This window comes from Pleurotus ostreatus (assembly GCF_014466165.1).
Source record: "Pleurotus ostreatus strain PC9 chromosome Unknown scaffold_4, whole genome shotgun sequence".
In the NCBI taxonomy this organism is placed as follows: domain Eukaryota; kingdom Fungi; phylum Basidiomycota; class Agaricomycetes; order Agaricales; family Pleurotaceae; genus Pleurotus; species Pleurotus ostreatus.
In genome coordinates this window covers 1,080,530-1,545,116 of record NW_023503159.1, presented here as the reverse complement: position 1 = coordinate 1,545,116, position 464,587 = coordinate 1,080,530, and the positions used below count along the sequence as shown (strand labels likewise).

Here is a 464,587-nt window from a genome sequence, read left to right as displayed (position 1 = left end):
TTGGTATAGCCCATAGGTAGCGCAGTTAGTCGTAACATTCCTAGTGGTGTCCAAAATGCCATCATATCCCTGGATGCAGGGTCTACTATGTGGGCGTCAAATCCCCAAAATAGATCAAATGTAGTACAGCATTGGCGTCCTGCAAAGGGTTCTACAAAATCGTCTACTATGGGTAGCAGTCCAGCATCACGTATAGAGACTTTATTCAGAGGCTGTAGATCATGTGTAAGGGCAACCTCAAGATGGCCAACAGTGCAGGCCTAGCAGAGGGAGAATCCAAAGATAATGAATAAGACTAACTACAATACATGAGAGGGCTGCTCACCTAGCAGAGGGAGAATCCAAAGAGAACAGGATAAGGATTCTCCATGCTAGGAAGCGAAGTATATACTGTAGTAGCATGAGAGGAATGCAGGATAACTGTACAGTACACCAGCCACAAGTCCGAGCGAATATCACAAGGTACAAGGAAACATGTGATAATGAAGTGGAGGGTAAATGCACAGGAGTCGTGCCAGCGACTTGGGGAAGTAAGGGCGAAGAGTAATGAAGTGGGGGAAAAGGATAGAGGTAACCCGGACGAGCCCTGAAGAGTATAGACGAGTCCGAGCGAGTCCGAAGTGTCCGAAACAAGTCCGAGCGAGTCCGAAGTGTCCGAAGTGCGGGAAGACTCCGGAGTCACCGGATGCGGCTCGGATGCGAAAGGAGTGGGTGGAAAGGAAGTGGAAAGGAAAGGGAGCGAAAAGGAACAAAGGGGAATGAAGGGAATGTAGGTAAGAGTCCATGGGATGAAGGAAAGGAGAGAAAATAGGAGTGTCCCCTTACATCATGTACAATTCGTTTCTTCTTTAACACACAGAACCACCGGTTTCAATAGGATGATTGACAGAGTTCATAAACACCTGTGTCTATTTTGCTCCGAAGCATCTCTATGACTTTATCTTTGATTCCTGGCGGTATAGGAATGTTCTTGTATTCACATGGTGTGTGTGGAATTGTTGCCATAATGTAATCGGAAAAGTACTCCTTCTTTAGTGTTCCCCGATCTTGTTCTTCAAAGGCTAGAGCATCTTCATTGAGTCGGAGAATGTGTTTGAATAGTTTTTCTTCGTCTGGCCATAAGAAATTGTCCTTATTGACTTCCATCATAGATATTCTTTCCTCCGTAAGTCGTTCTGTAGGTATAAAGTCTGGCAGTTGGGTGAGTAACTCTGGAAGAGAGTCTAAGGGATTGGTAGGGAAGGTACCGTTGACTTTGGCATCTTCAGGGTATACTCCTGATACCAGATGTATCTTTTGGCCGACTCGTTTATATGCAGTATATGCCTTGAAATTCCAGTCATGAAACTCGCCGGGAGCCTCTACTGGCATTAATAAGGTATCTTCTTCCCAATTTATGTTGGAGGGCTGGGTATATAATTTTTGAATTTCAGAGTCTAGTTGGTGTAGGAGGTAAACTCCAGATAAATTGTCCTGCATCCTTAAGTTTTAAAATGCAAGGGTAGATTGTCCTGCAATCTTTTCCTAGGTAGTGAAAGCTTATAGTTTTTTTTTTTGGTCTCTGTTTTACGTCCTTCAGAGAATCTCCATGCAGACGGCACTGCACTATGATACTCTATGTCTACCAGTATGTATGTATGATAAATACCAAGGGCCCCTATGCCCGCCTTGACCCCCTAGCTCTTCAAGCACGACAGACAGATGGTCCAAGACCTCGTCCCCCTGCCGCCCAGCGAGTGAAACCGCTGTTAATCCAACGCTAGTGCATTATGGGGCGCTTCTGGTGTGGGTGTGTCGGCTGATTGGCTCATGGCCTCCCATGTGAGGTGCTCGTCCCGAGGGAGAGCGAAGTCGAAGCTGTCAAGGTAAGAAGAAGAAAATTGTCTTGAGGAGTCTTGAAGTGTCGTAGTGCCACCAGAGCGGGGTCCTCCCTGCCAGTATCCGGCTCGCACTCGAGCAAACCGTGGTAGGTGACCCACAATCACTGTCGCTCTGCCCCTACCCGCCCTTTCCTCTCTTTTCCTGCCTTCCTTTTGGCTCTCTTTTCCTCCAACCTTGACCGCTTTTCTTTCAATACGGCTGCCCTCTTTGGCGCCACCAGATCTCCCTCTAGGTTTCCAAATGGGGTGTTGTTAAACTATAGGCTATTATAGTTTGATCAGAAGCTTGTAGAAGCGTCCTAATGCACTCTAATTGCCTTGGTAACAATCACTAATGATGTTGATGCAATCAATCAATAATATGTAATGATTTGCGCTCTATTGACTCTTTGTGTCTATTACTCTAGACATGTATGGAAAATGACCATCCCAGGTTCCCACGGGTACTGTTCTGCGCGAGGCGTAAATATAGGTGTCCACTAAATCGCGTCCGAATTTGATTAGCTCCGGAGCAGCTTGGGGACATGCCAGACATCATTCTAATGATGGCTCCATGTTTCATTTTTGCTGCTTTTGCTTCCCTGCTGAGACCGAGGCGTTCCGGTGCCTGTTCCGGCCGTCACAATAGAGGTCAACAGACCTACTAATGGGGCGCTGAACGTGGGAACGTTGCATTGACCATGGGAGTCGTGCGCTTGTAATGTATGTACAGATTGCTAAACAGTGCTTGCACACTTTTAGCAATACTGTCAACACCAGTCATCCCATGATGACCTGGGCTGTCCCAATGGGTGTTGGCAGTGTCTATGGGTGGTCCCCAATGCGTGGGAACCGGGCGCTTGGTATAGCGCAACTTTGTTATACATTTGTACAACAAGTGTGCACATCACTTCAACAATATTATCGTCTCCCCCTCCTCCGCTTGCTATATAGTTCATATCTTTGACTAACTATTGCATACCCCATATTTCCATTTCTTTCCTCATAACCTCTTCTCTATTTACGCATTTTTTCAATTACGTTCGTTTGGTCGTTTCTTTATTTTGTCTTTTATTTGTCCTACCTTTTAGGTATAAATGTGATACTCTGTTATGGCACCATGATGGAATGACTGAGGACAGTCAAATTCTAAGTTTCCCACAATTAATGTCATACCAGAACATAGGTTCGGTATAGACATTAGGAATTAGGATGTACCTCTGAACCCCTAGGAGCGAAGCCCCTAGGATATTATCCATTGTTGGGTTATTGTTCTATCTTTCCATTGACGTTCGTTCGTCATGGAAATTCGTCATAGAGACCTGTAACAATGGATTCTATTGTTCCACGTCTCCATATAATTTGCCGTGGAAATCACTAATAATGGTGTCCATTGTCCCTCTATTATTCCATTGTATACATATATTTATTCTATTGTTCCAACAAGGCATTGTTCATCTTGTCCATTGTCCTACCTCTATTATACTACTGTATACTATTATTTGTCCTATTATCCCTGTAGGTCTTTGTTTCTTAAAGACCATTGTTCCCCGTATTTATTTGTATTTACCTCACTATTCCTACCATTGTTCTTAGGTACAAATAGTTTAGGTATAAAAGGGAGCTAGTCTCTCTGCCAATATATATACAAGTTATCACCCACATTCTAGTTCTTGAGTTCAGCTGTATCTGAAACAAGTAGGATACTAGCATTTCCGTTTGTAGAGACCTGAAAAGTAAGTACAGTCTATTTCTTTTGCTAAGTCTGCACCAAAACGAGTAGGTGACAGTAACGCACTAACAGCTAAGTCTGCACTGAAAACGAGTAGGTGTTAGTAACACTATTTTGACAGTTTGACTATCCCGAAACGAGTAGGATTCTGGCATACTAACTTCTGTTTATTAGCTATCTAGTTCATTCCATAGGTTTATTATATAGACCTATAACCCTGTATATACTTGCTACCTACCGTACAAGTGGATACACCACCACACCCCTTTTTACTTAGGAGTAGTATTGTTGATTGACATACTATTTCTATTAACCGACCTCACCCTATCCATACCCTTCTGAGAGTATTTCCTCTATTCCAATAATCCCGAAATCAACGAACGACCAGGTGCAACTCGATGCAGTAGTCCACGACCATTTGGGCACTAATTCATTAACCTGACTTAGTGTGACACCGCGTTGCTGAGTCCGCAGACTGTCCGGATGAGGATGACTTTGAGGAATGGTACAGGGCAGCGCAGCGGGTTGCTGACAACCGTGCCACTAACCAATCCTTCCACTTTGGCATGCACTCCGGAAACTCCGGACACTCCGGACCCCTCGTCCGACCAGCAGCCAACTCTGGAGTCGCTCAGACTCCTGCGGGTGTACTTCCCGCACCTTGGACTCAGCTCCCGCCTCTGCAACCCCGTTTCCAACCTCCACCTCCTCCGAAGGCTCTCTCACTCGGCGTCCCAATGGATGTCAACCACACCTGCTCCCGACCCGCCACTTTGCAGCTCTGCTACCAATGCGGCAAGCCCTGTCACATGTCCCACGAGTGCCCACTCCAGTACAATGTCCGGTTCATGACCACCGAGGAGTGGATGTCCGCCATTGAAGATCTCTTGACCACGGCCGATGTTGTAGAAAGTGTGGGGACTTCGGAAGGAATAGATGATGAGGGAACGGCCCGGGTTGAGGAATCGGACACAGCGGATTTTGTCCAGACCAATGAGTGATCAGTGCGACCTCGTTGGTGAATAACTGATTTGCTTGTCTTAGCGTAGATGAAATAGACGATTCCAATCACTCTGATGATTTGTCCGACATTAAGCAAACGACTTTGGTTACAATCCGCACACTCCGAAGGTTTTGCCCACAGTGGGAACGGCGGCTACCCAGTAGCTATAAGATCTCTGTGCTGCCCAGCAAGCTTTCGCTAGATATACCCGTTGAAGTGCAGAGCACAGATACACAACACAGATGCACCCTGCAGGCCCTGGTGGACTGCGGAGCCACCGGAGTCTTCATGCATCCGCACTTTGCTGATGCCCATGGTTTCACCCAACGCAAGCTGTCCGCTCTGATTCCGGTCTTCAACGTTGACGGTTCACCAAACAAAAACGGATCCATCTCCGAAGTCGTGGACCTTGTACTCCGGTTCAAGAATCACGTGGAATGGATGCTTTTCACGGTCACTAACATCGGACGGCAGGACATCATCCTTGGATACACCTGGCTTTGGAAGCACAACCCTGAGATTGACTGGCAGACAAAGGAGGTGACCATGAGCCATTGTCCGTCCGGATGCGACACCTGTCGGAAGGAGTTCCGCCATGACAAGCTGACCCGACGCAAGGAGTCCATGCGACTCCGGGAGTGTCGTACGGGTCCGATGCCAAGAGTTGAGGAGCTGCACTCGGACAATCTCCCAGAGCTTCAGGACTGCAAGGATGATGAGGCTACAACTCTGGACGACTCCGGACTTGAGAAGGGTGACTGTATCTTTGTAGCCATTCCTCCTCCGACTCCGGAGTACCTTTGAAGTCTTTGGGAAGAACATGTCTGGGCTTTGAAGACAGTCTCACGGCAGCTCGCATTGGCTTTCCAGCACAACAAACCCCAAGATCCTCGGAACAGCACTGTTAGGGCGATGCTAATACACAACAAGGCGTACGCGAACCCAACAAGAATAAGAGTGAGAAGTAGTAGATTTAGAGAGGTAAGAGGTGAGGGGCGAGAACGAAGACACTGACTTAGGCACTAGTATTAGTGGTATTCCCAAGAGAACGAGTTAACGTCTCTGGGTGTTTATTAGGGCACTTATATACTACTATACATGCTACGTCCTCATGTCTATCTACACGCTGTGTCCTACCGTCTTTCCATGGAACGGTTAGCTCAGCTGCATGAGGTATGACGCTTGTTGACTGCGCCCATGCAGTAGCGGTGAGGCGCTGACTGAGACTATTAGTAAGACGGCCCGGATGATGTAAGTAGTATATTGTAAGTAACTATGCTTAAGTAATGCATTGCGTGCCCGATAAGATAAGGAGAGATGGTTGAAAAAGAAAAGAAACGTTGAGCCATAACAAGCACAGTCTCGGACTTCCTTCAGGAATTTGAGGACGTCTTCGCAAAGGAGTCCTTTGATGAACTGCCCATGCCGTGTCCGTGGGACCATGCCATTGAGCTGCTGGACGGAGCGGAGTCGACCTCTACCAAGTGCTATCCACTGTCCCCGTCGGAGCAGAAACAGCTGGACGAGTTTCTGGAAGAAAATCTCAGGACTGGTCGGATCCGCCCCAGCAAGTTGCCCATGGCTGCCCCAGTGTTCTTTGTCAAGAAGTGTTGAAGTGATGTGCACACTTGTTGTACAAATGTATAACAAAGTTGCGCTATACCAAGCACCCGGTTCCCACGCATTGGGGACCACCCATAGACACTGCCAACATCCATTGGGACAGCCCAGGTCATCATGGGATGACTGGTGTTGACAGCATTGCTAAAAGTGTGCAAGCACTGTTTAGCAATCTGTACATACATTACAAGCGCACGACTCCCACGGTCAATGCATCGTTCCCACGTTCAGCGCCCCATTAGTAGGTCTATTGACCTCTATTGTGACCGCCGGAACAGGCACCGGAATGCCTCGGTCTCAGCAGGGAAGCAAAAGCAGCAAAAATGAAACATGGAGCCATCATTAGAATGATGTCTGGCATGTCCCCAAGCTGCTCCGGAGCTAATCAAATTCGGACGCGATTTAGTGGACACCTATTTTCACGCCTCGCGCAGAACAGTACCCGTGGGAACCTGGGATGGTCATTTTCCATACATGTCTAGAGTAATAGACACAAAGAGTCAATAGAGCGCAAATCATTACATATTATTGATTGATTGCATCAACACATCATTAGTGATTGTTACCAAGGCAATTAGAGTGTATTAGGATGCTTCTACAAGCTTCTAATCAGACTATAATAGCCTAAAGTTTAACAGTAACAAGTTCAAATGGTATCATTTGGAGTGGAAGTGGAAGTACAGGAGAGGAGAGAGAAGTGAGTAAAGTATGACATGACATGCATATATAAGAATATGAATGTCATGTGATTGTTACCTAGGGATCAGGAGACAGGAGTGAACCGCAGGGTTTATATTATTTCAGTTTCACTTGAAGATGTGGTATATAACAGAAATTTTTTTTTCACAATCCTGTTAAAGACAGTGATGCTGCTATATTCTAACATCAATATAATCATGAATTATATTGTATCATCCACTACATCTTGCCCTACAATTGTTTTGAATCAAGAATCACAAACATAAAAATAAACATACCATTTAGTTCTAAAATCGTGTGTAAGGAAAGCAGTCTAAATGATATGATTGGTTACACACCTAGTATTGACTCCTTCCCTTCTTACACTACGCTTGGCATCATCCAAAGCTTTGGCCAATCCCCATAGCACCCTGGCCTTGTGGGGATGCAAAACAGAATAATTCAGTAAAGAGGGCAAAAGCCCTAAATATCGGAGAGCAGCAATCCGCAAATGCTATTTCAAAACATCAATAAATAAATAATGGAAAAGAAATCAAAATTTAATCACTGTAGATGATCCAAGCAAATCTAGGCCAATGTTGAGCATGTTATCAATCAAGGTAGAGGCATGTTGAGCTAGAATTTTCGGTGTAGCTTGTTTACTAGACATTGCAGACAGTGTGTTTATGCTGTTTGCTCTAATGTCAACATCTGGCAACTCAAGACTGCAGATGAGAAGTGGCATAAGCTAGAGTATGTTGTTGGTGAGTACAGCAAACAAGAGCTAAAAATTATACTTCACACCTCAGAGGCTTGGTGGATATAGATAGCACAAGGCACAGAGTGAAGCAGGGAACTCAGAGCAGCAAGGTATGAAAGTTGTGCAGGATCTGTAACAGAAGAAGTCAATGATATTCATCTATGAAAAGGATGAACTTACGTGATGTATTAACATTACTTAATATCAATGGCAGCATGGTATTGACATACTTTTGTACATGCAGCATCTAGAGTTGTGCATATATACCTGTTAAAATGCTACCTTTGACTAGTACAGATGGACTCACCTTGACAACAGCATGGTTGGACTTTGTTAATACCATATCGGTTCGAAGGCTATCTCCAATTGCCAAAGCTGCCTCCCGATTAATGGGTGTTTCCTCAAACAGGTCCATCAATTGTGCAGAAAGCTGTGATGCTTGTGGATGATCCCGGCGTAGCAACGCCTTCCCAACCTTATATGATAGTAAGTGAAGGTGTAGATAGAGATGTTTACAAAGATGTTTTACCCATATCCAGGCACGGATTGAAGCACGCCGCCGTTCATAATCAATGTCTTTGTTAAGAACATTGGTCCTCCAAAATTCGTTCAGTTGCCTCAGTATAGCAGAGGGTGAATCTATGGTATGTTCATCATAAATATAGGTGGATTGGAGCAGCAGCTTTCCCTTACCATCAATATGTTTGTTCAAAATAGATGAGCCCACTCCCCAAGCGGATTGTGCCTGATGTTCATTTGTGGCATCATAAACACCCCAATTGAGCAGTAACTTTATGAATGGATGAATCTCGTCAACCGGCAACTGAACCTGGCCATGGTAGAAGTGTGAGTGCCAGTGCCATGAGCTAGGGAATAGGTCAATACCTCAGGGTACAGAGGATAGAAGCAGGCTGCTGCGAGCGGCACTAGGTTCTTTTCTGCATCGGAAGCAGAATCCTACACCATGGTCTCAGCAACTTGATTCCATAGAGGTATAAAGACATTACCCACACTGAAAGGTGCGAATCGAGCATCTTTAGGTATTCGAGGAAATCCAAAGGCTATCGCGTGGGGATCTCCTTTGAAGAAGGCAGAGTAAACAGAATCTATCTGAGCTTTTTGGCGCCTGCATTGAAGTAAGCTCTCGACGGACGGTTAATGTGTCACACGACCCACTGAGGATTAGCTGCTCGTGAGAGCATGGAAATAATCTCTGCAGCTAGCGACACTACCCTGCGTTCTGCTGCCAAGAACTGGTGATCAGTACTGATGGCAGAATAAATAAACCAATTATAGAGGCGAGGCAGCAAAAGTTCTTCGTATTTCGGAATGTCTACGTGATTGCCGGCGACCTTGGCTTCGAAGGATGTGGATAATGCCTTTAGCAACGCAAATCCGTAAGCCGATATGGCTTCGCGGTCCACTAGATCATTTCCTGATACAGGGAACAACACAATCTCGAATTTAGTTGTCAAGCGAATGTAAAGGGTTTCGAAGTGCTCGCGAGTGGTGCATAGAGTAGGAAGAGCAGCAAGCACTCTTTTGATTAGTCTGTGCTCGACGGCAGCATCCCGTTCTAGAGGGCGATCGGGGAGGGCGGAGAATAGGAGGGGTAGGGCGGTCTCGCCCAAGTGCCGAGTTTCATTCACCATTGACAGGAACGTCACTATTCGATCACTAAAAGCGCAGGTGATGAATAGGCAGCGCGTACAGTAACAGGAAAAACACACTTGAACTCGTCGTTGGTTTCGCTGGGCTGCAGGAATGCCTCAGTTAACGTTCGAATGAAGTAGCCAATCTCTTCGGTAGTGAGCAGTCCTCGAATTGCTAACATAACTTGCAGGAGAGCAAGAGTTTGTTGGCGACAGGTAGATAACTCGAACCCAGCACTCAAGACACCCATAAGCTCGTCCTTGAAAGGTAGGAGAATCGTGACATCATGGCATGCATCAGTTACCCGGCATAGCAGTAATATGACGGGTGGTCGATTGGCAGTTTCGGTAGGATCATTAAAGAGTTTGAAGAGCAAAGGGAGAGCTTTGGCGACGATGACCTCGGACGATGAACCTACAACTCTGTTAGCGTCAACTTCGGAGGGCACTAATAGGCCTTACTATTAGCTGCCATCATGGTGCACAAAAGTTTCATTGATGCTTTAGCCTGGCTTTTCTCGGGTTCCTGCAGCTTTTGAACGCATTCCTCGTATATTATATCCCTCAGGGGCGCAGCTTGACCGGCATCGGTCGAAGAAATCACGCGAATAAAGGACTTAATGGTATCGAGAGCAGTCGCTTCAGTAGAAGGATCGGTTGGTTGGAGCACCTTCCATACAGGTGAGTAGGCCTCGCACTAAGATCGCACCCACAGACCTCTATTTTCAATGAATTCCAGATCGATTTAGCGTGTTCGAAGATGAACTCCGCGCCATAGACGGGCAGGCAATCGGTCATACTTTCCAGCGTATCTCGCTGTAGACATTGTGAACGAGGAAATTTGTCGAGTAAATTAACACGCTACCTTTGTGACCGGGGAGCCTGCCGTCAACTTCTCGAGAAACAAAGGTATGGCCAGAGGACCAAAAGAAGGGTGAGCGCTCAGGCAGTCTCTGCAATAGCCGTTATTCAGTACCAGAAAATGAAAATTATCCTGATTGTACAGTACCTCAACCTTGATTTTAAATCTTCAGCCGTTATTCCGTATGGATCGCCAGGTGGAGGTCTGAACGAAATTGGAAAATAGCAGAAAGTGATGTTGAAGAAATTCTACGGTTTCGATGTTCAGTTCCATTGACGTGGAAGGCCATAAATTACATACTTCCACATGATGAGAGACATCGAACTCGATGAGCAACACTCGCGCAATTGCAAATGCGACGAGTAGATTCCTCGGGTCTTTTTCACCTTCTGCGAGGGATACATAGCCCGAGATGAACTCAGTCCCCAGACCCTGGAGGGCTGGATTCCGATTAGATGTGCAAAACGACGACAGATGTAGAGATACACCTTTTCTGTGTTTAGTGAGCAACGTGTCCACGATGGAAAATACATGATACCGGACTGCTTGTACCAGGGCCTTCATCTTGACGTACGTGAAGATGCTGCGGCATGAATCAAATGACGACAAGGGTAATCGAAGAAGAAAGGAAACATACGCCCTGATAACGGCTACGGCGTCCTCCGAGGATAGGTTTGGCTGCTTGGACAAGGCAACTAAGCCGTCCAGGGCGGGAACAATGGTCTCTGTGTCATCAAGCTTCCCGCAATAGAATAGGGTTAAAGCATGCACTGATGACCGGGAAATTTTGAGCCTCAACCACGATGAGGAGAACGGATTATGACTCACCTGTCTGGCGATTTGTTGTGAGATTGCCTTGATGTAGCACGGACGACAGAAGTCCAACACCTGATTGACAAGATAGATTGAATGTAAGGTCCATGTCTGCGAGGGGAATAGGCGAACCCTTTGTGCGTAATTCATCTTCCTCGGAGGTGAGATAACCCCCAAGAGATTTAACAAGATCAAGGAGGGCGAACTGTGCACTCGAGACGGCTGCGAAGACGAATTAGGAACCTCCGAGTCGATAACGCTGATGATGAGTTACGGACCTGTTACAATGTCGCCGACGATCTGATCCTTCTTAGAAGTCGCGGCCATCCATGTCTGTACCAGTCGTAGAGATTTGGCTTGGGAATTCTGGTCGTCCATGTACTATAGCAGCTAACTAAAATTTGTCCCCTGAAGTTGTCAGTGGCTCGTTGGACTTGGATTCAGAAATTAGCGCCCATTTCTGTTCCGCAACTCGACCGTCGCGCGACAAGCGCGAATGAGGATTCATGCTACCTCTCCCCTACGCGCATTCTCCTGCTACAATTCCTTGCGCCGGTACCAGCTGAAAGTCGAATTTTCCACGACCGCCACGCGTACAAAGCGTCGGGATAAATGGAACTACAACACGTCTCCCTTGCTCACGACCGAGGACGGGGACTCCGCCCAGTACGACGTTGTCACTGCGAACGACTTGGAGTCGGCAGAACGCCCTCCTCGCGGTGTCAAGATGCTTGTCCGAGATTTCATTGAGGATTCCTTGTATAATCCTCAATACGGGTACTTTCCCAAGCAAGCAACTATTTTCGATACTGCTGACACGCCGATCGACTTTCAAGCAATGAAAGATGCAGTTCAGTTTCAAGAGGAAGTTGCGATCAAGTACACTGCTTACGGGTCTGACAAGCACGCTGGTCCAGGAAAGCAATTGTGGCATACACCAACAGAACTCTTCAAGGTATGTACCACTTAAAGATCACCGTCTCCGGAGTGTCCCTATTCACTCGTATTTTCAAGCCGTGGTACGGAAGAGCGATAGCGCAATGCTTGGTTTCTGAGTATCTCCTCAAATACTTCCCGTACGAGGATTTCAACATTTATGAAATCGGCGCTGGCAACGGAACACTGGCTCTAGATATTCTCAATTATCTCAAAGAAGAATACCCGGACGTCTACGAGCGTACGCGTTACAATATCATTGAGATCAGCGCCAACCTAGTGAACCTTCAGAAAAGGAAGCTTCGGCCACTACATCCATGCGTTAGGGTCTTCCACAAAAGCATCTTCCACTGGACGACACGAGAGCCGGCACCGTGCTTCTTCCTCGCCATGGAAGTCATAGTAAGTCTCTTATATGTGTCGGGATGCCTTCATCTTAAACAAAAACAAATTTAGGACAACTTCGCCCACGATGCCGTCAGATACGATCTCCGTACTTTCGAGCCACGGCAAGCGTCCATTGTCGTGGACAAACACGGTGATTTTGATATGATGTATACCCCCGTGACGGACCATCTTATTTCCTCCTTCCTGGACCTACGTCGGCAACTAGGGCAGCAGCCCTCCGTTTCCAGACTACTGCAACGGTTCCCCTCCCTGCGCAGCGTCTACGCAAACCTACCCTTTGCCGCCAATCTCTCTCCCCCAGAATTCATCCCCACTCGCCTTCTCAGTCTCTTAAGAACGCTGCGGGCGCATTTTCCGCGGCATCGCCTCCTGCTCACCGATTTTTCGTCTCTCCCGAACCAAATCCCAGGGCACAATGCCCCGGTTGTTCAAACACGGCTCCGGAACCTCACAGTGCCATGTACAACGTTACTTGTCCAACCAGGCTACTTCGACATCTTCTTCCCCACCGACTTCGACATGTTGCGTAACATGTACGAGTGCATACTTTCCCAACCATTGCCATCGCAAACAGATAACCTATTCCCCGACCACCATACACCCTTGACGGCGTCGGCGTCGTCGTCAGCATTAGGAGCCAGCTTCTTTTCATCGCATCATCCGAGCGATAGACGAGCACCTATGGACGGTGTTGCCTCTGCCAGTGGCCTGCCTGTAGGCGAAAGAAAGTCCAGCGTATTCACTCATTCAGAGTTCCTCGAAACATATGGTGAACTCGATCGAACACGCCTTCAGAACGGAGAGAATCCAATGGTTGACTTTTACAAAAACGTGAAGTTCTTGTTCTGAGGCTTCACTAGCCATTTAGTGATTGGTCTATGTACGTAGAATGTATAAATAATAATGGAAGAAGTCGCCTAATTCCTTCACTTCTAGCGTAGTCTGCGGTTTTGTCAAGTAGCGTTTGCGAAAGTGAGGCTGTCCGAAGGTTAGATATACAAATCTCCCTGTGCCCTTCTTCAATACCCTGAACGCGACGGTTGGTCAACGTAGATCATGGGTAGTAGCTTATTATACTGCTACCTGACAACCTCCATTACTTCGCGCTCGCAGTCTTCTATCACCTGGGCAGGTGGATCCTGCGCACCGTTATCTCAGCGAGAAAAAACGTCAAGATTCAATCCTCAGTCTGACTTACCCATACGTCTCCCTTGGATGTCATCATAGCGTCCATGGTCCCTGATAACCTCCCCTTAGCGGTGTGCACATCCAACTATCAGGGTCCGCACCTTTATCAATGGCAACGTCAAAGGCATCGTCCGCAAATTTCAGATCTCTGATATCCATTTCAAGCCCTAAAAGGTAATTCTAGACGTCTACTCCACGGGTACATGGTCAAACGAACATGTGAGCTCGGGGCGCCGTTCTGCGTGCCGTCGCTGCATCTTGTCGATGACGACCTGCGAATACTGGCAACCAATTTGAGTGCGATTTTGGAGAGATCGCCCAGACACCACAAACATCGATGTTGACAATATTCTTGTACCCATCGTCGTACATCTACAATCAACTCAGCCGACACCAGTGATATAGCGAGTGTAGTTCGGACTTGTTCAGTAAGTTTAGAGTTTCCACATCCAAGCATGAGTATCCGGGCAGCTCTGTCGGGAATTATGTCGTGGATGGTTGAGGAAATTTCGCCGTAGGATTTGAACCAATCAAAAGATGAATCTTCGTCTTCCCTAGTAGAAGGATTATTCTGTATCCATACAGAGGGCGCGGATGAATGATTACTGGCTATATCTCTGATCCCTAAGAAGACATCAAGAATGTGGCGAATTGAGATGGAAGAAGTGTTTTACTCACCAATACTCTTTCGACCGGTACTCCTCATTTTTTGCAGGAAGGGAAGCCATCTCTGCTCAAGGATACTGTAGTCAACAATGCTGACTAGAGGGTGATCAAGCTCTGTTTACGGCTAAGGACTTTGCCAAATAAGTATCGTGTGTGATCAATTCACACTGAACCACTACCCGGCCGCCTCCTTTCTTGTTCTCATACTACCACTTCAACTGCATACGTGTCTAGTTCAAATATGGTGCGCTCAGAGCTCTTCACCCACCACGCAATCACTCTGACGCGCTGCTGTAGTCAGCGTACCCCGCCTATGTAATGGGTGGTTTGTGTATCATTGGCGGGATCACAGGATTCGCTCGTACGCGTTCTATCCCGTCCTTGGTTGCTGGTGTCGGGTGTGTTCCCTTCGTATCGACACTTTGCACAAAATGCTAACGGATTCGCAGGGTGGGACTGCTCTACCTATGGAGCGCTGACTCCATCCGTAAGGGAGCTCCTAACGGCATTGAAGGCGCCCTTGGTAAACCCCCCTACAGACTCTTCCCCATATACATTGCTAACCAAGAATACAGGTGCCTCTGCCCTTCTCCTCGTTTCTTCCCTTCCCCGCGTTGCTAAAGGCCCAGTCCCGGCTATCCTGGCGACGACTTCTACTGCCGCTGGGTTATACTATGGTAATAAGTACTTAGCACTGAGATGATCGCCCATTCACCGTTGGCTACATATATGTAAGAAGCAATATACAACTGGTTTGTTTTGTGTCCATCGAATTTCAGCCCCTGTACCCCAGATTCTACACGTGCGTCACATCGTAACGGTATTTCACGGCTTGCACCCAACGTCGTGCCGCGAAGACGCAACACCGAACTTCTCCTTAGTAAGTCGGCACTAGCTGAGGCTTTTCATCAATTTATGTCACGCTGTACGACTAAAGATACCCGGTAACCCCATGCTGGTGCATCAGCAGCGAAGTGGGAAAGTTTACGCCTCCTTCAAATGCGAGCAAACTCTGTCGCAGAGAACGTTCTAGGTACCCTTGGTAGGGGTAATGGATCTTACCGACCCTGGTTGTTTCTGATCCTTATTGTCACAGGGGCTGTGTGTTGGACTGCTCAACTCCTTCCGCAAGTTTGGAAAAGCTGGCGGGAAAAATCGACGAAGGGGCTGTCGCCTTGGCTAGTGTAAGAAGGATCACAACATAACAGCCTCGTGCGACGCTTCACCATAATTTAGATTGCTTTGGGCGGTATCAGCAATCTTCCTCGGCGCATATGTCGTCGTTCAGAATCTCAACATACCGTTGATACTTCAACCACAGCTTTTTGGATTCCTCTGTCTAGTTTCCTGGTCCCAAGTTCGTCACCGTCGATTGCCGATGAAATATCTTCCCAATTAATCGATATATCAGTGTTTGCATTATGGCCGGAACCTCTCAACGAGGAAGGTTGCTCCTGTTTTCATTGCCGCAATAGGGATCGCGGGGGGGCTTCAAGCAGGTTTGGTATTTGCAGTCATGGTCAGTTAGCGTTCCGACTGACTGACTGCGACATGCACTAACCATATGTCCACCTCAGCCATCATACGATAAGGGAGAGAGCAGACCCGTCGCTGCCTTGGGCATACTCAGTTCCGTGCTCCTTTCCCTCGCACTTTTCCCTCAATACTATGAAATATACAAGCACAAAGAAGTCGTCGGAATATCCATCCCGTTCATATTTATAGACATGATGGGCGGAGTCTTCTCCGACCTGTCTCTACTATTCAAGGAGAAGTTCGATGTTATCGCTGGTGTTGCCTATTCGCTCGTTATAGTGCGTGTCTTGAACTTCCGAACACTAGCATCTGTCTGACTGGAGTAAAGGCGTTGGACGCCGTGGTACTCCTCCTGGCGCTAATACTGAATCCACGAGCTCGACGTGCTCGCCGGCTAGCAGCCATATCAAACCCCCAAATGGACAATGTTGCGACTCCGGGCGTACCATCGAGGCGTCCCAGCTCAATTCAAGGGGGATAGTCGCGAGAGGAGGATTTCAGAATGGGTATGTCTAGACAGGTCTAAGGGTCCCACACACATTAGAACCGCATAAGCTACCTACACGCAATTACATACTCAAGTAGACGAGACGATTAAATGAACGACTGGTGTTCTCGCGGTATCGAGTGTGTTTGATCAAGGACGATTTCGGCTGAGGCCTGTGGGTATCGAGATATTATGTTCATCATCTTGAGAACTGACGCTTGCCGTACTTTCGTCGGTTCCAAATTTTGAGTGACTACGTGAGCTCATCAATTCTTCGTCGTCAAACAGGACTTCCTCTTCGTCGCCATCGGAAGGCTTTGCTGCGACGTTTGGGCGGCCTAACGACGAAGAGCCTTTGATCTTGTGAGTCCGACTTGGTGCGCCTACGAAGTCCGCGAAGCTTGAAATAGAGTTGCCGGTGTTCGGCGTTCGCAATGGAGCGCGATAGAAGGCCTCGACGTCGTCTTCATCGCCCTCCGGTAGCAGCGAAGAGTCATATCCTGAAGCGAGTGGTGTAGAGACAGACCGTGTTTGAGAGAGTGATCGGTAAGAGCCTTTGCGAAGGTGAGACGCATAAGAGTAAAGTAGAAGAGCAAAATAGATCTAAAATTCGACAGTCAGCTTCGGCGTTGAAGGTGTCGGACGTAATACAGACCTTGACCAGCCACGAGATGATGATGACGGTAGCGGCGGTGCTTTTCTCGTGAGTCCATATGGTCATCGCGGCGGTGGCTCGCTCGGCATCAGTCATGTTGTTTATCGGGCCCCCTTCCATCATTTTCTTCTGTGCCTCCGAGTTGGCTATGCGTCGCCCATCATGAGGTGTGTATATCCACCAGGCAACGGCAAAAAAGACCGTCCAAATTGTGGAGAAGATGTGGTCAATGAAGAAGAAATGGGCGAAATAGAGTGTGTTCTTGGCATCCTCCTGGGCTCAGATGCTTCAGTAAAGTAAATCAAAGACGATGGACAGTGGCGCTGACCTGCTTGATCGCATTCAGTCCCCAGACCAACCCTCCGAGGGCGATCGCAGAATAGATGTACAGGCTCAGCTGCGCGAATGAGCCTCCTGCCCCGGTGACCACCGCAATGAGGCCATACACGCCCGTTACTTTATTGAATAACTGAAGCAAGAGTCATTTTCCGGATGCATGATGCGAGCACTGGAACCAACCGCAAAGAGAAGAGCGATAGTGACACCGGTCTTGATATCCAGCACTCCCAGAAAGGACGACAAAGGCCACAGTCGCCATTCCGGTCGTAGTGTCAGCTTCATGGGATGATGGAAGAGATTTAAAAACCGCAGTCACGCCAGTGTTCTCGAAGCTTTGACCTATTACGTAAGGCACCGACCCTTCTTTCAATACTTTCACTCGCTCCGTCTGTAATAAACGCTAAAGTTATGTCTTACTTCTCCAATCAGTCCAACTCTCGTTTCCTCGCAAATTCTAGTGGCAACAACTCCAGCGCGGCCTCAACCACCTCCAACGCAACAAGCTCTTCCCTTCCCTCCAACAACGACTCTGCAGCCACCAAGCCCCGGCAGCCGTCCTCCAAGCTTTTTTCTACCTCTATATATTCACCCCAGCCACTGAAAGGACACTTTATCACTCCGAGCGGCGTTCATCCTCTCAAAAATACGTATGTTCGTACACCTTCGCAAACACGTTCGAATACCTTGACGGACCTTGTTCTAGCTGGATCTTCTGGTTCCGCCAGCAACGCACCCCGGGAAATAAAATCGTCAGCTACGAAGAAGGCATAAAGAAAATATCTGCCTTTGCTTCAGTGTGTATAGTTGTGTCTTGCCGTCCGAGGTACGGACATTCAACCATATCCGTTTCTAGGTAGAATCATTCTGGACTTTGTGGACGCACTTGGTGCCACCCTCGGCCCTTCTTCCTACCACGGATTATCTTCTCTTTCATACCGGTATACGCCGACCAATATGGGAGGATCCTCTTAACATCAATGGAGGAAAGTGGATTATTCGCCTGAAGAAAGGCGTAGCCGATCGGCTTTGGGAGAATCTGGTATTGGCTGTCGTTGGCGACCAATTCGATGAATGCCGGCAGCCTGAAGATGGTAACCCCGTGACAGATGGGGAAAGCTCTGGAGAACCAAACGAGAACGATTCTGTTTGGCCAGAGATCTGCGGATGCACTATAAGCGTTCGACAAAGCGAAGACATCGTCACTCTCTGGAATCGTGTAGACGCCGACAAGAAAGTCAGAGAAAGGATTAGGTAGGCCTATCTGTAGCTCTCACTTTGACGCGTGCATTCATGTCGACTTCCCATAGGGACACGATACGGAAAGTGCTAGACCTACCTGCTTCAACGATTATGGAATATAAATCCAATAATGGTACGTCCTTTGCAGACCTCGATACGTTCTACTCACTCCCGGCAAACAGACTCCATGCACGACCGATCTAGTTTCCGGAATTCTGCTATCGATCGAACGCCCCTCCCTTAGTAGTTCAGATGAGTCGGTGCTTGACGAACAATTGCTGCACTTGCACGGTCGATATCGGTCTTTATAATACTGCGATTCCAAAATTTTGTGGATGCAATTAAGGACAGGCGACGCACTGCGAACGCTTTTGAGATTTGACCCGGACATGCGAAATTGTATATAGAGCAAGCAGGTAATGCGGGTTTCAGCTGCCGGTCTTCCTAAATTCGAGCTGTTCCCCCAGTAGGACTCGAAAGTGACAGCGTTTGGTGAATAAGCTGGGAGCCCCTGTCTTTGTAAGCGCCGAGTGACTAATTGGTTTAGTCATCCCTTGCTCCTGACCATATAAAGTCAGGGTTCACTTTTTGACCCACACAAATCCCCCCGGAAGTCTGTGAGTACGCCTTCCCGTTCGTCTGAAGTCTCCCAATTCGCCTGGAGCCACATCTGGTTCGTTTGATTGCTAGACGATGCTTTTCTTGCAAGGTTTGAAGAGATTTGGGATGGATGGCTTGATGGGCTTTAGGATGACGTTCAAACGGGCCACAGAGAGAGCAGTGTACTGACCAGTTGCTCATATCAGATAATGGGTCGCCGTCCCGCTCGCTGCTACCGCTACTGCAAAAACAAGCCGTATCCCAAGTCGCGGTACAACCGTGGTGTTCCAGACCCAAAGGTGCGCCCAAACCGCTACGATTTAGCCTCGCGGAAAAGACCAACCTCTACTAGATCCGCATCTTTGACTTGGGCCGTAAACGTGCCTCCGTCGATGAGTTCCCCTTCTGCTGCCATCTCGTCTCCGATGAATACGAACAACTCTCCTCCGAGGCCCTCGAAGCCGCTCGTATCTGCGCTAACAAATACGTCACCAAGACGTCTGGCAAGGACTCTTTCCACATGCGTGTCCGTGTCCACCCCTTCCACGTTCTGCGAATCAACAAGATGTTGAGTTGTGCTGGAGCTGATCGGTGCGCCTTCTTAAACCCTCTCACAAAATTTAGCCCTTAAGCCATTGGCGACTAGACTCCAAACTGGTATGCGTGGTGCTTGGGGAAAGCCCTATGGCACCGCCGCTCGTGTCAACATCGGCCAAATTATCCTTTCCATCCGCACCAAGGAGAACAACGCCGCTGTCATCATTGAAGCTCTCCGTCGCGCCCGCTACAAGTTCCCCGGCCGCCAGAAGATCATCATTTCTAAGAAGTGGGGCTTTACCCAAGTCGCGAAGCAGGAGTATGAGAAGCTGAAGGAGAACAAGCAGGTGTTGCAGTACGTATCCATCAATCAATAGTAACCGGCGCCGGTTGCTGATGAATACTTGCAGGGACGGCGCATACGTCAAGTTCATCAAGCCGAAGGGGCCCCTCGAGGAGAACCTTCGCAACCAGCTCCGCGCTTGATCGACGTCTCGCTATATGAGCAACGCTTGTACCCTATACTTTGATTTGTCATAATGTCAGCATATTATGAGTCCGCGCTGACCATGTGAGTAAGTTCGTCGTTTTCGTTCTCGAAATCCCTCCGTCCTTCATTCCGGTGCTGGTCTCCCCCCTGCGTGCGATCAGCTTGTTTCCACCTTTTACTCGACGTGATGTATGTTCCGCATACGCATTCCTTCTCGCCCCTTATTCACTACGTTGTTCTTTCCCTATGGATAATGGTTAGGGGAAATGGGGCGTATATTGATTTTTCGAATGTACTCGATGATCTACTTTGTCTATATGGGTTGGTCGCCTTTGCTCAGATGATGGGCGAAGGAATGAATACAATGAATACACTTTTGCTCGCTCCTTTCGTATGATGGAAAGGGCCTTGGTTTCTGTTAGTAATGACCATCCATGGGAGACGTGATTATCATGTGGTGCGGAAGTTATTGATAATCAACTTACAACTGCGGCCAGCGGGATAGCCATATGTCTGTGCATGCAACCATATAAATACTGCAGTTTGTTACGGATTGCTGCTCATTCCCATCGACATCGCCTACTTTCTTCTTACCTTCCAATACTTCAACGCAATCCAATGTCTAGCAACGTACAAAAACCAGAATCCGAGTGGAGAGCAATCCTTTCTCCTGAGCAGGTGCATTGCGTAGGGTCGTGACAATTTCAGTTCCTGGCTGATGCCGAAATACAGTTTCGAGTTCTACGTCAAAAGGGCACCGAGAGACCAGACACTGGCGAATACAACAAGCATACGGCTCAAGGAATTTATACCTGTGCTGGGTGTGGTACGCCCCTGTATCAGAGCACGACCAAATTTGATGTGAGTACCAGCATGGTGATAGTGTTAGGATATAATCTGACTGCATATTCTAGAGCGGATGCGGTTGGCCGGCCTTCTTCGATGGTGTGTCTACGACCCTGCTGCATCGCATGGAGCAATGACGGACTCATTGAATGCATTTACAGCCATTCCTGGTGCTGTATCTCGACATGAGGATAGGTCTCTCGGAACCATCCGCACTGAAATTACCTGCACTGCGTGTGGCGGACATCTTGGACACGTCTTCAAAGGCGAAGGTTTCCCCACTCCAAGTACGCGTTAACCTTTCTACTCGCTGCTCGGGTAACTGACGATTAGTGCAGCGGATGAAAGACACTGCGTTAATTCTGTGTCGCTTAAGTTTGCCGATGAGTGATGCACGTATCGCCAACGCTGAATCGTGCCAACTCTTACTTGATGACGATGTTGGGCTACTATTTGTGAATTAATATACTATCACCGTTATCGAAGCCAAATCTAACGCATACGAATGATCATGATATAGTGAAGCTCTTACGTATGTAGATTCGTACTGGGTCCGAACTACAGGAGATATACAAGAATAATGCGAAGGGTAATAGGGAAGCATTAAAGGCTTTCCATGTTTTGGACAAGTTCGTCCAGCTCGGCCTTGGATTGGCGATACTTGGCATCCGCAGCCTACAGAAAGGATTGATCAACGATTGAGAGAAGTCCGCAACGATACCACGCACCTCGTATTTCTTCTCCCACTCATCACGTTCTCGTTCCAACCCTGTAATCTGGCGTTCGAAGTGTTCGGCCTTGACATCAACTTGTCGTAGCCTATCATAAACATGGTCATACTTCAGAGATCTATCGATTGCGAATCAGTCAAGCAGGCACTAACCTCTCTGTGGTCTCCTTCAAGTTCTTTTCGGCAGTATCCAGCTCCTCCTCCAGTAGTTGGACCTTACGAATGAGGCTTTCGCCCGTGTTCTTCATAGATTCACCCTCTTGCTGCGCAACTTTGGATTCCGCAACCTTAGCCTCCAACGTGTCCACATCTGCCTGCGCTATATTCAATTGATGGAGAAGGGATTTGTTTTCCTGCTCGCGCTCGAGTAGAAGCTGTTGAAGTTTCTTGTTTTCCGCCTCTGCCTTCTCGGCGCGTTCAACAGCAGCATCAACCTCGCCGCGAAGGGTGTGTAATTTCTGTTGGCCATCACATCAGTACAAGAGGCCCAGCGAATTGGAATCAATGTGATACATACTATTTTGATTTGTTCCATGATTCAAGCAGAAGGTTCAGATGAAGGCAAAGTGTGTCTTGGAAGGAACAGAGAACAGCCCCCATGAAGACTATTTAAGGCGAATCCATAATCACCCGTGGGAATATCATATATCCCCGCGCCGGTGCCGGTTTCAGTTTCAGAACGAATCTCCTGATACTCCTTCGAAGTAGTGAGCCCTAGCCACTGGTTGTCGCAGAAATGGCTGTCGCTCAAGAGGGTATGTCTCTGACTCATATGTTTCTCACTTCAATTCTCTCATCGAACTACACGATCGCAGAACTACCTATCCTTGAGGCACTCATAAAGTTCGTCATTCGCTAGGCTTAATCCATGGACTGTCACCAATGGACATATACAGCATTCGTAACCGCCTTACTGCCCTGAAGATGGACAGAGGCGAGTATATCAAACCATCGGATGTGAACTCGCTTTACCAAGCCGTGGTCAAGCAAGGTTCGTGTGATGTGTCCTTGAGGCCATATAAGACGCTCAGCTCCTCCATATACAGTGACAAAGCTGAACGATGTCCGAGACGACAACACTACATACAGCAATCGAGTAGACACTACTCTTGCAGACGTCTTCAGCCTTCTGTCGCTCTTCTTTCTTACCATTGGCAAAACTCGAGATGCGCCGGCAACTTACTCACAAATTGCGTCAATGAGAGTAAGGAATCCCACTTGTTAGTGCAATGCTCTTTTTGACACAACCTCTCCCAGCAAATACTCAACCACATGAATGAGTCGGGGGTTTACAACGAGGTAGACCTAGCGCCTTTCCAACGGAGGTTAAAGGATCTTCGTCAAATAGTACAGAGCGATGCGGAAGGAAGCAAGCACAACGAAGCTCTGACAAAGCTGCTAGAGCGTCAGCTCAACGAGTGTGGTCAGTTTAATATGTTTCTTCGCTATGCGCATGTCATTCATGCTGAATTCATCGCAGATAGCATTGTTAGGTCTCTCCAGGAATCACTATCAGTGCTTTCTCCAGAGCTGGCACCAATCCACCTAAAGTTGGTTCACATTCGTCGGCAACTAGCTGCTCTAGCCGCCAAAGAGGGGTCGCATAAGGCTGAGTTGAAGCCACTCCAGGAAGAACTCCGGAAAATTGATTCGTTGAGTGCCCGATCCGTTCCTTTGGCTTGCTGTCATGTTCACCGACAGAGTGTCTTTCTTTGTTTGAAACCGTTACCCAAAATTGCTCGACCCACCTTTACCCCCCGCACAATCCATTCTCGACGTCATCACTCTTCATTATACATCTCGAACAACATAGGAAACGCGTGGACGGGAAATTCCTCGGACCAGGAGGCGTTCTTCCTAGCTCTCAAGCCATATGCTCGTCTCTTCTGGAAGAATGCTTCGACGTTGCTCAGGAAATCAAAGCCCAAGAAGAATCGAAGAATGTCCCTTCATCGCTCAAGCCAATACATGATCGGCTTTCTGATATACGAACAGAACTCGAGAGCCTTGTCCTTACACACCGATGGACTCTGAGAGAGACTGACCTATGGAACTATTCGCTCAGTCTCCAAGAGATCGACAAAATGAGAGTCGAAGGCAAGTTTGTCGATTCAGAGGGTAATCGACCGTCGGGCCAATACGTAGGCCCACCAAATCTTCTTCGCAGCTGCATACATGCTTAGGATATTTTCAGGTTCTACTGTATATCTTAAGGCGCTGTTACGGCCTCATATACAGATTGCTATCATCGAGTGAGCCCGTGTCAGAGGAGCTTATGCCAATCGTAAGTACAACATCTCATCTTAATGATTGTATCTTATGCTATGAACAGGCCAACAAGTTGTCAACGGTCAAGAAATGTCTCAACGAGGTTCTCAAATATGGTGGACCATTCAACCCCCGCGATTTGTATCCGGTCAGTTTACCTTTCCCGTTTGTAAACACTCCTGACTGAACTCATAGCCATCGATTTCAGTATCAACTAGCCCTACATCAAATTGACTCGCTTCGACAAGATGGTAAATTCGTTGGCTCCGATGGATCAATCCCTGAAGGGCAGGGGATCGTCATGGCGCATCTGAATGAATGCCACGAACTACTTGAGATGGTGATGCTATTTCCCCCCTTGTCTCAGTGCCTGATACTGACTGGGATTTAGCTTAAAGAGTCTATGGACGAGGCTGAGGACGAATATTACGATGAAGATGACGACGACTATGCCGACACCGTGTCGTCTGAGAACTAAATCAAGCATATTTCAAATGACCAACTTACCATGGGTATACAGATGTGCTTTGTATGACGTGTTGTAGTGTAAACAATACTATTTAATCCATGTTACCACAGCTTTCGGCGTCTGTGTTCGTCCGTGTCTCGAGGGTGGAAGAGTTCCGAGGACAAGTACAAGGGTATTCGCTGCAGTCAAGTTGGGTATCAACTGAAACAAATTTGCCAGTTGATATCATTTCTGTTAGCCTGTAATGAGTTGGACATTTCCAAGGAGGTTGCGAAGCAAGTTTGAACGTAGTTGTACTGAGTTCGATGCTCCTGCTTCCATTCTCCTTCAAGCTGCATTTGGGCCAATACCGCAGCCATCGGTCATGGCCAAAAACCAGGAGACAATGTGCAAAGCAAACAAGGCTGCATCGGTTGAGGCCCTTCGATAACTCCATACGATCTTCATGGTTAAAGTCGCCTTGGCAAATTGCTGTTCATTGACCACCATGGCCATCGGGAGCTCAACAGCATTCGGGGCCCTTTCAACCGCCTTGGCCACACAATGTGGGCGGTGGGGACAATCATCCGTTCAGTCAAGCTAACTTAGCCTCTAACCGATCATGCAGGCCACTGCCTTCTTCATGACACAGCATAGTACTATTCTATATAAGCTGTCAACCAACCCGGGTTTGCCAGCTAGATCACTCTGACAACACATTCCTCGATACATACTACAGTCATGGCGATAATTTCCCCACCCCAAACCTCTGTGCAGGCTGCTTCTATCATTGAACAGGACTGTCAGTGGCTCGTCTGTGTAACAGATCTACCAGAAGAAGCGGGATCAAAATCTGTAAGTCTCGATTCAACATACCCACATAGACTGCACACCCTTATATGTCTGTATACAGAACGCTAGGAAGGCGACCACTTCCTCTGGAGACACAGTTCGTGTCAAGCGAGTGGCATTCTCGTCGAAGTCCCAACGGAGACGACAAGTCAAGGTGTGCAGATCAATCTCTTACGTATTGCTCTCTTACAATGCGCTAACCACTCCTGCAGGAATTTGCCCAACGCCTGAATGAATGGCACGCAATAACAAGCCGAGAACTGCTCCTTCCTATATTAGCATTCGGGGTTGACGAATCTCCTGCCGCAATTTCCCTCGTTTCCCCCTGGATAGGACGAGGGCAAACTATCACAGAATATATAAAGGAAAACCCAACACTCGATAGGCTTTCCTCAGTGCGTCTTCCCTGAATCATCATCTGGCATCCTTGGGTATTCACACTTCACAAACAGGCATGCGAACTTGCCGAAGCCGTCAGGTATCTGCACGACACCAAGAAAGGTTGGAACACGCCCGCCTTCGTGCATGGTGACATAAGAGGGGTGAGTGCACCCTACCAGTAGCTGTAATCTCTATCTAATGAAAACACTCTTTGCTATTCAGGACAATGTCTTCGTCCGACCAGGAGGTTCTTGCTATCTCGGAGAGTTTGCCTTGACATGTGCCGAACCGGTTCAGGAGGACCCAAGCATGCCAGCTACCTTCCGCCACTCCCGCTGGATGGCTCCCGAGCGTTTGAACCCTAAGGCCTTCTCCTCGTATCCTACTGATGATGGTTCCTACGCCGATGGCAAACTCAGGACATGTAACGATATCTATTCTCTAGCTAGCACCATATTTGAGGTTCGTGAATTCGTATACCATGCTCTCACAAAGCAGTAACTGATCTCGACCTCAGATACTCACTGGAGACGTTCCGTATTACCAGTATCACCACGACGCGTTCGTCACGGCCGACGCCCTACGTGGAGTTCTTCCCGAGCCTCAGGATCTGGACAAAGCCCGCTTGTCTGGCCTCACTGACGACATCCAAACACTACTCAATTGCATGTGGAGATATTCACCATCTGAACGCTTCCACGCAGAGACCGTCTGCAGAGTACTCAAGACCCCTTCTTCAGTGAACAAAAGACGACCGCAGAGGCTCGCTCCCGTGTTTGCTGCTACAGCAGCTGCAGCCGCTCGTAGACTATATCTCTAAATTATACCATTACCATAGCCTGGACTTTTTATACTATCTATCATCGGGAACCTTACGTCAGTACTTCAACATACATAGTTTCATGATCATCTCATTCTCCATGCAAGTAAATTATCAAAATTTCATCCGGTTGCAGGAATATAAGTAATAATGTATTCCCATTTTTGCTGAAGAGTTAGTCTACTAAGGAGGGAACTCTATATCCTATGATGTAAACGAAGAGACGTGGTCCTCAACGACCTTCTTGATCTTCGCCTCCATCTCGGGTGTAACGTTACCGCCAGCAATCTCCTCCAATAAAGGACCCTGGGTGGCAGTCAAGTGTCCACGGAATTCAGCTTCCCACTTGGTGATTTGCTCAACGGGGATGGAATCGAGGAGACCGTTGACACCGGCGTAGATGATGGGGACCTGGATCTCAGTGGCCAATGGTTGATATTGACCTTGCTCTGTAAATCGACAATGAGTACGTGATTACGTGTAGACACAGGAACGTGACGTACTGAGGAGTTCCGTTAGACGAGCACCACGGGAGAGGAGGAAACGAGTTGAAGCATCGAGATCAGAGCCGAACTGAGCGAAAGCGGCGACTTCACGGTATTGGGCGAGGTAAAGCTTGAGCGAACCAGCAAACTTCTTCATGATCTTGCTGCGAGGGCGTCAAATACATGCATACGAGAATAAGGAATAGTTCTTACGTCTGAGCGGCTGAGCCGACACGGGAGACGGAGAGACCAACGTTGATAGCGGGACGGATACCACGGAAGAAGAGTTCAGCCTCCAAGAAGATTTGACCATCGGTAATCGAAATGACCTAGACAACATAGTCAGCATTATTTCATGGAGGAATATGGAAAGACGACGCACGTTAGTGGGAATGTAAGCAGATACATCACCGCCCTGAGTCTCGATGATGGGTAGCGCAGTCAATGATCCTCCACCGAACTTGTCGCTCATCTTGGCAGCACGCTCCAAGAGACGGGAGTGCAAGTAGAAGACATCACCAGGGTAGGCCTCACGACCGGGGGGACGACGGAGAAGGAGGGACATTTGACGGTAAGCTACGGCCTGCTTCGACAAATCATCGTAGATGATGAGAGCTAGAAGGACTTAAGAACCTACGCACACATTAAAAGGAGAAAACATAACTAACCGTGCTTGCCATTGTCACGGAACCATTCGCCCATAGCACAACCAGAGAAGGGAGCGAGGTATTGGAGAGGAGCGGCCTCTGAGGCAGTGGCAGCGACAATGATGGTGTACTTCATGGCATCGTTCTCTTCAAGGGTCTTGACGAGTTGAGCGACAGTAGAACGCTTCTGGCCAATGGCAACGTAGACACAGTAGAGCTTCTTGGTCTCGTCCTGTCCGTCGTTCCATCGCTTTTGGTTGAGGATAGTGTCAATAGCGACGGCGGTCTTTCCGGTTTGACGGTCACCGATGATAAGCTCACGCTGGCCGCGACCAATGGGCACCATGGCGTCGATGGGCTTCAGACCGGTCATCATAGGCTGGTTGACGGAGCGACGCGGGAGAATACCGGGGGCCTTGACGGAGGCACGGCGACGCTCAGCAGCCTCAATGGGACCCTTGCCGTCAATGGGGTTTCCGAGTGCGTCAACGACACGTCCCAAAAGGTTGGGACCGACAGGTACGTCGACAATTTGGCCGGTACGCTTGACAGTGTCGCCCTCCTTGATGAGACGATCGTTACCGAAAATGGAGACACCGACGTTGTCGGTTTCCAAGTTCAGACACATGCCGCGGACACCAGATGAAAATTCCACCATCTCGTCGGCTGAAATGGGGGCCCTCAAAGTCAGCACGTAAGACCCCGGGCGCAAACACGTCCGTCATACCTTGGACGTTCTTCAAACCCCAGACACGGCCAATACCGTCACCAACGCCTAAAGCACATTAAGCACGCCATCTAACAAGAAGAAAAGCATATATATACGTACTCAGAACACGGCCAGTTTCCTCGACGTTTCCGCCAACGGCTGTACCCGAAATGCGGGATTCAAGGATGGAGGAGACCTCGGATGCAGCTACAAGACAAAGACGCGTCGCGCAAGGCACTGTGAGCGACATTCAAATTACTACGCTGTTCCGGGACCTACCAGGCTTTGCGGTAGCATAGTTGCGTGCAGCGACCTAGAACTCGTTCGTGAGCAACGATGCCGCTGAAACATACTGCACAAAACCTACCTGTGATGGTGAGGCAGCTAGCCGTGTGCGCACGGCGTTTCTGAGAGCGATTCTGTGCATCCTTGTCAAAAGGGAAGGCGGGAAGATAGAAGAGAGCGGTGAAGGGCTTTTTGAACTTTTGACGATGTGACTTTTCGGCGTTAGGAAAGACTCGGAGCCCAGTACAAACTTTCAAGCGCCGACTGAACTTGGTTCTCACAACCTCGCGCGCGCGCTTCATGTTCTCGCCATGACTTCAAATTTATTCAGGCTAGGTGAGCAGTTCAGCGTAAAAGAGCACGCTGCATGTTGTACTGACTCCGTTTAGCCAGCTCGGTGTGCAATGTTGCGAGCAGGGCTATGCACATGCAGGCAGCCCAGCCGGGGAGTGTGACCTCGGCGCTGCAGCTCGTCAAATCACAGCCCTCACAGTACGTCGTCGCGTCGCTGGCTGGGCGAAAATACCTGCTTGCTCCCCGTGACGTCCTCACGGTGCCCCGGATGCGGGATGTAAAGGTCGGCGACGTCCTCACACTCAATGAAGTCCACGAGCTCGGCTCGCGAGAGTACACTATTCGTGGCAACCCAGTCATACCGCCATCTCGCGTTAAGGTCGAAGCCACCGTCATCGAGCACACCAAGGGGAAGATGGAGTACATCTTCAAGAAGAAAAGAAGAAAGGGCTACCAAAAAACCATTACACACAAGCAACCGTATACGCGCATACGAATTGGGTCCATTGACATCCCGGCCGTCGAAGCATCTTCATAGCCTTTTTTGTTGCCCATCGTTCGTTCGTGAATACCATTGCTGTCTTTCTGTTTTATCGCTGCGTGAAAACGACATCTCATAGGTACATTCAAAGAATTATGCTCAACCATAGAATGAGACTATTTTCTCTGAACCGACGATACAGGCCCTCCAGGCTAGGATGAGCTCACATGCGGCATGATTTGGGTCACGTAATGGCACAGGACACCGGACAACTCAAGCGACTCAGCCCTCTCCTGTCGTCGGATTGGACTTCTGATCCATATACATGGTCACTGCAGTCGTCGAAACATCTTCATATGCCTGCACAGGCCTCATTATCCCTGCCGCTCGTGCCTGTGAATATCTTTGGTGTTTCTCTCTTCTCTCTTTCCTCTGCGTGAAAACCCCATCTCACAGACTTGTTCAGCCATAGGATTTTACGAGTAAAACCTAAAAGTGAAACAATAGGCCACATATTCTCCATTTTCAATTACGCGAGGAACAGCAAGAACATGACCCGTTAACGTTTCATTTGCGCCTTCGTGTCCTTCATGGCCTTCCTTGCTCCCGTCACTCGTCAACGACATCGCTCTCTGGTTATCATTCTACTACTCGAAAACCATATCTCATCCATCCAAACCTCTCAGCAACGACCCCCATGCCCATGTGCACCAACGGAATGACGTTATAAAGCTTGTAGTAACATACGCGCTATCAATCTGATGCCACGACGAACAAACCAGACTCATGAGTCCAGCCATACCCCGTTATCATGTACCAACATTGAATATTGACCCACGACAGCGCAGAACGTTTCCCCCTCCCCCCTCTTCTTTGTCTACGCGACCCGACACACATACACACTCTCTTTTAGCCGCTGCGAACGGCTTCCGATCCAGCATCCAAGTCCATGAGCGTTCCAGCCGCTGAGACACCTTCACAGAGTTCATCGCAGTTATTACACATCGTTCGTTCTGCGTATCGTCGTCTTTTCTGCACCTTGGTTTCCCTACTGCACCCCAGTCGAAACCACGCCCTATACTGTACCTTCAAATCAAATCAAATAACCTTGTCCAAACCTGGTACTGATACATACTGAGATAACGCGTGAAACGATGCCGAATAGCAGAGACCTTCGCAAATCTCCTCTTCCTGCTCCAAAAACTCTGCCTCATGTCCATGGTGCGACGCCCACGAGCGTCGTATCCGTTGGGCGTCATATCTGCATACCTGATTTGTATTTCTTGCCTCCACTGCAATCAGTACACGGGGACTACCTACCTCATCCTGTAGTCTCACATCCCACATACCTAATACTTATCCACTCAACCAATCTCATCCACTCATCAGACAACACACACAACAAAGCAACGAGCAACGAGCAACGGTCTCAATCTCAAATTTAAGACTAGGCACTAAGCATATACATCTCGAAACGCCAACAACATCACGGCAATTTTAACGGGTATCGGTATCTCTGCACCACGAACATAGAACAGTAGAACATCAGAACATCGACGGACACCTCAACCACCCCAAAGCACCTCAAGCAGCTCGAGCACCTCGAATACCTCAGACCTCAGATCTCCCCCTCCTCAGGCGACTCGGCCCTCTCCACCACCGCGGCCGGCTTCTCGTCGACCTCCATCGCATTCGCATTCGCATTAGCGCTCGCATTAGCCTCATCCGGTTTATCGTCGTATCGGACTCTCTGCAACACAAACACACAGCATACCCATCAGTAAACTGTCGAATCCATGCCCTGAGTATCAAGAACACGAGAAAACGCACCTTCTCCGCCCTCTCGTCCCCCATATGGTCGTCCCCGTCCCTCTTCTCTTTATGTTCGTCCCTATGGTACGACACGCTCCGCTCCCGCTCCCTCTCCCGCCCCTCCCTCCCGTCTCTCCCCTCGCGCCCCTTCCCCATACTCACAGGGCTCGCGTCCCACTCCCTCTCCCTCGTCCTCGACGACTTCCTCTTCCTCCCGTCCCTCCCGTCCCTCTCATCCTTCTCATCCCGATCACGATAATGCGCCCCATGCTTCGAGCGGTACCCCTCCCTCTCCTTCCGATCCGCATCCTTCTCCCTCTCGCCGTCGCGCTCGCGCTCGCGGGGATACTCCCTCTCCCGCCCATAGTCCCGCGACGCCCGGTGCCCCTCAAACTCGTCGTACCGATGATGCCGCCCCCCGCGCTCCCGCTCTTTTCCTCCCTCCCGCCCCCCGTCTCTTCCCCCCTCCCTCTCCCTCTCTCTTCCCCCGTCCCTATCTCTCTCCCGTTCTCTGTCGCCGCCTTTGTCCCACTCCCTATCCCTCTCTCGTTCCCTCCCTCCATCACGCTCGCGTTCGCGGTCGCCCTCTCGTTCGGCGCGATCACCACGATCACCGCGCTCGCGGTGCGGCTCCTTCCGCTTCCGACTGGTCGTCGATGCCCCATCGTCCGAGGCTTCCCGGAGGCGTTCCTACAAAAAACGAAAACGGAAACAAAAACACGTAAGTATTGATAATTCATTGCACGGGTACACATTGATAATGACAACGCATAACGAGAAAGTCGATCGATTTTCGATAGAAGACAAGGAAGGAGGGTTGGCACTGGATGGGACGGCAGGGAGCGGCTCCCTTGCGTATGGCACGCACGCATCGAACACACTGAACGCTTGCCACAGAAAAGAAATCCCCCCAACAATCAAAGAAAAGAACACCTCACCTTCTGCCGCTTCACGAACTTCGCAAACGCCGCGCGGCGGCTCTCCTCGTCCTCGATCGCCTTGTACTCGGGCAGGTTCTCGATCAGCGGGACGACCTAAAACAAAATATTGTCAGCATACACGTCCGTTTCGTCATAGGAAATCGAAGGGCGAAGGGGTACACCCATGCGCACGAAGGAAAACACCACGACAACGCATCCTCGCAGGAGTTTGGAAAATATTCACAATGTTCGTGCAGCGGGGAAAGAAAGGGCGGAGAACAAGAAACAAAACAAAACGCAACGCATAACGATAAGAATGATAAAACTCCTTATAACAAGGACAAAGCTTCAAATCAACGCATTGAACGCACCTCCTCGTAGCTCATGCCCACATCGACGCCGCCGGGGAGCTTCTTCAGCGCGTAGCGCAGGTCGTCCTGCAGGTGGCGCTGCCTCCTTTCCGCGCGCCGCTTCTCGTCCGCCTGGCGCTTCAGGGCCTGCTCGTGCAGCTGCATCCACCCACATACAAATATACCCAATGCGTATCCACGTCAATGATGCCCACATAAAATAAAACAAAACACATGGTCAGTAACAGCGTATGATGAAGGGAGAGAGAGAGAGATGCAGGAAGGAGAAACACTCACAGTCTCCCAAATCAGGCGCAGATCGTCCTCGCCCATCTCTTTCAGCTCTTTCAACGCCTTCACCAAACCTTTCTCCTCGCCCACACCCTCTTCATTGTTATCCTCGTTCATGCCCTCAGCGCGAGGTGCGGGATCAACCTGGGATTGAGTAGCAGCCTGAGCCTCCGCCCACGCCTGCGCCTCGGCGACGACGCGCCTGAACTCCTCCTCCGTCGTGTCGGGCGTCACGAACGGCTTTGCCTCCTTTGCCTCCTCCCCCTCCTTTTTCTCCCCCTCCTTCCCCTCCTCCGCATCCATAGTATCCCCTTCAGCACCCCTTTTCAGGTACGCCCCCACGACCCCCTCCACGACCCCCATCCTTTCATCCAGCGCCACATCCAGGCGGTCCACCGCGTCCCAGAACAGCTCGAGCGGGTTCGACCCAGGCGTCCCCAGCAGCGCCGCGTACCGCGGATCGTCGCGGAAGCGTGGGTACACCGCCTTCCACTTTGTGCGCGCGCGGATGTGCCCCGCGGCGGTGAGCTCGGCGAGGAGGGCCTGCAACCGCACCAAACGAGCAAGTGAGTAAAAACCACCACGGATGAAAAAGCAGAAGCAGGAACACGCACCCGGAACCCCTCCCGCGCCTTCCGCTCCCTGCGCGCCTTCTCGACCTGCCTCCGCCTCTCCGTCTCCTCGTACTCGCGCTCCCTGACGCGGCTGTAGTCCTCGAACGCCAGCAGGACGTCGAGCGTCGGCAACGCCTGCAGCTCCGCGTCGTCCGCCCACTCGCGGGAGGCGGCGAGGAGCGCGTGTGCGTGGCGCCAGCGCGTGACGACGTCGACGCCGAGCTGCTTGAAGAGCGTGACGACCTTGGCGATGCCCCGGGAGCGCGCGGCGCGGGCTTCTTGCTGTGCACACCAGATAAAACAACCCGTCAACCATCACATCCCATGACACTACAAGAGGAAACAGTGACGCACCACCTCGCGCTGCTTGAGCTCTGCGACGTACTCCTCGAAGACGAGGCGGCGCTCGGCCTCGACGCGGGCCTGCTGCCAGATGGGGTGCTGGGCGAAGAGGCGGTCGGCGGTGGCGAAGGTGGTGTAGTGGAAGACGTTCGGGTTGCCCTTGAGCATGTTGCGGAGGGCGGGGCGCAGCTTGGCGAGGCGGGCCTCGCGCTCCTCGTGCTCCTTTGCTTTGAGGCCTTCGGTGTACTACACGTATATATCAGTATAATTGTGATAGGAGAGGGAGCGAGGGAATAAGTAAATGAAAGAGTACCTTCTGCCAGCACGCCTTCCTTTCTGCGAGGGTATTAAGGGCCTTGTAGAGCGGATCAGTAATAATGGCGCGCATCGTCTGGTCCCAGGTCCAGCCGGCGTCGACGCCGCCCTTGCGCAGCAGGTGGGTGAAAGCCTTTTCCCCTTCCTCGACGGTGGCGAAGCCGTTGTGGGGGATGACGGGGTCGTCGGGGAGGTTTGGGCGCGCGGGGAGGATGCTGGCGGAGGCGAAGGGGAGGCCGCCTGTGTGTGGGCCGACTGCGGTCTCGGTGCCGTTGGGCTGGTCGGGGGCGGGGTCTTCTGGGGCGGTGATGCGGGCGGGGCTGGAAGCGCAGACACAAGTGATGAGTGAGAGAGAGTGGTGAGATATGAGAAGAGAGGGAACGCACGCGTTGGTGGCAGCAGCGGGGCTAGGCTTGCCCTCTTTCTCTACCTTTTCGAGGAGGAGCAGCAGCTCGTCTGGCATGTCCCATTTGGACTCTTTGCTCTCGGTCTAGCAGCGGATTCGTTTGTTAAAACATCGATCGGGGGTGTATGGTACGCACGTTGTAGTAGTATTTGCGGCCGCCAGAGAAGTATTCCTTCCATTTTGTTTCGTTGAGTGCGCGCTGGAAGAGGACAAGGGGGTGAGAGGGAGTGTTTGGAGGGACGGAGGGGAGGGAGTACCTCGAAGGGGGTCTTGAGGTCGTCTGGCTTTTCCCAGACACTCTCGCGTGTCGTTGTGTTGAACCAGTAGGTCCTCCCTTCCGGGTTCCTGTGCTCAGTCTCCACAACAATCAGCGACGGCGACACCCCAACGCAGGCCAAGCTCACCCAGACGGTCATCGAAGAGACTCGATGGACGATGACACAAACAAAGCGCCGTTTATTTGATCGCTCAGGGGCTTTCTCTCTCTCTCTCTCTCTTTTGACGATGGCCCCCACGCGTTTCGAGCCGTCGTCGATCCGCAACAAGATCAAACGCGAGGAGATCGCTCGCAAGTCCAAGCGCTCCAAAAACCAGGAAAAGCTCAAACGCCGCCTCGCACAGGCAAAGGAAGAGGCAAACGATCCTGCCGCCAAAAAGGTGCGCACAACCACCCCTCCCCACTCCAACTAACTCATCGCACGCATCGCACAGAAACGCCTCGCCGAAAATGTGCCCCGCACCCTCGACAACACCCGCGAATTCGACCCCTCCATCCTGACCGCAGATCCCTCCCTTCCCTCCACATCCACCACATCCGCCCACGACGAGGCCGCTGCAGACATCGCCGCAGACCCCTTCGCCGACTACTTCTCCTCCCCCGCAGACCCCGCCACGCCCCCCAAGGTCCTCATCACCACCTCCCCCACCGCCTCCAAGCGCACCTACGCCTTCGCAGACGAGCTCGTCGGCGTCTTCCCTGGCGCACACTTTGTCCGCCGCAAGAAAGGCAAGGGCTTCGAGCTCGGTCGCATCGCAGGCTGGGCTGCAGACCGCGGCTACAAGCACCTCTGCGTCATCAACGAGGATATGAAGAAACCCAGTGCGTGCTCCGTAATCTACATCGTATATTCGCGCGTGTCTGACATTCTGATAGACGCGATAACACTCGTACACCTCCCGCACGGGCCCACCGCCTACTTCAAGCTCACATCCATCCAGCTCACCCGCGAAATATTCGCAAGTCTCCCCTCCCCCCTCTCACTCACCCGTACTCACTCGTTTTACTCGTCTAGGGCCATGGTCGCGCCACACCACACCACCCCGAGCTCATCCTCTCCGGCCTCGCCACGCGCCTCGGCCACGCCGTCGGCCGCCTCTTCCAGACCCTCTTCCCCCCGCTCCCCGAGTTCCGCGGCCGCCAGGTCGCCACCCTTCACAACCAGCGCGACTTCCTCTTCTTCCGGCGCCATCGGTGCGTCTCCCCCCTTCTCTCTCCCCTTCTCCTTCCCATTCCCTTCTTTATTCTCCTTTATTCTTTATTCTCCTTCTCCCTTACTAATACACATACACGTCTTAGCTACGCATTCCGCACGACAGAAAAAGTCGCCCTGCAGGAGATCGGCCCGCGCTTCACGCTCAAGCTGCGCTCCCTCCGGCGCGATATCCCCGCCGTGACGCGGTTCGGGGACGCGCCGCGCGAGATGGGGTTTGATGTTGGTGTCGATGAGGGAGGGGAGGGGGAGGGAGATGCACTTGGAACGACCTTGGATGAGGAGGCAGTAGATCAGGAGGAAGTAGGGGATGAAGCCGCACAAGGCATACAAAATGACGAGCCCATGAACGAGATGGATGACATCGACACGGAGGACAAATCCAGTAATGAAAACGGAGGCGCGGACAAGAAGCAGAAGCAGAAGGTCCCCCCGAAACAGGACGAGTTCCTCTGGCAGTGGAAGGTGCGTCTCCCTCTCCCCTTTTCCTTCCCCCCTTCTTCCTGCCCCTTCTTTTCCCATCTCCCCCATTTTCCATCCTTTCCTCATTATCCATCTTCCTGCGTTTCCCCCCATGTCCCTTTCCCTTCTCCTTCTCCCTCCCCATCTACTCCCCATCTCATATTCATCCACCCACCTTCACCACCCATCCACCCACCCATCACCATACATCCATTCACCCATCCATCCTATTTTCTAATTCTACCTTCGATTCAATTCCAATAATGGCGATGGCGACACTAACGCAACGATGTCTGTTGTAGCCCGAGCTCGAGACGACGCGGCGCACCTTCTTCCTCTAACCCCTCATCCTGCAATCCTGCGTTCCCGCGATCCTGCGGCCATCCTACCACCCCTCTCCCCCCTTCCCATATGTAAAAAAAGTATACGCAGCGTATATCCAATCGTATGTCCCGCCGTGTATACAGACAGGTGCACAGGTGTACCCGCGTACCCGTACTCGTGCGCATAGATTGCAGGATCATTCGTTCATTCGTTCCGTCATAAATGTGTGTGATACATGTGTTCTCGTACGTTGGATTTAGTGTTCGAAATCTGTGTACATGACACTGACCCACAGGTCTGAGCTGAGTCTAGGTTGAGTCTGACTCAACTCTGACTGAACTCTGAGAGTCTGAGTAGAGTCTAATAGAGTCTGTATGAGTCTGACTGGACTCTGACTGGACTCTGGGACTCTGACTACACTCCGAGCGGAGTCTATCTGAGTTGAGTGAGAGTCCACTCAGACTACGGTTGGACTCCACTCATCCAGAGTCAGTTTAGACTCTATCTAGATTGAACCCAAAACTCTATCAAGAATTCAGATAAATTACACTTGTCCTGAATGACTCTGTGTGTTAATTCACAATCAAATAGTTCAATAAGTCATGTATGAAGTGGTGATTTGAAGTTCTGGTAAATTATTAAACAATTTAAATGCTACTCAGAGTAGTACACTAAATAGACGCAGATTGGATTAGTGGGAGTAAGTTATATAAACTCAATCTTATAATCTGATAATATTATGCACCTATTCCAAAGAACACTGAGACTCAGATAGACTCAGATAAGAGTCATTACAAATGCAATTGAACTTGTGATTTGAACAATAGGAATCTACTAATGTACACATGCTTCAGAAGAGAGTCACAGTTGTGTAATGACCTCTAACTTACTCTATAGAAAAAAAAAATAACAATATCTGTGATTGATTTGATATTAGAAGGCTCCATTGCCGAGTAATATGAGAATCAAAATCAGTATAAATTCAACTCAGACTCTTAGCCCAACTTGCCAAGATTGCCACATTTTATATGGCTGAACTCTGACCTGGCTCTCACTAGACTATGGTTAGACTCCAGCTCCACTCCAGCTCCACTCTGAGTAACTCTGGTAGCTTAAACCTATCAGAGTGAACCTGGATTTGGATGGAGTCCAACTTGAGTGCAGTCTGAGTCTGGATCAACTCTGAAACTCCAGGTAGAGTCTATATAGAGTCCATTCCACTCCAGATGGTTTTGGCCTGTGAAACATGTCAACTCTGACCTGACTCTGACCTGACTCTGACTTGACTCTCATCTGAGTCCAGAACTCTGACTGGACTCCAACTGGAGTCCATCCTTAACCTGTGGGTCAGTGTCATGTTCTCCGAAATCTAAGAACGCGAGCGGCAAAGGTTGTAATGGATACCAAGTCGGAACCTAAGCGACTCCCCCAACCTAACCTTACCTCCTGCACCCTTACCCTTACGCCCACCTATACACTCAGCACACGTCTTATTTCGCCCCATTGGTCGAACTAATCAAACTTTTGAACTTGAGCTATAGAACGGACTGTTACGGACAGCAGCATCATCGACGTTTTCTATATCCTGAACGGGCTGCCGCACCACCCGACAACGGGCTCACTACTTAAGACTACTACTACTTATAGGTGCACGCACTACGTACAGGTCGTGGTCAGATCAGGACTCACTACCCTTGAGTATCACCATCACCATTGTATTACCACTATCTCACCAGCTGCAGTGTGCGCGAACGCGCGTGCGAGTTCTAGTCGTGATCGTTTCCTATTCCTTGACATCCTGCAGCATTCGCACTCGTACGCATCGTACCCGGGGGCCTGGGGAGTCACCAGATACACATCACCGCGTCGTACCAGTGTACCACCGCGAAATACGCGAAATACGCGAAGAATCTGCTTCTCCTCCTTTCCTCCTTTCCTCCTCTCCTCTTCTCCCCTTCTCCACCGTCCACCATCCACCATCCGTTCAATATCCAATATCCAATATTCAGGCCTTAGGCCCCAGGACTCAACGATTCGACGGCTCAGCGGGGCGGCGCCTAAGCGCATGCCGTCAACACTGCACAAACGCATCGAACCGTCTCACCGCCGCCAACACGACGACGACGACGACACAACGCAACACAACGACGCGATAATAACGACGATACCTGGTCCGAGTCTGAGTCCTTGCTCCTTACGCTAGCCTTCCTCCTTCCTCCTCCCCGCTCCCCACGCCCCACTTCATACTCCTTCATACTTCCTACTTCCTACCGCCCACTTCCTACTCTCCATGCCCTACTTCCTTTCCCTCCTCCACATCCACATCCGCATTCGCTGTTCGTGCAGCGTCCAGAGTTCAGCGTCCAGAGCCCAGACTGCCGGCGGCGCATGCGCATGCGCACGTCCACGCCCGTGCTTGCGCGTAGCCCTTCATACTCCACACCGCTCCCAAACTAACAAATAACAAATAACCAAAATCATTATTAAAACCGGACAGCACACCACTTTTGGTCAGCCGCTAGCGCGTCGGTGGGTCGGATGCATCCCCGTATCGCAGTGCGCCGCATTCATTCACTCCTGCTATATTATATATGATACCACAATTACGCTGCGCGATTTTAGTTGCTGCAAATCCATCCATCTCAGATGATCCCAGGTCTTCGAGCTCCTGCCGGTCTGGCGGGCGGCGCACTCAGCACTCATCAAACTCACCCACGCGGTTGATCCTGCGTTCACCAACTGCCAGTGTATCTTTACTCCCTTTCCCCCTTTCCCCCTCCCCCTTTCTCAACAACTGCACTTCAACACTGGAGACCCGGCACACAAAATTCTGCGATGATACTATAGCAGTGAGCGCAGCCCTATCCTATCTACCCAGACCCAGAAATGGGGAAGCGATGCAAATTCTTCCATGGTCTGTATAGATATGCAGGACGGAAGAACAAAGAACAAAGAACGAGTTATGTGCGTGCAAGAGCCAAGCCATCTACATCTAAACGAACGATTGCATACGACATGCACTATCATCGCGATGCATCTGTGCGTCGTAGAGCGAACTCCAACATAGGAACTCGTAGACCACCAGTGAGCATACGTTCGGCCAGTGTATTCTATGTATTCACGATCTATCATCTAGCATCCCTTTTTATTAAATCGTTGTGCAACATAACGAGTCTGTGTGCACCGTGGTACCACAGGACCACACCCGTGCAACGCCCGCGACTACCAACCTGTATCAACATACATGCATATACGCATACGGGAACCACAAGCAATCTCCGTCTGTCTCCTTATCATTGCGCATGTTGAACTGTTGTACTGTCGTACGTCCGTGATGCGTGGTGGGATGGAAGTATTTAGCACCCTCAGAGCTGCGACGGCCGCGGGATCTTACGATTAGATTTAGACGGTCCAAAGGCCTATAGTAAGGTTGGAAGTTACATGCCTATACAACAAAGGCCACCTCAATGGCAAAGGCGCATCGAAACGTCAACGCTTGAGTTGTGCGAATTCCAATGTTGTACGATTCTAAAAGTTAATCGGTAAATGAAGAGGATGGAGGGAACGGTCACCTGTCCCCAGTGATGTAGGTAAACGTGTACGGAAGAAAAAGAACGGGAGACCAAAGATAAGATAAGAAGAGTAAAGGAATAAAGGAATAAGGGAATCGAAGGAATGGTAAGTAGATATTTGACTGTCAAGTTCTGGATCGTGTCTGTCTAACGGGTCCCAAGGTGCAACCCCGTGAGCATCAGGACTCAGTATTCGGCATGCGTAGTACGGTATGGGGATCAAATATCACTCGCATTGCGCAATCTCCGTTGGTCCCGTGGCTTCCTCATTATCATAGCGAATTGTGTGTATTCACTGTTCAGTCATGGGCATGCACGAGACACGGCGAATTGAACTCAGCATTAGTGATAAATCGCAGTCTTGTCAAATTCAAAGTCTTGCACGTCCATGTTGGAGAGCGTACCGAGCTGAACCTAAGGACCATTCGATTTACTATACTGTGCGCCGATTCAAGAAACGAGATGACTCGGGTCGTACCAAGTGCAAATTCTGGCGTTCTGACGTTCTGGCATTCCAATGGATGAGAATTGCACGAGGAGGTATATACTTGGATCTGACGCCGAGTAAACAGAAGAACAGGAAAAGAGAATTCAAGATAAGAAAGGCAAGCTGAGGCGTAAACGTCCTGTACGCAAGATCTGACCGAAGTCATCTAAATCATGGCTCTGTCTGGTGTCCAATAAATGGGTCTCAAGGTCTAAGCTCGTGAGCATCAATTATGGGGGATCTCAAGCAATCTCCGTACTGAAGCTTGAGGGTCCCATGGCTTCGTCGTTATCATCGCTTTCATGTTCAGCTATGTGCACGAGACACGGGGAAGTGAATTGAACTCAGCGTTAGTAGTGGAAGTGGAAATCGTAGTCTCGTGCGTGCGTGATGGAAGACGTACCGAGCTTGGACGCTTAGCAGGATCTTGGCCGACGTACATCTACCCATCCCCCCACCTTGAAGCTGAAGGGTTCAAGGATAGAAGCTAGAGACCATTACAAGGGCAAAGGTTCATCGGCGCTGGGACAAGTCTAACTGTGTACTAAGTGCGAATTCTAAGGTTCTAACGCTCCAGAAGATGATTAAATGATGAGGTAGAAGGTGCAATCTGCTGCAATCTGCGATGGCGGAAGGTATAGATATAGACGTATATGAAAGAGAAGAACAGGAAAAGGTAAGGAGATGAGATAAGAAGAGTAAAGGGTAGAGGTGACCGTCCTGTATTCAGTCAAGTAAGATCCGTCTTCTAAATCGTGTCTCGTGTCTGTCTATCGTGTCTGCCTAGCGGGTCCCGAGGTCCAACCCCATGAGTACCCGTGAGTATCGCCAGTATTACTTGAGTCTTGAGTGGCCTGGGCATGGACTATGGAGGATCATGCGCAATCTCCGCCCTTATCATCATCGTCGCGTTTAGCTGCACGAGACACGTTCAAGTCAGCGTTAGTGGAAGTGTGAGAGGACGTGCACGATGGAAGCACTCACCAAGCCGGAACGGTCAAAGGGATCCTGACCGATGTCTGTACACATTCACATTCGAAGTTAAGACCATTCCAATCAATTGCACAGTTGTTATCACATACCGCTAGTCCCTGAAACAGAAGACCGACAATTAGCGTCCATCCATACAGACATTCAAGTCAAATCGGAGATGTGGCAACTGGTAAGCACGGGAAAAGCTCCCCATAGCACGAAAGGTAATGATACCCGTTCCCCAGAGCCATGGTCGTACTCCAAGCGAAACGAATCTAGAGTACGCACCGACATGCTAGTCTCCTTGTATTTGACGCTCATATCCGTGGCCGTAAGCCTCATGGCCTCGATCGCCTCATCTAGGGTGACGCTGTACACGCCATCACTCGCCATGGAAAGCTGGGCGGCGGTGACCGCTTTCACAGCTATATGAGTGCAATGAGACCAAGACGATCGTATGCGAGTGCGAGTGATCATAACGAGTTGATGAGTAAGAATTGATGGGTTAATTGGGCGGGCCGTGAATATGCAGGGAATGTGCACAAGGTCCATGAATGGATGATTGAATAGACAGGGATGTGAGTATCGCAGGGCCATGCTGATAGCACGTTCACTTACCTCCAAGACTATTACGTTCCTGTCAGGGTGCACACAAAGGCCCACACACCAGAATACCAAATATTCGGACACGCCGCAAATGATACGAATCAAAACGCGACCGCAAAATCGCGCAAAATCGAGTGGAAGTAACCGAGTGAAAGGAACGATGAAACATATTAGCAAATAGGCGTGTACTTGGGGACTACCAGGAACCTACGATGCATGGAACCTGGACAAGCCCGTCGATGGGGTCACACGTTAGCCCGAGATTGTGTTCTATGCGTAGATGAGTTAGGGTCAGCACTAATTATAATCCTCCTTTGCCTGGAAGAGGAAGGTGGAAGTGAACGCGAGGCGACTGCGGAATCCACTCCTCGCCAGAAGTCTATGTCGATATTACTCACCGATGCCTATCTCCGCAGCCTAGAAAAGTTTAAGCAGCATGTTAGCAGGGTCTCTATGGCGGAGCGGAACATGCAGGCGATATTTGCAGGGTGTGGAGAAGGACACGGAGATCTCACCTGAAGTACAGTCTCCGGCGAAGCTGCAGAACGCGTAAATATAAACACAAATCAGGGTGTGTGCAATTTAGCGTTTGATCATAATCGCGAAGTCTCGAAAGGGCCACCAACCTCCCATGCACGCTGCAAACCCGGCACTCGCCATCGAACACGCGACTGCACAAACAAACAAACGCGTCCATAAGTCAGCAAGGGGAGCACGAATATCGTAAGCGGGGCAAGTGGTGAGTAGATACCTCCAACCTCCGCCTGACATCCGCCTTCTGCAGCCGATATAGTGCTTCCCCGCTTAAACAGCATACCAACGGCCTAGGGAACGTTATTGAATGCCATAGTTCGAACCGAAACTACCGAACGTACTGCTGCGGTCAATAAGAATGTTGTGATGCTCTTCTCTGGGTCATCACTGACAAACTGGGTTCAAGCTTTTAAGTCACACCAGCACGGAGCATAGACTATAGTGCTAACGCCACTCACCTCGAGGATGTACTTAAGAACGGCCGGAATGACACCCGCGGCACCGTTCGTAGGCGATGTGACGATACGTCCGCCGCTGGCATTGACTTCGTTGACGGCAATAGCATAACACGATAGGAAATCCATGGCTGGAATAACTGTTTTCCTCTACATCCACCCGTCTTAGGTATACGTACCACAATGTCCTGCTGATCACTTACTGGTGGCATTGGCAAAACAGCATGATCAAAGGAGCCGACAACCCTAGCAGCTGGAGATCGCTTCCGGCGCATATCAGCAAGCTTTTGCGACCCTGGGTTCTTCTGAGGAGATGACGCTGAGAAGGGCTTCGAGCTCAGACCCTCGCGGGACCCCCATCCCCCAGGTAACACACCATCTTCATACAGATCAGTATCTCCCTCTGTATGCGGCGGCGATATCACTTCAGAGGATGAAGCCGTTGCACCGGCTATTGCGGGCAGAGTTGGTTGGGAGATGCCTGGGTAGAAGCTGCGATAAAATAGGTAAATGCAAGGTACGATCCAAGGCTAAGTCCGCACCCTCTCATGAGCCGCCTATACAACATCGGAGCACGACGTCGCAGGCCAAGACGGCCAGGCAGCGTTCGTTCCGAAGAAGAGACACCAGTATGGATACATTCATCCATGACTTGCCATATGCGCATCAGCTATTTGCGATCGCAACTTGAGAAAGCTATCAAACGATACAAGAAGGTATATCACCTTATCGTGAATATCATCATCAGTATATCCGAAATACTTCTCGTTGTCATAGACAATCTGTGCTATGGTCATCTGGAACGTGAATGTCGGTCAATTATCGGAATTGAAATTCGTATGTATGTAACTGGATGTAACTGGGGAGGACGACGTACGTTATGCTTCTGCGTTAATGCCAATAGGCTGTTCCCCGAGACAAAAGGATAGGGCGGATGTTCAGCCTCGGGGTCGAATGGTTCATCCATAGGGTCTGGTGTCCGCCCAGGCATTACTGAGGTATTATTTGCTTCATCGTCATTGGTTGAGAGTGCTTCTGTTTCCAGGGCAGGGCTGTGAATCGAGGTTGGGTGGGTGGCCGGATCCGTAAGAGAATGAGTTTGGTGCAATCGCGCGCCGTGTACAGCACGTTTGTCCACGCCCTTGTAAAACAGATTTTCGCCAACTTTCGTCTTCTCGTTGACAACGAAACCTCCTCCGACACTGAAGGACAGGGTAAAAATAATTGCATCATTAGCTAGGTCCAGTCGAGAAGAACGCAGCATGCGCTACCTGAAGTATTCATTTGTGGCAATTAGATCACCTTCGTTATCGAATGCCATAAACCTCATTCCATTGGGATGTGTCTTCAGAACTTGATCGAAACGCCATAGCATGTCCCTATCCGAGTCATAATGGATTAGGTGGGAGCCGCCCAATAAGAGCTGTTTATGCTCCAGAATACTCGAATATCGAGATGGAATAGTACCAGTATCAATCGTTTCGGGGTCAGAGCCTTGCCAACAAATCTCAGTTACAAACACGGTTACACGCAGTTGCCGTTCGTTCCATACCTTCGAGTCCGAGAAGAATGGCTTGAGGCGTATGATGTCTAGACATATTGAGATCAACAATACGCGATTGGAAGACGAAATAGTAAACACACCCTTTGCCTGGATAGGAAAAGGCAGTGAGCATTTACGAAGTTTCGAACATTCCGATAGTTTGATGGTGAAACAATGGGAAAGAAAAGGATGATGGATGAATGGAAGTAAGGCACTAATGAAACGGAATCTCCGTACCCGTCGCTGCCAGTGAACCATACCTAGGCGAGATGATGAGCCAGACGTTCGTTATTCAATGGAACTGAGACGCATACAACGTGATCTTGACTGTCTTGACTTTCTCCAACACGCCCATGGCCTTGAGATCGTTGATAAAGATTTTTCCCGCTCTCATAGGACCAACGGTATGGGACGAAGAGGGCCCAACTGTCGTTATGTTCAAAGAAAAGCCTAGTACCATCCGCTTATATTGAACAACGAGGATCAACTCACCACCAATGCTAAACAAATCAAAGGCTGATATCACAGCATGTTCTGCAGTCACTGACAGATACCGTATGTTCGATGGGGATGCTTGTCTTCTTGAACTGAGCAGTCGAGGCCCTGAGGGACGTGCATGCGTGGAGAATCGTCCAGTTTGTGTCGCCCGTTGAGGTTCGCGTTGGCTCCACCTCACCGACGGCACAATTGAACACGGCTCGGTCAACGCCAGACGCAGTGTACGTGACGATAAGGAAGATAACGACATTTCTTGAACCTTACTGGCCTAAGGGTCCGGAACAAGCTGAGAAATGGCCTGTTCGTGAGTGGTTGGTTCAGATATAAGGAGCACGGAAGTGGAACGCCGCCTGCCCGCAATGGAATGTACAGCAAGAACGCCGGACGTGATTGTAGCAGGTGGGCGCAGGTCTCAAGGGTATGTCGGTTGTCCACGAAAATTATGTTACAGTTGCGATACAAACAAAATAAGGGGTAGATGAGCTTGAATCTATTACATGGCCATTATAAGCTGTGTCTTCCGCGTCGCCTCTGCCACTGAAATCTCAAACAGCCGTAGATGTTCAGCGACCAACTTCCTGCCATCTATTCGGCGAGGTATCACGGGCGACTGAGGCACGTCGCCATCGCCCTCGGGTATCCCTGCTTCCCATCGTTCTACCTTGAGGCGACTGAGTTCTGCGTTATCCAACTCTATGCGCCATGTGCCGATCTTATTCTTCAGCGCACGAATCTTGCGCCCCGCCTCAGTAGTAGCCGCACCTGTGACTTGTGTCTGCTCTGATATTGTACCAAGCGACGAGACGAGTGAGGATGTGCAGGAACGGAAGGAGGTTAAATGTGGTATAGTTTTTGCCGGTGTCAAAGGGCCGCTAATCGGTGGTGGTTTGCTGAACGGGTCGGGATGATCGTTATCGGCCACTGGTGTATGAGGATCTATATCCCAGCCACTAGCACTGCGATGTGACGTTTCTATGGGAGTTCTTTCATGCCTGCTCGCCTGCTCGGGTTCATCGTCTTCGTCAGACTCTGCGTCTGGAAGCTCCTCCAAATCACCCAACACATCCATCCCGCCCAGACCCGTGGATATCTTCCTGAACTCTCGCTCGACCTCTAGCAATTCTCGGACTTGCTCCTCTCGGTCTCGAACTGTATCGTTGATGCGTCTAATGATGTCCGAAGCGATATTCTCGAGCGCAGGGTGTGAAGCGGAGTGTGTGTCAGAATCAAGACTCCGGAGATGCGCCAGAAATTGGTCTGTTGATTCCAGACTGCGGGCAAGACTTGCCATAGGTGCCTCATCGGTAGCCTCGCGATGGTAGGGCGACGGACTTGGAGGAGACGCGTCGAAGAATTCGAGATTTCCATTAGGAGAAGTAGCTTCTTGGAATTCATTCGCCAAGGAGCCACCGGAAGAACCCAAAGCCACATCTAACTCTTGCGCTTCCTCGTCGATACCCTCGGCCCCTTCATCATACTCTATACCAAATTCTTCAGCTAGCATCCGCGAGCCTGAGCTAGGTTCAGGCATAAGGGCCACCGCGAGCTCATGAGCTAGGGAATGTTGTCCATTGCCACCGTCTGTTTCTGGGCCGTTTGAGGATACGCGTAGGGAGGCACTGGATTTGCGGCTACCGACGTTAGCGCCATGCCTTGGAGATTTGGTTGGGGCTGAAAGAAAGTGGGATTCTATGTCCTCATAATTGTCAAAGGAGGACATAAGTGATGAAGAATGGTCGTTTCGGCGGTGGTGGTTACGGTGTTCGCGATCTCACGCGAGCTGCAGCAACGTCAATGAGTGTCGGTTTAGGCGATCAATCATGTGATTATCTCATAGGGGCGTCAGGGGAATATGATATGTTTCGCTCTTAGCCTGTCCAGCCAGCTACAGGTATTTGTGCGCCAGAGAACTCGTATCGTTTTCTACACACACGAATTATACTGCAGGCCGACGAGTTGAGTGGCCAGTAATGTACCTTGATGTTTTGATTTGATGGTCGTCCTTGATCAATCGCAGCGGTTGGGCAGTTCTCCACCAATGACAATTATTCATCATTCATTGCGACAAGAAACTTCCTTGATTGGTTAGTTTTGATCCATGCTCGACATGTCGTATGTAGGAGCACTGGCGTGCATTTCAATTTGGTTTGGCGATAAATTGCCAGTACTCAGTCACGTGGCGTGTGAAGGCTAATTTCCCAACCCAAACCTCTTACTACTCACTACTTGTGCCACTTTTTCGATTTCAGCCATCGTCTACGACGACGCCCGGGCGAACGAGCATGCAATAATTACGGCCATGTCTACTTCATCAGCTTCATCATTACAAGCCTCATCGTCAAATTCACCTATCACTTCAGCTGCTCTTCTACAACAACATGCATCTGCCCCAAATCCCCTTGCTGCTGCCTTGGAACAGGCAGTAACAGACCGCAATGCACTTGCTGGGCAAAACTCCTCGCTCTGGAAGCTTGTTGAAAAACAGCGGGCGGGATACAGTCAAATTCTGCGCGAACTCGAGCGTGTGAGAGGAGAGCGCGATACATGGCGAGCTCGTGCTGGAGGCAAGAGAGACGACCAACATCAAGGTCACTCTAGCAACAATCCAGACAATAACGAGCCGAAACATTCGACGCCGAGAAAATCCCCGGATGAACAAGGTGAGTCGGTTATGCCGTTACAAGTACGGCAGTTTGATCTGACTGTAATGCAGCACCTCGCTCGACGTCGTCTGCTTCGTTGCACTCCCAATCGCATTCTTCGCTACTACACTCGGAACGACAGCGGGCTGGTTCAGCAAGTTCCCAGCACTCTCTTCCTTATACAAATCCCTCATCCAGTTTATCCAACTCTCGTTCCGTCCATTCTTCGACCTCTGCAGAGCCCAACGGCACCAACAATAATGCAGGTCCTACATCTGCTAATTTATCATTCCCTTCCCTCGGATCATCTCCCATTCACACTCGTACTGCCTCATCTCATCCGCACCCCCCTCAGAACGTCCATCATCAGCACACTCATTCATCGCAGCGTTCACATTCTCCACCAATTAATTCCCTCCCACAAAGCCAGCGTTCTGTACCGGCTCCCTCACCCCTGGGTATCTCGCAACCACTGCGGTCGGAATCGTTGCCAGCTTCCTTACAGGCAGGTCCGCCCATTCGCCCGCCCAATAACACGGTTCCTCCTCCTCGAAAAATGAGCTTGAGTGAATTCAACGGCTCACCCAACCTCAATGGTAACGCATCCCAGCCAGTAGTCAACAACCCCACTCCGCTACCTCACACCCTGGCCCAACCCCAGTTACTTTCTCCCGATCCTGGGCTTGCCTCTCCAAACCCGCCCTTCATGCATTCTCGCGCAGACAGGGATTCCCAAGGAAGCCACGATTCACGAATTACTCTCCCTGAAGAGGCTCGTGCTTACATTGTCAATATGACTGATAGCCCTTTGGCAAGCCCTCATGTTGCTCAGTTCGTCACAAAGCCCAGTGCGTTGAGTGGGAGCAGTCCCAACTCCTTCGATGATGTCAACGAGGCAACGACGATCGTACTTGACGATAGAGTGCCACCGATTGGTTCGGGCCACGGGTTAATGAAGATTGCCAACCCAGATCCTGAAGGGAATGGTCCAGACTCTGCTGCGAGTCGTCGGAATGGCCACACCGATAATCGTGACGGATTGGGATATATGGGCCCTCCTCCCGTCGTCACAGTAGTGCCTGCGTCAGCGGGTCCGATGTCTCCTCCTCGACAAACACCACTTGGACCATCGAGGCCACACGACATCAATGGCACGCGCCTGACTCCTCGCAAGCCGCCGAGCACCGAGGCAACACGAGACGAACTTGGAAGCATGTTCCTTGACATGGATGAGAGCTCAGGACTTGAGGATGGTTCTGGTATTGAGGATGAACCTCTTGATGGCACCGAAGACGGGTTTGACTCGCCTATTCAACGTAATGACCACGTGGCGGGGAGTGATGATGGATATTCGACCGCGAAGGCCCTCGAGTCCTCAAACGATGCCTACAATAAAGAGAGATCCAGAAAAGTCAAACCTCGGGCAGCGGTTGAAGACTTCCCCCTACCTCCATCATCCGATACCTCGCTCGCTCACCCTTCCTCATCGCTTCAGCTTTCCGCCGACCCCGGTTCCTCTACATCCGTGTTCTCCAACGGTATACCTTCGGGCGATAGTTCTGCTTACTCGATCAATCCAAATGCAGCCAACCTTCATTCGGCATCAGCATCAACTTCCACGCTCCTCTCTGCATCTTCATCCAGTCCACCGTCCGCCCTGGCGTCCTCGTCCAATCTCGCCTCTATCCCCTCAGATTCCTCCTTCGTGTTGCCGAAAGGTACTACGACCTTGACTCTGTCTTCCTTGGACAAAGGAAACAAGTTCCGCGCCCTGCCGCTATTAATCAGCGATCTACCGTACACAGCGATTTCGGTATCTTCGTCCTTCGTGCGTCCAAATGAACGTGGGAAGGAGGTTTTGAGCTTTACTGTGCTTGTAAGTATCGACAGGGAGGGTGGCAGGAAGAGCAATGCAGGAGAGCACATGAATGAGAAAAGCAAGCCCAAGGATAGTTGGACGATCGAGAAGATGTATAGTGATGTGCTGGCATTGGACCAACGAGTCAGATCTACCGTAGGGAAAGGTGCGGCCAGGAAGATGGCCAACTTGCCTGAAGGGCGGCTTTGGAAAGACCACGCACCCGCGAAGGTCGATCAGCGCAAGGTGCGTTACACGCCTATGCATACAATTTCCAATGCTCACCCAGTAAACTAGGCTGTGCTTGAGAATTACCTACAGACGCTCGTAAATCTCCCGGTCAAGAACAACGATGAAGTAATCGCTTTCCTTACCTCCGACATTGTGCGTGATGCGAAGAAGCCTGTCCTCCAAGCTGGACACAAGGAAGGCTATCTCACAAAACGGGGCAAGAACTTCGGAGGATGGAAGACGAGGTTCTTTGTTTTGCAAGGTCCCGTGCTGGAGTATTATGACTGCGTATGCTTTCTTAAACATGTCCCTCGAACCGGCTCTAACGTTTCCCTTTATAGCGTGGCGGAACCCACCTAGGATCCATTCAAGTAGCGGGCGCGCAGATCGGTCGTCAGCAGCGCTCGGAAAACCGTGGTAGCACCGCTGACGAAGAAAAAGAATACCGTCATGCGTTCCTCATTGTCGAAGCTCGAAAGAATGCAGCAGGCAATCATCCCCGTCATGTTCTTTGCGCGGAAAGTGACGAAGATCGTGATTCATGGGTAGAAATGTTGGTGCGATACTTCAGCGGCGTATATACGGAGGAGCCTGTTACATACAGTGCGCGAGGTCCCAGTCCAATCTCAACCAACACTCAGGATTTGGACCGAACTCCTAACGGCTACGGCCAGCCACCAGCACGGTCAAGCCACTCCATTGATATACCTCCTCCATACACTCCAACTCCCAGAGAACATGCTCAGCGACGTGGCATGTCTCGAGACGACATCACGATATCGAAAGGCCCGGCTATCCCAATATCTCAGCTAGCGCCCGACGCCAGTAACGCCAAACTCTTCCAATCCACGCCTATGCTCGGAGAAACTACGACCAGTCCTGTTAAGACCCACCCATCGCCAGTGGAGCGTCACGGAGAACGTGAGAAGGCCGGCGGACTACCTTCGAGCCTGCCTGACCCGAGTCCTCTCAGTTCTAGCACTGCGGGCCACGACATCGGGTCGTCTTCGTCTCCACTGCGGTCGAACTCGGAGATGGGGCACTATCCGGATTTGCAAGACTCTGGGAAGCATCGTCAACCCTCGCCCGAGAAGCACCGGGATCGGGCTCGTGAGGTAGACTCTCGCAAATCGTACATGCCATCTTCTAGCACAAGCCTTGTTCCACCGGTTACGGAGCGTGTGCCTTCTCCAGACAAGATGGATAGAGCAAAGATCTCGGGCCCCATAAACGGTACTCCAATACCTGCCGGCTACAAATTTGGTGGTAAAGATGCTGAGGCTACGCCAATCACACCAAGCGATCGGCGAGAGAAAGCAAAATCGCGCTCTTTCTGGAATTTTGGTAGACCAAACGGTAAGTCCTTAGGGCATCTTCATTCTTGTTCAAACTGATAGGGGCCATTCAGATAAACTCCAGCCGCTGCCGACATTCATCCCTCGCGCCGTCTTTGGTGTTCCCTTGGAAGAGTCTCTCGACGTGGCTCAAATAGCCAGCCTTCCGGCCATTGTGTTCCGTGCCATCCAATACTTGGAGGCTAAGCGGGCCGACCAAGAAGAAGGTATCTATCGATTGAGTGGAAGCTCCGCAGTCATCAAGAGCCTAAAGGATAGGTTCAATGCCGGTGAGTTTGTCCTGATAGTCGTTTGTTCTGACGGTATACCAACCCTTTTATTTCCGCAAACAGAAGGTGACATAGACCTGCTGGCATCCGACGAGTACTGGGACCCACATGCCATAGCCGGTCTTCTCAAGAGCTTCTTGCGCGAACTGCCCGCCAGTATACTCACCCGCGATCTGCATCTGAAATTCCTAGCCGTCATTGGTGAGTGAACATGTGCAAGTCGGCCGACACGGACGCTCATCAACATCCTCCAACAGACTTTGTCGATGCTCAAGAACGCATAAAGGAACTTTCGCAATTGATTGCGGCTCTACCAATTGCCAATTATAGCCTGCTTCGTGCTCTGACGGCTCATCTGATACTGATCGTTCAAAACTCAGGTGTAAATAAGATGACCATGCGGAACGTGGGTATCGTCTTCAGTCCTACCCTCGGGATTCCGGCAGGCGTCTTTAGCTTGATGTTGGGGGAGTTTAACCGTGTGTTCAATGTCGACCCCGATTACACCGATGATGGGTCCGATGAAAAGGCTGCAGCTGCTGGAGCGGAGGGAGACCAGTTAACCGTAGGGGACCGTCCAAACGGCACAGATATGGCTCGGCGTAATAGTCAACGATATTCGGACGCTGCCGCCGACAAATTGCTCGGCCTTGCTGGCAGAAAATTAACAGGTAAGCTCTTCTGTCATACCACGCTATGTTCGAACTTCTCACTGATGTCATCGCTTATTACCCTATTCCTCAGTTGCGTCCGACGATGGTCAATCAGACGGAGATGACTTTTCTGTGCAGGATGAAAGTGGCCCAGAAACAGCCGAGGGCGACGTCACGGTAGAATCGTCGTCCTCCAATCTCAGCACGGGTGATTCAGCGCGTTCGCAGCATTTCATTGATCCACCCGAGACACCCATCGCCTCGAAAACTTCCAAGGCTTCTAGCGTCGCAGCGACACGCGGTCTCAACGTTTCTATCACACCGTCAGACAGAGGCCATCGCTACTCCCGAATGATGGGCCTCCCCTCTTCTCCGCGGCCACCCATCTCGCCTCGAACTGATGCCTCATCTTCGGACAAGGCGTCGCCTCAGTGACCTACATACGATCCCCTCGTTGCCGTGCTTTTTGATATCGATATCTTATTTTTTCTTCCATGATGTACATCGTCATTCGCAAGACGTCTCCATGTGTAGTGATACTTATACCATTCGTTCACACGACCTTTGCCTTCGTCATCTGTAGTTATCTCAGCCGTCGAATATACCCATCCCGCGCACCTGTACATTTATTCTTGCTGTCGACTCTGTCATGGACACTGAATGACTTTGGAATGACCGATACTGCATTATGCAATGTAACCCACTTTTGGTCCCAAAATTCACGTGCCACGTTGATCGACCGTCGGTGCGCGCGTAGACGTGTTACAGTTTCTTCTCAGACTCCACTCATCATCACTTAGAAATGGGATTCAGGCAAGCTGCTGTGCTGTCCACGGTATCCTTCTTTCTAGGTTTGTGCATTGCATACTTCGGGCGTAGTGTGACTGACGGCCCGTGGGATTGGAAGGTGTTCTGTTCATATGTTTCACCGTGGACCACAGATTGTTGTACACTGAACTAACGCAAGAGGCAATTCAAGACGGTTTCATCTTCTACACGACTTTCTTCAATGCCCCTCCCGCAATCAAGGTGTGTTATGCCGTTAGCGGTGTTTTGGGGTTGCCTGACATCTCTTTTCCCCGCGCAGGCACTCCTGCACGCCATGGTCGGCGTTGGCGTCGTTGGCTTGATCTCCAAGCTCCATAAATGGGACGATAGTGCTATGTTCTTTGATGGTACCAGCTTGGGTGAGTATCACTCTCTACAAACTTCCACGAATGGATGCATAACATAATTGTTATCTCCGTTCCGCTGGCAAATCGGTTCTCGACTCTGATGAACTCACACTCACATACGTTGCTGCTGCAGCTGCATATGTGTTTGGAATTGCAGTGTACATCACCGTGACGATACCAACTCTCCGGACAATTGTCACACCGGTCGTCGGCGTTGACACGGATGAAGATAGGGCTGAAGCTCTGCGGGTATTGTCCGCAGGCAACACCATCATCATTCTCTGCCTTGGCGCGATCCTAGCACTCCAGGTCGGTATTTTCTTTAGCGAAGCCCGAGGCTGCACACACGCACACGTTCAGCATGAGCGCTGACACCTGGATCATTTTGTTTTATCTCAGGCTGGCCAGGTATACGCTAGGCGAGCAGAGGCGCGGGAACTCGCCAAAATTCGTGAAACAGAGAAACAGAAAGAACAGCAGGCTGCTGTCGGGACTGACAAAAAGGATCAATAGATTGACGTTGATCTCGATTCCGACTCGGATGGATATTTTGCTCTACAGCACCGTGCGCCATTCTTCTAATACTCCGTGCTTCATCATATAATATTATTTCATTTCATTGATGAGCTGCTTGCGCCCACCACATGATGGACTTCCTTGTCATGCGCGTGTTAAGGTTATAAGATGTTGTAAGCAGCACAATCTGGTATACCCAGCCAACTTGTTCCATCTGGAAATTTATCAGCTTGACAGGGGGCACTGGATGGAAGGACTTCTTTGCGTGTGTACATTCGCTGACCTGAATTCTTTTTCATCAGCCAGCCGGCGGAAGCAAAGACATGCTGTCATGTTGTCGTTACCTCCACCCTCCCTTGCTGTCTTACGACACATTCACTCGATTCTCGCTTCGCAAATAGAATCATTTTCTCCCGGCATGATCTTCTTCCCACTTGCTCCTGCCTTTCCCACTCAGGTTCGTGCTAAACACCCATCGCGAGCACTCCCCGGGGTTGATGATACCTTGTGACATGTCCACTGCCGCGGCGAATGCAGATCTGCCATTGTTCAATCACGGAATTTCATGATAGGTTGCTGTTACTGCCCTTCGCTGCATATGCCATCGATCTTTGTTTTCCCTGACGGAAACAAATACTCAGATCCGTGCACGCATCTGCAGGCGTCCGTGTAGTCTCGTCCCTTCGCATCTGTCCCTCGGTTCTTGCCAACCAAAGTCCGCCGTCCGCCCAACAATCATGTATCAGATCCCGCCTCGATATCATAATCAAGCTTCGGGACCTCAACGCTGCATTCATTTACAACCCCCATCGCCAATAACAACAATCCTCTTCACGTCTTCAGGTTCCTGATCCCCCAAATCCACAACGCACTATCACGCTCTCAGAGTCGAGATCATGTCTGTCTCTTTTACTTCCCTTAGACTTGTTCCGGCATTCAGATATCTACCATCAGTCCATCAACCCCGTGGCCTCCCATGGTACATGTTTTCATCTCGGTGTGTTATTTGGAGCGCAGCCCCAATTGCCCTTAGAAACCCTAGAGGCACTTGAGGCCCAGAGACTCCCCAAGAAACACGCTGGAACTCATCCGCGCCACACATTCATTCCCTTCCCTTCCACAGGACGTTTCTAAATTTGCTCGCCATCGTACAAATCGTAAATGGCATACGAATATGGTATACAACTACTATCAGCATCAGCATATCAGTGTTCCACTCGCATTGTTCCGTGCGATGGATTTTCACGGCTCCATCCGTATCATCATCCTTCGCTTCTTCTAATTCTAATTCTAACCCCACGCCTCCCCACGCTCGCATCCAAATGTTCAAAACCTACTTTCCCATTCCGAGCATGGATGCGCAAACGCAGTACGAGGATGCCCATAACTGGAACGATTCTGATTCCCAACAGAAACAAAACAGTAGAACAGGAACGCTGCCGTTCCTCTGATGTCCCTCTGATGATAATGCTCTATGATGACTATCACCCTCGGGTCTCCCATTCCAATTTCTGTTCCATTGCCTTCACCGAAACTAGCTACCATGCTGTCACTGACCCACTAGTGCTAACAGAAATGTAGGAGAAATAAGAAGGTATTCTACCTGGCAAGAACGGGAAAGCGTCCAATTATAGGTCTCCCACCCAACAACGGGTGACTTGTTCCTGTTATACTGTTATTATCACTGCACGCTTCTCCCCCTCTTTTCCCTGCGATCGTGGGTGCGCTCCCATCCCCCCTAATAATGTGACTGACGCCAAACATACTCCTCAGGCTATAACCCAGAATACGGACCTTCCCTCCCCTCCGATGCTTTCTGATCAGTAGCAACAGTAACGTTATCACCTCACAGATTTCCTCCCTTCCCACCCCCTGTTACGACTCGCGAACTCGAGAAGTGCTTTCTGAATCAGTTACCCGTCCCCGTTGCGTCGGTTTCCCTTTCATCGTCTATTCAACCGACGTTGGGTTCAAAGGGTTGGATTAGGCACCACCAAAGAATCAAGACTCAGAACGCAGAAGGCAATTGAATACATTCATTCACGAATTCCGAGTCCCATATGCCATGTAGACTCACACGACGGCCAACAACGCCTATCCTATGCCTTTCGAGATGTCTAGCTAAAGTATCTAAGACTATACGCTACATCCGCTACCGTCAGTCGTGCAATATGGATTCATTTATCCACTATAGCCACATCAATATTTCTCATGGATGGGAATTTATCGTGTCCTCACGTTGCAACGGTGCGACCTATCACTCCCGCGAACATGCACCCCGAGTATTTCATGATTTCATTGCTCGGGTATACCGCCTCCTGAGCCTCGACTGATTCATAGTCTGCGACGTTCCCAGCTATCCGACTGCCCGACTGTCCGACCTTAGCTCCCGGTCATTAATACCAGAATCAATTTATCATCATTTAGCTTCGTACTGAGTGACCACAAAGGGCACACCCAGAACGCGTCCATAAACCCGTACTCGGTGGAAGCCACGCTTACCGTACCACCATGTATTTCTTACCTCACTCTCACCCTCGGACTACATCAACTCGTTCTTCATCCACAACGTCCATCATGTTCACATACGTAGTATTGTATAGCATAGCACACCCATTTCTTCCAGAACACCCATAAATAAAACCGCCCAATCCCATCCCCAATTGCGAACGCCAAATGGTCCAAACCCCGCATAAGAACTCCTTCTGAACTTATACGCCACATCACCGCTAGCGAAGGCCAGCGCCGGCACCAACCTTCGAATAGAAGAAGAGACATTAGTCCGTAGTGATGTAGGAGACGTGCCCGCCTCCTGTTCCCCTATTGCCCAATAGGGATATAATTGAAGAACAACTTCGCATTTTTGATTTCTTGATTTCTTTGATCCCTACATCTGTATCCAGGACCGAAACAATGAATAGCGAAGCTCGGGACCTACTGAAATCTGCCAGGGAAGTGATGGGGCGTTGGTAGAACCTGCCACTGTCAATGCCAGTTCCCAAGAGTCAAGATCGCCCTCGAGGATAAATCATGATGTTGCCCAACACGTCTACCAGTGATTGATCATCATACATCAGTTTTGAGTTTGCTTCACACTCTACTCGCACCGCAAAGTCAACCTTCATTAATCATTATGTTAATCATTCCTGCAAACGTGAAGGTGAACACTGAGCGTAATGAACGCCGAACAGGTTACGGCGTGTCCTCGAAGTCCCTCTCGAGAGTCTAGCCAAGGTGTCCCACTTCCTTCCGAGAAATCCAGGAGTAGGTGCGCTCTCAGGCCGCAGTGCGACGGGTACGATGAGAACGGGTTACACTATGAGTTCCGCATAAGAGGTTACGTACCGATAGAACATAGAGAACCTCGTAGAACCGATGCCGGACTCTGGTTAGCTACCCCCCATATACCCTATGTGGTGATTGCTGTAAATATTTTTGACTTGGAAGTTGACAGATGTTCGTGAGCTGGCATGGAGATTCAAAGAAAGTGACCGGGCCATTTACTCAGGAAAGCCCTCGTTACGACCGCCGCGTGCTGTACATGATAATCGATAACCGGCATTTTGTTTGATACTGTCAGACAGCCGTTCGGTGTATATGTTCAATTAGTGCCACACGTTGTAATCTTTCATAGGGATCATATTTTGACTCCGTCCACCTGTCTGCTTCGACGGTGTAGTGGCAGTGGCATGAAAAACGATCGAAACGACACTGGATGTATCTGGATTTCGTTTGCGTATATTGTGCCTGATGAAAATTTCAACGCCTCAAATCTTCAACAAATCTTCGTTAATCATAATCAGAAGTCAGAATACAGCAGCTCTATCAAGAATCAGAACACGCACAGAAAGGCCTTGCGGCTCGGATTGATTCTTCCGTCCTAAAGTTCTTATCGCTTTTTATTTTCCTCGAAGGCCGAAGCAAGTGGTACGATCGGGGTGCAGGAAGGGTCCGATCCCGAAGACAGCGCCGTTGACACAAGTCCGATAAATCCATGCACAGCCCCATCCCATGTCACGCCGCCTGAACTTGCTGACTAATACGACACAACACTACCCCGGTGACTGTCACCACTTTTGACGCTTTGATTTGTCGCGTCGCGTCGTCGTACCTACGCGTCCATGTATCCCGCCACCAGATCCACGGACTCCTGAAGCTCGAAGCCCGACTCCGAGAAACTCAACATTACGCGGGTTCCCATGCTCAGGACCTCCTCTTCCATATGCATCCCACGTCTGCCGCACGTCCAATAACGCGTTCTGCTACATGTCCCAACTAACTAGAACTTCTAAGACCCTACGCCGAAATAACTTTGGAACGCTCCAAATGGACCATATACCTTTTTGCAGTCGCAGATGCCAAACGGGTTCGACAGGGCGTCCATTGTCCTTTCCCCAGGCTTGCTTCTAGTTCAATATACCCGTACCTTCGACACGGGTGAACAGACCCAATATGCCCGACACCCGACGCCTGGAGCATTCTGGGCCGCTGAACTAGCGTCGGTCATCGGTTGTCGGCTGTCGGTAGTCTCTGGTCCTAGTGGTTGCACGACTTGCAGTCCACACGACTTCCTCGCGATGCAAGCCCACCATCAACTAATGTCTCCGTATTCACGCGGTCTATACTGCCTATTCTCGTCCTCGAGCTGGTCCCCGTCGTTCTCTCACCCCGTCTTCCGTAATGCAAGAACCAAGACCCGGGAACCACAACAACAATCTCGTTATCGACGTCGCGTTAGAATTCGATCCTATTGATGTACCACCTGTAGGCCACTTCTTCAACGTTCCATGGACTTCTATCTCTGTTCCTCTGTTCGTCTGGTGCGCCTTCTCTCTCCTCTCCTCGAAAAAGAATCGAATCTTTGTGGTCCCATGTGCGTGCGTGCATACACCCACATGCGCCCACACATCTACATCTGACTACGAATGATACCGTCCTCCTTGTATCGACATATCTGAATCATTGTCTCTCAGTAAGTTAGCAAGTTTGGTACCTGGTGAGTTGATCAAATGCCACACATTCATAAATCCGCGGATATCTATCATGTACTTACAATAATGTTCGGTAGGCAAGGGTGGGACCAGAACAATGTCTCTGAATATCTGATAGAAATGTCGGCGGTCACACGTTTGTACGTACTTGCCGTCGGCTCAATCACCACCAGCACCGTTGATAGTAGCTACCTTGGAAAGTTCTGGCGGAGGTGTCTCACTCGTACGCGGCACCGGCTGTAGTTGCGCTTTTCTTATTCTCATTCCCATTAATATTCGCAGGGACGTAACGTAACGCTTAAGGGACCTCCCACCCCCGAAGCTGCAGTCTCAAGCGAATTGACGAATTGAATACCCGAACACAACCCGAGCCTTCAATCTGTCTATTATGGGGAGCGACGAACGTCTAATCGAGTCCAGATAGCGTAAACATCTTATCAAGGTACTTCGATTATCGTTGTCGGCTTTCGAGATCTCACACCCACCAGGGTATACATATTCCAGCGTAGTCGCCTGTGTAGAAGTAACAAGCGACTGCGATATTATGTGTGGGCTCATCCCCTCATCCCGCCGGTCGGCGAACCCGGCTTTCAGAATATGGAAATGCCATGAGTCCAACAATCCACGGTAGATTCGATTTCCAAGTATTACATCCCGCGCAACTATCGCCTTTTTGATAAGCGAATGAAATGCAAGTGAGGTGACTCGAATCTCATCCCGCCGGTCGGCGGAGGCGACTCAGAATAGCTCACCACACCGATACATACAGGTTACCGCCGATCAATATTTCGATCACCGTGGCGCTCCCACATATTTTCGTCATATCTTGTCATACCTGGCGTAGGTGCACGTATATGGGTACGTAGGCGTTAGTGCCTGTCTCGACTTCAGTGCCTCTCCATACGTGGATGTAACTGACGATCGTACTGACTCGAGACTGCGAACGACGTTGTATCTAGCGGTCCAGAATCACTTCCCGGCACATATGTTCCATCCAATCACCACCGCTCATCCATCAAGTCAAGGAAATCTTGTTTGCAGTAGCATCCAACCCTGCGCATCCAGTCTCCATTTCCGCACATATCCAGATCCCAGATACATACCCAACGCTGAAATTCAGAGGTCGAGGTTGCATAATGCCATTATACCTCCACAGCCTCAGCAGGTCTCGACCTCGCTACTCAATTGGACCTCACTCACATCATCACCCAAGCGTAAGCGAACATTCGCAAGGTACGCCTACGGATGCATTGTACCCCCTCATCCCTGAATCCAAGTACAACACCAAGATCTATCGCATTTTCCAATCTTCCACAACAATACACGCCGACGATGCGCAGCAAGCAGCTCGTCCAATCAGATTCACCAAATCCCGCCAACACCTGCATGCGTCGCCTAAGCTATGTGCAGTCGGTCTAGAGTCCAGACATTGAGAGACCCAGACCTCGTTCCTCCCTATTCTTCCCTGTACCAAGCTGTCCTTCCCTGCACCCCCTGCGTCCCACCCTATGTCTCTATCGGACTTTCTCAGCGTTCCCGCCTTCCCTGGCGCCCTTGCTCTCCTGCTTTGTCTGGTCCGCTTCATGTCCGTGTCCCGTGGATAATGTATTAATGGTCTTCATCGAATCACTGATTTATCGATGCATCCCTGGCCTCCCCATAGCGCCCCATTCACTCAATCGCCATTCATTATTTAGATCACTATTCAGGTAGAACACCGACCGCCGACACAAATAGTACTGATTGATACACTGAGCAATGCAAATATCTATAATTGTCCGTAATGAATCTCATAGAGATCCATATTGTATGGAGGCGCTCACCGCCCACCAACGTTATGTGACTGCGTTCGCGTTTCCAATCATCGGCGGTCTAACCTCGCCTGCGCTGACCATGGCCAATGATCTTCGTACATGCCGGCGCTTATCATCTCAACTGACATGACTAGTTTGAAATGAGGAGCGCTGACGGTCGCTCTCTAATTTACCTCTCATCAACCAGATCTTACAGCTTCGCCTTCATTGTCGTTCACAGCTTACAGCTTTCTATCCCATTTCAGCAAGACCCTCCATGAAAAATTCATCGTACCCACACACGACCAACATCTCCTTGTGAGGTCATGCGCCGAAAAATTCATCCGCACATAACTTATAATATACGTGTAGTACTCGCACCTTCGATCTGACTCAAACTCAAACATGAAGCGAATAGCGAGCATTTAGCCCCGACAAGAATAAACAAGGCAACCATATCATTGACAAGATAGGATGCTTTTGATGGATGAATTGAATTTGCTGTGCATTGATCAGATGTCGACGTGTCGACGAAGCTTTGGCATCGGTACCGACCAACGAAATGCTCTTCTGCCCATATACGGCTATGCGCGTACCTTGAGGCACCTCCTCCTCGAGTCTCGACGCGTCAAGGTATACACATCCATCAATGTATGACACACGGACATCAGGAGGCGTCAGGAGGCACCGAAGACAAGAGTCTCCTCCATATGTCAACGCGGGTCAAGTTACATCCCTCTACCCCTTCCCCTTGTTCTTCTTCGTCTTGGATCCCTCCGAATTTGTCGTGGTACCCCTTTATAGCATTGTTCTTCTCATCCAAGGACGTCCAAGGATCCAACTTCTTCCAAACTTCTCTTGACTGACAGGAATATCTCGATCTCGGCGTTTTCAATGGCATCATGCATTAATGTCAAGGGCACCACCACCACCTGCACCACTGATTCTGCTTCCAAATCCACATACACCCTCATACGTCGGTGGCCGCATGCGGTGCAGTTGGATTGACAGTAGGTACCGAGCACTAAGTAAGTAGTACCCTCGAACCTTGAGCTTACCTGGCGCTTACACATACCTTCAATTAGAGCAACGGCGTCTACATAGCACCTCGAAACGGGTCCTTACAGTTGCGGCCTCCGCTCACCGTCAACCATCTCATCTATCATCTACTATCTGCCGCCTGTACGTCTATGAATGTACACATACACAGTACTATCGCGATCCCCGCTGTTCCGCTGTTCCATTCCACTCCCCGTGCTCCGTTCTCGCAACTCGTACCCTCTTTCTCTGATCATCGAGCCTTTGTTCTTTGATTTCAATCTTTATTCTCGAATCTTTCCGCGTTTTGATTCCTTCCGCGTCTCATGTCCGCGTCATGTACTGATTCACCGTGACGTTGACATTGTGCAGACTCCACCCCCACCCGCCTCAGCTTCACGTCAACACCCGACACCCAGCAGTTCCTGAATAACCGCAAGACTTCTCGATTCTCGATGATTTGTCAACGCAGCACGCGTGTACACGGCGTATGGTCCACCTCTGTTGGAAAGGAGCAAGGACTACTACATTCAACAAGAGTCTTCCCACATGGCTTTAATTAGCGCGATCGTACCAGAGGGCCATCGCATCGCAGATACATCGAGACCAGAGCAGAAGCGGAAGAGGAGGGAGAAAATCTTCGCCTTCCTTCCGGGTCTACCACCGCCGGGGTACCACATCACACACACCTCACACACGTCGCAAACACATCACGCGCGCGTCGCCGAGGCTGGCGCACAATGGACTTGACTGCATCACCCGCCTCCCGGGTCTGACAGGTAGCTAGTCCAAGTCTCTCGGCGTTCGGCACTCGGTCCCTCAGACCTCAATCCCAGTTCCCCGCCTAGACCTCATCCAGTCGCCCACCGACTTTAATTTGCTCACCGTCGATGTGATAAAAAAGAGAGAAGCCCGGTCCCCGACTCGGGAGGGGGATCAGATCGTCAGAAAACACCCCAATTAACTCATCTCCCGACCTCGAGGCCTTGCGATATACTAGCTACAAGCCCAGGCCCACTACACACGACGACGACGCCGACATAATGGCGGGTGCCTCCCCGTTACTTAATCCAAGATCCTCGGTCCGAACCTCGGAAGCGAAGGGTGCTGCTCTCCCGCCCAGAATGTTCTCCCTGTTCTTTGTTCTTCCGTTGACTCGTTGTTCTCCTGCCTGTCTGGCCTTCTGCCTGCCTGCCATTGTTCATTAACTCGTTGGCTCATACTTCAGAGCTTCTGAAGCTTTGGGTCGCGCTAATCTTGGGCCCAGGCCCCGAGTCGGGCGGGCACCGTACGCTTCTAGCTTGAGTTCGGCGTCTGATACACGATGCGCCGTGACGATGTCAAGGAAGAGCTGGTAAATCACTTTTAATTAGTCATGGGACAACGAGCGCGCGACGGCTCAGCGAAGGTTCCGCTCTGGCGCTCGTTGCTCCAGTGCACCCCCGTGCCACTTCCTTCCTTCCAAGTGTCAATAAAATCATTGTTTTCATCATCGTCACGTCGCGTCGCGGTCGACATCATCTTCCTTGAACCCCAACTTTTTGATTCCCCAACGAAGGCGAACGTTCACCGCGACCGCGCCGCGCGTCAAACTCACAAGGTTTCGAATCTTCCACCCGATGGATGTGCATAACTATAATCCTAAGCGTAACTGTAATTATAATCATAATTTGCTGTTCACGTCACCTGCACCCTGCTCGTCTATGTCCGCGTCTGACTCTTCACATGCCCTGCAGTATGCGCATCTTAGCACCTCGTTACTTGCATCAACCATCAGCATCATAGACCAACAGTGTCTATCGGAATCAGGAGGGTCCCGGGGATCGTCCCTCCGAGTCCCTACCCGCAGAACACATACCCGATTTCGACTCAGCACGATAGCCCGAGCCCGATTGCCTGAGCTTTCGTACATAGTTTGTGTATTTATGTACATGATTATGGTTATGATATATCATACACTGGCACGCGATACATCGCGCAGAGGTTATACATCCGACTACACACTTCTATACTTTCACCCATTCACTTGTATCACTTTTTACGATGGCGCACGTCGGCGTAGGACTCATGTCACGACTCGTATCAGATTCCCTGCAGATTCCATTGCATCTTGAATCCGCAACTTGCGTCCTACTCCACCACCCTTCATCCACTGACACATTGATCATACACATTATTGATGAGAGCTCCATCCCGCCCATACATTGATATTACATCCTGCCAATGCAGTCACCACCCCCAAACCTTCAAGTTCACCACGTCGAGATTCGATCAATCTCGCCATAGAGTCGGCCTTCCTATTCAATGCTATTTCATGTATGAAGACAATGGATCATGATTCATGGATTCAATCACTATGAAGTAGCATCACATCACTCGTGTATCACCAGATCGTTATTAATCCTGCTCACATTACCAATAGAAAAAGAAACTATAGAATCGTCAGCGGCTTCGAGAAGACTTGGAAACGGCGGAAGACGTTTTCTCCTTGGTTGTCGTCTGTCGAACAGGCTACCTCACCGCCTAGCGCCCAATTCACCGAAGGTGGGGGAAAGGGGCGTCGCCCGATGGCCGAGCTCCACTATACACACCATACTGGGTCGGTGTCACTTGAAGTTGAAGTTCAACTGCAGTTGGGAGGATCCGATCACTTGGCCACAGCGACGCCACATGACAGCGAGTCGTCTTTCCTTCTTTGACTTCGACCACCATCACACATCAAAACAACGCGTCGCCATCACGCGCCTTCCCCGCCGCCGCGTCCATTCATTTGTCGGGTCGCGCACTCGTGTAGAAACAGGACTTATGTTAGGAAACTACGCGTAATTCGGGCTCGGCATGTCGTACGTCTCCCATCACACTACTCACTTTGCCTCCCAGACTCGTCCCGACGTCCCGTCTTCCTGGTCCCCTAATCCCCACAGGGCATTCGAAATTCGATGGAACGTCGCCAGCTTGCTGCGAGATTCAATGACAAGAGTCTAGACGCGTTTTGTCGCGAACTTAACGACACCCGAGGAGTGAGTGGAGCCTAACCTTGGAGAATTTGATGTCTCGACCAACGGCTCCAACCCCGCTGAAAGCTTACCGGCCACCATGTACGCCAGGACAAAGAGTTTCAAAAGTCTAGACGCGTTTCGTCAGTGACAAACTTGGGGATTAACGACATCCAACCTGACGATATCCGACGAAGGACGGACTCTGAGCCTAACTTTGGACGGTTTGGAGATTTGGAGATTCGAATAATAGTAAACCGACGAAACCTTGCTATGTATGCGCCATATCACACTCAAGCTGACCGCTGACGAGTCCTCGGCGTCATCTTCTATGGAGCCTCGACCATCCTAGCCACAATCTAAACGCGCAACGTACGTGTTTATAAGTTTATAACATTATGGCAATAACCATTCGATATCTCGTCGCGCAGCGATCCGACCTTCCGAATGTCACTTTTATTAGTCGTCAAATTCAAAAAAAAAAAGTACACGCACGTACACCGCTCCCAAGTGGTAACGCGGCGATACGCCAATAAAACTTCCCCTTGCCAGGCTCCAGCCGGCCAGCGCTAGCCTATCCCTATCGATAAACCTCTAAACGTTTATTTGAAATAAAAATAAAGGCATCACTAATCATGCGTCGAGGTATGGGAGTCTCGCCTCGCGAGTCGCAAGGAGTAAACGTGAAGGATGAAGAGCGCGTGCGTACCCGCCGGCCCACAGATCCCCATGTACGTACTCCCGTTCACCTTCACGCCATCTCCATTCCATACCACTTCACCCTGTTCCAGTGGGTCCTCCAACACATTGCATAGCAACGAACGAGCGTTTGTGTTTTCTTTCTCCCGCTTTTCTATTGTTTTCTTTTTTTACTTGTAGGGAGGGCGCTGCGTGCTGAATGCATGTACGCTTACGTTCTACAGATCGAACTCTTGCTGGCCCTGCTCATTCGCCGTAGCTCAAGGAATGGCCGTCACTCAACCGTCCAAGCTCGAGTCCTAAGTCTTTAATAGCCCAACAGCGATAGCCCAACAGTCCAACAGGTCGAGACTAACCCTATTTTCGACCTAGGGGATCCACCGTCCTCTCCGAGCGCCTTCGTCTTTCGTCCTTGAGAATGACCACGTCACTAAGTATGTCACCATCCCGTCTCGTACACTGACTTCATACGCACACACTCCAGACCGCACATACCTCCATGCTGCCTTGTTATAATCATTCTACTGCGCTCAGGCTATCGGGATCCGTATCCGGCATGTCGTAAGTCGTAACCTCGAGTTTTAGTTCCGAGTTCTGATCCATTTATTATCATTTATCAATTGTTCGTTGTATTCGGAGAGTAGTGCACCCGGAAAACATCATTGAACCGGGAGAACGATAATGACCACGAGGCGGATACGATGGATTGCATTCACGGTCCACGATGTTACGGATATGTTATGTTACTAGATACGTGACTGATTTGAAATTATAGGTTCTTCGACACAATCTGTCAAACGCTCCTTCGAATAACGACACCACAAAATGTATAACGATATTTGTAACGAAATAAATAACGACACAGCGACAATAGGTACAACGACATAACGAAATACCGTCATGATCGCCACGGCACAACGAATCTTCGTCTTCCATGAATCGAATCCAGTGCACGAGTTGCTCTCCTTGACAACCAAGGTCCAGTCTCAAATCCAAATACCTACGCCAATCACGATGGATTACGGGTTGGACGGTTATTAAAGATAACGACACTCTCCTTCCATGAATGTAAGCACATACAGTTCGGTGAGCCTGGCAGCCATGCGGTTATCGTTAGAATGACCCCAATAATTTTCGAGATGGGAGGTTCGACATCAGGGATCTCCGCCATCTCTCCTTTCTCTTCACATCCCTCGTTGCTGTGCATAACTTCCCGTCCTCCCGTCCTCCCGTCCATTCGGGCGTCAGGTCTGAATTATCCAGGCTCTAGACCGTCAATTTTACTGCACTTACCACACCACCACACCATCAACAGCACACCGCACAGCAATGACCCTAAGCATCAAGTCATAAACAGCCATGAGCATCAAATCGAATCACATTCGATTTACTTACGCGAATCAAAGCGACGCGGGAGTCGGGAGGCAAGTGTAAAATTTCTTGACTCTAGACTCTGTAGACCTCCAATTGTACCGTCTTTGACATTACTTACCACACTGCTGCCAACATACCACAAAGACGATAATGAGCATCAAATCGATATCTAATCACATTTACTTGCAAATGTCAGGGGAGTCGGGAGGTGGGTTCACATTTCCAGACTCTAGACTATTCTACTTACCACACCATCGCACCACTACACCAGCAGGCAGACAGCAATGAGCATCAAATCGAATCACAATTACTTACATGAATCCGTTATCCGAATCAGAATTCGATACCCTCAAATTAACGAAGAGACTGGCTACCATCTGCGCAATATACCCGTACTCTACGTGGCATTTCTGCGCATGTATCCATCTTCTCCTTGTTCTGATTCGTCTCTACGCTCACACGAACATTATTTCGACGATCTGGACCACGACCTAATCAAGATGCAGGCATGAAGCATCACACGAGCATCACCAAGTTCCAAGCCTCCCTCTCCGCGAACGGCAAACGGTAGCACCCCCACCTACGTACCTACGTCCGAATGGCAAAGTCCCAAGCGGCAGCATCCCAAATAGCAAATAACAGCGGTAAATCCACGCGGCGATCTACGCTTCCCTGCTCTCGACCCCCAGCTCCCAGATTTCCTTCCACCCGGAATAATCTCAACACCCAAATAAGTAATCCCCAACACCCAGAACACCACCCAACGCCTCACACACGTCACCTATCCTCACGCACATCACCCAGATCGCCCAGAAAATAGAAAGCGTACGTCGAGAGCATCGAGGCTCCTTATTCCAAGCGGTAACGCGGCGTTAGGCGTCTAAACCCCACGACCATTCCACCACGACCATTATTCTGCCTCACCAGTGCCACGCATATGCGTCCATGCATCCCCCATCTGTCCGTCCGCCAACAACGCGGTGATCGTCGGCCATACATCCCGACGGCCCACAGCCCATGAGGCCGCGAAGCCGCTAGGTCGTGTGAGCCTCAGCCGAGTCCCGCTGTGCGCCCCTCTACCCCCTACCCCCTAACGGCCTTGCTCTCGCGCGAGAGTTTACTCGGTTATCCAGGTTCCGTGCCCACGCACTCGAGTTCGCTCGGTGAATTAAGCGACCTAGACCTCCCAGTTGCTCTTCCTTCAACTCTCCTCCTCACGCCTTCCCCATCGGAGCCCCCGAGCAACCGGGTATCTCACTGTCAGGTCTATACGCTTCTATACGCCTGTTCCAGCGATGGACTCTCGGCAGATTAACGACCTAGACCGCCAGCTTCAAGTCCTTCACCTCACGCTTGCCCCATTTACGCCCCCGAGCTTCATTCCCCATCAGGCCTCCCGAGCGACTGGGTCCGGCTTCTCACACGCCTGTCTCCCTCCGGTGTCTTTGAGGTCCCCCCTTCCCACACGATTCTTCCCATCGCCTCTTTCTTATTCCCAGAGCGTCTACGGGAACCCAAAGAGGTTGTGTATTGATAGATGGTGTATTGATAGGTGGGCGCGGCGATCTACGCGGAGTCAAGCCTTCAATTTTCGACCTTCCCTCCCAGCCTCCCCGAGCGCCGATACTACAATAGGAGACAGCGATACAGCGATGCTAGACCCCCTCCCCCTCCCCAGACATCGTAACATAGCGCAGGCTAGACCCGGCCCCGAGACCTTCTGCCCACCTAGCATCCAGCACGAACTTCGCGCTGCACGTTCCATCCAAGAACCCAAGAATCTGGAATCTAGGTATTTGGAAATTTGGCATGTCTCCGACATACTCGCAAATCGCAAATCGCAAGTCACGGAAAACGATTCCGAAGCTTAGCGCTGACTACGTAGTGCGCACCGCCATTTGCTCACCGCATACTGCATACCTGGCTCCATTTGCTTCCGTCAGCGATCGCCGTAGAGCAGTGCCGCCGCGCGCCTCGCTCCACACAAGGAAGCGAGTACCCCGATCGTGTTTCTCCTAGCTTCCTCTCCTAATATCCCCTATCCCCTCCTCCTATTCCGCCCAGTCAGGAGCTCGATCATGATCACGATCTCTATCTCGAGCCCATTGTTCTCCCCCGTACGCGCAGATGGATACCGATCACACGAACACCACGCGTAGGTACAATCCCAAAACAAAACCCATTGTTCTCCAAATTTTCCGTGGACGTTGATCAACGAGCTCCTTCTTACTCTTACTCTCTCCAACACGATCGCAGGAACACGATCGTCTGCGTCGCGTATGTACCGCAAAACCCATTGTTCTCCACCCTCGTCGTTCTTCTAGTGTAATGCCGTGCAATTATTTCTTACAGTGCTTTCCACCACGATCATAAGAACGCGATCGTCTTGACTCAAAACCCATTGTCTCCATCCTTCTCCACTCATATCTTTTTCAGGCCTTAATCTCCCGTTGTCGTCGATCTACTTCCCTGTAAGTTCGCCGCTGCATTGTCCCCACCTTTCCCTTTTATCACTTGATTTTTGATTTTATGGTTATCAAAGCAACGGAAGCAATTCTCGAGCTACGTTCTGCTGTTTTTTGTCAGCTGCAGTACTTCCCACTTCCCCGCTCCATTGTTCTCCACCCTCCACCCTCCCCACCCCCACTTGCCCTCCCTTCCCTTCCCCTTCCCCTTTCCCTTTTTCATGCATTTTTTATATACATTTTCTGATTCAATCGTCGATTTGGCTACTTTTAAGTACCTCCCTCCTGTCACGTCAACGGAAGCAAATTTCGAGACTCCGAGACTCCGAGACTCCGAGACTCCGACTGCATTGTTCTCCTCTCCTCGTCCTGCCTCCCCCTTCACTCCCATCGCCTTATTCCTACCTCCTTATCCCTTCGAGTTACTTCCATCTGCAAGTACGATCTAGTTCCGTCTACATCTACGTCTGCGGCTACGTCTACGTCTACGTATGTTGAGTAGCCGGCCTTCCTCGCCCCCATTGCCATTGCCCTCCCCTCCTTCCCTCCTTCCCTCCTGAGTTAGTTGCTCAGTTACTTCGAGGTAGTTACTTCGAGGTAGTTACTTCGAGTGTACCGATCGCTTTCCTAATGTACTAATGTACCAATTTACCAATTCACTAATTTACCAATTTACTTCCTCCTCCCTCCTCCCTCCTTCTTCCCTTCTGTCGAGCTTGCCCCGTGCGACCGTATTGCGAGAGGCGCTCCGGTCGCTAGTCTCACCCGCACTAATCACCCATTCACTAGCGATTCTCACCTTGATGCACTCACCTAATATATCACCGTCCACCGCCCTCCCGCCGTAGTAGCGCACCGATTCTGTGCACGAATAGGAGTATAAGGATGTAAGGATAATCGCGACGCCGGCGCACCCGACACTCATACACCCTACACGCCTCCATGCCTAGTACACCTACACGCTCCCCTACGCCTACGCTCCCCTAGGCAACCCCTCCTCCTTCCTTTCCTTTCCTCCTCATAGCTACCCCCCCAATCACCCCCCACGCCAACGACTCCCAATCACCCCCACCCTACTAATCCCAATCCATCCTCCGCACCCTGATTCGTGCTAGCGCATATCGCTCAGCGCCCAGCGCGCAGTAGCCATGACCTGTGAGATTTTGAAACACGAACGTATCGACGTATCAACGTATCGACCACGAACGATGACGATGACGCTGACGGTGACGGTGATATCCATTGCTTCGCAATTGCTTAATATTTGATGATTAGTATCTAGTGATAATGATTAGTATCTAGTGATAATGATTACTTCTAGTGATTAGTGATGATGATCACTCACACCGACGATTCGACGACTCGACGATTTGAAGTTGGTATAGTTTGGTAGAGTTTGCGGTACCGCACTGCTGACTACGCGCCACGCGCTAGAATATTCGAACATTCGACAGAAGAATAATCCAATCCAATGCAATTCAATACACAATCCACAATCCACAATCCACGCTCTTGCTCCTGTATAACGCAAAGCTGTATAACACACAACACACAACGCATAACGCATAACGCATAACGCATAACGCATAACGCATAACACATAACGCACAAAGCCCAATGCACAATGCCTGACGCGAAGTCCGAACACGACGACTAGTCAGTACTTTAACATTCAATGGTCACTAATATCACCAACCCGAATTCTGAATCGCGAACCATCAACCATCATGCATCAACCATCTCAACGATCTCAACATCGGACGTCCGACGATTAGTACTTAGCACTCACAACCTGTACTCACAACCTGCACTCACAACCTACTCACAACCTACGCACGACTCGGAGCCACCGCACGTCCCTACAGCCCTCGCGGCGGACTCATGCGTGCCGCGCTGCGACCCTATGCTTGCTGAGCGTTCTGATTCTGATTCTGGTTCTGGTTCTGATAGTGGCGCGCAATAGCAACTAGTAACTCGTAAGTGGCGCGCGCGCGTACGCGTACGCGCAGCCGACCCTCCGCCGCCGCCTCCCCCATCCCTCCATCCCTCCTTCCATCTATCCTTCTATCCATCCTTCCTTCCATACTTATCTCACAAAACGCCGGGGGCCCCTGCTTACTACGACGACGTCGGGGGCAATAGGACAGCCAGGGTGACGAAGGGTGACCGGTGACGGATGAGACGAGGCGGATTTACAGCCTCGCGCGATCAGGCGCTGATCGTCGTCGTTCGTCACTCTTGATTTACAATTTACGATTTACGATTTACATCCATACAACCATAACCACACAACATCACAGAATAGTCATATGCAGTGCAAATGCAGGATACGTTGCATATTGTGTGGTACATATCACCTCTCACCTCACCTGCTGTTATACATATTACAGGATATATGTTGTATATAACGCTTCTGACGAATGGAACAGAGACCCGATGGTTGCGAACATCGGGATGGGAGGAGGTCGGGTAAGTCGGGCAGCGAAGAACCCGTCGTAGTCGTAGTCGTAGTCGGGGAGGGGGAGGAGGTCGGGGAGGGCTCGGAAGGTCCAACAGGAGGCCGAAGGGCAAAACAAGAGGGGAGCGGACTGAGTAGCGAAGCAGGGGTCGGCGAGCGCCCGAGGCAGAGCAGTCGGAAGGAGGGGAGAGGGAGAGGCAGGAACAGGAGGGGGGGAAGCGGCTCCCACTCCACCTTTTGGGCTCCACCCGCTCCACCGCTAGAATACGCGCAGTGATACTCACCAAGAAGGCAAGTCAGAGGTCATGCACACAAGACTGGGCAGTGAGCACGATGACGACGACGACGAAATTCATTTAATATTGCACAATTATGATTATGCAGTTACGTAGCCAGTACGCACTAGTACGCAGCGCCCTTGATGTCGGGGAGCGCCTGCCATTCCGGGCAGCCAGAAAAGGCAAGAGGGGACGGTGGTGGAAAGAAGGGAGTGGTGCATGTACGAGCCTAGGGAGAAACAGAAAGACAGAAAGAGCGCGAGAGAGAGCAGCGGGGATTGGATGTTTCCAGGCTGCAGCCAGACAGATCTCGATCGTCGGCCTGTCTCTGGCTCTGATGGGAGACAAAGCGGCTCTTCGTGCGTGGCCCTGTTTGCTCGTGCAAGGTGCTGTTTGCCGCGAGCGAAGGGAAGGAGGGAGGGAGGGAAAGGAAGGAGCGCAACTGGAGATCTGCCTGAGATCCGGAGGGAGACAGATCAGATCCCCCCGATGCAGATGGGCGTCTGGGTAGCCCCGAACGGACGGGCGATCTGGATCTGGATGGGTTGTTGTGAGTGGGTGGTTGATATATAAAGACGAGGAGGCGAGGCGGACTGGGCATCTCCTCCTCCTCGTCTCGCTCTCCACCGACGCACACGACTCGCCCAAAACACAACAGAAGGAAGCAGGAACAAAGATGGATACAGACTGGTGTCTCACTTGCGGGCGTCGTCAAGTACGTCCGTCTCCCCTTCACCCGCAATGACACTGACATATCGCTTAGCAGCAGGAGTCCTCCGCGTACTGCTCGCTCCAGTGCATGATGTACGACGATCCCTCGCCCTCCTCCCTCCGCGGCGTCTCCTCCATCCAAGCCTGGGCAAAGGCCATCCCGCCAGGCCCGCCGCCGCCACCACCCTCACTCCCCACCGTCCCCCACACCACCGCCTCCTCCTCCACCCACGGGACCTCGCGGACAGCGTCCACACGCTCGTCCTCCTCCTCCTCGCTCCACTCATCGCACTCGCACTCGCAATCCTCCTCGTCCGGGAGCTCCTCGCCGCCCCGCACACCCGCGTCCCTCCTCCCCACATCCACATCCGCCTCGTCGTCCGCGTACAAGCCCAAACCGCCCCACCTCATCCTGCACTCCCAGATCCCGCTCCCGCCCACCCTCTGCATGTCCACCCCGCAGCCGCCCCCGCGCATCACATCCACACCCACAAAGTCCACGCCCATCAAGCCGTCCCCCGTCTCCCACCCCGCCGCGCACCCCACATCCAACCCCACCACCACCAACGCCAAATCGGCGTCCTCGTTCCGCCTGAACGGCACCTCCACCTCCTCCGCCTCCGCCTCCATCGCCACCCCCTCCGCGCACTCCGCCCTCGGCTCCCTCGCAAACCACGTCCGCACCTGGGTCTGCCCCTCCGCCCCCGCGTCCCCCAGCGCCCCCCACTGCGCCCCAGAGTACAAGTACACAGACGCGCACCACCCCGAGGACGCCAAATCGCACCCCAACTCGAACGAGACGCAGCACACCCTGCGCCTCCCCAAGTCCCCGAACTCGCCGTCCTACCCCGCCGCCAAAACCTCCCCCTCGCATCCGCATCCCTCGCATTCGCACCCCTCGCACCCCGCCTACCCCTCGCAACCCCCGCATTCGCAGTACCCCACCCGCACGACCCGCCCGCGCGGCAACTCCTTCTCCCCCTTCCCCACATCGCTGCGCGCGTGCGCATGGGACGATGACGAGCTCTCGTCCTCGCTCTCGTCCGTCTCGCCGTCCCCGTACGAGGGCCACCACCAGCCGGCGTACCCCTCGCCCCCGCGCGGCATCCCCTTCGCGCGCGCCCAGCACGAGCAGTTCGCGCCCCAGCCGCAGCTGAGGGGCCGCAAGGCGTCGCGCGCTCTCGCCTAACTTCCTAAACGCTCTTCTCTCTACTCCCTGCTCCTGTCGCTCGAATGCTGCGCTTCGTTACTCTCTGCTCACCACCACTACTCTCTCCTTCCCCCAGTTTCCGTTCTATTTCTCATCCATAGACGTCCGCTTTCTATCTATGCACACATCCCTCATCCTTCCCTTTCCTCATTTCTCATTTCTCATTCCTCACTGTTCCTTTCCCCATCCACGTTATCAATCCACATGCTTATACCACCCCATCCACGCCCATCACATATCACATATACATACATACACACATACACTCTCCTTGCCACCGCCAGTCCGCTCTATATATCCCATAGATTGTACCACCACCGCTGCTACTACACGCTACACGCTACGCGCCACGATTACGCTGTTACTGCTACCGACGCACTGCTATCGCCTGCCATCTGATATCGATGCTTGCTTGCTTGCTACGCCGTCCGACTCTACTAAGACTCTCTGAGACTCTGAGTTTGCACTGATAAGAAGCTCAGCTCCCTAACACAACACGCCACACAAAACACAAAACATGTCCAACACCCGGACCCAGTGAGAAAACCCCCCTCCTTCCTATTTTCCTTCCTCCCTCCTTCCTATTTTCCCTCCTTCCTATTTTCCACTTTTCCTTCCTATTTCAAGTTTTCCACAGTTACTTTTTCCTTCCACCTGCATTCGTCGCAGAACTTCCAATAGAACGCCCTGAGGCCTGAGGCCTGAGGCCTGATGACTGATCTGACGGCCGCATCCGGAAGGTGCGTGCCGCGCGCTCGCGATCCCCATCGCACGCACCCACCAATAGCCACCAATAACCATACGTGCACTTACGCTCACACGAGAGACACGAGAGACACTCCGACCGGGCGTTTGCGCGCGAAGACTGGGAGACTGGGAGACTGGGAGACTGGGAACTGGAGTCGCATTTGCATTTGCATCAGAAGACAGAAGGGAGGCAGAAGGCAGAAGACGGGAGACAGGAGAAGATGTTCAAGTTGCTTGACTGAGTCTTTGTTGCTCGAATAGCGCTTAAGCCCTGCGTGACTGGTTGGTTGTCTCGTCACCACCACCAACGACCGACGACCGTTCCCATTCCCGAGACCATGCCAACGTTGCGTCTGTGACGGCGACGGCGACGGCGGATGGCGTGCTGCTCCCCATTGCCATTGCCATTAACCGCCATCGTTGGCGCTATCTGCCTCCCGCGCCGCCTTCTTCCTCCCCTCCCCGTCCTCGAGTTCGAATTCCATCCCCCTCCCCCTCGACGTATGCCTGGTAAACCCGCGCCCCAGATCCGTATGTCAATGTCAATGTCAGTATATCAGCGGCGGCGTCGCTTCCCTCGAACACTCGAACACTCGAACATCCGCCGTCAGCGCAGCCGCCGGCAGCGATAGTTCACTGGTGACGTCCTCTTCCATTCCGTCGATCCCGTCGAACGCGCCACGGCTGGCTGGATCTATCAGCGGCGCACTTCTTCCTCGACGGCCTACGTCGTACTGCCATCGTCGTGGTGTCATGTCGCCCCCGAGTCATGCATCATGCGTCATGCGTCATGTTACAGTCTTTCGTTTGCCATTTGCCGTCTATGTCCTCGAGACCGCTGGCTTTGGCAGCGGCCCACCGCCACCCTCTTCGTTTTCTCGGACCTCTTTTTCGTTGATCCCCATGTCATTTCCCGTCTACCGTGCCAACCATCTCGTATTTGCGCGGCAAATCCAGCAAGGCCTCACGCACACGGGTCGCCATTGGGTGGGTCTACCAGCATCAGTGGCGCACTTCTCGTTCCATGGTCTTGATTCTTCTCGTTCTGCCTCCCCTCCTCCTCCTCCTTCCCGCTCTATGTTCTCAGTGCTCTGCGTTCTGCAGTGTCTATCAGCGGCGTGTGGCGTCGCCTCACGTCGTCCTCGAGTGGCGTAACTTTCTTCATTATGCATTATGCACCGCGCGTCATGGTCTATCGTGGGCATTCAATCATTCAGTATGTTTTGCATCCGGGGTTCGGGCTCCGAGGTGCCTATCAGTGGCGGCGCAGCGTTGCGTCCTCTATGTTCTCCCCTCTATGTTATGTTCTCCAACGTCTATCAGCGGCGCCGCCACTCGTCGTCATCGCATGTCGTAACTCCTCCCATCTCTCTCTTTTGTATCATGTATCATCAATCATCGTTGTTTCCTTTTATCGTCTTGTATCCCAATTCCTCCGACCCGGGTCGCCCTCGGTGGCGTACGGTCGTGGCGCCTCCCTTCTCTGCCATTATTCGTCTTTCCGCCCATCCCCCCTCATTATTCTATTCGCGTGCACACCTACTGGCGTCGTGGCGCATTGCGCCGCCTTCTCAGCCTGTGCCCTCACCCGACGGCACCTCTCAGTCTTCTAGTCTTCCAGTCTTCCTTTCCTTTTCCCCAATCATCAATTATCAATTATCAATTACGTGCACAATACCCAACGCCCAACGCGTACCCCATACCCTCATAACTCATAACTCATAAGCAAATACTGAAATACTGATGGAAATTCGAAACCACTACACTAGGTGTGAAGCACGCCAAGTACATTGGCTGGACCTACGAGGGAGGACCGCGCTGCGGCGTCGGCGTGGCGTGGCCTCCCGGGGACTTCTGCGTTCGCGTGGTGATCTGATGCCGTACGGCCGCGTCGTTCTATTATTCAAAGCTACAAAGCTACACGGCATGTTTCCGCTATCCCACTGCTCTAGCACCCTTGTACTTACTTGCCCCGCCGAACGAAGTCGGATCCCTTCTGCTTATCCAACGTCTTCTTGTGCAATCGCATTCAATACACTAAACTGCTGGACTGCTGGACTGATGCACTGGCAGGACCTGCATATATATCACCCTGCAGCACCCATTACCCATTACCCGTCAGCCTTCGTGATCCAGCGCATCGTCCTGCAGTACCCATCACCCACCGTCCGCTCCTTCTGCCAGAAGGACTCTGGATCCCGACTCCCGGATTCTGGACTGGGCCCCCGAGTATTGTGCTGCATCTATTAGCATCAGCATCAGCATCGGCGGCGCCGTGGCGTCAGCACTTCTCCCTCACTTGCCCGCTTCTGCCCCTTCTCCCCCACTCACTGCCCCTTCTCCCACTCACTGCCCCACCTTCCCACCTCCCACCTTCCCACCTTCCCAGCTACTTCCTCTTCTTTACCCTACCCTACCACCGGTACCGTCCCCCCTTCCGCGTACGCCGGGCGATGCGGTCGCTTCCGTCCCGTCGACGCCAGGACTCAGGACCTGGACGCAGTGTAATGACATACCCCCCATTATATTATTATATATTTATGTTATTATATTACCCGACTTCTGGATCCTGCATTCTGGGTTATCCTGAATTTATCAGCGGCGTCGTGGCGTAGTCTACTTCTCCAGTTCTCCAGTTCTCCAGTTCTCCCCGCTCCACCCTCTTCTCGACCACCCTTTTCCATCGTACTTCCCCATCACCGGCACCGCCCATGTCCCATGTTCGCTCGCCCCTGGGTCTAGGCGCCCAGTGCCTCGCTGTCGCATGTCGTATGTTTGACTTCTAACTTCTGGCTCACTTCTAAATGAATTTACGCTCCTTCTCATGTATTCATACTCTCACTCTATTACTCTCACTTTCACTCGGTCGCGTCGCGGAGCCACTATACATCATGCATCATGCATCATGCTCCACGCCATGCGCATGCGCATAACATCGGGAAACAACATACGCTGAGAAAGCGAATCGATGTGAAATCATGATTAACGACGAGGCTTAGGATTATAGCGTTAACGTTAGCTCTTAGCTCGGACATAGGCGCACAGGATGGAGACATCATTCAATTTTAATATGTGGACCAGGGGTACGTATGCCCCTCGGTCCCCGGCTCAACCTCACTTCAACTTCAACATAACGCCAGCTTCTCTCACATAACATCATACGGATCTTACGGGGCCCATAGTCTTATCATCTACGCCTCTCCTGTTATCTTACGGCGAGCACCCCACCGCTATAGCACTTCGAAGCCGGACCCGTGCTCATAAGCCGTAAGACCCCAAAGAACCCGACATTATGATCTATTATGATACGCTTCGCCAGGTCCCACAGCAGGAACCCCGCAGCCCCACGCCCTAAGTAACGTGTCGCACCCGTTACGCCAATGCAGCGCACCTGCGCACACGCGAAGCGAAGCCGCGAACTTGTGAGCGCCCGCGTGACGATGCTTGCGATGGTGCCTTCGCACACCTTGGACCTTGGGACCGTCGGACCCTCGCCGGCAGGCCCTGGCGTTACAGCATCACCCAGGTATGTGGCAGCGGAGCAAGGAACAGCAGCGTCCCCTGTAGGCGAGCAGCATCAAATCATCAAATCACCAAATCACCAAACCGTCGTACGGCACAGCACCTCACCCAACCCCACCTACCGCACGCAGACCAGCACCACAGCACCTCGCATCACAGCAGCGCTTGTAGCTTGTAGCTTGTAGCATCAATCACCACACACGACACAGGAACCAGGATATAGATATCCACGGAACTGGGGCGTTTGCGGAAGCGAACAGAACAGCAGAACACATACGTATACGTGTGCATAATTAAATCGCCGTGATTCGTGACCGTCGTGTACGGTATGGGCATGGGCATGTTATATTTATACGTACATCCTTATGATTAGGATTACGCTGACATAGGCCTGATTTTAGAGCGAATTGAGGCACGGTACGGGAAGGTGGGCACGGGCGCGGCGAAGGTTCGAAGGTTCGAGGGTTCGTAGGCTCTAACCTTCTAAAGTTGGTGATTTGGTCGTGATTTGGTGTAGGTGCTGATTCAATTGGTGATTTGATTCTATTGGATTGGATTGGTGCCAATTGGCGCGGCTGATGGAGATGGAGATTTGGGGTTGTGATTTGTGATTTCGAGGACATACTCGGCGCATACCCTAGAATAGCAGAGTCTGTATCTATGGGTATGTGAGGTGGAGAGGTGGATTGGAAGGACGTGCGACAAGACGCGGTGATGGGGAAGGACGACGCCGCTGATTGATAACCTGGTATCGCTCGGTATCTTGGTCCCTTTACATAGCGGGCCATCGGATAATCAAGAACTCAGAATGCACGGTGCACGATGCGAGTGAAGAACGCAGAGTGTGGAATGCAGAAGGGTCACCAGCACACCCCGAGAAGGTAGAACGGAGATATCTACGCCACAGATAGATTCAGCCAGCCAATCCAGGGGGAGGGTGCTGCATCGCGGGATGCGCGTGTCGATGGTGTGATCACAGAGCGCTCAACAAGAATGTACTATGGGATATCTGCTACGCCGCCCCTGTCCGCCCCTGTAAGACTTGCCACAATCAAAGTAACTAAGCTTTCTACCCTCGTACTCCACTCCTAGTTCCCTCCGCCGTGTTGTCGCATGAGGGATCCTCAGCTACGTTGACACTCTGGACATTGTGGCGTATGTGTACTAATCGAGTCTGGAAGCTGAAGGAAGCTTGTCCGAACAATCGACGCCGCCAGAGCGCAGGATGCAGAGCACCAAATGCAGAAGGAGCGGTAGGTAAGGCCCAGCTACCTCTCGGTGAAGATAAAGGGCCGCCTTGCCTTAACAATGCCTCAGGCCCAGAGAGGCAACATTGGGACGATTCAACGCTACATACTTTGGAATGAAATGATAGAACTGCAGTGCCGGCCACATATGACGCAGCTTGGGTGAACCTTGACGCTTTCTCGGACCAACGGCAACGGGCCTCTGTGTAGGATCAGACCACTGGAGGAAGCAAGGAAGAGTGGAGTATAAAGCTCACCTAATGTTAACGTTAACGAGAAGAGGGAAGTCATCATGTCAGGTATGTTTATTCGTCTTCTTCGGTACCCGGCTCAGCTTGTGTCTTGATTTTATGGCATCTTCGCCTGAGGCATGCTCATGGTGGTCCTCACGGTATGCCCCCGTGCTACAGCAATATGCTCTTTGAGTACGCTTCGCCCCCACATACACACGCACGCCTCGGGATCTTATACGTTCGCGTTTACAGCATCATACTCCAGCCATCATACAGCAGAGCATCGGCATCATACAGCACATCCACCATAACCACGCCATTCCCTCGCAACTGCCACATGCATGTACGTTCGTAGCTTGTAGTCTGATGCATCAAATCGCGAGATAACAGTCCCGGGATCACGTACGCCCCCGGTAACGAACAACGATAACGATAACGTCGGTGTTTTAGCGTGCTTTAGTGTGTGTATGATCGTGCGGTCCGAGTAAGAGGAGAGTTCACTGAGAGTGCGTCATCCGACTCCCCAATTCCATTCTAATTAGTTCCGAATAGATGCGTATGTTTTTGCGACTGTCATCCCGCCGGTATCTTACTTTCCCCACTATTCTAAGGTCCAATCTGCAGAAGAGTAATTTGCCTCTACTTACGTGTGCAGCCCTGCGTGTCCAAGTCACCTTCGCTATTCGGTTCACCAGGGAATTTAGCTTGTAAGATGGAGTCACCGCGAAGCTTGCTGGTTGTGCACAGAGGAATATGTCGGGAGTCCGATTACAGGGGCGTCCCCTGGAGAGAACAGGGGCCCCATCCTTCTTCAAGTCACCGCCACTTCACCCCTGCCCCCGTCCATCCGACACTGACAAGAAAAAATCGTGTGGTCGATCGTTTTTCTTATTTCCCGAGGACACTCTTTGACTCGGTCAGACCCGAGGACGAGGAGAATGGATATTGCGCCGACCCTGAAGATTACCCGCACCCGTCCCTGCTCTCATGAAAAACGCTGTGCAGCGATCGGTTTCCTTTATTTATTTGATTGAATCGAGGTCGAGTCTGGTCGAGTCACTTGCACTCAAAAATAAATGACTCGTCATATCTTCATATTGAGCTTATGGTCCGAAACCTTCCTTCTAGAATATGGAGCCATATTCATTCATTCAATGGATGCAAGGCGCCTCGACGTAAAATGAAAGTCGTCACATCTCATGAATCCATCTACCACCACGTAAGTACATCCGAATAGCCATCTCCCATCTCTCACCCATCTCTCCTCTCCCGAACATATGTATATCCGATGAACCCGAACCCGAAGAAAACTTGCAATTTTCGTCCGAAGAGAAGAAGAAATTGAAACATTGACACGCGAAGCGTGTTGCATGTTGGGGCGGCGTGGGACTGGCTCTCTCTCTCACCCATCCACATCACCATGAGATGCCATGAGAGACCATGTCGCTTACGCGTACCTATTTCGAAAACTTACTGTAGGTTATTTTTCATTTGATGGATTTTTCATTTCTCTTTCAATTCGGGTTCTCAAGATCAGTGCGAGTTACTATGTCTCGAAAGGTCCAAATCCAGCTACTCAAGAAGCTTGATATGATTTCTGGGTCCTGGGGATGCGCTAGGAAAGATCTATCGCCGCCTACCACCTGCGTACCAATACTATACGCCATACAGCATCTATCATTTATACATCGAGAATTATTTAACCGAACGGTCAATCCCAAAACCCAAATGGAACTCAAACGGAGTCGCCTCACGCCCGAGTCCCGAGTCCCGACTACTGGCCTGTCCGGTTCTGGTTTCTCTTTATTCCCCTTCCTTTCGGTACTGGATACTCGACGATTTCCCGGCTCTTGTGCACCATAATGTTCCACAACTGTCAGAGTTGTCATTCATGTCATTCTGACGCAACTGTATCCATCACCAACCAATTGCAACAACGCTCTAATTCGAAGCTTCCTTCCTTACGACTTCAGGACCCATCACACAGCACGGACCACGGACCAGTCACCAGTCGTCGGCACACCCATCACTGGCCACTCGTTGCTCACCATCACTTACTTATGCAGCGGCATCCATTATGATCATGCCGTTATGCCATTATGCGTCAACGTTCAACTCAAAGTCCCACCAAACAGCGAGCGGTGCCGGTGTACATCAATTCATTAACAGTTCATCAACGGTTGGCTGATTCTTACTGATCCTTTCCTTTGACGTTATAGGAAGGCCGAACAAACACGAAAACTAATACGGAAAGCAAAGCCATCTTTCGTACCCGAGGCCGACTCGACGAGGGTAACTATCACCATCAACTTTCCCGATGGGTCCTCCTTCTATCTTTCTTCTCTTCGAGAAGTGATTGGCGTAAGTGATATGTTCTGATACCAGGAGGTCAGAAGGACTAGGTATGGATATGTCAAGCTGCATACGGTCTCGGTGGGGATGTCAGTATGGAAACCGTCAAGCTTCAAGGAGAAGTTATCCAATTCCATTCTCCGACTGGACATCTTCGACCGCTCTTGTACCTCAAGCAGATGCCATTGTGGATACTAGGGGATACATGTACGTCCTCGAGCGCCAACGCATACGCGATACTAAATACGAATGCTTGTTCCGATGATTTCTGTACGCGTTTCCTCAATCCGCGATTAATTACGTTTATGTTTGTTTCCGCAGTATGTGGGCCTTGCGCCACGACCGCCCAAATACGAGAGTATACATGTACGATCGTGATATTATCGTCAATCGTAGTGGCCTCCGCCAAAGTCTGTCTGATATCAATGGACATGGAAATAGTAAATCATTCATCCAACGGTTAACGGTCACACAACAAACAGTTCTTTACGACAAACGCGTAGACAAAGCATCAGCAATGCACGCCCACTCTATCACATACGCACACAAAAAATTTGACTCAACCCCATTCAACGCATCATCACTGCCACCACATACCATACCAAAAGATCCACCGACATCACATCAAAACAAAATGAATCTCCCCTGCTTCCGCACATCTACTATGTATGTATATATATAGCTTACATTAACAACGGCGCACCCGAGTGTGCTCACAATCACCTCCCTTTCCCCGCCTCTTCAATGAGCCCTGATTTAGACTTGAGGCGTAAGTATACCCTGCGTGTACCCCATTTCGTTTCTCCGGCTCCTGACAGCTCCTGACAAGGCCACCCTGAGACCACCCACCCCCTGTCTCTGGTTCCTTGCCCTGCCCAACTCTCCCGCCGCAATGATGATCTGACATAGTTCGACGATGTCTTACAAGGTCGTCCTATCAGGTCGACTGGGCTACTCGACGGAACCTCTCTCTCTTTAGACATCATCTCCGACTCAGCGTGCCTTTATACATACGAGCGTAGACATTCTGTACGAATTGCAACGGTTCCGAAGGCGACTCCGATTCCGATTCCGAAATTATCGACATGCCTCGACCTCCCTGAGACGCGGGAGGACTACTTCAACTCACAGTTATGATAAACTCATGTACCTTCTTTGCCGTTCAAAGTCTGTAGACTTCCAGATCTGTAACTTTTAAGTGATTCAGTATTGCTCGCCATGATGTATCCCCGTCGAATTCACAAAACCACCCACATATCCTAGCCCCTGTCCACTCCTCTTGTTCATTTCTCCTCCCCTTATAGGCTCTTCCCCGATACCCTGTCCCCGGCTTATTTCCCCAGTCGCCCCAATATGTCCCCACCGTCCACGAAGACAGCCGACAGGCGCGTCGAAATGCCTGGTAGAATCCAGAGCAATCGGTGGGGCCCTGTGGCTGACCTTCTATCTAACAGATCTGGTTATACGTCGCTTAAGTCTGCTTCCGACTTCAAGTTAAGGTCTAACAGGTCTAGAAATGGGAAGCTGGAGGTCTACATCTAGTAACCAATGAACAGGAGGCTAGAGCTGTGCCCTTTCTAATGATGCACAATGTCGGATCCATGGCGCACGTCAAATGATGAACTAAACCTTCGAGTGACCCCGAACGGTCAAAGACGATAATTCCTCCCGAGTATCGTATTCAATATGAATGCAAAAACTTTGTTCGTTTTCAATTGCATTTACCGCTGTCATGCATACACACATCCCTGTATTCGGAATGGTCGTTGTTCTTGTCTGGGTCTTGATTCTTGTAACTACGCATAATAGAATAGACGGACTCGACCAAGTATGGACTTGCGGTATTCTTGCAATTGATTTGTATTTGGGCCTATATATACGACACGCAACGTCCACGAGGTATTGGTGCCGAGACACATCAAGAACACAAGGTAATGAGCGATGTCGACGAGATGGTGATCGTTGTGCTAGTGACAACCTCGCCATCATGAGTCGAAAAGGTTGGGCTCGCCGTTCACCGCTGCGGGTTCATCCATCAGAAAACAGATACATCACCTGTAACCCCTCTTCAGCCCCTCGATCCCTGAGCAAACGCATGTGCTCCACGTCTCCATCCCTCGACTACCTACCCGAGACGAGACGTATCTTCATCGATATCGCTTAGCTACCGTCCGCAGTTTCAGGGTTGTCCAAAAGGATAGGGCTACTGGCGACGTACCCATGCATCGTCATCTACTTAATCGTTGTCGTGCGCCCCAAATCCGGGCCTCCCACATTGCTTACGGCGTGCGCGAAATACAATTACTCGCTTCCCTATCTCTCTATGTTTTTGTCCGTCGATAAATCAATAAAGCGACCCTAGTTTCGACATCGTATCAATTACTCACTCCAACGTCGAACTCCACTCCACGAGCGGTACTGTTACGCTGTACACGGGATTGATTCAACTCCCATCAACATCAAGGTCTACCGACCCCGAAAGCCCTTACCTTGCAACGTGGATAACCCGGGCAGCATGTTGCGCAATTCGACTGATAAATCATGTGGACAACGCACAAGTAAGGGGTAATATTGTTTGATTCCGTATGAGCTGTCACCTCCATGTAAGATAGCAAGATAGTTCCGCTGTAGTGTCCTGATTGACCGTCCTTGGGACCCGACCAGCACCCTTCAATGACCAATGGCTCTGCCAAACCTGAAGACATGGTGTAATCATTCTCACCTCCACTGAACACAACAATGGCAACGAGTCGCAACCTCGATCAACATAACATTGTACTAGGCTGTACCCTCAAACGTTAACGGCATAACATGACGCGTAGGTGTCACGTAACATACCTTGCTTCTCTGCCTCTTCTGCCCCGAATATCGTCGATATGTCCCCTCGATCAAGAATCGAATACAACGACATCAATGTTGAGCGGGTCCACTACGTTTCGGGTTTAAACATGCCCTATGCGGCTTGGATATGACCTTCAGGTTAGAAGATCACTTATTATCGTAACCTGATTTAGGGTGACTATCGATCACTGTAGACTAGAGCATTGAGCCTATGTTAATCCGCCATGCGTATAATGTTCAGCCTGAAAAAAACTTACTTCTCTCCAGCCTTGGGTCTTGCGAGTACAACGAGGCGAATGAATTGCTTCTAGGAGTGAGTTAATCGGAAGCGTTCTTCGCCCTTATGGCCGTCTGCCCCTTCATACTTGCTTCAAGCGTGTATGATCTTGAGCTCCATCGCTTAAGGCTCCGCCGAATACTTGAGACCATTAGGCATCAGGGCACCGAGCCACGATGTGAACGGATGTAATCATTCTTCTTGTCCTCTCTCACACTGCGTGCAGTTATCCCATCACAATGTTTGAGAAGACGCAGTTAGTAAGGATAGAGAACGATAAAGTGACTTTACCTTCGATGCTGGACAGTGGATTCCCCTGCCCACTAATCGCAAAGCTGCAGTGTTCACAGCCTATCCTCGAATGAAAATATTTAACGCTTTTGGGAGGTGGCGATCCCACAGCGCCCACTCTCCACCGCTAGATTCTGTTAGCCCGATTCGATTTCGATTGAAGCCTACAGTTTGGTTACTCGTACACAGGGAAAACCATTTTCCCGCAGTATCGTACCGTGCACCGGTGCTTCCCTCGAACCTTCAATAAGTAAGTGCAAAGCAAGTGGCGAGAAGAACGAGAAGAGCGATGTCATCATCAGCTATAGAGATAAGAACTCTATGTAGAAAACTTACACGGTAGATGGTAGAAAACACTTCATTGCATCATCTTCTTGAAAGGTCGAACTGTGCTGCGACCAATCGCAAGGTGACCGGATTATGAAGTTACTCTCTTGGTAGAGAGAATCTTCTGGAAGGACTCATCACAGCCAAATATGCGAAGACGGTTGCGATCAGGGTTCTTTTCCCATTGGAAATGGAGTGGATAGTGAGGTGACCTAAGTTGTAGACAGTAGTAGGGATATTGCTCGCATCCTGCTTTCCATCGGTTCCAGTAGATCGACGACACCTTGAATACAGAAGCCTTTATTTGATGTTTATTGACCTTTGCACTACTGTCCCGCTGCCTCACAATCGAAGATGATAAATTCCAGTAGGCGTGTAAGTGGTGCTGTAATACGCACCGGTACCTGGTTAGCTTTGTCGAATACTTCCCAAAGGGAACACTTACATCGAGCTCCCTGGCAGTAATATTTCGGTACCGCTATGTTGTCGCATTACTTCCTTAGGGAACGTCCGCCAACTAGAATCGCTGAATGCCGGGCGGTCACCCACTTCTACGCATTGGTACGCATTGGTTACGCAGGTTGCCGGATGCGTGAAGTTGAGCGATCGCGTATGTATAAGTCCTGATCGAAACCCGCTTGATCAGATGCTTGAGCTCGTCCCTAGTCAGCGCTTCAGCCCTCGTCGTACACCGACGAATTGACCGGCTCCTATGCCCACACAATACTAAACCATTCCGGGCCTCCGCCTGAAGCGTGGGGACCTAGAAAGATCAGAGCACTCTATCCATCAAGCGACCCTCCAAATCGAGGTGTTCAGCGAGTCACTAGTCCGGCAATGTGATCATAGACAAAATCAGGTCTCTGCATCCGAGATTCTTTCCCTGATAGATCGATGCCAAAAACATACCTTTGTACCATTTCCGGTAAACAAGGTTGGGTCTAAACCTCATTCTCTCGCCCAATTGTGCTCGCCTCCCGCAACTTCCCGAACAACAGCGGTTTCAAAAATAAGTGTTGGACGCTGAACACGGGTGCTGTGGGTCAAGACCTCAAACGGAGGGCATTGCACTCGACTCGGGGAGCGTCACCAACTCAGTGTGGTGTTTCACCCGTTACGGTTTCCCGAACGGAGGGGGAAAGAGCGGCTGGTCTTGAGTTGTGCGGAGTATTGACAAGGCACACGTCCCCCTGGTCGCTTCGATGGTGATCGTGGTTGCGGCGGTGCAAGGGCGGACATGAACGCGTGGTACTCTGTGGTTCTTGACACTCCGGCCACTCAAATTGAGCAGTTGAGAGCCGAACATCTTTTTCATTTGTTGGCGTTAATATTGACATTGAGAGCCTTTCGGCGGAAACAGTCTCGTCCGTATACTAGGACCCGATTTACCAATGTGTCCCTGCTTTGACATTCATAAGTCTAGCAGCGCGTAAATGGCCGGGATATGATGGGGAATAATGCTTGAATTGTTTGGAAACCGAGCATCTAAGTTAGATTGTCGGTTGGCGTGAGGTGCCTGTTCACCCAAGTTGGCAACACTAAGGGCCCGGTCTGCTCGTCGAGATGTTAGTCCCTACCTGCCAAATTTGGCTCCCACGGTTGGACCAAACCTGGCCCAAACCTACTCCAAACCGACAGTTTGGTCTGCTGTACCAGGGGGTTTGCGGGTGGGTTAGGACCTTCCTGTCACATTATTATGTCAGCGTTAATATACCTGGTGGCACCTTGTATCAACTGCATTATCTATTCCCTCCAATAAACAGTACTACAGCTTGTGGTGTTTATTTATTAATGAATGTTAGTGGTGAGATAGCAGGACGAAGAAGTGAAAAAAGGACAATCCGTGGCTCGAACCCGCAACCTTTCCGTGCTAAAAAGTAGTACTCAAGCGCGCAAACCGCTAAACCAACGTACCACATGTTAAACTCTTTTGGACTAGTATATCACCTACTGAGCCGGGATACTTCAGGTCGCCGACAAGAAATACAAGAAATACCGAAAGCAGAAGTTTGCATGTATTTACTTTGTATCTATTGCCGCTTTCCCACCATGATGTCTGTGACTTATTTGTGACGATTCCCAAGCGCCCTGAGCAGACTCCAGCGCTAGGTTTTGTCAAGTTCAATCTCCGCCAACCCCAGGCCCGAGGGACTGACATCTCGACGAGCAGACCGGGCCCTAATGTGGAACTCCCCGTATTGGTAGGAAAGCGTCGAATGGAGCGCGCTCGGGAGTGGAGGGAACCAACCTTGACATGGGAAATGATCGTGGCGTATGGTACCGACACAGAAGCCCATTGGCATGCTGTCGGTGCGGAAACAAAGGCGAAGGTAGAGGGCGCCGCCACAGGATACAACGCTCGCCGTTTCAACATCGGATCTGAACATATGTCGGGGCATTGTGGAGGTGGTGACGCGAGGTAGCTTAGTTGCCGAAAGGCAATGCCCTACCGTGGTATCATACAAATGTCGCAATTGATACGAGGAGGTATGTAGCCATACTGGGTGGCATCTGTACCCTGGGGTATCTTGATTCCTGACGCCGCCATCAATCTATATCCTTGCGACGAGTTCAAGACTCACCTTGGCCCCAGTGTTCACACTCTAAAACATAAAATTTCTCCCAGACGCTACACACAACAGTCATATGATGTCCCGTCCAGAGAGGACACGGTTAAGCTCCATCTGAATGGAAAGCTCCGAAAATTAAGGACCTTACATTGCCGGGATTCTTCGAGTTGTTCGACTATCCCATCGACTGCAACCATCCCGAGTGACTACGACGGGACCTAATGAATGACAGCAGGGAAAATATAGAGACTGTGTATCGAGAAAGCGCCGTACATAGCAATGGTTTCTCAGTCTCTGTCCAGCCACTGGATGGACTGCCTCCATATAACAAAGTGCGGTCTTCATTGCCGTGTTTCGTAGTTCTACATACAGGTTACGGGCATACCCACAAAGCAGGGAAAGCTTGGAATCGCTGGCCGATGTACTGATTTTACACTGAAAGCAATCATTGTGGGGGTGGTTGAAAGCTAGGCGGACGTGAGCAAGGGAAGAGCGAGGCGGCGGATACGAGGGCTCACCCTGGAGGAGGCCCCCCAAATCCTGCTGGGGGCGGAGGGAATGGCATGCCTGGAGGAAAACCTGGAGGCCTGAAGCCTGGAGGTGGCCCAGGCATACCAGGAGGAGCAAAAGGCATCGGTGGGCGAGCTAAGGCTGGAGCACCCACTGCAGAAAGGTTAGTCTACCATCTTTGAAGATAAATTGATAACGGTCATCAAACATACTTGGAGGCATCATTCCCATACCGCGTCCGGCGGGCATACCCCTACCTGGACCCATAGGAAGCTAATTGCAGATTAATAAACCGAGAATAAGGTATGAAATAGCGCATACGGCATTTTTCTTGTCTTCGTCGACGACAGGTGGTGGGCCTTCGACAGTCAGGCTGACTACAGCTTCTCCTCGCAGGATCACTAAGCCCAATGCACGTTTCATCTCTTGTTCAGGAGCAGTTTCCTCCCCGGGCTTTTTCTTCGGCCTCACTCGTCTAAACTCCTCGCAATCGGCCAAAACTAGATTCATATGTCTATCGAATGCGAGCATCTGCCCTGTTAGTGCACGTCCATCGTTGATCGTAACTCTCAGTCTCCAATTTATGAGACTGAGCATTTTTCCACCCTTGGATTTTGGAGGAGGCTAATGTTCCACATGTCAGATCTGTCGTTGGACCATCCGTGAAACTGAAGCGTACCATGTTGGGCGACGAGTCTTGCGATGGAGGACGCGATGCCTGTTGGATGATTTCTGTTACACAAACAGATACAAATATAAACGTGACTTAACGAACTGGTCAGGGGGATCAGTTCCATTCGCAATATTGTGCTCTCAACTTGTGCTGAATGCCCGGGTGACAAATTTCGCGGAATCTTACGGGCACTCAGCGTATACAGCTACACGGAAAAGCCGGAAGCTTCATTTCTTGGTCACCATGGCTCTGACGCCTAGCATGAACACTGATTTTACTCGCCTTTTGGGTACGTCCATTGCCCTGGTCTGTGCACACGACCGTTTGATGAGATGGGTCCTTAGGTCTAAGGACACCCATTGTTTCTGCGCCTATGGCAGGTGCCAGTGGCGGCAACCTAGCTGCGCAAGTATCCCTAGGTGGCGGCTTTGGTTTCATCGCAGCAGGTTGGCTTTCCAGGATTCCGCTACTGTTAATCTGACGTTCCAAAGGCTATGATACGCCTCACAAATTTGGCCATGAATTAGCACTGGCTCGGGCAGCATTGCAAATACCCGCCGCAACTCGGTTACCCCTTGGTGTCGGTTTCCTATGCTGGCAGCTCGAAAAGCCAGATTCACCTGCATCTAAATTGCTGTCAATTGCCCTGGAGAATGGCGTGCAGGCTGTATGTTTTTCATTTGGTACTCAGCTCGGGCGATGGGTGCAATATGTCCGCGACTACGATCAAAGAGTCGGCTCTACCCAGCGGACACTGGTATTCGCACAAGTCTCTTCCGAACAAGATATCTTGGCTGCTGTGAATGATTGGAAAGTCGATGTCTTGGTGGTGCAAGGTTCATCGCAATCATGCTACTACGTGTCACCTCCCACTAAGGTATGCGTGATCTAGGTAACGAATCTGGGGGCCATGGCTTTTCGAATGCTGCTCCTACGGCGTCGCTTGTCCTCAAGGCCCTTCCCTTGGCACGCGCCGCAGGCATACCACTACTAGCCGCGGGAGGCCTGGCTACTGGCGCACACGTTGCATCTATGCTGGCTCTTGGAGCTTCTGGCGCTGTTCTCGGGACACGCTTTCTACTAACTCCAGAGAGCTTGTACACGGACAAGCAACGGCAGGCGCTCCTCGACGCCTCAGACTCTTCAACTGTACGTACTATGGCTTTCGACGTCGCTAGAGGCACTCTTGGTTGGCCGGAAGGTGTGGATGGTAGAGCACTTCGTAACTCAACAGTTGTCGATCATGAGAACGGCCGCAATGAGAGAGAACTGAAGGAATTGTTCGCGAAAGCCCAAGTGGAAGGTGATCGCGAGCGCATGCTTGTTTGGGCAGGCACTGGGGTAGGGGCTATGAACTCCATCAAACCCGCTAAAGTGCGCTACACTGCGTCCGCATATGTAAACTTTCTAATTGTCAGTCTAGGAGGTCGTGGAAGAATTGCACAACGAATGTGTGGAGCATCTGCAGATGGGGCCTCGGTTATGAAGGAGCGTTGTAACGGTACGCTCGCATGTAAGGCTTTGTATTGCTATTCTTTTCTTGGTGCGCGCCACACAAATTTAATCTCAACTCCATGCCGTATCTCCTCCTCAGTTTCAGCGATCTATATTGAATTTCCTGCACCGTCGGCACTCCTGCTGGTTGAGGCTCCCCGTGAATCTCCCATATCTGCCCCTTGGACTCCATACAATGAACCGCGGCGACTCTTCGCTAAACCGTGGTTTCAGACATATATTCTTGCACCAAACTTCGGGAAACCCGCGGGGAAGACATCGCCAGGAATACCGACGACCGCATCGCCACTGGTCGACACTTATGCTCATAAAGTAATAACTATCCACCGGTTGTTGATCTTCTTACTCCCCCCACAACTACATGTACGACCGCCACCTGGGCCATATGTTGCGGTCTCGCATTTAGAAGACCTTCGAATGCAGACGTCACAGGGAAAACGGGAACAATACGGGTGATAGAAGGGCCACAAAGGCCTGCTATCTCCCCCGTCATCCCACAGGATGTCTGATATCCCAGATAACGGGGCCTGAACATACATATCGGACAATCTTCTCTCAGTTCTCCGATTCAGCGCAATGCAGCCTTATCCTCACCAATCATCAATGCGTCATGGCCTGGGCAGGTCGTACTGATTTCGAGGCTGCGTTCAACGATGCTCAAGTCCATTTATAGCATGTTAAAAGATGAAAGATGCAGATCATTCTGATTCTAGCGACGTTCCACGACATTCTACCCGTACTGATACAAAATTCGAAATGCACGAACATAGACATCATTATCGTACAGCGACCATTTTACTCACGCAATGTCCTAATGTACAATCTCCACGGTCAGATCACCCTGGTTGATGGAGTCGCCTATAACGAGTTCGTGGGTTGGGGAAACGACTGCGGATAACAAGAAGCCTACCTTCGTGAACCACAACCCGTTTGATATGGCCAGACACAGGAGCAGTAACAGCAGATTCCATCTGTATACGGAGTATCAGTCAGTCAATCAGGAGCACAGGCGAAATCGATCTCTGGACTTGCCTTCATGGCGCTCAGCACTACGGATGACAGGTCAGATAGCACGATAATCGGAGGGGCTAGTGGACTTACCACATAGAGGATCGCCCTTCTTGATCTCCTGCCCTTCCTTAACTCTCACCTCGACGACAACACCAGACATAGGGGCGCCCACTGAGCCGGGATCATTGGTGGCCTTCTCGCGCGAAACAGTCTCGACCGCTGAGTTTTTGTCCTCCACGGAAACCGCACGGACCTGCACGAGGGTATCATCAAGATTAGCATCCAAAAGAACCGTAAATTTAACCCACCTCTCCGTTGACTTCGAACCAAACATCACGTTGCGCACGCCCTTCAACGACAGGACCCACAGCCATGAGACGGATGATCAATGTCTTTCCAGATTCAATCGAAATGTGCATCTCCTCGCCAACATCGGGGCGACCCAAGAAATAGCGAGTGGGAACGACGCTGGAGATTGATAGGTCAAGGAGACTGCCGCGAATATTGGCAATCGAACACACCTGAGATCTCCGTACTTCTCAATGAAGGCCTGGTACTCTTCGAAGACCTATAACAGCGCTTCAGGATCGGTACTCGATCTTTGGGTATGATCAAGTCTACCTTGGGGTACATCACATACGAGGACACATCTGTGTCAGTAATGTGCTTGCCGAATTTGCTCCGTAGTTCTGCCTTGATCTTCTTGAAGTCAAGGGGGGCCATGGTTGCCCCCGGACGGCCGTCTATTCTAGGTTTGTTTCGGATGATGCGCGAGCGCAGAGGCTCTGGGAAGCCTCCCACAGGTTGGCCAAGGTACCCTTGGAAGAACTCAACAACAGAGGAGGGGAAGTCCAGGCTTTCAGCACGCTCGAGAACTTGTTCAGCCGTCAGTGAATTCGAAGTCATCCATTGGGCAAAGTCGCCAACAACTTTAGACGACGGCGTGACCTAGAAGAGATGGTATTAATATCGATGGGCAAGTTGGTGAGTAGCAGCAATAATAACCTTGACAATGTTGCCGCACTGAAATGTGACATCAGATATCGCACGTTGCTCGAGTAAACAGGGGTGCTCACAAGCTGATTGGCCTCGACGTATTTCTTCTTGACGACTGGAAGCGGGTCATTGAGAATTAACATCAACCGGGGAAAGTCTTTACCTACCTTCCCATTGAGTGCCGAGACCGAGTTGGGCGGCTTGGAACTGCTTTGGATGAGACAAATATCAAATACATAGATTGAAGAAGGCCGCACCATGAGGTTAGTGTATTGACCTCCCGGCATTTCGTGTTCGAAGACACTAGAGTCTGATGCTCGGACATTGGCTTCGAAGCAACTGTATAGCATCCGGACTTGGCTCCAGTAGCTGTTCAGTGCCTGGATATCTTCGTAGCGGATGCCTGTTCCCAACGATGTCTGTTCCAAGGCCATGCAGACGGCTCCCATGGATGGTTGAGAAGTCAGGCCGGACATGCCTGTGAACATCAAGAGATAGTCAGCATTGTCACGACGTGCACGGCAAATACCACGGACTATCAATAGCAACATCGACAACATCAGCCCCCGCAAGAGCGCAAGCAATCATGCTCGCAGTAGCAATGCCCGCCGTGTCGTGAGAGTGGACATGGATAGGAAGTTCAGGGTATTTCTCTCGGATGGCGCCGATGAGTCTACACGACATACAGAATGTAAGCTTCTTTTCGGTGACAAGGGAATGATGGTGCCCTCACAGTTTCGCTGCCTCGGGCTTGAGAAGGCCAGCCATGTCCTTCACACCGAGGACGTGGATGCCTTCCTGAACACATTGTTCGACGAAGTCAAGGTAGTACTTGAGGGTATATTTAGTTTCCTTGGGGCTGGCCACATCACCGGAGTAGCAAACAACGGCCTCGACAACACCTCCTGCCTTCTTTGCGGCATCGATGCCAAGTCTCATCTTCATGACTTATTAGTCTATCTGCAGCGGGACTCACTCGGGAAAACTTACATTTTCTAGATTAAGGAAGAGACAATCAGATCGCCGTCGACACGGTAACTGCGGCTAATGATTACTTACCGAAGTAGTTGAGGGAATCGAAGACACGGAAGATATCGAGTCCATTCTCTACGGCCTTCTTGGAGAACTCATAGATGGCGTTATCGCTACTCGCAGCATGGGGAATGGCAATCGAAGATAGGAACAAGATACACGTACGGGTAACTGGTATAGCCAACACCATTGGCACCGCGGACGAGAGCTTGGAACGGAATGTTTGGAACAAGTTTGCGGAGGGTGCGCTGAGCCGCGATTATCAGAACGGAGAGCCAATAAATATGCATCGACGGAATCACGTACGAGACGTTCCCATGGGTCCTCATACAAGAAGCGCATAGCCACATCGAAGGTTGCGCCTCCCCAGCATTCTATGCTGTAGGCATTGGCGAGAGCGTAACTAGTTTCTTTCGCGATGTTGACCATGTCCAAAGTACGCATACGTGTAGCGAGCAGAGACTGATGAGCATCACGCCAGGTCGTGTCCATGATGAGGGTACCAGGGTATTCGCGAACAGCCTTCGCGAAGGCCTCTGGTCCATGCTCGACAATGATGTTACGCCAACCGACTTCACAAGGTAACAAGGTGTCGATGGGTGTGGCGGGGTCTTCTCGGCTCGAAAGCTTGGGGATGACAATGTCTTGCTTGAGACCTGGTTCTCCCTACGCATAGATATATTAACTTTTTCTTATATTGACAGGAGGAAAGTTACGCACAACTTGGCCTTTGATGGAGCTGCCATTCACGGCCAGATCGCCCAGGTACGCAAGCAGTTTCTGGGCGCGATTTTGACTTTGAACGAGTTTGAAAAGATCGGGAGTATCGTCAATGAACTGATAGTTGTTGAAGTGTTAGTATGAGCGCATCGTCGACACATGTAATTAGATACTAACTGTCGTCCAAGTTTTGCCACCAATGAAGATATCGTGAGTCAACAAGCGGAACAAGAATGGGATGTTGGTCTACACCGAGTACAGAAATGGAGTTAGTATTCGTTGAGTGAAGTGCGACAACACGGCTTACCTTGACACCACGAATACGGAATTCAACGAGCGCGCGAAGCATCTTTCTCCTGGCGACTTCATATGTAGTTCCACTTACGGTACACTTGACAAGCAAGCTGTCGTAATGGGGCTTTTATTGGAGTTAATTAGCGTCAATCAGGACATAGATAGAAGATGTCAAACACACAGTAATCTGAGCGCCCGCGAAGCCAGAGCTTGCATCAAGACGCACACCGTTACCGCCAGCGCTACGGTAGACCTCGATTTTGCCGGTATCAGGCTGGAAGCCTTGCGAGGCGTCTTCGGTGGTGATACGACACTGGATGGCGAAGCCGCGCTTCGTGATCGCATCCTGTGTGAGCCCAAGTTGAGGGAGAGTCGCACCAGCGGCAATCTGGATCTGAGCGGCTACGATATCAATGCCAGTGATTTCCTCTGCAGGGTCAAATATCAGCCCCCTGAAGGTGCATATAGGAGCAGAATGGCAGCCCACCAGTGATTGTATGTTCAACTTGAATACGGGGGTTGATTTCGATGAAGTAGTGTCTGCCCATCTGGTCGACCAAGAACTCAGCAGTGCCGGCGTTCCTGTAGCCAACGCTCTTTGCGAGCTTGATTGCGTCGGCCAAAATGGCCTGACGAACCTCCTCAGGCAAGTGTGTGGCAGGAGCAACTTCGACAACTTTCTGGTGACGTCTCTGTACAGAGCAATCACGCTCAAAAAGGTGGATGGTGTTACCCTGAGCATCGGCAAGGAGTTGAACTTCAATGTGACGGGGGCGCTCGAGGAAGCGTTCAATGAAGACAGTTCCATCACCGAAAGCAGACTTGGCTTCCGAGACGGCGCGTTCGAAGGAATCCTTGAAGTCAGACTGGGCGCGAACGACACGCATTCCACGACCTCCACCACCCATGGCGGCTTTGATGATGACTATTCCAGTGATTAGTAGATTGTATGAGTGAAACGAATGCTGATGTTACCTGGGAAACCGTATTCCTTGATGAATGATTCACCATCTGTGTAGCTATCCACTGGGCCTGGTGTACCAGGGACAACTGGAACGCCGACCTTCATGGCTAAAGTGAAACGATCAGCGCGCGCATAACGAACTTGATTGGCGTAACAACGGACCAAGTGTCCTTGCTTTGGTCTTGTCTCCAAGCCCATCAATGACCTCAGGTGACGGTCCTACGAATGCAATACCAGCTTGCTCGACTTTACGAGCGAATTCTGCGTTCTCTGAAAGGAAACCGTAGCTACGCGGCATTCAGATCCACTTCTACGAGATAAGCGACATTTAGACATACCCTGGATGGATCATGTCTACACCATGTTCCAAGGCAATTCTAATGATGTCCTCTTGAGCGAGGTATGCTCCTACCGGAGTCATGCCCTTCCCAACTTGATACGCTTCATCCGACTAAGATCCTATGTTTAGATATGATCGTGATTGATATGATGTTGGCGCACCTTCTGACGATGGGCTGATAACCGATCCTCGAATGAGTATATAGCGACGGTGTGCATGGCCAATTCATGGGCGGTTCTGAAGACACGGATGGCGATTTCCTACATCGAATCACATCTCTTCGATTACAGTCGACTGATCTGTTACTGAAAGCACTCACACCACGGTTAGCGACGAGGATCTTTGTCAATGGTCCACTATGGCCAGCGGCCTTTCTCCTCATCGTCTGGATTGAGTGCACCGGGGTACCCGGCACACTGGGCGTCCCGGCGAAGATGGACGCCAGCCTCGGTGGATGCAGCGATTGCTCTGAAGACATGATGGTGGAGAAGGAAGGATCAGAAGGGCTTTCACTGAAAGGCTCCTGATGTGTTTAAAGGAAGGAGAAGGAGGAAACCGGGATCAATCACAAGGTCGATGGAGTGACTGAGTTAGATATAAGGGAGAGAAGAGGTTGAGTGGATTGCCGTCCCTTGATAACAGAAGCAACTGGGGCTGTATCCGCCCCCGACACTTCACCATGGCAGACGGAATTAGCGCGGCGACTACCGCTCCATCTCCACTATACTGTCGATTTCACAGGTTCTAACTCCTCACATCCAGCGACGTTCCCGTCTACAAGCACCCGGACAAGCACCCGACGACGTTCATTATCTTAGCGAGCCTTGGCAAGAAGTCATTAATCTTATCGCGTCGGTCAGGAACGCATGATATCATCCGGGGCAAGAGAAAGTCCATACAAAACGAAGTCCATGCTGTGCTCTATGCTACAATCATCGTTTGGTCAATGGTATGAGGGGTTCGACACGACTCTCTGCTTTCTTCTGATTATTCTTAGCTATGGCGTAAAGCAGGCCGGCAAAGAAGCCAACGCCAATGGCTGACACTGATCCAAATGTTGCCGGATCGCCAAAGAACAGCATCCCTGATGCAGCGACAGGTAGTTTATTCAAGGCACCCACCATGCTAGGCCACTTATCAGCGCAATTGTCCTCTAGGTTGAGGCATGACCCACCTATATGTTGTGCTGCTGGTGACTCGTACACACCACGCCGTCGTGTACGAAATACCAACAGCAGCGGCTCCCGAAAACGCGATCGCGAAGAGCAAGAAGTTCCGAGTTTCCTGGGGGCTGTATCAAGGTTCCTCGATTAAAAGGCCCGACGTTATCAATGACAACGGCTCACAAATTTCTGGCGAGGCTTGCAACGCTCCAATCTTCCACAAGAAAAGAGAAAACAATGAGCACGGGGATGGACAGAAGATTATTGTAGAACATGGAGTCCCAATCCGAAAAGCCCGTAAGCTTGATCCTTTTACGCATTGCCAGGACCTGACAGGTGTGTGTAAAATTGAGACGTTAAGGAGGATATAACATATCTTACATAGGCCGCACTTGTAGCGCAATTGATGAGCATCCACAGATATCCGATATTTAATCGCGAGACAACGCCAGGCAGCGCCTTGAGTGATTCCAAGCTCAGGCCTATGCTTGTAATGGGTACGGAATCGCCCAGAGTTGCGGAAACATCAGACCATGCTGCAATGATCGAGGAGAGGACCTGCAAAGTCATGTTGAAAGTGCCAAGCAACATAACAGGAAGGTTACTTACCATAAAGATAAACGAGACGAATGTTAACCCTGTGATCCTGCCTCCAAACCATATGACTTCTCCATATGCCTGAGTACACTTGAGCCATGGCTCACGCGATGGAGGGTCGGAAACTTACAATCAGAATTATAGTCAAATTCTTGAAAATGGTATACACCGGTATGCTAAGAAATTGCTATGCGGCGGGTAAGCATGCGAAGCCGATGACGGCTGAGGCGAAGTATATCCGACTTACTAGACTCTTCGACCCAGTATATATCACGCTCACGAGGAGGAAGCTGATAGGGAACCACGTCTTGGCGTCCTTCTTATCAAAGTCTCGGAATGATATAATTCCCATCTTTTTCACCGCAGTTACACAACCGATGCATACGGTCGATTGTATACATAGTAGCAGGAAGTTCATCGTAAAGTGCGCTCCAGAGACGACAAACTGGAATCCATTGAGAGTGGCCTAAGCTTGAGAGTTGACAGCTACTCACCTTGTTCACAACTGTCATAAGGATCGAGGCAAGGCAGTAACATACGATTGGCGGAACTGTTTCTCTCATTGGCACGCATGCTATAGATGAAGGTCGTTGACAGTACCTGGGGAGACGTGCGCATCTGGGTTGACGGCGCCAGTCGCAATGGCCTTTTTCAACTCTGCAGCATCCTGTTCTTCGTTCGAAGCTCGTCCGTTAGGCGAGGACATTTATACGCGGGCAGAATGGGTATATCGAAACGCGACTGCGCGTCGTGAAGGAGCAATAAGCCTGAAATTCGAGAATTTGTGGGCTTGGCTGTCGGTTGGCAGGTTGACTTCGAGACGTGGCGCGTAAGAATTGATGATGTCGTGAACGCGGGGCTGACTAAGCAGAGACACCAGTGCGCGCATCATCGCCGTTGCAGCGTTCCACGCCGCAGCACTTACAATTCTTACCTTCAACCATGTTTCCGGAGTGGTTGTCGACCGTGGCGTCTGTGGGGATGGCTGTGGGCCCGCCACTGGTACGTCGACTCCTCCATTGAGCAGAGACGCGCTCAACGCCACGGCGATATAGGTCTACGCAGACCAGGCGTTCTCTATCGTGAAACGAAAGTACGTGTGCCCTTCATTGCACATGTTCTTGCTCTTACTGTCTCACAGAGACTCTACGGGCTTCTCAAAGGATACCTGTGCGATCCTGTTCGTATCCTCCGTATACCGAATGACCTCCGATTCAAATGATCATTCCGCAGCTTGTTGGCCAACCTAACTCGATGCTTCTTCTGGTTGGGGTGAGTCCCTCTGCTTACTTATGTTGAGCTACAGCGTACGAACTGCTTTCAGAGAGAGATTCGAGCGGGCCTTACTCATACAGTCGATATTGATGATTTTCGCCCAAGTACGCTCAACCATACCGTCTCCGAGACTGACAAGTCTAACGCCGGCACCCAAAGATCGCCCTCTTATTCATCTGTCTAAAATATCGACCGCGGATATCATCAGAGTCACTTGGTGGATCTAGTCGCCCGTTGTCATTTTGGCAATGGGCGACTTTCACTCAATACATCGAATTCCTTGCCGGCTTCATGTGCGTAGTTCCCAAGGCCTTTCAAACTTTACCTCATCACAAGTTACAGCCTTGTGCAAGGAATAGCTTTCCTTATATTCGGGCGCTCCAAGTTGTATGTGTCAATCCTCGGATTCGTTGCCTTGGGGTTAGAAAGTACTTTACCTATCCCTCAGCTAATCAGGTCAGTCTTGCTCGAACACGTCGGTTGACTGCATACTAACTTTTCATCAGTAATTACAAACAACGGTCATTGTACGGCTTCCGTATGTCTACTCTCCTAGGCTGGGTAGGCGGGGATTCATTCAAGTAAGCAACGTATTTCCCAGATGATGGATCCCCTTAACCTCGGAACATTAGGACATGGTATTTCTTCAACGAAGGCTCCCCTCTGCAGTTTAAAGTCTGCGCGATATTCCAGCTGTCCATTGATTTCGGTACGTCTACATGTGGCCATACGATTCGGGTTTCGCTAACGCCGGCTCGCAGTCATTGTGGCTCAGCGGTTTATTTACGGGAATGCCCCTCCTGAGACTGTCCTCCCAGATGATGATTTGGAACAAGCCCTCGCTCTCGAAGATGATTAGATGTCCAGATGCCTTGCGCAAAGACCATAGAAAAACTTTGCGTATCTCGTCGCTACTATACGGCGTAAGGAAGTTGATTACAATAAGTATAGACACGCAAATTCTGCAGTACATGCCAGATTCGACGCGAGTGAGCATTTACTTGGTCCAGGCTTGAGGTAATTACACGCGAACGCGGTCATGTGATCCCCTATCTGCCCTCTCCCGCCCCTAAACTCCCTAAACGTTCTTCAGCGCGGCCAACCGCTAGTTGCGACCCACCATACTGTTCCTGCTGGCCAGACAGCCGCAAAATATCCGCCAAGGCGTTTTCTTCCAATGGCGCCTCCAGAAGTCAACGCAGACCACTACACAACGCTCCCGCGAGCCCGCCGAACTTCGCTTCCATCTTCCAATCTCCGAAACAGTATACGCGTAAACCACCGACTTCGGGCAGCTTCGACGAGCTATTCTCCTATGAGACCGTCATTTAACCATGCTTCAGTTACCCATACCTCCAGGCCTGATATTCGGAGCCAGAATGCTCAGAACGCCCGCGTTAAGCCACGCCCATACACCAAGCCAGATCCCGACACGATATTGCCAGAGATCAAGAAGCTTCTAGGCGATTTTCCTGCGTCGGCTCCGCCACAACAACAAATACGCGACTTCCTGGATGTTGACGAAATATTTGCTTTACACGACCGAGACATCATGGATCGCAGAGAGCGAGAAGACCACAGGGGTGCAAGGAACGATCAGGGGCTCAGTACGCGAACCAATATTCTGCTTACCTGTGTGCTCATGAGATTTCAGCGGTATTCGGCGTCCATCTTCGCCAAGTCTCTATGTATGCTTCTGGATTTCTGCCACTGGCCAGCGAACCACGGTCATGTGCTTATGAGATACCTCTCGTCGCGTCGATGATCATCCAGGAACTCCAGGAAAGGGGAGTAAATTCCGCCTTGCCGTTTCTCCATCCCAAGCCTGCTTCACGAGCGCGCATACTCCACCTCTGCCAGCTCTTTGACTCCTCTCCGTATTATCCGCCTTCGTCTCCCCCGTTCAGCGAATCGACGACAGATTTATGTGCCTTGTTAAAAATGTACATACTTGCGTTACCTGAGCCGATGTTCAGCGAAGCGGTCTCTGAAGGACTCTGGCGGTGGTGCATCCGGCCTTCCCTCGAAGAAAACGATCTCAGGGCTCTCGAATCTAGAAAGGACTTTCGACCAACCACTGAGGGCACACGCATCCGGATTGCGGCGCTACTATTTCGACTTCTGCCAAGCGCTAACGTCGGTCTTCTGGTCCATCTCTTGGATTTCTTCTCTCACTTTGGTTCACCCGAAGATTCGAAGATAGAAGAAGGAGCCCCGGGTTCGCAGACAGAATACACGGAAGCTGGCCGACTGTTTGGAGAGGCGATATTTGGATCAAGTTTAGGCGGACAGAAGTCGACGTCTCGGCAAGGTGCAAAGATACCAGGAAATGCAAGAGCTGTCAGCATAATGCTATGGGTCCTCCGGTGTTGGTCTTCGATACGGCCGTTCATTAGTGGCATCAGCACCCCCAGCGGCAATCTCATTCGTGTTGACCATATACATGAGCGCAAGCATCCAGGAAGTGAGCTCATCCTCCTGGCGGCCCCGATCCCCAAGTATCCACCGAATTATCCCGGAATGGCCTCCGGATGTAGGAACGAGAAGGCGAATATACGTCGCAGTAATGAATTTATCGTGGCACCGCAAGGTGGAAGAGTTTCTCCCCCGACGGGAGCCAATGCTTCATCGTCTACCCCACATGGTAAGCGTCATGGCGACTTCATCAAGGCGAAACGAACTGATGGGTTTGTCGCAGGAGTGGCACTCAATAGGGAAGAAAACATCAGTAGTTGTTCGACCCAAGCTCGTAAGCTGTTCCCCGTATATCTTAAATTTCGTTGCGACTGATCTGGGTGTCTGTAGTTGACGAGAGGTTGGTGGATGTCAACTTGCTCACGATTCCGCCTATGGACATGGAATTAAACCTTAGTGACCTTTCCGAGCCTGAACATTCTCATGCACCCCCGACATCGTCAATATCACATTCATCCCCTACAAATGCTACAGGTGCAGGAGAGGAACAGGGCAATCTGAAGCGTATCGAGGAGCTCGACAAAGAACTCAGAGACGCGCTGTCAAACGCAGCAGCGGCTAAAGAAACCCAAGAAAAGGTTGAAGCCGAGGTCCGGGATCTGCGCGAACAGTTAGCTCGCTCTGAACAGCGCGAAGCGGAGATTACAGCTCAACGTGATGCACTACAAGAACGCTTGAACGATGCTAATGCGAAGACGACGAGCACAGAAAACGAAAATACGGACTTGACGGCAAGTCTTGTTACTCTGAGGAAAGAGTTAAAAGCGTTGGAGGTAGATCGTGACGCCAAAGCACATATTGTGGATGAAATGAAAAGAGTATTGGCTGTAATCTAATGCCTCGGCTTGTAGTCATCCACCACATATGAATGCCAATGGGACCCCAATAATCTGTTGTTAAGGACTTAGAACTATCGATAACATCACGAAAGCTTGGGAATAAAGAATTCGGGGTCACTACGCTGGATTAGCGGAGAAGTTACTGGGAACCGGAATTGGCAGAAGAGAAGTCGTGAGTATCAGCCAGTGTTTACTAGGCACTATGACTGGCTTTGCGCCGTTGGTCTCGAAACGTTCTCTTCCTACAAAGAGGAGACCCTCCCACTCGCCCTGGCTTTCGACCCTGCCTCGCTCCTGGTCTTTCGATCATCCCTCAAACGACGCACCACAGAAACTGAACATCAACGACCGCTGGACGCGCTACGGACACACCCCTAGACCCCCAAGTATCCACCGCAAAGTGTCGGAGCAGGCAACACCTCCTGTAGAATTCTTCTGCCGAGATCTTGGTTCGGGGCAGTTCTGATTTAGTTGAGGCGTTGATTCGAGGTCAAGCGCCCTATGTCGGTGATGCCTTGGAGGGAAGGAGGAATGTCCGGTTTCGTAGTAGAATATGTCCCAGGTCCTTGCGTCCTCAGGATCTCGACCGTGTAAGTCGAGGTTTGGTGGCTGAGCCTGTCATTTCGTCTTTCTTGCACACGGTAGAATCGCGAAGACTATATCGCCCGACGATCTGACAGCCAACGAAACAACCACTGGGTCTCAGTTCGACACGTCGGGCGTGCGGTCCCGCCTATCCATACTGTCCCTGCCGTGTCCCTGGATCCATTGTGGATGTACGATATTCAGATTGGGATCCAGATTCGCGAGACGTTGGCGGTTCGAGAGTTCGTTTGGAGTGGGGGATTGGTCTCGGTTGACAATGGGACGTTGTTGGGACACAAGCTTGTGGAGATTACGGTATGTCTACTACCGATTACCCTCTTCTCGAATTCGGCCTCACTGACTGTCGCCTCGAATCTCCCAGTAATAGGACTTTACTGTCGACGATGAAGACTACTGCCCCGCCCTCCGGGCGGCTGTCCGGTTCGGCGCCTCCTAGCCCAGGGGGTCTGTTGCTCTACGTCTCTGCCAGTACGTAGCACGCCAACCAAAATATACGAGCTGGATAAGAGGATATTTGGTTAGCGTGGTGAACGTGGTGGGAAAGCGCCGTTATTACCTCTCGTACTTGAGTGTCCGAGCATGTTTATCTAGCTCTGAATCCACGCCTGTTTTCCCAATTATGAGTAGGTCGGCGCGGGTATCTCAAAGGGCGACGGCATCGGGTGCCCCGTCTTCGCTGATGAATGTTGAGAGGGAATGCGTTCTTGCTTGAAACTAGCCAATACAATTCAAGGAACTAATTTTACAATCAGCAGGCTACACCTATTGCATTATGAACGCTGCAAGGCGCTATGGTAGGTAATGTTACTCGGACTACGATCCATTGGTTGTCGACGTCCAATCCAGCATTGAAGGGTTGGCCAAGGGATATTCCATGAGTACTGATGTAATCATTATCGGACTACGAAGAAGCGGTCAGAAGCAATATGGATCGGAATCGTATCGACTCACAGCAATGAATAGGAAGTAGTCGTTGGGGAAGGCAGGGTCATCGACAGGAGCAAGCGTAAATGACTCCCATTTCGCGTCAATCAGCGTTTCGTCATTCGGTTCACCTAGATGCGCGGTAAGTAGGTCTCACTTATGTCAAGCGGTAGGCAAAACATACCAGTATGCAAGCCGAATCTAGCAAGCTGGTCTTTATCGATGAAATCCACGAACTCTGTCAGTGCTGCAGGAGTAACGCTCTTGTCGAGCTTCCCGCCTGGTGCAACCGGGTTAACTGGATCGTCGAACTTAGACCCGCGTATGTTGGTGGCCTGGGAGATGTCTACCAAATCCGCGTGTCTGAAAGGGGAGTCAACCCGAGCGTAAGTGCACAATGACTTTGAATCCCTACTTATACGAAGCATCGATGTCGTCATCTCCTCGACCATTGCCGTCCCGAGCAAGGGCCAAGAACAGATTAGGGCCAACGAAGATGATCTCGCTGCACCCTCTAGTTTTATCGTTCTTGCTTTGTGGAAGGGGAACTACCCACTCTCCGATCAGCGATGGACGAGCGGTAGGTGATAATACATCAAAAGCAAACAGCCGCGTGAATCGAGATGTAGTTTTGTCGGCGCCGCCATCTTGGATTGTCGCAGTCTGAAGCATTGCATATAGGGTCGAAGACGTGGTGTCCAGTGTTAAACCCTCAAAGCCTAAGACAAGGTTTAATTGGTGTCTTATCGTCATGAACGATATATGTTAACGCGCCTTGATTGCTCGTTCTTCCTGTTGCCGGGTCGGTGTCTGCAGTGAAGTTTAGTGTACCAGCGGCGTCATGGGGAAGAATGGCTTCAGGAGGTTGAATCGTTTGTAGGAGTTTGCCTTCGCTGGAGAATCGATAAATATATGGCCCATATTCATCGCTGACCCAGAATCTAGAAAGATATGTTGAGTGTGGTCCGCCAGGGAGAAGAGAATTGGTAGTTACGATCCATCAGCATTAGCTACTATCCCTTCAGCATCTACCGTTAGATGAGGCTCAGCATTGCTCGCAATTGGCATTTCGGGGTCAGCAGTGGCAACGCTCGGGAAACCACTCTGTGGCAGCCGGACGGCCAAAGGGTCGAGTCCGCTGGTCGGCGCATCTCCCCTTTCTGTCTCTAATATAGTCCTTCGGTACGTGAGTTGCAGCGTTTTCTGTGCGTCTTTGAAGCTAAGCTTCTTCTTGTCGGTATAGGGCGTCAATACGAAATCAATTTCGTGTCGCCGACCTTGAACGTCGACGGTTCCGTCTCTGCGATGGAAAGAATAAGCAAGGATAAATTAGGTGTGGGGAAAGGGAGGATGTACACGTTAAATCCGCGATCAGGGTGCATCACCAGGGTACCAGTATAGGTCCCCGACGAGGTCTTCGCCCAGGTTCCCAATTTGAGTGTCATGGCACTACCTATTCCACCGAGAGTGTCTCCTGTTGACTCCCTAAAGTCCGAAGGGATGAGGCCGAAGCCTACGATTCCCTGAAAGCAATGGTGTAAATGTCTACATCGTGGTCGACAAGAGTCTCTAGCGCATACCTTGTTGACGAACGTCTGTCCGCGCACTTTGACAGAAACATCGGACTTTGCGGCTATTAGCGATGGGGTCGGTGATGCATCGGCATGATGCAGAACGGATACGACCTGCAGCAACACAGCGAAAGCGCTCGTTAATTTCACCATCATCAACGATCGTCCAAGAAATTGGTGCACCCACTGTTATTAAATACGCTGGGGGTCTTCGCACGTTCGACTGTCATGAACGTGAGGGAAGAAACGACCACCCGTTCACACCAAGCCTTTCCACATGTGCATTCTTCTCGAAGCCAGAACTTGACGCGCGCGTCGGCGGCGAGCTCCCGGCTATACTCCTTTTCCCATGACACCCGCAATGTCGAAGATCGCCTGTCCAACTATGGATCAAATTCTCATGTGGACGTTACACAACCCGTTCTAAGCTTTAAAAATGCAGTAGTAGGGGAGCAGGCTCGCGTTAACAGTTCGCGTGTTTCTGCTATCTCAACATGGTCGCCTGAACAATGTCGCGACTATGTTGAACATTAGTTGAGGCGCCGCTGCCACATATCCTTGAGTTGGCGTACCGAATAGAGAGATCCCTTGTCGCTTTGAACTGCAATGACTTTTCGACCTTCCTCCACTAGTTGACTGCTGTGCCACCCTGGGTCGTGCGTCCACTGTTTTACCTGCAACCGGCGGGCTTTACATACGCGCGGTGCGCAGTGACCAGCTAAGCGCCCGTACATATCCGTGTATGTAAATAGTCGTAAACATCCATCCAGTCCTTTCCCAACTTTCCATCTCTACACGACCCAAATCCCTCACCATGGCGGCCGTGGACGCTTCGAAACCCATTGCTTTCTGCGAGCATCTTCAACTCTCTAGTCTTGGAATACAGCCCGCATCCATTTCGTTCCAGGTCCGTCTCAATAGCGCGTCGTGCGCGTCGATAAGTGCTGACGTATTTCCAGACTTTGACCCTCGAGTCCGACCACTTTATTTGTGTTCGAGAAAAGATAAATGAGCAGAACCAGGTCGTTATCATTGACCTCGCTGACGCCAACAATGTGCTACGAAGACCTATATCAGCCGAAAGTGCAATAATGTCCCCCCATCAAAAAATTCTTGCTCTTAAAGGTGAGCAAACATCAATGTAGACTCGAGAGGCAAGTAGTGATACGTCTTCTTCGTCAAAGCTGCACGCACGCTCCAAATATTCAATATCGAGGCCAAGCAGAAAGTCAAGTCCCATGTCAGTAACGAAGATGTCGTGTTCTGGAAATGGGTTTCCGACACCACCATTGGCATTGTCACCGAGTCGGCTGTATACCATTGGTCTATTTCAGACCAAACTTCCCCACCCCAGAAGATCTTCGACCGTCATCCAACTCTTGCGGGCGCCCAAATTATCAACTACCGTGTTACTCCCGATGAGAAGTGGCTTGTTTTGATCGGTATCTCTGGCAACTCGACGAATCCTTCCGCATTCAAAGTGAAAGGTTCCATGCAGCTATACAGTCGGGACCGGGGTGTCAGTCAGGCAATTGAGGGCCATGCTGCGGCTTTCGCTGAGGTGAAGTTGGACGGCCATCAGAAGCCTACGAAGCTGTTCACCTTTTCTGTTCGTACCGCTACAGGTGCTAAGGTATGTGCTTTTCTGTTCGCCTGAAACGTCATCAGATTTCTCAATATTCCTCTTCGCAGTTGCATGTCGTGGAAATTGATCATCAAGCACCGGACCCACCTTTCGTCAAGAAGGCGGTCGACGTTTACTTCCCGCCTGAAGCCACAAACGACTTCCCCGTGGCTATGCAAGTGTCGAAGAAGCACGGGATTGTATACCTCGTCACCAAGTACGGTTTCATCCATCTCTACGACCTTGAGTCGGGCGCCTGCGTCTACATGAATCGTATCTCTGGCGAAACGATATTCGTCACTGCCGAGCATGAGGCCACTAATGGTATTATCGGTGTCAACAAGAAGGGTCAAGTGCTGAGCGTGAATGTCGACGAGCAGACGATTATCCCTTATATTTTGACGACTTTGAACAACACGGAGCTGGCCTTCAAGCTTGCCAGTCGAGCGAATTTGCCTGGTGCTGATGAATTGTACATACAACAATATCAACAACTCTTCGCAAGTGGACAATTCGGCGAAGCAGCTAAAGTTGCTGCTAACTCACCACGGGTACGTTATTATTTACTCAAGCATCTTCTTTTCCTCATCTTGCTCTAGGGCATTTTGCGTACGAATGCCGTCATTGAGTCGTTCAAGCAGGCTCCAGCGCCGCCCGGTGGCCTTTCTCCCATTTTGCAGTACTTTGGTATCCTCTTGGAGAAGGGAGAGCTCAATCACTTGGAGTCATTAGAACTTGCTCGCCCTGTTCTGCAGCAGGGCCGCAAGCAACTGCTAGAGAAATGGCTGAAAGAGAACAAGGTTTGTTTCTCTCTTCATCCATCTCTATCACAATTCTGACCTTCTTGTAGCTTACATGTAGTGAAGAACTTGGTGATATCGTCCGTTTGCACGACATGACCCTCGCCCTCAGTGTCTACCTGCGAGCAAACGTGCCCAACAAAGTCATTGCATGCTTTGCGGAAACCGGGCAAACCGAGAAGATCGTTCTCTACTCGAAGAAAGTTGGATATCAACCGGACTACGTTGCTCTCCTTCAGCACGTCATGCGTTCAAACCCAGAGAAGGGTGCTGAGTTTGCCTCGCAACTTGTAAACGATGAGAACGGACCTCTTGTTGACATTGAGCGGGTGCGTCCCCCGAATTCCATGTTGCATAGATTGTAGCTAACGGCTGGATTGATTCGCAGGTGGTCGACATCTTCATGTCTCAGAATATGATACAACCTGCTACCTCCTTCCTCTTGGATGCCCTCAAGGATAACAAGCCAGAGCAGGGCCCATTACAAACCCGCCTCCTCGAGATGAACCTCATGCACGCTCCCCAAGTCGCAGACGCTATCTTGGGCAACGAGATGTTCACGCACTACGACAGGCCAAGAATCGCCAATCTTTGCGAGAAGGCCGGCTTGCTTCAACGGGTACGTTCTCAATAGTATCATTGACCACGCCTGTCTCATAACGATTATCTAGGCACTCGAACACTATGAGGACCTTGCTGACATCAAGAGGGCAATTGTGCACACTACTGCTCTTCAACAAGACGTGCGTGCCTTAGTTTGTTTAGTCCACAGTACCTGACCCATTCTCCGTAGTGGCTCGTCACCTATTTCAGCCGCTTGACCACCGAGCAATCCATGGCATGCTTGAACGAGATGCTACGCGTCAATATCCGCCAAAACCTCCAAATCGTCGTTCAAATCGCTACCAAGTACTCTGATATCCTTGGGCCTGTCAAGCTCATCGAAATGTTCGAGAGTTTTAAGAGTTCGGAAGGTTGGCATATATAGCTGTCTCAAAGCCTGCATCAACTAAGAGTATTATCCTCCAGGTCTCTACTACTATTTGGGCTCCGTCGTCAATCTCAGTGAAGACCCGGAGGTTCACTTCAAGTACATCCAGGCTGCGACGCGTACGGGGCAGATTCGGGAAGTCGAGCGCATCTGTCGCGAGAGCAATTTCTACAACCCAGAGAAGGTCAAGAACTTCCTCAAGGAAGCCAAATTATCCGACCAGCTCCCCCTTATCATCGTCTGCGACCGCTTTGATTTCGTCCACGACCTCGTTCTGTACCTCTATCAAAATGGGCTCACTAAGTTCATTGAAGTTTACGTGCAACGCGTCAACTCTGTTCGAACTCCCCAGGTTATTGGTGGTTTGCTGGATGTCGACTGTGACGAAACGACCATCAAAGGCCTTTTGGCTTCTGTTACTGGCAACTTCCCCATTGACGAGCTCGTCCATGAAGTCGAGCAGAGAAATCGTCTCAAGTTGATTCTGCCATGGTTGGATGCTCGCGTGCAAGCCGGGTCGCAGGACCCCGCCATCTACAATGCCATTGCTAAGATCTCTATCGACAGCAACAGCAATCCTGAGCAATTCTTGAAGGAGAACAACGTTCGTACCCCCTAATCCTCTTGCCCATCCCCATGGCTGACTCATATTCTTCATTAGCTTTACGAGCCACTCGTTGTCGGCAAATTCTGCGAGGCTCGCGATCCATACCTGGCTTACATTGCCTACGCTAAGGGTTTCTGTGATGACGAACTCATTGCCATCACCAATGATAACTCGATGTTCAAGCAACAAGCACGGTACCTCGTTAAACGTCGCCAACCTGAATTGTGGGCCCAAGTCCTTGTACCCGATAACATGCACCGCCGCGCCCTCATTGACCAGGTATAGTTCATTTCCTCTGATTACTACACCATACTCATCAAGACTTAGGTCGTCGCTACAGCCATACCCGAGTGCACTGACCCCGACGATGTGTCTACTACTGTCAAGGCGTTCTTGCAAGCAGATCTACCCATTGAGTTGATCGAACTTTTGGAGAAGATCATCCTCGAGCCATCACCATTCAGCGACAACCGCAATCTGCAGAACCTCATGCTCCTTACTGCTATCCGTGCGGACAAAGGAAAGGTTGTCGGATACATCAACAAACTCCAGAACTACGACCCCGCCGACATTGCCAAGATTGCCACGGAGCATGGTTTGTATGAGGAAGCGTTCACCATCTACAAGAAGCACGAACAACATGCGTTGGCGATCAATGTTCTCGTTGAACATATCGTTTCCATCGACCGTGGTTTGGACTACGCGAAGAAGGTCAACAAACCGGAAGTTTGGAGCCGACTCGCCAAGGCTCAGTTGGACGGGTTACGTATCAAGGACTCTATCGGTATGGATAACTTTCGCCAATGATGGTCAATTAACCCACTCACTTTCCTCAGATTCTTACATCAAGGCGGAAGATGCGTCCAACTTTGCTGAGGTCATTGAGATCTCCAACCACGCCGGCAAACATGACGACCTCGTTCGATACCTACAAATGGCCCGCAAGACTCTTCGTGAACCCAAGATCGACACTGAACTTGCTTACGCGTACGCGAAGACCGACCGGCTGCACGATATGGAAGACTTCCTCGGTATGACCAACGTCGCCGATATTCTCGAAGTCGGAGAGAAGTGCTTCGAAGACGAGCTGTACCAAGCCGCGAAACTCTTGTTCACCAGCATCTCTAACTGGGCACGTCTCGCCACCACCCTCATCTACCTCGGTGAAAACCAGGCCGCTGTTGAGAGTGCTCGCAAGGCTGGCAATACCCAGTACGTAACAGATTAAGATGGTTTTGCCCGATCGCTCACTGATTACTCTACAGGGTATGGAAGCAGGTGCATGCTGCTTGTATCGAGAAGTCCGAGTTCCGCCTGGTACGTACCCGCCCCCTGCACGGTCGATAGAGAAACTAATGCCAGATTATAGGCTCAAATCTGTGGTCTGCACATCATTGTGCATGCGGTAAGCTGCCCCTTACCCCTGTTAGGGCATGTATACTAACATACCATTGCAGGAGGAACTTGCCGCACTCGTGCAGATGTACGAATACCGGGGTCATTTCGAGGAGATCATTTCGTTATTGGAAGCTGGTTTGAGTCTTGAAAGAGCTCACGTATGTCTTCTCTACTCTTGCTCTGCAATCCGCTCATAACTTCCTACAGATGGGCATCTTCACCGAACTTTCGATCCTTCTTAGTAAATACAAGCCAGCGAAACGTAGGTCGAAGCTGTTTCTCCATCTTCAAGACGCTAACCTATTGGTACTTGTTAGTGATGGAACATCTTAAACTCTTCGTTTCGAGGATCAACATACCGAAGGTAACACAATGGCTTATCACAATCTAACGAAATCTCACCTCGCTCCGTAGGTCATCAAAGCTACGGAAAAAGCCCACCTTTGGCCCGAGTTGGTTTTCCTGTACATCAAATACGACGAGTTTGTGAGTTTGTTACTTGGTTGGCCTTTAGATATCCCTTAAGGCTACTTGCAGGATAACGCAGCACTGGCAATGATTGAACGATCGGCTGACGCCTGGGAACACAATCAATTCAAGGAGGTCATCGTTCGTGCAGCTAACGTCGAAATGTAAGTCTCTTCTTCATTGGCCTCACGCCGCTCAACAGTTTTTTTTGCACAGCTACTACAAGGCACTTTCGTTCTACCTGCAAGAACAGCCGACGCTGCTCACCGATCTTCTTACCGTCCTCATCCCTCGCATTGATCACGCCCGTGTCGTTCGCATGTTCGACCAAATAGAACACACTCCTCTCATCCGCCCATACCTCATCGCCGTCCAACACGTAAGCATGTTGTACCAGTCATGTTATATGTGTTGACTAACGATCTTTGTAGCTCAATATCGAAGCCGTCAACGTCGCCTATAACAAACTTCTCATCGAGGAGGAAGACTATAAGACGTTGCGCGACTCAATCGATAGCTTCGACAACTTCAACAACATCCAACTTGCTCAACAGTTGGAGAAACACGAACTCCTCGAATTCCGTAGACTTGCCGCCCACCTATACAAGGTTCGTTCATACTCTAGTCGTTCCTTGAATTCCTCACTAATTCTGCTATAGAAAAATGGTCGCTGGGAAGAGTCCATTGCCATGTCGAAACAAGACAAGTTGTACAAGGATGCTATGATTACGGCTGCCGCTTCGGCTTCAACAGAGGTCGCAGAGGAGTTGCTATCGTACTTCGTGGACATTGGGAACAAGGAGTGTTTCGCCGCCATGCTCTATCTTTGCTTCGACCTTCTCCGATCAGACATCATCGAAGAACTTTCATGGCGACACGGTCTTAACGATTTCTATATGCCCTACAAAATACAAGTACAGCGATCGCTGGTCGATAAGGTAACGCATATGCTCCCTGTCGTACCCCATCCCATCTCAACTCTATCTAGCTGGCGCAATTGGAGAAGGACTTCCACGAGAGACTAAAGAAGGAGACCAAGAAGGAGCAGGAGGAGGCAGAGGCCCCCATCATTAACCCTGGTGGATTTGGAAACCAACTTCTCCTCACAAACGGGTATGTCCAACTTTACTGGATAGATTGACTAGTTACTGATTCGCCACTTAGGTTTGGGGGTCAAGCCCCTCCAATGCCAATGCCAATGCCTAACGGTGTCGGTATGATGGTAAGTGATGTGTTTACGAGCGAAGCTTTGTACTCACCTAATCCCTTTTAGCCGACTATGACTGGCTTCGGCGGTGTATTCTAGTGGATTTTCGTATACTTCTTTACTTTGGACCTCCGTATAATGCTTTCTTGAACTTCGTAATGAATATGTTTCCTTTGTCACGTGGTATTGATTGTGAGACGCGCTGTTTACTCTTATTGATAATCACGTTAGACGATTGCGGCAACATCATGGCCTGACACTTCTTGACTCTACTGAGACCACACTCCTTGTTTCATCTTTCATCTTTCATGTACATTTCTTGACTCTTTTGACTCTGTCTCTTAACCTCGACATGTCCGAGCCCGTCGTTGTTGAAGGCGTTCCATTCAGCTTGCAAGTTATTCATCTCAAGCAAGCAATAGACGAACTAATCAATCATAGCAATCTAGTTTTGTCTCCCTTGTTCGCGAAATCTCAGAAATAACTCCCAAATCTGCTGCTAGACGGCCCAAGGATCCCCTTATCCACCCTGCCCGTGGAACATTCCGCCGTTGGCTAGCTGCACTTCGACGACAGTTCAACCCACTCCCCCCGAATACAGTCAGCATACTCTTGAGACTTCTCTTTCCCGAGGAGGATAAGAAACGGAAGTATGAGCTACAAGAAACCAAATTTATCCCTCTCCTGGCGAACTGCTTTGGTTTCTCGAGCACATCCCTCGAGAAATGGAATGCAGAGGGTAACTCTGGGTGCCTTGGCTGTGAGCTCCGACGCATCCTGGAAGAAACGCATGCCGTAGGTTCCCCTCCCTCATCTCCCTGCCGCGCGAGTCGCGATTCAAGCTTGAACTTATCAATATACTGAATGCATCATAGGATCCATCCGAGTCGATAAGTTCTCTCAGCATTGCACAAGTCGACGAGCTTCTAGATGAACTCGCTGCGTCTTCGTCGTTCACCGATAACTCTATTCGCCGCAAGTACCTCAAGGCCTCTTGGCGCCCTCGATCGGCCGTAATTCGATGTTTATTTCGACCATTGACTCCGTTAGATGCAGCGTGTGCCGTCCAGATCATTCTCAAGGACATGAGACCTCTGCTATACCCACAAACTGAGAAACATTATACTGCGGCTTTGAAGAATCTGAACTCTAGATCATATACGACGCTCACCAAAGAGGATGTCATGTTTGAACTCGATCCCCCTGGCTCGCTATACCGAATGTCCAAAGTTGTCGCACGTCTGGATGAAGCCGTCGAAGCACACGAGCAATCTCTCAAGCCTGGACAACCTAGAATAGGGATCGCTATCCAGGTGACGAGATCCTCGACCTCTTTTCCACACAACCCGCACATCTAAACCCTTCATAAGATACCAAAATCCTCCAAAGCTCAGTCTTGTGGACACGGTTTGAAGTTCCTTCAAGGTGCCAAGAAAGTATACGCTGAGACGAAGTACGACGGAGAAAGGGCCCAGATCCATGTCGAAGTTCCTAGCGATGGGACGAAGGCTCGCATTACGATTTTTAGCAAGAGTACACGAGACTCTTCTCTAGACCGTGTGGGTGTATTTCCGATTATTCGGCAGGCTCTTGGTCTGGAAGAAGGTCAGACCCCACGGATATCACAAAACGTCATCCTGGATGCGGAGATGGTAGCATATCAGAACGATCATATCGACGGTAGCTAAATCGACCTAGACGGAGACCTGGTGGCTGATGAATGACTACATACACAGAATTCTGGCGCATTCGGGGACTCGTTGAAACTACCGCGTATGGCGTTCGTGGTTCACGTCGGATATCAGGGGCAGGGAAACCCTCCAACATTGCGTCAGCCCACAATTTCATTTGCCTTCTTGTCATTATCTGAACCACTTATAGGAACTCGCAATGCTCATTGGCAAGCTCAGTAAACGAGGGTTGCCATCTTGCCCTAGTCTTCTTCGATATCCTTTATCTTGATTCACAGTCTACCTTGCACCGACCTTATGATGAACGTCGCGACCTACTAGAACGCACGGTACAACCTATCCCTCACCACGCTCTCTTCTCCAAGCGCACGCTGCTTGAATCCCGACGCGAATCATTGACAGCTCATCTTTGTGAAGTCTTCGCAGACGCAATATCAAACCACGAAGAAGGGCTCGTGCTCAAGGCAAGCAATTCACGCTACAACGATACGTTATTGCCTTGGGTGAAGGTGAAAAGGGATTATATCCCAGGGCTCGGAGATTGTCTGGATATGGTCATTCTGGGTGCTGACTGGGAGAAGGATCGCGGGAGGGGCCTTTATGGTAGTTTCTCACTTTTAGCGTGGCGCAATACTTCCCGTTAACTCTTGAGCTAGCCCCAACAGGTACACTCACTACATTCTACGTAGGTATCCTCGAGAACTCATTTGAGATTGAGTCGTCCGTGAGTCCAGTCCTCTTCTGCCCCCGCTTTCGCCGTGCGCTGAGCTCCGTTCGTAGCCCGGTACCAAACCTGCCTTTCACATTTACTACACTTCGTCCTACGGTCTTGACCGTGAAACGCTGGAAGAAACCAATTTCTTGATCAAGAGTTCAGATCCCGTTGAGTATGACAAGAAACACCCAGTAGGTCCCTTTCCAGCATGCTGAATCCATATGGCGGGCTGAAACCATTTTCAAGCCGCAAGGGCTGCCTTATGCATATACTCTATATCCAGGCATCAAACCTCCAGGCATCCTGTTTAGTACCCCTCTTCTGGGCGAACTGTACGGTGATCGCTTCACAAAGGCTGCACAGAGCAAGGTCAGCATCAGAATACCCACGTTCAACTCCATCATTGACTATCTCTGTAGTACTACGAACTTCGCTTCCCTCGCCTGATCAAGATATATCGCCCAAAGGAACGTTCGTGGCAAGGCGGCGTGACGCCTGAAGTACTGCTTTCCACAGCACGCGAAATCCTTGGTGTCGATGATAAGGGCAAAGATGTACGTGATGTCTGTAAAGGTTTATTTGGACAGCCGCCGTCTCCGGGTGTACGAAGCGGGAAGAAGAGGATGAAACAGCAGGTGCACTGGGTCTCGAGGTTACGACACGTCGATAAACTTCCGCCGCTGGAACTGAAAAGATTAGTGAGGGACCACGACCGCGAAGCTGACCGAGGAATAGAAAACCTCGCTTCGGAAGACGTGGACGACGACGAGGCGGATTCACCTCTGGGAGAAGTGACCAACCGATTAGTGCCCCCGTTCATGTTGCCGCAACTCAGCTCTTCCTCTCGCTTGTCACCAAGAACTCCAGACAAGTCGACAGTCTCCCGTGAACTGGACGGATCACCGCCTTTTAAACGCAGGAAGGTTTCTGTAATGAGCAGCCCCGTTTTCTCTTCGCCTCCGCTCGTGCCTACAACTCCCTGCCAAACTCGCGCCGGAATACCCACTCCCATAACATCACCCGTCTTCTCCAGTCCCATCTCCTCTCACACCGCCATTAAACCCACGTTAGAAGACTTCCTTCGACATTCACTTATTTGGGTCGCTCGCAACAAGCCCACAACAACGGCCTACCCAAATATCCCATCTGACAACGAACTTCATTCCCTAGAGTCCGTGTTCATCGGCTGTGGCTGGTCAAAGGATATTCAGGGGACGTCCACTAGTTCTTGGGTAAGGCAAGGCGTGATATTCGTCGAGGACTCGACTTGGCACCGATACGTTATGGACGCCATTTACCAGAGGAAGCAATCGATGACGATGTCTCCAACCCGTGGCAAGGACAAGGTTGATGGTAGTACATCCAGAAGGAAACCGATCTGGGTGTTCGATTGTAAGGTATTAGGCATGGAGACTTGGGATGCAGAAGATGCTCTATGTCGCTCAGATTGAGAGACAGAATTGTTATCAGTATCATTATCAGTATTTATTATTTATGTATGCTTCTGTGAATATGGATCGTCTGTGGTATTAGTGAGAGAGAGAACCCTGAGGAGACCTTTTGGGGAGAGGACTACAATGATTGAGGCGCGAGAGAATCGATGAGGGTGACCATGTCTATGCCATCTCAGTAACAATCTGTGATACGGGGAGAGAAACAGAGTCTTACTTTCACAAGCCTCCTTCATGCTTGCCATTCCGTCTATATGTTGGTCTTCTATCTTATCTCCCTCTTCTATATGTCGTTCTATGCTTTTCCCCACGATCGACTATTCACATATGTTACGCAATAAGTAAGATTACGCGGATACAAATACCGTTGACGCACCAGTATGTTTGCTTGCTCTTTCTGTATTTCGGTCCACTTCTTTCGTATTTGATCCTCGAGCGTGATATAATCTCCCATAAACTTGGTGTATACATCATCTCTGGGAATCGTCAGGATCAGACCACGTAGCAAGCGAGATGGCCGTGACAAATTCGAACGCGTATTAGCCGCCAACTTACATGCTTTTCGTGGCTGTAGTGACACCCTTGACGACTTCTGTTATCTGTCAAGACGGAGTCAGTGGCATATATGCGCGCCAATAGTATGATATTCCTCACCTCGTTCGATATTCTGCCTTTCGCTGTTTGCAAGAACTTCTTCTCTGCGTCTCTCTTCTTCTTGACTCGACTGGCTTCACAATGATGATTGAATGTCAACGCCTGACCAACCAAGCAACGCGAGAGCACCATATATGCGCATTTCGTGGACTCACTTTTGAGCTGCTCAATGAGAGTAAGCATATTCCTGTTCATTTCCAACGTCAATAACCGCCAACACCGCTGTAGTAAAGCCAGACACTGACTCGAGATTCGGCGCGTCACTACTATTTGACTCCTGCGATGCAGAAGGAAACTCTTCCTCTTCCACCTCTTGACTATAGTCAGATTCATTATCATCCGCCTTCGTCTGTCTGTTTCTTGCCATGACTGTTGCGGTGCGCAATGGCGAGGAAGGTAGGGGAGAGACGAGGAAGTAAGTTAAGCGCGCAATGTCGCGTCCCTGATTCAATCACACGCGTCGTGTCACAAAGCGTGATCGTGACACTCACAGTGACATCACTCTAACCCGTACCATCACCGGGATCTACTAATGTCGTTATCGTCGAGGCTAGCCTCCTCCTGCCTGGTTCGTCGGGGTGCACCCGGCTTCTCTACCAGCGCCCTCCGCGCCGCCTCCAACCGCGCCGTCGTATATACCAAAAACGGCGATCCCACCTCCGTACTCACGGCTCTCACCCACCCAAAACTCCCCTCCCCGCCCCCCTCCACCCTCAACATCAAATTCCTCCTCGCGCCAATCAACCCCGCCGATATCAACGTCGTCGAAGGCGTCTACCCCGCGAAGCCCCAGCTCACATCTTCCCTGACCCAGTCTGGTCTGGGGAGCGCCGACACACCGGTGTACGTCGGTGGGAACGAGGGTTTGGCTGAAGTGACTGAGGTAGGCAGCGGGGTAGAGGGGGTGAAGAAGGGGGACTGGGTCATCATGACTCGTCCGCAAGCGGGCACTTGGTCCTCGAACAAGAATGTTTCGCCGCGCGAGCTTCTCAAGGTCCCTCGGGAGTTGGATGGGTTCAAACTGGATGAAGTTAGCGGTGCAACTATAACTGTGCGGTATTTACTCTGTGAACTGTCGTTATGCTGTTGCTCATAAATGTATAGGTCAACCCAGCGACGGCGTATAACATGATTCACGACTTTACGACCCTCCAGGAGGGTGACTGGCTGGTCCAGAACGGTGCCAACAGTGCTGTTCGTCCTTACTCCCTGTCAGCGAAGATCGTGGGGTTCTCACACGTATTCGCCACAGGTAGGACAAGCAGTCATTCAAATAGCCGCTGCCAAAGGTATCAAGACACTCAACTTCGTCCGCAATAGGTACGTTCGTGTGATCTTTGTCCTAGTTGCCTCTGCTCACACAGATGACGCAGGGATAATTTCTCCGAGCTGAAAGCCCAATTAACAAGCCTTGGTGCTACGACCGTCCTGACATATGACGAACTTGCCGATAAGTCGCTTCGTGGAAAAATCAAGGAATGGACGGATGGGAAAGTCTGTCTTGCTTTCTAGTAGTGATCCCCCCGTTCTATATCTGACATGGCCACTGTTTAATTTGAACAGGGGATTCGCCTTGGCCTAAACTGCGTTGGTATGCACTCTTCCTCAGGTAACCGTTCGTCAATTGCTAACAGGGCGACATACCAGGCGGCAAAGATACCACATTAATGACCCAACTCCTTGGGCAAGACGGCCACTTGGTAACATACGGCGCAATGTCCAAACAGCCTCTCTCGCTCCCCACCCCAATGTTCATCTTCAAGAACCTTCAAGCGCACGGCTTCTGGCAGAGTCGATGGTACCAGCAACGCGGTCCCGCGGAACAGGGGGAATTGATGAAGAAACTAGTTCAGTTTATGAGTAAAGGGCAGGTATGTGCTCGTTATTCACTCCTTGATTTTTGTACGGCCAATCTCATAATTCTTTCGTTCCTTAGCTTAGTCCCCCTGAACACGAGATTGTTACTATTGGTGGCCATGAATCAGACGAGACGGCCACCCAAAAAGTCAGAGAAATTATGTCTAAGCTTGCCGCAGGGCGTTTTGGGAAGAAAGTCTTGTTGCGCATGGAAGAAGTATCCTCTGACTAGATAGAATGTCAGTATTATTCTTACAACCAGTGCAGAATTACAGACAGTACAGGCTTGAGTGTGTGGATAAGATGAGAATCGTCGGGGCACGTGCTGGGGCGCATCTGTTATGACGATCCTGCCTGTGTGACGTCAGTGGCCCACTCCTACAGGCCACCGAGAGTATAAATACCACGCCTTCTCAATCCATGCCCCTCCTCCCAACAATGTCGCCCAAATCACCCAAAAGACGCACGTCTAATGGCTCCACAATGTCCATGTCGTCGACGGCGAACAACCTCCCGCCCGCCCGCCAATCCAGACCACTGAAATCGGTCTCACCGCCCCTCGCGTCGGGGTCACTCCACCGATTCATCTACATCCTCGTCTTCACCACATCCCTCATCGCGGCGTACTATTCATGGCGTGTTATGCAATATAAGACGGAGGTTGGCGGGTGGTGGAATCTCGCGTTGGGCAGACGACCACCTCAATTCGAGGGTGGATATGGCAATGTGAAAAGAGGAAGGGGAAAGAATAGTGCGCCGCAAGAGCAGACTGTGGAGGATAGGATAAACGCGTTAGCAGAAGCGTTGGGCATGCCGTCGAAGGAGCTCGCGTCAGCAATCGCCGTCGCGGTCAAGGAATACGTTCCCCCAGCCAGCCTCTCGTCTGTGGCTGCCAAAGAGACCGGCCCTGCCGTCGAAGCAATGCTGAACGCAGAGCCATCGAAAACTGGCAGCACACCATCGGAAGAAACAGCTGCTGGTGTAGTCGGGGGCATGTTCAGCGGGGTGGAAAGTTTTGTTGGCATGGACGAGCCCTAAGCACCCTTGCTTTAGGCCCTTCATGGAATGCGGCCGACTATCGTAGATCCCATCGCACGAGACATGTCTGTATCGCACCCTATCTCTTGACTAAAATTTGCGAGGTCGCTAGTGCAATTTGTACCTATGACCTGTTATCACGATGAAAGGAGCGCCAATTCATTGAGAGTGATAATACACCAAGCATTCTGAGTCTCAGAAAACCGGTTTGAATGTAGATCATGCCTGAAGTCGAGGTTGCCGATAAAGTACAGTACCTGAGATAGGGGTAGGGTATTTGGCAACATATCCCGCGACCAAACAACCGCCCGAAGTGTCGTGACCGGACACGACATTCACTTCAAAGTTTACGACCTTATAATGCCGACGAAACCCCTCGTTTCGCTCCCTCTTCTTCTCTTATTCTTCTGCGCCACCGTGAATGCTCTTCACTTCTACTTGGATGCGAATGAACGGCGGTGTTTCATCGAGGAATTGCCGACAGATACTGTAGTGGAAGGTGAGTATTTATTCTCCACTATGTCCGTGAAGTATGCCGCTAATTGAATAAAATTAGGCCACTACCGCGCGCTGGAATGGAGCGAGGGCCCGCAGGTATACGTAGAGAACCCAGAGCTTGGGATAATCGTCCAAGTCGACGTATGTTATTGCCTTCTCAGCCTCACTAAAGGCTTACTCTGACACCATACTTATGTCCCCTTGCACAGGAGACCGACAGCTCGCACACCGTCGTACGCACACGAGGCCCACACGACGGGCGCTTTACATTCACCTCCCACATCGCTGGCGACCACTCCATCTGCCTTTCCACCAACTACACCTCGTGGTTCTCCCACACCCACATCCGCATGTACCTCGACATCGTCGTCGGCTCCACCAAGGCAAACGTCGAGCAGGACCGCTCCCACGTCTCCGAAATGGCCGCAAAAGTGCGCGACCTCAACCAAAAGCTCGAAGATATCAGGCGGGAGCAGCAGTACCAGCGAGAACGAGAGGCAGATTACAGGGATCTGAGCGAGTCGACCAACTCGAGGGCGGTGTGGTATAGTGTAGCGCAGATTTTGGTGATTATTGTGACGTGCGCGTGGCAACTGAGGTATTTGAGAGTAAGTCTTTCATCTCCGCCGTCAGTGTGGTTCTGACATAGTACTCGTACACTAGCGGTTCTTTGAAGACAGGAAGATGCGATGAATATTCGTCCACTCGTGGCCTGTGATTGACTATCGTATCTTTGTACCTACTTTACCAAACTCCATCTAGTCAAACCTCTTTCTCCCGCGTTACTTGAGAACGGCTTGAAATTCACCGTCAAATTTGTAAGAAACAGAAAGTAATATTTACATCGAGTTACGGGAATAACGATACATCATGAGAAATCCAAAAAATTGCATGCATACCCAAAACAAGTTCGACAAATTCGACAGGTGCGTCACAGCAGGCTTCGCAGTGTTCGTGTCCTACGCAATTCATTTCCATTGGGACAGCAGATTCTGCCACGAACTATTCAGCTCTTCGTGCGGCGTGAATAGCTCGCTTGAGCTCTGTGCTACGTGTTCAGTTTGCTGCCAGTAGGGATTGATGCGAGTGTTGTTGCTGATGGGATCTCCGCTCATACTTGCGTAGTACGCAGGGTTCGGTTGGAAATGCATCATCTCTTCCTGTTGCGCTGTATAGGTGTAGGCACCCTGCTGCTGTGGCTGCGGGTGGACGCCTTGGGGAGAGAGTGAATACGAAGTGTTAGGGCTGAAAGTGCCAAAGTTCTGGAGCGGAGCGTTATAAGGAGGCCATGACGAGTGCGTTACAAGTGGCGGCTGCTGGAAAATCGGAGAAAGTTCTGACACGGTGGGTTGGGGAGGGGGTGACGCCGGCTGGGAAGTCGGGCTTGAAGTGTGGGACGGCGATGATGGCGATGACGGGGTCCTACGGGAGATCAGCCGCGTCTTACCGCTGAGGCCAGCGAAAACATCGTTCTCCTGCTTGACCAAGGGCGAGTTCGGATGCGCCGCATTGTACGCGCGGGCCGTTAACTTTCGCAGGATCGGCTGAAAGCAAACAGAGTGAGAAATACGTACTCCAATCATTATCAAACAAGGACCCACCAAGACCTTTTGTGCCCGAGGATTGTGTTCTACCTGAGAAAAGAGATTTGAAGCCGTTTCGAGATGTGAGAGGGCAGACGGTGCCAAGGCCATTCGGGTCTTTGCAGCGATTGATCCTAGGACAATCTTGTAGCTTATGTCAGTATAAGAACTATGATAGACGTGTTTGCATTTACTTACGGTGCATGAGAACACATGCGTGAAGAGAAACCACATTCGTTCGGTGAGGATTGGGTGTTGTTGGTAGAGGCTCTGGATCAGCCCCACGAACGAGCAAGCACTGGTATACGCCGCCAAAACCGACGCTGCGTATTTGCTGCCCATCGGGTCTTCGGGACACTCTTCTAGGGCCCGAGCGAAGAATCCGCGGTGCATGTAGAATATTGCTACGTACATAGGAGTCAGCAACCATGCACGGTAGGCGGACGCTATGACGGGTAACTTACTCATCTCCTTGATCGCAAACGCGATGTAGCGTTGCATGGTTAGCTCAACTGTAGGCCTTTCCAATGCATCGCCCCCAGTGACTCCCATGAAGCCGGGCACTTGAAGAGACGGCGGGATGTAAAAATCCCTGACGGACTTGTCGAGTTCTTGGATTCTCTTATAGCTTATTGGACGAGCCCCGAACGCTTGATCCTGCACATAGCTTTGGCACTCAGATGCAAATCTGTGTTTCCAGGCGGCGACTAAATCGAGATTCGCCTCGTTAGCATCCACCCACGGGAAGTAATCATGGACATACAAGTCATTTCGACGTCGCCTTTCTCATTCCTGGTCTTCTCGAACGGCATCTTAGTGTCGATGTGACATAGAGCAAACGATGGGGGCCTTCCAAATGTCAGGCTCTACAGAAAAGGAACACCATCGGGATATTCGAGAAAATCTGAGATATGCGGAAAGATGGCACTTTACCTGCCATGAATCGTAGACATAAATTTCCCATAGGAGACATCTGCGCTTTTGGCCCTCGACGTCGTCGAGATTCCATTGGCCACCGTCGCGATCTAAAGGGAGCTAAGCCCTCGCAAACGGCCACGCTCACTGTACGGTACTCACGGAGTCCAAGCTAACCGAGTATATGAAGGTTAGTCCACGCCCCTTGAAGAGATACATCCAGGTCTGACGTACACTATGTGCCAGTTTGACTACCAATCCCATGATGGCCCATCTCGGCCCTTCGATGTGCGAGAGAAACATGTAATGGCACATGATCAGCTACACGGAAGGACGGTTAGAATACCACAGCAGTTACGAAGCTGAGTTACGTACGAGGGCCTGGATTGCAGCGATAGATTGTTGTTCGAACACCGAGTCCAACGAGAGGGCTGCACGTCCGAGTTGATAGAGTTGGGAATGCTCATTCACGTCAATCGGTTTATCTAGATCCAGAAGTGATCCGAGAGCAAGGACCATACACAGGACAGCTAGGTCATGGGAAGTCATCGGTTCCTCCGAGGATGTAGCTGCACCATACATAGGCCGATACATATGTTCATAGAAGTCACTTTCAGTGATTGGTTCATACCTATAAAATGTCAGTCCGTGGTAAACACCTTGAGGAGGAAGGCCGAAGGGAGCTGCGCACACTTACATCCAAGCTGCGTGTCTGAAATAATTCTTGCAAAATCTTTGAGCAACTTCTTGTGGAGGAAGGAGATCGTAAATGGCTCCACGAAGACTGTCCGTGGTCTTGCTGATCGGGGGTGCAAACGGAAAGGCAAAACTCAACCACGGCAGTTCGGCTGGCTTTGAGAACTCGAATACGGTCCGCTGTTCTTCTGTGTCTTCTCCATCGCTCCCAGCTTCATTCTGAATTCCAAAAGGCTTTAATGCGAACTCACACACTCACAAAGCCAAGTTTTCTGACCTGTAGCAAAAGCTGTGTTGTGGGCGTAATTAGAACGGTAAGGGCGTCTACGATTATGTGTGGCACGTACCCAAGCGTTGGCTGCAGTACCAAAAAATGTAGTGCGGCCCTTTGGGGATATGGATCTAATATCCTTAGCTGAAGTAGATGAGAATTCGAAGGGCACAACTCACAAGTGGCCCATCGCATCTACAGCGTCTGCCTGATCGACTTTCGTTGTTCGCTCAATTGGCGAGGCATCAACCTCTCGCTCTAGCGGTCGTTTTATCTGTAGAAGTTCATCACTCAGTAGCTGGTGCCGCTCAGAGCTATATCTTGAGTGGGCCTCTTGAAGCGCGTCCTCCAGCTCTCGTACGCGTTGGGCCAGTTGACCAATTTTGTCATGTAAAGCCTCAGTGTTCGCCAGGACGAATCTAATCAACGTTCTCAGCCACGATATTTCGAGGTACAAAGAGGCAAAACTAGCGTACCGGTTGCCCTTTCCTGTAGTTAGAGAGCCTAGAAAGACATGATAAGATTGATTTATGTGAAAGCCACCTGCGAATGCTCACCATCGGGACAGATTGCAGAACATCCTTTCTTGACACAGTTACTGGTGTAAAAGATCAGCTTGAGCACAAGATTGCTGAGAAGACCCTGCACCTACCTACAAGGAAAGACTCGACTGCATCTGTAGCCGAGAGCCGGTCTTAGCAAATACTACGACGACCACGGAGTACTGACTCACTTCAACTTCAACCTGATGAGGAAAATCCATGATTAAAGCGGCATCTAATAATGATTATTGTAATCAAACCTTCGACATTCGGCACATGAAAGTGCTCCGCGATTTCGTCTGCCAGTCCTCATGACCAGCGTACTTGGTTCCTCTCGAGGTGAACTTGACGAAGCCATCGTAGCAGTAATCAAACAGCTTGGGAGAGTTTTCCAGGATTAGCAGCAGGTTTCGGTTCCTCTTGTAGAATTCCCTCGGATTCTAACCCGGCATGTGCACCCTGGCCAGATTGGTCGACGATCCCAGTACAGTTATCCGTCAGATCTCCCTAACGCGGCCGGTGTTTCAGCGCCGGTAACTAAGATCAATGTTGTGCTCTATTTGCGTCGTCCTCCGATTTATTTTTCTTCGGCTCTGCTGCTTGATTCATCACCACCACAACCAACCAGTGAGTCCAAATTTCCCTGATCGTACTATGATGAGTTTATTAGATGACGAGTCTGAAGCTGGAGGGGCAGAGTTTCTCTGTCCTAACGGAACGTGACGAGTCTTTCAACAATTATACCATTCATGCATAACTGATCTTTGCCAACTTGCATCTTTTTCGCAAAGAACTTGAAACTGATCAACGTTCTCCTACCCCCTTAGGCTCCCACACATCCGTTTCTCTACTATGCCAATTGAGGAGGATTGGTCCGATTCAGATGAGGACGATAGATCAGAGGTGGAAACCCCAGTGCTGCTTGGCGTCCCTGATGGTCCCATAGACAACGCAGCGGACACCGCCGACGCCGCAGTCTCTCGTATCGGCGGACATCCTGTACGGATTATCATTCCATGTCGTATGTACGCCTGTAACTTAATTCGCTCTCAACAAGGCATTTCTCCCTGCAAGGGAACCCGCGTTTGAATCGTCCCATTGTAAAGTTTGCGATCAGCCCATGGAATTATTAGTCCAGATGTGGTGCCCGTTCGAGAATTCTCCGATGGACCGAGCGCTGTATGTGTGGGGATGCGCCCGCGCAAAGTGCCAATCAAAGGATGGTAGGTAGGTTCTTTTCCGATCATGAGGAGACAAGGGTGAACGCTCGAATTTAGCGTGCGCGCGTGGCGAGGGCTACGATACAATGAAAAGTACGCCACCAAGTTGAAAGAGAAGCTTGCCAGGAAGGAGGCGAAGGAGAAACAGAAAGCCAAGGAAGTTGCTGCAAAGCAACGGAGTGCGCTGAAGGGAAACCCGTTCTCGTTAGGTGGTGGCGGGGCTCCTGGACCATTCGGATTGGGCGATCAACTGTTTGGTGGGGCCCCCACGCCATCGGTCCCTTCTACCCCGGAAAAAGGCGATGAGAGTGATGAGAGCGATGAGGAGAGTGATGCATCAGAGTCTTCCGACGAATCACTTCTGACGGCACTAGCATCGACAACTCTCGAGGATTCACCATGGTCTTCCGCGCCTGCATACCCACCCCTCTATCTGTCTACGCTATCAGAGTACATTCCACCCCCGCCGAAGGCAAAGTTACCTTCGGGCGTTCAGGTAGACGACGAACCACCAGAAGGAAAGAAGGGGAAAGGCGACTCATTCTCTTCGGAGGCGTACGAAAACTCTCTGGACACCGATCATGTTTTCGACAGATTCAACAAACGGGTGGGATACGAGGGGAGCCAATGTATTCGGTTTGTTCATTGTCTTGTTCAAATTGCATCCCAAGGTCTAATATTCTTTAGGTACGAGTTAAATGGCAGTCCGTTGCCTTTCGCCTCCGATGCGATATTCGATCAATTATTTCCTGTTCCTCCTGCGCCACCGTTACCCGTGACCAAGGCAGCGTTCACTGTTGTCCCACCCGTCAAACGTACATACAAACCCTCTGGAATATCTCCGTGTCCACACTGTAATTCTCCGCGTATCTTCGAAGTCCAGCTCATGCCCAATCTCATCAACGTCCTAAAATCGCAATGGGAGGGCAGCGACGATGCAGCGAAGTCTAAAATGACTGATGAAGAGCGAAGGAAGGCGGTGGAAGCGGCTTTAAAAGATAAGAGTGGGGATGCTAAAAGAGGGATGGAGTGGGGAACCTGTATGGTGTTTTCTTGTGAGAAAGATTGCCGGGTTGAAGCCGGTGGAACTCATGAGGCGAAGGATGTTTGGAGAGAAGAGGCTGTATTGATACAATGGGATATGTGAGTACCCTAACAATGTAGTGTTGCGATATAGGTAGATGCATAATGAGTCGTCCGTTGTTGTAGCCTGTAGTACTTGTAATCTGTCCGTCGCCGAATCTCGCTTGACGTTTACTGGGCCGTCGAGGTTCATGGGTGATTGAGATTCTTCCAACGACGTACTGGCGGCATGGAAGCAAACATATCGTTCACGACCGACTATTGAACCCATCCAATAGCCAACCTCTGACCAGGTATGTCGTCAAATCGCATGCTCAGCCCTTCTTCTGCTAACTGCACAAGAATCTCTTTATCCACAGCATGTTCTTGGTCAACGCTTATGGTGAAATCCACGCTTAACTGCCATAAACCATGCCGAAAGATGTTATCGGGATGAAACCGAGAACGAACCATTTCACCCAGTAGCCCATCCGACGACCAAAGGCAACCATCCATAAACTGAATGCTCTCGAGATGTGGGCACAGCCCTAACCCCACCCCAACATGTTCGTCGGTTGCACCGGGGAGTGTGGGGGCTTCGGCGATAGTGAGCCTCTGAAGGAGTTTGTCGCAGACATTCCGTACAATTCTGCCAGAGATAGAGAGCCTGGTGAGAGTCTGCTGCGATTGCTCCAAGCAAGCGATTATATCGTCCTCGGAGATGTTAACCTTCTCTAGTATGAGTGTTGCGAGTGAGGTTCTTGAGCGGGCAATGAAGGAGAGGTATTGTGTCCGAGGCCAGGCGGGAATAGTGGTGCTCCCTATCGGGATGGTTATGGTAAGCTTGGTGAGGCTAGGAAGAGTGAGAGCGTCGAAAAGCTGCGGCACGGTGGGAGAGTCGGTATAGATGCGTATGTCGAGAGATATCAGAAATGGGAGTCGAACCACAGGAAGGGTTGAGCTATCGATAAAGCCATCCTTGAAAACTGCAACAGCCAAACAGGCTGTTAACGAAGTGCTTTGACTGAGGATGTCCACCAGCAACGGGAATAATATTGGGCAGTGCAACCACAGCGTCGTTAATTGGTGCCAAGGTACCTGGACACCTAGACGTGCATGCAAGGGGTGGGACCATACCCACCGCGTGAGCCGAGTGCAGGATGACAACATCCTCGAGAGGGCGTTCAGCTGTGATTGCTGGAGAGTTATACGGGCTTTTATTTCTGCATCCTCAAGCAACGACGGGGATGCGTTCCCTAGTGCATCCCAAGTCTTTTGGTCGAGATCAGCGAGGGTGAAGTCGATCTTCCGCCAGCGGCTTGCATGCTCAAGGAGAACGGGAAGAGCGATATTCTGCGAGCTCCTCAACCCATTGGATTGGCCCTGATCGGCCAATAGATTACGTTGGCAATCCATAGTGATGTCAAGGGGACGTATCCCAGAGCGAGCCAGTAAGAGCTTTATGAGATTTAGGTTGGGGACGAGACGTCCATCTGGAAGAGCTCTGATATGCAACCGATCCCATAGTTCAGGAGTAGCGTAGGAGACGTCTCGCCACAAGCGGCAGACCCCTGCGACCCGCAGGGCTTGTGTAGGGAGATGCTGTATGGAAAAGGCATGAAAGATCTTGGAAAGCAATTCTAGTGGCAGAGTGTTTATTATGTTCGGAGCTGGGTTTTCGTCGGCGGCGGATAATAAATTGTTGGAAGGTGGCTCGCCGTAAGACAGGTACGCTGCCAGTTCTGCGTCGGATTCCGAGATCATGGGCATTTCAAGCCTCATACAACGTGCCGTAGAAAATATAAACTACGAGTACAAGTAAGTATATACATGACGGATGCCATTGAAGAAGTAAAAGCTCACCTCAGTGTTGTGGGGGTCTCAATTTATTTACAATAGCTCAGGCGTCCGAGAAATGAAGATGACTTCAGATATATAGAGATATGAGCTCGCGTGTAAATGGCGGACGTTGTATTGGCGGCGATTAGAAAAGACGTGATAATGCTAATGAAGGATGGTCCAAGACAGTGCAGGTTAGCTAGCACATAGACCATGTGCCAACTTGCCTTTTTAGCAATTCTACTTTTGACTCGTCGTGGGTTTGTTGCTAGTACCCCAACGCATGCCACCTTTCCAATGGGATAGCCAACACGCCTACTCTACATTGAAACGAGCGATATTATTATCGGACGGGTATCCATATTGTAAGGATCGTAATAATTGACAGCAGTATACAGTGAAATAGATGAAGCGAAAAGACATCCCAGTGGTACACGGTCCCCAGCATAGACAATACAAATCAACGGATTGCAACTCTGCGAGAGGCTACATTATTATGCAGCCGCTACTGGACCCTTTTGACCTTGTACTCAACGACACGCGGGCAGCTTCGTAGAAGACTTCTGCTACACCCCGATTGTGCTTCGAGCTGCATTCTATAGCGATAGACATCAATGAGTTCACGTCGCTTCGGATGAGGGACATGGCATTCGACATCTACGTACCTAGATATCTTGAGGCTCGTATTCGTCTGGCAACGGCAAGCCCTTCCTCATACTCCACTGGATGTGTGCCATATCGGATCAGTCTCTCCTTCACCGCTCGGTCTTCACGAAGATCGCATTTGAGCGCTAGGGGGGTATTTTTAGTGTGCATATTGAGTAGTAGAAGGATGTGCAACATGCCTACGAGGACCAACTGCTCCCAGTTTCAGCATATCGAAAGTGGAACTTGCTAGAGAACGCACCTTTACGCCGGGACAATACTCCAGGATCTCGTCTAGCCACTGGATTATAGTGCAAGGCACGGCGGCGAGAGAAGACCGTAAGTCAAGCGGGCCATGATCAAGGCCGACACAAGGGAAACTAACCTTTGATTCGACATTCTCCAGGGATGTTGGATTGTCAACCTAGAAATGAGAATTAGAATGAGATCCGATACGCAGAGTGCATCAACAAAATAACAAAGGGTGAAATTGTCATTTGCCATCCATTCATGAATCAAAGTTGAGTGAAAGGACGTACCGAGAAACATATCATTATAACATGAGTTTCTGCATAACTCAGCGACCGTAGACGATCGAATTCTTCTTGGCCTGAGCAACTCCAAGCACTATCAGTCATTTAATGCGGCAGAAGAATACACGGGCCTCCGGGGTGATCGCAAGGAATGTGCCGTACCCGCTGTATCCCATAGACTTAGCTCGACGAGTTGGTCGTCGACTTGTATGTCGTGTACGTAGTTCTCAAACACCGTTGGTTCACTGGAGGATTGATAAACAGATGGAGTGGCAACGAAGGCACCAAAGTGGAGATTGCGAATTAGGGTATATGCCGGGGTCGCGTAGATAGGGACGCACTATACGGAAGTAAAAAAGCCTCTTGTGAAGACATTCAAGAGCGATGTCTTTCCTGTAATGTTTATTAGCACTTTATGCCGTGGTCCACATGTCTATATCACGCACCACAAGCACCGTCACCACATACCACGACCTTCTTCTGAACCTTCAACAATCGAATAGGGCAAGTCAGAATCGGTTATCAAACCACATTCTCGAGCATTGTAGAACAGAGACCAGAAGGGAATCGTTTCGCGAATATTTGGACAATGAACGTTTGTACGTTCGGGAATTGCGAGGCCTTGGTAATGTCGGTATGAAGGGACCTACCGGTCGTCTCCCAAATGAGTTCCCTCTTGATGTTCCACAGATTCCCATAGCTTGATGTCCGCGCGAATGAAAGGAGGTTGCGGCGGAATAGGCGTAGCGTGAGTGCAGCGTTGAAACCACTGAACTTAAAGTGGCAAAGGAAACACCAAGAAATGGGCACGTGATCCTCGATCAAGAAAGTGACTTTAGGGGCTTTCATTGAGAGTATCAGGTTCCTTCGAGGCGAAGGCCGACATACACTATCTGATCATGCTGTGATATACTTTAGAAAGTAAGCTCTGAAATGGCATGATCATGTATCAGATCTGCGGCTTGTGAGCGTAGCGATATTGCCACCAGCAAAGTGATTGTGAAAGACATCGAGAAGTACTCAAATCCTCTAGTTCCAACAACACATCCCGTGCAACTTTTGTAATAAACGAGATAACGAAGCAAATGCAAACATATAAACAGGCGACCGCAAAGGTTGCCCAAAGCGAGGCATGTCAAAGTCTAAGATATTCCAGCAGTTAGTTTCACCTGGTGAGTCCATATGTATGTATGATGTATATATGTAGTATGAGATGTCCATGGATGACAGTAATCATGGCATATGCGACAGCAAATCTATAAATGATAGCACGGTACCTTCAGCTCACCAAGCTTCTCTTCCCCCCTCACGACGCCGAACCGCTAAAGAAGCCAGGACCCTCCCTCAACACAGGTCCAGGCGCTCTCAAAGTCTGACCGGCCGCAGCGCCAGCAGCCCCTCCGGGCGTAAAGGTCCCTGCATTACCCATATCCTCCCTCCCACCGAGGTTCAAACTGCTCGGTGCAGCGCTCCCCCCATAGGTCGCTCCCCCATACGGACTTGCCCCAAACGAGGTGGACCTAAATCCAGAACCTCTAGGGTACATCGACTGATACTGGGGAGGCGGAGGCGGAAGAATCACAGGCTGCACAGGCATCGAGTAGCGCAGGTCGAGTTCCTCAAGCACCGTCCTGAGGTTCCGCATGAACGCGGTGCGGCGAGCCCAGCGTCCGCCCCAATCTTGCCAATTCGGACGGTCTACAAATGATGCATCATGACCCACGCTCAGCTAACCTGCTTCCGGTCCCATAAATATGCTCTACTCACGTTCTATAGCCACGATCAAATGGATTGCGTTTTGGTACTCCATTTTATCAATGTTCAGTGCGCAGCCGGACCAGTCCCTGTTGTTCGCCTGGACATACGCACTAATTTTGTTCCTCAGCTCCTCCAGTTTCTCCAGGGGTGTATCATATGATACCATCAGCTTTGTTGTCTCCCACATGGAATTGGAGCGACGCAGATTGTGGATCAGCTTCGCGGAGGCAAGGAGGGCATTTGGGGCAATGATCTCTTGACCATCAACACGCCTGAACGTGGTCGAAAATAGACCGAATTCACGGACGAAAAGAGGCTGAAAAATTGTAGCGATGAGTATATTTTTGTATTCAACGGTCAGATGGTTGGAAGATGGCAACAGGACGTACCTGATCATCAATCATAACAAGATCTCCAACATCAAAGACGTGGGTCGAGAAGATGAAGATAAGCTAAGGCACCGTAACGGTTAAATTCATCTGGCGACATGAAGACACTAAACATACCGATTCGAATAATGTCTGCGCCGAGTGACCGAAGATGAACGAGAATCCTAACACGATTGTCGCGAGCGGGACCAATGATGCCAACGTGTTCTTCCTATTGAAGATGAGAAGCGCGGCGAACAGGACGATGAGTAGCGCAATACAAAGGAGAACGGCGTCGAGTTTAGCTACAATAGAGCCGACGTCCTGGAGAAATGCGACATCGAACATTTCGTTAAGATAAGGCCCGATACTTTGGAGATTGAAAGCCTACCTTCAAACTAGCGGTCAAAGCTTTCCTCTCCCGATAAATTCTTTGAACAGCCTCCCTCATCTCCTTCTTCGTAATATCCCCATTCCCATCCTTATCAAACAGCACAAACGCAGCTTTCGCCTCTTCCTCGCTCCTGAAATATGGGATGAAATCGTCCACGACGAGATGGCTCCGTGGGGGATCGCTCTGACTCAAAGCACTGAACAGCTTCCTAGCCAACCGTCTCGCAGAGTGCAACCCGCCAATCTCGCCTTCCCGATTGAACCGTGAATTCTTTAACGCAACTTGACCAATAGCACCGCCGACTTGATCGACGATGATCGACGCCATGGCTTTCTTGCGGCGTTGCTTACGCGCGGATTTGGACATATCTTTTGGATTGGCATGCTTTTCAAAGATGGGGGAGCTCTCCAGGCTAGAAGGTCCGCTCTTTGGTTGCATGGCGAGCCCGTCCATGTTACCCAAGCTAGATGCGTTGTGCTTATGTCCCTTTTCTCCCTTACCAATCCCAAAGGAATAATGCTTCCTGGAGGTCGGAGTCGTGAATTGCGCATTCGAAAGCCGGTCGAGGGCCTTGAGTCCTGCCCTGTTCTCGCTCAATCTATCTGCAAGAGCCTTTTCGTGGAAATTGATTGCAACGAAATGCAAAAAGACCTTTTCGACAAGAATGATTATGCCTGCCGCGAAAAGTGCTTGCATCACACGGTTGACGGTCGACCAGTACGTGCCGGGTGGTTTGTAGACCTCCTGCAAGACGGAAAGCGCAATCCAGGCCCAGCTGATGTCAAGGGCGAGTTTGATCCATCCCGAGACGGCGGAAGTTAGCTAGAAGGAGTTAACGAGTTCAATGCCTAATATATACCAGAAACCACTCAATGAAAACGTACTTCAAGTTGCATCTTAATGCGCTCCAGCTGGCCGCCGAACATCCATGTGACCGCAACAATCAGTCTTGGGAGGCCGTCCACGACAAGATACGTGACACATCCAGCAGCCCATGCGATAGAGAACCACAGCGACCACAAGCGAACATGGTCATACACCACATTTTGCCTAAACTCCAAATGCACCACGATAAAGGGCGTTATGAGGATACCGGCGCCAAGTATGCTGAGTAGAATGACTCTTATCGGTCTCGCGAGCATCATGAATGCGACCCATAAAGCTCGGAAGCGTTTGGCCTTCTTCCGTTCTGCCGGATCCGGGCGAGAGAACTCGTCGTCGTTGTCCCAGTCGAACTCATCGTCCGAGTTTGTTGCCGTCGTGTCCGTATCAGAGTCGAGTGATTTTGTCTGGACATTGCGCGAGGCCTTCGACGGCGACGCTGGCTCCGAATGGGGGGCGTAGTCGCGCTCCTTCGTGAGGGGAATGTTCAGCGCTGGCAGTGATCCAGTCGCTGCCATCGTCGACGGTGATGAAGGTAGGAAGGAGAGAAGGAGATCAGAGCAAAAACAAACTCAAGAATGATTTTCGTCCGAATTTCAAGTTGTTCGTTGCTACTTTACTGACAAAATGACGTCACGAGTGGTGGATAAATCTAGAATCACAAGAAACCCCTATTCGTCTTGTTCCTCTCATTCGCATAGTATCACCACGTATAACACAACGTGCAGGATGGGATAATGTAGCGTGTAATAGGCAATTGCTACGTGAGAACTATCTTTGATAATGAATGCATAATGATATTTACATTAGACAATAAGTAGATAATGTAAGTAAGCATTATTCTCACAGTCAATATGCAAACATAACATGAAACAAACTTAATCCTTAGCCTGAGAATATCCTATTAACATAATGACATAGTCATTCCGTAGTAATTAGATATTGTGCGGGTATTGTGTTGGTAAGTATACAGAAAATATAAGTCATTGTTTATTCAATATTGATCGTCTATTAGAGTGTCCATTACACGGTCAATATCTTTTGTAGCATTTCGGAAATCATTGACTAATGTATGTGCTATTGATTCCATAGTTATTGCATATTCCCCTTGTTAATTTGTATTCAATATGTTATCTCAATGGTCAGATATCCATTGCAGATTGTATGAGATAGACTTCATGTATTCCATGCTACATTATGACTGATATCTGGGATTAATATGTATAAAATATGTGATTGTAATATATGGGAAATAGGTGATCATGGTATATGGGGAATACATGATCACAATATATGGAGAATATGTGATTGTAGTATATGGAGAATATGTGATTGTAGTATATGGGGAATACATGATCACAATATATGGAGAATACGTGATTGTAGTATACGGGGAATACGTGAATGCAGTATATGGAGAATACATGAATGTAGTATATGGGAAATACGTGAATGCAGTATACGATGAATATGTGATTGCAGTATATGGAGAATATGTGATCACAATATACAGGGAATACATGATCACAATATACGGGGAATACATGATCACAATATACAGGGAATACATGATCACAATATACGGAGAATAAGTGATTCAAGCTCAAGTGTTCTGTATTCAGGAAGCCCCTTAGGGGCTACCAGGGGCATGCTCACAATGCACATGCATGCAGATATGGACTCAGACTACAGATACATGTGGCTACTAGTATATAGATAGTCTTGTACTGTGCACAGTGACCTTAGCTCAAATATTACTTTCTTCCTCACACAAACAAATGTTCAGTGGTGTGAATTGGTGGCAAGTTGCATTACGGCCATCCTGAGGTATGGATGTATTTGGTTGCAGTGGTTGCATCAAGCACTCAGAGTACTATCAGTGTGACAAAGGTTAAGATTTTGTTCCTCGTGTAGCCAGTGTTCTAGGAGCCACCATTCTCGTTGATTGTGGTTGTGTTCATCTTTACGCTCACAAAATCTGCCTCCACAGATCATACAGGTCCCGGGAGGTTCGCAAAGTTATCCCCCTCAATCCTACTATTCACCACCAGGACCGCAAATACCCCCCACTCAGGTCCTTCTACCTCAAGGTTCGCAGTTTCCTGGGCAGTATCCACCTGGACAGTATGCGCCTGGGCAGTTCCCTCTTGAGGGGCAGCAGCCTACGGTGGTTGTGATCCTGGGGTTATGGTTGTGTTTGTCCTCGCGCTCTTGCTCTCATTCCCCTCGACATGATCAAGCTCCATTTGTTGTACAAGCCCAGCCTCCTACCACCATGCAACCTACCCCAACACCCCTCATAGTAACACAGAGCCCAAGTCACTGTAGCTGTTCATGCAGCCGTTCATGTTCGCCTCGTTCTCGTCCTGCGACATATCTACCAGAACCCAGCCAGTATGCACCAAGTCGACCACATACCGCTATGGAGTGACCACAGGACAGTGAGCGCCCAAATGCTGATCACCCTCACTGTGACAGCTCTGCCCGTAGATCTTGTTCCGTCACGGAAGTCCTTCTCGGCACTGTACATTACGTTATGTATGCACCGTACGTTACGTATGCACCGTACGTTACGTATGCACTGTACGTTACGTATGCACCGTACGTTACGTATGCACCGTACGTTACGTATGCACCGTACATTACGTATGCACCGTACGTTACGTATGCACCATACATTACGTATGCACCGTACATTACGTATGCACCGTACGTTACGTATGCACCGTACGTTACGTATGCACCGTACGTTACGTATGCACTGTACGTTACGTATGCACCGTACGTTACGTATGCACCGTACGTTACACATATGATGCATATGTTCGCTATGGTTTCATATGTACTCCTTTTGGTCATAGACGGAGGAGAGCGGAGGTGGCTGGAATCAGGGTTCACAGTGGGCGATCTGGGTGAATGATACGGCGCGAGGTTAGGAATGTTTTCTGGACCCGTGACTGGAAGGACTTATTCTGATGGAAGCAGCGAGCTGACGGTCAACGACAAAGCATATGAGGACTCTTGTTTGGATGAGCATGACAGAGACGATTCTGTGATCAGAGAGGGTGACTTAGAAGAGATGTTGGATTTTGCCAATTCTACAAGCTCTATGGGCCCTGCAGGCTCTGCGGAATCATAAGAGTCATCAGTCTTGCCCGCCCAGAGTGATGGAGAAATAGTGACAGGGGTTGCGTGCACTGAGCGGGCAATGTCCAGCGGGCTTGATGGTGTTAAGCTGCTTGAAGTTGGAGTCAATGATGATTCAATAATGCTTGATACAGACAAAAATGGCAGCAGCAGGGTTAAGGCTGATTCTTTACCGATTGGCAACGGGCCAGGCAATGAACTTTCTGTCAGCTCCATAGCACAGAAAGATATTGACAAAAAAGTAGCGAAAAGTAGGCTAAAATGTGTAGGCTCAGAGGCATTGCTTCTGTTACTTTTAGGCTTTCACAATGTAGTAAAAGTAAAAAAGGGAGCAAGTGAGATGTAAATTCCCTGATGAGGGGTCATCTTGTCCAAGTAGAGTCAACCATACCAAAAATAAGGAGACCCCTCTCATAGTCCTTGGTACAACCTTAATGTTTCCATACTCAGGTCAGGGAAAGTGCACTGCATATTTCCCCCACTCTAGGATCACATATTCCCTGTATATTGTGATCATGTATTCCCCGTATATTGTGATCATGTATTCCCTGTATATTGTGATCACATATTCTCCATATACTGCAATCACATATTCATCGTATACTGCATTCACGTATTTCCCATATACTACATTCATGTATTCTCCATATACTGCATTCACGTATTCCCCGTATACTACAATCACGTATTCTCCATATATTGTGATCATGTATTCCCCATATACTACAATCACGTATTCTCCATATATTGTGATCATGTATTCCCCATATACTACAATCACATATTCTCCATATACTACAATCACATATTCTCCATATATTGTGATCATGTATTCCCCATATACCATGATCACCTATTTCCCATATATTACAATCACATATTTTATATATATTAATCCCAGATATCAGTCATAATGTAGCATGGAATACATGAAGTCTATCTCATACAATCTGCGATGGATATCTGACCATTGAGATAACATATTGAATACAAATTAACAAGGGGAATATGCAATAACTATGGAATCAATAGCACATACATTAGTCAATGATTTCCGAAATGCTACAAAAGATATTGACCGTGTAATGGACACTCTAATAGACGATCAATATTGAATAAACAATGACTTATATTTTCTGTATACTTACCAACACAATACCCGCACAATATCTAATTACTACGGAATGACTATGTCATTATGTTAATAGGATATTCTCAGGCTAAGGATTAAGTTTGTTTCATGTTATGTTTGCATATTGACTGTGAGAATAATGCTTACTTACATTATCTACTTATTGTCTAATGTAAATATCATTATGCATTCATTATCAAAGATAGTTCTCACGTAGCAATTGCCTATTACACGCTACATTATCCCATCCTGCACGTTGTGTAATACATGGATCCTATAGTGGTATCTGTCTCAGGAAACGACTATGGCTCTAACTGTGTCACAGTGTCTGCGCCAACCCTCCAATCCCTGTCTGATTCCACCAGCTTTCGAAACGTCGACAAGCGCGTATGGGCACAAAGTGACTGGAATAATTAGGCTGACCGTATGTGCATTAGTGTTGAAAGTAGCACAGACGACATCGTATACTTTCTTAATGACTTATACTTGTCACCAATGCTGTACACCCAACGCTGCGCTAATGGTTGAGATGGACATTCAGCAGACTCAAGGCGAAATTCTCCTTTTGTAGGGCCTGGCTTCTCAGCCCTTCAAAGAAACCTGCAGCCAAGGCAAGTCCAATACCATACACCCATCGAACAGTAGACTGTCATACCAAAACTTCCCAGAGAGGGGAGCCTCTTCATTTGCGAAGGTAATGCGGCTCCTTCATTGAGTCAGGTAAACAAGATATCCTGAGACGTGTGTTTACTACTTAACATCCTGCCATTCTCTTATCAGCTTCCTCACACATCTAGACTTCGAATCGCGGTAGGGTCGTCAAGGGTAGTTGGATACATTGCTGCCCGGAGGAAAGCTAGTGATACTTCAATTTCCTTCAGACAATAGTATTTTGTACTCCGGACAATGTACGACATATCCTACGAAGTACTCTGGTAAAACGTTGATTCGTATGCTTCCTAACGAACGCCCTCCTCACCCACAGTACAAGGAAGTAAATAAGCTCGACGTCCTTCTATACTCACAAGACCAAATAACCCTTAATAGCGATTCTCACGGTTACGGTGTCCATGTACCTTGAACGTGTTGAGTGCAGTATTAGGCCCTTTCGAATTGCGTTATCAGATATTTCCTGGGCCAGTAGCGTCGGTGCTGTAAAGAGCTGATCATGCAATATACGAGCTAAACTGAAAGAAGAGTCTGCAGAATGTGTGCAGTCTGCTTGCGATGACGCCTACATAAGCTGATGCGCTAACTTCCAAATATGAGCCAAGGTTTGTAGCCGCGTTACGCTCTTCCTTTCTATCATTTTTCTCTTCTCACCACGACAGGGACACCCTCGTCCCCAGTCCTAATGTCCCTCTCTTTGTCTGCTTCTGCGACAGAAGTCAACGGCAATGGTAACGGTATCGACTCAGGCTCATCGGACTCGAAGTTCCCCCATACCAAAGCCCAGCTCTCACTGATCGCGCGGCAGAGCAAATCCCCAGACAGCTACGACAGCGACGCTGAAGGGGATGACCAGAACCGCGTCTCGTTGAATCTAGCCTCGAAAGTCGTGTTCTACCTCGACAATGAGTTGGAGGATGATCTGAAGAAGTTGCTCAAGGACAGCTTCGGGCTCGATGATGAAACGGTGCGGTTTTTTATCTTCCTCAGCGGGGCTTGCGTTGAACGTCGGCCAATGTACAGCTAGAGCAGAGTGTGCTGGACCTTATGCACAAGCATCGCGACGATGTCGCAGGTGTCCCATTCCTGTTCCTGACACCGACTCGTCGCCCTATTTCCCGGCCATCGTCTAGAGCTTCTTCGCATTCTACACGGCTCTACCCCGCAAGGCCTGATACCCCGACTTCGGCTCCGACTTCACCTCTCGCTATGGTCTTCCGTAGACCCCACACTCCCGTCACGTCGCCTCTGGCAGGTGGCACTAATGGGCAGCCGTCATCTTATATGTCAGCTCGCAGCTTGGAAGGGTATTCACCGCACTCTTCCCCAGTGCTAGCTCACGCGCAAGCTACCCAAGCACATGCTCAGTATACAGCAAGTTTACCCGCTTCGCCGCTATCATCCCCTCGATTGCTCAACGCAAAGGCCTCTGAATTCAAGCCCATTCAGCGGCCGCTGTCCGCGGCGTCATTCATCCCGGGATTCTCGCATTCTGTTCAGCGCTCGGATACACCATCACCTGATCTATGGGCACACAATTCCCCTCGCGCCACGTCGAATCTGGCTATTGCTGCTCCATTGATACCGGAGCAATCTAACAGCAGCTCATCACTCCGCTCATCCCTCCAGCCGGAAGATGACGACGACGACGTCGATTTCGACCCATTTTCGAACAAAGATATTACCCCGTTCCCCATCACTGTCTCTGATTTTGATACGCCGTGGTCAACCACCAATTCGAACGCCTCCATGTCGCCGGAAGACTACCGCTACTTCGATAATTTGGGATACCAGCATCCCTACTACACAGATATGGACACTCAGTCCCCGCCTGAAAGCAATGATCCTGACTCTGAGAACTTCATGCTCACTGACGGCATGACTCCATTCGATGTTCTTAGCTCTGTATTTGGTTCGACATTGGCCCCGTCTGAATTAGAAGATGCCCTGGCTAACAATGGCTACGACTTCGAGCGGTCGATGGCATGGCTCATTGATCGCTCCCTGCCCACGACGACCCAAGGCCATCAAGTTCGAGTGCAACAGATGGGTGGCCGAGTGACTGTAGTGTCCCGAGATGGGCAGAACGGGCAAGGTAATATACCCATTCGAGGTGGTAGGGCTGGGTACAACAACACTAGTCCTCCAGGACGCCCTGGTGCCCGATACGTCAACGGAAGGCCTGTCCAAGGTGGAAACCGCGTTTGCAGATACTTCGTAGCAGGAGAATGTCTCCGAGCCGATTGTCGTTTCAGGTGAGCTGCTTCACCCCCTCATCAGCATCCTTGATTGACACCGCACTAGCCACGACCTAGAAAGGGCTTTGTGTCGATTCTGGCTCCGTGGTACCTGTGCTAAAAACGAGTCGTGCGAGTTCCTGCACCATCTTCCCAAGGATGTGGATATCAATAGTCTCAATGCAGCCGTCGCCCGAGCACATATAGGTCCAGGGCAGGGTCCTTTAGCCCCTGCCCACGCTGCGCCTGTAGACGAATTCCCCGTTTTGAATTACGAAGGCGGCGATGGCAGAGCTCGCAGAGGTGGCGGCGGGGGCTACTACGACCCAAGTCGGACGCGCTTCTCGGCCGCAGTAAAGAAACCCGCAGCCGAATCACCAGCCGCCGTAGCAGCTCGCCGCGAAGTCATGGGTAGCAACGCCGATGCCCTCCACAATATAACAGCGATCATCGCACCTAGGCCGTCACCAAGGCTGAAGTTGCACCCACCCACCTTGCTGCCGACCCTGCCCACCGGCGAGGCTTTGAACGGGCTGTACATGTCGTACCGTTCTCGGGCGCTGCAGCTGGGTGCGGCTCGAAATGCCTGCTTGTCCCGCGCTGCCGCTGCTTGGCGACGTGGCGATGGCGCATCCGCAAAGCGGTTCAGCCGCGAGGGGCACGAATTGAACGCCAAAATGAGCACTGAGATGGCGGATGCGGCGGGTAAACTCGTTCGAGAGCGTGCGAAGACAGCAGAGCAAGCTGTGCGGGCGAGGGATGTGGCCTGGTCTGACGATCCTGGCGACCGAGCGAGCCGTGGTCGCCCGTGCGGAGGTGGTCTCGGGATTTGCCTGGGGATTGCCCGACGTGACACCGGGGATGGCAAGCTGACATCCGAGGAAAGAACAGAATGTGTGCTGGACTTGCATGGGCTGCATTCCAATGAGGCGACTGAGGTGCTGGAGCAGTTCTTGTTGTTGGTGAGTCGTGCTTCGAAACGCCCGACAGGCGGCGACACTTTGATCCTAACGTGACGTTACGTAGCTTGAACGCGAGCATTTTTACGGATTAGGTGAGTGTTTCATGTCTTGGCTACGGCGGTATGATTGACGGGGAAATATCAGCGTACATCGTCGTTGGCGAGGAAAAACATACGGGTACTCAGGATGCTGCCCGCGGGGCCTCCAGGCTGCGCCTAGCAACTGGCGTTCGCGAATGGCTTCACCGCTGGGGTTACCCTTGGAGTGAACGAGACGGGATTATAGCGGTTGATGCGCTAACACATGCGTCGGAATAGTAACTGAAAGAATAAAAGTTTATGCAAAGGTATATAAACTTCCATGAAGTTAGAGAACTAAGATTATGTATTCGTGTATGTATCAAATGGTAATTGTACAGTTTCTCCCTGTCGTTTGACCTTTGAAGTCGTCTTGACATCAAGGAAACGGAAACATACCCGTTGTAACATCGGAGGAATCAAAGTTTAGCGTGTTCCACGTGCTCCGCTGGCAGTGTGCATTTCGCCAATTTGTATGGCCATTTAGCCACGACTCCTTTTGTTCAACGACCATGACCACTCACGACGAAGACGACGCCCATCGCGCATTTCTCCCAACCGCCCGCCATTCGATTGATCTCAGCATTGATTTGGAACATCAGCTTACATATCTTGAATCGCAGCCTAACACGCCGGCGGATACCCTTTTTGCTCCCAATGCGAACCCGCAGCCAGGAGATGAACGCAAACGCGAATCCCTGGATCCCCACGTTCTCGCATCGATAATAATGCAGCTCCGGCAATCCCTGGGGAATATGACCAAAGAACGAGACGACCTTCTTGCGATCGTCAGCACAGCAAACGCGAATGAAGCGAGGCTGACCGATGCATTGCAATTGACGACAGACAAATGCACAACCATGGAAGAAGAGCTTACAGAGGCTCGCCGAAAGATTAAAGATGACGAAGACGCTATCGCCATGTTGAGATCTAAAGTGGAAGAGAGCAGGTACGTTTCCGCTACCTCGGAGCGCTCAATTACTAAATGTTACTCAAGGCGGGGCCTCATGCGCCTGCAGACCGAGTCAAGGAGGCAATCTACAGTCCTTGCAGCACCAGATATGGGGCGGGCAACTTCAACGCCACTGGCGTCCAAACGCGCATCATTCACCCCCCTTTCCCTATCATCCCCCTCCAGCTTCACGCCGCTCAAGAACGCCCACCGACGGATATCATCGGTATCCGACTCCGGAAGCCTCCTTGGTGGCGACCTGCGCAACAGCCCCCACTCACAGCAATTCCCCTTCAACGAGCCCGACCAGGGCTCGCGCAGGCAGTCGATGCACTTTGGTCGATCGCCGCCTCGCATGGAACTCATGCTCTCCTCCCCTGATGCGTCGATCATAGCCGAGGTCGAGTCTCTCCGCGCCGAGATCAAGACGCTGAAGAATGAGCTGGAGGAGGCACGTCTCGAATTGGGAGAGGCGTTCGAGGCTCGGGATGCGAGCGATACCTGCGTGAAGGCGCTTCGAGAGTTTATCGCAGAGAACAACGTAGGCACGCCAGAGCAGCCTGCAGACCTCAAACCGCCGCCAGTGCCAGCGTCTGTCGCCTGGCAAGACCCCACGTCGAAGGCAATGCCCGCGAATCAAGGGTGGGGATTCAAGCTCTGGAACACCAAGGCGACTGCTGCGGCTGCGCCCGCCCCCGCTGCTGCGCCTGCCCCTGCGCCCCCTGCGTCGGTCACGTCGCCCGCGCCATCGACAGCCGAGACCGCGTCGATCAGCCGCAAACTGGGCGGGTTCTTCTCGTCGCGCGCCAGCATTTCGTCGACAACCTCGTCGAATTTCCCCACCACCGCCAGTACGGCACTCCCGCGATTAGATACGGCGAGAACGCGCGACTCATCGGCGTCAGATGTGTCGTCGATGGCAGACTCGCTCGCTGAACCGATAAGCCCGCTTTCAAGGAGCGGGGACGCGAATGCGAATGTGCTGGTGCGTGATCTGACGAGCATAAGTCTGGGAGACGCGCAGGAAGATAGCACGCCTGCAAAGACCTTGCCAGGCGTACCTGGTATCGCAGCGTAGCGTTGCTGTTCGTTTTTTGTTCGTTCACTTTCGATATGTATATGTATTATTTTTATCCCCGAGCATGATCAACATAGCATCCTTTCGCATGTCAATGCCATACCTTATATGTGGCGGCGGTGAATCACCACCGGCGAAGCCGATCTTCAATTTGTACATCCGCTTCAACTGTTTTTCTTTCATGAAACCTAGACCTCTCTCTTGCTCTCAATGTCACTTGCATACATGCGTCCACGCTGCACGCTGCCGATATAATGAAACCTTCTACAAACCACCATTAGCTTTCATTAACTCCTCCGTGCACGGTCTTTAGTTCTTTTTGTCCTTTTAATTCCCGGTATGTGGAAAGTTCATTCAGGGTTTGAGCCGTCCCAACCGTGGATGAGAACACTTCGTTTATGGTGCGTCCTCTTACGTTCAACGTTCATCCTCGGCGAGAAGATGCATCTCACCGGGTACCGGTATTCTAGACAATAATTTGCGAACCCACTTATTTGCCGTGACCCATGTGCTACGGGTTGACGTCGAGGGTTTGAATGCTTGAATGCATGTCAGAACTTTGTCAGAATGTGAAGACGGGTTCAATTGTTACTCATGCCGCATGCGCATCTTGTGCTCGCTCGCTTCGCTCGCATAGAAGCCTGGTTGGGATTGGTCCATTGGTTTTATGGTTCATGCAACATATGGGCCGAACCTTCTGCAGAAAGTTTGCGTACGGTGCGAAGCCCCGTTCTTCCTCCTTTCTCTCTCCTCCGCGATTTTACAGCTTTTGAATTGCGACGTAGACGTCGGGATGTGCAGCGGCCTTCCTTCAACACGAGGCGGAATCGCTACTTGATTGCCATTGCTAAATGTTCCGTGTGCAGCCTACGCATACCCTTACCAACCCTGCGCGTGTTCTCATCCCACCGGGGCACGAATAACTGCGAATGTGTACTAGGAAGTATCAGTGGCACTACGTCTACCTTGTCAAGAGCTCTCACACAAACTCCTACTTCTGCTTCTCCTTCGATGGAAGCTTTGCCCGTTGGGGAAGTGCCGCGAACGGTGCAGGCGCTGCCGTTATGGGTTATGGGCCTATCCTCTAGACTCCTGTCTCTTAATTCCCAACCACCGACATCGTCCATATGCTAACGTTCAAGGTACGTTTGGTATTTTTCTGCCCTATGTTTGGCTTATGTTTTCATATCCGAGTCCTCTTCTATCCACTTAATGTACTCATTTGCACATTCGTTCACAGTTCTAGTCACTAGGCACCGTTTCGGCGTTCACGGTTCGCTGTTTCCGTAAGGCTTACGGCTGCGCTTCGGACCGATGTCACTTGCAACGATTCAGGAGACGCGGGGTGGGGGTAACTTGTAAGCTTGATCAGCGTCACGCTCTTTCCAGCATAGGTCCGTTTCCCGTTTTAACAACCTAACTTCCTTAGTACCTTTGAGTACGTTTGCAACTCACCGGTACTAGTTACCGGTTGACCACTGGGGAAGACTGGACCACGACCGCTTTCGCCATTGGGTAATGGTATGGGTAATGGATTAGGTACTGGGTCTTTGGTAAATGATGGAGGAAGGTGAGTGGTGATGGTGCCCTGACTCCTGGCACTCTTGATCCTCGTTTTCGGCCTTGTTCCTGTTCGTATTTCTATTTTTGGAGTCATCGTCACACTCGATAATATTGATGATACCTGTAGTACATTCCCAGCGGTGCAGCGAGGATCCGCACGGCGTTTACATGGCTGTTAAACAGCGTGAGTCGCTCGATAACTTGGAGGCGTTATGCCGATGTCTGATAGCAACGTTGTTATATCAGGACCTGCTATCGACGAGAAGCCTTGACGACCTAGATGTCGCTGTTTGACTCTAAATTCGAGTATGAATGGCTGAACCAACGTCGAGATCAACCCTCAAGACCTGAAGTTCTGGCTGTCTTCGGTCAAGTTAGCCCACCATGTTCTAGGATCAAACAATATTTAAGGACGGGCGGTCATCATCCGTGCTATTTGCTGTATTCTTTAACGCTGAACCCAGCCGCTGGTTCTACGCTGATCTGGAATTGCAGTGTCCTGTCCATCCGCGCAAACACTTGAGCTTCATGTAAGTTGTTTCGCATTTGTATCATCGTTTAACAGCATGCTAAGTACCTATGGCGCACTATGCGAGGCGTTAGGTGTTAAATTGCCGGCGGGTCTGCGGACTGCCTGTGTTTTGAGCCGTATTTTGTTGCTGGTCCCTAAATTGATACCTAATGGATTGACCTTGGAGGATACATAGGGTATGATGGAACGCAATAATACAGAAGGGAAGTGGGGTTCCCACCGACACTGTGGACGAAGCACGAATACTTAATCGATGGTGCTAGCACAAACTCCTAAGCCGCTAATAATCGGCTGCAACTTTTCCCGTCTTGCGGGCATATCAATACACGTGAAATTACTGCCATGGGCGACGCGACAGGTTGCAGACGACACTGACTCGAGAGAAGAGGCCCACTATGCATTACTGCTACGGAAGCAGAACATTTGGAAGGGAATCGACGACAAACAGCGTTTATTCGCCAACAAAGGGACGACAGGGTAGATTATGTACGGTAGGTGACTCTCCCTACAATAACAAAATCCTAAAAAGGACTCGGTGAGGAATTGGCCTTCGTTAGCTCCTTCCTTCAAGCAGCGTCTGATACTCCGACACTACGCAGCATCACGGATATATTTACATGCACAGTGAAGTAGTAGATGATGCATGATGGCTCAGACCTATTATTGACAGCAAGTCACACGTCACACAAGGACCCCAGCTCCTCGAGGCCAACGCCATGGCGGTAAACCGGTGAACCATTGTCCTCCAAGGAGATTGAGGCTACGCCCTCTACGCGACTGTGGTATGTATTGTCCGAGGATTGTTATTGGCTTGTGTTTTTTTATCAGGATCAGGATCAGTCATCGGTCAACTTAAGTCGCCGCTCCTCTCCGCGCAGGGATTTCTAGCTTGCATGCTTGTCTTTAGCTCGGGGGAATTATCCAAAATTTGGACTCAGGCAGAGTAACATGACGTGATGCAGAAGCAAGATAAATCGATCGTTGGGTTACTCTGGACATATTGGAAGGGATAGAAGCCCTGCACAATTTGTCAGACTTCTTACTTGCCGGAGTAATCATAATCGACTCAGCCGCCAGAGGATAGATAATGGGGGGGAGCCAACAACTTTACAGCTTAGTATTTCGAGGTTCTCCAGCTTGTGTGGATGTAGTGGCCCTGACTGGAATATAATTTGAATTTCTATGCTCGATCGATGATATAACGCCGGCGGCTTGTACTTCCTAATAAGGCATCCGATCGGTAACTGAAGGCCACCGATGAATAGGGCGTTATAGTTGTTGAAACTAGATGTTGCTGCGCCCAATGCAACGTCGTTGATGGCCTGTGCAGTAGAATGATTAGCACGAAGCAAGAAAAGAGTATACGCTGAGCAGCAGTATATGTATAACTTTTACAGAATGATGCCTAATCGGCACAGCTTAGTAGTGTACATCATTGATTGGATGCTCGAGACGTCTCTGTCGCCGTTTTGGTGACTACCGAGAACTCAACATCAAGGGGCGCCTTGCTAGCGGTTAGCCTAAGAAGTACATTGTTGTCTCTGGCATGTTTCAAATTTCAGCGTTATTGATGACCTTACAGGAAGGAAGCATAGATGTAGTTGATGGGCACCTCGACTTGTTGATGAGAAAATGACAAGCTGTGGGAGCGGTAGCAAGCAAAGAAGGGTGAGCTAGTCAACAGGCAACAGCTCGCGTCTAAGCCTGTCGAAGGGCAGGAGGCTCGAAACCTGGTCCTTTCGGAAGTAAATGATGCACCGCCACGCAACGTGCACTCGCTCCCTAATCGGGATAAACGGCCATCTCCGAACTGGACCAAGGGCTTGGGTCGCGCCCTGCGATCTTGATTTCGCCCTGAAAGCCCATCGTTCGTTAATCCACTCCTTGCTTTCTGACCACCATCATCTCATCCACATCGACTTGTAAAGGGGGCAAGCCTTGTAAACTACATGTCCTCCCTCCCTATTCCCTCACTCCCAAAATATGGGCTAGCCGGCCCTCCACCAGATGGTCAGAAGAAACGGAGAAAGGGCGCTACAAGACTCTCGTGTGCAGAATGTAGACGGTGGGCTTGTTGATAATTGTTCGTGATTTGAGATGAAAATAAACGGTGCATCAGTCTCAAGTTGCGGTGCGATCGAGCCATTCCTTGTGGCTCATGCGTGAAGCGGGGATGCGGGGCAATATGTCCAGACGTATGTCGCCCATTCTGTTTACGATTCCATTCAGGCAAGAACTTCACCCACAGGGATCCCTGACGACTGGGCAAGGGAATAGGTAATATATGGACTCTGCTTCCTTCAGAGTGCTCGCTCATTTTGTATATGACACTCTAGATTCGTTTTGGCGTCTACCCAAGAACTACATGAGAAGATTACAGAATTAGCGAATCGGGTTCGCCAGCTAGAGGATGGGCTTCGAGAGTCACACTTAAAAATCTCTCACGAGCCACACCCATTGCTGAGCGAAGAACTATTGAAAATAAAAGCACCTCTGCAACGAGAGGCACCCTCTCACAGGAGTCAGCATCATGAACCCACGAAGGAGGAAGAAAGCAATCCCGACGTTGTAGACGCTTTTGGATCGCTTTCCATCAGTCCTGTTGGTCGTACGAAATACTACGGACAAATTGCTAGCTCATGGGTGAGTCTGACCTTCGACCATCGTGTTTCACATCCTAACTAACTATCATTTATCTACATCTAGTACTTTATGAAGGCATGTTTCTCTGAGGCATGTGTACTACGCTATGTTCTCACAACTATCATCACAGAACGAAGATGACGAGCCTGAGGCGGAGAGTCACTTAACCGCCCTCCAAAGCCATCTACCTTATGAAATGCTTGAAAAGGCCGCAGCGTTTCCAATTCACCCATCACCGACAGCTCAGATCCCCATGCCGCACTTGACCTGGTATCTTCCTAGCGCAGAGCGAACTATGGAACTCAAGACTGTATACTTCAGCCATGCCGCAATGATGTACGATCTAGCTGTCAAGATGCCGCCGTTTGACAAATACTCAACCCTTGGTTTCACAGGTATAACCCAATTTCAGCCGAATCTTTCGACACAGAAATATACAGCCAGTTCTTCCTTTCAACAGATGCGTCGCCAACGGAGGAGCCTCTTCTATCTCACCGCCTAGCTCTCATGTTCATAGTCCTCGCCTTGGGCTCCCTGATGGACACGGTGAATCAGCCACCTTACAACTTTGATGCTGAGAAGTATAATCAGCTTGCTCGCGCGGCTCTCTTCAGACATCCTCTATTCGACGAGCCAACTATCACTGCCGTACAGGCGCTGGTTAGTGACTTCTCCCTGTATCCCGCTACTTGGTATTGATGCAACGTTCTTTGTTCGTAGTTCTTAATGTCTTATTACCTTTTCCTCGCTGATCGGCATGGTACAAGCTCGGGCGCACGATGGGCGATTATGGGAATAACTGTTAAACTGTCCCAGAGTGTAAGCACGCCCCGATATCAACTCCGATCCATGTTCTAAACTTCTTCTCGGCTACTAGATTGGTCTTCGTGAGTAATGCAGGGCTTGCCATTCACACTCATAATGACCCCTTCGACTGTAGACCGCGACAGTGGCCGATGGGGCGTCGATCCACAAGAGACTCAACGTCGCCGCGAATTGTTCTGGGAGTTGTACACATACGACTCTTGGCAGTGCATGACCTTCGGTCGCCCACCGTCGTTCAACCTAGCGCATGTTGATTGCAAGATGCCGTACTCCAGTGAACCTTCTGATGAGCAGAGCTGTAGGTGTTCCGCCGATTTCGCTGGTTAAGCTCGAGCGCTGACATCCGAGCAGTCCATGCTTGGAAACATAGGTTTTCCTCCGAATGCATGGCGATGTTACACGAGCAGGCCTTCGGTGCCAAAACCCCGACATATGCAACAATCCTGCAACTCGATCGTAAATTCCGCGCCTTCCCAGTTCCCCCAGTGCTGCAGGTTGCAGGGTTTGGGAGCTCGGAGTCTCGCCCCGGTGGATTCCCACAAACCGTCATGTTAATGCTTCAACGTCATATTGTCTTAGCCATCCGCGAGTCTAGTGAGTCGTATCATCTCCATTTTTCGGATCCAATTCAACTGTATAATTAGATTTATTGTATCTCCACCGAAGCTTTTTTGCACGCGCAGTCAGTGACCATCCCAAAGACCCACTTGGAAGCCCATACGGCACTTCGGTCATCGCGGCATATCGTAGCGCTGGATCACTTGTTGCTTTAATGCGGAACCTCCACACGCAACTAAAAGAGCCTAGCGAGAGAATGTGGTTCCTATGGACCCATATGTTCTCCTGTGCCGTGAGTCTATCTACTGATTTAGCTCATCTCATTCACTCGGAGATTCTCACTCCTATGTATCTGCCCGTATTATGCACCCTCCGTACCGTTCATCGCTAACGGTTGCTTCTAATTAGATTGTTCTCGGCTCAATAGTCACTCGGTGCCCTTCTATGAGCTTAGCTCCGTCTGCCTTGGTGCAACTTGACTCGGCTTGCGAGCTCTTCTCAAAGGCGGCACCTGGTTTCCGTGCTGAGAAAGTTCTGGTGCGTCATTACCATCATCATTAGTGCACAATCATCTGAGTCACGCCCCATATACCAGCGCATTATTTTGAACCTGCAAGCCAAGGCTCACGCAAGCTTGGATGACTATCGCAAAGGCAAGGGATCACCCGTCAGCCGCCACCCGACAGAACCTCTTTCCCCTGTTGAACCTGACGACGAACTCGACACTCTCGGCGGAAAGACGCGCCTGGTAGCCAAGAAGGAGCCCATGTCTCCTCCCGTACAGCCACAAGTACTAGAACGATCCCCCACATCACACAACCCCGTCGTCCCCCTTCCCCTGTCTCCATCGGCGGGAAGTGCACTGGGGCCTCAAGTCCTAGAGTACCTTCGTACGTTTGGGGACAATCCAACACGGATCCCATCCCAAGACATCATGATGGTATCCGATCCTTCCTCATCCGGCCCGTACGATGACATCTCCACATACGGCATGTCGACATTACAGGGACACTACCACAGCGAGCCGGCATCTTATCAGCAGTCCTCCCGACATACATCCCACGCAATACACGCGAATCATCCGCCCTCGCCGGTACAACTTCAACATCAGCAACATCAGCAACACCTATATCAACCTATTATCACTGACAGCAACGGGCTGCAAAACAGCGGTAGCAGTGTCAACGGGATGATGAACACCAACACCTTCCCACAGTACTTCCCTGTTTACGACTACGGCTCGGGTATCGCGGATCAGTCCCACTCTGTGAATGGCTTCTCCCCAGTCGATAAATCTGCGGGGATGATGAACGGAATGATGAATGGCCATGAAGTTAATCAGCGCCGCGCTTCTGGGTCCCCGGAACACAACCGGATGGAATCCACTTGGGATGATTTCGTGGGCAACTTCATTCGCTGAACGAGTAATAGAGAGAGAGAGCAAACAAGAAGTGTTCATTTATTTGTATCTCAGTATAGACGGTACGCCGATTTTATCCTACCTCTCGTCTGTAACCATATGTAGCTGTCTTATGTCGGTTGTTAATCTTGGTCGCTGTTATATTCCCGCTGTATAGTACCAATTCCTTTTGATAATACTCTGTATGGGCCATGCATTTTCTGTTTGTTGATCAGAATCGAGTGCTACAAATGCAGTTACACACAATAAGGCCCGCAATGTAACCTATTTTGTCTGCGAGTCAGTCCAAGAAGCGCCTTTGATCCATATCTCTCATCTGCTGATTCGAAGTCCTTGAATGCTAAAGCTCCCTCGAATCGGGAAGCGAACTACTTGAATGATGGTCAAGCGTCTATGGGCCGAGGCGCTCACGATCGCAGCGTACGCTTTAACCGGGACTGGGAACAACGAGCTGATCGATACTCGGTGTTATCTCTCCCGAGCTTCATGAGCGCAAGGATCCATGAAGCCCGCAGCGTTTGCGAACGCGTTGAAAATGGAAGAAAGCCTCGGCAATCTTTCAAAGCCGTCTCTTCACTAAAAAGATTCGTTGCTCCACAATGTTAGGGCTTCCAGCCGTACCGTATACGGGAGCTACGGTAAGTATACGTTGATCATATGGTGATTTAATATTCCACGCCGTGCGTTTACGGCTTGACCCCAATTGGTTCGACGGGACGCGACGTTGTATGTATAGTAATTCTGATGGGCTACTCAGGGAGCTAAGCGGTCGCATTACGAGAACGACAGATGTGCTGCTTGTATAGCATCAAGATTTGAATGGTATCGGGTTAAGACTGGCACGGCGAAGGGATAATGTGTCACGGGCTGCTGAAAATATACATTCAACAGCTACAGCGGAGCCTAAGTCAGAATATCAGCACGATGATACAGCAATGAGGAATAAACACTCACCCGGAATACCCAAGAGAGCAAGGCGGCACAAGTTGGGAAACTGGAGTCGGCGGCTATACCACCACTTGAGCGGATCACAGGAGTCCATGTCTTCTTGAGGCAGCCGCCGGAATTTGTCCAGCTCATAATGTGGCTTGAAATAACAACTTCTCTTCAGCATACAGGTGGACTGTTGGATTCTGACAATCGAGGCGGTACAGGGGTTACACGGGCTCACGTGACTATGTAGATAGTTTGCGCGCGTGCTTGTATTCTTTCCTTTATGCGTTTGCTGGAGTCCCAGCCAAACGCAATATATCTGCTTGCCCACAAGGAATTCGCGCGACCTCACCGGCTTATTCTAACATGGACATCGATGCTGAACGTGCTACAAAAAAACGAAAGCTTGGTACTGCAGGAACACCGAAACTATCACAGGGTGCCCCGGCCGAATCGTCGTTCGCTAATGTGCTTCAGCGATTGAAGGAGGAATCGGGGGATGCCCATGGTGCGTGTTTGCACGAGGTCTTTGTTGAGTTTGAGTACTGAGTAGAGTAGCTGCCGAGGGTGGTGCAGATTGCTGGCCCCGGCCACCAGCGCCGACGATTAACCCTCAGAAGGATTCTATAAGTGCGTGCTATGCTTGATGCTTCATTGGCGTGATCTCAAGCCAGCTATTATCAGTCTTTCAACAAATCGACGTGGAAGATGCATATGATGGTCCTACTCCTACCTTTCGGATGTATGGAACAACAGAGGTGACAGATACTGTATAACTAGGAACGACTCTTGAAGCTCATGATCGCGTCAGCATGGGCATAGCGTCTTAGCGGTGGTCACTGGCTTTCTTCCATACTTCTACGTCCCAGTGCCTCGAGGCTTTGCCGAGGATGATTTGGAGAGCTTCAAGTCATATCTCAATAGCATAATGGACGACCCAAGGACGGTGCAGCGTATAGAAATCATCAAGCGCAAGAGTTTATGGGGATATTTGGGAGACGATGTAGTGCCTTTCTTGAAATTGACGCTTATACAACCAAGGCTACTTCCGAAACTTAGAGATAAGTCTCAGGACTTACGTTCGTTGTCATATCCAGCTAACTCTGCAGCTCTCTAACACGGGTGTTTGAGCGAGGAGAATGTAACTATCAAGACCTATTCCCTGGCCCTATCGCGACATTCGAGAGTAATATTCAATTCCCCCTTCGCTTTATGATCGACGCAAAGGTGTGATAAACGAATCGGCTACTGACCGCCGTTTAACTGTTCTTGGTCTAGGTACTGGGCATGAATTGGATCGAAGTTCTGGCAGGGAAGTACAAGCTTAAGAGCGATGCCGAAAAGAAATCTCATTGTCAGATTGAATTCGAAGTGAAGTGAGTTGGCCGTTGACCTACTTTCGAGAGCTACCTAACTTAAATGTTGAATAGATACGATCAATTTATTTCGCATCCGGCTGAGGGCGAGTGGTCTAAAATTGCCCCACTTCGTATCTTGAGTTTCGATATCGAGTGTGCGGGTCGTAAAGGCATCTTCCCTGAAGCCCGTGAGGATCCCGTAATCCAGATCGCCAACATGGTTACCCGCCAAGGTAGATCAATCCACAGTTACAGTTATCGTTCGCAGCCGAGTTCTGACGCTCTAATAGGGGAGCAGAAGCCGTTCATTCGCAATGTCTTTACCCTAAATTCGTGCTCGAATATTGTGGGCTCTCAAGTTATCTCTTTTGACGATGAGCGCAAGTTGCTGGAAAGCTGGCGGGACTTCGTCCAGGAAGCTGACCCCGACGTTATAATCGGCTATAACATTGCGAATTTCGATATCCCTTATCTTATGGATCGGGCCAAGGCGCTGGATGTTAAGAGTTTTCCATTCCTTGGACGGCTAAAACGTAAGTATAATCCCCCTCCCTCTTGAGATAACTCACGCAAGTATGTCTATATCCATCAGGTATCGCTGCACAGGTCAAGGAGACCCACTTTTCGTCGAAGGCTTATGGTCAACGTGACTCTAAAGACACCCAACTGGATGGACGGCTTCAGATGGATATCCTCCAATATATGCAAAGAGAATACAAGCTTCGTAGCTACAGTTTGAATTCGGTGTGCGCCCAATTTCTTGGGGAGCAGAAAGAGGATGTGCACTACTCTGTGATTACCGAGCTACAAAACGGAACGTCGGAGTCGCGAAGACGCCTGGCTGTATATTGCTTGAAGGTATATCTACCTAGAGGCTGCTTGCTTGGCCACATCTGATTTTTGATACCAGGACGCTTACCTCCCACAACGACTGCTGGACAAGTTGATGTGTTTCGTCAACTCCATCGAAATGGCCCGCGTCACCGGCGTGCCCTTCAACTACCTGCTATCCCGTGGCCAGTCTATCAAGGTACTTTCTCAACTGTACCGAAAGGCCAACGAAGAGGGCTATGTCATTCCTTGCTACAAAGGCGAAGGTCTGTCAATGTACCATCGTTGTCCTTCAATCAAATGACAACACGTTCCTATAGGCTCTGAGGAACAATACGAGGGTGCTACCGTCATTGAGCCCAAGAAAGGGTACTATGATACTCCGATCGCGACGTTGGATTTCAGTTCCCTGTATCCATCCATCATGATGGCTCATAACCTTTGTTATACCACTGTTCTCGAGAAGGCAACGGTGGAGCGCCTGAACCTTGTCAAAGATGTCGACTATATACAAACGCCTAACAACGGTACGTCGTTCTAGCCGCTTGGCGTAGTGCTAACGTAACTGAATTTACATTCTGTTTGCTCAGATCTATTCGTGACGAAGACTCGTCGCAAGGGTCTCTTACCTACCGTCTTGGAAGACCTCATCTCCGCTCGTAAGCGTGCAAAGGCTGACTTGAAGAACGAGAAAGACCCTTTTAAACGGGCTGTGCTCGATGGCCGCCAACTTGCGCTTAAGGTAAGCCAGTCGCCTGGTGTATCGATGAAGTCCGACGTTGATAACGGCCTCGTAGATCAGCGCGAACTCCGTGTATGGATTTACAGGTGCAACGATTGGCAAGCTGCCTTGCTTAGCCATTTCGTCCAGTGTTACAGCATATGGACGTCAAATGATCGAAAAGACGAAACAGGTGGGTCCTCCGATTAGCTGGTGGGACACGGTCTGACAATCATCTAGGAAGTGGAAGCTGAGTACTGTATCAGTAACGGACACTCCCATAATGCGGAAGTCATTTACGGTGACACTGACTCTGTTATGGTCAAATTCGGGCCAGGAGACCTTAAGGAAGTCATGGCTTTGGGTACGGAAGGCCGTTACCAAGCCTTGTCCTCAGCTCATCTTTTGTAACAGGTAGTGAAGCCGCTGACCTCGTTACGGCGAAGTTTGTAAAGCCGATCAAGCTCGAATTCGAGAAAGTGTATTATCCCTATCTCCTGATCAGCAAAAAGCGCTACGCTGGCTTATACTGGACAAAACCGGAAAAATATGACAAGATGGACGCCAAGGGTATAGAGGTTTGTATTTGTTTTCTAGAATCCTCTGGTTTATAGGTAACCATATCTTCAGACCGTTCGTCGAGATAATTGCCGCCTCGTGTCCACTGTCATCGAAACATGTCTGCACAAGATGCTGATCGACAGGGACGTAAAGGGCGCAGAAGAGTAAGCGGCAGCATCTAGCAAAGCGCAGTTACTGACACCAACCTTACAGCTACACAAAGCGAACGATTGCAGACCTTTTGCAGAACAAAGTGGATATGTCTCAGCTGGTGATCACGAAAGCTCTGGCTAAAGCAGGTAAGAGGTTCGTCCTAAGAATGCACTTATCCTGGGCCAACATTGTGGTTAGATTATGCAGCGAAACAAGCCCACGTTGAATTGGCGGAGCGGATGAGGCAACGAGATGCTGGTGAGCGCAGGCCTCTTCTCGCGGTTTCAACGAGAGTTGACTTTCCATCCCCTTCAGGCTCTGCACCAGCTATTGGAGACCGTGTGGCGTATGTCATCATCAAAGGCATCAAAGGTGGCCCCCTCACCTTAGTTCTCGATGATCGTACTAACAACCTACTAGGCGCAGCGGCATACGAAAAATCTGAAGACCCGCTATACGTCTTGGAGAATAACATTCCCATCGATACTAAATACTATCTTGAAAATCAACTTTCCAAGCCTCTGATGCGTATATTCGAGCCGATCCTGGGAGACAAGGCTTCGTCGCTTCGTAAGCTTGCCTCGTCGATACTGAAGGTTGTCGATCTAAAATTCCTATTAGTGTCTGGGGATCACACTCGTACTATCCAAATCGCCACCCCTACCGTAGGGGGGCTGATGAAGTATGCCGTGAAGACAGTCACTTGTTTGGGGTGTAAAACTCCTCTACGACCTAACAACAGTGTCAAGAGTAAGTGCATGCTCCCCATGTTTTGTTTGATATACTTAGTCGCTTCCGCTCAGACGGTGCTGTGTGCAATAACTGTCGCCCTCGCGTTGGTGAATTATATCAGAAACAAGTTACTACATCGTCGCAGCTAGAAGTCCGTTTTGCTCGCCTATGGACACAGTGCCAGCGGTGTCAGGGTTCACTTCACCAGGTACGTCGCCACTATTTCATGAAATCATGCTTCCTCATCAACCATGGCATAGGATGTGCTCTGTACCAGCAAAGACTGTCCCATTTTCTATATGAGAAAGAAGGCACAGAAGGACGTGGAAGATGCTCATGCAGTCGTAGAGAGATTCGATGAAGAGCTATGGTAATTACGGGTCATCCTACTACATCTCTATCATACCCTTTATAATATTGGCACTGCACTTTATATCCGTATTTACTCGATAGTATTGGATACACTGTCGAACAAGGTTTAGAGAAACGATACTGCGTGCTTTTGGTTGTCAATCGCACCAGGGCGTCTTCATTATTGCTAATCAGTAGGATCCTATTGCTGGTATGAATATGATTTTCCCGTTCACTAACAGTACGATGAAATAGCCTGGTATACTATGCGGCATAAACACCTTCCGGAGACTTTGTACCTCTAAGAGTAGATATAGTATACAAGGTGATTGGTTGAAATTAGTTAAAGGCAGGCTCTCCCACTTGGATAGTTAACTCCTCCAACCCGCGTATACGCTTCTTAAGAAGCGTGTCTACACGCTCTACTACCCGGTCTAAGTTCATATACGTCGTTCGCTGACTCGAGTGAGGACCAGCAGGATCATACGTTGCTGCAGAGGGACTGAGCTGTATATGGATAGATCCAATCAGACTCGACGCATCTTTCGGCCAGAATCGCGCCGAAGTGTACGACGCAAGGCCTTCGACGGACGCGAGCTGTTCACAAGCTACAATGAGTATGCATCTCTCGAATAGTTGATTAGACTGACCTCCGACAACGCGTGCTGTATGTCTGTATCTCGATCTGCAACGTCAAGACACAAGACCCGGCCGGTGTCCAAAACCAACGGTATAACACTAGCAGCAATCATAATCGCGATAAACAGAGATGCGATAGGATCGAAGCCTGTCCATCCATAGAACTGGATCAGAAGTGTGGAAATAATGACTCCTACTGATCCGAGGGTATCCTACAAGATAGATATTCGTCAATGAGGTGCGATATGAGATAATTATTAGGACCTACGGCCATAACATGCAGAAATACACCTCGCATATTGTGACTGTGCCCCTCGTGCGAGTGGTCCGGGGCATGATTATGATTATTTAGATTCGGGGTATCGTTTTGGTGGTGCTTTTGGTAGTGGTCGTCCGCACCAAAGTGGTATTGAGGAGTGACGGGTGATTGATCAACCCGCCCTATGGGGGATATTGGGGAAAGCAAGCTTTCTGGAGCCGAGAGGTCGACGAGGCCTTGGAGAGGGGGCGGCCGACGCTTCTCGGAGTCGTGCCGGCGGTGGGTTTTAGATGCGTGATCGGATTGACGGGACGAATGTGTATGTGAGCGTGGCTCAGAATGCGGCTCCGAATGAGAGTGGGAGTGAGAGTGGGAGGACGTATCTGAAGGGCGCAGAAGTGCAGGCGTCGGGGAGTGGGAGTGGGAATGATCGTCATGAGTTGCGGAATGACTGTGGCCGTGACCATGGTCGTGATCATGATCATGCGCGTGGCTTGCGAGGGGGGGACAGTTGTGGTCGTGGTCATCATGCCCGTGGCTGTGGTCATGTTTGTGTTCATCATGTCCATGGTCATGACCATGAGAATGCGAGTGTGAGTGACCACCCTTTCGAAGACAATTAGTTAGTTCCTGCTCCTGATGCGCGGGAAACGACGGAGAAAACATACATGATGGTGACCACCCATGGCGAACATACCGAAAAGGTTCACAGCCAACCCAAGGGAACTGACTAAGAGTAGTTGACTAGTATTCATCTCCGGGGGATCCAAACTGACAAATTGTTGTTTACAACTCGATGCGTAGGAACTGGGTAGTACTCACAGTCGCTGAATAGCTTCGAAAACGATGAAGATGGATATGAGAATGAGGAATATGCCGTTCGCGAACCCAGACAGCGTCTCGATCCTTCCGTAGCTACGGTTGGGGGGATCACGATCAGTACATATTTGCGTCGACGAAGAAGCGTGCTCACCCATAAGTAAAGCGGACATTGGGTTCCCAGGTCGCCATGACTGACGCAAGTAGACCGACACCTATGGCCATACAATCGAAGGCCATATGTATAGCTAACGATATACGTTAGCGCTATATTTTGCCAATGGATGATCGACTATACCATCTGATATCAAACCCAGGCTATTTGTCCAAACGCCGTATAACATCTGCACCAACATGTAGCACATGTTTAACATGAGGAAATAGAATATCTTTCGCGATTCAGGGTTAGAAAGAATGGTCTTGAGGTAGGAACGAATCAAACGAGAAGTCGGAGTACGGGACGTTGGCATCAGAGCATCCTGACCAAGGGGATAAACGGCTGGGGGAAAGAACGGGAGTCAATGGAATAACGGGTAGAGGCAAATGCAGATTTTTACCATAGTACAATACCGAGGCTGTGAGTATGTCGCTCCAAGAAGGCAATCGAGAGAACGCGAGAATGCCAAAGAGAGTGGTCGATAGAGCAACGACGGGGTACGAAAAGCTGACGTAGTGGGCGGCGGAGGCTGCAAGACCGACAGCACGCGTAGTCGTTGGCGTGACAAAAAGCAGACTTATGGTCAGTAGCGGCAAAATGGCCAACGATGACAGGGGAATGACTGGCGTCGTAGGGAATCCGAGCTAGATACACCATGGAAGGGCTTGAGACACTGATAAGACAGAAGACACTAACAACTCACAAGGACAGTCCTAAATCCGTATAGAGGTAGCGCTATGAATGCAGCGCCCAATGTACTTGCATTAAGCGTCACTGTAGTCCCAAGCGACGGAGAAAGGACACTATGGGTGTGCTCAAGCGCAGTCGATACGATGGCATAAACAATGAGAGCGCCATATGGAGGCAAGAAGTGCCAGATATTCGCGAAGGAGAATTGTATGTCGCTTAAGAACGCAATGGCTAAGGTAACAATCGCGGCGAATGATTGCTTGGGCTATAAAGATGCTCAGGACTCAGTTCAAAATTATGAGAACCGCATCCTACCGTACTACCACCGAGGAGAGCCTGTGTCCAATACGGAGCGAAATGCGTTAAAATGACCACACTACATGCGCGTCAGATCAACATAATTGGGACGAATGTAGCCATACCGGATGGCAGACATCCTATACAGGGCCGTAAAGAATGATATTTGCTGAACAAAAAGCAAAAGAGAAGCCATGGCGAGCACCGAGAACTAGCCAATGTTCAGTAGAGAAACACATTCATGGAACTGGACACATACCTCTATATGTTTCCTTGCACGCATCTGGCCTGTGATCCCTTCCCAGACAAGGATTCCGAGGCCCCCGCACGCAAGTAACCTCATAACGACCCAGAACATGCCAACATCCTGCGAAAGCAGCCATTCCTTTCCCAGATATACAACGCCAGCAAGAAGCAAGTTAGAGCCCAAAACCTGGGGAAGCAAAGCCCGAGGAATGCTAGAAGAGCGTCAGTTTGCACTCTCTTCACGTTCACTGATAACTTACGAGGAAGAAAAGACTCTCGTTGGGTTCAAAGGGATCTTGCTACGTGTTCTGGCATCGGGGGCAGGCATAATCAACTAATGGGCGCTTCACAATCATTGCAGTCACGTTTCAACGTTTCGAATGTGGGAAATTCAAATATTACGATAATACTGATTTCAAACCCCTCGCGCGCGTCGCCTGATGTTTGAAGTACAATACTTCGGCAAACTTCAGTAAATCACTGTTACAACACAGTGTGGTCATTCACAGCCATTTTCGATCCTAATCGATCTGCCCGACTCATCAACAACCCGCCACAACATTCCAAAATGCGGAGGATTCAACTGCATCTTTCCATAAGCCTAGAGAAGAGCGCTGAATGGTGTTGACTTACCTTCTATTCGAGCTTCCTGCGCGGAGAAGAGCGCGCCCTGGCCCAGGGTTTAAATTTGGACTTAACCTCGCCAATCACGCACCTAGTCTAATATCCCAGACGCACGAGGCCCTCAGAATTTATGAGGCCCATACTGTTAACGCTGTCTTCTTGCTCAGTTAGACCAGAGAAGAAGAAGAACAATGTTATTGGACGTAGACTCGCTCCAGGTTGGCACTTTAAACCTGATGGCACTGCACAACACAACGTTTAGATGCCACATACCACTGCCTCGAGAGAACCCCAAGTCAGATGCCTGGATCGATGTTCATTGGGATGTGCAATCATCGGAATTTTCGACGCCTGAAGGCCCCCATGACCGTTCCGCGCAGAGGCACCCTTCTGAAAAGAAAACGAAGTTGGAAGTAGGGTAACGAACTCGACTTCTGGCGATATATGCTGTATTTGAAGCAGTATAAAGACGAGGTACTCTGGTGCAGATGATCAGTAGTCCCAGTTAACACACAAAGGACACATACCTACTACACCCCGCACACAATGCAGCTCACTCTCAAACTTGCTTCTCTCGTTACGCTTGCAGTCATGGCCATTGCCAGCCCCACCTCTGTATGATTCTGCTAGTCTTTCGACCTACCTTGAAACTAACACGCCTTCTCAACAGAGCAGGGACGTTGGGGCAAACATCGTCAGCGATGCAGAGTTGGACAACTGGCTCCGCACTACAGATGCGGACCTTACCTTCGTTGGCGGCGCCAAAAGCCCACTCGCCCAGCGCAACACTCTCATCACGAGGGTAGTTTACTGCACCCAACGAAGTGGGGCCCTCTGTGGTGGCCGCTGCTCGGTTTACGAGGGAAACAGTATATGTCTCAACGCTCCCGGCACCAATTGCCTGATGGCTACTACCAACGTCGCATTCTGCAACGCAAGTGGATGTGGAGGCACCTGTAGACTATTCAGCCACTGCGAGACGGTGCTCGATGCAAATTTCTGCTTCACCCCTGGTACTGTGTCCATCAACGTTCCATTCACCTGATTCAGGCGCGCGAGAGGGGGTGGGCCTTGAGTACTAGTTTTGTACAAGTTCAGCAGTGTCATGTAATCAGACGTTAGGCCGCCACTTACTCATTTGGTCCAGAAAATATATGGGCAATACTCGAGTAGTACACGGAGGAATCTTGAGGCATGGGTACGGACGAATGTGATGGTCCAGCCCGGCCACCGGATCGAGAGTGGGACTTTCCCGACCGCCCTCAGGTGGAATTCACCATCAAAATTACTATATCTTGACCCCACAAGCCAGGATCGACAACTGGCTCCGCACGGCGGGTGCGAACCTCACCTTCGTTGGTAGCGACGAAAAGTTGCTCATTGACCGCAACTCCCAGCTGGCGACGCAGATGTACTGCACCCGTCGTAGCGGCACCACCCACAGTGGCGAATGCACGATTTACCGAGGAATCAGTACCTGCATCAAAGCGCCTCACACGGACTATCTTTGGTCCGACTTCAACGTCGGGTACTGCGACAGTAGCAGCTGCGTAGGGAGTTGCACTCGTTCAACCCTTGCGGGACCATCCTGGGCACCGAGTCCATCAATGTGCCGCTCAACTTGTGATTTGGGGGAAAGCAGAGGTAGTAGAGCGTACTATCAAATCCACAACGTGGCGCTCAATCTGTTGATGGAGATGAAAGTTGGCCAAGATCGCAGTATTACTTCTGCAATTTGTACAAACTCAGCAGTATGCAGTGAGGATTATTGTGATACCTCACGTTCACTGTATTGCAAAGCTAAGGGCACATCTAGCCTGTTGCAGGCTGCCGCATCATGACATGATACAGAACATGCCAGCGTCAGTGGGATATACGTCTTCGGATAATCGGACAAGAGGTACACTAGAGGACTAAACTTTGGGGAGGAAGTCCCAAGGAATGTTTTAGCGCGTCATAAAACTTATGGACTCGGTGGTACTTACGAAGGGTAAAGAGATTCAGCCTCCAATGTTTTGACATCACGGCAACATCACGGACGGGAATAATCGAACTAATCGGCGCTTCTCTGGCTTCCAATTATTTTAAGCGCCTCATTACTTACTTCCCAGGTTAAATACTTACTCAACAAACACATATGTCGAATGCAATTCAATCTCAGAACCGTTTCCGTTGTTACGCTCAAAGACATGGTCATTGCTATCCCCGCCTCCGCGGCATGGTTCTACTGAATTTGCTGAGAGTATCGGCGCGGCTAATCAGAATTTCTGAAGAGTAGAGATGTAGGGGCATCCGTTGTCAGCGATGTAGAGTTCTACAAGTGGCTCCGCACTACGGATGCGGACCTCACCTTCATTGGCGCCGCCGAAAGGTCTCTCCCCGGGCGTAATACCCTCGATACAAGGGAGAGCGTCGGCAGCGGCGCCTGCACGATTTACGATAGAAATCACGCCTGTCTCAACGCTCTCGACACCGTCTGCCTTATGGATACAACCAGCGTCGCGTTCTGCGACAGAGATGGGTGTGGAGGAAGTTGCAACTCGTTCGATTCCTGCGAGACGAGGCTCGATGGGGAGGTTATGCTTCACGCCTGGCAGCAGGTCGATCAATGTGCCATTCACCCATTCACTTGATTTAAGAGAGGAGTGGTGCTGATCGAGGCCGATATTAGTCCTGCGCTCTTGTACAAGTTTAGTCTCGTGAAACTGGATGTTACGGCTGTAACTTACTATTTCGATCTGGGAGAAACATGAATACAAGGTGGTTTTAATGTTGGAGTGTAAGGCATGGCTACGGGCAAATGCGATGGCTAAGTCTGTCCAAAATATGTGAGGTGTTGTCACTGAGAGACTAGGTCCTGGACAGTGTCCTCATCAACGAAAGCACCACGCCGCCCCTGGCCACGGGGTCAAGACTAAGAATCTTGCGACTTAACCTGCGTTAGAAACCAACTTCATGACGAAACTTCTCAGTCCATCAGAACTACTATATCCTGACTTCAAGGCCAAGGAAGGCCAGGGCCCATGCAATAGGTGCGCCTCCACAATCGATCAGACTGGAAGTGAGAAAGGGCGGTCACGTAAATTACGCAGCTTGGAGCGTAACGTCGGTGTTGGCCGCATGATATAGCCAACGTTCGAGTTGATGCCAAAGCTTATGAAGGGTCCAGATCTAAGCCCATGGGTCAAACATAGTTAAATCAATGTTCATCAGAACGAGAAGACGTTTGGCGTTACAAGGTATGCTTACCCCCTAATTGTGTCCCGCGAGGGGCGCATCCCACAAAGAAGATGAATGGCAATACGAGAGCAGGCTTTCTGTAACGAAAAGTGAGTCTTTGCCATTGTCACATCGCTGCAGCTAGCAGTACAAAAGACAAGTTAACTAGCGGCGCATATGTTCAGCACTCAACTCAACACTCTTGAAACGAAACATACCACCAACGTGGTGTTCTGCGATCGTGGTGCTTGGGGAGGAGCTTGCCATAGGTCCAACACTTACGCGACGATTCTCTAAGGGGATTCTGCGCCGTCCCAGGCACAGTGCCGCTCTAAATTGGATGGCATGATGATAGGCTTGAAAAGGAAAAGTTTAGTTTGTAGTAGAGGAGACGGGATGAAGGCGAACTAAGTGTTAGATGAAGCGAATATAGGCTTTGCAGCGGAGTAGAGCTTGAATGTGTCTGTTGTCCTGCTAGGGATAACATATTGTATACAATTCTAACTTCTACCTCCACATTAATAGATATAAGGGATTATAGATACATAGGTTTACTTGTCTGATTCGTTGGGGATATAGAGTCGAGTGTCTATCAGGATCATCGAAGCAAAGTTCGAGAACGATGATGGGTGGCGGTCTCAGACGCGGAACCTCAAATAGGCCATCAGCAGCGCCGAGCATCCAGTGACTATGAGTCCGTAGTTAGCTGTCTGAAGTCTCGTACACCATTTACACTCACCGAATCCCACCAAGTATTGTAACGTCGTAGCCTTAGAAGCCTGTATCGTCGTCCTCAAATTCGCAATCTCCTGCTCTATCCTCGTATCCACTTCCTTGATCTTCAACTCTTGCCCACTACTCTCATCCCTCATCCTCCCTTTCTCCAAGTTCAAGTCCAGCCGCACGCCACCCTGTGTCTGCGTGATTTGCTCTCTCAGCCGTTGTTTGAGCTTGCCAATGTCAGCAAGGAGACGGTCATTCTCGGCCTTGAGGGTGGACAGGTCATTCTTGAGCGTGAGCTGAAGTTCCGATTTGATCTGGGCAAAGTCGACTTGTTGCGTGTAGTGGTGCTATTGCCGAGTTCACCCAAGGTAGTTCATATAAGGCGCATACAAGGCTCACCTTGTCTTGGTCGGCCTTTGTAACCATATTACTAGTCATATTACGAATACTCTCGTCGATGACCTCAGCCATAGCACTCATAATACCTTCTGCTTGAGCCCTATTCAAACCCTCCCTCTCCAGACGCTGGACGAAATGGTGGGTGTCAAAGTGGAAATCTTGTTGCATCGAGGACACCGAGAAGAGTCGACTGCCTGGCTGTTGGCAGTGTGCCCAGGAGAATCTGGCTGCATGCCTCGGGGTGTAGGCTAGAGTTGAGAACATCATTCGACGCGCCAGGAACATTTATAATGAGTGAATACGGGATGGTGGGGGTTAAGGATGAAGGAGTGTGTGGAACTCCGAGCCGGTGCATTGATTCTGGCATTGTGATCGGGCGCGAGGCACGTGGCAAGCTGAAATTTCTTTAGGCGCTCGTTTCTACTCGATACGATAATTACCATCGCTGTTCGATTTTAGCAAGAAGGACACCTTAAAACCCTATCCACCCCCGCGATATCGTGAGGAATGCAGGCAGACGACGTGATATGGTCTGTTATCAACCACCAGTTTTGCTCATATAAAGTCAAGTGCGTACCTATGCTCTCGATCTTAATACCACACCTTGCTCATCCATTTCTCCTTTGATTGGTTTAGAACAACCACCCAAAATTTCTGCAGAAACGAGTACAATGTCACCGGACTCTGTAATCGTCAGTCATGTCCGTTAGCAAACTCGCGATACGCTACTGTGAGAGAGAAAGAGGGTAAGGGGACCTAGTTTCACGGTTTTCCGTTGCTTCGTTGTTGAAGATCTGGACCGCAGGTGTTCTATACCTTTACATGAAGACGATCGAACGCGCGCACTCCCCTGCACACATGTGGGAGCGAATAAAACTCTCCAATAATTACTCCAAGGCACTGGAACAGGTAGATTGATTCCCTCTGAACATCGACGATGAATGAGCACACCGCTGATTGTCTACATGCAACTTGCAGATAGATGCAGAGCTCATCCACTGGCCGAATTTCACCATTCATAAATGCAAGCAACGAGTGACCAAAATAACACAATATCTCATCAAAATGCGTCGAATGAAACTTCGGCAACAGTGAGTCTCCCCTCCTCCCCTGCCTACTATATAATGGCTAACGACAGAGTTTCTATTGACTAGACCAAAACTCATCGGTGTCAAGAAAAAGCTTGACCGTCGCGAAGCTACCCGCGAGCGCAAAGCACTCTCCGCTGCCCACCTCGAAAGGTCGATAGAAAAGGAACTCATCGAGCGTCTCAAATCCAAGGCATACGGCGATGCCCCTCTGAACGTCAACGAGTCTGTCTGGCAAGCGGTCCTGGATATGGAGAAGAAGGGTAAAAACAGAGTCGTTACTGAAGGCGAAGAAGAGTTGTTGGACGGAGAGGAACTGGAGCTGGAGGATGACGAGACGGATGAAGAGGACGAGGAAGAGCTTGAGGCTGAGATGGAGGAAGAATGGGGGGATCGGGAGTTCGTTAGTGATATAAGCGAAGATGAGGATGAGGACGGGCTGAGCGATTTGGAGGATGTTGTGGTATGTTCCCAGCAGCCATTAGCATTCACTTTGTCACCTTGTCTCGATAGGACGGCGCTTCCGAGGACGATGATTCAGGCGAGGATGCTGAAAATGACGATGACCCAAAAGCGACCCTTGGGAAACGGAAGCAAGCACCTTCAACGAAGAAAGCCCCACCCTCAAAACGACCATCGAAAGGAAGAAGGCGTAAGTTCATTTCGCCTTGAGACTGGTATTCAATATCTGATTATATCTCGTCTTTCAGAGGGCCCCCGTGTGGAGGTCGAGTACGAACACGAAATGGAGAGTGTACCACTTACAAGATCAGTGTTGGCGAACTGGTAACCCACGGTACACCGCCCTCATCTATGTATTTTCTCGTGCTTCATCCAATTACATTACGAGCGAAAAGCGAAAGTACAGTTGAGTATTAAATATGGAAACAAAGAAAGGTAAGAAATCCAAGATAAGATCAACATTTGACCACCAAAATGAGTTGTACTAATCACTCCTTCTTTTGGTGTCGCTTTCGTTTGAGTTCTTCCATCTCTTCTCTTGTCATCCGCGTACCGAGGAGCGTGTCCCAGTGGATAAAGAAAGGCTGCGCAAAATTGGACTTGATTCCGATAGTCTACACACCATACACGCGTGTCAGCGACAGACCTGGAATAGAAGATGAGACAACCATGTACCTGGTGGTGAATATCGTGATAGTTGGCATTATTCTTCGTAATGAATTGCAATGGATCCCAGGGGAGAGTGTACCCGCAATGGTCGTCCACTGTCTTGAACGTCGACACGGTAAAGAGGAGCATAGCCTGTCGTGTGGTCATACCAGTGACATACTCTGCTAGTGCCGCGCCTAGAGTATCTAGGAGGAACCCCTCTACAGGATGATTGTAGAGGGCGCCGAAGGCATAGGGGACGTTGAGCCGGTGGTGCCACGAATGGAATTGCTTGTACATGAAGGTGTTCATGTGCATACCGCGATGGAGGAAGTATTGCCATGTATCAATGAAGAAGCTGTCCACAATGAACATTATCAGCACATCTACCAACGAGATGAAGTGGGAAACGTACATCGCGGCAAGGAACTGAGCACTCGGGATTGCCCACCAGTACACGAAATATACCAACTCTCTGCCGTTCGCCCTAAGAACCGCCTCTCCGACCTTCTCCCCTAGCACACGGTGCGCAAAGCCCGCAACCGTGGCCGCAATCTCACCCATCTTCTGCAGATGCTGATCCCACGTGCCGGACGTCGTCGGCTCGCTCAGCCACAAGATACCCAATAGCGTCTGGATAACCTGCTGAAAAAACACGGCTTTCACTACATCCAGCCGCGTCGCCCTGTTCTTCTTCTGCACTTCCGCGCTCTCATGTATCCGGTATTTCTCTAGCCATTGCCAAGTTCTAGTGTCCAGATAGTGGAAGAAGAGAGAGAGGAACCAGTAAGAGAGGACTGGTGCAGCAAGCGTGAGGGCTTCGTCCGAGTATTTGTCAATGAGCCGGGACTTGTGGGTGAAGTAGAACGGCACATCCGCTGGGATGAACGAGAACGAGCTATCCGGCCATTGAGACTGCGACGCCGTTGCGTTGGGCGTCGACAAGAACATGTCCATGGGCGACGGAGTGATGGGGTGGAGGTAAGAGGAAAGTCTCCTGACCTCAATATACTTTATTCATGAGATATTTTTCCGCCTCGACCCCTGAATCTCATCTGGACACGGTATGACACGGTCCTCGGCAAGTGCTGACAGAAACGCACATCATAAGTGATATAGTACTATGTATATTGACACCAGTCCGTAAAGTAGGTACACGGATATTCAAATAAAATAACAAAAGTTATACACTTGGGATAATTTCTACGCCAATCGATGATATGCAACATTTGATAGCAGGTGCGAGGTCCAGTATGATGATTAGATATTATGCTTCATTAAGGTTATTGAGCAGAGTCGTGAGACATCGTTTAGTCACCATATCTCCCTGACAATTCAAGTCAGCATTGCCGTACATTACAATAACTAGAAGGCCCACCTTAAGGAGGGAGCTGAAAGTTTGGTCACGGAGAGGTTCAGGGAGACACGCCCGTAAGGCCTCACGAGCCCTCATATTGTCACTGAGGCGCAAGTAGCACCTCACAACGTGCTTCAATAACCGAACTGCCTGCGTCTCGACGAGTTGGTTGACCATATTGCCGAGCACGGTGCCAACGGCGTAGAAGCGTTCATAGGTGTGACAAATGTAGTTCAAGCCCGTCTCGTCGAGGAGGATCTTCTGCACGATGAATATGGCCACGGTTTTAGAGAGCTCGGAGCCGGTTTCCATGATGCGCAGGCAGAGGGGGATGATCTCCGTCGACAATAAGAAGTGGATCACGGTATTGTTGTCATTTTGCTAGATCAAAGTCAGAACCTATGGAAATACTAGGCGGGGGCAGCTGACCTTTACAAGAGCCCCGATAACGCCGAGAGACGTTAAGCGAAGGTATTCAAACGGTCGGGTTTTGGAGGTGGTGTTCAGGAAGGGGTATAAAAAGAGGGGTATGTGCGCTGGCGTGCGAGTCAGTCTTGTCGAGCGTCTTGCAAGCGTTCATCGACTTACCGTTGAGGAATAATTGCCTCGTTTCCGAGTGCGAGGCCACGCACTGCAGCAACGCAAGGGCATTACAAACACGATTGGAAACGTGGGCCGTCAAATTGGGCGGTGACAGCATCGGATACACGGAGACTATCTCCTGCAGCAGAGCTGGCATGATTCCTGAAAGTTATCAGTTAGAGGCTACTCGACATATCATCACTTATGGAAACTCACCAAACGAATGCCATAGCACCAATGCAAGGTCATCATACTGTTCCCTCTTCTTGCTGAGCTCCAGCAAGGCGCTCTCCCTCTCGCTGGGATTCAGCAGATCAATCACCAGGGCGTAGATTTTGCCATCCTCGTGCACGGTACTGCTTGCTCGCATGGTGGTGGTATTGATAAATTGGCCCATGGGCTGGTGTGGAACTGGGTGAGCCAGCTGGGCGGGCGGAGTCTCAGAGTAGGAGATGCCTCTTGCGTACGGGTTGAACGCAGGGGCATGCTGCTGGAGAAAAGACATAGGTTTTGGGGAAACGAGCCCCGACATACCGAGGTCGTGATGAACCGAACGAAGTTGAAAGTGTGTGGGGAGGTCTCTCGTGGCCTACCGCTCAAAACGGAAATGAGTTCCTTAGTATCACGTGAACTGAACTTCATGTGGTAATCTACTTAGGGGGTGAGCTGAGGGGGTTGAGCGTTGAATTTTTAGAAGTCTCGTGCTCGAGGAAACGTTATATTATTAATTCAACAATACATAGTATGAGGATTCTATTGTGTCGCAAAATCGAGCGTGCTGCGATGTACACAGTATGGATAACTGGCCATCAGATAATCCTGGCTTGATCTACTTTCCCCGTGCTTTATGTTGTATACCTGCACTACCCGCCCCCCAACGCTTTCAGTCGCGCCTCTGCAGCTCTTGCCCGCCGTTCTCGTTCAACCTTGGCTCTCATCTCCGGGGTAAGGCCGGCTACGCCCTCCGCCGCCCCTGAACTTCCTCCCAACCTTCTCGGTCCACCAACAGACCGCACATCCTCCACCTTAGCAGCAGGCTGCACCACCACCTCCGGGGAAACAGACCGACTCTGTCCCTTCTCTCTTGCCTCGCGCTCCTTCACGCGCTCCTTCAGCCCCTTCCGTCTTTGCTTCTTCCTCTCATCCCTTTCCTCCTCCATCTGCTTGCTCAGCACACTAGGTACATGCCCCGCACCAAGCCAGTCCCATTTCTCTGGATGATCACCAGCACATCGCCTAAACACATCCCGAACGGCCCGCGTTCGCGCGAGGTCGTACGCTGTCCGTCGTGATCCCTTCGAGACCACCGCTGGTGCATCTGAAGCGTCCGAATGATCGTCGTCCTCATCATCCAAATCGCCGACCTCAATTGTAGGGTCCGCGCCGGCCTCGTCCAGCAGCCATTTGACCGTATCAGCCTGTCCCGCACGCGCCGCGACCTGAAGCAGAGTCTTATGTCTTTCTCCCGCCCACTCAGGGATGGCGGTATTGACGCCCCCCAAGCTCGAAGCTTCGCGCTCCCAGAAAGCCCTCAATGGTTCCAGCCTACCCTTGCTTACCATCTCCAGTAGTCGACCCCACTTATCGCGCAGCTGCTCCTCTTCCTTAGTGAGGACGGGGGGCTTCGGTTTATCAGGAAGAGGCTCCTTGACGACTGGTACTAGCTTGGGCTTGGGTAAGCTGTTCAGGTAAGCCTCGTCTTGTGCCCGCAGCGCATCCTCGGTCAGATGGGAGACCTTAACTCGCGTGAGCTCCAGCAAACATCGTGAGAGCTCTGATTGTGTCTGCGGTATTGTGAATAACGAGTGCAAGGGGTAGCGCTGCTAGAACATACCGGTCGACGTGTTGGGAACGGGAACGTTCTCAGGCGGTCATCGCCTTTTGCGATGACTGAGCCGTCATAATCCATGAATATCTTGCGGTTTGAAGTGCTTGCTCGTATCCATATACGCTCACATGCGCTCAGTTCCTCAGCCCAGTCTTGCAAGAGGTTCCGTATGTCCTATAACAGACTGAGCACTTCATCGGTGGATATACAATCAGAACCCTACATCTCGTAATGCTTGCTCTCCATAGCGACGTAGAAGGGCACCAGCACTTTTCGCGGGGCCTTTGGCGTTATCATTTGCTGACTGTGACCCTCCCTGTTTCCGGCGAGCTAAGGCGATGTTAACAAGATTAGTATGACGGCTGGTGAAACGTACTGGTATATCGGTGGAATGTTTTGTGCCGCAAGACTTCCGTGTCTGGCTTCGGCTTTTTGTGTTTCTTCCGCTTATTGTCGGCCTCATCTTCGTCGTCTGCCGCACGACTGACCCGGACGATAGCCCCAGCGAAATGTCCGCCAGCGACCATGAACAAAGCCCACGTCCGGCCATCCTCGTATGGTATTTGCATCTCCTTCAGTTCTAACAGATATGCAGTGGGGTCACTTTGTTGGGAAAACATGGCCCTGTATACACCGATCTGCGTGTCGGGGGGCGAATGGAACCATGTTATCGCGGTTTGTGGTGCTGCCTTCCTCTCGGTGGGAGATAGGGATCTCCCGTTGCGCTTCGCCTTGTTCGCAAGTGCATTTACGGCGTCAGAATCCGATCCCGATGAGTCGGCGGAGGACTCAGACCCTGATATCGAATCCTCAAGGCCTGCCAGCGATCCCGTGGGTTAAAACCATGATCCTTGGGATATTAGTGTACTTACTGTCGACAAGTTTGGCAAAGTCTGTCTCAGCGACAGGCTGAGCACCGTTGATCCTGAGCTTCACATTGTAGCGGTGCCAGTCCGATCGGAAGTGCTCTCTTTGCACGTCGACGTCGGTGAACGTGACTCCGAGGCATATATTGCATGCTCGGGAGCTTGTAGCGATCTGAGGTTCATGAGCAACGGTGGGCTTGGATTCTTGAGATAACTGAGATATCGGTTCCCCGAAGAGCGTTCTTGGAGTAAGGGTTTCGAGAAGAGATGTCGGTATCGAAAAAACGTGGTACTGCGACATTTGCGGCTGGCTTAGAGACTAGCTCTCCTCATCAATCTTTGCAGTCGATATAAAGGACAGTCGGCACCCGATGTGACTCTATTCGACTTCTGTATCGCCTCTGTGGTGGTGACTCAGGCGGGGAGATTATTTTGGGTTGACCTTTATCTTATCTGATAATGATTACCTTTCGCGGATGCGATACTGCCAAACATGATCGTTGCGATGCACTTGCCCCGCTCATTACCGCCACGTCCTGTACACGTCTGACCTCCGCAGCGTCCACGTCGCCAACGCAGTATATAAGACATACCCATAATACAATTGAACAACACAAATCATGGTTTCAGACGCGTTTGCAGACCGCAAGTTCAAGAAGCTAGTTCTATTCGATGTCGATGGAACGCTTTCTCTGGCGCGTCAGGTACGTTGTGGTATCCGCAGCATGCTAGAATTTTGACGATGGATGGCACAGAGTGCATCGCCAGAGATGATCGCACTCCTCCGAGACCTGCGAAAGCTCAGCGCTATCGGTTTCGTTGGAGGGTCAGATATGGTTAAGATCCTAGAACAACTAGGCTCAAATGGTAGGCACTTAGCGTATATCCTACATGCGCCTCCTCTGATAACATACCCATAGCTACTGAAGAATTCGACTATGCGTTCGCTGAGAATGGGCTTACTGCATACAAGTTTGGGAAACCACTAGAGTCCCAGTCGTTCATCAAGTTTGTGGGCGAAGAACGATACAAGAAGCTGGTTTCGTTCATTCTCCATTATATCGCCGACATGGATATTCCGATCAAGCGGTATGTGAGGATCTATTACTTGACACGAAAACGCCCTGATCCCAACCGTTCTAGAGGGACGTTTGTCGAATTCCGCAACGGGATGATTAATGTTAGCCCAATTGGCAGAAACGCGACGTACGGTCATTGAGACGTTCGATGTATAGCATGCTTACAGTGCCTACTAGCATCGCAGAACGACTCGACTTCCAAGCGTATGACAAGGTAAGAGCATATCAGTTAACATATATGCACCCAAACCAAATCCATACTAGGAACACGGCCTCCGAGAGAAATTTGTGAAGATCCTGCAAGAGAAATTCGCAGACTACGGTCTTACCTATTCCATTGGTGGTCAAATATCATTCGACGTTTTCCCCCATGGATGGGACAAAACCTACGCACTAAACCACGTTCAGGACGAAGGGTTTGAAGAGATACATTTCTTCGGCGACAAGACCTACAAGGTAGCCGTCCTCGCTTTTCTCGTTCTTCCTTAAACTGAGTATACGCGCAGGGTGGAAACGACTACGAAATCTTCTCTGATCCTCGTACAATAGGGCATACGGTCTCTAGTCCAGCAGACACCCAGCGAATACTCAAAGAAATGTTCTTCCAAAGCTAACTGAGTTGTTGACATCTCGTAGATTTGTATTTGTACAGGATCAGATCAAACAGAAACTCTTTAACCTAAAGCTGCCCTGCGTCCTTTGATATGGACCGCGTCTTCTTCAACCACACCGACTCCAAAGGACTCTCTTAGTACTCGAATTCTATCACTGTCCGTCTCGATAGTTGCGAAAACCTCAGTTCGGGTGCCGATAACCATCTTAGCCTCCTTCCCCGACAATATCAATCTTCCAAGATGCCCAGGCCAATTGATGTGGGCGTGACTACTGGTCTCCACTTGCGCTTCCACCTCTTCAGCTTCCGCGCTACCCAGGGTGAAGTATTTGACGGCCCAAACCATGTCCCAGAACAAACCCAGATAAGGTCTAGTGCAGATATCAAATGATGCCGCTTCGTAGTCGCAATCGAAAAACTCTCGGTCCGTAAAGGTGTAGAGCACCCTCCAAGGTTCCGCGCCTCCTGTATGAGACACATGGAGTTGGTACTCCAATTGAGGATGGTCCCTTCGTGAACCGTCCCGCAATTCTACCAGATTCGTATGTGAACGAGTACCTCCTTCGAGTAGCCCTTGTCAATCTTACCTAGACTACTCATGGGCAATACCTTTCGCACCAAGCGATGTCGTTCGCTTGGGGTAGCACCCAGGACGACATTATCTTCTCCATCGGACAGAAGCATAGGCCTTGCAAGTCCAGAGCCACCGAAACCCACGTCTACAAGCCATGTCTGGTTGGCGTCTCCAGGCTGAACAAACACCACCATATGGGTCAGTCCTTGGAAGTCGACGGGATCCGATGGTTCTCTGGCCATATTGACGCGAGCCGCACCTCCATATGCTCTTGACATCCAACCATTAGTCTTGAGTAGTATCTTCCCTTTTGTTATCAACGCACCTGTAACCTAGACCACGCAGCATCCCTAATAACAGACCATTAAGCCCAAAGCAATATGATCCCTTTCCATCGATAACAAGTCGTTTATATAATCCTCCAGGGCTAACGTCGACGAAGTGATCCTCTTCACTGTATCCGGCATATAGGTTAGTCTACAATGCCGTTAAGCTCTCGAGGGTGAAAAGCTCACTAGTGCATCGCGACATTTTCGAAGGGGAATGTCTGGAGATGGCGTCGAGACAACTGCCCAAGGTTGTCCAAACTAGTTTGGAACGCGCCACTCGCGATGTCCTCTGCTGTATGATTATGATCATACCCGATGCGCGACAACCATTGGATGACCTGTTCAGCTGTGTAAGGTCCGGGTAATTTCTTGATCCACGCGCCATTGGGAAGTAATCCTGCCGCCATGTATGCGAAGTTGCGACGAAAACGTCGTCGATATCCAGTGAGTCACTACGACCTGCATGATCTATGATCATCAGATGTTGTGTTCGTGTTCGTGTTCCCACCGTCGATGCATTGAAGGTACTCAGGGGATATAGGAGACTCAGGATAAAAAAAGGGGTGACACTAAATGAATTCCTTGCAGTTTGATAACGAGGTCCTTCCAGGTGACTCGTAGCGATATATGCTCCGTACGCAAGCGATATCAGCAAGCACAAGTATCTTCTCAGTCCCACAAGGGCCTGACCGCACCTTCTTCCGAAATGCAAAATACTGTTTGCTTCGTGCTGTAAATACAAGCGAGGGAATAGAAGGATTGCGAGCTACCCCGCGCAACACACGTACTTCATGCTCTTCCAAAATAGAGAGTGGGGCAATAGTCTGTTTAGGTTTCCGCGTGTGGGGCAGCTCGCCGGCGGATACCCAGCAGTTGTACGTACATCCGGTACTTTCATCCGAGATGAGTGTCAGCCGTCATGGTACCATGCTTGGTACCAAGGGACCACCATCATCCAGGACCAATGACGCCGCTGACACTCTGTCAACGGAATACCAGAAATATACGTCAGGGAGGGTAGTTAGCTTCAGAGGATACCAATCAACTGTCGATCTACCATAATTCCGGGTGGCCTCCATTGTCTAGCTAGCACAGTTAGTTTACACGTTTAGAGCTTGTAAAATGATTATTGAATATTGATATATCATTCCGGATCTTGAGGGCGCGTGTAGAGGCAGCAGCCCTTCCTCACATAATATCTGGTCAGGAGTTAAACAAGAAGCACGGTTAAAAGGTACGATGATAAGCTCGAGTAGACGTTCGGTGGGAAATGTGTAGTGGGTAGTGGTCCTTTCGGAGCGGCGAACTGGAGTCGCAGTCCATGAATTGAACCTCAAGACTACCGATGCCGTGAGCTGTGGGGCGTGAGTTGATTCGTATTCAGCGGCTCTTTTGGCAGTCCTCCGAATGCCGCTCTGGGCAATCTCGATCGAGAAGATGAAGTAAGTGTGCTACTGTACGGCACCTTCTAAGTGCGGGGAAGACGCTGTTGCGATAATGTTCATTTGAGCAACTTAATGTAAGAGTAATCGGCCGGACCTCGTTAACCAGTGTTGAGTATCGTAAGGAGAGATTATGATAGACGGCGAATGAAACCAAAATCACGTCCCTGTGATGATAATCTGTCGTCCGAGGTGTACAAGCGCGGGAGGGGTCTTGTGACGATTAAATAGAAGCGAGGTAGGGCATCCATTCAACAACAACGTAAGAGCATAGATTCGGCCGCGGTGCGAGAAACGGACACATGACTCGAGGAACAACGGCGAGAACGGTCGCGTCCAAGCGTGTACACGTACGTATGCAAGATACAATAGTCATATACAAAAGGGTGTCGAACGGCACACGGCCTATCCCAGAAATAAAGTACAAGCATGATGATCCGGAATGCGTCCAATATTTTGTGTTTTGAGTGATAAGATGTTAGGCATAGGCGAGTAGGGGGGAAATCTATCATCGCATGGTGACATTGTCAGCAAAAAGGCGCTATATATCCATATGGCGAAACGGGCGTACCATGGGTGTCGTGAGTGGAATGATAGCAATAATACAACACGATATTCGCGTTTGTGGTGGCTTATGAGGACTTCTTTTTTAGGATTTGGGACAGGTCTGGTGACGACGTGTCCTGTCGAAAAGGCACGAAGATGGGCTGTGCTGCCTGGCCGTTAGGAGACCTGGGCGTGCCCTGCTGCTGCGAGGGATTTCTCGACGGCTGCGATGGCTGATATGCTGTCGCAGGATATGATGATGTGTGCTGCGAGGGCCGAGGTGGCTCAGGCATTATGCCGGAGGTATTGGTGAAGGGATGTGTGGCGAAGGGGTCAAAGTTGTTAAGCAGCGATGAAGTAGTCATCTTGTCGAAAACGTCGAAGTCTAGTGGGTATGTTGTGGAAGAAGTGGGTATGAGCCGAGTTGTCTCAGAGTAAGGAGATAGGGAGTGCTATGCTGACCTTTATACCACAGAACACGCGCGCGAGGCGCTGGATAGGCATGCGAAGTTACATTGGCTGGAATATCCGTGGCGGATATGTGACCCGGAAGGGTAGGCACGTATCGCCCCGAGTAAGGACCAATGTTTACAAACTATCAAGCACGCAGTGGTAGCTGGTACCAAGCTGGTACGATAGACAATTTTTGGACTGATGGGGCTAGGATGTGGTGATCCCGGTACCACATGACCAGATGGTTAGTCAAAAAGAAGACGGCGGACGCATTTGCTCGGACATGGTTAATTACCTGAGCGACCCGTCAAGGTTCCAGTAATCCAGTAATCGCTGACACGGAAGAATAGAGACGCGCACCGCGGGGAAACATAGGATATTTGTATGCGGACAGTACACACGAGGGTGAACAGATAGACACGCTTTACGGAAACCGACTGATATTGCTGAACAGCATCTCCGTGTCCTGGCCAAGTACGGAAAGAGAAGAAGCAGGTATATGTTCAGCGCAGCTATCACGAGACCAACGTGGACGGAGTACGGTTCCACGCCCTGCACGGTCGGTCCGGATATGGTGAAGACGGCACGCGTTCGTGTATATGAAAAACCTGTATGTGGACGTGTCCCCCAACGTTTTGTGGTCGACGGAAGTGTGGGGGCATAGGCTTTGACATATTTCGCCGAGGTTAAGCTTCGATCAGGGGGTTACACACCTTTGAGGCCGAGCGGTACTTTTGCTCGACGTGTGACGCTGTGCCCGACAATGAGAAAATCGAATCCACTGATGAAATGATATCCGATTATACTCCAGGTCATGGTAACCACAGCGGTATGGACTAATGTGAAGGTGAAGACAATAGACGCACCATTTTGAAGGATGCTGATCACTACATGGCATATACCACGGGTACACGATGAACCATAGGCCCGCCGGACGTCCGATGATGAAAGTATGATATGAAGATGCTCGGTCGAAACCACTCATGATAGACTGCCGCAAACTTCTGGAAGCTAATCTAATGAAACATGGATCAGAATCACCCCACGTAATAGCGGACAAGGCGCGCTAGAGCTTACATGATATACACAGCCTGACCCAGAAGCTGCGCTACGATTTCAAATATCGCCCAAATCTGAGTCTCTGCAAGAAGACTTGGCTGTCAAGTTCGACTGTCAAGTTGACTCCATAGCGCATATCAACCATCGGGCTCCGGGTCGCAGAATGAGGGCTCAGCGCTGAGGTTAGTTCTCATTGATCATCAAGTGCAGCCTAGTAGTGAGCTCCAGCACGTCGAGCCTCATTGCTTAAGACCGTATGAGCGCGAGATGAAGGTTAAGATTGATCAAGATCGGGCCGTGCGCGTGACAGGCATGAAACGTGTTGAAGCTAGAGTATCGACTCGCCTTGTGTCGACCGCTACAATATTTAATCGATGGGTGCTGTTGGGTGACTGCATCAGCTCTAGACACAAAGTATAACAATACCCTCCTCACACGGCTACCATGGATATGAAAACGTACCGGTTTAAAGACTACGAGGGCGGTAACAAGGCGGCGTGTAACAGAAACAGTGCTTTGTCCTGTGCGAGCGATATCTCGAATGCTCGTTTCCCTCCAAGAGGGCCGTCAAACCGCGCCCAGTTCTAAAGTCGACCAATTCTTCCCTGCACGTTGCAAAGTCCGACGGTGAAAATACGCCCGAAGTGGGCCAAGAGTCAAGACTGAATTAAGATGCAAAGATAATCCGTGTGCTTTGAGTTTATTCAATGGAGCGCAGAGCTGGTGCTCGACATGAGGACATGGAGGCAGGAAGGAAGCGGAAATTCTGGAAAATCAGGAGATTAGATTCCGGAGAAGCGGCTTGATTTGGCAGAGATGACCCTGAAAAAAGTTTGGCCAGGAAAAATGGTGGCAGACGACTCGCGACTCTCACCAGCACCATCACCACCACTCTTTCAACAGAGTCCCATTTTTGTGGCAGTTCGCCACAAATACCTTCTTATAGAGCAATCCTGGATTTCAGATCTTCCCCATGTTCATTGACCTGCTCAAATGTCCCAGAATCGTGTTCTCGGTGCGTGAACGATCTTGCATGTTATTTTACCGACCCGGATTCCTGTCACGCGCCAACAACAAGGTATCAGGGCTACGCTGCTGGGCCCATAGCCTCTCTCAAAACCATCGATCTTATCTTTTCCATTTATACATGTTCTGCTACCCATGAACTGAGCATCGCAAGCTAAATGTCTCCCCGTTTTGTAGTTCAAAACAGACAGCAGACTTCAGCCACTATGCAGACTTCTCACCCCCATACCGTAGACGTCGCAGAAAGGTTCCTCCTGGCAGACGACGGCGACGACAACGAAATTTGCCCTGTCTGCGATGGCGAGTGCACCTGCCGCCCCCAGAGCAGTACCCCCTACCGCAATGTTCCCCCTTCTACACCTTCGTTCACGACAATCACGCCCAAGCATCCCCCTCTGAAGATCAAACTTACTGTCCCTAGTTGCATGCTAGGCAAGCGACAAATTTCTTCCTCCAAGTCAGTGACGGCCTACAGTGCCCCCGAAAACGCTGGCGAAAGCTCTTCTTCGTCTTCTCATCCCGAACAACTCGCTACCGCTCCCATTCCCGTTCCCAAACGACGGGGTCGGCCGTCGAAGGCCGTTGTCGCAGCTCGTCTCGCCGCGAAGGCTGCTGCAGAGGCACACGAGGCAACTCGCCTGCCAGTTCCATCATTATCGCAATTCTCATCACAATCTCAGCAATCAGTCAAGCGAAAGGACTCCCTGAACCGACGGAAAACAAACCCGAAATCGGCAGCCTCGAGGCTACCCTCAAAACTCAAGGGCAAGTCCACGGTCGTGAAGAAGGCAAATAAGCGAAGACGCGTGGCGGTGAGCGACTCTTCTGCTTACAGCAGCGACGAATACTCTCATTGCGAAGACGACTCCAATTCTCTTCGACTCCCAACCCTTGTACCTGCATCAGCACTATCCAGTTCATCCTCGAGCGATACCGAATCTAGCTCTCTTTCCGACTTCGATTCTGATTCATCCATAGAAGCTGAGGAAGAAACTTACATTATTTCTGAAGAAAGTAGGGCACGCGACAAGGCTCGTGTGCGCCGTGAACTTTTGGGGGATGATCAAAGAAGACGTAATGATTGGGTCATTCGCCCAAGAAAAATGAGCGTGGGTGCGAGTGACGCAGAGATGGAGGTTGATAGCGATGCCACCGAGGACGAGGAGGAGGAGGAAGAGCAAGAAGAAGAGGAAGAAGAGCCAGATGAACAAGCCCCTGGCGCCCCATTCAATGGGGTCGCCACGGGGTGGTCAGAGGGCGAAGAGTCTAGTTTCGATGCTGATCTGTTCTTTGCCAATCTCAGCAGCGACGCTGAAAGCACCGATTATTCTGCTGCCGGCGATGAAGGACCCGACGACGTCGATATCGAGGACCCGCCGTCCGACGTCGATGCCATTTCGCTTGTGCAAGCCGCTGCTGCGGGTCTTATTCCCCAACTTCGGCAAGAGCTAGACAACCTTCCCTTTGAGGTCACTCAAGGGTGGGACGGTCAGATTGTCTTTACAAATGGGCTTCAAGACGGTCATGGGATTCTGGATATCGATTTCGAAGTCAATGCGGCCCAACTCGTTGACACTAGTGCCTCGCCTAGTGCTGATGTGGACATGTCAGATAACGCTCAAGATGAAAACACCAACGGTGGGACCGACGACGGAGCGACCACCGACGAGGACTTGGTTGGCGCAGACGATCTACCCAACGAACGCGCTATGCAGCTGTTCGTCATGCCAATGAGCGTATCAGCTGTCGACCCGATGTCAACCATGAGCCCAGTTGGAAGCCCACGCCCTGTCAATCGGCGGCGATTCAGATCATCGAGCCACTGTGAATCCCCAAAGCCTGCTGACATTCTTGCCGGTAGAGTTTTCTGGGAGGATTCAGATGGTGATTGCGACGATAATCTTTTGAAAAGTCGCAGCGAAACTTCTTCGCGTGGAGCTTTCCCTCGCACGGGAACATTTCAGCATACTACGTCGGATCGCCGAGCAGTTATCGATGGTTCTAGTAACGATGTGCCGTCACCTCATCCTCGTGCTGGACGTATCGGCCGCGGCAGAGACATGACCCAGTCTCTTCACTCGTTCCATATGGTAAGCTTTATCATTCACTGCGCATACTCAATCTAAATTTCAATCCTACCCCAGTTTGATAGTCCATGGACGGCACGTTCCTTCGCTCGTACCTCTTCTGTCCCCGCTTCTGGTTCTCCCCGATCACATATGCGTAGCTTTTCATCGGATGTCCCCATGTCCTCGTCACCGGATCCGTTCCATGGGGAACCCGTGAACCTAGACGACGTTCTCGATTCATCTTACCTGGATTCGGATGGATCGGATTGCCATGGATCGACAACGTCCGTTAACGACAGTGATTCGAAGAAACATATCAGAAACCTCAAGCGGTGGGATGTAATATCCGTCGGAGCCTTTCGCCAGTCCCACTCCTCCATGAATAGCCTCGACGCCAGCTGGACCTCTGACACACCGGTCCCCACCTCGGTCCCCACCTCCCTCAGCAACGCTATGAAAATGAATCCCATCAACGAGATGCTCTGGAACAATAAGGACTCCAAGGTCGATGGGCCTTCTACCAGCACTCTCTCCACCCCTGAATCTACTTCATCCAAGCGGCGAAAGCGCGGCGATCGTACCCCCACCAACTACGTCCCCACAACCACTCCACCGCAGCAAAACCGCATTCCAACAAAAACCAGAAAAGAGCTCAGGCACGAGCATAAGCTGAAGCGCAAAAGCTTCGCTTCCACTCATCACAAACATCATCCTCAGTTCCACGCCCATGGTCATCATCCGAACATGAAATCTCGTAGCTCGAGTTCAGTGCAGCGCACGAACTTCTTTTCTTCTTCGACTTCAAGTCCAATGTAAAATCAAAGATGCATATGTATTCCGGAGATGCATCCCCCGACCACCCATCCAATCTCCCCATCGGCAACCACCCTCCCTCGGTCGGATTCAAATCTCTGTTGTGTTTCCACGTCGTAATATAAATGGTTGCTGGCTCCACATCAAGAAATGTTGTATAACAAACGGTCTTTGTCTTCTTGTGCTATCTCTATGATCTCTCTCCGTAGATTCATCATCATCGACTTACCTACAAGTCCATATACTGACCCATCAACCATCCGTCTCCTCCCTTCTTCCCTTCCCCTTCTTGTGATGCTCATGACAATGTTTCTAATGAATGACTTCGCTTTCCCCCCTGTATCCGTGGCATATAATTTCCTCCCCATCGTGCTACGGCGCGCATTTCCCTGTTTAATGATGCATACATACCATTGTTGGCTACATAGGCTTCCGTTGAATCCACAGAATTGTCGAGCAAGTGTGCTCAGGTCAGAAACTAATGCTCATATGCCCGTTCTAAGTTCGTCCAGTGCTTGAGACCTTGGTTTCGCCTCCAAGTCAGTACAAAAATGGCAGAACACCGCCCCTTCGTCACACTTCCTTGAAAAGCTCGCGCCGAAGCGTTTTTGGCCTTCGGGGATCGGCGCGCCACTACCCCAAGTCGATCAATGAACTTCTTACTTCTAGCGTCGTTCCTACTGAGGACTATGTAAGGCTTTCATATGCCATCACGCGAGATAGATATTCTATTTGGCCGAAGTCTTTGCTCGCAGGACCACAATGCACAAGAGATCGCAGAGTCCAAGAAATCTTCCAAAGTAACAGTGACGGCAACTCACGATGAAAAGATGTCTGCCCGACCTCATTTCGGAGCTAAGTACTTGGATACCAGAGTAGGCGGTAGCACCAGAACCACACTGTGTGCGAGAGAGTGATGAGCCGGTCCAGCAGGCGCGCAAATCAGAATGGGTTCCACGTATATATATTTTTTCAACTTGTATCTAGTTCGGCATCCAGCGGTTGAGTCAACCCAGAAAATGCTGCGCGATGTACCGTTATAAGCAAGCTTAACGTGCTTGAGCTTGGTCTGGACTCTGGTAAAACGCACGAGGAAAGGCTTCAGCAAGTTCACGCTTACCCCTATACCCCTGTGGCGAGCTCCTGTCTCCAGATTTCTACGGACCCGGTACCAAAGGCACACAGTGCACGTGACTACTAGCACTTTGCACCATCGACGCGACACTTCGCCAGACTTCGCGTCCGCGACACCGGACGTTCATGATCTTCGAGTCTGTGAAGTATTATTTGGCGTCCTGCCTTGCCGCTTCACGTCAACTGGAGCTGGCTACGGTTCTGGATCGCAATGGCGGGTCTCAGGTGGAATCTATTGAGGACAACTCGCTCACACATGTCATCACCAACTCTCCGCATTTCGATGGCGCACACAAAGTCAGGCAGGGGGCTGCTATTGTGGCGGTGAGCTGTGAATAACCGCAGCTTGCAGCCTATACTAAAGCCCAATAGGATAAATGGGTGGATCGCTGCATGCAGCAGGGAAAGCTCCAACCCACGTCGATATATTCCCCTGACCCGGCCATGCTCTTCTCTGGCGTCGTCGCAACCTCGACGGGAATCTCTGCCACCGACGTCGAGGTTCTCGCAGCTGGAATCACCGCGCTCGGGGGGCAATGGCGGACAGCGCTCACCCGAGACATCACACACATCTTTGCGGTACCGGGGGTAGGGGTCGCCTCAGACGACGACGCGTGCGTGCCGGAGCCGAATACCAGCAAATACCACATGGCGAAGCACGCGCAGGTGCAGGAGCTCTCGATGAAAATCCTGCTGCCACACTGGTTTGATGACGCAGTGCGCTTGGGGACGGGGTCGTTGCCCACAGAAGAGTACGAGTGGCCAGAGCCCAAGATATTGAAGCCCTCGCACACGAAAGGTCGGTCACCGTCGGGCGACTCGTGTAATTTGCTGACGTCCCCCCAGATACGGGACTGCAGATCACGAAGGACACAAAGAAGATGGAGCGAACGCCGGCATCGAAACGCGCGCTGATCCGCTCGCAGCTCTGGACGCCAGATGCCTCTACACCCATGCCTAAACCTTGTAAGTGGCTTGTTCGACGGTAAACAGATGCGACTGACCGTGACTAGCGAAGAATATATGGGGGTCGCGCAGAGTCCTTCTCTCTTACACTATCGGGCTTTCCCCAGAGCGTCAGCTGACACTAGAATCCAGCATTGAGCGAGCAGGAGGGGTGGTGGTGAGGAAACCAGAGTCGCAGATGGATCTAGACGAAGACGAGGAAGAGACGATCCTAGTTGACGAGGCAGACGTCTTGATAACTAGATATCGAGCAGGCAAGGCGTATTTCAAGGTATTTCCCATGTCTATCGCCTCGATTTACTACTGATAGCGTACAGGCCCTGACTTCGCATAAAATCATTGGGTCTCTGTCGTGGCTATTCCACGTTCACTCGTCTGCAATCCTCTCACCCCCTACTGATCAACTATTGCACTATCCTCTGCCGCGGCGGGGTATCGACGGGTTCTCTTCCCATGTTCGTTTCCCCGTCTCACAGATGTCCTATTATTGATCTAACTTTCGCGTCATTAGGAAATCTCGATCACGAATTACACGGGCGAGGCAAGGGAGTATATCAAGAAGCTGATAGAGACTATGGGGGCCACGTTCACGCCGAGCATGACCAGCCGGAACACAGTGCTCATCGCCGCATTGTATATTCATCTCCTTTCCCTCCACCCCCTTCCTCCGCTCACTTATCCGCTTTCACAGCATCTCAGGCACCAAGACCGCGAAAGCGCAATCGTGGTCGATCCCCATCGTTAACCACACGTGGCTGGAGGACTGTTTCGTGCGCTGGCGGCACCTCACGGTGGGGCTGGAGAAGTACATCGTCTTCCCCCCGAACGTGGACTTCGCGAAGATGCTGTGCGAAAGGTCGTTAGGGAAATTGCGCGAGATCGAGGGCGGGGTGCTCACGATTGCGGCGGCGGAGGGCGAGCAGGCGGTGTCGCTGGTGCATCATCTAGGCGTGGCCGGGGTAGGGCGAGGGATGGAGGTGGATATATGGGCTGGGGTTGATGAGAAGATTGATGGGGGCGCGAGGACGTTGGTCGAAGGACGCGCGGCGGATGATACGAGCCCCAAGATAGCGCGCAACAAGGAAGGGACGACGAGTCTGGTGCCGAATACGAGTCCGATGAGCAAGAAGGGCGATGGAACTGCGGCGAGACGGAGTCCTCGGAAGGCAGGCCACGCTCCCGCCGGTCCGCCGCCGGCAACCGCAACCAGCGCGCGCGACGTCATGGAGATTTCGAACGAACTCGCCCCCGAGGGAGCGACGTCTGAACCCGAACCCGAACCTCAGGCTGAACCTGAGCCTGAGTCACCTAGCCGTCGACTTTCCCGAAAGCGCAAGCGCCGATCTGACGGGCGCGACAGCCCTGAGCGGCCCCCTTCGCAGATTGAATCAGCTTCTCCACCGCGACTGAGGCAGAAGCTCGTGTCATCGCCGAAGGAGCCTGCCGTCGCCAACGGTAACGATTCTGCTGAAGACGAAGACAGCGATTCCCTTCCTGAGGTGACGACCGCGCTCGGTATCAACAAGGCGCCGAAAGACGCAGACAATGGCGACGTCGTGATGGCCGACGAAGAGCGAGAGGACTCGCCCATCCCCATGCCCCGCAAGAAATTGACACGTCGGAGTGGAGAAGGCATCGACCTCAGTCGACTCGGCATGCCCATCTCCCCCCAGAAATCCCCGAATAAGGCATCCCCGGTGGCTGCACAGGCGAGTCCTCGCGTGACGATGGCGAGCAAGATGCGGGGTTCCCCTGCAAAGGCAGCAGCGGCAGTACCCAAACTGGGGCATGAGGAAGGCGATTCGCGGGACGACGAAGTGCAAGCAACCACGAAAACGAAGCTGATGGCGAAGTTGGCGAAACCGCCGGCTTCGTCAGCAACGCGTATACGGAAAGGCAAGGCCAAGAAACGAATAGCCGAGGAGGAGGAGGAGGAGGAGGAGGGGGAAGAAGAGGAAGTGCAAGTTGTAGCGGCGCGCAGTTCTAAGGGTCGTACTTACACGGTAAAGGCCACCACCAGCCGTCGCGCACCCAAACCAGCAAGGGATGAAGGCGACAGCACTACTGAGCCCCCCGAAGCTCCGTCAAAACCCTCGCGAACAGCGAAAGCGAAAGCGAAGAAGCCGGCCTCTCCAATAGAAATCGACCCTCCAGAAAGCGACGCCGTCGAAGGAGAGACGGTGACAATACTTGAGTCACCGCAGGTGAAAACGACGAAGAAGGGCAAGCAAGCGCAGACTACTAATTGTAAGCCAGCGACAATGTTCGTTTTGACTCCATGGCTCACGCTTCGTGAAGTGCCTGTTCCGGACGCTGGGGGGTCGCGACGACTTGGTGAAGGCAAGCCGCCCGCCCCTGATGAGACCAACTTCGACGTCGACGATAGAGACGATGGTGGCAAGCCTACGAAAGTCCTCAAGCGGCCGACTCCGAAACAGAGGGACGCGGTTGTGGAGGACGACCTGGAGCGACCTGACGATACCTCGGTGATATCTGGACGCTCGAGGAGGACAGCAGCAGCCAAGGCATCCCAGGTTCTACACGATACAATCATGCCGGACGTCAACATGTATCAGAAGCATATGTCCCGGTCGCGCAAGAGTGGCTCATTGCCTAACAACTTCCTACAGGAAGATACAAGGTCAAGAGCAAGTACACCGTCGGAGCGTCCGCCAAAGGCCAAACGAAAAGTCGATCTTGATGCGGAACCACCCACTAACAGCAACAAGCCCAAGCGTGGGGCTAGCAACACCAGGTAAGTGTGCTGATACTTAATAATTAGGCAATTCCCCAGACACGTATCCTAGCCCCTCGAAACTCTCCGCAAAACGGTCAAGGAATATACGCCTAATGACTACACAAGTGACGCTATCTGATAGTGTCGTCAAGGTTTGTATTAAACAAGTAAAGTCTGTTGTATCTATTGACGACCTTGCAGCGCCTGGTCAAGCTGGGAGTGAAGATGGTTGAGAAAGCCAGTGAATGCACGCACCTGCTAGCTCCTCATCTTGTGCGAACCGAGAAATTCCTTTGTGCGATTGCAGTCAACGCCTTCATTTTGAAATCGGAATGGGCGACCGCCTCAGCGGCAGCAAACGAACTCCTTCGTATGTTTACATTCAGTTCTTTGTTTTCTTCTTACATGTCTCCTCCTTGCAGCGGAAGAAACCTACTTCCTTGAAGATGACGCTAACGAAAGGAAGTACAATGTCAAACTTGCCGACGTCCTTCTTCGTGCAAAATCCAACCAAGGACAACTCTTCGCGAAGAAGACATTTCACGTTACGCCAAAAGTCAGCATTGACCTCAAGCTTCTGAAGAACGTCATTGCGGCCAATGGCGGGCAGGTAATCCAAACTATTCACGTTCTATGTCTCCTTTGTCTCATCAATGGTCCATAGATGACAACGCAGGCGCCAACATCAAGGACATTTAACAGCGAGAATAAGTATTTGATTTCCTGTCCAGAGGATGCTTCTATATGGCGGCCGTTTGCTCAACATCGACCTGTATATACAACGGAGTTGGTGCTCTCTGGCGCACTGAAACAGGAGGTTGACTGGGATACTGATGCTTCCAAGGTTCCGGGTTCTTTCTGAATAGACGACAATCGTATTGCTATGTATCTTGGATTCTTCTCAATACTCGTTTGTATCATCTAGATTATATTTTACTTGTATGTCCCTATAAACAACGTTAACCATTCCATGCTGCGGATTCCAGTCTTCTGTTCATTGGAAGTCACTGATCCATGGATCGGATCCTTGTACGTATATATACCCCCTTAACGTCAATCTTTGTTCACGACAGGTAGATGTGAACGTCGCTGATCAAGGTTGGCGGTTGACTATGCGATGCGGCTTATCCCTGACTAGCGCCAAAAAGATAGAGAATTATAAGAAAGATCGTTCATCCGCTACGAACCGCACCTGAATCACTAAATGTTACAGTACTTTAATATACATACATAAAGAAAAGAAAGTCGTACAGTGACTTTATGCTACAACTTCCCTATATTGACCTTCACCGCCCATTCCTTCGTACCACTCTATTCCTGACGTCGTTGCCGAGATATAGCCAGCTCGGATTGTCCAGTCGCCGAATTTCTCGTTCTCGTGTCGTTCTAGGGCATACCGCTTGATCATGGGCTTGAGGATGGCAAGGATTTCGGGTTCGGTCACGGATTCTATAAAAGGGTGTCAGGGATTGGACAGGGGGGAGGGGGTCGCAAAACATGCCTCGGTAAATCTTATTCAACCTCTGGCCGTAATAACCACCACCAAGCAGCATCGAGTAAGTACCAGGTGCTTTACCGATGAAAGCAATTTCTGCAACATAAGGGCGCGCGCAACCATTGGGACAACCGGTCATACGCATGATGATAGAGTCATTGCGTAGGCCGTTCTCTTCACATATCTTCTCCAACTTGTCAACAAGTATGGGCAGGTACTAAATTAAGGAACGCAGTAAGTCGACGGTGCGCGTATAAGGCCCTATGATGCTCACCCGCTCTGACTCTGCCATAGCCAAACCACAAGTAGGGAATGCAACGCAGGCAGATGACGAAAGGCGCAGCCCTGTCTGTGATAGATTGTCCATCTTGTACTTGGCGAGGATCTCTTTGATAGCAGGAACATCTTCAGTAGGGATGTCCGAGATCAGAAGGTGTTGGTTGGTCGTCAGGCGGAAGGAGCCTCTGAGGACCTTGGCGACTTCACGAAGGCCTGTCTTGAAATCACGGCCAGGCTCATCTTGTATGCGTCCGTTTTCAATGAACATGGTAAAGTGGTGCCTGCCGTCTTCACCCCTGGACCAGCCAAAGTCGTCGACATTGCGGTCAAAGGTGTATGGTCGCGGAGGGGCTAGGGGGTACCCTAGCCGTTTCTCCACTTCTGCCTTGAACACGTCTAGGCCCATGCGGTCAATGGTGTACTTCAACCGGGCATTCTACAAGGATCGTATGAGTGCCTAAACCACTAAGATCTTGTGTGCAAATTACCTTGCGACTAAATGATAACACCAATCAGTTACATGTAAATCTGGATCAAACGGCACACGTACTCCGCACGGTTGCCATTATCGCGCTGGGTGAGCATCACGGCCTCGGCGACTTTCTTGCCCTGCTCGTAAGTGCAGAAACCAATGATATCTCCAAGGCGAGGGTAGGTCTTCTTGTTACCATGAGTGACACCCATGCCACCTCCAACTGTAACGTTAAAGCCTGCCAGTTCGCCACTCCCGTCGACAATGGCAATGAAGCCCAAATCGTTCGCAAATACATCGACATCATTGGTGGGAGGTACGGCGACGGCAACTTTGAACTGGTCCACTTCAATTAGTAATCTTGAATAAGATAGTTTGGGGAACAACGCGTACCTTCCTCGGAAGATAGAACTCCCCATAGAGAGGTTCGACGTCCTTAAGGGCCTCTCCTGCGACCAGCTTCTTGTCCAGCCATATTTCATGGTATGCCGTAGTACGCGGAACGAGATGAGCACTTATTCCCTTTGAGAACTCATATACCTGGGTATGGAGCTTCGAAAAACTCGGGATCGATGAGCAGACAACATTACTGTTGAGAAGAATGCATAAGCATGTTATAGCGGTGCTGGGTAGCTACTTACCGATTGACATCACCACACGCAGCTAAAGTATCAAGGAGGACGCGATTGATATCCTGGATGGCAGGTTTCAGATGTCTTTTGATGACGCCGTGGAACTGGAAAGTCTGTCGCGTCGTGATCTTGAACGTTCCCGATCCATGCTCATCCGCAATCTGATCCATTTGGAGCCATTGATTAGGTAGACAAACCCCACCGGGCATCCGCACGCGAATCATGAACGAGTAAGCAGGCTCAACACCTTGTGCCTGGCGCTCGTCGCGAATGTCACGATCGTCCTGTTGGTAAATACCGTGGAACTTGGTAAGTTGCGTGTCGCTAGCCGCCAATGCACCGGTAGTGGCGTCCTGGAGACCTTCAGCGATTGTACCACGTAGGTAACCCGAAGCTGCTTTGATATGCTCGTTCGTAATCGGGTCGGGCTCGATTTCAGTTACTTCAATGGAGTCAACGCCTAGAGCTTTCCAAATGCGAGGCTCCCACTCCTTGTATCCCGTCTCTGGGCCGTCTGCATCCTGATCATCACCTAGTCCAAGGTCAGCAAGGCGCTGCGCCCCAAGCTTCTCTAGGCGAGCGTCCAAATCCTTTCCCGGTTTGTTGTAGTAATGTGAATCTTCCGGGCGCGGCCAGTAGTGGCTATCTCCCATGCCAAACACTGAGTAGCGAAGCTTTGTCAAGATTTGCTCCCCTCGAGCTACAGCAGCGTTGAGTGCCTTGAAGAATGTACGAGCATTCTGTGTAGGTTCTCCTTGACCAGCCGTCGAAACGACAAAGACGACGTGCTCTTCCTTGGATAGTCCATCAAGGGATACTGAATCCACTGTATTAATGGTAGTAGACAGGCCTCGTGCAGTAGCGCGTCTTGCCAGTCGCTTTGCCTTCTTCTCCGCCGTGCCACCGTCGGATGCGTACAGAATGAGTAGAGGAGGGGCGTCAAGAGCAGTGAGCATGTCGTCAAACAGTTTCTGTGCGTGTTTCCTCCTCGCCTCCTTCACGTTCTCTCCCAAACTACTAACCAACTCCGACGCAATTTGTGGCTTGGATCGAACAAGCTGCGAGAGGTGATTTTGCCTGTCAAGGAATTGCTGTAGTTCATTCTTAATGGCGGCAGAATCGAGAGAGAAGGGTTCCTTCCCCTCCGCCTCCTTGCTAGGATTCCATCGGTACAGAGGCCAGTAACCGGCATCGACCGCGAGCTTTGTCTCCTTGAGGATATCAAGCGCTGGTGTGGATTCACTTTGATATGGGAGGTACGCTAGGACAACGCTAGGACCATTGAAGCGGTCAGCCTCCGTTATGGCTTGCAGAACATGGGAATACGAGGAATAGACGGCAACGCTAGCAACATAGACGTCGCCGTGGTTCATAGCGTACAACCCAACGTCATGCTTACGGCGATTGGGGTCGACGGTGTTGCGAGCAGAGTATGGGAGGGTGTCGAGAATGAGGATATTGATATTAAGCCCAGACGCGATAACATGGTGCAAGCCAGACGCGCCGATGTCGTAGGACCAGGCATCTGAACCGATGATCCATTTTGACGTAGCGGGAAGTAGGGACTGAAGAGCGAGGATACGGTCAACAGCCGGGTGTTTGCCTTTCGAAGACGATAGCTTTTCAACAAGCTGAGCCCCCAAAGTTCGGCTCTTCGCTTGGTCGTCTTTAGCGAGAACCCATTTACTTAGGAGAGCATGCAGATCGGTATCGAAGGCGTTGTCTTGCAAAAGCTCCTGGATGGACTCCACAAGTTCTTCGCGCTGCTGCACCTGAGCACGAATGCGACCAAGGGCGAATTCAGGGGTAGTGGCGAGGTCACCATGCGATTCTACGAGAGAAGGCGAGTTCGAAATTTCTAGTCGGTCTGCAAAGACATGGGTGAGGACTTTGGTGTAGGACAGCTCGTGTGTCGGGACGCGCGGGATCGTTGCTGAAGGGGAAGCAGGAGGGCTACCCAACACAAGTGAGGAATCGGTAGGGATTTGCTGAACTAACTTCAGTATATCGATGCGCGAAACATCGGAAGTATCCCCAAGGATCCCGGAGTAAACAGTAGGACGATGTTCACGCTGTAACTGCTGCAAACTACTGGCGACCTCCAGATAAAGTGGCGGCCATTTCATTGACCAATGCCATACATGTTCCAGAACAATGACTGTTTTGGCGGTCGAGGGGATGGAGGCTAGGATACGGCTGGGAAGTAATGGACTTATAAGTGAGACTTGAACAAACGTGACCCCTTCCACGTCCAATGGGGAGTCGACTTTTCCAACCGTGAAAATGACCGTATGGGCATCGGGTGAGCTGTGGGTCGTGAATGGCAGAGCTATTCTGTGGGTGAGTTGGTGAGTGGCGAGGGACGCAGACTCGTAGGATTTGAAATTTTCGAGCAGGGCTAGATCGTCAGTGATGGCGTGCTCTGGGGATGTTTCGCCGCTGCTAGTTTCCGGTGTGTAGATGGTGGCGGCTCGTTCGATGATTCCACCATTAGCCGGTACAGTTGCAAGCCCGTTAGACACATGGCTAGGAGCCCCGCGCTTGCCGTCCATGAGAAATGGCAACACTTCGTCCGTTGGGATCTCAATTACGGGTTCGTCGGACCGTCGGGCGTAGAAGACGTGGATAACAGCTTTATGCTCTGCTCGTGCTAAGCGAGCTGCAAGCAGAGCGTTGTCATGCGCTTGCTGCCCAGTAGTTGATACCAGGAAGAACGGGGCCGCGGAGCGAAGTAGCAGGACATCTGAGAGGTCATCGGTGACTGCAATGTTAAGGACAGTCGGTCGTGCGGAAATTTCGGGGAGATGTAACACGAGGCGGGAGACTAGTTGCGAGCTTGATGGAGCTGTGAGTGAGATAATGCTAGCGCCTGAATTGCGGACGAGAGCAGCACCGACATCTGCTCCTATAGGTAGTTGCACGATGGTCGGCTCGTGGTGCGACGATTTTGCCACTGTCGCATATGTCTCTGCAAATAGAGAATGTGATGAAGAACGGGCCTCTACAATGACATCCGAAGTCAAGTAAGTGATTCGTGCGACTGCAGCTGCTGCCATGGTCGACTTGAGCTATCACGGAGATCAGGACCGTCTCTAATAGTATATGTGATATGGCTCACCAAATTGCAGAACTGCTAGGGGACACTGTCGAGAGAAATAAAGCTAAAGCTTGCATCTTTATTGGCCTGGCAGAATTCATGACAGAAGGTCGTGACTGTGCGCATGAATTGCTGATAATTCGCCGAAAGCACCTCATAGTTTGTACTTGTTACCCTAGATCTAATCTTATCTCCGCTGCTACCCAATCAGTGGTCGTCCATTACTCCCCGATAATTGTATTGCTTGCTTCTTGTAACAAGAATATACCCAATATGGTAAAGCCACGTTTAGCGCTGGTTAGTCACACTCCCTCATAGCCACATTCTTTAGTATAATCACTATCGTTAGTCTAACCTTAGTCCCTCCTTTCTATAGTCTATATACTCTGACAGTATCTATGGTAGTCTACTATAAAGTACGAGCCCTATGTACGTTGTAGGGCAGAGTTGCATAAACAAGGACGACTTACCCCTGTCTTTGACTTGTGTGACTTCGTGTGACGCGACACTTCCCTATCCGGTTGTCTCCCGCCACATATTTTTGACAGAACCATCTCGTCCATCTCATCTCTCATTCACATCGACTCTCTCATCTTATCTCTTTCTGTCTCGTAATCTCTCTCTTCGGGCACCCCTCGGTCTGATCAACCAAGGCTATCCGACTATATCCCGTTAAGTAACTCAGTTTCTCTATTTTACTAACCTAGTATTGTTTAGGTTAATCCTATTGGAGTAATGTCTCATCCCGCGTCCTCGTCTGAGCCTCAGACGCCGTTGGCTATGCCAGCCGCCTATATCCCGGATGAGTCCCCCTTACCTCCACTAACACCCAGCGCTGATGACTCGAGCTTGAACCAGAACAGCGGGACGGGAGCTTCGTACTCCAGCGTCGCCGCTACGAATACTCGTGTCGGGTTCACCACCCCGCGAGAAACCTCTCCCCTTCGAGGGGATACTTCATTCGGCTCCCCTAAAGCCTCGAATGCCAGCTCGAATGCCGGGGTAGTCATCCATGACAACCCCGAAGAATCCAGGTCCTCTCCCGCCGAGGAACACCCTTGGATTACGGTCGGCCGTGGCGGACGCCCTCTCCGCACACCGACTCCAGAAATCTCCCCCGCTCAAGAAGCCGATATCAGGCGCGCGGAGGAATTATTGACCCAGGATCAGCGAGACGCGATCCTGAGGCGTCGCGCATCCGTACACGTTACGGACGACGATTCCATGGACACCGAATCCACGCCTAGAGATAAAGGCAAGGGCGTCGACCCGCGAGAGCGCGGCGAGCCCGTCTTACAGCTCGGTGGGCCCAATCCAGTCGTCAATACGTTTGACGCACCTACCGAAGAAGAAGTCGCTGAGCAACGTGCAGCATTGGAATTTTGGCAATCCAAGCCAAATCTCTCCTCTTCACCCAAAGCTGATAAAGCTAGTACCACCCCTAATGTTGTACTTAGTACTCATCCGAATGATATGACCCTGACCGAATTATTGAAGAATCTTAAGCTCATTCAAGACCGCTTCGACCGACTTGAATCTCAAGTTCAGAACAAGCCTCAAAGGCCCAATGAGTTTAAGCACACTACCTTCACGCCTGAAGTTTTATCTGAAGATGAACGCAAATATATTGAGCGCAAGGCCCGTGGCGACTTTACTCGTGGTAGCGCTATGGTAAATCCGATTCTACCAAGCTGGAGTCGTCGTGAACGTCGCCATGTGTCCCGACCGAATGAAGTAGTACCGCCGTCGTCAAACGTCGGTCGTATCTTCAATCGTGTAGCCCGCAATCGTAACCACGATTCCGACGGTGACCCTTCCTCTGATGGATCCGGTCCTGAGGATGGAGGGGGAAGTTTGCAATCTTCTCGTCGTAAAAAGAGGAAGGCGCCTTCAAAATTGAAGGCCGTCGCACCTACAGTGTTTACCGGTGAACCTAAGATTGATTTATTCAATCGATGGATGCGTGAGGGCTTGCATTATCTTGATGACGCGCGGGTCGAACAGCGAAAGGAAATTCGAGCACTTGCGCGCTATACCGAAGGCAAGGCACAGGCGTATTACCAGAATGTAATCGCTGACGACGAGTCGAACTGGACGCTTGACGAGTATTTCAAGGCCATTTATGATGCCTGTTTCCCGTCTAATTTCCGGGAGAAACAGCGCCGTAAGCTGGAACGTTTCTATCAAAGCGAACTATCAGTTAAAGAGTATGCTGCGCAAATGTACGACATGATAAACACCATCGGAGGGCTTGAGGCACGCCAGTGTGTCGTCCATTTGTTCCGTGGGCTGAATCCTGAGCTGGCAATCGCCTGCCGGCGCATGGGGTTGAACCCCGAGGACGCATCTTGGGATGAAGTTGTTGCGGAGGCTGAGAACGAAGAGATCGTTCTCTCGAGTATTCGCAAAGATGGTTCTCGGGGCGATAAACGTTCAAAGGACGCGGTGACCCAGTCGAGGTCGTCGGTAGCCCATAGCTCAAATAGTTCGTACAAACCTGGGAATAGTAACTTTCGTCAACGTTCGCGCAACTTCAAGAACAGTGATAGTAAACGCTCACCAGATCACAACAACCATCATTCGGACCAGTCATCTGGTAACATGTTACGGAACACTGCTTCTGGTAATCCTTCGAGTAGTAAAACCAATGGAACATCCGGAGGGCGTAGGGACATTTCGCCGCAGGAGCGTCAGAAGCTCCAGTCAGAGGGGAAATGTTTCCTGTGCAGACAGACTGGTCACATAGCACGAAATTGTCCAAAGGCTAACACCTTACCTGGCAAGGGAGGGAAGCCTCCTGGCGTCCGCGTGAATCATATTGATTTTGCAGAACACATAGTTGATGAGTATATCCCCGACGACGAAAACACAGCTCACATCGGATTAGCCGTGCTAGGATCACACGAATATGCGTCGCACGCTGAGTTCATAGAATCTTCGGACTTGGACGTCCCTGGCTTAGTTCTTGACGATAGCGATTCTTCGGATGAGATCTTGGAAGATATCACCGAGATCGGCACGCGGTGGAAGAAATTCCTGAGCGGGTGCTACACGCACGATTGGCTGGGTGACGCCTACGCAAACACGTATACCTGGGTGCTCGAAACAAGCCGCGACCTAGGTCTACCTGGGGATAATGGGTATCAGTATCCTTGGTCGGAACTTCGATTCTCGGTAGAAAGAAGGACACCCACGACCTATGAGGTAAACGACCGTATGCACAACATATGTGTAGAGGTATCCGCCGAGTTGTTACAGGATAACTCTTTCCAGTTTGGTCGGTGGTATGCACAGGTCCTCATGGATCGTGTAGCGCCGTTTTGGACCGGTATGCTGTGCGACGAATTCTATAATGCTAGGGTTCAGCCTACTGAATTCAACGCACGGATGCATCTCAAGCATAAACTCACTTGGGACGAAACGTTGATGGACAGCTCATTTACAGTCAGTGCCTGTGGCCGGAATAATGACTGTTGGTATATCTCGGAAGATGAGCTGGAAACCCACGCCGTGATAAGTGGACTGCTCCTGCGAAATGAGCATCTTCATCTGGCTTCATGGTACGCTAAGCACTCGGTGCCATGGGCTGTTAACCCAGATGACGGCCCATTTTTGCGTGAACCTGAATACGATACTGCCGACCTGTACCGTAATACGGAAGACCTTGCATCGGAACGTTGGGCGGATATGTTAGTAGACGACAGGTTCTATTCATTAGAGCCCTACCTCAAGGATCTCTCTTGCTTCCATGTATTCGACCTGGATGATGGCGACAGCAAGCTGCTGCACGAACTCTTCCTCTTTGGCGTCCAGATTGATCGTGACAAGCTACCTGCACTGCAACGAAACGCGTCAGTCGTCAAGGACAAGGAGCGCGCTGTACCATCGCCTGTAGTGGTCACTGTACAGATCAACGGAAAACCTGCGAAAGCATTGCTGGACTCCGGTTCCTTGGGCGACTTCATGTCGTCTACGTTGGCCGACCAGTTGGGAAGTAAGACGAAGGTCGCGCTTGCCAAGCCGATTCCACTGCAGCTCGCTGTGCAGGGGTCGCGAACGAAGATTAACTGGTCCTGTAAAGCGAACATTAGCTACCAGACAGTCGACGAGGAACGAGCTTTCGATGTCATCAACATCTCAAGCTATGACTTAATTCTGGGTACACCATTCATGTACCAGCATCGGGTATTGCTCGGCCTGAATCCTGCGCGCGTGGTGGTGGGCTCCAAAGAGAGTCTTCCAATGGATGGTCCTGGTGTATCACGATTGGCATCCATGTCAGTTGACTTCGATACTGCGGAAATAGTGCGCGCACGGCAAGAACTGCTTGAGTACGCCAAACCGCTGTGTAAAACAATGGATCAGACTGATCTACCTCCATTACGAGCTATTAACCACACCATACCTTTGATTGATGAGAAAAAGGTATATAAATGGCGACCGTCTCGTTGTCCGGAGCCGTTACTGGAGCAGTGGGTTGAGAAGCGGAATGCGTACTTAAAATCAGGACGTTGGCAAATCACGACGGCCGGGAATGCGGTTCCTATGTTGCATATTTATAAGCCGGGTACCAAATTGTTGCGGATCGTCGTTGACCTACGTGAACGTAATGCGAATACGGTAAAGATGTCTACGCCTATGCCGAATATTGAGGCGATACTGCGCCGAATTGCCGCCCATTTATTCCGTTCCAGCATGGATGGAAAGGATGCGTACGAACAGATTCGAATAGTCGCGGAACATGTTGCTCGCTCCGCAATGACGACACCTGACGGCACAATGGTCAGCTTGGTAATGCAGCAGGGTGATTGCAATGCGCCCGCGACGTACCAGGCACTAATGAATCATATATTCGCACCCTACATTGGCGTATTCATGGACGTTTATCTGGACGACATAATTATCTATTCAGACACACTCGAAAAGCACATTCAGCATGTAAAAACCGCTATTGACGTGCTTACGCGGGAGAAGCTGTACTTGTCCGAAAAGAAGCTTCACTTCCTTGAGAAGGAGTTGAAGGTCCTTGGCCATATTGTCGACGAATCGGGCATTCGTATGGACCCTCACAAGGTTGACGCCGTCGTAAACTGGAAGACGCCTACCAACCGAGACCTGCTTCGAGGGTTCCTAGGGGCAGTGGGCTATCTGGCAGACGACGTTGCGGGCGTACGAATTCCTATGGGTGTGTTAGCGAGATTAACCGGCGACAATACCCCATTTCGATGGACTGATACTCACCAGCGTTCGTTCGACGAGGTAAAGCTCCTCGTTGACCGTTTTCGTTCGCATAGTCGCCGTCCGTTATCCTACGCCCGGGACAGTGATCCTATCTGGTTGATAACGGATGGATCAGCTACGGGAGTGGCCGGCGTCGTGAGCCAGGGGAAGGAATGGCGGACGGCGCGTGTAGCGGCGTTCTTTTCAGCAAAGCTGAACCCAGCACAGCAGAATTATCCCGTGCATGAGATCGAGATGTTGGCTGGGCTCGAATCAATGCTACGCCATAGGGACATTTTGCAGGGTGTTCATTTTCGCTGGCTCACTGATCACAAGGGGTTGGTTCACTTGCTCAATCAGCCCAATCTCTCAGGGCGTCAGGCGCGTTGGTTGGAAAAGATGTCTGAATTTGATTTCACGCCGGTATATATTCCTGGAACTGAGAACGTTTTGTCAGACGCTCTCTCTCGTATATATGCAAACGACGCACCTGGCACTGAGCGTGCGGCCTCCGAATTCGTCAAATTTGACGAAGATTCTACGTGCAGTTTTCGCCGCAGAACTCCAGTCATCGTAGGCGACGAGGCGAGGCTAGAAAGTATGCCTCTGGAGGGCATTTCGTTGACCTTAAACGCTGTACGACGTGGCGGAGCCACGGAGTCGCGTGATTTTGCGAAACGAATGGTGGCCAGGAAGTTCGTTCTGCGAGGCCCTCGTGAACGAACGGAGGGCGGGAATAAAGAGGAAGTAAACCAAATAAACAACGGACCTACAACAATTAACAGTTTACTGGAAAAGGAAGGTGTCCCCGGTGCGGAATCAAATTTGGTTCCGGTAATTGGCGCCGACGAGGCACTGACCACCGTTAACTCCGAGTTAAGTCCACGCAATGTTCAACTCCCACCACCGTCTACTCAAGACAAAGAACCCTCGCCCACCGTCTCTATTGTGAACGTAGTGTCGCATCAACAGAAACGCGACCTTAACGTTGATTTCATGAACGAAATACGCAACAACTACATGAACGACACATTCATGGCATCAATTGTGAACACTCCGCGCCAATACAAGAATTTCACGTTAGAAAACGGTCTGCTCTACCTAGTTGAAGGCGGGAGACGGTTACTATGCATTCCGGATGCCATAATTGGTGGAAGGACGGCCAAAGAGATAGTCATAGACGAAGGTCACTCTTTATTAGCCCATCTGGGGCCGGAAAAGACACTAACCTACCTTCGTGAGTTTGTATGGTGGAGACACCTTTCCAGGGATGTCTATAGATTCTGCGAATCGTGTCGCACTTGCGCCCGCAGTAAACCATCAAACCACCGGCCCTATGGCCTTCTCCGTCCTCTGCCTATTCCGTCTCGCCCTTGGGATGCCATCGGCATCGACTTCGTAGGACCATTACCCAAGTCGGCAGATCGGAACGCATTTTACGATTCAATTACAGTCATTATTGACCTCTTGACTGCGATGGTACATTTAGTACCCAGCCGTACGACCTACGGCTCTGTTGACGTCGCCGAATTGATATTCGCAGAAGTATACAAGCACCACGGTCTTCCTCGACGAATCGTAAGTGACCGTGACCCATTATTCACGGCACGTTTCTGGCAGAAACTCCACGAACTCATTGGGACAAAACTAAATATGTCTAGCGCGTATCATCCGCAATCCGACGGTTCAACGGAACGCGCCAATAGAACTATCACGCAAATGATTCGCCAGTGTGTCAACGAGAATCAAAAGGATTGGGTGCGACGTTTACCGGCAATTGAATTTGCAATTAACTCTGCACGAACAGATTCGACAGGCTTCGCGCCATTCTTTCTGAATACAGGACGCATGCCTCGACCATTCCTGTGGGACACGCCCTCGTCGAGCGAATCCAAAGGTGTACGAGAGTTTGCCGAACATCTTCGCGAAGCCGTGATTACGGCTCATGATGCGGTACTGGCATCTCGCACGAAGCAAATCCGAGACGCCAATCGACATCGCCAACCATCCCCGTTTCAGATTGGTGACTTAGTCTACGTGTCCACGAAGAATATTTCGTTCCCTCAGGGGCTGGCACGTAAGCTAATTCCCAAATATATGGGACCCTACCGTATCAATCGCGCATTTGGTAATGATACTTTTCAGATTGAACTACCTAATCATCTCGTTGCGAGGGGTGTTCATCCCTCCTTTCATGCGTCTCTACTACGTGTACATATCCCCAATGATGACCGCTTGTTCCCTGGCCGTTCCCTTGAACACATCATTGCGTCTGCAACACCAGCTAGCACAGAATGGAACATTAGAGAAATATTGAGTCATTCTGGTGTAAGGCAGCATGCATTGTTTGAAATTCTTTGGCCTACTGGTGACAGGACCTGGCTACCATACCATAAGGTCAGTCATCTTGAAGCATTACGAAGATATTTCGAAACGTTGGGAATTTGCAACATTGAGGAACTCCCTAGGGGTTCAGGGACCCCCCCTAACGACCCCCAAATCGTACTTGGTTGCATAAAACCTGCCAGTGTTACGGATGATGGCTATTTAAGTGATGGGGAGATAGGATTAGACAGCAACCCTACTCACCCAAATAATCTATATTCTTCTAATCATCCTCACATCACTTCTATGTCTGCAGCAGAACTGGGAAGATTACACCCTATTCATACTGCTCTCACCCGAAACCCCGAAGGGTCATACTCCCTGAGAGACCTAGACTCCCGAGTTTGCTCCGCCGCCTATACCCGCGACGAGCTCATCAGCTTCGTGTCCGCCAATCGTCGCATTATCAGTGGCACCCTTACCAATCCTCTGTCCCTTCCTCCCCGCTACATCGGGTTCGCAACCCTGTATAACAAACAAGGCCAAATTACCACCAAGTTTAATTTGCCTCATGGGCATGCCTTCACGACTCGCATCGCAGGGCCAGGACTCCGATTTTTGGGACTCGTTGCTGCGCGACCCAGTATACCTCGTAAAGATCCCAGGAACCATTACCGATCCCAGACCTCGCATGGTCGGCGTGCTACGGTCCCGCCTAATTATGTGGGCCAGTCTAGACCAACGGTGGGCCAAAGTTCTAATGGACCTCGACACCCGGAGGCCGGAGAATTCATTTTAACGGCGGAACGACACGATGTGGTGACTAATCTACTCCTTGATATGGTAATGGGTAACAAGACTCCCACTACCAACTTTCCACCTGTGCGCGAGTCTCCCGCTGTCCGTCGTAGCGGCGCTTCCTTACGCCGTAGCTCAACACCATACGCACGTCCCAAGAAGGTTCGCCCTACCATTGTTCCTACCAATCCGGGCTCCAGCCCCAGTTCACGCGAGCAAAAGATCTCGGGTATCCCGGTGCCTGATGTCATTCCCAACGCGGACAAGCCACGCGAGACCATTCCCATCAATACTTGTCCCTCGCCGTCAGAGTCGGATATCGAGCTTGTCAATACCCCATCCTCGGCCTCGTCTGACCTTGCGACCATCAGTGAAGATGTGGACATGAACGATAGCCCAGACAAACCCAGTGCTTCCCCTACCTCCAAAGTTCCCACTGTGGAACTCGCAGACCTTTCCATCTCCAAGGACCCTGCTGCGGCCGACGGCGCCGCGTGAATCTGTTTCACAGATCCAGGAGGGCGTATGTAACAAGAATATACCCAATATGGTAAAGCCACGTTTAGCGCTGGTTAGTCACACTCCCTCATAGCCACATTCTTTAGTATAATCACTATCGTTAGTCTAACCTTAGTCCCTCCTTTCTATAGTCTATATACTCTGACAGTATCTATGGTAGTCTACTATAAAGTACGAGCCCTATGTACGTTGTAGGGCAGAGTTGCATAAACAAGGACGACTTACCCCTGTCTTTGACTTGTGTGACTTCGTGTGACGCGACACTTCCCTATCCGGTTGTCTCCCGCCACACTTCTACGACCGACGGAACAGGCAGGGCCTCGGACTGAACTGTGTCGTCTGCGGTCTTCGACATTCATGTCCGCCGAATGGCAGCTGCTGTCTGGCTATTGTTGTTTGGCATATGGCCCGACGCGTAGCGGTCGACTCACTCCCTGCCATAAAAACTGCGTCTAGGCCTCTGGGGTGTATGAACTTCAAGGGGACAACAATTCAATAACTCTCTCGAGGCAATATAAACTCATTTTCCGTTCTATCGACGGACCTAGGAACCCTGGCTTTTCTTGCGAGTTTATTCCTCTTAACAACCCGTTGCAGCGAGTTCTGACTTGCTGTCCAAAAGACATGATTCCTACGAACCCGAGCATGATGGCAGATCTCGGAACATGTCGTGACCCAATGCGACGGCACCCTCGGCCCTTGAGTGGGCTGCCTGGCATTACAAACAAACTTCATGTTTTAGGCACCTGGAACGTTCAACGTTCAAGTTCCGCGCTGTGTTTACTTGCCCTCGAACTTCGAAGGGAGGCTGGAGGCGAGGTTACACGTCGGATAGTGATATGTAACAATGCAGAACCAAATAGGTCTGATACCCTCTTGTCCAGGCACCATATATAGGAATGGATCTGTGTACCGTCCGCGTACTTCTCGGAAATCCTGCGACCCGAAACACAGAATGTGAGTTCAGGTCATTTTGCATTGCTAGTCTACTCTATTCTAAGCTATCTGCTCGTCGGTCCCAACCACCTCTATACTCAAATGTTGCGACTCCTTAGAAGGGTACGAGGATGGACTTCGTGCCAGGGGTCGCGCAGAAACCGCCGTCAAGTCTCTTTCCGCAGCTGTTGATGTAGTTGCAGCTTCCGTTGCATCCGCCCTTGTCGCAGAAGGCAACGTTCCTCGTCGCAGAGATGCAGGCGGTTTTGGGTGCCTTGAGGCAAGTGTTGCCACCGTTGTAGACACTGCAGGCGCCGCCGCAGACGGGACCCTTGCGGCTGCTGCAGTAAACCACTCTGGTCTTGCCAGCGCGAGCGGCAAGAGGGTTGTTTCCTTCCTCGCCGATGAAGGTGAGCTTCGCATCCGTCGTGCTGAGCCAGTGGTCCAACTCGGCGTCACTGACGATGTACGAGGCTTCGGTGTTCTATAGATCACTAGGTTAGCGTGAGGACACCCTGTAGCAGGAAAGAAGCATACCTCAGGAGCGGCGGGGCCAGCAATGGCCAGAGCGGCAAGCGCAACAACAGAAGCAATGACGAAGGAGAATTGCATTGTGATGTGATGAGTGCGCTGCAGGTATGTGACCGTGGAGTGTTTAGCTGGGTGTGCTGACCATATCCACCAGGCGATGCCTCGTATTTATACTGCTGGACGTAGCTTGGCCACTGTGTAGTTCGACTCGAATCGTCATCTCGGCAAAGCCAGACTCCTTCAAACCAAAGCCTCCCTATGCTCCGTGCGCCCGCATATCGGAGAGCAGAGAACGACCTCGTTTCAAGTAGGCGACTAGCACATGGACCCGACGCATCAGGCACGCTCGCAACCTCGGTCATGCTCACCCGCCTGGTGTCGGTACCGCGTTCAGACGAAGTGTTGATCTGCAGGAGATCCCTGCATACTCTATTATTATGAAGCCTTTTACTGCTAGATGGCCATATTTTGCATTCTATATCGTTCGCAACAATATCGCACGCAGCGAACTCAAGATTCCTGACGGCTCCTCTCAGGTTCTCTACATTAGTATATCCCGACAAACCACATGGACTTGGCTATAGAAGGGTCAAGGGTGCGACGGGTTTGACGGCCAGGGGCTGTGGTAAAAGGTATATAGCGGCTGATTTTCGGTGGAAAGAGTAGAGCCATTGGAGAACGACAGGTGGACTTGAGATGGATGTCCCTCAGTAGTGGGCGAGGCAAACATGTGGCCACGAGAACTCGAAGAACTGGGCTTCATTGACCTCAAACGGGTTTCAAGAAATACGTGCGTCGTCGGTCGATACTTTTTCATGTGCCCCTTCCCACTGAAATTGCTTTATATGGTAATTCACCAACTCTTCCCAAAATGGATGCACCAGCAAATTGATTATGGCAAGGTTACTAGCGTCAACACCACCTATATGAAAGGCACAAGGATGGACTTCGTGCCAGGCGTCGCACAGAAGTTGTTATCCAGCCTCGTCCCACACGAGTCTATGAAGTTGCAACTTCCCCCACAGCCGCCTTTGTCGCAGAACGCGACATTCGCCGTTGCCATGATGCAGTTGGTACCAGATGCCTCAATGCAGGTGTTGGTCCCCTCGAACACATCGCAGTTGCCACCGCAGACCGGCCCCTGGCGGTTAGTGCAATGGACGACTCTCACTTGGCCATCGCGTCGCAGGGGGTTCTTGCCTGACTGGCCTGTGAAGGTCAGGTTGGCATTCGTCGTTTGGAGCCAGTGGTCAAGCTCTGCTTCGCTGATAACCGAGGATGTAACACCGGGACTCTGTATAGTAGCCCGGTGAGTATATGGCTTTTGAATACTTGGTTTCTGAGTACCCTAGAGTTCACATCGGTGTCCTGTGAGATATGAATGAGTCTCCTAGATGTGCGCGAATGCTAGGAGGTACACACCTTGGGCATTGCGACTGGGCCAGCAGTCACCATCGCGGCCAGCGCGAGTACGGAGGTGAATGAGAGAGAGAATTGCATTGCTGTGAAGAGGGGAGCTTTGGGGTATGGGTCTAAAGAGGGTGTGTGTTGCTGAGAATTGGCAGCTCATTGCTCGTCTTTTATACCAAGCTCGGCCTTAATTTCAGCACCAAATTGGCCTTGCGATTAGTTATGTTCCTTGAATCCATCATGCGTTAGACAACATCTTAATGCGGTGAATAACTGATGACTTGAGTTTCATCTCGCCCGTCTTGATATTGATTTGTTGTTGTTCGCTACACTCCTCATCATGATTAACACTGCGGTCTTCGGACGCTGTTCTCATGATTTTATCATCCACCCTCGACACTGGGGCTGCTGTTGGTATTAACATACATACATGCCTCCAAGATATGAGCCACGAATAAACTGAATTTCACGCAGCTAAGACGACCACTGTCTTGCGAAGTACACTGCCCCTGTCATCTCCTATCAAGCTCATATCACTTCACATTTAATCCTGTTCAACGCTCACTTCTGTTGCCCCAAAAGATGTGAGAGGTTCGTGACTGGCGAAACAGACAGACGGCGTACAAACACGGCGAGACTCAGCGCTGATGTGGCGTGGTCCGTTCCCTGAACGCCTTTGTATGGAAGACATTGTGGTGAGGACTAAGTTACGTCTGATGACCAATAGTCCTTGCCAAACATTGAGGTAACAGTGCACCGAGGACATTGGGTGACGAGAAGCTAGCGCCCAACCGATCCATCCCAAATCAGGTGAAAAGATGATGCCCAGGGAGGGTAAAATTCCCAATATCCCAAATTGCTTGCGACTAGATGCTTCCAGCGTCAGTTTCCTTTTTACTTGCATAGGTTTGATGGTTACGCCAAGCTCTGTGACCTTCACCATTGTTCAACAATGATTAGTAGAACGTTATTTCATGTAAAACTACTTGGAGGTAAGTAGCCAATGATGCGTGTGCCAGTGTGGACACTGTCGGTTGACAGGATTGAGAAGGAGAATATAGATGAGTGCGACTGAGTTCTGTACAGAAGTACATAGCCTATACGGCCCTTTCTCATGCTACAAAATCTAATTTAAAATCATCATGTTTGGGTAGACTGGCCCAGAAAACAGTTGTGTATTTCGCAAGACAGTGGTCGTCTTAGCTGCTTGAAACTCACTTGGAGGCATATATGTATGTTGATACCAACAGCAGCCCCAGTGTCGAGGGTGAACGATGAAATCATGAGAACAGCGTCCGAAGACCGCAGTGTTAATCATGATGAGGAGTGTAGCGAACAACAACAAATCAATATCAAGACGGGCGAGATGAAACTCAGGTCATCAGTTTTTCACCGCATTAAAGTGTTGTCTAACGCATGATGGATTCAAGGAACATAACTAATCGCAAGGCCAATTTGGTGCTGAAATTAAGGCCGAGCTTGGTATAAAAGACGAGCAATGAGCTGCCAATTCTCAGCAACACACACCCTCTTTAGACCCATACCCCAAAGCTCCCCTCTTCACAGCAATGCAATTCTCTCTCTCATTCACCTCCGTACTCGCGCTGGCCGCGATGGTGACTGCTGGCCCAGTCGCAATGCCCAAGGTGTGTACCTCCTAGCATTCGCGCAGATTTAGGAGACTCATTCATATGTCACAGGACACCGATGTGAACTCTAGGGTACTCAGAAACCAAGTATTCGAAAGCCATATACTCACCTGGCTACTATACAGAGTCCCGGTGTTACATCCTCGGTTATCAGCGAAGCAGAGCTTGACCACTGGCTCCAAACGACGAATGCCAACCTGACCTTCACAGGCCAGTCAGGCAAGAACCCCCTGCGACGCGATGGCCAAGTGAGAGTCGTCCATTGCACTAACCGCCAGGGGCCGGTCTGTGGTGGCAACTGCGACGTGTTCGAGGGGACCAACACCTGCATTGAGGCATCTGGTACCAACTGCATCATGGCAACGGCGAATGTCGCGTTCTGCGACAAAGGCGGCTGCGGGGGGAGTTGCAACTTCATAGACTCGTGTGGGACGAGGCTGGATAACAACTTCTGTGCGACGCCCGGCACGAAGTCCATCCTCGTGCCTTTCATATAGATGGTGTTGACGCTAGTGACCTTGTCATAATTAATTTGTTGGTGCATCCATTTTGGGAAGAGTCAGTGACATATTATCATGACTCGATTTCTTCAGACCTCCTTTGACTTTAACGTCCGTCAGGAATAGGAATATGGGAAAGAATATCGAACCTTGAAGTCAATAATATAAGGACGCGTGTACGTATCTGGCTAGTGGGGGTTGTATTATTGTACAATCTGAGGACACAGGTGCAAGAGGTGAATTAGGCTAACGACTGATCGATGATCTATTGCGATCTAATTTCCGCAAATGCCTCCTTCAGGGCCTCGATGACGGTCGAGACATCCTGTCGTTGAGCATCGACCGCAGTAACGCCCATATGCCTACGGAACATCATTAGCAGACGAACAAACGTTTAAGCACAACCACGGTACGCACCCCAAACGGAAATACTTGTCTAGAGGGATCATGGCAGGTGTACGTCAGTAACTCTGCGTATGGCATGATGGAAGAGTAGATGGGCAGATGTCTACGTACCCTTGATGTTTGCGTGGAGCCCGCCAGCGGCCACCACACCTTTCTTCGCAAGTCGCGGCAATAGATCGGAGGCACCGACACCATCAGGGTAATACAGCTATAAAAATGCAAAGGAACGCGGTCAGACACCAATCTCGTTGTGAACATGGGAAGCGAAGCAAGCCTTGCGGCAACAAAAATAGCAACGGGAAGGAAAGGCACACGGAGGTGAGGAAGCACGGAAGGGAGAAGGAAGGGATCAAAGAAGGGTGGGGAAAGACGCGTAACGAAGCGCGTGGTGGTGTGGTCATGGGTGCGGTGGGGATATGGACGTACCGCTGTCATGCCGTTCGCAGCGTACGCGGGATCCAACGGAACTTGCTTCAAGCCTAGTTCCGCGGCAGCGTCTTTGACCTGGTTGCTTACTTGTCTATGGATCTTGAAGCGATCAGGAAGAGATGGAGATGATTTGGTGATACTTGTTAGCGAGGCGTGGTACGCGTAGATGAGGTTCACGGGTGGAGTAGCGAAGTAGGCTGCTGCGCCGGACTCGTAAGCCTTCATTATTGGTAGCCATCTGGTTGCTTAGGTTAGTAAAGGGCCGATGGCAATAAGCAAGGGAAGAAAATGGTTTTACTCACTTCTTCCAGCTAGCGTAATACGAGCTGACGGGCGTCTTGCGCGTTTCGAAAGCCTGAAGGGCAATCACTGTTGTGAGGACTCGACATCGCGCAGAACGTCAAGGTGACGACTGACTTTAATTGCCTTCTGGCTAGCGGCCAAGATACTGAGGCCAGGGGGTGTTCCAAGACCCTTTTGACTGGCCGTGAGCACTACATCGATGCCCCACGCGTCCATCTGTATTTCTTCGCTAGCAACGGAGCAGACGGCATCCATAACCACCTGTCACGGTTGAAAATACCAGCGACATGGTATAAAATACAATCTTACCAGTGTATCTGGAGAGACCTTACGCACTACCTCTGCGATAGATTTGGCATCAGAGAGTACGGCTACATCGAAGGTGAGTTATACAACAGGGTCGCAGTCCAGCTTAGGGGACCGTACCAGTCGAGGTGTCCACGTGGGTGAAGGTCAAGATCTTGTATTTCTTGCTCTGAAGCGCCTTCTCGACCTCTGACAGGCTGACAGCAGAACCAATCTCTGCTTTGAGTTGGTCGACGTTGGCCCCATATGTTGTCAGACTGTGAATCAGAGTAATGTAGGCGAGGGTGAGAGGTGAAGGAGATGTTCATACCACTCTTCGAAGCTATCTCCGAAATATCCTGTATGGAGAACCAACGCGTTTTCTCCCGCCTCAACGAGATTGGCAGCAACCTGTCAGGCGGTCAACGACCCAATATCTTTTCTTGCTTAATGGGGAACATGTCATACCTGGTCCCAACCCAATGTCCCAGACCCCGCGATCAAGAACGGCTGGGCGTCCTTGCTGAAGAGCACCTCTCTGTCTCGAGTATTAGGACCGCTGCGAAGATTTTGAGGACTCTGAATTCACCTAGTCATCCGTATACAGTCGCCGAACACTGGGATGAATTCAGCGGAGACATGGGACATGGACGGGTGCGCGTTCGCCCATAGGACCTTCGTCGTTCGTCAGTACATCCATCCCAATATATGAACCATAGACCGTACATCGTCCGTCACTTCAATGGGTCCCGGAATCCTACGGCAGCACAATAAGATCTGAAGGCGTTATGGGCGTCCGCGACACTTACACGAGCAATCTAGTGGCCCATCAGCATCACATTCCCGTCTCCAAAAACGCAAAAGGAACTCACTTATGTGGCGCCTTGTAGCCAAGTTGGTCAGCCCTGATCCCGCGATAGGCAAAATTCGGAGAGACGCACTTGTTTGAACTCCTGACGGGACGACATTGTGCGTGATAGCCTGAACTTGTTTGCGGGGAAGTGTAAACTGGAACGGAGAAGAGAAGAAGAGAAGTGAGGGCGATAGATAATGGATTGTGCAATCATATCCGATCCCAGCAGGCGTCCATGTGAATCTAATCAGAGATTTTCGAGAGCCTGTAGTCAGCTGTAGTCCCTCTCTATGTCCTCCGTGCCGACATGGGTTAACCCTGCGAGACCCCTGAGTCTTTTCGGGATTCCGTGCATCCAGCACAACACCAACGGGATCGGCACTCCGGGTATGTTGAAGCCCATAAGGTCATCGGATATGCAAATTTCTCAAGTACACATGTTCTATATACCAGTCTATGATCTATCGGAAGAACTAGCCAGCGACCGCGGTGCACCAGTCTCAACAGCGCTGAATGAACCCGTAATGCCTTTGGCGGCTCTCGCTTCCTCGACAGAGGCCTTCAGCGAACGCGCTATGGCGTCGATGTCCCCACGCTGGGGGTCTACAGCAGATGCACCCATATGTCTGGAAATTGGATGTTAGCATCGAACCGAACGAGTGGAGCGGTCAACGCACCCAATACGGAAGTATTTATCTGCCAGGTAATATATGGTTAGCGGCTGCGTCTTATCAAGCTGCTCAATTCTAACCTTTGATGTTCTTGTGCAGGCCGCCTGCGACGACGACCCCTTTCTCGGCCAGGCGGGGCAGAATGTCCGACGCGCCCATACCCTCCGGATAATAAACGGCAGTCATCCCGTTCGCAGCATGGGCGGAGTCACTAGGAACTTGCTTCAAGCCCAACTGACTCGCAATAGCCTTGACTCGTGCGCTGACCTGGCGGTGGATCCTTATCCGTTCCTCAAACGCCGGGGACGATCTGGTGATTTGACGCAACGACGCGTGGTACGCGTAGATGAGGTTAACGGGGGGTGTAGCAAAGTAAGCAGGCGTCCCGGTCTCGTACGCCCTCATGACAGGTAGCCACTTCTTCCAGCTCGCGTAATACGACGTGGGAGGTGTTTTCCGGGTCTCGAACACCTTAAATGAAGCTTGAAGTCAATCTACTTCAGTAGCACACAAAAGCGATTGACGTACCTTCATGGCCTTGGGACTTGCAACAAGAATACTCAGACCAGGTGGTGCACCAAGACCTTTCTGGCTGGCTGTCATTATCACATCTATGTCCCAGTCGTCCATCCTTATTTCTTCGCTAGCAACGGAGCACACTCCATCCAAAATGACCTGTTACATCGTCAATCACTCGGGTCCCCAGGGTTCCAAGACGCGACATACCAAAGTCTCTGGCGATATACTTCGCACTGTCGCAGCAATGCCTCGCGCATCAGACAACACACCTTCGAATGACCACCACTCAGCACCCTTACAGCGATTTCCGTCAAAAGGACTTACCAGTAGACGTGTCTACATGGGTAAATGTGACTGCTTTATACGTCTTTCGCCTCAACGCGGCGGCTAGCGCTGCCAAATCAACAGAGGCTCCAATGTCGGCTCTCAGCTCATCGACGTGGGCGCCATACGTCTCAAGACTGGAGGGCGAGAACCTCAGCTTGTAAACTCATATCAAGGACGTGGAAGGCTCACCACTCCCTGAAGCTATCGCCGAAGTACCCGCTGTGCAAGACGAGGACACTTTCACCGGGCTCGACCAAGTTCGCGGAGACCTATTATACGTACGAAACAGTCAGCGCATGTTGACGCCTCCAAGCATCCCCGACAACCAACCTGATCCCAACCGAGTGTTCCAGACCCAGCAATCAGGAAGACCTGTCCATACTTAGTGTACAGAATCTCTCTGCGAGCGTTGTCGGTACTTTTCCTGATGCTGATTGATGAGGGGGGAGGTGGGCACGCACCGAGTCATACAGATGCTCGATCCGAAGACCTGAATAAACTCTGGGGATGTGTGTCCGACGGGGGGACGTGCATTGGCTTCGAGAACCTATACCATCGTACGGATGTTAGATTGAAACTCGCTCATTGGGCCCTGGTTGAACAATCTAGCAGATCCTACCTCATTTGTGACTTCAATCGGGCCAGGAATACTATCGAATCGATTAATTCAGCACCGTCGTCTGTTGTCATGCACGTCTTAATGAAAGGGCTTACGCAAGGATCCTGGGGGTGCGTTAGTATACCATAAAGGGATGTTTGGAGTAAGCGAACTCACTTGTGTGGCGCCTGAAAAGTATCACACCAGTCGTCAGCTCGGCGACTAAAATAATGGGTCACGACCTACTAACCTGTTTGAAATCTGAAGGAGCCATAATGAACTGCTTTTACTGAACAGGGGACTGAGAGAATAGAAGGAAAAGGGAAACGAAAAGGATTGCTGTGCTGTGCTGTCATATTGAGTGCCACATATTTATCGACACGCTGGAAAATGATCAACCCCACGGGGAAATCCAACATTTCTAATAATTAGCCTAACCTGAGTGCTGGTTCTGAACGCCATTCCACGAATAAAGCGAACGTTTCCCTCATGCACACATTTTCAACACTCCGGAAAGAAAGCACGAAATCAATAGCCGCGAGAGCCGTGGCCAGTTTCGCTTAGCAACGAACGAATTGCATTCTTGCAAAGCGTTTGGATTTCAAACCTCAGTCAGGTTTCCCCGCTTGCGGCGGTAAGGTGCTAAATATAGACGCAAAGTTCCTTCCTTGCGAGCAATCCTGGCAAAAGGCTTGCGATTGTCCAGGGTATCGTATAATGATGAGCCCTGTACTATGGGCGCATGGTCCATAATAGCATCGGGAATTTTTTGCACCGTTGGGTGTGGCCCCAGCTTCCATGATACTAAACATACTCGAGGGAAAGTCTATTCGTGATGTTGGGGTGCATAGCCCCCAATTAACCAAGCAAACGGAACCTGCAACGGCCCAACTCGCCGGTATATAATTAGCATTATAGAATAAGCACCTAGACCTCGAACTACTCCAACCCGCGTCCGCTGCCATCTGCTCTCGCCGAACGTCATGCCCTCATCATCGAGTAGCGGGCTTGGAGGCATCGGTTTCGAGCACGCCATTCGTCTGTCCCCCTCCGCCAACCATGCCAACCACCGTCTTCTGCAGCTCGTTCCATTCCCCATCCCTTGGGATAGCCATGTCGCCGATGTCATAGACATACAAGCGACCATCGCTTCCTCCGAGAGCCACTCGGCGTCCCTCCTTTCCGTCCCATTTCATCTTGTTTATGGCTCTTCCGGAGCCCACCGGAGTAGACACGACAGGTACCTAACGTATAAAAGATGATCGTTACCACCCATCCCATACCACGCAATTGCAAAATAGCCGTAAAAAGGAAGACTCTAGGCGCACCTCCGTATCCACATTCAAATTCCAAAGATCAAACTTGCCAGAACCATCAACCATGCCGAAGAGCGCTGGATGTTCCGGATGCCATTTGACATCGTAAACGTAGTCATCAGCTTCGTCGAATGAATATATCGGCGATATGCTATGCGGGGTGTTTGATGACTTCGCAAGCGACTTCGCCCTCCACAGCTTCACCGTCCAGTCCACGGAACACGTCAGGAACAAGTCGGAGAAGTCAATTGGGCCTGTGAGAGGGTGGAAGTGCAGCCCCATGACTGGGCCTGAGTGCCCCTTGTAGACGTCGTATTGATTTAAGCCTGCTTTCGACCCCGCCCGGTCGTAGCGGTGCGCTTGATATACGTTGCCTTCTTCCGTTCCAACCCAGAACGTCGTCGTTTCGTTGTCGGGGAAATCCATTGTAGTAATCGCAACTTCCCCTGTCTTGCTGTGTCCTGCATGTACTAGCTCCAACGTCTCCTAGAGGTCTCTCGTCAGCAAAGCGCTTATTTACCATCAATGTTCACTAACTTGGGGTTGCGCAAGCATATCGACTAGCCAACTACAAACCATGCCATCTGTGCTGCTGCTGATCAAATTATGGGCGTTCTGCGTTCCAACCATTTGCATGGCGTATACAGGATGCGTATGACCAGCGGCAGACAGTGGGGTCTTGAGCACAGGCAGGTGCTTTGATCGGGTATCCCAAAGCAATATTTGGCCTGAGTACGTGCCTCCGAAGACGAGATTCGCGTGGAATGGCGAGAATGTAACAGACAGAACATCAGACTATGCCTGCCGTTAGATTGGCAAATAGCTCATCCAAAGAATCTGAGCAACTGACTTGTGAGTGGAAGACAAACTCAGGTCGTTCTAACATGTGCAAGTTCCATACGGCGACGATACCGTCCGGTTCGTTGAGAGCGGCAGGGTTCTTGTTATAAGACGCTACGCTGAGTTCAGGATACTAAGGACATGTTAGAGCTGTAATGCAACAGACATGAAAGCCCACCTTAGGTGACCAATCCACGTCGGTTATGGAACGATTCTTGACGTATCGCTCGTCCCAGAACTCACAAACGCGTTTGACCCGACGGCCCTCTGAGTCGTCACTAAGAAGGAAGGTGAGGTGATAATATTCAAACCAAGCGAACACACCCACCCGCCGGACTCCGTGTCGACAGTATAATCGCGGATGTAGTCGTAGTTATCGTTCAAGGCTCGCTGTAGGATCTTGGAGGAGTGTTCCACAAATTCGAGGAATTCAGGTAGCACTAGTATAGTGGCTCGCTCCTCCTCAGTCAACTCTAGTTATACAATTAGCACTGGACGAGAGAGTAGCATGGAGATACGTACCTTTGATCTCCTCCTCTATTTCCTTCTCAAGCTGGATGGATTCCGCCTCGATGTCGTTCTCCAGAGCAAGTCGCTCAGCTTCAGCATCGCGCTCGCGCTGTATCCGCTCCTGATCTTCCTCCGCTTCCTCAGTCAAAGTGCCCATCTCTACCCCCGCGGTTTGCACCTCTTTGTTATACACGACGCGTTCCTACGCACTTCAAGAACTCGATTTTTTGTCGTTAGCAGAAATCACTTACCCGCTGGGGTAGCTCGAATAGTTCTCGACTGACATCAATGAGGTCAGGCTGTATCCTGGGTGTCATGACTCTGTCGATAACATGGTCTGTGCCTGCATTTGCCGTAGGTGGCAACGATAGCCCGAGACCAATAAAGTCGCTCTGCCTACTTGCCCTCCCCGAACCAGAATTGGAGAGCGCAGATGGTCCTAGATTCGCTGTTTGCCCTAACGACGGTGTACCAGGAACAGACAGAGGAGTAAGGTCGCCACTGTCTGCGCCTTTGCTCGGAACCAACTGCGAGATCAAGTCATTGATATCCTTCGTAGATGGTGGCGGCCCAGAGGAGCTCTATGTCGATGTCCGTTAAAGGGACTCCGTAAACGAGGCAGCTACTAAGTTGCTTACAGCTTCTGAAGGAGGCCGTTGTTTATCGCGTAGTCTGTCACGTCTCTGTCGCCGTAGTTCCTCTAGCTTCTGCTTCTTTGCTTCGATTTCTAACCGACGCTGTGATATTTTGCTTGACGGTGGGCTGGGTGGAACGTCCATGTGGTAGAGCGCGTCGAAGTTTCAAGCCAATAAGCGCCCATCCTATCATCTTTCTCCATTGCACTTTACAGAGTCATCCTATGTCCCTCATCGGACAGAAAAATAAGAGGGGCGGCTTCAAAGGGGGCGCACGACGAAATGAAAACAACAGAATATACGTCAATCCCCTTCCCCTTGTGTTCACGGATCCCCCTCGAAGTCGGACGAAATCGATATTAAGCCTATTAGGCATATCTCTTGCCTCGCTCGAGAACCCCCACTGCGAGGGCATCCTCGATGTAGCGACAAATTCAGTGTGGCTTACGAACACGGCGCACTCTATGGTACTGTGGCGGAGAGGCTTCTTTGGAAAGGGTAATTTATCTCGCAGCGAACCTAGTTGGCTCGCTAGACAAATAAATATCCGTCGCACTGGGGGGAATCGTACGTTTGCCTGTTACTCAATAGCTCGCATTATAACTAACAAATAACTCAGAAATGACCTCGGAGGAGTTGACTGCTAAACGGCGCGCCGAACGACAGCAGTTCAAGCAAGATCGGGCCAAAGCGATTCAAGCTGCCTTCGCCGAGGCTGAGGTCGCTTTTGAGACCGAAGGGCGTGTCGTCAAAGTCGCACTCTCGGGTCCCTCAATCCCCTCTGCTGCAACATGGAAACCAAGCGAATCAGCAAAGCCACCCAGCATCCCCGATCAATCTACTACATCACAGGATGCGGATCATCCTGTAGATGAGGAAGAACCCCCGCTCGAAGACATGGAACATCTCCAACTAACCTTCGCGGAGGCTTGGTTCCTACTCTGGACGATGGACTGTCTGACTATTCTGGATGCTCAAACGGTAGCTTACGAGTCTCTGTTCTCCAAATTCAGATGCATAATAATAATATCATCGCTTTGGCCCCGTAGCTCGAACCAATGAGTATCCAGCAAATCTGGTCCACTTTCCAGTCTATCCACCTCAACCCTATGCTACTTCTCGATCCCAAGTCTCAACCATCCCCGAAATTGCAACTACACTTTGACAACCCGTTCCTAATTCATTACGTGGCGTACCACCACTATCGCTCACTGGGTTGGGTCGTCAAAGGTGGAATTAAGTTCTGCGTAGACTACCTGTTGTACAAACGCGGACCCGTGTTCTCTCATGCAGAGTGCGCCCATTCATTCATACTCCCCCTCACCGTCGGCCTTTCTGATGTGCATTCACTAGATTCGCCATCGTCCTTTGCCCAGTATACGAAGACGAAGACGATAAAACGACGTCCCCCTTCGAGCTCCAAAATACTTCGCCATTCTCATGGTCATGGCTGAGTACCATTAACCGGGTCAATGCAACGCTACAAAAGGTGAGTATCTCACCTTTTATCACACCATTCCCGTCCTCACCAAAGCACAGACGCTGATTTTGACGTACATTACAATCCCTGCCAAGTCCCGAATATCACCAGACGTCTTGTCGTCTCCAGCGTGCCTCTCCTACTATTCCGTCCGAGAGGTCGTGATACGACGGTTCATACCTGCCAGAATGAGAGACTAACGGGCTCTAACGGGGGGAGTTCCAAAAGAGTACAATAGTGTATCATTAATGATGGTATAATACAGTGTGCTGGCCTATAATTTTACCCAACTAAGTCGCATAGATACTCCGTCCACCCGTGCGTTGTAAGTCGTACTAACCATCTGTTATAGGCCTGAGCAAAATGAGTAGCCCGGGATGATGTCGACCATCGTGCCGACAAGGACTGGTGAATGGAAACGAAGTGGGAGGGAGAAGATCGACAGACTAGACGATACGTCTTCAAAGCGATAGCGAAAGCACAATGCTTGCGGGCAATCTATATTGCCCCTTTGATCCCGACTTTCCTGTACTTGCTTTCGAACGCTTGGCATAGCTGAGGATGCGAGGGTCTGCAATCGAGGACTTTCTGGTCATCTGGGCTATTAGGGTTGCTAAAGAAGGCAGCGGAGTGTTCGGCAAGAAAATTGCGAGCTCCATCGATCGTCTCAAACGCCAATTCATCCGTGATGAACTGCAAAGACAAAGTACGGTACCTGCCGATGGACGACCATTCAGTGTCGTCACAAGCAACGAGGAGTTGAGACGCACGATTTTGTCATCATCATCAAGGCCTTCACTCTCTCGCGATCAATGAAATGGTCCATAATATATGCGCCCATGTTCTCCGCATTCAGATACAGTTGAAAGAGAGAATGATAGTTGCCCATGGAAAGCGCTCGCTGGACTTGCAAGGCATGTCGTACAGCCTTGTCTGCTTTCTGTTTGGGCGTTAGCTGACCTACATATAGATTCAATTCTACAGCCAAGTGTCAGTCATACGATAGGCCGAAGTTGTCCGATGGAAATTTACCTGTCATGTTGAGTCCGTGGAGGAGCATCAAGATACGGTATGCTGTGAACTCTTCCACTTTGCCGGGTATGCCAAGTTCATAGAGGGTTTTCAAAGTTGCTTGGCATGCATTGTATTCTACCATGTCGTTCTGTGTGTGACAGATCTTCAGGACAAGTATTCCACAGAATTTCAACACGTACGCTTTCCAAGGCCATGCGTGCATGAATCTCATACACTTCGACTGTGAACTGGTTTTTAATCCGTTGGACCTGTGCGAGTTTCAGTTGGGGTTGCGACATGAAGAACAGTACGAACTGTGAGATCCTGGCGCAGACTCTTGAATTGGTTACATATCCAGGCATACGACACTTTTTCGCGCCATTTCTTCTTGAGCTCTAGCAGCGTCTGTTGCAATACTGGATAAGGACGAATGGATTCAGGTTTAGGTTCCTAAAGAAACTATGTGAGCGGACATGAACGCTAGGCCTGTCTCAGAGCTTACACTTGTCAGGCGTAGGTAATTCTTGAAAAGCTCCGTCGATGTGCCGACAATCGTGAATTTGTCCCAATTCGGAACATTCTGACGTTGGAACAGCAGTGAATTCGCCATCTACTCAGCATAAGGATTGAACTCACAGGATCGACTTCGGGATCGTCCACATTCATGTAGAGTGAGGCAGATCGAGAAGCTCCATTATTGGATAAATGAGAATGGTGAGAATTTGTTTGAAGAGATGTCTGACCGCCGTTTGCTAACGACTTCTGTCTTTCAATTGTATGCTCTCGAGAGAACCGCATGGCCCTCCGGTTGAGTGCTTCCGTATCGTGATATTCTGGTGCTGAGGCGGCCTTCTGGGCATGCTTCTTCGCTTTCTTAGATAGCGGCGATGCTCCTTCACCACTATTAGCGGGGTTAGCCAGGGTATTAAGATAATATATGAGGTGGCCCGCCTCTTCCGCTTGAGATTGATAATATTGGGTGGAGGAGCCGGCTGAAGACTAGGATCCGGTCAGGCTATCATGCATCATGGATAAACATTGGTGAGGGGAAACACCTTTTTAGTTGTATAGCCGCCCAGTCCGTCGTCCACAATGTCCGCGAGGCAAAATGTTCTGCAATTACCTGTCTTAGTTCGGTTTGTGCTTCGTTCCTATTTGTATCGGTCATTTGCCCTAGACATTTCGCAACCCATTCCCTGGATAAAAGCAATCTAAGAAGTTCTCCTGCAGCGGGGAAGAAGCGTACTTGAGCTGAGGCGGCCAAGATTCTGAAGACATAGTGGGAGTTGGGAGTTGGGAGTTGAGGTGGAGGTGCGGTGATGGAAGCTGCGAGGCCAGCGTTGCTCCAATTCGACCAGCGAGCGCTTAAGTGACTAGGGGCAAAGGGTAATGCTAGGGGTCGTTGCTTGAAGTATGCTTGACGTGGTGCATGAACTTACAGAAGGACGGGTGCCGCCTCTTGAGAAACAGCATACTAATACAGCTAATCTGATGATGGTGCGTGGCTATATGTGATATATAATTCTGTACTTTAAGTTCTGCGGCTAGGTTCATACTTCGCGGAGTAGTTTGCGAAGAGGCTTGGTGTTGGTATAAAAAAAGGTTTACAACGATGGTGTATATGGGGAGATTTATGGAGCCATAGAGTCAATGTAGGCGATGATACCGTAGTGCATGAACTATATCAGTACGGAGCTTTGCCCATTGGGTGCTCTGGGCCACTGTTACCTGAGAATACCGGATAATCGGGAAATTACAATTCGTGCGATAGCACTTAGAAAAATTCCCTGTGTAGTGAGAGCGATAGATGGAACGATTTCGATGCTGAGCAGGTCTTCTCAATGCGGACTGAGGTGTCGAGAGCGCTGTCAGACTAAGCGCCCCGCCCCAATCCTCATTTAGCGAAGGGGCGCATTTCCCACAATCACGTTTTCTTCCTAAATTTCCTGGACTTAAGTGAGACCCGGACACCTTGACTTTCCGTTATGACCAGTAAGTGAATGTGCTTCGTGGAATGATAGTATTTAATTTTCAACAGGACTTTCGTTGGCCCAGCAACTCGCCCAGCTAGATGATACAGCTCCTGTGGGTACGAGACTGCATACTTGACCACCCCGCATATATCTTCACAAAGCAACAGATTTTGATCCTGAAGACATCCAACATGGCTTAGATCCTGAGGATGCAGAAGAACAAGCCGACGGATCTGCTGCGCGGGAACACTACATTGAAGTAGGGTGAGTAACGTTGTTATTGCCGTCGAAATTGCCTTACATGCATATCGTTAGGGCAAGTTCTCTGCGCAAGTTGCACGACAGCATATCGGACCCTAAATACGACGGAATACGAACGTCGCGTAAACAACTTCTACAGGGCAGCGAAGATGAAGCGATGAGCGATGAGGAGTCAGAGGGTGACGAGGATGCTGCCGGCCCTGGAGACAGCGGGGGAGAAGACGATGATATGCGGTCTGAAAGCGAAGCAACATCAGTTGACGATGAAGAAAAGGAAGATTTGACAACGAAGCCGCACGCCGGATATGATCAGGAGAATATTAACATTCCAACCACGCTACAAAAAACAAGGGAAGATGATAGGCGGAAGGGGAAGGCCATCACTCGTCAGATTGTATGTCAGGACGTACGTTCAATGCATAATCCTCGCCCTTAACGATCAACAGGCTGTATGGGACTCCTTGCTCGATGCTCGCATACGTCTACAAAAGGTTGCCACCTCCTCCAACAAGCTACCAACAGTGAGCACGAAGGCTGCTGTACCTTCATTGTCTTGACATAATGATTTAGCCCGCTGATATGGTCGAAGTCATTCACGAAGATGATCAAGTCAGGACTTCGCTTCTTGGGATGCTCAATGAAGCCGCTTTGCTCTCTGAGGAACTGTTTCAGTTTCAATCGGTACATTCTGCCTCCCATGCGACTCTTATTATTTCTGAATTTTTGACCGTTAGGCCTTGATATCAAGTAATACTGACGTACAGATACCGCCACGCAAACGACGAAAAGTGGAAGCGTTAGGAACAACAGCAGACTTTGACGCTTGGCTTAAAGAGGCTACCACCGATGCAGTTGCTTCTGAATCTGCGTACGTGCCTTTGTCCAACCATATCTTTCAGCTCAGTTGCTGATAAACGCCCTAAGCGTTCACCCTTATGAGATACAAACACTAGCTAAATGGTCGTCAAAGATACAGGCAGTTGCGCCATCCGCACTCCTTCCATCGAACCGCAATGCCTTCTCTAAGAACCGGCAAAATCTGAAATCCGTAGTCCAACTGATCGACGAAACCCTGACTACTGATAGGAATAAACTCCTTGCCCGCACACAAGTTCGAAGAAGTAAAGGCGCGCGCCTCGGGACCGCCAACACCGAGCGCCAGGTACCAGAGCAGGGTGAAGAAGACGGGGAAACAATTGATAGAGAGTTGTTTGATGATAACGACTTCTATCAGCAGCTTCTTCGCGATATTATTGATGCGCGAGGTGACAATGCGGCGGGCGCAGATGACTGGATATCTATTCAGAAACAAAAGAAATCTAAAAAGAAGGTGGACACAAAAGCCAGCAAAGGCCGCAAACTAAGGTCTGTCGCCAGCGCTTATGTCTTTGTTTCATTCCTGTTGTTGACTTTGACATTGTCTTTTTTGTGCCGATGTTGTCTCCCTTTCCCTTCAATGACGCCTATCGACATGTGCGTTGCAATCTGGCGCCAAAACGAAACAGGTTTGACGTTCACGAAAAACTACAAAACTTCATGGTCCCTGTGCCTGTGGCAGGTTCTTGGCACGAAGAACAAATCGACGAGCTGTTTGCGTCGCTACTCGGTAAAGGGTTCGAGCAGGATGTTCACGCCTCCGGCGACGACGCCATGGGTGATGGTCTGGATTCTGCCATTGCCGACACGGGGGCTGGGAAAGAGCTTCAGGAACAAGCTGACGCTTCCCTGCGAGGGGGATCATTTCGAGTATTTGGATGAGATAGACGTTGCACGATGGCGATGTGAGAAGCGTCCCCTAACGTATATGTTTATGTCATGTTTTGTGCTTGATTGATTGCTGTGTGAAGGGTTCGTTGGGCGACGAACATATGGAACGGGTGAAAGAAGTCGAAGAACCTAGACTGACGTGACCTATCTTTGGGAGTTCCACGTACATTTCAGAAGCTTAATTGGATATGCAGGAACGGCAAAGGGGTAAATACATACTAGGAAGTAAAGCCAGGACATCCGTCCACTTACGGAAGTAGGGAAGAGCCGACTGTCCATACCAACAAGAGAACCAACGGTAAAACGATTGTGTATAAGTCTATGGTATCTAACTCAGTTGAATTGAGTTGGTACTATGCAGGAGAAGACAGCACGTATATAGGAAACCACTATGGAACTAGAACCTTTGTGGGGTATGGTTTAGGATAATATACTCCTCCCTCAGACCGTAGGAAGAGGGGAAGGAAAGATGAGGGGTTTGTGTAGGTGTGCAACAAAGTATATACAGGGAATCAGAGTCCAGGTCATAAAGGATTTTACGTCGTCGTAAAAGAAGTCATGAGGAACTTTGATTGTTGCCGTTAGCGGGGAATGGAATAGGCAGCAGGAGGATAAGAAGTACGGGAGTGTATACACGCCAAAAGCCCGAGAAATCAATAAAAGATGCGTAAAAGACATAGTAACGACATGAAGAACAAGTCCGATTGTCCAAGAGACAGAAACCATTTGAAACAAATTAATACGAGAAGATCATGAGCCACGGATTGAGTACAATCTACAGGTGTCATGCATCAGTCACTCGTCGGTATCGACGACGGGAAAATCAACGTACCGGGTACAAAACATGACATGCAACACTCAGGCTATTCGCATCAATCAGTCTCCTATTTGGGCGCTTAACAAGGAATCGAACTTACGCCAAGGGGAGAATCACAGCCCACGCCTCGCCAGTAACTTGCCACTCCGCCGGCACCAAATTCGTCGACAAGATCACCATCCCCGCGATGATGCACGTACACAGCGTCAGCACAAACCAGAACCGCTTCAGGATCTTCGGCACCTCCTCGAAGAAGTTCGACCGCTCCACCTCCTTCTTCGTCGCCCCCCACGTGATGTTGATTGAGAACAGGTGCGACAAGATCGCAATCGACAGATGCACAGACAGCCCCCCGAAGAAGATGAAGAAGAACGGCAACCACTTGATGTTCTCGAACAGCGATTCCAGCTGTCATGCCGTCTGTCAGCTCATTACATGGATACGACGACGACTCGACTCACAATGCTTCGGTTTCCAAGACGGTATTCCATGATCGTGAACGAGATGTTGCCTGCACCCAGGAACAGAACAAAGCACGCAAGCCACAGCTCGAACCCGCGCATGTAGAAGTTGTCGATGTGGAACTGCATCCCCAGCAGGATGTAGTTCAGCACGCCCATGCTCAGCGCAGACGCGATGCCGTCTAAAGAACAATCAGCACAGGAAGAGAGTGCGAACGGTGGATGACCAACAGTAGCTGAACATGTACGCTAGCATCGAGATCTTGTAGTGGATCGGAGCGCTCGACCACAAGAACCGCCGGATCTGCGGTGCAAACGGTCCTTTCCACGGCCACGTATAGATGGGGTTGAGCAGCAGTTCGTTACACCCGTACGAATATTTCGTCCATCTACGGATGGGGGTATATCAGCAATAGTTCGTTCCAACGGCACACGACCCACCTGTTCAACTCGTCATCTGCACTGAGACTGACGCCCTCTTTGAATCCCTTGTTGCTGTATGTCGCCCACCGCACGATGTATCCACGCAGCTGTACCCGCATGGCCATGTCAAAGTCTTCAGATACGTGCTCTTCACTCCAGTACTTCCTCTGGCCGTCCTTGTCGACGAACGCGGCCTCCTTCATTGCCGACCAGCGCAGGAATGCGTTGTGACCGACGAACGGAGCGATCTCGCCGTTGGCACACGCCATGGTGATCGACTTGTTGACGCGGCGAGTAAAGTAGGCGATGGCGTTCTCGAAGTAGTGGTTGGCGACTTGCATCGCGTCGGATTCATGCTGAATAATGGCGACTTCCTGGGAGATTGCGAGCTCACGAGCAGCGTCGCGAAGGCAGTCTTCGGGAACCTGGGTGTCGGAGTCGACTAGAAGGATGATTTCGCCCAGACGGAGAGAACGTCCACCGGCAGCCCATGCCTGACCGTTAGTCTCAGCACAGGCACGCTGTAGAGCCTTCTCTTCAAGATCTGGATCATAGGTGAAAGCAAATTGGTCGTCGAAGGGATTGGTCGTGCCAGTAGCGGGTGTAGCGGTGCCGCCGGCAGTAGGAAGAGGGGGTGGTGAGCTGGCGCGTGCTTCTTCCAAAAGCATTTCCTTAATGATCTCCTCCATGCGCTCAGCGATCTTCAAGCAGAAGTTCATGTTGCTAGCTTTCTTAAATCGACCTGCGCGCTTAAATCCGTCCTTCTCGTTTGAGTGTCCAGGACGTGAGACCCAACCGATACGATGCTTGGCATAGAAAGCTTGCCGAAGGATGCGATCTTCGTCAGAGAGAAGCTGCATACCATCGTCGCAGATGAAGATTGACGAAGTTCCGCCTTGCCTTGCGTATGTTACCATGGCTTTCTGAAGGGAGTAGACGGAGGGGGCAATCGTCTCGTTGAGCGACTCCTTGTAGACGGGCATCTGAATGGTAACATGGGGTAGAGCGTGACTGTCTGGGTTGTTTGGATCGATACGAGGAGGAGGGGGTGGGATGGCTGAGTAGTATCGCGAGTTCTCGTGGCATTGCGCGACAGGTCCGATGACTTGGGATATTGACCCAATGAGGGTGATACAAAAGAACAGCGACACGAAGAAGAACAGCGGCGCAGTAACGAGGAGTGCGAATCGTGTCGCATCCTTGTCAAGTGTATATTCAGCCAACAGTGTACCTTGGGGTCGAATGTGGGTCAGCGGCCGTTGAAAAGCACTAGTAGATGGGAATTTACTCACGAACACCGGTTCCGACGAAGAAAAAGGCTAAACCGACGGCAAGGCCATCGTATATTGGGCCGTATACACGGAGAGGACGAAGATCGCGCTTCGGGTCAATCTGCTCGTCGGCCATACCCTTCTCGGCAAGGTTTCCGTCGCTCTTCTCATTGAGGTCAAGCGGGGGAATGCCGCCTATGGAAGAGGAGGCTGCGAGGGATGGGGTATGAGAATGCCCGGCTACAACGGGCGTGCCGGGAGCCCCAGGTGTCGGGGGCAAGCCAACAGGTCCAATCCTTGGAGAAGATGACATAGACGGGGCCAGACTAGAGGGGCGCGTAGACGAGTGTCGACCCCACACCAGAGCGAGTAGACGTTGCTCAAACTCCTTGGCCGAGTCAATAATATCATCTGTTCGGTCTGACCAGACGACGAGGGCACGTTCGTCTCTCTACAGGGCAAGATTGAGAACGATTCCCCCGGAATAGAGTGTGAGGGTAACGCACCACGAACGCTGCACCTTGTCCCTTCTCGACATGCGGGAGCTCCGCAACGGTGTCGATGACCTGGATCCGAAATTCGGCGTCGATGAAGAGAGAATTTTGGTTCGGTCGGCTACCGTTGGAAATCAGCCGACTAGAATCCTGCTACGGGACAATGAGGCTTACAGAGTGAGCACCGCCGCTTGCACGGTGGCACTTCGCAGCTTGATCGCTACTTCCGGGTTGAGGCCAATAACAGCGGTCTCGAAAGCGGCGAGAGACGGGTCATTGTAGGGGAAAGTGCGAAAGGTGCTCGCGGCCTGGTCTATCCTAAGGGATACGCCAGTCGAGTGCGAGCCATTAAAGAAGGAGTAAGTCTGCGTCTGTGTGTATATGTGCTGAAGGATCGCGTCGTATGCATCTAGAGGAACGTCCGCCATGAGAAAATGAGAGAAGAGAAATGAGGGGACAGGAAGTGACTGTTAGCACGATTCCCAAGGTGTTAAAGCGAGAGACGGGATGATGGCGGCAGTGTGGGTGTCACACACACGAGGAGAAGGATTTCTTATCATCACGTCGAAAGTTCATCGGCGATTTCCACGGATTTGGTTCGAATTCGTTTGAACTCACCGTCGACTCACCTGCAAACCACTTGATCGATTTAATCTAGGCACTTGAGATCGGTGATCAGATCGAGATCGGGAAGTCGATCGTCTCTCACGCCCGGTTGCCATTAAGGTCCTTTCCGTGCGTTGCAGCGAGTAATCCTTCTTTTCGAATTCACCCCCCCTCCGACCTCAGAGATGGCAACTACGGGGGAGTCCTTTACTCGCAATTCTTCGATGACCGGGATATCGTCACTCAGCGCACCCTCCTCGTCTGCTCGTCCCCAATCGATGGGAGTTTACCGACGGCGCATACAGCAGTCAAATCTGCTGAATACCTCGTCTCTCGTCGCGGAATCAGAAGAGGCTCGCGCAAAGCACCGCAAGGACCCTTGGCAGCGTGCTAGTTACTGGATCACCATATTTTGTGCTTCCCTAGGCATCGTCGGCAGTGTACTTCTCTGCTACTTTGATCTGAAGGCGTTGCCAGATGTTGGAAATCTGTAGGTCACCTCCCCCAGCGTCTCGTCAGCCAAAGGATTGAATCATTACCAGTTGCTTGATCCTGGATGACAATTTCGACGCCCTTGACACCTCAGTCTGGCAACGCGAAGTCCAGGTAGGAGGCTTCGGAAACAACGAGTTTGATTGGACCACCGCCGATAGCGAGAATGCATTCACGGACAACGGCGTGCTGTACATAGTACCGACGCTCACGGAAGACAAGCTCGGCCGCGATGCTGTCTTTGATGGGTGAGTCAATAATCTACCATCAGACTTCTGCCGCGCCTCGCCCATCTGTTTCGGATGTCATATCTTTTTTGCATCCATCCGGCTCAGTTCGAGAGGTGGAGCAACAGAGGCTTCGTGGTGACGAGATTCGTGCATCATTACAGCATGTCTATTCGTCTAGACATTCTATTCTATTATTGTCTTGTACTCACACCCCTTGTTATCCCCTATCGTCTAGATACAATCTCACACTCCCCGACTGTACTGCTGCCAACTTCACGTCGTGCACCATTACTTCCAACGCCTCTACAGGCGCTGTTCTACCCCCAGTCCGCTCGGCACGACTCACAACCAAGCTATCCCGCAATATTCAATTCGGTCGCGTTGAAATTCGGGCGCGTATGCCAAGAGGAGACTGGTTATGGCCCGCTCTATGGATGATGCCGGTTAACGAAACCTACGGACCGTGGCCAGCGAGCGGTGAAATTGATATCATTGAGGCCCGAGGCAATTCTCCAGAAGATTACTCATTCCAGTACGCACCTGGTTCTTACTCATCATCTATTGGCTTCCATGCTTACAGAACAACAGACCCCGCAACTACGTCTCCTCTGCCCTCAACTGGGGACCCCTCGTTACTCTGAATCGCTTCTTTAAGACTCGTGGCTATGCTTTCGAGCGTCACGCCTCGTACGACAAGGACTTTCACACTTTCGTCTTGGAATGGACGCAGGACTTCATGTGGGTTTACGTCGACTCGCGAATCACTCGCACCCTAGATTTGCGATTCAACTACCCCTTCTTTGAGAGGGGTGAGTTCCCCAAGACTATCATCAACGGCACCGAGGAAATCGTTTTGAAGAACCCATGGGAAGGACGAGGCAACGCAGCTCCGTTCGATCATCCATTCTATTTGATTATGAATGTTGCTGTCGGAGGGTGAGTGTTTTCATTATGCTTTATGACTCTTCTTGCCTTCTCGTCTCCGTGATGTCGTTATGCAGTGTGGTTTCAATTTTGGACCGCGTGCAGATCTTGCTCGCGTACCTGCCTCGTTCCTTCGCGTATCTTCTTCTCCAGCTGTTCCGCCGTTCCATCAATATCCTGCGCTTGCCTTCTCGTCTCGAGACCAGCCATATCGCCATATACGTCTGCTATTCGCTTCATTCGGCTTCTCGACAGGGAAGTGGCTTCATGACGCAGTGCTGGAGCCGATATTCGGATTTTCCTGCATCATCTGTGCTTGTTCGTTATCGCCCCGCTTCCATTTTTCACTCGTCTTTCCGTCCCCTACTCTTTCCCTGCTTCGAAAGCCTTTGTTTCAGTGCCCATTCAGCGTTATCTCCTTCACCCTTCGTACGTGCGACAATGTCCGGATGCCACGTTCACACGTTCTTCCGACTTTCTCTTGGCCTCCCTATGACGGACTCTCGGTCCGATCCTTTCCGAGCACCTTCTTGGATGTGCCAACTTCCTATGCATTTATCTCTTACCGGTCATCGAGCAATTGCTTGATGCTGTGCTGGTCTGCACAGAAGGAGGCGTAAAGAGTTGACATAATTCTTCCATGGACGTATGCAGGGGTTTGCAGGGTCCTTTGTCGTCCTCGAGTCCTCGACCCTTGCGTGGGCCCTGCATCTTTTGTGCTTCCGCTGAAGGGCTTACCTCCATTTTGGAGATATGTGCACCCGGCGCTTGCACACTTAACCGTTCCAATCGCTGTGCTCTTATCGTTTGCGGCCATATCTCTTTGAGCGCCGGCCTGCCACTGCTTATCATTTTTGCTTCCGTGCTTGTTTTATATTTTGTGGCGTTGACTCTTCACAAGTCGAGGCTGTTGCACGCCTTCACCCGGTCTGTGTTGATCATCTTTGTAATGGTGGCCTTTACCACCGTATTTGCGTTACCTCCGCCGGAGGTACGGCTGATGATATCCTCATTGTCTCCGTTGTACCTTCCTTGACAGTCTTTCTATTCTGATTCTTGTGGTTGCAATGGCTCACCTGATTTGCTATGCTGACTTCATTTCCTTTGATAGAACTAATGGATGGTTCCCCGACGGAGTTGGTAACAAACCATGGTTGGATCAGTCAACTAGTGAGTGCATCTCTACTATACTGGGTTTAGCTTGCATCCTCTCCTCCATCGCTGGCGTCATACAACGATTTTGTGGTAAAACTTTATGTGATTGGCAGCTATTCATGGCTTCGGGACGTACTGACCCTCGATCAATTTATTCTCACTATTCTTATGTTCTCTCTCCAACTTGCTTCTGCACCCCACTTCCACGCGCTTTTCGCCCCTCGCACTCTCATACTGACCGATCTTTGCGCGGTCGTGTTTGTGTGCTGTCGTGTCGTCCCTCCATTCAGTCATGATGATCATCTACTCTCGGCTTGATTCCCTTTACCATGCCGTTTCCCTTTTAAGACCGCAAGTCTCTCACTCCGGTCCCATTACGCCTTGGCGGTCCATTTGCCTGGTCTGCTGACTCGCGCCTTCTCTCCGTTGTGCTGTCTCCGTTTCCCATGCTTTTATTTTTGTTAGTGTGCTCACTATCCTTTCCGCGCTTTTAGATGCCATGAAGGATTTCGCCAATGCGAAGGATAAATGGTTCCCAACCTGGCCAACAGATGTCAGGGAACGTGCATTAGCTGTGTAAGTCTTCGATTCGGCATCGTCTTCTGACTCTGTTCTATCTTGTTCTCGGTCTTTCCTCACCTTCGCTTTCGGCGCTGTTGTTCCCACCGTCTTCGTCCGGTCCGTGCTTTTGTGCGAGTGCCCTTCTTTCGCGACGTTACTTCAGCTTGACAGCTCACCTCCTTATCTGCGATATGAATTGTTCATGTTTCTCCTTGGTCCTCTGCAATGGGGTCTTGTTCTTCTTTCGCCTGTTGATTTGCATCATGTTGTGAAGAACTTCCGTTTCATCCCCGGGCTCATTTTCTCCTGTTCCCTCTAACTCAGGCTTTCGCCTCCATTCGATCTGTTCATCCTCTCCGGTCTTGTGGCGTTGATTGTGACGTACTCACGCTTTGATTTACAGGGATTACGTGAAAATGTGGCAGAAGTGCGACGCACCAGCATAGATGGCCGGCCGACTTGCCGGGCGCACGAGCTCACTAACACCCCCACCCTCGTGCCAACCCCAAAGCTATCAGCCGAACCACCTTTTCTTCAGCCACTTGTTTCTGATCCCCCCTGTCCGCGTTCGATACCCGTAGAGCATTTCTATCCCAGACATATATGACAGACCGACTCATTACCACTACGTTCTGATGGTGGCGCGGTATGGTCGGATATTCTAGGGACCGTATGCAATTTTCTTACTTTAGCTTGTTTGAGCATTATTTGGTGACATTGGCGTTGACGCGGGGGGGCACTGATGCCTTCCGCCATGTATATTTTCGGACTTTGTGTTACTCTTGTGCTTGCTGTGCTCTTTTTCGGTACTTATGTCTGGGCCTGGTCATAATTGAACAATATACTTAGATACCACGATGTCACAATATCCGCGCTTGATAACTGGGACACCTTGTGTTGTCCCTCGGCCTGGACTGGACGATCGCTCAAGGAAACCCGACTACGAGGATTCATCATGTTGTCCACAGGGTTGTCCACATGTTGACCCATGCGTAGCTATCGTACCGCTTGTCTTCACTCTTGTATTTCTTCTTACCTCTCTCCTTTGCAACGCTGTTCCCTGCTGCTCCACGTTGATCAACAGAGATCGGAAAGGACTCTTGGAAATTACCGATTGTTGATTATCGGGGATCTCGATCACAAATACGAGATGATTACCTCCGACCTCCGACGTCTTGTTTGTTCGCCGGAGACATACTACTCAATTTGGAAGTATCGTCGGTGACCGCCGCCAGCACAACTGGCTCAATTGGTATGTCAATCGAAGAAATTGTGTTGACTTGATAAGTAATGTTGGGCAAATGCGTGTGGTGACTTTGTTTCTCAATCCTTCATTCACTGCGAGTTCTAAGTCTTGAGTTTGTGTTTAGAGCGATCTTATTCCAAGTCTTATTTGCTTTGTTCTATGATTATTCAATCACCAGTGACACGGAGTCTGCAGTGACTTACTTCTATCTCAAAGTCGTTTTCAATTGTAGACCAACGTATCCTAGGGAACGCTCATGTCATTCCGCTCGTTACTCCTTACTGGTGTCTGCGTAGTCCCATGCGTTTGTGCTGGCTCTGGATCAGCCGCCTAGTACTACTTGTCACCGAATAGCATTGTATTCACCAATCAGTGCGACTTCCTCATCAAGGCTTGATCAAGGCACTGTCATTTTACATACCCAATATGCAAGAAGAAATTTGCCTATTGATTATGTCGACGGTGTCCCGGCAGAGGGTACATGCGAGTTTGCCAAGCGAGCAACGACCCTATTACCACATTCCGCGTTCCATACGTCTCGGGCATGAAGTGCCTTGAACACTATAAAGATTTCATACGTCCAAGACCTGTGCTTGTCCTCCATGGTACCAAGCGTATAATTTTCGTTACCTATTCGTTACCTATCAGAGAACTTGATGTCCTTGTCCTCACCCAAGCCGTCTTTTTTCTGCCAGAACGGTGGGGACAAGCTCAGTGCTTAAAAGCGACCAAAAACCCACTTCTTGGTTCATGCCCATGTGCCTAGTTGTAAGGCTAGTGGTAAGGGTCGTCAATGTGGTCTCCCCGCAAGCGACTCTCGCCTTCGCCCCCGAGTTGGTTCGGTTCATGACCTCCTGGTGGTAAATGTAACGGGAGGTGCGAATATGCACCACGCATCGTACTTGCGTCGTACAAAGTTCAAAGAAGGCCTCTCAATAGAGAGGCCATGCTAGTCTTCTCTTCTTCTATACTGGGCGGGATACATTAGGAAGATTTGAAGTAAAGCCAAGGAAGCATATCTGGCATGATTGATCGCTGAGTTGATCTTAGCTGAACCAGATCAGCGTTGAATATCGAGGGTCCTCGATTCTCGATTCTCCACCATTTTCTGAGGGCGATATTCGGGGACTGTATAAAGTCTACTATGGCGGCGTGGCCTCCCCTTGAGACTCTTTTCTCTTCGTCCTTTACGGATTTCTATCCTCGCGGTTTTCAGCGATGAGGACACCCTCAACAAGGCCGCAGGTGCCGCTAAACCTGCTTACTTTCGCTTCCTTGTCACTCGTTATTTCTGTACTTCTGTCCTCTGTCCCATCAGTGAGTGACATTCGAGGGGAACAAAAATGCTTATCAGTAATTCTAATGTTCGCTTCGCTTTGACAGACCGTGGCATCAGGCCTCCAACACAGAGCGCCTGTTCACGCACACGCACACCACCACAAGCATTTGAACCGCTCCAAGCATGCGGAGGATGTCATTCGCCACAAGCGCTTCAGTACACACCACGGCAAACGTGCACTCCCTGAAGGATGGGCAGAACTGGGTTGCATGTCGTGAGTTTCATCAGTCAACGCCCCGAACGCGTGCCCTTATCGCAGCGGCTTGCCCCTTCACTTTTGAGAGAGAGGTACCGTGTAGCTAACCACGTTTGTGTTTCTCAGTGATGGCCCGGGCCCTCGTACCTTCATCGGAGCCTCAGAGGCTACCGCCGATATGACACATGAATCGTGTGTTGCCTTCTGCGACAGCCGTGGTTTTATCTACGCTGGAATTGAATTCGGGAACGAGTGCTGTGCGTATATCTCTCACCGCTTTTGAGTGAGCTTTGGTTGACACAATCACACCAGATTGCGACAACTTCATACGCAATACTGGCGCACTTGTCGAGGATGGCTGCAGCATGCCGTGTGCCGGTGACGAAGAGCAGATCTGTGGCGGTCCCAATCGCATGACCGTCTTGAAGAGCGATGCCGAGCCCCCTGTCCTTGCCGAGGTTCAGACCTACAATGAGTGGACTACAGAAGGTTGTTATACGTATGTCCTGCGCGTTCTTTAAGCATATTTTATCATCTCATTCTATGGCGATAGTGACAGTATCAGTGCTCGCACCCTTCCTACAGCAGTTGGCGTCGTCAGCGGCCCTGTCACAGTCGGTCGGTGCATCGACACTTGTCAAGCTGCCGGGTTCTTCTATGCTGGTGTTGAATTTGGTGCTGGCTGCTGTACGTAAATCCTGTCGCATCGCTGGACTTGTTAACAATTCATCATTCCATCAGATTGCGGAAATGCCATTGCCAATGGTGCCCCGAGCGCTACTGGTTGCGACATGCCCTGCGCCGGAGATGTTTCTCAGCTATGTGGTGGCGCTGATCGCATCAATGTCTACAGTCGTCCAGGCGCTCCCAATCCTCCTGGGGGTGGCGAGGGTGAGGGGGAAGGAGAGGGTGAGGGAGGCGGAGAGGAAGAGCCTGCGACCCCTCAAAACGTTCCAGGATGGGCTCACCTTGGCTGCCACACGTATGCACACGCCTTTTGACCGACGACCCCATACCTGATCATCTTTCTATAAGCAGTGACACAGTCGCAGTGCGCTCCTTGACTGGTGCTAACACCGCTAGTGCTACAATGACCCCGGCAACATGTGCCGCCTTCTGCAACGATTTCGAATATGCTGGCCTTGAGTATGGTGCTGAATGCTGTAAGGCTCTGTTCCCTATTTCTCTGATTTTGGTGTTCAAAATTTCCTATGTAGTCTGCGGCAACACCCTCGGCGGAGCCTCTGCTGCTGACGGTTGCACCATGCCCTGCGCTGGCGCACCTGGCGCTATGTGCGGGGGTCCCAATCGCATGAACCTTTATCAAGTCATTCGCACTCTTCCAGTGGGATGGAGCGAAGCTGGTTGCTACACGTGAGTATTGACTTATATGAGGCGTGTTCATCTATCTCAAGGTACCCCATTGCAGTGATTCCGTCGCCGTCCGATCGCTTACGGGTGCCAACACCGCTGGTGCTGACATGACGCATATGAAGTGTGCATCCCATTGCGCCGGCCTTGGCTTCATATACGCCGGTGCTGAGTACGGTGCTGAATGCTGTGGGTATCCCTCATCGTTCTCGCATTCGTGCACTTACCGGTTGCTAAACTAGTCTGCGGAAACGAGCTTGCTGCCGGCGCTGCCGCTGATGCGGCGGACTGTAACATGCCGTGCTCCGGAGATGCTGCCCAGTTCTGCGGTGGCCCCAACCGCATGAATTTGTTCGTTAGCGATGGGACACCACTTCCCCCAGACCCAGAAGATCCTGAGGAACCACCAGAGCCAACTGGCCCTGCCGTAGAGGTTCCTGGCTATGGAGAATGGACGTCTCTGGGCTGCACAATGTAAGTCATTGTGAACATAACTCCCGGTGCTTGGTTCCCTCACACTTGGAACTTTTACAGTGATAACAATCCCGGCCGCAGCCTCCCTATCGTTATAGGCGTCCCTGGCGCCATGACTATCGAGAAGTGCTTAGATGCATGCTTCAACGCTGGATATGGCTTTGCAGGAACTGAATATGCCGCTGAGTGCTGTATGGTGCTTCATTCCTTGAATCATAGTATTTGTTACTCACTAGATTCGTATAGACTGTGGCGAAGCTCCTGCTGAAACTGCCGCTCCTGCTGCCGACGGGTGCAATATGGCCTGTGCTGGCAACGCTGAGCAACTATGTGGTGGACCCAATCGTTTGAACATGTACTCTTATGGCGGCGATGATCTCCCTCCCGTAACTCCTCCCGCGGGTCCTGGCGATCCACCGACGGAGGCACCTCCACCAGTGACTGAAGGCCTTCCCGAACCCTGGCACTACGCCGGCTGCTGGGTAGACCAAGAATTCGGCCGTATCCTCACCTTTGGTATCCCCGATGTCCCCGATCGCACCGTCGAGCAATGTGTCAATACCTGTAAAGACGCTGGCTATACCCTCGCTGGTCTGGAGTATGGTGTCCAATGCTGTTAGTTTCTTCTCCTCGTTCCTTCTCCTCACCCATGATGCTGACTCTCGCGCAGTCTGCAGCAATGAAGTCCGTTATGCAGGTCGCCTTGCAGACAACGACAATGAGTGCAATATGCCTTGTGGTGGTGACGCCGAGTAAGCCTTTATTCACTGCGACTCCATACATACACTTCTTACGCACCCTCCGAAGGCACGCTTGTGGGGCTGGTAATCGTTTGTCGATCTACTCCTCCACTGAAGAAGTTGCTGTCTATCCTGTTCCTACCGCAAAGACAGAGGGATTGCCTGGCAACTGGGAGTATCAGGGATGTTTCGCGTGAGTCTCTTGTTAGTTTCTCCACCCTCCACGTCACTTATTGGTTACAGGGAGCCCGCTTATCCTCTACCAAGGACGTACCTCCACCAGATTGTATATGAGACCGACATGACGGCAGAGGGCTGCCTCAACAGATGTGCCGAGTACGGCTATCTCTCTGCTGGCTTCGAGTTTGGTAAAGAATGCTGTGAGTCAACTTGCGCATCCGTTGGATTCTGTATACTCATGGGCGATAACCTATAGACTGCGGCGACCCCGAAGATGTTACAACACGCGCGACTCCCGCACCAGAGGTTGATTGCAACATTGCTTGTAATGCTGATCCCGCAGCCATTTGTGGCGGCCCACTACGCATTACCGTGTACAGTTGGATTGGCGGAGGAAACACTGTCTGGCATCACCCAGAAAACACCGGCCATTACGAGGTATGTAACATTGATCCCCTCCCTGCCGCAAACCCGTCATCTAATGTAATCCACAGTTCCTCATTGGCGCCCCCATGGTTGCTCTGCAGACTACGCTCGGTATCAACAACAAAGTCACTTTCCTCGAGAAGCTCGGCTCTGGCCCTGAGAACTCCACTCACGCCTACGAACTCGACTATACACTCGCTAATGACGTCGAAAAGGCATGGCGCGAGATGCATGTCCTTACCGATATCTTCTGCTCTGCTGGCTCTATCCTCCCTGATAAGGCTGGTCGTCAACTCAACGTTGGTGGATGGTCTCTTGATTCCACATTCGGCCTGCGTCTGTACTCTCCCGACGGTTCCCTCGGTGTCAACGGCACCAATGATTGGGAGGAAGATGTCACGCGTCTCAGTCTTCAGGTAAGCCTTGCCAACTTCGTCTTGGGGATTTCGTGGCTGACCATGTCCATAGCGTGGCCGTTGGTATCCTACATCCATGGTCATGTCCAATGGCAGTATTGTCGTCGTCGGTGGCCAAATCGGTGCCAATGATATCCCCGAGCCCACCCTCGAAGTCCTTCCCAAACCCGAAGGCGGCGCTACCTACCTGTACATGGATTGGCTAGAGCGCACCGACCCTTGGAATCTCTATCCCTTCATGCACGTCCTTCCTGGCGGTGGCATTTACGTTCAGTACCACAACGAGGCCATCATCCTCGATCCTGTCACCTTCGGTACCGATGTACAACTTCCAATCCTCCCTGGCGCTGTCGACAAGCCTGGAGGACGTACGTATCCTCTTGAAGGCACTGGTGTCATGTTCCCTATCCACGCACCATATACCGATCCTGTCACTATGATGTCGTGCGGTGGCTCCGACGACTTCTACGGACTGGATAACTGTGTTACTATTCAACCTGAAGTCGAAGGTTCGACATGGACAATCGAACGCATGGTTAGTGCTTACTCATAACTGATACGACTTTTATCTGATATTTTCCCCTCAGCCCTTCCGTCGCGTTATGAGCAACATGGTTGGCTTGCCCGATGGCACTTTCCTCATCGTCAACGGCGCCCGTCAAGGTCAAGCCGGCTTCGGTCTCGCCATCGAGCCGGTCCTCACTGCCCTCCTCTACGACCCCTACCAACCTCTCCACGAACGTATCTCTGTTCTAGATACTACCATCGTCGCCCGTATGTATCACTCAGAGGCCATCCTCCTCCATGACGGTCGCGTCATGATCTCCGGTTCTGATCCCCTCGATCCACGATTCCCCGAGGAGCATCGCGTCGAAGTCTACATCCCTCCCTATCTCGAGTCTGGCCTCCCGCAGCCAACGTTCACCATCGTAGACACTGATTGGGAATATGGTGTGGCGTACACTGTTGTCATCACGTCCGCTACTTCCATTAACATTCGCGCTTCCCTCATCGGCGCCGATACGAGCACCCATGGCAACAACATGGGTCAACGCACGATATTCCCTGCCATTAGCTGTGTTGGTCTGGTCTGCCAGATCACCGCTCCTCCCGACAACAAGATTTGCCCACCTGGATGGTTCCAACTATTCATTCTTGACGGTCCTACACCGTCATATTCAGTATGGGTCCGCATTGGTGGTGACCCTGCGCAGCTCGGAAACTGGCCTAATATCGAAGGCTTTGAGCTTCCTGGTCTGTAAATATGACTGTCGATTTTTTTACTGTACATAGACCCTCCTTCGGAAATGTTGCCTTCTTTCCCCCCGTTCGTTCTGTTTGTTCTGGATTTTGCTTCATTCTTTACTGTGGACTCGATAGAAATTCTACATAATGTCAGCACAAAATGAAATGATAATATGTGGTTTAGCTCTTTGGCTGCAGTATCTCCTAAAGTGAACGCGCAATTCAGGGGACTTCCATAGACGTGACTCTGGGAGCGCCTTCTTGCTTACCCCTGTTCTCTTCACACAAACGACGAACTCAGCGACGGCAATGGACACATTCGAGGACGAGAATCCCTTCGAGACGGAGGAAACGAACACTTCGGAGGCTTCTTCCACGTCCAAAGTTGACCTCTCGGAACCACCGTCGCCTGCGCATCGGCCTGCTCGACTGGCGTCGCCGCCCACTTCGCCTCAGCTTTCTCGTCCGTTTCCGTCTCCTGGGACCCGTCGACAGCCAGCTACGAACTACAAGACGGACTTCTGCTGTGCTCGCGACAGGTTCTTGCACTCTGGGGAAGAAGTGGAGATATTGGTGCGCATTCCGTTCCACTTTATTGCTGTGGAGGTCCAACCGAGACGCTGCGGAATGCTAGATCACGGATGCACTGAAGACGACCATTAATTCATCTTCCCCGTACATTGTCTATGTGATTCGAACAGGGGTACGCTTGTTTGACAGCTTAGGCATTCGTTCTGCTCATGTGCATTGAAGAATACAGAAGCGCACCATCGGTACTCCGAATTCGAGTCTTTGAGGCTGAATCTATCCAAGCTGTACCCTACTTTGATAATTCCACCGATTCCGTCGAAGCAAACCATTGGCGACTATGCGATAAAGCAAGGTAAGGCTAAAGAAGACGCAGCAATGATTGCGCGGCGGAAGCGCATGCTGCAGACGTTCTTGAACAGGATAGCAAGGCATCCTATCGTCTCAAATGAGCACGTATTCCACCGTTTTCTGGATGGCGAGGTATCATGGGTACGTCGTCGATTATATCCGTTGCTCTGGAATCTGTAACCTATCTTCAATCTCAGACCGAAGTCCTGAATTCTCCCCCACTCTCCCTTCTGCCTAAGAACATCCTGCGCGCTCCTTCTCACAACCCCACCGATCAGAATGCGTCTCCGGCTTATGCTGCGCTACCAAATCCATCTGCTGCCCATCCCCTACGGAAGCCTGATCAACGATTCTTGGATTCCGAAGCCTTCACATCCAAGTTCGCAAATCACGTAAGTGGTCCCATGGAAAAGGTTACTCGCCGGACGATCAAGCGGTGGTCAGGTAAGCGACCTTCTTGTTCTCTCGGTCCACCATCACTAAGGTCTCTATGGTGGAGATTATGCACAAGACCACGCAGATCTCGGCGCCGCATTGAACGGAGCTAGTCTGAATGAAAGCGGCCCTCTTGCTGCTGCTGTTGAGAAGACTGGTCAGGCGGTCGACGCAACCTACATGTCGACGACGAAATTGGTACGCTATTTTTAGATGTCTCGTGGCCGAGCGCTGAAATATCCACGACCATAGCTACAAGAGTTGGAGATGAATTGGGCGGAGCCAATGCATGAGTACTCGCAATTTGCTTCCATTATAAAGAAGCTGCTTGCCTATCGACACCAAAAACACGTTCAATATGAAATGACGCAGGATGCTCTCGAGGCAAAACGCGAGCATCTAGAGGAGTTGGACAAAAGTGAAAGAGAAGCCCAGCGCCTTGCGGAAGCCTTGGGTCGAGGCAGAGCCAACGGCTATGGTTCGCCGACCGTACCCCATTCTGAGACACAAGCGACAGAGGGTGAAACTATTCGAGATGAAGTCGAAGGACCAAACGCCGACGCACATGACGGAGAAGTTCATGTCGGGAGTCCCGGCGAAACCACTTCTCCCTCGTCGTCATATTTACCACCTCATCCTGGCCCTAACCCTGCGCGAAGGAAGACACGCGCGCCTGGGATGGGATTGCTTAACGCCTTGAACTACACCCTGCACGGTATGATGGACGTTGACCCAGAGACCGCCCGAAGAAATTCAATAACCAAGACGCGGGAGACGATATCGCAAGTACGTACACGCTTTCAATGGAGCTATAGCTCAATATTGATATTCTGTCCTTGGTTATAGCTCGAAGATGCGTTGCATCTCTCGGCGCAGGACCTGAAATACTCAAGCTCCACGATTCAGGCTGATCTTGACCGTTTCCAACGCCAGAAAGTCGCAGACTTACGAGAGATGGCGATTAGTATGGCGCGAAGCCATAGGGATTGGTGCAGGAAGGTGAGTATTCTCCCCTCGTTCCTTCCACCAGCCGGAATCATTTTATTCCGCTGCGATTCGGTTTCAATACTCATCTTATCTTTTACGTCTACGCGGCCAGAACTTGGAAGCTTGGGAAGAGGCAAAGAAAGAAATTGAAGCTATCCCTGACCACCCCAACAAGTTGCCGCAGCAAGAACCAGCCCATGGAGCTCCAACTCTTCCTTCAAACGGGGTTAGGAGAGATTCCACTGCCACGGTCAACGGCCGATGAAGCCTCGTCCTTCCCGTCGGGACAAATATATGAAAGTTTGGTGGGACAATTAGATACAGGACGCATAGTTATTATATTTCTTTCGTTGTTTCGCATCTTGGATTTGTTTTGTTTGCCACCGTCGGAGTACCGCCTAAGACTACCTGAATAGGAACAACCTCGAATCTAAATGAGCCCTTTAACAGCTTTCGCCGACATCTCCAAGGATAGCGCACTGCTCTCTCTAAATAGCACAACTACCTTTTCGCATGTAGGACCCATTGTCCTTATTTTGGTGGGCTTGATAGGCTCTGGAAAGGTACGACGATTGTCTCGACTTCTGCTGGACAAGGACATCTGTGAATTACTCCTGAAATCCAGTCCACCTTTGCACAAGCTTTGCAGCAGTGTTACCCGCGCTTCCACAGATGCAATCAGGATGACTTAGGAGATAGGCGTCAGGTAGAAAGTTTAGCTCGCGGCTGTCTCCAGCAGGGTTTGAATGTCTGTATCGACCGCACAAACTTCAACGAGTCGTGAGTACACGGACACCCAAAGCTGTTGTGTATCTCAGATGCGCCATGACTGATGACGGTATATTCTAGTCAGCGAGCGTACTGGATCACCATCGCCCGCGAATTTCCCGGCACAAGCGTTTGGGTTATTGTTTTCGACACACCCTATGAAGTAAGTTGGGCGGCATGTTCCATTTCATCAGTTGTCCTTTAGGGGTTCTGATATCGTGGCTGTTTGCAGGAATGCGAGAGGAGACTTGGTCTGAGTCAGAGCCACCCCTTGTCTCCCATTGAAAACAACCTAACCCAACATTGAACGCACTGTGCAGGGACGGGGCATCCCACTATAACATCCCCTGAGCAAGGGTTATCCATTCTTGCTCACTTTGCGTCAGACTACAGGCCCCCAGCTCCTCACGAAGGCTACGATCGCATCATTTCTTTGAAGGCTTCGGACCAGCTGGCCGGTGTTTATACCCACTCAGACGTAACAAGTATCCTCCAAAGGTTGCAGGATTCACCGCCAGTGACCCGGCCAATCGGTGGGGTTCATACCGCCTTTCGAGGTCGGGGATACACGCGATATCGCGGCCAAAGAGGATCCTATCGTGGCGCAGGGCAAAACGGCAGAGCTCGACCTTGGTAATGAATGACAGTACAGCATACCCCATACGCACTCTGTAATCGCCTGACCCATTAAGAGGTACGATCTTCTAGATGTAATGATGACAGTGATGATTCTTGCTACCGCAGCGCACGGTCGCCGGACCCCAGGCCTTGTAGCGCCACTCCATGCAGCACGCGTTTCCGCGGGCGATGAGGATGCAAACAATTAGAGCAGGTTCTTTTTCCCATTTAACTTCCCCAATACAGCCCCAACTCAGATGCAGCGACCAGGCGGAGCCCCGACCGTCATGACGAGCCAGAACTAGAGTCGGAGTCTGGTTCTTTCGCCGCCTGCATCCTCTTCCCCAGAATCTTTGCGCTAACCTTGAGTTCCCGAGTCGGTCAGCGCTAGCAGGAGCTTAACGACAAGGTTTAAACCTACATTGCGGATGTGCATCGAAGCGCGTTCTACGCCATGTTTCTTGCTATGTTCGTAGTATTCCACCGCTTCTTCTAGGTGGCCGGCTGTCGCAATGATTGATGATCCATGAGAATGGAACAATAAAGATGACGCAACATGAACTGGTACTGACTGGCTTCGAGAACAGCAGCTAAGTTGAAGGCAATTTCAGGGTCCTCCGGAGAAAGTGAGGAGGCGATACTGTTCCCCGCAGTGCGTTAACGTTTGTCATACCCCGGAATGCTGGAAGTGATAGATACCGCAGGTGGTGTAATGCAAGGTCCGGTCTCGCCACAGGTGACACTATGTAGGCACTGGCCAGATCTGACAGCGTGATAATTTTGCTAAATGTGAAGAAATTGCTTCCGTGCACTAACTGGTATGGGCATCGGGGCTGGACGGCTGGAGCGCTATTGATTCTTTCCATGCAGCTATGGCCTCGTCGAATTCCTCTGAGTAAATTTATTCAGCTCTACGAAGCAAACCAGTAGATAATGAATCGTACTAAGATGGTAATGTGTGACCCCCAAATTGAATAGGGAGCTCGCATTCCGCTTGATTTCTGTGCTACGCCGGTAGAGTTCTTTGGCAGCTTCTACATCACCTTCTTCCAATTTCGTAGTCCCCTGCTCAAGACAGCGCAATGCCTCTGCCTCGGCAGGATCCGAAGCTGTAGAGTGCGGGGTTACAGAAGTAGCCCATCCTATCGCAAGACCATGGTTTCGTGAGCCAAAGCTCTATTCTGCAAGTCCGAAACTCACTTCTGGCTGATCGAAAAGTGTCCAAGTCCCTGGTCCTGGATACGACCGGGCCAAGACATTCTCTACGAGGATGGACGCGCGCAATCCGAAGGAAGTTTCCAGGAAACGGCCGTAGCCAGCGTAACATTTGGCCAGAAATATTGAAAAGCTACCAGTCAAGCGGCGCAAGTGAAGGAGATATTCGCAACCAGGTCACGTGCGGGGCACACACACCGCCGCGCCATTTGAAAATTTGACCAAGTCACCTTCGCTACTGACCACCACCACCGACCACAATGTCCTCGCAACCATCGCAGTCTGCCCAAGACGGCAGCTCCTCGTCTCAGGACCCCGCGTTGTTGCTCAAATCTACGAACTTTTCCCGCCCGGAAGGTTCTGCTGCTCCCCAAGATGCTGTAACTGCCTCAGACCTTCTCATGGCCGCTTACGACCCCGCGCGGCTGCATCCTTTGGCCCAACTCGGGGACAAACTTGACTACCTGCTTCTTGATGACGATAAGACAACAGATCTTCCTGGCGCCGGTACTGCAATTCCTTCCCGAGGTTGGAGTGATGACCTTTGCTACGGAACGGGTACAATGTATCTTAGTGGTGCGTATAGATCTCTTTCACATTGCCTCTTTTGCTTTTGCGAGTGTGCTTTTTTGCTCGGTTCCGGCCTTGTTTTTCCTCCTGCCAATCTCTCTCACCTTATCTTAATCTTTTGGAAAAAACCTCCATTCTTATTGTTTTCTTTCCGTCACATGTTGATGTTTTTTATCCTAGGTTTGGCCCTTGGCGGCGTATGGGGAATAAGGGAAGGTGCTCGAAGGCCTCTGGCCGTCACAAATACGCGGTTACGAATCAACAGTGTGCTCAATTCCGTTACCAGGAGAGGCACATTCATTGGAAACTCGGCAGGTGTTCTCGGTCCGTCTGCGTTCATATCTCCAATATATTTCTGTCCTGACGCGCCTTTAATGATAGCTCTTGTGTACAATGCGGTCAACTCTTCTATTGACGCGGCACGGGGAAAACATGATATAATTGGTAGTATGGGAGCGGGCGGCATCACAGGCGCTTTGTACAAGTCAACGGGTGCGAACTCTCTCCACGTTGTAATGTAATGATGATTGTTGATACCTTTGCCATTTATAGCTGGAGTTCGACCTGCGATGGCAGCAGCTGCCTTCATGTCAGGCGTGGCAGGAATATGGAGTTACGTCAAAAAGAGCGTTTGATCCATTTAAACCCTCTTTCTGTAGTTTATGTTCTTCTTAATCCCCTATTTCGGTTCTGGTGTCGGGGCATATCCTGTGAGCCATCTATATAGAATCCACAGGAAGGACTGACATTCCGTATACTTCGAGCATTTAGTACCCGTTCCTTTGGCTACTACGGGCGTGTCCTATGTCAGGGACCCCGATCTCGGCTGAAAAGCAAAACTTTACTTCTATCTATTACACCACTGCTTTCGCTCAAATGGAATTGGATAACACCCCTTGTCCCAGTTGCATAAATAATGCGTCCCCCTCCGCGATATTTTACCAAAATTCCTCGCAGCGAAGGTTTGACAACTCTCTGATGTCTGTTGCTACCCTCTTTGCTGGTGTCTGTCGACCGCTGTCGAGCTCCCCGCAAGAGGCCGAGGGAGTCCTTCTATCTAGAGGTTCCCTACATCTGGAGCCTGAGTATCCATCTGAACTAACCTTCAGTAGACCGTCGGCTAGCAGTTGTCGGGGCAACGCTAAGGTAAGATTTTGCGGCCCATACGGTATCGGTCTGACCTGCATATCCTAGCATCACCTGCGTCCCACTTGTATCCAGTCGGACCCGCACCTTACTTTGTCAGTCTCCGAGATCTATCTTCTCTTTTGTTGACCCAATGAAGACTTGCCAGCCAACCTGTACCCTCTACAAAAACAAGAACACCATCTCTACAATCATCACCTAGCCTCAGTCAACATTCTGTCTCAAACAGTGGGGACTCCTCCCCGCAGACTTCTGCCACTTCGCTGTATTTTTCATCAGCCGGTACTCGTTCCAGCCGAAGCACGCCTTCGAGCCGGGATTCCTATTCTCCGCCCCACTACAGAAGACATCCCCTCATTCAGGTTTCCTCCTTACTCGCGGACTCTAACACTCGGTAAGCGTTTATATCATGTCAATGTTATACCCGGTGGTAATTAAGCCTTGACAGGTCATATCACCTTGAGGTGGTCCAACACCCCCAAAAAACTGCAGACTTCGGTTCAGCGAGTCTTTCTCGCCTTCCGTTGACTCCGCCCATCGTTGTTCAATTAATTGTCACGGACCCTTCCGGGAATTCCATCATCCCGTATGTGCCTTTGGAGACGGTAGTGATCATAATACTTACGAATTTTTTATTCTGCAGGGAAGTAGAACTACCTTTCCTGATCGCGCATCTATCCCTTCTGAGCGCAGACGGGCAGAGGCAGTTGGATATGGGTTCCGCGCCAGGTGGAGATCTGTCTCCACCTATTCTGTACGGCAATCTGGTGTCATCCGTGCATCAACTAGAAGACCTTCAAGGTAACATGGGAATGTATTTCTTATTCCCCGATGTCAGCATACGTTATCGCGGCCAATTTCGCCTGCGCGTCAATCTGATGAGACTGTACGCGTGAGTCTGTGTTCCTCTCTATGATTCATTCTCAACTGCTTGGCCTAGTATGGATCAAACTGGTCGGATGAATATAACTCCCGAAGGAAGCGTTCTTGCGGATGCAATCACTGGGCCTTTCGACGTCGTCGCCTACAATGAATATAGCGCTGTCCGTGAGTTCGATTTCCGCAATTGACTAGACACTTAATTGGGTTGATCAATGACACACCTTCGTATAGCCCCCACGCGTCTCACTCAATGGCTACTTCGCCAAGGGGCACGATTGTCGACCCACATGTCTAATCCTAATCCTTAGCGCCTCAGCCCTCTGTCTACACAACCTGGACCGGATATTACTGGATATTGAACTGGATATTGATATTTTCTGTTTTCTTCTCTATAGGCTGCTTGGGTAGATCCTTGTTTATTCGTTCTTTTGTATGTATTGTTTATGGCCGTCCACTGGGCTCGGTATTATTGTATTCTACTCCAAGCTTTGAACATTGCTTTGCCTCATGTTCTGCCAGATGGTTGCCGTGATGTTACGGACTGATTGACACAAAAAATATCTATCAAAGGCCTTAGGCTAAGCGGAGAGAGAATCCATTACGATAATACTGTGACTTTTCCATCGGCATATCCAATATAAGGTTCTCAGTGCATTACAAGCTCAGCTAAGTTCAGTCACCTCGCTGTGTGAGCCCATTGCTCGGTATGCTGAGCCTAGGGAGTCGTTGCAAAGAAGTACCTACTCAGCCTCACTGAGCTTCCAAGACCCCAAGTTATGGAAGCTTGGCCTTCCGGCCGAGAGTAGCTGACTAAGCTTACTGCGGTCATGCGGAAAGGTGGGATAACGCCGGGGATCGCAAAGCACTCACCCTCTTCCTTGTACCACTACCTTCTCTCGTCTCAGACCATGTCCGCCAAAGATTACTACAACAGCGGGGCTCCCCAACAGCAGTATTACCCACCTCCTGGTGCGCTCACTGTTCGGCTTGTCTGAGGAAATTTTGGCAGCTAACCCTCATTCCGTTAGGTGGTGACCAAGGAGGGTATTACCCGCAGCAGCCCCAGCAGGCTTATCAGCAAGGATATGGTGGTGGAGGCTACGGTGGCCCCCCTCCCCAAGGATATGGAGGCCCAGGTTATCAGGCCCAACCCCCTCCTCAGACGGTCATTATGTAGGTTCCTCCTTGGCATCATACATGTCGGATTATCTGACCACTTTCTCCGCAGTCAGCAACAACCTGAGAAAGGCGGCGGTGCCTCCACTGGTTGTATGGCATGCCTAGCTGGTTGCTTGTGCTGCTGTTGCGCTGAGGGTGCGTCCTACCATCGCGTGTGCAGTGCAATGCGAAACTAACCTGTGCTCTGGTATCTAGAAATCTGTGATTGCATCTTCTGATTCTGAGAATTTTTGTTGCCCTCATGTCCTGCCATGATGCCTCGTGGGAGGCCGAACGACCTTTTATGCATACCACTTTTTGATTTACGTCCGGCTAATATGTAGCCTCTAATTCTACATATATTCTGTATGTGAACGTGAACCTTCGGATATTGAGCGGACTCCGTCTGAATGCCTCGTTCCATCACCGTGCATCAGGCTGGGCTATTTGCGTCGTGTAGCCTGCACTGAGAAAGAAATTGGCATAGCCAAGTGGGCGCCAAGCCAATTGCCTTATTTGAGTGCCAGAAGTACGAACAGGGAAAGAGCACGTGCCTCGAAATAGCGGGGCAGTGATTGGCCGCACAACTCCGGTTCATCCCGCCCAAATAATTGTAACGAGCGTGACCCGTCACTCTCTTTCCTCCGTTTTCAAAATATTGCATTCGAAATGCTCTCGAGGCTGTCGGCGGCAGGCCTCAAACCAGCTGCTTTGTTGCGCTCGGTGAAGAACTCGAACATCGCATCAGCTTCCAGGTCCTCGGTGAGCTGGTTTGCGTTTGAACATAGGGAAAGCCAAATAACATTGGAACTACAAGGCTCGCTTTGCTTCGGGTTCAGCATCCGCAGGTGCTGCTGAGGTATGTACAGTCCTCGTATTATTGGTTAGTGAACCAGGTTTGATAGCTTGCGCAGTCCGCCTTCTACTCGCGGACCGCCCTTGTGTCGGCCTCACTTCTGACCGCCGGGTCGATTGCCTGGTACACTCATCTATTTGGCTCCCTACCCTTCATCGGCGAAGTGCACGCAAGTCATCTCAGCGACGAAGGTCTACATCCAACTGCGTACCCATGGCCGCACAATGGTCTGCTGGATACCTTCGACCACGCTAGGTACGTCCGACCTAACCCCTTCTTCCGACCATTGCCGAGACGCGTTGTTAACGATGTATCAGCATACGACGAGGATACCAAGTGTACCGCGAGGTGTGCGCAGCATGCCACTCGCTAGATCGCATTGCATGGCGCAACTTAGTTGGTGTCTCGCACACCGCTGACGAGGCTCGCGCATTGGCGGAAGAAGTTGAATATGAAGACGGTCCGAATGACCAGGGCGAGATGTTTCAACGCCCAGGAAAACTTGCTGATTACATGCCGCGACCATATCCGAACGAAGAAGCTGCGCGTGCCGGTAATGCTGGTGCAATGCCCCCTGACCTCAGTTTGATCATCAAAGCTCGCCATGGTGGTGCAGTACGTCTTTAATTTCTTCTAACCCGTGCAATGTACTGATAGCGTACTAGGACTACGTATTCTCTCTACTCACCGGTTACATTGATCCCCCCGCTGGCGTCGAAATCCGTGAAGGCATGAACTACAATCCGTACTTCCCCGGCGGAGCTATTTCCATGGCTCGGGTCCTGTTTGACGGCCTGGTTGAGTACGATGATGGTCAGTGCAATCACGGTGCTGTTGTTAGCATCCGGTGTTAACATTGACTTTCCACGTACAGGCACCCCTGCAACAACGTCCCAAATGGCCAAGGATGTCGTGACATTCTTGAACTGGGCTGCAGAGCCAGAGCACGACGAGCGAAAGAAGTACGGCATCAAGGCCGTGATACTGTTCTCCACTCTTTGGGCTATCAGCATTTACGTTAAGCGCTACAAGTGGGCACCTCTCAAGAACAGGAAAATTTGTAAGTTCTTGCGTCTTCCCCAGCACGTCCATGTCTCATCCAATACCCCAGTCTACAACCCACCCGGCAACAAACTGCACTAGATGGAAGTAGATGGGTATTATCACGAGTCCGTCGACTTATATAGCTCGATAATAATGCAGATCCTTTCTGTTTCCTATAATTGTTCGTGGGACCCGGTACATATGTCCGTGAGACCGGCGTGATTGTGTCATGTCGAAGTCACGCGTCTGTGTCACACTTCGTAGTAGGAATGTCTTTTCGCGATTCGACTGTTGCAATCATTGAGACCGGCCGAACCGTTGTTCGGGCAGGATTAGGACTTCATGATTTACTAAGGCCACCCTCTGTCGTACGCGAATATTGCTCCGTACCGTCTCTCTCTTACGCAACATCTAGGAATTCCAAGCGCGCGTGGGTTTGCGCAAGAATGGTTCAGAGCCGACCCTCGTGAGCCCGAATGGCAAGCAAAAGCTCTCGAAATCCGTATCGATATTGCCACAATATGCTAGTACGGCGCTAGTCCACGATTACCTAGTAGGGAGTCAGCTCGACGAAGCCCTTGCTGCTGGACAGGACATTGCCGTTTCGTGGCCATTCGCAGATGGGACTGTTCGAGACTGGGTGCAGGCAGAAGCTCTATGGTAACGTTAGACTCGACCCTCTTGCCTTGGCGTACTTAACCCGAAGATTGAACAGGAAATACGCTTTATTCAATCAACTCCAGCTACGGCGAACGCAAAATGAATCCCCTGTGTTGCTGTCTATGTTCTCCGGGTTGTCAAGAAGCGATTACGAAAGGACGTGTCAGTTGTTTTTCGAGCGACTCAATGTGGCTGGGTTCTGCCTAGTCGAACGACCTATGGCGCAGATATACAGCTCGAACACCATTACTGGGGTGGTCGTCGATATCGGTCACGAAAAGACTGATGTAACGCCAGTGCTAGACGGACTCATCATTCACAACGCGCGCACGACCTCCACGCTCGGTGTCCGTGATTGTCAGGCATACCTCGCCAACCTTTTACGTACCAATCAAACCGTCATGAACGCGTTCTCGCCCCCAGAATCGCCCCTCGAGCCAGAAGCCTTGAACAACCTGCTGCTGGACCTCGTGAAACAGATAATGGAAGACGGGTACGTCAAGGTCCCTTCGGACGGAGAGACAGCTGTCGTAGAAGATGAGGGCATCACGGACATCGCTGCCATCGTGGTGGCTGGGAAGGAAAAGGCGGTGATTGAGAGTGGAATGAAGAAGAAGGCCAATGCAAAGGCATCGGCGGCGGAACAGGCCAGGGCTCGCGAAATCGAGGCACTGGATTTGATTACAGTTACTTTCCGTGAGAAGGAGGTGACCTTGGGGAAGGAGAGGCATCGATTCTGCGAGCCGCTGTTCGACCCATCACTCTTGCAAGGGCTCCCCTCGTATCATCAATGTGCCCGTGGGTCTGATATCTTATCGCTGCAAGAAGTCGTAGGCAAGTCAGTTGCCTTGGTCGAATTCGACCAACGACAGTACGTGTGGCAAGGACTATTTGTCACAGGCGACGTTACGCGACACGTCAAGGGTGCGTATCTCAACGGTCTCACCATACAGCTAGCTCATTCTATTCTGTTCTTTAGGCATTGGTGTGGCGTTGCAATCTCGTTTAGCACCATATCTCTTGGCCAATTCGGACATACAGACGGACGTTCAAGCAAGGGTCATCCGGTTGACGAATGTACCAGAGTATTACCCCGAATATAGGGATACTGGGAATGGGTACGCTGCATTTTTAGGTGCAAGCATTGTGGCAAAGGTAGCCGTCCAATCCACCCTTGACATCGATTTCGCTCACGGTTTCACAGCTTTGCTTCAACGACTCGAGTAGCAAAAATTATGTATCAAAAACAGATTACATTAACAAAGGCCCTCACGCAGTGATAGAAATGGCGCCGACACTGTTGTAACTTTCGAGTCACAATACTTTATACGGCAAACATCTGGCGTTCAATGATAATCATATGGCTTGATATCGGGAGACCATGTACAATGAATGAGCTTTGCATGAAATATCGACTACGACTTTTTGGACAACTAAGCGGCCTCCCCACCAGCGAAGTTGAGGAGATCTGAGTCTCCTGGGTCCGTGATGGTCATAACACTGCGACAACTATCAGTGTCGATATATACGGGCGGAAAAGTCCAAAACTCACCCGACACGGAAGAGCTTTCCGGCAGCAGTGCCAAGCGCGACATTGGTGCCCGAGAAGTGGTGCACAGTCGTTTTTGAAAGCATGGCATAATATTCGATTTCAGATTTGCGCAGAGGGGGGCAGTTAGCGGCAATGAGAATGAGTTTGGCTACACATCAAGTCAGTTTAAGGGACCTTCTCAGCCTCGCGCTCCAGCCCCTGGGGAGACCATAAAGAGATATGCTCACCTTTGCCGTTGCGCATTTGCTTGAGCGCGGATTTGTACCCCAGGCTGTATTTGCCCGATTTCACGACAAGGGCAAGACGGGCGGCGATAGACTCGCTGGACTTTGCGGCCTTGGACTTCTTGGTGGGGGCCATTGATGATGAGCGTCGGGGTCGGTGGTCGGTGGTGGTGTCGGTTGTCGATGAGTTGAATCTAAACTTTTCCTGGTCTGTGTACAAGGCAATATAAGGTTGAAGCTCAGACACGGCAATTTCCATTCCATAATTAATAAGCGCTCAATTACTTCCGTGTATCACTGGCAACTTGGTACTGGCAACATCATACATTATGGGTCATGAAACAGGCAGAGGGACTAATGTGTGGTTGATGAACTGGACGACACGGTCGGGTGGACCGAGGCCTATGCAAATAGACTTTGTTCACTTGGTATAATGCACCAAATACCAGAATCACTGTGGTTTTGTACTTCCTTGGGTACAAATCTGCATGTAGGATGCGAAGCGAAGATAGGTGCGAAGATAATGTCTGACACTCAGTGCACCCAAGCCTTAGGAATTTGAGCCCATGCAAAGCCCTTGGATTTGGTGTCAAGGGTGGGGTCCTGGGTAAGCTAGGATACGGCAAAATCAACAGAAGCTGACACTGATCATTTACCGCCACTGAACTCTACACGTGCGCACCGGCGTACGCAAGTTTGCAAGAACCCAATTCAGCAGCTGTGCACCTCTTACTATGTGTCACATTTATTTATTATGTGCTTAGAGAAGGATGATAATGAAGCTGAAGCAGGAGGGCAGATTATTTTTGGTTTCAAGTAGCCAAACTGCAATGAACTTTAAATGCACCAGAACCTTTGAAGCAGCCTCCGCATCTTGTATTATCGAAATTCAAAGACTGATTAGGCCAACCGTGATTGTGGGAAATGCGCCCTTTTCCTAAATAAGGAAACGGCGGGAGCAGGACGCAAACCTTTAGAACCCAAGCGGTCAATGTATCCCACAATGTCGCTGTTACCACTGAGGGCCTTAACCTACAAATCTCGTAAAATTCCAAGTAGTTTGTGTAAGGGCAACCTCAAGATGGCCAACAGCGCAGGCCTAGCAGAGGGAGAATCCAAAGATATGAATAAGACTAACTACAATACATGAGAGGGCTGCTCACCTAGCAGAGGGAGAATCCAAAGAGAACAGGATAAGGATTCTCCATGCTAGGAAGCAAAGTATATACTGTAGTAGCGTGAGAGGAATGCAGGATAACTGTACAGTACACCAGCCACAGGTCCGAACGAATATCACAAGGTATGAGGAAACATGTGATAATGAAGTGGAAGGGGAATGTACAGGAGTCGTGCCAGCGACCTGGGGAAGTAAGAGCAAAGAGAAATGAAGCGGGGAAGGAGGACAGAGGTAATCTGGACGAGCCCCAAAGTGTATAGACAAGTCCCAGCGAGTCTGAAGTGTCTGAAGTGTCTGAGCAAGTCTGAGCAAGTCCGAAGTGTCCGAAGTGCGGGAAGACTTTGGAGTCACCGGACGTGACTTGGATGCAAAGGAAGTGGGCAGAAAGGAAGTGGAAAGGAAAGGGAACAAAAGGATGTATGTAAGAGTCTGTGGGACGAAGGAAAAGAGAAAGGAACGAGGAGGAAAGCAGAGGGACAGGGGAATAGCAGAAAATAGGAGTGTCCCCTTACAGCATTGGTCAAGGCTCAGGATGACATGAAGCGCTACTATGATCAGTGTCGGACTCCTGCTCCGGAGTACCAACCAAGTGACAAGGTCTGGCTGGACTCGTCGGACATCAACCTTGCCCAACCCTCCCGGAAACTTGGACACGCACCACGCGGTCCTTACAAGGTCGTCCAGAAGGTTGGCAAGGCAGTGTACCGGCTCCAGCTCCCTCTGGGCTTATCCTGTCTCCATCCTGTCTTCCTGTTATGGTTCAACGTTTCTTTTCTTTTTCAACTATCTCTCCTTATCTTATCAGGCACGTGATGTATTACTCAAGCATAGTTACTTACGATATGCTACTTACATCATCCGGGCCATCTTACTAACAGTCTCAGTCAGCGCCTCACCGCTACTGCATGGGCGCAGTCAACAAGCGTCATACCTCATGCAGCTGAGCTAACCGTTCCATGGAAAGACGGTAGGATACAGCATGTAGATAGACATGAGGATGTAGCATGTATAGTAGTATATAAGTACCCTAATAAACACCCAGAGACATTAACTCGTTCTCTTGGGATCACCACTAGTATTAGTGCCTAAGTCAGTGTCTTCGTATTCGCTTCTCACCTCGTTACTCTCAAATCTACTACTTCTCACTCTGATTCTTGTTGGGTCTGTGTACACTCTTGTAGTGTATTAGTGTCGCCCTAACACTTCCCCATGGTCAAACTCTCTCCCTTCACTCCGGACCCCATCCCAAGTAGATGCCCTGTCGCTCCACCACCTCCGCAGCTCGTTGACAGAGAAGAGGAGCATGAGGTAGAAGAGGTCTGGAATAGCAGACGGTTGTAAATGTATTGACCACCTTTTCCCCTATCCCCTGACTACGCGATCACATGATATGGCTTTCCCTATATAACGCGCATACCTTACTTACAGTACGCTATCTTCCGTACCCCCATCATCTCTCATTTGCAATACACACACGCTGATCCTCTCATCTCGTTTTCCACTTGAGTGTTCGCACCTCTGGTGCGCTTCCACTTTTTTTTTGAGAACGGTCAGGCCCTGGCCTTTACTGTTTATTAAGGAATTCCTTGCCAGGACGTAACGACCCTGAGACCCCAGGCTTCGCCCCAGTTTTCCCATTGGCTCCCATACCTTCCCACACGCCCACGACTTCCCGCAACAATCCCTGCCTTACCTCGTTTCCCCGTTATCCTGCAAACTGCCTTCCAGGTCATCCCCGTCCATCCCAGTGTCTCTGACAACGCGCAGTCAAAGCTCGACTTCACGCCCTGCATCAAACAATAGCGCTCGCCGCTCTAGGACCAGATCTGCGCCTGTCTCACCGCCTACTATCAAACGTGCCCGCTTCCGAGTGGTTTTGTCTACACCTTCCACCAAACTCTTACTTGACCAGGCGCATATAGTCACCGCTGGGGCAACAGCTGAGCCCAGTCACCCTGAAAATTGCCGCCCTCCTCAAATTCCTTCGCCGTTTCAACCGCTATCTATCATGGGTGTCCGTGCAAAGATAGAGCAGTCTGCTCCCAACTGCCCACCTACAATGGGTGAAGGCGATGTCGACGCCGCCCTACTTTGGGATTGGTTCGTGAAATGCGAAAATTACTTGCGCCACAAGAATACGGCGCCGGCCGACATGGTGAAGACAGTCGCGCACGGCATGGGTGGTGTTCACGCTATCAGATGGCTTGCCGCCTGCGGTCCTTCTCTTCACAAGATGGATTGGGACACATATAAAGAACAGATGAGAAGTATTTTTCTTCCCGCTGATTGGGAATACACTACTAGGATGTCTATCCTCCGCATGAAGCAGGGTTTGAGGCCCTTTATCGACTATGCCTTGGACGTCATGGGCAAGAACAATCTGTTGGCTGGTACCGACTCATTCATGAACAACGACTTCATCCGCGATGCCATCGAAGCTGGTATGGAAGCCGATTTGGCTGTAGAATGCCACCGAGAGAATACGAATAGTGTTGTGGCCTTCAAGGGTTGGATGGATGAAGTCAAGCGCTTGGACGAGAAGCGACGACAGCGCTTGGAGGAGATTGTGAAGGAGTTCGCTCGGCTGAGCGTCAAGCCCAACGCCGGGGGCGGTTCGGGAACGAATCGTGCGCCCTTGAAGACCTTCGCGGCGGCTAAACCTTCTAATGCTGTGTCACATTCTTCTTCCTCTACATTTGTTCCTATTCCTAAGCTGCTTGACGAAGAGCGTAAACTTCTACAGAATAACGGTGGTTGTTTCAAGTGCCGCAGATTTTGGACGAACCACATTGGCCCTCAATGCCCAAACCCACCGATCAATGGCGCCACATACAAGACAATCACGTCCATGCCCCCCCGCCCTGCTGGATATGTTTCGCGCGCATCTAGTGGAGGTAGAGTTGCCGTGGTTGTAGAGTTGGACAGCATCACTGGAATTGCCGAAGGGGAACTAATCAACCTCAACGGAAGTGCTGCCGGAGACGACGCGAGCATCGTCGGGAATGTCGCAGCTGTTTTGCCCAACCTACAATCATCGGTCATCGACATGGGCTCACCGGGCTATTTGGACGATGAGTGCGCCCCGTTTTCTTGCTCTAACCTGTTCTGGTCTTGCCATCTGGCATCCCTTTCCCTTGCCTCCTCGCCTGTGTTGGTTAAAGGACTAATTGATGACGGCTCATCCGTAGTACTTATTAAGGAAGCCATTGTCAAGCGTCTACAACTCCCGATCCTCACTGCCTCAAGTCCTTTTCAATGCAAGGGTGCCTTCTCCAGCGACGGACGCGCTCTCTCTCTTTCCTCTTTTGTTAAAATTCAACCTGTATCTCCCGACGGTGTGTTCTCCTCTCGGCCTCTTCGTGCCTTCATTTCGCCTTCGCTTGTTACGGACTTAATTCTCGGACTACCTTTCTTACGGTCGAACTCCCTTGTTGTTGATCATGGCGCAAACTCGTGTATCGTTAAAGTGGACAATGAATGTTCATATGACATACTTCATTCCTCCACCTCCGTGCCTTCTAAGCCCACACCCCTCTGGTGTTCGTCCTACCTGCGGGCAAGTGAGATCCGAGCTGCACGACACAGGAATCGACCAGCCGTGGCCGACACTTTGTTGGGCCCCGAGATGACAGCGCGGCTCAAGGGTAGGTTCGCTGCCCACCCCGCGCGTGGCCAACGAGGGGAAGAGGACAGTAATATTGTTGCTGCAATTCGGAGCCGTATTGAGGACTTGAATGCGGTGGAGACTTACCAGGAACAGCTGAAACGTATGGACACAGAGATGAAGAAGAAGTATGGCGATTTATTTCCAGACGACATCCCTCCAGTCCACCATCTCCCTGACACGACCTACCACCGTTTTATCCTCAAGGACGCTCATAAGATTGTGCGGAAGCGCGAGTACGCTTGCCGTCGCAAGTGGCAAGATGCGTGGCGGACCCTCCTCAAAGGCTACATCGCCGCTGGGCGTATGCGTCCCTCTGACTCTGAGTATTCCAGTCCCGCCTTCCTGGTCCCAAAAGCCGACCCTACCGCGATGCCTCAGTGGGTGAACGACTATAGGGAGTTAAACAATAACACAGTCGCCGACAAATTCCCTCTGCCTCGCATCGCCAACATACTTGCTGACTATGGTCGGGGTAAGATCTGGGGAAAATTAGATATGACTAACGCCTTCTTCCGAACGAAGGTACACCCAGATCATATCAAGTATACTGCCGTCCGGACACCTTTCGGTCTCTACGAGTGGGTGGTCATGCCCCAGGGGTGCCGGAACGCGCCTTCGACACACCAACGGCGAATGGTTGCTGCTTTGCGACCATGGATAGAAAAAATTTGCCACGTCTATCTCAACGACATAATCATCTGGAGTGCGACACTCGTGGAACACATCTGCAACGTTGAGACGATTTTGCAGGCCTTGCGCGAGGCGAGTTTGTTTTGTTCTCTGAAGAAAACCTCCTTGTTTTGCACTTCCATAGATTTCCTGGGACACCATATATCAGCTGATGGCATCCAGGCCGACGCCTCTAAGGCCGCGAAGATCTCTGCCTGGCCCACGCCGAAGACGCCCTTGGACGTGCGTCAATTTTTGGGCCTGGTCCGGTACCTATCTGCTTTCCTGCCACGTCTCGCCGAGCTCACGGCGATCCTCACGCCGTTGACAAACAAGGTTGGTGCTGGTGAGGATTTGGTTTGGCGAACGGAGCATCAGCAGGCTTTCGACAGCATTAAGGACCTAGTTGCCTCCAGGGACTGTTTGACGGTGATCAACCACGAGAACCCCGGGAAGAACAAGATTTCCGTGACGACGGATGCTAGCAACTTGGGGACGGGTGCTGTCCTGTCTTTCGGCCCTGACTGGAAGTCTGCACGCCCGGTGGCTTTCAAGTCGAAGCAGCTGTCTGCGGCGGAGAAGAATTGGCCTACACACGACAAGGAGCTCTTGGCCATAGTCTGCGCCTTGCACAAGTGGCGCAACGACCTTCTCGGCGCCGAGTTCGAGGTGTTCACGGATCATTGCACTCTGGAGTTCTTTACAAAGCAACGCGATCTCTCAAAGAAACAGCTGCGTTGGCAGGAGTTCCTTGCAGATTTCAACTTCACCATTCGATACATCAAGGGCGAGGACAACACAGTCGCTGATGCGCTGTCGAGGCAATTCTCGGATGAGCCAGCCGTCGTCGCGCCAGTCCTCCAAGTTTCTACTGATAAGGAATTGCTAGACGCGATCAAGGTCGGCTACCACAACAACGCCTGGTGCCAGAAGTTGCTCGCCGACGGAATCAAAGTCGCTGGCATTAGCAAGTGTTATGGCTTGCTATACGCAGCTGATAGGTTGATCGTTCCTCGCATTACTCATGTACGTGAAGCTATCTTCTGCCTCGCTCACGATTCTTTAGGCCATTTCGGCGCTACAAAGAGCTACAAAGTGATTCACGACTCGTTTTACTGGCCAAATATGTGTCGCGACCTCGAAAACGCGTACATTCCCGCGTGCGTGGAGTGTCAACAGAACAAGGCCACGACGTCTAAGCCGGCCGGCCCCCTGCACTCGCTGCCTGTCCCCGATGGCCGTTTCCAGTGTGTCGCCTTAGACTTTGTGGGTCCATTGCCCGAGGACGAAGGCTTTGACTATCTCCTGACCATCACAGATCGTTTGGGGGCGGATATCTGTCTCATTCCATGCAAGAAAAATGTAACGGCAGAGCGCGTGGCAGTGCTCTTCTTTGACAACTGGTATTGCGAGAACGGTTTGCCAACAGAGATTGTCAGCGACCGAGACAAGCTTTTTGTTTCGCGTTTCTGGGTGGCCTTACATCAGCTGACTGGGGTCAAGTTAAAGATGTCGAGTGCCTTTCACCCTCAGACCAACGGGTCAAGTGAGCGTACGAATAAGACCGCTATCCAGTGCCTCCGCTTCTTCGTCGATCAACAACAAACGGGCTGGGTGAAGGCTCTGGCGAAGGTTCGCTTCTCGATGATGAACACCGTTAACGCGTCTACCGGCTTCACTCCTTTCCAACTGCGGCTCGGCTTGTCACCCAGGTTGATTCTGCCTATCGTCGACGTCAAGAACGGGTCATCCTTCGTCGAGACTACGGCAAGGGACATGATATCAAACGTTCAGAAGATAGTGGATGAGGCTAAAGATAGTCTACTCGCAGCTAAGGTTTTGCAGACTATCCAGGCTAATACTAATAGACGCCCCGAGCCCTCTTTTAGTGTTGGCGACCAGGTGTACTTGTCGATGTCCAACCGCAGGAAGGAATACATGCACTCGGGCGATGACCGCGTCGCTAAATTCATGCCGAGGTTTGACGGGCTGTATAAGATAGTTGCTTGCCACCCCGAGAAGTCCACTTACACTCTTGACATGCCCAATTCCCCTAACGTTTTCCCCACTTTCCATTCTAGCCAGCTGTGTGCTTGTCTTCCAAACAATGGTAACCTGTTCCCGTCCCGTGAATTGGAGCGACCCGACTCCATCACGACGGAATCGGGTGATGATGAATGGTTCATGGAGAAGATTGTGGACGAGAAGCATGGACGCAGAGGTCAGGAATTCTTGGTGAAATATCGGGGCTATGGGGACGAAGAAAATTGATGGTTGCCAAGGCGAGATGTCAAGGAGCTGGAGGCCTTGGACGTTTGGTTGGAGGAAAAGGCAAAGACGAAGACTACAACACGCAGATCAACAAGGAAGTCTTGGTCGTTCGCGGCCGGTATTTTGGACGCGGTCTTTGACCTGGTTGACGGACGATATTCGACGGGATCTAGTCATGACGAAGATGATTCGCCGGACTCTGACCTCGCGGGGGAAACTCTTCTTCAGAGGGTGGTCAAGTGTAAATGTATTTACCACCTTTTCCCCTATCCCCTGACTACGCGATCACATGATATGGCTTTCCCTATATAACGCGCATACCTTACTTACAGTACGCTACCTTCCGTACCCCCATCATCTCTCATTTGCAATACACACACGCTGATCCTCTCATCTCGTTTTCCACTTGAGTGTTCGCACCTCTGGTGCGCTTCCACAATGTAGTCGAAGCTGAGGATGCGGAAGTGAATGAAATGGATTTTATATGTGATCGAAAAAGGAAAGGGGTTGACTATATGTAGAAAGGAGACTAGCGCCTGTGCGCTTTAACCGTTGAGTATGATCCAACTTCAACATGTTACAGTATACTCGCTAGTTTTAGAATCTCCAAGTATACACGCCTGATTTCCATGACTATTAAATTGCTATCATGTGCGCCGATGAAACTGCAACTGCCTCATCCCCTCAACCACGAAAATCAAACGAAAATCCACAATAATGGTAGACAAAAATCAATGAGCCTTGATGGTGTTTGCGAGATGAGTTTGTGACTCGTATGATTGCGTAGTATGGGCTTCACAGTGGCAGAAACATTAGTTACGGTCTACAACTTAGGCAGTTATGCCGCGAAGCTCACTGATCTCCGTTGTTTGGTGGTTCCTTATGTCGTTGTGCCCTGCTTGGCCACCAATCGCCGATTGCCCTATCGGCCCATAGTAATTATCCCCACCCGCGCCGTGCGCGACGGAGCTGATGTGATTGTTGGTGACGTTAATGACGAAGTTGACGGGCTTGGCTTGAGGTGGCGGTGATCGCTCAGAGTCACCTTCAACACAGTCAGCTTGTGTCAGCTTGAGTACAGACGGCCCTAAAGTCGTCCCACCCACCGGACTGAGAAGTTATTCGTTCCGCCATTTGGATAAACTGTTGTAGCATCATCTCTACTCCAACATCTGCTGATTCTTGTACGTGGGCAGCTGGTCCAGCCGTATGGTTTCCCCTAAGAGTAGAACAAGTTAGCGGCGTAGAATGAACATATCACTTTCACCCTACTTTTGGACCAGACTAGTACCGTGCGGGGGTTGCTGTGCTCTTGCCTCACAGGTAGTCGCATTTGAAGGCTCATTGGGGGGTCGTGGAGGTAAACTTTCTCCTCCTCCCAGATTTGCTAGCAGCCTTACTGCGTTGATATCCTGATCTGTTGTTCGTGGGTCTGGGACTAGATCAACGTGCTTCCTAGCATTAAGGGACAACATCAGCAATTTAAGGGGGGGAGCCGTGACAGTAATCTTACTCCAGCAATAAACTGCTTGAGAGCTCCTGCGTGGCATTCGCCGAGCTAAGTGGCAAGTCTTCACGCAGGGGAGCTGGCGCAGGCTCCATGCCCACACTCAGCGCTCGGACAATGGATGCCGTTTGTGACTCAGCCACCCGAATGGTCTGCCTGCAAAAGGAATGGAAACATCAGAATTCTAGATGCCTCCGCTGTGAAAGAGATCATACTCCGGGACTACACGGTGAGCAGGTGTCTCCGAGGCTTTCGTCAGATCCCCTTCATCATGGGGTAGAGGAATTAAATCAGGGGGCAGCGCCTCGAGTGGCGAGGGTTTAGCGACGACGGCGATGTCCCGTCCTGCGTCCCGCGTATTGACGTTCGTGCTGGTAAATCTCCCAGAAGGATGAGACCGTCAACCGCGACATAGATATATCAAGGAAGCTAACTTACTCCTGAATCTCGCAATACGTAGACTCCTGCACGATCTCAACCTCCGTGCGGACCCATGCCTCTTTATCCGACGCTTCAGGTCTAGCCCTCTCGTCCTTGGGGACGAGAGGGGAGGTCGGTACCGCTCTGTTCTCCTGCTCTCTCATCTGTTCAACGTTTGATGCCTCTCCCGTGACAGGAAAATGAGGTAGTCCAACGTCTCCAAGTGGCCTGTCTTTGCTGACGGCCTGCTCATCAATATTTATTTCAATGATCTTGTTATCGAGTGTCCTATAGAGCAGTCAGGGGTGACAAACAATTCGTGAGGGAAGTAACGCCACCTTTGGAACAAAAAGGACTCCTGGTTACCCTCTTCTAGGGTGGCCGACTGAACCTTCCCTTTCCCTTCATCGAGGGGCTTTACGAGATTTTCATCACCAGTTATGGCGGGGTTTACTTTGGCGACGGGGGAAGATACCACTTGAATGGTATCAAGCTCCCTGGTTGACTGCGGCGAAGCCAGCATACGGCCTGGGCTACTGGGGGTCGAGGATGAGTCATATATCATTTCTTCCATATTGCCATTCTCTATGGGCACTTCACGCCCACTATCTGGATCATCTGGAACGCCAGAGAGCGACAAGTGGAAGCTTGTAACGGAGGTTGAGGCGGACGTTAGAAGCCTCATTTGAGCGGCACCTCTATGTCCAGCTATGGTGCCAACATTGGTCAAACTCAAGGATGCTTCCGGCCGGGGCGCCTGGTTAGCGCCCGCTGGCTCAGCGAAGGGAGGCAAGGAAGTGTTAGCCTATCGAGATAGTCTGAGCACGACTGGACGTGGTGAAGGAGACGGTACATACATAGAAATCATCGTCTCCTGAGGATTTTGCAGAGAAGAATGATGCATTATCGTCGTCAGAGTCGTCCTTGCTTCGCGAGCTAGATGAGAACAACGAAGATGAAAGTAAGAACCTATCCCACTGAGCAACGAGCCACCTCACTGTATCTCTGCCTGTTGATCGAGGCGGTTCCCCGTAAATGAAAGAACTGCAGAGGGCACTGACAAAGTCCCATTATCTTTCACTGAAATCGCGTCGCCCACGGTACCCTGGGCGGGCTCATTAGGCGTAGATTCAGCAGGGGCCAATTTTTTCCCCCGGAAGGCGGCGAACACTTTCTTCAGCATTCTAAGTTTCTTCGGTGCCTGAGTCTCTTGTGACTGGGAAGTTGCTTCCTGGTTGACGAGATCCGAAGAGCTACTGTGGGCCGATTTTTCTCGATGTTCACTTTCTGACGTCGTTCGTTTCATGGCGCGAGGATCGTCGCTCCTTATTTTATTAGATTGAAATAGATCTTGACGGCCAGGTAGCCTGAGGTCAGCAGTCGCCGCCCCCTCCAGGGGGTAGCGTCCTGGGCTTGTAGTGCTGTCAGAGGCAATTTTTGGCACTGTCGGCTGGGAAAGCGACTTCGCAGGGGATGCATCTGGCGTATACGTAGTTAACAAAACTAGCTCGCCCACGTGAGGGCCATCAAGAGCTAAATCATTTTCAAAATCAGCAGTTGGCCAGACCGAGAGCATTGGACGGATAACCCACTGATTGAGCGAGAGCGGCGGTGACTATCATTGAAATCGGCGTTAGACTGGGCTGGGAGAGAAGTTTTGCGCTCGCGGTCTGGAGAAGCATGTCGGGGTGTTTGCCCAGATGATGCGAACATTCTGCTACGACCGCCTGACCAGATGAAGTGAATGGCTGAGTCCTTCTGGGACGTAAACTACGATCCCACCTTCATTAAGCCCCTTATTTTGGATATCCTCGCTCATTTCCGCAAGAAAGCACGAAGAGAGTCACGTCGGGGGGGATGAACAAAAGGAGGCGATATCGATCAAGAGGGTCGAGAAGAGAGGAAAGGAAAGGGCTATTGGAGGATCCCATAGGGTCTGGATTTAAGTACACAGCCTGTTGAATCCATAACGCCCAGGCGGTGATAATCAACCCGAGTAATGTTTGGAGAAACCGATGCGTGAGTATTCATACACCATGTTAGCTATCTTGAGAGTGTGCTGGTAAGGGGGAGTATACCTAGAAGGTAACTTAAACGCTCAAAAGCATCTGAGGAGGCCCCATGACGCGAGTTCTTGACAGACCTCATCCACATCGTATAGCTTTGTGAACCTGAAAGACGGTCAAAGAATGTCGCTATAGGTCGCCATTCATTAAGGACGGTCCAAACTTTCCGGGTGCTGAATTGCCCCGATCGGTCCATGAAGGGGCGGGCCCCGGGCCACTTGCGCAGGAATATCGTAGGTGAGAAGACATCACGCATGGAAGGAGAATGCAATGCGACAGGGGAGACTATGATAACAGTGGTCATCAGCATATGGTAATACAACAAGAAGAACAGCAATGGATAAATAGGCGTAAAAAATTTGTCCCATTTCGGTCCGCGTTGACGTTACCTCAAGCCTTCAATCCACCTGCATGGTATAACAATCCCATTATCTTGAACTAAACGTCTGGTAAGTGAGGCGATGCCAAGATATCACGCTATGCACGGCGCACCTTCTCCTCCTCACTATCTGCGTACATAGACCACGGACCCTCACCGTCGCTGAACTCCACAGCGAATGAGAAAGGAATAGCCTTCAGCTCGTCGAAGCCTTCATCCCATTCTCTCAGTGCCTGAGCTCGACCACGAAGCACAGTTTCGTCAGACTTGTTATTCATATCCTAAAAGGAAAACACCGATCAGCTATGGTCCATATGGTCCGGATTGAGAACGAACTTTTGGATCGCGATAGAATGCGACGGAATTCTGAGAGAACTTGTAATACCGGCGCTTCCAGGTCAAGGAATCAGCAGTTTGAAGAGTAATCCAGCCAGTAACTATATTCTCGTCAATATTCGAGTTATCTCGCACTCGTTTCTCAACCATCTTGATCCGTTGCCACTTCGCGTCCCACTCCCGTCGCTTCGTTTCGGACTGTCTTCGAGCGGCCTCTTCCGCCATGATTGCTTGCTCCAATCGCCATTGTTCCAATCGACGATGCTCCTCAAGTCGTCTCTCTTTCTCCAACCTCCTCTTCTCCTCCATAGCAAGCCGCCGCTTTTCTTCCGCTATCCTCTCCAGTTCGAGTTTCTGCTGCTTAACAGCCCGAATACGCCGCATCTCTTCCTCCATCTCCCGTCGTTTCCTTTCCTCCTCTTCGCGTTCCAAGCGCCTTGCCTCTTCTCTCTGTCGCGCTCGACGAGCCTGTATCTCGGCCTCCTCGGACCTGGCCCTCTCCATCTCTATTGCTTTCATTCGTTGCGCTTCCCGCCGTTGCTTCAACAGCTCCGACGGGTCTTTGACCGTGACTTTGGCAGCCCACTTCGATGGCAAGGATTGTGTAGGAATGAACGTAGATTGTTGGTGCTCGTTACCATGTGGATAGATGCCAAACTCAGATAGCGAGTTAACGCGTTCCCTGTGAAAGGTCGCTCCCGTCGGTGATGGCAACGCCTGCGTTGACATGAATCGGGTATGTGTGTAAGGATATGAATAGACGCCAGCGTCTTTAGGCGGAGGTGGCGGGGGAGGGTCGTTGCCCACCGGCGAAGAGTCCATGCTCCCATGTCTCTTCCCTCGCCCCAGGAACCTGGAGATCTTGCCAGCGGTCTTCGCGATGGGTGAAGCTGGAGGCGACCGCACCGATTCATCTGTAGAAGTACTGGGGGAGTCAGGCATATCGTAGGGAAGTTGATTTCTGTCCGTGCTCCAGGCAGAGGACTCGGAGGGGCTACGAGCGGTTTGGATGATGGTGGGGGTGTCTACGTGTGTGAGCGCTTGGATAATCGCATGCTGGGTGAGGTTTCCGAGATTGTCTATTGTCAGCGTCGTTTGCCGCGCCTTGAGTGGAAGAACAATGAGTCGCCACCGAACAAAGGAACAATGGGCCACGCACCGTGAACACGGTGCCAAGGCGACGAGAGTGCACAAGGATTCTTGCTGAGTATCGACACCACTGCTGAGTCCTCAACGAGGTGGGTTCAAGGTGGTGGCGACTCACCGCGCTGGACAGCTGGTATGGTGAGCGGGAGGTAATTTATCAATAAATACCCTGGCTTTCCACGAATATCTTCCCGGTAAAAAGCTATAAAGGCCTGGGTAGAGTCCCCAATACTTTGCTTCAGCTCGGTGAGGCCATTGGAGCCTTGGGCTTGAAGTACGAGTTGGTCTCCGGGAAGAGCCTGGATCGTCCACGAACAATTCGAAATTACAGATATCAGATATATCAACTCCAAATTTCCGCAATGCACTCACGTCTAATGGATGGGCTAGCAGTAGCCTTGATTGTTGCAAGCTCAGTAAAACTTGGACAATTCCAGGAACCTGCGAGGCGCACCAGTTTTCTTCCCCACGAAGAATGGCTGCGTATGCCAGAAGACTAGATGATTCCGCGACTCCAGAAAAGTCCATTTAGAATAAGAATAATATACAAGATGAAGGATGAGAGCACAAGAAGAAAGTGTGGTATGTTTGAGCTAAAAAGGTCATATACCTACATCAAGCAGTCTGATGCTCCCATCATGTCACATCCCAATCATAGAACTCGTTTCAATGCATAATGATCTCGTAACATCATGATATGGGGTCTATCTACGGCTTCGCCTTCGCTCCATCTATGGCAGCCTTGCCATCCACCTGTTCGTCAAAGTGGTACATCGGAAGATCCAAGAATACCGTCTGCTTAGTCCACTTGGGAAGGCGCTTGTAGATCACAGGTGGCATCGGGATCAGAATGGATGTTTGGTCCACGTATCGTTTGTAGTGCCTCCATGCGTTCGAGTGAGAACCATCAGCATCTGGTCCATTGGCGAGGAGATAGTATTTTTTGGCCTGAGGCTTCTCGGCAGTGGGTACGCCAGATGCGAACATCAATAATCTGGAAGATGATATTAGCGATGGGAAGATGGCAAGGTACATAGGACCCACAAGAATGTGAATAGAGGAGACACGACGGCACCATATTGAGCAGCTCGCCTCGAAGAGGACAAGTCGCCATTGGTGGTGGGCGACAAGCAAAGGATCCAAATACCCCACCAGCATAACATTCTGTCATGGAGAGTCTATTAACTCGATTGTATAGCAGGATCCTCAAATTCACTTACTCTCCGAAGTAGGGAGGGTGTCGAGACCAACCCCACAACCCTGTCTATTCTCGTGGGTGAGCTTTTGAGCTTTAGATAATTGTACCAACTACACGCGGACTCACCGAGATCGGCCTATCTTTAGGCGAAGAGCTAGACATCTTGTACCTAAACTACGATGTAGGTGTAAGTAACCATGAGCCTAGTCGCACAAGAGGCTAGATACCTTTTGAATATCTGCCGTGGTTTCAATCAGCAGGCCAATTGCCCAGAGGACAATCCCCGCAATGTCACGACCAGTTCCGAAAGCAGGATCATCGCCCCCGCCGTCATAATAGTCAGATATGGCGGGGGAGTTGAGGATGGTCAGTGGCAAGGACACGGTCCATACCTGTGAATCGCATTTCAGCACATATATCGAGGGCCCAGATGAACCATACTAACCCAAACGATTTGACCTAAAAAGATGCATTAGCTAGGAGAGATGGTATGTAAGATGCAGATGGCCTACCGATCCAAAAGGCGAGAAACTTAAAGAAGTGAGATCGAATGTCGTCAAAGCGAGTATCACTACCCGTCTTCAGGACTCGGTACAGCAAGAAACCTTATGAAGGGTCAGTTTCTGTCCACGACTATGTTTGGCCGCGTACCGGCGATCCTTATAGCCCAGACCATCACAAAAATGCTGGCGACGATGTTCCGTATAGTGAACATATTGCACATCATCATTGTGAACAGCGCTGAATGCAGAGTAAATATCATCTCCCGCCCAGCAATCACACTGAGACTCGCCTAGGAGGAAGAAGTTGGAACCTGTATTTATATTTGTTAAGCCAGCGAATCTTACTCAAGTAGCAACACTAACCTCCCGTAAAATCCGTAATCTTGTCGAACTGGAAAGTCCAGGCAATAGCGAATCCTAAAAGCTGGTACCCAGTGGTGAACAGCGCGGTAATTCCAAGGTAAAACGGGTCAAGCACGTATACGGGTGCCATGGTGGTAGGTGAATGAGATGAACTTTGTAAACTCCATCAACGTTTTAACCGTTTATGTATTGTTTCGAAGGACGATCACAGCAATGCATCGGATTGATGTCATTGTGTGCTTGGCGGAAAGCTGCGGCGAAGCATGGCTATTCGAACGCGTGACTGAGGGGCCTCCTGACACTGAATGGTAGGTGTGAAACACGAAGAAATCAGATGTATTCTGTCCTACAAACGGGTCAGAGGTGGGACTTAGTAACCGTCCTTCCGTCTCTCAGTGCAACTAAATCCCAGATCCATTGGTTGATGAATCCTCGGCCTTTTAACTCCTGGACGGACAGATATTTTGCGCCTCTGATCTTGCCCAAGCAAGTCTGTAAGAGAATGATTAAGCAAAAGGAAAGTAGTTCAAGGGATGATGTGTACACGGTCACCGCATTGGCAGTCAAATGGTTGGTCCATGTCCCACTCTGTGCTTGGATAAAAGAAAGTAACTGAAGCAATCCCCTGAGTCAATTTCGCGGAATCAAAAATTTAGAACGCATACGGATGTCCCCTTCGCTGATATCTTGAAGGGCGCGAAGGTGCCATCGTGCAGGGTCTTTGGACGAGAGATCAAACGCGACTGTGGGGTTACACGAGTGGTTCACTAGTGGACGACGAGTTATTGTGAGCTAGTCCTCTCAGCTGCGTGATTTCTCCGCATACCGTAGACAAGGTCTGAATTGAGCTCGATGTTGTCCTCGCGGGCCGGGCCGCATTGAACAGATGTATACGCGCGCTGAGGAGCAGGAGTCAAGCCCCTTAACGGGACAAGAATTTGGCCTGCCTTGAACGACTGTGGGGAAGTAGATCAGATTGCAATCTGGGAAGACAAAATACCGAATACCAACCGCCGTTGCCCGCAAGCATGAGTTGTACTGTCCGTCACGGCTAAATTCGACAATACATATATCTGGATGAGAAGGGACATAGTTTTCTTGGGTTGGCTTCATGGTGAGGAGGTCGAGCGATGATTATCATATCCGCTTGGTGTAACCGTTCTATATACCATCTCTCGAGATCCCTCCGCCGGGGGCCCGTGATTAATCGATTGCCCTCGTTCGGCATTATGGCGCAAGTTGGGGGTGATTGTTAACAGAAAAATAATACGGAAAGTTTAGGCTGTGTTCGTACGCAGACAAATGCCGAATTTGAATGCCTCTTGAGATGTTAAGGTTGATGTCGGAAGACCGCTAGGAGAATAAGGAAGCGTAAGGAGTACTTACGTCCTTCCACCCGAATTGCACCGTCTTCAATGCTCTGACGAGCATAACAGAATGCTATCGGATCAGAAATTCCAGTCTCCTTCGCCGAAGGGGCTTCAGTACTTTCCGTTAACCACTTCCTTTAACTGAGCTTGAAATTTTGAAAGATGGTTAACCGTTTAGGAGACAGTGTCGCGGTGGCAAGCTTGCAAACAATGCACAATAGATCCGCCACCTGGTTCCCCGTCTTAATTATTTTGATTTGTTATCCTACTTCCTCCCCCTCTGACCTATGAGAGACGTCACTTGGACCCGTTGGGTATTCACTTCCAGGTTTCCACGAGAAAAACTACGGACTCGAGTAGAAATTCGCTTCGATAGTGCCAAAACGGTTGCTTCCTTGCGGTGAAAGGTTTGAGGCTCGAGAAAGTTCGACGCGTTGCGTTCGAATTCTCTACGCTCTGTGACTCACTTGCACTCTGGGAGTGTCTGTACCATCCACTTTGAGGCAGTCGTAGCGCCGGCGGGTCCCTAGCTTGGATCCATATAAGTACATGCCGCCCCGCCAGAGTTATGTCACACTAGCCTACTCTATATACGAGATGATGACCTCTTAGTAGTTCGAAGCAAAAGAATCTGAAGACGCGACGTGACGGAGTCACGTGTGGTCAGCGTCACAACATCGAGTCACACTCCTGGCCGTACAATGCATGTTCCACACACGCCACCAGCATGGACGAGGACGAATTCGTAGAAACATCAGATCCCGAAGAGTTGGAGTTGTGTTTTGCGGCATTGAAGCGCTTTCATTCCCCAGACGACTGTGCTAGCCCGCCGAAGCGCACTAAAGTGAGCGAAGTCCCGTCATAACGCCTGGTGTCGCTGACCAGTACAAGTTGTATCACGCCCCCATTTCTGCCTCAGAGCCATCAAGTCAGAATTCTTTTGCTTTCAACACTTGGTCTGAAGCGCAGCTCGTCGTTGCTGATTCACAGGAGAACGCTCTGCCCGATCCTCAACAACGCGAGGAAATCTTGCCTGATGTCAACTCAGCCTCACCGGAGTCACCTGCCACCGATTCCAGCTCGTTTCAACCTGCGAAAGTGGAGGGTTTACCCCAACACATATCGCCTACACGCCTTGACCGCAATAATCACACCGGACTATCATTATCTGACGTCCCTACAAGTCTTGTGCTCACTCCTTGTTCGGGAACTTCTCCAGGAAGCAGTGGTTCTCACGTGCCAGACTATGCACCGGAACAACAAGAGCCTGAACAAATGGAGGCATGTATCGCAAGGTCACTTGCATCATCTCAGAGCCCGCAGTTAGCTTATAGCTCACTCCCCCCTCTGGTGCTATATTCCGAATCTTTGGATTCAGACTTACAAGATGTACCTGTAAGTCGAGAAAATACTCCTGGTACGGAGACAAGTGGATTCCAAAGCAGCTTAGCACTTCCCTCTACTTCCCCTTCTCCGTTTCCTACATCCCAGGCAAGCGAAAACATGATGCCAGCGCTTTTCCCAGAGGATTCCTTACCCGATCAACGTTTGACACCTCTTTCACCTGGTAAACTTTCCAGTGCCCCTGCGTCCGTCCGACCATCCCCCGAGCTTCGGCAACTATCTATTCTGAGTTCACCACCAGAGAACAACAACGACCTCGAGACGAACATCGAGCATGATGCTTTGTTCGCGATCGACCGTAGATATTCACTACGGACGCGCCAGGCCAAGCAGATACGACCCTACGCCTATGATAAGTTGTCTTACAAGCAACAGCTCCGAGGGAATCCCGATGCTATAGTGAAGGTGGTTAGCCCTCGTCATCATCGTAGGCACTCACGGTCTCGTTCCGTAGAGGGCGGTTCAGATCCTAACACCCAAGACGACGAATGGCAACTAGGCGACTCCGCGTCACAATGGATGGATGGACACAAAGGATCTCTGTCGCCTCGTGCGAATCCGCATCCGTCGCGTTATCCTGGGTTTTTACCAGAGATGCCCGATGACGATGAGGATACTCGAGAGCTTGATAAAGAAGCGAAGCGGCTGCTCAGAATGCGCAAGGCCGGGGAGAGGCGTGAGAGGGAGGAGGCAAAGCTAAGAGACGGGATTAAAGGACGTCGTATGAAGAGATTTCCGGTTGACGTCTCCGTATCTGACGATGAAGCTGTTCCAGCTCTACCTGGCCCCTCGCAGCCGGTGGGTTCTACACTTTGCTTCCGTATTACGGTCTTCTCATCGGCTGTAAAACAAGACGCACCAACTATATGATCGAACAACGTCCAAACCTCGATCCCCTAGTGCAATCGCGTCGCTGGACCTCCCCAATTCTCCACATCGCGCCCCTCGAAGCCCGTCATCGGTTGGGAGCCCCGCCGTACCACCCACTAGATCTGACTACGATGCCGACTACCTCAACGACGCCCCCCTCGACTTCCCAATGGAATTCGACGATGGGATCATCCGCAACTCCCGCGATTCGCCTATCATTGTAGGCGACGACGACGGTCCCGATCGGAACGCCGATCCCGAGTCCCCGCCTCGGTCTGACTCCGAGAGTCATCACGAAGCCCAGCCTCGTGGAAAGTTCCGCCTTTTGCGCAGGATGATGCCTGAGGTGTTGGCGCGGAAGTACGAAACTATGGGCAAGCCGTCCACCTCCAAAGTCTCTCGACGTTCAAAGTCTTTTGGTGATGACGATGATGACGGCGACAGCGACAGTGGACCTATCCTCCCTGGGCAGAGCCGACGGCACATCACCCATGGTGCTAGAGAAATCATAGAGATAAAGGGAGACACAGAGAGTTCCGACGATGCTCAAGGTTCGGGCGACGACTCTGACCAATCATCCCTATCCGAAGCGAAAGAATATCGCTCGACGCGCCCTCCAAAGTATGAAACTGCCCACGACGAACACGAAGTCCTTTCTATCTCAAGTGCAGACGAAGACGAGGCAGAGGTGGTTGGCGATGAGGTTATTCGTGCATGTCTAGATGGATCAAATCGCGCGGGCTTCAGAAAGAGCGATGGAAAATCAGAGAGCCTTATTGACTGGATGCTTAACAGACAACGCCCTGCTGGTCGAAAGCCCAAGCGAAAACGTCGGAAGCGTGCAAGACTGGAGTTCTCAACCTCAGGAACTAAAGGCAAATCGCTAAGACAGTCAACCTTATTCGAAAACTTCCAATCTGGTGAGGCGTCCTCTAGCAGTCAGCCTTCGGCTTCAGGCTTCAGACCTAGAGACTGCGCTCCAACGGGAAGACACAGAGTGAAGCCAGTCAACAACTATGAATTGTCTCATATTAGGGTGACAACGAGTCGATCTGGGGATACAGTGTCTCATCAATTGAAGAAGCAAATGAAGGAGAAGGCCGACCGTAGGAAGAGGAGAGGTTTGACGTATACGTTTACCGAGGAGGGGACCCGGGTGACATCCGGTCGACGGAACTCTAATATTGTTACAATCGACATCGAAGACGAGGGTTTTCGTAAAGCGATCGCTCATCGTTGGGAACCTCCGAAACCAGGGCATCCTTTCCAGCCACACCGCATAGTTAAAGCTCACCGACGAAGTACTCTGCCAGTCCCCGAGTACACAGAAGAAGATACGCCTGATGCTGCCCGTGCTCTGGCATACAAGCCTGCCAGATCGCGACGCCGACGTATTGAAGCCGATTTCGGCTTGTACCCCTTGCCATCTGGTCGCTCATTTACCCAACAGTCGCACATAGGGAAGGGGCGGCTTTACGAATTAACAAATGTTCTGTTCGACGGCGCAGAACCTCCCCCTCTACCCAATTACTCTTCGAACGGATTCGACATCGGACCAGATCACTCGGTAGACCAGTTTGTTGGCGTCTTCCGGCGGCTTTGTGATTCATTGCTCGAAGCTGTGGTTGGGTTACCAGAAGACGGGGATAACTTTGACCGTTGGCAAGGCATCATGCACGTAGCGTGCCAAGCAATCTCCTGGTACCGCGTTCGTTCAAACGATGGCAGTCTTTCTTTGAGAAATACAGTCGATACTTGCGTGGCAAGGTTAGCCGACGGCATCAACGACGCAGCTTTGTCGAAGAAAGACTTGGACTCGATGACGTTCGCGGTCTGCTGGTTCGCTATCGAATCATTAGCTCGCGCCGGCCCCTTCCCCGGCTTCAACGAAGCTCCTCCAAATACGTTTCAGTGCGCTTTGTCCCTCCTCGTGCGGCATCTCCTTCGATACGGCTTAGAAGATACCATGAAACCAGTCATGGACCTCGATCGAGAGCTGGACGGAGAACATCGCCTTCCGTGTTACGCTGCTGAATTATGGGTCCATCTGATACATTTGGCGCCCTTGGATTCTTCAGGACAGCCTGCACCGAACCACTTCATATGGGGGTTTATCAGTGATGCCATTCCCGAGATCGTCGCCAATATGTCCAACGTCGATTCAAGCGAAACAATCTGGCAAGTCGTGTTTAGCATATGCGCTCTGTCTCACTTCACCTCTCATGGAATGGCCGTCTCGGCATCTCGACTTCCCGCATACTGGGAACTAGTATCTTTGGCTCTAAAGCAAGTGAAGCTAATAACCGATCTGACTGTGGAGCAAGCACTTTCCCAATCTAGTCTACGTAAGCGCGACGAGTATATCGGTATCATGATTTTGCGATGTCATATTCTTGTCCATCGATGGAACTGGAACCTGGACCGCGCATCAAGCGTCTTAACGCAGATTGCTGAAATCTTTCGCAGTCGCAAATATGCCGACTTAGCACATGAGCGTAGCGGCTTCCCCAGTTTTATGGTCAACAATGATTGGTCTCTCCTCGGCAACGACCAACATGAAGATACAGCTTTCGTCATCTTCCTCAAATGCTTGGTGCGAGGAAGCAAACCAAATCTCGAGGACGGCACCCGCAAGTTGACACCGATGGTTAAGAAATTAATATCCTTGACCGTACCTGTGGGAAGACTTCCTTCAGACAGGGACAGTTTTCTGTCAGAGCGGGAACGGACCATGTTACGGAATAGGTACTGTGCCGCCGCTGTGGCCCTCTACCTTGAGCCCGCAAACGCTTCCTTGAGGATCTCGCAAGCTCGAGCCTACGTAAACGTTAAAACCGTTGACCACGACACTCAAATCATCACCATTCGGGCAGCGATGTACTTCGGCCTACTATTGATGAAGCTTCGTCTACCTCTGGTTGACTGGTGGTCCTGGATTGAAGATATCATGAAGGATCTCCTCCTGGAGTACGAGGCCGCCCAGGCTCGACTATCCGATGATGCTCATCTCGCTCGCGATCGCCTTGTCGTTTCCATTGCAGTTCTTGTTGCGGCCATGAACAAGATAGTGGAATTCTTTCTCGCCGGAATCCAAGAATATCCAGACCCTCTAGTGCTGGGTAAGAACATTCATCACTCACAAGGGAACAGTACTAATCGTATTACCGCAGCCCGGGTTGTACCCCTGACTCGAGGTAGCCTGATCGCGGACCAAGATCTGATTGCTGATCGCTTTCGGAGGCTCCTACTTTCGTTTCTGGAAGCCCGAGATGCTGTAATGCCTGCACCACAACGCCCCGTCCTCGTCACGATAGAAAGTCAGGAGAGTCAGGACGAATATGGAGGGTTCGACCTTGATGTCGAGGACCCTGAGTTTCTGGCAGCGATGGGAGAAGGGGAACAAACAAACCAGTTGCGAGACCACCAAGCCAAAGAAAAAGTTGCAAGTGAAGTAATTCTCTCCGCTTCTGACGTAGACATTCTCATGTTCACCAGAGACTAGATTGTACATTCTCACATAGGTCCTGCCATATATCGACATATGTGCAGATTCTTCTCGAAGCTTGATGGCACTCACACAGCGCAGAGAGATTACGATGGGCTCTGCCTGTGGATAGATTGTTGGATTGGATTTGCCAATGTCGTCATTCAAAGTCGCAAAGTCGAGGGACGGGGAATCGTCAGTGGTTCGATGTCTATTCCTCGAGTTGACTTGACTTCATTATCCTAGCCGTGGAGCTCTTACTTGGACCGTCGCGCAGACTCATGGGGTAGAATTAAAGCAATTTATCTCCGTCGATGGATTGATATGCGAGTGATGTTGAAGCTCCTGAAGACGGATCCTATGGAATACACAGTCAGTTCATCTATGCTGAAGTCTTAGCTTTTCTGATATCTCTTCACAGACCAACAAGGCTCGCTGTATAGCCATTCTCTTTGAATGTTTCGCTGCATCCAGGGTCAAAGGCGAGGATGAATACATCATAGTGCTCTTCTCCTTCGAAGGCTCTACGCACGACCTACTCAGAGACGTGTCACTCGATATGTCCGAAACCGGAGGCACTAACCTATCTCCCCTACAATTTGTAGAATCCCGTAATGACATGTTCGCGTGTAAGTCCGTTCTATCAGGTTTTGAAGCTCCAATTTCTAAGCCTTCAAGCAGCCATTGTCTCCAGTCTCAACGTGCGCTTAAACCGGGAGGCCGCTGGGGAAGTTGATCTACACGCAAACAACCAACACTATATTGGGTGCCTCATATCGATGTTTCAAGCCATGGAGGCTGAACTGCAGGTAGGACCTTATTTCGTTGTCTAATAGATGTACTCACATGAGTCAAGGCCTTGACGGATGACCAGGAACGTCAAACGTATCGTGCTTGGTGCTCTAATGTCAGCAACTCTGTTGAGCGTTGCTCTCAAATACGAGCCGAGCCGCGGTTGGCGTACTGGCTAAACTGGTGCCGTAACTTAGCAACATAGTATTTACGATTTACAAAACGATGATCTGTGTATTTTCTTGTACGAGGGTTATGAGCTGTATGCTCCAGTGGAACGCATGTGTAAACTATCTTCACGAAACCTCATTGCCTATCCTCATGTCCGTCTTCTCGTCTACCGTTTAAAAAGGGGGTGGATAGGGCCCGCAGGAGACCTTGGTGTCCGATGATCGAGTGTTTTGGGCTTGGATCGCTGTGTTCGTTTGCAATGCTACAAAGCCCTTTACTAGGACTACGGTGTAAATCATGGCAACTTGCGCCCCTTCTTAAGAGTACTCGTGGGCTAGTCACGGTCAGGCGGCGGACACCCCTCGTAGCTGGTGCTGTTCCCCAAGGAGAAGGGTCTGCGATAGACGTCGATGAGGCTAGTTTGTTGGTGACAGCGTAGTCAGCTTCCGAAGAAGTTGTGCGCGCCCTAGTATGAGATTCGTGAACTGAGGCCATGAGATCATGAAGGCTAAGGCTGCCACTGGTACAATATTCCTCGACATGCTGTGGGGTTCGAGTGGTCGTGGAAATCTCGAGTGTGTCTTTATTCGTCAGAGGATCATATTCTGGCGTAGAAATAGCGCCCTGAGAAGGTGGCGAAGCGTCCTGAGCCCATGTGGACGTTGTGATAGGTTGCATTGCGTCTGTCGAACAGTCCACAGAAGGAGATCCATTGTGTATGTTGTGGGAACCATCTTTTACCGTGTCAACCTCGTTGGCGTGGGTTAATCTCGGTTTGTCGACAATTGGGATGGTGCTGCGATCCACACCGTCGTCGTTGTTATCGTTTCTCTGATAGTCTCGTCCTGGGCGCGCCCCCTCATCAGATCCGGCCAGAACTCTAGGAACGATCGAAGGCTCCGACGTAGGTTGGTACAGTTCAGTATATATCACGAAATCCGGAAGGGCGCGAGAAGTCGACGAGGCAGGCATTGTGCCATCCTCAAGAATGTCGTTGTCTGGCTCTATGGTAAGCAGGCATCGGATATAATCATACATTTCTTCCAGGCGGGCCGCCTCAGCCATCATCGGGCTTGGATCATGCTGGACAGAATTAGCAAGATAGCCGTCTTGAACTTCCATATATGGCGCCCGAGACGCGACCTGTCCTTGCTCGAGCATCCTTGACAGGCTTGGTATTCCATGAATTTCGCAGGCAAAGGGCTCTTCCCCTTCATCCAGTGAGGGATGTGGGTCTGAATCGCTTAGACTTCCGTCTCCATCATAACTAGAATCCCCCGCTTCAACCGATTCGTCGCGAGATTCAGTTTCATCTTCCTGTAGCCCAGTATTTGCGGGGGATCGGTCAATCGTATCGGAGGAATTAAATGCTCCAGGAGGATGTAACGCTGATCCGGTCTCGTCCCCCTCGGGATATGCCTCGGTTACTGTCGTTGGTAAATCAGTACAGTCGGAAGAGGAGAAAGCGCCAGGAGGGTAGAGCGATAGCCCAGTGTGGTCCTCTTCAGGTAGCGGCTCCGTTGCTATTGCTGGTAGATAGTTGGCGGATGCAGAAACGAAAGCGCCAGGAGGGTACATCGTTGTCCCATATCCAGACGTTTCGGTTACAGATGAGGGGTCATCTACTGCAGGTAGCTCAATGTCATGATCACTGGAAGCGCCAGGAGGATATGGCGGTGGGACGGGTGTGCCAGAGGCCGTCGACGGCGCAGTAGAGCTGGAGTAGGTTTCAAACGCGATACCTTCGAAATGTGAGCGGGCCTTCTCAGGATACGAAGGCGTTCCGCTGTATGCGCTATCAAAGATTTTAGTTTTGTTGTGAGCTTCGCTCCTTCGGCTGAGATTGTGGCGGAGATTATCTAGAGCCACAGGAACATCGATGTCGGATTCGCCATTGAGACTCGGAGACATGTCAAAGTACAAGCTGGGAGCTTGAGAGAGCGGATACGGGGCCAGAAGGGAGGAAACAAATCCGTCGATCATAACTTCGTCTAGAGCATGCCGATATTGACAAGGAAATTCGAGCTCCCCTTCTTGTGTGCCGTCAATGGGTATAGCGGCACCGGTCATGGCCATGCATGTGAGAGGATCACACTGAACCTGATCCTGCGTGTCACATTGCATTCGCCTGGAAGTTCTGCAGATGTCTGCAAGCAAATCAAGCGCAAACATAGTTACCAACTTGAACGTTGTAGCTATAGGCGCAAATGAGCCTTGCTTTGGCCTGAGATTGTCGTCTTGGTACAAAGTTAGAATAAAAGAGTACAAGAGACGCAAGTCACTCACAGTCTAAGGACTCGTAAAGCAGCATTTTGAGAAGTGCTCCCAGTATAAAACAGATGTGAGACTCCCGAATCAAACGGATTAGCGATATTTCAAGCGGACTCTATCCAATAGTTAGCCTACTATTTGGACGTAAGCATATACGGAGCATATACGCAATCAAAATCGAATAAAAACACCATGAACAGGAGTAGATTGGCTTTCAAGTCGAAGGGGTCCTAGATTTTTGTAAACGCTCACAGACAATTATAAGGTGGATTGTAAGAGGCTTACGCGTGTTTCTTCCGGGCGAGGGTGAAATATCCACCTATATGCGCTTGGCCACAACGCAAGCCTCGCGATGATGCCAACCAGGACAGCATTCCCGTTCAACGGACTACGACCGAGGCACAAACCGGAGACGAATCGAACGGTAGCAAGAGTATTGAAGCCTTTGTACGCTGCGAGTCTCGCTACGAGGGTGGCGGAGGTGGGTGTCGCGGAGGGAGGCATGTTCTTAGACGTAAACAGAGTTGCTGGCGTGAGAAACTAGGGTCCTCATCAAAATGAGGTTGTTTGGCAAGCACCTTGGCTCCAAGTAGCGGCGCGTCACGAGTAACGGGTAACGCGTCGCGCAACGCGCCAGTCACGTGGAACAATCAACTCTTTATTGTCAACCGTCTCTCCTAACCTCCCTTTACCCCACATACCATGGCGCGCAAAGCAAGAATAGCGCAGCAATCACAATCGCTATATGCAGATGACACGGACTCAGATAGTCCCGAGCAAGAGACCCCCTCGCGTCGCCATTTGAAGAAGCGGATTAGCGAGGCTTTCATAGCAGGAGCTGAGGGCAGCTTTTCGCTGGATGCATCAGGATCGAGGACCGCTGGCAGAGCTGTCAACATCAACGATGATGCGGCCGAGAAGCGTAGACGCAGGAAGAGTGCAAAGCTCACCGCGGCTATGACTGAAAACGCATTGGCGGGACCCTCATCAGAGAACGACCCAGAATCGCGTGCAGCAAAGCAGAAAGCACAATTGGCATCTGTTGCGCTACCTCAAGTCCCTGATGTTCAGATCAATATTACCAGCGCAAATTACGAGGAGTGGATGAAAATGGCAACAGATAATGTACGCCGTTCACATTAACGATGGAGCACTCGCTCTGTCATTCTGCAACCCAAACGGTTCAGAACTTCCGTGACGAGTACAATGCCTTACACACACTAATCATGGTCTTTTCCAGAAAATCAACGCCGCCAACTCGTGGAATTTCGCGTTAATTGACTACTTCCATGATATGTCTCTATTGCGCAACAACGACGACAACTCGATCAATTTCCAGCGCGCGTCGTGTACACTCGACGGCTGTGTTAAAATATGGACAAGTCGCGTCGATAGTGTCGGAACGGAAACCGGAAAGCTCCTGAGTAATCTTGCTAACGAAGGCGGAGAAGACGACGATGAAGGTGACAATGATGGGGAAGGGCCCGATGGTGAACCATCGCAGAAGAAGAAGAAGTCCCACAGATCAGAAGCGACATTGGTCAAAAATCCCCAGCAATTGAAAAGCAAGAAACTCGACTTGGAATTCAATGTAGATCCTCTGTTCCGGAAAACCTGTGCCGATTTCGATGAGGGAGGCGCGCAGGGTCTCCTCATGAACCATCTGAGCTTGGGTTTAGGAAACGAGGGAGCCTTGCGTGTTATTTTCGACGCCAGCGATTCCATGGGTGTCGAAGAAAAGGAGTCAACTGAGGAGCCTGAAGATTCAATCGACCTTAGTGACCTTCGAGGTAAGCTCTGTATGATGACATAACTTTCAGAGTCGTATTAAGTGAGGCTGTTAGCATTCGTCCCTGATCTCTCATTCCTGGACTCGAAGGAAATCGCGCATTCTCTCGAAGGATTCGCCTTTTCTAAATCCACCGACTTCGGCGAAACGTCCTTCTTTCAAGACGATTTGGCGGACGATGATGACGATAATGACAATTTCGACGTCGGCGGTGCCACATTTGACGATCCCGGTGCCATGGACATAGACGGTGGTGACGGCCCTCCTCCTGCGGAAGACTTCTTTGTTGGTGACCAGGCCGTCCGTGACGATTTCTACGCGCCTGTGGGGGGTGGAGACGACTACGGCGCCGATAATGCTTCAAATGGCTCTGTCGCTCCGGATGGTGAAGCAGGCGGGGCAGCTCCTTTCGTTCCGTTCGACCCAAGGAGGGCTCCTAACCAACGGGACCTGGTCATGGCGATGACGGACGCTGACGCGGAAGGTGGTATGATGGACTACTTCGACCAGAACTTCAACAAGAATTGGGCGGGACCCGAACACTGGAAAATGCGTAAAGTTGTCCGCCGGAGTACGTTGCTTCCCGTCACTCTTCACATAGTATCGAGCTAATGGTTTAATCACGCGTAGCCGAGAATGATCCAAGCACCAAAGGCACCAAGGGGAAGCGAGAGAAGAAGGAAGCCTTCAAGATTGACTTCTTCGCCCCACCCGAGAAGAGCGTTGAAGAGATCACGAAGGAACTCTTTGCTCCAGTCACTCGCGGAGCCGGTATTAACCTTCCAGGTACGGGACCCAAGAAGGGGAAGAAGAAGGTTCAAGATGCCCCGAAGCGCGACGATCATCGCTTACCCGATGATATGCACTTCTCAAGCAGGCAACTTGTCACGTTGTTCCTGAAGCCCAAGTTCTCAGTACGTTCCTGACACTATTTTATGCGGCTGATACTCATCCGGCGCGCCATCCTTAGCTGAAGATGCGTGGCCATAAGGTCCGGTTCAATGACAATGGTGATGGCGAAGTAGATCAGAACTTCTGGGCTCAGGCTGCAGCAAACGAAGTTGGAGGCGACGCTAACGATGGTATGTGCCGCCGGATAAGACCGCTGTACACACCACTGATTTTTGCTTCAGGGAACCAACCTATTCCATTCAATACGCAGTTCTTCGCCGACGATGACGACGATGGGCCTGGCTTCAACGACGACTTTGACGGGCCCGGCATTGGAAGCTTCCCTGGTATTGATGGCGTTGACGGCGATGGCGAACATGACCTCCTTGCCGCTACCCAAGGCACAAGTCGCCGTGTCAAACCCGAATTTGTCAAGTACGCAAAGAGGGCCAAGCGTGTTGACGTCCGGAAGTTGAAGGACAATATATGGAAAGGCTTGAACATAGTCGTACCTTCCAAAGGGGAAGACGAAGATGAACCAATGGTAAGTGTCATTTCCGCCGTCATCATTTCAGCCCTCTTATGCGAATTTCTTTGCAGGAGGACACAGATGACCCGTCGACGAAGCCCACAGATCCTGATGATGCCCGTCAATTCAGCGAAGTTATAACTGGGCTCCAGAAGTCATACCCGAGGGATAAGATGCAAGAGATTAGCACGAGCTTTTGCTTTATATGTTTGCTCCACTTGGCAAACGAACAAGGACTTCGCCTCGAGTCGACTACTGAACCTCTCGCTCGCGAACTCGAGGAAGACGGCGATGATCTAACTGCTAAACGGCGAGTTGGAGAGATATGGGATCTCAAGGTATGGATTTCTTCCCCCTGGGTCACAACGTCGCTGATAGCACTTCTTCAGATATACCGAGATCCAACCGCCACACAAGACGCGTAGCCTTGACCTTGTCCTACTTCTTGCTATATTTATCTATCTTATATATTGACCTACTGTGTGCTCCACCTTTTGGCTTTGTAGACTCGTCGTCTGCGTGTATATATGATATCCACACTGGTCTCGCTATTCTACATTATTGAACTGTAAAGCAAAGTATCCTATTCCATATGTACTCGCCGGTGTATCGCTTGTGTTGTTCATATTACGACGATGGGCGTACTCAAAACCCGCGTATTCATGAGACATTTCAAATTTTTGGGGCTGTTGTAGGTGAAGACTTCTAGGGAGAGGGATACATAGAAAGTATTGATACATGTTGGGTGATCTATAGCTACAAGCGGGAATTCGTGGATACAATTTGTTATCGAGGTAAGTCGGAGTGCTTATCGGGAATGTGGGCGGGAAGAGCGATATGTGGTGGAGGGTAAATCAATGCACTGCAGCCCATGCGCTCCACATGGATTCGTATCGCTTCTGTGTGCGCATACTGAGTTCGAGGTATTCAGAGAACGCCTGTTGGGGTAACTCCAACATGCCCTGATCGGGTTGACGGAAGACATCGGTCGTGGGGAAGATGGTGAGAACGTCTGACGACTGGATACGTGCGGTTGGCACATCGGTCGCGAGGAACACTCTATCGCCGAAGAGCGTGTAGGTATCCACCTCCAACCAGCGATCAAATTTATTGTGCGTTCGTTTGGCTAGATCAAAGAATCAGCAACCTGACCAGCATGACAGGTATCGTAGTGAGATGCTTACCTTGCACAATCATAACCTTGCGCTGTACAATAGCTACTGCGAGTTCGCCGGTGTGCATCATATTGATATAGCGCTGATTGAGAACGAAAGGGCGATACAGAGGCTGGCGCTCGTGTGTCAAGGTGATGTGGGTCCTAATGCAAAGTGTTCTGCATCGCCCCCATTTATATGGGGAGCTGCTATTGTTCTTTGCAGGCCGTTCGGGAGCAAACTTTGAATGATTGAGCCTGAGTGATTGTAGGTCCGCACCAGAGACACAATAAGGAGGGGATTTGTTCCTCTACCAATGCGGCGAATCCCTTCTGCAGAGTTGTGCCAAACCTGGAGTAGTACAAGCTAACGGCCAAATTGAGACGTAGGATCTGCGAGAACAATAGACTGACTATCTTTAACCCAGCACCACGTGGTACGCCGCTGAGTGCAAACCGCTGTAAAGCTTTGAAGTCAGTTTTGGAAGTACTTCCTGGCCAAAGGGCCTCAGAGATGGCGTAAATAACAAGGAAAAGCAGGTTGCCAAAGGTCGCCAGTAGTACGACGGTAAAATTTTCCAATATTCCTTCGCAAATGTCCGGGTTGAGGGTGATCTTTCGGCCGACAGGGGCTGCCAGCGGTTCCAAGTTACGTCGGTCGCACGAACACTATGGGCTGCTGAGAACATGGAGTCATTGCAGCGAACTCAAAATCAATGATCATATCTGTCAGTCACGCAGATGGGGATACGTGGTGGCTCGGGGGCGTACTTCCTGAAACGGTTGACAGATTTCTGTCCAGGGGCTAGGAAATATATTTCGGGCTCACGACCCTCCACAGTGTCTCCAGAGCTACACCTGTGCCATGCCATTCGTCACAGATTTTAATCCTGTGGTGTCATGTATTTTTGATACTTGTTCCTAGACTATACTCAGCAAATTTTACCCCAACCTCCCCATCACGTCGACATCAGAGAAGTATACTTTTACATCCACCCCCCGTTTCCATCCTTTGTCACCCCATTACCACGCCCAAGCTTCCGAAGCAGACGCTGCGGCGTCCTGATCTTTGGTCCTTTTCGAAGAGCACAACTTGTCCGATTCAGGCCTGAGCTAGTACGACCGTCAACGGCATGTTCTGGACACATCTCTCGTGGAGAGAAATTAAGCCAATTTTTGTTCCGTGTATGACACGATGCACGCCAGAATACTGGTATGCTTTGATAGGAGTATGCTGGCGCTTACAGACCAGGACAATGCCGCCGAAATTTCAACCTGGTTTCGATCATTGGGACCCTTGTGCTTCTCCCGTCTCTCCCTGTGTTGCAATGTCCGGTGTGTGTCCAGCGCCCGAGCTCCATTTGGCTCACCGTGAAGGGCCCGACGCCACCTCCGAGGATATCATAAGCGAATCTTCAATCGCTTGCCTCCGATCGCTGGTCAATAAACTTTCAAAGCCCCAGCAGTACGTGTATCCTAATCAATCTTGTATTCGCTGGGTCGGAGATATACTAACAATAACTAATTGGGTAGCTACACTGCAATACATTACCAAACATACATATAGACGGGAGTTCATCGCAGGGGACGGGGTATACAGGGTTTCCGGGGAAGAGGAGGATGTCCGTACTCGTCGTGCGATTGCTATAGCTGAACAATGAATCACGATTTAATGTCATATATTTTAGTGACCACGCTTGACTCTAAGTTGGGGCTGCCAGCTGCCCATCGAGACATGATGGATACTGACAAGCACCAGGTCTTCGAACTTAATCCGGGAGGTAGGCGCGCTGCCCACCCTCCACCGTTCGTCCGCCTCGTCTTCCAGGGTCTCATTCTGTCGATCCTATGATACGCAACCCAATATCAACCCCAGATCCGGTATCTGATGGGAAACAAACGCGACCAACCTCAATAAATCGCTTCACACATTTAGCTACGTTCTTCGCCAATTTTGCCCGTGTGATTGGTCCAGGAGGGCTCCGAAAATCTTTAGTCGGGATCTGGCGACTCCATTGGCGATAGCCAGGCCACTATGGGAACATCAATCAACTCGTTGGCCTTGGTGCCCGAAGAATATGATGATAATTTCTTACCTCGAGGCGGATGGACACGCTAGGGCCTCTGCCCTCAAAGACAGTCTCGTCACGACCGCGGAGCTTTCTCACTCTGGAATGCAAGGCATCCGACAAAGAGATCCCGCACACGCCATGCTCCATGTAGAAATACATAGGGCCCTCTAATTTGACGTCCTCTACGTATCGGCGGCGATCGCTGTTGGTATGGGGGCGATACATCTGTTGCGGTACCATCGCTCCCCAGTCATGAGCTGAGGGGAGAGAGTGAGCCTCTTTGAAAAACTGTATTTGCTCGCGATGGGAGTAGCGCTCTCGGTCATCCTAGATGAGAGGGAAAATGAGTCATATGAGGCGAAAGTTGAAGCTGCAAAGTCACGTACCGCGCTCTGTTGAGATGGCGGAAACGGCGATGAAGAGTGATGAGGTGAGTTGGGCCCCGAACTGCCGTAAGGAGTTTGGGGGGACGCGAGTGGCGGCGTGGGGGGTTGCGGGATCACAGGCAGCCCATAGGGTTGGGTAGAATACCCAAGACTAAACGGCGTCGGCGGAGTTTGGCTACGAGACGACAATGGCGGCATCACAGATGCCGCGTTATAGTGTTCGCCCGGACAGTCAGGAGGTAAGGTGAAGATGCTCGCTGGAGGAGTGGCAGGGTATACAGCATCCGAATGAGAGGGTAACGAGGAGAGTGAATGGGCGGTCTGATAATATGGCTCAAGGCCTGCTGTATCAATTCGGATGTTGTTGTGTTGATGTAGATTGTTGCCTCGGTTAGAGCAACTGCCCCACATGCTATCAAGCGTGGGGTACACGTATGGATCGTAGGGCTCTAAACCTTGTGAGAGGGAGACTTCGAGTGGCTCAAAGTGGCCCTCAGCACTTGCGGGCGACGAATGAGGCAGCTAGATCGTTGTGAGCGACGACTGAGAAAGATAAGTTGCGACGTACAAGCAGGGGGCTCACAAAGCAGGCGGTGTGCTCTTGGGTGTGCCACTCTGAATGATCCTTGTTGAATGCCATGGGTGATTGGACGAACTCGTCTGTAGACCTAGACATGCGGTCAGGCATATAAGGGCGGTAGAGGAGTGACGAAGCTTACAAGGAATGATCTTCTGTAGTCATCATGTGTGTTGGGGACTATAACGCAGATGGATACAGCTTTTATACTGCTTTCGAGTTGTTGGGTTACGCGTGCCGAAAGGAGCCGCAGATAGGAATGCTGTAAAGGGAAGGTGCGCCACGTTCCTGTTCAGCATCCATCCAGATCAAAAGTATTAATCCTTTTTGCAATCTGGATCTTGAGTAAATTTATCACCTATCGAGAATCGGTCTATAGCATGGCAGAATGGAAAGCATCTGCTTTACCGTGTTGATTCCGGGGAACTTGGCAGGTAGGCCAGTAGGGGGATACGAGTCATACCGAACCGTGACATTGCCAATTCGGACGAGGCTGCGCGTTCCAATTCCCCATCTCTGAAGGGGATGGGAAAAGAACGGGGAATGCCATCTGGCAGTCTGTCGGGTGCACAGCATATTGTCGATGATGATGCGCTTCCCGTCAATTCAACGAGTGAATCACTATCGCAGGTGTACCGTTTCCTTCACCAAGCGCAACCGGAGCTGCCAGTAGCACTACGGAACACCAGTCAATGATCTAATTGTTCTAATCAAGGCTTCCCACAGAACTGACCACGGGCAGTAGAACCCCGCGCAGCAATTGTCGTCGAAAAGAACGGTGAGCTGTGCGGGTGATGCGTTGATTAAGGTGAGCGCTGGAGTACAGCTTCGGAGATCCTGAGCAACCTTGTGAGCACTTTGGGATTGATTCCGTTGCTTGGGCGCTAAACAGATCATCGCGGTGCAGTCACGTGATGAGGCGGCGCCATGAAGGGGGGGTCGTGAACGTTGAACATCAACTCATCCCGAACCACAAAAATGTCATCGTTGGCCGGTGCACTGATCCCGCCTCCGCAGCACAACTACTTTCCTCCACCACAGGACTCAGGGGACGAAGAAGACGACCAAAATGACGTCGAAATGCACCCGACCGCGGAAACGGAGGAGGCAGAGCAGGACGCCGAGATGGCAGACTTATTTGGCAACGACAATGATGTGGAGGAAGTGAGACACAGCGAGTATGTCGCATCATACACTACACCCCTTTGGGTCCTCATTCTATGACAGGGGTGCAGCTTCTCCGTCAACCTCTGCCCAGGAATCAGACCGCCTTCCAACTCCGGAAAGAGAGCACCGACGGGCTCTAGAGTATGATGAGGATGATGAAATACCTGCGGAACTTGCTGTAGAGGTCAAGGAGGCGAACGTCGCGTTTCCCAATATCCCGGTCCCCAAAAGTTCTGAAGGAGAGGTGAGTCACCTACAATTCAATTTCCGTTGTCATTCTTTTACCATGTCCTTAGAACTGGGTTATTCGTATGCCCACATTTGTCCAAGTAGATTCAAAGCCTTATCATCCAGATACGTACATGGGTCCGGAGCACGAAGATGAAGAGCTACAGCAAACGGAGAACATGCGTGAGAGAAGTATGACCATTAAACTGAAAGTAGAAAACACTGTAAGGTGGCGCTGGATAAAGGATGAAAATGGACAGGATGTGAGTGTGGCTGCTGTGCTTGGGAAATCTAAGAATTCTAAACCACTTCAACAGCGAAAACAGTCTAATAGCCGTGTGATACGATGGTCGGACGGTTCACTGAGCCTCCGTCTCGGCAAGGAGCTCTTTGACATACACCAGAGCCTTGACAACTCTGGCGCAGCACCGCGACAGGCGTTTGGCAGTTCCCAGCCTTCCCAATCCCAATCCCAATCCCAATCTCAGTCTACGGGTGCCAAATCGCAAGGGCTTACATATCTCGTCGCCCAGCACAAACGCGCGCAGGTGCTACAGTCAGAGGCCGTCATCACTGGCTATATGACCTTGCGCCCAACTGGTATGCAATCGGAAACACACAAGATGCTCGTGCGCGCGGTGGGTCAGAAGCATAATAAAGTTGCTCGGCTCCGCCTTGTCGCGGACCCAGCTCGAGATCCTGAACGAGAAGTCCAGGAACTGATGAAACAAAATGCAAAGAAGTCGAAGCGGAAATCAGACTATGATGATGGACTGGGAAGTGGGAGGAAACGGCGGTACTCGCGAAAGCGGGGTTCTCCGTCATGGAGCGACGACGAGGCAGAGATGGGACACACTTATGCACTGTCGGATGACGACGACGACGAAGGTGCGGGCGGCCGTGGGTCAGGCAGCCGTAAGGGCAAAGCGAAGGAGGCAGAGAACAACGAAAAGGGCGATTATCAAGAAGACGGGTTCGTCGTCGCCGACGAGGACGACGATGATTCTGACGGCGGTGCGAAACGCCGCCGCCGTGATGATACGATGGAGGACGACCCGTTAGAAAAAATGGAGGCCCAACTTGAGAAGCAGCAGGAAAAGAGGCGTCAAAATAAAGACAACGACGGCGATGATACCCCGGACGAGGACGGGGGCGCCATGGATGTGGAAAGCGAGGAGGAAGAGGACGAACACAAAGTTAGACGGGTCTCTCGGCGAAAAGCCGTCAACATCGCAGAGGAGGAGGACGAAGAGGAGTGATGGTGATCAGATTCGATTTCTGCTTTCGATGTAACACTATCTCTACGCGTACGACATCCCTTACGAAATGATTGTCCGGGTTCTCATCGGCGTACAGCGCCAGGAACGTCCTGGAGAACTCCGTCCTCCCCCCAGGTCCCCATGGGTTTGATCCCATCAACAAGTTGCTGGTTTTCTGGATTGTTTTCGAGTAAATTATGCAGTGTGAATATCGCATGTTCCCGTAAATCTGACATTAAAAGAAGTAAAAAAAGATCAGTTCCATGAACTGGCACATCAGATCAAAAAGCTCACATGGGTTGCGCTCATCTACCACGCACAAATTCATAACGACTTCGATGCCGCCACACTTCCTGACACGATCCTGGACGGATCTAGTGGAATGACAGAGAATACCCAGCAATCGAACGAGATCTCGCTTAAGGTATGAGAAACCTTGGGCCTGGTGAGTCCCTGATGAAGCCACGTTCGCCGCAGCCGTGGGCGAGGGCGAGGACTCATTTCGGGAAACGGGTCTCCCAAAATTTATTCGAGGAAGGAATTTATCGAGAAGTCGTAAAGTTTCTAAAGGGAGTTCGTGAAGCCGAAGCCGAAGCGAACCCAGGAATCAAGGCGCCACTTACCAATTAGGGTCTCTACAAGCCCGTTATCTGCGTATCGGGTCTCATTGAAATATTCTCGAAACGTAGCGAATGACCGTGCAGAGCGCAAGGTGGAGCTGGATGCCGCCTTCTCCTGCTCTTCAATGGGGCTCAGCTCGCGCTCCTCGGGTTCCAGCGTGATCGTGCTGATGCACTGGGTGATGAGAACCAACGCTTCACAAACCTTGGGCAACATCACATCCAATTCGATTGGTGGAGCCTCTCCCGTATTTTCGGATGGCGATTGGGCTATCTGGCGGTCATGACCCTCTGGTAAAGCGTCTGGAACTTTTGATGGTTTCTCACCGATTGTACTGGGGTTGCCATCGCGTTGGACTTCCTCTCCAAGGAATCGCTTGATGGCGTGCTGCGTATAGACGGCTTTTGTGAAGAAACCCTTTGATAGCATCGGACAAAGTTTCCGGTTTATTTTGCGCATTGCTGGCGTCGACACTATCGCCGTCGCCGTGACGGATTGGAGGTAGGAGTCGACAAGCTTTAGTAGCGTTGTTTGATGTGGCGTAGCGATCTCGTCGTCACTAGGAGGCATCAACTGGCTGAAAACAATACCAAAGGCGGTGTAGCGTACACTAATAGTCGAGAATATAGTTCAGGGACCAGCCCTGCCGTGGTAAGTTGGAGAAATATGTCATATCTATAAAGAGTATATTAGCGAAGGCCACTGATGAGAATCGGAAGAAACGATGTACCCGACATCGAAGGCCCTAGCACCATCGCTGTCTTCGTGTGCCTCGTACAGCCTGGACATACCATCAAGAAGGGACACGCATATACGGCATCCAATAGAAGTTTTGCAGAGCATCTTCCTGGTGACACCGCGTGTCTAAAGATTAATTGAATATATTTTTCGAAAAGCCACATACGCCCTGGCTTTGTTCTCGTATACGCAGTTTAGGATGAGAACCATGACGGCAAGAACGGTCCCTTCGTCTGGGGAAGCCAAAAGTCGACTATGCCACAAACGGTCAGGAATCGGACGCGTATCGAATCCGGGTTACACACATCAGGACGACCTGGTCTTCCGGTAGATTCAAATAAATATTCCACAGCTTTGTCATGAGTTCATTATTGGCCGTTACGATATTTGACAGCGTCTGTGTGAGCATCCTCGTTACAGGAAAGCCTAGAAGAGATCCGTGTCAATAATAGCAACCTCCGTGGACTGAGGTACTCACTTTCTGAGTCCTGGTTGGCTGTCCAAGAGGAATGGTAATGCAACAACCGTCTAATTTCCACCTCGTTCTCGCTGGAACCTACATGTCAATCGGCCTGCCGTGGAGCGTTCAGGGAGTAACTCACAAAGCCAAATTCTGATTACTGGGAACATCGGCGACGAGATTCCTGGTGAATTTAGCCAAACTCGTGCAAAGAATTCTAAGGTCCTGTTGTTTGCGCTTCTCATTTCCCTGCTCGTCCTCCCCTTCCTCCTCATCTCCGTCCCAGAACGTTAGTTGAGCGCGAGCGAGATCCCGCCATAGTTTTCGTAGACTAGGCCATATAGACGGTTGATTTGAGCCTAGTGAACACCTACTTTGAGCATCAGATTTGCTAACCCGGAGGTCAAGCAGCTGGCCCGCTTACCGTCGCTCTCGGCTGCGTGCCAGCTCCTTCGAAATTACATCCAAAGTCCTCGTCAGGGTTACAATGTGATCCTTGATGTTGACATCAAATTCCTTGCAGGCGTCGCAGAGCCGCGAAGAATCTGAATTTGTATCCGAGCCGTTCGTGAGGGATAACTCTGTGTTCATCGTCGTGGTCGTCGCAGTGATAGAGCCACTCGGCGCGTATCAGAGGTATCAAAGCACCGTCGCGCCGCTGTCACGCGTGTGACCACCGACGTTTACCGGCGTTCACCACCCCCCTCACAATGAGCGCCGACCTCAATATTTCTCTCCGACCGCACGTCGTCGACGCGCTACGGCCTCTTCGCGACGTGCTCCCACAAGACCTACAAACCCAATTACACCCATTCCTCATAGAACCCACGCCTCCGACAATTCCGTATAGCATTCTTTCCAGAATCTCTCAGTGGTCGCGGTCTGACTCAGGACGCTCCGCTCTACAGCATGTTGATCGCGACGCCGCCGACTATACCATGATCTCCCTTCTCGCAGGTGCCACGACATCCCCGGAGAAGAACTTCGGTCCATATACTCCACCCAAGGAACCACATATCATAGCAAACGAACAGAAACTCGAACGACGCGCCATCACGGCGATAGTGAATGGCCTTGTGAGCATATTTGCTACTGGAATGGCCGTGTGGTGGGCATCAGACCGAACAGGATTCCGGGATGAATGGGTGCGTGGTTGACAAGTTCTTCTATCCGTGGCGTACTGATCCTTACCTTCAGCGGGTGCTTCTCTCATTTGCCGCAGCAACCATTGTGGCGTGCTCAGAAGTAGCGCTATACATCATTTGGCAGGCTAGATTACGCAAAGCCAAATCACCCAAGGACGGGGCTCCCCGAGCCTTCAAGAAGGATCGAACGGAAACGAACCCAGAGATCACCACAGCTGGCGCCTCTAATGCTATTCAACCCAGAGCTGTTGAGCTGAGAGAGAGAGTTGCACGGTTGTCGCAGCCACAGGATTAGGAAGGGAGCGGCTGTTAATATGATGGGTCAGTGATGTATCTTAATTTCTACAGCAACATGGGGTAGTTCTGCTCGCGGCCATGGGGCTCACTGGCGCAATTTGCTCAGACGCTGAATTACGTTGTATCTCCACCGACACCCAACAACGACAGCATTGCTCTCCCACCCAACGAAATCTCCCATCGGTCGGATTGAAATGCAAGACTCATTACAACAGCACTTGGCCAAACGTCTACACAGAGGTTCTTTTCAACGTCTATTGGGTGCCGACAGGTCTCTGACTCAGATTAAGCTCAAACTATTCTTATCGGCTTGGTACTAGGAATGTATCTGTAGTATCCGTGTGAGGAGAGAAAGATACCATCCGGTTAACCCCCAGATTTCGATTCTGCCTTCTTGTCCACACCCTACTTCGTCTACAAACTCACCGTCACCATGTTCCACCTTTTCAGCCTCCACCAGGTCGGATACATCTACGGCCCAGTAGGGCCATCCACCTCGGAACTTGGAGGCTTTCAATCGCACGGGGGATGCGAGGGCTTGCAAGGGGAGGTGGAATACGGATGCAACTTCTTCTAGCGATCTATGCTTCCATACATCTTCTAGGTCGATGGATGAAAGGGGAGTGTCCAGCGTTCCCTTTTCGTTGATCTGGTGGCCATGCACGAAGGCCTGCAGTGCACTTTATTTAGGAGTTCAGTCCCAGAGTACGAGATCAGGACTTACGACATATGGCCACACACGCATGTTACCTCGTAGATTCACTTCTGTTGGACCTAACTCCCCAAGCACCTCTACTCGATTTGGAGATATCCCCAGCTCTTCTCTAGTTTCTCTAAGTGCACCAGCGAGAAAAGACTTATCGGTCTAAGAATACGTCAGTTCCTGGATTCGCCAGGGTCTGAAAAACTCCTACAGAGTCTATTCTCCCACCGGGGAAGCTAGAAGCAGTCACCAAACGACCGTGTAAACAGGATGATCATCATCGTGGCAGCGACTGATCGCCTACTCACCTTATTTCGCCAGAGTGCGACCGTAGCGTCTTCCCCCTCACTTCAAAGAGTATTCCGGGCACGTCGTTGACATTGCAGAAGGGAATTAGGACGGCCGCATCCCTTGACGGGCTCGCCGACGAATCTGCTAAGATACCGGGTTTGTTCAGTGCCGAGTCGCGGATTACATTTCGGAGCGAAATGAGAGTTCGTTTAGTGAACGGTTTGCTTAAGGAGAGAAACGGATGGGGGGCGAGTGAGCACATTGGACGAAGTGCATGATACGCTATCGTTCTCGGTTGCGTTTCGGTCGAGGCTTCGAGCGGGCGATGGGCTATGTTTAGCTCGGAGTTTGACCCCAAGGTGTATGACAAACATGGCACCACGTATCTCGACAGGGGACTTGTAAACCAACCGTAAAAGCCTTTTACAGAATTGAGATTGTCCAGTACAACATTATGAATCTTACGGTACTTTTGTGAAATATCTAGTACACCCTTTACCCATCTATCTCCATTGCAGCGTTGTCACCTGATGCTGTTTTAATACCGGATGCCTTACCGTTGATAGCGCGCCGTACGACCGTGTCCCACATCGTGTCGTTGATATGTTTTGCTTTCCCAAGCTGCTCCTTGAGTAACTTGATTTCAGCCTCGAGGTCTGCCACCTTTTGCACGGGAACTCCGGGTACACTCGAGGGGGTTGTTGGTTGAACGAAGAACGCATGGTCTCGTAGCAGTTCCTCATGCGTGTATTCCGAAGGCCCGGATTGTGGAGTCTGCATGATAAGATTGGGGAGTGAGTGAACCGGAAGACAAAGAGAGTGAACGGCCTACCAAGTCATGAGTTGGCAGTAAAATCGAGGCTTCGTGTGCGTTTCTCGCCTTCGCATCCCGGGTCCTCTGGAATGGAGACACAGGCTTCACAGGAACGACGTCCCGAATATCATTAATCGACGCGGCACCGATCAAATCGAGGGGCTTGAGCATCGTCGCGAGGTGATTTACAGCACTTCCGATGTGCGAGTTGATAGCTCGTACAAGCTGGTGAGACGCAATATCATACACATTAATGTGGCCAGTGGCAGTCCCAGCGAGCAGTAGCGACGAAGTCAGGGATATGGCGAGACAGGACAGAGGCTGACTGATGTTCAGGATATGAGATAGGGGTTAGCGGTGGGTTTGAGTTCTTACTTCACGGAAATGAGTCGCGACTCGTCTTCCACGCGGATTATACCGGTCAAACCGGCGCCCCCGATGGCCTCGGCGGTTGACGCTCGAAACAGATTCATTTGGTGTATCGAGCCGTCTTCAGAGCCAGCGAAAAACACGCGTTCCGTGATGTCCCAGGCAAGGCAAGAGATAGGTTGCGGGAATTGGAATGTGGTAAGAAGGGATTTGGACGCGACATCCCACAGCTGGAGACATCAGGATCGACATCTAATGGGAGAGAATGGCAACGCACTTTGACAGAGTGGTCTTTTGATGAGGTGAGGACTCTACACGTGGGGAAGAGGCCCACGCCGCAGATAATATCCGTGACTGGGAGCGTATGATCCGAGAAGGTGCAATACGGCAATGGAAGTTCATTTTGGTGATCGTCATGTAGCAATCTGACGGTTAGATATCAGCATCGCTCGCCACCGGGCAGAAACATAACACGCGGCCGCAAAATTGACCTCGACACGGACCAAACGCTGACCCCAGAATCTTCGCTGCCAGAGATAAGTGCAGCGCTATCGTGGGTGAATTTCAGCACGGTTACGCGACGATAGTGGGCGTCCCATGCGTTGTACAGTATTCCTGAAGCCACCTGAGTCCTTCGTCATAATTCATTTCCCAAGTACAATAACTTGTTCTCACCTCCCACAGATACACACGACCTTGAGCGGTTGCACCCGCACAGAATTCGCCTCGAGGGTCTATCGCAAGGCAAGAAAGTTTTTCCGGTAGTACTATCTTGAGTGCTAATTGGTCCTAGAGTCGCGTTCATTTGAGATCAGCTGCCCGGGTGATTTACCATACCTTTTGGAAATTGTAAACGTTCAATATGGACTTGTCCTGCTGAGCAACAAGCATGAAACCTCCCTGTCCGTTCCCAGACTCCACAACCGCGGTACAGTGTCTCGCTGCATTTGTCTGTTTGAACGACGCCAGCGATGTTCCTGTTTGTATATTGTGTAGAGCAAGGGTCCCCTGTCCAGAAGAAGATGCGGTCGCCGCGAATATGACTTCCTGGAGATGCATCAATGCCTGAACCTTCACCACCGGCTGCGTCGAGGTCGATTTCGTTAGATTCAGCTGTGAGAGTAACTGTCCTCCGATTCGGAGGTTTGCAAAATTAGCAATCACGTGCTGCTGTAATTACTTCTCAGGGGCTAGCGGCTTAAATACTGGCGCTCTCAGCCTGCTGTGCACCACATGCCCAGAACTTTCCGCGATCCTAGGATACCTTGTATTCTACCTTGAAGAACCTTTGCAAATTCCCCGATTCCAAGGTTGAATCCACACCCCAATGGCTTCAAACTTGTACGAAACACTGGGGGTTGCCCGAAATGCCTCACCAGAACAAAGTACGTCCTCGAGCAGTGCGGTGTTGATGAAAGCGGTTGCTGACATGTGGCTTGCGCTAGTTCGTAAGGCTTACAGGAAGATGGCCTTGCAGACCCACCCTGATCGACTCTCGCCTAACGCCACACTGGACGACAAAGCAGCATCAGAGGAACGGTTCAGACAGGTGAGCAAGCCATCATTTTGGGGTTTGGGGACGCGCAATGACTAAACATCAATGCCTGTAGGTCAACAACGCCTATGAAGTGCTCATAGACGAAGAGACCCGCAAGGTGGGTCCGACTCCTTTGGCCTTGTTTCAGTAGACTGACTTTGCCTAGGTTTATGATCGTGAAGGTGTTTGGCCGCCCCCCGAGCCGGAATACGAGGAAATACCCCGTAGGAGTGGTCCAAGACGCCACTCATCCCAGCATCACTTCAGGACGTCGCCAATGGGCGCCTTCCCCGGTCCCTTTGACGGGCCCTTCTTCCCCCGACCTTTCGGCTTCACCGACCCCTTCGTACTCTTTGAGTCCGTCTTCGGCGACCTGCGGCACGAATTCGGCATGCCACATGACTCAAATCCTTACGAGCACAGATATGAACCCGATAATCCTTTCGAACGGATGAACAGAATGCATAGGCACGTTATGTCGCAGATGGACATGTTCTCTGGGTTCATGGGGCCCCAATCATTTGGCATGCCGGACAACAACTCGAGATGGGCTTCAGAGAGCCATGTGGTCTCAAGTGTAAATGGTGTTATGCAGAGCGTACACAAACGACGAGATTGGGAGGTGTGTTGTATATTGTCTTACGCTTGTCTGCGCGCTCGTGCTTATTGTTCTTCAAAGGGGAACGTCCATGTTACGCGAACCCTCCCTGATGGAAGGGAAACATACACTATTAACGGAATAGAACAACCTTCACAAAACCTGACCTACGACCGTGATCAACACTCGGCCCCTCCCCAAGTTACTCATATCCAGTCCACCGGGGGCAGCCACTACCCGCAGAACAATTCACTGTACCCTAGCCACCGCGACGCCCATGGCATTCATCGACGTCACTCCCATTCCCATTCCCACTCGCACTCACCCTCACACTTGTCAAGACACCGTGACCACCACCCCTCTGATTCACGTACGTACTATCTCGTCATCTATGAAACATATCTAATCCATCTGCAATGCTAACAGATCCCGTCATCCCAGGTATCTATCCGGATCCTGCAAGTGAGTATCATGAGTTTTATGCAATTCATATCGATTTACTTCCTATTGTTGTAGATGCCCCAGTAATCCCCGGGCCGTACGATAGACCGCCAAATGAAGACCATGTTCACCGGAAGAGATGGTGGCGTGGTCACTAGTAATTAACTAGTTCCGATGGAGCCTCTTTCTCGACGCGTATCTCCGGACGCTTCTTCTATTTTGTCTCCTTGCCTTCTCCTTACCAGGAATGTACTTATCCACCCGGTAAACCATTTTGTAGGTATAGAAGATCAATCTTGATATCGATCGCTTTGTATTCTCCTCGTCGTAACTGGTAACTCCAAGTCGTCGCTTTCATACCTACCTTGTAACGAGGTGCCAATTGTACATCCTAGGCTTCTTTCTTGCTTTCTTACATACTGTAACACGATAATGATGTCTGTTTCCGCCTATCGAATTTCGCCCAAACTCCGCATAGGATGCGTTCTAATTCGAGAGGCTATTTGGTCTATCATATATCATATACATCGATGCCAGAATCCATATAGACGAACAAACGAACAAACTAAGTAATGAGACTAACTGCCTTTCTTCTTTCCTTTCTTCTTCTTCGCAGCGGTCGTCTGAGCCTCTACAGGGGGTAACTCAATACTTCCCCCTGCTGCCTCAGCAACAGTCTCATCCCCGTTCTCTATCTTCGTCCTCGCTTCCAAAAAGAACATGACGTCCCTTACCTGGTCTTCCAATTCCTTGATCTTCTGACCATAGCCTTCCCTCTCTGCGTTAGCCTGCGCTACCTTCTCCTTCATAGTGCTAAGATTCTTCAACAAGCCCTCGCTGACTGTCCGCTCTTCGCGCAATTCCTTCTCCAAGCGTCGCGCAAGGGCAGCCATCTTATCAGCTTTGCCATCAGCTTTCTGCTTCTCACGTAACACCGCTTCCATCCGCTCGTCCTCCTCTCGCTTCCTCGCCTCTTGTTCTTCTTGCCACCTACGCCGCTCGTCGTCCATCTGCTTCTGGATTGATTCCAACATCGGCTTGAGTTGATTAACTTCACTCGTAACCTCGGATATTCGCTCTTCGTAGTATTCCCGCTGAGAATCTAGCTGTGAGGTTAAAAGGTACGAGTACTCAATCCCGATGGCTTCGATTTTCTCTGCGCTGAGCGCATCTGCTGCACTAGGTCCGAGTCCGCCTTCCCGAGGGCTGGCGCCCATAGAGGCAGAGGCACTCGGTAATTCGACGAGCTTGCCATCTGCTTTATTCTGAATTAGCCGATGCACGTACCCATCTCCCGCATAGTCCCATACACGTTGCGTCTCTAGCTCAAGCGCGTACAGATGGGTAGTTTCCTGATAGTGTGCCTGCGCGTGAGCCTGGCCATACCGCCCGCAACCAATGTTTCCGCAGATGAGACATATCCAGAGGTTGGTGGTTGATGGGCAAGAAGAACATGTGGACAATACGGGCGTAGATAGATTGTTGAAGGGGATAGAGCGAGATGTGCGCGTAGATGACGACGTAGGATGCGACGAGCGCAAATTCTGGGAGTAGCGGCAGACGGGGCAACTGAAACAGGCGTCAAGACAAGTTTACACTTAGGAGCTGAGAATGACAAACCGACTATCGCCCCACTTGCTAAGACACATGCAGTGGAATGTATGGGAACATGGAACAGTGATGAGGCCTGTTACCGCAGCGTCCATTCTCTCGAGACAAACGGGGCAGGTAGGTAGTTCGTAACTTTGTCCCAGAGTGGAAGCAAAGCGTGTTTCATCTTTCGCAATATTGACCGATAGCACGCGGACTACGTTACAGGTCTCCGGCTGCGCGAAACAAAATCAATGTTCGCCTCCGGAATGCAGTAGGATAACACACTTCCATGGAGGTAAAGGGTTTGCCGTTGTACGCTTCAATGAAGTCCGCAGCATGATCAGGGTTGCGAAAATTCAGGAGGGCTACGGAGCGGTTGGGCATGGAATCCCTTTAATGATCATCAGCATAAAGTGAATGTAGCATCCGTAAAAGCTCACCGGATGATCCGTAGTTGTGCAATACCCTCTTCCGCAGGAGCTACGAACGTCAAGAAGTCTGACGGTGTCATCCAAGCTGGTACAGCCAGTACAGCCAGGACGACATCCGTTGTGCTTGCTTGTTCCGCAACTTCAGTATCTTCAGGTGAAGATGCTCCATCGCGAAATACATGAACCACGCCTTGTGGCAGATTCGTTGACCCGGATTTAGTGTTTGTGTGAGGAACGAATGTAGCTGTTGCAGGCCCTTCTCATCCACGCCGCGACCGCACAGCATGAGACATTGCCCCGTTCATTGAGCATACCGCCATACCTCGAGAAGACGACCGTTCGCGTTCCTTTCCAACGTGAAGGTGTGAGGCCATGCTCATAGTCTCGAAATCAACCCAATCGATTCGGATAGGGCCAAACCTATAATCCTTTCCCTTGTAGCTGTTGACCGCGTTTCTTCGGTTCGTGGGTTTTGGGGGCTGCACAGGTAGAGTCTGGAAGAGAGAAAAGGGAATAAACTCTGGCGCTGTAGATGGCGACGATGCTTCAAATGTCGGGCAAAGAGATATCAGGATGTGATATCCTCGCATAATATAGCGGTCGTCGCGGTCGACGATTTCGTTGGTGCCTGTGTCCTTGAAATACGGACGAGCGCTAAGCGCTAAGCGCCTGGCTCCCTCCCCTAATAATAGAACTCATCGGTACTATTCGTCGCATCTGCTAGGAGTGCCTTCGAATTCAGCGGTTTACATTATCTGGGTCAATATCCGGCCAATGCCATCCATAACACACAAAGTCGTCAATTTAGAGATAAGAGTAGGTCTCGAAGCCATCGTTGTCCATATTCCTTCTTTAAATGACACCTCCTAGGATCGACTCAGACTGTCCCTTCCTCATCCCGCTTCTCCACCTCTGCCTCGTAATTCGTATAGAAGAATCGTTTATCCGGTTCGGCGCTGCGTTTCTCCATCTCCGCCTCGTAATGCGTGTAGAAGAATCGCTTTTCTGGTGAAGCGTCTCGCTTCTCTACCTCTGCATCGTAATGCGTGTAGAAGAACCTCTTCTCGGGCTCAGCGTCGCGTTTCTCGACTTCTACCGCATAATCCGTATAGAAGAACCGTTTGGCTTCTCGCCCTATTGTTGCGGCTCTCGTTAGCTCGTCTTTGACGAAGCGCACAATGAAACCAACTCACCCTCCTCCGCAACGGGCAAGGCAGCAGCAAAGGTGCTTCCGAACAGGATGGCGAAGGCGAGCAATTGCTTAGAAAACATGGCTGGTAGGTCGTGTCGAGTCTTGGGAGGAGAATGGATTCATCGAGCAACGAATCCCTGGTTAAATACTCTGCTAGGTGCCATATGTTGAAAGGAGAATAGCGCGTTCTTCGGTTTCGAAGCGAAAGACACATCGCGAAGACGTCACTCCGCCGGTGGCTTTCTTGGATTTTGGATTCCGTTCAACCGCTGACATACTTCTTCGCTTCGTAGCCAGAAGGAGCACGACAATATGTCCATGCAGGTGTGAGTGCATGCACCTAGTCCCACCATATTGCGAGCGAGAGATCTAGGAAGCAGTATCAAAATATCACTCCACTGGGTGCAAGCACAAAATTAATACTTCCCATGTCAGACAATATGTCGGCAGACATGGAACTTTGGAAGTTGTTTGGAATCGTTCCTTCGTCATATTCGCATCGGAGCTTCATCTCGGCCGTCTTGGATTAACATACGCCAAGCGAGTAGTAAGTAATTGGCACCCACGAAGCATCGAACCGTATATCGATAACCGACCCGCTTGTTTTCATGACAGCCATAAATCGCGATAAATAACGCACTGGAGGGCTAACGCAAGGGTCAGCAGTCACCAAGTCTTTACACCTTCGCCGAGTAGTAATCTCACCAAGATTCACAAGGTTCCCAAGTTTCATGCCTGTCCGTTGACACGGGTAGTGGAGTCTTCGAACCCAGACTCCGGACTCCGCACCTACGAAGCGATGTCGCTCCCGAATACTTGAGAAGCCAAAACAGCAAATCACTATTACCTTTTTAGGCAACTCGAATTTCGTGGCATGAGTCGGTAGAGGTCCTTGAAGTGTCTTCTGGACTCTTCACGGTTGGAAATGGCTACGGCGGTGGGGCAGATTTCCTTGGGATCGGTTGTCACCAGTTGCCAGTAATTAGTTACATGCATTTAACAAATCTAGATAAACTCCTACACAGATGGATGCAGTATAAATAAGGATGGCGTTACAGTCCCTCAAAGAAAGACAGGTCCTGAGCACTCAACGATTGGTGCTTTTGAGGCAAGGACAACACCGACGAGGAGGCCGAGTTCTGGCCGCTTGTCGAGGTCGCTGACGCCAGCGAGCTAAATGCGGAATCCAGGAGGATCGGGGAAGCAGGCTGGATTGCCTGTGCCGATGACGCCAAGACTGGGATGCTGCTTTGCGAAGGAAAAATGCTACTGCGAGGCGAGAGACTCCCATTACTCAAAGAACTATGGTTGAAGCTTGAGGACAAGGCAGGAGATGATAGCGAAGGAGGCACAGTCGTAATACCCCCTTGTTTCAATGGCTCTACCTTTGGTGGCCCATTAGGGGGAGGAGCGAGCGGTGAGGGTGTAGGCGAGCGTGGAGCAGGCCAAACACCAAGCTTTGTGGACGCTATGTCCATCAGGCCCATCGTGCGTGAGTGGTCCCTTCCTCCAGGTAGCTTGCCCAACTGTTGACTGAGGGGTGGGGAATTGGCTAAGGAAGAGATCCCCGACGAGAGTGCCGACGGTGTTTGCGAAACCCTCAGAGGGGAGGCGGGTCGAGATGATTGTCCAATCAATGAGCTGGGTTTTGCAGGTGGCTTAGGGGGCGAAGGCGTGCGTAGAGTAGGTGAAGAAACGAAGTCATCGAAGTCGTCATCTAGTCCTCCTAGGGGTTTGCTTCTAGTCGAAGCTGAGAAGAGGTTCTGATGAGAGTGCGCCGAAGAAAAGGACGTGTCGTAGGAGGGGATTGAGGAAGCAGATGACAAGGGTTTTATCGGTGTTGAAGCGAACGAAGTTGTAGGGACGGATGAATAGAAATCCGAGAATTCGTCATCGTCGTCCAACCCAGAGGGAGGGAATGGTCCCTGAGATGGGGCTTCTTTGTGTTGTCCCTGTGCCTGGGGTATTACCGGAGGCGTTGCTGAGCGAGATGATGGCGGAGGAATCATAAAAGGTGAAGCAGATCGTTGAGATGACCCCGGTGGAGGAGGTAGGTTGAATACATTGTTCAAACTGCTCGAGGAGGTTTTTGACATGACAGCCACTATAGGTGGACGCTTTGAATTGAGTTGTGGTTTGCGTGTTGTGGTAGAATGGGGAATCAGCGGTGGAGGATAGTCTTTCGGTGGTAAATGAGGAGACGGCGGGGCGGGGGATAGGGTGGTAGTGGATGGAGCATCAAGCAGTTGGAAGTCAAGGTCAAAGGTACTCGTTGTCTGGACAGTCTGAGAAGGTGCTGTAGACGCAGCGTCCACGAATGGCTGGTCCAAGAAAGATAGATCACTAGTAGGTTGCGCTGGCTTGATGATGCTGAGCGGTTTTGGGGTCGGCGGTGCTTTAGGCGGTGGTGACAATGCAGGAGGCAACTTGATAGGAGGGGCGGTCTTGCGTAAGATTTTCCGTACCGGGTCTTTACCCAGCATGTTAACGTCAAGGAGGTTCAGATCCTGATCGCCTAACCCAAGTAGGCTGTGGCTGTGATCAGACGATAAAGTTGGGACATCACCAAGGAATTCCAGGTCATTGTTGCTTAATGCCAGTGAAGGAGGGGAAATTGGCTCAGGAGAAAGCGCGGAAGGCTTAAAACGCGAGAAACGATTGAAGAACCGTGATACGGCCGACGGAGTAGGGGGATCTTTCGATTCTAGAGTTCCTAAAGACTGTGATGAACCAGCGTCGCCGGTAGGGGCTGCTTCCGTGAGAGCCGGAGGAATTGGTAGAGTGGTAGAAGCGGGAGTGGATGCTGTAGTAGCGTCAGCATCTGAAGGCTTGACGTCTGGGGGATTACCAGTATCGCCAACACTAGGGATTGTTTTCCCTGATTCACTGTCTACGCTGGAACGCGAACCAGAGGTACTTGCGCGGTGCTTGTCTGTTTCGTCCATCGAGACTTTCGGAGTTGGCTGCGTCGAGTTAGAGGTAGTGACGTTGGTAGAACTCCTCCGATTCCAAAACCAGCCGCCTTTAGGCGATTTATGCTGCGTTTTCACCCCATTCCTGGAACTGAGCTCCTTAGCCCATGCTTCCTCTAAATCTTCCCGTTCATCAGCTCCAAGGACCCTCCAACCCAAACCACCATTAACGAAATCTGCATCCTGCTTCGTGATGCTCGCCTCATTGTCAGAGTGGGACCCTGGCGACTGCGAGCGCAAAGAAGCTTCCCATTCTCCATTCCCCTTGCTGGCGACAAATAAAGCCATGGGACTCCGTTGGCTGATTGGCAAACGACGGGTCAACTTGAGGGCGCTGAGAAGTTCCTTACTCGTGGTTGTACTCGCGAAGGGGACGCGAGCAGGCAGGGTTAAAGCGGGCATAAGACGTGTAGTGGCCAGCACACTAGAGGCGGGATGGTAAAATCGGATAGAACAAGGCGAGAAAGTGACACGTACAGATCTTCTGAAAGGTCTTCCATGGATCTATATTCTCTTGCATATGCAGCGGATTTATTAGCTGCGTCCGGCGCATTCGGAGGCCATAACTCTTCGGCAAGTTGACTTACTTGCTGGAGGATTGACGCGAGGAGTTCCGGAGGCTGAAGGCGTTTAGCGTATTGTTCATGAACCTAATTACGCCCAGGTGCTCACTATTTGGCGGTCCCGCAAGGCTTTCAACCGCTTGGCCTCTGCCCACTCGTCTACCACCTCCTCCCGCTCTCCACTACTAGTGTCCGGGGCTGGTTCCGCCCCATCATCCCAAGACGGGGTTCCCCATTCATCTGAGTCCTGAGTTGGAAATATAGGTGCTGATGGCGTCCAAGGGAGGGCCGAGCGAGTCTCTTCGTCGTCGGCGCCGGATTCGAAAGAACCAAACCCATCAACGTCGTCATTAGTGTCCTGCCCTGCATGACGATCATGTACGACGTCGGATGATACATGCGGGAGGTCATCATTAGTTTCTGATTGTGTTACAGTTTCTTCGTCAGATTCATCAGGCAGTGGTTCCGCCTCTATGTCAGGTTGTTGGGCGTCAGGCGATGGTGCTCCGAGGGGAATATCATCGTACAGAGATGGGTTCCATCCTCCAGAAGAAACAGGGTCTACCGACCACGAGGAGGCATGGTCATTGCCAGACCACGCAACATCGACTACGCCTAACTGAGGTTCCGCTGCGGCCGTCCAGGAAGGCGACTGACCCAGGTCATCTTCGTGATCATGGAGAGACGTAGACAGCGTGGACGAGGACCACTTCTCCGGCGGCTTTGGCGATGCTGAATCCCCGCCCCACGCATTGGCCCAAGGATCCTCCATGTCAGAAGGGAGTTTACTCTCCAGGCCGTGAATTGAAAGCAACGGTTCGGCAAGTGATCACGTGTACAGTATTAGTCACGTGGAGAGCAGTGTGAAACAAGCTCGCTCGGACTTGTATCGTGCTTCCCTTCATCTTCCTGCTAGTTTTGTCTTCACCTTGATGGATTTCTCGCTGGGCGAACGTAGTATTCTCGAGTGGGATGAGGACGATGTGCACGCTTTCTTTACTTCACTCGGCTTTCCTCAATACGAGAGTCAACTCAAAGGTCGGACTTATTCTCCACTGAGACGCTCGCTGCATAGTAATTATTCCTATGCCACAGAACACAACATCTCGGGAGATGTACTCTGCATGCTTGACTCCGAGGGCCTCAAATCAGTCGGTGTTACTACTATAGGACAGAGACTGGCCATCTTGAAGGCCGTTTGGCAACTCAAAATCACCCATAATATACCAATCGAGGAAGACCACTATGTGCCACCATGTCAGTTCTGCTCATCTATTCGTTTCGATTCATGCTCATTGGTGTACATCACAACTTTCCATCGCTTCTTTTCACTCTGCATCGTCACGACAGCCGAAGCCCAAGAACGAGCCCAGGGAATGACCGTAGAGAAGCTGTATGGCGCAGTTGACGAGCAAGGTGAGTTGCCTAGGACTCAGTTGCTTATTATGACGCTTCAACACCTGCCCGTTCCTTACAGCCACCAGGATACAGTATCTTGAAGAAGACAATCGCCACTTACAGTCAAACCTCCAAGTTCTCATGGATGAATTGAATACTCTTCGCACTTCTATATCCAACTTTACGACTTCATTAAACCTCGCACCTCACGCCAACAGCAACTCGAATAGCGACAGTAGTCCTATACGGCGACAACCCTCCTTCAAGTGGGCCAACTTCATTAAGCCGCAGCGCTCGCCTACGAAACTAGACACCATTGCTTCCTCTTCAACAGCCAAGTTGGATAGCATCGACTCACCCCACCCATCTCCACAAGGATTTGACAGCGACCTGTCTTATGCGCAGACTCAGCCCCCGCCGCAACCGCCAAGTCAACCATCAGTGCAACCACTTCAACCACTTCGTCCACAACCTACACACCAATCGTCACTCCCCTATGGCTCCGCCCCGTTGGCTGAGGCAGCCCCGAATCATCCTGGTATGTAATAACATATCCAAGTAATCTCCCAACCATTGATCCAGCTGTCCTAAGTTTCCGCGTCAGCCATAAATGCTAACGTCACGTCGCCTTGTACGTCTATAGCTCACTTTCGCTTGTTGTCTCAACTCATGATCTCCCTCTCTAGCCACTACCTCTATTGCTACATCAAACCATACACCGCCTCCAGCGAATGGGGCCTCATCGGCTACAGCGACACTGCAGAAGCCGCACAGGCAAGAGAACCCAGACCTACAGAAACCTCACCGCCAAGACAGTTATGACAATCTTCGTGGTATGTTGCATGGCCCCTCTCTATATTTCGCCCCCTGATCCCTTTTCAGAGGGCAATAAAGGTGACAAAGATAACCTCAAGAGTTTCAAGGTTTCTTTGGAGGACCCAACTTGGAAAGTTCTACCAGCGGCTCTCAAAAAGTATAAGATCAACAACGATAATTGGCAGAACTATGCTATGTTCATTTGCTACGGTAATCCAGGTAAGCGGCCCACATCCACCTATTGGTAGGGTGCAGCCAACGTCAACTTTGTAGGAAACCGTATCGAGCGATGTCTATCATATGATGAGAAGCCACTCCTGCTGTTCCAAAAGCTGAAGGACGCCAAGAAGAATCCTGTTTTCATGCTTAAACACATCAAGGATATCCGTTCTCCCATCGCCGTCGCTCAGCAGAAGCTTGCCGCTCGCAAGGCAGGATCAATAGCGTCCAACAATGGGAATGCCACCGATCCTTCAGCTGAGACACCGGTAGCTACGTCACACGCCCAAGTCGCTTCGAATGGTGGTAGCAATGGAACGAAACACGGATCAGATCGTTCAGCCCGCCCATCGGCGCTCACATTGCCAGACTATCAAGGAGGTCCAGGCCCTGGGACTGGAACTGGCAGCGCGCGCGCGCCTTCGAGTGGGCTCCTGACTACAGGTCTTAGCCCCCAACCTGGATGGCCGTCGGAGAATAGCATGCTTTCTCCAGGAGTTGTCGATGGTAAATCTATCGGGTCGTCAGGCTTGGACGAAAGCCACATGAGCCAGTCAAGCGTAGGCTCTAATATGACTGGCACGACGCTAGTCAATAGTGTTGGCGGGCATGGATCCCACGGTAGCCATGGATCTTCCTCCTCCATCAGTACCGCTCGGGAGATTCCAGCTTCAACAGGTATCTCTTATGCAGTGGCTATATATCCTTACATGGCGGAGCAGGATGATGAGTTCGATGTTGTTGTGTACGTTCTACTTGCCTTTATCCCCTAAATCTGTTAACAATGGAATCTCTAACGCAGGGGAGATACCTTTGTTATTCTGTCTCGAGCCCGTGGGTGGTGGGTCGTCCAGCGCGATCCTACAGGCTCTGGAATCGTCGACACCGAGATATCCAAGCAAGGATGGGTACCCGCCGGGTGCCTACTCGAGACCAATGTTCCCGTGGCGTCTGCAATAGCTGAAGCGACAGCATCGAAGACAAATGGTTTGCTAACCTCATCATCGACGGCTAGTAGCAGTTCTGGTTCTCCACCAATTACCCCAGCAGGCAAGACACCCATTCTGCCCCTGAGCATCATCTCGACGAGTTTCCCTGGTATCGCATTGATGGACTACAAGAAGAAGGGAGACGAGGAGCTAGATCTTGCAAAGGATGACGCCTTGAGAGTCTTCAAGCGATATAATCATTGGTCATACGTATGTCTCCCGATGTGACTTTGTCCTCATGGAAACTTACTGTCTTTCTCTAGGCTGTCAAAGAAGAGAGCGGCGACCGCGGTTGGGTGCCAGTGCGTATCTTCGCGCTTCCTTACTTGTCTCTAACTAAATACGTCGTTCACTTTTAGTCGTGGTTCATCGGGAAGGTCTCCACAGCCCCCGCTACTCCGAATACGAGTGGGCCTAATAACCCCATGACCATTGATGATGGAATCAGCCAGCCACAAGTATCCCCCATGTCGTCAGCATTCCCATCCGTGCAGTCAAAAACTGCTGCCGTCGTATAATGTTATATATCTCGGACTTGGTTCATAGACGCGTGGATTCGCTTTCTTTTTCGTTCCCTTCTTATCCATCATATTCGCTGTCGTATTGCCCAGTCATTCCTTATAACAAATCTGTATTTCATCCATCATTTCTCTGATATTTACGCCTCTTTTCGACACTACTACATATCACTCGACGTCGCTCCTTCTGTACATCAACATGCCCATTCGTACCCTTCACCTTTGCTTGACTGCAGTTTCTCGCGTTGCGCTATATTCCACCTACACCTAAATGCTTGGGACGAGGTCATGATCTGGATATCCTGTTAATATTCTGTATTTGTATAATACATGATTGCCGCCGGGTAATACGGCGCCAGCGTGTCAAATCATAAACTCCAAATCTTCCCTCAGTACATTGTTTCGTTCACACTCTTTTTTTCTTCTCCACCCAACTTTTTGAGGCCATGCTTGGCTTCTACGAACTTCAATTGACATGTCTGGCCGTATTCTGCGCAGTCGCTCTCTTCATTGACCACCGCACGTCACGACGACAAGGCCCTAAAGATACCCCGGAATCCAGGCTTGAGAATGGCAAACTCGGTTCCGCTGCAGGGTTCGCTGCGCTTGCCAGACAGTACCTGGCGGTCTACGCTATTGTAATGGGCGAGTACTGTTATCTATCGCTAACAAATAATCTGAGCGAACCTGTGCGACCCGCGTTGGTCTCTTCTCGATAGGTGCCGACTGGCTGCAGGGGCCGTATGTTTACTCGCTCTACAGAGAGCAGTATAAATTCCCTGAGCGACTCGTCGCAGTCCTTTTCGTGACCGGCTTTGTTTCTGCAGGGCTCACAGCGCCTCTCATAGGTGTCTGGGCTGATCAACAGTACGTGGCCATCAATGTCGCTTCATGGCTGTCATTCTGATGGCCTGGCATCGGCCAGTGGACGGAAACGGATATGCATGGCGTTTTGTATCACGTACACTTTGGCCTGCTTGTGTATTCTCGTCCCATGGCTCCCTGTCCTCCTCATCGGCCGCGTTCTGGGTGGAATATCCACGTCAATCCTCTTCTCCGCGTTTGAGTCGTGGTTAATCTCGGCTTCTACCTCCCAAGGTCTCCCCCAGCAGGACCTTTCCACTATCCTCGGACGTGCGACACTCCTGAACGGACTGGTCGCCACTGGTGCTGGTGTGGTAAGCAATCAACTCGTCGCTACAACCTCGTCATTCGCATCGCCCTTCATTGCGAGTGGCGGCCTCCTTATCCTCGGTTGGACCGTCATTCGCTCCCTCTGGACAGAGAACTACGGAAGCGGAGGCGGCACGAACGATACCACGGACATATTTCAGATGAAGAGACTTGGTCAAGCGCTGCACATCGTTCGATCTGGTGCGTGGAAATGATTGGGTTGTTTTCTACCCTAACCTCCTAGTAAAGATCCATTCCTCCTTGCCCTCGGCCTGACACAGACGTGCTTCGAGGGGTCGATGTATCTGTTCGTCTTCCTGTGGGTGCCTTCGCTTCAAGAAGCCTCAGCCACATTCCCCGCTGTTGCACTTCCATTGGGCTACATATTCTCCGCTTTCATGATCTCCATGATGCTCGGGTCACTGCTTTACACGGTCATATCGTCGCGCTCGCAACCACAATCCGGGTCAGACTCGTCGTTGGTGCTTCACGCGAAGTTGAGCAGTCTCGTGTGCGCTGTAAGCGCGCTGGCACTTGCAACGAGCGTCCGGTCGAAGGACGAACATGTGCGATTCTGGGCGTTTTGCGCGTTCGAGGCGTGCGTCGGGATGTACTATCCCGTGCAAGGCATGCTGCGTGGATCCCTTATTTCCAACGAGCACCGAGCCACTGTGAGTATTTCGTACTTTCGTTGATCAACACTCATTCCCTCCGTACTCCACAGCTATCATCGCTGTTCCGGGTGCCTTTGAATGTATTTGTGGTAATCTCGCTGCTGACGGGCGTGTCGTCGGCGCGATATGCTGTTCTTTCAGCTAGCGCCATCATGCTGGCAGTCTCGGCGGTGACAACGGCGCTTGTGATCGTCAATCGCGCCGACGGGATCACTGCCGATGAGAACCCTCGTACTGCCTGAGTCGTCGTTCATACCCCCTAAAACGTATTTTATCATCTGTGAGCTTTCACTATTAACTTGGATGTATCTTTGCTTTGGACCGGAACGTAGAGCATCTTATCAGATAAGAATTTGACCTCGGCGTCTAAACAGGTAAACAGTTCGCCGCACGCCCACTAGTCCCAGTCCAGTTGTCATTGCGCTGTCCGTCGCGGCCATGCCAGCAGTGCTACGGCGCATAAGTAGCACCACGGATGCTTCCCTTTCGCCCGAGAGGACTTCACTGCCAACTCTCTTCCACCAAGGGTAGCCACCATGTTCCACTTGTTGCGCATGGCCCTGGTTATCTGTCTGCTGGTCTGTTTGGCCCGGGCACAGGATCCACCGTGTTTGAAGAGCTGTGATGTGGATGGCGTGATGAAGATGTGTTCAGTGTGAGTCCCCGTGTTGCCCTTCCTTGTTACAGTATTTTAATGGCCGTTGGGGAAATAGTTCCGGTGGCCAGAGCGTCCCGTGTTATTGCCAGGTCAAACCCGATCGAGCAAAATTCTTTGCGTGCCTAAAGAAATCATGTACGGAGAAGCCCAACATGGCAGAGGACTTTATGAAGCAGCGTTGCTCAGTGAGCACCATTTGAGCCTGCTCGTCAGGATTGACTAACAAACTGTATTAGCATTCGAGGGTGAAGGTACACCACCATCGTAGGCTGTCGCTGCATTGACCACCCAAGCCGAACTCGTGGTCGGTGCCGTCTCCCTTGCATCACCTCCCGGTACCCGGGTGGTGGTACACTATTCGCCGGCCCGGCTGATTTCCTGGGAACACCAGCCTTCGACGGCACCCGCGACCTCGCACGGATGTCTAAACGCACCCACCGAAGAGGCGGGACATTTTAAGCCGTTCCTTCTAATCACACGTTTGTCCGATGGATAGATAGATTGCCAAATGTATACCCTGTGTAATTGTAGAACGCGGATGGAGAGTTCTCACTGGTGGAAATCGATACGTGTCGTATACTTGCTTTGTGCTAGCCACCACGAGTCTACGACCTCTTTCATTGAGGATTTAACGCAGCTAAGCCTTGGCGACTACACCAAGCGCAGTCAGTTGGTGAGTAAGCCCCTGATACGCATCCACGTGACTTACCACGTCCGCGATTGGCTGGTGTCTCCGCGATTTTTCAGCTTTCCTTTCCTCCGTTACCACCGCCCACCACCCAGGCTTTGGGTCTTCGCCTTCCCCCATCGACCCCCCAGTTCTCATGGCAGAGGAGATTGACTATGAGGCTCTGTCCCCCAATGCTGGACTCGGCGTAGGTCTCATCGTATTCCATACAAAGCAGTGCTAACAGACTCTTTGGTTCCGAATGTTCAGATAAACATGCTTGCAGGCGCCTTCGTGAGCTTTGGTTTGGTTCAATGCATGATACTGATCAGTTAACAATGTTTGAAATACAGGCTGGCATCTCGGAGCATGCCGTCATGTACCCGGTCGATAGCATTAAAGTTAGTATATTTCCAGAGAGCTCATTCGCGTCGCGTCGTTTCTGAAGCATGGGAACCAGACACGTATGCAAGTATTTGCTACATCGCCAGCGGCGGTATACACTGGTATTGGCAACGCTTTCACACGGATTTCGTCGACCGAGGGAATGAGAGCGCTATGGCGGGGCGTATCGTCCGTGATATTGGGCGCTGGACCTGCTCATGCAGTACAATTCGGGACACTGGAGGCGGTCAAGGAACTCGCTGGTGGGAATGCTGCGGGAAATCAATGGGTGGCGACGTGTATGTGCTCGTTCGATCGTATCCGGAGACTGACCTAATTGGTATGAAGCACTGGCGGGTGCTTCGGCTGCCATTACCAGCGATGCTTTAATGAACCCATTCGATGGTGAGCTCGTCGTGTTTTCTTGATCCGTGTGACAGTTACCGAATAGTCCAGTCATCAAGCAGCGTATGCAGGTCCACAAGTCGGAATTCCGGTCGGTGTTCGCCTGCGCGCGTACGGTCTTCATGAAAGAGGGAATAACCGCCTTCTACGTATCGTATCCCACGACGCTCATGATCACAATCCCCTCTAACGCCGTCCAATTCACCGTGTACGACCACCTTAAAAAATGGATAAATCCGCGTGGGGAGTATTCACCCACTACACATATGATCGCTGGTGCAGTATCAGGGGGTGTTGCTGCAGCTGTGACAACACCGCTTGACGTCGCTAAGACGATTCTCCAGACACGGGGGACGGCGCGGGAAACCGAGCTTCGGAACGTGAGGGGGCTGGCGGATGCCTTCCGCGTTATATGGCGGCGGGATGGGATAAAGGGATTCGGGAGGGGACTGACACCTCGGGTGCTCACACATATGCCCAGCAATGCACTATGTTGGCTCTCTTATGAGTTTTTCAGTAGGCGATTCTTTGGGGCTGGACTCTGGAAATGGACTGACCGACTGTTCTAGAGGTGGCCATCCGGGAAGCATAATGCGATTCGATCGACAACCGACAAAAACGTTGGGGTTCGGTTCTGCTGCCTTTATATTTTCAGCTCAGCGTCTATACACTACATTTCATTTTCTACAGAATATTGCGCAATATATATCCTGGATCTCACCCCTCATTTACCAATACGTCGTGCGAGGTGCTCCGAGAACCGACCGCCCGAAATGAGCAAAGCTAGACATGTTGCTAACTCGACGACATCTACTCCATGTCGATGCTGAAATTCGGATCTGTAATGCGTCAATTCAATGGGGGTCAGTGGAGGTAACGAACGTGCCAGATCCTCCATGGTCGTGACCATGTGCCTCCCTAAAATGTGCGTGCCCACATGGACTGAACGGGCGAACATAGGACACGGGTCCACTCTTTCTTGTTTCCGTCTCCGTGTGCTCGCTTGCAGATGAGGACCTCGAAGGTCACGGACAGAAGAGGGGCCAGGCTGTGTGTCTATGAACCATTTCAGCTACTCAGGAATTCTATTCTACGCTTCTACGTGAGAGGTAAATGCTGGCGGTGCCCATCGTTGCCCCTTGGCATCCCCTGTTGGCACTCCTGTGTGTTCCCTGGTCGGTGAGTCGAAAGTTTAAGTGGCAGGCTGTACCTAATACTGCACGCGAATGCTATACTTCGTGCGCGCTGTTGCCCAATCATGTAGTGCTTCTTTGATTGTCGATGTCGCCATAGTCAGAGGTCAGTATTTGTGCGTGTTTGGCCAACGGTGCTCAGATTTTGATTGAGTCGAGGAGACGGGCGCTTCGTTGATTGCTGGCCTCTAGCAGGCCATTCTGACCATCTTCCTCCTCGAATTTCTTCCTTTTATGCTCTCATGTCATTTTTTGGTTTTGAACAAAACGATCTAGAAAAGGAAAAGGCCAACTTTCTGAGAGGTCGTGTCCACGAACCCGAAGATATCGCCGTATATACTTGGGGCGAGGAAAGCTACGATGGGCTCGGGGATGCTCTTCTCGAAGGCGGTGATGACCTGAATAATGAGACTTTTGGTGACGCTGGTGTCGTCGGTGAGCACGCCCACAATGCCTGTCTTGGACCACGGTCACACAATGTCTAGGAAAGGACTTTGATTTCTCCAATGCCGCCCTTCCTGATGACTTGGGCCATCCGACAAGCCAGTCTGGCCATCCTTCTGAATTCGCCAGGGAGCCGGCTCCATCTAAATTCGGTGCATTACAAGGACAGCAGCAGCAGCGAAGTCAGTACCAAGATCCAAAGCCCAAATCCGCAACATCCTCCGTGAGGTCTAGTCAAAACGGTAGGTCCATGTTGATCCAATTAAAGTAGAGCAAGTACCCATGACTACTTAGCCGCTCGTTCAACGCCACCGTCTCTGGAAGCTATCTGGAACGATACTTCCCCGTTCTCTGTTCTCCCTGGACGCACCGGTAGTAGTAATGGCGCTGGCCGCTTGGGCACGGATCCATCTAGGATGGGGCTGTCTACTTCTCCGCGTCCCCCTTCAGCATTTAACGGCAACCACGCCCAAAGCAATCCAACCGCCCCCAGCAAATTCTCGCCCTTCGATAATGGTCACGAAGAACCTCTGGCTATACACCAACCTCTTGGTCACGGAGGACATGGTGTTCGAACTTTGCAAGAAATCGAGGCCGAGATGCGTCTTGCTGCCCAGCGTCAGCAACTCCAGCAACAGAAGGAGCAACAGCTCGTCCGCCAGCGCCAGTTGATAGAACAGGAACAACTTCGCATCCAGCAGCAGGAGCAGGAGCAGGAACTACTCGTTCGTCAACGCCTTCAACTTCAGCAAGAACAGCAGCAGCAGTTGCAGTTACAGCAACTTCAGCGGCTTCAGCAGCAACAGTACCTCCAGGAACGGGCGCATCAGCATCAACGTACTCCCCCTCCTCGAATGCTCCCGGTGTCCCAGTCGCCTCGGTTCCATGACGCTCAACAACGTCAACTATTGCTCCTTCAGCAGCAACAGGAACAGCAGCAACAACAGCGACTACTTGAACTGCAGGAGCGCTTACGTATTGAGGACCTGGACCGGCAACTCCGTGCTACGCAAATCTCCCAACTCAACCAAGGGCCTACTGCTCATCGACGCACCCCGTCAGGACCCACCATCGCAGAGTACCAAACCGCCATTCTGCAGCAACAACTCCAGCAGCAACAGCAAAACTACCGCCGTCAGCATTCTCAGTCGCCTGCCTTGCGTGATGTGGCCGATTACGGGAATGTTCCGCTGGGTCAAGGCCTGAACTACTTACCCCAGAGCATCCAGTTGCAGCAGAGATTGTTATCTGAGCTAGCGCAAGCCGAGTTCTTGAGGGACATGCATGGCGGTGCGCCGGTCGATCAGGAAGCTTTGCGAACAGAAGCCTTGCGGAAGATCGTCGAAGCCGAGCAAATGGAAGAGAAGAGAAGGCGGAAAGCTATGAAGATCGCCCGTATGGTATGTCTCCTGCTTCGCATCACTAGCGCTCACTCACTCCCTCACAACACATATTCACTAACCCTCTTCTCGTTCATGTAGTCCAAATACAACGATCTGATGACACAATCGGACAAGGACTTCATCACTCGTATTCAGGTCTCACAGCTAGTCACTCAAGATCCCTATGCTGAGGACTTCTACGCCCAAGTGTACGGCGCCATCCTACGGTCAAAGATGGGATTGCAGCCGCACGATGAGCGGGTGCTGAAGTTCGGCTCTGGCGGAGGTGTGGGCCTGGGACTCGCGCAACAGAAGGGTAACAATCGACGGCCGAACGCTATGCAACGAATGGAGCAACAAGTCGAGCGGATTGTGAGCAATGCACGTAAGAGGGAAGAAGAGAAAGGCGTGCACTGTGAGCTTGTTGGCAGTCAAAGATGGGTTGCGCTTACCTTGTTATCGGAATAGCTCTCCAGAGTCTGCAGGGCGCTCTGGGCAAGACCTCTGGACGAAGCTACAAAGCGGCTCCGCGTCAATTGTTGCAAGTCGACTCTTCGCCGACCCTAGGCAACACGCATGCGCATATATCGAAGCAAGACTCCAATGACCATGCCCAGCAGGCCAAACGGCTCGGACAGGAAGCTTTAGGACATGCAGCGGATGTGAGGCTTTTATCTGTAGTCATTCAGCGGGATCTGTGGCTTATCGCACCTTTTTCAGAGCTCCGGTGTTACTCGCAGGGAGCCATTGGCCCACAGGGAAGTTCTGTCCATGCTTGAACATCTGTACGACCTCGTTCTGCAAGCTGAGCAACTGCGGAGAGATCAGCCTCTTCCGGACGAACAAGAGGAGTTGGCCGACTGGTGCGCATATAGTTGGCCCTATGTTTCACCGTTTCAACATTACTTTTTTAAGGGAGTACGAGTACAAGCTTGTTGGTGAGCACCTATGGGAAGGTCTTAAGGTTATGGTTCCTCTCGAAACTAGGTTTGTCGCTCTTCTATTTGCGCCCCGCCCTTAATTGATTTTGCTACTCAGCGACCCCCACCCATTCATATCCCTCCTGATGCCCGTAAAAGGAAAGAAGCTCCTGCCACGCCTATGCCGCCACCTCGCCGACGAACAGATCTACACCCTCCTTACTCTCCTTGTTGCGTGCTTCAACCAACTCGACGTCGTCAAGGATGCTCCAATCCTGGACACTCTGGAGGACACCCCCGAGCGCGCCGAAGTTGATCGTCAGACACAGGCCTTCCTGACCGGCGGCGTCATCCAGAGCATCTTGCCTGTGATGTCAAAGGCACCACTCCGTATCGTCACTGGGCTTCTGGGATTACTTCTTGATAGGACCGATATAGCGGCGATCACTCAGACGAAGGTTAGTCGCCTATATTTGATCGAATATCAACGTGGTCTGACATGCTTTCTAGCCTGGTTTGGCTCTCTTGACACTGTTGTTGAGCCGTGTCGAGGTCATCAAGCAGAACACCGCCAATTCTCTGGAAATGCTCGAGGTGGAGGAAGAGCGCCCATCTCCTGAAGAAGCTCATCAATGGTGAGCGCATCCAGATTTTCTGGGAAAGAATCCCCCTGATCGCTCGGCTCGGAATTAGGACCCTCATGTTCGACCATCTCTTCCAACTCCTGACACCACATCTTCTCGCTTTGTTCTCATCTACTCGTCTCGCCCCTCTTCTCCCTCAAGGTACCCAAATTGGTATCGCTATGGATGAACTCGATCAGCAAACGTGGCAGTTCCTTGCTGCCCTGGCATTACACGCGTCCCCTGAACAGCACCAAGTCCTTGTAGCCAGTCTCCGCGAGAAGATCCTCCACAACGTTGTCAGCATCAACAAGGGCTGGGTGACTGACGAGGAAGAAACCCGCCTGAAACTCGCAAACGTCAACATTTTCCTGAATGCCATCGGTCTAGACAGCTCTCAAATAACACTCTAAAACCTCGGGCTCCCATTTTCAAGTACAGATCCAACATTCGACGTTCGTAATCTAGTAGTAGTAATACATGTTCCTCTCTGTTGTTCATGATCTAGCTACATGCTCTGCATTTCCTTCGTAAACAGGCTGCTCTCACAAGGATATCACAGAACCTAGTCGCCAGGATGGTATAATATAAGCGTCGCACATTAGGTCCCGCGCGTCGTACGGAGTAGTTGGGGGTAGAGGGCAAAAGGTGATTTCATTTCGTCGCTCCAGTCCTTCGTCGATGATGTCCTCCAATGTCGTTATCGAGCCGGTGAGGTTCAACACAGGCAGAGTTGACCAAGCTGGTAATGTTTCGCCTGGAAGCTTGAGTAGTTCGCCTTTAGGCCGCCCAGCAGAAAGTGGCATCAATGGCAATAGGAATAGTTCGAGTTTTTCCCTGGTCCGAGCCTTCACATGAGAGCCAACCTCGACGTGGTTCGTTGAAAGAGACAAGAAGTCTTCGAAGTTAGGATAAAGCATGACATAACCTCGAAGGTAGACAAGTTCGATGAAGAATTTCTTCCACGATTTCTTCCATCTGTTCGATCTGACGTTTGGAACGATGTTTTGCTCGAGATTGATGTATACTTCAGCTAGTCTCGCAGAGAGATAGCTGTGGAATTCCCGCCAGTGCTCTGGGAAATACACTGCCCCCCAGCTGCAGGGAATCTGTGATAGATAGGGAATGGAAGGATCTGGGTGGCCATGGCGGGAGAAGAGCTTTCGTGCGTCGAATGGTTGTCGACCTTGAGGCCTGAGCTCGATGTTCTTCGGTTGATAGAGACTGATTCCGAAGAGCTGCGGTGAACGGTTGCGCTTGTCGCCGTACCGATATCGCAGGACCGTCATTTTGACCCAGGCGTAGAATAGAGGCGAGAGCTCAACGTCGTCTTCGAGTAAGAGACCATAGGAGTCATTAGATGAAGGATACCAGGATTCTACAACAGATGGGAGCAGACCGCCCGATTTGACTCTATGATGGACGAAGACAGGACCGTGAGGCCAGGTGTAGTGGTGCACGAGATGTTGTGTTTCGTAGTCCAGGGATTGGTCGATATTGAACCTCAAGTTAAGTGTGTCGCCGAAGAACCGAGCGCTCGAGAGCGAAGTGATCAGGCGACGAAGAGATTTCGGCCTGTCCTTAGTTATCACGCTCACGTCGACCTGCGGGTGGTGCCAGTCTACATGCAATTGTTGAGTTTCGTAGGTTAGCAATTGAAAGGCAACCATCTACTCTTTAATTCTAAGAATGATAGACTGGCCATCCAGGATGTGTAGGTTAGATCTTCGCGAGGTAATTGAATATGTGTCGCGAGGGGAAACTGTCGTTTGATCGTTGCTTTAAGGAATAAGGCCTCACTTGGCCCCATATCCGAGGTGATAATAACCTCCGTAGCAATGGGACCCAAATCGTGGTCATCAACGAGAATGTCTGGTAAAGCCGAAAACGAGGAGCGCGTATATGGAAGGATACAGGTGTCCTGTTGAAAGAAGTCCGCCGCTGAATGAGTGCCCAACCCGTACAGAAGAATCTTCATCAGATACCCTTGTTTGAGGAAGCCGCATGCAACGGGAGCCAATTCTCGGAGGTCTTGGACAGTGGGAAGAACGAGATACATTTGGCCTGATGGCGCGGAAGGATGGTCGATGGATTGGGCCAGTCGAGCCTCACTGCCGATATCTGGGCCCTTCTCACCCATGGGGCAGATCGAATTGGCATCCAGGGGGAGCAAGGGGTCTAGGGGAATTTGACCTAATGTATCATTGAACGACCTCTTTCTGTAGTCTTGTCCGCGGCACCAGTCTTCTTCTGCGTTGATAACGACTCCACCTTGTGCGTGAGCGTCCGCGGCAGAGACGGACCTACCGAAGTCTTTCCATACGGCCGAATGGCTCAGAGAAGATATTGAGTGCGGGAGTGACGAAGGGGTAACAAACGGCGGAACGAGGTATGAAGCATACAAGGGTTGAGGTGATGGCGGAATGCAGTGGATTCCGTGTGGGTGGTCGACCACGCCGCGAGGTCCTGTAGGAAGTGGTACGTCCAGTGGGTTCAATAGTTGGTCCTTAGCGTATTCGCTGAATCCATCCAGGCCTTGTTCATCTAGAATGAGCGCCCATTTCGTCTTCACTTGGCCTGCCATGCGGATACTGTCAATGGCGAGGTTTTCGATGTAGCTACTAAAGGGCGGGTGTAGTGAGATCACTGGGTAGTCGTGTCCATCCAGTGAGGCGACAAGACGGCGCAAGATAGGTTTCGCTTGGGTAACCAGAGCCTCGGGGCATACCAGCCAAATGTCCTGTAGTCGTGTCGTTCGTGTAAGAAAGTACCGCAATTTCTTCTCCATGGTCGGGAACGATGCCTCGGTAACGGGTAATATGACAGTCAACGAGTGCGGCGGTATCACTACAGGCTCGCCGATACGGGCAACGGAGTAGGTGTGTCCAAGAGAAGTCTGTTCCCTCTCGGCGACGACTTCCTTGTGGCTCGAGGCGATGTCCTCCAAGGATGCGCCAGCCTCAGACTCCGGGGGGTGTCGCCAAAGAGCAATGAGGAGAACCACCGCGATTATAAGAGTCATTCCAGGACCCATCGTGAGCTGCATTATAGTCGCCCAAGAAATCGACCCGGATGAGCCGGAACGCGGCACTTTCGTTACTTTTCGCGGGGGTGGCATAAACGAAGAGGAAAGGGTAGTGCCGTGGGAATATCCCGACATCCGCATAAGGACTTGCCCGACCGGCGCTAATCTTCTTGACGGCGTGCCACATTGTTGAAGCTTGTTGATTCATGCCCGTGAGTCCTGAGTCGCGTGTATTTCCATTTCACGCGTACATCATTGACACCCAAAGTCACAGATCTTCGAGGGCGACGGCCGCCCTCTGGCTTTTCACTTGGACGCCTCAATCAGGAAAGGAGCGCGTCAAAAACTAGAAGCGGATATTAAGGTTAGTAAATCACGTACGTGCCTTCGTCCGACGCGCTCACGGGGTCCAGGAGCATGGGGGAACCGTTGTCGAGCGGCTTAGCGATGCGGACTTTAGTATCGTGGATGAGAAACATCTGCGCGGTGGACGAACACTGCTGAGCCTCGGTCAAGCTTATGGACTGACATTCCCCAACCTACGCTTCCGAGGACTTAATTTCGTCCAAGCATGCATCAGGCAAGGTGCTATATTCACGCCTGTTGTCATAAGGAAAGCAATGGGAGGCGTACCACCAAGAGAACAGTAAGTTGCCGCTAACTAACTTCACGCGTTTGCTGAAATATTTGACGCGTAGGCGAGGCCGCAGGGAATTTACACCCAGGGACGACGAACACCTCGCGGAATACCTCGCTACCGTGGTGCCCGATCCTGCGTCTGGCGGACGAACCGGAAATGCTATTTACAGCAAGCTATGTGTAAGCTATCCCCGTGCACAATGCGCCGACCCCCTTCTGACCCCCAACAGAGTAATCCTGAGATTCCGTGGGCAGGAAACCATCCTTGGGAGAGCTGGCGGACCCGTTATAAGAACAAACGGCAATGGTTCGACAGCAAAGTTGCTGACATTGTCAGGGCGCGACCTGCTAATCCGGAAGCACTCCATATACAAGACCGCCGATTGAACCGCCGACCCTACAACGACGCTTACCATCTTCGCGAGGAGGAAGAAGAGCGCACAGATGAGGAAGCAGATCCTCGAGCTTCCCTGAGCCCGTCGTTTCGCCCAAGCCCTGTAGATACTCAGAAAGCAGAGGCCAACCTTGGAAAACGCGCTCGGCGTCCTCGAGGTAGCACACAATCAGAGCATATATCTCAGCAAGAATCCGCCACTCTCGGCAAACGGGCCCGTCGTCATACCGGAGGCGATGAATCCCCATTGAAGCGGGCGAGAATCCAAGAAGACAGGGACGATGAAGTTCGTGCATCCCAGGATGCTATCAGTCTCAATGCCCCGGCCAGTGACGACATTGAGTACGCTCAGATAACGACTGTTATAGACATGAACTAAATATCGGCGTTTAAGGTACTTCTTTGACGACGCCTTGCGCGACTTCCATCCCGAACCTGGGCCATCGAACACGCAGCGTACGTTGGTGGACTATAGCTTCCCTCCAGTAGAAACCCTCGATCCCGAATCTCCACCCAGAAGTTCCCAGACTGCGACTGCCCCTAGACTACCACGAACGTCTCAACAAACACTCGTAGGATCATCTCCCCGCCTGCAACCATCGAGGAAAGGAAAGGAAAGGCGGATCCACTTTGACTCGGACTCAGAGGACGATAGCGATTTTGATATGTTTGGCGACCGAATTTCACCTGTCCGCGAAGCTCAGGCAGCGAACCCGAACGCAACTCCAAGTCCACCGAAGGAAAGACCTCGTGACCACGAATCGCAACCACCACCTTCGGAAGAGCCCGACTACTCCGACAACGAGTCTACGGACGATTTATTTGACCAGACCGGATACGATATGACCCACGAAGCTCATAATCCTGTTGTCGAGACGCAAGACGAAGAACCAGTTATTGAGAATTCAGATGCCGGATCAGTGGGTGATCCATTCGACCAAACCGGCCATGATATGTCTCACAAATCTCAAACCCCTGTTGCCAAGATACAAGACGAGGAACCGGATATTCAAGATCCAAATGACGGGTTCGTGGATGATCAATTCGACCAAACCGGGTACGATATGTTGGACGAGTCTCAATACCCGACTGTTGAAACGCAAGAGGACGAAGAAGATATTGAAGCTTTGCTATTGGCCGATCCAGCTAACTCTAGCACGAGGTCTAATATCACCCGATCTGAAAACGTGTCTGCTGCGTCGCAACGGGAATCCTCTATTGAACACTCTGATGACGAGCAATCGTTGGATACAGACGATAGACAGATTGACGCCATTCATAAGGTCTCTCGCTCATTGTCTACCCCTTCGCGCCACTCGTCGTTTGGCCCGAATGACCGTGACTCCCCCGAGCAAAGCCAATCAGGTTCAGACCTTGACTCAGATGATGCTCAAACAAGAGACACGATCAAGGGGTCAGTTCTGCCAGCTTCTCCCGCCATCAGTGCGACCTCATCGGTTGGAATGTCTCCTATAGCTGACACCAAGATTCTCCCTGCAACGCCGGGCGTCCTCAGTCATCCCAGTCTCGGATCTTCGACAAGGAACCGCAACGGACCACGGCCTATGGAGCGGGATCTCGGGTCACCACCCTCTGATGATTCCGACGAGGATGTCGTACCTAGTCCAGGTATCCGAGCTCGTTTGCGTTCCGCGAAGACGCAGCCAGTAGTTAATCCCAAAACTCCGAAGCGGGCTGCAGCACTTTCGGACTCTAGCGTCGATAATACTATCCCTTCTCCGTTTACAAAGGCATGGCAGGTAAAGCAGGAGCTTGATAGAGCAGCCAAGCAGCGACCTTATGAACCACCGCCGGGGACTAGGGCTGCCCGTGTTCGCTCCGAGCGGAGACTTTAGCAAATATCTATACTCATTACAATAATTCTCCGTCCTACTGCCGGCTGGCTACCAGATACAGATATGTTCACAATGTTAACAACCTTTCAGACGGATGATTCTATTGCTCTAAGGATTACAACAAAGGTCATGAATTACAGGAGAGCGAGGTATCGCAGAGCATTCAGACAGGAAGGTATCGACATCAGCCAACGTTCGAGTATTTCTTGTTCACTACCTCCAAGAAGTCCAATATGGTGCTGGAACTCCACGCCTGGGTATTGCAGGAATCAGAGCAATATTCACCGTTGGCGTTGGTCAACTCAGGAAGCCCAGCCCATGGGTCGTTTTGAACGTGGTTTCTTGGTTGCAAAAGAATCCGGTGCAGGTGGTGAAGAGTCGTCTGTGGGTCCTACGGACCGTGAACAAAATGTGGTAACGAACGTAGGACAGGACTCACAGAGGCACCCGATCCTACTCGGGTATCGAAGTGCAAGTACGCTTGCAAGAAATAACCTAGGGGCCAACCCCACTCAGGGCCCTGTCCACAAGTCAACTTTCAATATCTAGAATAACTCGACGCCAATTTAGTACTTACGTTGTGGTAGTTTAGTCCCTTCGCGATGGATGGATCAGTGGAGTCATTTGAGTTGTCATAAACAGGACGGTATTGCATATCCGCTGGATCCAGCGTCTTCATCCCCAGTGGACCGCGGAGAACCTTGTCCGCGATCTGTAGAGAACCGAGAGCATGCTTGTCGTGGAATAGCTCAGGGGCCACTGTCATTGCAATAGGGAAATTGCAACGAAGCTGATAGTCAGACCATTCACGCCCAGCTCCCGAACCGTAAACGTCTTTGTAGATACCCCGTCGATTGACAAGGTTGGTGTTGATGTTATAATTGACGTCGTCCTTGGGGTCTTCAGGGACGTAGTAGCATTTTTCGAAGGAGTGCTGAATCAAATCAGCCCATTGCTGATAAGTGACGAGCTGCTGCTCTCCGTTGACTGCAGATGTGTTAGTCGTAGTTGCGGGTGCAGGTGCGGCACTCACTAGTTGCGTTCACCCCTTTGAACGGGAATTTCCCTTTAGCTGAAAGCTCCGCCAACCATCTTAGCGTGCTTTTCAGTAGTCCAGTGATTTCGATGGGAGCACCGTCTCTGGGGGTACCGGGCACACCCTTCGTCCCTGCCCGCTCTGATTCACCCATCTTATCCATCCACGTCCCGCAATTGTGAGCATTCCCGCCTAGGATAAGCCCAGTCTCCCAGTCTACTCGGATGTCGATATCGAATCCTTCTCCTTTCATCTGCATGTCGAGGTTCGGACCGGCGTTGTATTCCCTGAAACTGATCCCCTCAGCGTGCCTCTGAAGAATTTCCTGGACAATTTCGGCGATGGAACTAGAATAAGCGTATGCACGCTGATCGTCCCAAGCGACCCAAGTATCATCCTTGGGGAAACGACGCTTCACTTGTTGCGTTAAGATCGACAACCCGTCTGGTGCCATTGTCGCATAGTCTTGGATATTCTGCACCATCCACCAAGGAGAATCCCTCGAATTATACCTTCGAGTAATCCAGTGAGTTGAAGTAAGACACAGTTGAAAGAGTGATGGCTTACCGAGGGTTCCGTACGGAATCCAGGAGATTAGGTATCAAGCCATGCTTTAATGTGGATGCGAAGGCAAGGATATGCCTCTTCGCCCCCTCGAAGTTTCCTGTGGTCAAGAACAAACCCCGCAACGAGATAAACACATCTCTCCCCCAACATCTAGCCCAGCCAGCCGCGAAGTGAGGCAAACCCGCAGCTAAAGATGGCGTAGGTTTGGAGGGGTCAAGGGACGCTGATTTGACTAAACCATGCATCTGAACAGAGCACAGAGCGAGATTGTGGGTGAAGTCGTGCCCTGAGAGCACGAACTCGGACGACTGCTCGATGACAGCTCGGCGTGCAGCTTTGTACGCGGTGGATACCACGAGGGCAAAGTATTTCGGCCTCATGAAATTCGGAACGCTTGATTTAATGCGGTCGAAGCGTTCTTTGAACCACTCTGCTGGTTGCTTGAGGTTAGGTAAATCATCTAATTGCCTAAGTGGTTGGCGTCAGCGAAGGCCGATGGTGTAGCAAGAAAACTTACCTGAGCAACCTGTTGACAATATAATCCAACGCCCACGAACCGTCCCTCAAATGACCGCAAAGTGGATGCCCTAGGTCGTTATACTGCATGATATGTCGCAAGGGATGCATCCATCCCTGTAATCCGCAGTAAACCAATTTCCCTAATCCGGGGACATCGTACGTTCCAAATTCACCCTGCGTCGCGTCTCTCTCTTCACCATCCGCACGATGCAATACGACGTTCAGGTCGACTAAATCCAATGTCCCGAATGCCTTCTGAGCATCGGATGCGCAGAAAGCTTCAAGGGACGCGTCGTATTCCTGTAACTGCGTTTCGAAAACCATGATACTTCCTGGAGGGAAATATTCGGGAACTGCGATTTCGGAGTACGGTCCCTCAGCATCGATGTGCTGAGGAACGACGACCGTAGGCATCTCTGTAAGCGAAGCTGGAAGACCGTGCAATGTCTTGGCGTCTATTGGCACTTCATAGGAGGATATCTCGAGTGTAGAGCCCAGGATGAATTTGGCTCTCGTGCGTCGCAAGCGTACGGGTGTTACTAAAATTCTACGTTCACTGGGGCCAGTCGACAGAGAAAATGGCACTAACGGTATCCTCGATCCTTCGAGCCCTTAGAGAACGCAGTATGCGCCACTAGGAGGTAACCCCTTTGGGTGGACGGCTGGACGCGGTGAAGCACGATGTACTGCGCGAGGTGAATCGAAACATCATCGAAACATGACGAGAATGACGTACGTCGTTTTCTTGATGTACATGGCCCTCTTCGAAGCCATCCAAAACCATCTCAAGGTGCAGTTCGTTTAGGGTCCTCTTGATCTTGCTGATCCCACTTCCATCTCCTACTCCTGGAACTTCGTAAAGCCTCTTTTCGCCCACCAGGTTCAAGAGCTTGGGATAAAGGTCGTCAAAGCCTTTGACGGACCCTATTGCGCTGTAAGAAAAGGTAACAAGAGCGCCAGTTGAGAGGGCATCTTCTGCTGAACGCTTATCTAACGGGGATTCGTTGTCATGAGTCAGATCATAAAGCAATGCATGTGGCATAGATCCGTTGAGAGGCGTTACGGTGCATTGTCGAACTGGACCCTTCCCGGTGGGTGGTGGTAACTCCTCTGCAGTCGTCATGCAGGCACCATCCATGGATCCTAGTTTCACAGTTAGGCAGATAGCGCTACTTCAGAGCAGTACGTACCGATTGGTTTGCCAACGCCGTGCCTATATAACAATCTCGACAGCTCTTTGGGATCCCAGCCATTCCCGCTCTCCCGAATCAAACTGTTGATACCTAGACTCTTGACGAACAACAAGTCCATTTCTTCGCTTCCGGTGAAGAGCTCCGCACAGACGTACAGATCTGGGTTCACTACCCGCGCGGCGTCGAGCATATAGACGCCAACTTGTAGAGGGGTAGAATGACAATTGTCGATGCGAAAGCCATTGAAAGTCGATGCCAAGGAAGTAACATAGCTAGACATATACTCCCAAAGCCACGGGTTTGATGAGGGGCCATCGCCGTAACGGAGTTTGACGCAGTCGCCCCAGACGATAACCTCTCGTCGTAGATAGGCCTTGGATGGTAAGAGCGCAAAGTTTTGGAGAGGATCTGCGTTCCAAATCCACCCATTGTTTGCGAGAGAGTATTTCAAGGGATCCGCATCCGAATGAGGCGACAACCGGGTGAAATAGCTTTCAACGAGTGGCGAACTACGCGAAAAACCATCAGTCATCGTAAATCAATCCACAGGTAAGCATAGACTAACTCGCGAGAGATAGCGCCAAGCTTGGGGCCATGTTCGTCCAGTCGCGTGTATTTGAGCCTATTCTTGATACCTTCAAGTGCGGCCTTCGTATCGTCTTCCCATTCCTCATACAGGGGGACATTTAGGACATCAATCACCCTCGCCCACGCTTCAGCCAACGCCTCTACGTCCGTTATGTCAACAAATGCAGCTTGCACGAAACCGGCAGCAACAGGCCCAGGGACATTAACTTTGAATCGGCCAGAGAATAAGCCTAGGCCGTCAATCTTGCTGGAATCCCGCAATGCTTTCGCAAGGTCCACGACGTTCTTCCCAGCTACATCTACTCCGTCCCACGTAACGATGTCACCCGATTCAAGGGCGCCTTTGATGGACGCTTTTGTTGCTGAGACATCTAGGACGTAATATTGCCACAAGTTAAGTGACTTCATTTCGTCCGCGAAGGCATTGGCCAATGTATCGACGTCCTGTTGAGAGCCGATTGAGGTTGGCAAGCCTTTTGCTGCCAGCGATGCAGAGAATTCAACGATAGCAGTATCTAATTCAAGGGCGGGCTCCAGGTGAGGAGAGTTATGTGGGCTAAAGCCTTGAATTGACGCGTTAGATAGAAATGAAATAGAATATGGTATCACGCACCAGCTTCCGGATGTTCTGGGAGCCAGGGGCTATCATCCGCGGTATGGTTGAGAACGACGTCCGTGAGACTGAGGAGCCCGTATTCATCTCTGGCGGTTTTCAGCGCTTTCTCTACGATGTTCTTACCACCATCTTCGACCACTTTGCCGCCGAACATAGATGGGTCATATTTGGTTTGATCACGAATCGAGTAAGGGCTGTCGCTATGGCCTCTTTCTTGCAGAGGAGTGTAGTGGAGCATGGTGTAACCCCGATCCTTTGCTTCGGCGAAGTGTTTGTTCCAGTCGGAAATGGGTCCCATCCATTTTGATACAACGGTGAGAATAGCCAAGCCATCCAGCGGCAAGTTGGCAGAATCGCTTTGAAGGATCGCTCCGGACGAGGGAGGGAGAGGCTTGAGATCGTCAGACAGAATCGGGCTGCGTTTCTTTATCCGGAGGATCGGGTCGATATTGAAGTATCCCCTCCTACCGGTTACCCGCTCACCCTGCTTCTCACCGTCGTACTCTACCCAGAACACGAAGGCGCCGGCTTGCGATATCGGAAGATCTATTTGTACAGGTTTGGAGAAGTTTGTGGGTAATCTGGCGAAGGCAGCAGGAGATTAGTGCATATATGCGAGATATATGGATCTATACAACTCACTTCTTCTCAGCGAACCTATCCCTGCTAAATTTACCACCGTTTAACGGAAAGTTCGTCTTGAAAACGCCGTTTTTAGAGGCAGGAGTGCCAGCATCAATAGACACTCGAAGGATGTATGGCGTGTATGCTGGCGGCAAGCGAATGTACTAAGACCAGCTCAGTGATGCACGTGTATACGGAACCTTAATGAATGCACCGATCTATCTTTGTGAGGACCGCCATCTACATCAAGGCGGAGCTCGTAAACGCGGATCGGAGGCTCTCCCTGGCTAACCTCTGACTGAAAGAACTCCAAGCCCTCATCAGCGGGCGTCTTGGGCGTGATTGGGCTTATAGCCGTGGATGATGTCGGCGATGCCGACGAGGACGTCGAGCGAGTCCCTTTGGCGCTGCCGGTCTTCGAAAGCGGGATCGTAACGGTGGGCTTGGATTTTCCTCTGCGAAGTTTGGGCATGGTGATAGTGGGAGGAAGGAAAGTCGGGGACGCGTCGTTGAAACAGTCAAGCCCTCTTTATATGCCCGTGGAATATGAACATGTCGTCAGGTCACATGATAAAACATACGCGTCATGGCTACTCAATGCTCTATATCAGGCAATTGACTTCCCTTTTCTGGTCATTTCACGCTTATTGTGCGAGGCGAAACGTTTCTGAAGTTTTGATGAAACTCGTAGTGCAGGCGACAAGCGCACGGACCAGTGCATAACCATGCCATTTCAACATGCCCGGACTGAAACAAGATCAGTAAATACGCGCAACAATCAAACATCAATTGCAAAACGGTGGGCGGTTAGTAGACGGAGGTCAAGGAGGCGGGACCACTAGAGATACAAATTCAAGATATTACATCTCGGTATGAAGGACCGGAGCGGACAAAAAAGATTGGTATCCACAAGATATGTTCATGTATTTGGAATGTAACATACATATTCACATTTTGAGTCGGCTTCATGTTTGTGCCTTTGGATCATGCTTTCAGAATTGTGCTTTCGGGATTATGCTTTCGGGATTATGCTTTCGGGGTTATGCTTTTGGGATTATGGTCACGCCTATATGGGAGTCTTGAAAAGGAATGGCTCATGCCAAATCTGTTCAAGTGATCAGTACGTCGTAACACGTTTTCCTTTCTGCTCAACGATAGTGACATTGACGACAGCGGATTGTTCCGCTCAACCTGTACAGTTATTGCTTGGTGGCTTGCTCAGTGAGGGGTTCACCTTGTAGATGCCCCCCTTCTACACACTTGGCAATGTCTTCGGTCCCTCATCCCTGCACAATATGTCGGTGTCAAGGATTCATAAGTGCGGTAAGATCTATTCACATCATAAATTGAAAAGGGTTTGAATCTGATATATATCTAATATCTAGTCTCCGGGCGCCAGGATTTGTGCCTGTCAGCACTCTGTGACGAGCCATGCCCTTTCAGCAGTCCCAATGCTCCCCAGTCGCAGGTGTCGTGAAGCCACATCAGAATTCACCTCTGTGAGCTAGCTGTAATGTCTCTCATCGAGTCTGTTTTACTGATTTTGAACATATAATACAAGGCCAATGAAGGACCAACAGCGTCCTGCAGTCACTGTGGCGAGCCTTATTATCAGCATACACCAATCCCGTCGTCCATTCCCCTTCCTTTAGCCTCCACGGCTCCCCCACTCAGCTCACAGCGTATCATGGGACCTGGAATATCATTATTTCCAGCTTGGACACCACCTACTTCCTCGAATCAAGGCTCCACCAATGACCGACGGCAAGAGGCAGCCATCAGGCACCGCCCACCTTCCTCCTCGCAGATTCCACCATCATCATCACGACAAGGGGTTGCAACCTCTCCCTTTGCACCTTTACCTGTGACGACTCTACCTACTAGTAATAATCGTCGTCGTCAGTCAAGCTCTGCATTACATTCTACAGGACGTGCGGGGAGACAAGGTCGGGAAGCAGGGCGCCAAGACTTTCGCTTTCAGATTGTCATTCATCCTGAACCAGTACGTCCTACGGTTCATACATTGAAGTTGCGAGATACTACCTAGTCTTTATAGACTGAAGGTTCCTATGAGACATCCTCTGGAGGTCTATTCACAACCCTACGTGCTCCAGTGCCTCAGAAAATGGACGACTTCATTGCGAACGCTGTCTCTCTTTCTCTCTCCTTTGAGATCAACTACTCTGGCAACAAATGCGACACCATTGTGAATTATATCAACACTGCCCTAGTAAACCATATGGAAATACACCGTTTGTCTGCCTCTACTTCCCCGATTTTGACATCCAGTCCAACAAGACCTGGCCCTAATCCAAATCCAACGCCAAACAAGCCATACTGGCATTTTCTGAACGCTTACAAAAAGCCCAGAAGTCATTTGGGGCCCATTCTTCGTCAAACTATTCCTGCAAGCTGTCAAATCAATACCACGATCGCTAACCTTCAAAAGCATTGTAACAAATGGAGCATGTACACGCCTGTGGGGGCTTCAGATAGCATCCCAGTTGTCTTCATTGGTAATCATCAATAACATTTCTGCATCTATCGTTTATTCACCTTCCTTTTAGCACCAATAGATCATGTCATTGTCGGGCCAATTCCAGATTTTCCGGTCCCAGGCATAATACACGCCTGCCTGGCTGTCAGATTATGGTCTGGCTTTATGACTCCTCGCCTCAATGAGCGACATCTTGGTGCCTTTGGCTGCTATGAGGATAGATGCGTGCTAGAGGAGCCTGAAGTAAGTGAAGTTAGAATAATCAGCTGCTGATCCAATGTCTAATAATCACTTAACTAGCCTGAAGACTCTCTAGACGACATACGTGATCTACAGCTACCACCACTGCAACTTGCCTCCCCCCATTCCCCGCCGCCGCTTCTTTTCTCAGACAACACTAGCAACCCCAGTCCAGTTACCTTAAACGAACAGTTTCCTCTTGGGTTTCCTCCCATCAAGTACGAAGATGTTTATCCTTATGGTGTCCAATGGAGGGAAGAGATATCGAGTATGACAAACAGCAATGCCGAAGATGATGAAACTATTCGTATTCGAAGTTCCGACGCTGCCTCGGCCGCAGAAGCTTTTTTCCTCAAACTCCTGAGTTTGTTAGGTGGCGACTCAACACCTCCCCCTGCCGAGGTAGAGCTCGAGAATGTTTCCCTGGATAATCTCCCAAATTACCCCTACGACGTCTGGATGTATGTTATTATTTGATTCTTGCTTGTTCGTTTCACTTACTATCATCTTCTTAGCGGTGCGGGAGTTGGAGCAGGGCCAATGAAATCGTTCTGGCAAGCTCTCCTTCAATATATGATTAACGAAAACCGTCAACATTGGTATGAAAATCAAGAAGGCTTCTATTCTATTATATCAGACGAACTTGTTGAACCAGAGCCATCTGACCTAGCTATGTTTGCTACTTATGGACTTGTGATTCGGTTGACTCTTCTCTTTGATTTTCCTTTACTTCCTATTTCACCATTTCTCCTTTCGTACTTAGTTACTTCCTTCACTAACAGTGTTCATTTTCCTTTCATTCACGCTCTTGCTCCATCAACTTTCACTCGTCTGGACACCTGGCCCTCCCTTACACACCATTCACGCTCAGTTACATTTACTGAAGGCGATATCACTCTTGGGACTGACCCATTCAACCTTATTATAGAATTTCTTCCAGAGAGTGCGCCACCCATGGTAAGCTTGGAATCTTTTCTAAAACACTTCTAATATATGTATTATTCTAGGCTTCTCTGATTTACCGATGGAGCGGGTTTTCTGTTACATCGCAAGGCTTAAAGATCGCAGCACGCATCATATTTGGGAGCTTTGCTGTTATGGCCACCACAAAACCGCAGATTTATACACATGTTCTACAGGGCCTCGATGGCTCTCATGCTCTGCTCCGTCGCCTAAATTGGAGTTCATTAACAGACGTAAGTCCATTTTTGTTGTTTTACACCACTGTACTTATTCTTTCCAGACCTTTCATGACGCTGGTACTGCAGAGAAGATCATTGCAGCTATTGGCATGGGACGCCGAGTCACCTCTCCAGACATAGTCATTGATCTACTTCGACCTCAACCTTCAAATACAGTTTTAGGTCTTAGCGTGGATGAAGAAGGCTGGATGGCCCATCTCAAGCGTTATCTTCGAGGAAGTGGGTATCCACGGGCCGACTCTATCGTTGTCAATGAGGACAAGAGAACCATTGATAGCCGAGATAATACCTTAAGGAGCCGACTTCTACTTAAATGTGTAACGGGTAGTGAGTATGTTGACATCAATCGTTCTGCTATTCATGTAAGTCTCACATCCTACTGATTTCATGAAGCTAACAAGCCTCAGATCACGTTTCGGAGCGCTTTTGATGATACTAATAACATATCAGCCCGACTCGCAGCTCTATCTGTAAGTCTTCTTTTACTTCTTTCTTTTTTTCAACCACTAACTTCATCCCAGGGTGGCTCTATTCATGTTTGCACGTCCGAGATTGAGATTTTGATGAATCAGGCTATGACTCTCAGAACTGGGGCACCCCCTCTAGCCGATCTCTCTATTACAACTGAGTTTGATGCCTGGATCCATTCTCTTATTGACGCTCCTGATACGTATAATAATGCTTAAATACATTACGCAGACACCACTACCACATACTATATTCCACTACACACTAGATACATTACAATGAATAAATAATACAAGACAATTTTGACGTGTTCATTCAACCCAAGGTCTATTCAAATTGTGAGTTATTAAACACTAGTAGAACTAGAAATAATCACCTTTGTCCATGTTATAACGTCGTCAATCAACTTCTCAGAAAGCATCAAGGGAATTGGAGACGACTGAGTATGACACTCGAAGTCATCCCAAGACATCTGGCTGCCCTTAAGCACTTTTGTCCATCTTGTCACCTTGCAAAGGATATGTTCAACCGCAATGGCTGAGCAGTCAGAGGCCATGCCTAAAGTATTCTTGCCGTCCTCTCCAATATGCGTAAGCAAGTGGTTGTGAACCATAGCAAATGCAGCAACCGCCTCGGTGATATTACTGATTTTGAAGCCAAGTTCATTGAGTCCTCGGTAAGCACCAAGGCCAGTATGGTTGAAGATCCACGAGCCCATAGTGATAATGTCTGGAGGGTCTACGATTCCAGCAAAGGCAAGACTATTTGCACATTGCAACATGGTTAGAGTGTCTGACTTGAAGCCGTCAACCATGAACGACCTCAAGAAATGAGTGCATTCCAACCAGCTATGCCGAGGCCCTGTATACTGGGACGGATCCTGGTTGTAGAGAGATCCAAGGAAATCTTTCCAGCGTGATCGTATGTCATCAGAGAAAAGCGTTGAAATTTTCGAGTCCATCGCCTCTTTCTCGGTAACTCCTTCAACTTGGTAAGAGAAGAGCGAGAGCTGTGAGCTTGGTTGGCCCCAAACTCTGGTGTTTGTGACCAGAATAGGTTTTCTGGCATGAGAAAGAGCTTTGTTATGCGTAAGACCTTGATCGAACTTGGAGAGAAGTGAATCTGATGAGATTGAGAAGAAGGGAAATATCATGTTTAGGAATTCCTTTGTTCCGTTGCCTTGACCTGTGCTGAACCAAGCAAAGAGGTTGGATAACCCATGGCTTGTGACGAGCAACAAAGGGCTAAGATGTTTATGAAAGAGCTCTGCTGATTGTGAAAATTGACGAATTGGATCAAAGTGATCTTGGTCATTGGGTACTGGTCGTATCGACGTTGGATCATGACCAGTGAGAATGCAATGTAGTATTTCTTCTTCATAGGGCTGGTTCAAGCGGTAGTTCAGAGCTTCTCTGAGGATTAATGCGATAGGTTTGAGCATAGCCGAGTCGTGACTTGGAATAAGACATTCAGAGGATACTTGTCCCCATACTGGCTGAAGTATTCTTGGAGTTCGTCCTGTTGTGGTACGTCTTGAACCAGTCGCTCCTTGTGCATGGGATTCATGACCTGTTGATAATAGATCTTTGTATATGATCTGATAGATCTCGTCTGCGAGTGTTTTGGAAGTTTCATTTTCTGCTAGTGTCACCTTGAGAATGCTTGCCATAGGTGCTAGAAGCTCACGAGCATTATTGATGGATTGGGTAGAGAAAATCCGTGCACGGTTGTTGTTCTTTCCAGCGTTACCAAAGACGACCCAGGGAGTACGGAGGAACCAGTCAATTTCAGAGGAGTAGAATATGCTTTCACTCCCAAAGCATTCCACTAAGCGTGTTAGAACAGCACCTCGACAGATGGCTCTAGCAATCCAGTCTGTCTTCCGTTTTGTTGAGCTAGTTCCTACAAGAATTGGATCCATCGCCTTGACATGAGGCTCGATGTAGAATGCAGCCCAAAGGTCGACAAGGATAATGGTACACGCCTTGGTGAGGCTCGTATTTTCATGAGTAACTCGATGTGGGGCGATCGTCGGTAAATCCAAGAACTTTGGCAATCGTCTTTGTGAGCCTTCTTGTGTTAGTCCATATCTTTCGAAATCAGCTGCCTCTATTCTTGATGGAATATCTGGTTCAGATATTGGCGTGACCCCTACAAAGATCTTCAATACTAGTAGGATGTTTAGAAAAACAAAGACGTTACCTGTACGCTTCTCCCTTCTTTTCTCTTTTGGGTCCTTGTGCTGGAAGTATTTCCGAACATAGCGTATAACCAGATCGACCAGTGATGCCACTTGTGGATATAATTCTTGGAAGTCTCCAGAGCTGCCCTTAAGGACATCTGAGACCATATATGTCGCAATACGCGGCCCAGATGATGAAAACCAATCATAGACTATGAGCAATGTCCTGCAGATGTCGGCTTTCTGGGCTCTTCCTAGAATCGTCAAGATCCGAAGATTTTCTGTTGCTTCTGGTAGACTTGCTCCAACGGTAGAGAATTGAGAAAAGATCGTTAGAAGAGATTGACCTGGAGTCGCATGTATGTTTTGATATGCTTCTCGGTATATTGCATTCTGCGCAGCACGACCCGTAATAGATTGGCGGACAGTCTTCAAGGTTTGCCCAAGGACAGAGTCATTGACTCTGGGATAAACACCTTCTTCAGCCTGATGCTCCGCCCGTATGCTTTCAAGTTCTTTGCGAAGTCGTTCAGAATCAAAAAGGGATTTTAATCGGCTTATCGTCTCAAATGAATACACCCCTTGGGTATATCCTTCGACAGCCTCTATCCCATGTTCTTCATTATAGCTCGCCAACATTTCCTTGCAATTTCTGAGGAATCAAGCTCAGTTTCTGTTATTCTGGAGTACAGAGCATAACTTACTCTAGCTCGTGTATAGAACACCAGCAATTATGTCTTGAATCATAGTCTTTCCACTTGATAAGCCACTGGGGTCCTTCATTGAACTGGCAAGTATATTATATTTAGAGAAGAATTATGTTCGGTGAGATGAAAAACACACCTGTAATCTGTAACTAAGAATCTCCTCGACTTCATACTCAGGCCCACTCTGCCCTTGCTCTGTTGGAACTTCCATATTGGTTTCGACTGGACTTGTGGTTGTTCGATGTGGACGCTTGGCAAGAGGCATGGAGGTGATTCTGGTTGAGACTGCTTTTCTCTTGCCTTTGTCTATGCCTGTGAATCGTCAGGAAATAGTAAACCAACACTTGTATATAACTTACTTCTTGGATTTTGTGAACTCTGTTCCTCACTTTGCTGAATAGGGTGACAAAGAGCCGTTGGCTGAGGTACACCAGGTAAACCCTGCAGCTTATCATTCAAGCCCATTGTAGCCGCCAGTCTTTTCTTGTATTCTGATTTGTGAATGGGTATGAGTATACGATTGCATATTCCGGTGTACCACTGATAATATGCACGCATCTGAACCAGCCAATCCCGGTTATGAATGGGGTGATACCCATCTGGATTAGGAAGCAATCTTGTTCGAGTTTTGCCGTTCATGTAGAAGATATTAGCCAGAATGTGATTTGGGTCGAGATCGAGAGTCAGGCCACAGAGTTGAAGAGTATTCCAAAAGTTGTAGAAAGCCTCACGTCCTAGGCGATTTGCAAAAACCTCTACACCCCCAAGGATGTATTCGCCGTGAGTTGCGAAAGTTCGTTGAGAGATTTTGTGAGGGAGAGTGGCGTTGGCATTGCCAAAGTGAGTTGACGGAGTTACAGCCATATTGGTAAACCGGTCGGTGGCAGCTCGAGAAGGATAGCAGACATATACGACCCGGTTTGTTGAATCAGTGGAATCATATAAATGAGCGACCTCTTGTATATATGATTCCCACTTTGAAGGGTGGCAGTAAGGCGGTCCGCCACAGTGCATGTCTTGGCCTTTCATAAATAGCACAACAATGAGGTAGTCCCCATGGCGTACGAACAGACCTGATCTGCCTAGAGTGAATGTACCAGGATCGACACCTAGTACATGTCAGTCAAGAACATAATAAACATGTGGAGAAACTTACCGAGGGGGATACGCAACAACATTACAATCATACTCCATCGCAGTGGGCAATCGTTAAAATCTGTGTGCCAGGAACCCTGGGCGCCAATTGCCTCCTTGAAGCTACAACCTTGTGAAGTTACGTTCATCTGAAGGCTGGTTGGTCCAGGATCGAGTCCGCCAAAGGAGAATGTGTTATTATCGATGGAGTCGAATTCCACGAGATCATACTCCATCTTTGAGACGCTCTTTGGAAAGAGTATCCGCCAAGTGTCATGCAAGAGACGTAATACTGGACCAATAGTGTTTTTCGCCATCATGGTGTCATTTTGAGCAGCAGGGAGAAAGCATCCTGACCCTTCGCCATCTCCGACAGTGGAGGCAAGGCTATATGATCCGTCATAGCAGTTTGCTACAGCAGGTCCAGAGCGGGCATTACGCTTGAGATTGGGAAGGCTATAAATCGGTTTGATCTCTGGAAGTCCTTGAGTTTCGTCACCCTTTCTTCCGAAAGTACGAACATATATCTCCTCCAAGAATGCCAAGGCTTGAAGCCCGTCTTTGCCATATTCCCTCAGAGAGTCGGGAGTATGTAGACATCCAATGGTGACAACCATCTCCGAGTCGGGCATTTCATATGTGAAAGGTACTCCAGGTACCATGCGAACCATGCCAGGCAGAGGATCATATTGAACAGTGCCATCATCAAAGATCCTGGGAATAACTTGGGGTACAGAATCGACACTCAGCATGCGTGCCTTCAGGATGTCCTTCTGGCTCTCTAGAAAGGGTGTTCCATACCGATAGCCACGAGTAAAGCGATCATCAGCTTTGAGATGATACTCTTGGGCCTGAGGATAAGAGCGCTTAGGGTTTGGATTCTGCAATGGTGGTGGAGGGATAAGGATTTTCTCCACTGGCTCGTCAACTCGGACGTCGGATGCTGGCCAATGCCAGCATGTATCCGCAAAAACGGGACTTTCAAAGGCTGTTAAGAAATCCTTCGGTCTTCCATACAAAGCCAAAGATGGCGGTGAAACTAAGGATCTGTCAAGTTCTTTGTCAAAACAAGACAGGAACTGAAACTTGCCTCTTTCTGTTGCTGAAGCGAACATTGTGTGAGGGCCAGAAAGAACAGTTATCGAAGAAACACCTGGTATAACAGTTAGGCCTCACCGCTACTTGCAGGAAAACACATGGCTGTGGGAGTTCAAGTCCATTTGTGGATCAAGTAAACAAACGATGTCATTGATGGTCGAGTTTCAGTAACGAGCCAAAACAACTTCGTTATGAAAACTCGACCACCCCTATTTCATACAACGTAAGTCCCTTCCTTCTACGGCCTTCGTTTTCGTTTCGCATCCCATACACCCCTCTATGCATGCAGACTCGAAAAAAGTCCTATTCAGGGCGCCGTCGTCCTCTTCGTCATATTTCTCTTCGTCGATGTCGCGTTCGCTTTCGCTCCCAGGACAGCGCCGTCGCGTCACACCCTGCTTGTTTGCTTGCTGTAATGTGAAATGTGGAATGTGTGACGTGCGACGTGTGATGTAAATCGAGCATCGAGCACCTCGTTGACACCAGAGACCACCCATCACGGAGCGGACGCGGACACGGAGTTGTCAGGCCTGCAAGTGTTCGAGGTTTCGAGTGTTTGAGTGTTCAAGTATCCGAGTTTTCGAGCTTTCACTATTTCTTAGGGTCGAAATTTCGAGCGAGTATCCGAGTTTTGGAGTGGTCGAGTGTTCGTGTATCGAAGTATCCAAGTGTTCGAGGTTTCGAGGTTTCGGGCGTGCGAGCTTTCGAGGTTTCGGGTGGTCGAGCGTCCGAGTTTTCAGTGCTTCGAGCTTTCGGTGCTTCGAGCACCACGTTGACAGAGTTTTCGAGTGTTCGAGATTTCGAGGTTTCATTCGTCGCCATCCCAGCCAGCGCGGCGTGGCGTGTCGTGTCGTGTCTTGTTTACTGACGGCGCCATCTACATCTATCTCTTATCAGCGCCCCAGATGCGTAGTGGGAGCCCCGTTCGTCGACAACGGCATTGCTTCCTCGCTCATGGTCCCATTGAGGCTCTGCAGCTCCGTCCCCGTCTCACGGCTCTTTTGGAGCTCGCCCTGGAGCCGGTTGAGGATGTGCTTGAACGTAAGGAGGCTCTTCCCCGGCGCTCGCATGCTTCCACCCATTCCACTCATGCCAATTCCCGGCTGTATGCCCGACGAGGTCCGCCGTGGTGGTCCGCTGCCGTTGTTAGCGCCGAAGTTGAAGGATGTGTTGTTGATAGTGGACGAGGATGGGCCAGGTTGGAGTGAGGGGGGAGCGCCGTGAGGTTGCATGGCCTGTTGATGGTGTTGCTGCTGTTGATGCGGTTCGGAGAGGTGGGCAATCTGCAAATCTTGCTCGTTGAATATGCAGAAAACCCTGGCGGCGACCTTGTAGTGGAGGATCTTGAGGGCTGTGGGCTGTGTTCGCAGCGTGCATAGGAGTTGGTTGGTAGGTGGTTTGGTGAAGGGCCGTGGGGTACGTTATGAACCGTGTTCACGGCAAGCTTAGGGGCGAGACGTCGTGGGGCGCATTCGAGTAGTCGGTAGACTGCGTAGGTAGGAGTCAGTGACCAAGGATTGCGTCTAAGTGATCAAATGCGTCAGTGGCGAGCGTGGCGAGCGAATAGAGTGCTCACCGATGTAGTACCTGAGTTTGGACTGTCGACGACACATGAAGGGTAACTGACCTGTTCATACTCCCTTCTCATCGCTGCTTCCAATACACCAGCCGTCCGTTGCGCACAGCGTCCCCCCATGGTCATGGGGTGGAGCGGAGACTAGAGAGGTGCCGTCGGTTGAGGGCAAAGGCTGAGAAGGCGGCGCAATGCGCCACGACGCCACACCGCCAGTAGGTTCTGAAGGCGTGCACGCGAATAGAATAATGAGAAGGGGGTTGGAGGATGGGCGGAAAGACGAATAATGGCAGAGAAGAGAGGCGCCACGGCCGTACGCCACCGAGGGCGACGCGGGAGGGAGAAATTGGGATACAAGACGATAAAAGGGAACAACGATGATCGATGATACGTGATACATAATGCAAAAGAGAGAGATGGGAGGAGTTACGACATTATGACGACGAGTGGCGGCGCCGCTGATAGACGTTGGAGAACATAACATAGAGGCGAGAACATAGAGAAGGACGCAACGCTGCGCCGCCACTAATAGGCACCTTGAAGCCCGAACCCCGGATGCAAAACATATTGAATGCACGATAGACCACTACGCACGGTGCATAATGCATAATGAAGAAGGTTACGGCACTCGTGGACGACATGAGACGACACCACACGCCGCTGATAGACACTGCAGAACGCAGAGCACCGAGAACATAGAGCGGGAAGAAGAAGGAGGGGGAGGCAGAACGAGAAGATTCAAGACCACGGAACGAGAAGTGCGCCACTGATGCTGGTAGACCCACCCAATGGCGACCCATGCCGGATTTGCCGCGAGCAGATACGAGATGGCATTGGCACGGTAGACGGGAAATGACATGGGGATCAACGAAAAAGAGGTTCGAGAAAACGAAGAGGGTGGTGGTGGGCCGCTGCCAAGGCCAGCGGTCTCGAGGACATAGACGGCAAATGGCAAACGAAAGACTGTAACATGACGCATGTCGCATGATGCTCGGGGGCGACAGGACACCACGACGAAGGACACCACGACAATGGCAGTACGACGTAGGCCGTCGAACGATCGTCGACTGTCGAGGACGAGACAGTAGAACGGGCGCGGACGAAGGGGGTGTTGATCAACGTCGGTGGTTGGTGGTTGGTGGTTGGTGGCTGTGGCGACGGGAGGGGTGGGAGACAGGGGAGTTGGCGGAAGTCGATATGCGAAACTGCAGAGATCGTAGCGAGAATTGTTGCTTTGACATAGCGGCAACGTTCCAAGCGTGGATGTCCCTCAAAAGGTCGGCGTTGTGCATAGTCTCGAGCATTTGTATCCGGCACGGTATTGTGTTCTACACGCTGTTCAATGGAGAGAAGCAGTAAACAGCGCCAACAACATACAGGCGAAGGGAGGGAGTGCGGGAGCGCGAGCCTGAGAACAGGGAGACGGCAGTGCGAAGGCTCGAGAGGGAGATGATGGCCAGGCGGGGACGTTCAAGGACCATGAATACGAGGGAGGGATACGCCGACTCCGTGGCGATAACAAGTCCTGGCGACGATGGAGACGGTTGTACGCACACGAGGCATCAACATTTGCAAACATAGTGCACGATGGGGATGTGCATCGACTCCATAACAAGAGCCACACCTGGCAATGACCCAATCAATCGAGACAACACGGCGCAACCCAACACAAGACACGGAAATCAACTTCGTGGCTGGAAGAGGCTAAGCATCAGCAGACGGCGCTGTATCAAGATGCGAGGGACGTGTGCGCGTGTGCGTGTGTCTGAGTCGGAACGTTTGCGTTTGCGTGTTTGTGTTCGTATTTGTATCCATATTCGCGGTTGCGGTTGCGATTGCGCTTATCGTCGCCCCTGCGTGCGAGGCTTGGTATCCGGCTTCCGCGTCTCGTCGTTGCGTTTACGATGCCGCTTGTTGGCGGTGGTATTGTCATTCCTCGCCGCAAGGGAGGTGGGGATATCATTGTGGCACTGGAGGGGACACACTATCAGCGAGTGATGCGCGATGTTAGAAGTGAGTGCGTACGCACCTTCGTCTACTCTCTCGTTTATCCTCCCTCCCCGCCCGTTCTGTGTCCTCCCATTATCTTTTCGCGCCCTGAAGCCTGCCAACGCAAGCTCATACATCGACGACTCAACGTACGTAGCGTCGACGGTCCGAGTTTCTTCCCCAGCCTCGAGTGGCGATTCAGCGCATATAGCAGCCCATTGTTTGGCGCGAGAGTCGACTGACAAGAATTTTTTTGGAGGGTTTTCTGAGGTGGCGGGTATGTTGGTTGGGGTGAAGAGCGGAGGGTGGAGTGGGTTGAGCGTGTTCGCGAATCTGAGTGATCGCGCGGTGAGTTGGGGGAGGGAGCTGACTCGGGGGGCTCACCTACAACACCATGGCCGTCCATCCATCTGGCTTTGGGTAGAATCGAGAACGCGAGTACGTGACTGCTCGGTTTCCTGGGTGTCGTCTTCCTTGTTTGCGTCAAGGGGCTGGGAGGTGGTGCCAAGGTCATGCCACTTTTCAGGTTGATGGGATTCGACATTGGTGTTCTCCGTTCGCGATACCTTTGCCGACTTGACTTGGATGCTGGGGCCGACGACGAGATGAAATAGTGACTGTAAAAGTGAGAGTGAGTTACGATGATCGATGCATTCGAGTTCAGATAGGAGTGACTCAGGGGAGATTGATCAAGGATCAAGTGAAATGTGAAGGTTAGTATTCCATCGCTTCACCTATGATGTCCATTCCGTTGGAAAATCTACGGACGGCATATGCAGAGCTGTGTCAGACAGTGACCACGGCAATTCAGACACAGTCAGGAAATGTTGCTGCTCTGGATTGCTGCAAACAGTTGTGTCTCCGATTTCTAGGAGAAATACAACAAGTAAGTGGTCTCCGGGGAGGCTAAGAGGTGATCTATAGTGACCATCTCTGCAGGTGTCTACAGCATTGGATGTGGAGACTCGAGTCTCAATTCAAACGAGTATCGATCTAATGATCAGCACACTTGAAGACGCTGCCTTAACATCCAACGACGTACCAGATATTGCACCCCAGTCACTTGGAACCCGCAGTAGTGGTGGTCGACGGGGAAGGCCAGCAGTTGAGATTGACCGAGAAGTTTTGGCGACCATCTCTTCTGGTAGACGAACTCGACAAGAAGTGGCGGACATGTTCCATTGTAGTGCTCGCACAATCCGCCGGTTGCTGGTCTCGTATGGGCTCTCTGAGCCTGGCCCACCAGTATACTCCGATGTTGTGGATCTTGACGGTACCATCAGACGTGTTTACAGTGCAGGGAAGAGTAGTGATCTTTCCCAGCTTACTGATGAAGAACTCGATGGAATCATGCTGCAAATCTACAACCAATTCCCAACCTTTGGACGGCGCATGATTGATGGCTACTTGATGCAACTTGGCAAACGTGTACCTCGTCAAAGAATTTTGGACTCCTACAACAGAGTTATTGGTCCTCCACAAGGTGTCTTTGCTCCACAACGACTTCACCGAAGAGCATATTCAGTGCCAGGACCCAACTCGCTCTGGCATCATGATGGCCAGCACGGTGAGAAATGCCAGATGATCAGCACATCATATTTGATTGAGTACAATATGGCAGGTCTCATTCAGTGGAAATTCGTCATTCATGGATTTGTTGACGGTTTCTCTCGCTTTGTGGTTGGCATCCGAGTTCACACAAATAATGAAGCCTCAAGTGTGGCGGATTTGTTTGAAGATATTGTTGAGACATTTGGATACCCAAGTCGTGTCCGTGGTGATCATGGTTTGGAGAATTTATTTGTGGCGGCAATAATGGAGGAGGTGAGAGGCTTGGGAAGAGGTTCATATATATGGGGAAAGTAGGTTGAAATATTTTACTGCTATGTTTTTAACATTTACGCTGCTTTCAGAAGTGTCCACAACATACGCATCGAGCGTTTGTGGGTGGATGTCACTCGTGGATTTGGAAAGAAATGGAAGGACTTTTTCCATCATCTTGAAATCCACGATGGACTTGACCACAACAATAACGCTCACATTTGGCTTCTACATTACTTATTCCTCTCGGCACTCAACCATGATGCTGCTATGTGGGCAGAAGCATGGAACAATCACAGCTTATCACTTCGAGGACAACCGAATCGCACGCCAAGGGAGTTGTACACAGAGGGAATGCTTACACGAGGAGTGCGTGGCTTGGTACCAGCAAGCTCAGGCGAGGTGGGGCCTCTAGATCAGGAGGAAGAAGAGGTGGTTTCAACAGATGAAGAATATGCAGCCTATGGTGTTGACTGGGATGACATCTCGAACGAACGACTTCGTGAACATCACAACACCCACAATTCTGACCACCATGGAACATCAAACCCATTTGTCTCTGATCTACCAGATCATATGCCTCACGTCAAAGTGACCGATGCAAGATGCCCATTTTCTGAAGATCAACTTGAAGCACTGAACACCTTTGTTCAAAACTTGCCAATGATCAATGTTGCTGACATGAACTCCAGGAGGCTCGTTTGGATTACCACACTCGAGTGGGCTGAGTCCCTCAATTTCAGTGAGGCTCATGATTAGTCGATCTAGGATGCATACTTCAGAAATGCAACAAGGAGTTGTATTATAATATAAATCTTGATTATTGTTTTTTGTGTGGGATTGAAGTTAAGCTTGAGTTCAGCAGTGTTTTGATTCAGAAGCAAAAGTCCTCCATGTTCCAAAACCGCACCTCAACTTCCAAAGCATAACCCCTGTCCCGAAGGGATAACCTCAACTTCCGAAAGCACAACCTCCGTGTCCCGAAAGCTCACCTCAACTTCCGAAGCATAACCCCTGTCCCGAAGGGATAACCTCCGAAGCATATGCTCCGTGTCCCGAAAGCACAACCCAGCCTCCGAAAGCACAACCTCCGTGTCCCGAAAGCACAACCTCAACATCCAAAGCACAATTCCTGAAGCATTACCTCTGGTCTGAAAGCATGCCCTCCTCCCTTTACCCTTGAAAACAAAGTTCCCTGTTTCCCAACACATATAATCCGTGTAAAGCTGTATATATTCACATACACAGCAAGCTACCTACAGGCCGCAACGATCAGAGGCCCAGTAGGTTTTTGTCCGGTGGCGGCCTTAAAATCTCGGGGCGCCTAAGATTCATTCAGTATTTGCCGTCTCTTGTTAGAACTGGGGCATGTTGGCACATATTTGTAAGCGCGGCGCACACGAAGGGTGAGTGGGACGTGAGTGGGACCACATGCCCTGAGCATTGAAGCATTGGAGGAATATTCTATTAGATGTGTAAACTTGTATCGACCTTTGCGGTACTCGTCACTGGCCGAAGCGCCGCGAGCATCACCTCTTGATGCCTATCTCGTGATTGATGCACCTTGCGCTGCGATAGTCTTTGTGTACCAAGCCATAGGAAGCATGAGTTGCATTAAACGTAAGTCTGTGCTTAGTGTGATACCTTCTTATGAGTCTATACTATCCCAGAGTTACACTCCTTCTTACTCGCATGGTTTAGAGAGGCCTCGGCTGCGTCAAAGGCGTAGATAGCGGACTTAGAGGCTTGATTTTATAGATAGGAAATGAAAGTGGTACATAATTTATTCCGGGACTCCACGTTCGTCTACGCGATCACGCCCATAGACCCCAATTTACCACCCTAAGGTGCAGACGAGACCCCACCGATCAAGTTCTGATAGAACTATACTAGAGTGCCCTCATGCTTACTGTCTGGTTGAGCTGGTGTCACTTCGGTGTTTGCCTGACCTGCGCATGGTCGAGACAGCCTCAGCGCGATGCTGACTTCTCACCGCTAGTCATACTGCCTGAATCGTCCAGGCTGGAATTCGGATAAAAGGACGATGAGAGCACCAACAATCGACAGGCAACTGCTTTCGACTCCATCGCAGAAATAACCTACAGCCAATATGAAGTTCTCCTTCGCCATCCTCGCTGCAGCCGTTATGGCCGTCCAGGCCTCTGCTCTCCCAGCCGCCGATGCTGAAAAGGTCAGCTATATTTTACGACACCGCACCGAGATGCATCGCTAACACTTATGACATTATAGATGGATAAGCCACCCGCCATCCAACCTGTGCAGGCTGCCGCCGCTCAGTTGGAATCCCACCCAGTGCGGTGCCCCAAGGCCCTACCCGTCGAGTTCCTTCGCTCTTACCACGCCGCAAACACCGACCACTTCTACACCACCGATGTCAACGAGATGAACACCGCCGCCACTACCTACGGCTATAACCGCGAGGGCAACGCCGGCCGCGTCTACACCGGCAAGACCAGGGAGACCACGCCCCTCTTCCGCGTCTACAGCGACTACTGGAAGGATCACTTCTACACTACCAACCCCCAGGAGCGTGACAGCTACGTCTGGAAGTACAAGTACACCGACGAGGGTGTTGCCGGACACGTCTTCCGATCCAGAGTCTGTGGCAGTATCCCCCTCTACAGGTTGTATCACACCGGCGTCATCGACCACTTCTACACCACCAACGCCGCCGAGGTCGGCACCGCCCAGGCTCTGGGCTACTACAACGAGGGCATTGTTGGCTTCGTCATGCCTTAAAGTGAGTGCGTGAATGCTTTGGATGAGCCATGTCGTAACAATTTGGTCCTAGTGAATGCAGGGAGTTGAAGTGGAGTAGTCCCGTAGTCGTGGACTTAGCCCTGGTCATAGATATTATGTATTCCCTTTGTTATTGACACGTTTGCTACACATGCTTGATGTTTCGTAAAGCTTCTTTGACCGTACTGCGTTCGCCCAGCAGCGCGAACATTTGCCACCGTTGATCTCTTACCTCCCGATCCTTGAGGACTGCTGGCTCGTCATCGTCCACATACCCGGACCCGTCATCAAGCGCAAGTCGGGAGGCGGCTGCAGAGTTGTTTGGAAGAATCGACGGCGAGATCGTGAATAGCGTCTCAAAGTCTGACAGCGTCAGGGTATGAGACCGATTACGATGAATTGACGGCTGGATGGATGATATAGAACTCGAAGTCGAGGAAAGCGTCAACGCATGCGAGATCAGCTTCTTGATATGTGTCTCGTACGCGATGTTCACGAGCGACGCAACTAGGCGTGATGGCTGTCCAAGGTTGTTTTGCGCGCAAACTAGATTGACCTTGTCTGTTATGTGTTGCAGAGTTGGCGCCCTGGTGATGGAAAGTAGGTGTAACGGTAAGCGACTTCCAGGGGGATCTACCGAACACGATCAGAAGTGCCGAATTATAGGCTAGACAGCCCACCTCCACGTTCCGAGAGGAGAGTTACACCTCGCTCCCGAGCTATTTCATCCGTTTCGGCGCGCGGACGAGGGGGGTCTATTGGAGGGGGCAGGGCCGGTAGGTTCTTCAACCTATCTCGTTCCCGTTTCCCTACAGATATCGTCCATTTCTTAAGTCTAGATGACCTGAGTGAACCGTCGTCCTCGTCGTCTGGCCCTTGATAAGGTAGCACTCGCTGCCGTTTACGAGGAGGCGGTTTGGGAACATCGGGGGGTGGGGAAGGGGGCCGTTTATAGTATGTCGTAGCGTCGAATAGCGAAATTATCATGGCGTTGTGAAGTTGAACTGCGTATGTCGGCGTAAGGCAGAGAATCAGATGATCCAGACGTACTGAGATTTGGTGCGTTGAGAATGTGGTGAACGCCATCCTCAAACTCGGTTCGGGAGATCTTTCCTGCTACAAACTGTTGAAGCGTTTCAAAGTACTCATTGGACTTTGATCCAAGACTGGCAACGAGCTGGCCCTTGATGGTGGATGTGGAGGACAAAGACATTATAGAGAAGTTGTGAACTCGTCCGAAACTCTCATTAGACTCTACTGACCGTGAGAAACTCATCATGTGACATACTGATGATAGTACTGACATGTCACTTGAATAAGCGAGCAGAGTCCCTTTCTACATCGTATTGGCAGCTAGCTCGGTATATCAGCCCAGCAGCGTCGACGCCATAAGAAATACACGAATGGAACGTCCACGAACCTCGAAGCCTCGCGGCGTCTGTAAATACTACTCCCAACCCCGTGGTTGTTTTGCTGGAAAGAGTTGCAAGTTCCTCCATGGCGATCCAGGGACAGAGCAGTTAACGCCATATGACAAGGCAAAGGTCTGCAAATTCTACCAACAAGGTGCGCAATACAATGGTCCTGCAATCATATGCACCCTAATATTCCGTTGGTCCAGGTTACTGTAAGAGGGGGGACGAATGCTGGTTTCGCCACGTAAAGGCCGGTCGCAGTGTTGGCGAGAGCTTCTCCATTGCTGGACCGAGCTCGCTGGAATCCGACGATGGCTTTGAGGACCTCTGTAGCATCTGTTTTGACAAACCCACAACGTACGGCTTACTTGGCAAGTTATCAACATGATCGGGATTCAATATGCCGTACTCATTCATTGACATTCGCACAGGCGGGTGTAGTCACATCTTCTGCATCAAAGTGCGTCTGGCTTTTCTGAGTCACACTCTGATTTCCTCACTTCTCTATGTAGTGTATCCGCCAGTGGCGCGACACCTCTGACAACGCCCCTGACAATATTGGTTCCGACGTTAGAAAGAAATGTCCCATGTGCCGAGCACCTTCTCAATTCATCACACCAACATCCGAATTTGTTCTACATGGTACACCGGAGAAAGACCGCGTGATCGCAGCCTACAAGGATAGCATGAAGAAGGTCAAATGTCGGTACTTTGAAGCAAGTATTGGCAACTCTCGCGGACGACCGGGTTGTCCTTTCGGGAAAGATTGCTTCTACCTCCACCAGAACGCTGATGGGACCCCCTACGTCTTCACAGAAGGAATACCAACGTCGTTCAGAGTCAGTCCCTCCGAATCACTCGCGATGCCTATTTTGACGTAGCTCCCAACAGAGGTTTCATTCTCAGAGATCAACGCCTCTCGCATCGCAGGTGGACTATATTGCCCAATCTTTGGGCCTAATTCAGCACATCTTTGATCACCCAATGGGAAACCTCGGTCTCAGCCTCGAAGTAATTCGTACAGGTCTCGGACAAGTGGGCGCAGCTCTGGATAGAATGGCTCCCACACCTGGGGCAGCTCCACTTGAACTCAGTCACCGGAGTCGAGGGGGCACAACGGACGATGGTAATGATCGTAGAGAAGGCGCAGCCGAAATGGGCAGAGATGACTTGGAGAGAATGGTCGGCCTTTCTTCGTCACTTAGCAAACTATTGATTGAACTGCGCTACAGACTGGCCGACTACTTGACACGATCAATTCTATTAGAATGCGTGCCGGCCGGGAGGTTCATCCTGAGTCCGATGATGACAGTGATGATCGTGACGACCCAATATCTCTGTGGCCCACCGACATGCCGGCGCTTGTCCCTTACGAACAGACTGAACAGGCGGAAGAAGATGCTGAAGCCACTCGGGCTATTTTTGCGGAGTGGCATCAGCCTCATGTAGGATCAACGCCATTTCGCGCGCCGGATGTCGCTTCAATTCCCGTTGCAGGGGATGTAAATGTTCGTGAGCGCATCGACGTTACGGGTAGCGGCGTTTCCACATCACCTCCCATTGATACGAATGGTTCGGCTTGGAGTCGACTAGTGTTTGATCATCACGAAGGCTCCAGGCCTAGATGGCTTCCAGGTCCTACCTTCCGGGCAGGAAGAGAGCGGGCTGGTGGAAACGATAATATGAGCGATGACTCCATGCCCGATTTACTTGAGCTATCAGACAGTGAGGATGGCACGGAGTCGAGCGACGACGAAACCCAAGCACCCTGCCATCCACCCCTTCCATCCTCAGAACTTGAGAATCACCCACTCGAGCCCGCTGCAGACTCTCCTTCGTCCTCATCGACCACCCCTGAACCTACCTCTGACGACAAATCGATGACATCGCCAGAGTTCACTACGGACGGACGAGGGCGAGTAATTGCTGCTAGCTCGCCCTCAGCAGAAAGCACATCTTCAATCATACCCTCCGATCAAATCAAGCCAAGCTAGCCTGCGTCACTTCCAAACACGCCACACAATTCCCCCATACATGTACCCATAGAGTGTATACTTAATAGTTAGTGAAAATATCAAATGATGTATTTATACACTTTCTGTCGGCCTAGACAGATGATTCTAAAATGCCTCTCCGCCAGCGCCGCCGCACGTCTGACGCTTCCTCGTCTAAATACGCTCACGAATTCTTTGCTGTATAAGGGTACTCACTATTCGGACAGAGGCATTACTATTACTATGACAATATACACATTTACAAAGCTACAACGGGCACTTAGAGGGCAACAACTAAAATACAGATCCTGGTGACCCCACTGATTGTTTGGTGAAGTCTAATTTTCGTGCAATGGAGCGGCCGCCTTGGTCGGGACCGGTCAGCTTGCGCTTTAACCGATTCGATGGCGCGGCCTTGGCCTCTGAGTTACCGTCAACATCATCTAGAGGTTTCGACGCTAGCTGAGCTGAAGTCGTGCATTTGGGGAGCTTGGACGGGTGTGAAGGATTCGGTAGCGCGAAGAAATATGCGTGGTGCAGTGCGTCGCGTGCGGATATCCGCTTTCGCGGTTCGTATGTCAAGCATTTCGAGAGGAGGTTCAGCGCGTCGGCCGAAGCAGCCGTGAACAGGTCACGAAGGGGCGTCTTGGGGAATTGGCCTACGGGAACGTAGTCGGGGAGTTTCGTGTGGCCTACCCAGTCTTCTTCGGTTGGTGTGCCGAGAGCGCGGAAGATAGTCTTGAGTTGATCCATATCGCTTTCACCGGGGAGGTAGGGCGTGCGTAACATAAGCTCTGCGAAGATACATCCAACGGACCAGATGTCCACAGCAGAGCTGTAGTATCTGCACCCAAAGAGGAGCTCTGGCGGCCGATACCAACTATCAACTGCGTGAGCGCGCGCACGCACGAAGGACAATGAAACCCACCGTGTAATAACTTGGCATGTCATTTTATAGCCCGGGTCTGCGAAGTCGCGCGCGAGACCAAAATCTGCTATCTTGAGCAGACCGGTAGAGGAGATCAACAAGTTATTCGGTTTCAAATCCTATACAATAAATTAATCAGACGAAACTGTGGACGTCGGTCCTTGACACGCACCCGGTGAAGGATCCAATTTCTATGACAGAATTCGAGACCCCGGAATGTCATGGCCATCCAACTCTTGATGTCGGCGGGTAGAAAAACCAGCGTCCGGTCCTTTATGACCATTTCCAGATCTGAGTCAAGGAATTCAAGGACGAGATTGAGATTCGTTTTCGAAGAGTAGACATCCAGTAACTAGCTTCTCGTTCAAGTCAAGAACCTAATGCAAAGCACAGTAAGCGTACCTCTATGATATTCTGGTGCTTCAACTCTCGCAAGAATTTCACTTCACGAATGGCGGACATGTCAAGACCATCTTTAAGTTGGCCGACCTTGATCTTCTTGACCGCAACCTGGCGTCCCGTTTCAACCTCGCGACCTGAAAGCCGGTCAGAAAGGCGTCCTACATACTCTTTGCAGAAGTAAACTAACCGCGGTACACCACCGCATACATCCCCTCGCCAACCTTGCCTACCTTCGCCCTTAGGAACGCCTTCAGCGACGAGATCACAGAAAGCCCCCATGAAGATTCGGACTTACCATTTCTTTTGCCTCTGCGCATTGGCCTTTTCAACCACGTCCATGTTATGAGCTACAAGTGATGCAAAGCGTTTGCCGCATGTAGTGTTCCAAAACAGCTTGCTGGATTCTGGGATAACCTGAGTCTGGAGATGACCCTGAGAAGTGATAGCTCCCTTTTTGGGAGTATAGTCACGTGATAGACACGATCACACTGGGCCAAACTCCGAGCTTCTGTTCCGTGTTCGACTTCTGCTCTTGCGCCGGCGCTGGCATATTGAGATCTCATTTCGCTCCTTCTTCTCGTGCCAGTTCAAATCATTTGACTCGCGATGGGGGACAAATCCCGCCCACTATCAACATTGTACGACATATTGAAAATCCAGGAAACAGCAACAACCGAAGATAGTGAGTTACTCATTTATTAGTCGTGGAGTGCTCGCTAATATGGCGCGTGTAGTTCGTAAAGCTTATAAACGACGCGCGCTGCAAACTCACCCTGATAAGCTTGGACCGACTGCTTCAGTTAGGGAGAAGGAGATGGCAGAATCGGAATTTCGCCTCGTGACTCAGGCATTTCAAGTACTGTCTGATGCTCAGCGAAGGAAGGTGCGGTGGAAGAATAATGCCCTCTCCTTGCGTAAGTGGTGCTGATGAGGTCTCGTTAAGCGTTATGATAGCTATCTGAGGCCGCCTCCGAAACCTACGTACCCAAGGTCTCAGTCTGCACCATCCTCATCTAAGGACGACTGGGACGCATCTACCCAACGACAGACAAAGCTGAAGCGTGACAGGGCAGAATGGGCCAAGAAGGTGGCTCGCGAACATGAGGAACGAATGCAGAATCTGCATAGTCGGCCTTCAATGCCAACCAGTCCCCCAGTGGTGCCTGTAGAACCCCAAATAGACAATCCGTTGGTTCGGAAATTCTTCGAGGACCTGAGGGCCCGGAATCCTGAATGGGTGCAGAGGGAAAGGGAAATTAGGCAGGTGCGGTATCTCCTATCGGCGTCATGAACAGAACTTCAACAACTAAGACTCATCTAGCGGCAAGCCGAAAGGACGCGGTTTGTGCCAAGATATTCTACCACGGGATGATGGTATCCTCTGTTCGTTGTTAAATTTCGCTTTCTGCTGTGTCGGACTGTTGTACCATAGTGTAACCTGCCCAGCTTATTGTCTAACCAGTTATCGATCCTTGCACCGTCCGTAGATGACCTTGAATATTAAACGTATGCTTCACTCGACCCCCAACCCCGCCAATCTACTCTTCGCTATCTTCCCAACGTCCACTATCGCCCTCTCGAGTTCGGACAACCAATCCCCGCCCTCGACTTCTACAGGATCGAGGCTCTCGATGCTGGGATAAGTCGGCGATAAACTGTGCTCGAACCCCAACTTGTCCTCCATTTCCTCCACAATTGCAGCACGCGACCGCCCATTCACAAATGTGATGTACCGCAGGCCTGGATACTTCTTCTCGTAGCAGGCGTTAAGGTGGCCCAGACGAGCCAACACTTCTGGAGGGGTCGAGTTGATCGTCTGCGTTGCCCCTTGCTCCTTGGCGCTGAGATTAGAGAGATTCCGGGTTTCCCCAATGCGAGGATGACCCGCGATGAATTCCGCCTTCTCCTTCACATCCAACGCAGGGATGACTTGGAAGGTCACATCTATCAGTTCCGCATACGAGGCGAACGGTGCCCTATAAGGCAACAGTTTGCGGATTTCCGGGACGACGCGGTCAAGGAGGGCAGACGATGGTTCGAGGAGAAGCGAGAGAGTGACAGCGATAGGAGAACTAGAAGATCCGTCATCTTCATTGATCGTGGACAACAACGGCAAGGCGGTCATTCTGCGACTATAATTATCAGGAAGTTGGGAAGATGAATTGGTGGCTGTAACTCTGATCGTGTGGACGGACCGCCGCGGCCCTTGAAAGGATTCTCCGATAACTTTCCTTCTCATTGAGGTCTGACGAATGCCTCCCACACGTATCCAGACGTTCAGTTATGGCCACCACCCAACCCGTACAATTTCGATGGGGTATCATATCCACAGGCAAAATTGCAGAATGTTTCGTTAAGGTGAGCTCCAGTATCGCGTGCTTGTAGCACCAGGCTAACCATGATCTCATCGACTTGAAGGATCTTCTGGTTGATCCAAAGACGTATGTCCGCGCTTCATTAACCAGAGATAGCTTATCTGAGTGAGGCCAGACGAGGCGTAGAGGATGTAGTGCACAAAGTCGCCGCTGTGGGCTCACGAACTGTCGACAAAGCGAAAGAATTCATCGCTACGGTCGCCGGTGGTGATGAAACTATCAAAGCATACGGCTCTTATGCAGAAGTTTACGCTGATAAGGTGAAGGAACCGTGTAGCTCACTCTCATTCTAATGCTCGGTGCTCACGCGCTTCTCAGGACGTAGATGCCGTTTATATCGGTACACCGCACACGTACCACTACGAGAATGCCTTGGACGCCATCAAAGCAAAGAAGAACGTACTTTGCGAAAAGCCCGTGTCCTGCAACTCTGCGGAGCTACGTTCACTGATAGCTGCTGCCAAGGAGAATAACGTCTTCTTCATGGAGGCTTTATGGACGAGATTCCATCCGCTGGCTTTAGAAGTCAAGAAGGTAATAGACGAGGGTACTCTTGGGAAACCCATTGTGGTCCACGCCGATCTATCTGGAAACTTCGACATTGATAGTACGCACTTTCGCTTTATCTGACCTCGTAAAGCACTGATGATCGGAACAGATATCCCAACAACTCACAGGATATTAGACCCTAGCCTGGGTGGTGGAGCTTTGCTGGACCTGTACGTGGTGAATTCTCAACCGATTTACCTGCAGATGCTGATATCGCACGTACCTCATCTTTAGCGGACCCTATCCTTTGGTCTGGGTGAGTTGACGGTGCCTTTGAATATTTACCGTGGTGGATTGATATGTGGTCTCCTTTGTCAGGCCATCATCGCTCTTTATGAACACTCGGCGAACAATCATGTCAAGCCCGCTGTATCCGGCGCAATGCTCAAGACTCCGATCACTGGTGTCGACGCCAGCACCGCATTCGTCCTCACTTTCTCCCCACCTTCAGACGGGACATCCTCTCTCTACGCCCAAGCGATCCTAAGCTGCAGCATCACCCTCAACGCTCCAGACCCGGGCGTCACAATTCGCTTCGAGAAGGGTACCATCAAGATCGCGCCTCCCATTTACTGCCCAAAGCAGTTCGCCGTTCAGTACTTCGGGGGGAACGGCAAGCTCGTGAGGGAGGAAACCAAGGTATTCGAGTATGTAGGCGTCGGATGGCATTTTGAAGCAGACGAGGTTGCGAGGTGCATTCGGGCAGGGAAACTGGAGAGCGATCTTTGGGGACATGAAAAGAGCCTCCTGGAGATGAGCATCTTTGACGAGCTGAGGAAGCAAGGAGCATACGAATTCCCCCCTGGGGTCGAGAAGGTGTCAGACTAATTTATGCAACGGATGCTGAAATATGCAAGTAGGGAAGCAAAGCTTTCAAGCATTGGTAGTATGTAAGTAAGGATATGCTAGAATGTAGGCAAGCGCAGTGTAAGGAAATTGAAATGCAATGTAGTAATACAAATGTAAAAGTTCACAACAATAACTAAAGTCGCAACCGGAGAAATGGCAAGTGCTGAAACTATGTCGAGGCGTAACAGGCCCACTGCACTGGGCGCGAGTTAACTCTGAAGGTCACGGAGAAAACAAGAGAAAGGGCAGCTAACTACAACATATCACCGCGGGGTCTCGCAAACTGTACACTTGTCAAGGGCCGTCGCGGGATTGGGCAGCATGCATGTGTTGCAAGTCCACCCGCCTCCCGCCTTCGGCGCAGCAGGCTTCATCCCTGCTGCAGCCCAGTCAAATCCTTGCGACGTCGTCGTCGTGCTAGGAGTGGGAACACTAGGAGTAGCAGGTGTCGCTGTCGCTTTCTGCTTCCCAAACACAAACTCGAACTTTGGCAACTTCTCAATGGGCACACTCCTCGCATAGTCCATGGCTGCAACGTCCGTTCCAGATGACGACCTCCGGGGAACCTTGAACGTAAACGCAGGAAGCGACGTCGCAGGCATAGCAAGCGCCGCGGCTTTGGGATCGTCTAATGGTGGAGCGGCCTTCGCCGGGGCCTGCTCACTGCGAGACGGGAACCCGAGTCCTAGGCCGAACGCACTCTTCGTTGGGGACTTGAGAGGCTCCGACGCTGGGGGCGGCACCTGGGCGGGAGATAACTTGGGAGTAGGGGGGACGTCGTTGTCACCTTTCGAAGCATCGTCTGCGCTGCCATCCGGTTGATAGCTATGTCGCAGCTTCGATGGCTCTCTCGGGATACTCGATGCCTTGGGTATGCCAAACAAAGGCATCGCCATCGTTGACCTAGATGCAGGAGCGGCTGTGCTTGCCGGTGTTTCCAATATCGAGCCGGTTGACGTAGACGATTCATTGGACGACATCTCGGTATCATCGACGGACTCGACTCGTATTATGGGCGGAGGAGCAGCAGCCTGGGGAGTCGAGCGTACTCCTAAGAAACCCACAGGCTCATCTTTGCGGCGTTTTGACGATCTATCGTCCATATCAACGTCGTCATCACCACTGGTTTCTGGTGTATCGTTCTTAGCAGCGGGTTTACCGAATGTCGGTCTCGAACGTTTGCTACCCTAGAACACAGGTCTCAGCTAATGCTCGGCGCGAACAATGAGAAGTCATACCTTGGGCAACGTGGCCTCAATGATAGCCTGAGGGGAATACTCGGACAGAGGCTTCTCCGTCTTCGAAATTTCTGGTTTGTTATCCGTTTGTTCTGCGTCACGCCCTGGAGGCGCCGTGGGCTTCCCTGTTGCTCGTGCCCGCTTCGGCTTAGGCCTCGACGAGGGAGTCGGTTTCACGGGGCTTGCGGTCTGGTATGGATTGCTGACGTCGGGTCTCTTTGGCGGCGTTACTTCTTTGATGAGCTCTGTCATGAAGTTTGCAGCCATAGTTTGCCGCTGAGGTTGCTCAGATGATGATCCAGCTTGAGGGGGAGAACCGTCGGCTTGCTGGCCCCAAGTCTGCCGCAAAGGAGAGGGAATGACAGGCGTTGTGGGCTTTTGTGGGATTCTGAGGCGAGATGGCGTCGCGCCGTTGGTCTTGCTGTGAGCTTGATTCGAGCTTCCATTAGTAGTAGGCGAGGGACTAAGGGGGCTATTCAGTGATGGGAATGGACATGCTTGAGCAGCGCGGGTAGGCGAAGGGGCAGGGGCACCAGCACGAGGTGGGGGTGAAGGTGTCTTAGCGTGAACTGGATGTCCGTTGGACAAGCTAACACCACTGGGAGATGCGCTTGAACTTGCAGCATCTTCTCCTAGCCGTCTTCGTTTGGTATCCATTCTTGGAACTGGAGGTTGGTCGGGCGAAGAAGTCCCTAGTTTGAGGCGGTCGGGAGTAGACCGGGAGGGCCCAAAGGCAGGTGAATGATATCGGTTACGTGAGCGTTTAGCGCTTCCAGCTCCTTCCCAGCGGTAAACGCCGTTTGGGTTCTTGGTCAGAACTTTACGAGGAGTAGCAGAAGCCATAGAAGGCAATGATGAACTCTGAGCCAGTGGCGATGCGGACCTCCCTGCCGGCGTGCTGGTGAAGCGAAATGGCTCGGAGCTGTCGGCTTTATCGTGGGTTGAGTGAAGCCCATGTGAGAGGCGGGAGTTGCTACTTACAAGGTTTACTGTTCTCAATGAGCGAGACAAGACCTTGGACTTCGACCTCACTAAGCCGTTTACCTCGGTGCTCCGTAAGAAAAGTAGACACGGTCTCTAAGTTCTTGGCTGGCGATGGGGAAACCCGAAAAGGATATGATGCGCTAGCACGCGAAGGTGTCGGGGTAGTGGGCGCAGGATGGGAAGGATGTGGCGCTGAAAAGGCGTTCTGGAGGCCGGGACTTCGACCAATACTGAGGTGCTCCTCCATCTAACCAGTGAATGAGCCTCGTTGACGTGGATGACAGACTAGTCACACACCTGCTTCCCCCGGCTGGTGAGTGTCTGCGGGGCAGCATCTGAGACCTCCCCGGCAGAGAACGACTCGTCCTCTACGCTCGACGATGAATCAGACTCCGTATCTTCTTGAGTTTGTCTGGCTCTCAACGGATTCAAGTAATTCAGAAATCCAAATAGACTCCATGACTGTTTCTTGTGGTGAGCTTGAAGCAAGTGGTCAGCTTAAGAATGCTCACCGATTTCTTGGCTGCTGGTCTGGCATACGGCGAAGAAATCGCGCTACGTTGGTGGCGTCGCTTGTTCGTTGATCTGACAGCACTCATTCTGGCAGACGCGACCAAGGCTTGAAGATGAAGGTGGAGGTCAAAGTGTGAGTAGAGTCAAGGAAATCTTGGAGGCGTTGTACTCCGCTTCAGGGCAGGTTCTCAGGATAGACGCCCGTGTGGCATTGTCCGATTCCTCCACAAACCGCCGTGGTCACTCGTCCACCATAAACAAAGAGCGATCTCGGGAAGCTATGCCACAGAAAGTCGTGGACACGCCATATCCTCCTATAGATGCAGACCCGCACGCCTCGAGGGTTCTGCGGTACATGCGACCGTCAGACTATGCAGTTTGGGCCGCCGCAACCGCCGCGTTTCCTTCAGCTTTGTACTTCTGGGGTATGTTGTCTGATAGAGAAAGTATTCTCGTCGTGACGAAGAAGTCTCTTGTTTCAGATATGGCAGACCCCTCGCGCGTCAAGATGACTTCTGCCTACCGGCTAGGTGGGACCATGGGCTTCATTGGAGGGTTCTTGTTGGCCTACCAGAGATCCAGTTGTAAGCACATTCATTTCCTCGTGGCATGATGATTTGCTTAGTGTGTTAACCTGCAGTGCGCTTCTGGGGCTGGACGGAGAACAAGCGCGAGGAGGATATGGATATTGCAGAACTTAGACAGCTTGCCAAGGAAGGGAAGCCGCTATACGGCGAATCCCATCAACCTGAGTGGGTACAAGCTTCGGCGTACAGGAATTCGGTTTTCTCGCAACTCAAATTCGGTGAGGATTGATTTCCCCACCTTCGCATTCAGTAACTTGACAACTGTGTCTTCCAGCTGCGTTCCCTATGTACGTTCTTGACACCCTGTACCACCACTGTCACTGCTGACCTAAAGTTATAGGTTCAACCTAGTCCACCATCCATTCCACGGCTCCAATACTGAGAAGTATAAACAAGAGTCGGAGGATACTAAAGAGGAATCGTGATATCCTAGACAGGCTGCTGCCACGTTTCTCCTCAGTGTTGTTATATTCATCACTTTCACAGCGCGCTTAGATGTCTAATATATACTTCAACGCACGTTCGTCAGGGCAAGGCCGTCCTGAGTTTTCACTCATGTTTCCAGCCTTGGTCGCCGCTTACATTGTATCTAGCATCCAAGCAAATACACTATCGTTGCCCAAGGTCTTAGTATGCCGGGATTATCACCAGTCCGAACATCAACATTTGAAAGGGACCCCATTCGTCGATTGCAACTTCAATATGGATAATTTACCTGGCTCACGAAGCAGGTAACAACTGGCCAGCACTTGGTATACATATGTTATAAATCAGGAGAGAGAAGCGCGATCTTGTGCTGCCAATTTGTCGTGCCCCTCGATGTCTCTGCGAAGAATGAGATGACGATATAGACGACCAAGGTTGTTGCTCGACTTACGTTGCTTCCCATGGATAGTCGAGCCTGCGCAGGAGTCAGTTGCTTTGTTATTACTCTACTCTCTATAATACTCACCATAGATCATCGACTTCCTCTCCAGTGTAGTACCTAGGTTTTGTTAGTCAAGCCTTTCCTGAGTCAGACAATGTAAAGGGACGAACGGAGTTCCCTCTGGAAGCTCAGCTAATTTGGGTTTCTTCTTGTTATGTACCACGAAGACTCCGAATTTAGTCGCGGCGCGGAGGGCTTCGCGCTCAGACTCGGGGCGTTTGGCGAGCTCTACCTCTACGTCTTTCTTCAACTCGGAAAGAGCGTAGCTTCAAAGACATCATCATGAAGGGGTCCTCATCCAGACTCGCGATCAACTCACTGGAGAGTTTTACGAGTGTCATCGACCTCGTCCTAATCCCCCTTTCTCAACTTTTGTCTGGTCCAATTCGTTAACGAAGGACTTACGACAATCAGATTGTGCTTTCCGACCAGCAATTTGCCAGAATCAGGACCACTACCCAAGAGATTTCAGATAGGTCGCCAATACGAGATAGATACGACGTACAGCCACTGCGTGCGGATGACTTCGTTGCCAATCTGTTCTGCCGACGTGCCCTCAACTGGCTCATACAGCGATAGACCGATGGCTTGTATTTGTAAGGCCTTCTTGTCCGTTTGCTCCCGCAGGAAAGTACGCTAACAGCCCCCGCGCGATCAGTTCATGTGATCGGCTTCGTGAGGACAGTATTATTACCATTACGCGTGCAGGAAAGAAGCCTCTGCAAAGCCGATTATTTGAGTACAACATCATGGGGAATGTGGGGGGAAAGCTCACCCTCCGCCTATTGTTCCGAAGAAGGATGTCAGTAATCTACCGAGTAAACGAATAGACAAAATCATACCAATGGCTACCAGGAGATCTGGGTTGAACTCCGCACCGATGCTTGGGGTTGCTTTTCTGATGAGGTTGTGGATGTCATTGTAGGTGACTCTCCAGTGTTGTACCTCGTCTGCCATGGCGGATTGAAAGGGAAAGGAGTGTAACTGGTGGCAGATTTATTATTTATAAAGGGGACGATAATCCCCTGATAATCGCATTGCACATGGATCTTATCGTACCAGCGCTTACCTCCTGAAAATATCGCGGCATGGCGAGTCAACCACCAGGCATGGAGTTCTGTTATTTGCGATTGGAAAGTCGTACTCACATATAATATCGTAGATGGACCGTCTGGTTCTGCTACTGGGTCAAAGGCGATCGCCAGCCTTGCTAAGAAACAAAACGATGTAACCAGGCAGGGTACCCAAAAGCTCAAATTTACGCCTTTGAAGCGCAAGAAAACAGAGTGCGTTACCAAGTTCTGAGTTCTTAGCATCGGTCACTGAAACTACACGTCCGAAAGGCCTACTGAAGTTAAGCCCGTATGTTATCTTACTACGCATTCAGCGATCAAAGAAGTGACCAATGCTTCAAGGAACCAGTCGCGAATGCTGCAGTTCCTGCTGAGCAGACAAGGGGACGTGGCCGCGGAAGAGGGGAGGGGCGTGGAAGAGGTGAAGGACGTGGAAGAGGCAGGGGGAGAGGTGCTCCTCCTCCCGTTGAAATGACCGCTAGCGGTCCATTCGCGATGGGCCCGACAATGGCTGGGACAAGTGGGTTCCGACGCGCTGCCCCATCCCAGGCAACAGTCGCCGTACCTACAACGGCCTCTAGAAACTCAGCTCTCGGAGTTGGTTTATCACGAACCACCGCTCCTTCCCTAAAACGCGAACTAGTGGATGCCGACGTCAAGAAGGACGACGACGAAGTCTACTCTGAACCGGACGAGGGTGTGGAGATAGTGGATATGGATGATGTGCATCAGATGGATTGGATGGCTCCGGAGAGTTTGCGTAGGTTCAAGGCAGCTACCAAAAAGAAACATGTTAAGCAAGAAGAAGATATAAAGGGGAAAGGCAAAGGTAAACACATAGCTTTGATACGCTCTCATTCACTGAATTTGTGAGAACTATAGCTAAGGAAACTGCCATGGACGTCGATACCCCACCAATGGCCGCTGAGGTAGACCTCGCCAATGCCTTAGATCTCAGCGAAAGTGAAGAAGAGGAAGAAATGGAGGACCTCGTTGAGGACTTTGCTCGCGCTTCCACCGCTGACGACGTAGCTCGCCGTTTCTTGTGTTCCGTCTCAACATTTACTGATGAAGCTACCTAGACGTTTGACTCGCGGCAGGATCGCCTCTTTTGGTTTCAGTTTCCTAGTCCGTTTCCTACTTTCACATCTCCACAGCGCAGCGAAGCACAGTCTACGACAAACACCCCCGAGCCCACGGCAACCACATCACAAAATTCAGGCAAAAAAGTTGCATTTGCGCCGGACACGAAGCCTCCTGCCCCATCTTTGAAGTCATCGCCTTCCGTTGCGCCGGAGGAAGAGAAGCAAGCTGAACCAACTATCGACGGCATCATCGGGCAACTAGAAGTGTACCAAAGCGGCGCTGTCAAGATCAGACTTGGTAACGGCATTTTACTGGATGTAAGGGGATGGTGTTCTAAGTATTCCTGTCATCGAGGTACTGACTACAACGTTTACCATAGGCTGCTGCCGCTACGCAACCCGCATTCCTTCAACACGCGGTGTACCTTGATGAAGAGAATAAGCGCATGTGTGTCCTAGGGGAGGTCAACAAACGCTTCACTGTGTCTCCAAATGTTGACATGTTGCTCAACGCTTTGGAAGCGGCAGATAAAGTGCCTGTAATGCTTGAGGGAGAGCAAGACATGATTACAATGGACGACATCATCTAATTAAAATTAGCATCTCGGTGAGTATAGCTCTCAAATACAACTAGCACTACTCAGTCACAAAGTCAAGCATCATTTAATCGTGCATGTCGTGTGTATGTATGTGTACTCGATAAACAGAGGGACCTTGCGGTCATAGGCCGTATTGCTGCATCAAATTACGCCAGCTATCGAGCTGATTTCGTTCATGGTACGCTATCTGGAATCCATGGTTACCCTCTGCATGCTGTTGAGGGCTAAGAAATTGTTGAGGGTGTGATTGAAACGGGTACGCCACTTCCGCTTGTTGGGGCGGCAATTGCCCGCCCAGTGGCTGCAAAGGAAGGTGATTGGGAAAGTTCTGCTGCACACTTGGTCCAACCTGCATATGGCCTCCTCCTTGCTCCGCATGGGGCCACTCCGCTGTCCGCAGATGTGTAGAATGTGCAAGTGGCTGCGTAACACTGAGCCGTTGGTCGCTCGTCGCGGCGTATCCCGCGTTCGTTCTTGCATCTGAACCGTAGGACATTCCGAACATCATGGAGTTTCGTCCCTCGAGGGCTTCGCTTACTACGCCACCACCCCCTCTCAGGTATGGATTGCCGAAGGCATGATAATAGTCGTGTAGCGACCCAGGGATATTGGTACCGTGGCCGACGGTCCTATTATCATGGCGATGTCCATCCTGGTGTTGTGAGGAGCCATGCGACACTGGGGAGCTTGATGTACGTCGATCCTGTATGACTGATTTCCGACCTTCAAGGACTTCAAGTTCATCAGGGAGTTCTGGGATTCTCGGGTTTACGGTGTTGATGTCCTTCCCACCGGCGCGGAATGTATCTTGGGCCCGTTGGAGTAGTTTGCGGAGGGTTGACTGGATAATTAAGAGTCAATTTTGTCCGTTGCATCCTGGGGATACTCGGCTCACTAGCGTCGAAGGAGGTCGCGTGGTTGCTGACCCTTCTTCGTAGAATGGAAGCGTCCTTTCGAACTCTTGTAGGGCGTCCCTGGAAAGCGTACAACTTGGGCTCTCAATGACCAGCGCTCCAAATATTATCTGGCGGGCGTAGTATGTGTGGTAGTTAGCTAGGCCAAGGGGTCACGCCAAATTCGGAGGAACTTACACAAGCGGAGAAAACACTAGACCAGAAAAACCAACAGTTGGTGGCATCACCTTTGTGAACTTCGTACAAGCCCCGCAAGCTAGAAATTATCCTGCATGCGCTTCTGTACGTGGCCAACACGGACTGAGCGAACTGGTGCTTCAAGGGGTCGTCTGAATCCTGGCGTATAGCTTGAGCGAAATAACTCCTATGGATATACAGCAAATCTAATAAAAGGAACGGTGAGGATCTTGCTTTAGGCGGGAAAGTGTACGCCTACTCGATTCACGTTCACAGAGGATACAGTATTGCTGCATGGCGCGGACCGGATCCGACGCCCATGATCTATGGGCCTCTGACTCGCGGACAGGAGACTGGAGGTGTGGTGGAACAGGCTGCAGTCGTATCTTCTTGTCAAGGTCCAGTAAGGCCATATATGGCGGCGCGTTGGCACTGAATACGTGTTGGGTGGACGTCGACAGACAAGCCACCGCATATCTCAGCTTCCACGCATGCCCTAATGCGCATATCATTAGATCCAATACAACGGAAAAATCAAACGATCGCCCTTACAGCCTAATTGCTTCTCACCGGACTCTGTGATGAATGGTTCGTGATCGTCCGGAAGTCGGCAGTCGGTGTGTTGCAGATTCAGTGCCGGCGGGCGGCCATTGACGATACTTGTCCACGCGTCGTACATGTAGATCTCCCAGAATATTCTTCTCCGCCGTTGGACCTCATCGGAGTCCAGCTGCCAGCCTGACGAGTCTCTCTGCAGCCCTATACTCTGTGCAATGCGCACGCAGAGACCTATGAGCAACCAGCGCTCCTCCGTGCTGCTTCGATCGAAGGTGTAGTTATAGCGGAGAATCATGAATAATGCCTGCACGGTGGCGCAGGTGGCTTCATGGAATATAGGGTCTAAGGCTAAGGCGGCACGGGAGAGAGCGAGGTATTGGTCCGATAGATGCTGTTTATCTGGATGTGGGTCGTGTAGGACGCCGCTGGCCAAAATGACGAAGAACACAGATAGGGTATGAGAGTGGACGGAATCAAGACATATGTCCTCGGTGCTGCCGTAGATAGGTTCTATGATGCGGGCCATAAATTCTGCGTTGATAACAGGGTCATACCTGAGGCCTGTAAATGCTGAATACGGAGGGCGTAATTTTTTACTTACATCCAGGCAACGTGCTTGTAGTAGAGGTCGGACAATTCGAGGGCCCTATCCCTTGATGGTAGATAGGGCAGAAGGGTATACTTGTCGTGCGGACAATCCCGCATTCCGAAAGGGAACGAGTTAACCAGCTCCAGGATCTCCACGGGTAGGTGACTCTGCATGGGTGCACGGTACCGATCTTCATCTGCAGGCTACATGATATGACTTAACCAAGGATCTTTCCCTAGTGTTCAGGAAGACCCACCGGCAAAAGTTCATGGAGGTACTACCGCAAAAATGTTTCAGCAATTTTTTGTAACCGCGCCACTTGGCGTAGCTCACCTCAGAGCCGGCGGATTCGCCGTGATATTTAATCTGACCATTGACGCCAATGGACAGGGTGCCTATGGTGTCAGACACGCCTTGGATTTCCTGAGTCCAATCTTCTGCGGAGACATTGTCGACTCCGCTATGATCCTCTGGTCGACACTGGCCCCGCGAGGCTAGGGCTCCCTCTAACTCATGCACACGCTTTGTGAGAATTTTGACCTGCTCGGTCAGCCTATTTGCGTGGGCCATGAGTACTCTGTAGGGGGAGTTTCAGAATGCGGCGACTTCGGCGAACGTATAGGCCTACTTGTTGCCTTTGGTCGCGGCCAGCGTGCCTTTCGCATGGGTCAATACTGGAACCGCCGCCGACCCACCGAGGCAAGACTTACCATTGGGACATAAGTGAGCACATCCTCGACTGAGAGAGGGGAGCGTGAGTCAGACCGGTTTATACGCCTCGTAGCTAATCGCAACACACCGAATACATGACTGGCATGGAAATACCCTATTGAAAGAAACATTTCGTCAGCTGTGAGAGGCTGTCTTAGGAGTAGAATAAGCTTAACCTATCGCACTTGAGCTTGGACCTATCAAACAATACTCTATTCAGGTCGTTGATCACATAGACATTGGAAGGACTTTACCTACGACACTCCGCACAGGAGAGCCCAGCCTTTCGGTCGGTCCAGCTCTCACCAGACGAGGTTCTGCCGTCGGTAGAGTTCATCTTGGCGAAAGGAAGGTGTCGTCGAGGGTTCATGAGCTAAAATATGGAAGGCGTTCTCTGCCTTCGAAGTTAATCGGTTAACCATTTGTAGTGATTGAGAAACCACAGTCCCCTGCTGTACATCATTACTTTCGTCTAAGCAGTGGGTTGGTTTCAAAGCTCTCTAGGGTCCTGCCTGAAGCTGACACACGAAGAAAGATGGAGTTGAACCGCCGGCGAATTCCTAGCCGCGAATAGTAACAAACGGGGATGCTGGGAGTGTCAACGTAAGGGTTGATAGGCCGCCCAAAGCATGGAAACTGGGCGACTCTTTTCGCTCAAAAGAATGTCAATCACACCCAGGTTGGTCCTATAATAGCCGACTCGCGACAGAGCACATGGTTGACGCGTTGGATTTGGGCAGGCTCGGCACGATTTTACTTGCGAGGCTCACGGAGGTGACTTTGAGGAAGACGATTGAATTAAAACCTGGCCATAGATGAGAGCCACGGACATCGAGCAGACCATTTACACACCGACACTCGTGTACACTGTATACTCAAGCAAGGAACCGATATAATCCAGTAGGCAGTCGAGGTGAGGGGTAAGACATAAGTACGGAGGAAGCGGAGAACGGACGGACGGTTACTGTTATGATATTACTGGTTGCTAGCGATTTTGTTGAATGTCCCAGCGCCATCGTTTGTGGACCGGTCGATAAGAGGCGTTAAGGGGGGGAATATGGCAAGGGAGCGGTGACTGGGCCCTTCTTCCGTTACGTTTGGCGTGGTTGTTTGACCATTAGTTTCACTAGCTCCCTACAATGCACCTTCGCAGTCTCTTCGAACTCTCTGGATAGGATATTCCTCGCTGTGATTGTCCTTGGGCTCTGCGTATCCGCGGTCCGGATCGCATAGGAGGTGACGTGAGGTGAAGATTGTCGACTCAGGTCGACTCCTGCGGCATCGTAGCATGCGCGCTTTTTCCTGTGTCCTCAGACATTGTCTCACTCTTCGCTGCTGGAGCTTGAGTGTCTAGGGATGGTTGCTACAGGTCGAACACCAGTGAGTTGACAAATCAAGTAGCATGCAATTGGAGCTTAGCAGCGCGCGGGGCGGGGGGATGTCTCTGTGAAAATGTGGAGGAACGAGACAATCAAGTGACAATCAAGCTCGTCAACGTGAATCATATATGTACAGAGTGAGAGAAATATTTACAGTGAGGACCTTGACTGTCTTGAGTATTACCTAGGTCCTTGGTTTTCATCGTTGTCCATCTTCCGAAGGCATAAAGAAGTACGTATCAGGAAGCTATTCACACGTCACATACCTACTATTATTTGTGAGAAAAATGGTCGTAGGCTTTCCATCGTAGAGATCGTACTTACATGCATAAAATACGAGCAAAGTCACCTGTAGATGTATGGCAAATCAGAGAAAGTATGATAGAAAAATCAGAGAAAGCGGGTCAAAGCCCGAAGGTACCTAAGATAAGTTTCCGCATCGCAGATAATACCCCTGCTAAAGCCAAATGCCTCCTACAGCTCACAGAACATATGGGGGTCACTCACCGTACTTCAAGTATTTGTGACAATCACAACCACACTCGGCGAATCTACCGAAGGATCTGCTTTTGGAACCCAGCTCAACTCCGAACCTCAGACTCACACCACCAACGCCAACTATTATGTCGACGTTCACTTCCCAGCAGTCTGCAGAGAGCCCACAAGCTGCGACGTCGACGCAGGCGTCGACCACAAATGCAGCCGCGTCTTCGTCTACCCAGGCTCAAGCCCCTCAGCCAACTCGTCAGGCCGCAGAAGAAGCAAGGAAAGATCGTACACTCGCCGAGTTCATGCTGATGCTGGATGAATACGAACCATTGGTACATGTTGCATGCTGTCTGGTATGGAGTTCCATATAACATTTGGCAGATCCCGAATGAAGTGACGGATTACTACCTGCAACGCGTCGGATTTGAATGCGAAGACGTTAGACTGTAAGTTCAAGTGTGGCATGCCTCGGCCGCATGCCAGCAGAGCTACTTAACCATTGTGTCGATGCAGGAAGCGTCTGCTGTCGCTGGCGGCACAGAAGTTTGTGTCTGATATAGCTGCTGACGCGTACCAGCACGCCCGCATCCGTACAAACGCACAGGGTGGCAGGGCACGAGCGAACCAGTTCCCTGGATCGTCCAAGGTAATACAGAGTACCCACTGGTGAAGCCACCCACTAATTCCTAATAGGATAAGACTCGGACGACTTTGACGATGGATGATCTCAGCGCAGCATTGGCAGAATATGGCATCAATGCACGCAAGCCAGAATTTTACCTCTAGATTCTTACATACTAATCATCCTGTATATTATCAACATTTCATAAACATGTCTATCTTTCACCAAAGCACCTTAATGTGCGTATAAATACAGGATTTCTTCTTGTAGCCCGAAAATGTGTGGCGGGGAGTCCAAAGTCATAAGAATATCGTCGATGGTCATGAAAGTCTAACCCATGGCCATGATCTGGGTTGCCAAAGGCTCCGCTGATGAAGTCTCCGTCATTATCGAAAACGAGAGATTCAGCGGGTCGTGCATCATCATAGCCTTGCTGCCCTCTCCCAACGCGCCCCACTCTACCCACCAATCCTCTGCGGCATCCCGCGCATTATAAGCAAACACATAGCCAATCTCGTCCCATTGATCCCTCAACTGGGCGTCCGACCATCGTTCGCCGTTCTCCTCAGCTTTTTGCAGTAGCGCCAAGGCCTGCCTGAAGCCAGCATTTCGACCGTCTCTCGTTGGACCTGGTGGAAGCGTCACCAAAGTCGCGTTGTTTAGCTCCGTAAGGCCGACATCCATGCACCGGTCTCGTCGCAGATCTTGGAAAGCGTTCAAAAGCATCGGTAGTTGGTCCCAGGTGCGCAAACGAGACATCAATGAACCCAAGGCCGCCGCATCCTCAATGGCCATTCCAGCGCCCTGAGTACTACACGGCTAATTGGGAACCTGACGTTAGATGTGCGCCTTGAGTTCTGTTGGAAAACGTACCAGTAGCGGATGCGCGGCCTCGCCAAGCAAGACCATTCTCCCACTCTCATGTACCCATTCGTCCGGTGGCGGTCGGACAACATATTTAGTTCGTATGCAATACTCGGCCATCTTGTAAAGTTTCTGAAGTCTGAGAAGTCAGGCTATGTCAGTATGGATGTATATCCCTGACGATAATAGACAACGTACCGAGGATCACAATTCGAAAGGTCCAGTACGTCTGGTGAACAGAATGTCTCCCATCCCTCGTCATCAGGTCCATCGTATGTCGTTGCCTTATTCGGCCAGTACAGATGTATGCAGTATTTGTCTCCGCCACGCTAGCCGACGGAAAGAAATTAGTATGATGAAAAGGAGGGTTTTCGTTGACAACGAACAGTTCCAAATGCTAAACCGCGGATAATGAGTTTACGTGCAAGTGCATAACATATGCTAAGGAAAGGAACGTACCCAATGCAACCCTCATGTCACCCATCCACATGGGCCACTACAATTCGTGTCGATCGCAACAAAGATGTGCACGTAACAATTGATGGGAGGGATGATATCATGAAGAACGATCGATCAGTGGGTGTAACGAGTTATTTTTGCAATATGAAACTGACCTCTTCTAAATCTGGGAATTCAGCGAGTTCTGGGTCCTCTCTCATACGGTCTCCTGGGATCACAACACTGCGAGACAATAAGCCTCGGGCTTCGGAAAGGAGGAGAGCAACAACTTACGAATAGTAGCTGTCATAGCTATCCGTCGCTGGAGGCTCCACTCCGGAGATGGCTTCTCTAACCGTGCTATTCTGACCATCCGCTCCGACAATGAGGTCTGCGGAGAGTATTGTTCCGTCCTCTAACGTCACGGTCGGCTGATCCTTCGTGTCATCAGCTGATACCGACTGCACTTTCGCGCCCAATGACACTTGCACTCCGTTTGATACGGCGAGATCGTACAGAAGCTGTCTCAAGTCACTGTACTACTTATAACTGATATGAGGCCTGGTGAGTCGGATCTAGAGCAGGCACGACGCACCAATATCAGGAAGAATTCCCCACCAGCCTCCTGGATGATGTCCTCTGCCCATTCTACGATGCCCACGACTTCGGAGGTGTTCACTATACAAAGAGTTAGGATTCACATGATCATACCATGGGAACGAACCACAAAGGCGGCCGACGCCACCTCAGTCAGCAACGGAGAATAACTCACTGTCACGAAAGGTACTCTTCCGACATTTCTGTGCAAGCCTGGAAAGTTCCTCCCCCAAACCCCACTCGACCAAGAGTTTGCTGCAATTCGGCGCAATTCGGATGCCGATGCCGCGCTGCGGAGGGAAGAAACGTCACACATGGGCGGCGAATACAACGAAAGTGATAGACGCACTTGATCAATGCTTGGTGCCTTTTCAAGCACGTGGACGCGATGGCCAACTCGCGACAGGGCGTACCCAGTAGCGAGACCAGCAATAGCTAAGATTGAGAGAAGTTCAGCAACCGATCAGAAGGAGGGAGCTGTCCTGAAGTTGTAGGAGGAAAGATCCGAATACTCACAACCGCCTATGACGATGGTGTCTATGGTCAAATTTGCCTGACGCTGGTTAATGCTGAGCGATCGCATGCGCTGATTCATCTCGTCTTCAGCAGTAGGTTTTGGTGATTGGTAGGAGGAAGCACTTCGGGAGGTTGGTGGAGGGGAAGAAGTGTGTTTCGCGCGGAGCCGAGCTTCATTCATCTGCACGGAGTGCATATGCCAGCTTCTCACAGGCGACTCCTCCTGCTCAACGAAACGTTGACCAGTAGGGTGATACATCCAGCTAGGGTCGCGAAATCTGGCTGTTGAATTCCTGGACGGGGTTGATACTAATGCTGGCGGGCTGTGTGTGGAGGGTGTTGATGAAGAAGCCTCAAGGGAAGAGCCAAGTTCGCCCCGATTAGATTGCTGAATGGGAACTTCTGAGCTGACACCGTCAGCGTCCCTGTCAGCCGGATTGATACCGACCATGGGGACCTCGATAAAAGCCAAGCTCGGCAGAGGAACGGAGGAGACCCAGGGGGAACTGGAGCGCGTGTTTTGGCCTGTATAACCAATGCGAGATCAATGGGCTAAACCACTACGCTGATACCGCTGATTCGATTCATCTTACAAGAACAGAATCAACAGAAGATCCGCCTGACGATGATAGGCGCTAGTCAACAACGTAAACGAATACAATGAATTCACAGCTGACATGCCTGATCTAGTTCACCAGTAGCACAGGAAATGCCCCGAGAAAGTGGCGACGTGCCAGCGTGGTGCTTTTGTATTACCACTTGGGTTTATTTCCCAATGATTTCCCTAAAGGACGTGTATCCGCAATTGTATGGACCACGCTGGTGGGTAAAGTCGCACCTACGCCTGCAGAAGTCGATTTCCACGCGTCAAATAGGATTTTTCGTGGGCGATGAGGCCTGACAGAATATCGGACGAGGAGATCGTCGTGGTTGGAGGGAAAGAAGTGGTCGCTTGAGCATATATTGAGTCCATCGGTGTGATAGTCATGTCTGGACAATTTTCCCACGACCATAGATTGACGGCGTAGCTTGCGCCACAGCGTGCCTCTTCCTCCACGCCACCATAATGACTTTGAGATTGAAGCCCGCCTCGCCCCCGGCCTCGCCCTTCTCGTGGGGAAGGTCGTCGCCGTCACCGCCGCTGAACCCAGCCGAGCTATCATCGCCGCCAACGATATGGCTATCGGCTCGCGACATGAAATTGTTTGGCGTACAGCCTTTAACTTCGACATCTGACATCGGTTTGGTTCGATGCAGAGAATGTGAGAAGCCCGTACTACGTAGCTACATAGGGGAACACGCAGGTGAATGTCGGCCAGAATACCGTAGTCACTACGGAAGCTAAACAGGTGTTAAGATAACTGCGAAAAGCTACGAGCTGCACCTAAGAAAGCTGCAAAAGGGAAGGGTGGTTTGGAAGTTGAAGGTACGCCACATACGCTGTGTCTAGCAAGCCCGACCATTGAACCACTAGTTAGATCCAAAGAAAGGATCCAAAAAGCGCAAGGCTTCCCCCACGCCTGATGATCCATCTGCACCCGCCAAAAAGAAGAGTAAGCCGGCTCCGAAAATCACCAAAGGACGAATCAAGGGGCCTGTGGATCTGGACCGTCACTGCGGTGTCATCAACGACAAGAATCTGCCTTGTTCGCGAGCCTTGACATGCAAGTCGCATTCCATGGGCGCAAAACGAGCCGTACTTGGTCGTTCTAGGAACTATGATGAGTTACTATTGGACTGGCAGCGCGCCAACAACCCGAATTTCGTCGAGCCAGTGAAGCGGGAGACCAAAGCAGAGAAGAAGGAGAAGAAGGAGCGAGAGAAGAAAGAGAAGAAGGAACAAGCGATGGCTGCTGCCGTTGCCGCTGGACTCGATCCCAGTGCGATCAAGAAAAGCACCAGCTCTAGCGGGACCAGCAAGAAAGTGAGTAAGAAAGCTGCCGCTGCCGCTGCGGCGGCTGCAGCCGTTCGCGCTGCAGATCCTCTCGCTGCGGAAGAAGCACAGGAGAACCTCGATGACGTTGATTCGGAGGCAGAAGTTGACGATCTCGTAAAGGCCATCCAAATTTCTCGGGAAAAGGGTATCGTTGGTGTTCCGCTGGCTCTACCTTGCGACGCTGGCACATGGTTTGTCCAGCGACGGGAGAAATCGAGGTGTTGTCGCGATCTATTGCTCAACGCCTTGGGACATGGTGGTGGGAGTGCTGTCAATGCCGCCAATCTAGGCATGGGTGGTTTGGGTATGGGTCTGCCGATGCAGAGAGCGGGTAGTTTGGGGATTTCAGGGATGACGCTATTGGGCAATGGTCACTGAGCATGGCACCGCGTTTACCACAACAGCTGGTCCCTGTAGATGTCTTGTCATTCGACACAATAACCCAGGCCTTGCCTTGGTTCGACATTCGGTTCACCGGACCATTCTCAATGTGCGCCATCCCCTGGCCACATACATACCATCTCCGGTACTGCCCACACTCCTGCCCATCATGGCCGACAACATGCCAGCAATTCGGCTCCTGGACTCTTGGTCTATCGATGCGGCGCTTCGACGGCCCCCGTCGATACTTACCTTCACGAGATGTTCTATTAGAGCGTCGGTTGTTCCTAGTAGGCACACATGTGGACGTTACGCGATGCAGTCTGATGCATTCCGTCCGAAAATCTGCTGACCACGGTAATACAAACTACGTGCATCCAATCGAGTCCGTCATTGAGTGAACCTGGATACGATATCGATAAATGCTCAATATATTATCCGAGGAAGAAAAAACAAGGTACGGACCCGAATTGGTAGGTCTCATTCGATACGCCGTCGATAAATATGCAGAAAATAAGATTCAGAACCCTAGCACGGGCCTCGCTTATTGATTGGTGTATTGTTGTGGGGACGAAGGGGAGACGGGGTGTGTTTGCGTCCGTTCATGCTGCCGTCAACTGATAACACCAGTCACTGGAATTCTTCCGGGAGCCGTTGACTTCACGGTACAGTCGACTCTGTCATAACCCATGACCGTCATAACCCATACTCTGCCGAAACCCATACATTTTCCCATCCACCAAGTTGGTTCGCAGGGAAATCCCATATCTCTGCGATACCTGATAACCCATACTTTTTGGGGATGTCAAAACCCATATGTATATGTTATTTTTGTCATATATTTAATTAAATTTGTTGTAAGCGGTTGAATTATGAAACTAAAAACCATTTTTGAGTCCGCACTCTACATGATTGAGCTCCCTGTACTTAAAAGGGGGCTAGAAATCCTCCAACGTGCCACTAGGAATCGGAAAGAGGAACTTCAAACTCGCATTCAGCAAAAGAAGCCTATTACGGAGGTCATGGCCGCGTCGGTTCTTCGTGGATATATTAGTGACCTCGATTCTCCGCTTTTCCGTAGATTGGAGGACTCCCTCGCGTCGTTCGGCATACAGACTCGATACGAGGTTTCTCGCACCATGAAAGCAACAAAGATTTCCGACCACTTTGCTAGCATTTGACATTTTCATGGCTTTCCTCTCTAACTATAGTAGACTTTAGTCTTGCTTTAATCTTTCCTTGTCATATATATTATAGTTACAGCCGTAGTCCTGTAAATAAATCCACCGACTAATTCGACAGCGATTTTTCTTAGACGCCCAAATAGGCGCTTTGAGTTAACCCATACTCTCTCAAAACCCATAGCCCTGCACGTCCACCGAGGGTCATGGGTTATGACAGAGTCGACTGTAGTGTGTAAATACAGACCAGCCAAGACTGTGGCTAGTGCAGCAATGGGTAACCGAACAGATGGTACACTAAACTTCGAGGACCTTAGTCCTAACCTGCAGCCTGCTGCGTGCGCGAAATACACGAAATATTATCCAATATTTACTCTGTAAGGACAACGGTGTATATCTCATGTTCGTTGTGCCCTGTCAGAGACGATGATCGCGATGCCAATCCGACGTCGACAAGGCAGGAATCAAGCCCACCGCCATGACAGTCAGACAGCCAAGTCGCGTCAGCACCGAACACAGCTGATTCTCAGTAAATATGACAAGGTACTCAGCATATCCTTTTGTTCGAGTTTCTAGCAGCTCCTTGGAGGTGTCATCTTGCAAGCACGAGTGCTCGGAGGACTTCGCTAGCTGTGAATGTCTATGACTCGCTTTCGAGAAGTTTTCGAAAGCCGGACCGGATGTCGACTTGCGAGAAGATAAGCATTACCGTTGTCAGTGTCCAATTACATTGGCCCGTTCACATATCTGAGCAACCTGTGCAGGCTATCCGGAATGCGAGACTACTAGTGAGTGAGTTCGGATGGGCGAGCGATGCGGGAACTGGGCGCTGATCAGAGAATTCCAGCCATCTCGCCGGCTATCGATTTATCACTTGGACCAACTGGAAAACGGCCTGCTGATTCCCCGGCATCAAAGTTGCACGGCCAGGCCAATGTGAGAGCCGCCTACTGCAAGGTGTGACTTTTGGCTAAAATAGTATGCCTCGCCTTCCAGCTGTCTCAGTGGTGAGTCAGCTGGAGCCACCGAATAGACCTTGGCCTGGGATGTGAATCGTGGCTTTCCAGGTTTCAGCCCCAGCACAACCCTCTCATGAACCATGGATAATTGTCCATCCGAGATATGGGACAGGATCTTTTCTTTTGCGTGTAGGGACGATGGCTTCACTGGACGATCATTGGCGTTGGTGTCGAAATACATGCGCGATGTCTCGAGCCCGACGCGGTACCAGTCCTTGAAGGTGGAGGGCCTTGATCAGATGTTGGGATGCGCACGCGTGTTGGAAAGCACCCCTGCTACTAACCGTCGAGTCCGATACCTGTTCCTTTCCACCGCCCACCCTGATGAGCAGGAGCCCAAGCCATCCACACAGAATACGCTTGACCTTATAAAACATGTACGTGTCCCACAAACATAGGATGCCCGCTGTAGCTGACCCTATCGATCCTCAGGAGGCCCAGATTCAGCAGGCAATGGTACAATTGCTATCCATCGTGGCGTCTTCTGTGCAGGTTCTCTACGTCATGTTCACGTTTCGTCGAAGTCTTATGCTTCCAGCAATGACCCTGCCAGCCCTCTCTGAACTTACGCTTTATGGCCCCTTTCCTGACGACGAGACAAATCAATTGATTTTCGAGCCATACCCCTCCTTGCGACGGCTCCATCTCGCGAATATACCATACTATCCGTCGGATCAGCGCATCCCCAGCATCGCACCTAGCCTCACCCATCTACGCGTATCGGCCAGGGAATCTGACTTTCTCGACTTCATTCGCAGACTCGCCAGGGTCATAGACCTCCAGGACCACATTGACGGTACTAACGGCATCATCGGTGGCAACCAGCAACTCAAGCTCCCAGACACCCTGCAGCGCATCCTATTTGAGCCCAGCCTCGAGCAACCTTCCTTCGGGGGAGGCTGGTTCATGTCCAGCTATCAGTACCTTCTGACGATGAAGGAGATATGGCAGGTCGCGCGGATCGACGATAGGTTGGTTGTAATTGACACCCGGAATTTATCAAGGTCAAGGTGGAGTTTCCACGAAGCTGAAGCTGATTGGATCGAACGTATCAACGGCGGACAGGGCTGTTGGAGATTTTGATGAACTTGACTTGACTTCATTAGCATACGTGACCCTCTTCATCCCCAAAAAAACCGCATATCATCTTGTTATCACCTCTGTCAACCTTGTGTATAGTATACGTGTTTTGTTACTTTGCAGAGTTTACTTTTTGCACCGTGTCGTAGTCATTCGTACCACTTGTTACCACCTTAGCAACGTTGAAGATATTTCGGTCTCTGTCATGACAAAAGCTACAATTGCATTGCGGTAGTACAGGAGCTTGGAGAAATATATTAAAGAATAAATAACTGGTGATACAAGTCCGAAAAGTGTATGGTCAAAGGTGATGATCGATCACCTCTTCTTGACCCTCCTATTCATCTGCTCATTCAATGCATTCCCGATCTGCTGTACTAGCATAGCGGCATGCTCGAGATCCTCTACAGGAACCTGTGATGCATCGTCGTGGACGAGAACGTGGGCCCTTTGTAAGGCTTCAAGTCGAGCTGAGGTAGTCTGATTCCGTTTCAAGGGAATTCGACGAGGTGGATCGGGGCTAGGCATTTCCTGTGGCTCTGTCTGAGAACGGTCACGGCGGCGCGAACGCAGCGAAGAATCCAACAATTCCTCTCCCACCTCCCCTATTCACCGATGAATAATTCAATTGAGATGGAGTTCGAGCTTAAAAGGCTTACCGGCTACAGGCTCAGTCCCTGTTGCTGACGTAGGCTCTGGTGAAGAGGCATGCTCTAATTCACTAGGGCCCGATATTCCAATCTCCCAGCTATCATAATCCTCCTCTTCTTCGTAAGGAGGGTCTTGCGCGCGGGAACTGGTGAATTGAGGCGAACCGCGAGGTGTTTCCGGAGATGAGAAGAAACCTTCGTCGGCTTTTCTTCGTTTTCCGCGATTGCCTAAGAAATATCAGAACGAAACCCGCGTTATCAAGAGTGCCTGAGACATGCCTATCGGCGTTCCATGACGTTTGGTCCGCAGCCACGTCCCACTCGCGCTTGCTTTGAGGGGATTTCCGGCAGTTACGCTGAGCAGTGAGCCTTGGCGACCAGACCGTTCTGTGTCCTCAAATTGCCTCAGATCAGGCACGGCTTGTGGGGTCCTATATGAGTGCGATGTTAACGACCGGTTAGGAGGCTCCATGAATATTTGGTCGGATCCTGGAGACAATAGCATCTTCGGTTCTAGCTTGTTGGGGGTGACGGCGGTATTGGTAAATCGCGGCTGAGAGAAACGATGAACATCATAGAGCATTTCAACTCCTCTTCCAAACGGAGACTGGGATGACGAAACGACTGAGCGGGGCTTTGCATCCAACGTTAGCCAGCCTAAGCGGGCGGAAGTCCAGTATACGATACTCACAGTAGGCGTCACATCCGACGCTGTCTCCAAAGAAAGGCCCATACCAAGATCTCCTCCAGCGGCTTCGTCGAAAGCCTTCAGACACTGCTTCAGTGAATCTGGATATACCGCGACGAACTCGTGTCTTCCGTGAAATGTTGCTTGCCAATACGCTCGAAAGGCCTTTGGGCCCAGTGCGGGAGAAGGGACTCGAACGAAGGCGGAGGTGAGGAAATCGCCAAAGTCAGTGATAGTACCCGCGGTTGGTGGTAGGCGTTGTAATGACTCCAACGCTAAGCAGTATATTGGGATGATATGCTGATTGTATTGGTCGTCGGACAGGAGCAAATGCTCATCGATGAGCCATAGGCGTAGTCCTTGCTCCGTGTCCTTTAAAAGCGGCGAGATTGCAGATGTGGGGGTTCCGAGGAAAGCTTTGCGCACAAGGCCTAGTAGAGTTAAGGAGGAATCCATGGGTTGTGTTCGTTGAGTGTAGAAATGACACAGAGATTCATTCAGGAGCCGCGAACAGCAAGCAGGATACGGTACCTGTTGGACCGCCTCCGACAGCAGTGCCAAGACAATTGACGGATTCTCCAAGAGACTGATACAACGAGAAGTAGTTAGCTTCCAGGTGCAGTAGACCAACTTTTCGACGCACATCGGGATATTTTCCTCTCCAACAAGTTGCATAAATGACTGAACGACAGAGGCTCTTTGGTCGCCTTTGGATATTGCATTCAGTACCGCGCTAGCGAGAGCAGCTTCCCATCCTTCTGTTTCGGAAGGTGACAATTTCCAAACTCTACTCGGAAGCGGACATCAGCCTGGGACGCGATACGATCAGACCTCACTCACCCGAAGGGCATTGCCAAGGCTTGGACGATGTTTTGCCAGGAAGCGTCGGCGTCGGCGTTCTGCCATATCCGCACGATCATGATCCAGAGAGACCGTTGCATTTCCACCTCATTAACCATCATCCCAATAATCTCGAGGACGCGATCAACGCCCAAGGACAATAGGTCGTGGCACAAATCACTCCAAGCTTGTCGGATTTCGGGGCTCGTGAGGTCGAAGGAGTGTCTCAGCAGCTCGCAGAGGACGGACTCCCCAATCCGCTTGGCGTACGTCATTGCATAGACGTTCTTGATTACGCCGATGAGTTGTTTGACGAAGGTCAAGTGCGTATCGGGCTTCGTCGAGGAGGTAGAGTCGATCACAAGATCTACTACTGTTTGGATTATATCTGCCTGCAGGGGGAGGTCCGTGGTGAAGTGGCAATGCTCCTGCGTGAATTCAGCTTGAGCTAGGAGCAGCGTCTGCCATGCGCTGAGAAGCTGGAGAGGGAATGAGATTGTATAAAACTGAGCAAAACAATTCCACTTACTCCGGAGTAGTCGAAATCAGACTCTGCCAACATGTTGCGCACTCCGTCGCTCCATAAGTTTCGGAGCGGATGCCAGTTGGACTCTACTTCTTGATCGGTAAGCGACCGTATCGAGGCAATATCTGGCGGCGCCAACAAGCGGATGGCGGCGGAGACATTCTCTGCTCCAGCACGGAGGAGTGTGCCATCGAAAAGTGACCTTCGTAGAAAACATGCATTTGGCCAGGAATCAACAACATTGCCTTGCACGCTCTCAGGGTCCACCGATCCCGCTAGTAGTCTGCTTAGTAGCTCTGCTTGCTTGCGTTTGACCGAAAGGCTCTTGTGTTTGCCCATATCTTGCAGAACTTGAAGCACCCTTGCAATAGCATCGTCGCTGGCTTCCTGTGTAACGGAAGGTAAAAAGAGCGAGATGATGGCCGTCCCAATGCCTTGTCGTAATTCCTGTTTAATAAAGTCGAAAGCCTTGCCGAGAAGTTTGCTTGTGCCTATAGTATTTGCGGCATTGAGCCGACCAAACGACCACACTAAGCAGTTCCAGACGTGTGGGTGGAGTAAACGGACGCTAGAACTCTTGTGTGCGAGTGACTTCTCAAGAGGAACTATCAGAGTCATGAGAACGCGAGGGTGGGTAAGAAGGCCTGCGTCACATAGGATCATAAGGGCTGCGGTGAGACACAAAGCTGGAACTGGCCCAAATCCTGGTTGTGTCGGACCAGTGATTGACATGGCGTCCGTCAGTAGTTTGGCGAGCCGTTGTCGAGAGGACTCTACCATGTTGGTGACTTGATCAGCAATGCGACGCAAGGTTACGGTCATTTCGTCACTCTGTAGTCTTGCCATAGCAAAGGCACCTAACACGTTGGTGGAATATGTACGGATTTCGGGGACTTCGGAGAACAGATTGTTGAGCAAGGGTGAGATGATAACCGAGAGTGGCTCGAGAAATTGATTCGGGTGATGTTGGATAACGTTGGCAGCAGCCTATGGGCGGAAGGTGAGTCATCATAAGGTTGGTCGACGGTAAGAGACGCGTGCCTGTAGTCCGTTAACGAGTACCTGATTCTTGCCAGCATCACCTTGTATGCATCTTCGCAACACCGAGGTTACTGCTTCGCGATTAGAGACTAATACCTCTACAGGTAAGCGTTGCATCTTAAGCAACCAGACAACTAGCAAAATCGTCTTGGGCTGGCAAAGTGGAGGAGCCTTGGATGGACCTAGTCCCGAGGTGCTGATAACGAGACTTAACAGAGGACTTAATGTAGAGTCTGTTGAAGTCATTCATCCAGCCCCACAAGACATATGGATTCAAGACTTACTATTAAAGCACCGAAAGAGCGCAGGAAAAGTAAAAATATTGGAGAGTAGACGGAGTGCCTCGTGACATAGTAGTACATTCTCCGACGCATCGTACGTGTCTTCTTCTGCGAGCGAAGAGGGTGGATTGAACAGGGATTGGATATCTCGATGAAGCGCATTAGCAATGGCAGATGAATGTCGTTGGAGGATGGGTAGCGCAAGGTCATGGGTCATGAGCTGAATGTTGGCTTGGGTTCTATTTGAGAAGAGGTTATACGCCTCTATCACGTCGTGGACAGATATTTCTTCTACTATCGACTCGAGGAGGGTCTCGATGGGTGAATATAGGAAATGGTCTACTTGATCGCTGGAGCGTGACAATGACTGGGTACTTGTTTCGCTGCATGGGGGATCCGTTCCTCTTGAGCTCTGGCCATACATTCTTTGCGTCGCGGTCGTTATCGAGAGAGGGGGTCGTAAGGTATGAATTCAGGGTGCGAAAGTTGACATTATCTTGAAACGACGAAGTTTAGTACAAGAGGGGGGCGGTCTACTTATCCTTCAAGAATTCCCGCACCGATACAGAATGTCTCCAATTGTGAGAGTTGACTTTGGATTGACTCTGTGGAAGTCAGACAGTGAGAGTCAAGGCGCGCGCGGCGGGATCAATAGTCGGGATGTTGGATCATGTGATCGACTGTTCGGAGTTAGGGGGTGGCAAATGTGGAATCTTACATCGACTGACTCCCTGCGCAGACTATGTCGACAATACGAGAATTCCCCCCTCTTTATGAACAAACTGGTGATGCAGCTTCGGATAGACTTGCTTTTTTCCACATATTAGAAAGACTGAAGGTAGTAGTAGTTCACTTTAGCCGTCCGCTTGGAAACTAAGACCCCACTACAAAATACAGACGCAAAAGCGGACTGGATGGGTTGATAATAATGTGAGGGTCAATCCGAAACTGAGAGATACTTTGTCTTGACTGACTGGTACTTCGAAATCTTGGTAGATCAAAGGCCCCGAAAGGTAGGTCGTCTTGTCGTGCAATGTCAGGTTGTAGTTTGACGATGGATGAACACGGCTTTCAGCATATCAGATCATATGTACCGTATGGCTGTCTTGTCGATGTGCACTTCAGACGAAAAGCTTGATATATCCAAGTTCGTCCTCCCTCTGGCATCACTGAAGGGACGGATGTTCATGTGCCTCCGTTTGCAGATGTGTTATGATGTCAATCGTACATGATCTCGCGGAGGCGCAAGGTATATATTATCCCATGATTCCACCAGGCTAACCTCACTGCCCCCTACGACTAGTTGGCGATATCACTCCAAGGGAAGGCTTCTCAAAGTCAGAGAAGAATCGCCTGGAATCTGCAAGTGTAGAAACCGCCGGGAAACGCTCACTTACTTATCATGGATTCTACAGGAAGCTATGCACAATTTTGTCCATGATATGTTGCACTACTCTTCAGCTGCAAAAAGGATCGAAGCACTTTGGCTAGTCAGTCGCAAAGTAGCTATTGATCGCTGACTTGGACACTACCAAAGTCTATCTCGTAGGAGTACGAAGAAGGTCGAACGGCGGAAGCGAAGTTCGTGAAAGGTAAGACCATCTGGCATTTTCGCCCTGGTCCGTCGAAGCTGACGCGAATATGATAGACCTAGATCGCTTTGAGATGGCTTGCCAAGGTATGAGGACTTACCCATGTATCACCGATATCTGGCTCAAGTACCAAGCTCTTGAGTACGAGAGACGAAATGAAGAAAAGGATCTTCAGTCGTTCTTCGACAGTAGCCTACCGTTTATTCGCCATCCTGAAGTTCAAGGCTGGGGTAAAGACCTCCTGAACGAGAGGAATGGTGGCTCAAGCTCAGGATCGAAGGCCGATTCAAGTCAAGATACTACTTAATCCGAAGAGATCTCGATAAATATCAAACATATTATATTTCTTCTATTATATTATCTTCATCGTCGCTGTCCTCTTTAGGGGCTGCCTCGATTGCTTTACTCTTAGGAGGGGAGACACCCGCATCAACTCCAACCTCATTGTCGTTATCAACCTCATCTATGGAGTGCGAAGGCTCGTCGCCCTTGAGAAGCTGGACCAGGCGTTCGATATGTTCCGAAATCTGGTTACAACATTCGCCTCTGTCAGCGGGTATCCTGAAGACCTTAGACGAATGAATACCTTATCAACGGTTTCGCATTCATGCGTTGCTCTAACGATCTCATATGTCCCGTGTTCACGGAGGTAGTCTCGTCCCCACCGCGTATGACAAAGCAAGAGCAGAGTTTCTACGTGTGTCAGGCGGATGGAGGGATCTGCTTCGCGAGTTTTTGTCGGTGGGAGAAATTGTAGAGAAGAGAGTAAGCGTTCTTGATCCTTCGAAATCCGGAAGATAATCAGAAGCATCAGTTTGACTTGTGAATATGACTTACATCTAGATCAAATTCTTCAGGACCAGCCAACGGTAAGAGGAGATACGGAAGTGCATCAATTCCTGGAGCCTCAATGGTGGAAGGAGGCACTTTGATTAAAGTATCTTCGGGGCTGAGGAACGCGCGGTGGCCTGGAACATGGAAAGCACAATTCCTTGACCATTCAGTCGTATGTAATGCTTCGCGAGGCACCCGAGGGGAATACTTACTTCATCGTCGAGGCTACACCACCTCTTCGTATTTTATCCTTGTGCTCCGTGAAAGGCACTATTTTTGCGAGGGGGTACTCCGTCCGCCCGTCAACGCTGGAATAAGGCTGGAAGAAGAATATGCGACCGGCGGGAGACTACAAAGTATAAGTTGATGTAGAGTTTAATTACGAGATCGCCTACCGTGGTGATATTGGCGAAAACGCTGGCAAGGAAGTGGAGATCTCCTTTTCTCGGTCGTTTCGATAGATCACCAGATGGATCGGTAGCGGAAGCTTGAACGAACGCATCCACCAGCAAAGGAAGAGCTAGTCGTTCTTGGGGCTCGCCTTGTGGATACGGAAGAGGAGCAGGAGATGTGCCACTTCGTGAATTAGTGGGATAAGGTCCAATCATCGGCACAGACAGGGAGAGCAGGGTAGAACAAGGACCAGACGATGCAGTCAAGTTAGATAGTAGCATTGATGCAAGATCCGCGAGGGTGGAATCGGGACTCTAGCAATCCCCATGAATATTAGGTCGACGGGGACGTACAACCTCAGAGGGACGTACAAGAATGTAGGAGACAAGGAAGTTGAGGAACAACGGCTCGGATAGCGCTGGTACCAGGAGAGGTGAGTCGGACAGGTTCACGAGAGCGCGGAACGCGTCGTGAGCTACGGCCTTTTGCTTCAATCAGCGTTATGGACGAGTTGACTTGATGGGGCCCACGAACCAGCTGATCCCGACATAAGAGCTTCAGATCGCGGATCACTTCCTTTTCTTTCGATTTTTGCAACCCCCCGCCTTGCAGGCCGGTGAAGAATATGGCTCGATGCGGCGATTCTTTTGGAGTCTGAGGAAGAAGATTAGATAAAGCTATTTGGCGAACTTGGGGGTTTTTGTCGCGGAGAAAAGGAAGGAGCTGCGTTGATTTCAGAACATTTATTCATCCAGACAACAACATCCCCTCACCTCTCGCAGCTGGCCCTCCATCTTGGAGTAAGTTTGTACAAAAGGCTCTTGATTATGATCTTGAAAAGCAGTGCGGTCGGCCCGCCTTCAAACTCTTTGCCCTTAAAAGGAAATCTCCGGTTTCAGGGACTCAGGGGCTTCCATGAAAGCTTTCGTTTCTGGCGGCAGAGAGGTAGGAACTTTGATACTTTAGAAAGTAGATGGTGTCTAACAGTGTCTAACAGACCAGCGGGAGAAATCTCTTAGCCGTTTTAATATACCGAGTACGCTTTCAAACAGACCTCTGCACTGAGTTTGAGGCCGAATGCACCGTTCTCGACGTGCGATCCAACAAACGTGCGATCCAGCAAAAGTATCACGACCTCCATAGTTGAGCGCCGATGACATGATATAAACATGACTACCCTACCGCTGCTCAGCCATACACTAACTCTGTCGAAACTAAATACTGCAAGGGCGATCGCCCAGAAGCTAAGGTACTCGCGACCCTGAATGTCTCCTGAGTACGAAGCAACTTACTTCTTGCGAGTTACAGAGGCGATGTCCATAGTTTTGTGTACAGGTCTTCAGCGATATGGAACGCCCTGGCCTTGAAGCAAACCAGATACACCTATTGGCTGACAACGCACCGTGGCTGGCTTGTTTTGAAGTTGCCCGGATTGTTTGGCTCCGAATTTCTCAAAAATTGGTATAAAAGTCGAACACACCCGTCATCCGCTCTTCCAGCTTTCGTTCTAACCACCATCACAAACTATTCCACACAACTTGGCTGGCCATGTTCAACTATCTCGCTCTCGCTTTTTCTTGCACTTTCATCATGGCGGTTTTCCTCCCTAGCTGGACTGGGTCTAGTCTCGCTCTGGCTGCTTCGCTACCTCAGCAGCTCAACGTCGAGAGGAGGATCACTATGTTCTCGGACGAAAACGCGCTGGAACGCAGGATCGTCTGGAACCCTGAGATTACGCAGCCCAACCGCCGAACGCTTTGGAACAGAAATACGACGGCGACCATATCATGGTTAGTGAATCTACTCCCCGCCATTGACCAAAGCTTAGAAATCGTTACAGGAACGCAAGTGCCATACCTAAAGGCGCTTACGAACAGAAAGGCAAGGTAGTGCTTGGTTGGTTGAACCCGAATCTAGGCGGGGGCGAACATCTTAACATAGGTAACTTAACGGGCTCTTCTTGCTTTACTTTAGAAGCCGTATAATTGACGGCTGCTCTTTATTAGAACATCCACTTGCTCATGGGTTTAACCTGAGAGACGGCCGCGTCCAGATCACTGTGCCGCAGGTAGGTACTTCGTCCACAGTATTGCAGACATGCTCACTCACGTTTCTTAGGTGGCGCCGCGCGATGACTACATCGTTGTCCGTGAGTGCATTCAAATCGTTCATCGTTGTTGAATATGTTTGACTAACAGTGAATGTAGTGTTTGGCGATTCTGGGAATGCCAGTCCGAACTTCAGCATAGTCTGACGATTGTATCTGGTCATGTATGTTTGGGCTATGGGTGATCAATAAACCGCTAAAGTTGCAAACCCCGTTGGATCCGGATTACTTGCGCGATCAGCGCTTCGACAACTACTAGCCCTTTGCGCACTGCTGGATCTTTTGAAACCACTGACAATACTTTCCAAGTTGGTCTAACAAAATCCGCTCTAGGCTGGTTAGTTCTTGCGCGTTTGACCCCTTGCTTGAATGCCTACACATGATTCAGTATAACCTAGACTTGTTGGACAGTGCCTTGTACGGTGATGACGGTCGCAGGGCACTGTATGAAACATCTGGTCGGTAGAGCCTTCAAGCCGGCTCCGAAACTCCACACACCCCACGACCTGATGTTCGTGAGAATAAGATACCTTTTGCTTTGTCAGCGGAGGAAGAAAAATTTGGAGGTGTCAGAGCAGAGCCACAAGCTCTTTGATAGCAAACCACCACCACCCCCAACACCCCATCTTCGTATCCCATTAGATTCTTCAAATCAGACACTCTTTTTTATCATATTCGAGAAAAGAGTACTAGCTTGAACGACGATAATATGACAAATGGAATTGTAAACGGCAATACTGGCATTGAGAGCCAGTTCGGTACGAGTTTTTGTTCTTATTTTTGACAGCATATTGACCGGAATCCAGCTACTCTTGGGCTCAGCAAGTCCGCTTATGTTCCCCCTCACATGCGGAACACCCAGCGTGCCGCATCTTTCTCATCTTCAAATGGGTACGTCGCCAACGAGTCATTTTACCAGCGCATCGAAGCTAACTTTTCTTAGAAACGACTGGACCGATTCCCGTTCTTCTACCCCACCTCCCGCTCGAGGCGGCTACGGTGGTACTTTTGAAAGAGGTGGACGAGGCAATGCCTTCTCTAGCCCTCGCAGCGCCAGCCATAGTGATTGGGCCTCGCGTGGACCGACTCCGAACGGCAACTCTCCCAGAGACTCACCTGCACCAAGGGAGAGAGAGACGTTTGGCTTTGGCACATGGAGAGATGGCTCCCACATCCCAGGCGGACGCAACATGCGCATGGAAAAAGAGCTCTACGGTGAGCTCAACGACCCCAGCAAGCAACAAACCGGCATAAACTTCGAGAAGTACGACGATATCCCAGTCGAGGCTACTGGTGCTGGTGTCCCAGAGCCGGTCCTCGAATTCTCCAACTCTTCTCTTGATCCCGTCCTCTTAGAAAACATTGGCTACGCTAGATATACTGTTCCCACCCCAGTACAAAAGTACTCTATTCCTATCGTTGCCAACGGGAGAGATTTGATGGCCTGCGCTCAGGTAAGCATATATCTTTGAACTAATTCGTATTATAGCTGACGTATCATGCAGACCGGTTCAGGCAAGACTGCTGGCTTTTTGTTCCCGATCTTGTCTGCCTCCTTCCACAATGGCCCTCGCCCTCTGCCCGATAATGCGAACGCGGGATATGGTCGCTCTCGCAAGGCCTATCCCACTGCCCTCATCCTGGCACCAACTCGTGAGCTTGTCTCCCAGATCCACGAAGAAGCCCGCAAATTTGCGTATCGTTCGTGGGTCAGGCCGGCCGTCGTCTATGGTGGTGCTGATATCAATCAGCAACTCCGGTTGATCGAGCGTGGCTGCGATCTTCTTAGTGCCACCCCCGGACGTCTTGTCGATCTCATCGAGCGCGGGCGCATCAGTCTTGCGAACATCAAGTACCTCGTCCTCGATGAAGCCGATCGCATGCTTGATATGGGTTTCGAGCCTCAGATCAGGCGGATCGTCCAAGGAGAAGACATGCCCGACGTCAACGACCGTCAGACTCTCATGTTCAGTGCCACCTTCCCTCGCGATATCCAAATGCTCGCCAAGGACTTCCTGAAGGATTACGTCTTCCTCAGTGTTGGCCGTGTTGGAAGTACCTCTGAGAACATTACCCAGAAAGTCGAATACGTTGAAGACAATGACAAGCGCAGTGTCCTCCTTGACCTCCTCGCTTCTCAGGCTAAGGCTGAAGACCTCGGCCTTACTCTCGTCTTCGTAGAGACCAAGCGGATGGCCGACATGCTCAGCGATTACTTGATGTCCAACAGACTCCCTGCGACGAGCATCCACGGTGATCGTAGCCAGAGGGAGCGTGAAATGGCTCTCCAGACATTCCGCACAGGCCGTACTCCCATTCTTGTCGCAACTGCCGTCGCCGCCCGTGGCTTGGATATCCCCAACGTTACTCACGTCATCAACTACGACTTGCCTAGCGATATCGACGACTACGTCCATCGCATTGGTAGGACAGGTCGTGCTGGAAATACTGGTATCAGTACAGCATTTTTCAACCGTGGCAACAAAAACATCGTCAGGGAGTTGGTCGAGCTATTGAGAGAGGCTAACCAGGACATTCCACAATGGCTTGAGAGCGTTGCTCAAGAGGCATCCTTCGGCGGTGGAGGCTTCCGTGGCGGCTCTAGCAGAGGCCGTGGGCGCGGACGCGGCGGCGCTTCGAGGGACTTCAGGGCCAGTGGCGGCGGCGGCGGATTCAGCGGCGGCCCTCGATACAACAACGCCAGCAACGGTGGTGGATATGGCGGCGGCCCTGGGGGATACGGCGGTGGAATGAACGGTGGAGGTTACCCTGGCGGCGGAAACAATGGCTGGTGGTAAATCCGCAAACTGTTCGTTTCAGCTACCTCGGTGTCTTCCTATGACCTTCCATGATCCCCAGGCTCAACCCTCTATGCTCACCTATGTTCCCTTCTGACGACTCCTCATGAAGACTTCTCTCTTACTCATCCTTCTCGCTCCATGCGCTGCTCTGAACTGTATTTGAACATCGTCTCGTCTCGTCATCGCCAATGCTTTGCTCCTCCGGCCAACTTTCCCGTCCCATTCAACTCTATCCCGGCCTTGTATTACCGCTTAATCACTCACGTCCAATGTTGTTATACGTTTCATCAAGGCCGCACGCTGCAACTCAGCAAGTTTCGCTAGACGAGCAAAGTCTCCACCTCTCCTAATCATCGGTTTCCGACATCAGTCATCATATTCTGCAACGTTTACATTTTTACCAATCGAGCTTCGCGATACGCAACACAATATCACTGATACCCCAGCACCCTACGATATCCCTTAGATGTATTGCGAACATGTGTGTCAAGATGTGGACGTTATTCGTTATGGACTGATGCATTTACCATACCATACTTTACAACCCTCTTCATAGATTACGATACGAGACAAGTCCTATCTGTTAGTAGAGCATCGCATATTTTACGCCCTTGTATTCTTGAGTCTCATAATCGAACTCTCGGTTTCCATTCCCCAAAGTCTCCTGTCGTCCCGCAGGGGTGGCAAAAAGTGTGCGAAATGAGTCTTTGGCCCGGATATCGGCGTCACGCCAGTGCATCTGCATTCGTGATCTTTACATCCATCACCGTCCCCCGCACCGCAGAATAACATACAAGGAGTGCTATCCTGTTGCGCTGACTCTTGAGGAGGATCTTTGACTCTAAGCTGTTCTTCACATTCATTCAAGCCATAACGTTATATCTGTCACTTCGACCACGTCAGCCCCATCCATTTCAAAGAAAGAAGTGGTCCTTCGATTGACGAAAATTTCAACCGTCAAGCTGGCTTCTGCTGGACTCGGTATGTGGCTCTGACTTCGCTGTATGTGGTTTCTGAGGCTTACACAGCGCATAACTGTCGGTTCTTGCATTTGCGGTGCTATAGCATACGACCCCCTCGATTCCGACAATTTTCCCGAATAATAGATTCTCCCAGGCTAGCATACTGAATATGTACCGCTCATCGTCACCCGTCTTCGATGCGTCCGAGCTTTCTGCTCTCCGACGGGTCAAGCCGCTGCCCAAGCGCCGACGCACGTCTACATCATCTGACGACCCCGCCTCCGAAACCTCCAGCAACGACATTATCCCGCCGCTGATGGAGCATCTTGAGTCCTTGAAGGCGAAGATTGCGATCGGCGCGTCGGTCGACGAGCTGCGGCCGCATGCGGAGTCGCTGACTGCGTATTTGCCCATGGGCGCTGCGGGGGTAGAGGAGAGACTGCTGAGGCAGCTGGAAGAGCGGGACGCTAGGGCTAAGGAGGAGTCTCTCAGTGAGGACGAGCATGGAGACGGGGATTATGTGGACCATCTTCAGCAGCCTGGAAATACGAAGAAGAGGAAGGTACCAGCGCATGTAATTGGTTCGCCCCGCGGGCCGGACCGTGCTTCAGCTCAGGCGGGTGGCGATGATGAGGCAGGGGAGGGGAGCATTGGTGAAGATGGGAACGGAGAGAGGGGAGCAGGCGGTGATGGCCCCTCAACGTTCGCGGTGCCACTTAGCATGTTGGCTCGAAGGCGTGGAAGATTATCAGCAGCGACAGTCGCGGGCCTGAAGCATAAGGAATTGCTGAAAAGTCGGAAGCGTCAATTAGCCGCCGTCCTTGGTGCGCTGTCTGTTGGAGATACCCTTGCTCTGGATCAGGCTCTATCTACGACCTACCCTCTGAACTCGCCGATGTACGATGACCCGAAGGGCACCAGCAAACCCCCACGCATTCGCCTTTCTCAACGGAAGGGACCCAGGCTTGGGAGAGCAGCCAGGCATGCCATGAAGTTCCGACATCCAGACAGTGTCCCCCTTCCAACCTGTCAGTTCACATTCAACTGTCCCAGCGCAAGTGAGTCTTTGGCATCTTTACCTGTTCCCTTTCTTGCCGCCACAATTTGGCTGGGTCTGGATAGGCAGCTGAATTCACCTACTCCCCAAACCGGAGACACAGTTTGTTGACGATTTCGATTGGTTGTTCAGCTGCGGAGCGCCTTGCTGCGACGAAGGAGGAGGTCGCGATGCTGCGCAAGCGGTTCGAGGCTGAGCTGGCGAAGCAAGCTTTGAAGGCGGCGAAGATGGCTGCGACGGAGCGACGCAAAGCATCACCAAACTCCAAGTCGGCACGGTCCAAAAATTCGGAACGAGCACAACGACGCCCTCGGACGTTGAATGCACCACCACCACCGTCTCAGCAAGCGAACGACAAGGGCAGTGATCATGATTCCCTTGGATCTGGAGGTAAATCTAGAAAGTCGAAGAAGAAGAAGCGGTCCGCCCTCGCAAACGCGTCAAACCCGCATCATCTGCGCAACTACGTTCCTTCTCGATTGCCAAATGCAGCCCCGCAAGTGGCGCACAACAATTTCCTGTCTCCTCCTCCTCTTCGTTTCCTTGCTGCCGATGTCCCTCCGCGCCGAAGAAATAAAGAGAACGCCTCGGTTCCTTCGACCCAGATTGCGAATGCTGCCGACGAATGGATTTGCGCGCTATGCGAATATAAGCTATTCTACGGTGACGAGCACGAGTATCGTACGGCCATCAAGAATCGAAAGAAAGTGCTGAAGAGAAGGAGAAGGGCCCGGGAACGTGCTGCTGCTGCGGCGAGCGGGAAAATCAAAGCCAAGGCACCTGAGAAAACAACACTTCTCGAGGAAGAATATGCGGAGTTCGATCCGTCCATGCCTGAGGAGTTTTCCAACAGTCTCAACCCCCGGTCGCCTTCTTGGAAGGGGGATCCGAACAGACAGGCTGAACGAGTAGAGCGTCAGGATCCAGTGAGGGTATAGACCCCGTTTTACCTCATGATCTTTTAATGCATAATGCATCACCTGTCCCCCTCGTACCTACATTCTCCCGCACGCATTCTTTATAAGAGTGGTTATTTGCTAGTCATTCACACACACGCCTCTACATGTACACCACAATCGGATTCTAATCTAGTCGTTCCTTCCTAGAGTACAGATCCATGGTGCGAGATTCAAGAAGTTTGCCCCTATTCGGACGACCCATGTGTCCCACTCACCGTTGTTCGGGCCGGCTTCAGTCTTGTTGCCCTCGATGCTGACCTCCTGAGACGAGCACAAAGTCTGAATTCTGGAAAAGAGTGCCCTGCTAGTGTGAGTATCTCTGCGTGCACTTTGCCATCGCTTCTGCCGAGCTGACAATCGTGGATCAAGCAGACAGTTCGTTACGGAACTACGCTGAATTTTGCGAGATTTCGTTTGGGCACGCCCCACTTTACGTTCTACGCAGAACGGTCCCAGTATCAGTGAGTGGGCTTATCCGTGATGCTTTCGTGGCTTGGCATGAGGACGGATGGCTTCGCTGAAGCCGATATCCGTCTCTCGTTCACAGTCACGGACTGCACGCGGTGGAGGATTTGAGCTAACTTTGTGGCCCGTTTGCAGTCCCTCGCCTCGACGAAGTCGCTGCTTACTCAAGCAGACACGCCCTGAGGGTACTGGCGGCGAAATAAAGGCTGGACGAGTCGCTGCTTAATTTACGCCACAATCATGTCTTCAGACAATCGATTCATGTATTCCCAACCGCAGCCCCAGGCGATTGCGACCAATTACGACTACTCGAGCTATCCCCCGCCCACACACGCTGCAGCTCCGTACGAAAACGGCCAGATACACCCGTCGCAGCAGAGGCCGCCCTTGCGTTCTACGTCTTCGTCGCAGCCTCACTCGCCGACGCAGCCCACTCATTTTCACCAGCCACAACCACAACCCACGTACTCTAATCAGAGTCAGACATACGCACCTGCTCCCTACATTTCTCAGTCTCAGTCTCAATGGACGGCTCAGGGATGGTCCTACAGCCCTGTCTACCCCCCACAACAACCGCCCCCGCCTTCGGAACCGTCGTACAAATCCGAGCCTCAGTATAATGGCTCGCCAACGAGTCGAATGGATACACGAATGGATGCGCGAATGGATACGCGAATGGATACACGAATGGATACTCGACCAAGTTCACCGCCTGAACAACGAGGTTATGCCCCTCCTCCTCCTCCTCCCAATCCAAACCCTCCCAGGGTCACTGAAGACAGACCGCCGCCGCCCCCTCACCACGCTCATCATTCGTCTCAACCGCCACCTCCGCATCAGCCAAATCATCAACCGCCTCATCAACCTCCGCATCAACCTTCTCACCAACATTCTCAGCAGCAGCATCAACCACCGCTGCCACAGCACCATCTGCCGCATCCTCCACCAGCTCAGCATCAGCAACACCAAAACCATCAACAACATCCTCACCAACCACATCACCAGCCTCCCGCCCATGTGTCCCAACCCCCGCCAAGCCATGCAGGACTTCCGCCCAAAAGGCTCAGAGAAATGGACTCACCTCCCATGGCTTCGGCGCCTATGCCCCCTCCACCTATTACACCAATGGGTCCTCCACCCCATGGCCTCGATTTTAGAAAGGTAGGTATTAAAATAATGGCCGAATCAGATACTCACTAATTCGTACCCATTCTGCAGCTGTTCGAGTCGTATGAGCTTATCATCCGTACCGGTGACTCTCTTTCAAGGAGCTCTGCACCTGGCCGTCCTTTCCCCTTGGATGCTATTGACGAGATGCTACAGTCTGCCACGTATGGCGTGCAGATCTTCGAATCAACATCAAACCTTCCCGCTTCTCCCGCCCTCAGCGAGGTCCGCCCACCATCGGAGGAACAGCCTCCCCCAGAACCACAGCAGCCACCGCAGGAGCCAACAACCAATGGAACCACGCCAGCGGCAAAAAAGCAGGTACGGTGGAGGAATATCGGGCCGTCGACGCGTTTACTGACGGTGCACAGAAGACGGAGGAACCCTCCCAAGACGGGCAAACATGCTTGGGATGCAAAGCTACCTCAACACCGGAGTGGCGTCGGGGCCCCATGGGTAAGGCCAATCGTCTCTCGCATTGATAGGACCTTGTCGCTTATCAATTGCGGGTACGCTAAGGTCCGCGTACTTTGTGCAATGCTTGTGGTCTGGTTTATGCCAAGATGGTATGCTCTACCATTTAAGTACATCTCGAATGCCTAGCTAACTCCGAGCCAATGGTAATAGATAAAGAAGCGCACTCGTGAAAGCCTCCGAGCTAACGGAAAGACCAACGGTCAGAACGGAGCAGCATTCAATGGTAACGGCGATGATGGCGCGTCCAACGGGGAGGAAGAGAGCGACAACGAATCCTATGCCTCTCAGGACCACAAGGATGCGTAATCTCTTCAAGCTCAGGCCCCAGGGCGCCGGCTGCCTTCTAGATCGTGAGATTGTGTGTAAGAATCCTTGATGATGCTCTCAGTATATTCGCTTAGGCTAGCTATCGTAGAGCGTTGACGTTGTGTTGTTTAGTACTCGCTTTGAGTTTCGGGTTGCTCGTATTTAAACCAGATGCCAGCATTTAGTATCTTAGTATCTTATTTCTGGTCGCTATAGATGTCATGTATCTTCGTGTATGTCTCGCCTACTCGCATTGTACAGCCTGAAGCTCGAGTTCTGCGCTTGGTGTCATCGAAATACCAACACAGCAAGAGGGCATGTGGATGTCGCATTGGGGGTACCTTTGATACTTCGGCGAATCCAATTTTACGTAGCAGTCCGTAGACTGTAGTATTCACTCTGCGAAACTGACTAGTCCACCCTTTCTTTAACCTGCCAGTACTATTGCGGTGGAGGTAAGTAGTCGGTCTCGTATATAAGATGGATCCGTTACACATGAACGATGCTAGAGTTCAAACTATCGGAATCCCCGACGTGGATCGCCACAACCAATCGGCCTCCAATACGGCTGCATCCTGTGGGAAAACCTCCTTCATCATCCCGTACCAGCCATCCTCGTCCTCTTCGATTTCAAAAGTCAGCCAGGTAGCCTTCAGGGCCTCCCACGATGACGGCATCCAGCCCGCGTACTCCCAGTCAATCAAGACCAATGGTCCCGCAGATCCTGATCGCCACATCTCCAGTCCCCCAGGTAACATTATGTTCTTGGGAAGTATATCTCCGTGACAAAACACGATATCGACGTCCTGCCGTTCCACCAGCGGGAGTATAGCAGGACGGAGGGTATCTGCGTGGCGCGGGAAGTCCAGACCGAGCCAAACTTGCTCGAAGAACTCCCGTGAGGAATAAATGATTCGCGGGTCGTCTTCCCAAAGCCAAGGGATACGCGGGTCACGGATTGGTGTTTCCATCGCAGAAGACATGGCGGGGTGGCGATTCTTTGTCTGCTCTTGTAAATCATTAAGTCGCATCCTCAATTCAGCGACGATCTTGTCTTTGTCAGAGGGGGTGAGACTCTCCCATATGTCCGCAGCGCAAACGCCGTTAATCCGGGTCATCAGAACGTACGTCATGTCTGAGGCTTCCACATAGTCGATGAGCCGGGGGGCCTCCACACCCCGGAATGACTCGACGATACGGAGAGCTTGGGCCTCATTGGGATTCGGGTAGCTTGAAGTCTTCATGATGATGTTAAAGGGAAGGCGGTAGACGTTGTACTGGATCTGGCAACCACAGAAGGCGGATATCCTGGTGGCTAGTTTGAATAGTCTAGCCTTGAAGCCTCCGGGCAAGAGAGAGAGGATGGTCTTGACGAGTCGCCCTGCCGGCATCGCTATAGGGAATTCCGTCAAGTGTCTGATTCCTCGTATAAAGTGTCACGGACAGTACCTGGTACAATGACAGTGGAATTTTAAATGTGGGCAGACGGAGGACGCTTTTACGTGAATGGTAGTGGACACACCGCGGTATACACATACACAACGGCCTGAAAGTAGACTAGTCAGCGCCCTCAGGCTGTCAGATCTCAGTGGCAGACGCTGAGGCGCGACCGGGGGCCACAATCCCGCAAGCATGTCAGTATGAACAGTGGCGCGACTATCACGTGATCGTTAGAAGGAGTCACTGACTTTAACTTGGAACGGATTAGCGCCCCATTGACTAGTAGTTGACTGTCCATCCAGCTCGGCTGTAGGGCTCCAGGGTCCGTATCAAGGTCAACGACTCGAATGATCACCAAGTATACGTAGTTTCCTGCAGCCTGCGCTGCCCAACCTACGCGCTAAAATCTTCCTCGCATTCTTCACGGCCGACGTCTCGTAGAACAACTACCGCGACATTACCAGCACCCGACTGACAGGAGTACATCGTGTTTACCGGCACTCCTATGTACGGTGCACAGACGACAGACCCGATGGAAAACAATACCACAGAGAAAGAGGGGGATAGATTGAGAACGACACTATCCCGAAGTATTCATGAAAAAACAAGCTTTCACAGTACTGACAGTAATCGCACTCACCTTGACGAACCCTCTATAGGAGCATCGCATGGAAAGATGTGATACTGCGACTCAAGTCTACAAGGCACGAACGGCCACAACGACGCACGCGAAGGAGCATGCGCGAGACCATCTGCCCAAACATTAGATATTCCAACAGACGCTCCTTTACGGATGTCTTTATCATGAACTATATATATATACTACTGTTCATGTTGTTATTGTTAGTCATTGATATTTTGCCTTGCTATCTTCCACTTTTATCCATTTCTTGTTGAGTGAACCGTCGACAGCGTTTGCGTTTCGATCACATTCTTTTCAGGTCGCAATAGTCGAGTATTGTACTGTGGGTATGACGGACGCCCACCGAATACGACCTCAGGCGAAGGCAAAAGACTTAGGTGAATATCGTTGACATTTATACTGTCTTACAACTTTGTACAGCCTGTGCGGTGATATTGTCTGGAGCATATGGGAGGCCTCTTCAGTTTCAACGTCAGGACCAAGTCAAATCTAGGACGTTTGACCATCCGTCGTCGTTGGAAAAATAAATTCCGGTCATCTGGAAATGAGTCTTGCATCATGTATAATCAGGCTCCTGGGTCCGCATTATGATATTTTTGTCGCTCACAGTATCGTCATCAGAAGTGCATCGCCAGGCATTGGACTTGAAGGCTCTGAAAGCGGCCTCGAACTTGGATTCTACAGAATGTCTCCATCAATAATCCCCACCAGTTAGGAAGCAAGATTGTTACATACTGAATGTAGGTTTACCGACGCTAGATGAGAAAACGGACAGGCCGTTGATTGGTACGTTATCGGCTGGCAAGTATTCCTTGGGGGTGATGTCGCTGAGTGAAATCGCGGAAGCGCAATCTTGATAAAAGAACTTACTCGGACAATCCAGTGTTTCCACCCTTCACGGGTAACTTCCTCGTACACGCCGGGTTCCCACCAAGTGTTGGTGTTGAAGTTTGGATCAGACCAATGGTCCTTTAACCGCACCGTCAATCAGTCGTACAGGTTCGATGCCAACGATCCGCACATAATAATCCTTGTAGTCGACGGAGTAATCGACCCCCGTGGAATCCTGTAGCCCGTGTAATTGGAACCTGTCCAAGCTAAAGTCGGTCGAGTATTGAGCACTAAATGTGTATTGCTCGTTCCCGTTGTTATTGAACATCTGCATGTCTTGCTCGAAGTCGATAGAATCTGTACAAATCCAATCAACAACCCTCGTATCGTCGTAGAGTGAACATACAGCTATAGGTGGTACCAGACTGCGAAACCACGCCGCGCGGTTGGTATGACACTAGTTTCATCGAAGGGTCGGCGTGGCTCCCTGTCTGGTTCCAATCGACGAAGTAGTATCCACAGTACCCGCTGGTGGGACCGAGATATCGCGGGGCACCGTTGGAGGAACGCAGCAGGCTGCCGCGGTCGATGGCCACAGTATAGACGACACCCCCTGCACCGGTAAACTCAGACGAACTCATGCCCCTGCAGTCGACCCCCGTGGCGTATGCGTAAAAGTCCGTGTACCAGTTCAAGTCATACTTCTGAATCAAGGACGGATCGGAAGTCTCGACACCGTATTGGCCGTCCGAACGCCAGGCTAGCCAAGTGATCGAAATACGTGCGGTATTATCGAGGACGCCCCTGCGACGCGGTGGTTAGTAGGGATTGAAGAATCAGAGACGACGGTTTACTTTTTGAAACCAATGACCCCGCTAGGCGGATCAAGCACAGACGCCATGGGTTTCATGCTCTGTACTGTGGCCACAGCGTACGAGATGGACGTTATTGCTTGCTCGTCAGGTTCAACGGCTGCCAAAGACACTGAGAAGGATCCCTTTTCAGGCAGCTTTGCGTCTTTGCCCACAGCATTCCGCGCTATCTCCTGGACCTTGGCTTTGCTAGGAACGTTGTTCGGGGCAATATGAACCAGGTCGTTCACCCTGAGGCACGGTAAGATGTCTGCGCATTGTCAAGAAATGACGACGGTGCGTACGTGTACACCAGGAGAGGCAGCCCTTTGGGCACCTCCAGACTTGGGATATCGATGGGCGTCTTGGTGACCTTGTGGATAGTCTCCAAGAACGCGCGACTGGGCGCAAAGAAAGCGAGAACTGTCTTGGATCGCATCCATTGGTCGATTTCTCCTTCGGAGAGGTTGTGATCCTCGCCTGCGATGGCAAGAACCGCAATATGCGTGCCTTTCTTCTTGGGCTGGTGACGGGCGTTAGTGGGGTGCTCGCTAGGTAGAAAACACGGCGACTTACGTCGGGGACGGAGTCGACTTGCTGGACGTCGAAATTGCTAGCGCGTAAGGCTTTCACAAAGGTGCCGGAGTGAGAGCCCACAAGAGCAATTGGGATCTTGGTGAGGTCAGTCATTGTTGCGCAGAGATAGAAGGGCGGGTGCTGAGAGTGAAGTGCAGGGAACGGACGATTCCAGCGTCCTCACTGCCGTGTTATATCCTCCAACGTTGTTCACATGTCCACCTACTTCTCGCAGTATTCTGATTGAGAGTCAAACTGTGGTCATGCTGTTACCGTAGAGGAACATGTTTCTATAAAGAAGTCCCCATCCAGAGTGATTACTCTAGAAGTAAGATCGTTAAACTCGTACCCCACACGAGATTCAACCAAGTGACTCGCCTGTATGAAAGCTAGCTACGAACGTGTGCCTGCTGTGTAGTCAACGTGGACAGCAGAATCGTTTGTGAACCTTGGACTGGCTTTCGAAGGAGACCAGCATCGTTCACATGAATCAATGGAACGGTTCTGTTCTCAAAGTCGAAGTCAAATTCCAAGCTCAGTAGATGCTCGGGCGTCACCTGCGAGACGTATCCTAATCTCGAGTAGAGCGCTGGTTCGAGAGCCTAGCGACGATCATCCAAAGTTGGGCGGGCGCCAAATTTGAGTCTCCCTTTTTCTGACACTCCTCGACTCAAAGGCGACGACGACGACAGCATATCCGTTTCGCGAAACAGCCGCTCACATTTGTGTTTGCCTCTACGCGGCTCCCGAAAGGTCGCGTTATCCGCTAATGGCCCGTTCTGCCGCCCCGAACCCTACCACCCGAAGCTCGTATCGATGTGTTTTTGCTACGCATGTTTCTTTCGAGAAATGGGATCATCTACCATCGACTCTACGTTCCATGTAGCTCTTGAAGGAACTGCGGGGTGTTGTGGCCATGGGGCCATCCTGGTACACCATCCTTGTGCGTCGGCCACACTTTTTTTGCTTGGAAAACATGCGTCTGCCGAAGCCGGAGAATGCGAGTAGAGACTTAACATCATTTGTAAAATATTCTGGAATTTACCTCCGTTGAATTCATACTTGGTTGACAAAAGCTTCTGGCTAGGATGCACCTGATGTTCACATCACTGAGTGCAGCTCGACGATTGATTCTCAGTTCATGGCTGTAAATCGCATACAGATGTATAGCTTGGTTAGGCCTGACACCTGCTCATCGCCTTTCATAGGCAGAGCCAATAGTAAGGGGCGCCATAGGAACTCGATAACGGTGAGCGAGTTGTTTCATTTACATAGTAAGAGACGACCTAACTGGCGGCGTAACTCGATCATAGAAATATGTATCTGAGCCTCAAGGCGTTCGCTCTGGCGTTGTTCTTTTAGGATCCTGTAAACCCTCAATCTGACTTCAGGTCGTTCTCAAGCGCCAATTGCCCCACTGTCTGTCAGAGAGCCCCCTCCCCCCCGAGAGACCTTCATCAAGCCTGCTGAAGGTAATGGGAACGCGTACACAACGTGCGTTACCTTTCTTGCGCACTCGAACGGAACTCTCACGTCGCTCCAGCAAGTTAGTCGATTCCAGTCGGTCAAAGGTGATAATCCCGTTCCTTCGGGTCCCCCTCATGCTGATGGATCCTGTACGCGTTCTATTGTACCTGCAGGAGAGGCGTCTCACCTGCCAAAGATACGGGCAAAGCAATGGAGGTGGCAAGGGGGTGGCAAGGGGGTGGCCAAAGCTCGCCATCACGTGACCTCCTATATCCTCAGGAGTGCGCAATTTAAGAACTAGACTTCTTGCCACAATTCTTCTTCACATCCCCTGCTTATCACTCGCCCACAACATGCTCTCTCTATCTATGGAGAGCATAACTGCGACTGCGCAATCCCTTATCAAATCTGCTATCTACAAGGCGGTCTCTGTGACCGTAAAGCTCCTCGCTCCTCAACTCGGTTGCAATTCGCCGGAAATCGTCGACTGCACCAAATCATATCTCCCATTCACCAGAATTCCTCTCTCACTCATCGGCCACATTTTATCTGCTCAGCGCTCCGACCCCGCATTTACCCAACGATGGCTCGCTCTACAATTCCCTACACCAGCTACGAAGACCACCTATGTTCAAATGTCACCGTCCCAAACCTCACATTCTATTGACTATAAAGCTGCCATAGCTGGTGGTCTTCTTCTTGAAATGGGACTATTGGTGGTGTTTACGGTCTGCATCCTAGCGGCTCGTGCTACCCTCCGCCGCTCTACCCTTCGCGCATCTTCTAGGCGTGTGGCAGAACGTCCAGTAGTGCGAGGAAGTTCTTTGGGCGCACGGGTCGCTATCTCGTATTTCCGTTGGATGACAATCGCTCGATTCCTTCTCTTCGTCGTCTTCCCCGCCGTTCCTCTGCTCATTGTAACTCGAATAATTCGAGGATGCATCCGCATAACTCGTGTGACGTGCTTCACCTTCGTGCCATACATACTCATCCAGTTGGCGGCCTTTCTATACAATGCGTGGTCGACTCTCGTATCTGTCTACAATGCCGCACTTTCCCTTGCTATGGATTCCTGTGTCGCTATATGGCATTCACAAGCACTTGGCACCCTCCTCGATGCGACGTCCTGCTGTGCAAAGTTCGCCATAAACTATCAGCACAAGTCTACTCTTGCCCTCGTTGCTACTGCATTGGCCAGACTCATCCCCGACGAGGCGGACTTCGCGACATCGTACCTCTTTTACCACCCTTTTGGGAGCTTCCTTCACCCTACCGTGCTCGCTAACGTGGTCATCCTCCTGCAAGCTATCATCTACTTGCTCCCATCTACACCTTTCTACATTGCGTTCTCCGATGTCGTGGTCGCACGCGTTCAATGCGAACTCGCAACGGCCCTGCCTATTCTTGACCAGCTCGCTCGCCATTATGGGGATCGCGCGCGTCAAGGTCTTCTTGCTCACTGCGCGGACCTCGCCACGCTTTCGCAGACGTACACTCTGATCGTCTCGCATCGTGTCTTCCAGACTTACTTACGGCCTCTACACAACGCGCTCGTGGCGCACTATCATCATCGCATCGAAAGCGCCCAAATTTCATTCTTCTCGTATATCGGCGCATTGACCGTCAAGGAAGAGCTACCGGCCATCCCCCGTTTCCCCGCGAAGGAGGTGCGCGAAATTAAATACGCGGTCTCGCTTGGCGAACGATTGGGGTCTGGTGCATTCGGTTCCGTGTATAAGGCCACTTCTGACAAACTTCCTGGAACCTTGGCGGTCAAAGTATGCGTCAAGAAGAAGTTCATTACTCAGGAGCGACTCTGGCTGGAAGCCAGTATATTGGCGACCATGGGCGGTCACTACAAATCCTTCCCCGAACTTCACGGCTACTATGAAGGCAACTTCGCTTTCAACTTCGTCATGGTGAGTGATACGCCGTTGCTTTTGTTGCATTTTTTAATCACTACTTGCATTTTACTAGAGAGGATACACAGGCGGAACTCTAGAGTCCCGCGTCATGGAAGGCCGTCTTGATATGTCTCGTATACAGCACCTGTCTGCTCAACTCGTAAGTTCAATGCATCCTTCTGCCTATTTTCGCTCACCAATACCCCCCGGAATAGCTTCTTGCTATCCATTTCCTTCACTGCCAAGGTATCATCCATCGCGACATCAAGCCTCCCAATGTACTCCTCGACGGTGACGATAGAATTGTTCTCACCGACTTCGGTGTCTCCCATTGGTTTCCAGAATGCTACGACCAAGATTGGATGGCCTTGAGAGCCTCGTCGCATTACGACTTCCCTCCTCTGAACCCATATCCCGGACACCCCCATCTTATGAGCCCCCTCAACGACAGCGGGTGCACACCAAATTACGCCGCTCCTGAAGTTCGTCTGGGATTGTCTTATTCGTACGGCATTGATTTCTGGAGCTTTGGTGCTACACTTCATTGGATATTCACTGGAAAGGTCAGTCTTACCTCTTCATTCTATCGTGGCGCTTATTTATGCTTTCATTCTTCTCTAGGACCCTGTTGTTGACCCGAAACACGACCTCGTTATCGTGTCGCGACAAAACACGGATCCTACGCGATTCCCAGTGGTCGCCCACAGGTTCTTAGAGCGCGTAAGTCTCCCTCACTTCTGGATTTAGACACCTTGCTGAACGACGCTATATATCCATCAGATCTTGGACTTCAACCCCCGTCTCCGCCTCCGCCTTTCAGCGATGATGAACGACGAGTTCTTCACTGGAATGTGGGTGTTCCGGCCTCGTAGTTCCTCACAAGCTATAATTAATGCTTGTTGTGTAGAGATTGGGAACAACTCGGGCACAGTATGACCCGAGAAATCCCTTCCACCGCTTGAAAACGTCTGTTCGGCTTTTATTACACTCCCTCCCTTCTCTTTCACACTCACGCCCCGCCAAATTTCTCCTCCTTTCTCTCTTTTTCCTTCTCTTTCCCTTCCTTTTTCAGAAAACAAAAAAAGAATAAAAAAAAAGAAATATAAAAAGAAGAAAAAACACAAAAACATTAAAAACGTCACTCTCGTCTGTAGCTACTTTTATACCTTTCTCCTTCTCCTTCTCCTTTGGACATCGCTTGTACAATATCCTCTACCGTATCGAACACCCTCTCAGTACCTACTGTATATACATTCTTCTTTTCTCTTTTCTTACCCCTCAGCCCACCCCCTCCTTCTCCTCTCCTTTCCTCACCACCCTACCACCACCGCCACGCACCGCTACTTACCTCACATCCTCCGACCATGCACCACCTATCGGCAGCTCGACTATCTTAAAGGCCTCAATTATGATGCAGCAAATATCCCCAACTGCATCTGAAAGGGCGCGTCAGGCGACGACGCGTCCAGATATCGCAAACGCCCTCAGATACAAATGATTCACCTCTGAGGGTGACTTTGCCCTTTATACGTGCTCTGTGATCCTCAAGGTTAGTACTACTCTTAGTGCTCACTTCCGCGTCTAACCTGCTCGTAGAAAGTACCCAGGATCATAACGCTCGCTGTCAGCCACTTGTGTTCATCCCCCCATCCCCCATTCCGTCATTCGGGGACTATCGTGCTCCAACCCCCCACGAGCGCACCCCGCGCAGATATTGTGCGTCTAATCGACGCTGCGAAGATATTCGGTCATAACGCTGCACCGCTAAACAATCTTGGGAGCACTTCCCTCGGTGCAGCTGGTTGACAGTTGACGCGCCCTCTGTTTGGTTTCCTCGTGAGTGCCCCGCAAACTACTTCTTTCCTTGACCTAATATATTCATTCCTCAGAAACGGATTATACGAACAGACTATGCCGAACGGTTCAGGCCTCCTTCCCAAGGGAGCCTGGGTCGAAGGCAATTATGCTGGCACGCGTAGTCAAACACTAAACATAAAACATGCAACCCCTTTCCCCGTTGGCGCGTGCCAGCCACATAGTTCTCAAGATAAACTACTCTCAGTTGAACAACAACGGGGAAGGGGAGCAATCAAGAGGGCGACGGTTGTATACCGGGAGGCAGGGAAGAGGGTGCCCTAATGTGGGCGAAGAAGGGAGGAAGGGGCCCGAGGAGGGCAAGGCCGAAGAAGAGGGCGTGCCCCTGGGGCAGGAAGAGGAGGTTTCTTTTTACAGGATTCCGATTGGCGGCTCGACGCGACCCGGCCTGGAAGAATGAATGATTCCAGACATAACGATGGCCCTCGAGTGTTATTCCTTCATGATGGTAAGTTTCGCTGTTTGATTGTAGTATTTTGCGTCTGACAACGAAAATATCTCTCGCAGGAGCGCCAGTCCAACCCGACAGGGGGTAGGAGGACCACCCCTCCTACCCCCTAAGTACTGATCTGTCCACCTTTCAGCTCGTACCTCATGGTCGACGAACTGACTGACGCGCATTGGGCTATACCAATTATTCTGTTTCTTGCTTATTTGCGAATGAATAGAATTGAAACGAAGCAATTGAAAATCCGACAACATAACGATAACAAGATGAGCAGTAATGGTAATATCCATAGTCCGTGATAGGGATATCCGTAAACGAGAAATTGGGAAATCGTCTGTTTAGATATGTAATGCTTGAGGGCAGATGGTCTCGCTAATGCTCTTTCGCGTGCGGCGTATGGCTGTTCGTGCCTTGTAATACTTGAGTCGTAGCATGACATCTGCCCATGCGATGCTCCTATGTAGTTCGTCAAGGCGAGCGCGATTGGTTTCGCTGTGGATGTTTGTCTGTTCGTGGATGCTTCGGGATAGTGTGGTTCTGAATCTATCCCCTGCTGCTTGTGTAGTATTGTTCACTGTCTCGTCGGTAGTCTCTGCGCCGTACATAGGAGTGTCGGGAAACATGGTGTGCTCCCCCCAGTTCTCTGGCAGTGACGGAGTAGTTCTTCGAGACGTTGAACATGATGGGCGGGAGATTAACTTAGACCAATAAGACGGCGAAGAAGATTCCAGCGCATCAGTCGAGGAGGTGTACGACATGGCGGGTGATGATGGTTGTAGTGATAGGTGTGTTATGGGTTACTTGAAGAGTCTAAACCGGTCTTTATCTACTTTCGAGAGCTCCACTTTTACTCGATACCCGACATCCGCGTTCGTTCTGGGCTCTGGAGTAATTCCCTTGAAAGGGGCTTTGGTTGTACGGTTAAGACGATGCGGCTCTACGACGTCCCCCCCCAATAGGAGAAAAGAGCGCTGATTTACCGCCTAGATTCCTCAACTACGCCGGTGAGTAAAACGGCAGTTCAAAAGTACCGAGTATTGAGTTATCGCCCGTCTTGAGGGCAAGCCTCGAAGCTGAGGCGTTTGCCGCTGAGGCTGTCTATAACACCTATACCCACGAACATTCATAATTCTGGAATTAAACTAGTATACATATTATTTTGATGTTATGTTAGCGGCTCGAAATGCATATACAGCATCCCCAGATCCGTAGTTGCACGACGGTAGAGTTCAATAGGGAGCTTAATAGGGGCTCACTGCATTGTTGGATGATGCTCACGTGACCTGAAACCATTCATCTCTGCCACAGTGGGCCTCACCGTCAACATATACCGCGACATTCCTGATGCTCATATGGCAGGGTACAACAGGACTCGCGAGGTAGAAGAACTACTCGCAAGAGCAGAAAACCAGCCCCCTTCGTTTACGGTCCATCTTCATCCGGAATACTGGGCACTCAATAACGGTTCCAAGTTTCTGTACAATAACCATATCGCGGTATGTTGATGCGACGCCCGGGGGACTGTTATCTGACACGGCGAATAGTCCCTGCTTGATGATATTAGAGCACATAGAATACCGGTGGACTTTCTCTCGCTGTTTGACACCGCGCGTGTGCCGTTTTACGATGGTGCGTACCAGCCACACACTTCGGCTGCTCGGTACTGAACGTTTATCGGCATAGGGTGCATGATAGTTGAGCTGCTCGACTACAGACCGCAGAAGAACAAGGATCCGTCGCCCGACAAACCGGATCGCACCCGTGTCGTTCTCCACCCTGATTCCGAGACACTCTGGGCGGACATATGCCTTCTTAACCAGAAACACGAGAATAAATGGACAGACGCGGATGCGCTGGAAGTTGAAGCCCGGATACTTGTAAGTGCCGTCGTGAAGTAGTCAAACCTGAAGTTCACTCTGTTTAGCTTGCAACCGCACCCCCTCTATGCCTTGACCCTAACCCGCATCTTACCCGCATCGCCAACCACATCCTTCGAGTTTCTACACCTACCGTGCCACTGTCGTTGAAGCGTAAGGCCGCCGAGCTGGAGCGCGAAGAGGATGAGGTTGACAAGACACGTCGACACAAACTCATGTCATTCATGAATCCTCGGCCGAACACATCGCACACGCATAAGTATGTCCCGTGCATACGATCTAGTTGTCTCGTAACTTACCTTAACCTCGCGCCATCCCAGCTTCCGTCTACTCGACATTATCCAGCGTCAGAAACAAGAAAAGGAGACAGCAGCAGCAGCAGCCCAATCAAATATGCCTATACCGAACTTATCTATCAACGCTACGCCCGCCTCTGTGCCTAATGGGCAAACATTCGGTCGCCAACAAACGCCCTTGCCCGCCAGTCCTCAGAAACCGCCCACCGCGCTCAAGAAAGATGGGCCGGAGGGGGCGAGAAACTCAAATTCCCCCCACCCCAATTCTGCGACTCAGCAGTCGTATACTCAACCAAACCACGTAGCGCCGTCTCCCAGCGCAGCATCTCCTACGCATCAAGCCTCGCCAGCGAACGGACCATATACCAACGGCGTAGATGTCACCCAGAGAACGTCCACCCCTGCTCAGTATGCACAACCTCCGCCTCCGCAACAACCCACACCCATCCCCCGCCCTCCCTCATCGCAGCCCACACAACCCACACAACCTACACAACCCCCGCGCCCCCAGTCTCGGCCTCCGTCGCAGCCTCAACAAGGGAACAGACCTACGCAGCCAATGCAATACCCCGCTGGTACCGCTGGGCACTTTATCCAATCGCAGTCGCCCGCGCTACGCAGCGCACAAGCAAACACGCCTACACCCCAGCCGCCGCCTTCCGTTCAGGCCCAGGCCCAAGCTAACGCTCAACTCATGTACCAGATGCAGCAGATGCAGCAGCAGCAGCATCATTATCAGGCGAGATTAGCCGCTCAACAGCAGCAACAGGGTGGACGATCAACTCCGCAAGCTGCAAACGGACAGGCTACCGCCGCCGCTGCCGCCGCCGCTCGCGCGAGCCCTCATATTGCCAATCAACAATTGGCAGCTACTCGATCGCCGATGCCGCAGCCTGCGCAACAGGTACAAATGCAGCAGCAATTGGCCCAGTATCCACATCTACTGCGCCAGAACCCTGCTCTTGTACTTGCCGCTGCTGGTGGTGCGCGCGCATCGACGTCTCCCCTTCCTCCCGGCGCCGTCCAACAGCAGCATCAGCAGCAACATCAACAGCAGCACCTCCAAGTCCCTCAAGCGGGCCAAGCAGTGGTAAATGGTCAGCAACAACAGCAGCAGCAGGTCCCGATGGTCGCGTTTTCCATGAATCCGCAGATGTACAATTACGCTCAAATGATGCGTCCGAATATGAATATGCCGTATTGGATGGGGGGAAGGCTGGTCAACGGGATGCCCAACGGTCAGCCTATGGCTATGCCTCAGGGAATGGCAGCACCGAATGGAAGCAACCCTCAGGCCCTTGGCGTAGGGAAGCCTGGTGCCGGGCAGGCGCGATAACAGACCGTGCTGGGAGAGACAATCGTTGTATTATATTGGCCCTCACTTATTGTACCGTGTATTTATTTGTACCATGGAGGAAATCATTAATCGTTAAGCCCTCGACGGGGGGTTCGTTCGTACACTTAGATTAGCTTAGGATATCTTGAGTAAAGTTGTGTGGTCTAGGATGGCATAGAATATTGTCGACCAGTCTACGAAATAGCACCCCCGGATGCTCTCTTCCTTCTCCTCAAGTTCTCCGCTGCAATTCTTTGAACGTCTCTATCCAATCGCTCCTTCGCCTGCTCCCACCCACCCTCTGACTTCCACGCCTCGGGATTCTTCAGGTTCCACCCTAGCTGCCGTTTCATCTTCCCCACATACCCCACTTCACTGGCACTGCTCCGCACCACCTTATCTCTCAGTCTCTGCGTCTCCGTCATAGCAGCGAGCACATGGGCAGGGGGGCCTTTGGCCTTCCGCCTGATAGTACACGGCAGAATCTCCCCGCGGGCCTCGCGCGCGCGTTCCCGGATTTTGTTCGCGATTTTGTCGCGGCGGGCCTGCATGATGGCTTCTTTCAGCGCTGTGGAGATGGGTGTCTGGCTCCGCTCTGTATCGAGGTCAAACCCCCTGTGGAGGTCGGCTCGGACGCTGTAGAGGGGGCCGTCTGCCAGAGAAGGTGAACACCAAGACAGTCAGGGTATGGGAAGGGGGAAGGCTACGCACCCCAGTCCTTCCCGTCGGGACCGGTATACACGGGGTCGAAGGAGGCTGTTGCGTGTTTCTTCAGCCCGTCCTCGAATTCACGCTCGCGGCGCAGATCGTCGATCCATTCGTTGACCGCCATCAGCTTCAGCGCCCGTCGTTCTCTCGCGGCGCGGCGGCGCTTGATCATCATGGTTATAGCGAGGGGCTGGGGCTTCAGACGCGGAAGCGGGCGGTTGGACAGTGTAGCACGGAGGAAGGACCCGGTCAGCATAGGGCGGTTTTTTAAGCGTTTCTGCCAGGCCTGATTGGGGGACGTCAGAGGGCAGTTCGCTGAGTGTAGGTAATAACTCGCCAGTTCTTCCCGCAGCATGTTCTCCAATCTCAGTCTGTCCCGTCTGGTTTTAAGGAGCCGGTCGTACCTCGACAATACGGCCTGCATTCGCGCGTCCCCCTCGTAGGCTGCTTGAAACGCATCCCGCCACTACGTCGACGGTCACCTGTCTTGGTTCGTGCAACGGAGCGCGATGACATACCTGGTGACCTTGACGCAGTTTCGCCCGCGTGGCTTCCGTGCCAGTCAAGTGCTGGTTCTGCCGAAAGAGCTCCCTCACGCGACATCTGATCTTGAGTTCGCCAATAAGAGGGGAGCAAGCGATCGTTGGGACAGCTCACCACTTCGCTGGGGGCATGACGAAGCAACCCCCGGTAGAGACCCCAGAGAGTGGGTATTCTGTGCGCGCCGAGCTTCCAGAATGGCACGCGCGCGCGGACGCGGCGCAAAGGAGAGACGAGACTCGCGATTTTCTGTCGAAATGCAAGTGATTTGGACAAGGCTGACATCCGGAAGTAGTTGTTGCCGTTTTCGGAAGAGTTTGCGATCCGCTCACACGCGAAGAGATGTTACACGCAGAAGCCACGTAACATGTTCAGTGAACGTCTAAGGAGGCACCCGCTGTATCTCTTTCAACCAAGATGAAAATCAATGGGAACAGTGGTCTCTATTGAGCCCCATTATTGGTTTCATGGAAAATAGGACTGTTGATGGAATTAATATTCCAGCTTCCTACGTAGTCAGCACATGGTGGATAATTGCGTAACAGTTTGTACGAGAACTAGCATACTGTGAGTAAAATGTAATGAGTATGGAGCAAAGAAAGTGCTATTAGTCTATCCAATAGCAATGCTGCGTGGTTAAGTGCAACAGAAGGGGCCATACGACCTCCGGAAGTACAAAGGGGAAGAACTTTGGAACGGTTGACGGCGGAATGGTCAGAGAATGTTGCGACCGAACCCCGGCCGTGACCTCGACCAATTAGAACATAGACTCGTACAGCCCAGCAGGACCTCATTGACACCGGGGGAGGTAGGTGGGGCGATCTCACCAAAGGTCAGCGCGGCCACTCGGTAGCATGGAATACCTATGGGTAACGGGAGCGACACGGAAAGGAAGGGGGAGGACATACCTTCAAAGAAAGCGCTGCGGTGTAGTCGTAGACCATATCCTCGTGGAGTACTGACTGTGGGAAAATTGTACGCCTAATGCGCTCGGCACCCGACGCGGGATCATATACACTTCGCGCTCCACCCATCTCTGCCGCAAACCACCATGTCCCTCACACTCCGAATATGCCGTTCTTCTTGGGCCCGCAATACCAGGCTCAGGACGTCGCACTTCACGCGGTCCCTTTCCTGGTTCTCGTCGCATGCATCACCTCTGGCCGTGTCGTACGCCATAGTGACCCCGCCTCGAATGCTGGTAGCGCGTCCGCCACCTCGACGGACATTCTCTACGAGCAGATCTCTGGCCGAAGCCGCGCCGAAATCTACATTAGACCCTTCGTCAGCAGACTCGGACGTTCTGAAAGCCTTCTCAGAGACTACGTTATTCCGCAAACTTGCCGACGACCCCGAAGCTCTCAGAGAGATGGCAGAATTTGTGAAACTGCTAAAGTCAAAAGGTGTGCAACTTCTGCTATACATACGACGCGTATTTTGAACTGAATGTCGCGCAGGGATTGATCCAACATCCGGTAAAACACTGGGAACAATGCAGATGCTCAAGTTGGTTGCCGACCCCGAATTTAGAGAGGCAGCGAAACGGACGCAGGAGAGGCTGTTGAAGTCGGGCGTAGACTTGAAGTCCCCTGTGAGTCGTCACTCAAAGATACTCGCACATGTGTGGTGCTGAGCACTAGTCCTCATGTAGGAAATTATGGCGGAACTCATGGCACTCAAGAAATCGTGAATAATGCGCATACATATGTATTTATACTAATATACTGCATAATATCTTACTTCGCTATCGCTCACGACTTGGCAACGCGATACCACGGCAGGCGCGGAGGGTGTATCCACAACTATGCGCGCATACAACTATGCCTCGACTTAGTGCTCCCATGGAAGATATCCTCAACTGCAAACGGGGCGTCGACGCACGTAGGAGGATTAAGATATCAACGTTGGAACCTCGTCCGAGCCCTATGGAAAGGATCAAGTTTGAAAGTATAGGACCCTTCGACTCTATTCAACCACGGCATTCCAGTGGATGGCGCAAGGCAGGTCATTTACCAGCGTACTTTATTGCGGCGCAGAAAATCATTGACGCTATGGAATCCAGGTAGTAGCAGGTAACTGTGAAGCATGCACCCGGATGCTCGTCTTCATATCGACTTGAAGTCCAAGATAATCCATGAGACCGATTGGCGAACAGGTGGAATCGTAATAATCGTGAGCGATGAGGCTAGCCGCCCTACCTCACGCCCCTTTCAGGGCGACCTAGACGAGCATCTGAGTTGTCGGTGAGGATGCTAGAGTCGGTGACGCTATCGCGCTGGCAAAGCTCCTTTCTATTTGCATCCCCACACGATTCGGAGCCTCCCTTCCGTGTAGTCCCAATTACATGGCGCCAAGATCGGAACACATTTTTTGACTGAGCGACACTGGTAAGTTACTTGTGGAATCATTGCGGGCAACGATGCTAACTGTCCTGACCCTATGACTCCGTCAGCGCAGAATATTCCTCTGCAGCAACGTTTCTCGTTCGAGTAATGACCCCAGATCCTGCCACCTCTTCATAGGTGAACTTAGATGGCATCTGAGCGAGTCAAGCGCCGCCAGTGCAGAATGTGAGCCGTCGGTGGGGACGCCAGAGTCGATGGCTCTATCCCACGTATTTTGAGCAATTATCAACCGTTCATTGGGTAAAAATATCAGAACCTACAGACAGACTTTAGCGCCGTGAAAACCCTACACTCCAGTTCCTTCGACGTCGGATAAGTTGGCTCAATCCCTGCTGTACGTGCGAAATACGGACGACTGGTGTGCACAAAGTCTCAGCAACACAGCTTAGGTATAACGTATGTGTGCAGTGTATTCTAGCGGGTGATTGGTCTGATTTCAGTCTAACCCATTACAGACAAGCTTTATGACTTTCCCTCGCACGGCCGATGATCAATTTTATGGTAGCACGCTTCTTGCCTCGCTTGTGCATTACGGGGCCACCCCTGCCAAAAGAGTCTCCCTCATCTCCTACCCTAGTCTTCCCCACACTTCGACCTCCAGTTTTTTCAAGTTCACCCTTCCAGTCCCGTCTCTCGGCCGGGGTCTGTCAGTGTGTCGACGATAGAACGTAAGTGCACGCAATCCCTCTCGTAATTCTAGCTCATTGTGCATGCATGCCTCCGTCCAGATAGGTCCATCCTGCAATGCTGTTACTTACTTGGAGGTTCTACGGCCAGCCACCCTTCTCACGACGCTTCAAAAAATGTAACTCCACCCTTCTCAGACCCCGCTGTCGTTCTGATCCTCTCACAGCAAAGTCGCCGAACACGCAGATAGATAGGAGGTGCCTCTCGGTGCGTGGCTGCTTCCGTCGATAAATTAAAATTAACAGATCTTCCTTTCGAGGACGTAGCAGTTGGTTGGGGCGTGCGTGGATGTTCCATTCCTGCGAAGCTCCACGCGCACGTAATCATTGCGAGCATCACGAGCACATCCAGCATGCGGAACGCCCCAGCGTCTCCGGAGGGAGCACGGGAACTCCCAGGCGACGTGGTAAACGTACGGTTACGGTTGGTGCTGGGGCTATTAGCGGATATTAACGGTGTGGAGTCGGAGATGGCTGCATGTGTTGCTAGCAATTATGGCGGACGGGTTTAGCTGCGGGCTGCCGTCGATTCGTCGCTCTCGCCAGGCGTCACACTATTCACGGCGTGCATACGACGTCAAGGCCGGCCAATGGACTCGGGAGGCTCCTTCCACCTGGAGGGCAGCTCGCAGGCGGTTAATGGCATCGCTCGAGGAATCATCGACCCTGCATTCGCTAACTAATTCTCGGTGCAAGTTCGTGGCTGATCCGGTTGGGTTTTCCCCGTCCAGTGCTGCGGTGGTATACTATTAGTCGAGACTGCCGTTTCGGATTCCCTCAAATCGCACCTCCTGCAGCATGTACGAGATCTGTCGCCGATGCCATTATCACACTCCCTATCTTCCCAACAACGAGGATGATCGTACAAGCAGTCGAATAGAGCCAGCCAGCCATTATGTTTATGCGTCGTTATATCCTTACGGGTAATATCCAATTATCAAACTGACAGGATAAATCCAAAGGTGATGATCGGAAGGTGTTTGAACCTTGGTCTGTGGAGCGGCAGACTGAAGCCAGGTAGGACTCAAGTGTTCAATCCCATCGTCGTCAATATTTCGTTCACAATCAATCGTTACAACAGTTTCCAAAATTTACAATCCAATCCTCGTGGTCATACATAAATCATAACAATATTCAGATCACAAATCACCCAGTACACGCGACACCTTCGTGCAAAGACACCGATGAGCTGAGTGAGTTGCAACGGTTGAGCTCGACTAAAGGCAAACAAGCATCAGCATACAGAGCAACAGCGATCAGCGTGGGCGGCAACATACTGAAGCGTAAAACACTTCAAGCGACGACGCAGTACGCGCCTCCGCCATTGCCTCCGCCCTCCTCATTGACGGGGGGCACGGCGACGGTGATGTCCTCGAATTTGGTAGCGGTGAAAGCGTCCATTGGTGATAGGAGGATGGTTCTCGTTGTGAGTGCGAGTGGTAGGCTGCTGGGGTGAGTGACCTGGGTGCCATTGGGGCGCTTGGGCCTCTTTTATGCGGCGGTGAACAAGAGAAGGGGTATTGGATTCTTGAGGCGAACGTCTCAGTGGACAATGGACCGCCCGGGACGATCGGTCTACATTACTTGCATTGCATATTCTCTTGTCGGGTGCGGCTCGCGATGCCCCCGACTATGTCTGCTGACATGAAAATCAAATTATATTGTTCCAGCAATTTGCCCAAAGTACAGGTCTGAAGTCGAAAGTCACGAAATGAAGTACCGATGGTAGGTAGTTGTCATCGAGTACCCCGGCAAAGGCACGAAGGCGTGCAGTTGCGCGCTCCCCCAAAGTCCCCGTACCCTCCTATGTCACCGCGACGACGTACCGTCAGGTTTGGAGTGCTCTTACACGATGCGGTGACGATATACTAGCCGTGATGGTCCGTCTGATTTGTGCTCTACTTTAGAGGAGGTACTGTGTCCTGGATGTTCGGCCGGAGGTTCAGGAAGAGCATCCTGCCGTCCCCACCGTTGTTGGTCCTTCTCTGAATCCATAACATGCGTAGATGAACGTGTTTCGTCGGCTATGAAGCAGTCTTTGGTATCACTTATCTGGCCGTCCAATCCCCAGAGGCGGTAGGAAACCGCGAGCAAGCCGTATAGGGTTACCTGTGACTTGGTTGTAGTGGAGAGTTGACGAGCATTCAATAATCCCTCCCTCTCATCGAGCCGTTGTCTCCACAACCCTAGTCTCTCCAACCGCCCAGCGGTTTCCTGGACCACCAGGCCAATCTCACTATCTGGTTCTCTTTGTTCTACATCACCAATCACCCTTGCGATCAAAATGCGATATACTTCTGAAGGTGTCTGCGTGGGCGTTGGCCATACATCCGGTTCCCAGCTGACTTCTTCAAACGATGGTGCCAATGCTTCGATTCCCGGGTTGAGGCGACTTCCGTTGATGCATCGAACCTTCTTGATCATTCCCCCAAGAGTCGAGCGCATCCTCGCGGCTCTACGCCGTGCTTCAAGGCCAGAAAGACGCGACCCTCGACGCCCGCCCAAGACTACGTCGGTGCCAGGTATTCCTTCGTCTGAGGCCTTGTCCTTGTTGAATCGTCAACGAACCACAGTAGGTCCATCAAGAAGGTTTCCTTCCACAGGCCCCAATGATTTGACCATCCAGTGAACATTACCGAGCGCTTTATCACTCCTGATATCGCCACAAACCGATCGGAGAATTGAGTCAACAAACAAGACGTGTAGAGGGACTGGAGTTGTAGCCAATACTCGTGGCATCTTTCCGGGTTGTCGCGATGTGTATTCAAGGCGAAGAACAATGCCTTGGCCGAAAACTCCTTCACCTCCCCTACGGGCACCATCACCGTTGCAGAGCATTCAACACACTCCCAAGCGAGCCCATTGGACCCATAATACAACGTCCTTGGCCCAAGGATTCGCTCTTGCACAACCCAACCCCGCGTATGAAGGGGCATTACACTGTGAGTAAGTGCTGATCTTAAACTAAGATCAACTGCCTTGTTGCTCTCGACCCACCAGCCAGGAAGAATCCGGCAGTGGCGGAAGAAAAGCGGGTTCCTCGCATTTTCAAAGAAGCAGCCGTCATGGGCATTGCGTGCTGTGAGCGCGGCGATGGTACACACGGAGGTGGCGTAGATTTCTCCCATGACGGCAGAGCATGTGCGCCACTCGGACACTGAGTCTTGTATGATACATAGTGAATCGATCCAGAGATAACGGTACCTGTTGCGATGTTGGGCTAGGCGTTCGAGATCAGGTGGGATGCTGCAGGAATCCTCACCCTAAACGGCGTGTGATGATGACCGCGTCTTGGAACGTTTTTGGTAAGTCTGGCATGGGGATGCCGGTACTCAGTCGAGCGACATTGTCACTCAAAAGCCGGAGGGTTGCAGCCCCCACCCCAGCAATGAATGAGTGTTAAAAACCCCAAGCGCTGAGTGCTTGGTGGTTCGTCAGTATGTACAAGCCTCGGATCCGTACCGTTGTCGTCTCCGACATCGATTAGACGACTGGGACGGCAGTTCGACGTCTTTGACGCTTCCGAGCGACTGTGATGTGCTGTCCAAGGCATTTATGTAGCCATTCTCGCACAAGAGAAAAGGTGGCATTTGACGCAAGGGACCTGGCAATTTGGGCATTCTGGTAGATGTGTTGTATCGCGGGCGGAAACACGAAGCCTGGTCGAGCGTTGGTTTGTCCGCTTAGAGTGCCGCATTCTTCCCAATCATCTTGTGGAACCAGCACAAGTCTCGAATATCAGGGTATTAGCGGAACGGTTCGGATCCCTTTGACCGCTGCTCAGAGTGTAGGTCTATCGAGGTACTCACCGAATGTTGGCACCATGGACATAGCATATGCTCTGACGCGAGTTCCGCTGGATTATTTGCGCCTTTGAGCATTGTGCAGCGAGCTTGGAACTTTAGCCAGAACCGTTGAGGGAATAGCACCAAAGCTGTGCTGAACTGATTTCTTCAAGATTGCTTATCCAAGTTCAATCAGACGCCGTTGCCACTATACACATTTTGCGGTTTACGTTCTCTCTGACTTCATTGTACAATGCAAGTGCAGGGTGACTAGTGGTGCCGCCAGTGTTAGAAGGCGGTCCAAATGCCGAGGGTTGATGTCTGTATGGTCTTCCCTGAACGCTGGAGATAATATGCTATGGCAGATGCAATAGTCATGTTCAGCCGGTAGAAATAACACGTCTACAGAGTGATTCCCCCCATCATCACATGTCATGGCTGCTGGTCGAGCGACGCGGTTGTTGAAGCCGGTATAAGAATCGTCCATAGTATAGAACGTGCCTTGAGGGAAACATGCGCTCTGATGGCGTTGGACGAGCCGATCAGATGTAAGTGGCATAAACGTCGTCTTTGGCTCGAGAGGCATGCGAAGTGGGGCGAACCAGACTTCTCATGGTCTTTCGAAAATGGCGTTGTGACTGTAGGCGGGTCGTTGCTAAAATTCCCAGATTTTACTAGCGTGAGAGGCAGGAATGGCAGGAATGACAGACAGCATGGAGCTGCTTGCTTCCTCGCGATCACCGTTACAGTAGTTGGGGGTATCGATGAGAGGGGCCGGGACAGTCATTCTTCATTCTGGCCAACGTATTTCATTGTACGATCGGTGCTGAGGGTGACATCGTTGCCTACGACAATGGGAGGCATGGGCTCGCGAAAGATGCTTTTGGCGTCGACGAAGACGACGATGCCTTGGAGTTCGCAAGCCAATTCGCAGAGTGAGTGGACGTAGGCAGGTTTGCCTTCGGTAGTGCTTTGCAGCGGCTCCATGACGTCGATCGCATCCCTGCCAACAGAAAAGGCCTCAGAGCGCTTGCCCAGACTTCGCAACGCATTCGCCATCCCAAACAGTATCAGGCTCTCGTGTTGGATCATAATGAAGTCCCCAGGCGGGGCAGCTAAATTCGCTTGCGCTTTGACGTCGTCGATGGATTTAGCTTGCCCTAACGCCTCCCATGGTATACTATACGAAGTCGCATCGTCGGACTCATCTATGGAGGCCCGATCAGTGCTCCTGACCACCTGGAGGGCGTCCTGGAGAGTTGATAGGGCTTCTAACGGCTGTCCGGCTTCGAGGTATCTTGCTCCTAGCGAACGCAAAGCGTATACATAATTGAGCGGGTGATGAACCCCGGGATCCTGGAGAGAACGGAAAGCATCGACGGCCTCCTTGCAGATAATAAGAGCACCCTCCACGTCGTCTCCCATAGTCCAGTTTAAATCCGTGAGCGCGTATCCGAGGTACGGGAGGAAGCGGTGGCCACCAGAGGTCAAACTGAGGGTGCGTAAAAGCTGGACGACGCAGCTGTCGTTGAGAACAGCGTCTTCCATCAGTCCCAGAGCGTGAAGCTCGCATCCAAGCCACAGCATCGACAAGGCGCATTCCAGGGCTCCTAAGAGCTCCAAGCGGCCTTCGAGTAGCTGCGTCACTTCCCAAGCTTTCGCTATCGTTCCCTTGAAAGTCTTCAAAGACTTGAAGACACCCAGCGGGGCCGGGTAAGTGGACGATAAATTTACATCGCCAGGAATACGTGTATCCGCTACTTGGAGGAAATCGTGAGCTTCAAAACTTTCGATGATGGTGCACATCTTCATATGAAGATACTCTCGATCTATATTGTGGAATAACTGATATTGAAAATAAAGATAAGTCGTCAGTTAAACTCGGATGAAGGCCTAGCTGGCGCTTACAGCTGGCTGAGGAACTTTGGCTCGGTCGGGCCCTAGAAACCCTTGTCCGTAGAGCCTATCGAACTGATTGATATTCGCCCTTTGTTGCACCTTCAGAACGAGCACCGTGTGCTCAATACGAGCCGAAGCGAGTGCCGTCTGCGTTGACAGTAACTCCGTGCGGGCTGAAATGACAACCTTTATGCGAGCATGCGTTTAGTCCGTTCGCCCGTTCGCGACAACAAAATCTATGACGTACCGTAAATCGAAGCAAACACGACTGAACTTGCTCCTTCAGGCGAGCAATATCATCCTCCACGTCATCCGCCTTCAACCACTGCTTCAAGCCAAACTTTACTTTTGCAAGGGCGCTATGAGATGGCACGCTGAACGTCTTCTCGCAGCGCGCGTGAACGTTGGAAAGTTGGCTGAAAACAATGCAGAGGATCAGAGCTCAGGTGCACTGCTTGGAGTACGAAGCAATGCAACTGACGAACTTAGCCGATTAAGAGACTGATGGAGCTCGGGGGCACCTCGGAGTGCGTGTTCCCTCGCACTGCAAAGGTCCTGCAAGTCGTACAGCGTTTGCAGTATATCTTCTGAGAGATGGAGAAGTTGCTTTCGATTCTTGCCGACCTACAGCCATTGCAACCAATTAGGAATGCTGTTGTAAACCATCGTAAACATAAACATTGTACTCGCCCTCTCAACCGAACCTTTGATTTTGAGTGCTACGTCGACGAGCGTGAGGACGGCGGTCGTGATTGACAAGGGATCCATGGATGGGGATAGTAACAGCAGTAAAAGAACAGGATAAGGACGGAGCAGTGTAGATCACCGCTATTATATGCCCGCTGCATGAACGAATCGGGCTATGGGGATTGATCATGGGATGCAGGGATGTGCGGAAGTATTTGTCTCCGGCGCTTATTGTAGGCTGGCTGTTGGTTGCTTGTTGCTGCGGACACCATAAACCACGGTCCCTGTCTTCGAGTGTTCTAACATTAAACATGAGCAACAGTAAGTAAGTAGCTAAACCAAATACGGATGAGGACTTCACCTGAGTGTCGTATATATAGCTCTTGACGTTAATCATTGATCAGATCAGTATGATGTTTCCCATCACAGAAAGCCAGGCCTACAAAGAATGCCTTCCAGGCTCCAAACCAACTCTCTAACATGTATGAACGTGGTATCCCTGACGCAATGGGGGAACGCAGCTCCTCTCGTTTCACTACTTATCTTCTCGGTTTAGCTTAACGCCACACGTTGACACGGTTTCCCTGGCATCATCACTTCGACAACCTGTACCACCAGCGGACAGGCCTAACAGACCCTTCAGGTGCGCCAGAGCGCAGCGCTTGTGGCGGTTAGCGCGGTCTCACGGGCATTGCTTTGTTGTTTACACGGATATTATTAGATTGCAACCCTTGCAGATCGCAAGACTGTGAACGAGTCCAAAGGTCTATAATTGCAACGTAGAGCTGGGGCTAGAATACTGGGGCATGTTATTAAACCAAATTAACAGCTGTGGAGATTTCTCACCGAATGGCAATAAGAGTCGAGGCATCAGCATTGGAGCATGGGCTGCGGCTCCTGTAATCGTATGTAGGTACCATAGTATGAACGTATCAAGTCATGAAGACCAAGACATGAGAATGGGATCCATGAGAGCAAACATCGTATCCGGGGTGAGTGGACGAGGACGAAAATGACTTGAAGAGAGATCAGTGCTTGTCCTTCGGGCGTCGACAACATCGGGATCACTAGCATTGAACAAGGTGCGGTCTTCGTCAGCGCGCTCGCTGCCGTTGTGAGTAGTTTCCTCTGGGTACACTAGATCAGAATTGGGAGGGCCGGGAGACGAACCGGGGAGAGAAGGGGGAGTCCAAGCAGCCGCCAACAAGGAGCCTTGGTTGTGGATAGGAACACGAACAGGGGTGGGCGCAGCAATTCTAGCGGCATAACGATCGCTAAGATGTTGGGCCACCCGACGCGCATTCGATACATTCGTTAAGGAAGTACCTGGGGAGTCGGACGGTCCAGAAAGAGGTATTTGTGATTGCTGATGACCCGAATGGGGAACGGCGTTCTGGGGTGCGAGCTTCGGCTCCGATCCAGATATAGGTAGTGATTGAGCGGTTTGGCCGTTGTGAGCTCGTGAAGGCGTAAAGGTATTCGCAAAGTAGGCATGAGGTGGTACGCTCGGGGGTGGCATATAGTCCAAATATCCAGACGAAGGCAAAGATGAAGCTGCTCGAGAGGCCTGATTTTGACGGTCGTAAGGCAGATCAGGAACCTGGTAACTAGCAAGACCTTTGAAAAATATCTGAGGTCAGAGCTAGATGTAAAAGAGCTGTTCGTTACCAACCTCGGGGGGCATTTGGGTGCATATATGCGTCTTGAGGTGGGCGCATCGAAGAGGCCGGGGTCACAGCAGGCTCCAGTGGTACAGATACTTCGTTCGAAAGGGTTTTATGTCTATGTTCAAGTCCAGCTCGACGACCATTCACTACGACGGGTGAAATTGAAGCCCTTGCGCTGGACGCATGGGATCGATTCAAACCACTAGTCGGCTCGATTGGGAAAACAAGAGTACTTTGAGTGGGCAACTTCGACCTTTCAACCGACATGGCCACGGGAATCGATGCAGGCAAGGGCGCCATATGATGGCTATAACGGAACCATTCAGCCTGCGATTTGAGGAACATGGTGGTACGAGTTCAAGAGTAACGACGCGACGCGACGCGCCCACTAAACCCCACTGACTGTGGGAATTTGAATTCACGTGTGGCCCCTGAACGTTTGAACCCCCCCTTATGGAGTAGTCGAGGAGTCCTTTCTCAACTTTTGTCCCGCCGCCGATATAGTTTGCATTAGTGCGGCGGGTCGCCCTTCTAGGGCAAATTGAAGCACATCGTATTTCTTTTCTCGTCCTTTGTCTGACTTATTGACTTATTTGAACCGCCTGACGCCTCAATTCATATAGAGGACGATCGGAACCGTAGTGGAACAAGCACTGTTAATTCAAATCTACAACCACTCCTGCGAACATGGACGTACCACATTACTTAGCCATCTTAAGGCTACGACGACGGATAGAGGAGCACATGCGATAGTATTTTCGCGCCTTTTCCGGGGTGCCAGCGAACCGCCAGCAAACGGCCCACCCGCTTTCGAAGCGATCCGTAGAATACTTCGAAGACGGCGTATTCAGTGGTGCTCAAATATTCACCGTCGTGATAACAGGTTATTCTAAGCCTCCTTTCAATTATACTGATGTAAATCCCCGAGTCGGGAGTGGAGCCTGCATAATATCACACCGGCAGTCTTACTTACGAAGGGGAGGTGCATTGATCAGTGGTCTATGGTCCCACATACACGTATATTGCCTTCGGAAAGTGCACGCTCACCCTATGCCACTGTCGAACACAGACTAATTTATCCTGTATAGGAACTTCGATTCCACGATTATTCCCAAGGCTAGAAGACGGCTAGTACTTTTGCTCGACCCGCTAAGCTAGGTCCCATACGGCTCGGTCAGTCCCAACCCCACCATATTCGGGCAACCTCGACGAAGTATTCCTTACCCAAACGCACCTCGGCGTTCCTATGTCGGTTGACAACCCCCGACTAGACTTGGAGAAAAACACTGCGGGCATTGCCCGAAATCATCGATGGTGATATCGTGATGACACGCGGATAGCATTCAAGTTTTAAACCCCGTATTTCCGACAGCAATATCGAATAGTAAACTCTGAATGTCAACTAAAATAAAATCAGAATAACTCATGCATGAAAATTGTGAATACAGCCATAATAAACTTGAAGGCAGAAATGGTGAGTAAATCAAGAGGAAAATCAGAATCCCCCCCCCGAGGATATCCTGGAAGTATCTTAGATGAAAATCAGACTACCTCGGGTGATTAAAATCTAAATATCTCCAAGCTTTCATCCGGGAGGATATGCTGATGATATCTAGCATATCTTCTTCGGTATTTCCTTCATTTAATCACTGAGATCATATTCTGAATATTAATTAACATACATTCAGAATATCACTCGCCGTTTTTGATCGATCGATCGATATGTATTCCAAGATGTAAGTCTTACAGCAAGAAAAGATTTGTACGTATGAAATCCCGCATTAGAGGGCGAATCTGAGCGGTAGGCAGTGCCCGCGAAGCTCTACGGGACCGCGTTGTGTGCCGTCGTTCCATGCGAATTCGGGGTCATCGTTACCGTCGACGGTTATCGTAGCTCGCAACGATCCGTTGCGATATATATATACGGTCGCGGATAGTTCGAGTAGCGCAGATTCCGACGCGCCTCTGTACTCAGAGTCGTCAGTCGCTGAAGCATGCATATGGCGATCCTTACGTGATAAAGAGAGTGTCTCTCTTCTTGATGCAATTGCCAAAGCGTAGAATCGCGGCGTTGTAAACGTCCATCGCGAGTTTGTGAGTAACGTCTGACGTATAGTATGTTTGGTTGATTGACATGATTCTGTAAGCAAGTGGGGGTTAGAGGAGGCAGAAAAAAGCCGTATGAAAGGCAGGGCGTACCTTGCAGCAACGTTGTTGGTGGTGGTGGTGAGGAGGAGGGAGGTTTGATGGCTCAAAACATTTATTTGTACCTACCTATCGTTTGTAGTACCTACTAGCCATCGCAAATACAAACGAAGACACCCTCTGCGCGTCCATCCCACTCCCAACTCTCCTCGCTTCGTGGACGATCCCACAATTAAAACCTACGCAGCGAACCAACAAAAAGGTGAACACACAAATCAAATTTTTCACTTACTCACTCATGGACCAGGGCGCACGATACCCGAAATCTTTCACTAATTACTCACTCATGGACTCGCTCCACTCACTGTACGCTGTGACGATATGTTATTCTGCTGATCATTCAAGGTGACGCGTCTGCCTATTCCCTCTAAGGTATCGCCGTGTTTCGTTGATAGGCGTCAGCAGCCACGGTGTATCACCGTTCCATAGCGTCGTGGATTGCGTGGTTAATCTTGTTGATCGAGCCGTCGCTGAACCAAAAGTCCCAGAAATGGGTCTTCATCTCCGTAATCAGACTGCGATCCAAGTGGGAGACTGCGTTATACACTGTAGGATACAGTAGCTGTCAGAATACCGCTTCGCGTGGATTACAGGATCGCTCACCTATTAATAGGAAATCCGAGGCCAAATATGCCTGCACATCCAGCATCGAGGACACTTGTGTTTGTATCATCGAATCTGTCGTAGCACTACACGTTCGTGGCGACTTCGACGCGGCCGGCCACCCAGATCCTGCTGATCTTCTCGTCGATAGAACGTCATCCACACGTAGGGGTTCTCGCGAACGGAACCCGTTCGTGACGCTCGCGTAGCCACTATGGTCCCAGAACATCCTACCCCTACCCGCATACCATTAACCCTACGCTCCCCCGCCCCGACCTTCCCCAGAAACCCCATTTCGTCGATATCCTGTTGATCACCCACCGTCGTCGCGCTCATAGGCTGGCCGTTCGCGACTCTGATGGACAAGCGGCACGGGAGTAGCTCGATTCATTGACGCAGAGGCGAGCAATTGAGGCGCTATATGCGTCATTCCTTGCAAGTACGATATCATTTCTTTCGTTGGACGTAACAAGGTGTCCTATTTGCCGTACGTTTCCAACTCGGGGAACGCCGTAGGTGACTTGGATTCGTTACGAGCAAGATGGGGCCGGGGGAGGCGATTCAGAGGGTGCAGGCCTTCGTGTCGTCGTATACCAGGGCTCTCCTAGGCCAATATGCGCGTCGGTTCTTTTCTATGCTTCGGCTGATGGCAAGTTTTCGTGTAGGTTCCTCCGGATCTACCCTCATGCGCTCATTCAAAGCATTGATCGCTTTGGATATTCAACTGCGCGAAAATGAGTACTAGTCTTAAGTGAGGTGACCGCAAATGATAGGGAACGAGAGTGAGCTGTGTTTGTCTCACATGGTGTCCCTTGGAGTGTCTAGCGTCCAACGTGCGATGTCCAGAAGTAAGTCATCCCACACGCTTGTTGTGTCCCCTTCAACTCAGCAAACTCGCCACTGCTGCCTGCTTCCGCTGCGTGCTCCAACGCCCACTCAATCATAGCCACTATCCGCCCTGCCAAAAAGCGCATCGGCCGTCGGCCACATCGTACGCATCATGATCAGCCTTAGATCTAGATTAGGACGTATCTTTCAGTTCAATCGAATGAAGGCAATTGCAATGTCCCGACTCACAGATTACCCTTGATTTTGGTGGGCCGACATCCTTCGCACTTGCAAAATCATGCAGAGTCTAACGAATCACTGAAGGCCGGGAGCTCTAAGCTAATTCCTTTCTCTCTCGCTGCTGCCTAACTTTCAACTGAAGTGAGCATTTCATGATCAGAACCAGCGGAAACCCCACACCGATTTCTAGATAGGTTTTGCTCCAGGCCAAACTAGTATCATTTCTTAAAGGCACATTACATGCGCATGTACAGGAGCGTAAAAGTTGACCATCCAAGAGGGTCCAAGTCTCAAGCTTAAGTACAGCGTTGAACACTGTACTTCTCGAGCCTCGGGGAATGAACGTTAACAACGTTAACGTTGTTTTAAAAGCAGTGACGCCAGCCAATTCCACTGCAGCACGTGCGAGGAGTCAGCAGTGTCACATGATCAATGTAAATTTAGAGCCCATATCAGGAAATCTAAACATTGCAGCTCAGCCTAATTACCTCTAAATAGTTGCAACTATTTATTGTGAGGGAAAAACGTGTTGTCTGCGTTGCAAGTCGAACATGATCATGAGTGGCCAGTACTTCCAGCCCATACCATCCTCTAGACCTTGGTTATTCACCCGACGTTCTCGCGTTACAAAGCTCTCCGTCCAGCTCACATGGTCTGACGTCCGTATCAAGATGTTATATTTGCGGGGGTTCACGACGTTAACTGTGACAGATAGTTTGTGGTCGCCCCAAAAGACGTATCCGACATCAAAATCGCAGCTAGCATTGGAAACACGATGTGGGATCAATGCAGCCATGCAGAGAAAATCTCTACGTACACCGAAACTCTTTGGCCTGGTGTTGTTGAAGTCACCGAAGGGCCTCATAGATCAAAAAAATGGGTCGGTGAGTAATTGCTCTAAACTCGATCACCGGGGCGAAATTTTAAATGTCTAATGCCGTATCAGCATCAGGCGGTTTCATAATAACCCATAGAGACACAGAAGTCATGGTACAGGTTATCCAACCTGTTCCATTAGAGTACTTCCCCAACGAGGTGATACATGGATCATGTGCACTATTCGAAAATAGTATTCAACTACTGCAACAGATCATTCGTAGGACCCTTGAGGAGGCTGGGAGAATTTCCCGAGGTGCAAGTAGAAAGCGGGATGATGAAACGGAACAAACGACACATTGTGACGGAGCACTGCAGTATACCGCATTTTGTAGGAGCTTCCTTTAATGCAATGTCCGCGACTCAATAGATCCGGATTTGTGCATGGTAATTATCCATACTGAGAGAACATCTTTGAACGGTCAACGTATAGATTATTCCCTGAATGACTGCCTGAGCTATAATTATAATATGATCTATCAGTCTGATGATCGCGTAGGGAGTGATAATAGCAAACTCTTACCCGGTCAAGTGGTAATATATGAACAAGTTTCATTCCTGGCGCAGCCTCCATGAAAGTCAACGCGCAGTGCGATACCAGATTTGAAAGTGGTATAAAATGATGCTGTCGATCTTCTCTGTCGCATAAAAAGCCCGCTACAAATCCATGCAGACGATAAGGATCCATTGTTGAGTCGATTGGCGTGAAGGCCTGTATAGAGAGATACACAGCACCAGGTGGGTTTTGATAGTCGGACTGAAGGATGTTTTCAATAGTGCCCGCTAGGAGACTGGCCCCTTCCGTCCCAGAATGTGTTGATGGGGAGGACCTGAACATTACAGAGCCGTTTCGATACTTGGCAGAGTTTGCACGTCCGTACGGAACACCTCGCCACAGAACTTCTTCGAAGGCTAACACACTTCGTGTCACCTCCTGCGTAGGGGTCATTGAGCGGAGCTTGTGGTAACATTGATCGTCTAATCTCAAAGGTTCGGATTTTGACCCTAACTTGAACTTTGGAATGTTAAATTCGTGTAGGCGATAGAACGCTCGTGGGTCTTCGCTGCTTATTTTGGATAAACTTTCAACAATCCTGGGGACATGTGCTCGTAGTGTCCCATCATCGGATAACAGCGCGGCGAGGTTGGCATTACGGGCGGATGCAAGCATCATGGAAGTCTCGGTCTGACCTACGGACGATGAGAATCCGACATGCCAAAAGTAGATGGATGATCAGCTCACCTAGTTTCCTATTTGTATTGACCCGATGGAGGAAATTGATGTATCGTTCATAATAGGGAGAACTGTGAGCATGAACGGGACCAAAATCGTTCAGCATTGTTCCTAGGTGAAGGGCGGCGTGATCAACGGGCTTGAGGGCGACGTCGGGGTATAACACACGAGAATCCGTCATATATTTGACGATGTATCGACTGTACTCAGATATGTGCTCTTGGGAAGTGGTCCTCATATTGGCGATAACGACAGCGCGAATGAGATCTAGGAAATTCGAGAGTAGGTCGTGCCTGCGTTCATCCGCCCTATGCCATAGCCGTATGAGAGTGATGGGGAGGTGGACAGTACATAGCGTCCGCGTCTGATCCGCTGATAAATCCGTGACCGACGCCCAATTCTTTGGAACACGGGTGGTCCAACTTGGCAGCAGCGTGCGCTCCATGTCCTCCCAAACATGCATCAGAACATCGATCCCTAGGACGGGAGCTCGCTTGTTGGTGTCAGGAAGATGCTGAATAAGGGTTTGAAGGGTATGATCATCGGAGCTCGCCTGCAGTATAATTATAAGTACATAAAAATGAAGTATATAAAGCCAGTATATCACCTACTTTGGTTAAGATTGCGTTGGCGAAGGGCATTTTTACTTGTCGTCCATCTCTTGAAACGGCGTTGGGGTCGATATCGATAATGCGACAAACCTGCTGGAGATGACCCACAGTTATTCTCGAGATCTTGCGTTGCAGGGTTTCCAGCCTTTCGGCCTCATCAAGGTGCTCTTCTCGTAGGAACGCTACAAGGATGCGGATAGCGGTCATGACAGGTTTCGGCTGGCGGTCGTGATCAGGTTCGAGAAGATCAATGTCATTGACATTGGGAAGTGCTGGGGGTGCATTGTCACCGATTGATGCACCGTCCTCCTCCTCCTCCTCATCTGATCCATAGTAAGAATCGGAACCAGAATCTTGGAGGTAAAGGGCCCTTGGCCTCGGTTGACTAGGCCCGGGTTCACCTCCTCCTGCCGTACGGCCACGCCTTTGCCTTCCGGCCCCTCCGCTTTCATTGGAATTGTTCGTTATGAATTGGCGGACGGACAGATTCGACTCATCAGATCTCTGGAGTCAGAAGTTGGTATTCGCAGGTGAGCATTCGGTTATAATTCCTTACCCAGCGGTGAATGCCTTGTGCTAGGACCCATCGTGTTCCAAGCACTTCGCCGTTCGCGCCTACAATACCCATCTCCATACAGAACACATACAGTACCTTCCTATGCAGCTCTAATAGCTTGAACAATAAGTTTGGTGGTTTACTTGCGACCAGCTTTTTGCAGTCTGTCAAGGTCTTTGTAAGGCGTTTGCTTAGCGCCATTTTGTCGCGCACACTCGGGACGATCGGGGTGGCATTCCCTCCTGGATTGGACGTATCAATTTGAAACATATAACGGAGGTGATTCTTGAGTAGATTGATATCCAAGGCGTGCATGCTGTCGATGACGATAAATTTGACAGGATCCCAATAGGGTAGGTCAAAGAGAGGAGACCAGCGCTGCCCAAAAGCTTCGAAGAGCATCTTTTTGTGGCGCTCTGATGGTGCGTCTCGCCATGCTTTGGCTGCGTCTCGTAGATGCTGACCCGACTTTGATGGCCATTTTAGCGGATCCAAAAGATCGATGTCGTCGATATCGATATCACAAACAGTGCATGTGTTATGAGCGCTGGGTGCGGGTTTACCAGCGACTTGACGAGCTCCAAGCATGTCACATACTAGCGGAATAAGTGCTGCGAAGTAGGTTCGCCCACTCGCGGAACCATGAGTGCGCGAGAAGAACACTCCAGACTCCCAAAATTGCAGGAAGTCATCAACAATCAACTGGATATATGGGTTTATCTCGTCGAGCGAGGGCTTCTTAGGGCCAGGGATGACACCTGCGAGGTAAACATTTTCAGGGAGGTATCTCAGGTGTGGGGGGAGATTGTAACAGACGAGCCAAATCCCAGTTGAGGACTGGGGTGTGTGGCCAGGTCGCGAGGCGTTTGGTTCGAAGCTATCTGCAGACAAGCCGAAAACGAGGCGGCCGGGGCCACTGAACGGATTTCCGTCGTGACCTTTCAGTTGGGAGAAAATATTTGCTAACCATATATCCGATATCGGTTGATGTCCAGAGCGAAGCTCGGATGGGTAGGTATCCAACAGGTCGTCGATACCTTTGCGAGCCAAAATCCTTGCTAACCAATGTTTAAAGTCTTGGTGCTGGTATAGTACACGCGGTACAATGCGCTGTCGACCCCCCACGATTGTCTCCTTCCATAATTCCGCGGCACATGGGGAGGACTCGGGCGCACGCTTCCCTAGGCATCGAGGAGGGTTTGAAGGTTCGTTGGGATTGTACGGATAGATCGAATGGCAAGAAGTGCAGCATATGAATGTCCGCAGTACGGGGTCAATGTGCAAATGTGAGGTTGCCGTCCGCGGGTCCCCCGAAATAAGTTCTGCGATCTCGGTTGGGATGGCTGTATTGCCGCCCATCAGGTCACGAAGCCCAGATAGCTGCAGTCGCAGCGCCCGCCTCGATACAAAATAGAAGTGCTGCATTATCGCCGTTGTGACATAGGCAACTTGGGTAGCTATGGGCTCGCGTTTGACGAGAGAGTGGAAGTATATATCTACGGATGACATCAGTCACGAAAAGACTTAGACGAGTTCGAGTACAGGTACCTGTGTTGACATAAGATTTGTCCTCTATCTTTCGTTGATTTAACCAGTGGAGTTCTTTATCACGGTTCAAGCGGTCCCATTGAGAACGCAGCTGGGGTAGTAGCTGCGCGTCGTGAGGGTATGTGAGTTGGGCCGCCTTTGTAAGCAAATACGCAAGGCGTAGCTCAGTGGTGAGAAATGCTGCATTGGCGCGACTTTTTGTGTCAAGTGAATGAACTCCAGCATTGACGTTGCGGGGGTCCATCGGCTCCCTGTATTCACCGGAAGTCGAAGGATTATTGATGAATTTCAATGGATGGAGTGGAGAAGACGAGGGGAGGAGATCGAAGAGGGCCAGTTCTTGCTCAACCAATTGTTGCCATCCAACGTCAGGTCCTTGCAATTGGTCACTGGTGGGCGCAGTCGTCGCGGCACCAGGCAGCAGCTGCGAGGTTCTCGTGCCATGGCCAATCGATATCCGGGAAAGTCTGTCATCTTTCCGGTGATTGTCCATTGTCCAGCGCGTTACAAGTTTTCCGTCACCAACGAAAGACTGAGATACGGAATCCCATTGCAGGCAATGGCTATGACATCGACAAAGAACGTATGTTTTCCTAAAGGACAGGCAATCTTCTTATTATCGTCGAAATCCAAACGTAAAAATCCGGGCAGACCTTTCACGTCTCTCTAACTCCATAGGAGAGTCACGACAACGCCTATATAGAAGTACTCCGAAGCGTTGACACACTTTCGGAGGATGGTCTCGACAGGCGGGCGGCTTTAGATATTAGCATTAATTTGGCAACGCGACGGTCGCGTTGCAGGTTTAAAGTTGATTGTCCGGCGAAGCCTTGAAACTCAGCAAGTACAGATTTGAGAGTTTGAACCCAGATTGTAGAGATTTAAAGCCCAGATAGTTAGAGTTCACTATTCTAACTACAAAACCATCCTACTTCGTATGTACGCTGCCGCCAGCCCTTCCATTTGAGATATAAGCTTCTTTGCCGCCGGAGTGTGACGTAAGGCACTCCTCCAAGAGGGACCGTTCATAAGGTCTGCAGCTTCGAAGTTGCCCGAACTGAGTTTTTCATGACGGCGTTGGTACCAAGCTTCGGCATCGTTCGTCCACTGAGCAAGGCCAAACTGTTGCTTAACCCATAGGTGATGGGGAGGCCACCAGGATTTTCGCGTCACCTGTTTCTCCCCTTTTGATGAAACTTGGCCTGTGGTGGTCCGTTAGTATGGATTATCTCTTCACCTCATACGGATGCGTACCAGTTTCCTGGCAGTATACACCGCATATCAAGTCTAACTCTGCCGAAGTCAGAGGGCTAAATAAGGCGGGGTCGATATCCTCGCTAGATAGTAATGCTGAGAAGAAATCGGGGGGAATGAGGGCACGAGCCATGCGGCCAACTAGTCCTCCAGTCATGAGTGCAGAGCATCCCCGAGGAGACTTGAGGAGAGCATCGCGTCGAGTAACGTATGCACAATAGTCCCATTTATTAGGAATGTAATTAGCAGGACGATATCCTAGGGCGTTGTTACCCTCCGATGTAGACATCGGGACTGAGCCTGCGCCAGTGGACAAACGAAGGGAGAATGGAAATCCTATCCCAGCGAGATTCGTTGCAACGGTAGATACAGAATGCGAATCCCAATCGCGATGGCACCGCGCGACGTATAATACTGCGAGAGGGTTTGTGACGACGACTTGTAGCCTAGCCGAACTTCCAAAAACGTAACTGACGGCGTCGCCATTCGGTTCGAGGTGGAAGGGAATATCACCCATCCAATATGATGAGACAATGCTGTCAGCTTGGCGGATGTCCAAAAGGCCCTGCGGCATGTCCAACCAAGACGACGCCGTTGTTAGACAAAGGAAGAATTTGCAAAGATGAGATACAGTTTTTGCGTCGACATAGCCTCCAACATCCTTCCATGACACCCCCATGCACTTCTTGACGAGAGCCCAATCTACCTGTGACCCTGATGATTGGCCTTGGTCCTCTTCGGAGTCAGTGAAACCAAAGATTTCATATGCGACTTGCAAGGCTGAGAACTCAGGCATTTCTGAAGCCAAATCAGAGTCGAGAGGAGCTGATTCTTGGTCAAGAGAATAGAGATGCCGCATTTCGGGATTGGGCCCCCGTTGCGTCATCAACGACAACAATGGATCATCGTCGAGATGGATTGTGAATGCGCTCGGAATCGCAGAAGCATCGATATCGTCGCTACGACGTACATCGGTATTGTCAGCCGCGGGGTCGGCATGTGGAATATCGTCGTCATCGCTATCGTCGTAATCGCCAAGCTCAGATGCGCCTTCCTCAGGGGCAAATTCGGAACATAGATCCCATTCATCGAAGGCTGAATTGTACCGCCTCTGGTTATGTGAGTAACGTAGCCAAAGAGACGGATCACGAGTGCCGAAACGACGAATGCGAATACCGTCGACATCTTCCCAGTAGAAAACGAGAGCTCCCCTCCTTCCAGGGATTTGTTGGTGCGATGCAGCCTCCTCACGAGCGAGTCGAGCTTGCCTTTGAGTCTGTGTCTCTTTCAGGACATATCGCTCGAAATGCTTCTCCCTGCGAGCGAAGAACTCGGACATCAATTCGCCAGGCCTTTGAGAGGTACCTTGGTCGACAACAAAAGAAGGAACAGCACTAGAGCTTGCAATTGGAGAGGGTGGCGGTCCCCATTTGGCGCCACTTGATGGGTCGGAAGGTGCGGAGGGAGAGACCGGCCGACCCTTGAAAATGGCAGTAGAAGCTATAAGCGGCATGCGCTGCGCTACACCGGTAGCCCACGGGAAATCCTTGCGTATTGGGTTATAAACTTCTTTCGGGATGAGGTAGGCGCCCCAACCGCGTATGGCAGGGGGGGGATACGGAGTTTTGTTCTCAGGTCCCCAATAAAAGTACAGTGGCATATTGTACGGGAAAAGGGATGGAATGTCATCCAGGAAATCACATGTGTTGATGTCGATGAAACCACCTTGTCGTAATGCATGGGTTGAACCGATAACCGAAGCCTCTAGATCGGCAATGAATTGAGGATGAAGTCTTGCAGCGGATGACACGAAGTCCCTCCAACGAAAAGTAGGGAGCGCCCTTTCGTGACGTTCGGCCAGTATTACGCAGAATGTGGCCAGCGCGATGAGTGGGAGAAACGCGTCTCGAGACTGCATGCAGCAATCCCTAGCCTCCTCTGGCGTGGGGTGCTTAAAAGAGTAACCGTATTGACTTGGGAAGGAGTAGAATGCGAAGGAGCTACTGACTCCACGGACTTCGTTCAAAAGGTACTTGATGAACCGTTGAAGAGCGTATTCCAAGGCCCGCCAAGTGTCCCTAGTTGTCTTAACGAGAACATAGCAGCCATCACGAGTCTTCCAAAATTTGAGGGACGATAATGACACATGAAGTGGTTGGAAAAGCGGGCCAGACCAAGAATGATGTTTAGGGATCAACGCAAGGTAGGGGAACATGTTAGTCAACCAGTTGGGTTGCTTGAAGATGGAAAGGTCGTCTTCCATATAGTGAATCATAGTTGCGGGAGGGGTTGGTACGACTTCCGTGCGACTGTTAACGACGGTATAGTGACCGCCGTGTATGCGTGCAAATGAAAAGGATTCAGGTTGAATCTGTGAGTTATGTGTCACTTCTGAGGCAAAAGGTTGACGGTGGATTCCTACGTACGTGAGTATCCACAGGCATAGCGTGAATGTTATGTACGAATCAAAACTTTCCGACGTTGAACGTCGTGAAAGCTCAACTGCGTCGATTGGCTATTTAGCTGTAGCGCATTCGGCTTCAAACTTCTTCACCTTGCATAATAATATCTCCACGCGTCACCAGCACGTGCGTTTACCTTCGAGCGGAATTTGAAATTGGCATTTCTATACATAGTAGCTAATTATATATAATAGAGATTTGTCGTTTAGCACGCATATCACAATAATCTTGCACTTGCAATAATCCCGGCAATAATAGGTAGTACTACCCTATGTATATAAGAGGTTGCGATTGTTATAAAAGTATAGCCATGGTACCTCGATGGTATAATAACTGCTCATGTTTTCGCTTTATTCTTCATAGTCTCGCCTTTCACCCAGTTTGGCCGATCACCCCTGCCCCATGTTAGATATGCGTCCTTTTCGTTTGGGTGGGGCACAAGCATGTTGTTGATGCCGTTGCGCAAATTCCATTGATGGGTGATATCCTGCCAGGTCTCGTGTTTGTCCTGGAGCCACATCCGCTCAGCCATCATGTTTTTATCGTCGCTATGAAGCAAGAACATGTCGCCTGGTAACAAAAGCCAAGATTCTGGGACCAAGGGAAAGTCAAGTAGGCCTTCACCTAAACGCACACAATCAATGTATCGGGGTTTTCTGTCACTTGTGCTCTTGGAGTCGGCGTTGTATAGCTTGAGCCGGCCCAGTAGTTTATCGGTCCCTTGTTCGGTATAGAACACTTTCATGTCCTTGTCGATGAAGTAGCTAGAAGGGGGAGGTGCCCTAGCTGGGTGTGACGTGGCATTGAGAGGGGCTGAAGGGTTGATGACAGCCTCTATCTGGGGAATCCTACTCACGAAAACGAAGATTAGGTAGATAAATACTAATCAAGCTGGATACAACTTACCGGCGATGATCTGTTTCAACAAGTGAGCCTGCTTGAGGTATGCTTCCGCGCGGCGTTTGTGGAGAAATACCAGACGCTACCTGAGGGAGATAGATTCGTTGTCCCAGGAGACCGTGGCCGCTAATTGAGTCAATCGGGGGTGGAATAGTGATGTATTCACGTTCAGGACGAGAAGAATGGGCGTAAGATTTTGTAGATGTCGAGCGCTGGTGAAGGTCTGATTCAATGAGTGATTCTGCTTGCGGTGTGCTTCTGCGCGGCGTTTGAGAGTGATATATTCGTTGTTCCGAGAGACCGTGGCCACTGATCGAGTCATTCTGGGGTAGAATGGTGATGTACTCACGTTCAGGAGGAGGAGGAGAATGGGCGTGAAACTTTATAGGTGTCCTGTACTGGTGAAGATCTGGAGGAGACCCAGGAGTGTCGACCATTTCAGGCTGATCATGAGTTGCATTCGGGGGCATCCATTGGCCGGGAGGGACATGATAGGTGGTGGATTGGGCAGCCTGATCATAAGGTGCACGTGGTTGCGTACGTGCGAAGGATACGCGGGGTGCGGTTTGTGACTGAGAGTCGCGTATGTTTGACAGTGTATGATGACCCGAAGCAGATCCGTTGGCGACTTCGGGTTTTACAACAGTGGGTGACCTAAAACGAACGCCGTTCATGAATGATATCAACCAAGAAATAATCCGGCCACTCGCCTTATTATATCAATAGTAGATAGATTGGCCTCTAGCGCGCGGACAAGAGATTCCACTTGATCCTGAACAGCTCCATTTTCTGGCAAAGCAAGGTGGTTTGTAGCCAGAAGAGACGCCTGGAGCAATAATGCGTGTTTATCCTTGATTTCCGATAGTGAGGCTGCGCAAAGCTCAATGGTGAAATCGGTAATCTTTGGTGAACATAGTCGCCGGAGGAAGGTGTAAATGTCCTGCTTCCTGCTGCTGGGTGGTGGTGGTGGCTTCTGCAAATCGATCGATAGTGGGGTCGGGGTTGTTGACGGCCTTTTGATTGTGGGAAGAGGCACTGTTCGAACGGGAGGCTTCCTGGTAATTATAAGACGAAAGGTTTGGCCCAGGAGGGACAATATGGAACGCACAAGGGTGTTGCGGGGTAACTACCGGGCATTTCAGTATCCCCCTCTTCCATCAAGTCACTAATGAAGGTATTTTTGAAATCGTCACAGAGGAGCTGGAATGCAATTATGTTAAGATAGAAATTTCCATTGAAATCAGGTCCGTACGTCATATTTGATTTCGTATGGCATGCGGTCATCTAGCGGATGTGTGCTGCTTGCAATTGCCCCCCGATGGACCATGGTGGTGTTCCCGAAAGATAGATAAATATGGGCGCTTGAGTTCATCGATAAAAGTACAGGGTCATGTATATGTATATTACTACTGTCAGTGTCAAGAGGTCGCATCATGATCAGAAACGTCTGGATCTACTTCTTCGGGTGTGGCCAGCCTCCTTTGAAGCCCGCTAGCTGCGAAGCCAGTTCTCCGTCGCTTTTTGGGGGCAGCTGAGGAGTTTGAAGTGGCTTTACGCTTTGACGTCAGGCTTCCGCCTATAAATCAATGTCAAGTCATTAGATGTTTGCAAGTTGGAAACAACAACATACCGGGGGCAAGCTGGTTGCATATCCGGTTGTTGGAAGTCAATCGCATGCTAGACCGAGTCCGTCGCGGACTCATTATCGTCGAAGCTTTGGGGAGTTGTCCAGAGTTCTGGTCGTTAGAAATTGATCGTGTGCCGGACTGAGTTCTTCGCGAACTTGTTGAAGTGCTCGCTAATTGCTTAACGCGTACGTTCCGTCTAACCGGAGAACCGTCAGGACTGCTTGTTAGGGGGGACATAGGCGACAAAGGTCCTATGAGGGATCTATCGTGCGGCGACGGGGTCAACGGCGTGAAATTAAATGCCTTGAAAGCCGGTGTTTGCGGTGGCGACGACGAGGGGGTATGATCCCCATTCTGAGCTCCATCGGAGTCATGAGGAGGCCCATGAGCCTCAAAAATGGGTAGCTAAATGATGAAGAAGTAAAAGCATTCTTTGGAGTACCTGCACCCTCACCTCCGACGATGTTGATAGTAACTGGGGTGCTGCATCATCGGATCCATATTCTTGTTCGCCAGAGACAACATGAATTTCTTGGGAAGGAGCCTCCTCGTCGTGAGAGGCGTCGACGCTCGGTGGTGACTGGATTGACGAGTCGCTGGATTGGTCCCCGTACGTCTCAGTTTCACTTTGGGTTACTTCAGCCTGAACTCCCTCAGGCGACTGGACCTGGTGTGTATTGTTGGACCCGCCAGCTCGTGCCTTAGCTTCACTTGAGACTATTTCATCGGTTTGAACCCCGTGATCGGTCGAGGGTACACGGTGGGGCGCATCGCTAGATCCACCTGCTTGTACCTCAGCTTCGCTTGAGATTACGAGGATCTCATCGGTTTGAACCACTTGATCCAAAGTGGTAGGGGTTACGCGCGGCGGTGCGTCGCTGGATCCACCTGCTTGAGTCCCAGCTTCCCTTGTAACTATAAAGATTCCTTCGGTCTGAGCCGCTACTGGTGCGTGGGACACTTTAGATGGTAAATGGCCGCGATGATCTTGCGCACAAGCCTGCATCACAATGTATGAGGTGAGCAGTCATCTACGCCCTTCGCATGGACTGACATGTACCTTTTCCAAGTCTCCTATTTGGTGACGTATTTTCTTGAGGTATTGGAAACACCGCTCCGACTCGGCCATCGGATCCGCGCCGATTACGACGGCGGAGGGCACCAACGTAGTGTCACGTTCAGCAGGGCCAGAGGATGCCAGAATGGCAAGGCAACCGTGGATTGTGTTGATTGTACCAATGCGCTGAGAAAGCTACTAAGGGTCAATACCCTATTCTAGCGATGGGATACGCTGGGACTGACCTCGTCTCGTAAACGTTGATTTTTGGAAGCGAACTTGATGATGGACGAGAACGACGTCGTGATCAGCATCGTACACGTACATGCATGGTTATGATACGATTACTTACTTGTGTATGTAGGCGCGCGTTCTGGACCTCGTAGGCTGCGCATTTACTACTCGAGTCACTCACCTAAATTATAGTAAACGGGTACAATTGTCAGTGAAAGATAATATGCATGCATGATTATTATTTGACTTACTTCTGTACGTATGCGTCCGATCTCCATCTCGTAGGCTGCGTATTTACTGATTGACTCGCTCACCTAGATTGCATATATAACCGCGCACAATTAATTGCAATTGTCAGTGAACGATGATCAGCATTATGCATTATTTGGTTACTAACTTGTGTATGTAGATGCGCGTTCTCAACCTCGTAGGCTGCGCATTTACTGATCAACTCACTCACCTAGATTATATATGTGATATACAGAATCGGTGAGCGATCGCGTGGCGACTGACCTTGTCCCCAACCCAAGATCGTTCCTCCTGGAGGCGCGCTCCCTCGCATTGCAGGGCGCCGATCTACACTATCATCAATATGGGGGGAAACATACATTGGATTTGCTTGCCTGATTAACTGCAATACTCGCAATCTCGGAGTTCTAACACGTAATTAATGCGTCAAATCTAGCGAATTCCGTTGGCTGAAAGAAATACAAACCTGAGCCCGAATAGCCTTGTTTTCGGTGGCGAGTAGCTCCACACGATGCATGGCCTGGCAAGGATGAGAATATATATATCACTATCAGAATGAGAAACTCACTTCGGCATGGATGTCTGTGTTCCGAATTCCAAGCTTGAATCCATCTCTTAGTCGCGCGTCTGTAGTCTAGTATCTCGAGAACCGACCTTCTGAACTTCTGTTTCATAATCGCGTCGAAGATACTCGAGCTGACAAGATTTATGTCATATGTAGGTTACCGACAGGGGGACACCTACTTCGCGGGTCATTTGTTCGTTCTGCTGGGCGGCCTGCTTCTGGGCCTGGTTGAGTTGCGCAATCTACGCAGTACCTTTGTGATGGCTATTCAACTCCAAGGCGAACAACAGCCTACCTGTCCTTCAAGCTCCTGCTTTTCGAGAGCAAAACTCCTCTCTTTTACTTGAAACTGTCAGACGGATGTGAGTGACTTGGGATCGACCTTGTTTATCGATGCGAGGGGTGTATTGACCTGGGTTTCTAAACGCTGCCTCAGATTAGACACCTAATGAGAAAGATGCGCATTTAGACAAATTGAGAATGCATGATAAACTCTCCGTTTGCGCACCTCATCCAATCTGTCCTCGAGGACGATGGCCGTCCTTCGGTCATGGAGACTGGAAGTCTATGAACAGTAGTGAGTGGGTGGAATATGCAGGGGCGACGCGGAGGATGCTGTGGAATTTACCTCTTGTTTAAGAGTTGCGATGTCTATCTCCATGGCCTGCTGCCATGTAATGATGGAGGTCACCTACATATATATTCATCAAACAGGTAGAAATGGAAGGACACAGCCATGAGGACGTACATTTGAGTTTGCGCAGCGCTCCGAGGTTTCAGCCTGATCTCAGCCATGTCAGCAACACCACCACCAGACAAATCTCAAACAGTGCTTACCAGATTGGCTATTATGTGTTTTGCCCCGTGTAGTTCCTCCTGTAAGAGGAACGAGTGTGTAGAGTGTTCCAAAGTTTCAGCCTGGTTCGCAGATGTGAACAACGTCAGACGAGTCTAAGAAAGTCTTTACCAGATTTGCCATTGTGCGCCTTGCCCCCCGTAAATCTCCCCGTAGGGCCTGAGAATCAAAGAGGTAAGCTTCGGAGCGGAGTCCATCAATGGTGACTGGACACCTTGCTTGAGGCTTCAAAGCTTTCTACGACTCGCAGTACGTCTGGTCCTTGAGGACAACAGCCCTGTTGGATGTCTGGAGCAACTGCAGCTGGTAGGGCGGGGGGCGGTGAGACGTGCAGGTGAGAGAAGAAGCGCGTCATTTGGTCTAGTAAATGCGTATATGTATCTAGGGGTATTTGGATCAGGTTCGGGCTAGGGGAAACAGGCCCTGCCTCGGTGAATGTGTCCGCTTCGACGGCGTCAAGTGGCACACTATGCATCCATTAGTTATTGACCCAGATTGTCAAAACCTTCACCTACTCCAGTGCCTTCATATCATCGGGAGTGCGTTCGGGCGAAGCGGAGATAGAAGGGATGTTGCACTTGCCACGGGGGATCAACGTCGCTTGCGAGGTCGAAGAGTCGTCGGAAGCAGGAGTGAATTCAGAGTCAACAACGGAGGGTGACTCCTCATCGGACTCGAAGCTGTCGGGAAGAGGCGGTAGCTTTCCAGGAGGAGGGGGTTTATCATCAGATCCAGAACTATCAGCTGGACGATGCGACGGCTGATCAGGCTTAAAGCCATCAGGAGGAGGCGCTAGCTCGGCAGTAGGAGACTTATCATCAGATCCAGAGCCATCGACTGGTGGAGGCGACGGCTGATCAGGCTCAAAGCCATCGGGAAGAAGTGGTAGCTCGGCAGGAGGAGGCTTGTCATCAGGTCCAGAGCTATCAACTGGGCGAGGCGACGGCTGGTCAAGCTCAAGGCCATCGGGAAGAGGCGGTAGCTCGGCAGGAGGAGTGAGTTCAGAATTAACTAGGGGAGGCGACTTCTCATTGGCGTTGAAGCTATCAAATGGGGGAGGCGAGTGCTCACTGGATTCAGGACCATCGGCAGGCAGAGGAGGCAGCTGGTCCTCAGATTTAGAGCTATCTTGGCGATCCAGCTTTGGGGACTGCCGTTCGTTGGGTTCGACACCCGGTTTCGCGTGCACGGCTGCTTTAAAGCTGGGGAATAATGCCTAATTGACCTCTCCGTTAATATTGGCTTGAGGAGACGCACAATTGGGTGAACTTACGTCTCGACCTGGTAACAACGTGGCGGACGCTGCCGCAAGTCCTGCACATATCAGAGTATCCATGTTGGTGTGGGGGAGAGGATACAAGTAGTACCTGTAGTAGCGGTTATTTATACTTGATCATAAAGAGTTTTGTGGTGCCAAAGGCTCTTTGATCACCTTTGTGTGTAGGCGGGATACGGTCACGTGTTATCCAAGCGGGCGCCTGTAATATGTCGCGCGTGAGTCTATTTTAAGTGCTAATTAGTAACAGCTGATGAGGCGATCCTACTGCTCGCGCTTCCACGTCTGCAACATAGGCCGAGACTATCCTTCGCGTCGATTTCAATCAATGATGAGCCAACGCTGACATATGCATACCGTTGGACTGTCCATTTCGTATGATCGAGATTTGGAACCAAGGGCAAGTCTCCGAAGCGTTGGGCACTTCGGAGATTTGCCTATAAGTGAATCTCAACGATATTGTGAGACGCGCTACTATATAAGCACAGAGTGACATCGAGTTTTATTGGTACATTTCGGCAGATACATCGGAATCTTGGGAGCAGGAAGTTGTGGAACCGTACACAGTGGGAGTAGGCGTGAGATACAAGCAGCTGTGGTAAGTCAAAAGTCCGGCGCAGAGATGTAATTGTGTACGAATGAGGCTGGTAATGTGTGCTTTTGCAACGGGTGTGCTGGCGTTGTGCTGGGAGTGACGATATTCAAGAAAATGGGGGGGAAACCTTGCTGGATTCATTGCCAAGGCCAGTTTCCTTCGGAGTCATGAGAAAGAGACTGAGGCGAGTACGCGAGAAACTTACTTTCGACAGTGAGTAAGTGGTGGGATGTGTTTGGCAACTGGTCCTCTGGCTGCGAAGATTCTAGCCATGCTACGCCCAGCCTGCCGTACTGCATACCACACTGAAAGTGTTCGGCCTAGAAAAGAATCCTATGAGGGTTGGCTAATTATGAAGCCGGAATCATGAACATACAGGAATAGATGAGTCGACATGGCCCTCCCATTGGTAGCTCCAAACACGACCCCTGAACTCGGTGCGCCCATGCACGACAAGGCGCCCATCGTCAAGAAGAAGGGAGACATCATTAGCGCTGACGCCAGGCATATCGATTTCTAGCAATGAAGTTGAAGTATCTTGGATGTCGTATTGCCGAACGCTGTTGGCGCGTATGTGAGACCCAAATCTGGAATAAAGCGTGTAACTTACCATGGAGTTTGCGTCAAGAGAGTGTTCCCGTCGTCGTCTGAGGCAAGCTGGTCTATCATTTCGTCGCCTGAGGCAAGCTGGTCTATCATTTCGTCGCCTGAGGCAAGCTGGTCTATCATTTCGTCGTCTGAGGCAAGCTGGTCTATCATTTCGTCGTCTGAGGCAAGTTGGTCTATCATTTCGTCGTCTGAGGCAAGTTGGTCTATCATTTCGTCATCGAGGGCAATGTTTGGAGTACCAGAGGACGACAAGGCAGCCGAAGGAGGTGCTAAGCCCTCGTCGCCCCGAGAAGATAAAGTTCGTTTGTATTGATGGCGAGAAGTGGGTGCCAGTAGTGAACGAAGCTCTCGGACCTCAGCTCTGGTGCGGGCACCAGAGCGACGCGTACGAGAGCGGGCGGCAGGTTCTGTGACCCGAGAGGAGCCGCGTTTCTCGTCCTTCAGCTTCAGGGCTGAAGCTGAAGATCTAGTGCGAAACGCCTTGCGACGAGTTCGAGTTTGGTTCCTGGGCTTTGTTACTTTATAGGTGCCGCGTTTGAGGAGGGCATTTCTGAAGTAGGTGGGAAACATCTGCGCCACATGAGCGGGGCAAATTATAGAGCATTTGTGACGTACATGGAGCTGTTCTGGTTTGAGATCCCACCTATCACTCCACTCCTTACGTAGCGTCGCATACCAGAGTTTGCGCTCGATTTCTTTGCCCATTGATTGCTCGAAGCCGTCGACCTTGGTTTTGAGCCATTCTTCTTGCTCATCATCGAAGAACTTCATAGCTTTGCGTGGAGACATATATAGTAGAAAGAAATGGCTAATCAATTGGGAATGAGGTCGAGATGCATGGCATATTGGACTTGCAATCGTAGTCTGTGACGGCCCAAAGTTCAAAGTCCGACTATTTAGCTTGCCAAATATAGATGCTATTAGGCGCAAGTTGCAATATTAATTGCGCTCCAAGTTTGAAAGTAAATATTTTATTCGGCTTATAGATAAATGACAAAGTAGATATCGATATCAAATCGGTATGCGCATCAAAGCACCACAGCAAATGAAACCAGAATTAGAGCACAAAAAATGGAGCAAAACGGTGACTAAAAGGCAAAGTTTGTCTCTTCATCTTCGTTCTGAACTTCGGGCCTGAAGTCAAAAAGCCTTTTAGGTGCGTGATTAATTAGAAATCAACTTTCAACGATATGCGTACTCACTTCAAGATACAATTATCCACCAAGGGGATGTCGGTTTCAACAGCGTTTTCTACAAGCGCCTTGCCGCCCCAGGGGGTGGTAGGATCGTCCGACAATGGACCCCGCGTCTTGACGACCAAAACCGATCCGGTCCAAGCGCGAAATCCATTAGCTTCGATGCTCATACGATTGACCATAAGGGAGTTGACTCCATAGGCGACGTCCCCAGGCTCAAAGAGAAAAGTGAACGACGTATTTTTCTTCGGGCGTGGTACGTGCTCTGCGTAGTCATCGGGATGCATGGAGGGACGAGTTCGTTCGTCCAAAGGGTCGATAGGCACGAGAGCGCCTATATCTGTCAGTGATGGGAAAGGACGGAAGACAAAATTGAAGCGGTTTCGGTGGATATTTGCATCGTTAGCAGGGCCGCTGAGATAGGGTGCTACGTCGATTTCATTGAGGCGCATGCCAAGGGCGTCGCTTCGGCGATATCGACTTGGTCGAAGGGGAACGAGCTGGATTTCCTTGGTGCAGATTCTGTAGAGAATCGCGTGCGGGTGATCCTTTGCATAGCGAATTCAGTAAGATAGCATAGCTAAGACAATGAATGAGACGGAATCATCTCACCTTCTGAGCATAATGCTTCTTCCAGACGTCACGAATACCTCGGTAAACATGCATATTTGCTCTTGCTGGGCGCATTATGAGAAGCCAAAGGAGGAACGCCATCGTGACAGCCACGGAGGCCCTAATGGCGTAAAAGGAGAGGCGTAGGATGTGCAGGATGTGCACCAGGATAGGTAGCAAGTCTGTCATGACGCTAGCTATAGATGTGGAGCTGGGGTGTGTGGTATACAATATCGCTGCCACCAGGCCTATAGATAGGATGCGCGCCAGGATAGGTAGCAAGTCTGTCATGACGCTAGCTATAGATGTAGAGCTGGGGGGTGTGGTATACGATATCGCTGCCACCAGGCCTATATATAGCAAAGACTGTGTACGTGACTAATGCATGCTGCACCATCATGCATGGACATATGCATTCCGATGGCCATGGCCATGGCCAGCTGCTATAGAGCTGATTATTAGCTGCATGCGCAGCTGCAGGCCTGGCGATGTACAAATTTTTCTTCCTTCGCGGTGTTAATCGGAAACATACACGAAGTCGAGAAATTACAATGCGTCCGGGCCCGTGGCCACGTCGGCTCCGCGACAGATCTACTCGATCCGTGACGATATCGATCGATCTAAACGTGCCAGATGCATGCATATGGGTGTCGTACGTACGGGGGACCCGCTGGCCATACATGTCTGGGTGAATTTCAGCATGGAAGAAAGCACCGCGCGCGGGGATAACTTACAATACATTAAGGAAGACAAGCATGGAAGGGAGATACACGGTGGGACTATCGAAAGGCGTAGGAATAGATATACGAGCTTAAGAGTGCATATACTTGATTAACGACGTATAGTGAACCGGAACTGGATTCATGATTCGCATTTATTCCTATAGCCGTAGCGTAATTAATCGAAGCGAGATAGCTCAATGGGAAGCGACTTACGAGAATCTGCTTCGGAGAGCGCGTATTTGAATCAATGGATGTAGCCACTGAGGCCATAAACCTGTAGATTCATTAGTGTTGGGGAAAGGGGTAGGGAAACGCGGTACATTCTGATGGCTTTGTTTACAATGACACTGGAAATCACAGGTGAAGCGAGGTATGGCACGATCTCGCCGAGACGGAACACGGCGAGCTCCCCTCTCCATGGAAGGTGTGGCGCAATTCGTAGCAATGCTTGGTTTACATCGCATGTCGTTTTGCTGTAGCCATAGATCCTGAAGCGATGACGATGGGAGCTTGCGAGGGAGACCGTGGCGTCATGTACACGGTAGGCAGCACCTCCGTGGCCTTGGAACACCTTCTTCACGTCGATTTCCGGAAGTTTATTGATGTCGACGTCGTTACCAGCACAGAGGGGGAAGTTACGCATGCGGCGTCTGTGGTCGTGCTGGGCAAACAAAAAGCCTTGCACTCCTCTCGCGTTCTAGAGGTAATCAGACGTTAGACAAAGGATAGCCGCATATTAGGTGGAAGGAGGACCCACCCTAACCCGCTGAGACTTGTGAGCGCGTGCGGCGGCGGAAGCCGCTCGAGAATTGGCCGATCTAGATGGCCCAAAGGGTAGGAGTTGAACGCTCGGGGACCTGTTGACGCTGGAGCGCTGCACGTCGAGTCTCATGTTGGCGAGGGGTAAGTTTATAATTGCTATTGGGATGAGACATAAACCTTCTATAGAAGGCTCTTATGTAGAAAATGCGTATGGCGCGTATACGTACGCATGCAATGTGCATGTATTTGATGCATATGGATGGATGCAATATCAACTCAGCTTGCTGCGTATACGTACATGGATAATTAGACACGATCGGGCGGTCGCGAGCTGAAATGTACGTATATCCACGAAAGTCGTTCGAATCGCATGCATATATATGTACAGATCGGCGAGTGGTGAATATCGATCAGCTTCGCAGCTCTCGCATGGTCAAGGGGGGAGCAGGGGGTAGCTTATATATATCAGGCCTCTTAGGCGTTGAACGCGCAAAGAGGCCTATATATTCATATGCATATAGATCTAGAGCTCTAGATATATACATGAGTTGCCTAGTAGTTGCAGTTGCAGTTCTAGATCTAGACGGAAGTTTGCAGTCCGACGTCCACGTGATTCGTCAACGTCGTGTATAGTACGCGCTGCTACACGCACGCCATCTTCATTGCGAAGAGCAACTGCGATCTATTGGCGACGCTACAGCAAGATACCGTACGTGTAAGTTCGAAGATACATGCACACAAATTCCACTGACTCTGCTCCTACAGGTACTTTTTATCTCGCGAGTCCGAAGTAAAGTGTTCAACGCTATACTCCGCCCGTCCCGAATTTGGCTGCAACTGCAGACTTCGTTTCACTGTATTTCGACGCAAGCTGCAAAACGATATAGCACGCATAGATACGACGACGTCGACGCGTCTTATCATGCAGCTACAACCAGACTCGAATTCAGACCTATCTGATTTGACCGAATCGGAAGGGGAAACCAACCTCAGCGTTTTCATTCAAGACACGGACTGCGTCGCGTTCAAAAATAAGCTGGGGAAAAATTACACGAAACTCACGTTATGCTACATCTGTCATTCGCTTGATAGTGATAGGACAACATGCTGTTTTCGCAGTAAGAGATTTAGATAATGCGAATTTCTCGGTTCACGAAAATACAATTCCTATAGATCTCCATCGAGTTCACGAGCTCCCCCAGTCCAAATTTGATTTTGACCTTCGGGGAGGCCGATTCACTCGCTTTAAATGCGAGGGTACCCTACGAGCGGAATATCCTGATTTTGTATATGAAAGAGATATATTTGAGACGGGTGTCACTGTTGACATTATACTGTTCCTGCAGGTGTGTACATATGCGTTCCGATGGCCCTGAGTTGAATGCCGGATTCCCACTCACGGTTTTTGAAGTCATATCTAGCTCCTGCTTTACTACCCATTGTTCGCAAGCAAGTCGAAATCGTCGATGCTCACGAAAAAAATATTATTCCGACGACAAGGTCACCGTACTGGAAGGACGAATGTGGTAACAACGATACGCTCACTTGGGTATCTACACTGCTTATGGTACATTATAGATGCTTGCAGCTGGACGTTAGATTTGGTATCTTGGATCTGCGAGTTATGCGGGCGACACTACTGCTTATCGTGTCAACCTTCACGTCAGAAGTGCTGCGACACGGAGAACGTACTTGTATCAGCAATCAGCCCCGTTGATATACACAGACTGGCGGCTGATCTTCAATCGGTCGCTACGCAGGGAATGCCTGTCCCTAGCCACGGCCTCAGCCCCTCGACCCCAGCTAGTTATCTGGAGGCCGTGGTTCTAGCCGCAAATGATCACCGACACATCCCAATCATTGAAGGGGAATGCGGACTCTCCGACTTCGACTATCTCTGGATTCGGGGCCTGCCCTTCGTGTGTAGGGACGGTGTTCGACCGGACGGAAAATGGTCTTCGGATTACTTAGCTGCATGTTTCGGTCCCGACAGCTGTACTCTGGTCGATTGTGAAGAGCCTTATGGCACACGCGAAGACATTGTAGATTCGTTCCTGCGATCGATGTCTACATCTGGGCCCAATGTGTGGAAGTTGAAGGTAACACATGTCCTGGGATACCACGGCAGTTATCCAACTCTGAGTCTTGACATCTTTAGGATTATCCCACCGACACGTCGTTCAAACTCAAAGCGCCCATACCCGCCTGAGCCTTTCAAAGGGCCCTTCCTGTACGCGAATACACCAGTGAATATGGTCGTTTGAATATCACGAATTTTTTCCCGGCAAACTATACTTGCATTCCCGACCTTGGTGTGTGAGTTTATACTTTTACATAGTTTCCCTTGTTGAGCTGTTATTGCAGGCCCCAAGCTATACGCGGCAATGACTAGCCGCCAGAATGGAAGCACCCGTCTACACATCGACATCTCTGACGCAGTTAATATCATGGTTGATGACGGCAAGGCGCTCTGGCATATCTTTTCCAGCGAACATTTGGAAATACTCAAGGAGTTCATTATTTCCGAATTGCGGGATGAAAAACAACAGAGCTTTTCCCGGATCGATTCTATCAGCTCCTATCACGTATATCTTACCGACGAACATCTCGAAACACTCAAAGCTCGTTATAATGTACGGCCATTCACATTTGAGCAGCATCATCGTGATGTTGTATTCATCCCAGCTGGCTGTGCTCATCAGGTTCGTGCAGCTAGCTGTCTGTTTCCTCCTCGCCCCATTATACTGATTTCCTCAAGGTCTCTAATATTACACCATGTGCCAAAATTGCCATGGACTTCTTGGCTCCTCAGAGTCTTCAACGATGCATCAAAGTTGATCGAAACCTTCGCACCTGCCGCCAGACAAACAAGGATACACTCGAGTTATCACTACTTCTGTTCCACTGCTGGATGGCACTATCAGTCTTCAAGATGCAGCTGAACCAAGCTGGGGAAACTGATATAACAGACAGTGCTCTTTCAAATCCAGCAAATAGGTATGTCTTCAATTACATTGGTATTGCCAGAATACTGATATGATGTTAGTGCACCCAACCCACACTCTGACTTCAGAAGTGCAGTCCTTAATGTTCTCAGTGAAGTGCAGCCCCCTGTGGTCACACCTGCTCCTTATGTTGGGACTTTGCCTTTGTCTGCCAATTTGTACTCACAACCTCATATCATTCCGTATCCTTATACTGTTCATCCCCATACATATGCACCTTCATCATCAGGGTTTCAACCTACTCCTGCTGCTTCTGTGGGCTCCTTTGCTTCTGTCTTTTCTGTAACACCCCATGCTGGCAGTGCTGTGCGTACTGTTCGAAAAACTCGAACATGTAAGAATTGCTCTCGCCCATATCCAGATTGTCGGGGTTCACAGCGTCGGAAGGATTGTGAATTTTATGAACACACAAACTAGATGACAATTAACTTACTTTTGTGTTCTGCCTTTGGGTGTCTTCTGTGAAAACTAGATTTTGTTGAAACTGTAGTCTATCCAACTCGTCATGGCAATGTGAATGTGTGAATTTGTAGCTGCCAAACACTTTCTTGCTTGGGCTGGTTGAAATGCGAAGGAGACACCCAAAAGTGAGAGGATAGATGCAATTTATCCACAGTCCGTCTGTGAGAGCATGTGAACCTCCTATTCCCCTATCTCTCCCTTTGAGCTTCACACCTTTGTCTGCGCGTGCACGTATATATACAGTCACTACCCATGTACACTTCTCATCTTCTTATGTTCACGCTCAATAGCACATTGAGCTTGTTCATTTCTTTTCCAGAATGCCTCCACGGAAAGCCCGCACCTCTGCTTGCCCATGCGATGCCAACGGCCGCTTTCTATCATCGTCCTACATAGCCACTTCATCAGTCGCTTCTGCCACTCTGCATCCCTCACCCCCAAACTCACCAACAGTCCCACCCACTTGGCCTTTGTCCCCAGTACTGGACATGGCAGGTGACACAGGCAACCAGGAGCCCAATCCCTTGGAGATGCGGGTCATAGGATTGGAATCGAGTGTGAACGAGATCCTTGATCTCCTTCGCAAAGCAGTGAGTAACCCTCCTCCCCCCCTCCTCCCCCTGTCCCTCCTGTCCCAGCGGTTCCAGCTGCCCTGGTCGCGCCACTCGTTCAAGGGCCCCCCCCTTTGATCCCTTATGTGCCTCCTCCTACAGCCAACACCTCTATCGGTATGTTATCAATTCCTGACTTCTTTCCTGATGTCGATGCTGCAATCGTGGTATCTATTGGCAAGCACGAGTTCAAGCCGCAGCAGCTTGGCAAACTCATTCCCAGCGTCACTGCGAAGGCAACCACCACAATGTATGCTCTTGAGGACAGCACATTACGTGCAATGGACATGGCCCCCATCAAGGACCTCCCAGACTTCTCCACCTTCATGTGCACCTTGGGCGTGTATTTTCAAATCCTTTACTGCTACACCGGGACGCCTGGCAGCATCCAAGCAGTGACCGATGTTGCCATCTCCACCCAGGCATACACCAACCTCCTCCACGAATATTCTCATTACTTCAGCTACCCTGCCATCCTCACCTACCACATCACTCACCACTCCTGTGGCATCAGGGAGATGATCAGGGGTGATTACTCCTTATGAGATGACGAGGATCAAGTGCTTGTCAGCCAGCTCCACCGATTGAGCATATACCAAGAAGTAAAGCCAGCCTCTCCGTTGTCTCAGAAGTCCTGCCCATCCTCATCCACTACCACTACTCGCGATGTCTCCAATCAAATCTGCAATCACTTCAACAACGGTTGGTGCTCGACAACGCCCTGCAAGACGGGACACATTCATAAATGCACCACTTGTGGTTCTACAGAGCACGCTAAGACAGCTTGCACCCAGGTCACCCCCAGCTCTTGAAGCCTCGGCAGGACGAGGGTCACACACCCTGAATCCTCCTCTCGTCCTCGCCCGCAGGATGAGCAACGTGATTCTGTCCCCTCCCCAACAATTTCTACTTTGCATACACCACCCCTAATTCCCAACCCCCTGTCCCTTTTTGCCCCTGGGCCCATACCTTCTGCTTGTCCTAACACAGACCCCTGTTGCAATCGCGCATCCCTCCGCTTATCCGATAACATTCCTATTAAATTGACTCTAGTTGCTTCACAATGGGCATTTTATTTAGCAGAGTACCCCGATACTTGCGAGTTTGTACAGGTGTTGCTACATATAATAAATTATGGTGCCGCTATCGGATTTGCTGGTGACGATAAACCTCAGATGTGTCGAAACCTCAAAACGGCCACAGATCACTCCGACATCATTGACAAGGACATGAGCGTCCTTCACGCCAATGCCAGGATTTATGGTCCCCTATGCTCACCTCCTCATCCCGCCTTCCGCGCGTCTCCCTTGGGGACCGTTACAAGGAAACAATACTCAAACAAATCTTGGGTAATCAACCACCTATCCTGGCCGCCTGGTGGCTCTGTCAACAATGGAATTCCTGACAGTTGTTAAGAGCCACACTCACGGGGGCTCGGGAATACGTGGACCCGTGGGTGTGCGGTTCCACATAGAAGCGCGGGGGGAAATGAGGGGAGCGAGGACATACGGGCTTGGCTTCAGCTACTGGCTGCGCCTCCCATACTCTTGCGTGCCCTGTATTTCCAAAGAGAGTCCTACGTGGGTACCGAGGGTACGAGCAGAGGCGAGGGGATGCAACGGAGGGACCTCAATAGAGAGGCGAGGATGCGAGTGCGGAAAAGGAACTAATATTCGAACTAAGGTAACTGTATGTACGGTACAGGAAATATATACTGGGAAACATGCGGCGTCCACACGTTCACAAAACAGCAATGAGTCCGGTAGGAATAAGTATAGCATGCTCGAATATGTACAAGTCCAAAACCTGTGACAAGTCTGTGTAGCCGCGTATATGCACGGCCCGAGTCCGTAGCCGGAAATGCCTGTCAGTAGCCCCTAAGGGGCCTCCTGGATGCACCTATAACAACAGTGAAGGACACATTGTCTATGACACAGTATCTCAGGCTATTGCTGCTATTCAACGTCTTGGGCGACACTCGCTACTAGCCAAGCTGGATCTGAAAGACGCCTTTTGCCACATTCCTCTACGGGTTGCCAACTATCATCTCATCGGTTGCTTCTGGGATGGCACCTTCTACGAGTACATGGTACTAATATTCGGACTCAAGTCTGCTCCATACATATTTAACCTCTTTGCGGAAGCACTCCACTGGATAATACAACACCACATCCCAGCGGAACTCGAACATTACCTCAACGATTTCCTCCCTATATTTGCCCCTGACACTCCTCTGACGCTCGCCAATGACGCAGTCACTTGGATTCAAGCTCTGGGCAATTTGTTAGGTCTCACCTTCCAGCCAGCGAAAACAGTATGGCCCACGACTCGTCTTGAATTCCTCGGCATTGAGCTCAACACCATTGCAATGGAAGCTTGCTTGCCCAACAATAAGCTTGTCTACCTTAAAGACTTCCTTGCAACTTGGTCCACCAAGTCCTCCTGCAACCTGCACGAACTCCAGGAACTTACTGGGTTCCTGCACTTCGCATCACAAGTCATTCCCTACTCATGAGCATTCATACGTCACCTCATCAAATTCTCAACCACATTCTCCACCCCTCACTCCCAACGCCATATCCCATGCTACGCTCGCAGCGACGTGCGATGGTGGTCCACCTACGCAGCCTCCTGGAACGGCGTCACACTCATTGACCCACCCCATATTCGCCATCACATATTCATGGACGCCAGTGGTACTAAGGGGCTAGGGGGCACCTACAACACGCACTGGTTCAGCTCGCGAGTCCCTAGACAATTCAGGGGCTCCAAACGGGACATCCAATTCAAGGAGCTCTACGCCATGCTACAGGCCATTCTTCGCTGGGGACATCTCTGGAAACACTCACACATTCAATTCCACATTGACAACCAGGCCATCATCGCCGCTCTATCTAACCATACCAATTGGTCCCCTCACCTCGTCAAGCTGCTGCACTTGATACTCATGCTTGCCACTGCCCTACAATTTTCTTTTTCTTCCTCTTGGCTCTCCTCTGCTGATAATGCAATCACTGACACTGCCTCTTGTTTTCAATATGCTCGCCTATTCACACTCGCACCCAATCTCGACAAGAAGCCATACTCAGTCAACCCCCAGACTCTTGGTATCAAACACTCCCTCAGCACTCAAGAATCATTGCTTTTTATTTCTGGTACGGTCTTGCATCCAGCACCAGGTCCACCTACAGCACTGGCCAGAACTCCTTCATCAACTTCATTCACGACCCTATGTGCCGAGCTCAAGCTAATAGAAGGTTTGGAAAGAGCTAGACTCTTAAGTACTAGTTGGCCATAGAGCTAGGCACCACAGGGGTACAGGGTATTAGAGGCATGTGGCAATTGCAATCCCTAAGAGTTTTTCATGTGTGGATCTAAAGCTTTGATTGGATACATGTGCTATCTGATTGAAGATTATCTTCTTAGTTTGTTGATTATCTCTGAGGCTTTGCCATTGTAGCTAATCACAGATGAATGCATGTGCTCTTCTTATTTTCTTATCTTGAGTCTCATGGGTATTAATAGAAGCAGTACTAAGTGGGTTAAAACTAATTTCACTCTCTCCTTTCCCCTTCCCCTCTCTTTAAGAGCTCTTAGCCATCAATGACTGCTCACTATCAACCTATAGTTTAGGGGGTACCAAGCAGAAGTTGATATTCATGAATCAATTTCTTCTTAAAGCAGATTGTGCTAGGCCTGGTGGATAAAATGATTATATAGTCGTGGTTCACCTTTGAGTTGAACTCAAAGGTGAACCATGACTATATGGTTTTCATCTTGAAGTTCAACTCAAAGGTGAATCAGAGCCAGAAGTTCAAGGGCCAACATCTTCCCCACAGTCCATTCATAATCATATCCAAATAAACAATCATCATCAAATATAAACTAGCCACCATTGAGCTTGTCAATAGGCCAAATGAAGAATTCCATAGGAGAGACTACTAGAGCAAAACCAAATGGCAGCTCACACAGGTTTGAAGCCAATAGAAGGGGCTTGATGTCACGGTGCAGGATGCCGTGATCATGAAGAAGTGCTAGCCGATCAATCTATGATGTATGTGATCTGAACGATGATCAAGGAGAAGTAATGCTGAGACTCACCAGTTGCATCCCAAGGCAGCAGACACTATGAAGGTTGGGGAGACAGGCTCATACCCCTTTCCAACAATGAGCTCCTGGACTCAGTGTCACCACCACTGGAAGGATCTTGAATAGTACTACTTTGGTGGCATGTCCTCCAAGAACCTTAGTAGGCATCACCACCACCAGGAGCATCTTGAGTAAGACTCCTTTGGTGGCATGCCCTCCAAGAACCAGAGCATCTTGAGTAAGGCTGCTTTGGTGGCATGTCCTCCAAGAACCGGAGCATATTAAATAGGGTTGCTTTGGTGGCATGCCCTCCAAGAACCTTAGTTGATGTCACTGATGGGCTGGTTATGGACCACAGACTACACTCTTATATTGCTTGTTTGGGTTAACATGTGATTCAGTGTGATTCAGGCCCAAATTGTCCCTGAATCTTGTCCTGAATTGAGCTTAAATCGTCAACTCTCACTGTCACTAATGCCTACAGTGGGGGTGGGGCATTATGAGATAGGGTACATTGTAGTGGCTTGTTAGATTTGAACAATCTAGGCGGTACAGGGGGGTTAAGGGGGTACGTGACTATGTAGATAGTTTCTGCCATGCCATGTATCATTTTCCTTATGTGTTTGCTGAAGTCCCAGTAAAACGCAATGCATGTACTGTAGGTGCAAAGGGGAATTCGCAGCATGTGTGAGTGAGGACAGGGAATGGTGTGTTCCCACCAAAAGCGAAGTAGGAATGAACGCAATCCAAATGCCACGTGACAAATGGAACGGAGGATGAGAATGCAGGAGGTGCCACGTGCGCACTGCTGGACTCTTCACAATGTGACTGAGGGGAAGGGGAAACTATACTTCTTCTTGTTCTGTAGGTAGATATGTAGCACTATATATACTTGTAGTATATGTGAATAACCATGCAATATGTGCATGTGTGATCAAGTAATATAGTACCTATCAAATGATGTGGCCGAAGCTGATACAGACCAAAACAAGAAGTAAACGAAATGCTGATATATGTACGATTAGGGCTGCCAGCTGTGACCGTAGATATGGTTTATATGTAGCCGTCTTACGGACTCCGTACTGTACCGTTGAGGTTGAATGTACTGTTTGCTATGGATGTAATGCGTGAGGAATCTTTGCCGTATACGGGTTAGGGACTTATGCTGTATACGGCGAGCACGGGTCAAGGCGTGTGAAAGTAAATGATGGATGCATGACAGAGCTGCGCGGGCTTGAACTCAATGTCGTCGGTACTCTGAATAGCATCGAACTCAAAAACTCCGCGACGCGACCTCGACATGCTCCTAGGGCATCATACCCATGCAGCCCCTGTTGTTCAGGCTCCATGAAGTGTTATCATTGTGTGAGCACGCAGTGATTGCCCGGGAACTCATGGATAGACGAGACATGTGTTGTGGAACTGTTTGAAAGCTGGTGGACCAGAGAACACGGTACGCTAGCTCGAGGCTTACTTTAACCAACACTACAAGAAGACCATTTTGATCCCCTTGTCAGCAGCAAACTCTGCTCAGTCGGTCACCTCCGAGGGTTCCGAATCATCTGAAGTTCGAGTTGACTTCATGGCATGCTATCAACGCAAGGAACGTACATCCATAAATGAATTGGCCGAGTACTGGAAACTCCCACAAGAAGATCCATATCTCTTTGGCATGCGAGTCTCAAACCTCAAACCATCGAGACACTGATGTTACTCAAGCAGCACCTTCGTCTTGCTCGCCGCAAGGTTTCCAATTAAGTAGATATGTACAGTACGTACAGTGCTACATGATGCGAGAGAAATAGAAATGTTTTTTACCGTAATTACAGTCGTATCACCGTACAATGTCTGTACCGTACCGTCTTGGTAATCTGCGTCAAGCGTATATGGACGGCTGAATCCTATAAGTGCCCGTACTTAGGGCGTAATCATACGGCCATGACCGTATATGGTACGGGTAACAGCCCTATCAGTACGATAATTCATGTATCCGAATCCGAACACGGTGCAATACCTACACTACTTGATTACTCTGCTATCGCGTGATCACTACTAGCTTATTTTAACATGGCTCTGCTGATATTGTAATGTGGACTGGGGGGTTAACAAGCAGACCCCATTATAAGGTGATTTTCCAACACTGGTGTATTTGTATTTATTTGTGAAAACCCATGATCAATATACAACTAGGGGAGCTCAAAGTTGGCACATAAGAATCCGCGTACGCATATGCGCGCATACGGCTGAGGTGCCGTCGATTATGTAATGGTATTTGAGTGTCACATATCCGAGTAGCGCCCACGTAGCGCTGAACGCAGCATATCACTGTTGAAATAAGCTGGTGAGGTTGCGCGAGTTCCGAGTGACTAAGTAGATATATTGTGTTTGGCTGGGACTCCAGCAAACGCATAAAGAAAATAATACATGCGCGCGACACGATATTACAGTAGTCACGTGCATCCCCTATACCCCTGTACCGCCAAGATTGCTGAAATCCAACAATCACTTCCATTGATCTACACTGATCTACTGCAATCATGCCCCACGCAAGGATCCACGACAAACTCAGGCATGCATATCTCACTCATATGAAGAGACGCGACGGGAAAAGAAGAGATGCGACAACGCGTTTACGATGTGACGAAAGTGTGACATTTGATTACATAATTGACGGCACCTCGGCCGTATGCGCGCATATGCGTACGCGGATTCTTATGCGCCAACTTTGAGCGGGACCTACTCCTTCTCCACCATGGCCAATCTGTCACGGTTTCGCGTGTTTCAACGCGCGACACTGGCTAATCTAGATATGTCAACGTACGCCTTGTGTACGCCGGCCCTCGGTGTAGCTCTAACATAGTTCCGTGAGCGGTTTCCGTTGCTTACTGTCACTAACAGTCACCAATGGTTGCTTCCTACTTCACACTCAAGACGAACCCAGAGCTCTTTCACTTATTACATAGATTGCTTGCCTTCAAGTTGCTGGCGCTTTGGACATACACTGATTCTATACAATTACCATTAACTTGAATACAGGCTATATCAATGTATGTCATCATCTATGCATCCGGCTGAGGCTGTCCGCGTCGCCCCCCATTTCGTCGTGCCAGCTAGACGAACCTAGGCACATGTCTTATGCTAAGCGAGCTACTCCAGCCAGCTACACTCACCTAGCCCAAGCTTAAGGTACGCGGATGCTCACGACCATCGTGCAGCTTGACAATCCTAAGGTTCATCTACAGACCTAGAATCACCTCCGGCCTTGTACGCCCACCTAAGCTCGCTTAGGGTACGCAACCGCGGAACGCAGTGAGTGGTATCGTCGGCAAATACATGTCGCTCTATGTATCAAGAGCCAGGTTAACGTTGTTGCAAGCTAGTACTATGTCTCCCGTGCACGATACCTCGCGATCGAGGCAGACGCCGCCGCCACAATATATATATAATTGCATCGATGCGTGTTTGCGGCCTGGAGACAGCTGCAGACGGACGTTTCACGCGTATACGGCCGCTTGAATACTAGTACTAGTACTAGTACTTGCATGTCTTTGCAAGGCGCATCGATAGATCATGTACAGAGCTAGCTATAGGGATTGTCTAGCGGCGCTGCAAAATTCCTTGCTTGTATTTGGTCTGGTGATTACATTTTCAGTAAGAGCACCTCGTCGCTCGACCGCAGATCAGCGTGTATATATGTTTCACTACCCGTTGAAGTCACGCCCTTAAGCTCATTGCAAACTCATGCTCTTAGGATTGATGCTTACTCGGGGAATATACTGCCGTGGCCGGATAATGTACGTATGAGACCTTGCGCCCGCAATATATATGAACTGGGCACCGTCGATCGCGAACGAATTCTCATGCCAGACTCTACATGAGTCTGACTCGGGGAATGGTCCAACCAATCATGCACCACATATGACCGTCTTGATGGTTAGGTGCAATATTAATGTCTAGATTTATTAATACGCATGAGCTCCTGAGATGTCCACCCAAAACACCTCAATTTCGGTCATATTCAAGTAGAGATCGTCAGATGATTGACGTACTAATATGCAGCCATCCATGGCCGTGTACCCGTGCTTAGCTGCAATATTAATGTCTATTGAGACGCATGAGCTCCTGAGATGTCCACCCAAAACACTTTTCGGCTGTATTCACATACGTAGAGATTGTACATTATTGTCGCATTGCAGTCAACAGTACTGCATATGCATATGTGACCATATATGCATGTACCCGGAATATCGAACAAAGGGCGTGAACGTGGCACGCGCTGAGGTTACGTACCCGAAATATCGAACAAAGGGCACAAACGTGGCACGCACCGAGGTTACCCCGAGAAATTGAGGTTACGCAGATTGTCTCGTATCTCATCACGTAGGAATTATGATATGGGTTGCTACACAGTATATGCGCATATATATATGATGAGGGTTCGAGGAAGTAAGCTAAAAGCCATCTTGTGAGAGCAATCTAGTGTGGGTCCGAAACATGGCGACATGGCCAATGATGTATTGTGGGTCCAGGGAACATGAACTGACTGTAGCTGACGTCAATCACAACGTCAATCACAACTTATACGGACATCGAAAATATATAGATAAATAGGTATATTTTTTGAAGTTTATGATTTACGCCAGTTCGAACTGAGAATACTGATATGAGACTATGATCAAGAAAATCGATGGACAAAAAACCCTATCATATTAATCGACAGGACACTAGAACTGAGTTTCAGCGAGCCAACCTATGTATGCATTCTTGTTGGTTACCAATGACTAGATGAGAATCGCAGCAACTCACCTGAACAGCCTATTGTCGTGCTGAAATTCGTAACGTTGATTAGTGGCGCGAACGGTGAAATCGGCCTGGGTTTGTTGCTCAAGCCACGCTGGATCGTAGGCATTGACGGGGAGGTCTTTGACGGCCCTCGCGGTACGATCGACAGTACGCGTACGTGAGGTGCGTAACCGAAGTCGAGGATACTGGCCGCGGAGATCGTCGCTGTTACGGCGGGAAAACAAGTGGATTGAGTCGAAGGGTTCCAGCCATTCACCCACTTCGCGCGCTCTCCAGCCAGGGGCAACCACCCGAAATATTGGGCGCGTCGGGTTAGCTGGGTCTTCTCCTCCACGGCCATCCTCCACATCGGATTCGTCGCTAGACATGCCATCGGGTCCCAAACGCTGCATGATGTCTACATGACGCTGTAGGAGGGGGTGTTGTTGGGCTGCTTCCAGCCGTAAATGAAACAACTGAACTCATATAGTAATTACTCAGGGGGTAGTCTGCAAGGCTAAACTGACATACCGCTCTCTTGCGAGTTTTTCGTCGTGCCAAGGACTGAGCGCGACCTTGCTCGGCGGCGTTCAATTGTGATTTCTTGTAATTTTGCTTCAAGGACTTGATCCAAGTGAAAAATGCGTCCGTAGTCGCGGTGTGGTCTAGGTCCGCCTGGGCCCAGCGACGGAATGCTACTGCAAATACTCGCGCTGCAGATTGATTCCATGGGCTTCTTGGCGTCCCAAGGAGATCATATCGGAAATTGTCTTCGTCGCAACAAGGAGGGACATTGATACCCTTACGGGCGTTCCACATATTGGCATAGTTTTGGGCTTCTTCTGCGCCCACTGATGGTTGTAGCAAGTTATCCTCCCCGACAAGCAGGGTGAAGAACTTTCTAACTTGAGACTACAAATATAGGCTGTTGTCAAAACGAAAGAAAATGGGTGGGGCATTTAACGCACTGCAAGAAGGGTTACGTCTGGACTCCTTCGCTTCGCGTTGCCTGTAATCTTTGGTTGGCTGCGCTTGCTTCGACCAGCCGCGGGGGGTGTTGGTGTCTCTTCTGCAACACGACGTCCTAGAACCTGTTGGATGAGGTCTGCCGTTCTTTCAAACCCGATACCAATTTGTTGCACAAGAATTTGACGATCTGCCCGCATCTCGTCGACCAACCCTTGGATGAGACCATATAACTCGGCATGAGGACCCGCCCCCTGGTCCTGCTGAGGGGGACCACCCCGTGGGCGATCGCGATCTTCTTCATCCCTCCATCGATCTTGCGGAAGTTCTTCTCCATCCATCTGTCCGCCCTGCGCTCGTCCTTCGCCACCCCTCTGTCCATCCTGTCCTTCATCACCCCTCTGGTCATCATGTGCTCCTCTTTCGTTGTCCCTGTGTCCGTCCTGCGCTCGTTCTTCGCCAACCCTCTGTTCATTCTGTGCTCGCCCTTCACCATGTCCCCTCTGGCCATCCGCTGCTCTTTCATCGTCCCTCTGTCCGCCTTGCATTTCACCACCCCTCTGGCCATCCTGTACTTGTCCTTCTTCGCCCATCTGGACATCCTGTGCTCGCCCTTCTTCATCCCTCTGCAAATTCCCTTCAGGTCCAGGATATCCGTCATCTTGAGAGCTGATTTCGATATCTTGATCACGCAGTGATTCCACCACCATAGCGTCGCGATTTGATTCCATGTTCATCTGGAATGAGCTATACCATTCATTCGCGGCACCCGGTACCGAGTGATCATTCGCCTGTAACCCTGGGAGTGGTATGTCTATCTCGTCCAGCAAGTCGTCGAGGGCCCCGGGCGTCATTTCAGCGACTCGCGCTTGGTGCTTGGGACTCATCGCGTATGTTGTTAAAGAGTGAGCCGCAGTGAACGAAGTGGTCAGAATTCGGTTAATGAGTCTAAGGGTATTCGAGGCGGCGCCAGCTAGGCATACTTCAATCAATATGAATTATACTCATCATTGAACCACATCCACTTACAACCTCTGTTGCGGTCACTAGCAACGCCTAAAGAACCCGCAACCTCTGAAAGAAAGAGTTAACCAGGGAGGGCGAATAAATAGAGGATATGTACCTGGACTGATTATCGAGTCGTAGGCATCAGCAGCAGGCGAATGGCTGTTAGAGGCGGCTTGGGTCTGGCCGGCGAGACTTCTTTGAGAATTCCTCCGCATGTCAGAATCGCCAGAAGTGGATGGTGATCGTGAATTGGGACTGAGGAAGACAGGGTCCGTCTCATGTGATGTGGTTGGCGAATGGATTCTTTGTTGATTGGCGTCGTCTGTCTGTGGAGGAGGCTCCCCGCCGGTTGGGTGGCTCACCAGACTTCCTTGGGAAGCCATGATAAGAGGGGCCTCTGAACGGCCGCCAGAAGAAGTGCCGGCTGCTTGTTTACTGAGAAAGATAGCAGGACTCGGATCACCGCGTGTCCTCAAGAAAGTTCTTCTTTGTCGATTTGCAAGGGCTAAAAGACCGGGGTCTGGTTTGGGAGTCAATTGCAACGAACGCTGGCGCTGGTGTGTCGCAATTGCCTGCAGTCGCGTGGGAGGAGACGATTCGAATTCAGCGTGCCTGCTGTAAGTTTCTGAAAGGCAAGCCTTTTGATAGTAAGAATCGGCTGCCACTGAGTGAGGCCGCTGCGGGTAGCTACAGACTGGGAATTCTAGATTTTAGGGACAGCGAAAGTCATCTAGTGCATCCGACGTGACTGACCTGGTTTGCCACGCGGTCTGCGAACCGGACCCGCGCCCGAAATGTGCGCGGGACCGGCAGGAGCCACAGCTGCTATATGCATATGTATTTTCAAAGCTTTTTGAATAAAGAAGGAAAGCGTACATTGTTGGCGCCAGTGGAAACAAGAGATACGGGCCGCGAATTCGGAGTAGCTCTGTCTGGGCTCTAGAGGATATTCGTCAGTACTATTTGTGAGTAGTGAGCGCGAATTTATGAACATGTACACGTACGGCTAGGGCTATAATAGCTAGTTAGAGCATGGCCGTGGCCATGGTGTGATGTCGATTCATCACTTTCGTGGGTTGGCGGTGCCGGGCTGCCGCGACCGGAGGGTGCAGTTGCGAAGCTTGCTGCATAGCTATAGCTATCATAGCTAGTAGCTTCGAATTCGTTGTCCGTTTCTCGCATTCGATATTGGTGCGCATTCTTTATTGGATAGTGCGTATTCTTTACTGGCCATGAATAGGGTACCATGGCCATCATCTTGAAGAGAGTGCTATGATGTGCATGTTCGCCGGTACGTACGTATACATATATACATGTAGCGTTATACAAATATCTAGATTGGCTTCCATTGCAGTCTTGATCATCAGCGAGTTGAACTCGTTGATGATCTGATCGAGACACGTCGACGGGAGCGTTATAGCACTGGCAGCTGACGCGCCCTAGATAGTTCGTGAAGACTAGTACTCCTTATAAGGAATGTCTACGCACGCCTCAAAGGCAAGCCAATTTCAAAGTCCGCCGATCGGCGCCACGCATGGCGACATGTTGCGCTGCTAATTGGGGCCGTCGGGCCATGCCCATGCCCATCATGTATGCACGCATCATCAACGAGTTCAACTCATTGATGAGGCTACAACGTGAAGCAACGCACGGGCTCGAGCTCGCGATCAATTATGGCCTCATGAATGCAAGTACTTACGTTTGAATCCGTTTCCATTATACTATAAATGTATTTCCTTTTCTCGTGGAAATAGCATACTATAGCCACTTCGAACGCGCCCCGAATTCGACATATATGCCTTCGTCTTTCCTTGGATCGGTTGCTTTACAGAAAGCGAAAGTTCGACTTGGGTCGCCGCACGTTTGCGTTACAAGGATCAAGTACTCATCTCCCGCCCACGGATTGATTGCGGTGGCAGATTTAGACGGCACTCTGACCGTACGTGACTACGGAGATGAGAAATTGGATTACTGGACCTTATCTATCTTATTTATTAGGTTCATGATGCCCAAGACCTCACAATTATTCGTCGCAAAACTGTGTCCCAGTCGGGAAGTAGTCCAAACGCTATTCGAGCTTTGGAATGGCATCCCAAGGAATCAGAAGTTTACGTCGGATTTTCCAACGGCAACGTCATTGGATATGACATTGACAAAGATATGAGAGCACACACGAAGGTATGTCTTCATTCGCGAGTTCAACTCGCGAACGGAGTCCAACTTGTGCGCGCATATACATTGGTCTGACACCCCAGTTAGGATCCCTACCATAGACTCTCTTTCGATGGCCCGATATACGACATCGCATTTTCTCCGTCAGGGTCTCAGTTTGCCGTTGCATACGGGGAGCAAGTTAAGATCGTCAAACGACGGTCATTCGGTAAGTCAAGCCCTTCATTCAGCAGGAGAAGCCTCATATATATATATATATATATCAGGCAAATATCACGAACACGATCTAGGTATACGGCCTCGAACCAAGCCACAGAAGCTTTTTTACTACGAGACCAACTCGCTGGTTGTCATTTCTCTGCTCAACCTACCTAACAACATTCCAGCGGCAGTGTATGTGTCTTTAGAGACTTATTTCTTTGCTTTGGCATTTGACATTTTACTCGCAGTGCCTACTCCACCGACGATTCGCGTCCTGGGACTCTATGGACCGTCTTTACCACAGCCTCGGACATCATGTAAGCTTCGAATATGAACCTTCGCTTTAGGTACTGACTGATGAAGCAAACCACCGTAGCCTCACAGCGGCAATGTCTCCAACACAGGATCTTATCACTATTGTGCATGTGCATTCTGGAGCGGAGTCGTACTCAGTTCCCGGCCGCAATCTTCTCCTCAAACAAGAGATATACGAACACGGGGTTATCCGGAAGGATCATATATACGGAGTCGACATGGTCTTCGTCGATTCAGACACCGTTGCCATAGGGGGGGCCGAGTCGATCCTTACGTTCTCAAACGTTAGGACAGGAAACAAGCATGACTCAATATCTGCACCTGTTCTTAGAGATGCCTCATCATGTAGTCTACGGAGATTGGTAAGAACTACCGAGATGGTATCCTCAAGGTTCACTCTAGGCTGACCTCTTGTTCTATAGGACGTCACTCGCCGACCCAGCGACCAGACTTTCCGGCTCATAACCGCAGATAGTAACGCTAGGAATATCAACTGTCACATCCTCCAATTCTTAGAGTCTTCTCCTTCGGCTCAAGATACACAAAAGGGAAGAATTTTTGGGCTGGGTTGCGGCAAGATTTGGGTTGCGATCTTCGTGGTAATGCTTGGGGTTGCGCTGCGGAAGTCCGCCATCCTTACAGCTGCTGTACGCTTTTGGCCAGACAACATCGCTTTCGACCTTCCCTTCAGCCTTCCCCTCAAATTGCAAGCCGTGTCTGTTCCAGTGATCGCGTCAGAACCCGTAGCTGCGTCAGGTCCAGTGGCTGCGTCAGAGCCCGTGGTCGCATCAAAGCCCAGAGCTGCATCTGACTCAGTGGTTGCGTCAGAGTCGGTGGTTGCGTCAGAGTCGGTGGTTGCGTCAGAGTCGGTGGTTGCGTCAGAGTCGGTGGTTGCGTCAGAGTCGGTGGTTGCGTCAGAGTCGGCGGTTGCGTCAGAGTCGGTGATCGCATCAGAGCCTGCCGCACCGGCGAGCCGCCTTCGTGTAGACGCCACCGAGGACATCTCTCCCCACCAATCGGCTTCGCAGTCCCATGTTCTATCAACCCCGACGACCAACTTGGCGCCTCTTTCATCCCCCTCTTTACACCTCTCAGAATCTAGGGTCATCTCGCCTGAGTCGACTCGCGCAGACCTCGAATCTTCTGCAAGTATCGAGTCCAACCACGACGACTCTCCACCGGCCAGCGACCCTATTGGCAAGGGCACTCCTACCTTCGTTGTTACAACGACGCTACTTGAAGCCACACCGCCATCCACTGTCACCGTTATTCAGATGACGGAGCGGATCATCACTATACGAGAGCCAGGCATATCCATTGTTGCGCACTACTTGATTGCCTTTTCGGTGATTTCTCTCGCCTTCACCGCCTTTTACAGGCCAGAATTTAGAGCATGGGTCACTCGCCTGAAGTCCAAGGGACCTAAGGAAGCACTGGTTACGGTGGACTGCAAGCAAGAACAATTGGAAGGAAAGGAATATTTGGGGAGTATTCCCGCTGTGCAGCTGAGTCCTAGGGGAGCCAAGGGAGAACTGGGAAACGTGCCCACGACTAAGCCAGTCAAGACGGACGACCAGGAATAATTGGGGAGTCGATTTGTATTCTTGTTGGCTCAATTCTTCCGCGTCTCAATGTCTATATATATGAGATCCTGTACTAGTGTAAGGTCTATATATTATTGCTTGCAAGGTCAACGGTAACGCTCAGCATGTGATACATTCCCCTTTCTCAGCCCCCTGCCCCTGACTGAGCAGACAACTCACTGCGCTGATCAGCGCAGTGAGTTGTCTATCTTAAGTTGTTGTCCAAATGTCTGTACTTAGGTTATGCGAACATCAACACGAACTTTACGAGCTCGAGTGCAATCCAGACCAGCGAGAAATTTACGGTTTAGTTTCTTATCCAACAACGGGCAGCACTTCGTACGAGCATGCAGATCTGGCAGTTGGCTGTTCTTCTGATAATTAAAATACACTCCGTCGGCTAACGACGTTGACGGGTGTCACAACTACAATGGCGTTGTCGGAGAGCGAGGTGAGATTCAGACAGCTTGGGTATGGGCTTCTCTGTGGCCGATGCATCCCCGCCTTGCAAGTGATTTCTTGTATACAACACAAATGTGCGAGCGAGGGGAGGCCGGGAGAATAGGCTCAACATAGTCCACGCTTTGACTTCTGTGACATAGAGCCTGCATCAAGCAAGGTATGTAGATGTACTTAAGTGCTGCAAGCGCCACCTGGTATTAGGTATAATCAGTAACCCATATAAGGAAACTAATTAGGCTGAGTTACAATATTTTTACTTGGTTCTGGGAGGTTCTGGACTTCCGATTTTGACTGTCAGGTGACTGTGTTCTCGCCAAAGTTAACGGCGCTCAGCTGTGAACGTTCACCTTCGTATCCGTATGCTCTGCTCTCGAGAAGTACAGTGTTCAACGCTATACTGCCTTGGGTGATCATTGGGAGTCAAGACGCATGCACCTAATAATCGAGGATCAACCCCGGCCGCACCATGATCATCGATATATACTGCAGCTTCGTGATTTGGTGCTGCCGTTGCGATTGCGTTGCCTTAAGTGGAGCCACTGGTGATTAGTTCACTCGTCCTCTCACCCCTGGCCATCTAACACTCACGCCGCAGGCTTGTCAGCTGTCTCGAATCTCTTCGAGCTTTGTGGGCCTCTAATTATTTGTGAGTATTCCTTTCATCGTGTGCTCATTCGTCACATATATACTCACTGACATCTATTGTGTGCCCTATCGTGACCCCAATTTACTCTTCCAACACAAGGTCTGTCTTTCACGCAGCTATCGTAATCTCCAACCCGCCTACAAAATTTTGTAGGCGGGTTGGAGATTACAGATGCCGAGTTCGGGAGTGGCTGGTTCTCTAAAGTCTTGCCAAAGATGGCAAGTCAAGTAGCTATAGAAATTGCACAACTATGTTCAGCTTCCACGGATGGGATCATCGATCGTGCTCCAGTCGATAAGGTACAGCTTCATTCGCATCGCCTTCTGCGACGGGGGTAAGAGCGGCCGCAGCAGGTCTCAATGACCCTTTCGTCAGCCACTCACCATACCGTTGCTCAGCGGTAGCTAGCTAGGACATCGCACATATATAATTATACAGGGGGTAGCTTCAACCCGACGATGTCTCAATATCTCAGGCGGCGTTTCTAAGGGGACGACGAAGCTATGATAAGTATAATGAAGAGGAAAATGGCAAATAGCGCTGATGCGCATCATGCCACGGGCGTCGGACAGGGATTAAATGGGAGAGGCGCGCGAGCGTCGGGATTTGTCATCGGACACCAACTCACTACCAAAATGGGCGAGCCGCGTAAGGAATCCATCCGGCCGGGCGTCGGCATTCGTCCAAAAGGGGCACCTACATCCACAATTAAGCCGGCCGACGTCCCTTTCATAACTCCCCAGCTACCTGTCCATGTCGCCCAGCGTCACTCCTCGCTTTGCTTTTTCTCTCTATCTCATCAAGTCAGCCGCTTGGCCTTTCTCGATCACCCCCAAGCCCGCCTCCCGCCATCCACCTTCGACTCCCAACTCTAATGCTCCCAACTTTCTCGGTCCCCCCAACGCCATCTAACACGACGCCCGCGTCTCACAACCAGGCCCAGCCTTTACCCAACCCAACCCCTGCCGTCGTCTATTACATCCCTGGCAACTACGCGGCGCGAACCTTCGGGCGCCCCATAAAATCTCCGTATCCCCTGCAGCATTGAACCAAAATGGAGTCTGCACGCCGGAGCTCCCACCAATGAATGAAAAATCAACAAAAGCCAGGCCTATAAACTCTGGGAAACCTCTGGAACACCGCAAGCGCAGAAGAACCTCGAACAAGAGAACCAAAAGACAGCCGGCGGGGAAACGACCAGAAAACAGCGCAGACGAGCGCACGTGCGCCGTGCTGGCAGCTGTGGAATGGGGTGGGCTAGCGCTGGTCGGGATTACGAGACGAAGCGTCAAAATGGGCGTACTCAATGGGACGAAAAGGATCAAACGGTCGAAATGCACGGTATTTTCGTAGGCGTCGTCATCCTTGTCCGCGATCGCGATCGCGGAGTGCGAGGAGGAAGGGGAAAACTTCCTACAGCGCAGGAATGGGCGTACGCAGTCCAGCACTCCATAAATCCTACATCCCACGACACCAGACGCCGGTGCGCGTATGTTAGAACTCGAACAAGGAGGCTGGGAGGTTAGAGGGGGATGGGCATGAGCTTGGACGGGCGGGTGCGTAGATGAAGGGAGAACGTTACCACCGGGGCAGGGGGAGACGCGAATACGGACGCTGATGGATGAAAAGGGTATGGAATGCGAACGAGGAAGGGGACAATGGAAACCACGAATGCCGAAGAACATGAACGCCCACGAGGAGAGGGGAAACGCACGAAGAAGACCATATTGCACCGAGGACTTGAGGACACGAAAGCAGCCGTCATCATCTACGATTCACGAGGGGAAGTCAGTACGCATACGAAGAGGGAGGGAGTGAGACGGAAGGAACGTTTGAGGTCAAACGGGTCGAAAACGAGCAACACAGGGAGAGCTGGGGCGGTGGCCAATCTCGCTCGACGAAGGCGAACGAGGCTGGACTTCAACGTCGCGATACGAACAGAAAATCACGTTTATTGAACTTGTGACGACGCTCAGCAGATCCATAGGCTTAAGCGTACACTACAATAAGTATATATTGTCCCGACCACTGGATTCAATATTGTTCTGTGGATCATTTGTATTTGCGATGGCTAGTATGTACGACAAACGATGAGAAGGTACAAATAATTGCTTTCAGCCATCAAACCTCCCTCCTTCTCACCGTCACCAACAACGCTCAAAGGTACGCCCTGCCTTTCATACGGCTTTTCTCTTCTGACTCTCGCTCGCTCACAGAATCATGTCGATTAACCAAACATACTATACCCCCGACGTTACTCACAAACTCGCGATGGACGTCTACAACGCCGCGATTCTGCCCTTTGGCGATTGCATCAAGAATGGAGACGCGCTCTGTATCACGTAAGATCGCTGTTATCCTAACGTTTCAGCAACTGAGGACTGTGAGTACAGAGGCGCGTCGAAATCTCCTGGACTCGAACTATCGGCGACCGTATACGTATATCGCAATGGATTATTGCGAGCTACAATAACCGTCGACGGTAACGACCCCGAATTCGCATCATACGACGGCACACGCGGTCCCGTAGAGCTGCGCGGGCACTACTTCCCCCTCAGATTCGGTCACTAAATCCTCGTATTCCATACATATATCGAATCCCTTCTTGCGCGTGTATCACTTACAACTTGGAATGAATACATACCGATCGATCGATCGAAAACGGCCGGTGATATTTTGAATATACATTGATTGATACTCAGAGTATGAGCTCATTAATAGGTGTGATTAAATGGAAGAGATACCTGGGAGGATATGCTGAATATCACCAACATATCCTCCCAGACAAAAGCTTGGGGATATTTTGATTTTAATCACTCAAGGTAGGTCTGATTTTCATCTAAGATAATTCCAGGGTATCCTCTCAGAGGAATTTTTTATTGTCAGCTTCATTTAATCACTATATCTCCCTTGAATGATATGATGATGATATTTACAATTTCAGTGCATGGGATATGATGATTTTATTTTGGTTGAAATTCAGAATTTACTATTAAATATTGCTGTCAGAAGTACGGTGTTTAAAACTTGAATAATATCCGCGTGTCATCACAGTATCACCGTCAATGTTTTCGGGCAATGCCCGCAGTGCTGTACTCGTAGTTAGAAGAATCAGATTTGTTTCCCCCCCACATCGAGCCAGATTCAAAGCCGTCCGAACCTTTCTTCTCATCTGTTGTCAGAGTCTGCCGCTGTCCGAGTCCGAGCCCGAGTCCGATCCGAGGTTGCTTTCTCCTGCCGTCCTTGTCATTCTCCTGCCGTCCTCGTCGTACTATCCGAAGCCAAGTTGTCTGTCCGCGTCCGAGCGCGTCCGAAGCCATCCGAAGCCGTCCGAAGCGTCCGAAGTTTCTCAGTTGTTCGTTTTCACTCTCGGACTCATCCTTATCACACTTTACTCACGCGGGTGTCGCACGGACTTGTCCTGCCGGAGGCGGACCCTCGCATTTTACTAGACTACACTACTAGTCTACGCGTACATTCACTACTACATTCTGGAGCCCACCGCGAGGGTTTAAAGTTCAAGACACCCCCCCGTTCCACCGTCACCTAATCATCCTATTCCGTCATTGAATTCAAATCCCCTCCCGATCCTCTGCACGATATCTTTCCGGAAGGTCCGACGCAACGGGCTATCAACTACCTCTTCCGGAAGACATCCGAATATTTTCCGTTCAAAATAGTCCGCTCTTGGGTTCCCGATCCCAACACCGTCATTTGGCAGTTCGGACTTACCGGACGCCCAGAATCCGAGCATCCGAACATCCTATCACGCCCTAATCCTCCATCCCTCCGGCACAGTCTGTTCTATAATCCCGCCGCGGCTTACCACCGACCCACTCCGGAGTCAAACGACACTACGTCCGGAACACCTTCATCGCTCACCGAGTCGTCCGAGAATCTTCCGCCCACTTCTTCACCCTCTCCTATTCCTCCGCCCACAATGGCCACAACTATGCCCGTCCGCGGTCACCATACCGCTCCGAAGTTCAACGGAAAGCCCGAAGGGCTCCATCGCTTCTTCTCCGAAGTGGAGTACCTTGCTGCCCGTGCTCAGGTCGAAGGCCGGGACCTCATCCGAGCTACAATCGGATATCTCAACAACTCCGACTGGGAGATCTGGCGCAGCAGTGGCGATGCCGCCGACGGAGACGACTGGGATGCTTTCAAAACATGTATCGGGAAGCTCTACCCCGGATCGGATAACGAACGACGATGGCGTCCGTCGGATCTGTCCACTATTGCTGCTCTCCAGTCCCAGACCCCGATGCTCACAAAGGACGATCTCGGAGTCTATCACCGAAAGTTCCTCGTTCCAGCCAACTGGCTTCTCTCCAAAAATAGCGTCTCCACTCAGGACGTCGGACGAGACTATCTGGCAGGATTCGACCCGATCACCCGTCAAAAGATCAAAGACAGATTGGCGATGGTCCACATGCAGCATCATCCGGATGATCCTTACACGATCACGGAGATCTACACGGAAGCGAACTTCATTCTCGGAACGTCGACTCCAGCGACCCTGACCACGTCTTCAACATCTCCGACAGTGAGTCCGATGGCTCCGGTTACGGTCAAAACCGAATCCGCTGACATCCGTGCCCTGCAAGCTATGATGCAGCAGTTCATGACCATTCAGCAAACGCATCCGCAGTACCCTCCTCCTCCTCCGCAATATCCATACAATCCGAACTCATTCTATCCGTATCCCCCGCCTCCGACAGCTCAAGCATACGCTTACCAACCCGTCCCTCCCAAACAAAACTATCAGTATCCGCCTCAGCCACCCCCGTCTTCCCAGAATCAGCAATCACGTCCTCCTGCCCCTCCTGCACCACAAGGGACTGATCCGAGACCTCCCCGGAAGTGCCACTTCTGCCATTCCGTATACCACACGATGGGCTCGTGTCCGGATGCTGCCCGCTACGAACGGAGCGGATGGATCGGTCGGAACGAAGAAGGCCAATGGATGGTGCTCCCGACCAGAGAGACTATCAATCGTTCCTTCCCTGGAGACTCGTTCAAAGAGCAGATCGACAACTGGATGAGAGCCAACAATAGACCTCAGGATCGCGACGCACCTCCTCATCCGATCGTCACCCCCGCAGCCACAAGTTCCGGAGTAGTGTCCGCGAATATGGTCGAGGTTAGCACCTACCACTATACGGAGGCCGACGAGTCCGAGTCTCGGGCGTTCATCGAAGAGCTTCCGAGCCCGTTTGATCTGGAGGAAGAAGAGAAAGAGGAGATCTTCTTGCAGGTTCTCATGCAGCGGATGCCCGAAGTAGCGAAGAAGTACGCTTCATCTCAGAAAAAGAAGGACGTCCGTTTCTCCGAACCAGTCGAAACGACTCCGAGCACTCCGGCAAAGGCTCTGTCCGAGGCACCCCTTTCTCCCTCGATTCCAGTCCCCTTCCCTTCCACATCGGCCCGTTCTCAGCTAGCCGAAGCCATCGAGACCGGTCGCACGACGTACCTCCCGAACTATCGGGTCCAGTCGAACATCGAGAATCCGAAGGTGGCCTCGGATGTCCTGGAACGCGCCCTCAACACCACGCTCACTATCACGCAACGGGAACTTTTCGCACTCTCGTTTGATGCTTGGAAAGGACTTCGGGATCTTATTTCGTTGAAACGGGTCTCTACGGAGACTAACTACGCGTCCGTCAACATGGCTGCGTGCTACGATGACCCCGAAGACATCGTAGAAGTTCTGATGTCCGCCACCCGGGATCCGAACAAGGAGTGCATTGTCGCAGCTCCGACCCAGTCACTCCGGATCATCCGGCCTATCTTCAACGATCGGTACGAGGTCGAATGCATCCTGGACACCGGATCACAGATCATCGCCATGCGCCGCGACGTCTTCAACAACCTCGGGCTGCTCATCGACATCGACAAGTTCATCACCATGGAGTCTGCGAACCTATCCTCGAACCAGACCATCGGACTCGCGCACAACGTGAAAATGTCTCTCGGACCCGTCGACCTCTACGTCCAAGCTCAGATCGTGAATGATGCGCCTTATGAGGTACTCCTCGGATGCCCCTTCTTTTGTCTCACGTCCGCTGTCACCCGCGACTACCCCGACGGTCGTCAGGACTTGACCATACACGATCCGAATTCGAGCCGTCGTTTCCTCATCCCTACTTTCAAAAGGGTCCACCGTTCCCGAGAGCCTAAGGAGCATTTTTAGATACCGTCGAGGAACCCCTGTGGCGAGACGAGTCTTTTATACCCCCGTTCTATTGCTCTCTTATGATATCATTACCCGATTCCGCTCCTTCTTCAGTTCCGATCAGTTGCAATACCTATCTGAAAACACTTTTATATCATACATCCCCTTCAGTGTCCGATCCATCGCTTCCTCTTCTGTCTGTCCCCCTTTCCATGAACCGAAAAAGTACATATGATGCTCCACGTGATTCTGGTCTCGACCTGATGGCTCCGGTGTATACTTGTGCCCCTCCGCCCGTACCTAATACTCATTCTTCTTGCGCGTATGACGATTTGCCGGATGAGCGACGGATCTATTCAGGTCTTGTTGATATCATCGAAGATGGCATTACTCAGAGTGCTTCGTATTTGGATATTCCCCTTTTCACCACTACTTCCTACTCTACCTTTACATCCTGGTTTATCCATAGCGACACTGACGCTCCGCCCGCATCGTCCGATGATTCCGCTCCAGGCCCAACCGCCGAAGTCTTCGCAGCGACTGCCCGGATGCCAACATACGGAAAGAAGCCCTACCGGAAGGTCGCCAATCGCACAGTACCTGTCTCCACTACCCTCCCCGAACAGTATCGGATTGTTCGACGCGAACCTCCCGACATCTTAGCCGACCTTCTCCCGCTTCCTACTCAACCACCCGACTTCACTCCGGGACTCCGGTACACTCAGGAACGCGCTGACAAACAAGCCGTCGACCCGGACAACTGGCTTTCTCCCAAGGAAATCAAACTCGCGCACTGGTTCATCCGGACGGACGAGGACACTTTCGCATGGTCCGAGGATGAACAAGGCAAGTTCTCTGACAAATGGTTTGACCCTGTAGTGATGCCGACGATCGAGCACGTTCCCTGGGCACTCCGAAACATTCCCATTCCTCCGGGCATCTACGACGAGGTCGTCCGCGTCATCCGAGACAAGATCAAGTCCGGAGTCTACGAGGAGTCCAGTTCTTCGTACCGGTCCCGCTGGTTCTGTGTTCTCAAGAAGGATGGAAAGTCTCTCCGCCTGGTCCACGACCTTCAGCCTCTCAACGCCGCCACTATCAAGGACGCCTCTATTCCGCCTCGGGTCGAAACTTATGCGGAAACCTTCGGAGGCCGGTCGTGCTACGGCATCTATGACTTGTTTGTCGGATTCGACCAACGGAAGCTAGCGGAAAGCTCGCGGGATCTCACAACATTCCAGACGCCTCTCGGAGCCAAGCGTCTCACTGTCATTCCTATGGGCTTCACCAACTCCGTCCAGATTCAGCACGGCGACCTCACCTTCATTATGCGAGATGAAATTCCCCACGTCACCGATCCGTACATCGACGATTGCCCTGTCAAGGGTCCGCTTACCCGATACGAG

General features: G+C 50.6%; 147 protein-coding genes across 147 annotated transcripts; 75 read left to right on the top strand and 72 right to left on the bottom strand.

The window, feature by feature from the left end:
• Positions 1 to 7,277: 7,277 nt before the first annotated feature.
• On the bottom strand, positions 7,278 to 11,357 carry PC9H_006327 (uncharacterized protein; the record flags this gene model as incomplete). Its single annotated transcript, XM_036775878.1, has 21 exons — positions 7,278 to 7,406; positions 7,461 to 7,640; positions 7,697 to 7,782; positions 7,833 to 7,899; positions 7,960 to 8,127; positions 8,182 to 8,291; positions 8,346 to 8,481; positions 8,538 to 8,609; positions 8,664 to 8,778; positions 8,829 to 9,329; positions 9,383 to 9,719; positions 9,767 to 9,974; positions 10,022 to 10,120; positions 10,170 to 10,255; positions 10,309 to 10,414; positions 10,467 to 10,606; positions 10,655 to 10,749; positions 10,804 to 10,936; positions 10,995 to 11,054; positions 11,112 to 11,201; positions 11,258 to 11,357. Coding segments are annotated over 21 exons (3,018 nt in total), but the record flags the coding sequence as incomplete, so codon positions are not given.
• Positions 11,358 to 11,475: 118 nt separating this feature from the next.
• PC9H_006326 (uncharacterized protein) lies at positions 11,476 to 13,172 on the top strand (the record flags this gene model as incomplete). Its single annotated transcript, XM_036775877.1, has 3 exons — positions 11,476 to 11,934; positions 11,994 to 12,317; positions 12,372 to 13,172. The coding sequence occupies 3 exons, from the start codon at positions 11,476 to 11,478 to the stop codon at positions 13,170 to 13,172; spliced, it is 1,584 nt and encodes a 527-aa protein (XP_036631896.1).
• Positions 13,173 to 13,199: 27 nt separating this feature from the next.
• Positions 13,200 to 14,239, bottom strand: PC9H_006325 (uncharacterized protein; the record flags this gene model as incomplete). Its single annotated transcript, XM_036775876.1, has 9 exons — positions 13,200 to 13,350; positions 13,407 to 13,462; positions 13,522 to 13,562; positions 13,613 to 13,678; positions 13,729 to 13,792; positions 13,845 to 13,883; positions 13,933 to 14,065; positions 14,118 to 14,135; positions 14,190 to 14,239. 9 exons carry the CDS (start codon positions 14,237 to 14,239, stop codon positions 13,200 to 13,202), a joined length of 618 nt encoding a protein of 205 aa, XP_036631895.1.
• A 179-nt stretch (positions 14,240 to 14,418) lies between these two features.
• Positions 14,419 to 14,880, top strand: PC9H_006324 (uncharacterized protein; the record flags this gene model as incomplete). The annotated part of the gene is made up of 4 exons (XM_036775875.1): positions 14,419 to 14,421; positions 14,475 to 14,575; positions 14,627 to 14,700; positions 14,753 to 14,880. The coding sequence occupies 4 exons, from the start codon at positions 14,419 to 14,421 to the stop codon at positions 14,878 to 14,880; spliced, it is 306 nt and encodes a 101-aa protein (XP_036631894.1).
• Positions 14,881 to 15,176: 296 nt separating this feature from the next.
• Positions 15,177 to 16,194, top strand: PC9H_006323 (uncharacterized protein; the record flags this gene model as incomplete). Its single annotated transcript, XM_036775874.1, has 6 exons — positions 15,177 to 15,219; positions 15,274 to 15,361; positions 15,414 to 15,534; positions 15,589 to 15,696; positions 15,755 to 15,991; positions 16,042 to 16,194. 6 exons carry the CDS (start codon positions 15,177 to 15,179, stop codon positions 16,192 to 16,194), a joined length of 750 nt encoding a protein of 249 aa, XP_036631893.1.
• A 156-nt stretch (positions 16,195 to 16,350) lies between these two features.
• On the bottom strand, positions 16,351 to 17,476 carry PC9H_006322 (uncharacterized protein; the record flags this gene model as incomplete). Its single annotated transcript, XM_036775873.1, has 4 exons — positions 16,351 to 16,803; positions 16,856 to 17,128; positions 17,184 to 17,324; positions 17,375 to 17,476. The coding sequence occupies 4 exons, from the start codon at positions 17,474 to 17,476 to the stop codon at positions 16,351 to 16,353; spliced, it is 969 nt and encodes a 322-aa protein (XP_036631892.1).
• A 126-nt stretch (positions 17,477 to 17,602) lies between these two features.
• PC9H_006321 (uncharacterized protein) lies at positions 17,603 to 18,677 on the top strand (the record flags this gene model as incomplete). The annotated part of the gene is made up of 5 exons (XM_036775872.1): positions 17,603 to 17,841; positions 17,898 to 17,988; positions 18,048 to 18,445; positions 18,502 to 18,566; positions 18,616 to 18,677. 5 exons carry the CDS (start codon positions 17,603 to 17,605, stop codon positions 18,675 to 18,677), a joined length of 855 nt encoding a protein of 284 aa, XP_036631891.1.
• A 2,001-nt stretch (positions 18,678 to 20,678) lies between these two features.
• On the top strand, positions 20,679 to 21,297 carry MSRB2 (Peptide methionine sulfoxide reductase B2, chloroplastic; the record flags this gene model as incomplete). Its single annotated transcript, XM_036775871.1, has 5 exons — positions 20,679 to 20,738; positions 20,793 to 20,921; positions 20,975 to 21,005; positions 21,068 to 21,193; positions 21,245 to 21,297. The coding sequence occupies 5 exons, from the start codon at positions 20,679 to 20,681 to the stop codon at positions 21,295 to 21,297; spliced, it is 399 nt and encodes a 132-aa protein (XP_036631890.1).
• Positions 21,298 to 21,509: 212 nt separating this feature from the next.
• Positions 21,510 to 22,171, bottom strand: PC9H_006319 (uncharacterized protein; the record flags this gene model as incomplete). The annotated part of the gene is made up of 4 exons (XM_036775870.1): positions 21,510 to 21,581; positions 21,635 to 21,725; positions 21,790 to 22,094; positions 22,154 to 22,171. 4 exons carry the CDS (start codon positions 22,169 to 22,171, stop codon positions 21,510 to 21,512), a joined length of 486 nt encoding a protein of 161 aa, XP_036631889.1.
• Positions 22,172 to 22,372: 201 nt separating this feature from the next.
• Positions 22,373 to 24,382, top strand: PC9H_006318 (uncharacterized protein; the record flags this gene model as incomplete). Its single annotated transcript, XM_036775869.1, has 11 exons — positions 22,373 to 22,391; positions 22,452 to 22,479; positions 22,533 to 22,627; positions 22,683 to 22,840; positions 22,894 to 23,059; positions 23,117 to 23,293; positions 23,338 to 23,777; positions 23,831 to 23,920; positions 23,969 to 24,052; positions 24,113 to 24,244; positions 24,296 to 24,382. 11 exons carry the CDS (start codon positions 22,373 to 22,375, stop codon positions 24,380 to 24,382), a joined length of 1,476 nt encoding a protein of 491 aa, XP_036631888.1.
• A 711-nt stretch (positions 24,383 to 25,093) lies between these two features.
• PC9H_006317 (uncharacterized protein) lies at positions 25,094 to 26,405 on the top strand (the record flags this gene model as incomplete). Its single annotated transcript, XM_036775868.1, has 6 exons — positions 25,094 to 25,207; positions 25,266 to 25,358; positions 25,417 to 25,599; positions 25,657 to 25,746; positions 25,808 to 26,047; positions 26,103 to 26,405. The coding sequence occupies 6 exons, from the start codon at positions 25,094 to 25,096 to the stop codon at positions 26,403 to 26,405; spliced, it is 1,023 nt and encodes a 340-aa protein (XP_036631887.1).
• A 204-nt stretch (positions 26,406 to 26,609) lies between these two features.
• On the bottom strand, positions 26,610 to 28,673 carry ATP1 (Alpha subunit of the F1 sector of mitochondrial F1F0 ATP synthase; the record flags this gene model as incomplete). The annotated part of the gene is made up of 9 exons (XM_036775867.1): positions 26,610 to 26,854; positions 26,909 to 27,054; positions 27,104 to 27,219; positions 27,273 to 27,505; positions 27,559 to 28,203; positions 28,265 to 28,312; positions 28,367 to 28,453; positions 28,526 to 28,559; positions 28,614 to 28,673. The coding sequence occupies 9 exons, from the start codon at positions 28,671 to 28,673 to the stop codon at positions 26,610 to 26,612; spliced, it is 1,614 nt and encodes a 537-aa protein (XP_036631886.1).
• A 169-nt stretch (positions 28,674 to 28,842) lies between these two features.
• PC9H_006315 (uncharacterized protein) lies at positions 28,843 to 29,363 on the top strand (the record flags this gene model as incomplete). Its single annotated transcript, XM_036775866.1, has 2 exons — positions 28,843 to 28,867; positions 28,921 to 29,363. 2 exons carry the CDS (start codon positions 28,843 to 28,845, stop codon positions 29,361 to 29,363), a joined length of 468 nt encoding a protein of 155 aa, XP_036631885.1.
• Positions 29,364 to 30,924: 1,561 nt separating this feature from the next.
• On the bottom strand, positions 30,925 to 34,772 carry PC9H_006314 (uncharacterized protein; the record flags this gene model as incomplete). Its single annotated transcript, XM_036775865.1, has 11 exons — positions 30,925 to 31,056; positions 31,137 to 31,808; positions 32,057 to 32,152; positions 32,410 to 32,547; positions 32,686 to 33,222; positions 33,294 to 33,575; positions 33,648 to 33,881; positions 33,949 to 34,270; positions 34,337 to 34,440; positions 34,493 to 34,555; positions 34,614 to 34,772. The coding sequence occupies 11 exons, from the start codon at positions 34,770 to 34,772 to the stop codon at positions 30,925 to 30,927; spliced, it is 2,739 nt and encodes a 912-aa protein (XP_036631884.1).
• An 88-nt stretch (positions 34,773 to 34,860) lies between these two features.
• On the top strand, positions 34,861 to 36,649 carry PC9H_006313 (uncharacterized protein; the record flags this gene model as incomplete). Its single annotated transcript, XM_036775864.1, has 6 exons — positions 34,861 to 35,013; positions 35,068 to 35,455; positions 35,510 to 35,592; positions 35,649 to 35,827; positions 35,933 to 36,311; positions 36,611 to 36,649. The coding sequence occupies 6 exons, from the start codon at positions 34,861 to 34,863 to the stop codon at positions 36,647 to 36,649; spliced, it is 1,221 nt and encodes a 406-aa protein (XP_036631883.1).
• A 4,907-nt stretch (positions 36,650 to 41,556) lies between these two features.
• Positions 41,557 to 45,195, bottom strand: PC9H_006312 (uncharacterized protein; the record flags this gene model as incomplete). Its single annotated transcript, XM_036775863.1, has 22 exons — positions 41,557 to 41,607; positions 41,774 to 41,782; positions 41,952 to 42,088; positions 42,282 to 42,300; positions 42,481 to 42,539; positions 42,668 to 42,686; positions 42,785 to 42,807; positions 42,896 to 42,940; positions 43,021 to 43,093; positions 43,145 to 43,198; positions 43,262 to 43,408; positions 43,462 to 43,563; positions 43,684 to 43,750; positions 43,801 to 43,928; positions 43,984 to 44,055; positions 44,136 to 44,201; positions 44,253 to 44,460; positions 44,530 to 44,752; positions 44,811 to 44,848; positions 44,903 to 44,909; positions 45,039 to 45,061; positions 45,116 to 45,195. The coding sequence occupies 22 exons, from the start codon at positions 45,193 to 45,195 to the stop codon at positions 41,557 to 41,559; spliced, it is 1,650 nt and encodes a 549-aa protein (XP_036631882.1).
• A 597-nt stretch (positions 45,196 to 45,792) lies between these two features.
• On the bottom strand, positions 45,793 to 47,019 carry PC9H_006311 (uncharacterized protein; the record flags this gene model as incomplete). The annotated part of the gene is made up of 1 exon (XM_036775862.1): positions 45,793 to 47,019. One exon carries the CDS (start codon positions 47,017 to 47,019, stop codon positions 45,793 to 45,795), a length of 1,227 nt encoding a protein of 408 aa, XP_036631881.1.
• A 579-nt stretch (positions 47,020 to 47,598) lies between these two features.
• Positions 47,599 to 52,742, top strand: PC9H_006310 (uncharacterized protein; the record flags this gene model as incomplete). Its single annotated transcript, XM_036775861.1, has 8 exons — positions 47,599 to 47,959; positions 48,013 to 50,045; positions 50,097 to 50,318; positions 50,372 to 51,386; positions 51,439 to 51,654; positions 51,718 to 51,855; positions 51,912 to 52,325; positions 52,399 to 52,742. 8 exons carry the CDS (start codon positions 47,599 to 47,601, stop codon positions 52,740 to 52,742), a joined length of 4,743 nt encoding a protein of 1,580 aa, XP_036631880.1.
• A 367-nt stretch (positions 52,743 to 53,109) lies between these two features.
• On the top strand, positions 53,110 to 53,995 carry PC9H_006309 (uncharacterized protein; the record flags this gene model as incomplete). The annotated part of the gene is made up of 5 exons (XM_036775860.1): positions 53,110 to 53,158; positions 53,215 to 53,336; positions 53,395 to 53,494; positions 53,616 to 53,791; positions 53,882 to 53,995. The coding sequence occupies 5 exons, from the start codon at positions 53,110 to 53,112 to the stop codon at positions 53,993 to 53,995; spliced, it is 561 nt and encodes a 186-aa protein (XP_036631879.1).
• Positions 53,996 to 72,579: 18,584 nt separating this feature from the next.
• On the top strand, positions 72,580 to 73,990 carry PC9H_006308 (uncharacterized protein; the record flags this gene model as incomplete). The annotated part of the gene is made up of 3 exons (XM_036775859.1): positions 72,580 to 72,640; positions 72,666 to 72,805; positions 72,854 to 73,990. The coding sequence occupies 3 exons, from the start codon at positions 72,580 to 72,582 to the stop codon at positions 73,988 to 73,990; spliced, it is 1,338 nt and encodes a 445-aa protein (XP_036631878.1).
• Positions 73,991 to 81,859: 7,869 nt separating this feature from the next.
• Positions 81,860 to 82,139, top strand: PC9H_006307 (uncharacterized protein; the record flags this gene model as incomplete). Its single annotated transcript, XM_036775858.1, has 2 exons — positions 81,860 to 81,909; positions 81,980 to 82,139. The coding sequence occupies 2 exons, from the start codon at positions 81,860 to 81,862 to the stop codon at positions 82,137 to 82,139; spliced, it is 210 nt and encodes a 69-aa protein (XP_036631877.1).
• Positions 82,140 to 88,863: 6,724 nt separating this feature from the next.
• PC9H_006306 (uncharacterized protein) lies at positions 88,864 to 89,610 on the bottom strand (the record flags this gene model as incomplete). The annotated part of the gene is made up of 5 exons (XM_036775857.1): positions 88,864 to 88,885; positions 88,937 to 89,081; positions 89,141 to 89,201; positions 89,250 to 89,552; positions 89,608 to 89,610. The coding sequence occupies 5 exons, from the start codon at positions 89,608 to 89,610 to the stop codon at positions 88,864 to 88,866; spliced, it is 534 nt and encodes a 177-aa protein (XP_036631876.1).
• Positions 89,611 to 89,862: 252 nt separating this feature from the next.
• On the top strand, positions 89,863 to 91,087 carry PC9H_006305 (uncharacterized protein; the record flags this gene model as incomplete). Its single annotated transcript, XM_036775856.1, has 5 exons — positions 89,863 to 89,890; positions 89,946 to 90,047; positions 90,093 to 90,437; positions 90,494 to 90,975; positions 91,025 to 91,087. The coding sequence occupies 5 exons, from the start codon at positions 89,863 to 89,865 to the stop codon at positions 91,085 to 91,087; spliced, it is 1,020 nt and encodes a 339-aa protein (XP_036631875.1).
• A 1,022-nt stretch (positions 91,088 to 92,109) lies between these two features.
• PYC1 (pyruvate carboxylase) lies at positions 92,110 to 96,951 on the bottom strand (the record flags this gene model as incomplete). The annotated part of the gene is made up of 24 exons (XM_036775855.1): positions 92,110 to 92,165; positions 92,218 to 92,380; positions 92,436 to 92,595; positions 92,649 to 92,695; positions 92,749 to 93,075; positions 93,133 to 93,150; positions 93,204 to 93,238; positions 93,291 to 93,330; positions 93,381 to 93,601; positions 93,660 to 93,796; positions 93,857 to 94,070; positions 94,183 to 94,268; positions 94,321 to 94,403; positions 94,462 to 94,821; positions 94,876 to 94,992; positions 95,053 to 95,121; positions 95,183 to 95,293; positions 95,351 to 95,598; positions 95,657 to 96,094; positions 96,145 to 96,240; positions 96,296 to 96,420; positions 96,472 to 96,584; positions 96,635 to 96,733; positions 96,793 to 96,951. 24 exons carry the CDS (start codon positions 96,949 to 96,951, stop codon positions 92,110 to 92,112), a joined length of 3,522 nt encoding a protein of 1,173 aa, XP_036631874.1.
• A 454-nt stretch (positions 96,952 to 97,405) lies between these two features.
• Positions 97,406 to 98,939, bottom strand: VRG4 (GDP-mannose transporter into the lumen of the Golgi; the record flags this gene model as incomplete). The annotated part of the gene is made up of 9 exons (XM_036775854.1): positions 97,406 to 97,598; positions 97,648 to 97,764; positions 97,820 to 97,965; positions 98,018 to 98,194; positions 98,246 to 98,314; positions 98,364 to 98,420; positions 98,481 to 98,678; positions 98,728 to 98,783; positions 98,834 to 98,939. The coding sequence occupies 9 exons, from the start codon at positions 98,937 to 98,939 to the stop codon at positions 97,406 to 97,408; spliced, it is 1,119 nt and encodes a 372-aa protein (XP_036631873.1).
• Positions 98,940 to 99,175: 236 nt separating this feature from the next.
• On the top strand, positions 99,176 to 100,367 carry PC9H_006302 (uncharacterized protein; the record flags this gene model as incomplete). Its single annotated transcript, XM_036775853.1, has 10 exons — positions 99,176 to 99,235; positions 99,289 to 99,326; positions 99,375 to 99,413; positions 99,467 to 99,505; positions 99,558 to 99,612; positions 99,668 to 99,801; positions 99,851 to 99,964; positions 100,015 to 100,089; positions 100,141 to 100,217; positions 100,270 to 100,367. The coding sequence occupies 10 exons, from the start codon at positions 99,176 to 99,178 to the stop codon at positions 100,365 to 100,367; spliced, it is 729 nt and encodes a 242-aa protein (XP_036631872.1).
• Positions 100,368 to 100,685: 318 nt separating this feature from the next.
• PC9H_006301 (uncharacterized protein) lies at positions 100,686 to 102,819 on the top strand (the record flags this gene model as incomplete). Its single annotated transcript, XM_036775852.1, has 4 exons — positions 100,686 to 101,115; positions 101,163 to 102,152; positions 102,207 to 102,257; positions 102,314 to 102,819. The coding sequence occupies 4 exons, from the start codon at positions 100,686 to 100,688 to the stop codon at positions 102,817 to 102,819; spliced, it is 1,977 nt and encodes a 658-aa protein (XP_036631871.1).
• Positions 102,820 to 104,176: 1,357 nt separating this feature from the next.
• PC9H_006300 (uncharacterized protein) lies at positions 104,177 to 106,076 on the bottom strand (the record flags this gene model as incomplete). Its single annotated transcript, XM_036775851.1, has 8 exons — positions 104,177 to 104,329; positions 104,380 to 104,483; positions 104,537 to 104,715; positions 104,768 to 105,071; positions 105,127 to 105,293; positions 105,347 to 105,652; positions 105,709 to 105,875; positions 105,933 to 106,076. 8 exons carry the CDS (start codon positions 106,074 to 106,076, stop codon positions 104,177 to 104,179), a joined length of 1,524 nt encoding a protein of 507 aa, XP_036631870.1.
• A 661-nt stretch (positions 106,077 to 106,737) lies between these two features.
• Positions 106,738 to 113,117, top strand: PC9H_006299 (uncharacterized protein; the record flags this gene model as incomplete). The annotated part of the gene is made up of 26 exons (XM_036775850.1): positions 106,738 to 106,830; positions 106,883 to 107,048; positions 107,108 to 107,556; positions 107,616 to 108,098; positions 108,147 to 108,347; positions 108,398 to 108,676; positions 108,736 to 108,966; positions 109,019 to 109,090; positions 109,141 to 109,321; positions 109,377 to 109,942; positions 110,000 to 110,224; positions 110,273 to 110,729; positions 110,782 to 111,157; positions 111,211 to 111,262; positions 111,315 to 111,350; positions 111,403 to 111,501; positions 111,551 to 111,605; positions 111,661 to 111,707; positions 111,758 to 111,829; positions 111,881 to 111,975; positions 112,028 to 112,190; positions 112,243 to 112,419; positions 112,471 to 112,749; positions 112,800 to 112,924; positions 112,976 to 113,033; positions 113,085 to 113,117. 26 exons carry the CDS (start codon positions 106,738 to 106,740, stop codon positions 113,115 to 113,117), a joined length of 5,070 nt encoding a protein of 1,689 aa, XP_036631869.1.
• Positions 113,118 to 113,370: 253 nt separating this feature from the next.
• Positions 113,371 to 116,875, top strand: PC9H_006298 (uncharacterized protein; the record flags this gene model as incomplete). The annotated part of the gene is made up of 10 exons (XM_036775849.1): positions 113,371 to 113,411; positions 113,468 to 113,813; positions 113,894 to 114,331; positions 114,389 to 114,698; positions 114,755 to 114,848; positions 114,900 to 115,312; positions 115,366 to 115,433; positions 115,490 to 115,615; positions 115,671 to 115,793; positions 115,844 to 116,875. The coding sequence occupies 10 exons, from the start codon at positions 113,371 to 113,373 to the stop codon at positions 116,873 to 116,875; spliced, it is 2,991 nt and encodes a 996-aa protein (XP_036631868.1).
• A 121-nt stretch (positions 116,876 to 116,996) lies between these two features.
• PC9H_006297 (uncharacterized protein) lies at positions 116,997 to 117,896 on the bottom strand (the record flags this gene model as incomplete). The annotated part of the gene is made up of 7 exons (XM_036775848.1): positions 116,997 to 117,040; positions 117,093 to 117,192; positions 117,252 to 117,351; positions 117,431 to 117,474; positions 117,530 to 117,603; positions 117,685 to 117,716; positions 117,775 to 117,896. The coding sequence occupies 7 exons, from the start codon at positions 117,894 to 117,896 to the stop codon at positions 116,997 to 116,999; spliced, it is 516 nt and encodes a 171-aa protein (XP_036631867.1).
• Positions 117,897 to 118,061: 165 nt separating this feature from the next.
• Positions 118,062 to 119,618, top strand: ETR1 (mitochondrial 2-enoyl thioester reductase; the record flags this gene model as incomplete). The annotated part of the gene is made up of 7 exons (XM_036775847.1): positions 118,062 to 118,580; positions 118,634 to 118,723; positions 118,782 to 118,849; positions 118,903 to 119,023; positions 119,093 to 119,120; positions 119,177 to 119,400; positions 119,466 to 119,618. The coding sequence occupies 7 exons, from the start codon at positions 118,062 to 118,064 to the stop codon at positions 119,616 to 119,618; spliced, it is 1,203 nt and encodes a 400-aa protein (XP_036631866.1).
• A 188-nt stretch (positions 119,619 to 119,806) lies between these two features.
• Positions 119,807 to 120,424, top strand: PC9H_006295 (uncharacterized protein; the record flags this gene model as incomplete). The annotated part of the gene is made up of 1 exon (XM_036775846.1): positions 119,807 to 120,424. The coding sequence occupies one exon, from the start codon at positions 119,807 to 119,809 to the stop codon at positions 120,422 to 120,424; it is 618 nt and encodes a 205-aa protein (XP_036631865.1).
• A 360-nt stretch (positions 120,425 to 120,784) lies between these two features.
• Positions 120,785 to 121,615, top strand: ERP1 (emp24p/erv25p- protein; the record flags this gene model as incomplete). Its single annotated transcript, XM_036775845.1, has 4 exons — positions 120,785 to 120,923; positions 120,981 to 121,063; positions 121,132 to 121,530; positions 121,586 to 121,615. 4 exons carry the CDS (start codon positions 120,785 to 120,787, stop codon positions 121,613 to 121,615), a joined length of 651 nt encoding a protein of 216 aa, XP_036631864.1.
• A 275-nt stretch (positions 121,616 to 121,890) lies between these two features.
• PC9H_006293 (uncharacterized protein) lies at positions 121,891 to 125,242 on the bottom strand (the record flags this gene model as incomplete). The annotated part of the gene is made up of 14 exons (XM_036775844.1): positions 121,891 to 122,466; positions 122,524 to 122,649; positions 122,704 to 122,909; positions 122,970 to 123,228; positions 123,282 to 123,371; positions 123,439 to 123,540; positions 123,655 to 123,741; positions 123,796 to 124,051; positions 124,118 to 124,350; positions 124,464 to 124,518; positions 124,567 to 124,891; positions 124,945 to 124,985; positions 125,040 to 125,081; positions 125,190 to 125,242. 14 exons carry the CDS (start codon positions 125,240 to 125,242, stop codon positions 121,891 to 121,893), a joined length of 2,451 nt encoding a protein of 816 aa, XP_036631863.1.
• A 539-nt stretch (positions 125,243 to 125,781) lies between these two features.
• PC9H_006292 (uncharacterized protein) lies at positions 125,782 to 127,296 on the top strand (the record flags this gene model as incomplete). Its single annotated transcript, XM_036775843.1, has 4 exons — positions 125,782 to 125,928; positions 125,987 to 126,156; positions 126,207 to 126,785; positions 126,837 to 127,296. The coding sequence occupies 4 exons, from the start codon at positions 125,782 to 125,784 to the stop codon at positions 127,294 to 127,296; spliced, it is 1,356 nt and encodes a 451-aa protein (XP_036631862.1).
• A 194-nt stretch (positions 127,297 to 127,490) lies between these two features.
• Positions 127,491 to 128,981, bottom strand: PC9H_006291 (uncharacterized protein; the record flags this gene model as incomplete). The annotated part of the gene is made up of 1 exon (XM_036775842.1): positions 127,491 to 128,981. One exon carries the CDS (start codon positions 128,979 to 128,981, stop codon positions 127,491 to 127,493), a length of 1,491 nt encoding a protein of 496 aa, XP_036631861.1.
• A 555-nt stretch (positions 128,982 to 129,536) lies between these two features.
• Positions 129,537 to 131,077, bottom strand: RHO3 (Rho GTPase; the record flags this gene model as incomplete). Its single annotated transcript, XM_036775841.1, has 9 exons — positions 129,537 to 129,646; positions 129,716 to 129,841; positions 129,954 to 129,996; positions 130,081 to 130,119; positions 130,235 to 130,305; positions 130,391 to 130,473; positions 130,570 to 130,621; positions 130,675 to 130,714; positions 130,757 to 131,077. The coding sequence occupies 9 exons, from the start codon at positions 131,075 to 131,077 to the stop codon at positions 129,537 to 129,539; spliced, it is 885 nt and encodes a 294-aa protein (XP_036631860.1).
• Positions 131,078 to 131,534: 457 nt separating this feature from the next.
• PC9H_006289 (uncharacterized protein) lies at positions 131,535 to 134,148 on the bottom strand (the record flags this gene model as incomplete). Its single annotated transcript, XM_036775840.1, has 6 exons — positions 131,535 to 131,926; positions 131,996 to 132,302; positions 132,376 to 132,438; positions 132,493 to 132,678; positions 132,746 to 133,570; positions 133,633 to 134,148. 6 exons carry the CDS (start codon positions 134,146 to 134,148, stop codon positions 131,535 to 131,537), a joined length of 2,289 nt encoding a protein of 762 aa, XP_036631859.1.
• A 1,878-nt stretch (positions 134,149 to 136,026) lies between these two features.
• On the top strand, positions 136,027 to 136,550 carry PC9H_006288 (uncharacterized protein; the record flags this gene model as incomplete). The annotated part of the gene is made up of 2 exons (XM_036775839.1): positions 136,027 to 136,168; positions 136,492 to 136,550. 2 exons carry the CDS (start codon positions 136,027 to 136,029, stop codon positions 136,548 to 136,550), a joined length of 201 nt encoding a protein of 66 aa, XP_036631858.1.
• A 2,713-nt stretch (positions 136,551 to 139,263) lies between these two features.
• Positions 139,264 to 142,094, top strand: PC9H_006287 (uncharacterized protein; the record flags this gene model as incomplete). The annotated part of the gene is made up of 5 exons (XM_036775838.1): positions 139,264 to 139,545; positions 139,602 to 140,833; positions 140,883 to 141,777; positions 141,842 to 141,869; positions 141,922 to 142,094. 5 exons carry the CDS (start codon positions 139,264 to 139,266, stop codon positions 142,092 to 142,094), a joined length of 2,610 nt encoding a protein of 869 aa, XP_036631857.1.
• A 272-nt stretch (positions 142,095 to 142,366) lies between these two features.
• On the top strand, positions 142,367 to 143,884 carry PC9H_006286 (uncharacterized protein; the record flags this gene model as incomplete). The annotated part of the gene is made up of 2 exons (XM_036775837.1): positions 142,367 to 142,803; positions 142,852 to 143,884. 2 exons carry the CDS (start codon positions 142,367 to 142,369, stop codon positions 143,882 to 143,884), a joined length of 1,470 nt encoding a protein of 489 aa, XP_036631856.1.
• Positions 143,885 to 148,176: 4,292 nt separating this feature from the next.
• Positions 148,177 to 149,321, top strand: PC9H_006285 (uncharacterized protein; the record flags this gene model as incomplete). The annotated part of the gene is made up of 4 exons (XM_036775836.1): positions 148,177 to 148,256; positions 148,316 to 148,622; positions 148,753 to 148,958; positions 149,018 to 149,321. The coding sequence occupies 4 exons, from the start codon at positions 148,177 to 148,179 to the stop codon at positions 149,319 to 149,321; spliced, it is 897 nt and encodes a 298-aa protein (XP_036631855.1).
• A 512-nt stretch (positions 149,322 to 149,833) lies between these two features.
• On the top strand, positions 149,834 to 151,425 carry PC9H_006284 (uncharacterized protein; the record flags this gene model as incomplete). The annotated part of the gene is made up of 4 exons (XM_036775835.1): positions 149,834 to 150,041; positions 150,092 to 150,297; positions 150,414 to 150,542; positions 150,601 to 151,425. The coding sequence occupies 4 exons, from the start codon at positions 149,834 to 149,836 to the stop codon at positions 151,423 to 151,425; spliced, it is 1,368 nt and encodes a 455-aa protein (XP_036631854.1).
• Positions 151,426 to 152,724: 1,299 nt separating this feature from the next.
• On the top strand, positions 152,725 to 157,088 carry POL3 (DNA-directed DNA polymerase delta; the record flags this gene model as incomplete). The annotated part of the gene is made up of 23 exons (XM_036775834.1): positions 152,725 to 152,866; positions 152,917 to 152,988; positions 153,043 to 153,116; positions 153,170 to 153,437; positions 153,494 to 153,585; positions 153,637 to 153,734; positions 153,789 to 153,949; positions 154,007 to 154,249; positions 154,309 to 154,574; positions 154,627 to 154,813; positions 154,868 to 155,074; positions 155,138 to 155,289; positions 155,345 to 155,461; positions 155,509 to 155,632; positions 155,683 to 155,846; positions 155,899 to 155,993; positions 156,043 to 156,128; positions 156,181 to 156,240; positions 156,298 to 156,354; positions 156,403 to 156,552; positions 156,604 to 156,732; positions 156,786 to 156,922; positions 156,975 to 157,088. The coding sequence occupies 23 exons, from the start codon at positions 152,725 to 152,727 to the stop codon at positions 157,086 to 157,088; spliced, it is 3,195 nt and encodes a 1,064-aa protein (XP_036631853.1).
• A 316-nt stretch (positions 157,089 to 157,404) lies between these two features.
• Positions 157,405 to 160,500, bottom strand: MSC2 (putative zinc transporter msc2; the record flags this gene model as incomplete). The annotated part of the gene is made up of 13 exons (XM_036775833.1): positions 157,405 to 157,662; positions 157,716 to 157,916; positions 157,973 to 158,296; positions 158,632 to 158,734; positions 158,786 to 158,878; positions 158,937 to 159,030; positions 159,081 to 159,281; positions 159,340 to 159,583; positions 159,643 to 159,888; positions 159,945 to 160,005; positions 160,052 to 160,137; positions 160,186 to 160,384; positions 160,433 to 160,500. 13 exons carry the CDS (start codon positions 160,498 to 160,500, stop codon positions 157,405 to 157,407), a joined length of 2,178 nt encoding a protein of 725 aa, XP_036631852.1.
• An 842-nt stretch (positions 160,501 to 161,342) lies between these two features.
• On the top strand, positions 161,343 to 161,841 carry PC9H_006281 (uncharacterized protein; the record flags this gene model as incomplete). Its single annotated transcript, XM_036775832.1, has 2 exons — positions 161,343 to 161,411; positions 161,467 to 161,841. The coding sequence occupies 2 exons, from the start codon at positions 161,343 to 161,345 to the stop codon at positions 161,839 to 161,841; spliced, it is 444 nt and encodes a 147-aa protein (XP_036631851.1).
• Positions 161,842 to 163,054: 1,213 nt separating this feature from the next.
• Positions 163,055 to 163,547, bottom strand: PC9H_006280 (uncharacterized protein; the record flags this gene model as incomplete). The annotated part of the gene is made up of 2 exons (XM_036775831.1): positions 163,055 to 163,476; positions 163,526 to 163,547. 2 exons carry the CDS (start codon positions 163,545 to 163,547, stop codon positions 163,055 to 163,057), a joined length of 444 nt encoding a protein of 147 aa, XP_036631850.1.
• Positions 163,548 to 164,653: 1,106 nt separating this feature from the next.
• PC9H_006279 (uncharacterized protein) lies at positions 164,654 to 165,305 on the bottom strand (the record flags this gene model as incomplete). Its single annotated transcript, XM_036775830.1, has 3 exons — positions 164,654 to 164,703; positions 164,755 to 165,085; positions 165,138 to 165,305. 3 exons carry the CDS (start codon positions 165,303 to 165,305, stop codon positions 164,654 to 164,656), a joined length of 549 nt encoding a protein of 182 aa, XP_036631849.1.
• A 339-nt stretch (positions 165,306 to 165,644) lies between these two features.
• On the top strand, positions 165,645 to 167,015 carry PC9H_006278 (uncharacterized protein; the record flags this gene model as incomplete). The annotated part of the gene is made up of 7 exons (XM_036775829.1): positions 165,645 to 165,706; positions 165,774 to 165,883; positions 165,943 to 166,046; positions 166,116 to 166,228; positions 166,292 to 166,688; positions 166,739 to 166,877; positions 166,936 to 167,015. 7 exons carry the CDS (start codon positions 165,645 to 165,647, stop codon positions 167,013 to 167,015), a joined length of 1,005 nt encoding a protein of 334 aa, XP_036631848.1.
• A 160-nt stretch (positions 167,016 to 167,175) lies between these two features.
• Positions 167,176 to 168,292, bottom strand: PC9H_006277 (uncharacterized protein; the record flags this gene model as incomplete). Its single annotated transcript, XM_036775828.1, has 3 exons — positions 167,176 to 167,301; positions 167,363 to 167,693; positions 167,751 to 168,292. The coding sequence occupies 3 exons, from the start codon at positions 168,290 to 168,292 to the stop codon at positions 167,176 to 167,178; spliced, it is 999 nt and encodes a 332-aa protein (XP_036631847.1).
• A 310-nt stretch (positions 168,293 to 168,602) lies between these two features.
• RCD1 (Cell differentiation protein rcd1) lies at positions 168,603 to 169,806 on the bottom strand (the record flags this gene model as incomplete). Its single annotated transcript, XM_036775827.1, has 5 exons — positions 168,603 to 168,662; positions 168,714 to 169,073; positions 169,122 to 169,228; positions 169,281 to 169,436; positions 169,491 to 169,806. 5 exons carry the CDS (start codon positions 169,804 to 169,806, stop codon positions 168,603 to 168,605), a joined length of 999 nt encoding a protein of 332 aa, XP_036631846.1.
• A 331-nt stretch (positions 169,807 to 170,137) lies between these two features.
• On the bottom strand, positions 170,138 to 172,269 carry PC9H_006275 (uncharacterized protein; the record flags this gene model as incomplete). Its single annotated transcript, XM_036775826.1, has 5 exons — positions 170,138 to 171,058; positions 171,109 to 171,276; positions 171,326 to 171,432; positions 171,479 to 171,898; positions 171,975 to 172,269. The coding sequence occupies 5 exons, from the start codon at positions 172,267 to 172,269 to the stop codon at positions 170,138 to 170,140; spliced, it is 1,911 nt and encodes a 636-aa protein (XP_036631845.1).
• A 319-nt stretch (positions 172,270 to 172,588) lies between these two features.
• On the top strand, positions 172,589 to 173,661 carry SEC53 (Phosphomannomutase; the record flags this gene model as incomplete). The annotated part of the gene is made up of 7 exons (XM_036775825.1): positions 172,589 to 172,672; positions 172,724 to 172,835; positions 172,889 to 173,057; positions 173,112 to 173,174; positions 173,225 to 173,261; positions 173,312 to 173,503; positions 173,554 to 173,661. The coding sequence occupies 7 exons, from the start codon at positions 172,589 to 172,591 to the stop codon at positions 173,659 to 173,661; spliced, it is 765 nt and encodes a 254-aa protein (XP_036631844.1).
• Positions 173,662 to 173,721: 60 nt separating this feature from the next.
• On the bottom strand, positions 173,722 to 174,970 carry NAT1 (N-terminal acetyltransferase; the record flags this gene model as incomplete). Its single annotated transcript, XM_036775824.1, has 4 exons — positions 173,722 to 174,191; positions 174,248 to 174,504; positions 174,560 to 174,688; positions 174,750 to 174,970. 4 exons carry the CDS (start codon positions 174,968 to 174,970, stop codon positions 173,722 to 173,724), a joined length of 1,077 nt encoding a protein of 358 aa, XP_036631843.1.
• A 1,667-nt stretch (positions 174,971 to 176,637) lies between these two features.
• PC9H_006272 (uncharacterized protein) lies at positions 176,638 to 176,916 on the bottom strand (the record flags this gene model as incomplete). Its single annotated transcript, XM_036775823.1, has 1 exon — positions 176,638 to 176,916. One exon carries the CDS (start codon positions 176,914 to 176,916, stop codon positions 176,638 to 176,640), a length of 279 nt encoding a protein of 92 aa, XP_036631842.1.
• A 2,331-nt stretch (positions 176,917 to 179,247) lies between these two features.
• PC9H_006271 (uncharacterized protein) lies at positions 179,248 to 181,974 on the top strand (the record flags this gene model as incomplete). Its single annotated transcript, XM_036775822.1, has 2 exons — positions 179,248 to 181,179; positions 181,234 to 181,974. The coding sequence occupies 2 exons, from the start codon at positions 179,248 to 179,250 to the stop codon at positions 181,972 to 181,974; spliced, it is 2,673 nt and encodes an 890-aa protein (XP_036631841.1).
• A 1,257-nt stretch (positions 181,975 to 183,231) lies between these two features.
• PC9H_006270 (uncharacterized protein) lies at positions 183,232 to 187,670 on the top strand (the record flags this gene model as incomplete). The annotated part of the gene is made up of 12 exons (XM_036775821.1): positions 183,232 to 183,429; positions 183,478 to 183,904; positions 183,952 to 184,071; positions 184,119 to 184,342; positions 184,389 to 184,526; positions 184,583 to 184,704; positions 184,763 to 186,318; positions 186,370 to 186,826; positions 186,879 to 186,960; positions 187,010 to 187,178; positions 187,231 to 187,418; positions 187,473 to 187,670. 12 exons carry the CDS (start codon positions 183,232 to 183,234, stop codon positions 187,668 to 187,670), a joined length of 3,879 nt encoding a protein of 1,292 aa, XP_036631840.1.
• A 396-nt stretch (positions 187,671 to 188,066) lies between these two features.
• Positions 188,067 to 192,742, bottom strand: PC9H_006269 (uncharacterized protein; the record flags this gene model as incomplete). The annotated part of the gene is made up of 6 exons (XM_036775820.1): positions 188,067 to 188,257; positions 188,310 to 188,520; positions 188,578 to 189,018; positions 189,129 to 189,392; positions 189,448 to 189,643; positions 189,696 to 192,742. 6 exons carry the CDS (start codon positions 192,740 to 192,742, stop codon positions 188,067 to 188,069), a joined length of 4,350 nt encoding a protein of 1,449 aa, XP_036631839.1.
• Positions 192,743 to 202,696: 9,954 nt separating this feature from the next.
• Positions 202,697 to 203,193, bottom strand: PC9H_006268 (uncharacterized protein; the record flags this gene model as incomplete). Its single annotated transcript, XM_036775819.1, has 2 exons — positions 202,697 to 203,065; positions 203,119 to 203,193. 2 exons carry the CDS (start codon positions 203,191 to 203,193, stop codon positions 202,697 to 202,699), a joined length of 444 nt encoding a protein of 147 aa, XP_036631838.1.
• A 3,743-nt stretch (positions 203,194 to 206,936) lies between these two features.
• PC9H_006267 (uncharacterized protein) lies at positions 206,937 to 209,061 on the bottom strand (the record flags this gene model as incomplete). The annotated part of the gene is made up of 15 exons (XM_036775818.1): positions 206,937 to 207,033; positions 207,089 to 207,107; positions 207,188 to 207,284; positions 207,503 to 207,743; positions 207,808 to 207,860; positions 207,923 to 208,069; positions 208,118 to 208,179; positions 208,235 to 208,371; positions 208,425 to 208,504; positions 208,562 to 208,631; positions 208,683 to 208,768; positions 208,820 to 208,850; positions 208,903 to 208,911; positions 208,966 to 208,976; positions 209,035 to 209,061. 15 exons carry the CDS (start codon positions 209,059 to 209,061, stop codon positions 206,937 to 206,939), a joined length of 1,167 nt encoding a protein of 388 aa, XP_036631837.1.
• Positions 209,062 to 209,400: 339 nt separating this feature from the next.
• On the bottom strand, positions 209,401 to 211,335 carry PC9H_006266 (uncharacterized protein; the record flags this gene model as incomplete). Its single annotated transcript, XM_036775817.1, has 10 exons — positions 209,401 to 209,572; positions 209,624 to 209,642; positions 209,698 to 210,088; positions 210,146 to 210,292; positions 210,344 to 210,405; positions 210,461 to 210,597; positions 210,653 to 210,732; positions 210,794 to 210,835; positions 210,921 to 211,010; positions 211,312 to 211,335. 10 exons carry the CDS (start codon positions 211,333 to 211,335, stop codon positions 209,401 to 209,403), a joined length of 1,164 nt encoding a protein of 387 aa, XP_036631836.1.
• A 718-nt stretch (positions 211,336 to 212,053) lies between these two features.
• Positions 212,054 to 214,506, bottom strand: PC9H_006265 (uncharacterized protein; the record flags this gene model as incomplete). Its single annotated transcript, XM_036775816.1, has 9 exons — positions 212,054 to 212,305; positions 212,390 to 212,863; positions 212,915 to 213,172; positions 213,228 to 213,350; positions 213,396 to 213,495; positions 213,546 to 213,690; positions 213,740 to 213,929; positions 213,979 to 214,308; positions 214,366 to 214,506. 9 exons carry the CDS (start codon positions 214,504 to 214,506, stop codon positions 212,054 to 212,056), a joined length of 2,013 nt encoding a protein of 670 aa, XP_036631835.1.
• An 80-nt stretch (positions 214,507 to 214,586) lies between these two features.
• Positions 214,587 to 216,042, top strand: SEN2 (tRNA splicing endonuclease subunit sen2; the record flags this gene model as incomplete). The annotated part of the gene is made up of 5 exons (XM_036775815.1): positions 214,587 to 214,929; positions 214,982 to 215,343; positions 215,412 to 215,656; positions 215,716 to 215,851; positions 215,902 to 216,042. 5 exons carry the CDS (start codon positions 214,587 to 214,589, stop codon positions 216,040 to 216,042), a joined length of 1,227 nt encoding a protein of 408 aa, XP_036631834.1.
• Positions 216,043 to 216,340: 298 nt separating this feature from the next.
• Positions 216,341 to 218,134, bottom strand: PC9H_006263 (uncharacterized protein; the record flags this gene model as incomplete). The annotated part of the gene is made up of 10 exons (XM_036775814.1): positions 216,341 to 216,557; positions 216,613 to 216,820; positions 216,875 to 217,004; positions 217,057 to 217,125; positions 217,172 to 217,306; positions 217,359 to 217,436; positions 217,493 to 217,757; positions 217,808 to 217,855; positions 217,912 to 218,052; positions 218,103 to 218,134. 10 exons carry the CDS (start codon positions 218,132 to 218,134, stop codon positions 216,341 to 216,343), a joined length of 1,323 nt encoding a protein of 440 aa, XP_036631833.1.
• Positions 218,135 to 218,841: 707 nt separating this feature from the next.
• On the top strand, positions 218,842 to 220,848 carry BFR2 (rRNA-processing protein bfr2; the record flags this gene model as incomplete). The annotated part of the gene is made up of 9 exons (XM_036775813.1): positions 218,842 to 218,848; positions 218,895 to 218,945; positions 218,997 to 219,093; positions 219,145 to 219,484; positions 219,537 to 219,611; positions 219,661 to 219,771; positions 219,825 to 219,958; positions 220,015 to 220,455; positions 220,596 to 220,848. The coding sequence occupies 9 exons, from the start codon at positions 218,842 to 218,844 to the stop codon at positions 220,846 to 220,848; spliced, it is 1,509 nt and encodes a 502-aa protein (XP_036631832.1).
• A 745-nt stretch (positions 220,849 to 221,593) lies between these two features.
• On the bottom strand, positions 221,594 to 224,751 carry PC9H_006261 (uncharacterized protein; the record flags this gene model as incomplete). The annotated part of the gene is made up of 9 exons (XM_036775812.1): positions 221,594 to 221,632; positions 221,690 to 221,720; positions 221,775 to 222,082; positions 222,136 to 222,317; positions 222,367 to 222,524; positions 222,577 to 223,789; positions 223,851 to 224,280; positions 224,336 to 224,444; positions 224,498 to 224,751. 9 exons carry the CDS (start codon positions 224,749 to 224,751, stop codon positions 221,594 to 221,596), a joined length of 2,724 nt encoding a protein of 907 aa, XP_036631831.1.
• A 363-nt stretch (positions 224,752 to 225,114) lies between these two features.
• PC9H_006260 (uncharacterized protein) lies at positions 225,115 to 228,737 on the top strand (the record flags this gene model as incomplete). Its single annotated transcript, XM_036775811.1, has 7 exons — positions 225,115 to 225,419; positions 225,472 to 225,669; positions 225,887 to 226,183; positions 226,240 to 226,587; positions 227,687 to 227,745; positions 228,225 to 228,306; positions 228,695 to 228,737. The coding sequence occupies 7 exons, from the start codon at positions 225,115 to 225,117 to the stop codon at positions 228,735 to 228,737; spliced, it is 1,332 nt and encodes a 443-aa protein (XP_036631830.1).
• A 2,018-nt stretch (positions 228,738 to 230,755) lies between these two features.
• Positions 230,756 to 235,941, top strand: PC9H_006259 (uncharacterized protein; the record flags this gene model as incomplete). The annotated part of the gene is made up of 19 exons (XM_036775810.1): positions 230,756 to 230,854; positions 230,921 to 231,090; positions 231,199 to 231,329; positions 231,385 to 231,571; positions 231,626 to 231,759; positions 231,814 to 232,054; positions 232,108 to 232,235; positions 232,290 to 232,446; positions 232,502 to 232,632; positions 232,686 to 232,917; positions 232,978 to 233,108; positions 233,164 to 233,532; positions 233,588 to 233,669; positions 233,725 to 233,850; positions 233,901 to 234,037; positions 234,094 to 234,275; positions 234,332 to 234,679; positions 234,732 to 235,214; positions 235,267 to 235,941. 19 exons carry the CDS (start codon positions 230,756 to 230,758, stop codon positions 235,939 to 235,941), a joined length of 4,143 nt encoding a protein of 1,380 aa, XP_036631829.1.
• A 292-nt stretch (positions 235,942 to 236,233) lies between these two features.
• ATG20 (Sorting nexin, cytoplasm-to-vacuole targeting pathway/endosomal sorting) lies at positions 236,234 to 238,490 on the top strand (the record flags this gene model as incomplete). The annotated part of the gene is made up of 8 exons (XM_036775809.1): positions 236,234 to 236,497; positions 236,559 to 236,627; positions 236,678 to 236,944; positions 237,001 to 237,247; positions 237,303 to 237,436; positions 237,491 to 238,024; positions 238,085 to 238,237; positions 238,338 to 238,490. The coding sequence occupies 8 exons, from the start codon at positions 236,234 to 236,236 to the stop codon at positions 238,488 to 238,490; spliced, it is 1,821 nt and encodes a 606-aa protein (XP_036631828.1).
• A 169-nt stretch (positions 238,491 to 238,659) lies between these two features.
• PC9H_006257 (uncharacterized protein) lies at positions 238,660 to 239,630 on the top strand (the record flags this gene model as incomplete). Its single annotated transcript, XM_036775808.1, has 5 exons — positions 238,660 to 238,788; positions 238,851 to 239,005; positions 239,075 to 239,156; positions 239,226 to 239,250; positions 239,314 to 239,630. 5 exons carry the CDS (start codon positions 238,660 to 238,662, stop codon positions 239,628 to 239,630), a joined length of 708 nt encoding a protein of 235 aa, XP_036631827.1.
• A 266-nt stretch (positions 239,631 to 239,896) lies between these two features.
• PC9H_006256 (uncharacterized protein) lies at positions 239,897 to 240,938 on the bottom strand (the record flags this gene model as incomplete). Its single annotated transcript, XM_036775807.1, has 7 exons — positions 239,897 to 239,974; positions 240,033 to 240,115; positions 240,184 to 240,251; positions 240,311 to 240,374; positions 240,428 to 240,502; positions 240,556 to 240,753; positions 240,812 to 240,938. The coding sequence occupies 7 exons, from the start codon at positions 240,936 to 240,938 to the stop codon at positions 239,897 to 239,899; spliced, it is 693 nt and encodes a 230-aa protein (XP_036631826.1).
• Positions 240,939 to 241,086: 148 nt separating this feature from the next.
• Positions 241,087 to 242,031, top strand: TIM23 (Mitochondrial import inner membrane translocase subunit tim23; the record flags this gene model as incomplete). The annotated part of the gene is made up of 4 exons (XM_036775806.1): positions 241,087 to 241,402; positions 241,577 to 241,720; positions 241,778 to 241,888; positions 241,949 to 242,031. 4 exons carry the CDS (start codon positions 241,087 to 241,089, stop codon positions 242,029 to 242,031), a joined length of 654 nt encoding a protein of 217 aa, XP_036631825.1.
• Positions 242,032 to 242,200: 169 nt separating this feature from the next.
• On the top strand, positions 242,201 to 243,732 carry PC9H_006254 (uncharacterized protein; the record flags this gene model as incomplete). Its single annotated transcript, XM_036775805.1, has 8 exons — positions 242,201 to 242,542; positions 242,618 to 242,637; positions 242,691 to 242,770; positions 242,822 to 242,936; positions 242,991 to 243,128; positions 243,186 to 243,428; positions 243,483 to 243,589; positions 243,656 to 243,732. The coding sequence occupies 8 exons, from the start codon at positions 242,201 to 242,203 to the stop codon at positions 243,730 to 243,732; spliced, it is 1,122 nt and encodes a 373-aa protein (XP_036631824.1).
• Positions 243,733 to 244,332: 600 nt separating this feature from the next.
• Positions 244,333 to 244,821, top strand: PC9H_006253 (uncharacterized protein; the record flags this gene model as incomplete). Its single annotated transcript, XM_036775804.1, has 4 exons — positions 244,333 to 244,393; positions 244,453 to 244,597; positions 244,653 to 244,738; positions 244,799 to 244,821. 4 exons carry the CDS (start codon positions 244,333 to 244,335, stop codon positions 244,819 to 244,821), a joined length of 315 nt encoding a protein of 104 aa, XP_036631823.1.
• Positions 244,822 to 245,251: 430 nt separating this feature from the next.
• On the top strand, positions 245,252 to 246,581 carry CYT1 (cytochrome c1; the record flags this gene model as incomplete). Its single annotated transcript, XM_036775803.1, has 7 exons — positions 245,252 to 245,344; positions 245,400 to 245,441; positions 245,497 to 245,693; positions 245,756 to 246,053; positions 246,104 to 246,251; positions 246,313 to 246,498; positions 246,550 to 246,581. 7 exons carry the CDS (start codon positions 245,252 to 245,254, stop codon positions 246,579 to 246,581), a joined length of 996 nt encoding a protein of 331 aa, XP_036631822.1.
• A 170-nt stretch (positions 246,582 to 246,751) lies between these two features.
• Positions 246,752 to 248,448, top strand: PC9H_006251 (uncharacterized protein; the record flags this gene model as incomplete). Its single annotated transcript, XM_036775802.1, has 5 exons — positions 246,752 to 246,850; positions 246,898 to 247,142; positions 247,198 to 248,066; positions 248,122 to 248,297; positions 248,347 to 248,448. 5 exons carry the CDS (start codon positions 246,752 to 246,754, stop codon positions 248,446 to 248,448), a joined length of 1,491 nt encoding a protein of 496 aa, XP_036631821.1.
• A 127-nt stretch (positions 248,449 to 248,575) lies between these two features.
• RPL30 (60S ribosomal protein L30) lies at positions 248,576 to 249,054 on the bottom strand (the record flags this gene model as incomplete). The annotated part of the gene is made up of 3 exons (XM_036775801.1): positions 248,576 to 248,642; positions 248,695 to 248,842; positions 248,922 to 249,054. The coding sequence occupies 3 exons, from the start codon at positions 249,052 to 249,054 to the stop codon at positions 248,576 to 248,578; spliced, it is 348 nt and encodes a 115-aa protein (XP_036631820.1).
• Positions 249,055 to 257,433: 8,379 nt separating this feature from the next.
• On the bottom strand, positions 257,434 to 259,935 carry PC9H_006249 (uncharacterized protein; the record flags this gene model as incomplete). Its single annotated transcript, XM_036775800.1, has 10 exons — positions 257,434 to 257,495; positions 257,559 to 257,747; positions 257,809 to 257,921; positions 257,975 to 258,157; positions 258,216 to 258,365; positions 258,425 to 258,580; positions 258,648 to 258,917; positions 258,968 to 259,434; positions 259,487 to 259,565; positions 259,628 to 259,935. The coding sequence occupies 10 exons, from the start codon at positions 259,933 to 259,935 to the stop codon at positions 257,434 to 257,436; spliced, it is 1,977 nt and encodes a 658-aa protein (XP_036631819.1).
• A 1,150-nt stretch (positions 259,936 to 261,085) lies between these two features.
• PC9H_006248 (uncharacterized protein) lies at positions 261,086 to 263,084 on the bottom strand (the record flags this gene model as incomplete). Its single annotated transcript, XM_036775799.1, has 6 exons — positions 261,086 to 261,133; positions 261,188 to 261,355; positions 261,411 to 262,514; positions 262,570 to 262,613; positions 262,675 to 262,855; positions 262,929 to 263,084. The coding sequence occupies 6 exons, from the start codon at positions 263,082 to 263,084 to the stop codon at positions 261,086 to 261,088; spliced, it is 1,701 nt and encodes a 566-aa protein (XP_036631818.1).
• Positions 263,085 to 263,264: 180 nt separating this feature from the next.
• PC9H_006247 (uncharacterized protein) lies at positions 263,265 to 264,750 on the bottom strand (the record flags this gene model as incomplete). The annotated part of the gene is made up of 10 exons (XM_036775798.1): positions 263,265 to 263,550; positions 263,601 to 263,720; positions 263,777 to 263,820; positions 263,881 to 263,928; positions 263,982 to 264,146; positions 264,200 to 264,213; positions 264,267 to 264,359; positions 264,406 to 264,495; positions 264,536 to 264,568; positions 264,621 to 264,750. 10 exons carry the CDS (start codon positions 264,748 to 264,750, stop codon positions 263,265 to 263,267), a joined length of 1,023 nt encoding a protein of 340 aa, XP_036631817.1.
• Positions 264,751 to 264,977: 227 nt separating this feature from the next.
• On the bottom strand, positions 264,978 to 265,733 carry PC9H_006246 (uncharacterized protein; the record flags this gene model as incomplete). Its single annotated transcript, XM_036775797.1, has 5 exons — positions 264,978 to 265,112; positions 265,165 to 265,232; positions 265,286 to 265,387; positions 265,447 to 265,576; positions 265,632 to 265,733. The coding sequence occupies 5 exons, from the start codon at positions 265,731 to 265,733 to the stop codon at positions 264,978 to 264,980; spliced, it is 537 nt and encodes a 178-aa protein (XP_036631816.1).
• A 984-nt stretch (positions 265,734 to 266,717) lies between these two features.
• Positions 266,718 to 272,745, top strand: PC9H_006245 (uncharacterized protein; the record flags this gene model as incomplete). The annotated part of the gene is made up of 10 exons (XM_036775796.1): positions 266,718 to 266,834; positions 266,882 to 267,385; positions 267,482 to 268,192; positions 268,248 to 271,383; positions 271,435 to 271,715; positions 271,767 to 271,943; positions 271,995 to 272,120; positions 272,170 to 272,377; positions 272,430 to 272,557; positions 272,605 to 272,745. The coding sequence occupies 10 exons, from the start codon at positions 266,718 to 266,720 to the stop codon at positions 272,743 to 272,745; spliced, it is 5,529 nt and encodes a 1,842-aa protein (XP_036631815.1).
• Positions 272,746 to 272,846: 101 nt separating this feature from the next.
• PC9H_006244 (uncharacterized protein) lies at positions 272,847 to 275,486 on the bottom strand (the record flags this gene model as incomplete). Its single annotated transcript, XM_036775795.1, has 4 exons — positions 272,847 to 274,948; positions 274,998 to 275,097; positions 275,150 to 275,212; positions 275,268 to 275,486. 4 exons carry the CDS (start codon positions 275,484 to 275,486, stop codon positions 272,847 to 272,849), a joined length of 2,484 nt encoding a protein of 827 aa, XP_036631814.1.
• Positions 275,487 to 275,684: 198 nt separating this feature from the next.
• PC9H_006243 (uncharacterized protein) lies at positions 275,685 to 278,616 on the top strand (the record flags this gene model as incomplete). The annotated part of the gene is made up of 8 exons (XM_036775794.1): positions 275,685 to 276,107; positions 276,223 to 276,772; positions 276,827 to 277,342; positions 277,402 to 277,685; positions 277,742 to 277,853; positions 277,905 to 278,206; positions 278,263 to 278,529; positions 278,581 to 278,616. The coding sequence occupies 8 exons, from the start codon at positions 275,685 to 275,687 to the stop codon at positions 278,614 to 278,616; spliced, it is 2,490 nt and encodes an 829-aa protein (XP_036631813.1).
• A 429-nt stretch (positions 278,617 to 279,045) lies between these two features.
• Positions 279,046 to 279,436, bottom strand: PC9H_006242 (uncharacterized protein; the record flags this gene model as incomplete). The annotated part of the gene is made up of 2 exons (XM_036775793.1): positions 279,046 to 279,317; positions 279,376 to 279,436. The coding sequence occupies 2 exons, from the start codon at positions 279,434 to 279,436 to the stop codon at positions 279,046 to 279,048; spliced, it is 333 nt and encodes a 110-aa protein (XP_036631812.1).
• A 1,592-nt stretch (positions 279,437 to 281,028) lies between these two features.
• PC9H_006241 (uncharacterized protein) lies at positions 281,029 to 282,544 on the bottom strand (the record flags this gene model as incomplete). Its single annotated transcript, XM_036775792.1, has 6 exons — positions 281,029 to 281,190; positions 281,255 to 281,377; positions 281,441 to 281,743; positions 281,803 to 282,324; positions 282,371 to 282,470; positions 282,522 to 282,544. 6 exons carry the CDS (start codon positions 282,542 to 282,544, stop codon positions 281,029 to 281,031), a joined length of 1,233 nt encoding a protein of 410 aa, XP_036631811.1.
• An 813-nt stretch (positions 282,545 to 283,357) lies between these two features.
• PC9H_006240 (uncharacterized protein) lies at positions 283,358 to 285,033 on the top strand (the record flags this gene model as incomplete). Its single annotated transcript, XM_036775791.1, has 4 exons — positions 283,358 to 283,557; positions 283,607 to 283,790; positions 283,843 to 284,043; positions 284,092 to 285,033. 4 exons carry the CDS (start codon positions 283,358 to 283,360, stop codon positions 285,031 to 285,033), a joined length of 1,527 nt encoding a protein of 508 aa, XP_036631810.1.
• An 83-nt stretch (positions 285,034 to 285,116) lies between these two features.
• On the bottom strand, positions 285,117 to 287,443 carry PC9H_006239 (uncharacterized protein; the record flags this gene model as incomplete). Its single annotated transcript, XM_036775790.1, has 11 exons — positions 285,117 to 285,262; positions 285,328 to 285,597; positions 285,657 to 285,923; positions 285,990 to 286,213; positions 286,264 to 286,329; positions 286,385 to 286,497; positions 286,555 to 286,645; positions 286,698 to 286,818; positions 286,871 to 286,941; positions 286,995 to 287,222; positions 287,277 to 287,443. The coding sequence occupies 11 exons, from the start codon at positions 287,441 to 287,443 to the stop codon at positions 285,117 to 285,119; spliced, it is 1,764 nt and encodes a 587-aa protein (XP_036631809.1).
• Positions 287,444 to 287,562: 119 nt separating this feature from the next.
• Positions 287,563 to 288,292, top strand: PC9H_006238 (uncharacterized protein; the record flags this gene model as incomplete). Its single annotated transcript, XM_036775789.1, has 2 exons — positions 287,563 to 287,997; positions 288,050 to 288,292. 2 exons carry the CDS (start codon positions 287,563 to 287,565, stop codon positions 288,290 to 288,292), a joined length of 678 nt encoding a protein of 225 aa, XP_036631808.1.
• A 318-nt stretch (positions 288,293 to 288,610) lies between these two features.
• On the bottom strand, positions 288,611 to 289,550 carry PC9H_006237 (uncharacterized protein; the record flags this gene model as incomplete). Its single annotated transcript, XM_036775788.1, has 4 exons — positions 288,611 to 288,964; positions 289,019 to 289,159; positions 289,209 to 289,233; positions 289,306 to 289,550. 4 exons carry the CDS (start codon positions 289,548 to 289,550, stop codon positions 288,611 to 288,613), a joined length of 765 nt encoding a protein of 254 aa, XP_036631807.1.
• Positions 289,551 to 289,783: 233 nt separating this feature from the next.
• Positions 289,784 to 291,530, bottom strand: IPI3 (Pre-rRNA-processing protein ipi3; the record flags this gene model as incomplete). Its single annotated transcript, XM_036775787.1, has 7 exons — positions 289,784 to 290,062; positions 290,121 to 290,427; positions 290,478 to 290,701; positions 290,749 to 290,896; positions 290,963 to 291,096; positions 291,147 to 291,260; positions 291,309 to 291,530. 7 exons carry the CDS (start codon positions 291,528 to 291,530, stop codon positions 289,784 to 289,786), a joined length of 1,428 nt encoding a protein of 475 aa, XP_036631806.1.
• Positions 291,531 to 291,798: 268 nt separating this feature from the next.
• On the top strand, positions 291,799 to 293,205 carry PC9H_006235 (uncharacterized protein; the record flags this gene model as incomplete). The annotated part of the gene is made up of 7 exons (XM_036775786.1): positions 291,799 to 291,856; positions 291,917 to 292,020; positions 292,082 to 292,126; positions 292,175 to 292,630; positions 292,688 to 292,976; positions 293,033 to 293,068; positions 293,123 to 293,205. The coding sequence occupies 7 exons, from the start codon at positions 291,799 to 291,801 to the stop codon at positions 293,203 to 293,205; spliced, it is 1,071 nt and encodes a 356-aa protein (XP_036631805.1).
• Positions 293,206 to 293,625: 420 nt separating this feature from the next.
• PC9H_006234 (uncharacterized protein) lies at positions 293,626 to 295,451 on the bottom strand (the record flags this gene model as incomplete). Its single annotated transcript, XM_036775785.1, has 5 exons — positions 293,626 to 294,616; positions 294,668 to 294,873; positions 294,926 to 295,031; positions 295,081 to 295,327; positions 295,394 to 295,451. The coding sequence occupies 5 exons, from the start codon at positions 295,449 to 295,451 to the stop codon at positions 293,626 to 293,628; spliced, it is 1,608 nt and encodes a 535-aa protein (XP_036631804.1).
• Positions 295,452 to 295,948: 497 nt separating this feature from the next.
• Positions 295,949 to 296,343, bottom strand: PC9H_006233 (uncharacterized protein; the record flags this gene model as incomplete). The annotated part of the gene is made up of 2 exons (XM_036775784.1): positions 295,949 to 296,205; positions 296,265 to 296,343. The coding sequence occupies 2 exons, from the start codon at positions 296,341 to 296,343 to the stop codon at positions 295,949 to 295,951; spliced, it is 336 nt and encodes a 111-aa protein (XP_036631803.1).
• Positions 296,344 to 297,315: 972 nt separating this feature from the next.
• PC9H_006232 (uncharacterized protein) lies at positions 297,316 to 300,570 on the bottom strand (the record flags this gene model as incomplete). The annotated part of the gene is made up of 3 exons (XM_036775783.1): positions 297,316 to 299,659; positions 299,713 to 299,855; positions 299,908 to 300,570. 3 exons carry the CDS (start codon positions 300,568 to 300,570, stop codon positions 297,316 to 297,318), a joined length of 3,150 nt encoding a protein of 1,049 aa, XP_036631802.1.
• A 160-nt stretch (positions 300,571 to 300,730) lies between these two features.
• Positions 300,731 to 303,738, top strand: STE50_1 (Adaptor for signal transduction; the record flags this gene model as incomplete). Its single annotated transcript, XM_036775782.1, has 11 exons — positions 300,731 to 300,836; positions 300,894 to 301,055; positions 301,149 to 301,214; positions 301,276 to 301,734; positions 301,789 to 301,827; positions 301,883 to 302,029; positions 302,079 to 302,231; positions 302,286 to 302,976; positions 303,034 to 303,430; positions 303,484 to 303,522; positions 303,580 to 303,738. 11 exons carry the CDS (start codon positions 300,731 to 300,733, stop codon positions 303,736 to 303,738), a joined length of 2,418 nt encoding a protein of 805 aa, XP_036631801.1.
• A 446-nt stretch (positions 303,739 to 304,184) lies between these two features.
• Positions 304,185 to 305,827, top strand: PC9H_006230 (uncharacterized protein; the record flags this gene model as incomplete). The annotated part of the gene is made up of 5 exons (XM_036775781.1): positions 304,185 to 304,392; positions 304,458 to 304,605; positions 304,664 to 305,112; positions 305,161 to 305,582; positions 305,636 to 305,827. The coding sequence occupies 5 exons, from the start codon at positions 304,185 to 304,187 to the stop codon at positions 305,825 to 305,827; spliced, it is 1,419 nt and encodes a 472-aa protein (XP_036631800.1).
• A 1,240-nt stretch (positions 305,828 to 307,067) lies between these two features.
• On the top strand, positions 307,068 to 308,291 carry MRS3/4 (Fe(2+) transporter; the record flags this gene model as incomplete). The annotated part of the gene is made up of 7 exons (XM_036775780.1): positions 307,068 to 307,118; positions 307,181 to 307,204; positions 307,264 to 307,311; positions 307,371 to 307,593; positions 307,643 to 307,699; positions 307,751 to 308,215; positions 308,269 to 308,291. The coding sequence occupies 7 exons, from the start codon at positions 307,068 to 307,070 to the stop codon at positions 308,289 to 308,291; spliced, it is 891 nt and encodes a 296-aa protein (XP_036631799.1).
• An 843-nt stretch (positions 308,292 to 309,134) lies between these two features.
• PC9H_006228 (uncharacterized protein) lies at positions 309,135 to 312,674 on the top strand (the record flags this gene model as incomplete). Its single annotated transcript, XM_036775779.1, has 10 exons — positions 309,135 to 309,327; positions 309,378 to 309,578; positions 309,631 to 310,736; positions 310,818 to 311,133; positions 311,187 to 311,380; positions 311,439 to 311,581; positions 311,634 to 311,705; positions 311,757 to 312,096; positions 312,149 to 312,273; positions 312,332 to 312,674. The coding sequence occupies 10 exons, from the start codon at positions 309,135 to 309,137 to the stop codon at positions 312,672 to 312,674; spliced, it is 3,033 nt and encodes a 1,010-aa protein (XP_036631798.1).
• Positions 312,675 to 312,806: 132 nt separating this feature from the next.
• PC9H_006227 (uncharacterized protein) lies at positions 312,807 to 315,379 on the bottom strand (the record flags this gene model as incomplete). The annotated part of the gene is made up of 2 exons (XM_036775778.1): positions 312,807 to 313,882; positions 313,936 to 315,379. The coding sequence occupies 2 exons, from the start codon at positions 315,377 to 315,379 to the stop codon at positions 312,807 to 312,809; spliced, it is 2,520 nt and encodes an 839-aa protein (XP_036631797.1).
• Positions 315,380 to 315,492: 113 nt separating this feature from the next.
• PC9H_006226 (uncharacterized protein) lies at positions 315,493 to 318,175 on the top strand (the record flags this gene model as incomplete). Its single annotated transcript, XM_036775777.1, has 6 exons — positions 315,493 to 315,498; positions 315,561 to 315,650; positions 315,700 to 315,932; positions 315,985 to 316,105; positions 316,156 to 316,661; positions 316,714 to 318,175. The coding sequence occupies 6 exons, from the start codon at positions 315,493 to 315,495 to the stop codon at positions 318,173 to 318,175; spliced, it is 2,418 nt and encodes an 805-aa protein (XP_036631796.1).
• Positions 318,176 to 318,359: 184 nt separating this feature from the next.
• On the bottom strand, positions 318,360 to 323,790 carry PC9H_006225 (uncharacterized protein; the record flags this gene model as incomplete). The annotated part of the gene is made up of 13 exons (XM_036775776.1): positions 318,360 to 318,566; positions 318,615 to 318,695; positions 318,753 to 319,162; positions 319,209 to 319,723; positions 319,779 to 320,246; positions 320,296 to 320,836; positions 320,887 to 320,983; positions 321,034 to 321,440; positions 321,488 to 321,999; positions 322,056 to 322,641; positions 322,692 to 323,275; positions 323,337 to 323,482; positions 323,533 to 323,790. 13 exons carry the CDS (start codon positions 323,788 to 323,790, stop codon positions 318,360 to 318,362), a joined length of 4,812 nt encoding a protein of 1,603 aa, XP_036631795.1.
• Positions 323,791 to 325,443: 1,653 nt separating this feature from the next.
• PC9H_006224 (uncharacterized protein) lies at positions 325,444 to 327,943 on the top strand (the record flags this gene model as incomplete). The annotated part of the gene is made up of 9 exons (XM_036775775.1): positions 325,444 to 325,834; positions 325,886 to 326,058; positions 326,116 to 326,516; positions 326,571 to 326,756; positions 326,838 to 327,012; positions 327,063 to 327,251; positions 327,299 to 327,619; positions 327,665 to 327,727; positions 327,779 to 327,943. 9 exons carry the CDS (start codon positions 325,444 to 325,446, stop codon positions 327,941 to 327,943), a joined length of 2,064 nt encoding a protein of 687 aa, XP_036631794.1.
• Positions 327,944 to 328,040: 97 nt separating this feature from the next.
• PC9H_006223 (uncharacterized protein) lies at positions 328,041 to 332,863 on the bottom strand (the record flags this gene model as incomplete). Its single annotated transcript, XM_036775774.1, has 7 exons — positions 328,041 to 328,052; positions 328,102 to 329,876; positions 329,928 to 330,559; positions 330,612 to 330,694; positions 330,751 to 330,926; positions 330,974 to 331,723; positions 331,771 to 332,863. The coding sequence occupies 7 exons, from the start codon at positions 332,861 to 332,863 to the stop codon at positions 328,041 to 328,043; spliced, it is 4,521 nt and encodes a 1,506-aa protein (XP_036631793.1).
• An 876-nt stretch (positions 332,864 to 333,739) lies between these two features.
• On the bottom strand, positions 333,740 to 334,548 carry PC9H_006222 (uncharacterized protein; the record flags this gene model as incomplete). The annotated part of the gene is made up of 2 exons (XM_036775773.1): positions 333,740 to 334,204; positions 334,474 to 334,548. 2 exons carry the CDS (start codon positions 334,546 to 334,548, stop codon positions 333,740 to 333,742), a joined length of 540 nt encoding a protein of 179 aa, XP_036631792.1.
• Positions 334,549 to 337,147: 2,599 nt separating this feature from the next.
• Positions 337,148 to 338,988, top strand: PC9H_006221 (uncharacterized protein; the record flags this gene model as incomplete). The annotated part of the gene is made up of 3 exons (XM_036775772.1): positions 337,148 to 337,294; positions 337,348 to 338,270; positions 338,322 to 338,988. The coding sequence occupies 3 exons, from the start codon at positions 337,148 to 337,150 to the stop codon at positions 338,986 to 338,988; spliced, it is 1,737 nt and encodes a 578-aa protein (XP_036631791.1).
• Positions 338,989 to 340,339: 1,351 nt separating this feature from the next.
• On the top strand, positions 340,340 to 340,989 carry PC9H_006220 (uncharacterized protein; the record flags this gene model as incomplete). Its single annotated transcript, XM_036775771.1, has 2 exons — positions 340,340 to 340,420; positions 340,480 to 340,989. The coding sequence occupies 2 exons, from the start codon at positions 340,340 to 340,342 to the stop codon at positions 340,987 to 340,989; spliced, it is 591 nt and encodes a 196-aa protein (XP_036631790.1).
• A 145-nt stretch (positions 340,990 to 341,134) lies between these two features.
• On the bottom strand, positions 341,135 to 342,202 carry PC9H_006219 (uncharacterized protein; the record flags this gene model as incomplete). Its single annotated transcript, XM_036775770.1, has 3 exons — positions 341,135 to 341,622; positions 341,670 to 341,993; positions 342,040 to 342,202. The coding sequence occupies 3 exons, from the start codon at positions 342,200 to 342,202 to the stop codon at positions 341,135 to 341,137; spliced, it is 975 nt and encodes a 324-aa protein (XP_036631789.1).
• Positions 342,203 to 342,392: 190 nt separating this feature from the next.
• PC9H_006218 (uncharacterized protein) lies at positions 342,393 to 344,398 on the top strand (the record flags this gene model as incomplete). The annotated part of the gene is made up of 6 exons (XM_036775769.1): positions 342,393 to 342,555; positions 342,611 to 342,775; positions 342,836 to 342,864; positions 342,917 to 343,243; positions 343,296 to 343,586; positions 343,637 to 344,398. The coding sequence occupies 6 exons, from the start codon at positions 342,393 to 342,395 to the stop codon at positions 344,396 to 344,398; spliced, it is 1,737 nt and encodes a 578-aa protein (XP_036631788.1).
• A 294-nt stretch (positions 344,399 to 344,692) lies between these two features.
• On the bottom strand, positions 344,693 to 346,067 carry KIN28 (TFIIH complex serine/threonine-protein kinase subunit kin28; the record flags this gene model as incomplete). The annotated part of the gene is made up of 6 exons (XM_036775768.1): positions 344,693 to 345,278; positions 345,327 to 345,445; positions 345,499 to 345,678; positions 345,729 to 345,862; positions 345,916 to 345,965; positions 346,024 to 346,067. The coding sequence occupies 6 exons, from the start codon at positions 346,065 to 346,067 to the stop codon at positions 344,693 to 344,695; spliced, it is 1,113 nt and encodes a 370-aa protein (XP_036631787.1).
• Positions 346,068 to 346,334: 267 nt separating this feature from the next.
• Positions 346,335 to 347,019, top strand: PC9H_006216 (uncharacterized protein; the record flags this gene model as incomplete). Its single annotated transcript, XM_036775767.1, has 3 exons — positions 346,335 to 346,410; positions 346,463 to 346,611; positions 346,672 to 347,019. The coding sequence occupies 3 exons, from the start codon at positions 346,335 to 346,337 to the stop codon at positions 347,017 to 347,019; spliced, it is 573 nt and encodes a 190-aa protein (XP_036631786.1).
• Positions 347,020 to 347,241: 222 nt separating this feature from the next.
• Positions 347,242 to 347,853, bottom strand: PC9H_006215 (uncharacterized protein; the record flags this gene model as incomplete). The annotated part of the gene is made up of 1 exon (XM_036775766.1): positions 347,242 to 347,853. The coding sequence occupies one exon, from the start codon at positions 347,851 to 347,853 to the stop codon at positions 347,242 to 347,244; it is 612 nt and encodes a 203-aa protein (XP_036631785.1).
• A 158-nt stretch (positions 347,854 to 348,011) lies between these two features.
• Positions 348,012 to 349,480, top strand: PC9H_006214 (uncharacterized protein; the record flags this gene model as incomplete). Its single annotated transcript, XM_036775765.1, has 7 exons — positions 348,012 to 348,086; positions 348,147 to 348,169; positions 348,219 to 348,363; positions 348,422 to 348,710; positions 348,762 to 348,822; positions 348,887 to 348,908; positions 348,971 to 349,480. 7 exons carry the CDS (start codon positions 348,012 to 348,014, stop codon positions 349,478 to 349,480), a joined length of 1,125 nt encoding a protein of 374 aa, XP_036631784.1.
• Positions 349,481 to 349,764: 284 nt separating this feature from the next.
• On the bottom strand, positions 349,765 to 352,322 carry PC9H_006213 (uncharacterized protein; the record flags this gene model as incomplete). The annotated part of the gene is made up of 5 exons (XM_036775764.1): positions 349,765 to 350,688; positions 350,740 to 351,668; positions 351,721 to 351,970; positions 352,021 to 352,185; positions 352,236 to 352,322. The coding sequence occupies 5 exons, from the start codon at positions 352,320 to 352,322 to the stop codon at positions 349,765 to 349,767; spliced, it is 2,355 nt and encodes a 784-aa protein (XP_036631783.1).
• Positions 352,323 to 352,516: 194 nt separating this feature from the next.
• On the top strand, positions 352,517 to 353,248 carry PC9H_006212 (uncharacterized protein; the record flags this gene model as incomplete). Its single annotated transcript, XM_036775763.1, has 5 exons — positions 352,517 to 352,661; positions 352,719 to 352,820; positions 352,877 to 353,041; positions 353,098 to 353,110; positions 353,164 to 353,248. The coding sequence occupies 5 exons, from the start codon at positions 352,517 to 352,519 to the stop codon at positions 353,246 to 353,248; spliced, it is 510 nt and encodes a 169-aa protein (XP_036631782.1).
• A 345-nt stretch (positions 353,249 to 353,593) lies between these two features.
• HPT1 (hypoxanthine-guanine phosphoribosyltransferase) lies at positions 353,594 to 354,708 on the bottom strand (the record flags this gene model as incomplete). The annotated part of the gene is made up of 10 exons (XM_036775762.1): positions 353,594 to 353,648; positions 353,701 to 353,724; positions 353,776 to 353,808; positions 353,862 to 354,017; positions 354,071 to 354,102; positions 354,157 to 354,205; positions 354,257 to 354,387; positions 354,446 to 354,470; positions 354,527 to 354,533; positions 354,594 to 354,708. 10 exons carry the CDS (start codon positions 354,706 to 354,708, stop codon positions 353,594 to 353,596), a joined length of 627 nt encoding a protein of 208 aa, XP_036631781.1.
• A 131-nt stretch (positions 354,709 to 354,839) lies between these two features.
• Positions 354,840 to 356,499, top strand: PC9H_006210 (uncharacterized protein; the record flags this gene model as incomplete). The annotated part of the gene is made up of 7 exons (XM_036775761.1): positions 354,840 to 354,858; positions 354,914 to 355,037; positions 355,095 to 355,113; positions 355,167 to 355,653; positions 355,707 to 355,852; positions 355,907 to 356,227; positions 356,290 to 356,499. 7 exons carry the CDS (start codon positions 354,840 to 354,842, stop codon positions 356,497 to 356,499), a joined length of 1,326 nt encoding a protein of 441 aa, XP_036631780.1.
• Positions 356,500 to 356,629: 130 nt separating this feature from the next.
• On the bottom strand, positions 356,630 to 359,316 carry PC9H_006209 (uncharacterized protein; the record flags this gene model as incomplete). Its single annotated transcript, XM_036775760.1, has 8 exons — positions 356,630 to 357,349; positions 357,404 to 357,532; positions 357,600 to 357,805; positions 357,859 to 358,095; positions 358,152 to 358,711; positions 358,759 to 358,936; positions 358,999 to 359,023; positions 359,080 to 359,316. The coding sequence occupies 8 exons, from the start codon at positions 359,314 to 359,316 to the stop codon at positions 356,630 to 356,632; spliced, it is 2,292 nt and encodes a 763-aa protein (XP_036631779.1).
• Positions 359,317 to 361,459: 2,143 nt separating this feature from the next.
• Positions 361,460 to 362,111, top strand: TAF10 (Transcription initiation factor TFIID subunit 10; the record flags this gene model as incomplete). Its single annotated transcript, XM_036775759.1, has 4 exons — positions 361,460 to 361,657; positions 361,707 to 361,771; positions 361,839 to 361,971; positions 362,019 to 362,111. The coding sequence occupies 4 exons, from the start codon at positions 361,460 to 361,462 to the stop codon at positions 362,109 to 362,111; spliced, it is 489 nt and encodes a 162-aa protein (XP_036631778.1).
• Positions 362,112 to 362,277: 166 nt separating this feature from the next.
• On the bottom strand, positions 362,278 to 364,813 carry PC9H_006207 (uncharacterized protein; the record flags this gene model as incomplete). The annotated part of the gene is made up of 11 exons (XM_036775758.1): positions 362,278 to 362,766; positions 362,821 to 362,950; positions 363,010 to 363,140; positions 363,198 to 363,208; positions 363,271 to 363,307; positions 363,426 to 363,492; positions 363,544 to 363,788; positions 363,845 to 363,927; positions 364,022 to 364,136; positions 364,196 to 364,281; positions 364,363 to 364,813. The coding sequence occupies 11 exons, from the start codon at positions 364,811 to 364,813 to the stop codon at positions 362,278 to 362,280; spliced, it is 1,845 nt and encodes a 614-aa protein (XP_036631777.1).
• Positions 364,814 to 365,428: 615 nt separating this feature from the next.
• On the top strand, positions 365,429 to 366,676 carry PC9H_006206 (uncharacterized protein; the record flags this gene model as incomplete). Its single annotated transcript, XM_036775757.1, has 3 exons — positions 365,429 to 365,666; positions 365,720 to 365,788; positions 365,841 to 366,676. 3 exons carry the CDS (start codon positions 365,429 to 365,431, stop codon positions 366,674 to 366,676), a joined length of 1,143 nt encoding a protein of 380 aa, XP_036631776.1.
• Positions 366,677 to 368,959: 2,283 nt separating this feature from the next.
• PC9H_006205 (uncharacterized protein) lies at positions 368,960 to 369,962 on the top strand (the record flags this gene model as incomplete). Its single annotated transcript, XM_036775756.1, has 3 exons — positions 368,960 to 369,256; positions 369,312 to 369,850; positions 369,890 to 369,962. 3 exons carry the CDS (start codon positions 368,960 to 368,962, stop codon positions 369,960 to 369,962), a joined length of 909 nt encoding a protein of 302 aa, XP_036631775.1.
• Positions 369,963 to 370,277: 315 nt separating this feature from the next.
• On the bottom strand, positions 370,278 to 374,409 carry PC9H_006204 (uncharacterized protein; the record flags this gene model as incomplete). The annotated part of the gene is made up of 9 exons (XM_036775755.1): positions 370,278 to 370,564; positions 370,619 to 370,837; positions 370,907 to 371,243; positions 371,301 to 371,883; positions 371,941 to 372,084; positions 372,138 to 372,616; positions 372,667 to 373,650; positions 373,705 to 373,937; positions 373,989 to 374,409. The coding sequence occupies 9 exons, from the start codon at positions 374,407 to 374,409 to the stop codon at positions 370,278 to 370,280; spliced, it is 3,687 nt and encodes a 1,228-aa protein (XP_036631774.1).
• A 634-nt stretch (positions 374,410 to 375,043) lies between these two features.
• Positions 375,044 to 375,884, top strand: PC9H_006203 (uncharacterized protein; the record flags this gene model as incomplete). Its single annotated transcript, XM_036775754.1, has 6 exons — positions 375,044 to 375,132; positions 375,191 to 375,234; positions 375,289 to 375,351; positions 375,405 to 375,475; positions 375,535 to 375,577; positions 375,634 to 375,884. 6 exons carry the CDS (start codon positions 375,044 to 375,046, stop codon positions 375,882 to 375,884), a joined length of 561 nt encoding a protein of 186 aa, XP_036631773.1.
• A 31-nt stretch (positions 375,885 to 375,915) lies between these two features.
• Positions 375,916 to 377,598, bottom strand: PC9H_006202 (uncharacterized protein; the record flags this gene model as incomplete). Its single annotated transcript, XM_036775753.1, has 8 exons — positions 375,916 to 376,104; positions 376,164 to 376,358; positions 376,415 to 376,568; positions 376,624 to 376,760; positions 376,807 to 377,118; positions 377,176 to 377,286; positions 377,339 to 377,527; positions 377,578 to 377,598. The coding sequence occupies 8 exons, from the start codon at positions 377,596 to 377,598 to the stop codon at positions 375,916 to 375,918; spliced, it is 1,308 nt and encodes a 435-aa protein (XP_036631772.1).
• Positions 377,599 to 378,394: 796 nt separating this feature from the next.
• Positions 378,395 to 379,058, top strand: PC9H_006201 (uncharacterized protein; the record flags this gene model as incomplete). The annotated part of the gene is made up of 5 exons (XM_036775752.1): positions 378,395 to 378,594; positions 378,645 to 378,745; positions 378,811 to 378,872; positions 378,923 to 378,953; positions 379,012 to 379,058. The coding sequence occupies 5 exons, from the start codon at positions 378,395 to 378,397 to the stop codon at positions 379,056 to 379,058; spliced, it is 441 nt and encodes a 146-aa protein (XP_036631771.1).
• Positions 379,059 to 379,620: 562 nt separating this feature from the next.
• On the top strand, positions 379,621 to 381,709 carry DED1 (DEAD-box ATP-dependent RNA helicase; the record flags this gene model as incomplete). Its single annotated transcript, XM_036775751.1, has 4 exons — positions 379,621 to 379,669; positions 379,718 to 379,802; positions 379,855 to 380,365; positions 380,417 to 381,709. The coding sequence occupies 4 exons, from the start codon at positions 379,621 to 379,623 to the stop codon at positions 381,707 to 381,709; spliced, it is 1,938 nt and encodes a 645-aa protein (XP_036631770.1).
• A 1,134-nt stretch (positions 381,710 to 382,843) lies between these two features.
• PC9H_006199 (uncharacterized protein) lies at positions 382,844 to 384,669 on the top strand (the record flags this gene model as incomplete). Its single annotated transcript, XM_036775750.1, has 2 exons — positions 382,844 to 383,732; positions 383,864 to 384,669. 2 exons carry the CDS (start codon positions 382,844 to 382,846, stop codon positions 384,667 to 384,669), a joined length of 1,695 nt encoding a protein of 564 aa, XP_036631769.1.
• Positions 384,670 to 385,395: 726 nt separating this feature from the next.
• On the top strand, positions 385,396 to 387,105 carry PC9H_006198 (uncharacterized protein; the record flags this gene model as incomplete). The annotated part of the gene is made up of 5 exons (XM_036775749.1): positions 385,396 to 386,316; positions 386,374 to 386,643; positions 386,694 to 386,778; positions 386,842 to 386,888; positions 386,950 to 387,105. The coding sequence occupies 5 exons, from the start codon at positions 385,396 to 385,398 to the stop codon at positions 387,103 to 387,105; spliced, it is 1,479 nt and encodes a 492-aa protein (XP_036631768.1).
• Positions 387,106 to 387,617: 512 nt separating this feature from the next.
• PC9H_006197 (uncharacterized protein) lies at positions 387,618 to 388,496 on the bottom strand (the record flags this gene model as incomplete). The annotated part of the gene is made up of 1 exon (XM_036775748.1): positions 387,618 to 388,496. One exon carries the CDS (start codon positions 388,494 to 388,496, stop codon positions 387,618 to 387,620), a length of 879 nt encoding a protein of 292 aa, XP_036631767.1.
• Positions 388,497 to 389,660: 1,164 nt separating this feature from the next.
• PC9H_006196 (uncharacterized protein) lies at positions 389,661 to 391,560 on the bottom strand (the record flags this gene model as incomplete). Its single annotated transcript, XM_036775747.1, has 9 exons — positions 389,661 to 389,738; positions 389,796 to 389,866; positions 389,924 to 389,999; positions 390,059 to 390,157; positions 390,210 to 390,376; positions 390,426 to 390,823; positions 390,874 to 391,122; positions 391,176 to 391,393; positions 391,447 to 391,560. The coding sequence occupies 9 exons, from the start codon at positions 391,558 to 391,560 to the stop codon at positions 389,661 to 389,663; spliced, it is 1,470 nt and encodes a 489-aa protein (XP_036631766.1).
• Positions 391,561 to 393,266: 1,706 nt separating this feature from the next.
• PKH3_1 (pkb-activating kinase-like protein) lies at positions 393,267 to 395,779 on the top strand (the record flags this gene model as incomplete). Its single annotated transcript, XM_036775746.1, has 6 exons — positions 393,267 to 394,832; positions 394,891 to 394,977; positions 395,033 to 395,380; positions 395,439 to 395,537; positions 395,598 to 395,668; positions 395,725 to 395,779. 6 exons carry the CDS (start codon positions 393,267 to 393,269, stop codon positions 395,777 to 395,779), a joined length of 2,226 nt encoding a protein of 741 aa, XP_036631765.1.
• Positions 395,780 to 398,492: 2,713 nt separating this feature from the next.
• On the top strand, positions 398,493 to 400,649 carry SPT20 (Transcription factor spt20; the record flags this gene model as incomplete). The annotated part of the gene is made up of 5 exons (XM_036775745.1): positions 398,493 to 398,636; positions 398,685 to 398,769; positions 398,824 to 399,017; positions 399,065 to 399,276; positions 399,338 to 400,649. The coding sequence occupies 5 exons, from the start codon at positions 398,493 to 398,495 to the stop codon at positions 400,647 to 400,649; spliced, it is 1,947 nt and encodes a 648-aa protein (XP_036631764.1).
• A 194-nt stretch (positions 400,650 to 400,843) lies between these two features.
• Positions 400,844 to 402,182, bottom strand: PC9H_006193 (uncharacterized protein; the record flags this gene model as incomplete). The annotated part of the gene is made up of 5 exons (XM_036775744.1): positions 400,844 to 401,301; positions 401,361 to 401,643; positions 401,695 to 401,823; positions 401,876 to 401,965; positions 402,015 to 402,182. The coding sequence occupies 5 exons, from the start codon at positions 402,180 to 402,182 to the stop codon at positions 400,844 to 400,846; spliced, it is 1,128 nt and encodes a 375-aa protein (XP_036631763.1).
• Positions 402,183 to 402,948: 766 nt separating this feature from the next.
• Positions 402,949 to 403,587, top strand: PC9H_006192 (uncharacterized protein; the record flags this gene model as incomplete). Its single annotated transcript, XM_036775743.1, has 3 exons — positions 402,949 to 403,300; positions 403,355 to 403,488; positions 403,549 to 403,587. 3 exons carry the CDS (start codon positions 402,949 to 402,951, stop codon positions 403,585 to 403,587), a joined length of 525 nt encoding a protein of 174 aa, XP_036631762.1.
• Positions 403,588 to 406,281: 2,694 nt separating this feature from the next.
• Positions 406,282 to 407,433, bottom strand: PC9H_006191 (uncharacterized protein; the record flags this gene model as incomplete). The annotated part of the gene is made up of 3 exons (XM_036775742.1): positions 406,282 to 406,476; positions 406,709 to 406,792; positions 406,858 to 407,433. 3 exons carry the CDS (start codon positions 407,431 to 407,433, stop codon positions 406,282 to 406,284), a joined length of 855 nt encoding a protein of 284 aa, XP_036631761.1.
• A 2,123-nt stretch (positions 407,434 to 409,556) lies between these two features.
• On the bottom strand, positions 409,557 to 411,440 carry PC9H_006190 (uncharacterized protein; the record flags this gene model as incomplete). Its single annotated transcript, XM_036775741.1, has 5 exons — positions 409,557 to 410,618; positions 410,682 to 410,858; positions 410,920 to 411,088; positions 411,154 to 411,296; positions 411,363 to 411,440. The coding sequence occupies 5 exons, from the start codon at positions 411,438 to 411,440 to the stop codon at positions 409,557 to 409,559; spliced, it is 1,629 nt and encodes a 542-aa protein (XP_036631760.1).
• Positions 411,441 to 412,296: 856 nt separating this feature from the next.
• Positions 412,297 to 413,371, bottom strand: PC9H_006189 (uncharacterized protein; the record flags this gene model as incomplete). The annotated part of the gene is made up of 2 exons (XM_036775740.1): positions 412,297 to 412,976; positions 413,032 to 413,371. 2 exons carry the CDS (start codon positions 413,369 to 413,371, stop codon positions 412,297 to 412,299), a joined length of 1,020 nt encoding a protein of 339 aa, XP_036631759.1.
• Positions 413,372 to 422,642: 9,271 nt separating this feature from the next.
• PC9H_006188 (uncharacterized protein) lies at positions 422,643 to 425,425 on the bottom strand (the record flags this gene model as incomplete). Its single annotated transcript, XM_036775739.1, has 3 exons — positions 422,643 to 422,929; positions 422,982 to 425,352; positions 425,408 to 425,425. The coding sequence occupies 3 exons, from the start codon at positions 425,423 to 425,425 to the stop codon at positions 422,643 to 422,645; spliced, it is 2,676 nt and encodes an 891-aa protein (XP_036631758.1).
• Positions 425,426 to 425,780: 355 nt separating this feature from the next.
• Positions 425,781 to 432,268, bottom strand: PC9H_006187 (uncharacterized protein; the record flags this gene model as incomplete). Its single annotated transcript, XM_036775738.1, has 25 exons — positions 425,781 to 426,291; positions 426,350 to 426,997; positions 427,256 to 427,378; positions 427,452 to 427,543; positions 427,801 to 427,919; positions 427,974 to 428,376; positions 428,426 to 428,971; positions 429,381 to 429,443; positions 429,514 to 429,576; positions 429,660 to 429,722; positions 429,776 to 429,838; positions 429,871 to 429,918; positions 429,978 to 430,031; positions 430,080 to 430,112; positions 430,166 to 430,207; positions 430,256 to 430,318; positions 430,372 to 430,425; positions 430,459 to 430,521; positions 430,585 to 430,641; positions 430,705 to 430,767; positions 430,825 to 430,857; positions 430,914 to 430,994; positions 431,147 to 431,399; positions 431,448 to 432,148; positions 432,206 to 432,268. The coding sequence occupies 25 exons, from the start codon at positions 432,266 to 432,268 to the stop codon at positions 425,781 to 425,783; spliced, it is 4,302 nt and encodes a 1,433-aa protein (XP_036631757.1).
• Positions 432,269 to 432,940: 672 nt separating this feature from the next.
• PC9H_006186 (uncharacterized protein) lies at positions 432,941 to 434,201 on the bottom strand (the record flags this gene model as incomplete). Its single annotated transcript, XM_036775737.1, has 5 exons — positions 432,941 to 432,960; positions 433,009 to 433,123; positions 433,180 to 433,363; positions 433,414 to 433,982; positions 434,028 to 434,201. The coding sequence occupies 5 exons, from the start codon at positions 434,199 to 434,201 to the stop codon at positions 432,941 to 432,943; spliced, it is 1,062 nt and encodes a 353-aa protein (XP_036631756.1).
• Positions 434,202 to 434,500: 299 nt separating this feature from the next.
• On the bottom strand, positions 434,501 to 435,295 carry PC9H_006185 (uncharacterized protein; the record flags this gene model as incomplete). Its single annotated transcript, XM_036775736.1, has 3 exons — positions 434,501 to 434,561; positions 434,615 to 435,156; positions 435,221 to 435,295. 3 exons carry the CDS (start codon positions 435,293 to 435,295, stop codon positions 434,501 to 434,503), a joined length of 678 nt encoding a protein of 225 aa, XP_036631755.1.
• Positions 435,296 to 436,094: 799 nt separating this feature from the next.
• On the bottom strand, positions 436,095 to 436,834 carry PC9H_006184 (uncharacterized protein; the record flags this gene model as incomplete). The annotated part of the gene is made up of 4 exons (XM_036775735.1): positions 436,095 to 436,100; positions 436,156 to 436,216; positions 436,263 to 436,639; positions 436,700 to 436,834. The coding sequence occupies 4 exons, from the start codon at positions 436,832 to 436,834 to the stop codon at positions 436,095 to 436,097; spliced, it is 579 nt and encodes a 192-aa protein (XP_036631754.1).
• Positions 436,835 to 440,659: 3,825 nt separating this feature from the next.
• On the top strand, positions 440,660 to 441,327 carry PC9H_006183 (uncharacterized protein; the record flags this gene model as incomplete). Its single annotated transcript, XM_036775734.1, has 2 exons — positions 440,660 to 440,765; positions 440,819 to 441,327. The coding sequence occupies 2 exons, from the start codon at positions 440,660 to 440,662 to the stop codon at positions 441,325 to 441,327; spliced, it is 615 nt and encodes a 204-aa protein (XP_036631753.1).
• Positions 441,328 to 449,673: 8,346 nt separating this feature from the next.
• On the bottom strand, positions 449,674 to 452,010 carry PC9H_006182 (uncharacterized protein; the record flags this gene model as incomplete). The annotated part of the gene is made up of 5 exons (XM_036775733.1): positions 449,674 to 450,129; positions 450,185 to 450,565; positions 450,622 to 451,592; positions 451,649 to 451,693; positions 451,743 to 452,010. 5 exons carry the CDS (start codon positions 452,008 to 452,010, stop codon positions 449,674 to 449,676), a joined length of 2,121 nt encoding a protein of 706 aa, XP_036631752.1.
• Positions 452,011 to 453,215: 1,205 nt separating this feature from the next.
• PC9H_006181 (uncharacterized protein) lies at positions 453,216 to 455,898 on the top strand (the record flags this gene model as incomplete). The annotated part of the gene is made up of 8 exons (XM_036775732.1): positions 453,216 to 453,318; positions 453,382 to 453,566; positions 453,626 to 453,805; positions 453,887 to 454,007; positions 454,066 to 454,192; positions 454,249 to 454,317; positions 454,377 to 454,677; positions 454,738 to 455,898. The coding sequence occupies 8 exons, from the start codon at positions 453,216 to 453,218 to the stop codon at positions 455,896 to 455,898; spliced, it is 2,247 nt and encodes a 748-aa protein (XP_036631751.1).
• Positions 455,899 to 464,587: the final 8,689 nt, after the last annotated feature.